General features: G+C 39.2%; 2 protein-coding genes, 1 non-coding gene and 2 pseudogenes across 7 annotated transcripts; 2 read left to right on the forward strand and 3 right to left on the reverse strand.

Moving 5' to 3' along the window:
- The first annotated feature begins 40,863 nt into the window (after positions 1-40,863).
- Positions 40,864-45,038, forward strand: Sostdc1 (sclerostin domain containing 1). The gene is made up of 2 exons (NM_153737.2): positions 40,864-41,135; positions 43,693-45,038. The coding sequence occupies exons 1-2, from the start codon at positions 40,931-40,933 to the stop codon at positions 44,106-44,108; spliced, it is 621 nt and encodes a 206-aa protein (NP_714959.2). The 5' UTR covers positions 40,864-40,930; the 3' UTR covers positions 44,109-45,038.
- A 14,622-nt stretch (positions 45,039-59,660) lies between these two features.
- LOC120093435 (small nucleolar RNA SNORA48) lies at positions 59,661-59,800 on the reverse strand. The gene has a single exon (XR_005486495.1). It is a non-coding gene; the product is annotated as a small nucleolar RNA SNORA48 (small nucleolar RNA).
- A 46,441-nt stretch (positions 59,801-106,241) lies between these two features.
- Positions 106,242-106,358, reverse strand: LOC120093463 (small nucleolar RNA SNORA17; annotated as a pseudogene).
- A 3,432-nt stretch (positions 106,359-109,790) lies between these two features.
- Positions 109,791-386,550, forward strand: Crppa (CDP-L-ribitol pyrophosphorylase A). Of its 5 annotated transcripts, none has more exons than XM_039112670.1 (10): positions 109,791-110,992; positions 119,217-119,493; positions 149,029-149,178; positions 194,482-194,586; positions 202,494-202,539; positions 220,287-220,381; positions 239,815-239,904; positions 240,356-240,448; positions 265,179-265,310; positions 385,252-386,550. In XM_039112670.1, exons 2-10 carry the CDS (start codon positions 119,263-119,265, stop codon positions 385,354-385,356), a joined length of 1,047 nt encoding a protein of 348 aa, XP_038968598.1. In that variant the 5' UTR covers positions 109,791-110,992; positions 119,217-119,262; the 3' UTR covers positions 385,357-386,550.
- Chchd2l2-ps4 (coiled-coil-helix-coiled-coil-helix domain containing protein 2-like 2, pseudogene 4) lies at positions 287,883-300,641 on the reverse strand (annotated as a pseudogene).
- Positions 386,551-576,716: the final 190,166 nt, after the last annotated feature.

Genomic DNA, 576,716 nt, shown 5'->3' on the forward strand with positions numbered 1-576,716 from the left:
CCCTCGTAATTTATTTTTCTTTCATATTCATCCTGACTGCAGTTTCCCCTCCCTTGCCTGCTCAGCTCCCCTCCACCTCCCCGCTCTCCAGATCCCCCTCTACCTCCCTTCAGAAAAGAGCAGGCCTAGGGACATCAACCAAATATGGCAAGCGTCTCACATCAAGGCTGAATAAGGCAACCCAGCAGAAGGAAAAGGGTTCCAAAGGCTCATGGGTAACACAGACATTGTCAGAATAAACCACAGTAGATGTGGTCACTGTCGTATGTAAAACATCAAGGGAATGGGTCTTTGCCAATAAAAATGCATGTAATTATATTCTTTTCCCAACAGTAGTTATCTCGAGTCATCAAAACACACAGAAAACGTGAGTTGGCACGGTAATTCTCAGGACTCTGTGATGATACCAATTAGCGATATGAAAACCAAGCACCAGTCGCTTTTTTGACAGACAAATTGAAAATAGACTAAGTGCCTTTTAGAACCTGATGCTGTGATATTTCTCACTAATCCTTGACACAACTGCACCGTTCTTGCCAGCAAAAGGCTCTCAGTGTGGCAATACTCCTTTTATCCTGCTTTATCACCTGTAAGAGGCCCACAGTGGGTGTCATATTAGTCCATTTTTGCATTGTTATAAAAGAACACCTGAAGTTGGATATGTTTATAAGAAAACAAGATTTATTCTGACCTGTGGTTTTGGAGCTCTGGTGTCAGGATTTACATCTAGCGATAGCTTCTTTTTATTAAAAAAAAATGCTGTCAGAGTACTGAGGTGGCACAGCCTCTCAGATGGCAAGATACGAGTAGTCAACTGAGAGGAGAGTGAGGGTGAGAAGAGGAAGCTTTGTGGGACCTCACTGCAAGGACAAAACTTTGACAATTTCTATGAGCAGATATTATACCGCAAGTATATATTTTGCAAGTCCTCCAGACTCCATGGTATGTATCAGCTTCTCCATTTCTCCAGCTCTATGAACATTAAATCTACCCGTAAGGCAATACATGCATAAATGCCAAAGTCAGGTAGATAGAATCATACTACAAACCAGCAAGGGAGCTTTCTAGAATGGAGTTCGGAAGTAGAGCAAAGGCGACAGGAAGAAGAACTCTCACGCACGCACGCAGTGGAAAAGGCTGGAGGGTTGATGTGTCCTCAGAAGAGATGTCAGTGATGGAGGTGGTGAGGCAAGAGCTACGCACTGTCATCTATGGGGGACCGGGGAAGGTTCCTAACTTAAGGGCCTTCACTCAGGTAAGACCAGATCCCTGGCCAGGCCACAGAAAAGAATTTCATGATGACCCAGTATGAAATAGACATGGAGTTTATTAAAAGATGTATTTTATATTATTGCTTGTGAGCCTAGCCTTGAACATTTGAGCCCTCTCTCCAGCCTTAAAAGGCATTTCAAAAAACAAAGATGCCACAGGTAGCAAACACTGGGAAGAACATAAGATACTCCTGAGAGCGTGGGTTTTTCAGAGAAGAACTATTCCATAGTTTACAGTAGGGAAGAACTGGTGGTTTCCAAAGTTCTGATCACTGAAGGAATCGTAAATGATTCCTTCACAGGGAGGTTTTTACAGAGACCACAGACAGAATTATAACTGAGGAGGTTTAAGTCTGGATAACAGGGATACAGGAAGTTAGGGTATCTTCCTTGGGAACAATGGTTTTTGTGATGCTGCGTTTTTACGTTAGCTTGACACAGGCTGGAGTCATTTGGGAAGGGAGAACCTCATTTGAGAAGATGCCCCTAAAAGACTGGCCTATCCTCTGGGTTAATGATTGAGCTGGGAGGGCCTAGCCCATTGAGGATGGTGCAATTCCTGGGCAGGTGGTTATGGGCTCTGTAAGAAATCAGACTGAACAAGCCATGAAGAGGAAGCTAGTAAGCAACATTGCTCCATGACTCTGTTTCAGTTCCTGCTCCAACTTCCCTGGAAGATGAACTACAAATTAGCTTCTGGCCGTGGTGTTTGTTATAGCAATAGAAACTCTAAGGCAATTTTGTTTTTGAAAGTCCAGAAAATATCCAAAAGAGTGAGACCCAACCCACGTTCTTATACACCTCTTAAGCCTGGCTAATGGCTACTTAACTTTCTCAACACATAGTTTTGCCGTGAATGTTGTTAATTGTGATGCAATTTTTGCTTCTCAGATGGTTACTGGATTCAACCGCAGTCTGGACTGCGGGGCTTCTCTCTCTCCCAACATCTGCATGATTTTTCTTATCTTTTTACTCTGGCCTCACCAGCTTCTTTCTCTGGGCAGTGATCCACAAAGGGTTTGATGAGTTTGAAACAGGAGAAAGATAGGGAGTGGCAAATGACATATTTTGGAAAAGAAATAAATACCCAAACAAGTAATAAGATACTTTTTTTGATGGACAAATTTGCTTCTGTATTTTTTGGATAATGAAAACTGATATATGACAAATTAGTTTGGATATTCCATTTATTTCCGAGAAGGAAATCAAAACCACCATTTAGCTAATAAAGAAGGCACGTTTTGGGGGGAAGACATCTTTAGTTTACCCTGTCACTCTCCCTTGCTCCCATGTGTGTGCGATGTGAGATGTAGATGTATTCTAAATGACAAATGGAAGCCAGCACTCAGCAGACTGGGGCTACCTTTCTTTCTCCCTTTCCCCTTAACATTCTTCAAAACCATGCCTTCCTTTGGTTTGCTCACCAACTGGCCCCCTTGTCTGAGCCTTTCCCTCCTGGGTCTCTTGACTGCCATGACTACTTCTCCTCTCATGTCCACAGTGACTCTGCTCCCTCGTGGGCCCCATCTTGTCAGTAGTGCATTCTTTCCCCAGAAGCCTCTTCTCCACTCAGGAGTCTTTGTCTCAGCTCTGCGTCTCCATTCGGAGGCTTTTCCAAGAGTGTGACATCATTTCTCTCTTACCTCTAATGAGACTCCCCGAAAAGCCTGTAGCCGAGGCTGCATTTCTCCGGGATTCCTTATGGTGACTTACCCAGGGACGTTTTGTTTAGTGAATCCAAGAAATGAGTCACCAGAGCCCTCCACGATTAGAGAAAGCTCCTACTTGTCTTAGGAGGCGAGAAGGGTGGGGGAAGCCACCTAAACCTGTAGTCTGCACATTCCAGTGGAAAGTTTTATTATTTCCCCTCCTTCGTATTCTTGCTTTGGCTGTCCTCGACCAGTTCCTTGTTCTACCTGCTTGGGTAGACAACAGACTGAACCAAGAATCTGTCTGGGCATGAGATCCTTGACGCCTCATTGTCTATCGCTTGCCAGTGAGAAAACGGCACGGCTGTATGTAGAGTTTGATGGTGACACACACATTTGTTTTGCTTATAGTCTACGTCTTTTGATGCCTCAAGACCCTTGGCTTCTCTGCTTTGGTTGCCAATCGCCCCACCTCCCAATTAAATGGTGGTGGTCATTTTAATATTAGGGACTGGGTGGGAAAGAGAAAATACAAAACCGTTGGATCTCTGCCTGTGGGGAATACTCTGAAAATGGTTGGTTATGATATATTTTAAGATAAGGCAAAGTCTGCCTCCTTCTTTACAATCTTTGAATATTACTGTTCTTGTGAGAAAATACCTGATAAGAAGCAAACATTTACTGTGGCTTGGTTCAAGGGCTGCACTCTGCCAAGGCGAGAAAAGCGTGGTGAAGAAACCATTGCAGAGGAGACAGAAGCAGTGGCAGCAGAACATGCGTTTGCCTAGGAGGATCAGGAAGCAGGAAAGGAGCAAGCTGGTGCTAACGTCTTTGTCATCCTTCCTTTTAACTTCTGTCTGGAACTCCAAATCTTTAGGAGAATGATGACAGCATTCCCTTCTCAGTTGTTTCGAGAAATAACCTTCACACATTATCCCCAGAGGTGTGCTTCATTTGAGCCTTCGTGTTTCTTAATTCAATCTGATGGAGAGTCAAATTCAAGTTCAACATCAAATTCAATGTTATGTTTCAGTTGCTCATAACAGCTCATTGTGAGTATCTTTAAAGTGACCCATTTTTTCTCAAATAAGATTATCTTATTGTTTAATGTAAACTTCCTTTCTGGACTGACATTTATTATGAAATAAAAGGTTGAATCCTTATGAGCCCGTTAAGCACAGTACAACTCCAACACAGTTTCCTGACATATTCCGTGTGTACTGTCTTATTTAAGGACTGTCTCTATTCTATGGCTACTGAAGACTTTCCAAGTACTCAGCAAGATGCCTCATGGCAACTCCTCATTCTTTAATGAAAATTTCACACATGCATAAATATACAAGGAATAATATTTTATTAATCTTGTATCTGTCTCTCCAATTTTTTTTTCTGAAGGTCTTGAAAATAAATTCCAAATACCATACCATTTTCCCCATAAGTAAGGACAGTAAATGAAAATGGAATAAAATAGATATAAACGCACTGTGCAAATCCTAATTGCATCTGTATTTTCCGTATACTGTCAGGTAAACTTGAGAGATGTCTTAGCTCGGGTTTATTCAGCTTATGTGTTTTTATTGCTGCTCATCATTGAAGGAAGTCAGGACAGGAACTCAAACAGGACAGGAACCTGGAGGCAGGAACTGCATGCAGAGGCCATGGAGGGATGCTGCTTACTGGCTTGCTCCTCATGGTTTGCTCAGCCTGCTGTCTTATAGAACCCAGGACCACTTGCCCAGAGATGATACCACCTACAGTGGACTGTCCTCCTGCCCCACATTGATCACTAATTGAGAAAATGCTTACAGTTGGATCTCATGGACCCATTTCTTCAACTGAGGCTCTTTCCTCTCTGATGACTCTAGCTTGTGTCAAGTTGACATAAAACCAGCCAGCACAAGAGGCTTGATTTACAGTCTACCCAGAAAAATGCTTTACAGATGGCATCTGCCCTCATTGAGCTGTCATTCAGGAGACCCACCATCTCTTCTCTTGCTGTTTTGGTGGTGCTGAAATTGATCTGGATTGCCAGGGTCATCAACCTGATTTCCTATCACCATGTTTCTCCATGGGGTTTTCCCCCAGACCCTTAAGCAAACATTGATGCTTCTCTACTTTATTTCAGTAGTGATTGTAAAATGGGTGTGTGAGGGATTGGTGAATTTCTTTCTGTATTTCCTGTGCATTTACTGTTATTCTTTTTTGTAAGTTAGTTTTCCTTGTCAATGGTTTTGCTACCCTAATGAAAAGCATCAGGAGGAAATGGAACCAGCTTTATTTCCCCCCCCCGTCATTTCCTCTTCCTCCTTTCCTTTCCTTTCCTTTCCTTTCCTTTCCTTTCCTTCCCTTCCCTTCCCTTCCCTTCCCTTCCCTTCCCTTCCCTTTCCTTTCCTTTCCTTTCCTTTCCTTTCCTTTCCTCCTTCTCCTCCTCCTACTTTTCTTCCTCCTCCTCCTCTTCCTCCTCTTCTTCTTCCTCCTCCTTCTTCTGCTTAACATTTTATTGAGTCTTTTTTGGATTTCACATAATGTACGCCAATCCCACTTATCACCTTGCTTCTCCATATCTACCCTCACCATTCTAATCTCCCCTCCCAAAAGAAAAAAAAATGGAAATAAAAGAAATAAAATTAAAAAAAATCTTACTATGGAAGCTGTAGTGTGTCATTGTGTATCACACAGTATGGAAGCTATAGTGTATTATGGTGTGTCACACAGTACACCCTTTTCTCCAAACAGTTTTACTTCCAAATGTTCATTACAGTGAATCATTGATCTGATTTGAGGCCTCTAGCTTCTGCTACACTGTGAATACCAGAATCTTACCAGTACTCTTAGATATCCCGTTGTTGCTCTGTGTCATGAAGATCCTACAGCTTTGATTCTACAGATTCTATAGTCCCTTCATGAGATCCAGCAGTTCATAGATGGGTTAGATTCTAGGGTGGGCCAACTCAATGCTCTGGATCTCGGCCTGGATGGGGGCCAAGTTGGTCAGCCCACCAGCTGTCGGATGCTCATGCCATTGCCCGGTGAGGGGCCGGGCCAGCTTTCCAGATCTCTTGCCCTCAGGTCCAGCCTTCTATAACCCACCATAACCAGGAATAGCTCTTCTGTGCTGCCCAAGTGAAAGGTGGGGTCTTTGTGCTCTCTGGAGTGCTGCAGTGTGTGAATAGTAAGGTCAGCTCTCCCATCCTGCCCAGTTGGGGGTGGCAGCGGGAGTGGGCGGTGGAGCCAAGTCTCCTGAGTGCTTCAGCCAGTGAGGGACAGGGCCATTTCTGTATAGCCGTAGGCCTCAACATGGCCCCAGGCAGCAGCCCAGACCAGAGATGTCCAAATGGTCTTTGGTGGTAACATGGGTCACAGACATCAACACGTATCCCTGCTAATGCAGGGCCACAGACTCAGACATGGCCCTCATTAGCAGCAGTAGCCAAGTACCTCACCATGGCCTTAGGAGGCAGTGCAGGCTGCTCACACCAGGCTGTTCCTCACCGCCCACGATTCTACTTCTCGCTGTCTCCTATCTCTCCACCACTCACCTGCTCTTCAGCCTGCATGTGCTCTGACATGCCCACACCAGCTGCTGGTAGGTGGTGGTCCTGTCGGTTCTTCTTAAGAAGGTCGAGCTGGGGTCTGGCATGTTCAACAAGTGTTACTGCCAAGTCTGGCAATGATAGTTTGATCCCTAGGACCTGCGTGATGGGAAATAAAACCAATTCCCACAGTTGTTCTCTGACTTCCATGGGCAACTCCCCACCCCCAACCCCCTCCATCACATACACAGTATTGGTCTGAATTTTACTGCTACTGCCTTTGCTCTGGGATTAGGATGGGTCAAGCCACCAGCCCCTCCTGACTTCCCTTTTGTTCTACCTGCCTTTAGTTCTGGGAGGTGTCAGGGCTACCAGTCCTCTCCCAGTTTCCCTGAATCATCGGATATAACACACACACACACACACACACACACACACACACACACACACACACACACACAATTTGTTACTTTACAATTTGCCTTCTATGAATAATTGGTGGGTGTTACTATCTCCTGCCTGGAAAAGTGTGTCCTTACCAGTTTATTATCTCTATCTCTTCGCTTGCCCTAAACTTCAGTGGCTGGTCCCAACCAGTCCTGCCAAATATCCTTGGCCACCCACCTGTAGTAAAGGCCGCAGCCCCTACCTCCCCCCAAGACCTCATTTTCATGGTTGCTGCATTCTTCTTCTTCCATAGCGGAGCAGAAAAACTTCTTTTCTCCTTCCTTGCATCTCCCTTTTTTCCCCTCCTGGAGCCCGGAAGTTCCACCTATATTTCCTCCCAGCAATTGGCCCCCAGCCTTCTTTACTGACAAATCAAGAACCAACTGGGAAACAGGACATTAACATCGAAACCTCTGCTTACATGCACATGGACAGAATAAGAAAATAAATGTAAACGAAAAGAGAGATGAGTTGGACCCATACATCTCCAGTGGGCAATTATTTTTGATTAAGTCTATTACAAATTTTTAGATTCGTACTTGTTTGATATATGTTACAATCCATGCTTGCCATTTATTTTAGTCTACTATCATACCATAATGCAGAATATAAAACTTTTTCAAATTTTTATGTCTTTTGGGAATACAAAGGTACTAGGTAGAAATTCTCAAGATAACTCTTGTGGGAGGTTTTGGAGATGAGGGCTGGCAGTTTTATGGCTGTCAAAACAGGTCTGGTGTGCAATCACATGGGTACATTATAGTCAAGGTAGTGTGTAATAGGCATTCATCATCAACCCGCCATGAAAAGGCCAGAAGTGGGGAGGAGGGGGTTAGGGAGGTGGACACTTGGTTCTAAAAATCAAAACTCACTGAGCAAACACTTTGAAAACCACAGTACCTCAAAGGGAAAGGGAGGCAAAGCTTGCTTAGATTCTGTATCTAAAGGTGAAATTTATCAAATCTTTCCATTAGGACCATAGCATTTTCAAAAATGTCACACTCAGCTCCATTTTCTGTTGACCTCTGGCGTTTTTCTCAAATGAAATCAGGACGATTTAACTATGTAAGAATAAAACGGTCTTGATTTGTTTGAGAAACACATTTGGAAACATTATGATGAACTTTAATGGGAAACACACTTGTATAGAGGCCAGGGCATGAGATTGAAATTGATCATCTCATTGTTTGTTTAGAAAAGAAAACATAACATTCACAGACTATGTTAGAAAGCATTGGGTTTCTTCACACAGAGAACACACACATCGTCAATGACAAGGCTTGGAACAAGCATCGGTTACAGACTTTCTTCCTCTCTTTTTTTTTTTCCTTCAGAGTGTTGAAGTTTAAAAGCATACGTATATTACTGCATACACTAAAAGTTAATTAGGACTTTTTCATGGGGAATGCTTTTGTAAAAGAGAAAAAATCCAAAGCAATAGAAACTCTTTTTAAAAAAGTACTAATGACCAGGCTTTGCAAATAATTCTACAAACGGAACAATGAAGATGACAGACAATTCACAGCAGGGCACATATGTAGATTTTAGGTGGCAGCCTACCGTTGCTCTTAGTGGGTGGTCTCCCACTTCCCAGAAGAGGGGATCATCGAGGAGCTTTGAGATATGGTCACCAAATATTCTGTACCTAAGGGCCTTTGTCAGGGCGGTGAGAGGCAATGGGTAAGTTTTTAAATAGTCATGGAAGGGTGTCAAGAAAAGCATACAGGAAACTCTGTGAAGTTATATAAACCAATTCACTTGCCCCCAAGAAAAACCACACCTAAATTCTTCCAGACAGATTAGAATCTATCCTGTTTGGAAGGACCTCCTGAGAAGGATTTTCCATTTCCCCCAGTCAGTATTTAACAAACTTCACTCTTCTGCTGGTTAAATCCTTCCTGATTCTGCCAACAGCTTCATTTTTTCTCATCTTGTCAGGGAAGGTCAGCACAGGGAGTTTGCTTCCGACATCGTCTCTTTGCCCCGCCCCCCACGCCAAGCCCAGAGCTCACTTCTTTAAGGGCGGCACTGAGAGCACCTTTAGGGAAGAGTTAGATACTACACGATTTGTAGGATTTAAGACTAGGAAGCTACAGCAAATTAAGATATGTTAATAAGAGCAAAATGGCTGGGATGTGAAGGCACAGTGAGATGCTGCTCTTCTGAAGGCATCTACTGTATTACTAACTGTACTGGTTAGGGTATGCTAACATGACTTGGATAGCATCCTGCTTGAGAGCCACTCCCTGGCACCACGGCTTCGGCTTCACTTTTCTTCTCGAAGCCAGCGGCTCAGCAGGAAGATCGAATTTGCCTGTGAGTCCAAAGGAAAAACATAGGTTTAATCCAGCTTTTACAAAAGGTGGTTCATGCCTGTGTTCTCTAGTTCAGCCAGCAATACTGCAGCATGACTTCTGACCCTAGGGCTGTGTATGACACTGAAACTTTGTCTTTAAGCCACTTGTTCCACAGGAGTGGAAGGTCCTCAGGTAGCTCTTGGCAGCAGATCTGGAGCCTTCAACCAAGAGCTATTACACTCACTTGCCAGTCCAGTGAGACAGCCACCTCCTGGTGGCGTCTCCACATGCAGTCAAGACTTCACATGATTCTAAGTGCAGCTGACATGACTCCAGGAACTCCAGGGGCTCCAGGTGAGAACAGGCCCTTCCGCTGTTCCCAGCCAAGAGGAATTTGATTTAGAATGTGTTTATCATCATTTTAATCTATCATATTTTAGGAGCAAACAGTTCGGCAGCAGCACATGATGAACAGATTTGGCAGCCTTCCAGCTAGCTGTGCACCCACAGCTGCAGGCGTCTTCCAGTTAAGATGAGCAGACTTTTCAGTCCTGGTCAGCTGCTCCTTTTGAGTGCCTTGGCAGTGGGGAAGGAAAGTGTGGGAAGGAAGCAGGTGAATTTACATGACTTTACCTCAAGTCCACTTTTAACTGAAGCTCAGCCATAGCTCACATTCAGTGAAGCTGTACGGTGCGGTGATGCTGTGCTGTGGGCTCTACTTAAGTAAGTAGCATCTATTGCCATGGTTAGTTGCTTTTTTTTTCAATATTAAAACTATAAGGAGCTGTTGAAAGAAACTCATATCTAAGTGGTTGTTCTCACAAAGCCTAGCTCTCATCTAAACAGGAATAAAACGTTATACCGGTCCCAAAAGTGAGTCACTAGGACCTTAGTCCATGGATTCTGGTTGGCTGAAATCTGACGCTCCTCTGATGTGGTAACAGGTTCGTGAAGTTTCTGTAGTTACAGAGTGTAGTACCACATTTTCTATAGCCGTTCTTCAGTTAGGAGACATATAGGTTGTTTTTCGTTTCTGACTATGATGAGTAAAGCTGCTTGTGAACATAGTGGAGCATGTGTCCTTATGGGATAGTGGAGCATCTTTTGGATATATGGGAAGGATTGGGAGAAGGATCGAGGGGCCTGAAGAATATCTGGACTCCAGAGGAAGACCAACAGAGTCAAATAAACTGGACACTTGGGAGTTTCTAGAGACAGAATCAGCAGCCAAAGCACCAGCATGGGCTGGACCCCTGCACAAATGTAGCAGATGGGAAACTTGGTATTCATGCACGTCTCCAACACAGTGGAAGAGGAGGTGCCTAGTCCTGCAGTGACTTGATGTGCTGGCATGCAGTGACACCCAGAGGGGAGGACTTTTATGAAGTGGTACTGAGAAGAGAGGAAGGGCTGATATTGGGTTGAAAAATGAATAAATAAATACATTTAAAAAAAGAGTTGCTTTGGTCATGGTATCTCTTCACAGAAAGGGAACAATGACCAAGACACAGAGAAATGACAACAAATCAAACCACTTTTCAAATATATCAGTAGGAGCATCAGCTAGGCAGAACAGAAAAGCTGGGAAATTTCTTCTATAGGTTTTAGATATTATCTCATTACATTCTTGGCTTTTAGGTTGGTGGAAACTAATGACCTATTAATTCATCTTAAAGTGTCTCACACATTTATTTACAAGGGCATAGACATGAGCAATAAGTGCCTATTAAGGGAGGTAATGATAGCCCAAGTTAATTTGGCTCTGGAACAGCAATATTACAATTCTCCACAGTTAGGAAGTTGTAATATTGTCCAGTTAGACCTGTGGAATCTTTAACTCAGGTGCAGCCCCTCCCACCTCTGGAACTTCAGTTCACACAGTGATTTGGGAAAAGAAACAATGGTTCAGAATTTCTGTCTAAAACATCTCAGCAAACCCGAGTTCTCACATTTACAGGAACAGAGCAGAAAGGAAACAGGAAGACTAGCAAGGGAGGAAGCCTGTGAGCAGGATGGAGCTTACGGTAGGGGAGGATGTGAGACGGGCAGGATGCTAACACGGATTTCTAAATGTGTAACTGAGGAGGTCTGGAGGCCAGAATGAGCTTTGACATGCTGATAGGTGCCACAGGTAGCCATCCTTATGCACCTTCTGTCAGAGATAAGGGAAATAATTTCTTTTGGTTGATGGGAACCAGCTTCGCAAGTTCCTGAGGAATGATGGCTTTTATCTAACTGATGGAAATCCTCCTGTAGTCCGGGTTGACTTTCATTTATGCATATTAAAACTGCCTTTTGGATTCTGGGAAATTATAAAGCCAATAATTCAATTGGATGTAATCCATTCCTAATAATAGAAACTTTCTTTGGTGACAAGAAACACTCAGCTAAGGTTGTCTCCCACATTATTTAGTGATTCGTTTAGATCGCCTTCATAAGTGTATATGTTTTTGGAAGATTATACTGTATTAGATTTCCATACCACCCCTCAAATAGCCATATTTTAAGTGACTCTCCCTGTATTTCCTCCTGCATTCCCCTTCCATCCCCCTCCGGACCTGATCAGCCCCTCCTCCCCATCCACCCATAAATACTTCTATTTCTCTTTCCTAGGGAGGTTTGTCTGTGCTTCATATTCCTTTCCTCTATACCTAACCTCTGGTTCTTTGGATTGTAGCTTGGTTATCAACTGACTTAACAACTTATGTACACATAAGAGAATACACTATCTTTTTCTTTCTGAGTCTGGGTTACCTCAAGCAGGATGATTCTTTTTTCTCATTTTCTCCATTATCTGATTGAAAGTTATACTGAATATAGCAGTCTGACTGGCATCTGTAGTCTCTTGGAGTCTGTAGACCATCTGTCCAGGTCCTTCTTACTTTTAAAGTCGCCGTTGAGAAGACCGATGCTATTCTAATACGTCTGTCTTTTAAAAATGTCACTTGGTCTTTTTCCCTGTAGCTTTTAATATTCTTTCTCTGTTATGTACATTTAGTGCTTTGATTATTATGCACAGCAGGGACTTTCTTTTCTGGTCCAGTCTATCTCGTCTTCTGAGTGCTTCATGGGGCTTGATAAACATCTCCTTCTTTAGGTTAGGGAAAATTTCTTCTATGGTTTTGTTGAAAATGCTTTCTGTGCCTTTTACCTGTGTTTTTTTTCTTTGTTTCTTTCTTTGTTTCTTTCTTTGTTCCTTTCTTTGTTCCTTTCTTTGTTCCTCCTCCTCCCCCTCTTCTTCCTCCTCCTCTTCCTCCTCCTCCTCCTCCTTCTTCTTCTCTTTCTATTCTTCTTAGGTTTGGTCTTTTCATAGTGTCCCAGATTTTCTGGATGTTTTGTGCCTGGATTAATTTTATATTTAACATTTTTTGTTTGAGGTATCCATTTCTTCTACCATGTCTTTAATGCCTGAGATTCTCTCTTCCATCCCTTGAATTCTGTTGGCAAGGCTTTCCTCTGAGGTTCTTGTTGGATTCATAATTCTTTTCATTTACAGATTTCCCTCTGTTTGTGTTTTCTTTATTGATTTTAATTTTACTTTCAGCCCTTGAACTGTTTTTATTAATTTTCATCCCTTTTTGCTAGCTTTTTCATGGATTTAAGAGATTTATCCATTTTCTCTTTCCATATCTCTATCGTATTAATAAAGATCATTTTAAGGTCTTTGTTTTGTCTTTGTCTTGTGTTTCATCTGTGTTGGAATTCTCAGGGCCTACTATGGTGGTGTTGCTGGGCTCTAGTGGAGATATATTGTCCTGGTTGCTACTGTGTTTTTATGTATAGGCACCTAAGTTGAGGAGATTGTAATTCTAGGTGTCTTTGTTGGGTTTATGTTTTGTTCCTTAGTTTCTGTTGCCCTCTTTGCCTTCTTGGAGAGTATGGCGATTGTATGTTGCCCGTTAGGGAATTTTTCTGGGATTCTGGCAGTTATGGCTACTAAAACTTCCAGTTAAAATGTGCTCCTAGGCATTGAGAGCTGAGACTTAGGAATGGAGATGAGCTGGATGGCAGATGAAGGGACCTACAGGAGGGCATAAGGCAGGGTATTCCACCAGGATCTGCTTGCTTCCTTGGAAATGGGGGGCAAACTGTGGGAGACTACAACATGTAGTATGCTACAGAGCTGGACATAAGATGAAGGGATTAGATGTAAAGGTGAGGAAGGAGAGTGAAGATCTGAAGTTTGACCATGTGCCTACTTATCCAACTTGCTTCTCTGGCAGGCTTGGCTCATATGTTCCCAGGGAATGTCCTCTGGGGTTGGGGGCTGCTATAACAGGATGAATGGAGAGGAATGTTGGAAAGGAAATTTTGTGTGAGCTATTGGAGATGAGGGCAGGGAACGGGGAGGCTGCACCTGGTGGTATCCTATAGAGCTGAAGGTGAGACCGAGGATTAGATTTGGAGGGAGGTCAGAGAAGAACTTGGTTTCCTGGTCTGCATGGCTGGCAGGTTTCCAGGAGATGAAGAAACTCTAGAAGGGGAAGAAACTGACTGGGTTTGCCATCAGAGCTTCAGAAAACAGCAGCAGTGTGCACAGGAGTAGGAAGGAGAAGGATGCTAAATGAACTAACTGCTCAGTAGTCCCGACAGCCCAGAGCCCTGATTGAATTGTCTGGGGAAAACCCAGTACCCTACCAATTACCATGCTTAACTCTCTAGAGTCTGAATCAGCAATAGGTATAAGGAAAATGCAAGAAGCAGAGTCAGGGCCTTGGTTTCCAGGAGGAGATTTGGAAGACCTACTTGTCTTCTAGACCACAAAATGACGTCTTTTCCCATGGTGGAGGTATTTGGCAGTGATTTTGAAGACAGGCTGGTGGTGCAAGGTTCTCAAGAGGAAGAAGTGTCACTCCAGGAATGAACAAAGATTTCAGAGGCACAGGAACCTTCATGATGAAAAGAAGGTTCCAGAAAGAGCCCAGTGTTCTGATGTGTGGAGAAAGTGCTGCTGGCTGCTCCAAGAAAAACTCCCCAAAGCCCACCTGAAAAATTAGATGGACATTGCTAGCAAGGTCCACACTCCATGGTGATATTTCACAGTCTAACTTCAGCAAAAATCCAAACACACACACACACACACACACACACACACACACACACACACACACAACAAAAGGATTACCCAATGGCGCAAGACACTTGGTCTGGCCTCTCCTTTTAACTGATCTTGTTTTAACCACAGTACTGCTGACCAATCTGAATCTCATGCCAACAGGATCCCACTTCAAGTATGTCATGGAGATAGAGTTTCTAGATTTACAGGAAAAAGAAAAAAAGAAAAAGAGAAAAAGGCAGATGCCCAGTTATATTAGAATTTTGGATAAATAATGAATTAATTAGGGTGTGTCATATATATATATATATATACATATATATATATATAGTTTAAGGACTTATTTTATTTTTAATTATGTGTGTGTATGTGTGTATATGTGTGACAGGAGTGAGGTAGGGATATGCTAGGTGCACATATGAGTGTAGGTACTTGTATAGGTCAGAAGAGGGTATTACACCTCTTGGAGCTGAAGCTACAGATGGTTGTGAACCACTCAGTGTGGGTGCCAGCAGTCAAACATGGGTCCTTTGGAAGATCACCTAGCACTCTTAAGACCAGGAGGCACTGAGCCACTTCTTCCATCCCTGTTTTTATCATTTGCTTCTTTTAATATATATATATATATATATATATATATATTTAATTGCATTTTTTATTTACATTTTAAATGTTATCCCATTTCCCCGTTTCCCCTACAGAAACTCGATATCCGCCCCCCCTCTCCCCAAAGGGTCATCCCCACTCTGACCCCACTCTGACATTCCCCTACTGGGGCATCAAGCCTTGACAGGACCAGGGGCCTCTCCTCCCATTGATGTCTGACAAGCCCATCCTCTGCTACTGTGCAGATGGAGACATAGGACCATCCCTGTTCTTATCATTTTAAAGGTCTGGCTTTTTTCTTTCTGAAATCTTCATCCCACTGCGTAGCTTGTGTTTATGCGGCAGGGCAGGCCCGGAGGGTCTCACGTTGTACTGGAGCTTCTTCTGAAGTCATAAGCACTTCATAGGCCAGACATCCAGGGCATAGCAGGTCAACGAGTTGTCCTGAGGCAACCCTCTGTGAATGGCGGACAGGACAGCGGCTTGGGAGTAGACAAGCCCCACCTGTCCTCTGACAGAGAGTGTGGGCGCGCTTTTGCTCAGCGGCCCTGGCAGCACTGCGCTGTTGGCACAGCCACCATGTTAGTTATGCATGCCAGTGCTGGTTCTGCCTTCTCCCTTCAGTCTCCCCGCTCCTTCATGCCTGCCCCATGAAGTCCCCTCAAATAAGTTTTCTTTTTTCCCCCCCACATCTTGGGATCAACATTCGAGCAACCCTGAACAAAGAGAACATATTTGTGCATGGAGGCAAATATCAGCAATTTATCAAATATATAAAAAAAGATGTCAAAAATACCCCTCTCCTTCCAAATAGTTTTGAGTATTCAGAGATTTGAAATATAAGTTTGTAGGAATAAGTTTAACAATTAAGAAAGGAATGCCTACATGACTGCATGACAGTATAATTCTAGGGAATAAGCAGAGATTTTTTTTTTTAAATTTAAGTTTGGAAAAAGGACATTTTTCTTATTTAGCAATTAAAAGTGAAAAGAGTACCTTGTTCATATTTTTTTACAGCCAAAGGGAAAATATCTTTTCTCTAGCTGGATATCAGCTGTCTGTCTGTCTGTCTGTCTGTCTGTCTGTCTATCTATCTATCTATCTATCTATCTATCTATCTATCTATCTATCTATCTATCTGCTATCTACCTGTCTATATCCATTATCCCGTCAGCATGCACAAACAGCAGCCACAGCTCGCCACCCTTTACAGTTAGAATGTTTGTTTGGGGCGCTTGTGCTCACTACTCCTCAAGTGCTTCTGGTCACCAGTGTAAATACTGTGACAGAATTTGAGATGCAGAGTTCTCTTTGTGTTGGTGTTTCAAGAACTCAGGCTCTCAGTACCTGGAGACTGCTGGGCTCTGCATGCGTCAGGCATCTCCTCTGGGCGGTTTGGCAGAGACAGCTAATAACTTGTTCTGTCATGAACTGGAGTCATAGATATTCATGAGGCGGGAGAAGAGCTCCATTGTTCCAGATTGTTTTGTTATTTTAAAATAAATCATGAAGGCATCTTCCCACTCAATCGCTGGCAAAGAAATAGTCATCCTCACCTTTATGGCTTTGTAGTGTTTTGACTTGTATAGTTTAGACACACAGACACAGACACACACACACAGACACAGACACACACACACACAGACACAGACACACACACACATGCTTGCGTGTGTGTTTCCCAGGAAGTAAGTGGCATAGTTCTTAAGAAGTGCTATCTGTCCATGACCTGTTAGCAGCATAATTTAGAAAGAAGTAAAACGTGACCCTAAGTCACAATGATATTTTTCACACACTGAGTTTCAGGGTACAATGAACCTCATTGTACAAGGTACAGCACAGGTCGGAACTACACAGGTAAGTTCCAAAATTCTCTCAGTTTCCATTTGCTATTGCTTTTTTATTTGTGGAAATCTCTCAAAAATCTATTATAATTTTCCAAGGTTACCTGTGAGAACTTCAGTAAGAGACCCAACCCTCTCGCAATCTCTCATTTCACCCCCCACAGAACTCTTCAAAAGCATCAAGAAAATTAATTTAGACCTTCTAATTTCGCAGGGAAAAGGCGAATATTTCCATTTGAAACCATTTGAAACCATATTTCGTCCAGGCTTGGGTCTGCCTCTCTGATTCACAATAATCCTATACTGATAAAAATCCCAGAAAACCCAGAAAAGTTTGTGAAATAAAACTCAGAGACAACAAATCCCAGAGACAGGCCTGGGCCATCCCTGATCACAGACAGTGTGACTCTCGCTGAGACAGTTTATTGGGTCTTTCCTGACTAAGACTTAAGCTTTCAGCGACGAAAATGTAGCGTTGGCTGCCTCACGCTCTGACAATGCCTATTTGTTTGCATGGCACTCTGCCCGTTTAGAACTTAGTGAAATTCTTGCCACAGGGATTGGCAGTGCAGAGTGGCTCCACACAGCCACACGGAGTTGGAATCAGATTCCTGGAGTCGGAATCTTGGCTCTGATATTAGCTAGTGAACCCAGACAGTTTGTATTTTTAACCCGACATTTCTCCCAGCATTGTTTCCTTCACTGTTAGCAGATATGGTGTGAGCTCAGGGGGAAGAATGTGCAGTTCTAGCTATTGTTCCTCTTTTGTTACCAAGCCTTGTTACCCAGCTGCAAAGAATACAGCGCCCCCCTCTCCCAACCTGGATTAAACACAAAGGGGATCCTTTGTAAGGGTGAGGAATGGTGGGGCAAGAGGAACAGGGCACCAGAACCTGCAGCGATGAGGAAGGGATGACGTCCCATCACACCCTACAGTTAGCTTCAGAACACTGTGAAACTCACGTAAGAGCTGCCTGCGTGACGCCTACCTGGTGCAGTGTGAATATGTGGGGGTGGACACTTGTTCCAGCAGTAGGAATCCTTCTACGCAGAGTACCAGGACACAAAGATCTTGCCCCTCTTTTTAGATTCTCTCACAACTTATTGGGGTTTTTTTTCTTTCACATGTGCTATATTTTCTAAAGAAAGAAAGTGAAGAAAGGAAACCGATATAAAGCTAGAAATTCAAGTGTGGATTTTCTCTCATTTTTATATCAGTTTTGAATACAAATGTATGAGCATTCAATCACAGGGAAGAATTGAAACGTGTTACAGTGTATAAACCATAGCTTGACCGAGGGTGGATTCTATCAATCCCCACTTCTGACACACTCATGGGGAAGGAGGACAGGAAACAAAGGCACTACGGGCTTAACTCACTTTTCTATGCCTATGTCTCCATTTTGTGGGTAAGCAGCCAGCCTTTGCAGAGAGGTCATGAGAGGAAGAAAAGTGAGTCTTAGAATTTCTCCGAAGGACGTGGTGCTTTTCTGTGCTGGAAATCAAGCTCTGTTTCAAACAGAACAGACTCTTCGAGGATTGCCGATGACTCTTTGAACCTGTTTGCTCAGTTGTGGATAGCAACAAGATGGCTTTGCACTTTTGTTGAGCCTTGCTAGACCCACATCACCTCTTCTGTCTGTTGAACTGCTGAGATTGTGGGCGGTTCCTGCTAGTAAGCCCTAAGGAACACATGCATGTTGTTCAAGGCATTGTACCTCTGGTAGTCTGGGGTGCACCTCAGAAGATTCGAGTTCACCTAGAAAAGTATTTCACTGGCTGTATCTATGCTTTTCCAAGCAGGAAACTATGAACACTAGGACATGTGTCTATTTATTTCATTTAAAGAAACACACATGCAGACTGCCTAAGACTAGTAGGAGAGGTATGGGTGTAAATCCATCACTGTCCTGTTAGGCAGAAAGAGCCCAAGAACAAAAGTCACCTGATATGGCATGTTACAAAATCATGATCCTGAGCTGAAAATTGCCTCTTGGCAATGTTCATGCCTGTTATACTATTGCATTAATTAGAAAGAGCCACGCCTTGTCATTCAGGTCCTGAGATCATGTACTTATAAACTAACATCAATACTCTCCTTCAGTATACACAGGTGAGTCAGAGTAATGTCAATCAAATACTTTCCCTCAAATAATTACGGCTGGATGCATAAATTCTCTCTAATGGACTCAGGACTATGCTTCTTTGACATTTATTTTCCCATTTTGTTTTAGCCATACCTTAATCTTTCAAGCAAAATTTGCTTTTTAACTTCAAAGTCAGGTTAATTTTGGTGTGTAACATATTTCATTCTACCATATACATTATTCAAGTTATGTGAAAAAATTTATATAAACTATAAATTGTTTATATGTTAATTGACTTTGCTATTTCATTGCATGATTATGAAAGTCTTTTACCCTGAATCCCATAATGATGAATTAGAGCTAGAGAGACACATTCTTAAAAAGGTTAGAAATAATGTTAGTAAACTAACTTCTCCATCTTGAATATTTACGAAGTCAGATGAAGATGAAATTACATGCTGAGGATACACGAAGCTTGTCTTCCCTACTATACACTTTGCTTCTTGTGTATTTGTCAGAACTGTTGTTGGTGACATTGTTTAATGAATGCTTGTTTGAAATGCTTTTGAATAGGCTATCATGGCAAGTCCGTGAAAATGTAGGCCTAGTTCAAAAGAGCCAACAGTCTTAGAAAAAGAAATTCCATAAACTCCAATTTTCTATTTTGGATTACTGACATCTTTAATAATAAAATAAGTTTTATGAAAGATAAAAAAACAAGATTTGATCAATATTTAAAGAAAAACAACAGCAACAGTGGCAAAACAAAAAACATGCTTCCCTAAGTAGTTCCAGAAGTCTGTCTAACCTGAGTGTAGCCTAGACACAGGTGACAAGTTTCCCCATCGTCCTTAGCAGCTGACTACTCAGCTGGATTCACAGAGGACCAAAGACTACATTTTCTAGACTAGTGAGATGTGAACAGACACTGGTGATGGTTGGAGCAACACTCGGATTATGCTGCTCATAAGAAGAGAGCAAAGCCAGCAACTTAAGTCTTTATGAATTTAGATTTATGCTACATACAGACAAACCCTCATTCTAGATAGTGCAAGGCCCAAGACAGCATGTCTTTGCAAACAGAAATGTTGTAAGAACCCACTAATAAGTTTATCAAAGATGTGAATGCTTGGATTGTTATTCACACACATACAAGTAGGTATATACAGATATACATACACATCCATGCGTGTTCATATGTATTCATTATAATGTAGAGTTCTATGATATGAAATAGTATGCCTTTGACTAGCTCAGCCCTCGATTCAGGACCACAAGGCAGTGTTGTCTTATAATTAAAATGATCAGTAACAACAACAACAACAACAACAACAAAAACCCTTACATTTCATTATTGTGAAAGCTACTGTAATCCATAAGATACTGATAAAATAAGTTCTAGTATAGATGCATTTAAAATACAAGATAGAGCGAGAAAGGGCTTTAAAAACAATGAAGTTAATTTTCTTTAACTTTTCCATAAGAAGTGTTCATCATATTTATCTTAATGAAAAAAAAAGTATTTGGGACTTTGCTGAAAGTTAGAATTTACCATTTTATCCATGCATCTTTTTGATTGAAAATTAGACGATGAAACACATTTAGAATTTCTCTCTCTCTCTCTCTCTGCGTGTGTGTGTTTGTGTGTACGTGTTTGACCCCCACTGTGTGTATGTTCTTTCTGTGTGTATTCTCTCCTCTTCTCTGTGTCTGTGGATGTGTGTTCTCTTTTTCTCTGTGTGTTCTCTCTCCATATTCCCTCTCTCTGTGTATGCATGTGTGCATGTGTAGATATACGATATGTGTTTGAGTATGAAGTATTCAGGAAGGCCCAGTTTGGTTATCATGTCTGTAAGAAGGACTTTTAGCTATTTGTGTTTTTTAACTTTAGGGTCAACTATCCCTAGATTGCCTTTAACCGAATAAATCACCAGCTCTCAATACATGTAAGTTACACACATGAATTGGAAAATGATAGGATATGCTGTTACTTTGCAGGATGTCTCCAAAGGTTTTAGATAATATTACCAGATACCAGGGTGTTGCCATACTATTGCATGGTACAGAAGATACACTCAGCAGCTGGCTATTTATTCCTCTGAGGTTGTTGTCAGAGAGTAGAAAGCTGAAATAAAATCTTTCTGATACATAATGATAAAAGTTAGATAGAGGGGGAAAGGAAGCTTGATAGGAAAATACAAGCAGTATTTTAGTGTACCTTGTAAGTGAATTCATTGAATTTACTATTAAAACATGTTTTATTACATAATATTTTAGATTATAATCAAGACATACTGAAAGAGCTCTAGCCATAACAGAGAAGTCAGTAAGAAATAATGTAAGACTGCATACAAAACTTCATCCATAAGTCCAATACAAATACAGATTTACTATAAAACATGTAAGAATACCTCAATAAATTTAGAGTGACTTCATTTTCCTAAATGGAATAGCTAAGTATTGAGGTTTTCTCAGTTTATAGATAGTGTGCATTCCTATAGTCCCAGAGGCAGAGAGGCTGAGGCAGGAGGATTACCATGACTTGGAGAAGAGGTCAGAGTGCATTTGAAATGCCGAGCTCACCAGGGTTACATATCAAGAGATACCTCATGCTATGACTCCAGGTTTCACCACATTTCGGGGAGATTTAGACAAGACGATTTTAACACAAATCTGGGAAGATTAGGAGAAAAGAATGGCTGGAAAGGAGAGTGCTGAGCAGAGGTCACTCTGTCAGTCAAGGAAACACATTTAAGGAGCTACTTTTGGTGGCATTGTCACATACACACACTAGATGCTCAAAGACCCTAGTGTGAAGTCTAGAAACAACTTCCTGAACACACACACAGGTACTCAAAGTTGTGGGTCAGAGAGTTTGTTTCTACTTCTTTGTGCTTGAGATAACAGAAGTATGAAGCCAGTGATATTACTCATGAACACCATGGTAGTGTTTTCTGTAGCCTAGTCTCTTGTGGCTGTGACCTCGAAGATAACTATGTTTACTTAAAATAATTTAAATTAAAATTATGTTCATAAAGTATCCATAACTAGGGCAATTATACTTTTTAATGTTAATCTCTCCTAAAATGGGTACAGAAGTAGGTATGTGAGACTCAGACAGTGTGTCTGGATATTTACTGTGTTGTGTGTAGAGTGGGGAGGGGAAAGAGGAGAGAGAAAGAGAGAAAGAGAGAGAGAGAGAGAGAGAGAGAGAGAGAGAGAGAGAGAGATAGCTATGATTCCAGTTCAAGTATGGATTCTTGTTCTTTGAGAAATTACATTTCTGCACACTAGTTTTAATACATAATTACTACACAATAAAAAATCTCATACAACTTATGATTGAGTTCAGGAAAACTCTGAAATGTTAATGAACAAAAGATTGGAAGACATGGATGTCTGATGTCTGGTAGACCCTGTTTCAAAATTTATGTAAACATTAGGGAATAAATAACAAAGGAGATCATTATCCTCTACCCTATACCAAATAAACTTAACAATACTAAAGGCATATTTATATAAAATGATAAATGATGAAGACCTAAAATGCACGTATACACTTATTTGAACTTGGAGATAGGCAAAGTCCTTATACCATGTAAATATAGTAAGAAGCTGCAATGTATATGAATTATGGATACATGACCATACGTATCTATTATGACCATACAGCAATGCCATGGTTAATATTCACTGTTAATGTTATTAGATTTTGAATCACTTAGAAGACACACCTTTGGGCTTGTCTTTGAAGGCATTTCCAGTGATGTTTAAATGATGGGGGAAAGACCTACTCTGAACCAAAAGGACACCATATAGGATCCTGGGGTGAGTACAAAGAGGGGAGGAGGCAGCCAGCTGAGCTCCAGCACTCTTCTCTCTCCTTTGTGACAACTGACATAAAAAGACCATCTGCCACATCCTCCTGCCAACATGCCTCCCCTGTACTGATAAACTGTAATGTCAAACTGGAAACCCAAATAAATCCATTGCTTCTCATTAACTATTTTGTTGTAGGAATGGGAAAGGTTAAAATATATTTCAAATGTGAAATGCATACACAATTTAGCCTCAAAGCACAGTCTAAGATAAAGATTTTAGTGTGGGTAGTTTATTTATGAGTGTAATGCCAGCCAGTAAGAATGAGAAGAAAATATCCAAGCAGAGAAAGTTAATAAAAGTTGCACATGATCTAGCTGGCTATCCACTGTGGGTCAGGTTTTGCTATTCCAAGGAGTGTTCTGGAAAGACTTAGACTATCCACTGTAGATCAGAATAGTTACGAGTGGTAACAGCTAACAGATTCTTGCAGATTTTCGCAGTGTACCCTTCCCTGGAACGCACATGGATTCCTGGGAACTCTTATGGAGGGATCACTGGCATCCAAGAGCAAGAAAGTACAAAGTGTGGGACAGATGCAAATCCATGCAAAAGCACTCAGGCAGCCTTGCTGCAAAGCAGGGGAAAGTTTCCAAGGACTGGACACTGCAACAGTGGCTGAGAGGACAGGGGAGGCGGGGGGATGGGAAGCCTGTCGTGAGAGTTGGTTATGGCAAACAAAACAAAGCATAATTAAACGGCAAAATAAAAATATTTTCTGTTCATAATAAAGCAGTTATAGCACAAAAGGGGAAGACCACTTACAAATGCACAGAAAGAACAAAGTGAATACAATTTAAAGATGAATAGGCAAATAAAGGAAGAAAAAAACCCATGATAAACATGAAAAATGACCTCGTTAATTCACAGTTTTACAGATAATAATTCAATTAGCTATTAAGCTGACAATTCGATTAAAATTATTATTCTCAGTTGTGGTGTGGGCAGAAAATGGTTGCTTTCTCATATGTCTGAAGATTATTCAATATGGTATTTTTTTTTAAGGAGCAACTTGTCATTATTTGCAAATGCTGTAAAATGATAGCAAGCTACGTTCACAGAGGTGTTCCCTTCTATGGAATTAAAAAAGATTTAAACTGCACTTTATCAGCATAATCCCTAATAATCTAAACATTTGTCCTGATGTCCACAGGAAAGTGTAGTCTTTACCCTTAATCAAGGAAACGTCTCTGTGTAATAGTTGGAGAACAACACAGAAAACCACAACCAATCAAAATGCAGAGTTATGGAGCCTAGTCCCAGTGATACCTCTATAACATATTCCTGTATCTAAAGCCCAGGAACGTTGTAGAAGAAGGGGCAAAAAGATTAAAGGAGCCAGAAGATCAGAGAGTTTACTGTGCGATTGTGTATCCTAGTAACGTCAGAAGCTACACCCATAATGTCTCACAAACATGATTGCCCAAACTGAGTTGAACAAGGACGACACCAATGGGCATGCCAAAATGAATGGGGCAAAGCCCATGAGGCCTCAGCCCTACAGAGAACTATAGATGACTGAAGAATGCTGGGGCAGGAGAAATATACTCTTCCCTACGGAAGAACACACCAATTGGTTATCTGATACTAAATGATCAGCCATAAAAACATACACACAGTAACATTATAGGAACTGAGCAGGTTATATTTAAGAATATATGTGCCTAAGTGTATATATACCTATATGAAGTTAATGAAAGAAGAAGCCATGAAATTGAAACAGAGCAAAGGAGGTAGATGGAAGGGGGAAATGCTATGGTATTATCTCAAAAAAGTAGTAAAAAGGCTTATCTTGACGTATTGATAAAAATGAAAGATGTCATAGTTACAATAAATGGCTCGGCTAATAAAGTAATAGTTAATTTGCATAGAAAATACAAGTGACCTATCAAATGGAGAGGTAACCACACACTGATAGGCAGTAAAGTACATGTAGGTCCTGATACAGCAGTATTGGAGAACTCTAGTAATCGTCTCTCATCTTAAGGCATGTCCTCCAGACTCAATGTTAATAATGAAAGCTATGAAAGTTTCCCGAACGAAGAGCATCCCAGAATCACATGGATTTGCTCTTAAGTTCTCATGGGTCTTTAAGGAGGAGAGAACTCTAATAAGTCTCCAACTGTTTCATACATAAGCAGTGCAAGAAACAGTCAAACTCGCTCCGTGAAACCACTATTACTCTGACCCAAACACTGGAAAAGATCACAAAAGAGAATAAAATTATATAATAACTCGAGAAACATAGGTCTAAAAATCCCCAGTAAAATACTATCGAATTGAATTAAAGTCTAAATTAGTTTCAACCCAGGAATGCAAGGTTGGTCCGACATTATACAAGGGAACAAATGTGATACAATACATAAATAAACTTAAGGACATAAATCACATGGTCATCTCAATAGATTCAGAAAAGGCCTATGATGAATTTCAACCTCTTTTTATGATAAAAGTCCTAAGAAACTATGACTAAAGAAACAAAAGCCACATGTGACAAGGCTATAGCCAACACTATTCTAAATGAGCAAAAACTGAACACATTTCTTTAAAATTAGGAATAAGACAAGGATGCTCACACTTACCAGTCTTTAAATATAAAATTCTTTGAGTTTTGTCAAGAAACAGAAGAGAAATGAATAAAGGTAAACATAGAGGAAAAGATGTAATCAAGGGTGCCCTATTTGTAAATGACATGATTCCATACTTAAAAGACCCCAGACTTAGAGAATTTACCAGAAAGTATTTAGGACAGCCAAACATTTTTATCAATACAACAGGATTAAAAGCTGACACCTTTTCTAGATAACAATAGTGAGCTTGCCAAGGAAGAAGTCAGAAGAGAAAAGTAATTAAAGTTTACATAGATAAATTTATATAGGTAAATAACTGATATAGCCATTGACAATGCCTTTTGGAAAATAACTACTGCAAGAAATGACCTCAAGAGTTGACAAGTGAGATTGCATGATATTTTTGAAATTTTGAAGTTTTTGTATGGCAAAGGTAACAAATACTAGAGTGAAGAGACAGCCTATAGAGTAGGAAAAGCATTGTTTCCAATTGAGGTAGGAGATTAATATCTAGAACATGCAAAGGACTCTAAGCTGAGCACAGCAGTGCAAGCCTTATGTTCCAGCTCTCGGGAGTCAAAGGAAGGAGGATCCCTGTGGGTTCAAGGTCAGCCTGGTTTACATAGCAAGTTATGGGTCAGCCAGGGTATGTAGTGAGAGCCTATCTCAAAAACTATATATCCAAATATATCTTTTGGAGATATATATGTGTGTATATATATCCAAAAGAACTGTAAAACTAGAAAAATCAGTCAACTCATGGATAGTGAATTGCATAAATACATCTAAAAGAAAGACACGAATTGTTAATAAATGCTTGAAAAGGTATTCTACACTCTTGGCTGCCACAGAAATGCAAATTAAAATTGTGCTGATATCCTATTTCATTTGAGCTAGAATGGTTACCAAGCAAACCAATGCTAGTAAAAATCTGAGGGTATAAAAAGGGAGGAGCCCTAAATACTTCTGATGGGTCTGTACAAACTGCTGCAGACATGATGAAAATCAGTCTAGAGGTTCCCCTAAACAACTATCCCATGACCAAGCTACACCACCCTTAGGAATATACTCAAAGTATTATGAGCCAACAAGTCATGAAGATACTTTTTGATCAACATTTCCTGCTAAATTTCTCACAGTAAAGGAGAAAATGGTCTAGTTGTACATCAGTGGGTGAATGGAGGCTTATATTTTTAAAGTATATCTTAATAAGTATTTTTAAATGCTTTAACCTCCCTTCTAGTCCACCGCTCATCAGAGGTAGTGGAAAGAAAAGGTTAGTAGGACAAAGGAGGATGTGGGCATGTTTAGAAATAGTCCTTTGGGATGAAGCCAGGGTGCATTGTCAGGATATCAGCGGTTCAGTTCACGTGAATCAGCAGTCGTAGCTTGGTCTCTTGCAAACATCATTCGCAAATCAGAAATGGCAGTTTGATTCAGAAGAAACCTTGGGACTCTGCCAACTGGCCCAAGTCTGCAGAAGAGGCAAGAAGCCACCAGACCATCATGTCAAGTTTTTTACCGTGTTTCTCTTTATGAAATCACAACAAATGATGACCAGCAAAGAGTGGCAAAGCAAATCAATACCAAACAGCATCATCAGTGAAGACCAGCATCAGCAAAGTCCAATGAAGAACAACCAAAAAAGAGTGGCAAGATGAACAGATACCACTCAGTGTTGCCAATCGACTGTTAGGTTATATTTATACCCTTTCCAAATATCACGTGTTCTTTCGAGCACCCTCTGTAGCAAAATATCAAATACCCCTTTCGAGGCAGCTTCCAGAAAAAGTCACATTGTCTGTTCTCCACAAAAGATCCTTTCATAAGATAGATTTTTAGAAAAACATCACATGACACAACTAAGTAATTTTTTCACAAAAATAACCCTACTTTATTAAATAATAATTAATAAATTATTAAAACGACCCATATTTTATTAAAAAGTAACCCTAAAATTTCCACTTCAGAATGGTTAAAGAAAATGTGATGCCTATGCACAATGGTATTTTATTCAGCTATGAAGAAAAACATTCCCTGGGGAGGGAGCGATGGCTCAGTGCTTAAGAACACTGGATGCTCTGCCAGAGGCTCTGAGTTCCATTCTCAGGAAACACACGGTGGCCCACCATCATCTATGATGGGATCTGATGTTCTCTTCAGTCAAGCAGGCATCCATACAAATAGAGCATTTATCTACATAAAGTACGTATATAAATATTTAAAAAGAAAAACATCCTTGACATTTGCAGAGGAACACATGAAATTAGATATAATAGGGCTAAGTAAAATAGACTCAGACAAACATGTTTTCTCTATATGTGGAATTTACATTTAAAATCATATATATGTAGGGGTGTGTGTGTGTGTGTGTGTGTGTGTGTAGAAAGGTCACTAGAGTAGAAAGGGGTCCATAAGAGGAGGAAGGAATATTAAGTATGAGAAAAAAGAGGGTAATATGGCAGAACCTTCCCCTAATGAATAAAGATTTCAGGGGACAATCACTGGGCAAGGAGTAGGTGAGACTTCTGCATCAGAGAGGGGAGGAGAAGAAGCAGGAAAAGGTAACTTTCTTTTGGATAGGGAGAGCTTGGGGGACAACCTGTATAGAACAAGAAACCCCCAGTTTACATGGCAGATCTGCCAAGATTCACCACTGGAGGGTTTAACATAGAATGGTTGACAAATTAGGATGCTAGTTGTTGAGCCCAGCCATCGCTCGTGCTACCTGTTGATTCTAAGCTAAGTTTATGTGGTGTTTTCTTTCACTTGGCAACTCAACTGAGTTCCAGAGAAAAGTAACTCAACTGGGAACCAGAGAAAGGTATGATGGTGTGGCAAGGCACTCTAGCCAGCCACAAAAACTAAAAGCGTGGGGCTGGTGTGGCAGCAACCCACCATGGGACTTAGCGAATCAGGTAGAGATCTCAGAGCTCCGGGTCAGAGAGTCTGCGGAGATGAGAACAGGCCCATCATGGCCTTTTTGATGACTTAATGCTATAGGTAATATACGTGACATGAAAGCAATGGTGGGTACTGTTTGACTAGCGCAAAGGTACTAACCAGAGGGGGAAGGAGAGTGGGGACTGAGTAATAACAGTGAGAAGGGAGGGCAGTGGGGGCTGCGAAATGACAAATGGGAGAAGGGTAAAAATGAAAAATAGCAAGAAGGGAGGGCAGTGGGGCTGAGCAATTTCAAGAGGGAATGATATGTAGGTATGAAAATATATAATAATATATAAAAAATATATATATAAATAATATATATATAAATATATATATAAATAATATATAAAAAGACTACTGGGTAGAAGAGCTTGTCATACAATCTTGACAACCTGTGTTTGTTTGTAAAAGTTGACCTCTGACACCCACCTGTGTGCTTTGTTCTGACAGCACCTTTATTCACACACAGAGAATTGCACACACAATACATGCGCTAATAATAAAATGTAAGGAAATTATGATGAAACCATTATGTTGCATATTAAAACTACACCCACAGCAAATAAATAAAAATATACATGCAGGGAAGAGATGTAGCTCAGTGGGACAGTGCTCAACTAGCATAAATCAGGTCCTGGGTTTGATTCCCCAGAACTTCAAAAAGAACCATAAGATCATCAATATCAACACGTGTCACAAAGAAACCCATCAAGGAGTGTTTTGTACCAAATCAGTTCTATACACTATTCAGCTCATTAAGACTGGAAGTTTGGGAAAAACATCCTCAAAGTACCCTTATGCTGTTTCAAAGAAAGTAGCTGATCTAACAGTGTTAGGACCTAACTGTGTCTCCTCTTGGGAAAATGGGACATTGACAAGAAGATCCTAAGCCCCATTTCCCTCTCCAGGTGGAGACCTATGCTTTAAGCAGTGCGTGTTGTTTTTGATTAGTTCTGTAACATCCCAGCCACAGTTCATGCCTGTCTTTGCTGTTATTCTGATCTGTACCACTGAGGGCTCAATCACTTGGTTTCCTTCCAGGTCTGGGTTTGTAGTTCAGGTGTTCTTTTCAGTGTTCCACAGTTTGGCTTGAGAGGTGATGACTCTCAGCTATGAGTAACTATCAGTGTGTTGAACTCAGCTTTCTTCTACTGTCCTTTGCTCTTATCTATGGCTCCATACTGACTATATCCCTGCTTGGCTCAAAATCCTTCTGAGGCTTCCTCCCACTGACTTTGGAATAAAACTCAAACTTTTCAACTTTGCAGAGGACAAACAACGTGCTTGAAATCTCCTGCCTCTTCTGTAACTACTCTAGGGAAGGGAAGGCATTTCACAGTAGGCATTCAGCATGCTCTCTCCCTACCTTCTCCAATACACAATGTGCTCCCTCACTTTTATCATCTGCCTGCTCTTGTTTATCCCCAATGCTTTACTCAGCGTTCACTTCCATGGGGAATCTTCTTGGCCCCTGTTGGTGGCTTGGAGCCCTGCTTCTGTCTGTCATGACCTCACCCTAATTTAAAACCTTCTATCGTAATTATCTGTTTAACCGACTGTCTCCACCTTGCTCGCTCTGCGAATTGGTGAAGGTAGCTTTGTCTTGTGAATAACTGCAGGGCAAGTCCCAGTGTTCGTCCTTTCTAAGTACCCCGTTTATGTTTGTTCTCGGGGTGAATTAATGAAGGGAAACAAAGAGAAACATTATCGATCCCACAGGGGGAAAATGTATTCCCTTTTCACTGATAAGGAAAATCGGTTTTTAGGTTGAGCACGGGGAGGTTAGACGACACAGATAAGGATTTAAGATGCGAATTCTTGAAAGGCTCTAGGCCTTATTTTGAATCATAGGATGATTTGACTGGATCAAAGAGTGGTTTGGCAAGCAGTTGTTTGAGAACCCTGAAACTGTGCCAACATTTCTGAGCTGATCTGCTCAAGAGTGAATCCATCTGAAGGAACCATAATTATGTGCACTAGCCACCTTTATAATTGGGAGGCAAAACAGCACAGGAAGAGAACTGTACACGACAATGTTGATGTGCTTCGGGCTTGTCTTTAAATGCTCTGTCTTACAAAGATTTGATCTGCAGCGATCCAAGCCTTTCAAGTGCTTCAGCCTCGGACTTGTAAGGTATTTGGAGACAGTCACCCTAGGGTGTGGCCCTGCACAGTTGCATTTGGTTTAGCCCGACTTCTGAAGCTAGCCAGATTCCTGGGACAATCTAGTATGGCTGTGTTGCCAGCCGGACATTTCGCTGGCCACTAAACAGCTTGTGATCTCCTGGCAGGAGTGGACTCTGCAGCCCGTTTCAAGATCCTCTTTGGCTGTTTGTCAGGAAGCCTGACCTCCCCAAATACTGGCAGCCGACAGCCCCCGACTACATCATAAACACAAAGAACTACGTCCAAAAACAGTATCAGACTGTTGCTTGATATAAGAAAGCCCAAGTCATAAGACATTTTAAGGATATTCTTTGTCTTTTCGTGTTTAAAGCAATTTAATCGATGACTGTTAACCAGAAAATAATTGCTCTAGTGTGTCTGTGAGATTTTTTTTAATTTACTCTCTTTACCAACCTTATATGAGGGTAAGGCCTGAAAGAAAGAAAGAAAGAAGGAAAGAGAGAGAGAGAGAAAGAAAGATATTAATGGAGTCGTGGGTATTGCCTCTCTAGAACAATTTTTTCTTCCAAATAAGCTTATTGAAACTTATCTGTTCCTGTACACTTCAGAGCATGCATGAGGTCAGTTCAATATCAAAGGGATACAATAGGGTGTCATGACTTGAGACTTATTGAAACCACACTTTGTTTCTACAGAACTTTGCAAAATTTTAAAAGGAAAGGATGGACCTTGGTAAATAACAATCAGTATCAAGGAGCATTATTGAAAACACTCATTTTCTCTTTAGTCAGGTAAATTAACTGTGCTCTTATGAATTAAAAGGGTCCAAGTTAAAAGTCTGACTCAAAGTTAGGGGTTGGCAAGATGGCTCAGTCTGGAAACACACCCATCACCAAGCTTGATAACCTGAGTTCTATACTTGGGGCCCGTACAGTGGATGGAAAGATCTGACTTCAGAAAGCCATCTTCTGCCCTTCACACACATGCAAAGTAAATGAATAAATATTTTTAAAAAATTAGAAAAAATTTATTTGTAAGAATTCAAATACTCATGAATTCCACTCTAGAAGCATAAGTATGCAGAAGAAGATCAAATTGCTTTTTGTTATGTTTTAAAACCAATTTAATTTAGAACCCTCGCCTTTTAGTTTCTTTTTCCTTTTTCCCTGGTTCCTCATCAAAGATTTTGCCAAGTTTTCTCCGGTGGAATCTGTTCGGGTACCAGTTGTCCCCGGTCCATTTATGCGTTTTTCGTGCGCTCAACGGGGACTACAGGCACGGGAACTTCATAGCCTCCTGCCCTCTTGGAATATTTGATGATTGTGCCATGCATCCCTTGGGGGGGCCTGGCTTCCTGTATTATTTACATTTGGGACGCTGTGACATAAAAACCTAATACAAACAACTTTGGCTTGTGGTTCCAGAATTGCCACTGAGCCTTGACAGAATTCCTGGTTTGGGCAGTGGCATGGACCGCATCTGCATCTCTTCTGTCTTGGTGAGGAAGCCGAGCACAAACTGGACTCCGCGGCAGGTACAGGATTCAAAGGCTTGCCCATATGGACCTCCTTCTGATAAGACAGACCTCACTTCCGAAAAGCTCACCACACAGCTTTTAAACTGCTAGCACAACCTGGAGACCAAATGTTCAGAATAAGAGCCTGTGTGGAACATTTCAAATTCAACCCACCACACCTCCTGTCTGTGGCAATGTCAGGGACCAGGGGTTGGCCCCTGTTTTTCATCAAGTACGCATGCCTAACCCTTCTTTTATATTCCCAACCCTTCCCCTACCGAGTTATGGGAACATGAAAACTATAAAAACCAGGGGAATAAAAACAGAGGATAAGGTGAACATTCTTTTAGATTTATGAATGAGAAAACTTGGAAATGTTCTAAATATCCAACAAGTAAGAACTAGATCAACAAATTATGTCACATCCATGTAATATATGGTTATTAAACAACGCAAATGTAAGTGTTCTGATATAAGAAAAGGTTCAATGCTGTTCCTGAAATAAAAGGGGTAATTTGAGAAAAAATGATTATGATCTGTATAAAAAGAAAAAGAACTACATTTACATGCTTCTAAATGTAGAAATTGTTGGCAATCAGCATAACGCACTCATAACTGTGTTTATCTTTGAAGAGTGATTTGGAGGAGGGATGGGAGAAAGGTACATTTTATTCCTCCACTTAATGAGCCATTTACATTTTTGAATATGCATGTACTTTCCAAAATAAATTTTGTAACCTGATTTTTAATATAAAGGCTTATTATTCTATTTGATATGCGCGAGTGCTTGGCGCGCATGCGTGTACGTGTACCACGTGCATGCCTGATACCTGAGGAAGTCAGAAAAGGATGACTGGTTCCCTGGAACCCAAGGTATAGGTGGCGGTGAGCCACTACGTAGGTTCTGAGAGCTGAACCCTGGTCCTCTGTAAGAGCAGCAAATGCTCCTCACCACTGCGTCGCTTTTCTAGACTCAACTTCGGACTTTTAGAAGAAGGATCCATGTGGATCTTTCCCATAATAAAACCATTTTTGTATTTCCTCAATAAAGTTTAAGCAAAGCTTGGTGTTAAGCGATCACGCTGATTTTCTTGTGATTGTTATGGAAATAGTAAGAGTGACACCTGTTTAGAAAATTTGAATATTTTGGCAGCATTCATTTTTCAGGACTCATAAATTAAGTCATTAGTCTACACTATCTGAATTCTTTTCTTTTTACTTTAGTGCCTCATTTAATAGTGGTTTGATTATTTTATTTATCATAAATTTGATTTGTTGTATATATGGGTGGAAATGCAAATCACTCAACCTTATTGGTATTAAAGTAAGTGTCTTTATATTGTTATAGAACAAAATCCTCATGAATCCTCATGCCCGTGTTTGGAAAAGCTTGCCTTTGCTCCCGTTATCTTTGACTTTCTCATTGTTTGATGAAATCTGTATTACAATGAAGGAGCAGGAGACAGACTTTTGATTTATTATTTATTTATTATTTTTATATTATATGTTATATGTTACATAATATATAATAACATCATTATATTATTCTAAATTCACAGGCTGGAAAGGTGTTCTGGACATGAGACACAATGGCTGCCAAGGCACGAAAGAAGCATTGAGTAGGCCTCACAGAAAACACAAACTATTCATCTCATAAGTCTGCAGAAGTACTATAGTAGGGCAATTGCTTACCCTCCTGGAGTTGCCAACAGCAGGGAGTCCAAAACCTCTAGGGACATGATTAGGTGACTTGGAAATATCAATAGAAGTCTTATATTGTTACCATGTGACAATTGGTTTTTAAGCCTAGATCTATAATAATGTAAAGGTTGTCTCCCTAGCAAAGCTATTATTAGTGTCTAGAAAGACTTCCAGCCTTTTCCAGTTGTCCTCTTGACTTTTCTTGGATGCCCATCCGCTCTTTAGCCTCTTCCTGACTGAATCTACACTATTCTTTCTCTTTTCCGATGCTGTTGGGTTTCCTTCCTGTGTCGTTCTCTCAGGCACCAGGGTTAAAATATATTTTCACCTTTGTTGTCTTCTCTAATCTAAGGATCTTCCCCCTAGGTCCTAGCCCTCTCCCTCCTTCAACTGTGGGGTCTTGTTCTTTTTCTCCCAGGTTTTTCTATAACATCTCCTCTCTCTTTGTTCTAGTGTATAGACAGCTGAAACATCTTGCAAGTGTGGCTACATTTTGTGTCCCAAAGCATTGTGTTGACCATGTCTCCATTTCAATCTATGAAGACTGACAGAAATTTCAGCTTCTAAAGGCCTCTTGAAAAAACTCTAGTACTATGTTCTAAAACCAAACCTCCTATATCTCATCCATTTTACAGCTAGATACATAAACTACAAACTGCATTTCCATATGCTTCAAGAGGCAAAGGTCTTCATAGCAATATTCTTCAAAATAGCCAAGTTTTGTTCAGCTGCTTATGGTAGTCAGGACAGAAAACAGAACAAAACAAAACAAAACAACAACAACAACAACAACAACAACACAAAACTCAGGCAAGTTCGTATAAAGCCATACTGCACAACAAGGGAAAAGTCAAACTTCTTCTAGTTCTCTTTTTAAATCAAGCTCTCAAATCAACCAAAACCAAAATCAACAATCGATGTTAGAACTCTGGTGTGGCTCCTGTTTAGGAACAAGAAAGTTTAAGTAATTGGTGGGAAAGGCAATGGGAATTTGAGGGACTGGAACATTTCTAGTACTAGCCTTGGGTAGAAGTTAACTTGATTTTCCAATTATGAAAATAAAAATAAATATTTACAGGTGACCATCAGTGGCTTCTGCCACTGCCCAGGTAATATGCAAATGTTCAAACTTACACAACTGATTAGTCAAGATCTGAGCCTGTCTACCATTCCAGTCAGGCTAGTCAAATGTTGTCGTCCTTATTAGATTCTCCTTTGTAAATGTTATCTTCCTTATTAGGTCCTCCTTTGCACGGCTGCTCTCTAGGTGTGGGATATCCTACATCATGGGCTCTACCTATGTATGAGTAGGGTGAAAAGAATTTCATTGAAAAAATCAGATTAAAAATTAGAACGTTCTTATGCAAAAAAGTTGTTTTCTGAAAAGGAACTGTCATCGTTGCATTAAATCTGCCCCAGCATCCTGTTTCCCAGTTTTCTTGTATTTCAGAGAACTTAAAGGTGTGTTAGCTCTAAGCATAAGTCTTTACTGGTGATGTAAGGTCATGGCTAACTTAGATTTGCTGGGAAACTTGCTGGTACTCATAGGACAATGCTGGATCATGCCAGGGCTGGGAGCCCAGTTTGGTTGTGGGATACCCTTAGGGCTTGTGGACAATAACCAAAACCTAATGATCAAAGTATTTTGTCTACACCTGGGTGAACTTTGATTTCTCAGCAAATCTGATGTTGATGCCAAAATTACTAGTGAGGAGTTATAACACTGTGGGTAGCTGTGGTCAGAGTTCTAAACACCCATTTCTGTGGCATGGAATGTTATTCGATCATTAGGGATCCTATCTTTTCCTAGGATTTTTGGGAAGCTCATTAAAACACAGGTTCCTGGGATCTGATCTATGGTATTCTGGTCAGCTCTGGGCTCTGCATTTCTAACAAGCTTTCAGGTGAAATGCTGTTTTAGGTTTGCTATTAGGAATGAAACTATTTCCATCTCTCAGTAATCATTTAGGTTAGGATATTTAATACTCTGTCAGCCTTGGTAAAAGTCACTTTAAGTGGTATGGACTGGGTGCCCTATATGAAAACACTAATTTCTATTCCATAAAGGAGGAAATGGCAGCCAAATTTGTGTGCAGTTAAATGAAACCCTGCTTACCTAACCTCCATTCTATAGCCTAGATATGAGGCTTCTGGGTGGGTAGGTGACATCAGTAGGTAGTGGCAGAACTAGGGGGTGCTATTAGACCTTCTGTGATACACAGACAGCTTCCCCTGTATCCTAGGAAAGAGCTTGTCAGGCCCAATGTCAATGATGCAGAATTTGCAAAGCTCTGGCTTCAATATGGGTGTTGAATTTGGAAATCTCTCTTGGGTTTTTCTATTGGGTTACACAGGTCATTCATTACGTGCAGATATCCCCATTGGGGACATTAAAAGTAGAGAGAAATTCCATTCTCCAAAACAAACCCCCCAAACCTAAAGAAATTAAAACAAAACTAGGCAAACAATAGAGGCGGTGAGGTAACGGTCACTGTTGGACCTCCTATAGAAGAAGCTGGAGGTTGTTGGTAGAACTCATGAAAGAGTTTATCTCTGAGTGCTGCTGAATTTCTCAACAAGAAGACCCCTTTAACATAGGCAGGCAGAGAGGAAACTGCACATGGAGGTTAAGTTAAAGGCATTTCCTTTAGTGAAATGGTCGGTTAAGCCTGGCAGGCATGCCTGGCACTGCTCTTGATACAGAGCGACAGATTTGTGTGTAGTAGCTGAAGAAGGAGAATGCCAAGCTGCAGTCCACAGTCTGGGCAACTGCAAGACCAAACCAAAATGAGCAACAGCTATGATGCACGATCTTATGGGGGTAGAGGAGCAGGGATGGAACTCTTATCTGATTGTTCAAGAGAGGGCCATAGCATGTCTCTTCTCTTCTTAAATGAATGAAAATCCTTCATTTGTTCAGTTTTCCCCCTAAACTTATAATGGTTACCCACTGTTTTTTTTTTTGTTGTTGTTCTTTTTTTCGGAGCTGGGGACCGAACCCAGGGCCTTGCGCTTCCTAGGCAAGCGCTCTACCACTGAGCTAAATCCCCAACCCCTTACCCACTGTTTTGGCGAACACGTTCTTTCTATTCGTTGGCACCATATGAGAACAATTAAGACCATGAAATCACAGATGTAGATAATACTTGACCACAGTGAATATTTCTGCATATATTTATCTCAATTTTTCCCTTGCCAAAGTTGAGAAAAACAGGTGGTCAGGCTCCATTTACCTATTTCGTTGGGGCGGACAACCTCTAGCCTTCCGTTTGTACCACTTACACTGGGGAAACCTGGGCTCACTCAGGACTCCTCTAGTTTTAAAGTCATGTTTATAGTTGGAAGGCTATAATAAAAATATTACTTCTAGAATCATATTCAAGGGATAGTTTTCCCACATTTTCCCCCTGTTTAATTGATTTTGTGTTGCATTTTAGGTGGGGACTTAGTCCATGTCTTTCTGAAGTCAGTTGTCAGTCTGGCAATGTTTACAGATGGGGACATTGACAGAGGCTTTTAGAAAAGATAACCTAAGTTCATAAACACTGTAAGTGGCAGAACTAAGACTCGAGTGTGGGACCATAGTCTACTTTATGGCACAAAGCATTCCCTAACTCTAGAATTGAACATGAACTGTGATCTCCAAAAGACACATTCAAACTCACATTCTCTGACTGCAGTTCTAGGAGTCACATGGTGGGGGAACAACGGTATTGGAACATGAACATTACTGTGACCCATTTTGCCTGTTAGATCAATAGAGGCCCCAAAGCCTACCTACTGATTGTGCTCACCAAGTTTCATGGTTCAATATGTGACAGTGCCGTGGTCCTGGTATGAGAGCGACTTACTGAACCACATCTTGTTTCCGTACACACTATTATGCAGACCCCCCCACGCCCAATCAAAGCAAGGAATGTGTCTTATCTCTGGGGATGCTGTTGGTTCAGAATCGTTTCGAGGCTGCCTTCGGGGAATGTTGCAGGGCTGCAGCCTCGTCTGAAGGAATGACTGTAAGGAGTTGCTTCCAGATGTACCTATGTGGTGAGTGGTGACAGAGAATTCTGAAGTATTTGTCTGGGAGTCTGAGTCCCTGAGCTGCAGCCTGAGAACTCACATGATAGCTGGCTTCGACTAACGGAAGGACGCGAGAGAGCCAGAGCAGGACGGAAGTCACCATCTGTGGAAACCTAACCTTCGCAGTTATACCCTATTATGTCAGCATATCACATTCATTGAAAAGTAACCATTAGGTTCATCTCTCAGTCAGGAAAGAAGGCTGAAGCAAAGGCATGAATACATGGGGAAAAATGTATCCTGTTCCCTATTGGCTACGACCAACATTGACCAGGCTTTCCACATGTTTGAGGGTTTTCCTGTAGTTGAAATATTTAATTTCTTTTAATATAATGTTCATAATATTAAAAGAATAATAACTTCTCACTCATAAATCTTGCCAACCTGTTGTTCTGGAGCAACAGATGTGAGGACTGTATCCAGATGTGAAAGGCAGAGGCAGGGGAGTGAGTCCTAGCGCTATCCAATGTGGACTTAAAGGAAAATGGGTATCAATCAAGGGATAAGAGGGAGTAAGGCTACGCCACAGAAAGAGGAGAACAGATTGTGGAAAGACCTGAGCAGGAGGAAGAGTCAAGGGTGATATTTAATGCCTACATCTATAATCCTGCCAGTGTTACAGTAGACTATAATGATTCTCAATAAAGTGTATTGCTTTGGTTATTAAATATCCATTAAACATTAAGTTGTGAATGTTTCTGTTTTTTTAAGATTTATTTATTTATTATATATAAGTACACTGTAGCTGTCTTCAGACACAACCAGAAGAGGGCATTGGATCTCTTTACAGATGGTTGTGAGCCACCATGTGGTTGCTGGGAATTGAACTCATGACCTCTGGAAGAGCAGTCAGGTGCTCTTAACCGCTGAGCCATCTCTGCAGCTCAGAATGTTTCTGTTTTACTAGGGTAGTTTCCTAGATGAACCTTTCATGCCATTGTAGGTGTACATTGTAGGTATAGCACACTGCTTCCCCTCCTCATTTGGCTGCTTTCTAAACAGAGCACAGAACACAAAAGGCTATGCAGACTTAACAATCTATATCAATTTGTTCAATATGTAGTCCAACCTAATAATTAAATTCAAACTAAAATATTTCTTGCTTCTGATACACAAAAAGAACGTACTGGAGAAGGATTTGATTATTTTGATTCCTGCTCCCTATAGGCATTGGATCAACTGTCAATATGAACACTCTATAATTAACATGAAGACCCTTAATGCGGGAAAAGAATTCTTCATGCCATTTCAGAAGGATGCTTGTCCTAACCTACAAAATAATCTGATTTATTATGTTCCAGGAAAAATCTTAAAATAATAAATTATACACAATAATAAGAAATCCAACTACTGGTCATACATTTCATTGATAGGCTCTGATTTTCAATTTTTTACTTTGTAGAATTTTTAAGATATGTAAGAGTAAACAGAATGTCACACTTTACCAGCCCTCAACCCATAAGAGCTTACCAACATCACAATCCTAACTACTTCCCATTGCATTATTCTGATACTCATTCCAAACCCCATCTTGTTTTAATCTATTGATATTTTGTATCTCTAAAGGGTAAGAAGTCATACTTTCTAAAACGAAATCAAAGTACAGGTTTCCCCTGGGAAAAAAGAACACCATTTCCTTCTTATTTAATACTTAGACTATTCTTGTGCTTACTTTCTTTTTATGATGATAAGTAGATAGAACATTGTTAGTTCTTAATCAGGGACGGTTTTGACATGCCGGGAGAAATTTGGCAGTAGCGGAATTATTTTTCCTTTCAACAGACGGCTACTGGGTAGAAGCCAAGGATCTTAGTAGAGATGCACGACAGTGCCTATATAATAAATAATTGTTCGTTCCAAAATGTCAGTAGGTGCCACTGTTGATATGCACAGTTAAGGAAGGGGAGGTGGTGGTGAATAGTAGTTATAAAGGAGGAGAACTTAGAAATAAGAGAGGTACAACATACTAAGACATTTTCCTAACAACCACATTAGCCGTTAAAATTGGATTCATAATTAAACAGGCAATTTAAAAGTTGTTCCACTCAAATGTTTAATAGATTGGATAAAATTTGCTTTTCTTTTTAAATCATTTCTTTATCTCATGCTTCTATTCTCAAGCCATAGCACCCGTGTGAAGACTAGAGGACAAATTCCCAGAGGCCACTCTCCTCCCACTATGTGGGCTCCGATACTGAACCCAGGGCTGTCAAGCTTGACTGCAAGTGCCCTTACATGCTGAGTCATCCTGCTAGCCCCTTATGTTTTCAGAGTTAAAGATCAGAGACCTAATCATGGACTAGTTGTGTCAGGTGGAAATAAAGTGGCCCAGATGGTTATGGCACTTTCTCCTTGAGCAGCGGACTCCAAGGAAATTACGAAAGCTAATGTTTGACAAATACAAATAGAACCCAGGATCTGCAGTATACGAACAATCTAGAAGTACTTTAAATTGATACGTAGATAATACGTAGAAAATGGTTTTCTGTTGTGTAAGAGACATGCCGAATGCTAAAACGTGTTGGTGTATTTTCAGATGAAAGCCGATATGAGTTAATTTAATGCAGACAGAGTTCTGCTCATTATCCCTTCCCCAAGCCCCCAGAGGACCGCTGGCAGTAATTTACCTAACCGGACAGTTGTTCACGAAGATCAAAGCGGCATTATTTAAGTGTGTCCAGAGGGTAGGTTTTAGCTCTGTGCCTTCCTCTTTATGGGAAAAGGGAGGGAAAAAGTTTTCCTTCTTGAGACACAAAGCATATTTAACCAAATAGATTCTTTATTCAAGTCTGACACTACTGAAAACTCACATGGCTTCTTCCAACTACTGGGGAAGAAGCCCCTCCAGGCCCCACATTTTCTTAAATCTGAGGGGAATAGAGAACAAAAGTGTAAGATATAAAATAAACTCAGTCTCTTTATGTGAACAGCAACCTACTTTGCCTTCCATTAAACTTGACCGTGAACCTAGGCTCCGAGAGGACATGGCTGAGGAGTGTAGCAGTTGTGACAGAGCTATGCCTTGCCTGCTTCGGCTCGCAGACCAGTAAAGCCCGACTCTGAAAACCGCAGGCAATTTGTGTCTCGTAAGCCCCTCCTCTTCTGCAGCCGTCTTCTCCATTGGTAAAATTCTTTTGCAGGGTCAAGTGGGGATCCCACCCCTTCTCTGTGTTTTCACTCCGAAACCCTACACAACTTTACACCTGAATGAACGCCAAGCCTCTGGCTATATAAAGGGAACCTTGGGGAGGGATTCCACAGTCAATAGCGCAGAAGCAGGGGGAAAGAATTCACCGCCTCAGCCGAGTAAATCCTCCACTCATCATGCTTCCTCCTGCCATTCATCTCTCTCTCATTCCCCTGCTCTGCATCCTGATGAAAAACTGTTTGGCTTTTAAAAATGATGCCACAGAAATCCTTTATTCACATGTGGTTAAACCTGTTTCAGCACACCCCAGCAGCAACAGCACCTTGAATCAAGCCAGGAATGGAGGCAGGCACTTCAGTAGCACGGGACTGGATCGAAATAGTAAGTGTGTTTTATTTGTACAGATTGTTTTTTCTTTTGGGGAGTATCAGCTCCCCACTCTTGTAGAACACCTTTACTGTAAACTAAAGTGATCCATCTATAATTTTGCAAAGCAATCTGGGAGCAATCTGGCGCACGTGTAGGCTGGTGTTCTATCCTGGGTAGTGATTTTAGAGTTAATATAATTGAACCAGTGGCTTGATAATGCAGGCACAGACATGGTTCATCCAATGCCCACTGGGGAGAAAAATGTATCTGGGTATTGAGCTGATGCTTTTAAAAAACTCCGCAGAAGGAGAGTGCTTTGAAGAGTTGCTCTGTACAGTTTGAGCTCATGTCATGTTAACACTTGGTAATTTCAGACCATACACAAATTTGGTGAAGTGTCTAAAGGTAACTAACCAGAACTATGAATAGGGAATCACAAAGGATGAAAGGAAGCTTCAGGAAATATGGAATTGCTCACACAGATGTCTGAAATATGTCTACTCTGGAGAGGTAATAAAGACTTGATGTTCACTGTTAAACAGGTCTATACTACAAAACGTTGGGGCGCCCTGGTTTTCTAAATTGCTTTTTATTCAACAGGTCAAATCAAGGTAATTGTATGTTTTTGCGAAAGACTGAAAGGCGATTTTTAAATACTACATGGCAGTGTTCAGCATAGTGCATATCTCTTTACCCTTTTCAGTTTGCTTAATTGACATACATGCCAAGTGACTACTAGTTAGGCGGGTTCAAATTTCTTCCTCTAACTTTTGCATTATTTTCTTCCTTTAAAAGATTTCCTGTTAGTAACCAACGTGAAGAAAGACAGAGAAACTGTACAGGAAACCTTACACAAATCCACAAATCTCTGGCCCCTCTACCTTAAACTCCATCCAACCACGAAAAAAAAGAGTTTTGACCTTTGAAAAGTCATACCAAGTATGACTGGTAATATCTCACCAAGAAAACCAAAGTGTTTTACTTGCAGGTAGATGATTTCAGAGCATAGAAAGCGTCTGGCTAGTATTGGGTTACTGAACAGTGTGGTGGGTATTCATTGTCAGTGAGAGAAACGTCACCACAAAAAATGCCCAATCTTACACATGCAGGGACAAAAAAAGCCAGGAGAGTCAAAAATCATTGCTGGCTGTTTCCAGGTACATTCCTAAGGCAGCTGCAGGAAGGTGATCGGGAACCAAATACAGGCAAGCCTAGCACACTGTCCAGCCAAACCGTTAACCCTTTCATTTCACTCTCTAGCTTTAGCCTCGTGTATACAGACATATGCATGCATATGCTACACACTTCCCTTAGGCTCTGAGCCTTAAAGTAGACGTCCAGGGTACAGAATTGGAGAGAAACTTCTAACTTGCTGTCTGCTTTAGGGTTGTTCTCAGGAGTCAGAAGAACAATTTCAGCAGGTTTTATTAGTTTTGGCTTGGACACTTCATCTGCCTCTGTTAAGTTTTCCCCCCTCTTTCATGGTTAATAAGCCTTGATTTCTTTTCAAGCTTGTCATAAATAATTCTCATTTAGATAACAAAGGATTTAGATATCAAAATAACAAGAAAGAAAGCTTGAAGTATTTTAAGATTAATTTTGTTTTAATTACACGAGGCACGTGACCAGAAACAGCCAATTAGAGAACACACTTATCAAATCCAAATAACTAAAACAAAAAGTTTTCCATGCCTGATATTCAGGAAATGAACACCGTGGTTCCTTGTGCAGTTGTAAATCAGACATGTTAGGTATTTTTCTGCTATAAAATTCATGGAAATGTAGCCAAGTTGTTATGGCAACCATACGTTCCTAATTTAGGGGCTTTTGTATTCTTTAAATATTGAATTGTAGTGGCATTTTGCATTTCAAACATTTTGCTGCTTATATTTTTAAAACACAGCTTGTGAATTTATGTTTAGAATATAGTTATTAAGTTTGATATGCAAAATGTCATTGGTTGTACCCGTATGCATGTGTGACCATGCAGCTGAATTCTATAATTGAAACAAAATATTACAGCATGCCTATGCACTGTACACAATATTTAAATGCTTTCCACATTTTCTCAAGAGATTTTTGAAAAACTTAATTCAAAGCACTTGCAGACATTAACCAATATGACCCATGAGCATGAGTACATTAAAGTGTACTCTTTGAAGAGTGAATATTTACAGGAGTGGAACACTTGTTGGGAATGAGACTAAGAGAATGTGACTTTTCAATACTTTTAATAAACAATCAGTTATTGAAACACATGGACAAGAAACGAGTCTCTCTCTCCCTTGCTGTCTCCCCCCCCCTCTCTCTCCCCTCCCACTCCAAAGTTACAGCCTTTAAAGTTACAGCCTTTATGTAGGCTGGCCATTATAATAAAAGTGTCTTCCAACCCTCCCACAGACTTGCATTGTGAAAATACAGTACATCGCAGTTTGCTGTAATTTGGATATTATATTATATACATATTCTATAAAGAGAGAGTCCCTGCAAATTACTTAAAACAAGAACAAAACCCAAACACCTTCAGTTACATTCTGTCTCTGATGCAGTTCTGTCCTGTTTCTTGCAGGTCGAGTTCAAGTGGGCTGCAGGGAACTGCGGTCCACCAAATACATCTCGGATGGCCAGTGCACCAGCATCAGCCCTCTGAAGGAGCTGGTGTGCGCGGGTGAGTGCTTGCCCTTGCCAGTGCTTCCCAACTGGATCGGAGGAGGCTACGGAACAAAGTACTGGAGCCGGAGGAGCTCCCAGGAGTGGCGGTGTGTCAACGACAAGACGCGCACCCAGAGAATCCAGCTGCAGTGTCAGGACGGCAGCACACGCACCTACAAAATCACCGTGGTCACAGCGTGCAAGTGCAAGAGGTACACCCGGCAGCACAACGAGTCCAGCCACAACTTTGAAAGCGTGTCTCCCGCCAAGCCCGCCCAGCACCACAGAGAGCGGAAGAGAGCCAGCAAATCCAGCAAGCACAGTCTGAGCTAGAGCTGGACTGACTAGAAAGCATCTGCTCCCCAGATTTGATTGCGTGGAAGACTCGCTCGAGCCTGCCATTGCTCTTTTCTCACTTGAAAGTATATGCTTTCTGCTTTGATCAGGCCCAGCAGGCTGTCCTTCTCTGGGACCTTCTCTGGGACTAGCTTTTCCTTTGCAAGTTTCTCAAGATGTAATGAGTAGTTTGCAGTGAAAGCCAGGCATCCCATAGTTTCACCCCCTCCCCCAGTCATTTCTTTCAAAAGCACCTGATGCTGCATCCTGTTACAGTTTAAACCGCGCTCCATTCCCTAGCCCACCCTTTACCCTTCCCAAACTAAATCCCTCCGAACCGGAGAAGTTCAATCAAAAAAAAAATGTATCTTCACAGAACATTTCACAAAGGGGCTTTTCCAGTAGTTTTTATGGGAATAGTTTGACAGCCAGGGGTTAGCTTCCTTTGAAAGAGAGGCAAACCTTGTGACATTTCACTTCAAAAATAAGCCCGGTGGCATTTTCCAGTCTCAGTGTGAAATTATCCCCCTCGTGTTGACCTCTCTTGGAGTGGAATGCCAGCAATGCAAGGCAGCAGCTAGTAGGTAAAGCCGGTTATTTATTTGTCGATGTTGTTATTTAATGAGCTCGCGCATGTGATTTTTTTTCCAAATGTTAATTTTTTTTATATTTTGAAGCTTTTTCATGTACCTAAATATTTCCCAATACGATTTGTGGTTGGTCTAGAAATATGAAAATACATGTTGTAGATATGTAAAAATAAATATTTTAGACTCCTTATATATTACACGGTTCCTCATACACTTTGTCATTAGCGTGGTTCCCTGTAAAGCTGAAGTTATGTAATACTTTATTATTTAGTCCATGAAATCAGAAGGCAGCTTGACCTTCGGTACCATCGGTTTCTTTTAATAAACATAAATATCCACTAAATGCTGTTGTCTTTGCCTCTGACATGCATGCTTGCAGATACTGTAAAATAAAGTTATAAGTGTGATCTCTGCTTTCTGTTGTTGCTGGGAATCCAACTTAGGTTCCAGGAAGTGCTAAGCCTGGATTCCACTCTTGAACTAAGCCCCAGCCCCAGCCCCAGCCCCAGCCCCAGCCCCAGCCTCAGCCCCAGCCCCAGAAAATGGCCTTTACAATCAAGCTTTGCTAAACTAATACATTTGGAGGTGAGGAGGAGGAGGGAAAAGGCATGGGGTGCCACATCTTCAGAAATTGAGGTAAACTGGAAGGATGGGCGGGCCAATGGTGAGTTGTAAGGAGCGCATCCATTTCTAACCTCTGGGTGGGAGGGGCCGTTGAAAGGCTTCCATCACAGTTACCTCAGAAGTTCCAGGGTTTCATCGTGCAGCTAAATCTGAGAGGAAAGGAACAGCAGTGGGGAGAGGACCTGACCTTAGGGAACTTTGAACAAAGAAGAAGGTTCCCAGGTTATTCTATGGTTTTCTCAGTTTGGCATACTGTTAGACTAGGTAACATAGTGGCAGCCGGACCAGATCCCCTGGGTAGATGACTGATGCTCACTGAAGCAGATGATTGAGGTCTCTACAAGAGAACAGTCAGAGAGGCTGGCTTTCCCCTTAGCTGATGCACAAGAAGGGCTAAGGAGGGCTAAGGAGGGCTAAGGAGGGCTAAAGAGGGCTAAGGAGGGCTGAGGAGTCCTGTTTGGCAGTCACAAGTCTGAGCATCACATGTACATACAGAATGCTGTCAGAGGGGGAACACAGAAGCAAGGAAAGAACTCCCAAACAATATCAACTGTCATGCTAATGATAAACAAATGCCATTTGACTATTGGTTTGTCCTCCAGATCTTAAATTGTTTTACAATATATCATACCAATATATGGGACACTCACGATTTTATCACTATACCAAAATGTGTGATTCCATACGCTGGTTTTATTTGCTTGGTCACAGAAACTTGTCCTGACCATGGTTTCAAACACATGAAGACTCTGTCCTTCACTAACCAAACACTGAGTGAACATCTCAGAGGAGATAATCAAGGTCAAGTTCTGATTAAGCAGGGCGCAGGGTGTGGAGTAAAGTAAGCACACAAACAAGATTTCCAACAGTTTCCACTGAAGCAACGATTATACCTAATTTTCATGCTCACATTCAACTTGCTAGTCCATATCTGGCTGTACGGCACTGACGATGTGCTCACTGTGAAGTATTTAATGCAAAATGAGAAGGAAAGGTCAGCAGTCAGTTGGAAGGGCCTGGAGTAAAATCTCTTTCAGAGAAGTAAAGATTAAAAATCAACAGGAAGAACAGATTTTAGCTGTTATCTTTTTTTTTAAAGTGCTGCATCTGAATTACTTTTTATACTTTGGGTATTTTTTTAAACCGTTAACTCAGGTTCCAGTTTGATAAGCTGTACAATACTTTATTATCGCCTTGGTAACGATCATTTCCAAAGGAGAGACTATAGTAATTTTAGCACAGAATGCCCTCTGGTTTACTCTCAAAAGATCTACCTACCAAAATATTGACTCACTAGATTTATTTTGGTTCTTATAGGTAAAGGGACATTTTAAGTAATTTGGTAGATATGTACGTGGATATATTGACACTTATAGCTATATTGACAGTTATTCAGACATGTATATCAATAAGAATAGGGAAGAATAATTACTACTACATATGCAAATAATATGTATAGTGTGCTGCACTTAAACTAAGCAAGGAGATGCAGCCTTTAAAGTGTCTATTTGCAGGGCAAAGGACAATGGTGCCTGTCACCAAGACTGACAAGCATAGTTCAATCCCCAGGGCCTACATGGTAGGTAAGAGGTGAGAACTCACTCCCACAACTAGTTCTGTGACAAGACTTAGGCTTGTCAGCATACACCCCCTCCCACCACATTAAATAATAAATAAATAAAAATAAATCTATTTGAAAAAAATTAATATTTTGGTTGCTAGTCACCATTATTTGCTAACTATACTATTTGTAACTAGCCAGTCTGCACTGGAAGTGGGTGGAAGAGGACCAGAAGTTCAAGACTGTCCTCAGCTACACAGGAAGATCAATGCCTAACTTGAAACAGCAATAAATAACAAAAGACAATAATCAGAACACTTTCTTAATATTTTTTATTTTAGTGCATTTTTTTTCTTTTTAAAAACCCAGCAAGTTTAGTGTATAAGCCTGCTTAATGTAAAAGGCAGTGTCTCTGATGGAGAGGCACCTCAGTCAGTAAAGTGCTCGTCTAACACAGACGAAGCCCTGGCTTCAGTTGCCAGCACCACAGAAACACTGGGCATGGAGATGCATGTCTGTCATCTCAGTGTTTAGATAATAAAGGCAAGACAATGCTAAATTCACTAATTCTTAGTGAGTTCGAAGCCAGCCTGGGCAACATGAGACCTTATCTCTTAATGAAAACAAAAGACAAACACAAAAAACCTTAACCAACCAACCAACCAACCAACCAAAATAAACTTTAGTCTGTTCCTGCCCTTTCTTAAATAGGTAAAAAGTAACAATATTTTTATTATGCAATATTAAATATGACATTTTTATTTATATCCAATGTTTGCAATAAGAGCTTATAAGTGAAGAAAATAATATCTGGCAGCAGGAAAATAAAAATTATCTAATGTCAAGAAATTAATGTTTGGTAGCTTCTTTTTTATATGTTTGATTTGTTTTTCACCATCATTTAGACTCTCTAGGTCTTAAAAATCGATCTTATTTTATTTGCAATTAGAGCACCATCTGGATTATATTTAAATTTTAACAATACTTGTTAGTCTTAAAATAAAAATTCTTGCCAGGTGATGGTGGCACATGACTTTAATTCCAGCATTCAGGAGACTGAGGCAGGCAGATATCTGAGTTCAAGGCCAGCATGGTCTACAGAGTGAGTCCTAGTGCAGGCAGGGCTGCACAGAGAAACCCTGTCTCTAAAAACAAAACAAACAATAACAATAATAATTTATTCCATACCCCAAGTTTAGCACTTATGAGCTAGCTTTCCTTATAAGACAGTCTTAGTAAGAAATGAAAGTCATGTAGGTGGCCACCAACAGACACTTGAACAAATCAGAAAATCTGAATATTTATTCAGCCACAAAGAAGTAATAACTGGGGCAGTGAGATGGCTGAGTACAGGAAAAGGTGCTTTTCACCAAGTCTGACAGCTTGAGTTAAGTCTCTAAAACCGAAGGAGCTAACCCTGCAAATTGTCTTCTGCATGTGTGCTATGATATACACATATGCACATGTATACACACACAGACAAACACACATACACAAACACACACACACACACATGCATACTTTTAAGGCATTAGTTTGAGCTGGAGATTAAAACATGAAGTGAAATAAGTCAGACCCAGACAGATATTCTATGTGTTCTTTCATGTATGAGCTATAGATTTAAAATAAAAGACATACAAATAGAAGGGGGAATTTGAAGGGAGAAGGAGGTACATGGGGGAAGAGACTGAAGAGGGTGGTGCCGGTGCAGTGGCTGGCCTTGACTGTCAATTCAAAGGTTCTAGAATGACCATGGAAACAAATCTATGGCACTTTTGTGAGAGACTATCTAGACTGTCTTAACTGGGATAGGAAGACTCACCTTAGACCTGGCTGTGCTATCCCATGGGCTGAGGTCCTGACTGGCTAGAGAGCAGAGTGTGAGTGGAGGACAAACTTTCATCTCTCTCTGCTTCCTGACTATGCATGGAATGTAGCCAGCTATCTCCTGCTGTCACTCAAACCCTCTCCACCTTGAAGGACTGTATTCCCTGGAACTGTAAGCCCACATTAAACCATGCGATTTTGTGTTCAGTCAACTTGACACAAGCTGGAGTCATTTGGGAATGTCAGTTGAGGACTTGGCTCCATTAGATTAGCCTATGGGCATGTATGCAGGGTTATTTTCAATTTATGATTGATATGGGAGAGCCCAGCTCACTGTGGATGGAGTTCTCTTAGTTTCCCCCAGCATGGACTATAATCAGGTCATGTAAGCCAAGTAACCCTTTCCTTCCTAGTATGTTTTTACTTATGTGTTTAATCACATAAATAGAAAACAAACCAGGATAAAACCCTTCCTTTAAAAAGGGAGAGATTTTATGTTTATCTGGGTTTACATGTATGTGTCTGCATGTTGGGAGCAATGCCCTTAAAACCCTCCAATATTGATGCTAATATTATAGTTAAAGTTAAATATGACTGGGTTCATGGAAAATCCACAGCCAGCTACAGAAGACTAATAAAAATCTGGTGGTCAGGATGCCCAGTGATATGACAAACCTGTGACCTTTCTGAGAAACCAACATCTGGTGGTCAGGATGCCTAATGATATGACAAAGTTGTGACCTCTCTGACATCCTGTTGATATCAGCCGATTACCTGACCACAAGAGCTGTGTCCTTGGCCTGCATAAATGTTTCCCACTCCCCTCTCCCTCTGTTACCCCTGCTATGGTATAAATTTGGCCTTGGGAAAAAATAAATTTGTCGCCTTGATCAGACTCTTGTCTTGGTGCCCTTCTTTGCATCTCTCATCCCCCATTTTCTTCCAGGTACCCTCTGCACGCTCGCTGACTGTCCTGCAGGATGAACATGCATGTGAGTATGTCCACATATATGTGGGTGCACAGAAGAAGCTGATAGATCCCTAGGCGCTAGTGATAAATTATTGTAAGCCACCCTGACTTGGATGCTGACAATTGAACTAGTGTCTGTTGTAAGAGATAAAGCACTTTTAACCCCTAAGCCAGCAATTGGACCTGCTTTCCTTTTCCTTTTTCAGTCTTTGTGAATATGGATGTGTATTCATGTGGCCAGCATACATGGAGGTCAGAGGGTAACCTCAGGTGTCACTTCTCTGAGACAGGGCTGGTGTGCCAGCTCCGAAGGATTCTTCTTTCTCTACCTCCCATAGGAGCACTGAGGTTACAGACACATCCTACTGCCTCCAGTCCTCTGCTCATTCTGGGGACGGGAACTCAGTTCCTAACAGTTACTCAGCAAAGGTTTTATCTATGGGGCCATGATCTCAGCACATGCTCTTCTTTGAGTTGCTTTCCCATGCATTTTATAACAGCAATGAAGCAAGAACTTAATACAAGGGAACTATGATGAATATTATATGACTGATTCAAGTATCATAGCAAGTCTCATCATTTCTACAAACACACACACACACATATATTTCTACACACACACACACACACACACACATATTTTTTTTTCTAAAAAGCATGTGTCTTGGTGGAATTCTGATAGAGGCCCCCAAGTTTAGTGAGATGACTCAGTACCAGAGGAGAGCATCCTCCTTTTCTGAATACAGTCCCTTCCCTCAAGAACAGATGAGGATCACTGCCAGCATGTCTCCACTGGAACTTATCTTGAATTCAAGTGGTCAATTTATAAGCTAGGCAAGTAGAAATCTTTGTTAAATCGGTGAAGAAAGGCTCCTAAAGTAGGCAACCCAGCACGCATTCCCTTTACTGTGTGTCCTTTTGGTGTGAGAATCATTCCCACAATGCATTTGGTATATTGACCTGGATATTTTACAAATTGTCTTGAAAAGCTGTATCATAGGTGTTATGGCAAAAACGCTCATGGAGAGATGGTTCAGTTTTCAGGATCAAATATTTAGTCATATGAATTAATAACAGGCTGACTGCAAACTCATCTCGAGAGAGAATCCAACCGAGTAGTATTGTACCACCAGGAGTAGCTGACTTGCTGAATTATTTTCTGTTAACAATTGAGTCAAACAGTTGGAGAATTTCTATAAAGAAATGAGACATTTTCTTTAATATTAGTAACTGGAAATCAAGACTTGTCTTATATTATTGATTTTATTTTCAACCAAGGGAAAAAGGACAGAATGTTTACACTGAATGACTTTGTCAGGGGCTCACATATTTTGTCCAAGTTTAAGGTCATCCAAAATGACTAATTGTTTGATGTGGCTTAAAGATAAGCAACCATTAAAGTTCAGTCACACCATTGCTTTAATTTTTTTTAAAATTTTTTGCATGTATGGTGCTTGTATGTGTACGTGAGTGCACGTGTGTTCATACATGCATGCGAGTGTGTGTGTGTGTGTGTGTGTGTGTGTGTGTGTGTGTGTGTGTGTAACTGGATGTTGAATATCTTTCTGCCATCACTCTCTTCCTTGAGACAGGGCTTCTCACAGACTGTAAACTCATTGATTGGCTAGGCTTGCCAAGAAGGTCTCAGGAGCCTCCTGTCTCTGTCCCCCAGTGCTGGGATCTGTGGGTTCTGTGCATTCACAGTCAGGTCCTCATGCTTGCTGAATGAACCCCTTACTCACTGACCCACCTCTTCAGCTCCCCTTTGTGTTTTTGTCAATTTTAATTATATATATATATATTCATTCTGTCCAAAGCAATAGCTTTCATTATGGTATATATTTTTAAAATTCTTTGCCTGTTTGTGTGTGTTTACATTGCACATGCACTGCTACAATGTGCGTAGCTCAGAAAAGCTGGCATTTTGTGGTTGTCCATTTTCTTATGGAGACATAACAGCAGTAGCCCAGAAACTCAGTGTGTTTATTTTATCCGTCTGAATGGAATTGGTAGGTTTATTGTATACAACTGAACAAGAAAACAGATTTATGTAATTTTGGTGGGTGATGTCTGTAGGGAACAGTTTAAGATTGCAGTCACCCGAGAAGGAAGCTGCCGTTGATATTGTCAACAGGCATACTTGGACCAGAGGAATGCTTTGCTATTTTCATAGGTCTGAGACACTGGAGTCCTTGACATGGCCGTACTCAGATCAACAACTCTCATGTACTCTGGACTTTATTCACACTTTATGCTTTCTCTTGGGCCTTTCTCTTCTTCCCATACCCATATTACCCTCATCTCCCCTGCCCCTCTGCTTCTATTTTTAGACTCTTCAAGTGAGAGAAGGCATCCACATTTCTCTTTCTGAGTCTTGCTTACTTTTCTTAACAGAATGATCACCGGTTCCTTCTGTTTTCCTGCAGAGTTGTAATTTTGATCCTCTTTAGAACCAAATAAAACTTTAAGTGTGTGTGTGTGTGCATCATACTTTTTTTATCCATTTATCAGGCAGTGGGCATCTAGGCAAAGACCACAGCAAAGAACATGGGTCTGATTCCTTTGGCTATTTGTCAAGGACTGTTTTACCTGGACCATGTGGAAAACCTGTTGTTAGGTCATTTTGGAGCCTCCACAGAAGACTGCACAAGTACACACTCTTCCTGTTGGTGTGTAAGTGCTTCCTCACCAGGATATAATAATATCCTTTTTTATTATAGACATTCTAATTGGAGTGAGATAAATTATCTCAGTTTACGTGTCCCTTGAAGTCATTACATTTTCAATAGAAATAAATGTTTCATTTGAAATTTATTTTTCATAATTTATATAAACTTTAACTTAAAAAAAAATCTTACAGCCTGTGTAAATATACTACAAAAGGATCAGTGAGCGCTTTCAGTTGTAAAGCGGTTAATTTAAATTTGGCATTTAGAGGCAGCCTAAAACATTGAGCACAGCCATAAGGTAATGGGAACTTTTTAATAGCTCTCAACAGTATGCAACTGACACTTCATTTTATTTAAAATCTTACTGAGTGTCCTAATTGCTTACCTCATTTCCTCTCTTACTTTTCATCCATGGTTCATAAATGATTTTTTTTGCTTTAAACATATTTTATCTGTATTATTTCATTTAGGTTATTCTGATTATGTCCATGTGTACGTGGGTGCTTGTGGACTCCAGAAGATCATTTAGACCTCTCAAAGCTAGAGTTACAGGCAGTTGTGAGCCTCCTGATGTTAGAGCTGGGAACTGAACTTTGGTCCTCCGAAAGAGCAGCTTGTGCTCTTAACACCTGAACCATCTCTTTAACCCCAAATTTTTGCCTTTTGAAAAGAGATGTCGCAATCTCAAAGAGTTGAAAGGAACTTTCTTGTCAGGGTTTTCTTCATTACAAATCAAACCCCAAACCTACCACACGTGCTAACAATCTAACGAAGGTTTTTTTTTTTTCTTTCTACTTCTAACAATATTTTTTCCCAAGTTCATTAAATTGGTCTTCTTTTTATTGCAATAAGTATCTCATATTTAATCTGATTGTTTGGTGTTTCAAAAAGTAATAACATTTTCACCTCAATGATTTGTGTTAGATAAAATGCAGGCATGACCTGGAGCCCAGTCTACCTGGCACACTGTGTTTCTAAATAAAAAGCATGCTGCACCATGCTTCTGAGTGTGCCTAGAAGTCAGAACACTGAATTGTGAAGTAGCACAAGTAGTTGGTCTGCTGAGGAGTCTGTCTGCACTCTCCAAGTCTTCTTTTATGTGCTTCTTCCAATCAGAGGCAATGTGCTCATCAAACACAGTCGATAAGCTTCCACTGTTTAAGTAGTTGCTCCCATACTAAAAAGTAGACAAGGTTCCCAGAAGCCATTTCTGGAGTAGTTTATCTTCATGCCTTTTACCTACTCATCGGCATTTTGTTCTTACTGTCTCACAATTGCAATCTGTCTCAGACTACGTGGACTTGAACCTAAAAGTCTGTTGTGTTGCTAATTGGTTGAGTGAACTCATAAGTGTAGCTTCAGCTTCCTCTGTCTGTCATTTGGCCCGTAAGGTAAGATGACTGAACTTCATAGTACCTGAAATGTCTTGAGGCTCTCAAACCGTCTCCTATCGCAAACAACGTGATTGCGTCTCCAACTGTAATGACAGACACAAACATGGTTTGATTTATACTACACCCTAATTCTGATTATGTTTCTAGTTCACTCAGTCATGTAATTTCAGAGTAAGATTTTGGTCAAAGCCTTTATGAAAGTTGGCATATTCCCTCATGTTTACTGTTTCTGGAAGTTAGGTTACATATGTTGAAAGTAGAGAGTCAACCTCAGAGAATCAAGACTTGAGTATCTTACAGATATGTTCTACTCTGCGAACACAGCAGGATCATATTAAGGACCAATGAAAAGTGGGAGAACTTTGGAACAAAACACATTAGAATTTTCTTTCTTATTAAAAAGCTCTCCTGCTGATCTATTACCTATGTGATTCTAGAGAACATGATAAGAAAATGGGAGCACAGCTCATAAGGTTTAATTGTAAAATAATGTTATGATTTTATTGAAGGGTTTTTTTTTGAAAAAATGCTAAGCATATATATTGTGACCGCAACAGAATAGAGATCTTTCTAGCAGAGAAAATTGTGCTTCTCTAAAGTCATTTGCCAACCAGCTCCTTCATCTACCAGTTGCTGGGAACATACTCTGTGCCTATGAGGTTCTAAGAATACAGCAGTGTACAAATTGTATTCCAATTGGGAGAAGAACACGTGCTCTAGTGTCAAGTGCGAAGGGAAATACACAGTCCTGTTCGTGAGCAGGGCTTGCAGGGAAGCATCGCTGTCATGCATTTCCCAAGTTGAACTATTTGGACGTAACAGCTGAAAGAATATATTTCAGAAGACAACATTGATAGTGCTACAAAGATTTGAGTTAAAGCCTTGCAAGTAAGGAGACTATAGTGGGGAAACACTTATCTGTTTTTGATTATGAAGTCTGCCAAGTACAGCGGAAACCTCTATATTTAGTACATATAATCTTAGGAAAGCTTTTTCAGAAGCATCTATCTTCATACATAAAAGAACTAGATTAAAAACATTTAATTTTTTGCATGCGAGCATATGTGTATGCATGTGTGTGTCTGTGTGTATATGTGTGTCTGTGTGTGTGTATGTCTGTGTGTGTGTATGTGTGTGTCTGTGTGTGTGTATGTGTGTGTATGTGTGTGTCTGTGTGTGTGTATGTGTGTGTCTGTGTATGTCTCTGTGTGTGTATGTGTGTGTGTGTGTGTGTGTGTGTATGTATAGTATATGAATGTGTGTGCATATGGAGATGGGTGCACTTGTGTGCATGTTTGCAGCAACCGGATGCTAACATCATATGCCATTTTCTAACCTCTACTGTTTTTTGAGACAGTGTTTTTTTTTTTTTTTTTTTTTTTTTTTTTTTTTTAAGAATCTGGACAGTGATGTTTTGACTAGTTTGGCTGCTAGCAAGTCCCCAGGATCTGCTTGTCTCCAGCCCCAGCTGTCTGTGAAGCCCCGTTTTTTTACATAGGTATAAAGCCAAAGGTCATTGTCAAGTGTCCTCCCCAAGTGTCCTTCCCCTCCCCCGTCTTCTGAGTTAGGGTTTCTAATTAAACCTGGAGCTTGCTAGTTTGGCTAGGCTTGATGGCCAGCAAGGTCCAGGGATGCTCCTGTCTCCACCTCTGGCGTGCCAGAACACAGACAGATGCTTCTCCGCCTAGCATTGCATGTATGTACTAGGGATCCAGCTCAGGCTCTCCTGTTTGAGCAGTAAGTCCATTCCTGAGTAAGCCTATCCCCGATTACAACTCTTTATACGCATCCAGTTGCGTTTTCAGGTCTTTACTCTTCTAACCTTTATAGTAAATCTGAAGGTTCCTATTTATTACTTAAAATCATTTTTCTTGTTGAAGATAACATGAGGGTGATTCTTTGTGAGTTTCCCATCATGCACTCAACTTGTCTCCCTCTCTCCTCATATCTGTCCTTTGTCCTTGCAACCTTTTCACTGTTTTCACTGCCCAAATTAAACACACACACACACACACACACACACACACACACACCAGCATAGGGAACATCTCGTGTTGGAAGCTGTAGCATGTCACAGTGTGCCTCACATCTTCACTTGCAAATCTTCATTGCTATGAGTCATTGGTCTGGTTCTAGAACTGCTAGGTATATATCCTTGGAATTGTACTTTATTGGTTGCTTTTTAAATTCTTATTTTTTTCATTTTTTAATTGGGTATTTTCTTTACCTACATTTCAAATATTATCCTCCTTCCCCACTTTTTCTCCAGAAACCCCCTGTCCCATTTCCCCATCCCCTGCCTCCATGAAGGTCCTCCTCCACTCACCCACCTATTCCCCCCACCTCCCCACCCTGGCATTCCCCTCCAATGGGGGCATCGAGCCTTCACAGGACCAAGGGCTTCTCCTCCTACTGATGTCTGACAAGGCCATCTTCTGCTACATATGCTGCTGGAGTCATGGGTCACTCCATTTGTATCCTTTAATTGATGGTTTAGTCCCTGGGAGCTCTGGGGACCCGGTTGGTTGATATTGTTGTTCTTCCTATGGGGTTGCAAACTTCCTCAGCTACCTCAGTCCTTTCTCTAACTCCTCCATTGGGGACCCTTTTCTCAGTGCAATGGTTGGCTGCAAGCATCCACCTTTGTATTTGTCAGGCTCTGGCAGAGCCTCTCAGGAGACAGCTATATCAAGCTCCTGTCAGCATGCACCTCTTGGTATTCCCAATAGTGACTGGGTTTGGTGACTGCATGTGGGATGGATCCTCATGTGTGGCAGTCTCTAGATGGCCTTTCCTTCAGTCTTTGCTCTACATTTTGTCTGTGTACTTCCTCCTGTGGGTATTTTATTCCCCCTTCCAAGAAGTACTGAAACATCCACACTTTGGTCTTTCTTCTTGAACATCATATGGTCTGTGAATTGTATCTTGGGTATTCCAAGCTTTTGGGCTAATATCCACTTATCAATGAGTGCATAAGAAGTGTGTTTTTCTATTGGACATTGAACTGCCTGAGGATCCAGCTATACCTCTCTTGGGCATATACCCAAAAGATGCCCCAACATATAAAAAAGACATGTGCTCCACTATGTTCATCGCAGCCTTATTTATAATAGCCAGAAGCTGGAAAGAACCCAGATGCCCTTCAACAAAGGAATGGATACAGAAAATGTGCTACATCTACACAATGGAATATTACTCAGCTATCAAAAACAATGACTTTATGAAATTCGTGGGCAAATGGTTGGAACTGGAAAATATCATCCTGAGTGAGCTAACCCAATCACAGAAAGACATACATGGTATGCACTCATTGATAAGTGGCTATTAGCCCAAATGCTTGAATTACCATAGATGCCTAGAACAAATGAAACTCAAGACAGATGATCAAAATGTGAATGCTTCACTCCTTCTTTAAAAGGGGAACAAGAATACCCTTGGCAGGGAAGAGAGAGGCAAAGATTAAAACAGAGACTGAAGGAACACCCATTCAGAGCCGGCCCCACATGTGGCCCATACATATACAGCCACCCAATTAGACAAGATGGATGAAGCAAAGAAGTGCAGACCGACAGGAGCCGGATGTAGATCGCTCCTGAGAGACACAGCCAGAATACAGCAAATACAGAGGCGAATGCCAGCAGCAAACCACTGAACTGAGAATAGGACCCCCGTTGAAGGAATCAGAGAAAGAACTGGAAGAGCTTGAAGGGGCTCGAGACCCCATATGTACAACAATGCCAAGCAACCAGAGCTTCTAGGGACTAAGCCACTACCTAAAGACTATACATGGACTGACCCTGGACTCTGACCCCATAGGTAGCAATGAATATCCTAGTAAGAGCACCAGTGGAAGGGGAAGCCCTGGGTCCTGCTAAGACTGAACCCCCAGTGAACTAGACTGTGGGGGGGAGGGCGGCAATGGGGGGAGGGTTGGGAGGGGAACACCCATAAGGAAGGGGAGGGGGGAGGGGGATGTTTGCCCGGAAACCGGGAAAGGGAATAACACTCGAAATGTATATAAGAAATACTCAAGTTAATAAAAAAAAAAGAAAAAGAAAAATACTCAAAGGAAAAAAAAAGAAGTGTGTTTTTCTGTGACTGGGTTACCTCACTCAGGATGATATTTTCTAGTTCCATCTATTTGCCTAAGAATTTCATGATGTTATTGTTTTTAATAGTTGAGTAGTACTCCATTGTGTAGATGTACCACATTTTTTGGGTCCATTCCTCTGTTGAAGAGCATCTGGGTTCTTTCCAGCTTCTGGCTATTATAAATAAGGCTGCTATGAACATAGTGGAGCATGTGTCCTTGTTGTATGTTGGAGCATCATTTGGGTATATGCCCAGGAGAGGTATAGCTGGGTCCTCAGGTAGTGCAATGTCCAATTTTCTCAGGAACCTCCAGATTGATTTCCAGAATGGTTGTATCAGTTTGCAATCCCACCAACAATGGAGGAGTGTTCCTCTTTCTCCACATCCTCTCCCGCATCTGTTGTCACCTGAGTTTTTATTCTTAGCCATTCTGACTGGTGTGAGGTGGAATCTCAGGGTTGTTTTGATTTGCATTTCTCTGATGACTAAGGATGTTGAACATTTCTTTAGGTACTTCTCAGTCATTCCTTAGCTCTGTACCCCATTTTTAATAGGGTTATTTGGCTCTCTGCAGTCTAACTTCTTGAGTTCTTTGGATATTTTGGATATTAGCCCTTTATCAGATGTCGGATTGGTAAAGATATTTTCCTAATCTATTGGTTGCCATTTTGTCCTATTGACAATATCCTTTGCATTACAGAAGCTTTGCAATTGTATGAGGTCCCATCTGTCAATTCTTGATCTTATAGCATAAGCCATTGGGTGTTCTCTTCAGGAAATTTTCCCCTTTGCCCATGTGTTTGATGCTCTTCCTCACTTTCTCTTCTATTAGTTTCAGTGTATTTGCTTTTATGTAGAGATCTTTGATCCACATGGACTTGAGCTTTGTACAGGGTGATAAGAATGGGTCAATTTGCATTCTTCTACTTGAAGTCCTCCAGTTGAACCAGCATCATTTGTTGAAAATGCTGTCTTTTTTCCATGGATGGTTTTATCTCCTTTGTCAAAGATCAAGTGACCATAGATGTGTGTGTGAGCTCTGTCTTCTATGATGACACCGATATTGGAACCTCACTGGGACTCCTCCTGACTATCCTGTTGTTGCCCTGTGTCGTGAGACCCTGAAGCTTTGGATCAGCAGACCTGGCCGTATTGCATACCAACTGTTTGTAGACTTTACAGATTTTGGGGTGGGCCAACTCAGAGCCCTGAATCTGGGCCTGGATTGTAACTGAGCCTGTCAGTCTACAGCTCTCATCAGAATCACCAAGGTGAGCTATCCAGGACTCTTCCAGCTAGGTCACCCAGTGCTGCTACCAGCAAGAAGCAGGGTCATTTTTCTTGCTCTCAGGCCCTTGGGGCTGGCTAACTAACACCTATGCCTCCAGAGCCAGCCCCACTGTGCTGCTCAGGCTTCTCTGGTGGAGCACTCTCGCAGCATAGAAGGGGCTAGGCCAGCTCTCTGGCTCTCACTCACTCTGGGCCGGCTTACTTGTGCCTTCTCCATCAAGGACAGCTCTACTGTGCTGCCCAGACCATGTATAGGGCCCACTATTCTAAGTACAGACACAGAAAAGGGCCAGCTTTCCCATTCTTATGACCCCAGGGCCAACTCTCTGGGTGGTGCCACAAAGTGGTGAAGGAAGGGGCAAGAGCATCACCCCTGTATCCAGTCTGGAGGTGGGTCCAGCTCTCTGGCACTCTTGTCTTGGGGCTGGCTCACTTACACCCCTCTTTGCACCATGTGGCCTGGCATGGTGGAAAGAAGGTTTTTCTCTGTCTTCCTCCTCCCACCCTGAGCTGCTTGGATTTGATTTGATTTTTATATGTCCTTGGCATAAAACAGCTTTGGCCACCAAGACAAGCATCAATCTAGGATGAACAAAGGACTGCCATCTGCTCTGCGTCTGATAAAAGAACATCACCACCATTAAGATGTCTCGCTGCCCATTGCCAGGGGGTGATAACATGAGTTTTAAGGCAATAGTTGGAGGCAACTTTAGCAAACAAAATATGTAGAGCCATTAAATATTACTGGCGTCTACTAGTTAGAAAGACATTTAAAAACAGCAGTACCCTTTTGAAACAGAGCCTCTATAATCAGTTTGCTCTGGAGAGGGGAGGATGATGATAGGATGATGCTTGGCTGTGCACCGAAATCTTTAAGGCTATGGAAAATTTTATAGACTACACTGGGTACTTGCAGGGCTATCCAGCAAGCCATGTTGTTATTGTCTAAGTGACATTGATTCTTAGTCATTAGCATATGTCTTGTGTAAAAAATAGTTAGAGTTGGATCTCATTTGTGTAAATATACATTATATCTGTGTTCCTTAGTCCACAGAGTAAGGGAAGAATCCAAGAGACTGCCTCCAGCAGATGTTGGAGCAGGAACAAAGTTCCTTTTTAATCATTCAGTTCTTTCAGAGTTGAGACATTTATAAATCGGTAATATTCTTAAACTGAAGCAGGTGTGGTTACTGGACATTGCGGGTTATGGGTTTCTCTGTTGCGTTCTGTTACCTCTTTATGAGCTGTGGTAATGATCATCATGCTCAATGGGAAGGTAAGCACAGCATCAGAGCTGAGGTAGAAGAGCTGGGAGATGAGATGCGGATGATGGAGAGACGTTGAAAGGATACATTGCCAGCACGGTAGGATGGTCCTGGGCCAAGTCCTGAAAAGCAACCAGCTCTCCCAATGACTGCCCTGAACAGGAACCTTCAAACACTGCTGTCGGAAGCCTGGCTGCTCTCTCAGTCTGCTAAAAAAAGAAAAAAAAAAAAAAAACAAGCACAGCAAAACCTCTTCTTTCCAGGAACTACTGATATTCCACCATTATAGGATTACCTCCATCAGTCAGTTTGTATTCCTCTCAAGGGATAGTGATATTGTCTGCAGAAAAGAATACAGCTTCCAGTCTGCTATCACACAGAAGCCAAACACACGGAACCTTTATATTCATATAAATTTTATTAACTTTATATCCTAGCAGTTAATTTTTAAAAATGTTGCATTTCACAAAGTGGACACATCCACACATTTGCAGGATCAGTTTTATCTGTTCTAGCGGCCAATGGCTGCTTAGGTGATCTCTCAGAAGTTAGGGGACCTGAATTGCACTCTTAAATATGCCATTTATCTGAATTCATCTGGAAATTCCCTGAGATCCAAGTTGAGGTTTCTGTATTAGCATACCAAAAGAAACTCAGGACACACAGAATAATTGCAGGGGCCTATTTACAAGAATTCTGTTTATTAAAGGTCTGAGCAGGAAGGTATAAGGCTTAGTACAGCAGTGCAGGTGTGGCCAGCAGCAACCAAGCTGTCACCACTCCTGGTTCTGCTAAAAGAGAAAAGAATGCAGGTATAGGAGGCTGGAAATCTAGGGCAGGCAGAAGGACTGTAATAGACCTTGGCCAGTCTGAACCCATCAGAGGAACCTGCAGAGAGAGGAAGCCAGGGGAGTGATTACCTTGTCGCTCTCCACCCTCCTCCAACTGATCTCCTGCCAGGGCTGCCATCGGCTGACTCCATCTGGAACCCATGGACCGGGGAGCTGCTGCTGAATGATTCATATCAGTTACGGGCTTACCTTCCTTTACAGCATCTGGAAGAGTGGATTGCATTTAGTTGGACCGGAATCACGATAGAACCTCTTGGTGTTTAGCGTGTCACTCCTAAATGCAGACATTAAGATGCTCTTCAAGGGCCCTCCCATCGTCCATCTCCCCACCCCATTATTTCATACTGAGATGAGGAGAATGTGATAGTCTGGGGAGAAATTCTGAAAACTATGATACCTTTCCACGGAGTCAGACACCATGCTTCTCAAGAAACAAATCAATTACAAAAACAAGGTAACATTTGTTCTGAGCAATATACTATAGAATTTGAAGTTGAGAAATGTTTCCTGTCAGCTCCTATAGAGTCTGAATTTTCACACATTTATGTTCTACAGCAGGGGCAGGGAAAAGGACACTTCTGTTCTTAATGCTCTCCCATGATTTTATTAAAATGCTGGCACTAGAATGTGTCATCTATGAGTGAGTGATCGGTGGGTGCCGTCTAACAATGCCAAATAAAGGGTTTGTTGCAGAAAGGATACAATAGCTCTAAAATGGGATATTAATTGGAAGAAAGGGCCATATAGCCTTAATGATCCATTAAAATGAATTGAGGGAAATGATACCCCAGATATGATAACGTTCACTAAATTGCATTACCAATACCACTAGCAACAAAATGTTTCATGCTAGGTTTATTCTTCAACTTTAGGGAAGCGGACATTTGAATTTAGCAGCTCTTGAGATTGGCTGCCATCATCAACAAAGGCAAGAACAAAACTCCAGAAGATTGAAGGTCTACAGTTTTGAGAGACACGTTCACTGCGTGATGTTTCCTGTGATTTCAAAGTGCGTAAATGTCACGTCCCCTCAACAATGTACCCTCTGGCGGCCATCAGCATAATCCACGAGCTCCTTGAAGTTGTAGAAGGACGTCCTCATTGTTCATGTGCAGCTGGTCGCCTCACGTGGGATGGTGATGAGCATATCACAGTTTCACAGAGTGAGCCGGATCCAGGGAATGACAGCGGGGGGCTGAGCCACTTTAGATACACATCAAAGCCAGTCTTGGAACTTGGCATAGGTGTGGAATGATGGGAAAGGAGGCACTCAGCTTGCAGCATTTCAAAGGCTCCCTTCACTTTAAGGGGAAAGCACTCCATAGATAAAAGACAACAGGACGGCAGGAACAGCTGTGCCAGGCTTTGCTTGATGCTTACGCCGCAGAGGACAGCCGTTAGTTGTACGACACGTGGAAAGGACTGCCAACTTTGTGATTTCATTTTCACCTACCTCTGAGTGCCTGAAAGTAACAGCATCTGTAGCAAGAACGGTCCTCCCTTCCTTCTCCGCTCCTTCACACTTGAAAGGCATCCTGATGGGTCTCTGCCATTAATGGTACGCATTACTTGATCCAAGTCCAGACTCCAGGATGTTAGGATTTTCGGACTAAGAACACCGGGAGAAGATTAGAGAAGCAATGCATTCTTACTTTCTTCTCATACTATAGCACTCACTACACAGTCGTCAAAAGCAACAGCATCGGAGCTGAGTAGCTGGGATTGAATCTGGATCTGCACATCTCCGAGTTGGCTACTCCGAGCGGAACGCGTCTCTGTTTCCTCAGCTGTAAGGGTGATTCGTTGTGTGGATCTTAGATAAGGTCCTGCTTGTTTGGGGCTTCTATTATTAGGCGCACTGTTGGTTTTCTCTGGTGGGAACTAGTTCAGTGAGCGAGACTGTTGACTTGAGTAGGACTTCCTCATGCCTGTGTTTGGAGTAGGAGTAGGGCAGAGAGAGGCAGAGGAAAGCAGGAAGCAACAGCAAAGCAGTAAAACCGCAGGGATAGAAGGGATTTGGGGTTTAGTCTGGACTTGTCAACCCCAGCTTTGCCATGCAGACCCTTGTCCGTTTCCTTTCACTTCATCTTCAGTTTGTTCTTGCCACTGATGTACAGTGTCACCCCAAGCTGGTGCAGGATGTGTTTTATGCAGACATACTTTCTCCTTCTGTGTTCTCTATAACTTTCTCTACTCTTGCATCGGCTTATGTGTGCCCCGTGTTGCCTCAGGACTTGTCCTTGTATGAAGAGATAGGAGCAGACCTCCCTTCATTTCTGTTTTTCATAATCATACAGTTTGTCAATGCTATCCAAAGTGTTCAGATTACTACTTTGTTCAGGCTTCTTGCTTTTATTATCCATGTTTGCTAATGACTCCATTATTCCTGAAAGTCAGTCTTTAATTATTTCCAATACGTTCTCCACAAGGAAAAGAAGAACTTTGAGCACTTCTCCACATACACTTATTTATAAATTATATTTGGTAACAGCAATATCTCAAAACTATTAAAATTGTAAAACATGTGAGAGCACTCATTTGTTAAATTCAAATTTAGGCATTTTGGGTCTGAGTATTTGTGCCTGCTCTGACTCACAGGTTCAGACCTAATCGCCCTGGTGACCGTGGTTAAGTGACATAGTCTCTGGGAAGTGATCGGGTCGTTAAGGTCCTAGTCTCATGCATAGATCAGAGATCTTGTGCCCTGTGAGGACACATTCAGGCCATGCATCCCTGAGGCATGTAACTGAAACAGACGCTGCCTCAGTTTTAACTTCCGAACCTACCGAACTGTGATAAATAAAGGCTTGTGTTTTAAGCCACAGCTGATGGTATTTCGACATATTGGTCTTAAGGGACTATGGCAAATACCAAGGACAAAAACAACAACAACAACAACAACAACAACAACAACAACAACAACAAAACAAACAAAGTGGACTAGACCTGAATGTACTACCTGTAAAGAGTAGACCCTGTAAAGTAGGGACACTTGTGTATCACGTGACAGACTGAAATTCTGAGTGTTTCTTGTGCATTATTCATTTCATTCTTGGTGCCCTGAGGTGCTCGGGGTCACCTTGGGGTCATCAGTCTCTGCACATTACAAGTTAGTTTTCTTGGATACCATAACTGGATAAATTCTTCCCGTTTGCTATCTAATTTTCTTCTACAAACCAAGGCAATTCTATATGAGTAAAACCAGGAGATGATGGCTAATATTAAATATTAAATAGAATATGTAATGCCATTGTAAAAAATTATATTTCACGTTTTTTTTTTAACTTGAGTATTTCTTATATACATTTCAAGTGTTATTCCCTTTCCCGGTATCCGGGCAAACATCACCCTCCCCCCTCCCGTTCCTTATGGGTGTTCCCCTCCCAACCCTTCCCCCATTGCCACCCTCCCCCCAACAGTCTAGTTCACTGGGGGTTCAGTCTTAGCAGGACCCAGGGCTTCCCCTTCCACTGGTGCTCTTACTAGGATATTCATTGCTACCTATGAGGTCAGAGTCCAGGGTCAGTCCATGTATAGTCTTTAGGTAGTGGCTTAGTCCCTGGAAGCTCTGGTTGCTTGGCATTGTTATACATATGGGGTCTCGAGCCCCTTCAAGCTCTTCCAGTTCTTTCTCTGATTCCTTTAACGGGGGACCTATTCTCAGTTCAGTGGTTTGCTGCTGGCATTCGCCTCTGTATTTGCTGTATTCTGGCTGTGTCTCTCAGGAGCGATCTACATCTGGCTCCTGTCGGTCTGCACTTCTTTGCTTCATCCATCTTGTCTAATTGGGTGGCTGTATATGTATGGGCCACATGTGGGGCCGGCTCTGAATGGGTGTTCCTTCAGTCTCTGTTTTAATCTTTGCCTCTCTCTTCCCTGCCAAGGGTATTCTTGTTCCCCTTTTAAAGAAGGAGTGAAGCATTCACATTTTGATCATCTGTCTTGAGTTTCATTTGTTCTAGGCATCTATGGTAATTCAAGCATTTGGGCTAATAGCCACTTATCAATGAGTGCATACCATGTATGTCTTTCTGTGATTGGGTTAGCTCACTCAGGATGATATTTTCCAGTTCCAACCATTTGCCCACGAATTTCATAAAGTCATTGTTTTTGATAGCTGAGTAATATTCCATTGTGTAGATGTACCACATTTTCCGTATCCATTCCTCTGTTGAAGGGCATCTGGGTTCTTTCCAGCTTCTGGCTATTATAAATAAGGCTGCGATGAACATAGTGGAGCACGTGTCTTTTTTATATGTTGGGGCATCTTTTGGGTATATGCCCAAGAGAGGTATAGCTGGATCCTCAGGCAGTTCAATGTCCAATTTTCTGAGGAACCTCCAGACTGATTTCCAGAATGGTTGTACCAGTCTGCAACCCCACCAACAATGGAGGAGTGTTCCTCTTTCTCCACATCCTCGCCAGCATCTGCTGTCACCTGAGTTTTTGATCTTAGCCATTCTCACTGGTGTGAGGTGAAATCTCAGGGTTGTTTTGATTTGCATTTCCCTTATGACTAAAGATGTTGAACATTTCTTTAGGTGTTTCTCAGCCATTCGGCATTCCTCAGCTGTGAATTCTTTGTTTAGCTCTGAACCCCATTTTTTAATAGGGTTATTTGTTTCCCTGCAGTCTAACTTCTTGAGTTCTTTGTATATTTTGGATATAAGGCCTCTATCTGTTGTAGGATTGGTAAAGATCTTTTCCCAATCTGTTGGTTGCCGATTTGTCCTAACCAAAGTGTCCTTTGCCTTACAGAAGCTTTGCAGTTTTATGAGATCTTATGATCTTAGAGCATAAGCCACTGGTGTTTTGTTCAGGAAATTTTTTCCAGTGCCCATGTGTTCCAGATGCTTCCCTAGTTTTTCTTCTATTAGTTTGAGTGTGTCTGGTTTGATGTGGAGGTCCTTGATCCACTTGGACTTAAGCTTTGTACAGGGTGATAAGCATGGATCGATCTGCATTCTTCTACATGTTGACCTCCAGTTGAACCAGCACCATTTGCTGAAAATGCTATCTTTTTTCCATTGGATGGTTTTGGCTCCTTTGTCAAAAATCAAGTGACCATAGGTGTGTGGGTTCATTTCTGGGTCTTCAATTCTATTCCATTGGTCTATCTGTCTGTCTCTGTACCAATACCATGCAGTTTTTATCACTATTGCTCTGTAATACTGCTTGAGTTCAGGGATAGTGATTCCCCCTGAAGTCCTTTTATTGTTGAGGATAGTTTTAGTTATCCTAGGTTTTTTGTTATTCCAGATGAATTTGCAAATTGTTCTGTCTAACTCTTTGAAGAATTGGATTGGTATTTTGATGGGGATTGCATTGAATCTGTAGATCGCTTTTGGTAAAATGGCCATTTTTACTATATTAATCCTGCCAACCCATAAGCATGGGAGATCTTTCCATCTTCTGAGGTCTTCTTCAATTTCTTTCTTCAGTGTCTTGAAGTACTTATTGTACAAATCTTTTACTTGCTTGGTTAAAGTCACACCGAGGTACTTTATATTATTTGGGTCTATTATGAAGGGTGTCGTTTCCCTAATTTCTTTCTCGGCTTGTTTCTCTTTTGTGTAGAGAAAGGCTACTGATTTATTTGAGTTAATTTTATACCCAGCCACTTTGCTGAAGTTGTTCATCAGCTTTAGTAGTTCTCTGGTGGAACTTTTGGGATCACTTAAATATATTATCATATCATCTGCAAATAGTGATATTTTGACTTCTTCTTTTCTGAACTGTATCCCCTTGACCTCCTTTTGTTGTCTGATTGCTCTGGCTAGAACTTCAAGAACTATATTGAATAAGTAGGGAGAGAGTGGGCAGCCTTGTCTAGTCCCTGATTTTAGTGGGATTGCTTCAAGTTTTCCCCATTTAGTTTAATGTTAGCAACTGGTTTGCTGTATATGGCTTTTACTACGTTTAGGTATGGGCCTTGAATTCCTATTCTTTCCAGGACTTTTATCATGAAGGGGTGTTGAATTTTGTCAAATGCTTTCTCAGCATCTAATGAAATGATCATGTGGTTCTGTTCTTTCAGTTTGTTTATATGATGGATCACGTTGATGGTTTTCCGTATATTAAACCATCCCTGCATGCCTGGGATGAAGCCTACTTGATCATGGTGGATGATTGTTTTGATGTGCTCTTGAATTCGGTTTGCCAGAATTTTATTGAGTATTTTTGCGTCGATATTCATAAGGGAAATTGGTCTGAAGTTCTCTTTCTTTGTTGGGTCTTTGTGTGGTTTAGGTATAAGAGTAATTGTGGCTTCATAGAAGGAATTCGAGAGTGATCCATCTGTTTCAATTTTGTGGAATAGTTTGGATAATATTGGTATGAGGTCTTCTATGAAGGTTTGATAGAATTCTGCACTAAACCCGTCTGGACCTGGGCTCTTTTTGGTTGGGAGACCTTTAATGACTGCTTCTATTTCCTTAGGAGTTATGGGGTTGTTTAACTGATTTATCTGTTCCTAATTTAACTTCGGTACCTGGTATCTGTCTAGGAAATTGTCCATTTCCTGTAGATTTTCACGTTTTGTTGAATATAGTCTTTTATAGTAAGATCTGATGATTTTTTGAATTTCCTCTGAATCTGTAGTTATGTCTCCCTTTTCATTTCTGCTTTTGTTAATTTGGACGCACTCTCTGGGTCCTCTCGGTAGTCTGGCTAAGGGTTTATCTATCTTGTTGATTTTCTCAAAGAACCAACTTTTGGTTCTGTTGATTCTTTCTATGGTCCTTTTTGTTTCTACTTGGTTGATTTCAACTCTGAGTTTGATTATTTCCTGCCTTCTACTCCTCCTGGGTGTATTTGCTTCTTTTTGCTCTAGAGCTTTTAGGTGTGCTGTCAAGCTGCTGACATATGCTCTTTCCTGTTTCTTTCTGCAGGCACTCAGCGCTATGAATTTTCCTATTAGCACAGCTTTCATTGTGTCCCATAAGTTTGGGTATGTTGTACCTTCATTTTCATTAAATTCTAAAAAGTTTTTAATTTCTTTCTTTATTTCTTCCTTGACTAGGTTATCATTGAGTAGAGCATTGTTCAATTTCCACGTATATGTGGGCATTCTTCCCTTATTGTTATTGAAGACCAGTTTTAGGCCGTGGTGGTCTGATAGCACGCATGGGATTATTTCTATCTTTCTGTACCTGTTGAGGCCCATTTTTTGACCAACTATCTGGTCAATTTTGGAGAAATACCATGAGGAGCTGAGAAGAAGGTATATCCTTTTGCTTTAGGATAGAATATTCTATAAATATCCATTAAGTCCATTTGGCTCATGACTTCTCTTAGTCTGTCTACGTCTCTGTTTAATTTCTGTTTCCATGATCTGTCCACTGATGAGAGTGGGGTGTTGAAATCTCCTACTATTATTGTGTGAGGTGCAATGTGTGTTTTGAGCTTTAGTAAGGTTTCTTTTACATATGTAGGTGCCCTTGTATTTGGGGTATAGATATTTAGGATTGAGAGTTCATCTTGGTGGATTTTTCCTTTGATGAATATGAAGTGTTCTTCCTTATCTTTTTTGATGACTTTTAGTTGAAAATTGATTTTATTTAATATTAGAATGGCTACTCCAGCTTGCTTCTTCCGACCATTTGCTTGGAAAGTTGTTTTCCAGCCTTTCACTCTGAGGTAGTGTCTGTCTTTGTCTCTGAGGTGTGTTTCCTGTAGGCAGCAGAATGCAGGGTCCTCGTTGCGTATCCAGTTTGTTAATCTATGTCTTTTTATTGGGGAGTTGAGGCCATTGATGTTGAGAGATATTAAGTAATAGTGATTATTGCTTCCTGTTATATTCATATTTGGATGTGAGGTTATGTTTGTGTGCTTTTCTTCTCTTTGTTTTGTTGCCAAGACGATTAGTTTCTTGCTTCTTCTAGGGTATAGCTTGCCTCCTTATGTTGGGCTTTACCATTTATTATCCTTTGTAGTGCTGGATTTGTAGAAAGATATTGTGTAAATTTGGTTTTGTCATGGAGTATCTTGGTTTCTCCATCTATGTTAATTGAGAGTTTTGCAGGATACAGTAACCTGGGCTGGCATTTGTGTTCTCTTAGGGTCTGTATGACATCAGTCCAGGATCTTCTGGCCTTCATAGTTTCTGGTGAAAAGTCTGGTGTGATTCTGATAGGTCTGCCTTTAAATGTTACTTGACCTTTTTCCCTTAATGCTTTTAATATTCTTTCTTTATTTTGTGCATTTGGTGTTTTGACTATTATGTGACAGGAGGTGTTTCTTTTCTGGTCCAATCTATTTGGAGTTCTGTAGGCTTCTTGTATGCCTATGGGTATCTCTTTTTTTAGGTTAGGGAAGTTTTCTTCTATGATTTTGTTGAAGATATTTACTGGTCCTTTGAGCTGGGAGTCTTTACTCTCTTCTATACCTATTATCCTTAGGTTTGATCTTCTCATTGAGTCCTGGATTTCCTGTATGTTTTGGACCAGTAGCTTTTTCTGCTTTACATTATCTTTGACAGTTGAGTCAATGATTTCTATGGAATCTTCTGCTCCTGAGATTCTCTCTTCCATCTCTTGTATTCTGTTGGTGAAGCTTGTATCTACAGCTCCTTGTCTCTTCTTTTGGTTTTCTATATCCAGGGTTGTTTCCATGTGTTCTTTCTTGATTGCTTCTACTTCCATTTTTAATTCCTTCAACTGTTTGATTGTGTTTTCCTGGAATCCTTTCAGGGATTTTTGTGACTCCTCTCTATGGGCTTCTACTTGTTTATTTATGATTTCCTGGATTTCTTTCAGGGATTTTTGCATTTCCTCTCTGTAGGCTTCTACTTGTTCTCTAAGGGAGTTCTTCACGTCTTTCTTGAAGTCCTCCAGCATCATGATCAAATATGATTTTGAAACTAGATCTTGCTTTTCTGGTGTGTTTGGATACTCCATGTTTGTTTTGATGGGAGAATTGGGCTCTGATCGTGCCATGTAGTCTTGTTTTCTGTTGCTTGGGTTCCTGTGCTTGCCTCTTGCCATCAGATTATCTCTAGTGTTACTTTGTTCTGCTATTTCTGACAGTGGCTAGATTGTCCTATAAGCCTGTGTGTCAGGAGTGCTTAGACCTGTTTTCCTGTTTTCTTTAAGCCAGTTATGGGGACAGAGTGTTCTGCTTTCGGGCGTGTAGTTTTTCCTCTCTTCAGGTCTTCAGCTGTTCCTGTGGGCCTGTGTCTTGAGTTCACCAGGCAGGTCACTTGCAGCAGAAAAGTTGGTCTTACCTGTGGTCCTGAGGCTCAAGTTTGCTCGCGGGGTGCTGCCCACTGCTCTCTGCTGCGGCAGCAACCAGGAACATCTGCGCCTCCATTTCCGGGAGCTTCAGTGCACCAGGGTTCCAGATGGCGTTTGGTGTTTTCCTCTGGCATCTGAGATGTGTGCAGAGTGCAGTCTCTTCTGGTTTTCCAGGCTTGTCTGCCTCTCTGAAGGTTTAGCTCTCCCTCCCACGGGATTTGTGTGCAGAGAACTGTTTATCAGGTCTGTTCCTTCAGGTTCTGGCAGTGTCTCAGACGCAGGGGTCCTGCCGCTCCTGGGCCCTCCCGCATGGGAACCCAGAGGCCTTATACAGTTTCCTCTTGGGCCAGGGATGTGGGCAGGGTGGGCAGTGTTGGTGGTCTCTTCCACTCTGCAGCCTCAGGAGTGCCCACCTGACCAGGCGGTGAGGTCTCTCTCCCCTTATGTTTGGTTTTATATAAGGATACTTTGAAGGAGGCTAAATACTGGTTTTGGTTTTAGCATAGTTTGTTAATTTAAATAATGTGATGAATCCTTCTCCCAGTATACCCTATAACATGCTTGCCAAATTCATCCGTGTTTCAAATGAATAGCTGTATTTTATACAGACAATGACTTCTAATTTGTGACTTTTCACACAAGATCGGGAAGACACATAAGAAATAATAAAAATTTCACTTCTACAAATGAAAACCTTCACTTCTTTTACCTTTTCTGTGCTAGAAACAGATATGGCTTGGTAGTTTCAAAACAGTACCTGCCCCAGTTATCTTTCTATTGCTGTGATAAAGACTGTGACCAGAGCAACCTGGGAGGAAATGATAGACCATCGTTGAAGAATTTCAGGGCAGGAGCTCAAGCAGGACAGCAGACTGGAGGCAGGAACCGAATGACGTAGAGACAGACTGTGGAGAAATGCTGGCTTGCGGCTCAAAACTTCCTCATTGTGCTTTCTTATACCACCCAACACCTCCTGCCCAAGAATGATACTACCCACGATGGGATGGTTCCTCCCACATCAGTCCTCTCTCAAGCATTGCCTGCAGGCAATCCCTCAGTAAAGGCACCTTGTTCCCGGATGACTCTAGCTTATGTCAAATGAGAAACAGCAACACAGAACAGAACACAACAGAACACAACACCACATGTGCACACGAACTAAACAGCACAGCACCCAGCTATTTTCTTTTCTGTTTTTCATAGGCAAAACCATCACCATCACATAAAGGTTAAGTGAAATCTGAGGATTCAATGTTTTCTATTACAACAAAAATATGAATTGGGCATTAAATATTGAACCCTTGGAATGAAAGCAGAAATAATATTGCTTGATGCCAATGCTGTCTGCTGCCCCATGACCTATTACCAGCATTGAGCACTTAACCAAATCCTGGCTGTTGTTTAATTAGCTGGAATGCGTTAGCGGGTTTGCCACTGTTTATAGCATCTGTGCAGCAGTGAGCCTGGTGTTCTGTTCCTGATTCTAGGCCAGCCAAGGTAAGTACCAACAACTCAACTGAAACTAATAAAATGGTGACAAGTACGAGCGAGGCTTGTTGTCCGAAGCAGTTCACCATCCGGGCTGGGTCTGACACATGTCAAGCCTTTAAGAAAGTCTGTTTCAGGAATCCCTTGTTTTACTTTAATGTTTCTTGTCTTCTTTTTCTTCTGATTTTTTTATTAAAAATAAAGAACCACTTTCTTTAATTGGGAGTCATGCTTGCAATTTTTGTCTGCCTTTCTTGATTTTGCAATTCCATACTTTCTGAGGTGGAAGGCCGCATCCCAAACAGGATTGAGAATCTCAGATGACTAGTGGCAGTGAGCTCACACTGCCCTAGATACAAAGCACCATTGTTTCATGGAGCAGAAAAATCTCAACAATGTGGAGGAAACAAAGTAGGTTTCTGTGTGGGTCTAATTGATGAGTGTTCCTTTGATATGGTCTGTAGCTATCAAACGGGGGTTCAGGGCTCGTTGCGTCAGGCGGTTATGCATGTTTTGCTTCTGTTTAAGGTCCTAATCGTTTAACAGTGCTTACGAAATAGTTCACAGCCATACAGAAGGCATCAATACTGACATTTCTTTTCAACATGACCCTTGAGAGAACTGAGCCAAACCTTTTACTTCTGCCATTAGGCGAAATAATTTTTTTTTCGTAGTCTTTCCCACAACAATGAAGATGAGACATTACATTTAGTGGTTGGCAATGGCCTAAAGGTGAGAACATACGTTTCTCTTCCGTAAGATGTAGCCTATTTCTACCAAAAAGAGCACAGTAAATACAATTGAAATAAGATCAACTGAACAGAACACTTTTCCAATTCCTAAGCCCAATTCCATTAATAGGCCATGTCATTACATCGTTCTTCCTTCGTTTCTTCACTTTGACTCAAATTTGTTATTTGTAGGCATTAACTATATGTATTAAAGTATTAAACAAGGTTCTATCAAATATCTATTGTGCCTAAAGGACTGTCATACTGGCTCTGGCTAAGTTGATTCTAGATGCCATGTTTGAATTCTATCATTGTTGACCTTGGATTTATTGATTAAGCTAAGGATCTTGAATATAATATGAAAAAAGGACGAGGAAAAATCTGAAGCCATGCATGAAAACCACAAGAAAACTCTGACAGGATTGACTGCATGATGCTTCTATGAAACCTGATTTCTCCAGTGTGTAAATGTCTCCCATGGAAGGCACTAGTCAAAGACGGAGAACGTGAGGTTGTAAAGAAAATGTCTTCCATTCTTTAAGATAGAGAAAGCCTCAGCCCAAAGTGAGGACTTTTTAACAACCTACATCCTGTGGTCACTCTTGATCTCCTGAATCAGTAACTCATTTTGGAAGCAAAGTGTCTTTATGAGACCCTCAACTGTCTACGATACTCAAGTGTGACTGTTTTTTGACTCTGTGGAAAGAGATGCAACTGAACAGGCATAAGCACGTCACTAATTGGGCTCCTGAGGCATTACCAAGACTGCAGATCTCCCAGTTAGCCTGGGGCTTTTGCTTGTTCATATTTTTAAGGAATTTTATATTTAGACAAGCTTTGGCTCATAACAAAGTTGATAGGAACGTGGTAGCTGTTGGAGATCAACCTTGGGTATCCTTTGTTCATCTTGTGTTTTGATATAGGCACTTTCACTGGAACCAGGGTCTTATGATGGCCTAGCTGGTCAGTGAGTCCAGGGATATACTTGTCTCTGCCTCTCAGCTCTGTGGTTTCCAGTATGTGCCATCATATCTTGCTTTCATATGTTGGTGGCTGGTGGTTGAACTGAAGACCTCATGCTTTCAAGATGAGCATTGTATAACTCAGCCCTTTTCCCTGGCCCTCATTTCCACAGAGAAGTCTAAATCTTTTTCTTTCTTCTTTCTTTTTCTTCTAGAATTTCCTTTTAATATGTAGATTATCTGACTGTTCACATTCTCCACCTAGCATTGTGTTATCTAGTTTTACTCTTAGTATTTTAGAATACTAATCATAGTTTTAAATGTTCCCCAGTTTGACAATTTTAGCATTCTGATCACACTTAACCATGGTTGTGAACATTTTGGGGGTATATTCTCCCTCTTTGTTTAGCAATGCTGGGAAATGTTGCAGTTGCACTTCTGACAGTAACATTCAGTGTTAGACAGTGCTATGGTAAGGCTCAGGCCTTGGTATTCCTGAGAGTGACCTTCTATTCCTCAGGTGCCCCCATCCTACCTTCTCTTAGTGGAGAGATCAGCTGACAGGAGCTGTTTACCTTCTTATAGTTACGTTAAGCATGAAAAAGTTTAGATTTGAGTAGAATAGTTTTAAGGTCAGACCTAATCCAAAAGAACAAAACAGTATTGCTTTTTTTCTTCTTCTTCTCTAATGAATTCCTTTTCTGCTCCTCTGCCAGAAGCATGAAATGTTTCTGTAGCTATTCAATATGAGGATGCAATAGAAAATTTTCAGAGTAAAAAGATGACCGAGTTCCCCAACCCTCTACTACATTGTAATCTTTCATATTTCTGTTTGCTTCTGCAATGCTAGAAGGAAGAAATTTTCTCTGTGAGCTCTCTTGTCTCTCAGATGAGAGACCTGTTACAATTTTTCTCAGTTTAGAGTGGTGATATCAAAGCTCCATCGAAGTCCTGTTTTTATGGGGCTGTACAGATACTAATCTTGATTATAAATAAATTGTCATTGCAGTGGTACCTGTCTCTTTCAGTCACCTATAAAAATAGCTACTAGTTTCCTACATTTATTTAAATTTTTATCATTTAATTGCAAATAGCACATATTACAAACACAACGACTTACTGATTCACAACTATCTTGGCACGTCCATCGAAAAACAAAGCAACAACAACAAAAAGGCTATTTCCAATATAGTGGAATGTAAAGACAGACTTCAATGTTGTCTTCTGACTTCCATGCCTCTGAGAAGCTTATGCACATATTTACTTCCATATACACAAATACACAAATGTACATACATGCACATATATCACACACACAGAGAAAATATCACAATACAGATTTTTCTTATTATTATTTCATAAACATAGTATAACAACTGTTTTTACTTATATTGCACTTATATTGTGATAGATTAGGCAAATACTAGTTTTATATAAGGGACTTGAGCATTGTCAGATTCTTGTATTGGCCACATGCCCTGAACCAGCCTCAGTGGATGATGGACAGCACTTTGTCTCTTCACTGGAAGGAGCTATAGAGTAATATGGATGAGGGTTGAGGTGCATAAGTAGAAGCAACCACTAGAATTGGCTGCTTGGATCTTTACCGAAGCCCAGTCTTTGTCCCCGGTTTGGAACTTTGCAGTGACTCAATGCTTGGGAATGTATTTTCAGTTATTGATTAGGTAAACATTAAAAGTTGAACTTTATTTCGCTGTACCTCCATTTAATTCACTATAAAGTACTTATACTTGGAGTTAATTAAAGGCTTAATTCTGCGATACGGTTTTGTTTCTCATGTAAAAACTTAAAAAAATTCCATTTTTAGAGAAAATTATTAATCTTCAAAATCTAGAAGGAAAAATAGAAGAAAGAAATCTAGGGGTGGAGAGATGGGCTCAGTGTTTAAGAACTTGCCTGCCTCTTGCAAAGGATGTGAGTTAGATTCTCAACAACCACATCAGGCAGCTCATAAACACCTGTATGTGCAGCCCCAGGGGATCTAACAGCTTTAACCTCACTGGGCTTCTGTACTTGCCCCCACATACTTATACAGAGACACACTCACATACACAAATTAATCTTCAAAAAGAAATAAATCCCATTCTTCCACAAAAAAAATCATAGACAGTGACAGAAAGAAACATATTTTACATAAATAAGAAAGTATTTAGGTGAGCAATCCAAGTAAAAATGTGAACATAGCATCGACAGTGTAGGAATCTTAGCTCATTGCTCAATATGTTATTGGATTTAGGGGTAGTTCTGATGCTAAGGTCCTGTTCCCCAATTGGTTCTTGATCTCTCAGTAAAGAGGCCATGGGTCAATTGCTAGGTGGAAGGAATAGGCAGAATTTTTGGGTCCTGAAGGCAAGCAAGTATGCAAACTCAGGAGAGGAGAGGAGAGGAGAGGAGAGGACAGGAGAGGACAGGAGAGGACAGGAGAGGAGAGGGGGGAGAGAGAGGGAGAGGGAGAGGGAGAGGGAGAGGGAGAGGGAGAGGGAGAGGGAGAGGGAGAGGGAGAGAGAGAGAGAGAGAGAGAGAGAGAGAGAGAGAGAGAGAGATTGCCATGCTGCTGAGGGAGAAAAGGTGACCAGTTGTGTGAGATCTCAGATGAAGCAGCCACAGGCTGCTTCTATAGGCTGCTTCTATTGGGAAAGTTGAAAATTGAGCTGGGACTAAATGTAACTGAGCAACTGAAGTTGAGGGCAGTGGAGATGTGTGGAGCTATGAGTATTGAGAAGGACACACTTCTCCAGGCAGGAGATAAGTAGTGCCCAGTAGTTGTGCCAATAAGGCAAGTTGAAATTGAACAACTGAGTATCTGCGTTTTTCTGCAGAGCCAATACTCTCTGGGCAGGGGCTGGTAGCATGGTCCATTCTAGAGCTTAGGTGACATAGCAAAAGCTACCCATAATTGTACACAAATTAAATACCTGATATGTGATCTCGAATTTTAAGAATACTAAATGTGTGCACGTAGAAACCCCATGGAGTTCATTTCATCACACTGGAAAGATGTCTGACATACTATATTCTGAAACTGGACATATGCACACTCCATAACATAATGATCCCATTCCTTAGTATATATATATGCTCAACATCTACTTTTTGTGAGCATAAATTTATAGTACTATATAAGTAGAAACTACCCAAGCATACATAACCACTATAATGGATAGATTTAATAAAAGAGAAGACTTTATTCAACAAAGCAGTATGAATGACCAGTCTGTATGTCAGCTTTCTGACACTGCAGGATATTCTCAAGTGATTTGCTTAAAGGTTTATACTGACTCACACTTTTCAAGTTTCTAGTCCAAAATCAGACACATCTATGTCTTGGGGGAGGATGTGTCAAATAGAACCTGGAGAGAATAGTGTGTGTGTGTGTGTGTGTGTGTGTGTGTGTGTGTGTGTGTGTGAGAGAGAGAGAGAGAGAGAGAGAGAGAGAGAGAGAGAGGGAGGGAGAGAGAGAGAGGGAGAGAGGGAGAGAGAGAGGCGCCGAAACATCTCATTGATGGTAAGCAACAGAGAGTTAGAGGAAAGGATCCGAGTCTTATCCTCACTCACAGGCCTATCTTTGGTGTCCTACAGTCTTTCCAATGTGTTTCACCATCCGAAAGTAGCACCTGAGGACCCTTCTTTCAATAAATGCCCTTTTGGGTACACATCTACACCATAGCATCTAGAACTCTACTAACAGTATGACTTTCATAAGGATTGTGTTGTACAAATGAAGCTAGGTACAGAATAGTTTGTTTAATAATATATATTAATTTCAAGAACTGGTAAACCATTTTAGCTCTTAGAAGGGAGGAGGTGTTTACTTTTAGAGCAAGAGACACATAAGCAGATAAACAAGTATAAACACATGCAAGAAAGAGTAGGAGAACGTAGGAAATGTTGAACACCTTTGAGCAGACAAAACAACTAAATCAACAACAAAAGACATCCTAAACTGTCAAAAACATACTGCCTGGTATGTCAGAGTATATGTAAAATGTAAAAAGGTTGCCTCCACGAGTTGTCTTGCCTGCCTGTAACTGAAGGTACTTGTCCAGAAGGAGATATTTCTCTAGAGCAGGATGGCATGTACTACTCCATTGACTTGTGATTCTTCACTAATGCACATGATCTTTCTATACTCCAGCTTTAAGAGCTGTAGGACTTCTGCCATAAATGATTCTCTTAGCATTTGTTTTCCTTTTCATTTCCTCTGCCCTGGCAGAGGTAGCATCTATCCATACACATCTCAGGACTTAGACTGGGGATGAGTTATATTAAAAAAAAATCTGAATAGCTGTCACCTTGGCTTCATTATGGACAGAAATATTAGAGGCATGTGCATAAACAAATTGTTTTAGATAACTGAGATGCAAGTGTTGCATGATTTCATTTTCAAATTTGATTTTATTTTAGCAGCTAAACTCTTTTATGTTTGATGACAGTAAAATCTGTCAATTAAAAATTAAGATGCAGTGGCATTGCTGTGGCAAATGAGTATGGATAGACCGAGCTGTAAACTAAGTTCTGTTGGAGGCAGTTTTAGTAACGCATCTGAAAGGAAGTTGAATTACACCAGTCTGCCTGCGCAATTCCCTTGAGGTCTTAGGATGTGCAATGAATCAGTAACCAAGCCTTCGTCGTCGTCACTTTTTTCCTTAATTAACTCGGGGCCAGAAAAATCCATTTTCTTATAATTATAAACAATTTTTAGAAGCACAAAATGTGTTTACAACATGCTGCTAATGGACAACAGACTAAGCAATCTCCAAGAGATGTAATCCCAGTTGATGAGAAAAAGATTCGTCTTCTTTAATTCCATCTCCCAACGTTCTTAGCTTGGTCACCAGGCCGTACAAGAAGCTAAGCTGTCAGTACCTCATCTGCATGAGCATCAACTGCCCTTGACAGATTGAATTCTCCAGCCTGGTAAGGACATAGCCATTTGAAGTCTCCTTTGAAATCGAGAGCTATTTTAAATCAATGTTTGGCTAGTTAGGATCTCATTATCTATGGCTCACTGTCTCCTGTGTCATGGTTTGCCTCCCGTTGTCCCCTCTTACTCATTGCTTTTTAATGCTGATTTACTCTTTCATTCACTTTTAATTTAAATATTTTGGGAGATTTTATTTTTATTAATAGTATTTACTTGTATGAGTTCACTCATTTGTTGAGCCAAATAGGAGGTAGAAAGGCCAAGAAAAGAGAGGCCTAATTGGCCACCTTAGCAGCTGGACACAGTTGAGTTTCTGTCTTTCCTATACTCCAGAGATAACAGCCATCAGCTGCTCTAGTGTGGGGCAAGTGTCAGCTCCAGGTGAGTTTCAAGGAAAGCAGTGTTCTTCTTTCCTTTTTTAGCACCTACTGACTGTAGAAAGCAGGGGCTGCACTGTGCTTTTACATATGCATATGATGTGATTGGCCTGCATTCTAGGTTCCTCTCTCCTCTCCCTACCCTAATCTTCAGAAGTAGTGATTTTTGCACAAGATTGCAACCATTTGCTTGGAAATCTCTTGGAAAAATTGGAGGCATCCACCCTCTGCCTCCCTAATCTCATATCCAGAGGTGAGGTAAGTGCAGGCAAGGCAGGACTCTATCTGGAACCACTGGTTTGTTTTTGTTTGTTTGTTGGTTTTGTGGAAGCAGATTTTAGATATTTAATGTTGGAAGGTTGAGATTTAGAGAGATGTACAGTTTGAATTCTAGAGGAATTCTGCTAACGTAGGAACGCTTGAGAGTAATGCAATATTGTGAGTGACAACTAAAGAGAGAGCTTGAGGTGAGCCTGGGGATTGGGCCTTTCCTTTGTCAAAAAATAAAGTTAAACATCAAGAATGGTACCGACTGTCCAAGGTCTAAACCATGGTGTAAAGCGCGTCTGGGCTGGGCCTGCTCGGGCCCATCTCTCTGCGGAGCTGGAGACCAGCTATGGCTAAGATCTTTATACTTCTGACTGAGGTCTTGCTGGTTGATATTTTGTTATTGTTTCCATTTACAATTATTTGAAATTACAAATAGGAATTTTGGAATTATGTTCACTTTAGAGAAAGAAAAAAAAAACAGGAAATGTATTTTCTCACCCTCAGATTTAAGAAGGTAATTTTATCTTTGTTAAAATATGAAATTTATTCTGTAACCTCTCAGGTTTGTGTATAAAATAATTCCTTGGGTTATAAATTGGGAAGAAAAATATAGTTAGTTCAAGAAAGTATATAAATGCATTTATATTCAAGCGTACAGTAATTATTTCTTTTATTAAAATTATGGCCCTTTGAAAATAAGAGATTGTAAAACAATATATTTTAATCAAGAGAATGTGATGTGTGTGTGTGTGTGTGTGTGTGTGTGTGTGTGTGTGTGAAGGAGAGGGATGAGGGAGGGAGAATGAGAGGGAGGCAGAGAGGGAGAGCGAGCACACACAAATACATATAAACACAGGAGGGAGATTTCATTCCAATCTGAGGAAGGAAGGAGCTTAAAGCTGAAAATAAATTCAACACAGATTCTCATTCTTTTCCACAATGAAAGGAACTATGAAAATGTGCTCAATTCATCTAGTTAAGTGCTGAGTGAATAACTCAGCATTTCGGAAGAGCGCACATAGTCTTCATTTTTAAGTTAATGCCTTCATTCACTGTTTACTGAGCCCCTGGAAAGCTGGTCCTTTCTCACAGAGATGCTGTAGAATCACAGATGTGCTTCTGTCCACAGAGCTTTCTTTACAGGACGACATGATGAAGGAATGCCACTGTGACAAACTCAGTGCTGTAGCAACAGAACACAAAATATCAACAGCGCCTTCCTGATTAACTGCCAAACTTCCAGTGCTTCTGTGGGCGGCAGGTGGGCTGCCTGGACAGGTATAAAACTAGCATTTTCTTGGTGCAGGCTTTGAGTTTTTATTGATACGAAGTGCTTGGGGGAACACAAGTTGGTACTAGTTTGAACCCCTCAAATACCATCCTTTTTTTCTTTCTCTTCTTTTTTCCTTACAAGGAAGGACAGCCTTAAAAACCGAAGGCCACCATTCATTAGTACATTTAAAAAAAAAAGAGAAAGAGTATAACGAATAGAGTATTGTGTTAGGAGTGCAATGAAAGGAAGGCAGGGGAGACCTTCAGTGCATTTCAGTAAATATGATAGAACCACCAGAAATAATGTTACACACACACACATACACACACACACACACACACACACACACACATGCACACATGCATGCACACACACACACAATGCACACACACACATATATATATGCACACACACATACAAAACATACACAGGCACACACGCACGCATAAATACCACACCCACACAGACACTCATCACACAGAGGCACACACATGTAAGTATGCACATGTAATATACACACACACAAAACACATACCATACACACACAGAGACACATACCACAAATACACATAACTCATACACACACACACACACACACACACACACACACACACTCCATATATCTTATTCTTAAAACAGTCCTGTGACATTGTGAGATGGGAATAGGAAAAAAATGAGGTTATTATATCCAATTAATAGAAGTTTTCCAGCAAAAATAACTCATTTGCAACCGTCCCAATGGCGGGATGGTGCAAGCCTGACTCGGCACTTCCCAGGTGACACATACTCATTTTTTCAGTTCCATTTTGCTCATTCTCATAAGAATGTTAATGATCCTCTACACAGAGCCTCACGCATTCATTTATTAATGTATTTACAGAAGCTCTTCTAATTGTCAATCCCTGTGAAAAGTGCAAATAGAAAATGCCTACTATCAAGGTAACTCCAGGTCTTTGAACAGTGTTTCATCTCTTACAAAATGCTTTGGATGAAAATTAATCTTAACTGCATTCGACTCTATGTATAGATTATTTACAATTTACAGAGGAGGAATTAGAAGCTTTGAGGAATTTAATAACTCATCTGACATACAAGTGATAGGAAGATGCAGAAATCATTATTCAGCATTTAAGGTGAGCCCTTGTTCTAAACATTGTCAGGCATGTATCTCTACCCTCTAACTTTACTGCATTAACCAGGCATGGTGATGCATGCCTAAAAGTCTTGGGTAGTGCTCACAAGATTGGAAGCTCAGGGTCATCCACAATTATACAGCAAGTTTCAGTTTAAGAGAGACTGTGTCAACATTACCACCAAAAAGAGGAGACCTCAATCCCAGCTGAGAGATGACAGCCTACAGATCCAACCCTCTCTGCATCCCCTTTCTTCAGCCTCCACTGTTTCTTCTCTGGCCTTGGTTGGAGCAGATAGCAAACAAGAAAGGCAAAGGACTAGGTTGCCAATGAAGACCTACTATGTATTCTCAGTGTCTCATGCCCTTCTGCAACCAGCCAATACCCAAGTCTACAGTCTGGTGGGATGCAAGGGAAACAGTCTAAAGTCTTGATTATATGACTATGGTGGCAAGAGGTGGTTGCCACTCAGTCCTTTCCCCTTCTCCACATTAGCAGACAGAGGTCAAGTCCATATGTGCCTCTGAACTAGACAGAATGGCTTGTATTACTTAGCACCGACACTCCATCTGACTGGCCTGTGAGGGCACACGTGAATTATTAAGCCTCTGAGGATGTCTGTGAAGGACTCTTTTGGTTAACTGTGACCGGATGACCCATCCACCCTGAATGGCACAATTGCCTCAGTGACATCCTAGGCTACATAAACAGAAAGGGAACTGAGTTACAGCATGTAGTCATTGTGTGCTTCTTCCAAGTGTGGACATAAGTACAACCAGCTTCTTCAAGTTCCTGCTGTCTTGTCTTCCCTATCATGATGGACTGTGCTTTGAACTCTGAACTAAAATAAACCCTTTCTCCTTACGTTGTTTCTGTCAGAGTGTCTTATCACAGCAATAGGAAATGGAGCTAAGATACTAGGTTCAATATACTACAGAACTCACAATGTTAAGGTCTAAAAGGGATGAAAGGCAGTATCAATAGGAACAGCAGCCTTAGTACTTAGTTTCTGCAATTCCGTCCTAATAATTATTTTGCATTACATCCAGGGCACACATACCTTCCTTTGGGAATCACTGAGGTAATAAGGTAATAGATAACAAATTCTATTTATTTGTTAGTGTGCATATGTGTCTGCATTTGCATTTGTGTGTGTGTATGTATGTATGTATGTATGTATGTATGTATGTATGTATGTATGTCATAGATTGAAGTCAGAGGACAACTTGAGGGAGCTGGTTCTCCCCTCCATGTGGGCTCTGGAAACTAACTCAGATTGTCAGGCTTGGCAGCAAGTACTTGTAACCTCTAAGCCATTTTTCTGGTTAGAGAATGGATCTCAAAGATGTGTTAAAGGAGTAACAGTCAAAATGGATGGGGGATGCTTTGGCTATGTTTTCATTGCATTTTGGGGGATCTAATAAGTTATGGGTACATAATGAACAATCAAAAAATATAAGATCTTCCTGGTGCAAGTATGAATGTCACAGAAAACTGTAGTAAAATGTAAATTTTTCATACTCATTTCTATCCATTTGTTTCTGTGCTATACTGTTTAGCTATTTTGGCAAGAGGACAATAAAAAAATTTGAATGCCAATCACTGCATGTAAAAAAACTTTGAATTAATAAAATTCTTTCTGCAAGGACAATACAATGAAAGTTTTCAACGTCATTCCATTCAACTGTCAATCGCAGAAACCATTTCTAAAGTTTACAATGGGGAAGGATTTGTAACTTTGAAGCATTTCGCTTCAGTTCTCCATCACCTATTAATATAATTTGTACTTTCAAAATAACTGCACCATTCTCAGGAAACAATTTCCATTCATGAAGAGAAGATCCCTTGTCCCTCCACAACAAGCTCCAGTTGAGTCACACTTTAATTGCTTATTTGTACCGTGTACAAACTCTGCTTTCACCCGCAGAGAGAAGTTTCCACTCCAAACATGGTAGTATTGAAGTTCTCTTTCTTTCTTTCTTTCTTTCTCTCTCTCTCTCTCTCTCTCTCTCTCTCTCTCTCTCTCTCTCTCTCTCCCTCCCTCCCTCCCTCCCTTCCTTCCTTCCTTCCTTCCTTTCTTTCCAGTTTTCATATGTTAGCTTAGTGAATAGCTTTTACCAGAAGGAAAAGCCAAATTTAATTCCTTCTTACTTTGAAAGATCTGAAACGCATGATTTAGAAGTCTATAATCTTTGTCTTTTAAATGTAAAACTTAAAACACAGACACATATGTCTCTCACACAGAGATTGATATATGATAGATTATAGAAAGATGATAGATAGATAGATAGATAGATAGATAGATAGATAGATAGATAGATGATAGACAGAAGCTTTGACCTCTACTAACATTAGTTAAGAAGAGAATAATAAAGGAAAATTTTCCTCTGTGTTACCCATTCTCGGGAGGTAAAATGTACATTGTATCTTCCGGGCATAGTGATTCTTAGAATTTTGCAACACAGTGGCCTCGGCCATTATTAAGTCAGGGCAAATTACTGGTGAAATAAAAATATGTTTGCCTTTTTAAAAGGAATAATGATGTCTCTGTGTTGTGCTAAGGTTCTTTGAAAACCTAATTGAACATGTTTGAGACTTGAAAAAGCTTTTTCCAATTTCAACAACAAAGACCATTAAAAATTGAGTCACTATGCAATTCTTCAGAATATTTCACCATGAACACAGAGCTCAATTTCAAGTTATTATTTATTTATTTGTCTATATATTTATTTATTTAATCCTTATATTCAAGAAGAATTGTGGGCTTTCCTTTGTCCTATGTCTGAAATTTTTAGATGATTTATTTCTTTTGTGGTGATTGGAATTGAACCCAGTGCCCAGGACACATGAGTTTTAAAATAAGTGTTAAAAAAAAAGTAAGAAAAGATGTCAAATCAGAAAATAAAATGAATAAATAGAAGTATTTGGAGGAAAACTAATTTATAATCTGTGGTGATGATGTATGAGGCACAAAAAAAACCCCTTAATTCTTTGGCATACTATAGGTTCCAGCAGTGCCGTGGATTCCAGGTGAAATGTCCCTCAGAGGCTCTGTGTTTGAGCACCTCGTCATCCTCTGGGGGTGGTGTTTTGGGAGGATAAGGAACTTAAATGACTAAGGCCTAATGAGCAGAAATGGGTTGCTGCTGATGTACCCCAAGAAGGTCATATCCACTTCTGGTTTCCATTTGTTATGCTTCATGGTCAGTTGTGCTATTAATAAGCCATATGCTAAGTTCCCACTGCCTTGGACAGAGCAGCGTCCGCTACCATGGTTCCAACTCCCATGCGTCTTCTATCATGGTAGACTGTATTCCCTGATTAAAATAAATAAAAAATAAAATAGCCCTCCATTGGCTGGCTTCTGTCAGATGGTTGGTCAGAGCAATAGGAAAAGCAATGTAGGAATTTCCACCTCAATGTAGGGCTTTTTCTGAGATCCCCCTGATCTCAGCAGCTCTTGCTTTTCCGGAAGAATGTGGAGGTGTTTAAAGTTGTGGTCTAGGGAAGCCCTAGCATGCTGTATGCAGAAAGCAGAGTTTACTTTACTTACAAGTGGATAGCAAAGACAATGCTAAGCTGAAGAGATGGCTTATCAGTTAGGAGCATGGACTGCTTTTGTAGCAGACCTTGGGTTTAGCCCCCAACACCCACTTAGGGTTGCTTGTAAACGTCTATACGAGATCCAGAGGATCTGATGCCCTCTTCTGACTTCTTCAGGCAGCTGTGCTCTCACCATGACCCAACACCCAAAATTTAAAAGACTATTGTAGCAATGAATGGTAAAAGTCCTGGGATTTTTTGAATAGTACTGAGGCTATTAGTACTGTAGGTAACCTAAAGTAGGAATAAATATATTTTGTATTATGGGAGGACCATCTGTCTACAGGAGACAGAAGAATGTTATGGCTTGAATGTCTCCAACAGGCTCCACTGTTTGAAGACTTCATATGTGACTAGTGTCACTGTTTGGAGAGGTCATGGAAGCTTTATATTTGCAGTCTAACTAGCAGGGTAGGTGATTAGAGATGGGCTGGCTATAAAAGTACTGTCCATTTCCAATTGTCACCCGAACCATCTGTTTCCTGATCTATCAAGACATGAATAAGCTATATTTCGAGTTTCTGCCACTGGGGATGGAGGTGTCCTAGTTGTGATACATTTCCCATCTTGGCGGACTGTATTCCCTGAATCTGTGAGCCTAAATAATATTACCCTTAAAAGCTTCTATCAGAGATGTTGTCACCGTAATGGCAGAAGTCACTAATGAAGATGTTTTCTACACTCGATGTCTTTTATTCTGTCTAGAAGAAATTGTTCTAAGAGACCTTGCTTACTTTTAATTTTAAAAATGTGATTTTGTGGGGGGGGAGATATCTTGGCAACATGTTATAAAATAGCAATTAAAACGCCCAGCTTCACACTGAAAACAATGGAAAAACTCTGTTCTCCTTTCACACAAATATGTGTTCTTCTGACTTATGATCATAGTCTCACACTTCTGACATGTCACCAACTTCTGGTTTGATTCCTGTAAAGGTCAAACAGTAGTAGCTTTTGTCTCTCAGAACAGTTGCGAGATGTAAAAGAAACAATTCTATAGCCACATGGTACTGTAGCATGCCATATGTCCAATGCCATATGTTCAATAGTGTTAAGTGGATAATACCATCGCATATAATCAGACACCTCCAAAATCAGTGCTCAGCTTGTCACATAACACTACTCTCTGTATACCTCAATCCATTACAGGTTGTTAATCCAGGATTTCCACATGTGTAGATGCCTGGTGTGGTGCTTACTAACAGGTGTTTCTCAAATGAGCCCTGCCGAGCTCTGATAGCAGACTCCGATTAGCATGTGTCCCTGTACCAACCCCAAGGCTAATTCCGATATGTGATCCATTAAGAACTACTAATACAGGTCATGTGTCAACAAAGACGTGGGCTTGTTTTTATTTCCCATACCTCTAATTTACTATGGAGAATTACTTTGACCTTAATTGCTGTTATTATATTTTGAGTTTTCATGGCCATGCCATTTTGTAACACTGTGATTCTTCTTTATCTCTTCCCTAAGTGATCACCCCTTCCCTGGAAATCATACTCAGGATAGAACCCAATCTGCCATGTCCACGGACTGGGATCTAGACTAACCAGTTCATGTCCCTTCATGCCTCCATCCTGTAAATTCTACCAACAGCAAGAGCATGGCCCTCCATGGTACCCGCTCCTCAGAGCTCTGTCTCTTTCTCCTTCAGCTCTCTGTGATAAAAATACTTTTTATTTTCTGAACTGAAATGCTCTTATGTCCATGGACTTCATACTTCAAAAATGTTAGCCAAGAACCTAGAGGCCACTGGCTTAGTAGAACTTTTCTGTGACCATGTGTCTCCTACACCCTAACTCCCAAGTTGAAAGCTCACCTCCATGCTAAGGAAGCCTCCATGGCTCTCAAAGACACTCCCAAGTTTCCCATATTTCTGAGGATGCTCGTTCTTCTCCCTAACACACAATCATGATGTGTGGAAATCATATTAAAAGTCTTATTTGGGTTTGCACGTGAGACCGTGTTTTTTCCTGTCTCTGAGAACTGAAGCACTAACCAAATGCTAACATCTCCACACCCTGGAGAGCAGTGCTGAAACACAAAGGGAGTAAGTTCCTCACTGTTTAGGACCTTGAGTTTGGAAAGCTGCTGGGGAAGTTGGAGGTAAAGAATGGATGGCTGAATTTATAAGGGTTTTCAGAGGACCAGAACATGTCTGTGGATATTCCTCATGGAATCAGCCACCACTGCTTCCTTTTTCCTTTTAGGCATGTGGCTCCAACAGGCATTTGGGGTCAAATGGAAGGTTGAAATTTAGTTCTTTGAGGAACCTCCATAATGATTTTCATAAGTACTAGACTAATTTACATACCCATCAACAACATATTAGGGTTCCTTCTGGTTCATATTTTCACCGATACTTATTAGTTTTCTTGATGACTGTCATTTTGACTAGAATGAGGTGGAGTCTAGTTAATTTTATATTCTTGAAAGGTAGTGAGGTTGTTAACATTTTTCATGTTTATTGATCACCTGTAATTCACTTTTTGTGAGCTGTCGGCTGGAAAATCCTTACCTTGTCAATATTATCAGTTATTTCTCTAACAGTTGCCCCATTTCACATCTTACATTAAATGTTTTGTTTTGCTTCCATTTGGAATTTATTTTCGCCTAGGGTGAGAGACAAGAAACTAACTTGATTTCTCTACCTTCTCTATGTTCTTTTTTGCCAGCACCATTAGCTGAAGCAGCTACCTTCTTTCTTTCTTTGGTGCCCTTGTCAAAATCACATGACTGCTTTCCATGTGAGCTTGTGTCTGAGTCTTCTATTCTAGTCCATTGATCTAGACAGATAGGGAACATTAACATACGTTTTTTGTTACCAAGAATATGTAGTGCAACTTGAAACTAGCAGTATTCCTTTTGCTCAAGATTGCTTTGGATATCCAGAAAATTTTCTGCTTTCATATTAGTTTCAAGATAATATTTCTGTAAAAAATGGTTTGTTATGAATATTGAACCTGTAAAAAGTTTTTGGTAGTAAAGCTGTTTTCCCAATATTAAGTCTGCTGAACTATGCACAGTTGAGTTCTATTTCACAGGGTTTGTTGTAATCTCATTCTTCAGGGCCTTAGTTTTTATTGTGGAGATCTTTATTTCCTTGGTTAGATTTATACTAATTTGTATACTGTCCCTTTGCAAACTTTTTATCAGATCTATGAGTTTCTGGTAGAATGTTTAAGGTTTCTTATGCATAAAATCATATTATCCCTGAGTAAGGATTCTTTTTTTTATTTATTTTTTATTAACTTGAGTATTTCTTTTTTTTTTATTAACTTGAGTATTTCTTATATACATTTCGAGTGTTATTCCCTTTCCCGGTTTCCGGGCAAACATCCCCCTCCCCCCTCCCCTTCCTTATGGGTGTTCCCCTCCCAACCCTCCCCCCATTGCCGCCCTCCCCCCATAGACTAGTTCACTGGGGGTTCAGTCTTAGCAGGACCCAGGGCTTCCCCTTCCACTGGTGCTCTTACTGGGATATTCATTGCTACCTATGGGGTCAGAGTCCAGGGTCAGTCCATGTATAGTCTTTAGGTAGTGGCTTAGTCCCTGGAAGCTCTGGTTGCTTGGCATTGTTGTACTTTTGGGGTCTCGAGTCCCTTCAAGCTCTTCCAGTTCTTTCTCTGATTCCTTCAATAGGGGACCTATTCTCAGTTCAGTGGTTTGCTGCTGGCATTCGCCTCTATATTTGCTGTATTCTGGCTGTGTCTCTCAGGAGCGATCTACATCCGGCTCCTGCCGGTCTGCACTTCTTTGCTTCATCCATCTTGTCTAATTGGGTGGCTGTATATGTATGGGCCACATGTGGGGCAGGCTCTGAATGGGTGTTCGTTCAGTCCCTGTTTTAATCTTTGCCTCTCCCTTCCCTGCCAAGGGTATTCTTTTTCCTCATTTAAAGAAGGAGTGAAGCATTCACATTTTGATCATCCGTCTTGAGTTTCGTTTGTTCTAGGGATCTAGGGTAATTCAAGCATTTGGGCTAATAGCCACTTATCAGTGAGTGCATACCATGTATGTCTTTCTGTGATTGGGTTAGCTCACTCAGGATGATATTTTCCAGTTCCAACCATTTGCCTACGAATTTCATAAACTCGTTGTTTTTGATAGCTGAGTAATATTCCATTGTGTAGATGTACCACATTTTCTGTATCCATTCCTCTGTTGAAGGGCATCTGGGTTCTTTCCATTTTCTGGCTATTATAAATAAGGCTGCGATGAACATAGTGGAGCACGTGTCTCTTTTATATGTTGAGGCATCTTTTGGGTATATGCCCAAGAGAGGTACAGCTGGATCCTCAGGCAGTTCAATGTCCAATTTTCTGAGGAACCTCCAGACTGATTTCCAGAATGGTTTTACCAGTCTGCAATCCCACCAACAATGGAGGAGTGTTCCTCTTTCTCCACATCCTCGCCAGCATCTGCTGTCACCTGAGTTTTTGATCTTAGCCAATCGTACTGGTGTGAGGTGAAATCTCAGGGTTGTTTTGATTTGCATTTCCCTTATGACTAAAGATGTTGAACATTTCTTTAGGTGTTTCTCAGCCATTCGGCATTCCTCAGCTGTGAATTCTTTGTTTAGCTCTGAACCCCATTTTTTAATAGGGTTATTTGTTTCCCTGCGGTCTAACTTCTTGAGTTCTTTGTATATTTTGGATATAAGGCCTCTATCTGTTGTAGGATTGGTAAAGATCTTTTCCCAATCTGTTGGTTGCCGTTTTGTCCTAACCACAGTGTCCTTTGCCTTACAGAAGCTTTGCAGTTTTATGAGATCCCATTTGTCGATTCTTGATCTTAGAGCATAAGCCATTGGTGTTTTGTTCAGGAAATTTTTTCCAGTGCCCATGTGTTCCAGATGCTTCCCTAGTTTTTCTTCTATTAGTTTGAGTGTGTCTGGTTTGATGTGGAGGTCCTTGATCCACTTGGACTTAAGCTTTGTACAGGGTGATAACCATGGATCGATCTGCATTCTTCTACATGTTGCCCTCCAGTTGAACCAGCACCATTTGCTGAAAATGCTATCTTTTTTCCATTGGATGGTTTTGGCTCCTTTGTCAAAAATCAAGTGACCATAGGTGTGTGGGTTCATTTCTGGGTCTTCAATTCTATTCCATTGGTCTATCTGTCTGTCTCTGTACCAATACCATGCAGTTTTTATCACTATTGCTCTGTAATACTGCTTGAGTTCAGGGATAGTGATTCCCCCTGAAGTCCTTTTATTGTTGAGGATAGCTTTAGCTATCCTGGGTTTTTTGTTATTCCAGATGAATTTGCAAATTGTTCTGTCTAACTCTTTGAAGAATTGGATTGGTATTTTGATGGGGATTGCATTGAATCTGTAGATTGCTTTTGGTAAAATGGCCATTTTTACTATATTAATCCTGCCAATCCATGAGCATGGGAGATCTTTCCATCTTCTGAGGTCTTCTTCAATTTCTTTCCTCAGTGTCTTGAAGTTCTTATTGTACAGATCTTTTACTTGCTTGGTTAAAGTCACACCGAGGTACTTTATATTATTTGGGTCTATTATGAAGGGTGTCGTTTCCCTAATTTCTTTCTCGGCTTGTTTCTCTTTTGTATAGAGGAAGGCAACTGATTTATTTGAGTTAATTTTATACCCAGCCACTTTGCTGAAGTTGTTTATCAGCTTTAGTAGTTCTCTGGTGGAACTTTTGGGATCACTTAAATATACTATCATGTCATCTGCAAATAGTGATATTTTGACCTCTTCTTTTCCGATCTGTATCCCTTTGATCTCCTTTTGTTGTCTGATTGCTCTGGCTAGAACTTCAAGAACTATATTGAATAAGTAGGGAGAGAGTGGGCAGCCTTGTCTAGTCCCTGATTTTAGTGGGATTGCTTCAAGTTTCTCTCCATTTAGTTTAATGTTAGCAACTGGTTTGCTGTATATGGCTTTTACTATGTTTAGGTATGGGCCTTGAATTCCTATTCTTTCCAGGACTTTTATCATGAAGGGGTGTTGAACTTTGTCAAATGCTTTCTCAGCATCTAATGAAATGATCATGTGGTTCTGTTCTTTCAGTTTGTTTATATAATGGATCACATTGATGGTTTTCCGTATATTAAACCATCCCTGCATGCCTGGGATTAAGCCTACTTGATCATGATGGATGATTGTTTTGATGTGCTCTTGAATTCGGTTTGCCAGAATTTTATTGAGTATTTTTGCGTCGATATTCATAAGGGAAATTGGTCTGAAGTTCTCTTTCTTTGTTGTGTCTTTGTGTGGTTTAGGTATAAGAGTAATTGTGGCTTCGTAGAAGGAATTCGGTAGGGCTCCATCTGTTTCAATTTTGTGGAATAGTTTGGATAATATTGGTATGAGGTCTTCTATGAAGGTTTGATAGAATTCTGCAGTAAACCCGTCTGGACCTGGGCTCTTTTTGGTTGGGAGACCTTTAATGACTGCTTCTATTTCCTTAGGAGTTATGGGGTTGTTTAACTGGTTTATCTGTTCCTGATTTAACTTCGATACCTGGTATCTGTCTAGGAAATTGTCCATTTCCTGAAGATTTTCAAATTTTGTTGAATATAGGTTTTTATAGTAAGATCTGATGATTTTTTGAATTTCCTCCGAATCTGTAGTTATGTCTCCCTTTTCATTTCTGATTTTGTTAATTTGGACACACTCTCTGTGTCCTCTCGTTAGTCTGGCTAAGGGTTTATCTATCTTGTTGATTTTCTCAAAGAACCAACTTTTGGTTCTGTTGATTCTTTCTATGGTCCTTTTTGTTTCTACTTGGTTGATTTCAGCTCTGAGTTTGATTATTTCCTGCCTTCTACTCCTCCTGGGTGTATTTGCTTCTTTTTGTTCTAGAGCTTTTAGGTGTGCTGTCAAGCTGCTGACATATGCTCTTTCCTGTTTCTTTCTGCAGGCACTCAGCGCTATGAGTTTTCCTCTTAGCACAGCTTTCATTGTGTCCCATAAGTTTGAGTATGTTGTATCTTCATTTTCATTAAATTCTAAAAAGTTTTTAATTTCTTTCTTTATTTCTTCCTTGACCAGGTTATCATTGAGTAGAGCATTGTTCAATTTCCACGTATATGTGGGCATTCTTCCCTTATTGTTATTGAAGACCAGTTTTAGGCCGTGGTGGTCCGATAGCACGCATGGGATTATTTCTATCTTTCTGTACCTGTTGAGGCCCGTTTTTTGACCAATTATATGGTCAATTTTGGAGAAAGTACCATGAGGAGCTGAGAAGAAGGTATATCCTTTTGCTTTTGGGTAGAATGTTCTATAAATATCTGTTAAGTCCATTTGGCTCATGACTTCTCTTAGTCTGTCTACATCACTGTTTAATTTCTGTTTCCATGATCTGTCCATTGATGAGAGTGGGGTGTTGAAATCTCCCACTATTATTGTGTGAGGTGCAATGTGTGTTTTGAGCTTTAGTAAGGTTTCTTTTACGTATGTAGGTGCCCTTGTATTTGGGGCATAGATATTTAGGATTGAGAGTTCATCTTGGTTGATTTTTCCTTTGATGAATATGAAGTGTCCTTCCTTATCTTTTTTGATGACTTTTAGTTGGAAATTGATTTTATTTGATATTAGAATGGCTACTCCAGCTTGCTTCTTCTGACCATTTGCTTGGAAAGTTGTTTTCCAGCCTTTCACTCTGAGGTAGTGTCTGTCTTTGTCTCTGAGGTGTGTTTCCTGTAGGCAGCAGAATGCAGGGTCCTCGTTGCGTATCCAGTTTGTTAATCTATGTCTTTTTATTGGGGAGTTGAGGCCATTGATATTGAGAGATATTAAGGAATAGTGATTATTGCTTCCCGTTATATTCATATTTGGATGTGAGGTTATGTTTGTGTGCTTTCATTCTCTTTGTTTTGTTGCCAAGACGATTAGTTTCTTGCTTCTTCTAGGGTATAGCTTGCCTCCTTATGTTGGGCTTTACCATTTATTATCCTTTGTAGTGCTGGATTTGTAGAAAGATATTGTGTAAATTTGGTTTTGTCATGGAATATCTTGGTTTCTCCATCAATGTTAATTGAGAGTTTTGCTGGATACAGTAACCTGGGCTGGCATTTGTGTTCTCTTAGTGTCTGTATGACATCAGTCCAGGATCTTCTGGCCTTCATAGTTTCTGGCGAGAAGTCTTGTGTGATTCTGATAGGTCTCCCTTTATATGTTACTTGACCTTTTCCCCTTACTGCTTTTAATATTCTTTCTTTATTTTGTGCGTTTGGTGTTTTGACAATTATGTGACGGGAGGTGTTTCTTTTCTGGTCCAATCTATTTGGAGTTCTGTAGGCTTCTTGTATGTCTATGGGTATCTCTTTTTTTAGGTTAGGGAAGTTTTCTTCTATGATTTTGTTGAAGATATTTACTGGTCCTTTGAGCTGGGAGTCTTCACTCTCTTCTATACCTATTATCCTTAGGTTTGATCTTCTCATTGAGTCCTGGATTTCCTGTATGTTTTGGACCAGTAGCTTTTTCCGCTTTACATTATCTTTGACAGTTGAGTCAATGATTTCTATGGAATCTTCTGCTCCTGAGATTCTCTCTTCCATCTCTTGTATTCTGTTGGTGAAGCTTGTATCTACAGCTCCTTGTCTCTTCTTTTGGTTTTCTATATCCAGGGTTGTTTCCATGTGTTCTTTCTTGATTGCTTCTATTTCCATTTTTAATTCCTTCAACTGTTTGATTGTGTTTTCCTGGAATTCTTTCAGGGATTTTTGCGATTCCTCTCTGTAGGCTTTTACTTGTTTATTAATGTTTTCCTGTGCTTCCCTAAGTGTGTTCATGTCTTTCTTGAAGTCCTCCAGCATCATGATCAAATATGATTTTGAAACTAGATCTTGCTTTTCTGGTGTGTTTGGATATTCCATGTTTGTTTTGGTGGGAGAATTGGGCTCCGATGATGGCATGTAGTCTTGGTTTCTGTTGCTTGTGTTCCTGCGCTTGCCTCTCGCCATCAGATTATCTCTAGTGTTACTTTGTTCTGCTGTTTCTGACAGTGGCTAGACTGTCCTATAAGCCTGTGTGTCAGGAGTGCTGTAGACCTGTTTTCCTCTCTTTCAGTCAGTTATGGGGACAGAGTGTTCTGCTTTCGGGCGTGTGGTTTTTCCTCTGTACAGGTCTTCAGCTGTTCCTGTGGGCCTGTGTCTTGAGTTCACCAGGCAGCTTTCTTGCAGCAGAAAAGTTGGTCTTACCTGTGGTCCCGAGGCTCAAGTTCGCTCGTGGGGTGCTGCCCACGGGCTCTCTGCAGCGGCAGCAACCAGGAAGACCTGTGCCGCCCCTTCCGGGAGCTTCAGTGCACCAGGGTTCCAGATGGTCTTTGGCTTTTTCCTCTGGCGTCCGAGATGTGTGTGCAGGGAGCAGTCTCTTCTGGTTTCCCAGGCTTGTCCGCCTCTCTGAAGGTTTAGCTCTCCCTCCCACGGGATTTGGGTGCAGAGAACTGTTTATCCGGTCTGTTTCCTTCAGGGTCCGGCGGGGTCCTGCCGCTCCTGGGCCCTCCCCCACGGGAGCCCAGAGGCCTTATACAGTTTCCTCTTGGGCCAGGGATGTGGGCAGGGGTGAGCAGTGTTGGTGGTCTCTTCTGCTCTGCAGCCTCAGGAGTGCCCACCTGACCAGGCGGTTGGGTTTCTCTCTCACCGGGTCTGGGAGCAGAGAGCTGCTGCGGGCCGGGATCCGCGGGTGGGGGACTTCCGGTAAACACAGAACGTGCTGGGTCCTAGAGAAATTCTGCTTCCGTGTGTCCCAAGCTCACCAGGCAGCTTTCTTGCAGCAGAAAATTTGGTCTTACCTGTAGTCCCGAGGCTCAGGTTCGCTCGTGGGGTGCTGCCCATGGGCTCTCTGCAGCGGCAGCAACCAGGAAGACCTGTGCCGCCCCTTCCGGGAGCTTCAGTGCACCAGGGTTCCAGATGGTCTTTGGCTTTTTCCTCTGGCGTCCGAGATGTGTGTGCAGGGAGCAGTCTCTTCTGGTTTCCCAGGCTTGTCCGCCTCTCTGAAGGTTTAGCTCTCCCTCCCACGGGATTTGGGTGCAGAGAACTGTTTATCCGGTCTGTTTCCTTCAGGGTCCGGCAGGGTCCTGCTGCTCCTGGGCCCTCCCCCACGGGAGCCCAGAGGCCTTATACAGTTTCCTCTTGGGCCAGGGATGTGGGCAGGGGTGAGCAGTGTTGGTGGTCTCTTCCGCTCTGCAGCCTCAGGAGTGCCCACCTGACCAGGCGGTTGGGTTTCTCTCCGAGTATTTCTTATATACATTTCAAGTGTTATTCCCTTTCCCGGTTTCCGGGCAAACATCCCCCTCCCCCCTCCCTTTCCTTATGGGTGTTCCCCTCCCAACCCTCCCCCCATTGCCGCCCTCCCCCCATAGTCTACTGAGTAAGGATTCTTGAACCATTCTTTTTTCTATTTGCATCTCTCTCTCTCTCTCTCTCTCTCTCTCTCTCTCTCTCTCTCTCTCTCTCCCTCTCCCTCTCCCTCTCCCTCTCCCTCTCCCTCTTCCTATCCCTCTCCCTATCCCCCTCTCTCTCATCTGAATACATTCATAGTATTAAAGTATCAATGGACATGTAGTGAGACCTGTAAATAAATTAATTTCGAATTGATACCAAGTTTCTATGAATTTCAATGCAAACTTAAGGCACTTTGATTTTGCCCACAAATAATAACAAACTTTAAGAGAAATGATTTACTACAAAATCATTGGCTAACACACTTGAATTTTGAGTAAAAAAAACCTGCCTTTCATTATCAGTGGCTAGTTGCTTGTGGTCCATCTTCTACCAATGTCAAAAAAAAAGCCACACAGAATGGAGACAAGATGAAAGATTAAGTTTGCAGACCATGTGAATATCAATGTACAAATGTTTTGCCACTGATTTCTAAACATTTTGATAAAATGTACAGAAAACAAGCACTGAACCGCTTTGTTTATGATTATTAGTTTACCATTTATTCACGATGAAAGTTTTGTTTTCAAACCTGATTAAAAACAAAACAGAACAAATGAAAGCTAGCTTTTCTGCATGAAAAGAGCAGTCAAATGCTCACACATTGGGACTGTGGAAAGTTGTTTCACATTTGTCCACACTTTTGTTATACCAAAATGTTTTATACACACTGAGACTTCTTTATAACTTTAAAACGTATCTCCATGGTTTGGAGTCATTCTTGAGAAGACCAGTTTTAGGCCGTGGTGGTCCGATAGCACGCATGGGATTATTTCTATCTTTCTGTACCTGTTGAGGCCCGTTTTTTGACCAAGTATCTGGTCCATTTTGGAGAAAGTACCATGAGGAGCTGAGAAGAATTTATATCCTTTTGCTTTAGGATAGAATATTCTATAAATATCCATTAAGTCCATTTGGCTCATGACTTCTCTTATTCTGTCTACGTCTCTGTTTAATTTCTGTTTCCATGATCTGTCCATTGATGAGAGTGGGGTTTGAAATCTCCCACTATTATTGTGTGAGGTGCAATCTCTGTTTTGAGCTTTAGTAAGGTTTCTTTTACGTATGTAGGTGCCCTTGTATTTGGGGCATAGATATTTAGGATTGAGAGTTCATCTTGGTGGATTTTTCCTTTGATGAATATGAAGTGTCCTTCCTTATCTTTTTTGATGGCTTTTAATTGAAAATTGATTTTATTTGATATTAGAATGGCTACTCCAGCTTGCTTCTTCTGACCATTTGCTTGGAAAGTTGTTTTCCAGCCTTTCACTCTGAGGTAGTGTCTGTCTTTGTCTCTGAGGTGTGTTTCCTGTAGGCAGCAGAATGCAGGGTCCTCGTTGCGTATCCAGTTTGTTAATCTATGTCTTTTTATTGGGGAGTTGAGGCCATTGATGTTGAGAGATATTAAGGAATAGTGATTATTGCTTCCTGTTATATTCATATTTGGATGTGAGGTTATGTTTGTGTGTTTTTCTTCTCTTTGTTTTGTTGCCAAGATGATTAGTTTCTTGCTTCTTCTAGGGTATAGCTTGCCTCCTTATGTTGGGCTTTACCATTTATTATCCTTTGTAGTGCTGGATTTGTAGAAAGATAGTGTGTAAATTTGGTTTTGTCATGGAATATCTTGGTTTCTCCATCTATGTTAATTGAGAGTTTTGCAGGATACAGTAACCTGGGATGGCATTTGTGTTCTCTTGGGGTCTGTATGACATCTGTCCAGGATCTTCTGGCCTTCATAGTTTCTGGCGAAAAGTCTGGTGTGATTCTGATAGGTTTGCCTTTATATGTTACTTGACCTTTTTCCCTTACTGCTTTTAATATTCTTTCTTTATTTTGTGCGTTTGGTGTTTTGACTATTATGTGACGGGAGGTGTTTCTTTTCTGGTCCAATCTATTTATAGTTCTGTAGGCTTCTTGTATGCCTATGGGTATCTCTTTTTTTAGGTTAGGGAAGTTTTCTTCTATGATTTTGTTGAAGATATTTACTGGTCCTTTGAGCTGGGAGTCTTTACTCTCTTCTATACCTATTATCCTTAGGTTTGATCTTCTCATTGAGTCCTGGATTTCCTGTATGTTTTGGACCAGTAGCTTTTTCCGCTTTACATTATCTTTGACAGTTGAGTCAATGATTTCTATGGAATCTTCTGCTCCCGAGATTCTCTCTTCCATCTCTTGTATTCTGTTGGTGAAGCTTGTATCTACAGCTCCTTGTCTTTTCTTTTGGTTTTCTATATCCAGGGTTGTTTCCATGTGTTCTTTCTTGATTGCTTCTATTTCTATTTTTAATTCCTTCAACTGTTTGATTGTGTTTTCCTGGAATTCTTTCAGGGATTTTTGCGATTCCTCTCTGTAGGCTTCTACTTGTTTATTAATGTTTTCCTGTGTTTCTCTAAGGGAGTTCTTCATGTCTTTCTTGACGTCCTCCAGCATCATGATCAAATATGATTTTGAAACTAGATCTTGCTTTTCTGGTGTCTTTGGATATTCCATGTTTATTTTGGTGGGAGAATTGGGCTCCGATGATGCCATGTAGTCTTGGTTTCTGTTGCTTGGGTACCTACACTTGCCTCTCGCCATCAGATTATCTCTAGTGTTACTTTGTTCTGCTATTTCTGACAGTGGCTAGACTGTCCTATAAGCCTGTGTGTCAGGTGTGCTCTAGACCCGTTTTCCTGTTTTCTTTCAGCCAGTTATGGGGACAGAGTGTTCTGCTTTCGGGCGTGTAGTTTTTCCTCTCTACAGGTCTTCAGCTGTTCCTGTGGGCCTGTGTCTTGAGTTCACCAGGCAGGTCACTTGCAGCAGAAAATTTGGTCTTACCTGTGGTCCCGAGGCTCAAGTTTGCTCACGGAGTGCTGCCCACGAGCTCTCTGAGGCGGCAGCAACCAGGAAGATCTGCGCCGCCCTTTCCGGGAGCTTCCGTGCACTAGGGTTCCAGATGTCGTTTGGTGTTTTCCTCTGGCATCCGAGATGTGTGCAGGGTGCAGTCTCTTCTGGTTTTCCAGGCATGTCTGCCTCTCTGTAGGTTTAGCTCTCCCTCCCACGGGATTTGGGTGCAGAGAACTGTTTATCCGGTCTGTTTCCTTCAGGTTCTGGCGGTGTCTCAGGCGCAGGGGTCCTGCCGCTCCTGGGCCCTCCCCAGGAGGAACCCAGGGGCCTTATACAGTTGCCTCTTGGGCCAGGGATGTGGGTAGGGGTGGGCAGTGTTGGTGGTCTCCTCTGCTCTGCAGCCTCGGGAGTGCCCACCTGACCAGGCGGTGAGGTCTCTCTCTCTCTCTCTCTCTTTTTTTTTTTTTTTTTTTTTTTTTAACCATTGGTACACTGTAGCTTATGGGTTTGTCACACACAACCTTCATTATGTTAAGACATAGTCCTGCTACTGTTTTGTTTTGGTTTCGTTCTTAGAATCTTTATTGAAAAGGAAAATTGGATTTTTGTCGAAATCCTTTTCTATATCTATTGAGATAATTATATGACTTCTGTCCTCGAATTAACTTATAATCTTTCACAATTATTGATTTGCATATTTAAGCCCCTGCACCATTAGAATAAAGCAGTCTTATCGTGATAAGTTATCCTTTTTATGGGTAAATTCATTGAACCCATGTTTACTTAGAGCTTTAGTTTTCTTACTTTTTTACTGTATCTTTACCCAGTTTTGGTACTGGGGTAATAATGTCTTTGGTTGTTGTTGTTTTTAAAGGCTCAGTAGCAGTGTTTTACTTAGTGTTCTACAGAATGTAATGATTTTGCTGTTAGCTCTTTAAAGTTCTGTAGAATATAGCGGCAAGCCCATGTGTGCTTCATTATCTAGTTGGGGGATGGGAGGTTTCTTTTATAATTTCACAATTTGGTATTGATTTGTTTTAATTATTTATCTCACTCTGGCTTACTTTTGTTAGGCCACATGTGTCTAGGAATTCTTTCATTTACTCCAGATTTTCTCATTTACTAAAAAAATTAAAATTTTAGGTATGTCTAAATGAGTTTGTAAATTTCATTGATATCTATGGTAATGCTTTCTTTTTCACTTCTAGTTTTATAATTTGGACTTCTTTCTATCTCTTTTGGTTACTTTGACAAGTTTGTTTAGCTTTTCAAGGAAACACCTCTGTGTTTCACTAATTCTTCATATACGTCTCTTTCTTTTCTTTAAATCAATTACTCCCAAATCTTTATGATTTTTTCTATATACTGACATTGAACTTGTTACATACGAGATCTGATTGATTTCAAATGCACATACCTGTATCTTTCCTCATGTGGCTGGGTGCTGGTTAGTTTTATGTCAAGCTAGACTCACAGGAGAGGAGGGAGCCTCAATTATAAAAACACTTCCATAAGATCTGTCTATAAGCAGGCTGGAAGGGCATTTCCTGTGATTTATATGGAAGGGCTGAGACCATTTTGGGTGGCACCACCTCTAGTTAGGTGAGTCCTTGTTATATCAAAAGCAAACTGAATTAACCCCCATAGCCTCCTGGTAGCCTTCATCATCTCAGGTCTCTGGCATGTCTTAGAGTTCCCACCCACCTCTCTACCCCTGACAGCTGTACATTTCCATTTATTTTCCTGGCCCCTTGGCCCTCTCTCCTGTCTCTCCCCCACCTAATACTGCCCTCCTCATCCCTTCTCCCACCCCCTTCCCTCCTTCCATCTGAGTCCTATGGCTCTTTGAGTCTTCTAACTGAGACTCAAGCATCCTCACTTGGGCCTTACTTCTTGGTTAGCTTCTTTGGGTCTGTGGAGTGTAGAGTAGAAATCATGTACCTTATGCCTAACATCTACTTATGAATACATAACATGCATATCCTTTTGAGTCTAAGTTATTCCATTCAGGATGGTATTATCTAGTTCTATTCATTTGCCTGCAAAATTCATGATGTCCTTGTTTTTAATAGCTGAATATTATTCCACTGTGTAAATAAACTCTATTTTCTGTATCTATTCTTTAGTTGAAGGGCACTTGTGTTGTTTCCAGTGTTTGGCCACCATAAATAAAGCTGCTATGAACATAGTGGAGCACATGTGGTATGGTAGAGCATCTTTTGGGTATATGCCCATGAGCAGTATAGCTGGGTCGTCAGGTAGAACGCTTTCCAATTTTCTGAGAAACTGCCAGATTGATTTCCCGAGTGGTTGTACCAGCTTGCAATCCCACCAACAATGGAGGAGTGTTCCTCTTTCTCCATATCCTTGCCAGCATCTGCTGTCACTTGAGTTTTTGATCTTAGCCACTCTGATGGTTGTAAGATGGGATCTCAGTGTTGTTTGGATTTGCATTTCTCTGATGACTGGGGATGTTGAACATTTCTTTAGGTGCTTCTCGGCCATTCAAGATTCTTCTGTTGAGAATTCTGTTTAACTCTGCACACCATTTTTTAATTGGGTTATTTGGTTTGTTGGTTTCTCACTTCATGAGATCTTTATATACTTTGAATATTAGCCCTCTATTAGATGTGGGGTTAGTGAAGATCTTTTCCCAATCTGTAGTCTACTGTTTTGTCCTAATGACATTGTCCTTTGCCTTAAAGGAGCTTTTCAGTTTCATGAAGTCTTACTAATCAATTGTTGATCTTAGAGTCTGAGCCACTGGTGTTCTGTCCAGGAAATTGTCTCCTGTATCAATGTGTTCAAGGCCATTTCCCACTTGTTCTTCTATTAGATTTACTGCATCCAATACTACGTCTTTGATCCATTTAGACCTGCATTTTATGCATGTCCAGAGGGCAGTGTTTCACAGCCTCCCTCTCATTCTCCAGCAGTTCTCACACTCTTTTAGTTTCTTCCATGTTGTTCCCTGAGCATTGGGTACTTGATAAAGAATCATTTAGTTATGAGTGGCCGGTATCTTCTCTGCACTTTGACTGCACCTCTGCATTGACTTTTGTCCAATTCAGAATGTACCCCCCCGACCAAGGTTGAGAGCAGTTTGTGCCTATAAAAATATGAACAAACACTGAGAAAGTAACTTGACAGCATATTCATTTAGGAAAATAGCAATAACTGGCTCTCTCACTAGGACCTGTGATCTCCCCAGACATGCATTTTTGACAAGGATTACATCACCAGGCTTGGAATTTCCTTCTGAGGAGCAGGGTTCAAATTGTATCAAAAAAGTCACTAGTTACCCCGTAACAGTCATGCTTCCATTGTGGCCATTGCATTATTGATCTGGAAAGTTGGTATTTCTGCAGTCAGGGTCTTTCACTGAGTAAGCCTATTGGTGTGTTTTCTTCCCAGCAACTTCCTCAGCATTTTTCAGCACAATGAAATCTCCAGCAGGAATGAACTTACCCAGTCATTTAAGAGTTGACCTGATACTAAAGGGCATAGCATCTTCAGCAACAGGGTTTTCCTGTGAACACATCTGTAATGTTCATGGCATTTCTCATCTATTTACCTTTAATGCAGAGAAGTTTTGGTTTTTAGTTTGCAATTATAGTTTTTATTTTGATGATGACCATAAATGATATTTCTATCTCAACTTCTGCGTGCATTTGTTGCTGGTATTTAGAACCACATTCTTCGGTGTCATAAGCCTATATCCTACATCTTTGTATATACTACAATATCTTTTAAGTTATTAATTATTTTGAATACTTTTCTATATCAACATACTTTGTGGATAAAAATGAATTTTCTTTCTAGACAAAAAGAAAAGGAGAGCAGGCTGAGCAAGCCTTGTGGAGCAGGACAGTGAGCAGTGCCCTCCATGGCCTCTGCATGAGCCCCTACCTCTAGGCTTGTGCCCCATTTGGGCTTTTGTCCTGACTTCCTTCGATGATGAGCAGCAGTATGAAAGTGTAAGCCAAATAAACCCTTTTCTCCCCAACTTGCTTTTGCTTGTGGAGTTTTATCTCCACAACAGTAACCCTAACAAGAGCAGCCTGCTTTCTTGGTACCTCACAGCACTGACATTGTATTTTCACTTGCTTTACACTGAGAATTTTTATAATTTCCGTTTTATTTTATTCTTCAGTAAATTTCCTTCAACTTCTATCTTGATGAAGATTTCTAGTTTTATCCTATTGTGACCTGATAAAGGCAAGAAGCTGTTTCAATTTTCCTACATTTGCTGAAATTTCTTTTCTACTCATTGGTCCTCAGTGCATGCTTAGAATTGTAAAGTCCTCTTAATGAATGGTTCCCTTAATCAGTATAAAGTGACCATTAAAAAAACTATTTTGATTAGTTTTGAGTCTATTTTATCATAAATAGTAGCCACCTCTCCTTGACTTGTACTTCTGTTTCTTTTGAATAACTTATCCTTCTATTTTTCTCAATAAGACTGTGTTTGGTTTTGATGGCAAAGTATGTATTTGAGTCAATAAATAGATTTTTTTTCTCTAGTCTGCTAGTCTGTCTTCTGAGTGGTCCATGAACACTGAGTTACTGCTGAGAGGTGTGTATTAATTTCTATTATTTCATTGGTTTTGCTTCTTTCTTCTTCTATTCTGTTATATAACACCGTGAGTGTGCTTATCTTTATCGTCAGCCCAGAGGATTCCTTTGCTCATCTCCTTTTGTGTGTGTGTAAATGCCTATAGGTATGGCGTTTGTGTGTGTGTGTGTGTGTGTGTATTTGTGTTTGTGTGTATTTGTGTGTGTGTGAGTGTGTGTGAGTGTGTGTGTGTGTGTGTGTGTGTGTGTGCAGGCAAACATGCAGATGAAGGTTAGAGGCTGTAGTACCAAGTGTCCTTCTCAGTGACTCTCCATTTTATTTTTGAGCTAAGGTCTTTCATGCAATCTGGAGCCCATAGATTTGGCAAGATCAGCTGGCCAGGCAATTCTAGAGATCTGCTGGTTTCCTACCTTGTCCACTCACCATAGTACTTGGTGTACAGAACTGTGCCATTTGTTTCGCCTTCTTTCAAGTATCCTTGTAGGGCTGACTTTGTGCATTTCTTAAGTTTATTGTTATTATGGAAAATTTTTCCTTTCTTCCTCAATTATGCCAAACCATTTTGCTGGGTTGCTGGTTACAGTAATCTAGGTTGACAACTAATTGTCTTTTGGAGCTTGGTTAATTTTATTTTCAGCTTGACACAACCTAGAGCCAGTTTGGAGGAATCCACCATTCTCAGACTGATGTGTGAGAAACTGTCTTGACTGATGACAGATGTGGGAAGGATTAATACATCTCACACTCCTAGCTTTTGGAGTTTCTGCTGAGACACTGTCTATAGGTCTGATAGGTTTTCTTTCTATGGGACTCGGTGCTTCTCTTGCAGCTGCATTCACACTGTATGTTTAGCTGGGTAATTATCTAACATAGACATTTGTCTCTTGTCTGATTGGTGCTCTGTAACAAATGCCTCCAGGATGGGCATGCTAATCACTTTCCCTAAACTTGGAGTATTTGCTGGGACAGTGTATTGAATATATTATTTACGTCTTTTAGCCCCCTTTATTTAAAAACTTCATATGTTGATGGTGTCCAGACTTTCTTATTTTCATTTCTGTCAGTGTCTGAATTTATTTGTCTTCCATTCCTGTCATGCTTGTTTCATGGTGTATGTGTGAGTGCGTGGTGAATATTTGTCAGAGTAAAGGTTAAGCGTACATGTATGAATGTAAGGAGGACAGAGGAAGACACAGCGTCTTCCTCTATTTTTTCCTGTATTATTCTTTGCCTTATGGCCTTGAAGCAGGCAGCTCTGGGTTCACTATTTTGGCTAGGATGTCTGGCAAGTGGGTTTCTGGGATCTGCCTGTCTGCACTGCTCTGTACTTAGGTCATCTGTCTTCAAAACAAAACAAAACAAAACAAAGCAAAACACCTCTATTCTAGCTTTTTTTTTTTTTGTGATATTTACATCATGCACTGCAATCCCACTCAACTTTCCCCCAACAGATGGGAAGAAACCTCTCATTGTGGAAGCAGTAGTGTGTCAGTTTGTCCCTCAGGATTGCCTTTAGTGCATACTTCATTGCTTGCCAATGTTCTTTGCAATATACTAGGCCTCTGGTTTCTGCTGCTCTATCAGCACTGTAACCTTACTTGGACTCCTCTCAGATATCCTGTTGTTGCCCTGTGTCATGGAGTTCCTATAGTTTTGGATCTATAGGACCAGCTCCTTTCTAGACTCCAGCAATTCACTGAGGGGTAGATGTTGGGGTGGGCCTGAGAGGTCTGAGCTAGCCAGCCTGCTGGCTTTCCTGCTCTCATGCCCTCAGGCCATTTTCACTGTCAACCCCTGCAACCAGGGCCAGCTCTATCCTGCTGTTCAGGTGAGACGCAAGGCCCTTTCTCCAGAGTGTTGCAGCCAGTGAGGGACAGGGTCAGTTCTCCCACTCTCATAATCCTGTGTCCAGCTCTCCCACCTGCCATAGATGGCAAGGAATGAAGGAACGGAGGAGGGTGTCTCTCCCTAGTTTACACCACCACACAGCAGACAAGAGGCAGGACCCACTCTCCTGTGGTCACATCCTAGGGTCAGCTCACCTGCAACCCTCACATCCAGGCCAGTGCTACTGAGCTGCCCAGGTGTGGTACGGGGCCTGTTCTTCAGAGTGCTGCAGTAGGTAAGGGACAGGGCTAGCTCTCTTACTCTAATGACCTCCAGGCTAGGTCTCCTACCCCTCCTGTAGGTGGCAAAGGGGTGAGAGGTGAAGGGAATCTCTACCTTGCCTGTGTCACTACATGGCAGACAAGGGGCAGGATCATCTCTTCCATGATTATGTCCTTGGGCTGGCTCACCCATGCACACGCCACCAGGATAAGTGCTGCCTAGGGGAGGTACAGGGCCCGCTCTTGGGAGTGCTGCAGCTGGTGAGGGACAGAGACAGCTCTCCTGCTCCCGTGACGTTAGGGTCAGGTCTTCTACCTGCCATAGGTGGTAAGGGGCAAGGGAGAGGGAAGTATCTCTTTTCTGTCCATGCCACCTCATGGGAGACAAGTGGCTGGACTTGCTCTCCCCTCATCATACCCTCAGGGCTGGCTCACCAGCAACTCCTGTAATGTATAGAGACTCCTCTCCCAAGGACTGCAGCTGGCTAGAGGGCAGGGTCAGCTCTTCTGTTCTCACACACCCAGGGGCAGCTCTTACATAAGCCCAGGGGAGGAATGGGGTCAGTTCTGCATAACTCTCAGATAGGAACATGGTCCTAGGCAGCACTGCAGACCAGCGACATCACCTGGCCTTTGGTGGTAACAGATCCAAGCTCTGTAGAGCCATGGACTCAAACATGGCCCCCAGTGGCAGCGCAGGCCAGGACCCCCCACCATGATGCCAGGTGGTATCACCAACTGCTTATATCAGGCTGTTCTTCTCTACCTTCAAGTCTCCAGTTCTGCCTCTCTTCATTGTACCCATATCCTTCTGTTTCTCTTTCTTTTTTTTTTTTCGGAGCTGGGGACCGAACCCAGGACCTTGCGTTTCCTAGGTAAGCGCTCTACCACTGAGCCAAATCCCCAACCCCTTGTTTCTCTTTCTCTTCCATTTCTCCACCAGTTACTTGCTTCTCTTAGTGGTACCTATGTGGTGCATTATGTCAAGCAGGGGGCATCTTGGGCATAGTTTGCCCCGTGAGACCTGTGTGGAACTGGACAAGTAGTCATTTCAGGCTATATTTTCCCAGGGAAAGTTGGGCTTAACATAGCTTCTCTCCTCTCTGCCACTTACTGACACACATGTGACACAGCAGCCACACCGGCAATGCCTCTGGGGGCAGTGATTATTTGTCTTTTTACATGGGTGCTGAGGATTAGAACTTGCGCAGCATAACCTATCTCCTTAATATCTCAGATGATGGTCAGGTGCTGTGGTGGCTTGAATAGGAATGCCCCCATAGACTTATGTGTTTGAATGTGTGGTCCATAGGGAGTGGCACTATTAGGAAGTGTGGCCTCGTTGGAGTAGATGTAGCATTATTGGAAGAAGTGTGTCATTGTTGGGGTGGGCTTTGAGGTCTCATACGATCAAGCTCTGCCTAGTGTGGCATTCCTTTTCCTGCTGCCTGCTGATCTAGATGCAGAACTCTTGGCTAACTCGCCAGCACTGTGTCTGCCTGGATGCTACCATGCTTTCAGCCATGATGATAATGGACTAAACCTCTGAACCTGTAAGCCAGCTCCAATGAAGTGTTTTCCTTTGTAAGAGTTGCTATGGTCATGGTGTCTCTTCACAGTGGTAGAAACCCTAAGACAGATGCTGTAAGTTGATGCAACAGGAAATTACATCTATTACAATGAGTATATTGAAAGGAGTCTACTGTTTATGCCCACACAATATGCATAAGATATTGCCTTTACCAACAGTTGTTTGACCTTTTGCTTGCCACCAGTTAATCTGCTGCACTTTGTTCATATACAGCATACACAATCTATGGATTCTTAGTGACAAGGTCAAAATTACTATATTTATTTATTATTTATTTATTTATTTATTACTGTCCTGGCAGGACCAAGGGCTTCCCCTTCCACTGGAAAGCAAATCATTTTTAATTATGGAAATGAACATGTTTCTCTGTGAGGTTTTCGTTCCTGAATGAATGATTGTGTTTAATCACATCCACCCTCTCTACTGCCTTATCTTCCTTTGCTCCCCATTGAACTCTTTCCTTTTAGTCAACTTCAATGGTCCCCCTTGTATGAGAGAAAATTTGATATTTGACATTGACATGATTCCCAGGTCCTTCTACTCTGTGCAAATTTTTATGACGTGATTTTTTTCTTCATGGTCAAATATTCTATTATGAACCTACCATACTTTCTTTATTCATTCTTCTCTTGGACAGCTAGGCCAATTCTGTGTCTGTAAAAACTATGAATAGTGTCTTGATTAACCCATTACTATAATCGGAATTTATTTCCGAAGGGATGCACAGGACAAAAATCTAGCTCGGTCATATGGTAGTCTACCTTCTAATTTTCCTGGACCTTCTATACTATGTCCTGGTGGTTGTTTGAATAGGTATGGTCCCCATACCTCATGTGTATGAATGCTTGGCTTGTAGGGAGTGGCACTGTTGTAGAGAGAATAGTTTGTGTATTTTATAGATGCTTTACCTGTCAATTGAAAAAAACAAAACAAAACAATACCTACAGCCTATAGGAAAGGGTAGAATAGAAGGTGGGACATCCAGTAGGCAGAAAGAATTCTGGGATAGAGCGAGGTGGGAGCAATCACAGGGGAATATGTGAGAACAGACGTATGGTATCACAGTAGAGGTAACCAGTGACGTGGCAGAATATATATTAGTGTTGCGGTAAAAAAAAATTAAAAAAAAGGGGGATGTGAGCAAATTCCTGGTGAGATAGCTGGAGCTGTAGGCTCCCTCAGATCTTCTTGGGAACCGATTCCACTGCTTTTTAAATTTTTATCACAATAGATTAGTATAAATGGGTTATTTTAGGTTATTAGTTAGGAAACAAGCCTATCTATATGACCTACATATTTGTAAATGTATTTCGAGTCTGAATTGTTACTCTGGGAGCTTGAGGCTGAGGAAAACAGCGTGTTACACATTATTAGGAGGTATGATCTTATTGGAGTAGGCAATAGCCTTGTTGGAGGAAGTGTGTCACTGTGGGGAGGGCTTTGAGGTCTCATATGCTTGGCTATGCCCAGTGTGGCCCAGTCTCCACTTCTGCTGCCTGCAGATCAAGATGTAGAACTCTCCTCTCCTTTTCTAGCACTGTGTCTGTCATGCCACCAGGCTTCTCACCATGACTATACTGGAACCTCTGAAACTGTAAACCAGCCACAATTAAATGTTTTCTTTTATAAGAGATGCTGTGGTCATGGCGTCTCTTCACAATAATAAAATTCTAACTAAAACAGTACTATGGAGCTGTGCTAATTTAAATTTCCACCATGAGCATACCGACTTCTTTGCCTGCATTCTTTTTTTTTTTTTTTTTTTTTTTTTTTTTTTTTTTTTTATTAACTTGAGTATTTCTTATATACATTTCGAGTGTTATTCCCTTTCCCGGTTTCCGGGCAAACATCCCCCTCCCCCCTCCCCTTCCTTATGGGTGTTCCCCTCCCAACCCTCCCCCCATTGCCGCCCTCCCCCCATAGACTAGTTCACTGTGGGTTCAGTCTTAGCAGGACCCAGGGCTTCCCCTTCCACTGGTGCTCTTACTAGGATATTCATTGCTACCTATGGGGTCAGAGTCCAGGGTCAGTCCAAGTATAGTCTTTAGGTAGTGGCTTAGTCCCTGGAAGCTCTGGTTGCTTGGCATTGTTGTACTTTTGGGGTCTCGAGCACCTTCAAGCTCTTCCAGTTCTTTCTCTGATTCCTTCAATAGGGGACCTATTCTCAGTTCAGTGGTTTGCTGCTGGCATTCGCCTCTATATTTGCTGTATTCTGGCTGTGTCTCTCAGGAGCGATCTACATCCGGCTCCTGTCGGTCTGCACTTCTTTGCTTCATCCATCTTGTCTAATTGGGTGGCTGTATATGTATGGGCCACCTGTGGCTTTGCCTGCATTCTTACCAGCCCTTCTTTTCTTGTAAAAGTTCCGTCCTTTTGGGTGGCTTGTTCCATAACCCACTTGTTCCTCATTTCACAAACCCTACACTTAACATATCCTAGCATAATAAAAGAAATGGTTAACACCACAAGACACATAAATAATGTACCCCTATGAAGAGATTTAAAAATTCTAACCAGCGACCACTTTGGGAAGACAAAAGGCCATGGATTTTATGGAGGCCAGTTTCCCTGATCCTCTGCCTCTGGTGCTTTCTTCCTGATGAGGGCTCTGCTGTCTCTGGGCTGGTCACTGGGCTTCATAAGTAACACAGTCCTTCTATTATTCCATGAGATGTGATGGTGCCTTCTCTAGAGTCTCCTTTGAGCAAGCTCTAACAAATCAAACACCCAGCTCCCTGGCAAAGAGCTTTTTCCTAGAATCAATCAGTCTTTCTGGCCCCCACCCCAGCTTCACTCTGTCTCTCAGTCCCTCCCTCTCTCCCTCACATACCCCTGTCTTCAGGAAACATTCAGCAGTGCAGCACAAATAAGCAAGCTATAATGCTTCCTTTTCATCTAAGGGTCAAGAGTTCGACAAACTTCAGTTAGCACAGAAGCTGTCCATTAGTCACAATGAAAGCAACAAAAGAAAGTGCTTTAGAATATTAGACAAAGGAGGGTGAGAGAAGAGAATTTTTTATTTTTGTATGCTTTCAATTGGCAAAGTGGATAAAAATAAGGAGATTTAATACTGTAACTGGGTAATTTCAATCCTCAAGATTTTTTTTTAATGACGCTAATTTAGCTATTGATGGGTGAAGATTGATAATATACATGGTCAAATAATTCCTTATCCTTTGCCATTATTCAATCAGCAGTTCGTTCACTAAGTATTAGGCCCCTGTCACATTCCTGAAGCTGGGCATACAACCCAAACCAAAAGCAAAGCTGGGGCATGCTCTCAAGAATTTTACATTCCAGATCCTCAGTACAGTAGTGCTTGGCATTCGGAGTACCCGTTCTATTTCATCAACATTTCCCAGAAGGACAGGACTAAATAAGGGCTGCATGAGCAACAGGCCTGAAACTTCTCAACGCTTGTTGCACCTCTAACCCAAAGATTTATGGTTGCCTTGCCGTCATTGGCTGTGTTGTCGTACACAAGTTACTTAGCACCCACGTTCCCCTGCCAGTGAAAATGACCACTAGAGGTTTTTGGTTTTTTCTTTGTTTGTTTGTTTTTGTTTTGTTTTGTTTTGTTTTGTTTTGTTATTTCCTGCTAACGGGAGGATGTTGTTGATTATGTAGCATTTAGTGTGGCTGCTGTCCTCCTCTGGTTACAACCAAAACACCCTGACCCAATAGAATCAACTATGGAACTTTAAAACATCCCACAGTCCTGACTGCACACACTCAAATCTTAAAATTTGAGTCTGGAATGCAGAGTTCAGGGACTTTCTGCTTGGTGGTTCAAACGTGCAGACAGGGATGGGCATCAACCTTACAGTCTGGATTCTAGACTTTCCCTAACCATTTGTCTTTCCATTTGGTAGAATCAAGGTGCCATCTGTGGATAACGAAATTCTTATGACCGAGGTGCACATTGAACTGTACCTTGAACTTGTACTTATTTAGAATGGGGCCTGTGACTTTGTTGTGCATAGCTGCCCGTGTGTGACTGTCAATGTGTAAGGACTGTTACCACAGACTCAGTTCGGCCTGCCCGGAGGGATAGAGGGAAGAGCAGGAAGAGCGCTGCCTTGGGGCGCTGGGATCGGGCTGGGAAGACAGGCTTGTTGGCTCCCTCTGTGATCAGCACCCGAGGCCACCTTCCCTGAGTCCGCTCGGCGCCGTTCCTCGCTCAGTCCGATCGGTGATCTCCGCCCAGGTCCGGTGTTGGCGTTTCGCTCTTAGTTCCCATCTGCACCTTGGGGTTCTGCGCTCTGCTCGCCATGGAGTCCGGGCCGTGCAGCAGGCCCGCTGAGCCTCGGCATTGCGTGAGCGGCCGGGCGGGCGCGGGTTTAGCGTTCCCGGCGTTCCCATTGTCCGCTGCCGGGGCGGAGCCCGGGAGCCGCATTGGAACTGTAGCCGCTGTGCTGCCGGCTGGGGGCTGCGGAGAAAGGATGGGCGTCCGCACCCCGAAGCAGTTCTGCCGGGTCCTGGAGAGGCCGCTCATCAGCTACACACTGCAGGCTATGGAGAGGTAACTGGCGCCGGCCATCTGCTCCCCAGAGCCTAGGACCAACCTAACAGACAGCGTGGCGGGGAGCGCCGGGCCTGGGGCCCTGGCTAACCAGTGCTTGGGGACCAAGGAACTTTTGGTTCCAGCGCAGGCCCCTTGGGGCCCGAGGAACCGCTGCTCTAGGAGTGCTTTGGGCACGCTGCCACAGCGCATGCGTGCGCAGGAGAGTCGTGGCCGCACCTCCAGTTTCCTGGGCCAACACTTTTCTTCTGAGAGTCAGGCCTGGCTAAATAACCAGATAGTAGAGAGAAGGGCAGGTCAATTCCAGCCCTTCAGTAACAGGAAGGGATTGAATGGTGAGGTTGAGGCCGAGACACCCTTAGAACAGAGACAGAAGTTAATTCCAGAAAAAATGAGAGAAGAAAGGATGTGTTACTTGTGTAGTGATGTGATGGGTCTGAGGTGAGGCTGGAAGGGAGGATTATAAAGGGGCTCACGTTCTGCAAGATCTTTACTCTTTTGACGTCAAATGGACAGCTGTGGTGATCCCTTAAACCTTGAATCGGACTAGTTATATTTCAAGATAGATGCCAATATTTAGCATAAATAACTATTACAGGAGACTTCCATAGAAACCACCATCCTTGGCATTTTGTTCAGAGGAGCAACTCCCAACACACTTCAAAAAGTCAAAGGGACCAAGTAATTTCTCACCAGATTATTTTACTTTCTGAGTATTGGCGTTTGGTCAATGGAAGTGTGTAAAGGGCTGCAATCATCCTTGATTAGGGTAATCAAGACCACTGGTTACGTCCAAAACTCAGTCAGACCTGGAAACGATTCCAGCTACCACCCCGTCTGTGTCTTTTATTTCTCTGGATAGTACAGAGATTGCTTCATACAGCCATCCTATCAATAAATAGCACACACCTACAAAATTCTAGCACCACAGTGATCCTAGAAATGCTGTTTATCTTTCCGCCAATGGAATGGCTCCCAGTGGATACTGGCAGCGGATCTTTGTCTGCTTGAGCTGTACGCAGGGAATTGTACACTGTTTTCATTTAACATCTTTCCCTTGGGGAACGCTTTCTATTAAGTTGTTGTTGTTGTTTTTCATGTACCAAAGTAGCCCGAGATAGGTGAACACTAAAAATTAAATCTTTTAATGTAAAAGAATGGTTGGAAAGGATTTATTTGTGGAAAATACAGCAAAAGGACATGTGCTTTCCATTTTTGCTTAATTGATTACAGCAGTGTGAAATCCTAATAGCCCACTAGGGAAATTGGAATAAATTACAACAGGTTATAACAGAGGGAATGTTTATTACGTTTTGTTTGTTTGTTTGGCTAAAAAGGAACTGAGATCAGGAGTCTCAGTCCTTCATGCTTCATGACATGACTGTCAATGCAATTTTGTTTTAGGAAACCATGTGACAAAAGTACTGTGTAGTCTAGGGCATAAAACTCTGTAAAGTGGCCCAGTTCAGTTGATTATCCTATGAACCCAATTTTTACTCTTTAAAGAAAGGTTCTGCCTGGATTTGATGTTGGAAATTGTTTTATCCCTCACCGTCATTGACTGGGGGCAAAAGCTTTAGTAGCGTAGTTCCCACAATGGAGCGACCCTTTTGCAATGGGACTGACTGAAACTCCACAGAAAGGCACTACAGTGATGAGTCAAAACCTAGCTTTGGGGAACATAGAGAATGCTGCTGCTCATCTTCCTGACGGAGAGTTGATGCTGTCTCTACGGATGTCTCTGCATGAGGGGTTTATAGAAAGGAATTGACAGTTAATAAACTTTAGGCCAGGCCTGGGGCCAGTGTCTTTTAATCTGCTGGGTAACAGTTTATCAATACCTGGGGATGTTTAAGATGTTGACTGGGGCTAAAGTCTGCTGGGAAAAACCTGCAGCTAGCTGGGTCACAGAGGGCGTAAGGCATTACTTTTTATTGCTGTCGTTGTTTGTTTTGTTATTGGTTTTAAGATACAACAAATGGGGCTGGTGACTAGGGGGGATCATAGAAATGAAAATTCTTACCAGTAACCGGATTTCTTGTTTCAGATATTTAAGAAAAGAAAATGTTAATTAGGAGTGTAGGTTAGTGTAAGATATCTTTTCAAAAGACAAGATTACGACCACACAAGAACAAACAAATGAGGCGAACTTCAACTATGCTTATTTAGAAGCAGTCTCTTCTTCCTCAGTTACTAAGTGCACTTTGACCAAACTTTCCCTAAAACTCTTGAGGTTTCTTGACCTCTCTTAGGTGGAAGACCCTGCTTAAGATAACTTGTTCCTTGATATGGTTCACGCTTATCAAAACATTATAACCCCAATTTATAGCAAGACACTAGCAATCCAAACCCCTGTTCAGTATTTATAGTTTTATTAGAGTAGATTAGTCTTGATCCAATAGATGGGATTCTGCAGACCAGTATGTGTGTGCATAATAGAGATGCAAACTTGTGATTGCATTCATCGGCTGCCTCTCTCAGTGCTGGGAAACAGAAGCTGGCCCAGGCTTAGATTTTTATTTTATTTTTTAAAGACTGCAAGGTATAGATTTCAAAGTAGTAACTTATGGTTTATTTACCTTCTCGTTTTCTATAATAATGGTTTAAACCATTGCAAGTTCTGTTAGCCAGACAGATGAGAATTATGAGTGTTTCCCTAAATGTGCCACACTGATCGCGTGAGTTAAACTGAGTTGGTAAAAATGGGAGAGGGAAGATGGAAGAAGTGTTTAAGAGATAGTATTGATCCTGGTGATTTGTGATTCAGAAGGAGAAAGGTGCTTAGGATACCTTTAGTTGAATGGTAGGACAGAAGAATTTCATTCATTAAGAAGATCATGTCTAAGCGAAGGGGAGAAGAAAAGCTACTGTGTCTTGTGAAGGCTACAGGATGAGAGCTTTGTGTTGCCTTCTCCTTGAGACCTTCAAAAACAGACAAAGGCCATTGGCCTTTGGTTCCCAAAACAGTACCAAGGTAAGAAGACTTGTTTGGGCTAAGGGGAGAGACACCTGCCTTTTTCATTAACTCAACATTTTGTTCTATGGGCACAAAGAGGTGAGATTCTGTAGACAAGGCTCCAGTGCAAGTCAGAGTCAAGTTTCCACGAAGGCAGTCATGGTAGAGAGCTGCGGCTGCCACTGTCCCTTTAAGGCTGCATCTCTGCAGCCTGGGTCAGAGCGTTCTGTAGGTGTTAACTCTCTTGATTTTCCCCAGGTATGTAAGTAAGCATTTGTGTAAATGTTCTGCTTTCAACTGGCTTTATTAAACTGTCTGAGCAGAGCATGCTTGTAACCTTATTCCAGGAGAAAATAACTTCTGAGATATTATATTTCCTCCTCAAAATGTCTGTAGGTGCTATGGAGCTTGGGGCTACGTTTATATTTGCTATGGAATGTGCCAGGAAGGAAACAATCATGCGGATTTGATAGAATTGGGCTGCCGGGGGTTTGGTGTGGACTTGTTTTCAGCTCAGAGGTAGGCTAGATGCTTCTGTTCAGCAAGTATTTACTCAGTGTGCACTGTGTGAGGTACTTAAGGCCTTCCGCAGTCTCATGATTTTACATTATTAAACGTCTTTTGCAGAATTAAGATTTAATTCTATGACTCGAAAAGAATGCGAATAAATCCTTTGAAATACAAACAGTACTTAACAAAAGCTTGCAGTTCTTGGGTGTATCCTGGGTTTGAACAAAATAGCATTGTAAGCCCTCTACCCCTTGAGTGGTATGAAGTAGTGTTTTCTAAACCTTCACTTTTTTGAGGGAGCTTTTTCCTATTTTATACTGTGCATTTTATTCTCACTTTTATTTAGCCTAGTCAACAATACTGAATTTAACTTAATAGGAAGGCGTGATGATGCACAATGGTTGCTGGAACACACACTTTGAGAAATGGTGGTTTAAGTCATTTTAAAGCTGGCCATGGTGGTTCACACCTACAAATCAGGAGGCTGATGTAGGAAAATTGTTCTCTGTTTGAGACCAGCTCAGGGTAGGTAATGCATTCCAGGGCAACTTGTATTAGACATTGTCTCACCAACAGTAATGTTCCCCCACCCCCTGGAAACCCCAGACCCATCATAAATTCAGCTTAATACACTGGGGCTAGAAAGATGGCTCGGTGGTTAAGAGCACTTGGGGCCCTTGTAGACGATTCCGGTTCAGTTTCTAGCACCCACATGGCAGTTCACAAACCTGTGTCTGTCTTGTCTCACTGGACAGTATGTGTATGGTGCACATACACTCACACATTTAATAAAGCTAATACAATTGCCTGGGAGTGGTCCTAAGATACAGCTCTGGCTGTTTATGATTATTTACATCTAATTGAATTCATTTGAAACAGCAGGAATCATTGAACAGATATTTGAATGCTTATGTTCCACGTTAGCCTTTCATTTTTCTCCTCGACTCTTTTGTATTTTAGTTGACTGTAATTTTTTCCTTAAACTTTCAAAAGTTATCTCAACTGAATTCTCTGGAGAAACATGCAATGGAAACTAACAAAGGCTTAGGAGTCAACTTAGTCTCTTGCTTTATGCAAAAATTCTGCCACTGATGTAGCTGAATATTTATTATGATTCTTCTATAATAAAAAGAAAATATGGGACTATGTTAAATAATCAACAAATTTTATAGCTTTTAATAATTCCTTTCTCTCTCTCTCTTCCTTCCTCCCTCCCTTCCTTCCTTCCTTCCTTCCTTCCTTCCTTCCTTCCTTCCTTCTTCTTCCTCTGCTTCTTCATCTTCTTCATTTTTCAAGACAGGTTTCCCTGTGTAGCTCTGGCTGTCTCAGAACTTGCTTTGTAGACTAACTTGCCCTTAAGCTCCTATGGATTACCCTGCCTCTGCCTCCCAAACACTGGGACTAAAGGCATGTGCCACCATGCCCAGCTTACTAGCATTTTCACCTAATTATGCAGGCATTGTTTCTGTCTAGTTAGCAAATGTTTACTACCATCTGGTGTGCGATATAAGGAATGCCATCCTTCTCTGCTCACCGTTGTTTCTCTTGCCTTGCACAAGAGAGGGCATATGCTAGATGCTTGGCTGACATTGGTTGAGTATCCCAGTAAATAAATGAAAGAAAGTTTTTCTTTGCTGGAGTTACTAGAGTTTACAGGAAATTGACTATTTTCCTGCAAAAGCAACCAATGCCACATGTTTCAACCCTGGTCACAGAAATGAAGTGTTAGATGCAGAATGGTCCACAGTGACATTCTCTCTCTTCTAGATGTTAGACTTTCCTTCTGAGGCAGTGTGAGTACATTTATACAAGGGGAGCTCAAAGGTAGATTAGTCACACCAGGAGAAAACGAAAGGACTGGGCAGGTCATTATCTCTGTGTCCTCAAGCATAACATTGAGAGCACAGTGATGTGTCCCAAAGAGCTGCGTATAGAGATATTGTATGTAGAATCCTCCATACGTCCCATAGATGCTAGCAAAGATTCCATATTTTCACTGTTTCTATAACTAATATTACTGAAAGCAACATATGTGCCAGGTTTTGGGATGTGGTCTTTCTGAGAACCAGGAGCCTAATGAGAGAGAAAATTACAGACTGCAGCATGGCACGTAATGACCTTTGGGAGACAAGTCTTTTGGGAGTGGAAGGAAAGGAGGTCACACCCAACTTTATGGTCAAAGAAGGTTCCTTGATTGGGCTGCGTCTCGACCTGAAAATCAAGTAAGGCTCAGAAATGGGTTGGTAGGCTAGGGAGAGAAGGAAGGGCAGTACTGAGAAAAAAGAGAGCACCACAGAGTCATGCTAGTAAGAGGATATGTTGCCCTCTATATTGGTTTTCTCACAGTGTGAGAGAATAAATTTAAGTGAAGACAAGCTTGACTTTACAGAGGATGCAGCCTGTTATATGTGGGGAGGGTAGTTGAAGTGGGGCAGCTTAGCTAACAGGAAATAGAATGTAGGTTGGAAGCTGGCCTGACTTTAACTTTCAAAAGCCCTGTGACTCATAATGCTAACCATACCTCTTGCCCCTAAAGGTTCCATGATATCTTAAACTAGCATTCCCAGCTGGGGATCAAATCTTTAGGTACAAGTGCCTGCGTGGACATCTCAGACCCACATTACTTTCCTATCAGGGAGCAGCCAGGCTTGAAAGAAGAGGGTCATGGCAGAGGGAAGGCCTGTGTGTTTATGGGGCTAGGAGGAGGCGGCAAGTTCTACACAGGTCTGGGCCAGAACCTGTTGTATGGCCTTAGGGCTTGAACTTGAGAGGGATCATCTAGAAGTAGCAAGAATAAACTGTGCTGGGATAAGATGTGACAGTTAAGACCCCATTCATGAAGTATCAGACATGAGAGACTATAAGAACAAGGCATTGAGCCAGAACCTTTCAGAACTACACACTGAGTGGGGGCAGTGCAGAATGGTGGTTTTCCGGTTGCTATAATATTTGAGAATAGTATAATTTCCACACTGCTATGGTGTGGTAAGTTCTAGAATTGTCAAGGATAACAGTGGTATGGGGGATAGGCTAAGCAAACCAAAGAAAAATTTACAAGTAATCTCATTCTATAGATTTTATCACTTGGAAAGACTACGGATTGCTCATGGGCATTTTATACTGTTGCATGATTTTCATCATTGAAGTCTTCTTGAAATGTCTGAGAAAATATAAAAGTAATTGAGTGCCTCTGAGGAGCCTTAGGGTATAAGGTTAAAAGCAAGAAAACCAGCACACAAGTGTAAGATGTTACAATGAGCAGTTTAGTCATTCAATAAACACTTATTGATAAGAGTTGTATGTGCTGCCCTGGAACCTGTACTCCAGAGGGTGAATGTAAACAAACAAACAAATGCATGGACAAACAAAATGAACCAAAACCAAAGAAATGCTGTTTTGTCAGTGGAAAAGTAGCATTTTTCTATCTTATGTTCATTTTAAATAAAATAGAAATATAGAAAGGTATATGGTCTATATTATGAAAGGTAGTAAAGGAATTATATGAATCTACTGTATAAATTAAAGAAGTCTATTCTATACATTATCATGTCAATGTCTTCTGGAAAGCACTACCCCTGTAAGAGACAGCTTAGAGGTGGGTCTGTCATTGCAGGTTACAACAAGATGTCCTTAATGTTTGTTTAGTGCATTTCCTGTTATCTCTGATTTTGAAACTTTACTTTCAGGACTTAAGTATTCTACCATTGTATAGGGGTTCATAGTCTCACAGCTTTGCTTTTTCTTATTTTAAATTGAATTTTGTAGGTGGCATATAAAATATTAGAAACTTTAAGTGACTTTTACTCTGAATTGACTGATACTGTGGGTCAGAGGCATTTGTCCTGGTTTTGGCCTGTATGAACATGCAGGTCCCCAGTGTCACTTGCTGTCACTGTATAAGCGTGTTAAATTTGTTTGATCCCAGGGCCAGAATGGACTGTGATCAGTCTGGCGGAGGTCTGTATGAGATCAGCTTCCTAATTTTAATATTCGTGCAGTTGGTTGTAGCTCAGGCACCATCTCGAGACAGTCAGCGTGTGGAACTCAGTAATGTTTTATATTGTTCTTACCCTACTGCAGGATAAAATAATAGGAAAAAATATAAATTTAAAAGCACAATCTTTTGCATGTTTTCTCAGATAAAATTATAGCATACGATTTGTTCAAATATAATTGAAATGAAAAATCTCATGTATCTAATATATGGAATTGTATACTTTATATACCATTCTGCGTAAGGCACATAGAGTGTAAAAAATCACCGTTATTGATAGTGTGAAATGCTCACTGATTCTTAGACTTAATAAAAAAGCATAACAACTGGGTTTTCAGGATTAATCTCCCAATGCAGATCAATTGATACTTATTTATACTGGAAATTCAGTTCTCTTTTATGAGCTTTAGAGTTCATTTATATTAAATGTACACATGCTTTCTTTGTAGAGTATGCTGGATAAAGGACATTGTTGTGACAGTGACAGGGGAGAACATGGAAGCGATGAGAAGCATCATTCAGAGGTATGGGCATAAGCGCATCTCACTAGCTGAGGCCGGAGCCACGCGCCACAGATCAATTTTCAATGGACTGAAAGCCCTGGCAGAAGATCAGCCAGGCTGTGAACTCACTAGACCAGAAGTTGTGATTATCCACGATGCCGTGAGACCTTTTGTTGAGGAAGATATCCTCCTGAGAGTTGTCCTAGCAGCTAAGGAGCATGGGGTGAGTGTTTGATACTGATAACGGGTAAAGGGCAAACATGGTGGTGTGGTCACTTCGCTGAGCTTTGATAGAAATATATTCAACTGTCTCTAAGTGGGAACAACCACATGAAGACATTACTTTAGGGCTGTCATAACATTGCAGACTGTGAGACATGGGCTTCTTTTATCGTTATGGTGATATGAGCTATGTAGAGAAGAATAGACTAAGGATATAACTAGAATATATGCCTGTCATGCTCATTCAGTCCCTCCTATTCTCTTACAGTTAGTTCTTCTTTTGCTCTTCATGCTACCTGTACCAACATGTACATTTGTTTACACATATCCATACATTACTGGCTAGATTCCACATATGAGCGAATACCTAGTTTATTTCTTCCTGAGATTGTAGATAATGAACATAAGTTGTAAAAAAGGGTATAAAGCTAAGCATTTTTCCTAGTTCTAATTCTGTTCTCAGTTTTATTTTTTGGTTTTGGTGGTGGTTAAGTATATTAAATATAATTTAGTACCGAAGCTGTAAAATTTAATGTACAGTTTCACAATTTTTGTTTCAATGCCAATTCTAACTGTATATACTTTCATTAAGTTATGTAGACTTTGGGTCTGGTTAATTTGGGTGTGTGATGTTTTTATTTATTTAAAAATTTTCATAATGAAATTTATAAATATATATATATACGTACAAATAGAACTTTAATAAGTCAAATTCTTAGGCTGTTGTATTTCTGAATAGAAATCTGGCAGAAGTGAAGGATATGCACCATTAACAAAAATCTGACCCATGGAATTTGATTTTGTACCTTGAGTCTGTCGGCAGTGGCTCATTTTCTAGAATGGATAGCCATTCATGACTTTTGCATCACTTTCACTAGTCATTTGAAGAGGACAAGATTGTCTTCTGTTCTGTGTCACTTGGGTAAACACAGGCTGGACAAATGCCTATTGCTGTCTGTACAACATGTGTACTCTTTTCTGTTCATCAGGCAGACTTCTGTTAATATGGGCACAGGCATTAAACTGAAGTTTGCAGTCTAAATTTGAGATGGGGAAAAATAGTGTGTGGCACTATCCCAAGGAAGACATATGTATGTCTGTTTATCCCAAATCGAGAACCAATGACAGACTAAAGCAAGGTACTATGGTAGTTTGAATAAGTTTGGCCACCATAGATACATGTGGTTGAGTGCTTGACCCATGGGGAATGGTACTACTAGGAAGTGTAGCCCTGTTGGAGGAAGTGTGTTACTGTGGGGGCAGGCTTTGAGATCTTCTAAGCTCAGTCCATGCTTCTCGCCGTAATGAGAATGAGCTAAACTTCGGAAACTGTAAGCTAGTTCCAGGTTATAAGAGTTACCTTGGTCATGGTGTCTGTTCACAGCAATAAAATTCTAAGATGCCACCAAAGCCCAACTTGTTGAGCCAAGGATTTTTATTGGTGTTATTTACAAGAATGTGGGTGAGCAGACTCCCAGGAGCTGCAACACTCAACGCCTACACCAGCGTGGGTATAGCTCAGGAGAGCTAGAAATGTCACATTACTCAACGGGTTGCTAAGTTACCAATAAGTTAACTAAGTTAACACTGCAGCTCAGCGGGTTGGAGAGGGCCTTTCCCCAGGTAGCTTATTTGATCTCTTTTTCTTCTAGGCAGTTTAACTGGTTTCTTTCCAGGTAGTTTCTTCTAAGATCTTGGCTGACTTGCCTTTTCTAGGCAGCTTCACTTCTCTGAAAGTCTTCTAGGCAACTTGGCTGTTCTGTTTTTTTCAGTTGATGCGTACTTCTTATTATTTCTATAACCAGTAGACTAGGGAGAAGCCTAGAGTCGCTGGTCAGTTTCAGAGACTTCCTGAAACCTCTAAGTTGTTTACTTCCTCAGGTTAATGCATTTCCCTCCAGGCTGTATGTTTGTCTCTGTGGAAATGACTACACAATATATAGAGATAGTATAGTTAAATAAAACTATGCTTTTTTTTTTGAAAAATGATGCTTTTGTATTTGAACTCCCCTTGGTAGTGTCTTAAGTAACAGATTATTTTTCTTGTTCTAATTAATATGCTCAGGGTGTCATTGTTTTATGCAATTAATAAAGCATATCAAAACGCATGGCAGGTACATTTTTTAAAGTATGTCAAGGAGAATTCTTGAAAAGAAGCTCTCTGTAAAAGTGGATTGACTGATGAGAGCTGTGGTGGAATGGAAAGGTTGGAATCTTGGAGGTTGAGAGACTTATGCAGACATTATCTCTAGCTAGCTTTAGCTCCGGGAGTAGCCATTCCTTATTCACCTCTGTGCTCGAAGTAATATCCTGTGACTCATGATAAAAAGCCTTTGGCAGCTATTAACTTAGCAGAACACTAACTTCCACCAACCCTAAAGCGAAGATTGTCATCCGATAGCAACCGTGGCTGATAGGAGAGCTTTCCCCATCTCCCTGTCATTTCCTCTGTGATATTTCCACAATTACATTTGAAAAGTGTCTTGATTTATGACTTTCTCTGCTTTGTTACTATAAAAACTTTATGCAATGGCTTCCATGTTGGAACATGAAATTTAAAGTAACCTAAATTTGTGTTCCCAGGCTATGATTAGTCAAATTTGGCTCCAGAATAAATTATCTTCTATTCCTATTGAGGTGAGAGCTGTTTTTTTTGTTTTGTTTTGTTTTTTTTTTTGTTTTTGTTTTTTTTGACAAACATTTGTGGAAATTCTTGTTCAACTGTCATTTTTTAAACTGTGACTCAAACTATTTTTAAAATTTAATCACATATTAAAACTTAAAATGTATTTTAAAATCAACAACTTGTACTTTTAATGAAATCTGGGCCTTTCTAATTACATTTAAAAGCATGATTCAGAACCAAAACTTTATGACATTAATTTTTTGGAAAAGACATAAGAAATATGGTTTCTTTTGGAGACATTGCCTTGGTTTTGTGGATGGGAAAGGACTCTTTTCATGAATGGAATAATCATGAGTTTCCTATGTGTATTAAAGATTTTCTTAAATTTATTAATGATTAACTAGATGTTACAACTGGTTCAAATTTAAATCCAGAGGAAGACAAGCTTCTACACAATAAAAATCAATTCTTAGATGAATTAAAAGACAGACAAAGCTGGGATTTCCATGAGGGAAATCAGACCACATTAGACAGAACATATTTGCATGTTTAAGAATTGCTTTAATTATCTGCAAGTTTTAAAATGAGGAAGAGCTCAAAGGCTGCATTCAGATAATGTGAGAGGGTCTCTCACGAACAGGTTTTTCCACTGCTGCAATAGGTAACCTCTTAAGTGTTCATAAAATGTTGGGAGTGCTTATAATATTGTCCTGGTAGCCCCAGTTATTCAAAAAGGGTATGTCCTGCCAACTTAGACTTGTAATCATGGAGAAGCAAATACAGTCTAGATAAGAGTAGATGGATTTCTACAAAGGGTGGTAAATAATGCCATTGTTTTAACCTGTCCACAGAATGTGAAGAGTGACCTGAGTCATGTTGCCCTAGGACATGAGGCATCCAGCTGGAGCTACTGTATACATTCTGTTTTAGTTTAAAAACTGTATATAGAGATGGGATACTCCAAGCAACTAAGGAGAAGGTTGGCTGTATACAAAAGCTTGGAAATGTCACCAGGACCCAGTTTGTCTCTGTGTAGTTATATTCTCAAATTCCACGTGTAGGCAAGATGGCTTCCAGAAGCCCAGTGGCTAGACTGTTACAGAACCATCTCTTACTGTTAATGGTAATTTGGGTATAAAATGTTACATAAATGTTTTTACCATTACTTTAAAAATAGATTATATGACGCTTGCGAGCACTGAAGTTTATATCCCAGCATTCGTGTCTTGTGGCTCTCACCTGTAACCCAGGCTTCAGGGGACTTAATGTCCTCTTCTGGCCTCTGCAGGTGTATGTACTCATGTCCACAAACACACACACACACCTTCACACACACATGTGCATACATCATAAATAAAAAATGTGATAAGTACCTTGTTATTCTCTTGTAAGATGCTCATATATTTTCCCTCATAATTGTTCAGTGTGTAGGACATGCCTGGATAGGAGTTTCTTTTCTTCCTTATTTTGCTTTTGTTATTTATGAAACTGGAGTCCATATCTGTATTCTGGAAATACTGGACCATTGTCTGGTTATTCTCTGCCACATTTCCTATCTGCATGCATTTTTCTCCTCTCTCTCTCTGTACATATGTATATACACATGTATTCATGCTAGATCCTTTTATCCCTTCTCATGTCTAGCTTCTCTTTTATGTTTCCATGTTTTCTAGGTAATCTGTTTTCTATTTCATTCACTTTTTAGCTGTGTCTAATCTCCTGGTTAGAAATCCATTTAATATTTTTCAGTTCTCTGGAGTTCGTTCTTTCTAGTCCTTTTTCAAATGTGATTTGTCTTCTTTCTGGTTTTGATTTTACATTTTGCCCTTTAATATTTAAATGATTTATACATTGCAGCTAATTGTACATCTTGGTAGCTCTCCAGCTTTTCCTTTCTGTTAACTGTTGCTCGTGATCTGTTCCCTCCTTTGCCTTATAGTTTGAACTGTAACAGATGTCAAAGAACGAGTCCCGCTCTTGTTTGGCAGGACTTTATCAGGGAGAATCCTGTGGACATGGGATAGGGTGTGTGTTAGAAGCATGGATTTATGTTGTTTCTGCCAGCAATTCCAGGCACATTAGCAACTTCGAACAGCATTGCATTGATTCTTGGCTTGTGGTTTTGTAGATGCTGGGTAACATTAAATCAAACTATTCCTCCACATATGCCAAGCTGTGGGGCTTTTCAGGAGCAGCTGGCCAAGGCAACCTTACTTGTTGTCTTCTTTGACTTGCGTGTTCTACCTCTTTATTTTTTTTTTCCAGAGCTGAGGACCGAACCCAGGGCGCAAGCGCTCTACCATTGAGCTAAATCCCCAACCCCTGTGTTCTACCTTTTAAAGAGGGAATGTGTCCTTCATAGCCTTTGTCAGATACCTGTCCTAACCAAGTGGCACAGGCTCAGTATGTGAGTTATCACTCTTTGTTGCTTGTTAAAGTTAAATACCCTTGTTAACCCAAAGCATTTTTATAATCTTACTTCCTTTTGTTTCTTTGTTACTTCCCAGAAATTTTGTCATGAGCTCAGTCCTATTTTTAAAGATTTTTTTAAAAAAAGTTCAGACTTGCGTTTATTAGTTTTGTTTGTAAATTGCAATAGTTTAAAACAGTTCTTACTGCCATTTTGACAAAAACAGAAATATCCATATCTTCTAAGGATGAAATAGTTATATACTTCTAGACTTGTGTTAAGTGTAGAATAACAGCAAAGGTTTCTTACAAGGAGAGTAAAAGTATATAGGACTAATAAGAGATATCTAAAAGGTGGTTGGGACTCGTTTATACAGCTAGGCTACTGCATAGTAGGAGAACTGGCAATGCCTAGCTAGTGCATACTGGAAGAACTGAAGTCCTGACATGGATTGTAAAAGATGCAGTATTTGCCAGTTTCCAAAAGACTTGTGCCATAAGAAGACATGTGGAAAGCTGCTTGTGTTTCCTCCTTCCCTGAGGTGAAAAGTTTGACGCATCTTTGCTTACTTATATTTTTATAATTTATAATATAAAGTTTATACTATATAATTAGTTATATTACTATTTTCCTAACCAACTTACAGAAATTGGTCATATTTGCTGTCTCGACTTCCATATCCTAGCTTATTCTCCAAGGCAAAGCAATATGGTTTCTTCTAGAACCGTTCTTCCTAATTTCTTGGTGCTTCCTAATTTAGAAACTAACTGTATTTTCTGTATGTTGTATAACAAAGGATTTACTGGCCTTTGTTACAAGTTCTTGAAAGACCCTACATACTTGGAATTTCTAACTAATAAGTTTTCTGTTGTTTTGTGGTTGACATTTCTGATCCTGAGATCACACCTGAGCTGATGCTCCTGAGTTGTTGTAACTTAGGATGGGAACCAGTCACTGTAAGGACTCTGTTGCAGTTAGAGGCTTAATGCTTTGGGCTGGTCTACCATCATAGAGTCTCCTCTGAGAAGGAGGGCACGGATTAAATTGAATCACAGGGAATCAACTTAATGAGTCATTGATATGTCATGAAACTGTTGTCAATCTGTGGATCCTGAAGCTTCAGCAAAGCTGCCTGGTTATTGTGAACACACTGAAGAACTGACAGTGGTGTGTTCTGAATTCAGGAAAACTTTGTATTCTAGATTCTTCCAGACAATATTCAATATAGCTCTTCATTTGGGAGCTGGCCTGACTTGTATTCCCAGTGATCAGCCTGGTATTGCAATTGAGATTGGGGTGTTGATTCTTCAGATCCAGATAAGTACTGTGCTAAGTCCTGCAATGTAGAATAGACGGCATGACATAGTTCCTGCCTCTGGAGCTGAACTAGCAGAACATAAGTTTTGTTTGTATATTAATATACATATTTTCATTTCCTCTTCTAGGAAATTCTCTGTTAAGGCTAATGAATCTTTGATAATTAGAAACAACATGAATCTAGGAGGCAAGGATGTGTCCAGTGTTCCTCAGCAAAAATGGTAAATGCTGAGACCTTCAGGACAGTACTTTAAGGCTGTAGGAAAGAACTCTGAAAACATGAGTTCATAAACATATAAATAGGATTTCTCAACTATACAAAATAAAGGGATACACTATTAATTATATGAGGGGCTTCATGGACTTAAAAGAACAGAGGCAGCTGTACTATGAGCCAGCTTGTCAGAAAGATATTAGGAAATAAAAGGATTTAGGGAGTGATGATCACATAGCAAAGCAAGATCCTACCCAGCTAAATTTATTGTTTATGCTTACAAAGACAGGCAGATTCCTGAGTTCAAGGTTAGCCTAGGACAGAGCTAGTTTAGGCACAGGCATGGCAGGAATGATGATCACTGAGCCATATCCCTCCCACCTAGCTTATTTGTGATTACAAAGGCAGGTAGATCTCTGAATTCATTTGCTATGTTAATATATATAATATATAATCATATATATAAATATATAAATTATAAATATATGCATATGTATATATTTATTGTCTTTTCTAAGAACCAAGGGGCTAATAAAATGTTGACTCATGGGATAATCAAAAGGGAATCTGGGGAAGGTGATTGAATTCATATAAAAATAAAAGAATGGGCTTTGGTCTGCAAGAACTGAGCTGTCCAGAGATCTCTAGAGAGCTGTCTCAAGCAGAACACAGAGCTTGTATCCACGATTGACTTTGAGTCATTTCTTTTGCCAATCCCAAACACCCCTTTCTTAGAACCCCCTCTCCAAGCTGAGGCTGGTCCTTGGTGGTACTGTGAACATTCTGGACTTGTGGTTCATAGGTGATCTGAGTACCCCATCTAGAATTGTTGTCTGAAGAAGGGGCATCTTGTCGGGGATCTGTCCCTTTTAATCGGTGCTGTCCATGCTAACATGGTATTAACTGTGAGAATTATACTGTAGTATGTCAGTTGGAGCTGAAACAATGAACAGTCTTCATACCTGGCAGCATTAACCTGATCTTCCTTCTTGAGCATCTCTTTTGATATTTATGACTCTATGTTCTTTAATTGCATTCCTCTTAACTTTTGTCTGCTTATCCCAAACCATATTTCTACCTTTTATGAGGTTCCTTTATTTTTGTTATCAATAATGTACTGATCTCTGAAAGACCTAAATCATGCTTATATTATGTTTCCTTCAAAAATTTTAAAGAAAACTTCCCATTTTTTGTATTATAATCATGATTTTTTGTTTGTTTGTTATTGGATGCTCCATTCAATGTATAAAGATAGAGGTATATGTTCAAAACTTAACTCTGCATCTAAAAATATCTAATTTTCTCAGTGTTCTATTGCTGTAAAGAGACACCATGACCCCAGGAGCTTTTATAATAGAAGGAATTTGATTTTGATCTGTTTTCAGTTTCAGATATTTAGTCTATTGTCTCTGTGGAGGGTCAAGCATACCAACATTTGGGCGGACATGGTGCTGGAGATCTAGCTGGGAGTTCTACAACCTGATCCCCTGGGAGCAGACAGAGAAAGTGACACTGGGCCTGGCTTGAGTATTTGAAATCTCAAGGCCCACTCCCATGACATACTTCCTTTAACAAGGCCACACCTAATCCTACAAGGCCATACTTCCCAATAATGCCATTCCCTATTAGCCTTTGGGGCCATTTTTGTGGAAACCATCCCAACAATCTAAATCTTCTTTCCTTGGAAGGTAAAGAGAAAGGTCTTGTACTTTGAGAGGAAAGGGCTTATGAGATCCCTGTTGCTGGCTTGGAACTGTCAGGCTCAAGCCAATGAGGGTGATTGCTTCTTGGGGCCTCTCTATAGGGAAGGCCTCTGAGGTGTTTTTGGGTGGTTAGTAGTTGGCCATCAGAACATGTGGCAGCAAGATTCATTCTGTTACCGCTTGACATCGAAATTAGGGACTAGAAGTGTGAAAGGGCACTGAGATTGCCTCAGAGTACTCTGTTCTCATGGTTTGTTGTTCTTATACTCTTCTAAATAGATGCTACCCAGCCCTTTGTGAACAGCTACAAGGTGCCCTGTTGTCAGACTCCTAGGCCTTATGGTTGGTGTCTGACACAGTCTGAACTAGGGCAGAAATCTCTTCCTATCTTCTCAGCAAACGGTGCACAGACACTTGCAAACACTACTACAAAGTACAACATAATGTGAACAGCTAAGAGAATTGCTTACTCTGTCCTCTTTTATTCAGGCTCACCCCTAATCCCTGGAGACTGAACACAGGGATTCTCTGCTTGTACTCATGTCACACTCAACCTCTTGAAGAGAGACTATTAATTCTGTGTGTATAATGCATTTGTATGTATATTTTGACTCCCATTAACACAGTGAGGTCTTCCAAATCCCCCATGTTTATGCCTTTCTTCTGAATTCAAGGTTTTCTGTATTCAGTATCCAACTGAACTGAGTTCCTTGAATTTGTCTTTTTTTCTCATGACTGTGGCTTTAGATGCATATTAGAATATTTTAATCCTCTCTTGAGTTTGCATTGAGTTTAATAATGGGGCCTTGATTCCTGCCTAGACCCTTCCAACACAGACTAATAAATCAGATTTAGATATTAGGAAGATGAGGTCTCCGCTTCACTCCTTCTTTAAAAGGGGAACAAGAATACCCTTTGGGAGGGAATAGGGAGGCAAAGTTTAAAACAGAGGCAGAAGGAACACCCATTCAGAGCCTACCCCACATGTGGCCCATACATATACAGCCACCAAACTAGATAAGATGGATGAAGCAAAGAAGTGCAGGCCGACAGGAACTGGATGTAGATCTCTCCTGAGAGACACACCCAGAATACAGCAAATACATAGGTGAATGCCAGCAGCAAACCACTGAACTGAGAATAGGACCCCCGTTGAAGGAATCAGAGAAAGAACTGGAAGAGCTTAAAGGGGCTCGAGATCCCATATGAACAACAATGCCAAGCAACCAGAGCTTCCAGGGACTAAGCCACTACCCAAAGACTATACATGGACTGACCCTGGACTCTGACCTCATAGGTAGCAATGAATAGCCTAGTAAGGGCACCAGTGGAAGGGGAAACCCTTGGTCCTGCCAAGACTGAACCCCCAGTGAATGGGATTGTTGGGGGGAGGGTGGTAATGGGGGGAGGATGGGGAGGGGAACACCCATATAGAAGGGGAGGGGGAGGGGCTAGGGGGATGTTGGCCCAGAAACCGGGAAAGGGAATAACAATTGAAATGTAAATAAGAAATACTCAAGTTAATAAAGATGGAAAAACAAAACAAAACAAACAAACAAACAAACAAACAAACAAAAAAACCAAGGAGCTACAGATTAAAAAAAAAAAAAGGAAGGTGAGTTCTCACTCACATGGTATGTATCTTAAGAGGATGAATATTTCACAAAAATGAAACTACCTTGAAAGCTATTCCATGAGTGATACAGATCTGTTTAAGCCACTGAAATGATGGTGGCGTTAGAGGATATCTAGCATTATCTTGTCCTGATGGACTGGGGAAATGTGAGCCACTGGGAAATTAATTATATGTGTGTTGCTCCTACCCTTTCCATATCATTGGGCTTCATTGTTTCTCTGCAGTGTTTCTGTCCTTCTCCATCTCCCCAAATACATACAAGTTTCTGTGAGATACTGACTTCTCACTATAGTTTTGCTTATATAGCCATGGAAACTATTTATGTAAGAGGTTTTACTGTCTGGGTATTCTTTAGCACTGGGTGCACCTTACATCTTAATCCCATAAAGCAAAATTTCATGCACTTATATTGGATTGAGTTTCAAGTATTTAAAAAACAGTACTTTTTCACTAGTAAGCAGGCTCCAGACCTTAGTTTTATCAGTCTTTAAATTCTGTGGCATAGAAATTCTCAACTCTGACATTCTACCTCATGTAATTCTTTGTATAGAAGTGGCCTTGTGCATGGTAGGGTGGTTAACTGCCTCTCTGTTTCTTCTTGGTCCCTAAATTAAGGATCACTGATATGGAAGCCACAAAGTGGGGGAGAACATAATAATTCAAAATATTATAATGTGTTTATATTTGTTCTTCAACAGAATGATTGATTTTGTTATTCTTTAAGAACTGACTTTACTGTTTAATGAAATGACAACCTTTAACAAAACACCAGTTGTCTTAAATTAATGAGTTCTTGATTATAATGAGAGTGTATAAATGACTCTAGATATTTTGTTCATTGATTAGGTTAAGAAAACAACCTTAAGTAGCTTCAGAGTATTATGAAACACTTAGCACAAAGTTTCATGTAGAAGTTATTTCTTGGGTAGAAAGAAATATTTTCTCATTCTAGATTTTTAACTAGTTTCTAGCTTAAAATGAGTCACTTATATTGTTCTTTGGAGACAGTGACATCCTTGTAACTGAAAACATTGGTGAGAGTGCATCCGTGTAATCTTGGACTTAAGCAATACAGCTATATTTAGCAGTGATTAATGGCACTGTGGCAATCCTCTTAGTCTTCATTTTGGTTCGTCAGGGAAAATAGAAGTTAGCATTCAGTTTTACAACTCCAAGCCATGTATTCTGGGCATGTATTTTCTAAGGGAGATGGAAAACCACTTGGCAGATGATTTATTCTACATTCAAAATTTTGACTTTTAGAGAGAATTGACCATGACTAATAACTTGTGTTTGTCATCAGTGTGCTAGAACTCTGGATTATTTGTATGTAGGTGACGTAGGTATCCTTCCAGGATGACTGGGCTCCATATTGCTATTGAAGAATGACTTTGTATGGATTTAAATCCAGAGCTAATGAAGGTATTCTTTTGCAAAAACAGTGAGTTTTAAAAACTGAGCTACTTCATGGAAACAGTCAAACCTGGAGAAGACACTGCTTCATAGGTTTGTCTGGCTCATTTTAAACTCCCTTTGTATGGCTGTCTTCTGATTTGCTTTTAAATAGGGTTGGAAAAAGTATGTCAAGGATGGATGAATCACTATTCAAGTAAAATAAGGTTTATTAACACACAACTACAACCTTTAGTAATTTTAGAATTAAGGTGAATTATTTTCTTTCCAGGAGTTAACCTTTAACAATGTCATGGGTTCCCCTTAGGACTCATGATGCAGATTTAGTTTAGTGGTGTTTTATAGGGTAGCAGAGTAAGATCCCCCCCTTACACCACCCCTGCCCCTCCCCCACCAACAAACATACATTCATGGTGGGTATTCCCTCATCTCTTAAAACTTTCTGTAAACACATATCATAGATATACATAGAGGTATATTTTCATGGTTATCCTAAATTCTATCAAGTTGATAATGAAGGTGAATTGTGAGTTTTGGGATTTTCCCACCCTGCTGTTTGAAAGATTCTTCATCTTTTATCTTGTTATTTAGTGTTGGTTGTAAGGCTTTTCCATTTCAACTTGATTTTTGCGCATTTTGGGCAGAATATCCCACACAGTTTTCTTCACTGGAGCCCTTTCTTCATTTTCTTCCTCAAAAAGTCATCCTCTTCCCCCCTTCTTCCTCGTCATATCAGTAACAACAAAACTTACTCTTTTGGTGGAATATTCCAACCACTTGGAGGCAGAGGTAGCTCCCTGGATGTCCTGTGATACCCTCTTCTGACTGCCGCCCTCCACAGCTTCTAAGTACTATGTTAACACACAGGTCAGAGCCACTCAGCCTGAAAACCACAGGTGCTATATTTCCAGAGGGCGGCAGCTGGTAATGCAAATATTTTCACACTTGCTAGTGTTACTTTACTGAGTCTCTGTAGGCTTATATCTATTAATAAGTATTTCTGCTGCACACTTTCTAATTAGCTATAATGCATCTTCTGGTTAGCTTTTTTGGTTTTGTTTTGTTGTTAACTTGTCACAAGTTAGGGTCATCTCAGAAGAGGGAATCTCAATTGAGAAAGTGCCTCCCTCAAGTTGGCCTCCACCAGAGATTAGATATTTATCTAGTTCTTTGATTTGTAGGCATGTCCATTGGGCTTTTCTTGATGAATGATAGATGTAGGAGAGCCCAGAATGCTATGGCCAGTGTCATCCCCAGACACTGAAATATATGCATGGATATAAGTAAGTACTTTAATAGATGAGAGGCAAGTCATGAGAGCAGAGCCAAGCTCTTAAGTTTCCATTTGAAGCTTGCTAGGCTAATACCTAAAAACTTTTGATAACATGGGATGGTATCTTCCCAGAGAGGTAGTGTTTTAGTGGGAACTGGCTTTGTCCATAGTTGTGTCATGTGATACTTTTGTGATACTTTTGTGATACTTTTCCTTCAGGAAACATCACACAAAGATTCATCGCACAAGTGGCTCTGAACAGAGGCCTGTTCACACAGCTCTAGAGTAGGTGCCTTTAGCATTAGTGTCTTTCTTCCGCATTGGCTATTGTCAGATGGGTAGTGAGAGACGGCAGAAAGGCCACAGACGGCTTCCTTTGGGATCCCCTTCACAGTGTATTGTCTAGCGAGACCCCTGAAGCTGCTGTCACCATGCACTAATATTCTTACTGAATTGTGAGGCATGCAGAGACAAGACATAACTATTCTTTGAAGTTACCCATTCTTCTCTAATGGAATTTAAAATGTGGACGAACTATGCTTCTAAGGAGCTAGTTTTCAGGAATCAAGAAAGAAGGGCTGCTAATAGTTTTGAAAATGTTCTGTGTGCTTTGATACTATGTGGGGTGCAATGGGCACTGATGCTTAGCACCTAGTATCGCAAGCTTATTTTGAAATTCTTCCCCAATTTTACGCAGTTTCATTTTCTATTCAATGGATAAACATAATCTGAAGTTTGTCATTCTCTGGCTTTTAAGTTTAGTTATATCACACATGCCTAAGGTCATTCTATTTTGCATCTCTTTAGACTTTTTTGAATATTGTGTTTAGGGAAATGTTTTAGTTAAATCTGTATAGTTATACTGTATTCATAATCATTACTATAATGATTCATTTTTTCTTACAAATGAGATTTATTTTTTTAAGCCCTTGCTACTACAGATGCCAAAGGGAAAACTAATAGGTAAACTTATGGAAAGGCCTCAGAGAAGAACAAGTGTATAAAATAGTGATATGGAAGGAACTATGGTGGAAGGGATGAGAAGTAGGCAGATTTGAGGCATTTTGCTGTTGCCAGAGTTAACTGAGTGGTTAGGCAGTCATTATAAGAGTTGGGGAGGAATCAAGACTGACTTTTAAGATGCTGGATAAGATTGACTTGAACAATACAGTTGTCATTCTTGTACATGGCAATATCTGTAAGAGCACTTTGTGGTGTACAGCATAGAAGACCAAAACTTTGACTTTAATGCAGTGGCTTTGATATGTATTTTGAACTCAATGAAAGTAAATGGTGCTAATAGGCAATTGGATGTACTAGTCCAGAGTTGCAGAGAATCTTCTAGAAGAAGATCCATACATGCAGAAATTCTTATTTAGGTGGTATTTCAAGTTATGGAATTTGATGTGGAAACCTAGGGAATGAGTGTAGGCAGAGAAGTCTTCAGTCTCATGCTGTGATATTTTGATTTGAGAAAATAAAAGAATATGTTTTATATAGGAACATGAACAGGGAGTGTTTTGTAAATAGTTTATGAAAACTAAATGGAAACTCTTAGAGTAAGAATTGTCTATTGTATTTAGCAATGTGTGAATCATTGGTGATATTGGTAAATGACCTTCAGTTGAGGAGGTAAAACCCTAATTGACATGGATTTTGAACAGCTTGGGAGGAAACAGAAGTTGGGAACTGCCTTACATGGGTACTTTAAACTTGTATCTTAGGTAGTTTCTCCCATCTCACTGACAATTGCCTAAAAGTAAATAGTTTAAAGGAGGAGAATTAAAAAAAATAAAGGAGGAGAATTTTGTTGTGGCACATGGTTTAGAGGTATTCGTCCACAATCATCTGGGTCTGTTCCTCGTAGTTGTGTGGCAGAAGTATTGTAGTAGAGAGGCGACATGAAGGAACGTAAGGTAGGAGTTTAGAGAATGCAGGAGAGTCAGGGAGAGAATGTAGACTATAGAAGATAGAGAAGTGTACTCGTTGGTGCTACAGAAACAACACTGTAAGAGAGATAAAGAGATGAGAGGCACTAAGTGGGCTTTGAAAACTATTTTTTATTGAAGTAGCTAAATATTAATTTACTATCCAAACACGACATCCTGTGATTCTCCCATAGTGAGTTAATCGAACCCCTCTAAAATCCCAAGAGAATTCTTGTTCCAGTTAAAAAGGCCCAGGAAAAAAACTGAATGAGTTTAAGGCTAGCCTGTTCTACACCGTTCCAACTCAACCACGGCTAAGTTGTGAGAGTTTTCTCAAGTATACAAATATATTTAAATATAGATATGATATTTTATTAATTCTTGGAGAATTTACTAAATTTTATTTTGATCATATTCACTGTTAGTCCTCCCCCTATCTCCTCCCCACCTACCTCTTAACTTCTCCTGGCTTCCTGGAAGGGCAGCTCTTTCTAATAGGAAATAACTTTAATTAGAGAATAAAAAAAAACAGATATGCATTCAAGGTCAACAAACAATTTAGAATTCCAGTATTCATGAGTAACTTCCTAAATTACATATTGGCTTAATCTATAAGGTAGCAGATAAAATTTTATTAAAATTAGTAATAAGAAGAAACTCTTCATGTGTGAGAACACTTCAAATCAAATACCCACTGATAATTAAAATGCCTAGAGATAAATTTAATAACACACTTCTATTTAATTTATTGTCAACCCTATACAAGAACACACAGGGAAAGATTAAAAGAAATGAAAGGAAGTTGGCAATCAAGAACCCACCTATTCACCAGAAGAGTCTCCTTTGGGATTGATAGTATTAGAGGCGCTATATTCCCAGGGTCAGACGCTAAATGCTCTCTGGGTGTTAGGGTTTAAATCTCGGCCGCTGACTGGACAGAACTCACCAAGCCAACGTGGTTCCACGTGGAGAGGTTTAATGAGAGAAGAAGAGTACAGGAGAGGAAAGGCCAGCCATGAGCACATGGAAGGTAGGAGCGGTGTGAAGAGAAGGGACAGGGACAGAGGTGAAGAGAGCAGAGAAGCGAAGAACAAAGAGTAAGCAAGAGAGAGAGGAGAGGGCAAGCAGCCCCCTTTATAGTCAGGCACAGCTGGCTGTTGCCAGGCACCTCTGGGGCGGAACATACCTGGCTGTTCTCAGGTAGCTGTGTGGGTGGCGCTTAGACAGAATACCAACATTCCCCGGTTTTGGTTTAATTAAAAAGAAAAATTAGAAAGGTGATGGTGGAGCAGCAATAGAGTCGTCGTGATCTCCGACTACTTCCCTTACTGAGAACCAAACATGAGCGTTGGGGCTTATTTTATGTCTAGACCCCAACTTGATTCTAGCTTGAAGGTGAATTCGTGATCCAGAGTGGCAGTTGGCACAGCATGCTAACGTACTAATAAAGAGATTTAATGAAGACTGGAAACTGAGGCAATGAGGGAAGATGACCACTGGTGTGCACTGGCGGGAAACAGATAACAACATCTAAAGTGAAGTTCCATTTGGAGCTGTGACTATCTGTGTGTGTCTCAGGATTGTTTTTAAACTTTGACTACATTTATTCTGTAAAAAAATACCTAAGTGGCATTTTCATAACTCCACTTTTGCACATTTCATTTCTCATGTGCCTTTTGTGTGTTGAGCTTGATCCCTGCATCTTTTCAGGATTTGTCCTAAGAATTCTTTAATGAATTCATAAAGGGCTTCTCTAAATAAGATGGTATCGTCGGCCTCAGACGGAGATAGTCTTGTTCCTTTTTGATCACGCCAATTACATTTTCTTAAGAGATGCTCCCAGTTAGAATTCCCACCCTGTCTAATAGTGGAAGTGTGGCAGGGATTTCTGACTCTTCTTCCATGATCATAAAAAAAGAACGTTTCGTTTTTACCGTTATGTCTGACCTTAGCTGTAGTATTTTCAAGATGCTTTTTAGTGGATCAAGCTCTGTTCTGTTTCTAGTTTGTATGCCTTTTTTTCATGAAGGGAGTGTTGTACTTTGGGGTGTTCTCCTTCTACTGAGATGTCCATGTGCCTCAGCCCTTGTTCTGTTATTATGGTGTATTGCGTTTTGGTATGCTGAATCAATCTGCTGGTCCTGGAAGACATTCCCCTTGGTCATGGTGGATAATACATTTTATATGTTGAATACTTATAAGCAAAATCAGCCCTCCATGTCCTCAGGTTCTGCATTATAGATTTAAGCAAGTGTGGAGGAAAATACTTGGGAACAAACTGCATCTGTAGTGAACATGTAGAGACTCCCTTCTTGTCAGCCCCCAGTAATGTACTGTAACAACTGCTTGCATTAGATTTACATTGTATGTGGTGTAAGTAATCTAGAAATGATTTAAAGTATCTGAGAGGCTGTGGGTAGTTATATGTAAATCCCATGGCACTTACATAAGGGATTTTAGTGTGCACATGTAGTTCTGGAACCAATCCCCTGAGGATACAGAGGGATGACTGCAGTTAGGGATTTGTATATATGTTCACGAGGCTGTTGTTCTGCAGTGACTGTCCCTGTGGTGGCTTTCCTTCCTGTGGGTATTGAGATAAAGCTGGATATTGCCAAGTGAGTGAGGAAGAATTCCCTTCCTCTTCCATTACTTGCTCCTTTCTTTTTGGAAGCCTTATTGGAAGAATTGATACTTTTATTCAATTTTTATTTAATTAATGAGCCATACCAGGCTTGACTTTGTTTATCAAGGGAGTTTAGGTTAACTCAGTTTTCTTGTCACAGACAATTTTCAGTTTTTTCCCATTTTTTAAGATCATTTTGATAGATTGTGTATATATAGGTATTCAAAACTAGATGCTTTTTCTCATGATCATAGTTTATCCAGATACAATTTCCATAACTCACATTAAAAATTGTTCAGGAGGAACAAAGACTCACTTAGATATGTCAGTGATCCTTAAGCCAAGTCCCTCGAGTCCTTGTACACTGCCTGTGTTTTCATCTTAAAGTATTTTCATGTTCCCGACTGGTTCTCTTGACTCATTGGTTTATTTATTTATTTATTTTTTTTGGTAGTATGTTTTCAATTTCTATGTATTGCCGAAATTTCTAACTTTCAACTCTAATTTCTAAAGACAGTATATTCTTACTATGATTTGAGTCCTTCAAAATTTAGTGAGTCTTTTTTCCCCAATATAATACATATTTTTATTAATTATTTGGGGATTTCACACAATACACCCTGATCACACTTAATTTCCATTCCTCCTAGGTCCTCCTGCCCCCAGTGCCAAAACAAAATAAAACAACAACAACAACAGCATCAATAAATCCCACCAATTCCAATTTGTGTTTCCCATATGCTCACTGGAGCATGGTTAAACTCCCAGTGGTCAGCCCCTTAAAGAAGAATGAATCTTTCTCCACTCCAACCCCTGCCAGGAGCTGTTGATTATGAAGAGCTATACTTCAGCGTCTTCATAATAGTTTTAAGGACTTGATTTAATAGCTTCCTGCCTGGTGTGTTTCTTTTGTGGAGGGGAAGAGGAGAAAGGGGAGATTGTCACATAAGCTTTCAATGTCTCTTATTCTCAGTCATGAGCCTGAAGCCATCCATACAACCACCAAGAAGCTTCTCTGCCCATAGCAACCAGCAGCAGCAGGATCAGGGACTTCAAGATGGTTTCTAGTGGCAGCTGGGATTGTGGATATCAATATGGCTCCAGTGGCAGCACGGACCACAGACATCAGCATAGCCTCCAGAACAGCATGGATTGTGAACATCAGTATGGCCTCTTGTGGCAACATGGACCACAGACATCAACTGGTTTTTTTTTTGGCATCTGCCATCCTTTTGTCCAATATCATGAATATGCTTTCTAAAAACACCTTCCCCTTTTTCAGTTGTTCTGGAGATATTGTGCGCTTGCTCCATCTGTAAGTTCACCCTCAGCTAGCTAGACGTAGGTAGCATCTCTCCATGAAGCCTCTGTGGATCTCTCACACTCCCTGGAGCAGACCTGGGGCCTGATGGGTCCTGGTGTCCACCTTTAATATTTTCTTTATTGAGTCTGGGTGGTGGGGAGGAGGTATGGGATGTGAACAGTGTGTGGGGTGTGGACTGGAGAGGAATAAAATCTGGAGTGTAAAAAGAAGAAAAAAAAACCTAGCTGAGTAGTACTCCATTGTGTAGATGTACCACATTTTCTTCATCCATTCTTCAGTTGAGGGACATCTAGGTTGTTACCAGTTTCTAGCTGTCATGAATAAAACTGCTATGAACATGGCAGTCCTGTGTTCTGTAAGAAAGCAGGCTGAGTAAACCATGGTGAGCAAGTCAGTAGGCAGCACCTATCTGTGGCTGTCCATCAGCTTCTGCCTCCAGCTTCCATACCTGTTTGAGTTCCTTTCCTGACTTCCTTCAAAAATTATAAGTGATATGGAAATGTAAGGCAAGTAAACCCTTTCTTCCTCTAGTGGCTTTGCTGTGGTGTTTCGTGATTGCAGTAGTAACCCTAACAAGGACTGTGTGATTTTCATAGCCTGGTCTACATGGCCTACAACATACATGTTAGCAGAAGTCAAACATTTACTATCTTATTCCATCAAGGTGAAGAGGCATTGCTGACAGTGCGCTGTCTGTACTGTACCTTCTTACATTATTATGTAAAGTGTTGATTTCCTTAGAGTGTGTCTTCTTGTGCGTGGTACCGTTTTACCAGCAACTTTTGACTCCATCTTGAAAATGGTAGATGGCTCTGTGTCTGGGTTGACACATGAAAGGCCAGCACCATTCATGCTGCACAAACTGATAATTAACTTGTTACTGGGAGAAGAAAGGGTCCTATTCACAAGTGTATCGGGTAACTTGGGACACATGAGCATATTGCTATAGTCAGGAAAAACACTCCTGAGAACTTAGAAGATATACCAGACAGAAAATGTTGCGGCTCCCTTATCTGGACTCCATAAAGAGATGGAAACCTAGCCCTGGAGTTGTAAAACCCAATTGATCTGTTATTTGACCACCACATATGTACGTTAAGGGACCAACAGGCAAAGAGGCTGACTTCATCAGGTGCTTTGGTTTGGCTTGGTCTCTGGTTTTGTTGTGGCCCCACTCAAATTGCTGTCTGCCTGTCTGTTTTTCACCTGTCTACATTTGCTGTCCATCTATCTGCTCAGTTTGTCTGCACCTAGTTCTCCCCCTTTGCTTCGGCTGCTAGACTCTGTAGCTGACCTGTGACCCCGCTGTCTGACTCTACTGAAGCAGTCCAAATGCCTTTCAGATCATCCTGCTCCCACACTCCCCCATCTGAGTATTGATTTCCTAGTATCTTTGAAATTGCTTGCTTTCTCAACTCCTTACAGTCATCTACATAAATAGCTACATATATTTGCCATGTGAGGTGTAGTTTGTGATGACAGTATTAATTACTAACAAATATTAATTAAAATTGGATTAAAAGAACCCGAGTTTGCCTATCAAAAAAGCCGGTGCATCTTGCAAATTAGACATTGTGGGAAGGCACAGCGATGTCCATATATGTTTCTGACCTAGTGTTCTTACAACAGAAATGCTCTCCCAGGACTCTATCCTTCTTTCCTTCTATCATTATTGTTATGCATATGTCCACTTTATGTTACAAATTGAAATTCACTGTTAGAATTATTGGTCCACTAGCTCTATGGCTTCTTCTGGAAGCTGGAAGGAGAAAAGTAAACACACCTGTATAGTTTCTATTTTTTTGTTGGGGATTTTTGCATTATGAGTCATCATATTCAGGTTCCCATCCACTGTCATTTCCTTATTTCCATACACGCTTACCTCTGTTTATTTTTTGTTTTAATTGCATTTCTTTTTTTTTCTGTTCATATAGATACCTTTTTTCTTTTTCTTTTTTTAATTAGATATATTTCTTCATTTATATTTCAAATGTTTTTCCCTTTCCGTTTCCTGTCCATAAGCCCTCATCTTTCCCAACATTCTCCTGTACTGGGGATCCAACCTTGGCAGGACCAAGGGCTTCTCCTTCCACTGGTGCCCCAACAAGGCTATTCTCTGCTACATATGCAGTTGGAGCCCAGGGTCAGTCCATGTATAGTCTTTGGGTAGTGGTTTAGTCCCTGGAAGCTCTGGTTGGTTGGCATTGTTATTCCTTGCAAGCCCCTTCAGCTCTTTCAATCCTTCCTCTAATTCCCCCAAAGGGGGTCCTGTTCTCAGTTCAGTGGTTTGCTGCTAGCATTCACCTCTGTACTTGACATGTTCTGGATGTGTCTCTCAGGAAAGACCTATATCCGGTCCCTTTCAGCATGCAATTTTTAGTTTCATCAATCTTATCTAGTTTTTGTGGTTGTATATATATGGGCCACATGTGGGCCAGGCTCTGAATAGTCATTCCTTCAGTTTCTGCTCTAAACTTTGCCTCCAAATTCCCTTCCATGGATATTTTTATTTTATTTCCCCCTTTTAAGAAGGAGTGGGAGCATCCACATTTTGATCATCCTTCTTCTTGAGCTTCTTGTGGTTTGTGGATTGCACCTTCGGTAATTTGAGCTTTTGGGCTAATAGCCACTTATCAATGAGTGCATACCATGTGTGTTTTTCTGTGATTGGGTTACCTCACTCAGGATGATATTTTCTAGTTCCAGCCATTTGCCTATGAATTTCGTGAAGTCATTGTTTTTGAAAGCTGAGTAGTACTCCATTGTGTAGATGTACCATGTTTTTTGAATCCATTCCTCTGTTGAAGGGCATCTGGGTTCTTTCTAGCTCTGGCTATTATAAATAAGGCTGCTATGAAACTAGTGGAGCATGTGTCTTTGATGTATGTTGGAGCATCTTTTGGGTATATCCCCAGGAGAGGTATAGCTGGGTGTTTAGGGAGTGCAATATCCAATTTTCTGAAGAACCTCCAGACTGATTTCCAGAGTGGTCATACCAGTTTACAGTCCCCACTAACAATAGAGGAGTGTTCGTTTTTCTCCACATCCTTGCCAGCATCTGCTGTCACCTGAGGTTTTTTATCTTAGCCAGTCTGACTGGTGTGAGGTGGAATCTCAGGGTTGTTTTGATTTGCATTTCTCCGATGACTAAGAATGTTGAACATTTCTTTAGGTGCTTTTTGGCCATTTGATATTCCTCAGCTGAGAATGCCTTGGTTAGCTAACTCTTTGAAGTCTAACTTCTTGAGTTCTTTGTATATTTTGGATATAAGCCTTCTATCAGTTGTAGGATTGGTAAAGATCTTTTCCCAATCTGTTGGTTGCCGTTTTGTCCTAACCACAGTGTCCTTTGCCTTACAGAAGCTTTGCAGTTTTATGAGATCCCATTTGTCGATTCTTGATCTTAGAGCATAAGCCATTGGTGTTTTGTTCAGGAAATTTTCCCCAGTGCCCATGTGTTCCAGACTCTTCCCTACCTTTTCTTCTATTAGTTTGAGTGTGTCTGGTTTGATGTGGAGGTCCTTGATCCACTTAGACTTAAGCTTTGTACAGGGTGATAAGCATGGATCGATCTGCATTCTTCTACATGTTGACCTCCAGTTGAACCAGCACCATTTGTTGATAAAACTATCTTTCTTCCATTGGTTGGTTTTACCTCCTTTGTCAAAAATCAAGTGATCATAGGTGTGTGGGTTCGTTTCTGGGTCTTCAATTCTGTTCCACTTATCTATCTGCCTGTCTCTCTAAAAATACCATGCAGTTTTTATCACTATTGCTCTGTAATACTGCTTGAGGTCTGGGATGGTGATTCCCCCAGTAGTTTATAGTTTTTGCTATCCTGGTTTTTTTGTTATTCCAAATGAATTTGCAAACTGTTCTGTCTAACTGTATGAAGAATTGGATTGGAATTTTGATGGGAATTGCATTGAGTCTGTAGATTGCTTTTGGCAAAATGGCCATTTTTTACTATATTAATCCTGCCAATCCATGAGCATGGGAGATCTTTCTATCTTCTGAGATCTTCAATTTCTTTCTTCAGAGACTTGAAGGTCTTGTCATACAGATCTTTCACTTGCTTGGTTAAAGTCACACCAAAATATTTTATATTATTTCTGACTATTGTGAAGGGTGTCATTTCCCTAATTTCTTTCTCAGCCTGTTTATCCCTGGAGTAGAGGAAGGCCACTGATTTCCTTGAGTTAATTTTATACCCTGACACTTTGCTCAAGTTGTTTATCAGGTTAAGTAGTTCTCCAGTGGAACTTTTGGGGTCACTTAAGTATACTATCATATCATCTGCAAATAGTGATATTTTGACTTCTTCCCTTCCAATTTGTAGCCCTTTGACCTCCTTTCATTGGCTTATTGCTCTGGCTAGGACTTTGAGTACTAGGGAGAGAGTGGGCAACCTTGCCTAGTCCCTCATTTTAGTGGGATTGCTTCAAGTTTCTCTCCATGTAGTTTGATGTTAGCTACTGGTTTGCTGTATATGGCTTTTACTATGTTTAGATATGGGCCTTGAATTTCTGATCTTTCCAGGACTTTTGTCATGAAGGGGTGTTGAATTTTGTCAAATGCTTTCTCAGCATCTAATGAAATGATCATGTGGTTTTTATCTTTGAGTTTGTTTGTTTAGTGGATCACGTTGATGGTTTTCCAAATATTAAACCATCCCTGCATGCCTGGGATGAAGCCTACTTGATCATGATGGATGATCATTTTGATGTATTCTTGGATTCTGTTTGCCAGAATTTTATTGAGTATTTTTACATCAATATTCATAAGGGAAATTGGTCTGAAGTTCTCTTTCTTTGTGTTTTTTTGGTGTGGTTTAGGTATAAGAGTAATTGTGGCTTCATAGAAGGAATTCGGTTGTGCTCCTTCTGTTTCAATTTTGTGGAATAGTTTAGACAGTATTTGTATGAGGTCTTTTATGAAGGTCTGATAGAATTCTGCCCTAAACCTGTCTGGTTCTGGGCTCTTTTTGTTTGGGAGATTTTTAATAAATGCTTCTATTTCTTTAGGGTTTATGAGGTAGTTTAGATGGTTTATTTGTTTCTGATTTAACTTTGGTACCTGGTATCTGTCTAGAAAATTGTCCGTTTCCTCCAGATTTTCCAGTTTTGCTGAATATAGGCTTTTGTAGTAGGATCTAATGATTTTTAAAATTTCCTCAGGTTCTGTTGTTATGGCTCCCTTTTCAATTGTGATTTTGTTAATTTGGATACACTTTCTGTGACTTCTGGTTAGTCTGGCTAAGGGTTTATCTATTTTGTTGATTTTCTCAAAGAACCAGCTCTTGCTTTTTTTTTTTTTGTATAGTCCTTTTCATTTCTACTTAGTTGATTTCAGCACTGAGTTTGATTATTTCTTGCCTTCTACTCCTCTTGGGTTTATTTTTTTTCTTTTTGTACTAGAGCTTTTAGGTGTGCTGTCAAGCTGCTGACATATGCTCTCTCCTGTTTCTGCAGGCACTCAGAGCTATGAGTTTTCCTCTTAGCACAGCTTTCATTGTGTCCCATACATTTGGTAATGTTGTACCTTCATTTTCATTAAATTCTAAGAAGTCTTTAATTTCTTTCTTTATTTCTTCCTTGATCAAATTGTCATTCAGTAGAGTGTTGTTCAACTTCCATGTATATGTGTGCTTTCTGTCATTATTGTTGTTTTTGAAGTCCAGTCTTAGTCCATGGTGGTCTGATAGGATGCATGGGGTTATTTTTATCTTCTTGTATATGCTGAGGTCTGTTTTGTGACCCATTATATGGTCAATTTTGGAGAAGGTAACATGAGGTGCTGAGAAGAAGATATATCTTTTGTTTTGGCATGGAATGTTCTATAAAATACCTTTTAAATTCGTTTGGTTCATAACTTGTTAGTTTTTCTATGTCTCTGTTTAATACCTGTTTCTATGATCTTTCCATTGATGAGAGTGGGGTGTTGAAATCTCCTACTATTATTATGTGACGTGCAATGTGTGTTTTGAGCTTTAGTAAGGTTTCTTTTATGAATGTAGGTGCCCTTGTATTTGGAGCATAGATATTTAGGATTGAGAATTCATCTTGGTGGATTTTTCCTTTGATGAATATGAAGTGTCCTTCCTTATCTTTTTTGATGACTTTTGGTTGAAAGTCAATTTTATTTGATATTGTAATAGCAACTCCAGCTTATTTCTTCGGGCCATTTGCTTGGAAAGTTGTTTTCCAGCCTTTTACTCTGAGGTACTATCTGTTTTTGTCTCTGAGGTATGTGTTTCCCTATGCAGCAAAAAGCTGCGTCCTCTTTATATATCCAGCCTGTTAGTCCATGTCTTTTTATTGGGGAATGGAGTCCATTGATATTGAGAGTTATTAAGGAATAGTGATTGTCACTTCCTGTTATTTTCCTTGTTAGAGGTAGAATTATGTTTGTGTGTCTCTCTTTTGGTTTCACTGCAAGGAGATTACATTGTTACTTTTTGTATGTAGTTTCTCTCCTTGTCCTGGAGTTTTCCATCTATTTTCCTTTATAGGGCTGGATTTGTAGAAAGTTGTTGTGTTAATTTGTTTTTTTCATGGAATATCTTGGTTTTTCCATCTACATTATTTGAGAGTTTTGCTGAATATAGTAGCCTGGGCTGGCATTTGTGTTCTCTTAGGGTTTGTGTGACATCTGTCTAAGATCTTCTGGCTTTCATAGTCTGTGGTGAGAAGTCTGGTGTAATTCTTATAGGTCTGCCTTTATATGTCACTTGACCTTTTTTCTTTACTGCTCTTAATATTCTTTCTTCGTTTTGTGCATTTCGTGCTTTGACTATTATGTGACAGGAGGAATTTCTCTTCTGGTCCAATCTATTTAGAGTTCTGTAGGCTTCCTATATGTTTATTAGCATCTCTTTCTTTAGGTTAGGGAAGTTTTTTTCTATAATTTTGTTGAATATATTCACTGGCCCTTTAAGTTGGGAGTCTTCACTCTCTTCTATACCTATTATCTTTAGGTTTGATCTCATTGTGTCGTAGATTTCCTGGATGTTTTGGGCTAGGAGCTTTTTCCATTTTACATCATCTTTGATTTTTTTTTGATGTTTTCTATCATATCTTCTGCCCCTGAGATTCTCTCTTCTATCTCTTGTATTCTGTTCGTGATGCTTGTATCTATGACTCCTGGTCTCTTCCTTAGGTTTTCTATCTCCAGGGTTGTCTCCCTTTGTTCTTTCTTTATTGTTTCTATTTCCATTTTTAAATCCTGGATGGTTTTGTTCAATTCCTTCACCTGTTTGGTTGTGTTTTCCTGTAATTCTTTCAGGGAGTTTTGTGTTTCCTCTTTTAGGGCTTCTACTTGTTTATTTGTGTTGTCCTGCATTCCTTTAAGTGAGTCATTTATGTCCTTCTTAAAGTCTTCCATCATTATCATAAAATGTGATTTTAAAATCTAAATCTGGTGTGTTTGGATATCCAGTATTTTCTTTGGTGGAGAACTGGGCTCTGATGATGCCGAGTAGTCTTGGTTTCTGTTGCTCAGGTTCCTGTGCTTGCCTCTAGCCATTGGGTTGTCTCTGATGCTTGCTTGTCTTGCTGTTTCTGAGAGTGACTTGACCCTGCTGTAGGCCTCTGTGTCAGCACTCCTGTAGAACTGTTTTCCTGTTTTCTTTCAGCCTAATCTGAGAACAGGTGCTCTGATCTCAGGGTGTGTATTTGCTCCTGGTGACTGTCTTTCAACTCTAGGCATGGGCAGGAATCAGAAAGGTCCTGCCCCTGATTGCTCCTAGGTCCTTGCACCCAGGGGGCTCAGTTGGTACTAGGCGATTCCCTCTTGGGTCAGGAAAGTAGGCAGAGGGTAGTCTCCTCTGACTTCTCAGGAGTGTCCACACTTCTGAGAGTCCAGCTCTCTCCCCCCTTTAATTGCATTTCAATGGGTGGATTATGTATTTGCTATTTAATTCAGTTGGTTTTTCAACCAGTTAATAAATTAAGAAGGGAGGAAATTTCCATTTTCCCTGGTGTTTTAAATTTGCTGGTACCCGAATGATGAGCTCTTTCCTGCATAAGAATCGCTGTTGGAGTTCATTTTGTTTAAACTGAAGAATATTGTATATAGTCTGTAAAGTGAGCTGGCTAGCTAAGCAGTTCTTGCTTTTTTGTTTCTTAATTTCTCCTTTTGAAATGTTGATTCTGTGGTTGTAGATTAGATTATTACTTTTCTTTGAGTGTGAATGCTGCCCCACTGTCTTCTGGCTCTCTTCCTTTCTCTGGGGGAATGATTGTTGAGCTCCTATAGTTATGGTAATTCCTGCAACTCTCAATTTCTATTGCGAAAGAAAAGTATCTAAAACCTTGCTTCACTTCACACATGATCCCCTTAGTTTTCTGAACACAGTATCAAGAGGTGCTTTGAAATCTACATGTCTACCTGGGGGCAGGTTTTGTGGCTTTCCTAGTCCCTTTCTGTACCAGTTAAACTGTTATCTTTGGATACAATGCTTTATTAAAAATGGAATGTTTTTACAATCATGTGTTTCTAATTCCAGACACTGACTGGTTCCTACCTTCTACCTTTCCAAGAAATGTTGTTTGCTTGTTTTATGCCTTGGCACATTACATGAGTCTTTTGCACAGAAAGCTTCGAGTGTCACTTTCTCAGAGGCCAGAAAGTTGGGCGTGTGGACTCATGTTGAGATAACAGGGGTTTGGCCTGGTTGGTTCTGACTGCTTTGGTTTCTCCTCATGCTGCCGACTGGTATCACTCCTGGCTGCTCAACACCATCCTTTGGGAGCTGTTCAGCTCTATTTTTAATAATGCCCGTGGCATACTTACTCTGCAATCTGACCCAGTTAAACACTGGCCTTTCTGCAGGGGTAGGTTTAAGACCAATGTTTGAAGTTTGTTTTGATCCTAGTGGGTGGGAGTTTTGCTGCTGTGCTTCTTGTGTCTTCTGGTAAATAGCCTTAAACTTAGCTTTCTAAATTTTTTTTTTGGTAGCTCCAGTATCCTCTTAATTGTTCATTCTTATAATCTCCCTTTTCTAAAAATGTACTTATTCTGAATCTCTCTCTCTCTCTCCCTCTCCTTCCCTTTCCCTTTCCCTCTGTCTCTCCCTCTCTCTTTCTCTGAAGGGGAGTTTAATAGAACTTTAATCTTAGACCCCTTCTCTCCCTCTATAAAATTTTTGTGCTACTCTGGAGCTGTGGGTGAGCATAGCTTTCAGTCCTTTTTGGAGTGACACCTACTTCATTACCCTGGTACTTAAAGAGAGCCTTGAAGAATTGAGCTGCCTTCCTGTCATTTCCTAGCTTAGAAACTTTGCTCTGCCTGTGAGCAGAACATCTGGGCCACATTTGCATGGTTTCAGTGTCTATAAAAGGTGCTGAGGGGACCATTGCCTCCCTGCTTTTCCCACTATGACCTGGAACTAGGGCCCTGCACTTTTGTTTGTATTGTTTTTTGTCATCTGCACCCCTACCCCCCTTTAAGCTCTGCCTGTCTTGGAGCTGCTGTTACACTGAGTTAAGGATGGAGGAGAAACAGGCCACTGCTGAAGTGCCACATACTCTTTTTATTCCCAACCATGATTCAGATTTTCTCAAATAAGATTTTAGTCTCCTGAAGGCCCCTTGGGCAGTTCTCAGAGGCTTTTTCAGTGGTTGCATTAGAAATATTTTTTTATACCTTTTACTGCCTGCTTCACCGGGGAAAGTCTGTGACACTCCTTGTCTGGCATGAATTCTAGTAGTGCCTTTTGGTAGCTGTATGGAAATTTAATATCTTAAAAATTAGGTTGTACATATCTTTTTCCCATTTTACCCATTGTAGGTCATAGGTGTGAGTCCCTTCACCTCTGGCTGTATTGCTTTTGCATTTGTGTCTAGGCTCCATGTTGGACTTGATGGGCTGGAAAGGGTGAAGCAGTTATAAACTGTCTCCTTGGCTCATGCATTCACACTGTTTTTAATCAACTCCCTGGTTTCGGTAAACTCTCCTGTGGGTCGTCTGGATCAGCTGATGGCCTCTTCAGAGCACACTTGCGCTCTTGGCTTATGGCTCATGAGCCAAGATACTCACGTAACATTCTGAGAAAGAAATGTCATGTTGGAGTAAAGATACAGAGGTTTAGTTGACTGCCCGATTTGGATACTTCCTTTGCGGCTGCGTCATTGAGGTAGCTGTCTGGTAAGGGCAGTCATGTATGATGCCAGGGAAATCCTGATGAAAGTAAATGGCAGACGGTCAGTCCTGAAGGAGTCATCCTTAACATGCAGTTTAGCTGCAGCTGTTCATAAGACAGGGCTTCCATTGTAGAAATGGAAACAAGTGGACGCCTGGCCTGAGGAAGTGCTGCGCGGACTTTATATCTGAAAAGAAGTGTTTGTAAAATGAATTAGAGCAAGACATAAATTCGTTGTCATTCAGGTTGTTTAGTCTCATAGTGGGGATCCTAGGGAGTTTGTCTCTTTAATGATCCAATGTGTAAATTAAATTTTCTGAAAGCACACTCATTTCTGAGCATTAATTTGAAACTCATTTCAATGGTTTCACAATAGTCTCTTTCTTTCCCTCCCATCTTCAGGGAAAACCCGATTGTCCCGTAGCATTTTTTTACAGAGTTTGACCTCAGTGACTTAGGATGGAAAGGATTTTTATTTCATTTATTTATGTGTGTGTGATGTGTGAGGGTGCATATGTCACAGTGTGCAAGTAAAGGTCAGAGGACCACCTGTGGGGGTTTGCTTCCTCCTTCTACCATGCAGGTCCTGGGGATCAAACTCAGGTCATCTGGCTTGATAGTCAGCACACTGGTTACTCGCTGAGGCAATTTAGCCTGCCCGATAGAAAGACAGTTGAATATATAATAAACAGTATTTCCATCTTGAAGGGCATGGGATTGCTACTCTATGAAATTGATTTTTAAAATTTTCGATGTGAATTGTGGATTGAGCAAACACTTTTGTTTACCTGCTTTCTTGGGTGAGATTGTTCAAAGTCTGAAGTCTTTTTTTTTTTTTTTTTTTTTTGGAAGTGAGATGTTGAATTTAGAGTTTAACCTTCAAATGCTCTGTAGGTAAAGTATGCATTTCCCCCTTGTCTTATAGGCAGCAGGAGCAATTCGACCTCTGGTGTCCACTGTCGTCAGTCCGTCTGCTGATGGTCACTTAGACCACTCACTGGACCGTGCCAAGCACAGGGCAAGCGAAATGCCCCAGGCTTTTCACTTTGATGTGATCTATGAAGCGTATCAGAAGGTAAGGATCTGGGCTTTCAAAAAGCTGCTGGTTCTGTCCTGGTATTTAAAACTCTCCACATTTGAATTTCTAGAAAAATCCATGAGACTCAGCAGGTAGTCGTACTCTAGGTTAGTCTGAATTACATCTGAGTAATAGGAGTATTCTATTGGTTCAGTACAAACTCTCGGGCAGGGCTTCTGCAGAATTCTTTCTGAAGCTGCTTGAGCTCTGCCCTTCCTTCATGGGTCACAGAAAACACTTCCTGGAGCAATGAAAGCATAGGAATGCGGGTATAAGGCTTGGAAGTCCATTAGAGACTCAGAGCCCAGGGGCTTTGTTGGGATTGGTCACATACATGTCCTCTGGCTAGCACTTACGGAAATTCCAGTCTCCAGAGGAATGCGGACACTCAGGGTAAACAGTGCCATACATTCAGACAGTCCAAGCACAGTGAACCGGCCATAGCAGTGCCTTCTGAAACACTGGCCCACATCTACCTTAAAAACTTGTCTTCTTGACAATTTACCCAGTATGGTAAATGTTCTGGCACAAATACCTGGACAGTTTAATTACATATTTAACTTAAACTCCATATTTAACTGTAAAAATCCCCTCCCACAAATTGATACTATAATATGCATGTTTTTCTTTCATTTGGATGCTTTATGAACTTATAAACATTTATAGCCATTTGTTTACAGATTAAGTCATTATTGAGTGTCATAAATTGATCTATCAGAAACTTCTCCATGAAACACAGTTGATTGGTGTTGAGTAATCAGTAAGTGTGCTGAAAAAGATGAGCAGTTAGGGTTATAGGATAATGTAACAAATACATTTATACTAAAAATGCCAGCTATAGTTAGGTTAGTGGTAATGGTTATTCACATTCATACATTCAGTTATCAATACTTGACTCCAGTTAGTTTTGGAAAAGATTATATAGGATTTTCTTTTAATGAGACATTCAGTCAGTTTTCTTTTCCTTAAAATAGTTTGGAACATGGGACATTACTTTGAGAATTATATTTTAATTATTCTCATTCTGCTATTATCATTTTTCCAAGTTGAGTTCACATATCCCATTTTATAGACTGGATATGCTGAGCTACCTTCTGCCATTGGCATGTTCCTGAGGTTTGTGAAAGTGTTTATTAACTTTAATATCTACCTTTCTCTGATGTTGTAGTGAATATGAACTGTCTAGCACAGGTTCATAAAGGATTACTTGGTCCCAGTCTGGTGGTGCTATGGTAGGACCTTTATAATGGAGACTGGACGAAGTGGGCTACTGGTGGCATACCTTTGGCAGATAAATCTGGTCCTGTTCTTTTTTATTTTACTTCTGGTTTTTGAGACAAGCTCACATAGCCCAGTCTGACCTCAAACTATCTATGTAGACCAAGCTGGCCTTGGATTTCTGTGCAGGGGATATTAACATGAGTCACCATGAATCTCTTTCTCTGCTTTCTGACCATTATGCTACAAGTGGCTCTTTCTTTGATGTTAGGTTGCAACCTCTGAAATCATAGACAACATTTGTGCTTCGTCCCTTAAGTCATTTCTCTGAGGTATTTTTATCATTATAGCATTGAAAAGCTCAAGACATGCAACACATTTTTGGCAACTGGAATAATTTAGATAGTGTAGTATGAAATGCTAATGTTTTAAATGGATTTGAAGGTAAAATTGGGACAATTCTCGCAGTATATTATAGCTTACATATCAAAGATGAGAGTCATTAGATCAAAGATTTGTTCTGAGAGATTAGGACGTAGGTATCTTTTTTTGAGGTAGAAGTTAAGGTTTTGGGAGATAAGAATTAGAATCTTGCAAGTATAAGATTACTTCTAGACTTATGTGCTAGCCTGGAGGATTCGGGAGAAAGGAAGATAGCCTGGACTAAAAGGTCTCCATCCTTCTCTTCTGACCAGGAGCTCATGTTTGCAAAAGCTCGCCAAATAATGGACACCACAAGCTCATAGTTCCTGGATTCCAATGTGACTACGGGACCTAAGACTCACATCCAGGTCTCTAAACTTACCAAATCAAGATATAACCCTAGTACCTCACCATCAAGTCACAACTCCCCATCCCCTCCTCCCCTTTAAGAAGCCTCTACCCTAGCCTAGCCTTGGGACTTCACTGAACCCACCCGAGAGCTGCCCCATTAAACCTGACTTTTTACTATAAATCCAACTCAATTTGACTTATGTCAGTGGGGACGTCATTCAATATGATTGAGTGCTAAGAAAGTGAAATGAAGATGAAATTGCTTTTGCTAAAAAAGCAGAATCTTACTTCCTCATGGAATGCCTGATGGGTTAATTAATAATAGGATGAAATTGAAGCCTCTTTCTTCAACTTCTATCTCCCTCCTTTATTGCTTCAAAATATGGGATCAGATCCTGACCCAACTGTGCATGTAAATGTTAGTCATTTAAGATCATGCATAGAAATGCATCTTGTCATTCATGGCTAGAGACTCCAAAATAGAAGAACTAAGGTATTTCCAATGGATTCTCAGCTTCCAGCTTTTACAATCTTCTCCTCCAGCATCCTGGAGTTAAGTCTACAAGTCTTCAGTCATCTCCCCAAGCTTTTCAAGGACAGAAGAGTCTCTCAGGCAGATTATCTTATGTTGAGGAACAATGAAGGCATCAAATGAGCTCCTTAACTTTAAGCAGAAGCAGTACCACTTGTTTTAGAACCACAGCTTTGTTAGACAAGCATCCTGCAAACAGAAGCAGATTGGCTTCCTAAACACTGACAGCTCTTTAAGCACCAGAGGAAAGATGGTATTGTCTAGAACTGGGATAATGGCCAACTAGACTACAGTTTCATAGAGACTACTCAAAGCCTATACAGTATAGAACTTACATTAACATCTGTAAGTGCCAGCACTTACTTATCAAGCCAGGGTAGGAATGTCATCTATCAGGCATGTAGTCAAGAGGTTACATCCCAGAATCCCAGAGAAGGAAATTCTCAGAGTGATGGATGGATGGATTTATAGAAAATCGTGAACATGGAATTTAGCAGATTGCTGAGATCACAATCACTAGATTGAGGGTAGTGCTGTATGTGAAAACCTGAACTGAGCTAATTTCAGGGAGAATAGAGGACCAATTTGGGGAGGAACGTTGGCATATTTAAGCAGGAGAAAAAGTGGGTAGGTATAAGCAGTTTTAGATCAAGAGAGATGACCTAATAGCTCACTGACAGAAATGATTCACTAGCAAACAATGTTGCAATGATGGATGGACCCCTGTAGTATGGGTATTAGCTCTAGGGAGTAGGTCTTTATACAGGGAGGGGTTGTGAGCACCATATTTAGGCTTTTGTTTCATTCTTTTCTTCTCTCTCTCTCTCTCTCTCTTTCTCTTCCTTCCTCCCTTCCCCTTCCTTCCTTCCTTCCTTCCTTTCTTTCTTTCTTTCTTTCTTCTTTCTTTCTTTCTTTCTTTCTTTCTTGCTTTCTTTCTCTTCCTTCCTCCCTTCCCTTCCCTCCCCTCCCCTCCCTTCCCTTCCCTTTCCCTTCCCTTCCCTTCCCTCCCTCCCTCCCTCCCTCCCTCCCTCCCTCCCTCCCTTCCTTCCTTCCTTCCTTCCTTCCTTCCTTCCTTCCTTCCTTTCTCTTTAGTTTTGTGCTAGAGAGTGAACCAAGGAATTATCCTACCTTTTCTGATTATAAAAGTAACAGATATGTTTTGGGAGTATTTATAGCAAGCCAAGGGAAAAATTGAGAAATCTGCAAAGCTATGAAAGGTTAGTCATTTATGTGGCCTTGAGATATAGACTTATATCGACGTTTTCTTCTTCAGGCTAGAACTTCTCTTTGTGCAACTCATGTGAAACATGCACACTGGAACTCACCATTTTCCAATAGCTGAGTAGAGATGTGCTCCTTGTTGTCAAGGCTGTGGGAGGCTGAGGAATGAGGCATATGCACTTGGTGTTATTGGTGACTTTGTTAGATATTGAGAGTGACTCTGGAGGGCCCAGTGGCCACACTTCTGCTCTGCCTAGTCTGCTGTTCTTAGTTCCCTTGCTGCTTCCTGCCTATCTCCTCTGTGCTCTGACCATTTTTAGCTCCTTTTACTTCCTTCACATATGCTTCCTTCTCCTGGGATTTGAGTTCCAATTTTATGTTGCTTTTCAGATACGAAAAATCTTCTTCCAGTTCCAGGTGGACAAGTTAGGCCAAGCCATTCTGTGCTTTTAATTCCTTCCCTCAGTGCCTTAGGAATTCAGCTGTGACCGTCTGATTGCAGACAGACGGTGAGCCCCATGAAGGTAGATGTCTTAGCTAGGGGTTCAACTGCTGTAATAAAACACCATGACAAAAGAAAACAAAAGAAAAACAAAACAAACAAACCAGACCAAAACAAACCAAAAACACTGGAGCAGACAAAGTTTATTTCATTTTACTGGCTGTAGTGCATCACCCGGGGAAGTCAGGACAGGAATTCAGGTCAGGTACCTGGAGGCAGGAATAGATGTAGAGGCCACGGAGGAGTGCTAATTACTAGCTGGTTCAGCTTGCTTTCTTATACCATCCAGGACCATCCACCCAGGAGTAGTACCACCTCCTGTGGGATGGGCTCACCTACATTGATCATCAACCAAGAAAATGTACCACAGGTTTGCCCACAGGCCAGTCTGGTGAGGCCTTTTCTCAACTGCGGTTTCCTCTGCCAAAATGACTATAGCCTGTGTCAGATTGATATAAAAGTAGTCATCACGGCACATTATCATACCTGTCTTACTCTTAGTGGCCTTCTAATATTTTATTAATATCACATTCATATCTGTTCAAAGAATAGCTGTGAAAGGGTGTGTGAGCTTGAGAATACAGGGTGTGTGTGTGTGTGTGTGTGTGTGTGTGTGTGTGTGCGTGAGAATGCAAGGTGTGTGTTTGTATGATAGAGAGAGAGAGAGAGAGAAACCATGAAAATACAAGGTGTGTGTGTGTGTGTGTGTGTTTCTATACATGATCCTCAGATACTTCTCTCTGTGGGGTTTAGGTCTTTATGCAAATGTCATCCCCTCTGAAGTCCATATGGGGCAATCCTTGTCATGCACCTCTTTGTTTTCTTTATTAGATGTCACCTTCTCCTAACGTCTGCTCGTCTAATTCTTCTATTATGATAGAATTTCAGTTCCACGAGTGCAAGAACTTTGTCTTATCTGCTTTACCTCTAGTAGCTGGAAGATGTTAAGGTTCATATTTGGTTCTTAATACACATTGTTGAATTGAATTTTGTGTAGAGATACATGTGTATGCAGATATAGTGCTACCAGTGGAATGAATTGTGTTATACGGGTAAGCTCTGTCTCTCTGTCTCTGTCTCTGTCTCTATCTCTGTTTCTGTTTCTGTCACTCAATCTCTCTGTGTCTCTGTCTATCTCTATATCTATCTATCTATCTATCTATCTATCATCATCATCTGTTTATTTCTGTGTTTGAATGCGTGTGTGTATATAAGCCCAGTGGTAGAACATATATCTGATGTGTGAGACTTTTACTTCAATTTGTCAAACACAGCAAAGAAAGCAAAAGAAAGCACAGAAACTAAACCAAACAACAACACCAAAATATCCTCAAGCCCTCATCTGTCCTTCATAAAACTTTCAATACATTTATCATAAAATCATAAGAATTATAAGCAGACATTTGTTTTTGAGGTTGGTAATTTGTAGTATTTTATTAAAGTGAAAAATTATAATCAAGCTATCAATCTTGATATCAGTTAAATTGTATCATGTTCATTATCAGACATTTAAAATCATTAAAATTGTTTTGCATCATTGTTGCATAAATACTCATGAGAGCTGTTATAGTAACAGGCATATTTAGCTCTATACTAATGTATAAAATGAACTATCTGGTTTTCTAAAGTATACAGGAGTTGGACACACAAAGTAGGAAGATTGGTTGAATCCATGAATGCTGAAATGTTAATACCATGTCTGGATATTCTGATAATTTAAGAGTCAGTAAAATCCACAAGCTTGGTACTTGGGTTACTTAAGATTATAATATAAATATTTAATTATTTTGTTCTGGGATCTTCTGTGAGATTAGATATTCATTGGTTTTCTTTTGTTTCTTTTTCTTAAGATCATCTGGAAAACAAGACTACCCTTTGGGAATTTTTAATGATATAGTAAGAAGTTGCCAAAGGAAAAGGTATCTAAAGAAAATAGCAAGAATCAACGAAAAGGAATAAATTTTGTAGTTAGTAGCATGAACTAAGACCCAGAGTGGACCCTGAAATTTCTACTAATTTTTCAAATATGTCATTGTATCCTTATAGTTTTAAAGCAAACAATAGCGTATTATACAGAAACGTTTTCCAATTGCACAAGACTATCTTTTGAGAAAGCTGATGTGGTGGTCACAGATCACATCCCAGGCTTCACTGTGAGGAAACTCTACCTCACTTCTTGCACAACATTTCCAAGAATACCATGTTTAGAATGGTTGGTTTGTTAATTAAAATTTCAAGAATGCACAGGCATAAAAGATATAGCAAGATTTACCAATGTCAGAAGCATTCTATGGGATGAATTATTTGATTAAAATTTTGATGTGCTATCCTAGACTTTCATGTGGATCTATGTAGTATTTGCATGTTATTCTAAAGTAAAGGTTTAGAGGGAAATCTTTTTACAAGACTTCGCCTACTAAATTTTTAGTGCAATGTCCTCAGCTTGCACTGACTTTTGCTATGTCCCCGTGTCTGAAGGATGAGAAAATAAGGAATATAATAGGGATTTTATTCCTAACACATATCCTACCCATGACTCACATGGACTAAAATGAATGACGTTTGGGTCTTAGCTAGTCAGTCTATCTGGATTCAGCCGCTGAGTTAATAGGAAACCTCTTGAAAAGATGGGATTATCTGAAAGATGTTTTGCTTTTTCTTCAGAGCATTGTGATTATTGGTTGTTTATCTCTTGTTTACAGTCTTACCTCTTTTACTGTTTTCTTTCATCTTGGATCATTCAGCTAGCATGAACAAGGCAGTACGGAGTGCGTATGGGCCTTGGAGTAGTGGCTGAGGGTTTTGATCTTTTCAATTAGAAAACGGAGACTAAGAATGAACCTAGTGAGGGACCTACAGAGTTATGGAGAAAGAGGACATGTTTCTTAGCGCATCTATATCTATATTTCTTTCTATCTATCTATCTATCTATCTATCTATCTATCTATCTATCTATCTATCTGGAAAGGGATGAAAAGATGTGTGTGTGTGTGTGTGTGTGTGTGTGTGTTTGTGTGTGTGTGTGTGTGTGTTTACATGATGTGCAAATGAATGGCAGGAAATAAGGAGAAATGAAAGTGGAATGGATAGGGATTAAGAGGTGAAACACTGCATCAGAAAGAGGAGGCTTTCCATGTTCATGCTTCTACAAACCATTATTTCATTCTGCAGAAGCATCAGTTGCCAGCTGTGCACAGTAGCTCCTGGTGCACCTTGGCTGGGAAACAGTAGCTCTCGGTGCATCTTGGCTGGGAACGCAAACAGGACTTGCACCTGTGATGCTCCCTGGCGTGGCCCGCACTCAGTCTCTGCAGCGTGTTGGAAGGTGAACACTCTCCAAGCTATGGTGTCCTCTACTTTAAATACTCTGTCATTTTCTATTTCTATGTTGTTTTTCTCTAACAGTTATTGCAACAGGTATGCTAACTTATTGCTGTTATTTTTCTAACCCTCTTATGAGAAAATTCCAGAATGTAGATCAAGATTCTGTGGCCTTTGCTGGGGCTTTAAGCACAAAAGTCCTTATCTGAGAAATTCTTGGTCATTAGTCTAAAATCCATAAATTGTTTCTTCCTCTGGTTTAATTCTGTGTCATATGTGGTGGTATATTTTATTCTCATGGTCCTCTGATTTAGTTCTGTGTCATGTGTGCTGGTATATTTTATCCTCATGATTATTACTTTCTTACCTTTGCCTTCCATGCATTTGGAGATCATTTAAAATATTCTGTAATTCAGGGATTCTACTTTTTTTCTTCTCTTAACTTTTTGACATCATTCATTAATCATCCACTCAGTAATTTGTGTCTCCTTTGTGTGGTTTAATATCTGTTGTATACCTATACTAAGTACTTTGGGGTTCATCATTTGTTGATTTCAGTGAAGCCACTTCATTTTAATTTTCTTAATTACTTTCAAAAATGTCTTCTTGGCAGATGCTCCCCAGGAATGTAAGCCTTAGGCAAACCTTAAATGCTGATACAAGAAGATATATTACTAATCTGCCCAGTGCCTCAGGAGTACACAGAGCTTACCTTTTCATCTCCCAGATAGGCTGAGCAGAAGGCTTGCATGCCTCTTTGAGTCAACTGTCCAAAGTGACAGGACTCATCTGCCTCTGTCTTAGCTTCAGTCTCACAGAAGGTCAAACTCTGACCTATCAAACCTTTCTCCTGTCACTAAGCCACGTCGGAAATGAGGAAAGCCATAAACCTTGGCAGATGCCATGACACTTTGCCATAGTATCGACAGAGAGTAACACAGATAGTGCATCTGCAGATATAGGATCTGGAGCTCACATGCTATCCTGTTGGTGTACAGGGCTGGGAGGGACCTAGAGACTCCGAGGACAGGCATGCTGTGTTACTGGCATCCCATGCACCGGCTTTCATTATATTTCAACCAGTTATATATCGGATAAATTCCTAATGTTTGCATTTTTATTGGTATTCAGTGGAATTATAAAGAATTAAATTGCAGTTCTTACAGTTTAATTCTTAGTTTTGAACATCCAAGTCATTTACTCAGAACTTCTACTAAAAGGGGCGTTGCTTCCTATATTATATATTCCCTTAGGGATTTCTCATGTTACTATTTTCTGTTACACATCATGGACAATCTTTATTGCTACATGCTTGTTTGCCATTGGTGTATTGAATTCATACATGGCAAATATTGAATACTTAGTGTTAGCCTATGCTTGAGTTGACGTGCCATGTTTTCCTCTACTTTGGCTAGGACCTTAGTGTAATTGTGTTGAACATCGAGCCTAGTCATAGTTGAATGTATACCACTGTATGATTTAAAAAATTAAAAATTTGTCTTTTATCATAAAATATGACGTGACCTAAAGATGTGCTTTTCTCCTTTCGTACTGAGGAATAGAGAATAGTACTTACTGTAAAATGCTTAGAAAACACCACCACCAAACCTTTAGACTTTCGTCCTTGTTCACACTTCTTTAGAGACTTCAAGTTAACAAGACGTGAAAATATTTCTTGTGTTAGGTTAAACAGATGAAAGACTATGGCTTGGATGTGGTTGGATTTTGAATGTCTGTAAAAATAACAGAAGAAAATCAAAGGAGTGAACACACAGAGGCCATAGACTCAGAGCCTAGGGAGGGGCTAACAAAACATGCCTCTTTCTTCCCGTGGTTGGCTCTGAGTTTGTGCTATTGTACCAGAAAAAAAAAGAACCTCATGGAAGTTTTTGGTTTGGAAGACTATTTGAGATACCACCTTCTTCTCATGTGAGAAAGTTAAAGGCGGGTATGGCAGTGTGAGAGACGTAGAAACTATTGCTGTATGTTCTCCTGTAAGGAGGGGCGCTGGCCTCTTGGCATTTGCTTTTCTTTTCACAATCCTGATTTCTTTGTGTACGAATTTGGCAAGCAGTGCTGCCTTTTTTTAAATGATAAAAATGAACTTTAAGCCACAGTGTCACCTCTTCCCAATCTTTCACTATGAGATTCTGCCCCTCGGAGTAGGGTGGACAGTCAGGAGGGGCCAGAAATGATAAGGAAAACTGACACTGGCGGACACTGGAGAACTAACTGTAACTGAGACTCATACTTTTGGTTTTGCATGGTGAGAAGTGACAGTTTCTAGTTTCCAGGCTATCATCTGACAGAGGGTGGCAGACTGATCAGGGGCAAAGCAGTCTAGGATGGTTGCGCCATACTTACATCACAAAGTGCATGCAGACAAGAGCGTCCACTGTTTAGTGGTCAGAAGGAAAACTCACTGACTGGTGTTAATAGCTGAAAGTCTAGTGGTATCCATGGTGAGGTCACTTAGGCTTGGCTCTCTTTGCTCCTGTGGCCCTCACTCAGTCCTTTTAAACCTCAGCTGTACAGTGTGTACGTCACTGTATTGGAGCTTCACGGCCTGTGTAAACCCTTTCTCATGCAGGCTGGCCTGACAACTTCCATTCTTTGAATTTTTGGCTTTTTCTGTTTTAGAAAGTTGTAGTATGATACAACAAGTAGGGCGACATGGACGGTCTATTTTATCAAAAGAATGTAGGTTTCAAAACCAAATCATGGGCTTTTCAAACCTTCCTCCCTGTCCTTAGGCTGATGAAGGAGCTCTTGTATGTGTCCCTGCATTGTCCGCTCTTCCTCTGTGGTAGATGGTTCTGCGTCAGTTTGACCATCTGGGGATTATGTTTGGTTTGGGTTGATCAGTAGTGCCATGGAACCATGCTAAGAAGGCAGACATGCGGCAGACACGGCTCTCTCCAAGGACTTCTCCTGTCAGCCAGGCTGAACAAGCGACTTTAAAGGTCCTTGGGCCTTTCAGGCTGTTCTTGCCATTGAGGTTCATGGAAGAGCATGTTTACTTCCTGCTCATTGAGTGTTAGTAGCAGTCATTGGGCTGGGGACCCACAGAAGCAGTGGGCAGATGCAGCCCTACTGTTTTTAGACTTTCCTGTGAATCCCCTTAGCTCCCCTTCAGTGACTGGTGAGCATGACCTGGCAGACTCAGGGTTTCCTCCTGCAATATTCCTACCAACCCTTTTGTTCTCTTCCTTCCCTAGCTTCCCAGCCTTTTAAGATCTAATCTTCCTGATTTAGCACATATGCTTATGGTGCTTCTCTTCCCCATGTGGCTTGCGATTCCACTTCAAGCACAGAGGGCAGACTGTTCTCTAAGCCACTAACATGCGCCCAAGCAACCCTTACTTTCCTATATTTCCAAGGCTAAATTATTTTCTTGCCATGTTTTAAAATGCATATACTTAAAAATACCCGTGTCTCATATAAGGTAGTCATTTTCTGAGATGTTTGATGCCAGTGTTGTTTGTGTTTGTAATACAAGCTTCTTGGGTGAATCACAAAGAACTAGCTGGTGCCAAAAGACCTAGAAGGAAAAGCTTTGCTTTTAAGTGGTTTTGGCAGGGGCTTGGTTTGTTGGTATGCATCCTCGTACACTGAAAAGTCTGTGTTATTTCTAATATAAGGTTCTCTACAGAAGTTAAAGCTAGCCCGTTTATGAATTCAGCCATGTTATAAAAATTACCCAGCTCTGAAGCACTTTGTGGGGCCCATACCCTGCAAAGTTACATTCTCCTGAGCTACATTAATATTTATCTCTTGGTCCTCGTGTTTACTCATCTTGTGTTTTATTTTTACACTGTTGGAGATTGAACATAGGCCTGTTGCCTGCTCTTCAAGTGTTCTGTCACTGAGCCATGACCTTAGCACCAGTGTCACAGACTTCTGCTAATACAATATTCATATTTTCCTTGTGCATGATTTTAAGTTTAATGTCATTGTTTCATGGACATCCGAACCTGTAGGCATTAGCATTTTTAGAAAGTCTTTGTCATTTTCATCTCTGAGCTAGTTCTGGGTTTTTGTCAGTATCTGGATAACTACTCATTTACACAAGACTTTGAGAAAACTCAATTTTAAAGATTTTTTTTTAGGTAGTAAAAGTAAGTAATTTTTGCATTTTGAATTATTTGGGTAAGATTTTGTTTGTTGAAATTCATGTGCATTGTTGAATTTCAAAATAGTTATATATTTCATAAGCCTTATTGTAATTATGATGAAACATAAGACTATGGACTATGTCCTATGGATTGGATCCAATCACCACTTAGGATTTGACTCTTGGTTATGACGTAATAGCCAATCCTCTGGAGGACAAAGCTGACAGTGTGCCTGAGGGTAGTGGTGATCAATGATGGGTCAGCTGGACAAACTTATATAGAGACAATGTGGTCAAAAGTATGCCAAAATGGGGACATATGGGACCTGTGAGAGGGATTCCAAATGATTGGAATTTATGAGATGCCACTAATACATTACCTCACAATGCTAAGTCTACCCTTCCCTGTCTTGGTGGCCTCCTTAAAGCTCCTTTGGTAGGACATTTTAAATTGGTAGACAGATAGCAGGTGAAAAGGCTTCTCTTTACAATTCTGGTATGTATACATTTTTTTCCCTGCTGCACAGCTCCCACTGGTGTGAGTGCAGAGCTCAGTGGGGTTAGTTATGCAGCAGGATTTCACACCTCTGCTGACGTCTTGTTGTATGTCTGCTGGTTTCTTCTGTCTACAGTTCTGTGCTGGCCATCTGCAGTTTCCCGGGGTTGCAACAGTAGACTTTGAGGTTGGCAGTATCCACAGGTTCCAGTCTTCTAACCCCTGGCTATCCAGAAGGATCCCCAGCTTGTTAGTTCCTTGTCTGTTGATTGTGACATGTTAGTCTTGGCTTGATGATGGTAAGCCAACTCTAGCCTCACCAAGCTGTTAAACTCTTCCAATTTCTGGTAGGCTATGGCTCTACTTTTCACTGGAACAGAGGTTGGCCTGGAGTTCAGCTCCTGCTGTGATAATAGGTATTTGATAAACACTGGTGGGGTTTATCACTTAGAATCCATATGTGCCATGCCTTGAACAACCTTCTGAGAACAATACAAACACCTATTGGGTTCAGGACAGAGTTAACATTTATTGTATATTAAATATAACTTGCACTACGGCAGTACTGGATTTTAAATGAGACTCCTGACAAAAAAGAAAGAAATTGCTGTAAAGTATAGGCTAAGAAATTTCAAGACAAACGCAGAAAGAAATAGTAAGAAAACAATAGGCCCCCAAGTTCTGTGAATATATTGTGTGTGAGTAACAGTGAATCGAAGGATGGGATTGTGAACTTGAAATCAGGCTTAGTTCCAGGAGACCACAGTAGAAACTGCTGGTTGCCATTCAACCTGGACCCAGGCCTGGAACAGCGGTGCTTCCCTTGTGGCCTCCCATTGGAGCAGACAGGGGCCAGCATGCATTTAGAGAGGAAAAATCCCCAGGAATTTGTGGTCATCTTTAATTCCAAATAGCCATTATGTTTTCAGAACAAGAAATATGTAGCATGGCTCCCAGAGTTTCAGTTGCTCATTTGCTGGAGTAATTCAGTACGCTTTCAGTCAGCCTACTTCTGTCCAGGAAAGAAGCTGTCTCATTTGCCAGAGCATTGAGAAGGAACCATGCAGTGCAGAAAGTATATATAAAAATAAAACCAAACTTTTCTTTTAGCTAATCCTTTCCTTTTTGGTTTAGGTTTTTTTCTGTCTCTAGAAAAGTGTTTGTTACGTTGGTATACCTACACCACTCTAAGAGCAAGCTTCCTCCCAGTTCACAGAACTCTAGTAGATTTATGAATGAATTAAGATGTTTATTTTCTGGTGAAACTTTGGTCTTTAGTGGTTTCAATTACACTTTGCTATTTAGCACAGCTAGGATACAAACGGTCAAACTACTAAGAAGGTATTGTTATACCTTTAAGTAGTCCAATCAGCTTTTCCTTTACAATTATGCATAAAGTGGTAAGGAGTTTAAAATAAAATCATCGTGATATAGAGAGACGATGGTTCAGCAGCTAACACCTCCTCCTCTTCCAGAAGACCCGGGTTTGTTTCCTAGCATTTACATGGCAGCTCACGTCTGTAACTCCAGTTCCAGGTGATTGATTTTCTTTTCGGGTCTCCACAGTCACCAGGAGCATGGCATGGTGCCTACATGCAAGCAAAATTCCCAAACCATAATAATACATTGTTACAGTGTAGAAAGTAAAGGTCTTCATGCTATAATGCTGGGTGAACTGGAGCCCCAATTATAACAATAAGCACTGTTCACCAGTGCTTCCTTTCTTGGGTCGTTCTGGCACTTTGATACCCTAATTCCTTTACCATCAGGGATGTTAGACACCTGAAGCAAGGAGGATGGTGGGTCCACCATGCCCACTTCTATTTCCAGCTCACTGACTCAAAAGAATTAAAGCCACAGACTTGTTTCCATAACTATAAAAGAATGGTTTGGATGAGTTGATTCCCAAAACTCTTTTGTGTTCCGACTTCATGATTCAGAAAAGATCAAGGCTGTGATTACTCAGACAGCGTGGATGGAGACTGTAAGGACATCCAGTTATCATTTTGCCAGTTTCCTGAGTATTATTGGTGTGAAGCATTAATCCAGTTGTTGACGACTGCACTGATGTAGTGATTCAGTTCAGGTGTGTGAGGTAGTGTGGTGGCAAAGACAATTACTGTATGAATCACTGTGAGGATGGTCTATGTTCTGGTGGGGAAGAAATGATTGCTTCCAAAGAGATTTCCTGTTTGGAGATTAAAACATAGCAGGAGGGCCATTTTGGTGGCACAATACCATTATTGTATGCAAAGCTCTCATACTAATTTACCTTTTAGCTTAAGAAACTAAAACATACTTAATAATTACTTCAGTTTACACAACATAGCATATTGTTTCTTCTTTTTTTTTTCTCGACAGCGATTATGAAGGAGGGAAATAAGGTGAAGATCTAGGATTTACACAAATGCTATGAATTAACCTGTGACAAAATCCCGTTGACAGAGAAAGAGGCACAAATCCTCTCCACTCCCTGACAAGGCTCATACATAACAGAATCTCACAGACTGCTGGCATTTGGTGCAGACTCAAAACTAAGATCTCAGAGTCCCGTGCCCTGTACAGTGCCTGACACTGAGTTTCTACCCTTTCTCTTAACTTTGACCCACTTCCTTTCTTGGAAACCTTCTGCTATACACTGTCCAATCTTTCGTTCTGAGACTCAAAAACTTGTGTATCTGCCCCACTCAAGTCCATGTCAAATGTATTTGTTATTGAATAAAAGGAAGAAGTCTGTGTCTGATGTTTACAGCAGCTTGCTCGGGGCACTTGGTTACAGCTATGGTTTGGATGTCTGCTTCACATGTGTTCTTACTTTGAGCAGATTCCTAGCTCCTATCAGGGACTAGAGATTGATTGGTAACAATACATGTGCTGTAAAATTATTAGGCCAGTGGAAACTGAGCTAAAATGGCATCCATACCTTTCCCTCAAAATCTCCTATCCTTGTGAAATTTCCACAGTCTTTGCTTGTGCGAGGGGGAAAGGGAAGTGGTTTTCTGAATGCATACTCTGGGGAAGGAGCAATCACTAAGAAGCAGTTGTCTCATCCTTAAAACGAGAAGTCAGTAGTTGTTCAGAGAGATTGTCTGTTAGATTGCAAAGCAAGATAAAAGTTGAAGCTCTGTTATCATTCCTGATCCATTTCCCCAGCACATCTCACAATGGTAGAATGGGTGATTCTAGGCACAGTTGTGGTAACACATACACATGAGACATTACTACTGTGGCAAGCACCTATTGGATAAGATGTGGTAACCTAGGTCCTAGATCTCCTCAGCAGCATGTGTTTACTCACAGTTTTATCTATTTTTTGTCTTTCCTGTTTAATGTTATGATTTAGTCCTAAAGCTAAGTGTATTTGTGATTTGCATACCTCAGGGAAAGTAAGTGTTTTGGAATAGAAGAAATAAGATATGACTATTTTCTGATGGCTGCAGTTCAATGAGGAAACCCAGGAAATCTATTAAATGAATGTGCTCAATGTTTAATGACATTAGAGTCCTTTCATGGGAACACACCCTTTTCTCAACCACAATGTCCTTTAGGGTAAACAAAACTACAAAGAAAAAACTCATATGTCCCCACTTCTCAGACTAGCTAAAAATTGAACTTTATTTTTTATTTTCTCCCAAGGTAATTTCAAATTTTTTTGTTAAGTTAAAAAAGAAAAGTGAATGTCTAGAGTCTCCTTGGGTGGAGGAAGATAGGTTTCATCATTGCATGCAGATGTTTCTACCATGGAGCCTTAAATGGAATTAGGAGTGCCAGGAAGTCACGTGCACCTTCCTCCTAGTTTAATGTAGGCTGGTCTACTCACCACATTCCTGGTTCTGATGTCCTGTGCGATGCACAAATGTCCTTTGTTTTCAACCATGGTACAAGTCATGTTACATCATGCCTAGTGTACAAAGGCAGCATGGCATCCTGTAGGGGGAAAAGCTGAATTATATATTGAGTTCTGTATTGTTAATTTCAGTTTTCACTCATGCCTTTATTAATAAAGGACTTTATTGAAGGGGTTTTCCCAATAAAATGTTCTTGCCATCAAACTTTTTCATGAAGTTATCACTATATTACTATATATAGAATATTGGTATGTTATTCTGTATTTAAAGTGTAATGTGTAGATACTTGTGGTAAGCCATTTCTGTGAAAAATGAGTTGAATTTGATAAATTTTATATAATCAAGTTGTTTTATATACTAAAACCACTTTTTAGGTTTTATCCTAAAAATTGATAGACAAAAATTGCATACATTAATGGTGTATCAATATGTGTACACAGTGGTATACTCAAACTAGACTAATTAACCTATCCATTGCATTAAATTATGTTTATCTTTAGATACTTTTTTAGTCTTTGAAAGTTCCATAGCTTTATACAATTAGAGTTTGATCCTATCTATCCTCCACCACCTCCCTCCAAGTTCCTCTAGAAGCCCTCATCCTGTCTCTCTCCCACCATACATAATGTCCTCCTTTTCTTTTCCTTACTGATATCCTGCTGAATTCAGTTAGCGTTGCCTATGTGTGTATGATATGTGGGGCCATCCAGTGAGGTGTGGGCTGCATAGCAGTGACCATATCCCCCAAAGAGAGTGACTCTCCTTCCCTCAAAGCCACCAACTGCCACTAAGTCCTCCAATAAACTCGGTGTTGAAATCTTAACTGGCCGGTCTTGTGCAGAGAACACCAAGAGGTACTCTCTCTGGTTTACCTTCTCATCGGAGCATGTATGAGGCTCCTTCCTCCCCATATTCCCTCATCCCTTCCATTACATGTTTGATGATAGGGCAGCTAACTGGCGCCAAGCTATATCTGTGTTTTTCTTTGCAAATGTTGTACCCCTTGAGCATTTGTGTGTAAGCCCTCCTTTTTGGAAAATCATTTTGTCAGGTCCCTTTCCATTTTTCTATCTTTGGTTGTGAGCCTAGCCTTTAATGACCGGGCCATCTTTTTGACCTATTTTTCAAGTATGGTATTTCTTTTCAATTCCCTTTCCCCCTTCTACTTTTGCCTTTAGCACCTTATCTGATGATTTGCAAATGCTTTATTCTGTCTCTGGGATGTGGAGAGTGTCTCCTTGGCAGTGACTTCCTCTTCAGTGGGGAAGCATTTTTGTGTGCACCCTGCTCATCTGTTTGTGGTGTAGTTGCTTGTGGTTCTGGGAGCTCTAACCAAGAAACGGTTCAGATCTGTAGTGTGCCAGTGATATGAAGCTTTCCTCTTAATGTTTTCTACTGATCCAATAGTTTGAGTCATTATACTAAAAATTTCAGTCTGTTTTAAATGGAGCTTTGTAAGAACGTTGCAAAATGAAGCACTGTTTTAAGTCTCTATAATGTGGGCAGCCAGTTTTCCTGGGGTTATTTATTGAAAAGACTGTTGACATTTTGCGCTTATGGCATTGTTGTTGAAAGCCATTGGAAGTACATAATTTATTTTTATGTTTTGTACTATGCTCCATTATTCTTTGTGTCTATTTCCATGTCAGTCCATGATTTTTCTGTGAGTTACTTTAACTTTGTGGTAATAATATGAAAGACTGTAGTTTGATACCTTTTTTTTTTTTTTTTTTTGGTTCTTTTTTTCGGAGCTGGGGACCGAACCCAGGGCCTTGCGCTTCCTAGGTAAGCGCTCTACCACTGAGCTAAATCCCCAGCCCCAAGTTTGATACCTTTAATTTTGTATTCTTGTACTTATGATGAACTTTGGTATTTGGTGTGCTTCATGGTTCATATGACTTTATGATTTTCTTCCCTATATTTCTGTAGGATGTCTTAACAATATTTTTCCAAACCATGAATACCTTTCCATTTACTTGCATGATTGCAAATTTCTTGCATCCATGTTCAAAATTATTTGTTTGTTTGTGTGTGTGTGTGTGTGTGTGTGTGTGTGTGTGTGTGTGTGTGTTGTATGCCTGTGTATACCTGAGTGTATGTACATATATCAAGTGTAGGTAGCATATATCTGTGGAGGTCAGAAGAGTGTATAGACTATCCTGGAATTGGAGGTAGGCATTGTCACCAATACAATGAGTATGCAGTTTAGGCCCTCTGCAAGAAAAATAAATGTTCTTAAATGCTGAACAAAGTCCCCGTTCATGTTTTATATTGTTCAGCATCTTTATCTGTTGCTCTTAGAATTATTTTTTTTGTTGAAAATCAACTATTGCCTCATACAATATATCCTGATTATAGTTTCTCTTCTCTCTAGTCCCTCCAGTTCCTCCCTACTGTCCACCTGCCTGGATCCACTCATTTTCTATCTGTCATTAGGAAAGGATAAGTTTTTTTTGGAATAGCTATATTATAAAATATAATAAGATGAAGCAAAAAAAAGACCCTATCATATCAAAGGTGGACATGGCAATCCAATGGAAGGAAAATAGTTTCAGAGGTAGGCATAGGAGTTAGAGACCCACTCATTCTCACAGTGAGGAGTCCCATAAAAGTATTAACCTAGGAGCAATAATCTATACAAAGAGGATCTGGTGAAGACCAGTGTAGGCCATGTTCTTGCTGCTTTAGTCTCTGTGAGCTCACATGCACCTTGCTTACTTGATTCAGAGGGCCCTGTTCTCCTGGTGTTCTCCATCCCCTCTGGCTTTTACAATTTTCTGCCTTCTCCTCTGGTGGTTTTCTTTGTAACTCACTGCCAACTGCAGAATCATGCTCTACTAGTGACCCATATCCCAGAGACCCAGAACTACTCTCTACCAGGTACCTGATAGCAACCACCCTTGGTTAGGTTCCAGATTGGGACAACAGCGATCAAATAATAAAACATTCAGTCATCAAAGAGAGTATGTATCAAGACTACACCAAGAAACAACTCAAATGTCATAACTACAGATTCTTAGGCCCAAGCACAAAAATATAAACTTAAACAACCAAGAAAGTATGCATCCTCCAGAAGCCAGTAATAGGTTGTGAGAAAAGCAATTTAACTAAAGCCCAAGATAAAGAACTCAAAATAATAATTATGAATATGTTCAAGAATATTAAAAGGGCATGAAAAATACATTAATGAATACTGTGAAAATTTGAACAGTTGAATGAAATAATGAAAATAATTCAAGATATTAAAGTATAATTTAACAGAGAATTAGAATTATAAATAAAAACCAATGTGTAATTAGCTCAAAATGAAAAACTTGAGAAGTCAAACAAAAAGCTCAGAACTAATTCTCACTGACAGATTAAAAGATATGGAAAAGTGAGTTTCAGGTCTTGAAGATAAGGTAGAAGATGTAGATAATTATCAACGAAAATATAAAATTTAATAATAAAAAAATCAGCCACAAATCATCCAGGAATCCAGGGACATTATGGAAAGACAAAGCTAATGAGTAATAGTTATAGAGGAAGAAGAAACACATGTCACAATTACAGAAATATTTTTAAGCAAAATTATAAAAGAAAACTTTTTCTGTTTAAAGAAAGATAGAAAAGCCACTAAAAAAGAAAATAGATAAGACCAGAAAACAAATAACATATAACACATAACAACCAAAGACTAAAAATATAGAACAAAGAAAAAGTATTAAAAACTTTTAAGGGTAAAAGACCAAGTTACATATATATTAGAATAACACCCAAATTTTCAGTCAGAACTCAGAAAGGCAGAAGGATCTGTATAGATCTTCTGGAAGCTATGAGAGACCACAGGTTCCAGCCCAGACTATTATACCACAATCAACAGATAAATAAAAAACATTCTATCATAAAAACTAATTTAAGCACTAGTTCAGGTCTACAAAAGACACTATAAGGAAAAATTCATGTTGCAAAATGTATTACACCTAAAAAGATACAGGAGTAAAACATTCTCAGGATATTTTATGAAAAATGGGTAGGGGGCCAGTGGCCCAGACCGCAACGAAATAAATGGAATTAATGAACAATATTCTATAATAACATTTGATACTAATGTTCTTAATCCCCTAATAAGAAAATATAGACTATCAGATTGGATTAGAAAACAAAGTCATTTTTATGCTGTATCTAATAAACACACCGCACCATCAAGCACAAACATTATCTTAGGATGAGAGGATGGACAAAATGTGTTACAAGTGAATGGAACAAAAAAGTAAACAAATGTAGCTATTTTAATATCTCAAAAATAGGTTTCAAATAAACACCTAAAAGATATGGAGCAATACATATGCATTGAAGAAACAAAAATCAAAAAAGAGGGCTTTATAATTTTAAGCATTTATACACCAAACACAAGGGCACCTAAGTTAATAAAAGAAATACTATGACAGTTAAAACAAACAAAAAAGTACATATTGCTTCTAACACAGTTTACCTGATCTTGATTTAACTTTAGTACCTGATATCTGTCTAGAAAATTGTCCATTTCATTCAGATTTTCCAGTTTTGTTGAGTATAGACTTTTGTAGTAGGATCTGATGATTTTTTGAATTTCCTTAGATTCTGTTATTTTTATCTCCCTTTTCATTTCTGATTTTGTTATTTAGATACTCTCTCTTGCCCTCTGGTTATTCTGGCTGAAGGTTTATCTATCTTGTGAATTTTCTTAAATACCCAGCTCCTGGTTTTGTTGATTCTTTGTATAGTTCTTTCTGTTTCTACTTCGTTGACTTCAAGTCTGAGTTTGATTATTTCCTGCCATCTACTCCTCTTGAGTGTATTTGCTTTTTTTTTTTTTTTTGTTCTAGAGCTTTCAGGTATGCTGTCAAGCTGCTAGTGTATGTTCTCTCCAGTTTCTTTTTGGAGGCACTCAGAGCTGTGAGTTTTTCTCCAGGCACTGATTTCATTGTGTCGCATAAGTTTGGGTATGTTGTGCCTTCATTTTCATTAAATTCTAAAAAGTCTTTATTTTTTCTTGAGTAGTGCATTGTTCAGCTTCCATATATATGTGACTTTCTGTTGTTTTTGTTGTTTTGTTGTTTTGTTGTGGCCTTAGTCCATGATGATCTGATAGCATACATGGGATTATTTCTTTCTCTCTCTCTCTCTCTCTCTCTCTCTCTCTCTCTTTTTGTATCTGTTCAAGCCTTCTCTTTGGAGTAGGTACCACGATGTGCTGAGAAGGTATATTCTTTTGTTTTAGGATGAAATGTTCTATAGATGTCTGTTAAATCCATTTGGTTCATAACTTCTGTTAGTTAAACTGTGTCTCTGTTTAGTTTCTGTTTCCATGATCTTTCCATTGATGAGAGTGGGGTGTTGAAGTTTCCCACAATTATTGTATGAGGTGCTATGTGTGTTTTGAAGTTTAGTAAAGTTTCTTTTATGAATGTGGGTGCCTTTGCATTTGGAACATAGATATTCAGAATTGAAAGTTCATTTTGGTAGATTTTTTTTGACAAGTATAAAGTGTCCTTCCTTGTCTTTTTTGATAACTTTTACTTGAAAGTGAATTTTGTTCGATATTAGAATGACTACTCCAGCTTGTTTCTTGGGACCATTTGCTTGAAAATTTCTTTCCACCCTTTCACTCTGAAGTAGTGTCTGTCTCTGTCACTGAGGTGTGTTTCCTGTATGCAGCAGAATGCTGGGTCCTCTTTAGGTATCCAGTCTGTTAGTCTATGTCTTTTTATTGGGGAATTGAGTCCATTGATGTTAAGAGATATTGATGAATAGTGATTGTTGCTACCTGTTATTTTTGGTGTTAGAGGTGGAATTATGTTCTTGTGGCCATCTTCTTTTGGGTTTGTTGAAAGAAGATTACTTTCTTGCTTTTTCTAGGGTGTAGTTTCCCTCCATGTGTTGGAGTTTTTCATCTATTATCCTTTGTAGGGCTGCAGTTTTGGAAAGATATTGTGTAAATTTGTTTTTGTTATGGAATATCTTGTCTTCCCCATCTATGGTAATCGAGAGTTTTGCTGGATACAGAAGACTTGGCTGGCATTTGTGTTCTCTTTGGGTCTGTATGACACTGGCCCAGGATTTTCTAGCTTTCATAGTCTCTGTTGAGAACTCTGGTGTAATTCTGCCTTTCTATGTTACTTGACTTTTTTCCCTTACTGCTTTTAATATTCTTTCTTTGTTTTGTACATTTGGTGTTTTGACTAATATGTGACGGGGAGGAATTTCTTTTTTGATCCAATCTATTTGAAGTTCTGTATAGGTTTCTTGTACATTGATGGGCTTCTCTTTCTTTAGGTTAGGGAAGTTTTCTTCTATAATTTTATTGAAGATTTTTACTGGCCCTTTAAGTTGGGAATCTTCAATCTCTTCTATACCTATTGCCCTTATTGTGTCCTGAATTTTCTGGGGTTTGGGTTAGGATCTTTTTGCATTTTCTTTGACTGTTGCGTCAGTGTTTTCCATGGTATCTTCTGCCCCTGAGATTTTCTCTTCTATCTCCTGTATTCTGTTGGTGATGCTTGCATCTATGACTCCTGGTCTCTTTCCTAGGTTTTCTATCTCCAGCGTTGTCTCTCTTTGTGATATCTTTATTGTTTCTATTTCCATTTTTAGATCCTGGATGGTTTTGTTCAATTCCTTCATCATTTTGTCTGTGTTTTCCTGTATCTCTTTAAAGGATTTTTGTGTTTCCAAGGGCTTCTACTTGTTTATCTGTGTTCTCCTGTATTTCTTTAAGGGAGTTATTTATGTCCTTCTTAAAGTCTTCTATCATCATCATGAGATGTGATTTTAAATCCAAATCTTTTATTTTTCTGGTGTGTTGGTGTATCTAGTACTTTCTGTGGTGGGAGAACTGGGTTCTGATTATGCCAAATAGCCTCGGTTTCTGTTGCTTATGTTCTTGAGCTTGCTTCTCATCATCTGGTTATCTCTGGTGTTAGTTGGTTTTGCTGTCTCTGACTGGAGCTTGTCCCTCCTGTGGGCCTATGAATCTATGATCTTAGGAGTGAGAGCACTCCTAGGAGACCAGCTCTCTCTGTGCAGGATTTTGGTCTGGAGGGCTGTGGGACAGCCTTAGCTCTGGGCACAGATGGAAGGATCCTGTCCCAGGTGGCTCTCAAGTCCCTGTGCCCTGCATGCTCCTGGTGGTTCCTCTTTGGACAGTTATTGGAGTGAAAATGGTGGTCTCACCCGTGGTCTTAGGAGTGAGAGCACCCCTGGGAGACCAGCTTTCTCTAGGCACAATTTGGGTATGGAGAACTGTGGTACATCCATAGCTCTAGGCACAGATGGAGACAGCATATTCTATTTTTTTTAATGTATGTGAGTATACTCTTACTGTTTTCAGACACATTGGAATAGGACACTGGATCCAATTACACATGCTTACGAGCCACTATATGGTTGCTGGTGATTCTGCACCTCTGGAAGAGCAGTCAGTCCTCTTAACTGCTGAGTTATCTCTCCAGCTCTATACACTTTGATATTAAGAATAATGGCAAGTCTTTATTTTATTTTTTCCCTCTAACCCTCCTGTGGGTTGTGTTCTGTTGTGTATGACTTCCATTTCTTGCATGCTTCTTGGAATATTTCTAGTGAGAAATTCTGATGGGTGCATTTTCCCTCAATTTTTGTTTCTTTGAATCAGTATTCACTATTTCTGTCTAAAGAAGGGAGCATATTATAGAATGTAGAATTCTCATGGGTGGTGTTTTTTTTCCCTCCCCAACACTAGCTATTACACTTAGCTCTCTCTTTGTGTTTGTATGACTTCCGAGAAATCAGTTTCATAGGTCTCCTGGCTGTTTTATGTGTCAGTATTTACTCTCCAGTTTCTTTGAGGATTTTATCTCCCACCTTTAATTTTGTAGCTTGAGTATTCTATGCCTAGCTAAAGATTTTTGCTATTTACCCCCTGGATCTGTTTTTTACTATCTGATGTTAAGTTTAGGAGATGATAATTGTTTCGATTACTTTTTTGTGGTCTTATTCTTTCTTCATTGTGTTTGCATTTTTGTTATCTATATTATATGATAATATATTTGTTTGAGGCAAGGTCTTTGTGGGCCAGTGTGACCTTGAACTCCTAGTAATTCTCCTGTGTCAACCTGTTTTATTTTACAGATTAAAAATTAATTTTAATTTAATTAATTAATTAATTTATTTATTGTAGAGTAGGCCACACTTGAGTGGAGGTTAGAGCAACTTGTGGGATTTGGTTCTCTCTCTATCCACTGTGTGGACTCTAGGGTTTGACCTCGTGCCTGGCATGTCAGCAGGTGCTTTTACCCTTTGAGACATCTCTTCATCACTAGCAGCTCTTGTATTTGCTCTTTTAATACACTTTTTTTTCAGACTTTGCTTTCCCCACTTCTCACTTTAACTTTCAGATGTGTATGTACAGCTCTCTGCAAGCTGGAGAGTGTTCAGTTATTTCCCGTCTATTCAAAGCACCTTGTTTCTGTTACTGCTTTCAATTTCTAACAGTCATATAAGATTTCTCTCCACTTAATCTGTCCATCTGTTGTTCTATGATGTCTGGTTTACACATGCGAACTTTTTGTGTATAATCTCACAAACTTAAGTTCTGGTAATTCTATTGTCCTGCTTGTATAGTTAGGTTCTTGTTCCTTCTATTCAACTCTTCCTGCCTCCTTTCCCATCTATATCTATATCTATATCTATATCTATATCTATATCTATATCTATATCTATATCTATATCTATATCTATATCTATCTATATTTATATCTGTATCTATATAATTGAAAAGTGGGTATGCTAAACTGGGTATTTGTGGTAAATTGGACTTTAGTAAGTTAGTGATAAAGCGTCACTATGGAGAAATGTTCCATATTCCTGTGATGAGAGGTGCATTTGTCTGTCTGGCTCTGAGTTTGTAACCTAATTCTTGTTTCTGGTTAGGAGAGGCAGGAGAGCTAGCATGGGTTGAAGCTGGACATCTCCTTTTCCTGTGTGGAAGGCTTGAGATGTGTGAGCTAAGGGTTGGTTGCCATTTTTGGCATAAAGACAATACTAAGATCCCACACTACTACTCCCACTACAGCAAGATAACCAGAGACACTGATGGGCCACACCACTGCAATGCTACTTTCCCCATTATGGTATTTAGGCTCCTGTCAAATTGGTTCAATGTGCAGTTTCACAGGGAGAAAAGGGTAGTATCTTTCGTTTGCTATTTGGATGGCGATTGAGCAATTGCTCTCATTCTCAAGTTTAACATTCTCCATCTGTCGCTTTCATCACACCTTTTGGAGAAATGAATTGCATCTCTACTCAGGTTCTGTGAGTGTTGGGGACAGGTACGTATGGAGAGTAATGGTTTTCTGCTTGGAGCAGGATATACACAAAAAGAATGTATAAAATGCATCTAACAGATATTACTTTTCTCCTTTCCTCAGGAATATTGCTTTAGCTTTTATGACCATTCTAGAGCCTACAAATATAGGCTAAAGAATTTTTTTTTATTAACTTGAGTATTTCTTATATACATTTCGAGTGTTATTCCCTTTCCCGGTTTCTGGGCAAACATCCCCCTCCCCCCTCCCCTTCCTTATGGGTGTTCCCCTCCCCACCCTCCCCCCAACAATCTAGTTCACTGGGGGTTCAGTCTTAGCAGGACCCAGGGCTTCCCCTTCCACTGGTGCTCTTACTAGGCTATTCATTGCTACCTATGAGGTCAGAGTCCAGGGTCAGTCCATGTATAGTCTTTAGGTAGTGGCTTAGTCCCTGGAAGCTCTGGTTGCTTGGCATTGTTGTGCATATGGGGTCGCGAGCCCCTTCAAGCTCTTCCAGTTCTTTCTCTGATTCCTTCAACGGGGGTCCTATTCTCAGTTCAGTGGTTTGCTGCTGGCATTCGCCTCTGTATTTGCTGTATTCTGGCTGTGTCTCTCAGGAGCGATCTACATCCGGCTCCTGTCGGTCTGCACTTCTTTGCTTCATCCATCTTGTCTAATTGGGTGGCTGTATATGTATGGGCCACATGTGGGGCCGGCTCTGAATGGGTGTTCCGTCAGTCTCTGTTTTAATCTTTGCCTCTCTATTCCCTGTCAAGGGTATTCTTGTTCCCCTTTTAAAGAAGGAGTGAAGCATTCACATTTTGATCATCCGTCTTGAGTTTCATTTGTTCTAGGCATCTAGGGTAATTCAAGCATTTGGGCAAATAGCCACTTATCAATGAGTGCATACCATGTATGTCTTTCTGTGATTGGGTTAGCTCACTCAGGATGATATTTTCCAGTTCCAACCATTTGCCTACGAATTTCATAAAGTCATTGTTTTTGATAGCTGAGTAATATTCCATTGTGTAGATGTACCACATTTTCTGTATTCATTCCTCTGTTGAAGGGAATCTGGGTTCTTTCCAGCTTCTGGCTTTATAAATAAGGCTGCAATGAACATAGTGGAGCACGTGTCTTTTTTATATGTTGGGGCATCTTTTGGGTATATGCCCAAGAGAGGTATAGCTGGATCCTCAGGCAGTTCAATGTCCAATTTTCTGAGGAACCTCCAGACTGATTTCCTGAATGGTTGTACCAGTGTGCAATCCCACCAACAATGGAGGAGTGTTCCTCTTTCTCTGCATCCTCGCCAGCATCTGCTGTCAGCTGAGTTTTTGATCTTAGCCATTCTCACTGGTGTTAGGTGAAATCTCAGGGTTCTTTTGATTTGCATTTCCCTTATGACTAAAGATATTGAACATTTCTTTAGGTGTTTCTCAGCCATTCGGCATTCCTCAGCTGTGAATTCTTTGTTTAGCTCTGAACCCCATTTTTTAATAGGGTTATTTGTCTCCCTGCGGTAACTTCTTGAGTTCTTTGTATATTTTGGATATAAGGCCTCTATCTGTTGTAGGATTGGTAAAGATCTTTTCCCAATCTGTTGGTTGCCGTTTTGTCCTAACCACAGTGTCTTTGCCTTACAGAAGCTTTGCAGTTTTATGAGATCCCATTTGTTGATTCTTGATCTTAGAGCATAAGCCATTGGTGTTTTGTTCAGGAAATTTTTTCTAGTGCCCATGTGTTCCAGATGCTTCCCTAGTTTTTCTTCTACTAGTTTGAGTGTGTCTGGTTTGATGTGGAGGTCCTTGATCCACTTGGACTTAAGCTTTGTATAGGGTGATAAGCATGGATCGATCTGAATTCTTCTACATGTTGACCTCAGCTGAACCAGCACCATTTGCTGAAAATGCTATCTTTTTTCCATTGGATGGTTTTGGCTCCTTTGTCAAAAATCAAGTGACCATAGGTGTGTGGGTTCATTTCTGGGTCTTCAATTCTATTCCATTGGTCTATCTGTCTGTCTCTGTACCAATACCATGCAGTTTTTATCACTATTGCTCTGTAATACTGCTTGAGTTAAGGGATAGTGATTCCCCCTGAAGACCTTTTATTGTTGAGGATAGTTTTAGCTATCCTGGGTGTTTTGTTATTCCAGATGAATTTGCAAATTGTTCTGTCTAACTCTTTGAAGAATTGGATTGGTATTTTGATGGGGATTGCATTGAATCTGTAGATCGCTTTTGGTAAAATGGCCATTTTTACTATATTAATCCTGCCAATCCATGAGCATGGGAGATCTTTCCATCTTCTGAGGTCTTCTTCAATTTCTTTCTTCAGAGTCTTGAAGTTCTTATTGTACAAATCTTTTACTTGCTTGGTTAAAGTCACACCGAGGTACTTTATATTATTTGGGTCTATTATGAAGGGTGTCGTTTCCCTAATTTCTTTCTCCGCTTGTTTCTCTTTTGTGTAGAGAAAGGCTACTGATTTCTTTGAGTTAATTTTATACCTAGACACTTTGCTGAAGTTGTTTATCCACTTTAGCAGTTCTCTGGTGGAACTTTTGGGATCACTTAAATATACTATCATATCATCTGCAAATAGTGATATTTTGACTTCTTCTTTTCCGATCCGTATCCCCTTGACCTCCTTTTGTTGTCTGATTGCTCTGGCTAGAACTTCAAGAACTATATTGAATAAGTAGGGAGAGAGTGGGCAGCCTTGTCTATTCCCTGATTTTAGTGGGATTGCTTCAAGTTTCTCTCTATTTAGTTTAATGTTAGCAACTGGTTTGCTGTATATGGCTTTTACTATGTTTAGGTATGGGCCTTGAATTCCTATTCTTTCCAGGACTTCTATCATGAAGGGGTGTTGAATTTTGTCAAATGCTTTCTCAGCATCTAATGAAATGATCATGTGGTTTTGTTCTTTCAGTTTGTTTATATAATGGATCACGTTGATGGTTTTCTGTATATTAAACCATCCCTGCATGCCTGGGATGAAGCCTACTTGATCATGGTGGATGATTGTTTTGATGTGCTCTTGGATTCGGTTTGCCAGAATTTTATTGAGTATTTTTGCGTCGATATTCATAAGGGAAATTGGTCTGAAGTTCTCTTTCTTTGTTGGGTCTTTGTGTGGTTTAGGTATAAGAGTAATTGTGGCTTCATAGAAGGAATCGAGAGTGATCCATCTGTTTCAATTTTGTGGAATAGTTTGGATGATATTGGTATGAGGTCTTCTATGAAGGTTTGATAGAATTCTGCACTAAACCCGTCTGGACCTGGACTCTTTTTGGTTGGGAGACCTTTAATGACTGCTTCTATTTCCTTAGGAGTTATGGGGTTGTTTAACTGGTTTATCTGTTCCTGATTAACTTCGGTACCTGGTATCTGTCTAGGAAATTGTCCATTTCCTGCAGATTTTCAAGTTTTGTTGAATAAAGGCTTTTATAGTAAGATCTGATGATTTTTTGAATTTCCTCTGAATCTGTAGTTATGTCTCTCTTTTCATTTCTGATTTTGTTAATTTGGACACACCCTCTGTGTCCTCTCGTTAGTCTGGCTAAGGGTTTATCTATCTTGTTGATTTTCTCAAAGAACCAACTTTTGGTTCTGTTGATTCTTTCTATGGTCCTTTTTGTTTCTACTTGGTTGATTTCAGCTCTGAGTTTATTTCCTGCCTTCTACTCCTCCTGGGTGTATTTGCTTCTTTTTGTTCTAGAGCTTTTAGGTGTGCTGTCGAGCTCCTGACATATGCTCTTTCCTGTTTCTTTCTGCAGGCACTTAGCGCTATGAATTTTCCTCTTAGCACAGCTTTCATTGTGTCCCATAAGTTTGGGTATGTTGTACCTTCATTTTCATTAAATTCTAAAAAGTTTTTAATTTCTTTCTTTATTTCTTCCTTGACCAGGTTATTATTGAGTAGAGCATTGTTCAATTTCCACGTATATGTGGGCATTCTTCCCTTATTGTTATTGAAGACCAGTTTTATGCTGTGGTGGTCTTATAGCACGCATGGGATTATTTCTATCTTTCTCTCCCTTTGAGGCCCGTTTTTTGACCAATTATATGGTCAATTTTGGAGAAAGTGCCATGAGGAGCTGAGAAGAAGTTATATCCTTTTGCTTTAGGATAGAATGTTCTATAAATATCCGTTAAGTCCATTTGGCTCATGACTTCTCTTAGTCTGTCGACATCACTGTTTAATTTCTGTTTCCATGATCTGTTCATTGATGAGAGTGGGGTGTTGAAATCTCCCACTATTATTGTGTGAGGTGCAATGTGTGTTTTGAGCTTTAGTAAGGTTTCTTTTACGTATGTAGGTGCCCTTTTATTTGGGGCATAGATATTTAGGATTGAGAGTTCATCTTGGTGGATTTTCACTTTGATGAATATGAAGTGTCCTTCCTTATCTTTTTTGATGACTTTTAGTTGAAAATTGATTTTATTTGATATTAGAATGGCTACTCCAGCTTGCTTCTTCTGACCATTTGCTTGGAAATTTGTTTTCCAGCCTTTCACTCTGAGGTAGTGTCTGTCTTTGTCTCTGAGGTGTGTTTCCTGTAGGCAGCAGCATGCAGGGTCCTCGTTGCATATCCAGTTTGTTAATCTATGTCTTTTTATTGGGGAGTTGAGGCCATTGATGTTGAGAGATATTAAGTAATAGTGATTATTGCTTTCTGTTATATTCATATTTGGATGTGAGGTTATGTTTGTGTGCTTTTCTTCTCTTTGTTTTGTTGCCAAGCCGATTAGTTTCTTGCTTCTTCTGGGGTATAGCTTGCCTCCTTATGTTGGGCTTTACCATTTATTATCCTTTGTAGTGCTGGATTTGTAGAAAGATATTGTGTAAATTTGGTTTTGTCATGGAATATCTTGGTTTCTCCATCTATGTTAATTGAGAGTTTTGCAGGATACAGTAACCTGGGCTGGCATTTGTGTTCTCTTAGGGTCTGTATGACATCAGGGGTCCTGCCGCACCTGGGCCCTCCCCCACGGGAACCCAGAGGCCGTATACAGTTTCCTCTTGGGCCAGGGATGTGGGCAGGGGTGGGCAGTGTTGGTGGTCTCTTCCGCTCTGCAGCCTCAGGAGTGCCCACCTGACCAGGTGGTGGGGTCTCTCTCCCACAGGGTCTGGAGCAGAGAGCTGCTGCGGGCTGGGATCCGTGGGTGTGGGACTCCCGGTAAACACAGGAGGTGCCCAGTCCTAGAGGAATTCTGCCACTGTGTGTCCCGAGTTCACCAGGCAGGTCTCTTGCAGCAGAAAAGTTGGTCTTACCTGTGGTCCCGAGGCTCAAGTCCGCTCACGGGGTGCTGCCCATGAGCTCTCTGCGGCAGCAGCAACCAGGAAGATCTAGGCTGAAGAATTTTATCTTACATACTTGATGGCTACAAATTCTTTGTTCACATGAGGATTTCATAAAGATAGAAGACCTCTGTGATTGGCTCTGTGGGACAAATGTTTTACTTTATCCCCTGACACATCTATTTTAAAAGATTCTTTTCTTTAACATCTGCATCTATTTCCTAGTCTTGATATCTTCGCAGTGAGAATGAATCAGCAAGTTATCTCTCCTCCTCACTTCTTGTTTTGTAGTTAAGCCAGGTCTCTGTCTCACGTCTCTGTGATATCTCTAGAATCTTTTGGGAGGAGAACATACTGCTGCTTACATCAAATAGCAAGGAATGTACGTTATCATCAAGGAAGTAGTAATTATTAACCTGAAAGGGAATGCAGTTCGTTCAGACAATTAGAGCTGGGCATGGAAAACCTTTAGGCTTAAAATCTCCCCAACTTTCCCATCCACTGTGGTTCTTATGTTAAAGCACATTTGCTATGATTTGTTTATGGTTTGAATGGCTAAAGTTTCCTACATTTCCTACTCATATTTGTTACTATAACATAGTTTTTGAGAGTAGTTACAAGGCAGAGTGTCCCTTGCTGTATTATATTGGCAAATCTAACACACACACACACACACACACACACACACACACACACACACACACACTTTGACTATACTGTTCTAAAACACATCATTCCTATTGACATTGAATACATTGTAGATTCCTTGGTACAAATGTAGTTGAAGTTGAATATGGAACCCTTCGTCCTATGTAGTATATTTCAAACCATTGTACATAGTAGAGATTTCCACCAACATAGGCAATGAACTGATAACTGTGAAGATTTCAAATATCCTGTTAATGCTTCTGTACATTAATTAGTACAGTGCTTCTGTAGAGTTTCCTTCCATTTTGGTGTGGGAAAGGCTTTTGTATAATTTGATAGATTTCCATGTGACCTTGCAGTCTTCATGCTCAGAGAATTTTGAGGTCTTTGCTGATAATTCTTACTTTTCCTGGAACCTTGTAATGTCCATGGAATTTTCCCGACTAACTGTTGTGTTTCCAAGGAGCAGATTTTCCAAGAAAGTTGTTAATCACTGGGAAAAACACAATTGTTTGGTAAATGGCAAGTGAAGAGCAGAATTATGTCAAGGGCTTTCCCTTTCCCATCTGCTGAGTCCATGACCGTTCATGTCTTGTGATTTTAGTCTGTGTAGTCTGCCCTCCTATTCCCTAAAGAGTGGGTGGCATTTATTTCACTCTCTTTCTCAACTTGGAAATTCTTTTATTGTTCTTTGCAGATGGAACATGAATAATGACTCACTTTGCCAGCCAATTCATCTAGATTAAAACCCAGTACTCATCAGCAGGCTGCTGGGAGGCTAGGCCCTCAGCTGTGTGTCACTCAGAGCAAGCTCCAGAGAGAACTTGACGAAAATGACAATAAATAAACAAGGTTGGCACTTAAAACAAAACAAAACAAAACAAAACAAAACTATGAACTCTTCTAGAACTAGAAAAGGAAGGATGCTCAATATATCCAACATTTAAAGTATGGTATCTTATTTAATAACCTGTTTCAGAAAAAGAAAACAGGTAAATTCAGGCTAAGGTTAAAATCCTCTTGTTTCATGCAGCTTCATTGAACTGTGAAATAGTAAACTACATTGGAATATTATATTTTATATCGCATTGTTCAATCATGAGCAGACTGCATAAGATCAATGGGATTGGTGACTATGTATCAATAATGCTTAGTCTCTCTGTCTTGCTCATATTGATGTATGATTTCCTTGATGTTTATAAAAGTTAATTTTTTTCAATGTGCAATTGCATTCAAATGGACAAGGCCTAAAATAGTGTCTTGTACTGAGGGGTTTCTTGAAGTCATTATAGTAACGGTAGTGCTCCGAATCAAGTATAATGGATAGTCGTTGGTGTGTTCTTCCCTTACACCCTGGGATACATAAGATATGCAGACAAGATTGGTGAAAACCACCTGCCTATGATGCTACATGCTTTTTTCACCTCATCACAACTGAGCAAATCAAATGACCTCAACTCATTGATGCGAAAGAGACTGAGGAACTCTGTCAGTAAACACTGAGGGAAGATACATATTAGATTGTAGGTGAGTAATTAATAATATTCTTTAAGTACCACTTATTAAGATATTACTATTTATTAAATACTATTAAGTGATATGAAATATGTATTGGTAAACAATAGAGAAGAATTACATGAAGAAGCAACTTGCTTCTGGCTAACCTTCCAGTGTCAGGACAAGTCTGACCTGAAAATGTTACCTCTTCCTACACCACTTTAAAGGACTGTGCTGTGTGAGGGAAGGACATGAAGGCCCGGCCAGGTCCAGCTAGGAAGTCTTGTTTACATGAATGTGCATGATATATTTCCTAGCCAGCATTTTATACACTTGATAAATTGCCCTAAGACAAATCACACAATTTTAAGTTCATGTTCAGGCAGCATCCTGTGTCCTCTTGCCTACTAGTATTCTTCTGGTTTGTAATCTCGTCTTTCCTTATGTGACTTTTATTGTCTTAATTTCCTTGTCATCTTTTGTTTGAAACATCCCTCATTTTTGATGGTTTTATGAGTAGAATCAATCTAGGACTTTTTTCGGTGGCTTATATTTTTCATATTTTTTTGACATTTCTATCGAATACATTTGTAGGTTATTACTTTTATATGGTTGTAATATGTGATTATTTATTTATTCTGTGTAGTTTAGCCTAATTTCAAACACTTTCCTAAGAACCAGATTCTTTTCTTAAGCAAATGGTTATTAGCTATCTTGGTCTTTGCTGCTTTGAAGGCCATTGCCCATTTGCAATTATAAAATTTAATAAAAGTTGTCTTCTATAAAATGCAAGGAAATTGCTGGGTGGTGGTGGTGCATGCATTTAATCGTTGTACTTGGGAGCCAGAGGCAGGCAAATCTCTAAATTTGAGGTCAGCCAGCCAGGGCTTCATAGAGAAACCCTGTCTCAAAAAACATAAAAATAAACCAACCAACCAACCAACAAACAAAAAATAAAGTGCAAGAAAATCATGCATCGATCTGAACAAGACGAGACTAAGCCTATTCTAAATACACAGTCACCCATTCTCCTCATGCTCCCTTCGCACAGTAAATCAGTGCCTTGTAAAGTATGATATGGAAGGACAGCGGGTTAGTGACAACCAGCATCAGCGCCTGCCTTATCTGCCTACCTGGGGCTCTGCTCTTTTGCAGAGGACTTGGCTGGCATCTCCACATTGTGTTGAAAGTCTGGAGAACTCTGGTCCCTCACATTTCCTTTCTTTAACCTGTGGGCTTCTTAGGCTTGCTCTTGTTCAGGTGTGGACAGGAGAAACGTGCAAGCTGTCCTAAACCTAATGTTGGAACACCGTCATTGCTGCTTTTATCCACTGTCTATGTCACCATCAGTATCTGAAGTCATAGGTTTTATACCTCCCATGGTGGGGAGAGATGTAAAGTTATGTGACTAAGGGTTTAGGTAGAGGGGACACCTGGAAGCCATCATGTCCAAATGTTACGGTGGCACATGCTTGTTTTCCTTTTCTTTTTTCTTAAGCGTCATAATGCCAGGTTCTCAGACTGAATTTTAGTGTTTTCATTGCTGTGTTGTTTTCCTTCTCAATGCATACATTAGTTTCTTAGGTTTCCAAAAAGTGCTCACTGTAGGTTAAGTTTCATTCCTGGAGCCTGACTGTCTAACCTCTTGGTGCTGGTACAGGCCTGCTCTCCCGGATGAAAGCAGGCTGGAAGCTTTGCTTGTCTAAACTAGCTTTCAGCCTGTGCCAGCAGTCTCACCTTTGCTGGCACATGGAAACGGCACCTCTGTCATCTAGTGCGTACACTTCTCCGTTGCATGTTTGTCTTTGTCTAAAAATTGCCATTTCAAAAGGAAACAGGAACGGGACCACTCTAATGACTTCATTTTAACTTGATTACCTCTGTGTAATCACTGCTTCCAAGAGAACTCCTAGGGTTTTTAGGGTGCCAGAGGTGAGGATCTCAAACAGAGCAGATACAGCTCAGCACAGAGTGGCCGTTGTTATGTTCAAAGGGTTTCTAGGTCCTGATGTTCTCATCAGTTTGCTGATGCCATGTAAACCCACTCAAATTCAATGGTCTAAAAGTTGTAGTTGTGCTTCTCTCTGCAAATGAGAAGGTTATCTGAGTCCATTCTAGACAGAATGTGATGTAATGGAGACTAGTAGAGACACAGAAGGCAGGTGCAAACCTGAGATAGGACCCTTAAGTGTTTGGCTTTGAACAGGTAAGTGTAGGTGTTCATTTTTCATTCTTTTGGACAGTGGAGTCTTTGGTCAAACCCACAGCTCAGTGAAAGAACTCCTATTAGGTCTGTATTGATATCCATATCCCATGCGAATGCCTCTGGTTTGAGCTGCTTCCTAGGACCCTATTTATATTCAAAGGGGGCCTAGATGTGGCCCTTCCCATCATGGATGCAGCACTTTGGAGAGCAGAGCAGGGCCTGCACTCTACCTGGACAGCACAGTAGATCTGGCTCTCGAGGTGTGGCCATGCCACTGAGGACACAGAAGCAGGAGAGACAGCCCTACTCCATGCTGGCTGCAGTGCGGGCTGAGCTACCTCAGGCAGTGCTGGAAAGTTTGTCCTGGTGGCACAGGCATTGAAGAGCTGGTGGGCTAACCAAGTCAGTTACTACCCAAGCCCAAATCCAGTGCTATCAGTTGACTTATCCGACATGTTTCCCATCTGTGAACTGCTGGAGCACATGAAGGGGCCAGTTTTATTGATTCAAAGGTGTAGGATCTCCCTGACACAGGGCAACAACAGGATGTTTGAGAGAAGTCCCAGTGAGGATCCTGTACTGCTGGCATAGCAGAAGCCAGAGACCTTGAGCCACACCAATGACTCATTGCAAGATGTGTAGGGGATACTGTGGGACACACTGTGACACTTCAGCTTTCATTACGAGATGCTTTTTCTGTTTCGGTCCTTTGTTTTTTTTTCCTTTGGTTGTTTTTGTTTGTTTGTTGTATGTTTTATTTTGTTTTACTTATTTATTTTTATTTTCTTTGGGAGGGTGCAGGTCAAAGGCAGAGGGTTGCACAAAAGGTTGGGATACATGACATGGAATCCACAGAGAATCAATAAAATGCTTTTTAAATAAACTCCCCTACTTAGTAGAATTATAGTCACATAGCAAAGTCATTGGTGTGATAGGTGGGGATGAAAAACTTGAATAATAGTTCTGTTATCTACCACAGTCCAATGGACACTGCCTGGTTTTTATGGAATATATTGGAGACATCTATGAAAGGATTTTGTCTATAATGTATACACATCTAAATTTACTAGAGAGACAGAAGTGTTTCCCAAGTAGTGATGTCAATATCAATGTGGTCCTTAAATTTTCTATTCCTGATAGGTTTAAAGACAGTTTCTTTTTTGTTTCATTTTTGATCATTACTTTAGATGTACATATATGTGGGCAATTTGTGGTTTTCTTTTGGTTTGTTTGTTTATTACTTAGACAGTATATCACTGTGTAGCTTTGTCGGACCTGTACCTTACTTATAGACCAGTATGGACTCAAACTAATGGACACCCATTTGTTTCTGCCTACCAAGTGCTGGGATTATAAAGGCATGTGCCTCTGTACTCATTCAAAACAACTGCATGTAGTATGTATGTATGTATGTATGTATGTATGTATGTATATATGTATGTATTTATGTATCTGCATGTGTGTGAGCACATGTATACTATGGGCATGTGTGTGGTGATCAGGAGACAGTGTGTGTTAGTCAGTTCTCTTCTTTAGTGGGTCCTAGGGAGCAAACTCAGGTAATCAGGTTTTATGGCAAGTGATTTTATTTGCTGAGCTGTCCCTGCCCTCTCTGATAATTTTATATTGATTTATTCTTTACTGACTCATTGGAATCTTTTTCTATTCTGAACAAATCATTTTTTATTAGTGCTACAAACACTTTCCCTCCTTTTGGCTTTTTAATTTTGTGGATTTTTGAGAGTCTTTGTATCTTGAGACATTCTGTTTTGAAAGCACAAAACATATTCTTCTATATACTTTTCCAAACTTTCATCTTTTATTGGAATACTGAAAAAAGTTGTAGAGTGATAATCAATTTAATGAGCACATTTTCAAAATAATTCCTTATTAATTTTCCACTTATTTGTAAACCCAGCTGTCAGGTGTTTATAGGTATATATATCCTTTTCTGCTATCAAGTTCCCTGGGATATTTTTATCCTAAGCTATCTTAGTTGTTAAAACATGATACTCTTACAGCAATAGGGGAAAGGCAAGAATATGACGTTTATTGTAGTTTGTAACTATTGACAATAAAATATTTAAGAAGTTATATTGACTGATTTTTCTTGTTTAATAGTGTAATGGGATTTTAGGACCTTATTTTAGTATAAATATTATGGTTAGGTTTTATAATTTTTATTAATACACTAGCTTATTTTCATTTGTAATTTATCTAATGGTTATTTGAGGATGAACTGTTATATTTCTTATATAGCTCCTATACCAAATAATCAAATCTTCAATTAAAAATAAATTAAACCAAATTTTATAGCTTTCTCTTTAGAAGTCTTAAAGTTCGTTTGTTAAATTTATTTCTAAGGAGCTTCTTGTCTTTATTATTATTATTGTAAATGATGGTATTTTATATTTATGATTTACTGGGATGTACTTTTCATGAAAGTCAAAATTGCTTGTAAATATTCACAACAAACTACCCAACTCATGTGTATCACCTGGGATATAGCCTCATGCCCCCAGTTCCCCCTCATGTAGCTCATGCTCTTCCTGCTCACATGCTGCCTGTGCCCCTCCCCCCAGTCTCTCCCATCCTCCCATGCCCCTTGCCCCCTTTGTGGTTGATTCCCTTTCACTACCCTTTGACCCTGTACACCACTGATCTATTTTCTGTTTCTGCAGTTTCTCTACTCTAAAATGCCATACCAAGGCTGGGCATGGTGGCATATGCTTTAATCCCAGCACTTTTGAGACATAAGCAGGTGAATCTTTATGAGTTTAAGGCTGGTTTGGTCTGCATAGTGAATTCCAGGACAGTCAGGGCTCTGTAGAGAGACATTTGTTTCAAAAAATTAAATAAATAGAATGCCATATTAATAAGATCATGGATTTATAAGCTGTCTTGTTTCTGTAGAGAAGCAATGACATTGCAATTCTTTCATGTTCTTCTGTTTTATTGTTGAAAAGATTTGTTTTGTTAGTGTTCAGTCTGATTGCCTAGTATTTAGGCAAATTAAGTTCTTCTGTTATGGTATCAGTCTTGTCTGAAGATCATAGATCTTTTAGAATAAACGAAAGGTGTTTGTTAAGAAGAGGAGACAGACCAAATTGCATACACATATGTAGCTGATGTGTAGATTGGTCATCATGTAGGTCCCATACAACTGGACGCGGGGGCTATTCCAAAAACTGTTACTTGTCCATGGAATAAGTTCTTCTAGTGCCTGCCTAGCACTGCAGAGACTTGACTTGCCAGGATTGGGGGACACAAGGAGGACTTCGCCATCTCAGAGGAGAAGGGGAAGGCCATCAGAGGAAGGATTGTAAGAGGGTTGACCAGGAGGAGGCCAGCAAGCAGGATGTAAAGTGAATAAATTAAAAAGAGTGGCAGATGCTGAGTTTCATAGGTCATATTTTAGTGAAGAGTTGATGTGGAGGGACTTGGACTACAGTGCCAAAGACTCACAGGGTAATTCCAAATGTACCCCGTGAGAGGGAAGCCAGAGATCTGGGAGAAGGAGCAAGGGGCTGTAGGTCAAGCTGTGTAGAAAGGAGAAAATAATATTGAAACTAGAGTTTTGTTTGGTGAAGGACTTAGGATAAAGTCTAATGGGAGCTAAAGCAGATTGTCGTAGTTCTAATTGCCCTACGTTTACATTTGGTATGATTTTTGATGTATTAGTTGAATGTTAAAGAAGATCCTGGGCGTCTCTGTTTGCCCTCTCCATGTGTGGCATGTTGCCTCGAAGACAGTGAGCTCCTCATTGTATATGTGCCTGTGTGCTTCCCACCCGACTCCTTCCTTTCGCAGCTTCATTGATCCTTCTCAGCATATCGCCTAGAAAATTCTCCATGAATATTTGCCTCACTACTGAGCAGGTAGATGTTCTCCAACATCTCCAATCACTTTGTTCATGTGTCTCACATAAACTTTGGGACATAGTTTCCAACCGTCTGTGAGTAGGTCATGCTGACTGTTCATATTTCTCACAGAAGCTTTGGGAGATACTTTCCAACTGTCTGTGAGTAGGTCACTCCGACTGTCGCTCACGAGCCTCTCCTGTAGACCGGCTTTGTCACATCCACTTTCAAATGGTGGCTGATCTGCTGCTGCAGAAAGTAATTCTAGGTCTTCGCTTCACTTCAGCTCTTTACTCCCCCTTTGATGAGCTCCCGGCAAAGCTCTCTGACAGTTCTTAGGACTGACCCTCTCCTGTTTCCGTGGTTGGATGATGGTGCTGGTTTTGTTTTCCTTCAGTTGTTTACACACAGCAGGTAATTCCATGCCACGTCAGAGTAGTGACTTGCAGTTTAGGCCACTGTTTTAATCTCTGTTTGTATTGTCTAGTGTTTGAGTAGTTTACCAGAGAAGATAAGTGAGAGTCAAGCATTCCAGTGACATTTTTACTTTTTCTAGGTTTTCACAGTATTTGATTATGAAAGTCTACCATAAGGGCTAAAAGTACAACTCTAGTATTACCAGTAATGTTGTTTCCCATATTACTAGTTTTTTTGTCCTAATTATCTGTATCTTCGCATTAAAATTAAAAATATCTCTGCGTTGCTGAATTAACAGCTATGGATGGGATTGCCATTCACAATGTATATTGGCTGTGCAGGCTTGCCAAGGTTCGGAATAATCTGCGAAGTTTGTTTTTTTTTTTTTATGACAGGTCTTTGAAGGCCTTTGCAAACGCGCTCTGTGTTAACCTATTTAAAATCTCCTCCCCAGAAGAAACCTCGTGCTTATTTATCTGCATCATTTGTGCTCTTATTTCTTACAGAGTGGGGGCTGTTTCTGTCTCAGCCTCATATGGACACAGTCAGAGGTTGTTTACCCAGAAGATGATCTGATATAATGTAAGAACAAAGCTTCTTGGATAACTGTCTCATGCAACTCGAAGGAACATTGCATAATTCAAGCAATGTTAATGTATGCGAAATGCTTCGGGTTTGATTTTGAGATGATAAATTGAATGCAGGTGTTCATTGTTTACCTAATTGTAAACTGGTCTATTTTGTTAATACTTGAATATTGTTCACATGCTTCTCCAGCGATAGAGTGAGAAACCTGTGCATGCTTGCCTTTGATTAAACTTTCCTTTAATGTATATATTGTTCTCTGTTGGGCAGACTTCCCTGGCTGTCCTATTGCAATGCTAATTCGAATGTTGTCATGGATGGAAGGATAGAAACATTTATAATCAGATTATTTGTAGTCATGAACCATTACATCATTTCCATAAAACAATAGTTTCCAACCTTTTGAGGGGGTATAAAACCTCAGAAAATTAAGGAATCCTTCCTTTCCCAGAAAAATAATCACATTATACACAATACATTTTCCCAAAGATTTGAGTCCATGTTAGTCATATTCCTTTACTTTATGTTAAAAACTCTGCTACAATTGCATGGCACTTTTAGGAATGTGAGTGGAAGCCATCTTTATGGACAATTTGGAATGTAGATGCAGCCAACGTGCATTCGTTTTCTGTTTATAGGGACTGATAACAGGCTGGACATTTATCTAATTTTGCTCACCACTTAAACATCATTCAGGAGAACATAGATGAATTCAACCTGCCATAAGTGCTTAAGATCAAGAATAAGAAGACTGCCAATGACAAAAGGAAGTTAGCTGGAGAGCAGGTGAACTAGTAACAGGTAACATAAAAGGACAAGATTCCCAGCAAACGGCAGTAGGCAAAGAGCTCTTTAAGTTTAAGAGCTGAGGAAAGAGAGAGAAAAGTACATGTTTATTAAAAGGGATGTAAAAGGAAGTCAGCCGTGGGAGGCGTGTGACGAGGAGAACGTGGCTGTAGTGGAGGGCTGAGGGGCTCTCCAGTGCCAGGCAGACGCTCTGCACACTGACGCTGCCCTCCCAGCAGCTAGCATCTTAGTGGCTTCTCATTTCTGTCTTCGGTTTTGTTTGTTTGTCTGTCCAGTTAACATGGAAGTCCTGAACATACTGGCCTCAGACGTCTTTACAAACATCTCTACACAGTCTCTCCATAGGACGTTCTTGGAGGATGTTTTGGGAACATGGGTCAATTAAGAAAGAAGATTGCCCAGCATACATGGGCTGGGGTGGATGACTGAGAGGTCATGAATGTCCCTGAGATGGCACAGTGTTCTGACAAGAATCCCTATGGAATTGGCAGGAAGCACAGTGGTCCCTGTTGTAATGACTGGAAGTTTCCGACGGTGACTTTTTCCTGAGTCTTATAGCTTGGGAATAGGTGTGAGTCAGCAGCCAAGTGCGCAGTGTCAAAAGAGTTCTATGCATATAGAACGCTAACCACATAAAACAAAAGACAAGCTTTAATTACAGGGAAAACAAGCTTATTCAGGACAGCAACTTTAGCATTCATTGTGTGTTTCATCTGTGAGAAAAGTTTGCATAGTCGATGATGTAAATCATCATGTATTGGTAATAACAAAACTACAATATGGAAATGGTGGGAAATGAAAAGCACGGGTATATATTGTGGTGGGAAAAAAGAAATACTGTCTTTTTTTTTCTCCAAAAGGTAGTAAATAGAATAGAAAAACCAAAAGGCCACATGACCGGTATACTAGTTAGAAATACTTCCTTACTTTTGTATCATTGCCATGATCCCTTCTGGGCAGAGTCTCGTTCTCAATTTTGTGTTTGTCTGTCTGATTTGCACTGGGCAAAGGAATCTTGCTGGATGTAACAGGCTGACAAGGTGCCAGCACTCTCGGGTTTGTCGTCCTGTGCTGCTGTTGCCACAGTAAGAAGACACTTGCTCTGCCTCCAGTCTAAGTCACGGAGTAAACAGATGAGTCAGACCCTGTAGCTGTACAGCTAGAAGGATGGTACCTCTGCCACCCTAAGCTGTGCGATGAGTCAGTTTATTACAGCTGATCACCGATTTCCTGCATATTTGGTAGTGGGCAAAGGTTGACAGTTACACAGAGAAATAAATACTACATTAATGTTTACAGTCAGTGACGATTGCCTGCTTGGAAGCAGGGGAGACAAAGTAAGGTATAGGGAAATGGGGAGATTGTTATCCTCTCAAACATCGCAGAGATTTCTTTTAAAACAAGGTTTTACAATGTCCCCCGGGCTGGCTAATGTACCCTGTATAGATGAGGTTGGCCTCAAACTTAGAGGTCTGCCTGCCTCTGCCTCCTGAGTGCTGGTACCAAAGGTATGTACATCATGCTTGGCAGATTTTTGGCTCTTCATAGTATGTGCACATGCACATGATGAATGTATAGACTCCCTTTAAAATCACTGATGGCAGTATGGTTAATTTGTGGACTGAGTTTATAAAGAGCATCTAACATTTGGATAATAGCTCAAGGAATCTGGTAATAAATCTCTTCAGGCATTTAATCGTGGTCTACTGGTTGAGGAGGGCAGTCTAAGAAAATGTGATTTTTCTAATAAAAAGGAAATGCAGTTTTCATGGGTCTTCAAGCCTCAGTGAGGTAAAGAGGAGGGTTTAGTGTGGCGTGTGGGAGTAAGAGGGATAACTAATTAGAGGTTCAAGGTGGACATTGCTCTTAGAAGGGGACACTGCAAAGGAGCTAGAGGCAGAAGTGAAGTCTGCAGCGTGATAACAGAAGTTAGTTGTTCATGTGGAGACAATAAGTTCCCAAGTGCCAGGATAGCCGCTGTCTAACGGCCAGGAGGGGAGTAGTCGGTGGGATGGGCGAAGGGGAACTCTTGGGCTTCAGTGGTAAGAACGTGACCCAAAGCTGTCATTACTGCAAACGACCTGAAGGTTCCTCACAATCTGCCCCAGCTCTGGTGACTGAAGAATGCAGCTTTGCTTTTAGACTCTGTCTTTCCTTTGCTCAAATACGCGTCTCATACCTGTGACTTTTCATGTGTTAGTAAAAAGAATCTGCTCATTAATGTTTGCAAAAACAGAAATTCAGATTTTTCATCAATTGCAGGATTCTGAACTCACTTTAAAAGAAAGATTTTATTATAAAATGTCTCCAAACCCTGTTTCTATTATATTAATCTGTATGGTAAGTCCCGATTTGTATAGCCTGTCTTTGCTACTTTGTGCATTCTTCTTTTTCTTGCCCTTTATCTTCCAAGTTTCACCCCTTAACACTAGATAGGAGAGAAAGGATAGAAGAGAGAGAGAGAGAGAGAGAGAGAGAGAGAGAGAGAGAGAGAGAGAGAGAGAGAGACCCTGAATCTAATTTCTTTAATTTTGTTTCTTCTTTGACCATGGCTACTAACGAAGTATAGCCAAATTCCCTAATGAACCAACAACCACCCACTCCCACCAACAGCCACCCACCCCACCAACAGCCACCCACCCCACCAACAGCCACCCACCCCACCAACAGCCAGCCATCCCACCTATCAGAACTCCAGCATTTATATACACTGGTAAAAACTCCCAGAATTTCAAATGTTACACCATCGCAGGGACCATTTGTAGGTGGCAAAACTGTTCCTCTGCTGGAACACAAGGCAAATCATAGTCAGGTGCTGTGGACGGTTTGAAGCAGCCCCATATTCCTATACCTGGGATTAAAACAAAAGCACGTTCTTAAAATATTTCTATGTCTTTAGAGAAACTAAAACTCCAAAATTGTCACTTCAAACTTGTCTCCAAGCAAGCGTGGCCTGTGTTTCCTGAATAAGTTTCAAATATACAGATTTGCATTATACTTTTCTGTTTTCCACAGACTTAGCTGTGGCATAGCCAAGAGCAGAGCGCTGGCTGTGTTTCACATCACGACTGAGGCAGGAAGGACCTCATCCTGTGTCTTTCCTCGTCATGCATGTGTGAGCACCTACAAGGCTAGCTGAAGAGTGTTCCTGTTCTCGCGTGACAGTCAGGGAGAGATCAAGGTTGTCATTACTGCGGCTTAATTAGAGGACAGCTCTTCCCTGTACGGACATCTCCTCTGCCACCAGACAATACCATAAAGACACTGAAAGGACAAAGCAGAAGCCTACCAAAATCCATGTAACTTATCAAATGTCGCTCTTGATGCCACAGCATTACACATTCCTAGAAAATCTACCATAGAGCCCATAAAATTAGAAGATTAGATGTGGTTCTTTAGGTGAAATAGAGACTCTGCATATTCAATTATATTCTCTTCCTTAATTTCAGACGCTACTACAGTTAGGACTTTGTAGTGTTCCAGAGGATTAAAATGCTGTTGGAAGTTGTGCTGAATACTGTAGTCATTATTGTGCCTCTTTGTTGTTCCCCTTACACGGTGACTCGGGGGGTAAGGTAGTCATCACAGACACTCATCACACACACGTAAGGACCCGAGTTCAGATATGTAGCATCCACTCACAGCTGCAGTCCTAAGCAGCCTCATGCATAGGTGCGCGCGCATACACACACACACACACACACACACACACACACATACACACACACACACACACACACTTGTAAAAGAAGAGGTCCTTGTTCCTCTTACCCTTACAAGACTTTATTTCTATCACATAGTGTTCCTTATCCTCCCCAGTTACTCCTTAAGCTGGAGACCAGAGACCATTGCCTCTGATAGGTCTTCCCTGAAAACCTCACATAAACTCAGGTAATTTTTCCTAATGTGCTTCCTGCAGATATGCTTCCAGCACAGCATTTTGTTGCCAGTTTCTGAAGTCAGGCTCTCCTCTAGGCTAGGGTTGCTCTGAGGTCATGGTGCATGTGTTAGTTACCTTCATGTAGCCTGTACATAATTCAGACCGTCAGCCGAACTATTGCTTAGCAATTTTGATGGTTCCACTTAAAATACAGGCATTTATGTTTTACTGAATCTGACAAGTTTGTGTTTTCCTATACAATGAAAAATGGAACCATCTCTGTGTTCATAAAGATATAAATATTTAAGAATGATATATCGATATTCTAAATATTAAAATGAATAATAGCTACGATGTTTTCATGCCTTGTTATAAATAGAAGAAGGGGATCTGGAACTTACAGATGTGTTTGTTGAATGAAGAATTTGGATGTGGCAATTCCTCAGCTCTACTTTCAAGTATGAACAACAGAAATGAATATTATTATGAGCAGGCTCCTGAGACACCCAAGGGAGCCCAGATCTCTAGGGATGTTATAACTTTCCTTGTTGTTTTATTTCATTTTTAGGGTACGGGAAGGATTGATTATTCTACAATACAATCAGAGATAATTGACCAGTTTCCTCATTCTCAGAGTGTTTCCTTTGTGTTTTCTCATTTGTAAAATAAAAGGCTCTTTGTTTTGTTTGACTTTCTTTTTCACCAATTGTATTACAGTTTGTTAATTCTTCCATGTCTGTTTCTTTTTCTCTTTGTCACCAGTGTAGTGATTTTGACTTGGAATTTGGAACAGAGTGCTTGCAGTTGGCCCTAAAATACTGTCACAGGAAAGCAAAACTTGTAGAAGGGACCCCTGACCTCTGGAAGGTAAGAGAAATTCATCCTGTGGGGACTCTTCTGCTGCCTGTGAGTGTGTGTGCTGTACTTGTAAGTTGTAAGAGAAAGGACTCTGAAAGCCAGAGAGTCTCTCTGGTACTTGTGAGCAGCAGCAGGTGAGGATGTTTCTGTTTCTTGGCTTCAAGCAAATCCACATTGGACTCCTTTAGACACATTGTTGAGTGAAGAATTTGTAAATTCTGTGTTTGTAAATGTTATCTTTTTACTTGCTTTCTGTGTGCAGGCTTATGTTTTCTCAGACGGGTTGAAGCTACAGTTCTGTTACCTACTCCAGCAGCGTTTTCTTCAGCCCTGATATTGTAGCCAGTTAAACAAAGTTAAAAACATTAATACTATAGCTCCCACCATGGCGTACCTGGACCTGTTCCTGGTTCCTGTGGCAAGGCCCAAGCCTTTTAATGGCACATGGCTTTCTCTGGTGAAGCCTGTGGTTGCTAGAGAAAAGGCTGTGACATATCCCTCTGTGGCCACCGGTCCAGGCAGGTGCTGTACAACATGCTTCCCTTCTCTTCATCATGGAGAAGTGTGTTGAACTAGAAGAGTCCTGTAGTAGTCCTGTAGTAGTGCTGTAGGCCAAGCCTCCAAAGATTAAAATAGGCATAGCTGCTTAAATGACGATATGTGATGTGTTGAAATCTTGTAATATCTGTGAAATTCTGGAGAGTTCTGAATCATTCCAGCTAACTATAAAGCTTTGGCTGTCCTAGAGTTCATTATGTACTCACAGAGACTTGCCTGCTTCTGCCTCTTGAGTTCTGAGAGTAAAGGCATTTGTCACCTTGCATGACAAGGTGTCTATTCGTGTCTCCTACGAGCTTTCCTGATATGTACTTTGCAAACACTTATGAGTCTGTCTAGTGATGTGTTTGGGATCTTACTTTTGCAGTAAGTCAGGTAAAGAGTTTTTGCTAGTTGCCATCAGAGATTAACTGTGTCTGTTGTCTTTCTATCTCACAAGCCACTAAGATATGGTTGTTACCATTAGTGTGCTACTGATTTTATGGCCACACAAGAATAACTATAATAATGTTAAATCCAGCTCCTGTTCAGGCCACACTGCATACCTGATTCACCTTCCCCTCTCACAGATCACACCAGATACTCCACTGAGACATTGTGAGTCATGGGCTGACACTGATGCCAGAATAGATCACATGGGAAGTGAGTTTGTGTCAAAGGGGCAGTGATGAACATACACTTTGCACTACTCCCCCATCCCTGCCTCCTGCTGTATGAATTGGAGTGTCTGACTGTAGGTTTGTACTGTGAACCTACCCCCTCCCACCAGAAAGATGTAAGAAGAGACTTCCACCATGTAAGCCCACACCAGGCTAGCTACCTCTGATGCTGGCTCCTTGACTTCTCTAAGGCCTAGCCTTGCTATGGTTAACTGTTTATCTACCCATGACATCGATAACTTTCCTAATAAATTCTCCATTCCATAGTAATTTATCTGAGTCCCCCTTGAACCCTTATCTCAACCCTTCAGTAACCATGAGGGTTTTGTCAATTACTAGTTAAGTATTTTCTTAAGGATCTGATCTGTACCTTTGTATAATTCATTTCACTATCCAAACCGAGTCTGAGGGCTTTAGGGGGAAAAGAGTGGAACTCCAAGGTGTTGAAAGCCACCCCCACCCCCGCCCCACTCCCCATGTCTTCACTTTTGACCCGTTCGAAGATGTGGTTAATTTTCTCCTGTCTGAGCTTTCATCAAGATTGTGAAATACTTAGGTTTGTGGATAAAAGATAAGAACACTTTGCTCTTTATTATTTTACCCCATTTTTAACTTTACTAATTCTTTCTCTCTTTTCCTGTGATATAGTCATTTTATTGTTTGTAGCAACAATAGGATTAGTCTTCCCTTAATGTGTTCTGTGCCATGCTGGGCCTTCTCTCCTGCTCTTACTATCTCCACTGATGAGTCATTTTGCATATTTTATGTGTTAGATTCTCTGTCAGGCAAACATATATTCATGTTCTAAGTGCTGATATCTGTGTCTGAGATAGTTGGGAAGTGAGTCTGAAGATCCAATCACATTCTGGTAAGGTCAAACTGAGTACAGTAGGACAGAAATCTAACATGACTGGTGTCCTTATATAACAGGAGAAGAGACATGATTATCAGAATACCATACGATGATGAATGCAGGGAATGTACCGATGACTTGACAAGCCAAGGGAATCTGAAGTATTGCTTTTGTTCACTAGAAGCTCAGAAGAGGCTTAGAGACGATTTCTCCAAAAACTCAGAGGGAACGGAGCACCCTGCATGCTCTTGGGGTGTAGACTTGTAGCCCCCAGAAATGAGAGGATGGGTTCTTATTCTTCTAAGCTGTTCTACTTGTAGTGCTCTGTTGCAGCACCCAAACACATGCTGTGTCCAGGTCTGTCAGACCTGATAGCTATTAGGATGAAAGAATCATTTCTCCAACAGCACAGAAGCTAGGGCCTCCCACATACAAGTTTGGTTTGGTTTAAGATATGCACTAGAAGGTACTGATAATAAAAAAGCTTGTAACAAGTGGACTGGAAAACTGCATCTATACCACTGTCCAGTTCTTTAGGTATGCATTTCTTCTGCATTTAGACATAGTAATCAAATGTAATATTGCTATTGTCTGAGTCTGGGTATCCTCCAGCATTCTATCCTGTCTTCTTAGACTTGGTATCTTCCCAACATCCTGTCCTGTCTTCTTTGGCTGGGTGCCCTCCCAACATGTCACCCTGTCTTCTTAGACTGGATATTTTTCCCATATTCTGTCTTGTCTTCTCAGATTGGGTATCCTTCCCACATCCTGCTCTGTCTTCTAAGGCTTAGTATCCTCCAACACCCTGTCCTGTCTTCTTAGACTGAGTATCTTTCCAATATCCCGTCCTGTCTTCTCAGGGTGGGTGTCCTTCCCTACCCTGTTCTGTCTTCTTAAACTAGGTAATTTTCTAGTCTTCTTTTTTGCTATTTTCTCACCTGCATAGCTTGTGTCAAGCCCCTCTTTGGGTGAGATTGATTGATTTGTCTATAGTCTTTTAATTTTGGGATAGTGTCTTGTATCCGTAGAGAGAATCTTAATTGCTATTTAAAGGACAAATGGAGATACACTTTTTGATTAGTGGAATCTGTACTTTGTAATTAGTGTTTTGATGTTAGATTAATTTCATATATGCTGGCATTAGTAGGTAAACCAAAACAACAACTATAACAGCAATACAACAAAACATATTTATGAAGCCTGGCACTGGCTCATGGCTGGGTTACATTCCAGGCTAGCCTGATCTATAGAGTGTGATTCTATAAATTTGCCTAGGAAACAAATACAAAAGCAGTGGGTATGAATAATCTTAGTTTCCTGAAGATGCTAAAGTTGTAATTGGGCCCAGTACCCAGAATATGATTCAGAAGCCTGATACAATGAAACACATGTAGACATAACCAAGAGGTGTTTCATCACCACGTAACAGCCAGACAAGAAGAGGACTCTGAACTTGGCAATAGTCTGCCTTGTCTTGCTGTGGGAAGTCAGGGAGCTCCTGCTTTAGTGATGTGCAGGGTAACATGTTTCCTGATGACCACCGGTAGGACTGTTTTAAAGGCCATCTGAAATTCTGTGAGGAAGAGGTTATTATTTTAAAGTTGACACAAGTAAGTGCAAAACTCAGAGTTTCAGAGTTAATGCCAGCCTGCCTGTGCTAGCTTCTTTGATGTCAGAGGAATGCATTATTAATTTTCTTTAAAAAAAAACAAACTGACCATATAGATAAAAGACACTCCCCTCATGACCAGGCTTCCTCTTTGCTCTAAATGTCCAAGGATAGAAAAGTCCTCTATAGAAGAGGGGTCCACCTTCCTGGTGTGCATGAGTGGCTGGGAGTTGGTAGCTTTGGTAAACATTTGGTGAAATTTGATCCCATTTAAAAAGAACCTAAATGAGTATCTGTCTCATGTTTCCCTCGGCATACTTTTAGACCCTACCAGTTCTCTTAGAACTGCACACAGTGTTAAACAGACTTCTTGCTTCTAAATGTCAAAAATGTCTCCAAGGCATGAGACCTATAACCAGTTATTGGAGAAATTGAACAACTGCTTCATTTTCTTCAAATGCATCCTGAGAAGGAGGCTGTGAGTATTTGTCATCACAGCATTACTGAGAGGGATGATGGGAAGGTTCCTTTTGATTGGTACTAGGTTTTGCGGAGCCCTTGTTCTGACCTCTTGACTGAAAGACAAAACCAGAGCATTTCTGCTTCACCCTCAACAGTTCAGTGTGTCGATACAATTTCCACTGTGGGAGGTTTCCATGCAGTTTTCCCAGTTTAGGAAAAAGAATATTTTTTCAGTGTTCCCAACTGACAAAATGGAAATAAAGCTCAAAAATACCCACTGTAAGCAAGGGTGTAGAGAATTCATCAAAATGGTCAATCCATGGTTTGGAAGGTTTTTATGGTAGATAGGAGAGAGTCAATAGCCAGAAGTCTTTGGGGTAGTTCACACAGCCATGGCTACCTTTCTGGGCTAGCGCCAAGAGGGACAGACTGGTCATGGTCTGGGATATCTCTCTAGAAGTAGAGAAGAGTAGAGGAAAGGGAAAAGCTTCCTGCATTATAAAGAAAAACTTTTAGCCGCAGGGTAGGGAAGCGGCTCTTCAGGCCTGTGGCGTGTGCACTATGGGTACACGCCAATAGGAAAATGGCTCTTCCTGGAAGCTGGAAACCTGAGGAGAGCTCAGAGTGAGCAGCAGCAGTTCCTCTGTCGTCTAGATAGAGCTAGGCCAAAACTGTCATTTCCGGATTCACATTGGACTTGACATCTGTATCTAATAAATATTCTGTATCTTTTAGTTAATAGGTCTTTTAGGCTATGTCTCTGTTATCCTATGAGGTTGGTGTGTGGGAGCTTCGAGTGTAGTATACTCTTAACTGAAGGAAAGTAGGGGCCGCTGTGGCTTGGTTCGGTTCAGAAAGGTCTCTTGTGCCTTAAGCTATAAAACGAGCAATGTAAGTGTAGTATTCCCAGGTGAGGGCAATTTGGCCTCTGCCTGAGAGAATAATTTTCTATAAATGTCAGGTTTCTCCTCTGGTGATGGTTCCTCAGCTAACCACGTGACTCAGGGGAGTCACTGCACAGACAGACCATGAAAAGGAGACATGACTGAACTCTGCCAGGTGAATGGCAGCAGCCTCGCCCCAAATCTCCCTGTACAGACAGACCGTCCTCACTGACGTCCACAGGGCTCCAGGGTCTCCACTGAGCATAGGCTGAAAACCAGTCCATGAGGAAAACGCCAACATATTAGTCCACCACTCCAGGGTTTGTAAGAGTAATTCTTTTCAATGGTTGGGTATTGTGCAAGGTCAAAGGGAAAGTACAGAGCGTGCTGACAGAAGAAACTCAGCGTCAACACTGATCTTCCCCACAAAGCCGAGAAGAGCTGAGCGGCAACTTCAGAACCGATTGTTACAATGCTCCTGTAAATTAAAAAGAAGGAAAGGACAACTCAGTTTTTAAAAGTTAGTGAAGCGAATAACGTGTCATTTCAAGATCATGACAGTTTACAGTAATATTTCCTTTGAAGTGCATTCGCTGTTTTATTTAGGAAAAACCAGATTATCCCCCCAACTCCCAGCTAGTATCTGGCTACGTAACTCATAGCTCAGACAAGCCTCAAATCACCATGTAGATTAATATGGCTTTGATTCATCCTCCTTCTGCCTCAGTCTCCAATTGCTGAGGTTCTAGGTGAGTGCCACTATGTCTGGCTTTAAAGCTGTCCCTAAACACATAGTACATGTTAATGTAAGTAAGAAAATCATCCATTTTTGTGTTGGCATCTATAACGTATATGATGGAAACAGTAGAAATAAACTCAACAAACTTTAAAATCTAGTTTGTGGATATCACTATTAAGTGAAAAACATGTATTTTATTCATAAGGAATTGCAGTGCTTGAAGCTTTAAGAATTCTGAAAGCTAATTTAGTATTTGGTAATAAATTCGCATGAGTTTCAAATGTCCAGTATTAATATTAATTTGAACTTAGAATGTAGTTTACCATTCAAAGCAGGAGAAAATAGAAAATGAATAGTTAGCTAGGCATCCTCTTGATTTCTGACTAGAGTTTAAGCTATACAACAGACAATGTATATACAATTTTTTTCTTATTTTAATTGCAAATATAAATTAATTCGAGATTCAGATATGTGGTTAATCTAAGAAAGAGTTCAAAACTAGGTTTATTCTGTTTGACAGGAAGTTCTTTACTAAGAGGTCATCCCTAGAGGTCAAAGTTTCCACTAGCTCCTGCCCTTTCTCTGCTTCTAGTGGTCTGAGGGGCAAGTGAGGGGAACACTTTATAACACTTTTTGTAGACACTTATTGGAATCAGGTATATCACAGTTAGCAAATCGTAGAATGAGCTTGTTCTTGTTTTGTAAACCACAGAAATGCACTGTGGACAGAACTGCAGTATTGAGAGTCACGGAGAACAATGTTTTGTACTTTCTTTAGAGACAGCATAGTAATGCCATTTTTGTTTTAATAGACTAGTTAACTGGTCCTGTAGACTTCCGTCTATCTTTTGGGTTTGCTGTTAATGCAGCTCAAAAGAGTATGACATCATCAAACTTACCTGCTAGGATAAAGGCCTAGCAGAGGAAGGTAATTTATAGAAGAGGGCCTGGTCTACGTGAGCTAAATAAGACATCTGTACAAATCCATAGAGGAGATCATTTAGAGGGGGGAAAAAAAGAAAGAAAAAAGAAAAGAAAAAAAAAAAAAACAACCTGACAGTCTGGAAAGGGACTAGTTAGGTGAACATTTGATAAAACCAGGTTGAGGCCATTGACATTGTTAATCAACTGGTCATTTGAATGACGGTCCCATTGAACTTTATTGTGCTGACTTGACGCTGTTTTATTGTTCACTGTGAGTTCTAGTTCCATGGCACAAAATGGTAATTTGTAGCTGTATCTTAACTTACTGGATGGCCTTGGGGAAGGATCCACCATAGACCAGATATGCATACCATGGCAGGTGACTTTACAACAGGCAGGGTGCAATTATGAGCAAGTTGTTTGCTATTAGGGAAAGTATGTCATTGTCCTTAGGCACACTGTGGTACTCTATAGATTCTTTTTTTTTTTAAAGATTTATTTATTTCATGTGTAAGTACACTGTAGCTGTCTTCAGACACACCAGAAGAGGGCATCAGATCCCATTACAGATGGTTGTGAGCCACCATGTGGTTGCTGGGAATTGAACTCAGGACCTCTGGAAGAGCAGTCAGTGCTCTTAACCACTGAGCCATCTCTCCAGCCCTAGAATCTTTTTATAGGGGTGTGTTTTAAGAAAAATTTCACAAGGTGCAACTAACCTGTTTCACAAAGACCGTCCCAATCAGGAAGTCCCTTTAAATGTACATTGGTCTTTGAGAATTTCAGCGTAGAATAGAGCTAGTTAGCTTTTGTTATATGGATGTACAGGGTTTTCCTACCCCAGCTCTTCCAGCCCCTCTCTTTCCTCCCCCTTCCCCTTTTCTTCCTCACCTCTTTCTTTGCCAATGTGAAACCTTATAAAACCGTGGTGTGCATACTTCTGTTTGAATGCTTTGACTATAAAACCTGGGTCATAGTAATCATATTTCAGTAACCACTGCTAAATGCTATCATAACTTATTAAAAGATATAAGACTCGGATCTTCATAATTTGTTGAAATTGAATTTGATTTACTGTGAATGTCTAATGCCTCTTTCCTTTGGAAATTGCTTGTGTTGTGTGCGCAGTTTCTCCAGAGGGAGGGAAGAATTTCCTTGGGGCTTTGTTTTATTGCTCTCACATTCCTGCCTGCTCTGTTGAGTCTAATGAGGTTTATCTGTCCTTTAGGTGACCTACAAACAAGACCTGTGTGCAGCTGAAGCCATGATTAAGGGTATGTTCGACCTTGTGACTGCCGGCTCCTGAGTGTCAGATGTGAGGTCACTGAGGATTTCTCAGGACAGTTAAATCCCTGCCGTTTTAGGAGGACAGATGGCTGGAGGCCACGGAGCTCTCTGATTCGTGTTTTGAAAATTGCATTTTATTTTGCTTCCTGCTTGTGAAATACCACTTATTAGGCCACATTGATTTTAATTTCTATGAAAGAAAGACTTCAACCTATTAAGTATGGACCATCAGTGCAATTGTAAAGGCAACAGTAGAAACTGATATTTCAATAAATCCCTGAAGGTCCCTCTTGTTTAATGCTTAGAAGGCTGTCCCTGCCCCTCTGCACTGACCTGTCAGAGTCTTCCACATGACAGTTTGTACAACTTAGAGAATTTGGAATAGATGAGTTTTCAAACAAACAAACAAAATAAAAACAAACTTATTTTTTTCTGACAATGCCTGCATTATATACTTTTTCAAGGAAAGTGATCATGTATATGGGAACAATGTCTGCTTTGCATCACTAGGTAGCCCTTAGGTCCCACATAGTGTATTTAACAAGTGGCCAGTATTTATTACTATGCTGGGAATGTAATCAGTGCACAGAAAGGAATCCTCTCTGTGTTCTACAGTCTCTTTGGTTGAAGTCAGGGTTCTCAAGCTGTGTAGGATAGAAGGTCCTTGGATTTCAGGAAGGTTCCGTGCTTCGTTTAGTAGTCCTCAAGCTACACCACCCAGGTGCCAGCGAGCTTTCTCCTCTCCTTTTCAGCATGCCTGTGACTGTGAAAATTATCTCTTGAAGTTGTCAGATGTCACAAGCGATAAAGTTTTCTCTGACTGAGAACATCCATTTTAAACACCCAACTTCAGTAGGAAGACCAGGGGTATTCACTCTGTCCTCCAGACAACAGGAAGCTGATGATTGTTTTTTCCAAATTAGACTATGGGCAAAATGAATGCTCAAGTTTGGCTGAGAGGTAAACTGTTAAATTCAGTCTTTTGCTGAGTGCGTAGCCTTTGGCCTAGCTTCATTTTAGAGTTGCAGGAAAACAGTTGGCCTCCCATGGGCTCTTCTCTAATTTTGAGACTGTGTTTTAGTTACCCTCAGATTTGTTTCCCTTCAAGAATATTTTGTTTCAAACCATTAATGTCATATAATTTGTGTTTCTGTGCTTGTAAATAGTTAATCTATAACCATAAATCAAAAAGTTGACATATATTTACATATCAGCCAGGCAATGTATAAATATTTCTTTGTGAGCGGTTGGCCAAGTCATGCTGTGGTTGTTTATGCTTTTTAACACAAAGACATAGAAAACTCAGTTTGATTGTATTTCTAAGTAAGCTGTGCATTGCTTAGGTAGAGGGGCTGTAAGAGCAGCAAGGAGATTCCTGTCTCAACTGCTGATTTTCCATGTTGTAATACTTTCCCCACATATTATCAGAGCCAGCAGACATGTTAAAACAAATATTTTAAATTAATTGTTTTCTTGTTTAGGTAACAGTTTCTAACATGGTATTTTCCAGGTGTTCTATTTTCTTCTGAAAGAGTGATCTGACATGGCTCGGTGTAAGCAGTTGATTTAGCTGGAAGCTAAATGAGAAATTTCCTTCTTTGAGGTGTGTACTTCTAGGACCTTAGAGGAGATTCTGATATTACTGGGCCTACACAGAGCCACATCTCTGGGTCCTCCATACTCTCTAGGCAGCCAGATCAGCATTCACATGCTTTTTAGACACCCTGAGATTTTAGTCATCTGTCCCAATCCCATGTGAATCAGAATCTGTCTTGGTAAGAACCCTAGGTAATTGCATCGTAAGTCATATTTGAGAAACATTGGTTAAGGCTGCTCCTTATAGTCTCCTATAGGCCACATATAGCTAAGGTATTTCTACTGCAATTTAAGTTTAGAGTCTTACTACAGTCTTCCAATGACAGATGTGTATTTCTTTACCTTCTTCATGACTTGTACTAGATACCAACACTGATAATTGAAGGAAACAGGAGGGAGAAAACTTGGAGTTTTATTTTTGGACTTTTGAGGTTGTGAGACACAGTAGTGTATGGTCGTATATATCTGTAATCCCAGGGCTGGTGAGACAGAAAGGAAGATATATCCTTGAAGCTCAGTGATCAGTCAGCCTAGGTGAATCAGTGGGCTCAAGTTTTCAAAGGGACCCTATATCAAAATGTTCGGTGAGAAGTAGTTGATTATGATACCCAGTGTCTGGCCTATACTTATCTGTACATTTATATGTACTCTTGTCACACACATGCACACAAATTATTAAATATAATGTGGTTTGCAGAAAACTATTAAAATTATTTATTTGCAAGCCTGCCTTTTCCAGCCATATGTTAGGGCTATCCAGAAAAACAATACAACACATAGAGGTATAGATATACAGGAAGAGATTCGTCTTAGCAATGGTTGGGGGATAGCCAGAGACACAGATTAATGAAACTCCCTGCTGTTGCCCCAAGAGGTCCTTTCAAAGTTTTCCACTAAGGTGAATTTGAGATCTTGACTCTGCTACAAAAGAAATTTAGAAATTGTGTACTCAGGGAAAGAGCACACAAGCCAAGTGTGGGTGTGGGCGTCACTTGTATTTGATATCAATGGTTTCTAATGCTCCTTCTTCCCAGGATTCCCAGGAATCTAAATGAGGTCATTGGGTGGTTCCTGAGATGTGCAGACAAAAGGATAGAGAACAAATTTCATTTGGTACCATAAAGCCCAAGATCACAAGAACTGCATGGGACATTAAGATGTTTCCTCTGTCAACAGAAGTTAATGGTCTTGCTTGTGAGACTCTCAGATAATATCTGAGAGAGGAATAAAGCAATAGTCAGGGGTGTATGTGTTTGTGCCTGAAGCATGCATCATTGCTGTTTTAATATTAAGTATCTGTATATAAATGAATATTATCTCCACATTAACAGCCTTCGTTGCACATGCCATTAACTATGCTGGACTGCTTGATTCCCACCTGCTTGAGTCTTCACGCCGAGTCCTGAGTGAAGTATTCTCCCTTTTCATGTCTTTCAATCTTCCCTGTTTTTCTGTCCTCTTGGTCCATGACTATCTGCAAGCTTGCGGCCCAAGAAAGTCTGTGGTATTGTTTCTATCAAATCCCAAAGATCAGAGAACCAGAATATCCATTATTGTTTGGACTAAAACTAAGACCAAATGTAGAATATGGGGGTTTCAGCTTCAAAGAGGGAGGAGAATTCTCCCTTCTGTCTCTTCTGTTTTCCTGTTCTAGTGAGACCCTGGATAAATTGAATACTACTCTCCCTATGTTGATGAGGACAATTCCTTTGTTTTGTATGCATGTTAAAATGCTGACCTCTCCCAGAAACTCCAGTTCCCTCACAGATACAATCAGAGCTTAACAACTATGTGGACAGCCCTTTTCTCCTTCAATAGTTGCGTAAAATTAACAATCACTTTTAATAAATGGTCAAAGTTCTTTTGTGGTTTATTTAATTTATTTTGTACTTGGGATTCAATCCAAGCAACTGTGGCCTTGAAAATGTTAGGCAAGTGGTCTACCACAGACTTATATTCCCAGCCCCTCCCCTCGTTTTATCTCTTTAATTCTGACATTGGGTGTAAGTTGTCAAGGCTGTCCTTAGCTTGTGATCTTCCTTCCTGTTTAGCCCCTTAAGTAGATGGGACCACAGGCTGACTTCACAATATACTTGTAAGCACTAATTCCTAGCATATATTAGACTCTAGCTTTCTGTTGAGCACTATTTGGAGCATTTTAACTATAGCTATTTTTCTCCCCAAATCAGCGACTTAGGTAGTGTTATGATTCTCAGAGTTCTAAGTCATAGGGTGGTATCCTGTGCTTGGACACTGAAATTTTCATTAAATACCCATGTCTTCTCAGAGAAGTATTGTCTACCTTTTGTCCAGGCTCCCTAAAAACCTTTCATTTATTAGGATACATCAACATTGGAATTTGATCCATCACAGGGTGACTCATGTCATGCATACATGTTTATGCTCAAGGTTTCTAGTTAAAGTTCAGCACTCATTTTATCATGAAATCATATAACAAAATATATCTTTTTATTTTAAGATCTTAGTGGATTCAGTGTTGCTCACAAGGTCAACATGATTTGAACATTCTTCAGAGTCATGGTTCAATAAACATGGAAGGAATATCTCCTGTTTTGTTTCTTGGCTATCTGCTGATATTGCTTTGGGTTTAATCATTTTAACAACATATATAGGCATATTTTCTTCTTCCTTGAAGATTTATACTTTAGGAATAGATGGCTTTCCCTTCCCACAGTACTGCCTTTCTGCTTGTAAAGATATATATCTTGATTCAGTCTATCTGTCTATCCATCCCTATGTCATTAAATACCTCTGTAATGTAGAACTATGTTGTTCGAGGGCATAGAGCACTCACACCAGCATCTTAAGTCATTTATTCTATATAATAATATTAATGTACAGTAGATATTATTGCTCCCATTTTCAGGGTAGGGAAATGGGATAGAGGCACATTCATCTGGGTCTCAAAATTGAAAAGAATATGATCCATAATTGGAATACAGATATGCCTTATCAATAGGCCAAGTTGTTTTTAGGGTCATGTCTTCTTTTTTACTCCCAACCATGCAGATGCATTTTCTGAGCATGAGAGTTGATCTTGTGTCAGAACATGGTCCATGAATCAAGCTGTCTGAAGAGAGTTCTGAGCTTGTGTTCAAACTCCAAGTAAAAAAGGCAAAAGTCTTGTAACCTGCTTCTCTATAACATAGGTTTGTTTGTGGAATGTGCTTTCGAGTCCCCCTTAGGTGTAATAATAGGAGTGGGTTTACTTTAGATTACCCATGATCTTACCCACTATTATTCAGAGTGATGCTTCCAAGCACAAGTTGTCCTCATGACTGTATATAGCCTAAGCTCCTGTGACCTTGCCCTTATGACTGTATACCACTTGAACTCAAGAGAACTTTGCTCACATGACCTTGTTTAACCTTCAGAGTGCCCTCAGAATATAAGTTGTTTCGGGATCTGAAAAAAAATGGCCATTGCATTAGACTTTAGTCTGTCAAAGTTTTAGACTCTACCCTCTCAGGCTCATGCTGCCAACTAGAGAGGTAACAATCTTGGATCCAAAAGCTCTCTCAGTGGACATCCAGGCTGTTTCTACAGACCACCTGTCCAGCCTTCATTCCTTTGGTCCAGTACCATGTTGTTAGCAGAACTTCCGGAGGATAAAGGTCTTGCTTTCTAGTAGTTTTTTGAGAAAGTACTTGCTGATAGCATCACACATTTTCCAAAAAATGGATCACAACTAACTTATAAATTTCTAGACATGTCCAGGGATAGGATAAGCATAAAAATGGAATGACTGAAAAATAACTTAAATGATTATTTATGTACTGTTAAGGCTTTCTATTTTTTATTTTTATGAATCTGGTCTTTGTAAATAGCACCTACCTATTTTAGGGTAACACTTGTAACTTTTTATATGCTGTAATATGCATGCTGCGTATTCTGTAATTTGGTATATTCATCTGTTCTCTCCTTGAATGGGGATCAAGTGGTTTGATGTGACTATTTTCTTGTTCACTTAGTATTTTTCACACTATAAAACTTTGCTAGGATAAATAACACAATCTTATGTCAGATGCAAGGACACTTTGTACTGGCAAGTTCACTTCTTATTGGAATACTAGATGTGGTTATATAAATATTTGGTCCATAGGAACATACAATCAAGTCAACATCTTCAGTTTAGTATGGAAATCTCACTGCCAGGAAAACAAAATCTTATTTCATTAATATTTAACTTAAGTCATTAATTTCAGGCAAGATGATGTATGACTTGAATATCCAAATAGAAATAAAATTCACCATCTAATTCTCATCTTCTGCTGATTTTTAACTTGATTTAACTCAGTACATTTGCCTACATGGGTTCCTCCTTACAGTGTGCCATGGTGAGTAGAAAAGCTGTGGAGTGCTATCCTGATGGCTGTCTTTCATGGAGTCTGTGCTAAAATGCAGTTAATTACAAATTACTGTTATCCTTACATAAAACAAAACAACCCCCACATTTCTTTTTCCTAAGGTAGCACATTAAATTTGGTCCATGTTATTTAATGTTTAACTCTTTCCAGCTTTTATTCTGAATGAAAAGGAAAACAATCTTTTCAGAGTCTTGTGATTAATTAGTACAACAAAACCCTAGACTGACTGATACGTTTGTAAACATCCACTGAACAAAGGAGGACTGTATTTTTCCACCCCTTCCACAAACTGGTTGAGCCCACCCAAGCCTGTTCTGCAAGTTCAGACAAACCCCAAAGATGTTAAAGTGGTAACAGACTCCAGGCCTAGCATACTTTATCTAGATGTACACAAGCCATACAAACAGTCTCAAACCACACTTAATTTAATATGCTGACCATATCTTGGCAAAAGGGTCAATATTCTAAAAGTTTTTAAAGAAAAGAGTCCCTATGGAATTTCTTCTTTAAAAGAATGTATTTATTTTTTCAATATGGCCCTTTAGCAAACCTTATAATACATTCAGTTTTGTGATTAAAGGGTGTTATAAAAATTCATTTTATTCTTTCTGGTTATAATTGTACAAACTTGAGTCAACTTATGCTATAAAAATGGCTCCCGGTGCCTCTTTTTATTTGATGCTTTATGTAAAAAGTGGAAAAAAAGAAGTTAAAACTGAGAATGATTTTAGGCTGCTTTTATTAGAATTAGTTAATATTAATTCATATAAAGATCTGTGTCTTTTTCTTGGTCATTGTGTATTGCTTTCCCTTTGTCTTACTAAAAGGACAATTGATTTGTCTGATATTTTACTGGCTAATAAATCTTCATTTTATTTGGAAAATGGCATCTCCACCTCCCAGTTTTAAACATCAATGTACAGGTGCCTTTCTTTCACTGTATTAGGAAGACTAAATCTGTAATCTTATACTTTATTTCTTCTCTACATGGTTTAAAAACTCTGCTGACAGGACAGTGTTTGAATTCCTTTGTGCACATGCATGAAAGGGTGTAGTGATGCTTTTAAATCGGCTCTGACTGGAAAGAATAAGATAAATCGCACACAGACAAGGTTAGTTCAGCATTATGGAAACAGAACTTACTGTGTTGGCTTTGGCGTCTTACGCACATGGAAAAACGGATGGTTTCGTTTCGTAAGGGTCTTTTAGCATTTACTTAGCATTGTGATTTTTTTTAAAGTGCAAAATTCTTTTGAAACTTTTGAATGTAGTTAAAAAGATGAGCCAGGGGAAGTCAGGTTTCCACCGGGTGCAACCGGACCACTGTCTGTCTGTGGCATGTCCTTGTCAGGGCTTTCTTGTTAAATTCTTGGAGATGGTGCCTTTTATATTAAATATGTTTCTTCGGACAATGCCAAGTGACAGCTAAGATTTACTCAGAAACCTTGCTTTTTGATGTCTCTGACTTTTGACTGATACTTAATTTTCCACATTTCTCCTATTAATACCAAAACTTCTTTGTACATAATAGTTTTTGTTCCTTACCCGCATGGAAACAGTGCTGTGATGGTATCTTGTGTGTGTGTGTGAACATTTGCGTCAAGAGCATTTGCGTCAAGCTTTCTCAGGAAGAATGGGAAGGCCGTAACGCAATTTAGAAGGAGCTTTGTTTCCCAGGCATTTTATTGTTAAGAAAGATGTAAATTAGAGAGTGAAATATGTGGGTCAAGATTAGAGAAAGTATAGTTTGTTTGGTTATTTAATCTTCTAATTGTCTTAATTTGTCATCAGCGAATGTCAGTGCAAGTACAGGCAAGGAATCTGTCATTTTCAATATGTCAAAGGTCACAGTAAGCCACTGAGTATCAAGTAAAGTCGTAACAGACAGAAGCCAGCCACCTATGTGTCTCTCTAGATTAGCTATTACAGAATGCCCCAAACCCAACTATGTCACTTTTTCTCAAAGTAACGACACATTTTATAAGTGCCCAGACATTTCTTGAATTTTAAAAGAGAATATTTTTCAAATGTATTTTTCTGATTTGGCAATGCCCATATCCTTAAAGGGAAACAAATACATATGCTATGAGAGCATAGTAAAACATGTATGTGGCTTCCACATTAATCTGTGTCAAGACAAGGCACCACATGCCCGCTGCTTGTGCTCAGTTCTAAGGTAGGAAATTTCATTCTGGGACCTTGTGACTCATGTTAAATGTGGTAAGATCTGATTAGATATGACATCTTTTATAAAATATGTGCCTTCATGCGATGTCTTCCAGTCGCAGTGCTCACAGGTCAGCATAGCTTTCTTCACAGAGGCTCTGCTGTATATTTAGTGTTCTTGCAAGAGTTTATTGACTGGTTTCTTGCAGTCATGGCTTGTTGGTTATTTTTCTGTTGTTTGCTGCCTGCCTTCTTCCTTCATCTACCATAGCCTTCCCAGGCCTGGTGATAAAGAACTTTCAGATGTAACTAAGAAGGGTACCCAGGCTCAGAAGGACCACTCTTCCTTTTCTTCTTTTCTCTTTGCATAAAAGGTCTTCTTCACATGGAACCCAGGCTGGCTTTGACATCATGTGCTGGCCCCATAGGCATGCACTCCTCACTGTTCCTCACTATTGAGTCTGTTTAATATCACTCTTCATCTTTGAGGGATGGAAATTAGATCCTCAAATTGGACTCTGGGTCACAGACCTCAACAGTAGATGAAAGATACTGCTCTTACATTGGATGGATTAAAGCTTCAGGTGCCAAACATCTTGTAGAAATAGCTACCTGTGGATTAAACACAGTTCTTATCTACTCATGAGCTCTAAAACTTTGATATGAGAGGCCAATCCAGGGGAAAAGGAGACCTGGTAGAATGAACTTGAGGTATCACAGAAAAGTGACTGTGTAGCCTGGATTCTCCTGTTTGTGGAACTGGGTGGTGTTAGTGTTTGACTTTATTTATCTGAAGAAAAATAAGGTATCACAAACTAAATTTTAGTCCTTCAGAAACTTTCAGAATTATTGCCCATACATCTCTTGTTCATGAAAGATTTTTGTTGCAATAGCACCTGAGTTAAACCTTCCTAAGAGAACATCACATGTGACAGTCATATTTCATGAGCATTGATTAGTATAGCACTTCCTTAATTGGTGCTTTAAAATATTTGTTAGCAACATATATGTGTGAATCCAGCAAAATTACCTAGACTGACTATCTTTACCCATGGAGTTGAAACCTTGTTTATGTTAAATATTCTGAATATAAGATACTATCCTGTTATAGTCTGCTGTAAAACTTTGGGTCCTGTTCAAATTATTAGTGTTTCAGTAGGAAATTCACAGTTTCTCACATCCCCCATTTTAACCCCCTTGTGTTGTTTCCAGTATCCATTGCATTTCTCAATGGATCTTTGGCTTTGTATGGATCAGTGGCCTGTGGTGTTGTCCAGTGGCCTATCAAGTATGTTGTTTGTCACTCAGCCCCACTCTAAGAGTCTACGGCATGATATATTGGGTCTAATAATTTATGGACAGCTCTAAAGGTACACCTGGGAACCACTGTCCCCTCCTGTCTCTTCTCCGCTTTCAACATTCTCCCGGAAAAATGAGAGCTTGTTGCACTCCATCATATTTCTGGTGACTCTGCTTATGCCCAGAACTTAGCAATAGAAGAGGAAGAAGAACAGTACAGTACTCTCCTGAGCAGTGGGAAATGAGAAAATTTTGGGTCTACTGTTTCCACTCAGTTGCAGTTCTTGTCATGGCCACCAGTGACACAAGACTGGTTAGAGGAAAAAGTGTTCAAGAATGAGCAAAGAAAAAGACCGGTGGAATTTACTCTATTCCCTTAATTATCTTGTAAATATTTTAAAGCACCAATTAAGGAAGTGCTAAACTAATCCATCCTCTTGAAATATGGAAACAATCTTAAAGATAGTAGAAATATAAGGAATCTTTTTTTTTAATAATTAAGTCAATTTATTTAAACAGTTGACTTAGCCAAATGCGAATGTTTCACTCCTTCTTTAAAAGGGGAACAAGAATACCCTTGGCAGGGAATAGGGAGGCAAAGTTTAAAACAGAGGCAGAAGGAACACCCATTCAGAGCCTGCCCCACATGTGGCCCATACATATACAGCCACCAAACTAGATAAGATGGATGAAGCAAAGAAGTGCAGACCGACAGGAGCCGGATGTAGATCTCTCCTGAGAGACACAGCCAGAATACACCAAATACATAGGCAAATGCCAGCAGCAAACCACTGAACTGAGAACGGGACCCCCGTTGAAGGAATCATAGAAAGGACTGAAAGAACTTGAAGGGGCTTGAGAACCCATATGAACAACAATGTCAAGCAACCAGAGCTTCCAGGGACTAAGCCACTACCTAAAGACTATACATGGACTGACCCTGGACTCTGACTTCATAGGTAGCAATGAATAGCCTAGTAAGATCACCAGTGGAAGGGGAAGCCCTTGGTCCTGCCAAGACTGAACCCCCAGTGAATGTGATTGTTGGGGGGAGGGTGGTAATGGGGGGAGGATGGGGAGGGGAAGCCCATATAGAAGGGGAGGGGGAGGGGTTAGGGGGATGTTGGCCCGGAAACCAGGAAGGGGAATAACAATCGAAATGTAAATAAGAAATACTCAAGTTAATAAAGATAAAAAAAAAAACAAAAAAACCCCAAAACAAACAAACAAACAAAAAGAAATATAAAGAATCCAATAATAATTTTAGAACTGAAAAAAATGTATTCAAATTGACAAATAGCTTGTTGTATAATTCAGAAGTTAGTACTTAGCATTTCCTCAGTTGCATTCTACTGTATATTTTTAGGTAGGTCTCTCCCTGAACATTCAGCTCACTAGTTGATAAGACTGGCTGGGGAGCCAATATCAGGGATCCACCTGTTTCTGTCTCTTTTCCTTCCAGGACTGTGTGTGTGGCAGGGGGTGCGGGTGGGGAAGGAGGGCCTAAAAATCTAGGCTCATGTGATAAACACTTTTCTGACTCTGCCATTTCCCTAGCACAAGCTACTTCCTGAATAAGTAGAGGTAGAGTGGGAAAGAGGACTGACGTGTATTCAGGTTGTTGTTTCCCCCAAATAGTTACACAGTCCAGACCCATATTGTATTTAGGAGTAGAAGTCATTCAAACTTATAACGGTTTCCTCAGTGCCCCTTCCTCTATACCTGTATATAGATACCTGTGAATGTTCTCATTTTATAACCTTGAGTGTGTAATCCTTCAGTGTCAGATTCCCACGTGCTGTGAACACAGGCACATGACACTATTCCTGGATTTTTGTTTTTGAATCACATTTTTTTTGAGGTGGCTTCTTGCCATGTTGCCCTGGCCAATCTATGTAGCCCAGACATCTCTGAATTCATGGCACTTTTCACCTCTGCTTTCCAAGAGCCAGAATTATAACCCTGCACTACCGTGTTTGTCTTCTGCCCATTTTCTTATCGCACTTTGAGTATTTCTTTTTAAATAAAAAACACTTTAAATTCACCTAATGTATCTTATAAATGTTTTTTGACTTTTCACTTACAGGCCATCTTTATTTGATATTCAATATACAATCCCTTTGATTTATAAAAAAAATCACATTATGGAGGACATGACTAGAAATCAGTTTAGGAGCAGCCTGTGGGTTTTTACTTACCCACTTATTAGTTTAGGGAAAAATTATCAGTGAATTTGAGGCCAGCGAGATTAAAGAAAGGCATTTTAACTCTTAAACCAACAATTATAATTAGGGGTACTGTATTTAGTTAACCCAGCCAAGATGAACTTGTAAGTTTCTGTCAATAAAGAGCTCTGCTTTTCCTGGTTTCGAAGTGTGCAATATGCAGGCTTCTGTTGCCTATAAGTTACTGTACCCTTTTTAAGCTTTTAGAAAATAATTTTCCTTTTGTTTTGCCTACAGGTGATCTGAATATAGATGTTTGTTCAGTCTTATGTGGTTTTGTTTTTTTCTTCGATGATATAACTAGATCCTAAGACTGGATCAGATTTAGATTTATATTTTCCTAAGATTAGAGGTACTTCACAATCATAACCTCTAACATTTACTGACTGGCTTTGTCCTTGTTCTGAAAAAGATATGCATCATGATATGTTAGTTGTATTAATTAATTTTGATATATTAGAGTCATGAATACAGAACTTTTTAAGAAGTTGTCTCTCTGCATTTGTGTATGGAGGTGTGTATGTGTGTGCATGTGTTCATGCATGTGCATGCATGTGCATATATGTGTTCATGTGTGTATGCCTATGCCCATTGCATGCACACAGGCCAGAAATCCTACAATGTCCTGATTATCATGCTTTGGGTATTTTTGTTTATTTGTTTGTTGCTTTATTTCTGTGACATAGCTTTGGCATGGGTCTGTCACTAACCATGGAGTCAGTGATTCTCCTGTTTCGGCCACTCCATGCCTGGAATTTTTGTGGGTGCTGGGAACTTAGCCTCAGGCCCTCATACTTTTACAGTGTATGGTCTTACTCACTGAGCCATCTCCCCATTTCATTGTGATCCCTGCTTGTGATGTAGTGGGATGATAGAATCAGAATGACCCACAGTTATTCAATGGTTCTAGTCAATGATGTGCACTATAGCATCTCAGGAAGTAAATGCTAATAATATCAGTATTTCAGTAATGAGACAGAGGGGTTTTAAATATATATTCCCATTTGCTCAGTAGAAGAATCTATGCTTGAGCTTCCATAAAAATTGATCTTTAGTGTTATCTTTCAATTCATTGTTGTGACACTTTGCCAGGGTATGACCTAAGACTTCCAGAGGCTTAATCTCAGTTACAGAATTGAATTTGTATAAAACTTGGTTATTAAATGTTTGTCCAGTGTCCATTCCCTATAATTGTTAAACATGTTAATTACTTTTCTATCTCATCTTTAGACTATTCAAAATTAGAGTATTGCTGAACTATAAACCTTGGTGAGACATGTAGATAAAACTACTGGTTGGCTGGGGTTAGGGTTTTTTTTTAATAGTTTTATACCAGAAGTAGAACGACTCAGTGCATGGGTGGCTCACCACGTCTTGTCTTTCTAAACTCACAATCCTCCAATTGCCACACTATGGAAAAAGATTAAAGAAAACTGAAATGTTACCTCAAAAGAGTTACACTGCTTGAGGGAAGCTAATCAGCTATGGTAGGTAATTAGCATACTTTTTTAAGGAGGGAAGCTTTTATGATCCCCAAATTATACAAAGTTAGTGTCATCTAAGCAGAGATTCCAATCTGGCTATGCATCAGATCGCTTTTACAACTTCACAAAATGCAGGCTAGAAACTTGTTGAGTGGTTTAAATCTGTGCATTTGAAGAATAGGGAGTAGAAAAGGGTAGTCACCCAGGCAGAGGCATTAAGTTAGAAGAGCTGGATTGGGATATTTGATTGTCTGGTCTTGGAGTAGAATAGATTGAGAAATAGTGTTAATAGATGATATATACATGTAGTCAGCAGAAAGCATAAGAACACAGCTGTTCTATCTCAGACAACTGTATGCTATGATATACAAATGGTGGGAAATTTTATTATTTGAGTTGACCACCCAGAAAGCACAACCATTTATCACTATTGCTTGGCCTTGAATCTAGATCATTCTCACTCAGGTTTTGCTCTCATAATCTTTAGTGTGCAAGGATGGGAGTTTTTAATTTCTTTTAGTCTATTTTTTCTTTGTTTTAAAAAGGGAGAATGCTTTTTAGTTCTAAAATACTTTCAAGATTACAGGGTGCAAGAACCTCACAGGTAACTTCCATGCTTTTACCTGGTTTCACATATCCACCACAGGCTAATTTTTTGCTATATTTACTTTATTATTCCCACATGAGTCCTTCTCTTCCCGTCCAGATAACTGTGTGCTAAGTGGGTGATGGATTAGGCTTATACGCATATATTGTTGCATAGCACTTTAGTAACAAATACTTTTCTTGTAACATGCTAATATAATGATGAGTATATTGGCAAACTTAATCAGAACAAGTACTAAAGGCTTAAGTAATTATCACCAAATGAGAAAAGAACATTAGGTTCCTGAGGACATTCTAGCCATTGTAAACACTCTTTGCTGACAGTCATATGAATTTAAGACAAATACAGTGCATTAAACTGATATAGAATAGAGCTTATGAACTCTAATAATTGGAAACAGTGACTCTACTTACAAACTCTGAAAATTTCAGAATGACATCAGCCTTATGCAGTTCTCTAGAGAATAGACAAAAAAAAAAAAAACCAAAAAAAACCAAAAAAAAAAAAACAGTCCTTACCTCAAATAGTTTAGCTATTATGAATATGAAGGACTTAATTAGAATTTAAGATTTTATTTAAAATTATTAGACACAATTATGATTTTGAAAGAAGAAAAGACTTTAGTCATGATATATATGTATATATATATGTGTATATATAGAGAGAGAGAGCAAAACTTACAAACTTAACAAAATTGCTATATCCTGTATAAAATAATTATGCATTATTTTTCATAATTTTGGAATAAATGTAAAACTAGGAAATCAAGTGGTGTTAACAATATGCAACTGAAAACAAACTAAAATGACTTTGTGGTAGAGGCTGTAAAGCACTGTTACTTAAGAAAAATGAAGTAAGATACCTAGAGATGGGGAATCAATCCTGACCCCCGTAAGAGTTATATTTTAAACTTACTCCTTTTAAAACTCAGAATTATGGAAACTGGAAAATTTTTCCTGGCAATGAGTGATTCATAAGTAAAAGTTCTGTATTTAGCTCACTGAGAAAAACTTGGTGTGGATGGAGGGTGGGTACAGGGATGGAGGGGAGGAGGAGGAGATAGGAGCAGGAGAGATGAGGACAGGGAAGAGCTGAGGGAGAGAGTACTGGGAGAGACAGCTGGATTGGAGGTTATCTCTAGCTTAAGCTAGGGCAATGGAAACTCCTAGGAATCTATGAGGGTGATCCTAGCTAAGACTCCTAGCAATGGGGATATGGAGCCTGAACCAGCCATTTCTTGTAACCAGGCAAGATGTCCAATGGAGGGATAGGAAGACCAACACAGTGACAAAAACCTTAGACCTAGAATTTGTGCTGCCTACAAAATGTACAGGGGTAAATTTGAGGAAGAGGCTGTATCTGATGACATTGCTTGCCTTTGTTCCCTTTCTCCTACCTGGGTTTCCTGTCTAGCCTCTACCGAGGAAAATGTCCTTCCTGCAACTTGGTATGCCCAGGCTAGTTGATATCCAAGGGAAGCCTCCCCTTTTCTGAGGAGAATTCAGGGAGGAGTGGATGGGAGCAGGGGCGGGGTGAGGGAGAGAGTGGGAAGAGAGAACGTATGGTAAGCTATGGTGAGGGCATAAAGTAAATAAATAACAGAATTAGAAAAACTACCAAAGTCCTATATTTAGAATAGCTGAAATGCTGTCTAAGAGAAATGCAAAATGTAGTTGAATTTCATTTTTAGTATACTTTTAAGTGTGATAGAAGGCTTCTAGCTTTAGTTTTGTTGCTATTAATTTACATTGAACAGGAAGATTATAATGGCATAAGGAATATATGGTTAAACAAGGAAGGGAAATCTTTGCTCCTTTTTTTACTTGAAAAATTCTTAATTATTTGTAATTTATCAACTTTTCAAAAACTATTGTGGCACTGATACATTAATTGCTGAGTTGGCAGATACTGTTGTAGTCATAGATTCAACTTTTTGTGCATTAGAAATATTTCAAAATGTTTCTAGGCATACATAAGGGTCCTGGAGAGCCACATTTCCTTCCAAGTATTTAAATATATGATCTATTGATTGTGTTTCCTTCATTTCCAAAGACTCTGGTTGAAGGATGGTTACCTTATAATCAGTCTTTTGAGAGGGCCCTCCATGGCCTTGGCTTCACCGAGCATCCTTGGTATTTCCTGTTAAATCATCTCGTTGCCTCCAAATAATTTTGCTTCCTATTGATCACACTATGCTTATGGGTTCTTGTCCTACCTCAACATATTTTATTTTGTTTCCATTTTTATCTCTCTGAATTCTTTCCAAATTCCTTGCCTCCACTCCTAAGCAAAGCCCATTCACCTTTCTAGGGTAAGCTCTAATCTCATTTAAAGATTACAGTTATCTGATTGTAATTGTCAGCAGCCAGTGTTACTTAAACTGATAGTATGTTATAACACGGTCTGGCATATTCATCTCCATTCATTATCAAACTAGATTTTATCAGGGTTATGTATCTGCAGAGTTTCAGGAATTAGTAGAACCTTATTCAGTAAGGAAATAGAATCCCAAAGAGATGAGACGATGGAAAAGTGGCTTAGTTTAGTGTGGTAGATCCATATTCAGAATACAGGGATTCTGTCCATCTCAATCTATTGCAATTACTTGGTTTATATATACTTACTTTTTTTGACTGAAGGGTCTGAGCAAAGAGCATGTGAAAATCATTTATAGAAACTATTGCAAGTTGGGTATCACTGTAGGAAGGCGTGATCGTTGGGCAGACCTATATTTAGATATCCAGGTGTGAAACTGGGAATTGTAACACATAATACACACATTCTTATTTTGAGCCATTAAGTTGGATAGTGGCATTAAAAGAACATGGTGATGGTTGAAAGTTCACTAAGTGTTCCATGCCTTTCCTTTACCCACATTTTGGTTCCCTAAGGTAGCTATAGGCATATAAATGTAAATTTTTTTTAGATTTGTGTACCTTTTCTACTACCAAAAGCCCTGGAATCTTATGAAAGTCAGTCACTTATCTGTAACGAAGGCTTCTGACTTCAGGATACATAATCATAATAATTCTTTCCTCTATGGTCAACATGGTTTCCATGTTACTATGGTTTTGTGAATAAATAGGAAACTTTTTAAAATGGGAATAGTAACAGGAGTATTAGTAACCGGTGGTGTTATTTTAGCTGTCTTTTGGAGCTTTTCTAGAAAAAATTATTAATTGATAAATTCATCTAGGAAACATATTACCTAAGCCACCCACGTATGAAATACCAGGGTCAAATAATGATCCAGGCAATGTTTGATTGAGAAATACTATTTTGAATTAGGTTTTGTTGTTTTAGTTCAAGATTCAGTACTTGACAGCTGTTGCAATGTTCCTTAGTACCTCAGAGTTCTCCAGAGGAGGATGTCATCTTTTGAGAGAGTGATCAGAAAGTTCAGGGGTGAATGCCACTGTGTCACATGGCATTGTGCCACATGTGTCACATATTTTAACTTTTAAGCTATCTCAAATAAGCCTTGCAAGATTGAGGAAAATTTTCATTTGCTGTGGTAAGAGTCCAAACAGAAAATGGGTTGTATGGAACTGACAATGTAGATGCATGCTAGGGAAAATCTGCCCATTGACCAGAAGGACATTACCTATAGGTGAGAATCACTGAGAATCTGGGAGACTACTTTCGAATAAAGAAGTCATCACACAAATGATTATCACTTCTAGTTATTCCCTTTAAAATATAGACCGAGATCTCTCACTTCTCATCTCTTTACATAATGTGTGGTTATAACATAGCATTTGGTGTATGAATGCCTGTCTGGTAAATAGACTCAGAATGTCTTAGTAGATAGCTCATGTCTCTGTACGTAGTTTTGGGCGAGAATCTCCCTCATCTTACTCACGGGGGATGAAAATCAAGCAAGCATAAGTTTCAGGATAATCGAGCTTTGTTCTGTGATTTTCTTTTTTCAATGATAAAACTTTAAAACTTTTCTATTTCTGATTGCAGAAAAAATTTCACAAGAGATTTGTGTGGTCGTGAACACAAAAGATGAAGAATCTGTAGGACATCTTCTTGAGGAAGTGCTAAGAAATGAACTAAATGTAAGCATTCAAAGAATGACTTGGATCAACTGTCACACATTTTTGTGGTATAAAGGCAGCATCGTTGAAAAAGCACACAAATCACTCAAACCAAATGTTGCTATTTCCTCCTCTGCTAGGATCTTTTATTCCCCAAATACTGGGATTGAAGCATACTCCATCCCCTGTCCATTCCTCTTGGACAGTGTTCTTTACCTTCTGAATGTTGCAAGACTTTGGTATAGTTCTTCATGTTGTGGTGATCCGTAGCCATAATGTTATTTTGTTGCCACTTCATGAGTATAATTTAGCTATTGTTATGAATTGTAAGTATCTGATATGAAGGTTGTATGGTATGTGACCTTGTAAAATATTATCTGGGGGGGGGGTTATCTGTGCCCTCTTGTTACCCGGGCATTTCTATACCCCTTCTATCCCGTTTTAGCTCCCGAATAAGACACAGAGACCTGGTATTTTTATTAACAAGCTACAAGTCTAAGCTGGGCAGGTTCTGAGCTGCTCTAACCCACCTAGGCTACTAACACCCCATTACTTGCCCTCTGGTCTTGCCCCGGCTCACTCTGGTCTATGGTGTCCTCATGGCTGCTCTCTCATTGTGATGTTATGGCAAATCCTCCTGGTCTCTCCACACCTTCTTCTTGTGATCCTCTCTTTCTCCCTTCGGTCTCTTTTTTGGGATCCCCTGACTTAGGTTGGCAGTCTTTCCTCATTTTCTTCTGCCCAGCTAACTAGCTGATCAGCTCCTTGTTAGGCTATCAGAGGTGACGGAGAAGACTGTTTATAAAAACACTGATACTGGTAATGCTTCACAAAAATAACAATACCAAACTCCAGCCTGGATCCTCCTCTCTGCAAGTAAAGAAATAGGCATTTGAATAATACATAGACAACCTTTACCCAGCACAAAAAACCATCCCCCAACATGAACCCTTTGTGGTTTGTGACCCACAGATTGAGAACTACTGCTTTTTTTGTTTCTCACGGTCCTCATCTTCATATGTGACATGTTCTAAAAGCCCTGCTTGCTGCTGTGTACCCCGATATAACTCAGATACAGTTGGAGGCTTAATGCCCAGCACGTACTAGAGGCTAGCAAATTGTTTCTCATAAATATCCGAGATGAAGATGAAGGGAGAGAAGAAAGACAGTTGTGACCATAGATGAGATAATAATGATGCTAAGAAAATTGATGTCTTTGTATCAATTATGAATTGTTTGGCTTCCTAGTTAAACTTCTTTTATTAAGTCTGGGAAATCAGAAGAAACCATGTCGTAGATACGGGAACATTTTTTATCTTTGACCACTGAAAACTTCTACAGCCGCGTTAATGACAGCTTTATGTTTTGAAATGTTTTGGTTTGTCTAATTGATTTCATTACAGTTTAATTCATTTTGCGTTTTCTTTTTTGCCCTTTTTTCCATTAATTAATTTATTTATTCACTTTACAGCTTGATCATAGTCCTCCCTCCTCCAATTCTGACCCTTTCTAATCCCTTCCCCATTATGCCTTGCCCTTCTCCTCAGAGAAGGGAAGCCCCCCTTGGGTACTACCCAGCCCTGGGACATCTAGTCCCAGTTGAAGTGAGTACATCCTCTCCAGGCAGTCCAGTTAGGGCAAGGAGATCTATTAGTAGGCAACAGAATCAGAGAGAGCTCCCAATGCATTTATTAGAGGACCCACATGAAGATCAAGTGCACATTTGCTACAAATATGTAGGGAGCCTAGGTCCAGTCCTTACATGCTCTTTGGTTGGTCATTCAGTCTGTGTGAGCCCCAGGCTAGTTGACTCTGTAGTCTTTCTGTGGTGTCTTTGACCCCTTCAGCTTGCTCACTTCTATCCCTGACCTTCCACAAGACTTCCTGAGCTCCACCAGATGTTTGGCTGCGGGTCTTTGCATTTGTTTCCATCTGCTGCTGGATGAATCTTCTCAGGAGACAGTTATGTTAAGTTCCTTCCTGCAAATGTAGCAGAGTATCATTAATAGTGTCAGGGGTTGTTTCTCTCCCATGGGGGAGCTCAAGTTGGTCCAGTCATTGGTTATCCAATTGCTCTGCTCGATCGCTCTTCCCTGCACATCTTGTTCACAGGACAGATTATGGGTTGAAGCTTTTGTGGGTGGGTGGATGTCGCATCCCTCCACTGGACATACAAGGTTGACCACTGGAGACTTGCTGCACCAGAAACGTCCTGTTTAGGCCTGATACTTGCTACACTAGCAACATCCAGGGATAACCACATGACTAAAAGCCAGTGTAAGAACTGAATCAACAAAAGCCAGGGCAATATGACACCTTCAGACTACAGCTGTCCTACTATAGCAAGCCCTGGCTATCCTAACATAAACAAAGCAGAAGAAAATGACCTTAAACCCAATAAAGAAGATAGAGGCCTTTAAGGAGGAAATGAATAAATCCCTTAAAAATACAGGAAAATACAATTAAATAGGTGAAGGGAATGAATACGATGCTTCAAGACCTGAAAATAGAAATAAAAGCAATAAAACACAAAGTCAAGGAACTGTGGAGATGGAAAAGCTAGGGATGAGGCAAGGAACAACATAGCAAGCATCGCCAACAAGATACAGGAGATGCAAGAGGGAATCTCTGGTGCAGAAGCCATGACAGAAGAATTGATACATCAGTCAAAGAAATGCTCAACCTAAAAAATTTCTGACAGAAAACATTCAGGAAATCTGGGATACTAGGAAGAGACCTATCCTAAGAATCATAGGAGTAGAAGAAGGTAAGGAGTCCCAGCTCCAATAACCAGAAAATATTTTCAAGAAAAGTCATAGAAGAACATTTCCCCAACCTAAAGAAAGAAATACCTATAAACATTTGTGACACTAGAACACCAGTTCGATTGGATCAGAAAGTCTGCCCACCACATAATAATCAAAACACCAAATTTATAGAACAAAGAACGAATATTAAAAGCTGCAGAAGAAAAAGACTAAGTAACAAACAAAGGCAGAACTATCATTGCACTTGACTTCTCGACAGAGACCCTAAGTGGTACAAGGGCCTGGACCAATGCCTTCCAACCTCGGAGGAACCACAGATGCAACCTAGACTACTAAACCCAGCAAAACTCACGAACACCACAGATGGAGCCAGCAATACCATCCAAGACAAGACCGAATTTAAACAGCATCATTTTGTATTCTCACTGAAGTATTTTGCTTCCGACACAAATTTAGACTAACATGTGATGAATTTTTAACATATCGTCCCAAAGGTCTTTGAAGTTAGGGTTAGAATTTGGCCAACAGAGATGCAGCCATGATACCTGGCAGTCAGCATCTAGAGGTAAGTTTTGCTGTGTAAGTTCACCAGCTTCTGCACTGTATCAAGAACATCTACATTGCAAAGTTGAAAGGTTCGATAAAAGATATTGATGATGCACATCTTTGTTCTAGAAATAAGTACACAGATAATGGTGCCTACAGTGTTTGTAACAAATCTTTTCTGCAATGCCTCCTTTGTACCAACTACAAACTCTTCCTTTCTGCAATGAGAGGAATGTTTTTCTGTTGTTTCTAAGTACTCCAAGGCTTGTTATTTGCATTTTCATTGAGAGTATTAAATGCTAGACTAGTTTGAATCATTTTGTAGATATATCTGCCTGGGGTACATCACTACTTATGGGAACATCATTTTTTTAGATTCCTTAATTTCTCACACTTCCTCTAGATCCTATTAGTATTCTTTTTAAAGAAAGACAGTTTTACCTCCTTTTAAGGGGAAGCTCAGGCTTGTCCCATAATTTCCAGCTCAATGGCAGAGCACTCCGGAAGCTGTTTTATGAGAAGGGGCCCCTGCAGCAGCCCTGTTCTCTCTGAGACCTCCACCTTTGCTGCCCCTCTCCTTAACTCATGCTCTAATTCTTTTTTAATCAAGATAAACCTCTCTACTGATGGTTTGCCCTGCAAGAGTATTTTAATCTAAATTTTTGAGTGCTCCGAGGCTCCCAAACCCCAACATGCCTATCAAAATGAGAACTTCCACATTCCCTCATGTCGCCCCAGATTGTCTGAAACTGAAGTTTGGGTGTGCTTCAAGGGGCTTGGTGGATGTTGGAAGGCACTGTCATTCCCGGCTTAGCACTCTTGGGCTTCTGGCTTTGCTAACTGTTAAACTACAGATCCTCACAATGTTCTTCCTCTTTCATGCTGTGACCTAACAATTGTCTGTAGCTTTCTGTACATAAGCGCGGCGATGTTCACTTATCTTCAAAACCACCTCACCATTTCCTCCTTTATTTTGCAATGAAAGAAATCTTCCAGCCTTTAATTTGTACAGGGTTATTTAATCAGAGCATCAATTAGCATTAGTTAAAATTAAATGCTTTTTGTTAATTGATATCTCTCAAGGGCCGATGAATGGAAAAATCAGTATGACATTTTTAAAGTGTGACAGGATTGCAGTTAAGTCTGAGGAGAAGTCCTTGGATGGGGATTTGTGTGCTTTTATGTAGATTTCTCTCCCAGGTTTATCTCTGGCATTGTATTTTTCAGCCCATAATTTACAGAAAAGCACAAAATGGTGGATATTATAACTTTTTACACCCGAGAGCTTTTGTCTGCCTTTGAAAAGAGCATATAAAAATGATGAAGTCACCACCGCTGAAATCTGCAGGGAGATCAGAGTGGGTGTGGAGCTTTGCCTCACACAATGGGGGGATTGTTTTATTGATATGAATAGGAGAAATGTTTCCCACTGAAACTGAAGGAAGAGATTGGGTATGCTTATGGTAATTGCCTGGGAAAAATTTTGCAACATACATTTCGGGTGACCCAAATGTTTAACTGTAACACAATGGAAAATTCTAAAATCACGTATGGGGTAACCGTAAGTTAAATGGGGAAACCTATGTTCTGATAGACACATTTTCTACCCCATACTCACCACATTCATGCATCTGTCAGTGACTTTAAATTTTAGAACCTCAGTATCAGTCTGGCTGTCATTTTTGACTTATTTATATTTCTGGATCTTGAATTTCTCAGAAATTCTCTCCAAAGATGATTCAAGGAGATCAATAGCGATGAATACTTTTATTTGAATGTAAAAGGTCTCTGGTAGATAAGTATGGTTGAATACTTGCTACTTAAATGGTGGTTCTGTTTGAAAAGATTTTGGGACCTAATAGATGAGTTCAGGTAGCAAGAAGGTCACTGATCACAGGCTTTGAGAGGTAGAGCCTAGCCCCACTCTGTTTGTTTTCTGTTTCTGCTACTACCACAAGAGCTGTCATAAACTCTCCAGACCTTCACCACTGATGAGCTGTGACAGCTCAGACTAGAGATGAAATCTGTCTATCCTTTCTTAGGTTGTTTAAGTCCAGTATTCTGCCACACAACAGGAAATGTAAAAGGTGGGGTTGTTGCTGTGCTGGGATCTGCACTACAGTGCTGGTAGGCTTTTAGTGGGTTGCAGAAGGAGCATGAAGAAATTTTGAGCTGTGGACTTGTGAAGCCCCAGAGTCCTGTAAGTAGAGCTTAAAGGCAGTTCTAAAAGTTCAGGAGAAGGAAGGGAGTGTGGGCAATGAACACTGTTCGTAAGATTCAGAGGGGGAACAAAAGTCCTACAGAGAGCTTTGCTGGAAGCCGTTCATGTTCTACTGTGGGAAAGAATCAGCAGTGTCATTCCTGGGTCCTGCAAGTTTCCATGAGGTGGAATTCAGAAGTAATGGGATAATTGATAAAGGAAATATTAAGACACTGTAACATTCAGTCTGTATCGTGGTCTATGGTCAGATTTATAGTTAGAGAGAAGAGAAAGTGGAACAAAACGATGTGAAAAACATGCGTGCTGGCAAGGAAAGGGACCTGCCGACAAAGTAGTTTTGGGCAAAGTGTAGTTCCCATTACGAACGTTGGCATAAAGAGAACCCTTACACGGTGCTCTGCAGTAACAGCAAGAACGGTGTCCAGTGAAGCCAAGCGTTCTCTTGGTTCCTCATTGGCCTTGAAGGTTACAGTCATGAGAGAAAACAGTGCCTCTTGTGGCCTATCTATATCTAGAGCTTGTAGCAGTGTTCGTCATTGTCTGCAGAATGCTGGTTTTACTGTGTGCAGTATGGATGGAAGCTTGTACAGAGGTTCTAGAAATCTCCTTGCAGGTAACCTGGAGACAGATTGCCTGCAAGGAGCTTCTTGGTGGGTCAAACTTGGAGCCTTAAGTTGAAGGCAAAGAAAGGTACAGTGAAGACACCATGTTGCTGGAGATGGCAAGATTACTGAGGAACTGTTGCAATGAGTGTAGAATGCTCAATAGAGTGTGTGCATGATGCTGCTGGCCCAGGGTGGGAGGTGCAGGGCTACCTGTTCATTTGTAGCCCAGATGATTTTAACATGAGTTTTTGATGTCAGACATGTTGCTATGGATTTGTTGTTTGCCCTGCTGAATTTTGGGCTCATTTTGATCTAATGTATCCCTGATATGCCTATATTATTTTCTTTAGGAATGGAGTTGCCTTTTTTGTATCATTGCATTATGAAAGTTAAGGGCAGAATAAATCTTATTCCCTTAAGGTTTTTCCCTCAGATAGCACCTCACTGTCAGAAGAAAGTTTACTAATACCAGTCCTCAGTCACTTCATTTTAACTCTGAAAATGGGGAAAATATCTAAACTGCTGTAAAAGTAGTGAGGGGTGTATAGGTAGAAGGTGTGATTAGCTTTTCATTAGTTATTTAATTCGTTGACTTGCAAAATAGTCAATGCCCATTATTACTCAACCACTGACTATTGAGAGTTGAACTAAGTAGGTGGGACTGTGAAGGAGCTTACTGTCACATTGGACACTACTATAGTACCAAGGATGCAGCTGTGTCCTGAATGGGATGGTTCTGGAATCAGTTTGGGTGATGAGGAGATAAAGCAAGAACAGACATGTGTACAGAAACTCTGGGCTTGGGTGGACCGTGCTCTCTCTGATAGGGCAGCACCAATGAGGCACAACAACCTGGAGCCTCAGGATGTTTATTGTGTACAACATCAGAAGTGGAAGTTAGGAGGCTCTGTAGGGAGCAGCCTCAAGTTGCAGTCATCCAGAGGAGTAAGCTGCAGTTGCTAGTTTTTGTACACTCTGGTCAATGTTTTGTAAACTCTCATACGTGGAACAGATGAAGGTTTTCCCGCTCCTCAGAACCTTTCCATGGATGTGAGCCATCAGAGTCCTTAGCATAGAAAAAAGCAAACTATGCTTAGATAAGGGAATCATGGAAAACTGTCTGGGAAGTGAAAATCACTGACGGAACTCTTTCAACAGACTTGCCATTTAGTTAAGCCTAAAAGGGGAATTAGCAGTTACTTAAGGACCAAACTCAGAGGAGCCTTGCTGTGGAACACACAGAGGAACCTCATGCAAGGAGAGGGAAACAGGTTGAATGGTTAAAGTGGAGATGGATCAGGGGCAGCTAAAGGTAGAGTAGAACAGAGCCACAGACAGCCTTACAGGCTGGGCATAATTATATTTGCCTGTATTATGTTTTGTCTCACCAGAAGATAATGTAAAGAGGACTTGAGGTGAAGACTATCCTGTTGTCTTTGAAGAGTGTTCATGCTGGCTGCAGCTGACGGCCACACTCAGGAAAATCTGCAGGGGTTAGAGGTTTTTTTTTTTTTTTTTTTTTTTTAGTTTCACATTGGTCCTTAAAACACTTAAGTACGTTCAGTTCAGTTTGCATTCCTGTAGCACAAGGGATGCATGCCATAAGGAACGCTGACTTACACGGTATAAGCTTTTTTTGTATTTGGCTCATCCACCACTTCCTGTTTCCTGGAGAAGAGAATTTAATTATTGTTTTCTATAACCACAAGTGACAAGCTGTGTTTAACTGAAAATCATTTATTTTCTGGATATGAGGCAGGATCTGGTTTTGTTGGAGTCATTGTCTAATGCTTGATTTATTTTTCCTGATGGCCTGGAGGTTGAGTCTAGTGTGTAAGTTCTGTGCCCTTTGTTACAGTGTCCAGCACTGTGTGCTTTGTGAGTGTGTAGGACTGTGTCCTTTGTAGCGGTGTCCAGCACTGTGTGCTTTGTGAGTGTGTAGGACTGTGTCCTTTGTAGCGGTGTCCAGCACTGTGTGCTTTGTGAGTGTGTAGGACTGTGTCCTTTGTAGCAGTGTGTAGATCTGTGCCTTTTCTTACAGTCCTTACCAAACTCAATGATGATGCTTGAAAAACAAACCTTCAAGATTAGAAAAGAAGCCAAAAGAATGACAGGAAAGAATGAGTCGGAGCAACTTTAGCCTTAGTAACATCTTCAGACTTAAAGACAATAATTAAATATAAATATTTTTGAAATGCATAATAACATCTTGTGCATAAGATCTGAAGATAGCAGACATTTGTTTGGGGTACTGACCACAGTTAATAGTAAATGACACACTAAAGCTAGTTGGGTTTTTTTGGGGGGGGAATCTACTTTGAACAGAGGCAAGGACTAATTCAGGATGTCAGTTGAGTAAGTGAGTGTGTTTGTCATGTGTGTGTGTGTGTGTGTGTGTGTGTGTGTGTGTGTGTGTGTGTGTGTGTGTATACAAGGCTAGAAACTGCCTGAAGGTCATTCTGCTAAATTACGTTAGGATTATTTGGACATTAGCTAGGGTTTCTGATGCACAGTAGAGGGGAGAAGAAAGCCCAAATGGAGTAAACCATCAGTAACTCAAGCTGTTATTAATTGCACTTTCACTATAGCCGATGAAATTAGGTTTTCATTGGGAGAGCTAGGCTAATCTCTAAATGTGACTTGGTGTGTTTTTTGTTTTAAAAACATTTTTGCCTTTTTGCATATTATTTTATGTGATAAATTTTATATTCTTTTTGAACAATTTTTTGAGATTATATTATAATTGCAAATTACCCTCTTCCCAGTTCTTCCCTCCAAGCCCCGTAGACTCCCCTTAATCTCTTAGGAAGATCATATATAAAAATGTTTTCTGTATTCCTGTGTATATCAGAAGGATGTCAATGTTTTTACATACTAACAAATATAATGTTGAGTAGCCAGAATATACAACAGTAGAACATCCAGAGTTATTAGCCAATGTTACTATTATTTTCATGAAATTAGATCTTCTTGTGCACATCAAAATATTGGTTTTATACATACAGGAAGTGGCCCTGGTAGGAACTCTATACATAACATTATAAAAATTGCCCCCTTAGAATAATGGCAGAAGACAGTGTTTCAGTTCTCACTTAATAGCATAAGGACTGGAATTCAGTACCCTACACTGCAGAATCAAAACATTCTTCCCATCTCTATAAAGCTTTGGTATATTTAATTGTTAACCTTTAATAGTTGACTTCCTTCACTCCCTTTGTCTCTCTCTCCCTCTCTCTCTCCCTCCTCTTCCTTCCTTTTTTGTATATATGCTCCTCTGTGTGTACAGTGTGTATATGTGCATGCAGTCTCATGTATGTGAAGATCAGAAATTGGGGATCTTTCTCAACCTCTCACCCTAATTTGGGAGATAAGAGTCCCTCACTGAGCCAGGAATTCACTGATTCAACTAGACTGGCTAGCCAGAACACTTTAAAGATTCTCCTGTTTATGCTGCCCTGGTGATGGGATTACATATAGTCACCACCACAACCATCATTTTATGTGTATGCTGGGATCTGACCTCAGGTGGCAAGAACATTACCCACTGAGCCATCTCACCCAACCCCTTCCTTTTATTTTCCTAATTTTCAGCTTGGCCTGGTCCTTAGTCGAACTCATTACATAGCCCACACTTTCTTTAAACTTGCAATCATACCTCCTTAGCCTCTCAGTTGCAGGATTTCACCATGTTTTAACCGTGCCTGGCTTTAGCTGAGTTCACTACTAAACAGGTACATTCTGAGAACTTGTGTTTTTAAAAATCAAGATATAGTTTTACTTCTTAATATAATTTTAACATTCTTGATGGACTGTTTTGATCTAGTTAGAGTACACATGATTCTTAAAAATATCACTAATATTTATTGAGGCTTCACCTAATAATTATTAGGAGACTCATTTCAACTCCTTATCTGTGGTGTAATTCTACTTTAAAGTGCAAAATGGTAGGTTATTCCATTATTCCAATGACTTTAGTTAAGTTGTGATTCCATGGTAAGGTGGTTCTATGAAAACTGAAGCAAAATACTCCTATTAGTTTATGAATAAATTATTTATGGAGTTTTGATACCTGAAAACTTGTTTCAGAGGTCCACAACTAGAACTTGGCCATCTACTTTTTCTTTGTTACACTGACACTTCTACAACTGTGGTCACTGCTCAGTATTTGTGAGTCAAAGTCCCCAAGGTATGGCTGGGCATTTAAGGACCCCACAATCTATAGTGAATGTCTCTTTCACAAATATATTTGCTTTCATGTTTCAGCATGATGTGTTATTTGTGCCTTGAAATTACGTAGTCTTCACTTTTCCTTTGTCCCAGTGAACTTCGGTTTTCTAGTCCTCAGAGCTCAGCGTGGACCCTGTGACGGCGGTGTCATTCTGCATTGCCTGCAGTGTACTCTAATTGAGCATACCGCCTTCACCACCTCTTTTCAGGAGGGCACAGCTTTTGTATATATGTGCATATGTGTATAAATCACTGTGGTGAATGATGATAGAACTATGGTGAAGCAAACTTCAGTAAAATCTCTTTGCCTGGAGATCAGCCAGATACATTTCTGTAGGTAGCTGCTGGTTGTCCATCAATCATGTGAAGAATTGCAGGGTCTAAAACACTAAGCACACTCAAGAAGTTCTAACTTATTTCATAACCAGAGAAAGAACTGTGTTCACAAGAGGAGGATACAGGGAAAGCAGGATTGTAGATGCTGCGGAAAGTAGATGACGTGAGTCAGCAGTAGAGATGGAATTGCTGGTTGTCAGCCATCTGTAGTGACAAGAGAGACTTTAATGGACCAATGAGCTCTAGACGGTCAACAAGCATTAGGGTGAAGAAGTGGATTCGAATTCAGCATGCAAAATATTCAGAACCTTCAGTAATATTCTTTATTGACCCTTAAATCTACCTTTGTTTACAGAAGAAATTCCTGCTTTAAAGATTCCCTGAGGGAAGATAAATCAGTCAATAAAAGAGCTTGCTTTGCAAGCGCTAAATTTGAGCTCATTCCCTAGAACCCATGTAAATAAACTGAGTGTCTACACTCAGTGCTGAAGACCTGCTGCCATCTCAGAGCTGGGGATGTAGAGACAGGAACATCTCTGGGACTTGCTGATTATTAGCCTCGGCTGCTTGGTAAGTCCCAGGGCAGTGAGGGACATTGTCTTTAAAAATGGATAATACCTAAGATATTTTACCTATGACCATTCTCTGGCCCTCACACCCATGCACATATATATGCATGCACACACAAACACAGATTAACCTGCACAAAATACATATAGTAGTCTGAGGCATTCATACTTAAATATTTGTGACATGTGATTCTGTTTTTATATGTTTCTGCGGATATAATCTATTTTTAATATCCGTAAATAATTTGGGCTAATATACTAAATAATACCCATTTAGCCAGCTACTATTATCTTATAACGGAAAGTTGATAACATGGGATATTTTTATACAAACAAAACACATCTATTTCTTAATCAAGAGGAATATCCATTCAAGAAAAGCAACTTGTCCACAAGAAATATAATGACATTATCCAGGTTGCCTTTGAATAGTAATTTCTAGTCAACAATAATTTGCCTATAACTTTATTTGTTTTACATATATTAGCTCATGCTTATGTAGAAATTTGGCAATGGCAGTTACATATGCATCTAGGTTATTTCCTTATTCTAGAAAAAATTAAACTTTGTACATGCAAGTTGAATTAGATTATATAAATTTGGAGGAAAATTAGCTGAAATAATAAATTTGTTTACTTTTGTTGTTCCCATTCACCATGCTCATAGATGTAATAAAGAAATAGGTCATTAATTTCAGATGGTAAGAAGATCAGTAGGTTGGGTTTTTGTTAAGGATAATGTGGTCTTTGAATTGTTATATGTGCTCTTGAGGTAAGAGAGCCTGTTTAAATTTGTATGCCTTTAAAGGATCTACCATTTTGTTCGCCTGGTGTCAACAGACTCCTCATACTGCCAACAATTGGAAGTGTTTCAGAAATGCTGGTTCCTGCATCCAGGAAAATGAAAAATCTCTCAATTTTGGATGAGGTTATGAGAGATTCTTGTGCACGTTTAAGTTCTGGAATTGTGATCTTCTGCATTTGATATGAGCTTCTCAAAGGCAGAAACTTTTCCTTCGCTGGTGTTGACTCACTGCTCAGTTTGGCGATCACTGAGTGTGCTGCCGGGTTTGTATTACTTGGGAGCCTTGCATTTTTCCCATAGTGGACAGCTTTGGATATTTCACATCTATATAATGGATAGACCTTGAATTTCTTGTGATAATAACTCATATTTGTTAAGATTAGCTTTGTTTTCACTCCAATTCTACAGTCCTCGGTAATTCCTTATCAGAGCAATAGTTGGCCCTCAAAGTGCTTATAGCAGAGGGAGAAAGAAATTCAGAAAGAAACACAATTTTATTTATTTATTTATTTATTTACTCATTCGTTCATTCATTTATTTATTTTTTATACTCCAGGTTTTATTTCCCTCCCAGTCCACCCTCTGAGTGTTCCACATCCCATACCTCCTCCCCACCTACTCTGGCTCCAAAAGGATGTCCCCACCCCACCCACCCCACCAGACCTCTAAACTCCCTGGGGCCTCCAGTCTCTTGAGGGTTAAGTTCATCTTCTCTGACTGAACCCAGACCAGGCAGTCCTCTGCTGTATATGTGTTGGGGGCCTCATCTCAGCTTTGTTGGGTCTTTGAGAGGGAAGCCATGATAGGTCCCTTTTTCTGAGTGCTCCATAGCCTCAGTAATGGTGTCAGGCCTTGGAGCTTCCCCTTGAGCTGGATCCCACTTTGGGCCTGTCACTGGACCTTCTATTCCTCAGGCTCTTCTCCTTTTCCATCCCTGCAGTTCTTTCAGACAGGAAGAATTATGGCTCAGAGCTTTGGCTGTGGGATAGCAACCCCTCTCTCAATTGACGCCCTGTCTTTCCTCTGGAGATGGGCTCTACAAGTTCTCTCTCCCCACTGTAGAGCATTTCATGTAGTGTCCCCACTTTGAGTCCTAAGGATCTCTCACTTCCCAGATCTGTGGTACATTTTAGAGCGTCCTTCCATCCACCTTCCTCCTGAGATCTCCGAAATCTCCCGTTTCCATTCTTTCTGCTGGCCCTCAGGGCTTCAGTTCTTTTTCCTCACCCAATACCAGATCATGTTCCCCTCTGCCTGCACCCCCATCTGCTTTCCCTCCCCTGTTTTTTCCTCCCCTGCCTTTTAGTTGTTTTCTTCTCCCTCCCAGCTGGAACTGAGGCGTCCTCACTTTGGCTCTTCAGCTCGTTGACCTTTTTGAGTTCTGTGGACTGTATCTTGGGTATTCTGTACCTCTTTTTGGCTAATATTCACTTATTAGTGAGTATATACTGTCCTTTTGGGTCTGAGTTAACTCACCTAGGATATTTTCTAGTTCCATCCATTTGCCTGCAAAAGGCAAAATATCTTTGTTCTTAATAGCTGAGTAGTATTCCATTGTGTAAATGAATCACATTTTCTGTATCCATTCTTCTGTTGTGGGACATTTGGGTTGTTTCTAGCTTTTGGCTATCAAACATAAGGTAGCTATGAACATAGTGGAGCACATGCCCCTGTGGCATGGTGGGGCATCTTTTGGGTATATTCTCAAGAGTGTTATTGCTATTTCTAATTTTCTGAGGAACCTCCAGGTTGATTTCAGGAGTGGTTGTACCAGCTTGCAATCCCAACAACAATGGAGGAGTGAGGAATGCAATATGTTTTTAATGTTTCCTAACTTTATTTCATGATTTTTTTAATTGGTTCCCAACAAGGCCATCATCTGCTATACATGCAGCTGGAGCCATGGGTCTGTCCATGTGTAGACTTCAGGTAGTGGTTTAGTCCCTGGGAGCTCTGGTTGGTTGTAATTGTTGTTCTTAAGGGGTTGCAAGCCCCTTCAGATCCTTCAGTCCTTTCCCTAACTCCTCCAACAGGGATCCCATTCTCAGTTCGATGGCTTGCTGCAAGCATTCACCTCTGTATTTGCCATGCTGTGGCAGAGCCTCTCAGGAGACAGCTATATTAGGCTCCTGTCAGCATCACTTCTTCTTAAGAGAGAGTTAGATTTGCTATTCCTTTTGCTAGTTGCTCAGTATGTGCTGGCTGCAGCAGTTCAAGGTTACCTGATTCTTCTCCAAGGTCAAATCCAAAGACTAATTTGGAGAGACTTGTTACATACTTTCTTCCAAGTCTTGGACCCAGAAAGGGGATAAGAGTTTAGAGATTATTATCTGAGCTCCTACATTTAAGATAGTCGTCAACTAACTTTATCTGTATCAAGTGCATCTGCATTTAAGTACATTTCAGTACCTAGAGTATCCCACACCTCTCAAAACTGGTCCAAAGACTTCAACAAATTAAAAACACCAAAGCTGTACAGATGAACAATGGACTTTAGTTGTACAGAATCTGAATATTAACTCTTTCCTGGCTGTATCACCATAAATTGGCTACTTATTCTCCAGCCTTTTCATCCAGAATAAACTATCTAAATGGTAACTCTTGCTTATGACTTCAGCATTCATATATTTTAAATACTCAGCATAAATTCCAGAATTTGATAAGAATCTTAGTAATGTAAGGTACTAAATGTGAAAGACTTGTAGAAATAGAATGATGTGCTAAAGTTGTCATTTGAAAGAGGAAGACTAGAAATAAGTGTGTGAAATCAATAACAGCACATATTAAATTTATTCCTATGTGCAAGGAGATATGAGTTTATGTGTTGTCTAGAAAAAAAAATTCTGAATGGGATTCAGGGCACCTTTACTGGACCCAGAACAGTGATTACTGGGAAAACCTATGGATTTGTTATCCACATGTTTATAGAAGCATTGCCCTTTCTGTGTTCAAATGGGATTGGGTCTCAGTGGCCCATGACATTACAGACCCTTGGTCTCAGTGTTCTTTTGCTTTCTCTTTATAAATTCCTTCTTGAAAGAACTTTTTTTCCTTGCCAGTTCATCTTCCTCCCTGGTATCCATCCTTTCAATAGTCTTTAAACTAGACAGATTTTTGCATTTACTGAAGGGTACATCTTTGGGTGTGATCAGCTCCCAAAGGTCTTGTCTTGCTAAGGGACCCTGGCATCATGCAACAAGTCAGCACTCATGCTTGGGGGCTTCTGTTTACATAGAATAGCAGATATCAGGGTGGCAATCTAATACATCCATCATCTTAAAATACTCAAAATAATTGTCAACCATGTCCATTTTTTTCTCAGCTTTTGAGAAGGACATTAGAAACAGCAATCCTCATCTCTCATTTTTTAGCAAATCCTATTAATTCTAGCAACCATTAGTTTATGAATGAATGAATTGAGGACACAGTAAGTTTTTACAAGAGTCACAGAGAAAGAATGTTCCAGAGATAAATTGAAAGCCAGGGGACTGTGCTCTGGAATCTAAGCTCTTATTAGACTAGCTCAAAGGCTGACTCAAACAAAGGAAGACCACAGTGAAGACTCAAAGCTAAATGGACCAAACAAGGAAAACCAGGCTTTTATATTAATTATTATTATTTCCTCAGACTGGAAAGAAAGTGCATCTCTCCACCACTCCCTTTTTTACACCCACACTAGGGCTGTGGGGCAAATGGGAGGTATGTGGGTTTTGGCAGATTCTGATGCTGGGACAACTCAGCCAACGTTTTCTATAAATCAGTGAGTTGGCTTCTCAGAAACACATTTTTGAATCTTTGACTTCAGGTACTTAAAGCCTTGTCAGCTTAGTTAAGCCTTGACTCTTCTTGAAAGAAACTTCTCTAGCTGCTCACCTTCCTTCCTCATATCAATACTTTAATAGCATTTCCACTGTGCAGATGTCTGCATTTGGTTCATGGTAAGTCTTTATTGAATGGCCATTACGCTATAAGGAAACCATTTAATTCTTTAATTTTACTGAATATCTTGGAAAGTTGCTTTAAATATTTAAATATATTTTTGAACCAAAATATTTAGAGAAGGACAGTTCTTCTAGCAACTGATTGTTCCCTGTGCTGCGCCTCAGAGAGGAAATATTAAATGGTGGCTGAGTGACGTCACAGTGGTTCACACACAGCCTTGTTGCATTGGTTAACATCTTCCTTGTTTACGTAGGATGTCAAAGACACGAATGCCATATTTAGGTTAAGTCAAGTTGTTTTTACTCAAGCATTAAGAATATTGATTATTTCTAGCCAAGAAAAAAACACAAAGAACCAGAAATAATTACAGTTAACTGGAAACAATTATCAAGAGTCTCAGTTTAAGAAGAAAGGACTTAGAGTTCAGTTGGTATGTGTGTGTGTGTGTGTGTGTGTGTGTGTGTGTGTGTGTGTGTGTGCTTGGATATGTAGCAGTTATATTTAATAGCCTTTATAAAATTCTCTTTGTACATATGTATCTTGTCTGATGAGTAGAACTTAAATTTTAATTGGAGTTTTACATTTGTCAAATAGTTGAGCAGATGTATTTTAATAATAGTTATATACTTACCACTATACATCTGAATGGTAGATTTTTATATATATCCTGTGTCTGAAAGATGTTGAATTAGCAATTAACAATTAAGCTTAACTAATATGAAAAAACCTGTAAGGCATCAATAAGTACATAAAAGTACTCAAGAAATTCTCCTATATATTTTTTTAAATTTTCATGTACTTATTTACTTACTTAACAATCTAATCACAGCTTCCCTCTCCTCCCAGGCTCCCCATCATACAGCTCCTTCCCACATTTCCTCTCCCATAGTCTGAGAAGGGGGAGTCCCCTCTTGGTATCACCTCACTCTGTCACATCAAGCCCCTGTAAGACTAGGCATATCCTCTCCCACTGAGATCAGACAAGGCAGCCCAGTTAAGGGAATGGGATCCACAGGCAGGCAACAGATTCAGAGACAACCCCTGCTCCAGTTATTGGGGCACCCACATGGAGACCAAGTTGCATATCTGCTATATCTGTGCAGGGGGCCTAGGTCCAGCCCATGCTTGTTCTTTGGTTGGTGGTTCAGTCTCTGGGAGTCCCCAAGGGTGCAGGTTAGTTGACTCTGTTGGTCTTGTGGAGTCCCTATCCCTTCCTGTTTCTCAATCCTTCTTCCAACTTTTTGACAAGACTTTCCAAGCTCTGTCTAATGTCTGTTTCCATCATCTGCTGGGTGGAGACTATCAGAGGACAGTTATGCTAGGCTCTGGTCTGCAAGTATAACAGAGTATCATTAATAGTGCCAGGGATTGGTGCTTGTCCATGGGATGGGTCTCGATTTAGGCCAGGCATTGGTTGGTCATTCCCTCTGTCGCTACTATGTCACTGTTTCTGAACATCTTGTAGACAGGATACATTTTGGATTAAAGGTTTTGTGGGTGAGGTGCTGTCCTTGTCCCTCCACTGGGAGTCTTCCTGGCTTCAGGAAGTGGGCAATTCACTCTCCATACCCAGATGGTTTGCAATCTCAGGTGGGCATTGAGGAGCTTAGGAGCTTCTCTCATGATACAGCTCATGTTTTTAGCACAGATCTCATTGATGTGTAAGCAAAAGGGAATTTTTAAACTCAGGTCATTCTTCTAAATTCAGGTTTTTGCATGGTAATATCTGTGTCTGTGGCTGCTGTGATTTCCACCTGAGAAATGAAAAATGAATCAGCTTGTCTTGGCACAGTACCTTAGATTCTATTGAAAACCTGAGACCCTGGTCCCTGAGAGAGATAATTTGTTCCTCACAGCCATTGCAGCAAGAACAGCAGGACAGAGCTTGCTCTCTGAAATGCATCTCCTACAAGAGAGGTGCAGTGAGGTTAGTCATTCCTGGCAGTGGGGCCCGTCATAAGCATCCTGATATTAGGAAAGTCTAATATTAAGCAAGGGATAGTGACGAATCATCTCATCATCAGGTCACATAGGAGATATATCATCATGTGTGGGAATGTTTTGGAAATGTGCTCCCGGATTGACATGTCTATTTTAACTTTCGAAAAGGTAAGCAGGTCTTCAGGAGGAAAGCATAGCTGTCATCGTAAGGGGCCCACTGTGCAAACATCATGGAAAAGTGTGGAGCAAATTCGATGCTAAAACCTTTCAAATTTTGGGGGCACTTTAGAGGCCCACACATACTTTAGTGTCTCCTTGTAATATCTATAAAATCTGATTTCTTGGGGGAAACGTGATTCTCAGTGGGAGTTGGTACCTGCTATAGGGCTAATATGTCTAGGCTTATGTTTGCTTTTGAAAATTCAAGGTTGTCTTTGAACTCAGGGCTCAGGATAAATTTTAAATGGAAATAAAATCTTAAGTTACCAGTGAACTAATTTCTGTGTCAGAGTTAGGGCTCCAGTAGGTTATAGCAGTATATGGACTTAAGCTATTGAGTAGGGCATCTTGGGGCTACAGTTCCATGTGTTAGGAACACATGCATTTTAGATATATACATTGTAAAGTGTGGTATAGGCCATGCAGGTATTAACCATGGGATGTAAGTTTCCAGGACATTATTATATAGTTAGATTTTATAAAAAATCCTATACAATAATTCTTAAGTTCATGTTCGTGATTAAAGAAAAATGTGGAGCAAGTGAATGGGGAAGTTCTTTTTGTGGTGGATATACTGTCCCTTCTAAATCTAGTTTAAAGTTGCCACGGTTTTGTTTGTTTTTTGAGACAGAGTCGCACTCTGACGGCAAGATTGGTGTGGAGCTCACTCAGATCCACCGACTTCTGTGCTTGAGTGCTGGGATCAAAGATGAGTGCCACCACACCCACATGAACTACCTCTTAGAAGGTGGTTTTTGGCAATGTCTTTGTTTTTGGTTATTACTGTCCAAGTTCTTATTTATCTCAACAGACATCATTATAATAATTCCTTACTTCTTCCCTTGCCTTTAGTCACTCCAGGTCGAGTAAATTTTATTCTTTAAACTATGGTATTTAACAAGTTTCTACATCCCACCACCACCGCCCACTCAGCCTTTCTGGTCCCTGAAAGTCCCCTGTAATAAATTCTTTACAAAACATAAACCAATACTCCTTCCTGTTCCTTAGTGTTTTCTCGATCCCCCAAAATTTTGCCTATTTTAAACAATTTTCTGTATTTCTTATTTCAAAATAATATACATTATTTATGGATTAATTCCAGTTATCTTTCTTGTGGTAGCCTGATAACTTTCAGCCTAGATTTGTTACTGTACATGCTGTAAGGTTCCATGAGTTTATAGCAGATCTGCTGCTTTGTCCTATAATAGCTTATTTATGTTCATGTTGGGCTGTCTGTCTAGATTGTAAGTACCTTCCGGTGTGCCTTTTTTCCTAGTGTATTAAAGTCACATCCACAGTTTTGGATCGCACCAGTGGAGACATTGAGAACTTCATAGACCAATGCTACAGTTTCATCTGTGTGAATGTAAGTAGTAAACAGAATTGGTTGGACACAATTGAGACCCGAGCAAACAATGTCAGAGGATGGACCCTTCTTGACCCTCACTTGTGCAACAGAAGATTTTGACAGATTAGTTGTGCTACTCACTATATGCTTTAAAATTGTATTTTTTTTTGCCATTTTAAATAGGCAAACATTATTTTCTGAACCCAAATCCTATGATGAGATGCAAATATTGCTTCCATGGACAGTAATTTTGATTCTCCATCTGTAAAGTAGATACATAAGTTCAACCCAAGATATAGCTCTAATCTTAATATGTGTAACTTACGGGTATCTTTTAAAGTGGCTTAATGTTCTTTTTAATAAATACATTGAATATCTTGTAAAGTTCATCTCCCTGTGAGTCAACTTCTATTCTGTAAGAACTTCCTTTCACTTTCTCTTATTTTCATATTATTTTCTTGTCTTTGAGGTTGTGTCCTCTGAGAGTCGAGAAACCAGGAAGTTACTGAGTATCCTCGAAGAGAGCAGCCTTCCTCTTCTGTATCCCGTCGTTGTCGTTTTGGTAAGTGAGTAAATATGTCTCTTTTCTCATCGAGTCTCTGCTTCCATCTTGATAACTCAGTATTTCCCTCTCTGGAAAGACTGGATTCAGTTGAGAGTGTCCACCAGTATTCAGAAGACTTTAGGGAAATTGCATTGACTTTTCTGCTGACGTGTGCCTTTGTGGCTGTGGTCATGTGGCTTAATGACATTGGAAAACCAGTTGATTCCACTTGCAATCAACTTATTTAGTCCAACCAAGATAGAAAAATACACAGCCAAGCTGACTTGTTGTTAGGCTAATGTCTAAGAGCTGTATTTAGGGTGTTCTATCAGGACAACAGAGGCAAAAGGAGAAGAAATTCAAAGTCAAAATGAATGTTAGAAAGAAATAACAGGCAAGAAAATTATTATTAGCCTAAACATAAATAGAATGAGTGAGTGGTTGAAGAAAGTATGTAGAAGAATGAATGACCTGGGCATGTTTTGAGAACACAAACACACACACACACACACACACACACACACACACACACACACAGAGAGAGAGAGAGAGAGAGAGAGAGAGAGAGAGAGAGAGAGAGAGAGAGAGAGATCTGCCAGTAACTGAAAGAGTATGTTGACTTCAGAATTCACTGAGGAAAATGATCAGAATTCATGATGGTCAAACAAGCTAAGAAACAAGGCCTGAAGTCTGTAATACTCTTTATCCCATGGAGAGGGCTACCAAACATTCTCAGAAATTCCTAGTGATTACCCTCTTCCTGAAGCTCAAGGCTATTATGTATTATGAGAGCTTAATTCTTCTTATAGGTAAGATCTTAACACAAAACAAGCTTTGTATTAAACATAACTCTAATGTGACCAATAACAGAAGAAGCAAGTTAGATAGAGTGAGATCAGTTCATTCACTGGCCAAATGTATTTGATTATGTGTCCTAAAGATAGGTTCTAGGGGTACAGCTAGTGTGGGAATCCATCATTTGTGAGTGATTTCCTGAGCAACAGGGTGTCATTGAGTGTTTTAGAAAGATCATGGAATCAACTCAACTGTGTAAAACTGCAAGGCTTTGAGGGTGAAAAGACATATTGGAATTCCTGGGTTGAGCCCTCGGTTCCATATTTCTCTGTATAGAGATCTTCATTTGATCTTCATAGGTGAGAAGCCAAGGGGGCTATTCAGTCTAATAAGAAGATACCGATGCCTTGGCTCCTTTCCTAAGATGCTAAACCTTGAGCTCCATTTTTCTGAGTGTAGGATTGAAGCTAGTAATACCCAGTTTGTGTAGATTAGCATGAATAAATGCAGAAAGTGTCTCCTGCCCTGCATTGGGCCCTTAGCAGCCTGCAGTGCTGGCCTGGACTGTGCTACTTCTCTGGTCCCCCTTCTTTCCACTCTGGATCGGGTGATTCAAAGTTCACTTCCATTACCTTTACCTGTCTCCAAGCTGTGGTCATTTCCCACCATGTAGTGTGGTCATTTATAATATAAACAAGTATATGTAACTTGAAAAAATGTATATATTAAAGGCCTTAGAAGCCATCATTTCACTTTGCTTCCTTTTAAGTTAACTTGGTGGGGAACAGATACAAAAATATGCTTTTGTTTGGATTTTTAATAAGGCTTTAAGTTAAATGACTATAAACTCTGGGACTAGACCAAAAGGCATCTGGCTGTTTCTGTACACAAGTACTTTTACTCATCACAAGTATGTTCTAAAATTATAAGTTATAGAGGAATATGTATTTTTCCTTGGAACTAATGCGGTTCAATAGATATAAAATGTAACAAGATTTCATGTAGCCCAGGCTTGCCTTACAGTCACTGTGCTGCCAGGAGTGACCATGAACTCCTCACCTCGGAGTGCTTTGATCACATGGCTGGAGGCTCTGCCTTTTCTGGTAAAACCGTAAGTGTTTAAAGGACTATTTCATGCTAGATGAGATGTATAAGGGTCACCAACTTTGATTCTACTTGAGAAGGTTGTCATCTGCATATTGTTGAGGTGAAATGCTTATAGAAAAGTGAGGTGGGATGTCAACTAAACTAGGGCCTTTGACCCAAGCATTAGTGGATGGATTTTAAAATTTTATTTTCACTAATTAAATAATTAAGGTTGTGTGTGTGTGTGTGTGTGTGTGTGTGTGTGTGTGTGTGTGTGTGTGTGTGTGTATCTGTGATTGGGGATGCAAATGTACATGCACGTGTGCATGTAGGTCAAAGGATGACTTGTAGAAGTGGATTATCTCCTTCCCTATATTCTGGGGCTTGAACTCCTGTCCTCATGCTTGGTGCCTTCCACTACTGAGCCATCTCATTTTAAGAGGTAACTGTTGGTGGTGGGATTAGTAAGGAGGAAGCTCACATTTTCTCATATTGCCACTAGATAAAGAAAAATCCTTTGAAATTTCTTTGTTTCTGTCATCAAAGGGATAATCAGCTTTTAAGCTGATAATATCTAGGAAATTTATGGGCTGAAAGGAACAAAGAATATGTTCCCAAGTTCTTGGTCTAGTTTATTGGATTTTATTTTTGATTTTGCACAAGTCTTTATTACGGTAATTACTTCATTAAAAAGATCTCTGAAAAGTTAGCGTATCTTTAATGCTGGAGATTTTTATTATTTAGGATAAACTGGTGTGGGTAAGCAGTTCTACTTTAAGGTTCAGCTGAAGGAGGGGACAAAATTTCCACATAAAGACAAGGGAAAAATATTTTGGAAAAAGTTAAGAAACTCAAGAAAATAAATTTGTTGTTTTTTAAAAACAGTTTGTTTTTTCCATAATCTTTTTATGTAATCTTGTGGAACTTTTGTAATAAGGCATTATGACATGCTTCATTTCAAGTGGTCACTTTTTTAAATGTGTAAATTTAGTTCTCTAAAAAACCTTTTATTAAACCTTTGATGTTCAAAATATTGTTCTGGATCATCTATTCGATCATCATTTTTTCCTTTTATTTGGTTTTATATTGGCTTACTCTGACAAATTCTTGTGTTGATAATGATGTTGTTTAAGGAATAGGCTTGCATTAGATTATTATATTTTTATTCTTTGAGAACTTTATTTGCTAGATTTGACCACCCTCTTATCGTCTCATCCCTTCCTACCCACATTTTAGATTAATCTTTTGTCTTCTTTCCCGACTGAGTCCAATTCCTATTGCCCAACTAATCTCAGGATTGGGGCCAGCTCTGCTGTGTGGTCACAATACATGTGTCACACCATTAAAGCAACTGGTTCTCCCTTGTGTAGCCATTCTCAAATACTAATAACTTTTCAGTCAGCAGTGGGATCAAGTGTCCTACCACTCCTGCCCTACTGTGCTGGAAGCAAGCATTATTTTGTTCAACCTAAACATCTTCATTTTAGTATATTTAAATACATCTTTATACAACAAGTCAGGTACTGTTGGTAATATTGACTAGTTGATTAAAACCCATATTTGTACTAAAAGTAGAAAAAGATTCTTGAGGAGAATAATTCCCAATGCTGTGCCTTAATGAATTTGTGTGTATTTTGGATGATATTTGTTATTCCATACAGTTCTTTTTTTAATGACTTTTAGAAAGACATTGTCTTGTACTACTACTACTACTACTACTACTACTACTACTACTACTACTACTACTACTAAGCATGTGTCTTACAAGGAGAATATTATCTATTTGGGAATAAATACTCTATTATACATTAGTACGTATAAAGGGATTCACCACGTAGGTTGTCTGTTTGCTTAGAATGTTCTATTGATATCTGTTGGATTCACTTGATCCAGATGACATTTAGCAAGGATGCTTTTATACTTGCTTCTTTTGGGATGACCCCTCCATTTATGAGAGTGGACTATTAAAATCACTCACCATTATTGTGCTCTGCTTAATGTGTGTCTTTGTTTCTATAAGTGTTTGTTTCATGAAATGTGTGTATCACTGTTTGGTGAATATATATATATATATATACATATATATATATATCACACATATACATACATACACACACATACACATATATATATTTAGAGTTGTACCTTTCTTGATAGATTGTATTTTTTATATATGCAAGTATTCTATCTGCTTATATACCTGAATGCCGTAAGAGGACATCAGATGACATTATTGATGGTTGTGAGTGACCGATTTTTTTGCCAGGAATTGAACTCAGCACCTCCGAGTGCTCTTAACTGTTGAACCATCTCTTTAGCACCATTCGCTTAATTTTATGAAGTAACATTTGCTGTTTTCTAAGATTGCCATTTTGTCTAATGTTAAAACAGTGACAGCTGCTCACTCTATACAACTATTTGTGTTGGAAAGCCATTTGGATCTTTTACCATAAAGAGTGTTTTTGATAGTCAGATGTATTTCTTGTAGATAACAAGTAGATACTATCTTTTTATGCCAATCTTCTGGTTTGTATCTATTCAATAGAAAATTGAGACCATTAGCATTCAAGAGTTATCACTGAAAGTCTTATTTTCCCGTCACTTGATCTTATAATGTTAATTATTTACTCTTTCTGATTTGCATAATGTTGGGAAAATACACCATGACTGAAGCAACTCTTTTTCTTTGTTTTTTTGTTTTGTTTACTTATTTATTTATTTTTATTTTATTTATTTATTTATTTTGAGACAGAGTTTCTCTCTGATGCCCTGGGTGTTCTGGAACTCATTCTGTAGCAAATTGCTGCCCTTGAACTCACAGAGATTTGCCTCTCTTGGCCTCCCAGTGTTGGGATTAAAGGTGTTTACCACCACTGCCCAGCAGACCACAGCAATTCTTATGAAGGAAAACATTTAATGGAGCCTACTCACCGTTCAAGGGTTTAGTGCATTATCGCCATGGTGGAAGCATGTTGGCATACAGGCAGACATGGTGCTAAAGAAGTAGCTGAGAGTTCTACATCTGGATTCCTGGGCATCTGCAAGTGACAGTGAGCCACTAGGCCTGGCTTGAGCTTCTGAGACCTCAAAGCCTGCCACCAGTGATAAACTATCTCTAACAAAGCGACACCTATTCCAACAGGGCCACACTTCCTAATAGTGCTACTCCCTATGATCCTATGGGGGCCATTTTCTTTGATATCATCACAAGATGGTAATTACATGGCCCTCGCACAGCCACTTACTTGGATCAGCAGTATAGTTCTCAATCTCTAAGTTGTCACTTACTCAGGCAGTTTTGTATAATTCCTTCTTAGGGTGTTTTCTCCATGGTGTCTGAAGAGAATCTTAGGTTCAGTTTCATAGGCTTCAGAAGCCTGGGATGTTCCTGCTTCTATGTCCATGGCCCATGATGTATCCAGTTCCTGTTGCACACCCTCCTTCAGTACTGATGTTGGGGAATGGTCAGAACAATGCCCCTGGTGGTGGTGGCAGTTTGTGGCTCCTCCTTCCTTCTTGGTGAGGAGCTAACTCGGTATATTCCCTTTACTTTTGGCTATTATTCATGAATAAAGGTCATTGCTTTTTACATTGGCTGTTAGTGCTTAGTCTAGCCTATAGGGTATTTAAGGTTTTTTTTTCTGCATTAATCACAGTTAATCTTTGTGCCTTCTTAGACTATATGGTATAAATGCATCACAGCTCATGGTGGGTTTATTATCTATTCTGAGAGGGCTATATTATGATGAAATACATTTACCATTACATAACCTGCACAGCACTGTAGCTTAGTAACTTATACTGTGGAGTATGTAGGTCGTTTTCCTTCATGAGAGTGTGGCTGAGTGGACCCTGACACTCACTACATTGTGTAGTACCATAGAGACAATCCTAGCATTCATCAAGGGGAAGACCAAAATTCAATGTTTGATTTCTAAAAATGCAGACTGCTGCCATACCATGGTGGAGAAGAAACAGTCAGAGTGAGTGTCTAAGTCAGGATCATGTGTATTTGGCTTTCTTTGTTTCTTGCTAGAGGATTTTCTGAGAGTTCTTTCAGGGTCCAAATCCAAAAGCTATGAATGCTGGACACACCCCATTCTCTTCTTTTCTTAATTTGTCTGTGTTCATGACTTCAACAATGGTATACATTCACAAACATATCATTGGAAAATATAAAAATGAATTCATAAAGTATAAATTAGATATTAAAATTACTCAGGAAATAATTGGCTGCCATTTAAATGAAACAAGACTCAAAGGGCCTAAGACTGTAAACTGAGGCCATGTGCACAGAGTCTTATGATCAAGAGCTATTGATTTTTCCTGGGCAGTGGGGAAAAAAGATTTTAAGAGGAAGATGCAGTACTGCCAATATCAGTATTCTAGACTAGATTATGTAAAAATGATCTTGTAAAACCCTCACAATTCATAGACTATGTCTAAAAAGCTTAGAGGGAATTCTACCGTAGTTGGCTCTATTTCCACAGAACATCCATTAAATAGTGGGCAGTATATGATTTAAAGCTTAATTCTTCAATATGTAGGAATGAATCACCCGAGAACCAAATAAATTGTTAAAATGGTGGAAAAGTAGGAAACATATTTGTAAATGGAAGTTTAAATTTGAGAGGTAGAGCAAACTCCTAAATATTACTTAATGAAATCTTGTTTTCATTTCTTTGATATTTAATTTTTACTATAGTTATATGTCACAATAACTCCACTTTTCTCTGAGACTACCCACAGTTTTATGGCTGTTATGAGAAAGGGAAAACTGTGAATTTATTCTTGCAAAAAATGTAAAGTATTAAGTAGAATTTTAGTGTTCTAAGAGCATAATTATAGCTTCAAAGGCATTAAACCTAGTTTAGTTTTTGTCAGTAGGAAGTTGTTTATAGATATACCAGATCAGAATATGTGGTCTTTAAAATACTTTGGAATGTTTAGTATTTGAAGATGTCAGCAAATAAAATAATTTTTAAAAGTCCGGAAAACCATCAGCCATTGACACTTGATACTTTACATGTGAGGAAACTGTCGCAGAGATGAAAATTGGTTCCAGAAGGTTCCACAGCCCACAGTGGCAGCACCAGGAGCAGAATCAATCCAGTGTGCTGTTCAATATACACTTGTAACTTTGATGCTTTCATGAACGCGTTAAATAATGGAAAAAGATTAAAAATATACATATACACATAGATGTATCCAATGTTCCTGACTAATAAAGAACAAATGTCAACTGGAAAATGGGGCAGGGCCTTCTTTTAAGTATAATGGCTTCTTATTTTAGCTTCAGAGTCTCGAGGCCTTTACTGGATTTGAATTCTAAAATTCCATGATCTTGTTAAATTTCCCGGCAGATCCTAGACATAGATCTTCTACTTATTCCTGTTTTTATTTTTCACCTTTTACTCACCTGCTTGTTTGAGGTATTTTCTGCTGTTAACCCTGTCACTCCTAGTCTGAAGAAATATGTTTTCAGGTACAAGTTTTTACCCAGCAAGCAAAGAAGGGTGCTTTCCCTCTCAGTGTCTCTATCCTGCTGTTTGTTTCACAGTTCATTTGCTTCAGGTCTCTAGATTACTTCTTGGTTGCAGTGTTTGCTGCAGCTTGGGAGTCAACCCTAGGCTGGCCTCAGGGTGGCTACTAGTCCTGGTTCCATGACAGTCTCAGTTATAGAGCCTTTGTAGCCCTCCTGCATTTTCTTCTGAAATAGTTCCTTTGTACTACATTCAGTATTTATGCTTTCCACTCCAGTGTGTTGCCTTTCTCTTTCCTGCCTACATACCCTCTCAGCTGAAATGGAATCGCTTGTGCAAGTTTTACAAATTCTTGTCTTGTGCTAATACAGTAAGTCTCAGGTATTTCCTGCCTAAGTCAACAATAAAACTAAGATAAACACTGGTTAAAGAATACCTTTGGAGCCTTTTACAACTGTGGTAATAAAGGAATTAATTTCTAACTCAAAGATGAGGAAGGCTGACGTCAGCCCTGTGAGGGGTGTTGAATAGAGAGAACTGTCTGTGTTGCTATAATTTTAGATCTTTGCTTATGGCTAAATGGTGAACGGAAAGCTCATGTTGTGGAAGAGAAACTGGTGAAGATTAACTGTGATAAACATGTAACTGAGGAAGTACAGAGAAATTATTCTCCTAGAAATACCTTCCTTCTGTTAATCCCGTTAAAGGATACAACACTGGTCTAATGGAATCTGCAAACAGAATGGAATCTAGAGGCCATTTTCTAATCTTTATACATATATTTTTCCTAATTAAGCACGGATTTTGAACATGCTAGTTATTTCCCCACTTTCAATATGCTACTCAGCTTCGTTCAGTGAGCAAAACAATTTGCAGTGTTTTTTTTGTTTTGTTTTGTTTTTTGCCATTATGTGATCCTAGTTAATCAGTTTGAACACTGACATGTGAAACACATGAGGCCAGGGAAATAAGATTTGGCTGCTTTTAAGGAGCTTATATTGATGTTAGCCCTAGGAAGAATTGGATGACTGACTTTGTCATTCATTAAAAAAGTATATATGCTTGGTTCGGTGGAAGAACCACACTTATCATGTTAACTATTACCCTACTACTCATGAAAACTATCAAACAGGTTTGTTTGACTCATAATACAGCTGCTCTCTAGCTTTCGTAATTTAGTAGATAATTTAGGTTAAAACTACCAAGGGACTGAGGACGTGGTTTGTTTCCCTAGTAACTGCTCCCTATATGAGTAGAGATATTGTTATGGTAATGAGAGCCCAGACTGTGGAACTCAGTACTCTGTACCATTCACTTCAGGTAAATAACTTTTCCCTCTTAATAAATGTATATACGACATAAAAAATATGCTTAGACTTTCTCTACCTTGATAATTTTTGTGGTACTGTCTTCTATTCAAATAATCTCAAATGAGGTTTAATAAAGCCTACCTTAGTGTTTTTTTTGCAAAAGTACTATACCTTTTAAATACTATCAAAGTTTTGTATTATACTTACATAATAATAAATAAATATAATTTAAACAATATAAATATATGGAACCTGAATTTGGATACGTTGTTTCATTTTATTATTATTATTATTATTATTATTTGAATTATTTTTTGTTTACTTGAGAAAGTTAATTATATTCTCAGGTGACTAGACTGATTAGGATTCTGGATCAGGAGTTAATGTTCCAGGTAATAGTACCAGCTTAAGCGCACCTTAACCAGTCCAAGTTGATCAGTATCTGTGAACTTCGGTTCAGACCTTTATCCATAATAAAATATTATGCCCTTTTTGCATCTGAGGGGATTTTCTTTTTATAACATTTTGTATTTCTAATTAGCAGCATGTTGTAAAACCAATTCATGTTTTAACGCTCTCCAGTATGTATATTTCAAATGTAAAGTAGTTTGTCAGTGTACCAGCTCTGTTAAAATATCAATCAGGCGCAGTGGCATGACTGCTTCTTTTGTTTTCTCTTTCCTTTTCCTTTTTCGTTTCCTTTCCCTCTCCTTTTTTCTTTCCTTTCTTTTTTCCCCTTCTTATTTTTCAAGACAGGGTTTCTCTGTGTAGCCCTGGCTGTTCAGGAACTCACCCTATAGACCAGGTTGGCCTCAAACTCACAGATATCTGAGTACTTCTGCCATCCAAGTGCTGGGATTAAAAGCATGCACCTCTATGCCTAATTGACTTGCCAATTTCAAGTCACTCTTGAGATCAAGAAGCCTTCTTCTGAGTTATTCTTCTGTGTTTGACATTCTTATTCTCTCATTTTCACAGTGTGGTTTTCATAAGCTAATCCTAGATCTCTCCTCTGGACTTTTGATTACGTTCCCGTGCCTTGCTATTGGAAACAACTGTAAATTAATCATTTTTACTAATAGGCTATTCTTGTATGACTGACTTGTGCCTCACTTTTTAGAGAATGCTTCAATGATACAGTCCATGCTACTGATTCCTTTTGCAATTCTATGTAAATTACAGAAAACATCTTGTAGTTACGTCCAGTGAACTGTTCTCTCTATTAAAAAGCTAACTTTTTAATGGTATAGATTCATATACTATTTAACAAACTTCTGTGTGATAAACATTTTAAAGTGTTTGCATTTTTGGTTTGTAAAGGTATTCCTTTTAAAAGTCATCTTATTTGAAGGAGTTGTGATATTTTATGCTAGGTAGGTTTTGTATCATTTTACTTCAGTGAAGTACAGATACAGTTGTATTTATCTTTTAGATTTTTTAAATAAGGATTTTAAAATAAATACTGAATATAGTGACCATGGTAATTAGGAAAATGATCTAGTTACTGACAGCTCAAGAATTGCTGGTTTCTTTCCCTTCAAAATAAGTGGTAGATAAGGAATCAAGAAATGTTCGAGGAAACAAATAACAGGTGCTAGGCTAAGTGACAGCAAATATAACTTCAAATGTTTAGAGTATCTAGTGAGCCACGTATGATAAATTGACCCTTTAGCTATTGAAGCCTATTAAGGTTGCAGAGACAGGAGATAGAGCAGGGTCTAGCTCTGAGTGTCAGAGGAACATCATTGCTTCACGATGGAATAAAAACAGTGACTGGAGCTGGAAAGAACTGGTCGGTGGATCTGTCTAAAAGGACAACACGCAAAGGAAGCTTGCAGATGTGCCTGTGAGTCAAGGTTGTTGGACTTCTAACTCGAGGCTCCACACTGCAGTTGTCTTCAGGGAAATCTGATATGACCAGGTGTACATTTGATACTCTGAGTGCAGCACAAAGAGTGGATTAAAAAAAGCAGAAAGGTCCCTCGATGCAGTGGCTTTCCCCCTTCTTAATGTTAGCCTTTGACACATGTTGTGGTGACCCCCAACCATAAAAGTATAAAATTATTTTTCTGCTTCATAACTGTAGTTTTGATAATTTATGAACTGTAATGTAATCTGATATGCATGATATCATTTATGTGACACCTGTGGGGGTCATGACCCACAGGTTGAGAACCATTGCCTTGATGAATTTAATTTATTTAGAAGAAACTACTTAATTGTGGTCCGAGAAATTATGATGGTGGTTGGTGGTTTATCTGCCATAGCCGCACAGGTTTCGTGGAGTTGGGCAGATAACGAGTCACACAGTATTTCAGCATGGGAGGTACACAGCTTCTTAGTTCTAGCATTTGGGAAGCAGAGAGAGGTGGATCTCTGTGAGTTTGAGGCCAATTTGGGCTACATACAGAGTTCCAGGGCAGCCAGGGCTACACAGTGAGACCCCCATCTTAAGAAACAAAAGAATAACAAACAGCAAAAGAAATACTCACAGAAACAAGGAAATAAGGATTGTTGTTATAGTAACGGGAGAGAGAGGTGTAGCTGTTGATTTTATGTTCCATGAAATTGGGAACTGCTAGCAAAATAGAAATCATCCAAGAAGAAGTTTTTTGTTCTGAAGGCTGTGTGCCCAGGCAATAATCCCCGTATTTTTGTCACAGTATACTTGGGAAGATTTCCCATAATTGCAAATTTGGTGTATAAATTGCTCCATTAATATTTGAATTTAAATATGCTTTAAATCTTGCATTTCATATAATGATACTACATATAATGTATGCATGCACTACTTACACATAAATATATTATTATTTAATAAGCCAATGTCATCATCAAGACTTATACAGTGTCTGAATTGTGGGCTATGTTTTTGAACTATTTCTTTTTCAATATTTTATATTTTGAAGACTAAAACAAGAGAAGACCAGTCAACGTAACAAAAACCCAAAGCAACCATGGACTTTCGACCAATTCTCTAGCAGAGACAAGAAAACGGTCAGAACATTACTAAACCCAAGTGCTGCTCACTGAGGATAAGAAAATGAAGTGATCTAAAAATAGAACACTTTTGCAGACTCTGAATTGCTTTTATTGAATGTGTGGGAAGATGTTGGAGTAGTGCAAAGAACCATTCTATGCGAACATGCTTAAACTGGAATGCTGTTGGCAACAATTTCATGTGTGATCCTTGGAAAAGCAGAATGTAATTCAATTTTCCAGGCACCAGAGGTTTTATTTTATAGGATTCTGAAACTAAGACTTATTTTTGAGTCACTGCTGAGGTGAAACACAGCAAGTTTTATCATGAGGCAACTCCCCCTCCAATCCCCACATCCTTACTGGAGACCTTTCTGAATGGCAGGACCTAATACATACACATCATTGAGTCCTCCAAACAGAATACTCCTCTAGAATCTGCTGAGAGAGCCCTGAAGAGCACCACCGGCTATCCTCATCAGTGTGTGTGTGTGTGTGTGTGTGTGTGTGTGTGTGTGTGTGTGTGTGTGTGTGCGATCATGACTGAGTTCCCAGCATGGTAAAACAATACAGTCCATCAGGGATCTTGTGTTTCTTGCTCTTTAAATTTGGAGGACATGGAATTACCACTCCATTTGTTACTGTCAGAACCCTCCTAATAAATGTTACCTGCTAATGCATATTATTAATGTAATTATGTCAACATTAGTCATAACAGACATTTATTGATGGTTGAAGAAATGAGTCACCATTCTCTTTTAAAAATAAATGATCCCCTTTAATCCTCACAGCAGTTGTGAGAGTTGATCATCATAAATACCATTATCCCCAGTTCAGCAGTAAGCCACATAGTCAATCTGCCTTCCCACATAAGATGCTTGGGTAATGTCAATACTTGTACATTTTGAGTAATTGAAACATATATCATTAGGAGAAAATGGGATCTTAAAAATAATTTAATAGAATATTCTTGTTCTAGTACATTCTCAAACAAGAAGTAACTAAAATCCTTTGTCTGAAATTAACTCCTTTATATGGGGAGTTGTCATCCCTGTCCAGGGTGAGAATATCTTGGGCTCTGCAAGCCCTAGGAGCTCTTGCTTTAGAGGAGGGCAACTGTACAAAGTATGCACTACCGTTTCTCTTGGAATGGCTTCCATAGGCTCATGTCTTAAAGGCTGGTCAACTTATCATGGACTTGTTGGGCTCAGTTGCAAGAAGTTAGGTTATTGGTGTGTAACCTGGCATCCTGCCTGTGCACAGACCCAGACGGCTGAAGTCAGCTACTTTTCCACTAAATTTCCTAAACCCACATGTGAGAAGCATCTTCTCCTTATTAGCAGGGTCCTTTTGTTGGGTTTTTACTCACGGTATGATAGAAAAATAATGCCAACAATTGGTAGTACAGGGTGGGGTGTGTGTGTGTGTGTGTGTGTGTGTGTGTGTGTGTGTTTCTGCATAGCTATTGCATCCAGTGACATCATTCAGAAAATTTTGGAAATGTTCCATGGGTATTTGGAAAAATTTGAAGTCATGGGTTAATGAGAGCTCAGAATTTGTGAGTAGAGCTTAGTAGACCATTCCTGTGATAGCCAAAATGTGGCAGCAATGACCCTACAGTCAGTGTTTAAAACTTATGAGATGGAAAGATGGACTCAACTACCAGTCTTGTTACACAGTAGCAAGGGATGTGAATGCATTTCTGCCTATGCCCTTGTGCTTTGAGACTTTTTGTGTGGCTGAGTTATAAATGGATGTGATAAGCACCCCAACACAAGGACTTTGCTCACTTCATTTGACATAAAGCTTGTGACAGAAGTGATACCTACAGTCATTTAAGCGAATGCACAATATAAAAAGATGTGAATTGTGGCACCAAAAAGTCAAACTGGGGAAACTTACATTTTGAAGTCTTTCTTGTGATTTAATTTGCCAATACCTGTTACGTTGTCTGTATTCTTCCTGGAAATGATAAATCAAACCATAAAATTTTAGATTTATTATTTATTTCATTTGCATGAGTGTTTTGCATGCATATATGTATTTACACATTTATGCCTCGTGTCCATGGGAGTCAGAAGAGGGCACTGGATTTCCTAGAAATGCAGTTACAGATGGTTGGAAGTCACAGTGTGGGTTCTGGGAACTCAACCTAGATCTTCTGCAAGAACATGAAGTGCTTTAACAATTGAATTACCTCTCCATCCCCAAGATATCTCTTTAAAGTGCATAGGTTTCTTAGCTCGGGCTTCCGTTGCTGAGAAGAGACACCATAACTACAGAAACTCTTTTTTGTGGGAGGGGAGTAGTGTGGTTTTAATTGAATTTGAAATTCTCTTTTACTTTCATTATTACTATTCCTTAATTTTTTTACAGTACAATCATTACACCCACCCTACCCCCATCTGCCCTCCAACAGTTCCTCATCCCATTCCTCTTTCCCTGTTTCTAAGAGGATGTTCCCACCCCACCATCCCCACTCGTCTTACTTCCCCATCCCCCGGGGCCTTAAGACTCTCGATGGTTAGATGCATCTTCTCTCACTGAGGCCAGACCAGGCAATCCTCTGCTGTATATGTGTCAGGGGGGGTCTCATATCAGCTGGTGTATGCTGCCTGGTTGGTGCTTCAGCCAGTGTCTGAGAGATCCTAGGGAGAGATCCAGGTTAGTTGAGACTACTGGTCTTCGTATGGGGTCATCCACCTTTTCAGATTCTTAAAGCTTTCCCATAATTCAACCACAGGGGTCCCCGGTTTCTGTCCATTGGTTGGGTATAATTATCTGCATCTGACTCTTTCAGCTGTTTGTTGGGCCTCTGAGAGGGCAGCGCTGCTAGGCTCCTGTCTGTGAGCACACCATAGCATTAGCAATAATGTCTGGCCTTGGAGCCTCCCCTTGAGCTGGATCCCAATTTGGGCCTGAACTGAAACTCCCTGTCCTCAGTCTCATCTCCAATTTTGTCTCTGCAGTTCTATTGGACAGGAAAAATTATGGGTCAGAGTTTTTGACTGTGAGATGGTAACTCCATCCCTCCACTTGATGCTCTATCTTTCTACTGGATATGGACTCTACAAGTTCCTTCTCTCTACTCTTGGGCATTTCATCTGAGGTCCCTCCTTTCGAGTCCTGAGATTCTCTTACCCTCCCTCCCCCACATCCTGAGGTTGACTGTTTCCATTATTTCTGCTGTCCCTCAGGGCTTCAGTCCTGTCCTCCGTCCCAATACCTGATCATCTTCATCTCTTCCCCTCCCTGTCACCTCTTCCTTTCTCTGTCACCTCTCCCACCCAGTTCCCTCCCACCTTCCCCCAATCCTGTGATTGCTTTTCCTCCCAATTGGGATTTAGACAACCTCACTTGGGCTGTTTGGTTTGTTAACCTTTTTGAGCTTTGTGGATTATATCCTGGGTATTCTGTACATTTTTTGGGCTAAAATCTGCTTATTAGTAAGTACATACCATGCATGTCCTTTTGGGTCTGACTTACCTCATTCAGGACATTTTCTAGTTCCATCCATTTGCCTGTAAAACTCAGGATGTCCTGGTTCTTAATAACTGAGTATTCCATTGTGTAAATGAATCACATTTTCTATATCCACTCTTTTGTTGTAGGTTATCTGGGTGTTTTCCAACTTCTGGCTATCACAAATAAGGCCACGTTGAACACAGTGGAACACATACCCCTGTGTCATGGTGGGGCATGTTTTAGGTATATTCCCAAGAGTGGTATAGCTGGGTCTTTGGGTAGATCTATTTTCAATTTTCTGAGGAACCACTAGATTGATTCCCAGAGTGGTTGTACCAGTTTGCAATTCTACCAGCAATGGAGGAGTGTTTGTTTTTCTCCACATCCTTGCCAACATGTACTGTCACCTGAGTTGAAGAAGAGCTTAGAAAATGGAGAGATCTCCCATGCTCATGGGTTGGTAGAATTAATATAATAAAAATAGCCATCCTACCAAAAGCAATCTACAGATTCAATGCTATCCGCATCAGAATTTCAACCCAATTCTTCAAAGACATGGAAAGATCAATTCTCAATTTCATATGGAAAAACAAAAACCTGGGATAGCAAAAACAATTACTAACAATAAAAGAAGTTCTTGGGAACTCACCATTCCTGACTTCAAGCTCACTACAGAGCAATAGTGATAAAATCTGCATTGTACTAGTACAGAGAAAAGAATTAAAGACCCAGAAATAAACCACATGCTTATGGATGCTTGATCTTTCACAAAGAAGCCAAAAATATACATTGGTAAAAAAAGCATCTTCAATAAATGGTACTGGTCTAACTGGCTGTCTATATGTAGAAAAATGAAAATAGACCAATATTTGTCACCTTGCCTAAAGCTCAAGTTCAAGTGGATCAAGGACCTCAAAATAGAACCAGATACACTCACTCTCATAGAAAGAAAGTGGGAAAGAGCCTTGAACTCATTGGCATGAAGGAGAAATTTCGTAAACAGAATTCCAATGACTGAGGCTCTAAAATCAGGAATTGATAAGTGGGACCTCATGAAACTAAAAAGTCCCTGAAAGGCAAAGGACATAGTCAATATGACAAATCGACAACCCACAGCAGCAAGTAGGCTGGCAGCAGATCCACACTTCTTTGTTTTCTCCTCCAAATCCAATTCCCCCAAAGCTAGTACTCAGTTCTCTTGTGGAAAACACGACTCCATTGCCATTACAAAGCTCTTCTCCTACAACCTTCTTTCCTTAACTCACCTAATTATCCCAGTCTGCAACACCAGCAAGCATTCTCTGTGGACAAGTTAGCTGAGCAGGCCAGGGAAACAGGCTACCTAACTGAAGAGCTTTACCAGTCCCCCTTCTTCTCCAACCTCACACATCCAGTCTCATCCTTGTCTCTGCAACAGAATACCTGCTACAGCCTTTCTTCTGCCACTGTCCACATCTCCTGTGGATCCCACAGATCTTCCAACACTCCTAACATCCCCTTCTCCACTTGTTGCTTTATTCCAGCCCCCCAAATCCAGCAGGAACTCTGCTAACCACAGACCATTGCTGCCTGGGAAGCAGATAGACTGTTAGTAGGTCTTCCTTGCTCCTTCTATCCCCCTATATCCAATTTCCCAGTCTCATTCACAGTGCTACAGCAGACCCCATGGGTGACCCTACATCACCGTTCCCCTACATTCCAAGGAGATGAAATGAGCAGGCCATGGTAGAACAGTTTGTTCTCCTCCCTCTTATGAACCCCATTCCATGACATGTAGTCTATCGCTATTCCAAAATGTCAGTTCCCACTTTTTCCTGGAACCCTTGAGAGGCTACAACTGTCAGTCCAAAGAAAGTTTCCTACACAGCCATCACAATCTCTGAAAATTGAGAGAGGGAACTGAAATCTAGTAACAAAACATCCACCCCAATAAAGATGAATCCAGAAATTAGCACCTAGAGCTATAATCATCCCAATCCCAGATGTCTAGATGCCAATGTGAGAAAAATAAAATAAAATTAAAAATCCAGTGCAATATGTCTCCACTGGAGCCCAACTATCCCATCAGAGCAGGCCCCAAATATTTCAATGAATCTGAAGCACAAGAAAAAGATCCTTAAACCATCTGCATGAAGAAAGATTACAGAGGAAATGAATAAATCTCTTAAAGAAATCCAGGAAAACTCAAACCAACAGTGGAGGGAAATGAACAAAACAGTTCAAGACCTGAAAATGAAATAGAATCAATAAAGCAAACATATCCTGAGAGAATTGTGGAAATGAAGAATATTGGAATTTGAACAGGAACTACAGAGGCAAGCTTCATCAGCAAAATATAAGAGATGTAAAAGAGAATCTTCCACTGACTCCACTGAAGACATATGATAGGTGAAAATGATATATTGGTCAGAGAAAATGTGAGATTTACTGACACAAACATATAGGAAATGTGGGCACAACTGTTTGATTAAGTATGGCTCTGATAGATTAATGTGTTTCAATGCTTAGCCACAGGTAGTGATAGTATTAGGAAATGTGGCCTTGTTGGAGGAAGTATAGGGTAGGCTTTGAGGTTTTCTATACTAAAGCTCTGCCCAGTAAGGAATTCAGTCTCCTCCAGGTTGCCTCCAGATCAAGATGTAGAACTCTCGGTTCCTCCAGAGCAGTGCTTGCTTGCCATGCTTCCCACCATAATGGACTAAACCTTTGAAACTGTAAGCCAGCCCCAATTAAATGTTTGCCTTTATAAGAGGTACCTGGGTAAGAGTGTCTTTTCCCCCGCAGTGGAGACTTTAACTGTCTTTTATTGATTCCTTGTATTGTACTCTTTGTTCTTATTTGGTTCTTTGAGAAAAATCAACATGATAAGCCACCCCTTGTCCAAACTTACTAAAAGGCAGAGAGGAAGATCAAAATTAACAAAATCAAAAAGAAAAATAAAACAACAGACACTGAAGAAATCCAGAAATTCATGAGGAAATACTTTTAGATATTCCAGAAAACTGAAATATCTAAAAGAAATGGTAATTTTCTCAATAGGTAGCACTTGTCAAAGTTAAGTCAAGATCAGATAAACAATTAAATAGAACTACAACAATCCACAATTACACCGATAGTCAAATCACATAAAGGCTAAACAAAGAATTACAGGCCAATTCCTTTTTTGAACATACATTTAAAAATAATCAATAAAATACTCACAAACTGAATCCAAGAACACATTAAAAATGTCCTCCACCATGATCACAGAGATCATCAGAGATGTCCCTGTGGTTCAACATACTAGATAACATAAAAACAAACCAAAAGACAAAAACTACATGATCATTACATGAGATGCAGAAAAAGCCTGTGAAAAAATTCTCACACTGCTTCCTGGTAACAGTCCCGCATAGATTAGGGATGCAGTAGACATACATAAACACAATAAAGGCAACCTGTGGAAAGCCCACAGCCAACAGAAATTTAAATAGCAAAGCGAAGCAATTTTATTAAAATCAGGAACAAGTCCACTTTGTCCTCTCTCATCCTACCACAAGGACACTTGCTCAGCTATTGTCACTGCTGTTCTATTCATTTTAGCCAGAAACTGGAAACCAACTAACTAGATGTCCCTCAACAAAAGAATGGATAAAGAAGATGTAGTACATTTACACAGCAGAGTATTACTTAGCTCTTAAAAATTTTCATCTGAAATTTGCAGGCAAATGGATGGAACTAGAAAAAACGAAACAAAACAAAGCAAAAAACATCCCGAGTTAGGTAACCCAGACCCAGAAAGACAAATATGATATGTATTCACTTATGTGTGGAACTAGCTATTAAGTGAATAACAACCAACTTACATTTCATAGACCCATAGAGGTTGGGAATAGAGGAGGGGATGGGGGGGATAGTGATATGGATCTCTCTGAGAGGGGGAAATAAAATAGATTTTATGTGTGAATTGGGGCCATGTGGGGACAAGAATGAGGGAATCTGGCAGGGATGTGTAGGTTCATATGGTTGAGGAATGCTATGTGGGGAGAGACAGCTTGAATTGAGAAGCATTTGAGCAAAAAAATAAATATGAAACAAGATGACAGTAGTGACTCAACTTATCCATTGTCACCGTGAATTAAATATTTGTCAATGAGCATGGTATCAATCATAATGAAGGAGGTATTTTAGCAAAATTGTGTACTTGTGAATACATTTATAGTCTGCATTAGATCATTATAAAGTAAGTATGAATGGACCTGACAGAAAAGAGGGAGTGCAGTGCAGTGTTAGGGAATTCGATACATTTTGCATGTCAAGCAGTGGATAGATCATGTAGAAACACCAATCTTAAATGGTTCCCTAGATCGAATGAACAGACATACTGAGTCAGCCCTCAAACTGTCAAAGAGCACATGTTCTCAACTGCTCACAGAGTGTTTCCATTATAAACCACAAAAGTCTAAAGAATGTCTTTAAAATTATTGAAGTTTTAAACTATGATTGTTAACTTAAAAGATTAAATAATTATACTGATTGAGGTTATTTGATGAATCCACATGTACCTCAGATGAAGGCTCAGAATGCTTGCAGCAGCTTTCATAGTACGGCTTATATATACCATGTACCTACAGTTGGGGTTTCTGGGCCTTTGAACACATTATCTTTTCTCATTATAATCCAGGTACCTTACTTTCTGAAAAGCACACTTAATGTTTTCCATTTTGAATTATATTAACTCAGCAAATTATGTTAAAAAACATTTACAAGTGTAGCTATGCATGGATCTTTTCCTACACATTCAAGGTAGTGTATAGTGGACTTTGAGGTTGATACATACATCCTCTTTGATTGATGAGTGGACTTCAAAAAATTAATCTGCTTATAAAAATCACATAATGCTTATCCAGACAACTTTTAAGTTTCATGATATAGAACAAAAACTTCGGCAAGTCACAAAAATATGCAGATTGCTCCAACTTCAGACGTTTCGACATGAGAGTTTTAAACTTTCTGTGACTGGTATTGTTATTGATTCAGTAGAAACCCTTTGTTGAGTTTTGAATTTGTTTTGTGTTTTTATTTTTCTGTCCCAGTGTGTCATTGATACTGCAGCACCATGCTCTAAGTGTTGGGTGCATGCTTCCCACCAGACATGTATCTGCACAAGACAAATGACTGATGCTCTACGGAGGTGTTAAGCTGTAATATCTGGCTGTGGCTATATTAAATACATTTTCACTTAATGATATTTCCATTTCCTAAGGCCAGTTTTCCAAGGCCTAACCATAACGAGGAGGAACGTTTGAATATACATTATATAGGAAACCTGAAGGCTCACAATCCTGACCCTCCGAAAGAGAAGGAACATTTGAATATACATAGTATAGGAAACCTGAAGACTCAACTTTGTTACTTCTGACTTTGGCAGGTTATCGTCTCTGATGACTTTTTCTAGAGAAAAAAAATAAAGTTAATGCTATGTATATATAAAATGTCTCATCTCAATCACTAGTGTTGCTTTTAATTTCCATTTCTAATGTTTATTCCAGATGTTCCAACTGTGTTGATAATTACTGCAGTTGTATAATGCCTAAGATCATTTTACTATAGATTCAATGGCAAAGTTATGTTCATTAAAAAAAAAGATTATGTGCAGGAGAGATGACTCCATGACTAAAACCACTGGCTGCTTTTTCAGAGTACCCTGTTTTATTCCTAGCACTCACATGTTGGCATTAACTGTAATTCCAGTTGTAGAGGATCTGATGGCCACACTGGCTTCCGTGGGCACTGCATGCACAGACATACATGTCGGGAAAACACACATACACAATACTAATTTTAAAAATTCAAAATCTAATTCAAAATATCTCCCCTTTGTGTGTGTGTGTGTGTGTGTGTGTGTGTGTGTGTGTGTGTGTGTGTGTGTGTGTGTGTGTGTGTGCGTGCGCGTGCGTATGGGCTCGCGTTAGTGCAATTGTGTGTTGAGATGAGGAGAGTGAATTGGATCATCTAGTACAAAAGTTATAGGCTCTCATAAGCTGTTCACTGTGGGTGCTGGGCACTGAACTACAGCTCCAAAATTATATTTTTATAAGGCAGACCATTTTGTGAAATAATTTAAAAAAATCCATCTTGTAAATTTTAGTAAAAGCTTTTAATTTTTTTCTCCTGACTGTTTAAAGTACCAAGTTTTGGTTCTGTTACTTTGACCAATCAGATAAAGATATATTAACAGGGTGTATTCCAGTATAGCATCATCCTTAAAAATATTTAAATCAAAAGAAAATTTGAAATTCTGGGTAGTTAACATTTTCATTAAATTTTTTCTTATTTACTGTTTCTTGTTGGAAGCCATTATTTTCCCAGTCTCCTAGGCTTGGTGGTGGCTTGGGAAGATTTACAAAGGCAGTTGGTAAGCATTTGATCTCGGTTTCCTTCATAGCTCATACCTTAATTTGTACTGATTTATCAAAGTTTTGTCTTGTCTTCATGAAGACATTGAGACTCGCTCTCAGTGAGTCAGTTCACTGTGAGGTGTTTGTCCTTTGTTTTTCTTTATTGTTTTTTGGAGTAAGTTCATCAAATTAAAATAATTTTTATTAATAGATTTCCTATAGCTCTTAAATAGTTGAAGCAAGTTAAATGTTTTTGAAGATTTTATCTGATCCTGGAGATAAACCCTGCTTTGATCTGCTTAGAAGTTGGCCTCCTCCACCAGCTGTTGGATGTACCCCATGCACTCTTGAAAAGTCGTGTTTTGGCTATGCTGAACCTAATTTACCCATTTACTTTTTGTACACATGTGGATCATTTAATAGTATCTATTATGTCAAAATGACTGGTCTGAATCTGTTTTCTTCTAAGTCATTTATTTGATAATTACCAGTCCTTTTTTTCCCCCTGACCACCCTTCCTCAACATTTGCTGGCTTTGAGCAATGTGCTGTTTGGATACATTTAAGCTCCAGAAATTAAGTTTTGTCTTAGTCAAATAAACAGTGTCTTTCCTCTCGTACCACAAATCTTGACTTCTTTCTCTAGCTTTCCTGGAAAGGCAAACAATGGGATTAAGAGTGGCCAATTGGAGTTTTATTATACTTAATATTTAGTTCTGCTCCTCTAACAAATGTACCTGTCCTTAGAGATGAATGAAAATCCCATTTTTAAATGATTAAAAATTAATTGGAATTCATCTGGGGCCAGTGATATATTAGTAGGTCACTCAAGAAATTTAAAGCATGTGTGGGATTGAGTGTAGGGGACAGGAGGCACAGATGGGCTTGTGCAAACACTGGGATCCAGAGCCCTTGCCACCCATGGAGCTGTCCAAGGTTAAGTACATAAGCCATTTGCTAGTTAGTTCACTCATTAATTATGGGTGACATTTCAGCCAGCACAATTTTACAGTGTCCACATGATACTGGGACTTATGCCGATTTGAAAGCTAATTGTACTCTGAAGCCTTCTGCATCATACAGGAGTGGTCTTTTCAGCAAGCGGGTCTGTTTTAAGGCCTACAGTCTGTGACAGCACTATTGAAGCGCATTTTATATCCTTTAATCAACCCTCGAACTTTAAGTTCTATCCATGAATAAAATTTTTGCGATTGTCTGGAGTTTGGTTAATTAGCTTGCCTTTTCTTTGAAAGCCTATCACCAGCAATTCCAGTTCACTTAAATATTGCAAGCCCAAAGGAAGGAGATTTTGTAGAGGTGGTTTGATCAGTGATATAAAAGAATCTCTTCAATTCATCCATTTTAAGATGGTTGGTGAGCCATGTTTTATAGGGCTTCTAAATGGGAACCAATATCTCTTGGTATAGGTAGTGGGCGGGCATTGAGGGCCTGCATACCAAACTCAAATTTACAGGCTACACTCCACTGGTGGAAAGTCTAGCCTTTACAGTACTTAGACACTTTGGGCCGTGTTACAGCTCACTACACTGGACTCATTTTTTACCATAAGCAGCATTACGTCATAGGACAATGGAAATCCTACCTTTATGAGTTGTCAGAGAAGTAGAGAAGAGCCGAAAGTTCCAAAGTCACATCCTCTCACCCTCTACTACTCAGCTGGATAGCTCATTGGAAAGCCTTTCTACTTTTAACTTTCTTGAAAAACATTTGCCTTTTTAAATTTTAGATTCTTTGGAGAATGTCATATTATTTATTTCTTTGGCATATAATTGTACTTATATCATTAAATTTTAAAAGGAAATAGCTATATGTACATGTTTTCTATTAACTATGCTTAATGACAAATCATTAAACATTGTTGTTGAACATCTATTGAACAAATACGTACTAACAATCATTGTATGAGTCTCTTTAAAATAACCATTATAGGACTTGGGACATAGCTCAAAAGTTGTATGCATGCTAGCCCTAGGCTTAATCTCTAGTAAAATACAAAGCTTTATATAGATATTTTTACCTGAAAAAATACATCATTAGGATGAAAAAATTCATTCCTTTATGCGATAGAAGGAACAGAATACAATATATGTTTCTTACGAAATGTATTTCCATTGGGAAGAGCAGGACAGAAGGGTTGTGTCCATTTAGGGGCATGAAGGGAATGTACACTTGAAATGTTTCTGGTTAGTAAGCATATGTAATAGGGAAATTCCTAATACTCAGGAAAAATTTTCAATTAGGTATTTCAGAAGGACACACATGTTTCTTAGTGATCTTTGCACCATTTATACCAGTGCTTCTTAACGATCCTAAATGGAGCAACTCTGTAATACCATTCATGTTGTCATGACCCCAGCAATAAACTTATTTTATTGCTACTTCATAACTGTAATCTCGCCACTGTAAGGCTTCATCATGTAAATGCCTGCGTTTTCCAATGGTCATAGGCAACCCTGAGAAAGAGACCTTCAACCCTTGCAGGGGTTACCACCCCCAAGTTGAGAACCATTGATTTATGTTTCCACTTAACAAATTATCTTGAAGGATCACTCTGAGATCCCTTAAAATTAATTAAATTTTAATTAAATTGTTTAAATTAGAATTTATTGATTATTTGGGAATTGGACACAATGTACCCCGATCACTCTTGCTTCCCATTCTTCCCAGGTCTACGCTTCAACCCTTGTACCCTCCCCACAAAAAAGAAAAAAAAAACTGCTAAGTCTGGTTCATGTTACCAATATACTCATTAGAGCATGGTCAAATTCCCAGTGGACAACCCCCTTATGCCATATTTTCTTAAATACTGATATTGCTAAAAACGATGTCCCATAGGGTTTATAATAAATATAGGTTATTATTTATTACACATGTCAGGTACTCCAAGATACTATACACATTGGTTCCCTTGAATTTTATTAACCTTTAATTGTCTAAGAAATAATGAACCTTGTTATAGATTATGAGTTAAACTTAGTGGAATCATATTTTTATATAATTGGTATGATTTTCAACAGAACGGTAGCATAGTTTTCAATGCTGTATTTCCATTGAGTATTTACCACATATTTAAAAGGTAGGAGTGATTCACATGCTAGGTGTGTATTGCCCCAACAGCATTGGAAATTGTTAACATGTATCAACAAAATTAATAAATGTTGTGTTGACCTTTACTTCTCTCTTGTCACGAGGCAGGCTGAAGAGAACAGCGCTGTGCTTGCCTTTTTCAGGTGCATTGCTTTGATTTCACGGTAGTGCCGCTCGCTCAGAAGATGGAGAACCTGGTGTGGATCAGGGAATTAGCAAAGGAAGCAAAAGGAAGGAATGTTCTATTAAGTGGAGTCCTCCTAAATCACTCACAGGTATGTAATCCATTGATATTTGTAGAGTACATGTTTTCATACTTCTAATAGCAAGAAAGTGATTTCGATAAAGCAAATGGATGTTAATGGTGCAGAAAATGATGACTGGAAAATTATTCATCTGGGGCTCCTGAGAGGCTTCAGGAGAGAAAGCTTTTGTACTCCAGATTAAAAACCTGAGTTTGAATCCCCAAAACCTGGGTCGGAACTGATGCTGTAGAACTGCTCAGTAGCCATAGTGCTCTCAGAGAGGAGGAAGGCATGGAGAGACAGGACAGTCTACAGCAATGTTTAGGCCAGCTAGCCTGGCACACACAGTGATCGGACACAATGTCTCACACAAGGTAAATGGAAGGACTAACACTTGAAGTTGTCCTCAGATCACCACATGTGTGCCGCACTCAGGAGAACACGCATACACTCCCAGATATGCACACACATACACATGGATTTACTTATTTCTTCATGGGATATAATGTGTCTCACATATTACATAAATCTAATCAAATAAAAATTAAAAATGAAAACAAATGTTTTAGAGAAAAGATGGAAACACTGCATTCTGACCAGTTGTGGATCTCTGTAACAATATCCGTCAATTACAAATGGAGACTTTTTTACTGAGTGTGAGGGCTACACTTGTCTGCGGGAACAAGAGGGAAGCACTATTTACAGTACAGTTAGAGACTGTATTCATTTAGGAGAATGGCCACAGTAGGTTGTCTTCTAGGGTCTATGAGTACTCCAGACACAGAGATGTGACTCGATTTAGTGTCAGACATAAATTTCCTCCTGTTGAGCAGGCATTGGATCCAAACAGACAGCAGCCACAATTGATGTATCTATAGTTTAATTCCTATACCTAAGGCTCAAGGAAATCCTGGAAGATGGGAAAGAAAGATTCTAGGAGCCAGAGGACCGGGGTATCTGCTGCCAGATAGTGTCTTCTAGACATGGCAGGAAAGTTGCACCCATGACATTTTAACAATATGGCTGCCTAAATGGGACGTGCATATTGGTAATAACAGTTGACATAGCAGCCTGATTGGTGGGGATTTCACAAGGTCCCACCCTTAGATGAAGAGTAATCATTGCCTGCTAAGAGAGGGAAAATCAGTTTTCTCCAGGTCCAAACTCCCTAATAGGTTATCTAATTATAAATAGCCCTAAACATACTTATACATGAACGACACTGAATGACCTCAGCAGGTTATGTCCTTGGTAGATTTTGTGTACTTGTTGGGCAGGTAAAAATATGGTGTTCATATATGAAATCCCACCTCCAGAAAATTAAGGAAACAAAACCCCAAAAGAAAGTAGTAAGCTGGCAAATATCAACTATTAGGTAGTTCACATAAGACTGCCAGATGCAGTAAACAAAAGCCCTTCAGATAAATGTGTAACTATGTTCCAAATTGGATTTAAACTTCAGATTTAACAGAGTTCTTCTATATTATGGGAAAGCCTATAGAATTATGTCCCATGCCCTGTGGCAAATCTGAGATTGCTTAATTTTACGTCATTTTCATAATATTGGTAATCAAGTGCTTTCTACCAGTACATGCAAATTAAACACTTAAAGTGAATGCCTGGCATCTAGAGTCTGATAGAGCATAACACTTAACTAGAGAAAAGCATTTGTTAGTGTGCGAGGAGCAGCCAGTTAGATAAGTGGAAGGCAAGATGCTTTGCTCCTAATCATTCTTTGTACAAAGGAATGGGATTTCAAACAACATTTAAATAATCTCGTAGAGAAGTTGAATTGCCTTTTTTGCAATACATAGCTGTCATTAGACCTCTAACTACTTTATAATTTTATCTTTGAGGTCTCATGGAGATGATTTAGTAAGTCTGACAGTTGCTTTTGCATGGTTTGGAATAAATTTGATTCATTACTGGCTTTCCAGGTACTCACAGATATTTGAACTTGCATATGGGTAGAACATAGAGCGGTGACTCATTCTTTAAAAGAGCTTGTAGAGATTCTGAGTTTGGGTTTCAACATCCATGTAATGCCAGCTCCAAGTGAACTGAAACTCTTTTCTGGTATGTGAACATACCTGCATACATGTGTGCATGTACACACACTCCTATTTGTGTGCAAATGTAAAATATAAATATAAATCTTTTAAAGTATATGTGTGTGTGAGAGAGAGCAATCAGCAAAATAGTGCATTTTTACAAACAGTGACAATTTGTCAAATTACCTAAGGTATGTCATTAGCCTGCAGGTATGTGTTTTAAATAGGTAAATTTTAACTTAATATAATGATCATTAATAATACAGGCATGGTGGGGCATTTGCAACACTACATGGACGCGTGCAGTAAGAAGATAACTCGAGCTAAGAGTGACATTAGCTTTTCTGTACAAGTGAGTGAGTCTTGACAATAGAAAGACAATAGCCAACACTTTAATGTTCTTTAACTTCTATGTAGCTTTGCTTCTAAAATATGTAATCATGACCTCAGTTTAGTCCTTAAAAAGGTGATACATTCTAGTTTACATGGGATCCTGGAAATCCAAAACGTTGAAGCTGTAGAGGCTCTGAAAGTCAAACCATCCGAGGCATAAAGAGATAAATATTCTTGCTCAACGACAGAGAGCTGGTAGAATAGGAACTTAGGTCGATGTCCTTGGTTAGTAATATTTCCTCCTCAATTTACTGTAATGTTTGGTTATAGTATATAAATATGGTAGAAATTATAAATAAACCATTTCCATGTTTGTAACATGCAGTGTCATAGATGAATGCTAACACCACAGAGTTCAAATGTGAAATAAAACAAAGAGCATGTCCAATCTCTGGAAACTTAAAACTCCATGACTCACATGGACTGCGGCCAGCTTTACAGAGGAGAGTGGTGCTGTTAGGTAAAACGTTGGGTACCTTGTGTAATTATAATTCCTAAACCATGAATAGTGTTTGGTATTAAGTGTATCTCAAATTTGACATGGGTCACACATGCATTGTAAATTGCTTTTATGCAGTTTGAATTTAACTTTGTACCTTGTGACTTTTACCTGCTGAATCCAGCAGCCTTTATAGAGCATTCCACTACCCATCATGCTCTGCGTACTTATGTGGCGAGGTGTAAATAGGTGTCTCTGCATCTCTGTACCTGACAGAATTCCCTGGTGGGAAAGTGTGCTTAAGAGTCCACTGCTAGCCCTCAGACAGATCTCTGTGTCTCTGAGCTGAGACTCGCAAAGCCAGGTTTCCATAAGCTACCCAATGTGAAACAAAGAAAAGGGCTGTAAAGTCTCTCAGGGTACGTTGGTTGATTACTCCCTTTCATGATGTTGGCACACACTGGTAAGCCCATACATCACTTGGATGTCTGGAATATGACGATCAACACTTTGAAACACTGCGTTCAAAAAGAAAATCTTATTCTTAATTAGTGTTAGTCCAACTTTGCTATAGAAGTCACTGAACTGTAAAATAAAATTCTACTAGAGGAATGCATTCAAATTATCTAAAAGTCTGTGTCTGATATAGTTATGAATTTATGAAGATATAATATTTAAGGCATGAATGTGTTTAGCCAATAACAGTTTTCAGACTTATTTTATTGATGTCTAAAATATGTTATAAGTGTTTCGTCATGTAAATATTTACAAGTATACATTCTCTATAATTTTTAAGTATGAACTATAATAAAACTTTTAAGGTTTATAAACTTTATAAAGTCCTGTAGTTTTCTACTGTGTTTATGACTTATTAAACATCAGATATTCAAGACTGAACACATATATGTTTTCATGGTTAAAGAGTTTTCAGAACATATGACTATTTTAATGGATCAATGTCTGTTTGGATCGGCACTAAAGAAGCAGCTATATAGAATTTGACAATGTATGTAAAGATTTAAAGGCTCAGATGCTATGTTTGTAAAACTTAGAATTTAGAACCATTGTGTGAAGCAAGCCATGGTAGAACTTGCCTATACTTTCAGTATTCGTGAGACAAGGCAGGAAGCTTATGAGTTTGAGACTAACCTGATGTAAATAATGAGGCCCTATCTCAACCAATCAAATAAGCCTCCAGACAGAGCCAAATGTATGCATGCAAAGATGGAGAACTGGAGAGTGTGCTGGCTTTGCCAGTGACACTGCAGGTCTCATTCTGATACATGTTAAATCTGAAACCCGAATCTAGTTGGCTTTTCTCTTTTCCATGTATTACGTATATTTTTATGGTACTATTTTTATTTAGTTCACTGATAAATTATGTCCTAGAGTATTATAGTTTACAGAGGCAATGTTAATCTCCTTTTAGGTATCAGAATAAATATAAAATAAAAAGCAACCAGAAGAGAGCTCAATTTAGCCAGAAAGAGATTATGACAACAGCAGCACTGATAAACGGGAACATGTCAACAGGGCGAGGTGCTGTAGAATTTAGTCTACAGATTTCTTTCTCTTTCTTCTTTTGTCTGTGGTTTTGTTTTTCTGAGACAGAGTTCCTTTGTGTATCCGGGACTTTCCTGGGACTCATTCTGTAGACCAGACTGGCCTTGAACTCACAGAGGTCTGGTTGCCTCTGCCTCTGGAGTACCGGGATTAAAGGTGTGCGCCTCCAGCACCAGGCCAGGTGCTCTCATTTTTATTTCTCCCTTACAGTCTTCTGGTGGTTTGGATCAGAGGCAATAGGAGTTTGGAAAGCAATGCTTGAGTTTCTTAGCACTTTTATAAGTGGGAACACTAGAAAGGACTCTGGCGGTTGGCAGAGACACAGAGGGCAACTCTGAAGACTGGAGTTTAGGCTCTGTCACATTGACTCTGTTTCTGAATTTCAACTTTTATGTTACTACAGATGGAAAGTCAGGCAGTAAAAATGAAGTTAACAAAGCATTTCTGCGTGTTTTTGTTAAGTAATTATTTATGACTTATGAAAGTCATATAAATCCTCCAAAGCAAGATATGAAACTAAAAAGCAAAGCCTTGTATCAACATTAAATTAAATGATGTAAATAAGTCTTACATCTCTAATATACTGTATTTGGTGAGTTAAATGCTATCACGTTTTGTTGTCAACTTTGAAGGCCTTTATGTGCACTCTGAAGGGTATCTAGGAACATTCTGGATTCCGAATTTTTGTAATTATTGCAAGTCCCTTTGCTAGGAAATACATAAACAAGTCCAACATCTGCTTAAGATATCTTTGTGTCCGAAAACTGAATCTCTTTTCTATCCTGAATTTTATTTGGTATCACCCTTCATGAGCACAGGATTTTCACAGGATAGGTAGGTCGATGTAGTGAGAACGTTAGTTTCTTTAAATACACAAATGTTATAGGAATATGGTCTTGCTTTAATCCCAGGTGTGGGATATGGAGCTGCTTCAGATTGTCCACAGTGGCTATGATTGCCACACGCTCCAGCAGGAGGGGTGATTTGCCAGATTTATGAGTGTATGATGTTTGGAATTCTGGGGACTCTTGAGACAGTATAAAAATGCCAGAGCCCCAAGAGTGGTGGCAGCTGCCGCCCCTGCTCCTGTAGCTACTGGTTGCGGGTTGCTGGTGACGGTTGAAGAGATACTGACAGTGAAGATCAAACTTGCCCTAAGGAACTCGACACTCTTGGGCAACAGGAAGTAGTCTGACAAGATGGATGCTCCCTTTCTCTTCTCCTCTAGCCTTCTTTTATTCCTACTGAGTGTTGGGGGCTTGAAAGGTATAAGGGTAGGGAAGGATGGTAGAAGGGAACCCTGAAGTAGCCAAAAGTTTGTCTATAGGTATTGTATGCTGCTAAACATTAAAGAAAGAAGCAAAGGGATGAACAAACGAAAACATAAAGCGAGATTGGAGGAGGTTAGCCTTGGTTTCCATCAGCACGCAGTTTTTTTTTATTTTTTTTATTTTTTATTTTATTAACTTGAGTATTTCTTATTTACATTTGAATGTTATTCCCTTTCCCGGTTTCCGGGCCAACATCCCCCTAATCCCTCCTCCTCCCCTCCCCTTTTTATGGGTGTTCCCCTCCCCATCCTCCCCCCATTGCTGCCCTCCTCCCAACAGTCTAGTTCACAAGGGGTTCAGTCTTAGCAGGACCCAGGGCTTCCCCTTCCACTGGTGCTCTTACTAGAATATTCATTGCTACTTATGAGGTCAGAGTCCAGGGTCAGTCCATGTATAGTCTTTAGGTAGTGGCTTAGTCCCTGGAAGCTCTGGTTGCTTAGCATTGTTGTACATATGGGGTCTCGAGCCCCTTCAAGCTCTTCCAGTCCTTTCTCTGATTCCTTCAACGGGGGTCCTATTCTCAGTTCAGTGGTTTGCTGCTGGCATTCGCCTGTGTATTTGCTGTATTCTGGCTGTGTCTCTCAGGAGCGATCTACATCCGGCTCCTGTCGGTCTGCACTTCTTTGCTTCATCCATCTTGTCTAATTGGGTGGCTCAGCATGCAGTTTTTAACTAGGGTAACTGAGTGAACATATGACTCTTTCTACAGCACTGATCATGCTCCCCCCCCCCCAATATGCAACACCAGCTCTGTTAGGAGAAACCTGCAAAGCTCTGTTCAGAATAATCAGGCCTCTCTCTCTCTCTCTCTCTCTCTCTCTCTCTCTCTCTCTCTCTCTGTCTTTTTTCTTTTCTGATGTGGGGTGTTTATGAGATAAAATGGTTTTCCCTAGCAATATTACTTGTTCTTTTACTGCTTAGAGCTAGTCACTTATGAAAATTATGAAGGTCATAAAAATAATATCTTCAAAATTGTCTAAGTTCGAAAACAAAATTATTTTTAAAGAGTTTATTTGGCTCGTTTGGTAAACTCTAAAAGTAGAAATAAGATCATCTTATTGGGGTATATACAAATGAAATGCAGTGTTAGACAGGCTGATTTGTTATATATCTCTTTGTGGCAAAAGAAAACAAATTATGTCTGAAAATGGAAACTGTGTCCTTTCAGGAAGAACATTCTGGAAGATTCTTGAGCTAATTCTCCTGGAAACGCATTTCATTGTCATGCAGTGTCTAGAGGACTGAGAGCAGTTTTATCCAGTAGATCCTGGTGACCAGGTGTCCCTGGGTCTCTTTCAGGAGAGTCACTGCAGTGACCCTAGGCCCTCTCAGAAATGATCCCCTCTCAAACTCGGTGTTCACTGCATTCACTGTGGGCTGTTCCACTCGGTTTTTCCTTCTCACAGAAACTTCTCCACAGAAGCTCTTCCAACAGCAGAAGAAGCAAACACCCAATAAGACTAGAGCACTCTCCCTTAATAGCCAAGCAACAACTCCTCACTGCTTTAGTCTGTGGATCAGAGGCAAGTTCCCAGGCCCACCTCACTCTAGGAGGGCGTTAGAGCAGGCACAGATACTGGTTGTAGGCAGTTGTTGGAAGTCATGTCAGATTCTGCCAACCACAATAGTAGTCAAGTGCTAACATAATAGATTGTATACTGAATTTATTGCTGACTGTCTCCATGTAAATTCGGGTATTTAAAAATGAAATAGGCCGTCACCCTCTCCTCCATTTTTGTCCCTGCATTGCTTTAGACAGGGACAATTCTGTGTTAAAATTTTTTAGATAGGTGGCCATCCATAGACTGCCCCACTGTGTGATCCATTCCATCCCCAGATGCCAAACCTTGACACTATTGTTGATGCCAAGATGTGCTTGCATCGAGGAGCCTGAGATTGCTATCATCTGAGAGGCCCTGCCGGCACCTGACTAAAACAGATGAAGATACTCACAGCCATTCATTGGACTGATCCCAGGGACCCCAGTGGAAGAGTTAGGGGAAGGGAGGAAGGAGCTGAAGGGGATTCCAACCTCATAGGAAGAACAATAGTATCAACTAATCAGACCCCAGGGACTAAACCACCAACCAAAGAGTACACATGGACTGGTCCATGGCTCTGTTACATATATAGCAGTGGACTTTGCCTTATCTGGCATCAGTGGGAGGGGATTACTTGGTCCTGTGGAGACTTGATGCCCCAGAGAAGGGGGATGCTAGAGGGGTGAGGCAGGAGTGGGTGGTGGGTAGGGGAGTACCCTCTTAGAGGCAAAGGGGAGGGGTAGAAGGTGGGGGGCATTCGTAGAGGGGAGACCCGGAAAGAGATTAACAGTTGAAATGTAAGCAAATAAATGATTAGTAAATAAAAATGAAGCAGATCTTTAAGTATTTAAATATGGAAAGCATATTTAATATATACATGCATACACTTAAAATATATGCATAATTAAATCATATATGTGTTTTATCACTGGACATGTGAATATATTGGTAACAGCTAGGGAGGTACAATGGAATATAGAAAGCCAACAAAAGGGGAAACAGTTTTACAGTGTGTTTACAATTATTTTCAATTTATCTATGTCAGACATTAGAGTAGCATCATTATTTCATAATTTTATTTTGTACTGAGGGAACAAGTAAGTTGTATGTGAGTTTTTTTTTAAAGAGAGTAGTGAAAAGAGCACATTAAGCCAAAGTTTTGTTTTTGGTTTTCAACCATATGATGATTCTCCTCACTTTTTGTCTCAATTAGAAATAGCCGTGTCCTCTTAGATACGAAGTTTAAGTTAAACATGCTAATAAGAATAAACATTTTCAATGTAAGTCATGCATTCCACAGATCCTTCAAAGGCATTGTCAGCATTCCAGCTTCATGAGGTTCAACCCCAGGCTTTGCATTATTACTTTTCATTCAAATCTTTTCCTCCACCCCAAGTCTATTCACTCAGCCTACTTACTGATTTCCCCTGTTCTACTCAAACTCTCTACTGTGCTGACACAAGGGTCAAGGTTCAGATTCAGTTGGTTCAGTTCTCCTGGAGCTCACAGCCTGGGAGATGAACAAACCTTGGAATTACAAGGATGTATGATTTAGCATAACCAACCAACTTGTACTTTATAAACACTCTCCCTCTCCCTATGCTGCTCCTCCTCCCTCCCTGTCACTCTCCTCTTCTCTGTGTTCCTTTTTCCCTTCCTCCTCACTCTCTCTTATCACATTTGAAAAGACTTAGCTGTACCCCATTTGGCAGACAAACTATGTTAGAAGAGTCGAAAAGGCCATGATAGTGTTCACTTGACTGCCAAGTCAACAAACCCTGTGCGTAGGCAGTGGGAGAATCCACACTGTATTTTTTCACATAGTCATACTAGACTTACGGGTTGGGTTAGAAATTATGAGAAAAATCACAGGAGCTTTCAGGGAGTAGGTAATAGTACAGGCCTGTAGTTCCACATCTTAGGAAACCGATGGGGAGAGTAACTTGAAATACCATAAAAATGTGAGGCAGTTCTATAATTCCATATATTATCTCAGATTTGTGGACCATAAATAGTTTGTTTTGCTCAACTCAATATGTTAAAAAACATTTCAGTATAGAAAAACAAATGTCACAAAATTCATGAAAATAGTGTTAAACGTGTACCTACTGGAGCTTCTTCGAATAGACAGGGTAAAATACCAATTTATCAAAATATGAAAATGTTCATTATTTTCCCATACCAAGCCATTTAAGAATTGATTTTAGAACATTATATCAATTTAGAATACATATATTTATAGGCAACTTTAATACTTCATTTAGGTTCCTGAGGTCTGAATTATTACAAATTAAATCCTGTAATATGCTCGTGTGAGAAGGTTGAGATCGAGTACCTTAAAAAAATGTAAGCCAGAAAGTGTTAGGTCCCGGAGGCCTGAGAAAGTGTGTTCTGAAAATAGAGTTGTTCTAGAACTATCCACATAAGGAGATTTGCAAGTGACAGCTGAATATAGTCAGGGGAGACTTGTTTATGGAGTCACTAGAAGCAGACATTATCCAGAGTGATCTGACTTCCTAGAAACTAACCAATATATCCACTACCCTACTACTAATGTAAGTGAAAAGTTAAAAGGATGGTTTAATTTACACTTTTATCAAACTCATGTCATCATGCTGCGATGGAAATATTATAAATAATAGGATAAAGACAAACTACATAAGCAGTCCATGGGAAAAATAGAGAGTTTACAAGTGTATGTGCTATTATTTCTGTTCAAGCAAATAAAGCGTGTTTTATTTATGGGAAAAAAAAACCTGTTGACAGTAGTTTTGTGTAGAATTTCTTCAGGTACCAGTTGAGTGGAGACGCTGTCTTTCTCTATTTTAATTTTTGGAACACTAATCACCCAAACTGGAAGAACATCTGTATACAGAACTCTAAAGCCCTGGCATTTGAATGAATCAAGTGGAGCACATCACAGTAATGTGATTTTGATAGCCTTGGAAGGGTGGAAGAGACGAGTGACATTCTAAATCGAGGGCAGCAAGTCTTAGTACAAAGCCATATGGTGGGCTACTGACCATTAGATATTTGCTGTATATAACTCAGGCACAAAATAATTAATTTAAATAAAAGTCAATAATTTGTCTAAGCACAGTTTTCCAGGAATGATTTTGGAGGGATAGTATCATTTAGTCCTCTTGAATTTCATGTTTTTAGTCCCAGGCATTACTTTACAAAAGTTGATTGTCTGCATAACCAGATGTTGTGTTTGTCCGTCTCTCAGAATCTATTGCTAAGATTTCATTACATGCAGAAAGGTAAGCAATATCTCAGCCCCTCCTGGGGTCCTAGTGACAAATCAAGGAGGTACTATTCAGACAAAGTTCACTGGAGAACAGATGATGGGTAGTTACTGGTGAACGGGAGTTCTCCCAAAAGGGGTACTTTGGAAAGTTTTTACCTACAGGGATGATGACTTCCCCAAAGCTGCATAGATGAGGCCCTTTCCTCTAGTCTTCTCAGGCCTATATACTCCAGCTCCTCCTGAGGCCACTTGTAATATGGGTAGAGTTGCAGACAGCAGGTGACATGAAATGTTGACTGTTTTAATGACCCTCTTCACCCTCTCTAAGGGGATAGGGGGGTATCAATAGTCAACAAGCACAATTGAGATAATCTTTTCCACATGGGCACAACTGACTGCTTCAAGATGGTGGCTGCTTAGCCTGGGAGGATAGTCCTATCCTATAACTTCCTCTTGGCATTTCTGATAGGACCACAATGAAAACAGTGAGGCACATTCTTCCTGGAGATTCAGGGAGAAAGGAGCAATGTTTGTGGCAAGCTTGTGTATAGATAATGGTGACGTTTATTAGTTTTCCATCTATCTAATTACTCACCTCTGACAAGTGATGAGGAAATATATTTAATTGAGCTTCAATTTCCTCTTGCTGCATGGAGAATAATGACTATACACTGATGCTATTAGTATATGATTTGCTTGAATAAGAGACCATCAACAGTAACTCCTTTTATTCTCTTGTTCTTAATGGGCAGGAAAAACAGATTTTTTACAGAGACACCATTCATGATTGTTAATTTCTGCCATGTTTTATAATTTGTAGTCGCTATATCATTCTGACCCTGTCAGGAAGAACATAGAGAAGTAAGTTCAATAAGAGTTCTAAAAAATGGCCACCTTTTCAGTGAAACCTGCGTCATAATCTTTTTCATTTTACTATTTCTTTTACAAAATTATTTGTAATTTAGACTAACAAGAAGACAAATATTTCAAAGTATATATTCAGATACATAAGAAATGCAGCCTAAATGAATATCCTAGTAAGAGCACCAGTGGAAGGGGAAGCCCTGGGTCCTGCTAAGACTGAACCCCCAGTGAACTAGACTATGGGGGGGAGGGCGGCAATGGGGGGAGGGTTGGGAGGGGAACACCCATAAGGAAGGGGAGGGGGGAGGGGGATGTTTGCCCGGAAACCGGGAAAGGGAATAACACTCGAAATGTATATAAGAAATACTCAGGTTAATAAAAAAAAAAGAGTTGTTGCCAAAAGATGAAGAATAATATCAATATTTTAGTGAGTTCACAAAAAAAAAAAAAGAAATGCAGCCTATTGGGAATGTTTATTATCTTGTTTATTTACCAAAAAGACTTCTTTATTAAAAGTATTCAAATTAAGAAGGGGAATGGAAGAGGTGACTCAGAATCAGACACTACACACTGCTTTCTCAGAGGACCCTGGTTTATTTCCCAGAACACAGTTTGAGTGGCTTACAACCGCTGGTTAACTCTAGCTCCAGGAGGATCTGAGGACTTTGGCGTCAGGGGTCACTGGCACTCACAAGCACATACCCCTTGTCTCATATACATAATAAAAACAAAATCTTAAAAATGAAAAAAAGAAACTGGGGAACAATAAAATTGAGACTTTGTTTAATTTTTTTTCCTTTTTGTCTAATAAACTTTATTACTTTAAAGTTGCAAATAAAAATTTTAAACACCAGAATTAATCAGACCCATAATTTAAATATTTTATTGAACTTCTAAACCATCAAAATAACATTTCTGAAGCTGTAGATCTTCACATTGGTCTTTTAGTTTCACTATTGAATATATATACACATATATGAGTATTAATATATTTTTAGTTAAAGTACAACCATTTCACTTCTTCCCTTCCTTCTCTCCCTCCAATTTGTCCTCTGTCCATCCCTACTCTCTTTCTCGAATTGATGGCATCTTTTTCTTTGGTCACTATCATAACATATGTATGTATGTATGTATGTATGTATGTATGTATGTATGTATATGCATACATGTATAAGTGCAATGTCATGAATTAGTTTTTTGTACATGTTTTCAGGGTTGATCACCTTGTACAGTATGAGTACAGAGAGAGCTCAGTCATGGAAGAAGCTAATTCTCCTCTTAGTCATTATGTGCCTATAGTTCTTTGTCTAGAGGTGTGACTCAATGAGACTTCTGCCTACTGTACTATGAGGTAGGTTGATATTGTCATTGTTTGGGTCTTATTTAGGCAGCCATATTGTTTTGGTATGGATGTGGCTTCCCTGTCATTTTACTCACTGCAGCTATTTCACTCCTGGGCATGTTCAGAGAACTCTAGACCCTACTCTTGAGATATTTATACCCTTACATTTATTGGTTCTTCATCCACCATAGCAAGGAATTATTCACCTAGTTGTCCATTAATAGATGGATGGATTATTAAAAGGCATTTTGATTCTAGAGAAGGGAATATACTCACTCTCTCTCTCTCTCTCTCTCTCTCTCTCTCTCTCTCTTTCTTTCTTTCTACACTCCAGATTTTTTTTGTCTCCCACCCGGTCCACCCTCCAACTGTTCCACATCCCATACCTCCTCCCAGTACCCTCCCCCATCTCCATGAGGCTGTCTCCACCCCACCCATCCCACCAGAACTCTAAACTTCCTGGGGCCTCCAGTCTCTTGAGGGTTAGGTTTATGCTTTTTGACTGAGCCCAGAACCAGGAATCCTCTGCTGTATGTGTGTTGGGGGCCTCATCTCAGCTGGTGTATGCTGCCTGGTTGGTGACCCAGTGTCTGAGAGATCTTGGGGTCCAGGTTGATTGAGATTGCTGGTCTTCTTACAAGGTCACCCTCCTCAGCTTCCTCCTGCTTTTCCCTAATTCAACTAGAGGGGTCAGCAGCTTTTGTTCATTGGTTGGGTGCACATATCTGTATCTGACTTTCACCTGCATGTTGGGTCTTTTGGAGGGAAGTCATGATAGGTCCCTTTTTGTGAGAGCTCCATAGCCTCAGTAATGTTGTCAGGACTTGGGACCTCCACTTGAGCTGGATCCTACTTTGGGCCTGTCACTGGACCTTTTATTTTCCTCAGGCTCTTCTCCATTTTCATCCCTGCAGTTCTTTGTTCTTTGAGACAGGAACAATTATGGGTTAGAGTTTTGACTGTGGGATAGCAACCCCATTTCTCACTTGGTGCCCTGTCTTTTTGCTGGAGTTAGGCTCAACAAGTTTCCTCTCCCCACAGTAGGGAATTTCATCTAGATACCCCTCCCCTTTGAATCCTGAGAGTCTCTCACCTCCCAGTTCTCTGGTACATACTGGAGTATCCGCCCAATCTCCTTCCTCCCAAGGTTACCTGTTTCCGTATTTTTTTCTTCTGGTCCTCAGGGCTTCAATCATTTTCTCTCATCCAATATCAAATCATGTTCCTCTCTTCCCCATCCCAGCCCCCTTTCCCTCCCAGATCTCTCCCTCCCTCCCCTCTTGTGGTTGCCTTCTTCTCTCCCCAAGTGGGACTGAGTCATCCTCACTTGGACCCTTCAGCTTGTTGACCTTTTTGAGTTCTGTGGACTGTATCTTGGGTGTTCTGTACTTGGGGCTTTTGTTGTTGTTTGTTTGGCTAATATCCACTTATTAGTAAGAACATACTTTTGGGTCTGAGTTACCACAGTAAGGATGATATTTTCTAGTTCCATCCATTTACCTGCAAAACTCAGGATGTCCTCATTCTTAATACCTGAGTAGTATTCCATTGTGTGAATGAACCATGTTTTCTGTATTTGTTCTTCTGTCGTGGAACATCTGGGTTGTTTGTAGCTTCTGGCTATCACAAATAAGGCCACTATGAACCTGTGCCCCTGGGGCATGGTGGGGGCATCTTTTGGGTGTATTCCCAAGAGTGGTATTGGGTCTTTAGGTAGATCTATTTCCAATTTTCTGAGGAACCTCCAAATTGAGTTCCAGAGTGGTTGTATAAGTTTGCAATTCCCCCAGCAAAGGAGGAGTGTTCCTCTTTCTCCACATCCTCGTCAACATGTATTGTCACCTGAGGTTTTGATCGTCTTGAGTAAAGACTGGGGTCACTAAGTGGAAAGCCACAAGCAATTATTTGGGTGAATACATTCATAGAAAAGTTTTTAATGCATCTGCATTTTGCATTGTGTTTTCAACTTCTTTTTAGTAAGAATTCATTTCTTGCTTGCTTACTGGTGATATGCTCTGACTAGAACTATTCACCTTTGAATTTTAAGTAGGAATAAGTTTTGCTCAATAAACTTGGGCTTACTTCTAATTGTACTGTATTTTTCACTCTAATCCTCTTATCCCTTTATTAAATTTCTGACTCCATATTTAAGATGTTTTGATGTAATTAAAGGATTTTGTCTCTCCAGGGAGGGTGGTCTATTTTTTGTTTTTAATTTAAGAAAATCCTGCATCAGGCCAGACTTAATTGTAATTTTCTCACCCTTGTGAGTAGATACAGACTAAAGCCCCTGAGAAAAGAGTTACCACAAGTTTAATTAATGAGTTCAGTTCTAAATCATGGAAGAATGATTGAGCATGGTCTCTAAATCTACCTTTTTACCTGAAAAAATTAAATGGTTATATAATTTTTCTCCAAGGGTACAGTAACCTGAGAGCAAAGATTAAGGCATGCAATGGCATGGACAAGTTCAACAGGGAAAGCATTTCATTTAGCATAAATAGGATAAGAGGAGGTGGTGATACAAACATGGTTGCTAGGGGTCTTCATATCTTCCGTCAGGTGTCTTGGCCAATACATTAGCTTGAACTTCTTCTTCATGGTTTACCTGGGGGTAAACTTGACCCTTGAAGTAGCAGTATTGAGGAAGGCAGCGTTAGTGTCGGGATGGATAGGTTAATACTGTTTCTTGACAGTTGTCTTTATCTGGGGTGCCTTTGTGCTCCTTTCTTCCTCTCTCCTATCCATGATGCCTCTGCTGTGTTATAACAAAACATAAAAACCCTCATTAATTGTTACCCTTTGATCTTATATTTAAAAATATAAATATCAGTCATTTGTTTTTAATAAACTAAAAGCACTAGGCTTGACAATTAAATCCTGAGGATTTTCTTAGCAAATCATATTTTTTAATTGTGGGACACCTAACTGCTTTATTTAATTAATTTATACTTTTTGAGCTACTGGAGACTTGAACCCAGGGCCTCTGGCATGTGAGGCAAGCACTCTGCCCCTGAGTTAATCATATTTTATGTCTAGTATCTTACATATGTGGAGGCTTTTTTTTTTGTTTATTTTTCTTCCTTCAAGTTATTTGCTACTTTTCCCAAGGCACTCGGAAAAGGCCATGATTGTAAGCTAGTTCAATGACTGAAAATATACTCAGGATGTACAGGATGATATCAGAAGTAGCTGGTGGACCTTCTGCAATATGTCTCGGTCTATGGAGCCCCAAGCTTCTGAAATGCTAGCGACTGCTTTGAGGTTTCTGGTGTCAGCCATAATATTTGTTGAACTCAGAAGAAACAAACAAACAACATGTGTCCTAAGACAAGACCGAACAGAGTTTTCTCACTAGATCTTTGTGGATTGTGTTAATTTATAACTAAAATGAGCAGCAAATAAAAATAAAATTATTAGTAGATGGGGATAGAGAGATTCTTAAATGGTTATGAGCACTAGCTGCTCTTCCAGAGGACCAGCATGTATTTCCCAGCAACCATACAGTAACTCACAGCTGTCTGTAACAGGTACAGACCATACACTTTAAAATAATAACAAACTAAAATTTAAAACAATCTATAGGAATATTAAAAGCTTCCCTGGTTGTAATTTTTTCATCGAATTCACCAATTTTAGTTTTACTGTTACATGCTCTTTGAGTTCCACAGGCAGAAAAAGAGACATTTGCTTTATGAGCTTTAAATGTTATCTCAAATACAAATTGGACAAGATTTGTGAAATTCTGTTTCCTCAACAATGCAAATCTAGAAGCCAAGTACACCAAGCTCATGGATGGGCATAAGGGTACGACATACGATCCACTCCTCAAAGACATTTATGGTACTATTCCAAAAAATGAATGTTGGACAAACCTAAGCAGGAGGTCATTACAGACTTGTGATTCAGGAAGTGAATGAGAAAAATACAGTAAACATTTATGTCCACACATTATAAAATTGTAGTGCTTACTTAATAATTTCCTATGAAATTATTATAAAGGGTCATATTTTAAGGTTGCCTTATACAGATGACTCTGGAAATATTGCCAACCACAGTGATTTTTTTTAATACTTGTGAAATGCACTGTAAATTTTATCTTCCTGAAATAGTTCCAAATCTTAGGAAATTTTAACAAAGCCAGTTAACTATTACGATAGGAATATCCATTTCTCTTCACTTCTTTCTAGGATTTCCCCTAGGCAAAAAAGAAAACCATTGTTCATACCATGAATATAGTTTTTGTTATACTGGAAGCAAGTGGGATTTTGAAAAACTACTATTTCTACAATGTCTGTTAGACTTGAAAGAACTGTCTTTTGCCCAATAGAAAAAGCCAGAGCCCTCGTGCATTTATAGTTCTTTACCACAGTGCATGGGTTTCTTGGCTTTACTTCTTTCCTGGGAGTTGTGTAGCCTGCAGTGAGTGTCTAAGGAACTCTTTTCGCATCCAAGCAATTCTCATCTTTTCCTAATGTTCCTGCTTACGTATTCTTACGTAATATGGACTAGTGTGCTGATTCCTCTGTACTATCTCGAGTATAACCTTAAATAGGAGCCTCTGGGCTTCCGTTTGTTGGGGTTCTTCTCTGGGTCCCTACTTTATTTGTGGTACTCAGAATGTTCCTGGCGTGCTAGGCTCTTGGTAGCTATTTTTTGATGGATTGATGTGTAAGACACAAAGATACGTATTTAGAGAGTACCCTAAATTGATGTCTTTGTTTCATTTATCATACTGTATTTCTTGACTTTATTCATAGTAGACTCCTGAAAGTGTCTAAATTATCAGGAGAACGCTGAACATACACCATATGCAGATCCCATAACGGATTGAATTTATACAAATTTGTTTATTTCAGAGATTTTGACAGTTTATTAAGTAAACTTCCAATTAGTAATTTAACATCCATGTTAACTATAACTGTTGGTATTTCAATAATTAGAGAAGAGGCGTGTGACACAATTTCCTATGGAATCATGATGCATTCCTAGCAAACCTAGGTCATGGTTTGGTTTTAGATGAGACATTAGAGGCCAGAAATATAAGTAAAGTATCACACTTAGCATGTTAAGATAATGTTAGGATATTGTCTTTACAGTGAGAAAACAATGCCCACAGTTTCCATTTCTAGTCAACCCTGCTTTGCGTACCTGATCTAGCTCCGAAGGTTGAGGATGAGATGGGGAGGACTGGAAGGATGCAGGGAGTCCCTGGATCTTAGCTTCTAATTTGAAAAGAATACTGATTAAATAAAAAAATTACAGACCAAATTGTTAGGGATCTTAAAGGTTTTACATACAGAATAAAGATGTTTATACACTTTTATTTCAACTTAAGTTTTAAAACTTATTCGAAAGCTCAATTCTAATGTTTTATTAAGTGGCCTTGTTATGGCCGCATGCATGTGTTGCTGTGTTTTAATGCGTGATCTCGTAATGGACATGTTCCCTTGATCTGTAAATTCATAGGAAAATGGGTATCATGTTCACTTATTTTACAATGAGTTTAATTTATTGATATGCTAATAAGGCACTGGGGCCTATATATCTTTATTTCTATATATGGCTCAATAGTACTGAGAAAATGCTTAGAATAAAGTATTGCAAATGAATAAAGGTAAGAGTCATGTTGGGCTGATCATGTTCAGCACCACCCTCGTCCTGGTGAACAGTGAGGGAATGCCAGCTCTTGCTATCTGAGCACGAGAGGCCGTGCTTCAGGTTTCTGCACGCTTTGTCTGCACAGACCGTGTGAATATCCTCTGGCAGGATCATATTGATGCTCAAAGGAGCTGGTAATACGCCAGTTTATTAATGGCACAATAAGTCATTTAGATGCATATATTTCTCACTCTTTGTAAGAGGCCTTGTGAATTTTAAATGTTAATTGACTTTTCAGAAACCTTAAGGCATAGGGCTGTTGCAGCTTAATTATGTATTATAGACATCAAATTAGGCCAACAAAACAAAAAAAACAAGCAACCAACCAAACAAAACTCAAAAACGAACTTCGTACTTTTGGTTGAAGATCAAATTTTTTACGTATCAAATAACTATAGAACTTCATAAGTCATTTTACTTTATATCAATGGGAATGCTATGAAAAACTATTTAATTTAGAGTCTGTCTGCAGCATTTCAAGTTCTTCTATGTAGTCATTGAAATGACTAAATAGCCCTCTTGCTATAGAAGAATGGACTTTTGAAATATTCTGTAGTTGAGAAGTTGGGAGGTTAACTTTGGTAAGACAGTGTATGACAAGAACTATTTCTCATTACAGTGAAGCGTGATTTGTAATCACTGAAATGGTGAACTATTTCTAGTGAATACTATGTGGAGACTTCTTTTTGGTAATGGTAAGAAATATGGTCTTAGTTTATTTTATAGAATTAATAATTTCATCCTTACCAGAGGACTTTGCTCTTATAAGGTTAAACCTTTAGACAACTAAATAGCATATATGTCTGTGTTTTATAGAATTTTTAGAAGAGGACACTAAATATAATGTCTGTAGCTCGTTTATGGGTTCTTCTACATTTCATTAGAAAAATTTATTTTATAATGTCAATGTAGACTTTAGAAAAAGAGGAACCATTGGACATTTCTTCCCACTGAAGCAAAGGCACTCACTACATTAAAGACCAAACCAGACATCAGATAAAGCAAGGAACCATTCATTACTGAGCAACTACCTCATGGGAGGGTAAAGGGCTGATATCTATTCCTGTGCAGGCCACTGACAGACATTGTCAAGAGGGAATGAAGGAGATGTGCTGGAAGAGAGCAGACCTCTATTGAAAAAGTTACAAAGTGATTGAACCAGTGCTGTCAAGTATCTGACAATTAAGTTAGAGTCCCACATTCCTGTGAAGATTAGGGAAGGACCTTGTCCTTCCAGATGAGTTAGTTTCCAAAGACTCACATGAGTTGGAGGAGCATCATCTCAAAGATTTGGAGATGAAGAAGATTGTCAGCCGGTGGTGCCTAGAGCAGTTGAGCTCTCTGAGGGTGGCTGTGGTCATTCTGCTGATGTGGCTTTACTTTGCTGAGAGTCTTCTCAAGCTTTGCTGTGTGTTATGCATAGCTGTTAGGGTTTTGCTGCTGTCACTGTGTTATAGAAAACTAGACTTTCAGATTGGCAATTTTCCAATCGAAAAGAGTATGTCACTAATTTGGCATGGAACATGTGATATATTCTTTCCTGAGTTGTAACTCTTTTATTGTTTTGTGCTTGCTTTGCCTGGTAGACAGTGTTATGTGTTGTATGTGTGATAAAAATTAAATATTGTCTACAATGGAAACACTCCTGTGTTCATGTTCACACTTCCACCCTGCAGCAGCTCATGTGCCCAGGTGGTGGTTTGTCTGCGTAACTAGGTTCTCCTTCTTGCCCTGAAGCATCGTTCAAACTCACAGTGGTGCATTCATGGTGTAGGTGTGCCAGGTTTAGCATGTTTCCCTTATTCTGGCTGACCTGAGATGTAGGTAGGTTTTTGTCCTGGCATTTGTTTCCTTTGTTTTTAAGATTTTATTTTTTATTCTCAACAGTCTTGTCAAGTAAACACAGTCCCTGCTGTGTTTCACCGAACAAGATAGCATTTCAGGAATTGAGTACCCAACCAAGGAGGTTTGCTTGTTTTGTATATGATAGTGATACATCATTAGACCATGAGGAGGCAGTATGGAATAGCAGTAGCTTTATTCAGAGTGATCTTGTTGATTTCCCAGCATGTGCTACTTAAAGAGGATGAAAAGCAGGAAGCAATACTGCATTTGTGTTATCAGAAAGTGTCAAGCACTAGGACCCATCCTTATTTGACCTATGAAGATAGTGGGGTTTTCTGTTTGTTTGTTTTTGTTTGTTTTTAATTGGATTGTGACTTAATTCTCTGATTTTAGAATTTAAGTTTGAGGTCTATGGCTTTGAATTCATTTGGGCACATTACTGCAAGCACGGTTGGGTTTATCATGGATATGTATTTTACTGTCCACAGTATTCCTTTTTAATTTTTAACTTAAGATCCCCTACTAACTCAGGCCATTTATCCAACATTTTTTTTCCTGTACATGCCCAGTTAAAGGTAACTGTGGGCATGTGAGAAGGTAAATGTTTATTGACTACTCTCTGCCAGGTACTTTCAGATGCACACTCATTAAAACTTCAGAATAACTAGTTTCATGAAGTGAGTGTTGATGGTCTTATCTAGTCATTTATCAATTCCGAGTGCACAGCTAAGAGCTGGGAATTTGGTTAAAAAAAGCTGTTGAGTTCTGTCCTAGTCAGAGTCGATGGGAGAGGACTGGGGCTTAACCCCTCCAGAAATAGCTTGAAAAGTCACAAAAAGGGAAGTGGCTTCTTCTATGGGAGCTCTGATAGCCAGGCCCTGGACACAGGGAGGAAGGTGTTAAAGATAATTGGTCAGCTTGAACATTTCTACACCTTTTCTAACTGTGTTAAAGGGAATCTCTGAATTTCATAAGATTTGACATCATGTTAGGCAGTAGGCTGAGACCCTCCCCAGTCCTGGGAAATTCTCATTTCAGTGGTGAATTAGCACAGGCCATGGCATCCATAAAGCCAGGTAGACTGTTCTTGAGGGTGTGGTGTTCAGCACACTGGCTAGAAGGTAGAGAAAATCAAGGCACGTGAAAGACTGGGTCAGTTTAAACATAAACTCCAATAAGAAAGTAATGGAAATGTTGGAAATGCTTGGCTGAAGAGGAAGAGTGCTTAGAGCCTCGCTCTGTTTCTGTTACCCATCCAATCTGACTTGGTGGGTAAAGTTCAGCAAGGAGCATTTCCTTCCCTAGTGGGGCCTTCATTTTTTCAGCTTATCTTAATTACCTCTGCCTGAAGGCATCGGTGTATGCATTGATTAATGTAGGACACATAATCTAATTATATGCTGCCAGCAATCTTGTAAACAGTAGTTTTCATGTTTTGTTTTTAAGAGTTCTCTCTGAGGTTTGGACAGAGTGTGATGATAATGGTATTGCCAAAACCTGTCAGTGTGATAAGAGACATTATTATATAAGTTGCAAAATTCCCTACTTCATCCTTTTACCCCTCTTCTCTAAGATGTCCCATCCCCAGTGGCATCCCTACAAAATGGTTTGTTCTATAGAAACCATTATCTGTTAGAAAACAGATAATGAATAATAAAAATCTGAAAAACCAAAAAAGTCTTTTAATCAACAATTTCAAATGGTTTCTCAAGTTTCAGAATATTAAGGTCAATCAGCCTACTGACCATTCGATACACCGTCTTGCTCATGAGTAAAATTTTGACATTTCCTGGAAGTGTTCCTTATGCTCTTGAATCCCATTTGATTTGCCTTAAAATGAAATCTTGCTCATGATGTCCATACAGTAAAATAAAGCATGATACATGAATAAGTACAAACATGCACTCAGATTCTTCTGGCTAGAAATATATGTTCACGGGTTTTTGTTTCTGCTAATATATGTTTTGAACTTGTAATGGTTTTGGTTTGCAAATATTTCTCAAAGGCCCGTACAACAAATGCTTGGTGGACAGACAGCTTATGACAGTCCTGCATGGAAGCAATGCCTAGTGGAGGAACATAGGCTGTCGGGATCATGGCTTTGAAGGGACCCCTGGTCTCATGGGAATGGGAGTAAGATGTTAGAAAAGATAGGAGTTTTGCAGAGAAGAACCCTGTGGAAGGAAGAAAGCAGAGCTTACTCCTTAAAGGGACAGACACCCACAGGACCGGGCTTTATGGTGTTTTATTTTTTTTTTCTTATTTCATCAGCTCACATCTCCTTCCTTTATTATGGCACTTATACCTGAGTGTTTATGCTGTGCATTCCGAAGCCTATGGTCAACAGGGGACTGGATGAGACATGTGTGTATCACAAGCTCTGTTAAACACAGAGTATTTGTGGAGCAAACTGATTTTAGAAGTGCCTTTCTACTACTGAGTCATGTAGAATGTATTACAAGTTTTTGATATGCACTTTGTAGAAAGTTCCATATTAACTCTTTAAGGGGTTATTGTTTCCCTAAATGTAAAGGCTTTTATCTTTAATTGGGATGTGGCTCATCTAAATTACCAAAATAATTTGTTTACTTAAAGCTAAGTGATTGTTATTGTTCATGGTCAATCAAGAATGTCTCCCCCGGTTGCATCTAGGTTAATTCCTTATCAAAAATCATAGCGATTTTGTGTTCTTCACATTTTTCTTGGTTTTAATGTATCACATTGAATCCTAGTTCAGTTGAGGGAATATACCACAAAGGGAGTTGGAAGAGAAATAAATAGTCTTCTCTATTTCCATGAAAATTGTCTAGAAAGGATGAAGGTCTGCTGAAAACTCTAAGTATGAAATGATATTCTTAAAGAACGGTGGCTATATTTCAACCACTGTCAGAGTGTTTTGAAGATACTAAATTGATTTCTTCTATAAATAGCTATTATAATTGATGAAGATAGTTTTAACAATGCTTTAAATTATTTGCTATTGCAATAGTTAATACCGAGAGTTTGGCTCTTTAGTAGAGCCTAGGATTTTGAAGTTGAAAAGGTTCGTCTCACTTGAGCACGTTGGGAAAATCTCATCTTCACTAGATGAGATTGTAGATTGTGGCTAATTCTACTAACCGCAGTCAAGCCTTTGGTATTTCTAAAAGACAAGGGAAACCTTTGAACATTAAACTGGAAGAATAACATGACGAGACCTGTGGGTTTGAGGAAGGTCGCTTTTCCTTGCCAGTTGTTTCAGAGAAGCCAGAGAATAAATCTATTGAGAAATGCTTATTGTGTAATTATGGTTACGTTTTATTTTGTAACACAGTGATCTAAGCAGTGATGAAAATAACTCCTTTGTTCCTCTTCCTTCACACACTTTCAACCTCAAGTTTTTCTGCACAGGTATGGAGAGCAGTGCTTCCAATTCAGAGGTGTTTCCTGATAGGATCAGTGATTGAAGAGAGGCTTCCAGTGTAGTTCTGCCCTGACAGCTTCACATGAAGTAGGAGGAACAGCAGTAACAGACACATGTGAAAATGCACACACATGATAGCATGGAGAAGTCTTGCTTGTGTGTTTGTAAGCTTGCTTGACATTTTTGGAAGGATTTTTTTTTTACTGTAGTCTTGTATTGGAAAATATCGTGTAATGTAGCTTTTTTTTTTTTTTTGTACTTTTAAGTGTCTGAGTGTCTGCCTTTATGTGTATGTGTGTACTGCATACATTTCTTGTTCCCATGGTGGCCAGAAAAGAGCATCCCATCCCTCAGAACTGTCATAACAGATAGTTGTGAGCCACCATCCTTGTGGGTGCTGGGAACTGAATCCAGGCCTTCTGCAAGAGCAGCTTAGTATCCTAACTGCTGAGCCTCGCTCTATTTCCTGCCTTTGTACATTTCATCATAGTTGAATAATCAATACACTATGCTGTACCAAAGAACTCTCTTATTGGAAGTGTTAAAATATATATTGTCACCTGTAAACTTTCTTCACTGCTATTTAATATTGCATATGTTTAGATTGAGCTGAAATCTGCTTAAGTAATTTTGGAGCACAGAAGCACAAACAGCCAACTTGATAGGATGAGCTCTTATGTGCATATAAAAGTCTTTCCAAGCCTGTACACCTCACTGTGTGCTCTGTGTGCTTTTACTCTGGAATGTATTCCAGGCTGCATTTCAACATTAAGCTAAGCCGTACGTCTATGGTTACTGCTAGTCTTTGTTTTATCTCCTCACACTAAGTACATGTTCTTGATGACTTGTTTTGTATTATGTTGGATTTTGATCTTGTGATATTGCTGTCAGGGAGGGCATCAAAATGAAATTGTAACGTTTGTGTTCAATTCAACCTGTGTGGTACTGGCAATATAAATATTCATTTGGGGCAGGTCTGTGCCTTTGGCTGTGTTGTTGATTCAGATTTTTCATGGATGTGTGTAGAGTCATTCATCCTTGGACAACTAGATGTTCATTTGCTGAGTTGTTTCCAAAGTAGTCAAGTGAGAAACATGCAGCTCTAATTCTGTAGACAATATTGCTAGCCTAGTAGAAATCAGTGTAAACTGTGAATGTTTCATGGGCATTTTCGCCTGTTGCATGCATATGTGTCTGTTTCTATGAATGCACATACACATACAGTGTGCAAGTACATCTGAGTGCACATGTATGTGGAAGCCAGAGAACAATCTCAGAAGCTGTTCTTCAGTAATTAACCACTATTTTTTTATTTGACAATTTCTCACATTGGTCTGGCTCTAGCCAAATAGTCTATACTAACATATCAGAGGACCCTAGGTATCATCTTGTCTCTGCTTATCCAGTTCTAAGATAACAAGAATATGTCACCATAACTGGGTTGATTTGTTTTAATTTTAATTATATTGGTGTTCTGCCTCCACCTATGTCTGTGTGAGGGTGTCAGATCGCCTGGAATAGGAGCTTCAGACAGTTATGAACTGCATGTGGGTGCTAGGATTTGAACCTGGGTCCTTTGAAAGAGATTCAGTGTTCTCAACCACTGAGCCATCTGTCTAGCCCAGGATTTTTTTTAAACTAGAATTTTTGTGCTTAAACTTAGATCAATGCATCTCTCTGGCCATTTTCCCTGTAAAACACTTACTCATTTCTTATCCCCGTGAATGTTGAATAAGACCAGCAGATACTGGTAAGGATGTGGAGAAAGAGGAACACTCCTCCATTGTTGGTGGGATTGCAAGCTGGTACAACCATTGTAGAAATCAATCTGGTGGTTCCTCAGAAAATTGGATGTAATACTACCTGAGGACCCAGATATACTACTCCTGGGCAAATACCTAAACGATGCTCCAACATATAACAAGGACACAGGCTCCACTATGTTTACAGCAGCCTTATTTATATTAGCCAGAAGCTGGAAAGAACCCAGATGTCTTTCAACAGAGGAATGGTTACAGAAAATGTGGTACATCTACACAATGGAGTACTACTCAGCTATTAAAAATAATGACTTCATGAAATTCTTAGGAAAATGGATAGAACTAGAAAATATCATCATGAGTGAGGTAACCCACAAAAGAACAAACATAGTATGTACTCACTGAGAAGTGGATATTAGCCCATAAGCCCAGAATGCCCAAGATATAATTCACAGACCATATGAAGCTCAAGAAGAAGGAAGTCCAGAATGTGGATGCTTCAGTCCTTCTTAGAAGGCGGAACAAAAATACTTATGGAAGGTAGAGGGTGTGAGGGACTTGGGAGGAAGAGAGGAAGGGCAGGATCAGGCATAGGCAGAGATAGAGTGGATATACAGAGGGTCCTGAGTTTGAACAGAAGTGTGTTGGAATGGGGGATGGTGAATGGAGGTAGCCACCGGCAAGTTCTAGATGGCAGGAAAGCAAGAGGCTCCCACGATCCTAGATGGATGAGACTAACTATAATGTCCAACATAGAGGAGAGAGAACCTATAAAGACCATATCCAGAGTTTAGGCATGGCCCCTGGTTGGGGGATGGGGCCACCTACTCATCTCCAAATTTTTAACCCAGAATTGCTCCTGTCTAAAGGAAATATGGAGACAAAGTTTGGAGCAGAGACTGAAGGAAAGGCCATCCAGAGACTGCCCCACCTGGGGATCTATCCCATATACTGACACCAAACCCAGACACTATTGCTGATGCCAAGAATTGCATGTTGACAGGAGCCTGATATAGCTGTCTCCTGAGGGGCTCTGACTGCCAGAGCCTGACAAATACAGAGGTAGTTGCTTGCAGCATGGGGACCACAATGGGGGAGTTAGAGAAAGGACTGAGGTAGCTGAGGGAGTTTGCAACCCCATAGGAAGAACAACACAAACTTGAAGGCTTCTGAGATTTGTGATTTTTCCTCTTAAGCCTATGGGAAACCATTCTCTTCATGAGATAAATAGAGAAAAACTTCCATTCTTCTATATCATAAATAAATTCTAATATCGCAATGAAGATGAAATTGTTGAAAAATCTATAAAATTTTTTGGAGATGCATATTCTAAACAGTCATATAAAAATGCTTACCATCACTAATATCATGGGAAAGCAAATTGAGACGACTGTGAAATAATATCTCCCTCAAATATGAATGACTGTTATCAAGAGGATAAAAGATAAAAAGCACTGGTGAGGACTCAGAGAGAAGGAGGCCTGTGTATATTCTTGATAGGAATATTAGACTCTGTTAAACAGTTTGGAGTTCCCTTTAAGAGTTAAAAACAGAAATACCTCTGACTTAGCAAACCTATTCATGGCTATCTGTGTGGGAGAAATGCTTGTATTTACCAGATTGTATTGTTGTTAACTTTAGTCTATGTGTGATCAACCTAGTGTTGATGTATGAATGGGGATGAAGAACATGTGGTGTATATGACTCCATAATGCTAATTAGTCATAAATAGAATAGAATCTCATTGAGAAGAGCTAAGATAAATGTAGGAGATACTAAATAAAATGAAGTACAGAGAGACATGTAAATATAAGTTCTAAAAAGTTAAGAATAAATTAATGGTTACCAGAGCCTGATTTGTGTGTGTGTGTGTGTGTGTGTGTGTGTGTGAGAGAGAGAGAGAGAGAGAGAGAGAGAGAGAGAGAGAATGTTAGAAACACACACATAGACAGACCAACACACACACAGAGGCAGAGACAGGGAAGTAGAGACAGACACACGTACAGAGAGAGAGAGAGAGAGAGAGAGAGAGAGAGAGAGAGAGAGAGAGAGAGAGAGAGAGAGAGAGAAGAATAGGGCAAAAAAGAAGAAGCAGAAGAGGAGAAAAGAAGAAAGCAAAAGAAGACAAGGAAGAGGAGGAGGAGGAGGAGGAGAAGGAGGAGGAAGAAAAACAAAAACAATGAAGAACAAGAATAGGAAGATCAAGAAGAGCAGTGAATGTGGAAAATTGGTCAATGGATACAAAGTTACAGCTACCAAGCTGGAGTAACTTCTGTTTCCCTTCTTGTATGCAACAGTGAACGGTGACAACAGTTAGTCGCTTGTCTTCAAAATGAAATAGAGGCATAGAAGAACTTGTTACAAAAATGTTTGAAGTGATGGTGGACATAATAATTACCCCAGCTTGGTCATTACACAGTGTTTTTTGTAATGAAACATTGAATTGAGCTTCATAAACTTACTGTGATGTTAATTAGAAATAAAACATAGAAAATAGTAAAAATGGTGGAGAGCCCCTGAATGCTCAGTGGCAAGCTGCGATGAACCTACAGCATGGGATAGCAGATGACTTTCTTTCTTGTATGACTAAGCCCACATGTTCTATAATTTTATGCTAGTGGAAATACAGAAACCTTACCAGAAGACTTTCTTATGACGTTCTCAGAAAGTGGTGTAAATGCCAAGGCAGCTTTGTACAATTAACCCAGCTCCAGGTCGCTGGCATGGTATAGAAATATATGTTCAGCACTAAAATTACTCCTCAGGGGTTCTTTAACTTGAAGTAGGGACAGTGTGACGAAAGAGGAGAGTGTCTCTCACACACCATCACACACACACACACACAGAGAGAGAGAGAGAGAGAGAGAGAGAGAGAGAGAGAGAGAGAGAGAGAGAGAGAGAGAGATGCAGAAGGGAATAAAGACAAACTTGGCACAAGTCACTTGCTTTCAGCAAGTCCTGAATGTTTCATTAAAACTGGCTGTGGCTAAGTAAAACCTTGAATTAGGAATTAGGGAACGGTGCCTGATATTTTTTATTAACCAATTTACCTTTGAAAAAATAAATTCTTTGGCTCTGACTTCCTTTTGTTAAAATCAGTGGTTTGCTGCAGATACCTCTAAGATGCCTTATTGCAAATGTCCTTGAAGCTCTTAGGTGATTTGATCAATTAACAAAGAGATTTGGAGTTTTGCTTTGGATAATTTAAGAAGTGTTTCAGGTTTTTAAACATTGTGACTAAATAGCTTTGCTCCCAATAGGTTAACTTATTGATATGCTACAGGAATGATGTGAAAATATATATTGTGATTTTTTTCACATCATTTTCTCTTAAACGGAACAGAAGCTAGTGGTTGACTAGCTTCCTTGACCTCTCCTCTGAAATGAATGTTTTGTAGCTCATAAACCTTTCTAGTAAAATGTATTTTAAGCATATTTATTCTGTTTAGCTTATCTAGGACAAATGTTCTCCCAGTTGCCTATTAATAATTGTGTGTAACACCAATTAGTTGGCTAAGCATAGAAAAACCTTAAGCAACTTACTTCAGCAGATAGTAACCGAATTTTAAAATTAACTGTTAGGTATGTTTTCATTTTATTTGTGCTTTATTTATTCAGTGATGAAATTTACCCCCTCTACTGCAACTGAACATCAGGTTTACAGATTGAAAAATAAATGTTGATTATAATCAAAGTTATACCAGTTCTGTTTGCCATTAGGTTTAACTAAACAGTTTATGTGTGTGTATGAATTTCATATGGTGAGGTTTCAAAGTCTGAAAGTTGTTTGCTGTTAACTAAAATTTTAAACGCAGTTGATATTTGTTATGTTATTTTTCTAATATTTGTAATTTAATATTTTTGTTTTTTTTCTTTGTATAAGAATATCTTATATATAAATATATACATATATGGAAGTATCTGTGAAATTAACTTAATAATTCATGCTCTATACATATGTATATTTGTGTATGTTTCTGTGGAGGTCAGAGGTCAGTCTATGGTTTCATACACTTTCTACTTTGTGTCTCTGAGGCAGGGTCTTTCATAAGCCTCAAACCCACCGCGTGAGCTACACTGGCTGTCCAGGGAGCTCCGGAGACATCTTTTTCTCTTCCTGTATCTCTTACATGTGACATTACATCTAGCTTTTTATACGGGTCGAGGAAGTTGAACCTGGCCCTCCTGCCTGTGGAATAAGAACTTTCCTGACTGAGCTATTGCCCGAGTGCCAGCTGGTTTGCTTAGTTAAGGAAAGTGACCACCTATTTCTAAAGAGAATGTGCTTTTAAGTATACATGTTCTACCTAGATATTTTGGGCTACAAGCAGTGAATGACATTGACTCTATGACCCTTTTTCTGTGCTTTCTAATATCCTGTCACAGTTTTTGAATGAGGGTCATTATAGACTTTACTATATTTTAAGCTCATCTGGAGAGTAAGCGTGTTTTAAAGGTCTAATTACGATAGTGTTCTATGACATGGATGGTAAATGCTTCCCCAAGGCTCATTCTTTTATATGTTCACAGTCTAATTGGGAGCCCTTGGTAGGTGCAATGATATGACAAATCAGTGACATTTCATCCTTAACTACATGCACCACATCCTGTAAAGGGAAGGAATTTTAAAGTAAGAGAAGTAGCAAGGGAAAAGATTTTAGTAGTTGGTCAGGTGAGTCAGAAGTTAAGGTCACTTTTTGGTCTTGCAGAAAACCAGTTTCATTTCCAAGTACCCACACCTCAACCTTCATGGACAACTGCATCTGTGTATACCTATGAACACACACACACACACACACACACACACACACACACACACAGGTACACAGATAAAATACAATTTTAAAAGAAAAATAAATTTATTTAGAGGGTTAGAATTTTTTTATAATCTTATATACATACTATGTTTGTTTCTTGAAATGGAAACAAAATGGTTTATCCCATGTTTTCCCTGTAATTCATGAAAGAATTTCTGTGTAAAAATGCATATGTAATGTGCATAAATATTTTTCTTTGGTCTTCATATTCTACCAATTACTTTATTTTAAATTCTAAAGTGTTACAGACATAATTATGAATCTTCAGAAGTTCTCCTAACAACTGTACTTCATATGGTTTTGGAGTCACTAGGAACCCGTTTTACCCACCCCAGATGCCACTAGACAGATCACAGAGAAGTGCTGTTCTATGTTCTCTGCATGCCCCATCCATCTGTTGCTGTCTGACTATGCATCCTGCATGGCTAGGAACAAGCTCTGTTGTGAATGTGTCTTCCCTCAGATTCAACAAACAGCCCATGAGAAGACTCAAAGCTTCTCGTTAAGACATTCATTGTTGGAACCAAGTTCTAGACGAATGTTCTTTTGTTCTCCATTTTGCTTCTACAAATCAGCTAGGAAACCTCCACTGTCTTCTCTGCTATTTGTAGCTTATTATCTGTCATTGGTTTTGGTTATATTTAGAGCACTGGTAGAAATGTGCGGACACAGAGGCACAAAGAGAATTTACCTAATAGTTCCAAGGCTTGGATGAAGCGTTCCCCATGGTGCTGTGCATACCATGCCAAGATTGAAAGTAGTGTGTTGGCTATTACTGAAATGTAGCTCCTTTACTTCTTCTCATAAAGAATGATTATTGAATTGCGAGGAGAAATTTAATGGGAATGTTTGGGTATAGTGTATCTTGTTTTCATAATTAACTGCTATAGGCTTTTAAGTAATTAGCCTTTGAATTGTTTGTTTGAGTAGTTTTTGGTTAAAATATATTCATATGCTCCTTTCCTGGGGGATTTACATGTGTTTCTTTGATATAGATATGACTGTCCAAGTGAATATATATATATATATATATATATATATATATATATATATATATTCTTTATTGAATGACCTCTGGAACTGAAATTACAACTTTTTTTTAGAATTATGATTTTGTTTATTGTAAAGATTTGATCAGGAATATGCTTTCTTAAAAGGTGAACGATCCCTTTGCATTGGCCCCTTAATTTTACAACTTGCACTACTAATCTGTCTGTCTGTGGCACCCATTCCACTTATTTTTATAAATGTATCACTTAGACACAGGTACAAAGAAACCTTCTGTCCTCCTGTGCACTTCGTTATATTTTCTAATTCTAACATCAGACCAACTACGGATGTCTTTTCTGATGCTCTAATTTGGCTGTCCCACAATGGCTGTCAGTGGCACCAGGTAATGTGTAACATGTTGCATTTTAGTTCTTTTCTTTAACTTAGTGCCCCAGAGCTCAGTGCATGCTGTTGTATGTATCTTTTGCAGTTCGTTTAAAGAATGCTAAGTAGCATGAACTTGTTGTTTAAGATTTTGGTGATCGTCCTTGCTAGTTTTATCAAGATGACTGGAACCAGACTCACTAAGAAAGAGGAAGCTTTGGTTGCCTCCCTTAGGTTGGCCTGTGGAGCACTTTCTTGATTGAACATTGACCAGGTAGGGTCCAGGTCAGGGTGAGTAGTGCCATACCTGAGCCAGTAGTCAGGACTGCATAAGAAAGCAAGCTGAAGAGTCCACTGAGCAGTGTGGCCACATGGTCTCTGTTTCAGTTGCTGCCATATGTAAGCTGAAACACACCCTTTCATTCCCAAGTAGGTTTTGGACAGTGTTTTATCACAGGAATCAAAAGCAAAAGGGAAGGAAAGAAAAAGGGAAAAGAAAAGGTTGGTGTCACCTGAGGATCAGCACAATGATGTCCTCTGGTCTCTACAAGTAGCAGCATGTGTGTGCACAGTTTTGCACATGCATACACATAGACATTTACAAGCATATATTCACTCATATGTGCATACATATGTGAGATTTTGACGATTATAATGTTGTTGGTATAAATACAGATTTATGCATATTTTTCCAAATTTTTAAAATTATTTTATTTACATTCCAGTCAATCCCCAACCCTCCCTGTCCCCCTCCCACAGTTTCTCATTCCACTCCTCCTCCCCCTTGCCTCCCAGAGGGTGCTCTCCCCACTACACCAGGCCTCCTCTTCTCTGGGGCCTCAAGCCTTTCAAGGATTAGGTATATCTTCTCCCACCAAGACCATATTTTATTTGACAAGTTTTAATTTTTTTTGGTTTTTTTTTGACGAGTTTTAATTTAACTAGAATAAATACAAGTGTGATTGCTGAGATGTATATAAAATGAAGATTTAATTTTATAAAAATACTCTTCTTTTTCTCTAAGTAACTCTACAATTTTCTATAATGTAGAGAATGTCACACTTTCCATTCTCTACTCTTCATTTGGCTTTGTCTGTCCTGTGTTGTTTTTAGCATTCTAGTAGGTCTGTAATGGTGATTTAATTTACTTTTCTCTAGTGACTAAGGGTGCTATCCTCTCTGGTATGGTTCTTACTTGATTTCTTTATTGAATTGTCTGTTTAAACCTTATGTCCATTCTTAGCATATTTTTATTAGTGTTTTAAGAGTTTTTTAAAAAGCAACTCTCATCAGTCATTTGCTTAATTTTTAAAAAATTCCATCCCTGTTTTTAATGTATGTTTCTATTCTTGTAGTTTGTTGGTAAAGTCATCAGTTTTTATAAAATTCATATAAACTATCCAGGAGGAACTGGTTCTGGACCCTCATGGATGGGAAATTCCCTGTGTGCTCATGTTTCTTATGTAAGATGGTGTGGCATTTGTGCAAAACCAAAGTCCTTCCTCCGGAGTCTCTGGAGTATACAGTAGATTTTCTATATGGACAGTTTCTATATAGTTTCTATATAGACTGTATTGTTTCTGGGACAAGCAATAAGACCGTAAGAAGGCTGTCGTGCTGTTTAGTACAGATACGGATTTTCTTACATTGTCCATTTGCTGTGGGAGCCGGGAATACAGAACATGTACATACAGACAGTTGACTGTGCATTTGATGTTTGATAAAAATCTCTTTTTGGCATCTTCTCTGAGATAGTCTTTTTTTTCCAGAATAAAACACTTTATTTTAACTCAGTCACAATACTGGTAGTTCAAGGAACCAATACTATAAGCCTCAGTAAACAGCTATAGTTAGATCTCGTTCACCGCCATTCTGAAGCCAAGGAGCTGGTAGAAATAAGGGTCCACACTTGCAACTATCAATTATACAGAACCAATGTCACATTTCTCCAGCTTGAATTTCTTGATTAGATCAAACCATTTGCAATCCAGCATTGCCGCAGCACCTCACTGAAGCCCTCACGGACCATGACATCACTCTTGTTCTGAGCACACTCCAGATACTGCTTGATCTGGAGAGAGTAAGGTCCACGAGACCGCTGGTCCTGCAGCTGGACTCCCTGAGGCTCATGGTTAGTGATGTCAGGCTTCACAGCCTCAGCATTAGCACCCCTGCTGCAGCCCCCAGTGATGGCGTGATCCAGGGGGTGCCCCACCGCAGGGCCCACAGCCACACCAGCTGCAGTGGAAGCCATCTGGGCCATCAGGCCTGGCTGCCGAGGTGCAGCCGCAGGTGAGCCAAAGGCAGATGGTGCAGCTGCTGCTGGAGGCTGAGCTGCAGGTGCTCTTCTGGAAGCAGCCCTCATCCGAGGGGCACGGCTGGCCGGCTGGCTGGAGGAGTCACCCGGGAAGTGAGGCTTCAGCTTCCACAAGGCCTCCTAACTGCTCCTAGGCTCAGCGTTCAGAGAAGGGAAACTGCCGAGAGAGCCTTTCTTAACCAATCATAAAATTTTCATAAGCAATTTTGTCTCCACTTGGGCTTATAGTCCTCTGAATAATTTTTAATGTAAAATATAGGTACAGGTTTTTATCTTTATGAACAAATACCAAATTACCATTGTATATTGAAAAAAACTGTCCTTTCTTAGTGGCACCCCTTTAAAATAGTGACTGACTATATTCCTGTATGTGATTCTGAGCTCCTCCTGGACCTGTGAGCTGTGTTCGTCTGTTTTCCAATCTTCTGCTATCTTGAATATGTAAATTTATAATAGCTTAATATTTGTTAGTAAGGATTTAATTTGGAAGCCTGCGTCATGGCACTGGTTTTGGACTTGTGTATAATTCCATTAGAGTTGAAGAATAAACGTGTATGCTTTCTGTCGTTACACACATGGGGATAGCATTTGACTGTTGTCATGGTGACCATTGCTGTTGGTTGGTCGAGTGTGATTTTTCTTTCAGAGCATCATATCCATGGTGATTGTGTTGGAGTGTTTCATGAATTTGCTAATAAGAATTTTTATTTCTAAGTGTTTGTAAAGTTTTTTTCTAACTTCGTTCAGTTCTGTCGGCTTTCCCTTCAAGCATATCGGATTGCCTTGTGACTACTTCAGTGAAGCCTAGGTCAGGTGATGTCTTACTCTGTGGCACCTTCTTTCCCCCAAATCACTTCAGCCACTCCAGAGCTTCCCTCTGGACTCAGGTGGCTATGTTTCCTACTTTCTGTCTTTTGCAGTGGCTGTTACCGTCCCGGCACACACTGGGACAACACACCAGCCCAGAACATTAAATGTGTCTCGGGGATTCTGCTTTCAAATACTTGAGCTCTATATCCAAAAGAATTCCCACTGCTCTTAACATATCAGGTTGCTCTCGTATCATCTTTCTGAGTGCTGCCATGCATTTTCCGTTATTACTCAGCAAGGCAAAAATGGTTGCAATGTCTAGGTTAACAGGAAGTTTTCTTCTGTTTCTGCTTTGGGGATTTTAAATAATAACAATAGTCATATGCAAGAAGTGGTACATTATATTGTTTGTTGGCTTGTACTTAATTAATGAACACTTGATATGAAAATCTTTTCATATTGTTATTGACTATTCATATATCTACTTTTATAAATTATGCATCTTTTTCTCCCAGTCAAATGCTTACCAAGCTCAACCCTGCTTAGCTTCCAATGTAAGATGAGATCAGGCATGCTCTGGGTACTGTGTTCTTTGCTCATTATCGAATTGCTTATATTTCTTTCTGTGAATATCTATCATTTCTAGCCATAATTATCATGATAATACCTGATTATTTCTACTAGAATGTCTTTGATAATGCTACCATCTTGACCAAAACGGCATGCTGTCCATACCCTTTTCTTTTTACAGTTGTGAGGTGTGTGTGTGTGTGTATGTGCGTGCGTGCATGTGTGTGTGTGTGTGTGTGTGTGTGTTGAGTATTTTTCTACTTACCCTGTACATTTTGAACACTATAAAGACATCAATATTGCATGAATACTACTCATTTGTTCATTTCAACTTGTAACTCACAGTTATGTCTTTCACACTACAAATTGTAATCTGCTGAGAGATGTGACTTCATTATCGGTTTAGTTTTCTTTTGTTCATTCATTTTCACATTTCATTCATTCATGCATGCATGCATTCATTCATTCAGTGTGTATGTGCCTGGTGTGTGGTGTATATGTATGCATGGTATGCATGTAGAGGTCAAGGAACAGTCTGAGAGTCTATTTAGAATCTTCTGCTCTGTAGTCACTGGGTACTGAACTCTGGTTATCAGCCTTGTAGGCAAGTGCCTTTACTTGGTGAGCCAGCTTCCTTTTAATTTATTTAAGCCACTTCCATATGCTGTTGCTACATATGTCCTAGTATATGTCACAAAAGGACAAATCTGGGACCTGGGCAGTGAAACATGATAATCATATGCAAGTAATTCATAGTATTAATTGAAAGCTGAAATTTTCACCAATGTACTTTAAAGTTGATCATAGATTCAAACACAGATTTATTTATTTTAAACTCTTGCTCCAAGGGACTTTTTACATGAATTTATGCCACTTCTAAGCAAACAACTGGTGACTGGTGGTATTGCTGAATAATGCATAAAGAAAGATTATAAAAAGTAGCCATATAAAGGTTTTGTATGTTGTAAAACAAATGATTTATCTGCTGGGTAAAATCTGCATGGAATTGTTATATTTTTATTATTAGGAAAACAGACTGCCTTAATTACTAAGCTCATCTTACAGTAACAAGGATAATGGACAGTGGTAATTGCCTGTATTAAAAATTTTCTGGTTTGTACTAAATTTCGGATTTAAGACCCACTGTTGCTTTACCAGATGTCAGAGTCAAAGAGACATTGACACCGATAAGAAAGCATTTAACAAACCATAAGCCTAACATGATTTATAGATTGGTAGCCATTGTTTTTTCATGGCCTAACTGGGACCCTCTATCTTCTATTTCATTTTATTTCAATGAGCATATTTTATTTTCTAAGACAATTTCTATTGTCTTAATACAAGGAGTCTCTCGGTGTCTAGACGTCTGTGAAGGTGGAATACAGATCCTAATATTTACGGGATCCCTTTAGCCTACAATGTTTCCATCTTTCTGATAAATTGTAAAATAAAAGGATGTAAGATTGAGGGATCAGTCAGTCCTATAATAAATTAGAACTGTATGAAATTCAAATGCTGTATTATATTTTTTACTGAAAAGTGAGATTTAGGAAGATACATGTTCTAAGAATAGATTGATGTTCATTACTGTTGAAGACCATTTTATTTAAAATAAGTAAGACACATTTAAATATAAGTAAAAGATGAATAACTTTAATTAAAGATCCAGCTGTTTTATGTTTCTGAGATAGGTCTTTCAAATAACCCTGACTTGCTTGGCAGCGTGTACCCCAGGCTGACTCCAAGCTTGGAAGTCTTCCTGTTTCCCCTTTCATGCCTGGGTTTGCAAACATTTATCACCGTGATTGATTGAGATGATTACTTTTAATCCACTATCAGAATTTTGCTTATTTTAAATTGAAATTCTTCAGAGAAACTGTGATTTGTGTGAACATTTCTCACTTTAAGACTCACAAACAGCAGACTTTCAGCTCTGCATTCGTTCTCTATCCCTGCTCCATGTAAATTCTCAAGCTTCTTAACTGTGTTAAGCCCTTGCCTCTGAGAACCATTTTCACTGGTTTTCAAGGACTCCCTAAAAATGCAGGGCATTTCCACGGAGCCACATGAACATAGAGCTGTGAAAATGTTCCAGATGTTACTCGGAAACCAGCAACCAAGTTGTCTCCTATTCTCTCAGTTGGAGACCAGTGGTATATCATCTAATTGGTTAAAGAATGTGTGGACGTGTTTACACTTGAGTTGTTTTATCCCCCAAAGAGTTGAGTGGAAATTATAGATTATTTTGATACTAATTTGAGCTTTTTACTGAATAGTGCAAGGGATACTTTGAAGCTCTGCTTGGAATTTATTAAATATTTCATCTAAATGACTTAAAAATCTATTGACTTTTCAAAGAATTTCCATAAAAAATCCATTTCCTAGATTTCATAAATGATGAAGTTCTGCCTTTTAAGTGGGTTATGCTTGATTGGATACTTCCCATAAAAAAAAAACACAGTATACACATATACATCACACACACACACACACACACACACACACACACACACACACACACACACACCACAACACACCAGCATTAATCGTTTTATAACTTTATAACTCTTGAAGTCTCAGTTTTTCTAACTATGTAGCATATTTTTTCTTCTGAATATGAATAGAGAGTGATGCATTTTTTTGAATTTTAATTGTTTTGTGGTGTGTTTAAAACTGAGGTGGATAAAAACTATCCAGACTGCTGTTGGCTTGTCGTAACTACGGTGCTCGTTGCCACCCTCGTTTGGTCACACTGCCTATGTTCATGCTTCAGTACGAGACTCCAGGAGGGATGCAGAGATCATACGGACCACACACCTAAAACAGTACATGACAGTTACAGGAAAAAATGTATTTACACCACCTTGTTCCTTAACAGGAAACATACCTGATCTTGACCCATGAATACCTGGATTCCTTTCTCCTTGTGGTGGGCAGTTGTCTCAATGGCAGGTTGTAATCAGTGTTCAGGAATAGAAGCAGCTGGGATATTTACTGAGCTTGCAGATAGTGTGTAGCATCTTATAGAAGATGGCTATTGACAATTAAACCGTCCCATTCAGGAACATGGAAGATCATTGTGAGTGTGACATTAGTACTAGGTCAACTTGACCCAACCTGGAATCATCTGGGCAGAGGAACCTTAGTAGAGAATGTCTCCATCAGATGGCCTGGAGGCAAATCTATTTTCTTGATAAATGGCTGATAAGGGTAGTCTGGATGAGAGGTCTTGATCCAGTACCTGCCTGACTTGTCAGGGAGAGAGCATGACCTGGGAGTTGTAAGCTGAAATAAACCCTTTCTTCACCAAGTTGTTTTTGTTTGTGGTGTTTAATCATGGCAGTGGAAACTCTCATTACTGCAGCAGCTTACCTAAGCAGTCTGAATGAATTTAGAAAAGGCTTGAGCCCTTTGTTTCCTGCAGGAAACCATGAATGCTTTTCTAATTATTTAATCATTTTTCTTACTATTGCAAATGTTTAATACTTAATCAAATTCTCTATGTACTAGATTAGAGAATTCATGGTTGCTTTAATAAACTGAGCATTTACTTGTTATCTTCTCAAACTTTATGATGAGCTTTGAGTTTCTAGATTTTACTAATTTTCTAACTGGATCCTTTAGCACAGTGTTTGGTTCTCAACCTTCCTAGCACTGCGACCCTATAATGCAATTCCTCATATTGTGTTGACTCCCAGACATAAAATTATTTTTGTTGCTACTTCATTGCTATAATTTTGCCACTGTTATACATTGTAATGTAAATACTTGATATGCAGGATAGCTGATACGTAAACCTCTGAAAGGACTATTTGACTCCACAGAGGTCATGGCCCACAGGTTGAGAAACTCTGGTTTAGCAGTTTTTGTAAGTAGAAAAGGACAGATTTTCTTAAGCTATAATGTACCTTCTCATTTCCTCTTCCTATATACTGTCAGCTAGGACTTCTCAATGGCATTGGATGTAGTGATGAGTTAAGGATATCATGGATTTTAATATGTATGAAGACCTTTAGCTTCTGTGATAGAAAACCATAGTTTATTTGGGTACATTGCTGGCATTTTTATATACCTAATATCTCCTAAAAAGTTTTGTTTTCCACTTGTGTACTACTTTAGTTTCTCTTAAAAAATTGAGATTAAGATTAACATGCTAAGTAAATCCTGTCCATCATTTATATGTGTAATCAATCAAAGGGCTATTAGAGGAAATGGGAGAAGAGATAATTCTATGACTCAAAATATAATCATTCATTAATAATTCACAAAGAGAAAGTTACTAATTCTCATTTACTTAGTGAGATTATTAAATTATGTTTATTTAACACTCAATTTTCATAGTTCTCCATAAAACATGGCAGAGATAACACATGTAAATGCCATCTTACCACATTGTTGGCTGCCAGAACTGTTAAAATGGTTTCCTCTGGATTCTCTCTATTTTATGATAATTTTATCTCCTATGTGTCAGTCCCTAACCCACCAATTTCCTGGCATGCATCATTGCTTCTGGATGTCCCCACTGTAAAGATGCTGCTGTCGCTTGGAAACCATTTTCTCTCCAGCCGTGGAGCCATGCCCTTAACAGTGAACAGACTCTAGTTTCTTTCTGGACACTTGTGCTTGATTACAGGGAAGAGATACTTTCCATTTTTACTCCCTTATCTATCTATAGTTGACAAGGGATTTTTTTCTCTTCTAATGTTAAGAATATATAGAAAGTAGACAGTAGACAGTCACTTTGCTAGTGAAAAGAAAAAAAAAAGTATGATTCCTAGTGTGTGTCACCTTTATTATTCATTTAAATACACTATCTAAAAATCTCTCTTCTATAATTCTCAAGAGATTTGGTGGAAGAGCAATGTCAGCGTGTCTTTTAACTGAGTTACTATGGAGGCAATTGCAGAACCACTTTTTAAAAGTATTTATTTTCAACAAATTAAGCACTCATTGTTGTGCTAGATATTGACAAAGCATGAAATAATAAATAAAAGCAAGAGATTGCCAAGGACCAACCTCAGCTTGGAGAGAGATCTGAGGAAGGGGTGTCTGGGAACAGCAAAAACAAAAGACTTGAAGTCAAACTGGCAGCCTATATTCTGCTCAGGACAGCTTTCCAGCCTGATTTCTCTCTGTTCTGCTTTTGTTGTAGCTGATCTGCTTTTTTCTTCTGGAGATCTCCAGACAGCTCTCTCTCAAGTTCTGCTCCAGAGGGTTCACCAAGCAGCTCTCTCTGCCATTCTAAGGCATTCTCTGGATAGCTCATCTCCTGTAGACCATAAACCCAGACTTTTATCTCACACATCAGTCCAGTCATTTACTTCTGGATTCCTTTTGATTATCCTATGAATCAGCATCTCTTGACCCCAAAGCCTTAATTTTTAGGAGACAGCAAGCACACATTTTCTTTTAACATTGCAAAAGAATTCAGAGATCTGCTTGCCTATGTTATGCACAGACAATAAGCTTGCTGGGTGGAATCCTGTCCGTGTGTAATTACCATTTCTACCATGCCTGTACCTAAATTACCTCTGTCCCGGGCTGACCTTGAATTCAGGATTCTGTCTGCATTTGTATCTGCCTGTTTTTGTATCTTTTTGATGAGTTGGTTCATAGTGTAGTTGTCTCTTTTCCTTTAGATATGTGAAACCCCTTATACAATTCATATTGCATCTATGTATTTTTACATAGTTGAGAAATTATATGTTTTTGAACCCATATGTCTTAGTTAGGATCTTATTGCTGTGAACAGACACCATGACCAATGTACGTTTTATAAAGGACAACATTTAATTGGGGCTGGCTTACAGGTTCAGAGGTTCAGTCCATTATCATCATGGCAGGAACATGGCAGCATTGCAGCATCCAGGCAGGCATGGTGCAGTAGGAACTGAGTTCTACATCTTTACCCAAAGGAAGCCGGGACCAGTCTGAGCATCCTCAGGCAGCTAGGAGGAGGGTCTCCAAGCCCACCCCCACAATGACACACTTCCTTTAACAAGGCCACACCTTCTAATAGTGCTACTCCCTGGGCCAAGAATGTGCAAACCATCACATTCCACTCCCTGGCTTCCATAGACTTCTTTAAATACATGAGGTTTTTCACACCCTTAAGAGCTGTCCTGAAGGTCCATCATTTACCATTTTGCTAGGTAAATTTACATTAGCCACACCTTTGCCTCCAGGACTCACACTGTCTCTGAATATCATGGTAACAGGGAGTGCATTCCTTAAAGGAAGAATGTGAAAATATGTACAATATTATCCGAACAAACCTTATGGCTACAACTATTGACACTCATGGAGGCCCTTGTCTGCTGGTCCTGTCCCAGAGGCAGGAACCATGTCATTCTGTCCCTACCAAGGCCATGCTGGACCTCATGAGATATGTTTATTTTGGCTCATGATTTCTGAGGTTTCAGCTCATGGTCACTTAGTCCATCATTTCTAGACCTGAACATCAAGGTGTGGAGTACATGGAGTACAAAGCTGCTCCCCTCTAAGGCCAGGAAACAGGAAGCACAAAGAAGGCCCCAGCACATACCTTGAGAGGTAGTCCACTGATGTCCTGGGTTCTTCCCCCCACCCTACAGCTAATGAGTCTACCAAGCTAGCTTCCAGTTAGAGCACTTGCTGTCAACCAAACCTTTGTAAATTGGGCCATTGTAGAATATTTGCGATCCAAACCACAACAGTTTTAAAACGAATTTTCTTGGCTAATACTTACAGATTCTGTTAGCAAATTTAGAGAGAAAATTTGAAATTCAGAATCAGAAAAATGAACAAAATTATGCAAAGTGGGTACAAGTAGTACATAAATGAAGTATTTACATTTTACTGCACATGGTTTAAAACAAACTTGAGGTTTAATTATTGAGGGCTTAACTGTCCATCCTGAGTTATGTGACCTGTCCCAGGAGCACTGTGTGGCTTAGATGTCTTGTGATATGCATTGGGAACAGATTTGATAATATGTTTCAGCTTAATGTCTGGTCTATATAAATGTCCTAAAGGCATCAGGACTCAATACTTACCCTCTAGTTATTGATTATATACTTTTCTGTGCTCACTTTCTTCCCTTAAAAGATGCAAGGTATTTGGACAAATAATAATCTCAAGGAGCCAAGACAGAGTCAACTCCGAAAGTCCACAAGTAATTATGGTTCTTTAACACTTCAACCTCCCCTCTAACCCATCACCCACCAAACATAGGGGAAAAGAAAGGTTAATAGGAAATGGGGGTTGTGGACCTGTTTAGAAAGAGTTTTTTGGAGCAATCCCAATCTTTGTGGACAGCAGTGCAGTCTGCTAGCAAAACACCAAACATGAATCAGTAGCAGTGACTCCACACAGAAGAAAGCTCAAGCCTCCACCAAGTGGCAAGAAGCAGCTGGAAGGAACACCACCAGTTGGTACATTTATATCTCATCCCAACATGTAGAGATCCGTAAAGCAAGGTGAACCAATGCAAGAGCATTGTCCACTGTCTTTCTGGGCTATACTTATACTCTTTCTAAATATCATGTGTCCTCTGAAGTGTCCACTCCAGGGAAACATAGCATGCCCTTTTACCAAGCAGCTTCCAGAAAAACAGCAATGTCTTTTCTCAGCAAATCATCCTCTCATGAGTCTCCTTCAGGAAAACATCCCTTCACGTATCTGCTTTAGCAAAACATCCTCTCAAAGGACAGTTTCCAGAAAAGCATCACATGACACAATTGAGTCTCCATGGAAACCAGGAATTCCTACTTCTTTATGTAAATGAATGTTCTATGTACATGTATGCCTGCATGACAGAAGAAGGCTTCAGATCCCGTTACACTTGTTATGAACTACCCTGTGGTTGCTGGGAATTGAACTCAAGACTTCTTGAAGGGCAACCAAAGCTCTTACTGCTGAGCCAACTCTCCAACCCTCAGAAATTGACAGACATACTAATATAAAATGATGACAAAATACAGGACTCAGATCTGTCCCCTGAGTCATATACTTAACTTTTCTTTATTGACTGTTAGAGCCATGGTGTTTCATCCTTAAGTTCCCTACATTCTTTTGTGTAAAAAGGCTACACTGTGAATACTTATTATATAATTATATACACATAATCAGTTTATGAGATAGTCCTTTTGTTCTCCTAACATCCAGGTTTTTTGATTTTTAATGTTGAATTAAGAACTTATATTACAAAACATCTAGGGCCAGACAAGTAGATAAGTAATTGCTTATTGTACCTTTATATTATTTTTATTTCTTCAGATATGACTGTATTGGATCTTTCTACTTCATATGATTTCCAGTCTTAAATTTCCTGTTTATTAGTTTTTAATCATCCCTGGAGCTTCCTCCATTTGCATGATGTCTTGCATTTTGTAAGTTATGGGTGATATGGAAATAAGTTGTAATTTCCCTGGTCTTTATTTATGTGAGACAGAGAAGATTTATGTGATGCTGGGAGCTAAGGGCAATGAACAGCCATGCTTCTGGGTGTAGGATTTCATTTCCTTAAGTCCTATGTGCCTGAACCTTCTCTAACAGAATTTACCATATGGATTGACAGTGATTCCAAGTTTTTAACTGTGGGATTTTATTTGAGAATCCCCCTTAGGGATCTTCGCAATGCCAGGAACTGTCAGCCAAATCTCTCCGTAACTGCCTGAGTCGCTATCATCACCGCACTTGTTGAGAAACTTTACTTTCATTAACACTTGTGTAAATAAAGCCATGTAGAATATACCTTCTTTTTTCCTTCTTCCAGTGTGCACTGGTTAACCCTGACCTTCAGACTAAAATTAACAGGGAGAGTTTATTTGTATTGCCTTTTTGATTTTTTCAAATGTTCTTATAGACACCTTGATACCATAGACTAACTGGAACTAGTGGTTTTATTTTTTATTTTTTGATAACAAAGGTATTCTTGCTTCTACGACACACCAGAGTCAACTATCAGTTGTCATGCTCTGTAAGCATGTGCAGTGTTTACACACTTTATTTCACTCTATCAGATATGTAGATTCTTACTTGTAAAGATTTTATTAGCCTGAAGAACTACTGCTGAGTATAAAAAATGAAAACTAGTCACATTTTAGGTTGTTTGTCATAAAATTTACTTCAGTCTGATGTATGTTAAAATGATTTGCATACACAGAAAAATTCCAGTTTTAGGCTTTTGGTTCCATTAGATAATGTGTTCTCATTGATGTCATCTTGCAGTTAATTTTTACACAGGATCATGAATAGTTATTATTTTTCCACTTCTTCCAGTAAAGCAAAGACAAAATCAGGGGTAGGGAGACAGCTCAGCCAGGAAGGTGCTTGCAATACAAACTTGAGGATCTTAGTTCATGATCTCTAGCATCCTGTGGAAAAAGCAGGTATAGTGATCCACACCTGCAGCCTCTGACATAGCCATACACAGTGGAGCTCTGGCTTTTCTAGCCAGCTAGCCTACCTGAATTGGTGACAACCAGGTTCAATGAAGGACCTCGTCTCAAAAACTAAGGTGAAGAGTGACTGAGGAGATACTTGACGTTGACCTTTGACTTCACATGTGTCCATACACATGTGTATCCCCATAGACTTATACTGAAACACACATGCAATGGGCACAGTGAAAAATATGGGGTCAAAGCGATCAAGAACCATGGTGTCTAAACCAAATTATCAGAAGTATTTTATTTCATGACTTTTCCTGAGATACAAAGAAATGGCAGTTCAACATAGAGGCCACCAACAGACAAAAGAAAGGATTCTCTCCAACTTCAGCTTGGTGAACAAATGAACACAGCTTGAGAGTTCCACCCCCAAGTTGTCCTTCTACCTCTTAGGTACTTCAGCATCTTCTAAGACCACAGGTGTCTGGGGTGAGAAATGTTAACAGCTCATTACTACACACCTAATTATCAGCTCCACTGTTCTGTTTATCTCCTCAAGTGACTATGAGCCTAAATTTTCTCTAGGTCGCCACAGTAGCTCCATTGTAAGATGGGAATGGTTATGTGATACCTAGACAAAACAGCTGTCTTATTGTTTACTGGCATCAGAGGGAGCAGCTGTGAAGGTGACTACAATTGCTACTTTTAATGGTCAACTTGACACAATCTAAATTCACATGGGAGGAGAGTGTCAATGAAGAACTGTCTAGATTAACTTGGCACAGGGACATAATTATGAGGGATTTCCTTAATTATATTAACTGATTTAAGAAGAACCACCTGCTGTGGGCAGTACCAATCCCTATTCAGGGACTGTAAGAACAGAAAAGTGATCTGAGTGCAACCACACATACATCTGTTTACTTTCTGCTCTTGACTGTGGTTGTGATTAGTTGCTTCAGGTTGTTGTTGCCTTATTGACTTCCCTGCAATGATGGACAGTAACCTGGATTTTCAGCTAAAATAAATATTTTTCTTAGGATCCTAAGTTGCTGTCATCAGAGTATTTTGTCAGAATAACAAAAAAAATTGAAACTACGATAGTAACAAACATGTTATCTGTTGAGCCAGTTCATAATTGCATGCTATTGTTTGTTAACCTGTGTTATTATCTACATGTGATTTGTTTTGTATTGTTCTGTTTGACATTAAATAATTACTTGATGGTTGATGCCCATGACAAACAGCTAAGAAATGTATCAACAAATATAAAGAGTCACTTAGGGGATTTAAAGTAAAAATGAAATCTTATATGACAAGAAGAAAAAGAAAAAATTTCAATAATTAATATTTGGATATTTACTCAGTACATTAAATATACCCTGTGGGAAAACACAGTGTGATCTCTTTCTTCATTCTAGAAGCCTACAATTCCTAATAGGAAAGAAGGTCCATCAATCAAAGAAGCTATACTTGTATGGGAAGTTTTCTTAAGAAATTGATATATTAGGAGAGTTATAAGAATAGCTAGGTAAATAATGGGGTTACGGAAAAACCCCAAAACTGAGGAAATCAAACAAATAAGTAGTAAATGTTCTTATTGTTGGTCTTATATAAAAGTGTCAGTGGGTCAGAGATCTGTGTGCTTCCTTAAATAACACAAAAGTAGTAAGCTGGAAGTCTGATCTCTTATTCTGTTCTAAAAAAGGCAAAAACATTGGCCATTGAGTTACCTGGAAATAGAGATAGACCCTGTGCCTTCTTAAAGCCTGGGTAGTTCTCCCAGGAAACCTAGGTAGGTCAACAGTTTAATCTCTAAAGGCATTTGATGGATTGATCATCTCCTTTTATGTGGGTCACTTCTCAGCACATATCCAAGAAAGTACTAGACCAGTTAATTTAGCACAGTCATCTAGGAAAGTATGTATCAATTTGTGTTAACAATTTTTTTATGAATTTTGGGATGTCAGTGATGAAAATTGTTCAGAAATGACGGGGAAAATTCTCTCAAGGAAGATGCATGCAACCTCAGAGTCCCATTTGAGATAGAAAGAAGTAAAGCAAAGAATTGTTGAGAATGAAGAAAGAGTAAGGAAAGAGCTGCTGGTTACAGAATGGGGCCAATTTCATACTTAGGAACAAAGATGTCCAACAAATCCATAGTCCAGGATGTTGACTATGACTTGGTAGTTGATATGGAGTCAGTGGCAGTTCTCAGATGGCTAACAACTGAGAACCCATGGAGTATGTAGAATCTATTGTTCTGTGATCTGGTAAAAATAGTTTAGGCTGTACAAGTGTTCTCAGTGAACCATTAAGTGATTACTAGTTATATATCTATTCTTCTAAGACTCAGCAAATGAGTGGATAGAACTAGAGTTGTTAACAAAGGCTAGGAAACAGAAATTACCTTTTGTTCAACCAAGTGTATTCTAACACCTCAGAAGTAATGAATAAGGAGGTAGGTCTAAATTTGCATGGTTAGACAGAATGAGGTCTGCACATTCTTTCCGGGAAAGGAAGTTTAATGTAGGATATTGAAATTATGTATTAAATAAAAAGAGAAATACAAATGTTAGAACCTTAATTCCTCATCAAACTGAAGACTTTACACTGGCAGGAAAATGATGATAACGATGCTGTCTATGCAAGCATACATGGCAGTACCTCAGAATGAGTGTAAATGACGTTTCCTGTAAGCTATGCTTTCTTTCAGGGGCTGGTTGCTCAAGACTTTGTATAGTAGTCTAACAGGGAATGGGTAGGCCAGAAAAGAAAGTGGTGGGAAGAAAACCAACTGTGGCATTTCAAAAGCTTATTTTAAGTATTTCCTAAGGAAAAGGCTATTTTTGAATTTGCGTTTACATGTGGGTACCATGTGACAGTGAGCATACGGCAGTCAGTTAATTGGTGACTGGCTCTTATGTGTCTCATGCACACAGGAATTGCTGATAGAACATACATAGTCTCCGATGCGTCCCTCCACTGCAGGAACATGTTTATGGCATTGATCTGGTTCCTGGAACTGATGATGACTGAACATCTTTTATAAATCTGCCTGCTTTTTTCCAGATGTAAGAATTCCTGTCTCTGGGTTTAGTCTGTAGGACAAATTTAAACACACTGAGCTTGCAGCACTAGCGTTAGTTCATTTTTATGATCTAAGAGATGACCCAGCTCCATGGTTCTCCTGGATGAAAGGTATCCATAAACACAAGCTCAGGAATGATTGACTCAGAATACCCAGAAGAGTTGGAAAGTTGGAAGGTTTTTTTTTTTTTTGAGAGTGGTAGAAAAGAATAAATTTAGGATAGCAGAAACATGTAGGCCAATAAGATTATTAAATTTCCCTAAAGAAAAATACCTTCTATAGTCTGTTTTGTTGTTTTTTTTAATGTTCTGCTGTTTTGTTCGGCTTTTTAAGATTTTATTTTTACCTGTGTGTGTGTGTGTGTGTGTGTGTGTGTGTGTGTGTGTGTGTGTGTGTGTGTGTGTTTGTGTGTGCACATGCACTTGTGCTCGTGCTCCAGGTTGATGCAGGTACCCACAGGGGTCAGGAAAGGACATTGCATCTAAGGTAGGTAGAGTTGTAGGTGACTGAGAACCACCCAAACTTGAGTCTTTGATATTGTTTTAACCACTGAGCCATCTCTCCAGCCCTGATTTTATTTGTTTTTTTTTTTAATCTTTGTGTTTGTGTGTTTAGTGATGGGAATGTTCATGTGTGTAAATCCTGGTGTACCTGTAGAAGTCAGAATGTAACTCCAGGTGTTGCTTCCTTACGTTTCACCTCTTTGAGACCGCCCGACCCCATACACACACACACACACACACACACACACACACACATCCTAGGCTGGTTCTTAAGTTTCTGTGGATTCTATAGTCTCCACCTCCCATCTCTCCACAGGACAATTGAGATTACAGACTTATATTGTGTGTAGCTTTATGTGGGTTTTGGCCATTTGAACACTGTTGTCATTCTTGCTCAGCATTTTACTCACACACCTTCTATTTTCTAAAAGCAAAACTCCATTATTGCCTTCAAAATCATCTTTAATCATAAGCTTAAGATGCAATATACATTTCTTTTTTATTTAATTCATTTTTATTAGATGTTTTATGTATTTACATTTCAAATGTTATCTCCTTCCGGCTCCCATTCCCTTTCCCCTCCCCTGTTTCTATGAGGATGCTCCCACTCCAACCCACCCACTCCCACCTCAATTCCCTGCCATTACCCTATATGGGAGAAATGAACCTTCACAGGACCAAGGGCTTCTCCTCCTATTGATGCCAGACAATGCCATCCTCTGCTACATAGAGGGCTGCAGTCATGTATTGCTCCATGTGTACTCATTGGTTAGTGGTTTAGTCCTTGGGAGCTTGTGATGGGGTGTCTGGTTGGTTGATATTGTTTTTCTTCCAGTGGGGTTGCAAACCCCTTTAGCTCCTTTAGTCCTTTTTCTAACTCTTCCATTGACGTCCCTATGCTCAGTCCAATGGTTAGCTGCAAGCATCCTCATCTGTATCAATAAGGCTCTGGCAGAGCCTCTCAGGAGATATGCATATCAAGCTCCTATCAGCAAGCACTTCTTGGCATCAGAAATAGTGACTCGGTTTGGTAGCTGCATACAGGATGGATCCCTAGGTGGGGCAGTCTCTGGATGACCTTTTCTTCAGTCCCTTTGCCACTCTTTGTCCCTGTATTTCCTCCCATGAGTATTTTGTTCTCCCTTCTAAGAAGGACTGAAGCATTGATATTTTGGTCTTTCTTCTTCTTGAGCTTCATGTGGTCTGTGAATTGTTTCTTGGGTATTCCAAGCTTTTGGGCTAATATTCATTTATCAGTGAGTACATACCATGTTTGTTCTTTTGTGACTGGGTTACCTCACTCACGGTGATATATTCTAGTTCCATCCATTTGCCTAAGAATTTCATGTAGTCATTTTTTTAATAGCTGAGTAGTACTCCACTATATAAATGTATCACATTTTCTGTATCCATTCCTCTGTTGAAGGGCATCTGGGTTCTTTCCACTTCTGGCTATTATAAATAAGGCTGCTATGAACATAGTGGAGCATGTGTCCTTGTTATATGTTGGAGCATATTTTGGGTATATGCTCAGGAGTGATGTAGCTGGGTCCTTGGGTAGTACTATGTCCAATTTTCTGAGGAACCTCCAGACTGACTTCCACAGTTGTATCAGCTTCCAACCCCACCAACAATGGAGAATTATTCCTATTTCTCCATGTCCTCATCAGTATCTGCTGTCACCTGAGTTTTTTATCTTAGCCATTCTGACTAGCATGAGTAGGATCTTAGGGTTGTTTTGATTTGCATTTCCTTGATGACTAAGGATGTTGAACATTTCTTTAGGTGCTTCTCTCCATTCAGTATTCCTCAGTTGAGAATTCTTGTTTAGCTCTATACGTCATTTTTTAACAGGATTATATGATTCTCTGGTGTCTACCTTCTTGAGTTCTTTGTATACTTTAGATATTAGCCTTCTATGGGATGTAGGATTAGTAAAGATCTTTTCTCAATCTGTTGGTTGTCATTTTGTCCTATTGACAGTGTCCTTTGCCTTACAGAAGCTTTTCAATTTTATGAAGTCCCATCTGTCAATTCTTGATCTTAGAGCATAAGTCATTGGTGTTCTGTTCATGAAATTTTACCCTGTGCCTATGTATTCAAGGCTCTTCCTCACTTTCTCTTCTATTAGTTTCAGTGTATCTGTTTTTATGTCATGGTCTTTGATACACTTGGACTTGTAATATGCTTCTCAGTCACTGAAGTATTAACTAATTATATAACAGACTCAGCAAAACCAAGAGGGTAGATAATCTTTAAATTATTCTTTTTCTTTTTTTAGATTTGGACTATACAGAGCAGGGCTATAGCTTAGGAAAACTAAACCTCCCAGGGAAATATAGAGGCCAGATTATCTAGGACATCTCTTAGTTCTGTGACCAACTCACAATTTGACAATGCCTGATGACATATAATCCTTTTAACTTTCCTTCCCTTTTCCATTTCCATTTATTTGAAAAAGAAATGGGGAAAAAACCTTTTCTATGGCATTGTTATGAAAATTGTGTTAAATATGAAAACATCTTATAAAGTATTGGTTATAAACATAGGGGCTATTTGAATAAAAATTTATCATTTAATACATAGCCTAGTGAAGCCATGTTGATGCCTGTGGTTTGTGCTGATGCCTGAGGCCATGTTATTGTCTGTGGTCCACCCTGCTGCAGGAAGCCATTTTGATTTCCATAATCAGTGCTGCCCCAGGAGGCCATGGTAATGTCTGTAGTCTCTAATGTCACCAAGAGGCCATGTTGATGTCATGATCCATGCTGAGATCTGTTGTTTTAAAAATATAAAAATAAAAAAATGTATAGGTGTCTTTTACCTCACTAGGTCCAGCACTGCAGTGCCCCAAGATATCTGCTAGATAACGTGGCAGAAACACATCCCAACTCCTCAGCGGCCCAGTGTCTCCTGCTGCCGCACACTTTCCTACACTCAAACTGTCACATAAATAACACACAACACAATAATCTTAGATCCAATTGATAAGCTATAACCGCCCACTTAAACATACAAATCCCAGTACCAACCATCCCTTAGGAACATTGATAACAACCTGTAAATACACAGAGCGAGATCTTTACGTCAGCCTCCATTGTCCTGCCAAGGCTTCTGCTCTTCTCTCTCCCTCCTGTCTCTTCCTTTCTGTTCTAGTCTCCTCCTCTTCCTTCAAACTTCTCTCCCACCCATCCTTCCTTCTCCTCTAATGACAGGCCTCCTTCTATCCTGTACCTGCCCCTCACCTGTACTTTACAAATTCAATGGGGAGGTTTTGATGAAGTCACCTGATTCCTGAGTAGTGACTAGGCAGCTGTCCTTGGGGAAGTGGAATTAGCATCAAAATACAGATAACTCCAGGGCAAACCACAACAGAGACCTGGTACCATGTTGATCCAAGATGCTCTGGAGACCATGTGGAAGTACATGATCTGTTCTGCTGCTGGCTTTTTTGGGCAAGGAAGCATCTGTCACAGTGATATCAGTAACTCCAGAATAACAATTGAGAATGAGAGACATTGAAGGCTTTTGCTACAACATTTTCCACTTTATTCCCGCCCCCTATAAAAAGTGAAAAGAAACAGTCTAAGCAGGAAGCCATTGAAGAGAGTCCTTAAACATTGTGCTAAAGATGCTGCTTTGTAGCTCTTCACAGTTGTTGGTTTCTTGTGGGGAGATGGGAAAGGACTTAATTATCATTAAGGGGTGGGCCACTGGGAGTTTCTCCATACTCATGGGCAACACAAACTATACTTAGTTTACTTTTGTTGAGGAGGAGCACGAGGGTGAAAAGGTAAACCCGGAAGGAATGGGAACATGATCAGAATGTACTGTATAAATTTTCCAAATAGTCATCATAAATATTGTGTTGAAAAAAATGAATAGCTTAGATAAAATACCAAAGGTCCACCAAGTAGAATCCCAAGAATCTAAAGAAGATAATATTCAAAGGAAGGGGCAGAGGAATGAGGGCTATGCTGGCTAGTTTTATGTCAACAAAACACAAGCTAGAACATCTAAAAGGAGGGAACCTCAACTGAGGAATTACTTCTGTAAGATTTGGATGCAGAGTATTTTCTCAATTATTAATCAATGGGAGATGGCCCAGTGCATTGTGGGTGGTGCCATCCTTGGCTGACGTTCCTGGGTTCTAATAAGAATGCAGGCTGAGCAAGCCATCATGAACAAGCCAGTAAGCAGCACCCCACTGCAGGCTCTGCATCCAGGTTCCTGCCCAGTTCGAGTTCCTGTCCTGATTCCTTGAGTGAAGGACTACAGTGTAGAAGTACAGACCAAGCAAACCCTTCCCTTTCTGTTTGCTTTGGTCACTGTGTTTCCTCATAGCAATGGTAACTAAGACAGGGACTAGGTGACAAGTAATGATACATACATTCCACTACATTTCATAAGTGACAGCTCTCGGCTGTTTAATCTGCATAAACAGACTTATCCAGACCTCCTTATTGCAAAGTGATATTGCTGTCCATATGGACTAAGAAATAGAGGATTCTCATTCTCACAAAATGCAAAGTAAGATGAGTAAAGGCAAAAGCTGGCTTCCGTAGATGGGAAGGTGTCAGTGACTGTGCCATGAGTTGTAGTATGTATAGTAAGTCATTGGTTTTAAGTTAGAGTACAAGAACTGGGAAAGGGGTAACAGAGTTGTGTTCAGACAGAAAATGCTTATGTTAAGACGTGAAGATGTTGACACAGGAATCTTACCAGAACACCCAAAATAGAGGGTACAGAACACAGTGAAGGAGGCAGGACAGGAGCAGATCTAGGCAGTTTGTAAGAACATTCTGGAAGAAAAGAATTATCCACCATATTTTTTCAAAGTTTCAATGTTATTTTATTTTTGAGAGTTTCGTACAATATATTTTGGTTATAGTTAGTCTTTCCCTTAATTCTTCCCTCATCTACCATGACCCACTCAACCTTGTATCTTCTTTTTGGCCTCCTCAGAGTCAAGTTAAATTTATGCTATGTAAATGTCCTTAGCATCCCACTAGATTATGATCAGTTTCCCAAGGGCCACAGTCTGATAGAAAACTGACTTTCCCTCTCCTGTACTTATCAGTTGCCAATAGCTGCTTGACAAGACTTTGTGACAACTTTCCTTTTTCATGGTGGGATTTGGTCTGGCTTGACTTTCCTAACCACTGCCTTCATGTTTAGCTGTCCCCCTTTGTCTGGAAGACACTGTTGCCTTCTATTCATCTGCTCCCTTTGGATCCTATACTCTTTCTGTCTTGTCTTCCACAATGAACCTGGGGCCTTGGGAGGAGAGGGGTGAGATTTAGATGTCACACTTAGGACTGACTATTCCACAGATTCTTATTCTCAGCATCTTAACCACTTTTGAGAATCTCTTTTAACTAGCTTCTAGTATAAATAGAAACTTCCCTAATGAAGGCTGAGAGATGGATTAGTTTATGGATACAATGATAAGTCATTAGGAGTTGTTTCAATACTATATCTGCTACAGTAGTTGGTCCTCCCCTGGGGTCTATTTCCTGTCTAGCCACAGCTTCTTGACCTAGTACTGGTCCTGGTATGGGTTTCATCTTGTGGAGTAAGACTAAAATCCAACCAGAACATTATTTGTTATGCCACTTTTATCAGTGCTCCTATTAGAAACTCATATAAATTTTAATATTAATACCATACAAAACTATTCTTCAAGCAGTGTTTACTGTTTTAGTAGACATTTTAAAGTTTGGTAGGAATAGAGATCCTCTTAGTGCATTCATTAGCAACTGATTATTTACAAATATCCTGCCTCAGTGTTGAACAGAGAGAATTACGCAGGGTTCTGCTGCAATAGTGTTTCAGCAAAGAGAACTGAAGGAGGCCAGATTAGAACTTCAAAATAAAGCCAGAGGCTGTTGGAGTAATGGCAGTGGTAGTTTAGGTTTTTTGTTTGTTTGTTTGTTTGTTTGTTTGTTTGTTTGGTTGGTTTGCTTTGGTTTGTGGCAGGGTCTCAAATTTATTATGTAGCTGGAACTTGCTTTGAACTTGTGGTCCTCCTGAGTCCACCTCCTTACTGCTGGAATACTATACTATGCCTGAACTATATGTTTTTTAATTGATTTAAATGTATTTTTAGATGCTAGAGGAAAAATATTGACAAGTTCCTGTCTTTTCAAAGAACTTCTTTGAATATTCCCTTAAGGGAAAACTGTTTCTTTTCGATAGCTTTTACTTTTGTGTGACACTTTGAATTTCTTATTGTGTCACTTATGTAGCAAGATGTAGATGATTCAAACTTCTTTCTATTCTGAATGAGGTTAATTAAAAATTAGCAGAAACTAGGTATAATAATGATTTTGCATTCTGTGTGTGTACTCAGGGGGGCCAGGATCTCTTTCAGCAATTACTCTACATGTAATGAAAGAAACTTGGATTCCTCTTAGTTGTGTTTAATAATTCAGACATTATACTTCAAAGCATTGTAATGTAATCCAAGCATTTCTGGAAAATATCAACCTGGTGGGTTTGTACCAGATGCTTCTTTATTAGACTTCACATCTCCTTTCCATAGGGCCTTCCCAGAGGTGATTTTATCCTGTCCATTTCATAATGCAAATGCCATATATGTATCAATAAATCTCTTAAAAGTATAGAAACGAAATCATCCTTTCAGGTCTGGCTTTATGGAATTACTTGAATAATGTGTTCAAAGACTTTTATAAGTCAAAATATGAGCTCATTGTAAATATTAATGTTACTAGTTATAAACATCTGATTGACAGATTTGTGGAAATTGGGTAAAAATCGTAAAGGAACTGTACCCAGCTTGCCATTTGCTAATGCCTGTAACAACTAGGGAAGGCACTCATTCATTCCAACAAAAAGATCCCAAAAAAACAATAACTCAATCAAGATAAACCTTTCTCCTCTGGGTAACATCTAAATAGACTATCCAGGTCTGCTCCTAGATGTTTTTCAGACAGCTCTGACATTTTTTTTTGCAAAGTTTGTTATTTATAACTAATTTAAATAATACTAAAAAATCAACTCCAACAATAACAGAACAGAAGCTTTGGTCAAAGATCTCCTCTCTAGCAAGTCAATAGGGGTTGCTAACATGATTCAAGTAATGACATGCTCTTCAAAAATCAAATATCTGCCATGAAAACTGGGAACAGCCCTTCCTCCCTGTACACACTAGTGGATATATATGTTAATTGTGTCCCTTTACCCATTAGAGACTGTTTGATTCTTTGAGAGTTTCAAGTTTTATACAATGTGTTTCTATCCTATTCATTCCCGTCTTCACACCTCTAGAAATGGATTCCCAGATCCACATCTCCTTCCCTACCCACACAACTTTGTGACCTTATTTTTGGTAAATGCTTCAAGACCAATTTGTGCTGCCTAAATATTTTCAGATATGTAGCTCTCCACTGTATAGTAGCCAACTTAGCAGCAAATGCAATCTTTGAGAAAACTCTCCCTCTCCTAGCAGCTAACATTGCTGTTCGTCCTATAGGCAGAGGTAGACTTGTTTGTCTTTACCTCCCTCCTTATGCTGGAATTTGGTTGGGCTTTGACTTGGAGAGGTTTGGTACACATTATCATAACTGTTGTCAGTTCATGTGTGAGCTTTCTGCTGTGTCCAAATGCTTTCTTTACAAATTTATCCATTGCTTCAGCCTTTTACATCCGTTCTACATCTTCCTCTGCACTGATTCCCAAGTTTTGAGAGTAAGGGATATGATATTATAAATATGGCTGAGCATCTCATCATTTCTTATATATTTCTTCTTAATATATATTTCTTCTTAATATATATATTCCTCAGAGGAGGGGTGAGTAACACACTGATTTGTGAGTGTAATGGTAAGTCATTGGTAGTTTATTTAATGCTGCATTCATTTAGATTCATAAAATGAATATCCGCTAACCTCTATATGCTGTCTCTAGAGCTTCTTCACCAGATAATGGTGCAAATTATTGGTTTTATGTTGTAGAGCATCTCTTAAATCCAATCAGAAAGAAGTCGATTGTTAACTTGATGTTCTTGTCACCACTGCACAAGTGGGTGTGTATTACTTGGCTAATCATATTTCATCTTATAACTTTGAGGATTCACAGCCATATATGACTGATCATTTCTTTTCCCCTGTGGTAGCCTGTACAGTTCCTTTTAGTGATCTGAAAGCTAACCAATAGGGTAGAAACTTCTAGGACTGTGCCAGCTGTAGTGTAATGTCAAGCACTAGCATCTTACATTCAGGATCTGGATGATGGCCAAGAACAATGACTGTAGCTGGTAGTGTTTGGGAGGTTCTGGGAGAACTCACTGGCCAATAATTCCAAAAGGATAATCCATTTCTGGTGCTAGGCTTTTCATTTTTTAGTTTATGGTGACTAGTAGGGAAATTATTGTTCTGTTGCTCCATTTGAAATTGTGTGTGTGTGTGTGTGTGTGTGTGTTCTTGTAATAGTTTTCATACATCCTTTTTGAAAGGATTTAGTTTGTTGATCCTTCCCCATACTCCTACCTTTACTCTGCTCTCCATTTTTTCCTCTACTCCCATTTAACCCTTTCCTATCTCATCATTCCTTTTTAATCATTTGCATCAGGGAATTCTATCGCTCTTCCTTTGGAAGTCCCTCCCCATGGCCTCTTAGTAATTTTTTTCACCTCTGTAGGTATTCCAAATGAAACACACACACCAAAAGATTCAAGGGTAGCATTCACATATGAGAGAAAATGTGTTGTTTGATTTTCTGTGTCTGTATCACCTCACTCAAAATGATTATTTCCAGATTTATCCACTTACTTGTGCATTTTATAGTTTGATTTTCTAACAACTGAACAGTATTTTATTGTATAGATATGCCACATTTTCACTACCCATTAATTAGTTGATATATATCTAGGTCATTTCCAATTCCTGGTTGGAAAAACATAATCATAGATGAAAAAATATATCTAATATAGTGTATAGAACCCGTTAGTTTTGTAACCAAGAAGGTATAACCAGTCATGATATATCTAGTTTAGCTTTCTGAGGAACACCCACAGTAATTTCTATGATGGTTTGCACTCCCATCATGAATAAGTGCTCTCCTTTCTCTGTGCTAGTGTTTGTTATCATTGGTGTTTCTGCTCATAATCATTCTGACAGGGGCTAATATGAGATTTAATAGTATCTTCATTTGTGTTTCCATGATGACTAATGGTATAAACATTATACTAAGTGGATTTTTTGTTTTATTTTGTTGTTTTTGCCAGATGAAGTTCACCATGTGAGATCTCTGTTTAATTGCATCCCTTATTTTTCAGTTGGGTTTTTTATTGTCTTGATGTTTAATTTTTTGAGCTCTTTATTTCTTTGTAGACACTAAACCTCTGTCAAATGCATAGTTGGTACGTATTTCCCCATCATATAGGCTGCATTCTTACTTGAATGTTGGTTTTCTTTACTGTAAAGAATTTTAGTTTCATGAAATCTCATGTAGTAATCGTTCATCTTCCATTAAGAGATTTTTTGAGACAAAACTTGTTCATCAAATTTTATGTCATATTACTTCTTGGAATTATATTGGCCACTGCACATGATGCTCATACAACATATTTTAGGTACCATTAAAAAGGACAAAAAAGAGGAGAATAATTCTTAAAGAGAGAAAAATGCACCATTGTGTTTTACACCTTTTATATAAGCACTCAGGAAACAAGGACAGATGGATCCCTTAGATGCAAGACTGTTCTATAGAGCAAGATTTAGACCAGCCAGGGCTATACTGCAAGAACTTGTCTCAAAGAAAGAGGAAGAGACATAATGGCATACAACGCATAAAGCATGGTAGAGATTTTTCTCTTGATCTGTTCTTTAATAGGTTCTTTTTCTAAAGTACTATTGCTGATTTAGAAATTTATTTATAAAATGTTTATGACCATGTTCAAGATTTGATTTCCTATTAAATAGAAATTTAGGGTTCAAAATGGGAACTCTGTATGAACGCAATAATTCAGGACCTGGAGGGATTGCAGAAAGGAATACTCTTATCATAGACAACCTCAATGCTTCTACACCAGCTTCTAAAGCCTGGACAGCTGTACCCATGTTTACAAAAGAAGAAAATAAGGTGGCAGACAGGAGGAGTCAAGGGCATGAGAAGTTCTGCCAGTGTAGATGTGGAATGAGATAAGGAAAATGATGTAGGTGGACTTCTGCAGTGAAGATGGCAGTCAGTGGGTCATATCCTGTGACTGTAAAAACCCGGAAGTAAACAAAGTTACTTCTTGAATTTACTTTGCTATAAAATCCCAATCATGTTTAGAATATCTTCTGGTTTCTTAAGCTTAAAAGTTGGGACATTCATATTCAAAACCACACTACTGTTTTCATATTGTCTCAATAGCATGTAACAAGGAATGATATGTTTTTAATTAGTTTATACCATAAATTTTAGTATTCGTCTCCTTGTATAAACAATTCTATATGTTTTCATTTATACAACTTACATAAAAGCTATACAAATAACACCTTTTCCTTTGTCAATAGTACAAAAATCTTGTTCTGTAATTAAATAAGTTTATTGATGAATTCAACAGGGGCTAAATGTTTGTCTCCGAATTTCTAATAATTCCAAGCGATCTGAAATGAGCATCCCTCCTTATCTAAACCATGTAAAAGAATTAAATGATTCGCATGGCATTTTTAAATTATTTCAGGGTTCCAATTCAATTTGTTTTATTAACTTGAGTATTTCTTATATACATTTCGAGTGTTATTCCCTTTCCCGGTATCCGGGCAAACATCCCCCTCCCCCCTCCCCTTCCTTATGGATGTTCCCCTTCCAACCCTCCCCACATTGCCGCCCTCCCCCCATAGACTAGTTCACTGGGGGTTCAGTCTTAGCAGGACCCAGGGCTTCTCCTTCCACTGGTGCTCTTACTAGGATATTCATTGCTCCCTATGGGGTCAGAGTCCAGGGTCAGTCCATGTATAGTCTTTAGGTAGTGGCTTAGTCCCTGGAAGCTCTGGTTGCTTGGCATTGTTGTACATATGGGGTCTCGAGCCCCTTCAAGATCTTCCAGTTCTTTCTCTGATTCCTTCAACGGGGGTCCTATTCTCAGTTCAGTAGTTTGCTGCTGGCATTCGCCTCTGTATTTGCTGTATTCTGGCTGTGTCTCTCAGGAGCGATCTACATCCGGCTCCTGTCAGTCTGCACTTCTTTGCTTCATCCATCTTGTCTAATTGGGTTGCTGTATATGTATGGGCCACATGTGGGGCAGGCTCTGAATGGGTGTTCCTTCAGTCTCTGTTTTAATCTTTGCTTCTCTCTTCCCTGCCAAGGGTATTCTTGTTCCCCTTTTAAAGAAGGAGTGAAGCATTCACATTTTGATCATCCGTCTTGAGTTTCGTTTGTTCTAGGCATCTAGGGTAATTCAAGCATTTGGGCTAATAGCCACTTATCAATGAGTGCATACCATGTATGTCTTTCTGTGATTGGGTTAGCTCACTCAGGATGATGTTTTCCAGTTCCAACCATTTGCCTACGAATTTCATAAAGTCGTTGTTTTTGATAGCTGAGTAATATTCCATTATGTAGATGTACCACATTTTCTGTATCCATTCCTCTGTTGAAGGGCATCTGGGTTCTTTCCAGCTTCTGGCTATTATAAATAAGGCTGCGATGAACATAGTGGAGCACGTGTCTTTTTTATATGTTGGGGCATCTTTGGGGTATATGCCCAAGAGAGGTATAGCTGGATCCTCAGGCAGTTCAATGTCCAATTTTCTGAGGATCCTCCAGACTGATTTACAGAATGGTTGTACCACTTTGCAATCCCACCAACAATGGAGGAGTGTTCCTCTTTCTCCACATCCTCGCCAGCATCTGTTGTCCCCTGAGTTTTTGATCATAGCCATTCTCACTGGTGTGAGGTGAAATCTCAGGGTTGTTTTGATTTGCATTTCCCTTATGACTAAAGATGTTGAACATTTCTTTAGGTGTTTCTCAGCCATTTGGCATTCCTCAGCTGTGAATTCTTTGTTTAGCTCTGAACCCCATTTTTTAATAGGGTTATTTGTTTCCCTGCGGTCTAACTTCTTGAGTTCTTTGTATATTTTGGATATAAGGCCTCTATCTGTTGTAGGATTGGTAAAGATCTTTTCCCAATCTGTTGGTTGCCGTATTGTCCTAACCACAGTGTCCTTTGCCTTACAGAAGCTTTGCAGTTTTATGAGATCCCATTTGTCGATTCTTGATCTTAGATCGTAAGCCATTGGTGTTTTGTTTAGGAAATTTTTTCCAGTGCCCATGTGTTCCAGATGCTTCCCTAGTTTTTCTTCTACTAGTTTGAGTGTGTCTGGTTTGATGTGGAGGTCCTTGATCCACTTGGACTTAAGCTTTGTACAGGGTGATAAGCATGGATCGATCTGCATTCTTCTACATGTTGACCTCCAGTTGAACCAGCACCATTTGCTGAAAATGCTATCTTTTTTCCATTGGATGGTTTTGGCTCCTTTGTCAAAAATCAAGTGACCATAGGTGTGTGGGTTCATTTCTGGGTCTTCAATTCTATTCCATTGGTCTATCTGTCTGTCTCTGTACCAATACCATGCAGTTTTTATCACTATTGCTCTGTAATACTGCTTGAGATCAGGGATAGTGATTCCCCCTGAAGTCCTTTTATTGTTGAGGATAGCTTTAGCGATCCTGGGTTTTTTGTTATTCCAGATGAATTTGCAAATTGTTCTGTCTAACTCTTTGAAGAATTGGATTGGTATTTTGATGGGGATTGCATTGAATCTGTAGATTGCTTTTGGTAAAATGGCCATTTTTACTATATTAATCCTGCCAATCCACGAGCATGGGAGATCTTTCCATCTTCTGAGGTCTTCTTCACTTTCCTTCTTCAGTGTCTTGAAGTTCTTATTGTACAGATCTTTTACTTGCTTGGTTAAAGTCACACCGAGGTACTTTATATTATTTGGGTCTATTATGAAGGGTGTCGTTTCCCTAATTTCTTTCTCGGCTTGTTTCTCTTTTGTATAGAGGAAGGCAACTGATTTATTTGAGTTAATTTTATACCCAGCCACTTTGCTGAAGTTGTCTATCAGCTTTAGTAGTTCCCTGGTGGAACTTTTGGGATCACTTAAATATACTATCATATCATCTGCAAATAGTGATATTTTGACTTCTTCTTTACTGATCTGTATCCCCTTGACCTCCTTTTGTTGTCTGATTGCTCTGGCTAGAACTTCAAGAACTATAATGAATAAGTAGGGAGAGAGTGGGCAGCCTTCTCTAGTCCCTGATTTTAGTGGGATTGCTTCAAGTTTCTCTCCATTTAATTTAATGTTAGCAACTGGTTTGCTGTATATGGCTTTTACTATGTTCAGGTATGGGCCTTGAATTCCTATTCTTTCCAGGACTTTTATCATGAAGGGGTGTTGAATTTTGTCAAATGCTTTCTCAGCGTCTAATGAAATGATCATGTGGTTTTGTTCTTTCAGTTTGTTTATATAATGGATCACATTGATGGTTTTCCGTATATTAAACCATCCCTGCATGCCTGGATGAAGTCTACTTGGTCATGGTGGATGATTGTTTTGATGTGCTCTTGGATTCGGTTTGCCAGAATTTTGTTGAGTATTTTTGCGTCGATATTCATAAGGGAAATTGGTCTGAAGTTCTCTTTCTCTGTTGTGTCTTTGTGTGGTTTAGGTATAATAGTAATTGTGGCTTCGTAGAAGGTATTCGGTAGTGATCCATCTGTTTCAATTTTGTGGAATAGTTTGAATAATATTGGTATGAGGTCTTCTATGAAGGTTTGATAGAATTCTGCACTAAACCCGTCTGGACCTGGGCTCTTTTTGGTTGGGAGACCTTTAATGACTGCTTCTATTTCCTTAGGAGTTATGGGGTTGTTTAACTGGTTTATCTGTTCCTAATTTAAATTCGATACCTGGTATCTGTCTAGGAAATTGTCCATTTCCTGAAGATTTTCAAGTTTTGTTGAATATAGGTTTTTATAGTAAGATCTGATGATTTTTTGAATTTCCTCTGAATCTGTAGTTATGTCTCCCTTTTCATTTCTGATTTTGTTAATTTGGACGCACTCTCTGTGTCCTCTCGTTAGTCTGGCTAAGGGTTTATCTATCTTGTTGATTTTCTGAAAGAACCAACTTTTGGTTCTGTTGATTCTTTCTATGGTCCTTTTTGTTTCTACTTGGTTGATTTCCGCTCTGAGTTTGATTATTTCCTGCCTTCTACTCCTCCTGGGTGTATTTGCTTCTTTTTGTTCTAGAGCTTTTAGGTGTGCTGTCAAGCTGCTGACATATGCTCTTTCCTGTTTCTTTCTGCAGGCACTCAGCACTATGAGTTTTCCTCTTAGCACAGCTTTCATTGTGTCCCATAAGTTTGGGTATGTTGTACCTTTATTTTCATTAAATTCTAAAAAGTTTTTAATTTCTTTCTTTATTTCTTCCTTGACCAGGTTATCATTGAGTAGAGCATTGTTCAATTTCCAAGTATATGTGGGCATTCTTCCCTTATTGTTATTGAAGACCAGTTTTAGGCCGTGGTGGTCCGATAGCACGCATGGGATTATTTCTATCTTTCTGTACCTGTTGAGGCCCGTTTTTTGACCAATTATATGGTCAATTTTGGAGAAAGTACCATGAGGAGCTGAGAAGAAGGTATATCCTTTTGCTTTAGGATAGAATGTTCTATAAATATCCGTTAAGTCCATTTGGCTCATGACTTCTCTTAGTCTGTCTACATCTCTGTTTAATTTCTGTTTCCATGATCTGTCCATTGATGAGAGTGGGGTGTTGAAATCTCCCACTATTATTGTGTGAGGTGCAATGTGTGTTTTGAGCTTTAGTAAGGTTTCTTTTACATATGTAGGTGCCCTTATATTTGGGGCATAGATATTTAGGATTGAGAGTTCATCTTGATGGATTTTTCCTTTGATGAATATGAAGTGTCCTTCCTTATCTTTTTTGATGACTTTTAGTTGAAAATTGATTTTATTTGATATTAGAATGGCTACTCCAGCTTGCTTCTTCTGACCATTTGCTTGGAAAATTGTTTTCCAGCCTTTCACTCTGAGGTAATGTCTGTCTTTGACTCTGAGGCGTGTTTCCTGTAGGCAGCAGAATGCAGGGTCCTCGTTGCGTATCCAGTTTGTTAATCTATGTCTTTTTATTGGGGAGTTGAGGCCATTGATGTTGAGAGATATTAAGGAATAGTGATTATTGCTTCCCGTTATATTCATATTTGGATGTGAGGTTATGTTTGTGTGCTTTCATTCTCTTTCTTTTGTTGCCAAGACGATTAGTTTCTTGCTTCTTCTAGGGTATAGCTTGCCTCCTTTTGTTGGGCTTTACCATTTATTATCCTTTGTAGTGCTGGATTTGTAGAAAGATATTGTGTAAATTTGGTTTTGTCATGGAATATCTTGGTTTCTCCATCTATGTTAATTGAGAGTTTTGCAGGATACAGTAACCTGGGCTGGCATTTGTGTTCTCTTAGGGTCTGTATGACATCAGTCCAGGATCTTCTGGCCTTCATAGTTTCTGGCGAGAAGTCTGGTGTGATTCTGATAGGTCTGCCTTTATATGTTACTTGACCTTTTTCCCTTACTGCTTTTAATATTCTTTCTTTATTTTGTGCGTTTGGTGTTTTGACTATTATGTGACGGGATGTGTTTCTTTTCTGGTCCTATCTATTTGGAGTTCTGTAGGCTTCGTGATGCCTATGGGTATCTCTTTTTTTAGGTTAGGGAAGTTTTCTTCTATGATTTTGTTGAAGATATTTACTGGTCCTTTGAGCTGGGAGTCTTCACTCTCTTCTATACCTATTATCCTTAGGTTTGATCTTCTCATTGAGTCCTGGATTTCCTGTATGTTTTGGACCAGTAGCTTTTTCCGCTTTACATTATCTTTGACAGTTGAGTCAATGATTTCTATGGAATCTTCTGCTCCTGAGATTCTCTCTTCCATCTCTTGTATTCTGTTGGTGAAGCTTGTATCTACAGCTCCTTGTCTCTTCTTTTGGTTTTCTATATCCAGGGTTGTTTCCATGTGTTCTTTCTTGATTGCTTCTATTTCCATTTTTAATTCCTTCAACTGTTTGATTGTGTTTTCCTGGAATTCTTTCAGGGATTTTTGCGATTCCTCTCTGTAGGCTTCTACTTGTTCTCTAAGTGAGTTCTTCACGTCTTTCTTGAAGTCCTCCAGCATCATGAGCAAATATGATTTTGAAACTAGATCTTGCTTTTCTGGTGTGTTTGGATATTCCATGTTTGTTTTGGTGGGAGAATTGGGCTCCGATGGTGCCACATAGTCTTGGTTTCTGTTGCTTGGGTTCCTGCACTTGCCTCTCGCCATCAGCTTATCTCTAGTGTTACTTTGTTCTGCTATTTCTGACAGTGGCTAGACTGTCCTATAAGCCTGTGTGTCAGGAGTGCTGTAGACCTGTTTTCCTCTCTTTCAGTCAGTTATGGGGACAGAGTGTTCTGCTTTCGGGCGTGCAGTTTTTCCTCTCTACAGGTCTTCAGCTGTTCCTGTGAGCCTGTGTCTTGAGTTCACCAGGCAGCTTTCTTGAAGCAGAAAAGTTGGTCTTACCTGTGGTCCCGAGGCTCAGGTTCGCTCGTGGGGTGCTGCCCAGGGGCTCTCTGCAGCGGCAGCAACCAGGAAGACCTGTGCCGCCCCTTCCGGGAGCTTCAGTGCACCAGGGTTCCAGATGGCCTTTGGTGTTTTCCCCTGGCGTGCGAGATGTATGTACAGAGAGCAGTCTCTTCTGGTTTCCCAGGCTTGTCTGCCTCTCTGAAGGTTCAGCTCTCCCTCCCACGGGATTTGGGTGCAGAGAACTGTTTATCTGTTCTGTTTCCCTCAGGTTCCCGGCGGTGTCTCAGGCAGGGGTCCTGCAGCTCCTGGGCCCTCCCCCACGGGAGCCCAGAGGCCTTATACAGTTTCCTCTTGGGCCAGGGATGTGGGCAGGGGTGGGCAGTGTTGGTGGTCTCTTCCGCTCTGCAGCCTCAGGAGTGCCCACCTGACCAGGCGGTGAGGCCTCTTTCCCAAGGGGTCTGGGAGCAGAGCTCCAATTCAATTTTTAAGTTAAGTTGTAGGTGACAGAAGGTGGGCAAAACAGCACAGTGTGATTTGATTTATTGTCTGGAAAAGTCTCTTCCAGAACAGCGTTCTCCATCTGTTAGATTGAGGAGTAGAGTTAGGTACAAGTGAAAATGATGTAAACATTTTGGCTAGAACTTAGGCTTCCAGTCAGGACTGAGAATCCAAGGCAGTTCAAAAGACTTGGGCTCAGGACTGATGAGTGTTGGAGAGCCACTGCCCAAAACAGAGGGTGGAGTCTACAATAGTTCTCATGCTTCTCGCTTGCTTACTGTCTACACAGTGGTGGTGTCAAGCAGAGGCGTGTCTCACAGACAGGAAACAGCTACGTGAGGGAGCTGAAGCATGTGTTTTCATTTAGAATTTAACTAGTGCCATTACTAATATAGTTACACTAGTGTTCCGGATGACTTGCTTTTATCTGAATCCCTTGTTTCAGAATCAAATTATGCATAAGAGAATAGTCTTACAACCGTCAGATGGCCTTCCCCGTATTCTGTATAACTCTACTTTTATTTCTCTTCTATTCTGTTTTAACTTTGTTGCTGCAGTCAATAACCAGAGTAAGTTTAAGAAATGCACTTCTGGTGAGGAGTGGTGGTGCAGGCCTCTGGTCTTTGTAGTCTTTGTACTGGGAGGGGGCAGAGACTGGAGTGCCATCACAAGTTCCTCACCACCCTGTTCTACATGGTGACCTACAGGGCAGACAAAAGATTATCACTTGCTTCTCTTGAAGGGAACCCTTCAAGGGTCCAGGAAGGGCTGATGCTCCTCCCTAAAAGGGAAGAGACTTCATCCCTCAAAACCATCAGTGTCTCTTCCCTTTCTGGGGAAATCCCACTATAACCGCAATAATTAATTTAAGAACAGTCATAAGAAGAGTGATACAAAGCAATGAACATTTGCTGATAGTTTGCTATGCAGCACTGAGATATTGTTTTGTTCATCTTGCCATTTGCAAAATCAAGAAAATATATCATTTGGTCTTAAATCAAAAGTTCTGGCATATTTGAGGTGACTTGTCAGCTTCTTCAAATTGAATGAAAATTCTATGACTGTTTTAAAGTTTTACTTATTTCAAATAGTGTTTTTGTATCTGCATGCATGTACGTGTGTGTGTGTGTGTGTGTGTGTGTGTGTGTGTTTATGCATGTAAACACATGACTACAGTTACCTGGGAAGACAAGAGGCATCAGCCTCCCAGAATCTGAATCTGCCTTAGAAGGCTATTGTTGAGCAGTCTGTTGTTGGTGCTGGGAATTGGACTTTGTTGCTTTGCAAAAGCAGTGCACCCTCTTAACTGGAGAGCCAGCCATCTAGTGGGTACTTTCTACATTCCAGTCTTGCATCATATTTACATAGTTCTAGACTCCCCCACCCCCTACTGTCTTTTCTTATATTTCGATCATTGATATGAAGAGTGATTTCTTGCAATAAAACCTTCATAGTCTGGTGGGAAAAAAAAGCCATTCTGAATGACCTAGAAAGAGATGTTCATAGAGGCAGAAATTTCATCTTACTGATTCATTCATAGCACATGCTGTGTTTGTTAGTATCTTTATGACCTTCTAAGGTGACCTCAATAAAAGTCCAGCACCTGGATCCTGAAAGAGTCATGCAAAACTACAGTGGTCTCTAGGGGGTAGATGCTGTGTGTGACCAAAACTTCTGTCACATTGTTCTCAAGTCTAGGAACATACTTAGACTTTTCTCCCCCTTGCTCATACAAGTCACAAAAAAGGAAGTGACCTCCTTGGCACAGCCCTTTGGAAAAGGTGTCATTGTCTATACAAGATGTGCAAATTGGCTGCAAAGTGCACGGGTGGGTAGAGTTAGCCAAGTCTTTTCTGACAGACATGTAGCAGTGATGGTTACTTACACAGAGCAATTGAAATGGAACAACACTGACTGTTGATCCTAGAGCGGTTTTCAGTCTGAACCTGGGCCAAATGCTCTTGCGTATTAAACAAAGCATATTTCTTCTGAGGCTCTAGAAAATAAAAATCTATAGCATTTTAGAAAGGAACACAGTAAAATCATACAGAATTATCTTTGCTGGTATTTATTTACTTAAAAATAAGAGTTAGCCCTAAGAGTGTTTCTGTGCTACCTGAATTGTTGCTTCATCCATACAATCAGATTGCAGGGGTAGAGCTTCCCCATGAAAGAATATTTAATTGATCTATAGAACTTCGTCATTTCTCTGTGCTTCTACTGTACATGCATAGGAAACAGTGTGCACCAGTGACTAATCCTGTGAGTTCAGCATAGGAGCTCCGCTGCCTGTCCCATGTCATTACCTTCACCTCATGTAGATGTGGCAAGGATATGGTGTCCAGAACTTTTTTTCTATCAGTGAGATTAGAAGGTGGTTGATCTATGTAGAATATTTATGATAGTAGCCACAAGCTCACAACTTTGGGAAAAAAACCCAAAAAGTATATACAAAGCTATGCTGTTTTATGTTCTAGTGTAATACAGACTCATTATGAATAATGACATTATTTTACAAATGTTCAAAATAGAATCAGTCGTAGAATATTGCACTAGAACATTAATCAAAAGAAATGTAGACAGTGTATGCATGTTTTGGTATAAAATCAAGAACAAATCAAAAGTTCAAATCAAATCTTTGGTTTTAATCTAGCTGGAAAGAGCTGAAAAGACTAAGACTACATTCATTTATCAATGAATATTTATTAAAATACAAATAAGTTTAAAGGCATCATGTGTCAGTAGACAAGATATCTGTTTGATTCCTATTCAATGAATAACCTGAGTGTGTAACAGCATACAATTTAATCAGGACTCAACAAATGTGTGTATAGTTAAAATTCTTGAAATGAAAGCATTCCGTTTTATTTTACATTCTTCTGGTTCGTTCTGGCGTGTGAATGGCCAGACACTGCCCAAGTAACATCAGCTACTAGATGTTATCTTTTGCTTGCATCATGCCCTTACTCAAGCTTTGTGCATAGCATTGTCTCAATGGAATGTCATAATTATAATTTTGGGTTTACGGGCTAAATTCTGTCTTCTGTTGCAATAGACATAAGTCAAATGAGCATTGTTTTAATACAAAGGTGAAAATATACCACACGCACTCATACATTCAGCACACACACATGTAGTCTCATGTAGCGTAGGCTGACTTACAATGAAGCCAAAGCTGGCCCTCAGTTTTTGACCCTCCTGCTTTAAATATTTCTGCCTCTTATGAGCTAGGATTGTAGGCAAATGGCAGCACACTCAGCTCCTATTTGACGTGACGTTAAATTCCAGTGCTTGCCACTCCATTTTGCTTTCTCAGCAGTTTATCATGGATGGAGAATGGGGCAAAACGCTGTTACCTAGAGTAATTCTCAGTTACTCTCCAGTGTGATAATGTTTCTCTCTAAGGAAAGCTAGTTAATCTTCCAGAGCTTCTGACTCACTCTGTGAACTGCGTGGCATAAAGTCAATCATATGGAACAATTTGAGATGGAATCATTGAAGCATCTTATATAATCTTTCCTGCTACTCAGAAATTACTGAAGAGATTTAGGGTGTGTGTGTGTGTGTGTGTGTGTGTGTGTGTGTGTGTGTGTGTGTGTGTGCTTGTGTGAGAAAGAATTGCACATGAACCTGAGCTTGGTGAATGTTGGTGGCTGAGTTACGGTTCACTTTGATTGACACATATATTGTATTATTTATATATTATATACATCATACAATAAGAGTTAGCTAAATTAAAAATTTTAATTAAAAGAAAAAATAATGTATTATACCAGGGATCTATACACTCTCACAAGCTACTGAGTGAGTCCACTTAGTCTTGCTTGCACGTCCATATCTTTAGGCAGAATACTCAGGCCTTTTCTAGGCAGACATATTGAGACTTCAAGCAACTTCTTCTTCAGGCCTAGTAGACATAGCAGACTTCCTGGTCCTCTGTGTCTCTGACTCTTCCACTCCTCTGCTATCATGAGCTCTGCTCATTAACTGTGAGTAGACGTTCTCTGTTGGAGCTGGGCACCAATAGTCACTCACTGCATTCTGACTGTTTGTGGGGCTCTCCAGTAGCTTCATTTGTTGTGAAATGAAATGAAGGGGGTGGGAGCTAGATTTATTTGTGACTAAAAAGGTGAGTATTTGGCTTGGGAAATGGCAGTAGGAGGTTCTTCCTTAGCATCTGTGATGCTCCAGCAGTGAGTAGTGGGCTAGTTTACAGTACCAGATGTGAATTACTTCCCTTTGTGCAGGACATTATCCCTGTCTTAAAATGGGATATATTTCTAGACAGAGATTTCTCAAAGGAAGAAGTAAATGGCTAAGAAACAACTTTTAAAGAATTGAAAACCCTTGACAAATAGAAAGATGTATATTGAAATGATTTGGATAATTCATCTTACCCGTCAGGATGACTAAGATCCTGAAAACCAACACCGTGGAATATAAAGAGTAAAGGGCACTCCTCTTCACTGTTGGTGGGATTGCAAACTGATGTGGCCATTATGGAAGCCAGACTGCAGGACTCTCAATGCACAGGACTCAATGTCCTACCTCAGAGATCCTTGCTCATCAGTAAGTGTTAGGAAGCAAATGGAACTTATGTGTTCTTCATGTGTTAAATGGATAATGGCAATGTGCTGTACATATACACTAGAATTCTATTCTGCTTAAGGGAAAAATGAAATCGCCTTTTCAGGTAAGTGGATGGAACTGAAAAATATTTTACTGAGTGAGGTAACACAGATCCAAAGGGACAAATGTGTTATTTCTTATTTGTGGATTGTAGCCCCAAATCTTAAGATTTGAGTAGATGGCCAGGGGAGGGAAGAGGGAGCAGGGACAAAGAGCACTAGAAAGGTGGATGGGCCACAGGTCCTATGAAGAGGGAAATAAAAAAAAAAGCTGGGGATGGGCTTTAAACGTGAAATGGTAACATTGATAATACAGAGTTAGAGGGAGAAAGGAAAGACAGATGATACTCCAAATGTCTCGAAAAGCCATAGGGAAACATGCTATTTCATAAGCTGACTTAAAAATACATATAACCTGTATGTGTGAAAGACAGAGAGACAGAGATAGAGACACAAAGAGACAGAGATTGAGTTATGCTACACAGGTTCATAATGCTCCCCTCCAGAGCCCTAGACTATCTATCTAAAAGCCAATGCTGACCATGAGAAACCTTTCAAGTTGTTGGCTATGGGAGTCCAGGAGACTCCCAAAACAATAGACACAATTGTCATTGACTTGGTTGCCTCCAAAACTGGCAGGAAACTCTCTATTGTGCACAGCTGGATCTGACCTCGAAGCCTCTTCCCTAAGGAGTCCCTCCCACAGTATGAGAAGGTGCTAGGCAGGCTGCTCAGCAAAGAGGCAGTTAGTCCTATGCAGCCCAAGCCTGTGGACTGCAGCACTGACCACCCCAGCAGCCTACAGCTGTCTAACGGGTCCCAGTCTACAGTGCTTTCAGGTGTATAAAACATTGTATATACCACAGAGTTTTAAAGAGTTACCTGTTATGCTACCTCCTGCAGATAAATCACATCCAGAGGTGAAGACACGTCTTGTTTTCCGTGTGTTTCATTAAAGTGTGATTGAACTGTGTTGAAAGTTTATTTGAGCTTTGTTCTGTTTTGTGTTCTTTATAGTGTATTCATATTTCTTGCACAGTTTTAGTGTAGAATACCCAATGCATTGGAAATGATTTTAAAAGTGTGTTTATAACTTCAAACTCGGAGTAATCTTTTTTATTTTAACTAAAGGAAAAATTAGTATGTTTCCTTTGAATTTTTAAAGGGAAATCAGTGTTTTCTCTTGTGTGCTAACCTTATTTTGACTATATTAATTCTAATATTGCTAACATATAAGTGCTTATTGAAATAGTAAAAATAATGAGTATACAACTGTCAAAGATAATGTAAAGCAGAAAAAGCTACTGGTCCAAAACATACAGGAAATCCAGGACTCAATGAGAAGATCAAACCTAAGGATAATACGTATAGAAGAGAGTGAAGACTCCCAGCTCAAAGGACCAGTAAATATCTTCAACAAAATCATAGAAGAAAACTTCCCTAACCTAAAAAAAGAGATACCCATAGACATACAGGAAGCCTACAGAACTCCAAATAGATTGGACCAGAAAAGAAACACCTCCCGTCACATAATTGTCAAAACACCAAACGCACAAAATAAAGAAAGAATATTAAAAGCAGTAAGGGAAAAAGGTCAAGTAACATATAAAGGCAGACCTATCAGAATCACACCAGACTTTTCTCCAGAAACTATGAAGGCCAGAAGATCCTGGACAGATGTCATACAGACCCTAAGAGAACACAAATGCCAGCCCAGGTTACTGTATCCTGCAAAACTCTCAATTGACATAGATGGAGAAACCAAGATATTCCATGACAAAACCAAATTTACACAATATCTTTCTACAAATCCAGCACTACAAAGGATAATAAAGGGTAAAGCCCAACATAAGGAGTCAAGCTATACCCTAGAAGAAGCAAGAAACTAATCATCTTGGCAACAAAACAAAGAGAAGAAAAGCACACAAACATAACCTCACATCCAAATATGAATATAACAGGAAGCAATAATCGCTATTCCTTAATATCTCTCAACATCAATGGCCTCAACTCCCCAATAAAAAGACATAGATTAACAAACTGGATACGCAATGAGGACCCTGCATTCTGCTGCCTACAGGAAACACACCTCAGAGACAAAGACAGACACTACCTCAGAGTGAAAGGCTGGAAAACAACTTTCCAAGCAAATGGTCAGAAGAAGCAAGCTGGAGTAGCCATTCTAATATCAAATAAAATCAATTTTCAATTAAAAGTCATCAAAAAAGATAAGGAAGGACACTTCATATTCATCAAAGGAAAAATCCACCAAGATGAACTCTCAATCCTCATCTTCGGTTTATATACAAGTGTGCAATTTCTAGGCTTGAAAGTAAAATGATGCTATCTGGTGCTGGATAGAGGAGCCTTATTTTTTATTATGGCAGCTTGCTATTTTTGTAACATGGTGATTTGGTTGAACACAATAAAGTACAGTAGTAACTGATCTCCCCTTCTTCCTGGATGAGTGAGGAGATGATTAAATGTTGATGTCAGCATCCTTGAGCATATTCAGATGAGCTTCTGCTTCTGTTGAAAAGGATGCTGTGTTTGATTGTGGTCCGAAGCTTTGAAGCACTACTTGGCATCTCCTTCCTTGGAGGTCTCACTGTTTAAACATAACAGATTTGATAGCTTGTTGGTAAGGTGAGGTCCAGCTTGTCTCCACTAGGTCATCTTCATGTGAATCCAGTGGTTATACGGTTTTGTTCTAGGGATATTTCATTTTTTTAATAACGGTTTTAGCTGACATTCATGGAGAGAATGAATCCTTAGAACTGTGCCACTAGTGAAAGGAAATCCTGTCTAGAGTATGTTTCTTTACAAAGCTGTGTCACACCATCCTTTGGGCCCTCTGCTGGAAAAGTAGAATCAAGTCTCAAATAATGCCTTTTAAATTGTATCCTCTAGTATTATAGATGTAGGACAGTACTGTATCATACCTCTGTGGATGTAAAATAGCTTGTACCTGCTTTATGATACGTAGTAGTGACCGTGCTTTATCAGAGCTGTTTTTAATGATGTTGCTCAGAATGTTTTCTTTCCAGATGATGATTGAGAAGCTAATTTAAAAAAAAATGGTGCCATGTACCACAAGAGTAACAGAACTGTGCTGTTTTCTCGGGTTTTGTTTTTTTACTTTTTTTTTTTTAATGGAATGTGCTGGATGTCTCTACAGTTTTGTTCAGATGACTGCAGAACCTGGAAAAGCTGTTGCTGCTGTTGATGCATAACACACTGCTATTATTGGTCTTTTTATATAAATATAAATATATATATACAGATATATAATTTGAATTTTTTGAAACTTTAGCTGTGCTGTCAACTTTGGAAAAAAGTATCCCCGTTTACTGTGTTGAGTTGGCACTGTACAGAAATTAACAGCCATATTGGTCTAGAAATGTTGAACTTAAGTTTTTTCCATTTGTACAGGGGTAACACACTGTATACTGTATTAAATATGTAAGGTCTTAAAAAAATAATGAGTATAACCTCTTTTGAACAATGTTTTTGACGTTTCTAATTCACAATGAGGAAGGTAGTGGAGTTGTCTCAAAGTCCCCATTTAACATTTGTAGACTCTCATTAAAGAGTAATTACGGATAACTTGGGGCTTTTAAAATTTATATAAAAAATGTGGGTTTTCCATTTAAAATTCATCTATCATATATAATTTTAAATCTCACGTAAAATACATTCTATTTAACATCATCGATATGAACATCTAACCTGTATCATATACTGTTAGTTAATCCTGATAGTTCACATTTTAATTGGTAATTTCACTACTAGCTTTTACATAAAATGTTATGCTAAGTGGTCTCACATTTCTGTCGGTTTTAAGAGCAGAACATAGTTTTCATTAGTTAATTTATTAGCCCAACAGAGTCACTCTCTACTTGTGGCGATGTTAAAGGTGCTGGTGGATAGAAAGTGTACAGCACCATCTGCGCTGTGTTTGACTTTCTTCCCAATCTTAAATGCTATTAAGAATTTATGTTTTTGTGCTTTGTTAACGTTGTATTCCAAGAAATTTTGGAATGTAGTTTTTGGGGTCAGTTCATTGCCTTTTCCTTTTAGCATTATGTAATACCTGTAATTTAATCTAAGCTCTGACCACTTTAAAGGCATAATATGTTTGTTGGAATTATCTAAAATTTTTACTAGAATTTTTCCAGGGAAAAAATTGCTCTGGAAAATATTTCAGTCTTTGTGTTCTATCCTGTTGGAGATGAATACTTTCTGTTCACCACAAACCAATTCAATATATTTTAAACTGAAAGCTCATAGAGCATGCTCAATATTGAATGTAGCTCATCAATATTCATAGAGAGATCAAATACACTTCACGGTGTTTAGGCAGATAAAGAATTATTATTGGAGTTTTTATAATTAAAATACTTTTAGGCTGAAAATACATGTGTGTGCCCTGAAATTGACATAACTGAGATACCTACTAATTTTGAGAGAACACAGCCAGGTCAGCATTTCCAGCCCATGAACAGAGTGCCTTTTGTTTAAAAGCTATCACTTCAAAAAGTAAGACACCACAAATCATGTATCTTTATGATGTTCCCTTTTCAGTTTTGTGTCTAATTTTAAATTAATTTTCAGACACTTCTTTCTGGAAGTAACTGAATAGATTTTGATGAGTAAAGTCATTTATGTGATAATTTCTAGTTTGCTTAAATTCCTGTTTTAATGCACATAGCACCAGACAAATGTATGTGTAGAAGGGACAACAGTTAATAAAAGGTGATTGTTTTATATTTCTTTTATTTAAACATGTCATACAATTTTGTCTTGGCTTACACAGTCTTCCACCATTTGATTTTGAGGGCTTTAAATATTTGGAACGTTGAAATAACCCAAAGCACAGGGTACTGAATTATTGACTGTATTCTCCCACATTAATGATTCTAAGGTTAAACATATTTGTTAAATGATACATATTGCATTCTACTCTGGAGACAGAGTGTATCTTGCCTTTAATACTAAAGATTTCAGGCAAGAAGGCATAAAGAGGTCTACTTAACCCAGAAGACACTGAAAACCCTTTATCTAAAGCACCAACAAAATAAACACACAAGAGTAAACTGAGGCTTAGAACTCATGCTGAAGAGATGGAATGGGAGATCACTAATAATCTGATTCATACCGACATTTCTAACCATCTCCTTTATGTCTGCCTCAGCATTTCACAGCAGCAACAAAGCTTTGTGTTGTAAATGTAATTATTTGTACTTTTAATTTCATAGCCTTATAGTTTTGTTGTCTGTACTTATCTTGTTTAACTGTTAGCTGGTATGTTTTGAAGTATATGTGAACATTAAGCAAATTCTGTGTTGAGTTTACTATATCAGACAAGTTAGATACTTGGATCTCTTTCTACATGTTTGTGCTTTGTAGTATACTCTTGTTTTCCAATAATGTTCACTGCATTTTGACAAGAGAGGCCATACCTCATAGACCTAATTATAGATGCCCCAGGGTTTATTTACACCCCTTTTCTCTTCCTATTCTCTTTCCTCACCCTGCCTTCTCATTTCTCCCAGTTCTGTGTTATTATCACCAGAGACTAGCAGCATCCACGGACAAGCCCAGGCATGCTCTTTTGTTGGTGACTTAGTCCCCAGGAAGTCTGAGGGGTCTGGTTAGTTGATACTGTTGTTCTTCCTATGGGGTTGCAATTCCCTTTAGCTCCTTCAGCAGTTACCCTAACTTTTCCATAGTCGATCCTGAGCTCAGTCCAGTAGTTGGCTATATCTGCATCTGTCTCCATCTTTCAGCGGACAGCCATGCTATGTTGCTATTGGCAAGCACAACATGGCATCAGCAGTAGTGTCAGGGTTTGGTGCCTGCTCATAAGATGGATCCTAAATTGGGCTGGTCTCTGGATGGCTTTTTCTTCAGTCTCTACTCCATTTTTGTCCCTGTGTTTCCGTTAGACAGGAAAAATTCTGGGTCAAAAATTTTGAGATGGCAAGGCGGATGATCAAAATGTGAATGCTTCACTCCTTCTTTAAAAGGGGAACAAGAATACCCGGGGCAGGGAATAGGGAGGCAAAGATTAAAACAGACACAGAAGGAACACCCATTCAGAGCCTGCCCCACATGTGGCCCATACATATACAGCCACCCAATTAGACAAGATGGATGAAGCAAAGAAGTGCAGGCCGACAGGAGCCGGATGTAGATCGCTCCTGAGAGACACAGCCAGAATACAGCAAATACAGAGGCGAATGCCAGCAGCAAACCACTGAACTGAGAATAGGACCCCCGTTGAAGGAATCAGAGAAAGAACTGGAGGAGCTCAAAGGGGCTCGAGACCCCTTATGAACAACAATGCCAAGCAACTAGAGCTTCCAGGGACTAAGCCACTACCTAAAGACTATACATGGACTGACCCTGGACTCTGACCCCATAGGTAGCAATGAGTATCCTAGTAAGAGCACCAGTGGAAGGGGAAGCCCTTGGTCCTGCTAAGACTGAACCCCCAGTGAATGTGATTTTTGGGGGGAGGGCGGTAATGGGGGGAGGATGGGGAGGGGAACACCCATATAGAAGGGGAGGGGGAGGGGCTAGGGGGATATTGGCCCGGAAACCAGGAAAGGGAATAACACTCGAAATGTAAATAAGAAATACTCAAGTTAATAAAAAAAATTTTTGAGATGTGTGGGTGGCCCTATCCCTCAACTGTGGGCCATGTCTGTCTACTGGAGGTTTTCCCTTCAGCTTCCGTCTCTCCACTGTTGGGCATTTAACCTAAGGTCATCCCCTTTGTGTACTGGGATCCTCTCACATCCCTGGTGTCTGGGACTTTCAGAGGTTCTCCACCCCCACACCCCACCTCATACTGCTACACATTTCTATTTATTCTCCTGGCTCTCTGGGCTTCTCTCTTGTCTTCTCCCATACATAATCCTGTCCTCCCTTCCCCCATGCCCTCACCCTCTGCCTCCCATGATTAATTTTTCCCCCTTCTAAATGGGATTGAAGCATGCACACTTGGGCCTTCCCTCTTATTAAACTTCATATGAACTGTGAGTTATATAATTCATATTCTGAATATTTTGGCTAATATCCACTGATCATTTTTACATATGAGTATGTATGGTTTCTGTGATACTGTAGAATGATGTAACTATTTTTCTTCAATGTGTGTTCTTGGCATTCTTGTGGGAGACTAAATGATGGTTTATGCACATTACTTCTGTGTGATTTATTTGGTCTCACTGATCTATAATCCTGCTGTTCTGTCAATTGCTATATTGCTTTCATTACTGCAGATTGGTAATGATGGAAATGTGTGGTGTCTCTGGAAGCTGGAGTTATTCTTTTTGGTCAAGGCCACTCTGGCCACTAAGAGAATTTGTGGCTTTATATGAATTTTAAGATTTCTTTTTCATTGAAAACTGTCATTTGAATTTGGTTGGTGTCATGTTAAATATTTATACAATTGTGGATAGGTTAGACACTTGAAAACTATTCTTCCATCCCATGAACATGGGATTACTTTCGTCTATACTGTCTTAAATTATTTCATCAGGGTTTTATACTGCTTAATGTACAAATATTTCATCTTCTTGGTTATATTTATCACTATCTTTTGTTGTTGTTTCTTCGTTTGCTTTTGAGATAGTATCTTATGAATACCTGGCTATCTAGAGCTCACTATGTAGTTCAGGCTGGCCTTGCACAGATAGCCACCTGTCTCTGCCTCTTCACTGCTCTAATTAAATATGTCCCCCGCACACACCTGGCTACTATCTTTTTATTTCTGTTAACTAATGTCACTAGAGTTGCAGCCTCTTTTGTGGTCTTTTATAGTTTACAGAAATTAAAGTGATTTTGTATATTTGGTTACCCACAACTGAATCAACTTATTCTTCAACTTACTTTTCCAACAGATTTTTTAGTATTTATTATATGAGTACACTGTGGCTGTCTTCAGACACACCAGAAGAGGGCATCGGATCTCATTACAGATGCTTATGAGCCACCATGTGGTTACTGGGAATTGAACTCAGGACCTCTGGAAGAGCAGTCAGTGCTCTTAACAGCTGGGCCATCTCTCCATCCCTTCCCAACAGTTTTAATGGGGTCTTTAAGACTATTTTTTGTTTGTAAAGATTTGTCATTTCAAAATACATCATTTGCATCTTCATTTCCTATTTGAATACTTTTGTTTTCTTTCTCCTTTCTTATTTGTGGCCAGAGCGCCCACTTCTATATTGAGTATAAATGCTTGCAGGCCGTCACTCTGCTGGGCGACAGTTGTAGACTTCAGTGTGTGTGTGGCTTTAATTAGGTTGCGGCACCTTCTTTTGTACCTAGTTTCGTAGTAAATTTCATGATGAAGTAGTTTCATTTCTGTCAGGTGACTTTTCCTCTATTCAGACGATCCCATTGGGAGTGGTCTTTCATACTTTAAACATATTATATTTCTTGATTTGCATGTACTAAAACATTTTTGCACATCAGGGATAAGTCCCACCTATTGATAGTGTGTAATTTTTAAACATGTTTTTAATCCCAATTTGCTCTTTTTAATGGTTTTTATTTATTTATGAAACATAAGATTTCATTCTTACAACGTTTTCTTGATCTATTTCATTGTTCATCCATGTTCTCTTATACTGTATTATTCCTCAAAAGATTATTGTGAACTTTTTGTATTTTTTTAGAATCTCATTATAGAAATACTATATTTATATCATTTCCACCCATGGTTTTTCTTCTTCAACTCCTATCATACACTCTGTGTATGTTCTCAGACTCAAAACCTCCTTTCCCTTAGTTTCTGTATATTAGTGAGTGTTGATATCTCTGCATCTATAGCTGTAGCTGTACCATCTAGTGACTGTTTCTCATATGTACATATGTATATGGCTGACCTCGTGGGGTCAACCTATCGGGATGATTGTTCCTGATTCTGATTCACTCTTCCTCCATAACCATTGATCGCCTATAGTCCTGTACATATTTCCTCCATAACCATTGATCGCCTATAGTCCTGTACATATTTCCTCCATAACCATTGATTGCCTATAGTCCTGTACATATTTCCTCCATAACCATTGATTGCCTATAGTCCTGTACATATTTCCTCCATAACCATTGATTGCCTATAGTCCTGTACATATTTCCTCCATAACCATTGATTGCCTATAGTCCTGTATATATTTCCTCCATAACCATTGATTGCCTATAGTCCTGTACATATTTCCTCCATAACCATTGATTGCCTATAGTCCTGTACATATTTCCTCCATAACCATTGATTGCCTATAGTCCTGTACATATTTCCTCCATAACCATTGATTGCCTATAGTCCTGTACATATTTCCTCCATAACCATTGATCGCCTATAGTCCTGTACATATTGGTATGTCGTCTGGTGCTGTCATTTGCCAGTCTTATTTAGTCAAGGATATCAGTGGGCCTTCATGCATGTGGCTCTCCTATCTTCTCTGGAAGACATTATCTAGCAGCAGTCCTGCCCCTCTGGCTCCTGCCATCTTTGTACCTTCTCTTCCGTGATGTTCCCTGAGGCGTAAGGATAGAGGCTGCATTGTAGATATACTGACCGCAGCTGTCTACCCTATTATACTTATTGTGTGTATTTTAACCGGTATAGAGTTCTGTCTTCATTGGTCTTTGCTCTGGTGGCTTGATAATGCATGAATGTACCACAAATCTAAAAGTATGTGAGACCTCATTAACATTTAATACAGGATAGACTTTCAATTGTACATTATTTTCAGAGATTTAATGGACCTCTATACTTAATTTGTAGATGTTGTATTTGAATAATCTGTGAGGATCTCAAAAGAAGTTGAAAATATTAGTAAACAAATATAAAATATAGGAAGAGACACATCACAGAGTTCCCTTTTTAATTCAGAAGTGGGAAATATTATAGGGCAGTTATCTGACCAAAAGTAGATAAAAATATAAAAGGGTTTATTAATATTTGTATTTAGAATACCATATATTTCAGAATAGTCTTTTCATAAATAATCTCTTTAAGAGAACATAGAATTTTTATTTTTAAAAGAAGTAACTTTTCATATAAAATATGGTTCTTTTAAATTGAAATCGCTAAGAATATAAAACATTGTGGTTCTTTGACTTTTTGTACACATAGATAAGATTCTTTATGAAAATTACTTGAATAATTTACCTTGGAAGACATATACATGACTGTTTTGTTGGTGAACTAACCTGACTTACATACAAAGCAATGATGCAAATGTTTTTCTTAGGGTGTTTGATTCAAACCTCAAGTCTCCTGCATGCTAAGTGTTTTGCTTCTGAACTATATTTCACTCCTTTTACTTTTTACATTTTGAGACAAGATCCCAGTGTTTTGTCTCACATGGTATTGAGTCCACTCTATTATCAAGGTGCTTTGTCACCTCTTGTCATCCGTGGCTTTCAGGTACAGTATAAAGCTGCTCCGTCCATGTAGTTACTTATACACTCAGCCTTTAAGTAGCAGTATAAGGGCTGCTACCTCCAGGCCAAAGTTGGAATTTCTCTAACGTAGTTTCTAGTGTTTGGAAATATCCTAGCACACTGATAATTAGCCTGAGAAGGATAAAATCATCGTTCATGGTAGACAAACTGTACCATTGTTATTTGCCTTTTAAAATAAACCACTTAAGTATTCACATTTATGTAATTCACTTAACCCTCCCATGTTTAATATTTTTGATTTGTTCATCTGTATTCTTTACTACATTAAGATTGCTGTACCATTGTTAGCTAAATTTGTATCCATATGAATTAGTGAAGAAAGTGTGGAAAAGTTAGTTCTTAGTGACTTATAAACAACTTGACTTAAACGCTGACCAAATACTTCCGAAGTGGTTTGTTTAGCACCAAAGGTTAGTGACGGCTGAGCGGTGGTTTTGTTTTCCTCTTTAACGGTGGAGGAAGGTACATGGCTTTGGGTCTTGCCTCTGTTGTAGCAATGCAGAAGCAGCTGAGCACATCACAAATGTGTGGCCCTGTTTCAAGTGACAATTTCCTTACAGAACTAGGTGGCAAAGATTAGCCCCAAGGGTAGTAGTTTATTCATCTCCGGACCAAAATAGGAATTCCATTAATTGACATAGGAAACAGGACATAGTCAGCTGCCAGGAAGGAACAACAAGGGAGGGGCATGTGCCTTGCTTTGCTTTCGTGTTTGTTTTGTTTACTTGATGTGCACCTGGCAGTATAGCCCAGGTTGGACTGGAACATGACATCCTGATGCCTCCGACACCCAAATGTGAAGCCTGTGCCAATATCCTTGGTCTTAACATCAGTCCAGCTGTTCATGTTTAGCCGTTCCTGTGCGTTGTTCACATTTATGTACTTCTATGCATTGTGTGTATCGGTTTTTTTGTTCCATGAAATGCTCCACATTTATCTTTAATGCCTGGTGCATTCTGTGTGCTCAAAACCTCCCCAAAATATTGATACCTTAAATCAGTTAATGATAAGATTGGTTTAAGTAATTCCTTCTCAGTAGTCCATCAATGATCAAAACCGTTCTATTTGTTAGACATGACGGGGTTTCTATTTTTCATCTTTGAAGATAGAATTTCATACAATTCACCCTGACCTTGAACTCACTATGTAGTAGATGAGGAAGGACCCTGAATTCCCGAATCTCCTGCTGACACTCACCAAGTCCTACGATTGCGTGCATACACTATCATATCTAACAGACAATAGCAAAATTATAACTAAACACCTTCTCTTGATTATTGAAAGAGGTGTATAAGGGATAGAGCATGTTTAATTATCTCAGCTCAAGATTCAAACTATATCCAAGTCCACTGGACAGTGAGAAAGGGCTGTGTCAGAGCGAGATGAATGGCACTCTGTGGCTGTGGCTCTTTCACGGTGCTCCACAGAAGGGCAGAACTGATCGTGTGTAGGTAGTGGGCCAGAGAGACAGACTCACTGCTGTCTCTTTATCATGGCTCTTCAGCCAAGACAGCTCTATTTTATGATTTATTTCCTTATGTCTCTATGTAATGATTTGTGTGGTTAATGCATGTAAGACCTTTCTTCTTAAAACCATTGGCAGAGTAGATTTATGAAAAACATTGATGGTAATTACCCTGTTATGCTGGCCCTTAGCCTTTATAGTATTGTCTTGAGTGCACTTAATCAAAGTAAGAGTTTGACTTGTTTTAACAAAACCCCAAATGTTAGCTGTATAATGTGCTCTTAAGTTTGTCCGTCACACAGCACGTTTCTGCAGCTCGTCACAGTCTGCTCTCGAAAAGCATTGCAACTTCTGTGTTTTACCAAAATCCAAGATAGCAATATGCCAAATGTCTGAGTCAGGCATAGCAGTGCATGCCTTTGATCTCAGTACTCAGGGGACAGAGGCAGAAGATTTCTATGGGTTCTGGCCTGGCCTGCCTGATCTACATAGGGATTTCCAGGCCAGCTAAGACTACATGGTAAGAATCTGTCTCAAAACAACAACAACAATAACCAAAACAAACAAACAAACAAACAAACAAAAAAAGCCCATTTTATTAACTTTAGACTGTATTTGACTATATTGGAGACTGTATCTTGGTTACTACAAAAGATGCATTTCTCTTTCTGCTTTCAATGTCTAGGTTTTTTTCTTAATATGCACACCTTCTACATGCTGAGCACACACATATATTCTATTTTTTTCTAGAGAAAAAAATCTGTCCAATGCTGTCTGATTACAAATGCTCAGAGTTTTCACTGTTCTTCCCCAGTGCTCCATAGCATCAAAGGCATCAGTGGTAGGCTTTGTATGAGCAACAAATTCCCTAGGCTGTATTTGATGAGGACTTCTTCAGCTCTACCATCTAAGCCTGAACACAAGCAGCTCCAAGGGTTGCTGGGTCACTTCCTGTCATCTTACTTTACAGGTAGAGGTGGGAGAAGAAAATAAAAGTTGTGAGACTGATTACTCCCTCACCTGCAGAGACCGCTCTGCCTTGCAGCTTTGACTAGCCTCGTCTTGGCAGCCTTCTCCAAACTTTACGTTGCCTTTCTCAACTGCACACTTAATGTTATGTGCTGAGTAGTAGTAAATGATCTCTCGATGTGGCCGATAAGTATTTTAACTAAGGATTCTTAGTCCTTATAGTAGTCACAACAGAAGGTAATGCTAAAGCACATTCTTTTAAATGATTTAGCAACGCAAAAAGCATTTCAAGGTAACCAAGTGTGTTTTTCACTGTGTTTATGCTTTGGAGCTTATGTATAGAAGATTACAATTCTCATAAGCTCTCATCTCATTAATAGTCAGTAAGACCAGAGACAGGAATTAGTACAGGTAGATAAGGATATGAGGTATAACTGCGGCATCCTCTGATGATCACTTCAGAGCTCTTGAAAATGTTCTGGGTTAGTATTTTTCAAGGTACTTCATAATTAAACTTAGTTGTAACTTTCCCTCCATCTCAAACTAAGACCCTTCTGCCAACTTTACCATTGCATAGGTAGTAATGGGCGCTGTAGAAGTGTCTCCTGTCCAGACAATTTTCATTGTAGATGGTAAGTAAACAGCAGACATTCTCAAAAATGCTGCATTTGTTTCACAGAAATACCTTTAGCTGTGAAAAACTCAATCTGGGAGATATGTGACATATGTGTGAATGACTGGCATGACTGTGAATGAGGTGGTCTGCTAACTGTTGACCTTCATGACTGGCTGCTTTTATTGTTGTCACAATATTCATGTCATCTACCTTTTGTCATTTCAAAACATAATAAAACTTATGTTGTTCCACATGATATTTTCCTAGGGTTTTAATAAGGCATTGCTGGCTTAATGAGCACCCTGTGCTCATATTTTGTTCAAGATTTTAATTGAGAGCATTTGCTATCCAGTCATCCTGATCTGTTTTCATATTATATGCAGCATGATAATAAAAGGCAAAGTATCCAATGACTTTTAGATCAGAATTATTAGCTGTATTTTGTATATGCTTATAAAATAGACATGTACATACACATAAATACAAACACATATAAATACATATATACTTTATCATATAAATGCATATATACTATCCCATATATACATATATACATAGATGTGCACATGCACATGCATACATATTTCTAACCATATATATGCATATACTATTCCATATATGCACATATACATACACACAAACAAACACATCTCTACCAAAGCAGAAGTTAATTCAAATGACAGGAAAATTGAGTCTAATGTTGATGAATGCCAACTGGAAATTAATATAAGAATTATATTGTATTGAGAAGGGAGATAGGCTTCATGTATAGTCCATCTCAGCCTTGAAGGACTGTGGTCGTACGTGTGCATCACCCATGTCTAATGATATAGAATACTCAATCATTGTGAATAGAGGGACAGTTACTGCTTAGCTCCTTCCAACATTTAACCCTCTGAGTGTTTGAGTTTGGATGTTGTATGTATTTGATATTATCAAGTTTTGAAAGGGAAAACACAAGCCTTCCTTTTCCTTTGTAGTATATTTTTAAAATCAGAAGTGTATAACATAAAGAATAAAGGTCTGTTCTTCTCAAGGTTTTAGCCTTTAAGGTTTACTGTAAAATGTAGCAAGAGTAGGTGACTTATAATAATAGACATAAATTTCTTATAATTTTGAGTCTGAAGAGCTCAAGATAAAAATGCTACACAGACATTCTCTGCCACTGGCCTCTTTCTTGGCTGATGGATAATCTTTTTCCTGCATCTTTATGGAGTATAAGCAGTCAAAGGAGCTTTCTTTGAGATGGGGGGTGGGAGACTCTGTTTCAAGATCCTAATCTCATGCAGACTCTACCTTTAAAACCTGCCAATCTAAAGCTCTGAATGGGCTCAGTACAGTGGTCGGGATTTCAACACAGACACTTGGGTCTATGCAAATGTCAAAACATACTGTGTACCTAACCAAGACCAATGATTGGAAACACAAATAGCGGCTGAACACTTCACTTAATTCATGTCAGATGGACTGGTGCAATAGTGACACCGAACTTCTACCACTAATACCAGCTAATATGAGATTGAATTTAAGTCCCATTCCATGAGAGCAAACTCATTCCTGACACTGCTCAAGTGGCCAGAATCTGAGATCAGATAGGTCAGGCATCTAGGGGAAAATGAAAACCTACTATACTGTTAAGTGAATCTATCAGTAAAGTGACTCCTAGTGGCAATCTGCTTACTCGTTTTGATGATTCTTGGTTGCCAACTTGACTATGTATAGACTTAACTAAAACCCCAATATACAGGACAAACCTGTGAGTGGTTTGTGTACTTCAAAGTGGGAAGATCTACCTCTAATCTTGAAGTTTGAAGTGGAGAGATGCACCTTTAATCCAGATCTTTAATCAAGACCCAATCTATATAAGGAAGTGAGAGAAGGAAGATTTTGCTCCTTGCTCGATTGCTCTTGCCTTCCTAGCAAGTGTATTTCTCACTGGCATTAGTGTCTACCTCTTTAAGATTCCAGCATATACTGAAAAGTATCTGAGACACCCACTCCCACCGACTAAGCAACCTCTGGGTTCTTGGACTTCACATCCATAGGCAGTCATTGTTGGACTACATGGATGTAAGCATCTAAGTCATTCTAATAGGTTCAATTCTAATAAATCATTGTGTAAGTTCTGTTACTCTAGAAGACCCTAATTCATTCATAGATTAGTGTCTTAGTCATCCATCATCAGAGAAGCTTTCTCATGCAGTAGATGGGAACAAATCCAAAGACACATAGCCAGACATTGTGGAGCTAATGAGAAGCCTTGGAACACCCAGTCCTAGATGTGATGTCTCCATCAAATCCCTCCCCTCAGGGGCCAGAGAATTCTGCAGAGGAGAAGGCAGAAAGAGTGTAGGAGCCAGAGGGGAAAGAGGACACCAACAAAGCAAGGCCTTCTAAACACAGCAGGACTGAAATACATATGAACTCACAGAGACTAGGGCAGCAGGCACATGGTTTGTATGGGTCTGTGCCATAAGAGACCCCAGCTCTGTGTCACAGGTCCCATCCCTAACCCAGAACTTATCTCAAATTCATAACCACTTGCAAATGAAAACTAAGTTTTCTCCAAAGGTGTCTCAGTGGATAAACAAACAGCTCTTAAGGGTAAGCTCCATGACCAGCAGTAGATAGCTAACACAAAACAAACTCACTGGCGTCTTTAGACAAACTTTTGTGTCATCGTATTTTGTCAGTTTTTTTGCTTTTGCTTTTTTTCTTTTAGCCTTATTTTCTTTGCATATGTATTGTGGGTTCTCGTTCTTGCTTCTGTGTGATCCCTCTGTGTGAGAACTTGTATGCGTCACCACATCTATAGCATAAGACTTTTGTTTGGCTCTTTTTGTTTTTCGGTTTGTTTGCTTGTTTCATTCCATTCTGGTTTGTCTGCCATTGTTGTTTTATCTGGTTGTTATTCTCTAGATGCCTGTTTGTTTTCTAAGGAGAGATGGGAGCATGTGGATTTCAATGGGAGGAGAGGTAGGAGGGCACTGGGAAGAGTTGGGGAAGGGGAAACTACAAAAGAAACATAAAAAAATCATATTCAAATAAAAGAAAAATAGGAAAAATAAAACATCTTATTGACTATAATATATATTTTTAAACTAATTCTTTTAACAGTTAAAATTTGACCCAAATTATTTTGTAGGTCATAGCATAAATTACAAATAAAATATAAATCCTATTAAAAGCTCTCCAGTGGCTAGCCTGAGTTTCCTAGCCAGACTGTCTCAAAAGAAAAAAAAATTTGTAAATGTAAGTGTGTGTGTGTGTGTGTGTGTGTGTGTGTGTGTGTGTGTGTGTGTGTATCTTTCCACTTCGTTCACCAACTCCTAATTAGCAATGGATACCTCCCTTCTTTCATAGGTCTTTACTGCTAATAGACTGATTTTCCAATATTTGCCATGATGGAGTCATAATAATTAGATCCATAATGGGAAGTTATTATGGGCACAGGGCAGGGGGAGATGTCATAGGTGGTAAAGTGCTTATTACACAAGCATGAGAACCTGTGTTTGGACCCCTAGAATCTGCTTTAATAGTGGTCACAGCTGTGAATGCCTGTAATCTCAGCACTGGGGTAAAGGATCCTGGGGCTTGCTGGACAGCTACTCTTGTGGAATTAATGAGATCCAGGTTAACTATGAGACTCTGTGGGGGGGAAAGGAGGTAGAAAAACAATGAGAAGGGTATTTGACAATGATTTTGAGCTTACACACACAGATACAGAAAGAGAGCACCGCCTGTCTCTATCTGTCTCTGTGTCTCTGTCTCTGTCTGTCTGTCTCTCTCTCTCTCTAACACACACACACACATACACACACACACACACACACACACACACACACGTACTCATGTGCACCCACCCACAGCACCATGTACATCAAACATGAATATGTGCACACATGTACACAAATATACAAGACATTATGGAAATAAAAATGCCCGACACACTGAACTGTAAGTTTCTTAAGAGTACAAAGGCCTGCATTATTATTATTTGTATGCATTAATTTACAATTCTCAGAAGCTACATATTTGGAGTCAATATAACTAGCAATTGGTTCCTTTTCAAACTTCACAAAGGACAGAATATAGAGAGTCACAAACCAAATTATCTTTGGGTTCAAAGCTCTATACTACAGCTGTAGGGATGGCTCTGCCGCTAGAAGTACTTGTTCTGCAGAAGGCCCGGGTTCAATTTCCAGTACTTACATTGTGGCTTATAGCAGTCTATAACTCAGTTGCAAGGAGATCCTATGCCATTTTCTGACCTCTGCAGGCTTCTGCATGCAGGTGGTGTGCATAAACTCACAGACACACATGTACATAAGGTATATTCCTTTTAATTTATAAATTCATATTTAAGATAAATTTAATGCTCAAGACTTCAGTTAGTTGCCTTGCAAACTAGGATAACACACTTAGCATTGTGAAGTTTATTTGCCTTGTTTGCAAATCATACCACATAGTTCTTAAGTCCAGAGTTGACTTATCACACTCAGTAAAAACCATACAAAAATTTTAGTTTCCTTCTACACTGAAGTAACTTGAATAGGTTTCTATAGTTTTAGACCGAAGGCTTCTACATTTAGTTAGTACAAGAGTCCAGTTCTTGAGAAGTAGGTCCACTTCTGTAGAAATTTAAGTGACAGAGAAAGAACCAGTTGAAAAGAAAGCAACATGCTTCTCAATTTTGTTCGTAGGAAAAATTTTTAATCTTTCCTTTTCCAAGGACATGGGGGGAGCATGGTACAGACGTGCATTAGGAAGGGCACTGTGGCAGCTTTCATGCTTGACAGATAGCAGATAATCATTGCCAAGTACAGGTTAAAGATAGTATGGAAGTAATCTTTCATGGGAGATTAACAGCTGAAGCCAGAAATGTTTGTGGCTGTTCATATGGAAATTGCTTTGTTACGTGAACGTGAGGATGAAGCAAGGGAGTCAGTAAATCCACATGAGTGGTACAACATTCCACACAGAAGGGCTCTGACTTCAGATAAAGCTACACATACGGTAGAATTCTTTGTCTTTTGAATCATTTATGAGCACGACTGTTTTAATGGAAAAAGAATAACGTTCCCCCTGGTTTTGTTTATTATCAGAGTATAGTGTTCCTGCATGCATCCTCTGAAGTGTTCACAGCGAGCTTACATAGCCCAAAAGGGGCTGCAGAATTATTTCTGGTGGTCTTTGAGTCTATAATTGCTGCCAGCTGAAGAAGCAAAATTCCAATAAGTTGAAGAAACTTTCACAAATAACACTTACCATAATTACAAGGTAGAAAGCTCAAAGTGTAGTTTATGTAATGAAGTCCCAACAAACCACAAAGCATGCACATCTAGTCAAAGTGGTAGTCTTCACAGACGTATACATTAACCTTTTGCTTGACACTGAATTTGTTTAGATTTATTAAAACCTTCTGACTGTGCATTGGAAATTTTGTCTTTTTTTCAAAGCCCTTTTGCAGATTTGCCTCTTTTGTTGGCAGTTATTTAAAAAGCATGTCACAATTAATAAAAACTAAATCTTCCAAAGGTAGGAAATCCTTCACCTTTGCCGAGTTCTTCTTTAGGTGTGTTAACGTCATCTCCAAGGATACTCACTGCTATCTCTTACTTACTCGTGTGCTCTAGTTTGAAGGGATACAATATGAGAAATGAGACTCCGGAATAGAAATATTACTCAGTAATCGTATCATACAATTTCCCACTCAAGGTTGAACAAGGAGGTAGGGTTATTACATGTCCAAAGATTCAGGTTTTGGTTATCTTGATAGGAGCAAGTGTTCTCTTTTCATCATTGTGGCAGCGTCCAACATAAAGACTTTAAAAAGAGAATGAGTTTATCTTCACGCCCAGTGTCAGGCTCTACTTATCACCGCTTGGTTTCATCACTTCTGGGCTTTGTTGAAGCAGAACTTTATAGGTAGATGGGACATTGTCAAGAGCAGAGCTGCTCGTCACATGGTGGCTGGGAAACAGAAAGGGCAGGAGAGTCTGGGGGTGGGGGCATTGCAAGCCCTACAGAAGAGTGCCTCACTGACCTAGTGACAGGATTCCCTCTACAGGATGTCACCTCCTATAGTGATAAATGATAGAAAATGATGTGGGACACTAGGCAGCATGCCAAGCTACTTCCTGCTATTTACTCTCTGGGCCCTGTGATCTCACTGCCATGGCTAGCCCCACGTTGGTGCCCGGCTACTCTCTGGCCCAGCAGCAGCAGCTTTCTTGTAACTCTCTGCTGTAAACTCTGCTCACATTCCTCGCATCTGCCCACTGTGGTTATTGACACAATTCTCAGTATCCTGGTCAAATCAAAACTCTAAAAGCTTATAATTTATCAATCAGATTTATATCAGTAAATTCTCACTCCACAAAACGTCCACATAGTAGCCTCAGAGCCAATTGTTAATGATATAAACTACCCACCTAGAGAAGACAGATTATCCTATAATAGTCCATCCCGTATGTGATACTCATAGCTACCTGTGGCTAATTAAAGTCACACGGGTGCGTCATCCTTCTCCTCTTTCATCTCTTCCTCTTCTTCCTCTTTCTTATCTCTCCTCCCTTACCAAATACTCTGCCCCGCCTTTCTTTTACACTGCCCAATCACAGGCCTTGCTTGACCTTGTGCCTGCCCTCACCTGCATATAGACATTAATCCGCAATCTCCTAACAACCGACATGGCTACAGACTCATCAATGGATAAATATACGTTGCCCAGCATAACTACAGACTACTTCTCACTGGGGGGTTGAGGGAATTCTGCTCATCAGGCCCACTGAGGTGAGAGACCCATGCTATAAGTGGGCAGCACCAGTCCCCTGAGTTTGAGTCCTGGACTGAACAAAGAGGAAAAGGCTATATGAACACAAACACTGCTTTCAGTTTCTTGACTGTAGTTACAACTTGACCAGGTCCCTTAAGTCCTGCAGCCAGGATCTCTCTGCTACAACCCACTGTACCCTTAACCTGTTAACTCTCCTTGTTTAAGCTGCTGTGGTCAGGATATTTTATTACAGCCACAGGAAAGTTAATTAACATTCCATTCATGAAGAAGCTTCTTGTGACAGGACGTCCCCCTCTGAAATATCTGTCTCTAGGACCCTTGTACTTTGGGACTAGAATGTGAGAGGCGGCCTTAAAATCCTCTAAGTTATCCTTTCATTGCATTGCCAGCATCCCTGGTTTCTGTTGAGATAGCTGATCCATACTATTGCCCTCTTGCCAGAAAGAGTACAGTTTGACTTACATTGGGATGGCTGCTACTTGCTTATATTTTGCAGTACAGATAGAATGAACATATTTGGAATCCAAGTTCTACTTTGAGGTCATGGTGGTGGTGAACAATTAAATCTTTAAATCCTTTTGGTCACTTTTTACCATCCATAGTTAGGTAGAGTCAGGTCCCCTCACCACTTTACTTGGAAATTGTCTCAGCTAAATACTCTTCACTGTTCTCTTGTACCACTTTCTACAAATAACTGATCCACAGCCAAGAATTCAGCCAAGTTCTTCCCAACTTTCTAACAAAGATCACCTTTTCCTCCACTTTCCAATACTGTGTTCTATTTCCATCTGTAAACTCATCAGAATGGCCTTTGCTGCCAGTATTTCTATCAAGTGTGTTGGGGTGTTTCAGTATCCTTTAAGGAGAATGAAACTTTGTAACAGGCTTCCTCTATGTTTTTCTGAGTCCTACTACAATTTCTAAATGGTCTACCCACAGCAACACCTGGTTTTCCTTCCATGCGTCTCCAAGCATCTACTCCTCGCCCAGTTCTAAGTCTCTTCCAGATTTCTAGGAAACTGTTCTAGTACCTCCTTCTTGGAACCCACTTTCTGTCTGTTTATGCTGCTGTAACAGTTTCATAGATCAGGTGACTTCTGGGGCATACAAACTTATTACTCTCACTTTTTAAATTTGTGTGTATGTGTGGTATATGCATATACAGTAAACATGTGTGGGGAGATATGGAGATTGCTGTATGGCAAATCAGGATTGATAGTCCTTTTTTCCTTTGTTGATCTCCTCCTTAGTGTTTGAGATCGTCTCCCACCAAAGCTGTAGCTCACTAATTGGCTAGTCTGTCTGTCCAGGAAGCCCCTGGGATTTTCTTCTCTCTGCCTCTCCAGCCCTGGAATTAAGGTGTATGCTTCTGCGTCCTGAGTTTTACATGGGTGATAGTATCTCAAAACAACTTGTCATGTTTACACTTTGGACATCAAGCCATCTCCCTCATAGTTTTGGAGGCTGGGAAGTGCAGCATGAGAAAGTTGAGAGATTCTCTGTTGGCTAAGGGCCTACACCAGGAGTTAAACAAACTGGGTTTGTTGTTGTTGCTGTTGTTGTTGTTGTTGTTTGTTTTTTCTTTTCACCACTATGTCCTTACCTAGTAGAAGGCTAAGGAACTTTCATAGCTAACATATAAGAGGGATGATTAAATGTCTGAATCCTCTGTATCTAGTCACCTGCCACTGCTATTACTAGTCAAATGCCATCACAATGGGAATTAGGACTCATAATACCTGAAGTATGGATCACATGTATATCAAATTCCTATCAATACTTTGGAGGTATTATTTTTCTGAATCTTATTTAAGCAGTAGGATACAGAAAGTCATGACATCTTGTATAAATAACTGTGCTAATTAGCAGTGTATAGGAGGAGCAGAACACATATGAGAGCACCTGCCAATGAGAGCAACTTCGCCCTGTGGAAGCAGGGATCTGTACAGGGAAGGTGATATATGGCCTTTCAAACATATTATTCTACTTAAGAATGAATTGTCTATTTTGTGGAATAGTTTGGACAGTATTGGTAGTAGGTCTTCTATGAAGGTCTGATAGAATTCAGAACTAAACCCATCTGGTTCTGGACTTTTTTTGGCTGGGAGACTTTTAATGACTGCTTCTATTTCTTCAGGGGTTATGGGACTTTTTAGATGGTTTATCTGACCCTGATTTAAGTTTGGCACCTGATATCTGTCTAAAAAATTGTCCATTTCCTTCAGATTTTCAAGTTTGGTTGAGTATAGGTGTTGTAGTAGTTTCTGATATTTTCTTGAATTTTCTCAGTTTCTGTTGTGTCTCTCTTGAACTGGCAGTCAGCATGTAGAAGAATGCAAATCGATCCATTCTTATCACCTTGTACAAAGCTCAAGGCCAAGTGAATCAAGGACCTCTGCATAAAACCAGATACACTGAAACTAATAGAAGAGAAAGTGGGGAAGAGCCTAGAATACATGCACACAGGGGAAATTTTCCTGAACAGAACACCAATGGCTTATGGTCTAAGATCAAGAATTGACAAATGGTACTTCAAAATTGTAAAGCTTCTGTAAGGCAAAGGACACTGTCATTAGGATGGCAACCAACAGATTAGAAAAATATCTTTACCAATGCTATATCCGATAGATGGCTAATATCCAATATATTCAAAGAACACAAGAAGTTAGACTCCAGAGAATCAAATAACCCTATTTAAAAGTGGGGTACAGAGCTAAACAAAGAATTCTCAGCTGAGGAATATAGAATGGCCAAGAAGCACCTAAAGAAATGTTCAACATACTTAGTTATCAGGGAAATGCAAATCAAAACAACTCTGAGATTCCACCTCACAACAATCAGAATGGTTAAGATCAAAAATTCAAGTGACAGCAGATACTGGCAAGGATGTGGAGAAAGAGGAACACTCCTCCATTGTTGGTGGTACTGCAAGCTGGTACAACCACTGTAGAAATCAGTCTGGTAGTTCCTCAGAAAATTGGATATAGTAATACCTCAGGACCCAGCTATACCACTCCTGGTCATGTACCATTGAACTGAGAACAGGGTCTCCAGTGGAGGAGTTAGAGAAAGGAATGAGGAGCTAAAGGGGTTTGCAACTCTAGAAGAAGAATAACAATATTAGCCAACCACAAACTCCAGAACTCCAAGGGACTAAACCACCATCCCAAGAGTACACAGGGATGGACTATGGCTCCAGCTGCGTATGTAGCAGAGGATGGCCTTGTTGTGCATCAGTGGGAGGAGAGGCCCTTGGTCTTGTCAAGGTTTGATGTCCTAGTGTTGGGAAATGTCGGTATATGGTGGTGGGAGGGAGCGGGTGGGTGGGTGGATGAGGAGTGAGTGAGGGAGCACCCTAATAGAAGCTGGGATAGGGGGTATAGGATAGCGGGTTTCTGCAGGAGAAACCAGGAAATGGGATAACATTTAAAATGTAAATAAAAATTTATTCAAAAAAAGAAAGATTATTGGAGGTAGAGCTATAAAGTAGCAAATAGAAAGCTTGCTAAGCAGTAGAATGAAATCTGCAAAAAAAAGATGTTACTCTATGTATGTATGTATGTATGTGTGTGTGTGTGTGTGTGTGTGTGTGTGTGTGTGTGTATGTATGTATGTATGTATGGCTTTCTCCCATAAACATAGTTGAAAAGGGGGAAGTTCTTAGGTAAAGTAATTTGACTCTGCCCTCAGATCAGCATTTGTACAGATAGTACAGAATCCTCCCTCTGCCACCAACACACTCACTGTCCTGATAAAACTGGAAAGTCACAGGTCCAAGAGAAGACTTCAGAATGGACAGTATGAGGAGAGCAATCTGTCTTCACTGAAGGGAGATGGAGGAAGGTGATAGGTGTCCAACTTCCTATCTCAATAAGCAAGGAGAAATGACTGTTAGCAAAGCACAGCTCATCTAGACACAGAAGAAGAAAAAAGCATTTCCTCTCTACATGAACTACTTGTGACCTTGAGATGAATATAATCTTCATGATCTATGTGTCAACCCATATTAGTTATGGTTGCCTAACATTCTTATCCTATTGGCTGATTTTTCTTTTCTATATTTCTATCATTATTAATAATCTTAACAATCACACATAAGCTGATGACATCCATCAAATCAAATAAAATGGTGTCCCCCCCCCAAAAAAAAGAAAGAATGAATTGTCAAGAGACATGGAAGGTGCCGAAGCTGTGGGATTTTGCTTGTTATTGGTATCTTTAGTTGTAGTCTAAGAATCAGGTAAAATGTTGAAAACAGTCTTCTAGGTGCCATTCTCCAAGGGTTTTCCTTTTTTCCACAGAAATCTAATTTCATTTTGTAATGTGGGTGGCTTCTGTGACATGAGTCTTTGGAGTACTTATTTAGAGAGATCCTATTGTGTGTCCTCTTGCTAGCATGCTAGAAAGTTATCTAATGTTGCAAAATTAAATAAATCATTTTTTCTTCAATGCAGTTATCATCCTTTTGCAATAACACAAAATGTGTTCTTTTCTAAAACATTATTATGGTCTGTTCCTGCCAAGTGTTTTGTCTCGACTGTTGATTCCCTAGCGTGACATGATAGGTGTACGGTGGACAGTAAATAATCTCATGGGGAGCAACTGTGGGGACATTTCAATAGTTATTTACTTGATTGTATGTGTTCTCCTTTTGGCTTGCATCTTATATAAATGGGGGATAGCAACCAGGAAAGAACAGGTTTTGAGATTTGAAATGGTGACATATCAACAGGCTTGAACCCTACAATAATGTTTTTCCTGGTTGTTAGGATTAGACATGGCGAAGACTCAAAATTGGAAAATGGGGAGTCACAGGAGGACGAGAGGAAGAGTTCTACAACCCCACACTGCATTCCTCATGCATTCTTAATTTTCAGTATTACTGAACACCTCCTGTGGACTGGCTTAAGGGTGTTGAGGAAATCTGTGAGATAACAGATTGGGCATGGCTGCATGGAGTTTCAGGAGAAAGATAAGATAGTTCTGTCGTTGCAGCAGGAAACAGATGGAATATTTAGATAGGGGCAAGTGCTAAGAAGGGGCACTGAGAGGCTCAGATGAACATATTTGACTTAGGGAAGAAGACTTTCTTTGAGCTGAAGGAATGAAATGAAACACAGGCAGAGATCCGGGGTTGGAGACTGTGCCATAGAAAGGGCCTGTTGTTGTGCTGGCGACAAACAGAACTAACTGAGAGGGCTTAGATGGGCTAATTTAGTTAGGGTGAAGAGAGAAAGGAGAGACATAATGTGTGGGTGACAAAAAGGAGGACTGGCACTCTTCCTTAATATAAAGGTTGGTAATGCTAATTAAATGTTGGCTTCAATTTTGAATTATGTTTGTATGTTTTTGCTCTATTTTTCAACACATTGAAATTGAATCCCTACAACATTTTTTTATAATAGATAAGGCAATATAGCAGTGTTTCTTGTTTATAGCAATAAGACTGGAGTAAAGTAATTACTACGCTGTATAGTCAGTGTAAGGTAAATGTACTCTACCCTTCATGGACCACTGGCTTTCCCACCTGTTTCCTTTTTACTTCTTCTGCCAGCATTGCCCTATGTTCCAGTGAGACTTCTTTCTTTCATCATTAATCTTCTATAGCTCAGCACATTTTGCCTTTCCTTATTTTTTTTTTCATTTCAGGGTCTAATTTCCTATCTGGCTACATCAAAGAAGGGTCTGAACTCTTTCTTCATTTTCACTCTCCCGCTGGCTCTCTATCAGTACAATCTCTCGTGGTTTATAATCTGGTTCTTAGACCCAGCCTTCTGGCCACATTACTTCATGGTCTTGAGACTTCTTCTTTCATTAGAAGTCCTTTGTTTTCTGACTTTTCCTGCTCCCAGGAAAGTTAGACTAATTTCAACTTTTCTTGTATATACTCTTGAAACTCTAAACATAGCCACTCTTTCCAGAAGATCTACTGGTCCCCTTGAGGAAAGAAGAGAAAATGGTACTTGTGGCCACTGATACTACTTGGGAGAACATGATAGTTTTTATGATTTTTGAATTAAATCTGTATTGTTTTCCTATGAGATACCCAGAGAACTAAAAGTACAGCTGCAGCTTGAGTTGACAAGAATGACAGCCCCTTAATTTCCTGAATTATTATTTTTGATGAAATCTTGACCAAAATTAACATATTTGACTGTTTAATTAACTAACAAAAATAAGACTACTAATGGCACTACTTATGAAAATGCCACATAAGATTTAGCATTATACAGATTTTGTGATTTATTGTTTCGAATACCTATAAATATAAAACCAAATTACTGGAATTTGAATTGCTGATTTTTATTATTGATTAATCTACTTCAACTGCAAATGCAAATTCTTTAACTCATCTCAAGCCTTCACTATATCCATTTTGTGGAAAATTTTTCATTTTGTTTTACTTCTGTGATTATGACTTTTGCTATATTTCATAATTGCTTATTAACAGTGTTTTGAGAGTGAGTGGAATGGTCAAAAATATTGAGTTTTAATTTCCTATTCATTTCATGTAGGAGAATACATTTTGTGAGTTTATCTGTACTCACCTTCTTATTAAACTCTGTTAATAACTCATCTGTACTTTTGCCTGTCTTCTGTATAAAAAAGGAGGAAAAATTTGTTTTCCTTCCAATGGTTAATCTTCGTATTTCTTTTCCTTGTTTTTTTACAAAGTCTGAGAGCTCAGATACTCTAAAACATTTTAGGTGAGATATGTGTTGTGCTTTCTGGAAGGAAACTTTCAAGGCAGCTAAGCATTGCTTCATTTTTCCATTAGATGTTGGTGGATGGTGAGTGGTACTGAAAGCTTTTGAGCATTTGTGTGGCTCAGCTTTCTTTCTCTCACTGTGACAAAATGTCTATTGTAAACACACTAGAAAGAGCTTCCTCTGAACATCTCATACATTCAGAAAGTTCACTCCATCACTGTTTGGCTCCATTTCTGTTAAGCCAGTAAAAAGCTGATCACAGTGAGAGTCTTGTTAGACCAGATCTCTTAACACCATGATATTCAGGATGCAAATCAGAGAACAGAAAGAACTCCTATTCCAGAATCACCTGCAGCTTCACACCTGCAGTAGGCTTCCCCCATTAAGTAAGCGCCACAGGCTTGCAATTGTCATGAGCCAAACTACAGCAACATCTAATTTTAAATTTTTTCTCATTTCTTATTTATTAAACCACACTGATATATTCTTCTTGTAGTTGTGTGTGTGTGTGTGTGTGTGTGTGTGAGAGAGAGAGAGAGAGAGAGAGAGAGAGAGAGAGAGAGAGAGAGAGAGAGAGAGCATATTTGTAGTACATCTATGGAAGCCAGAAGTCGACCTTCAGGAGTTTGTTCTTTCTACCTCATGGGTGCCAGGGGTCAAACTCAGATTGTAAATCTTGACCACAAGCACCTTGACCCACTAAGTAATCTCACTGGCTTCACATTTATAGATTTTTTTAAAAAAAAAGATGTATTCTTTTTTCATACATTACACCTAAGCCACATTTTCTCCTCCTAGCATTCTGCCCAGTCTCCAATCCCGACTCAGATTTACTCCTCCTTTTTCCTTTACAAAACAAACGGGCCTCCCAGGGATATCAACTAAACATGGCATAACAAGTTACAGCAAGACTAGATCCAAACCTTCATATCAAAGCTGGACGAGGCAATCCAGTGGGAGGAAAAGGGTCCCAAGAGTAGGGAAAGAGCCCTGCACCCACTGTTAGGAGTCCCACAAAACACCAAGCAACACAAACATAACTTATTTAAAAATGACCTAAAGCAGACCTATCCAGGCACTGTGGTTGTTTCTAAGTCTCTGTGAGCCCCTATCTGCCCTGTTTAGTTGGTTCTGTGGCCCCGGTTTTCCTGGCATCCTTGACTCCTCTGCCTCCTATAATCCTTCTCCACTTCCGAGTGGTTCCCCATGCCCCACCTAATGTTTGGCTGTGAGTCTCTGCATCTGCTTCCGTCAGTTGCTAGGAGAAGCCTCTCTGATAACAATTAGCCACAGATCTATGAGTATTGCAGAATATCATCAGAATTCACTTCACTGACTTTTTGGTTGCCAGTTGTATTTAGTTTTATTCTATGTCTCTGGCTATCAAGCCTTAAACAGCGTGGCGTGATCTCAGCTCTTTACCTTTGTAATTCCCCTTGTTTACAATGGAGTTTTAGTTTGCTACCATTCCCAGCATTTCTAGAGGTTATCCTATGATACATGGCTCACCTGGGAAGAGAGAAAACTTCAAACATAGAAGTGCCATTACTATTGAATGTGTATTGTTCTTATATCACCATAAGATGGATAAACTCACAAATGAAACTCTGATATGTTGGGAATGGTCTGTAGCTCCATGGATGGTTGCTCTCATGAGTGGGGTAGAATCTTTCTCTGCTCTTTTATCTGTCCCTGTTGTGTTAAACAAACACAGAACCAATTTTTATTACTCTTGGCATGTTTGTCGTGGGTTTTTGTTTGTTTTGGTCATGGGTCCATTTTTTCTTGTTTCTCGGGAATTTTCTACAATTCCTATCACAATACAGCATTTCCTTTCTTTTCTGATATTATACCTTATGCACCCAGAGTATACATTTGTGTATGTCTATGTTTGTGCACATTCTCGTGTGCATCTCTGTTCACTATCCTTCCCATCTCTACATTTTAAAATGAGAAAGCCGTGCTTTGCCTTCTGCCACTGTCTTAGTCCTCATTTGTTCACCTATAGAAGAAATATTCATAATAAGAAAAATTGACTTTCTGATATATTCTTCTCATCTCTTAACCCATTCTATGAAATTCTGAAAAAAATAGTTTTTCTTTAAATAAATTGGAACTTAGAGCATTCATAAAAATTATTTATTAAGGTTTGCAATATTCTGGCAACTTACCATACTCATCTCGTCTCAGCTATTATCTTTCTCATGTTATCTTCAAATTGGTTTTGATTATTCTCTATTTCGTACTTTGGTTTCTATTTAATGAAGTTCTAAATTATTCTACTGGGTTTCAGGTAATACATGAGCTACTTTTTTATTATTATTATTAACTTGAGTATTTCTTATATACATTTCGAGTGTTATTCCCTTTCCCAGTTTCCGGGCAAACATCCCCCTCCCCCCTCCCCTTTCTTATCGGTGTTCCCCTCCCCACCCTCCCCCCATTGCCCCCCTCCCCCCAACAGTCTAGTTCACTGGGGGTTCAGTCTTAGCAGGACCCAGGGCTTCCCCTTCCACTGGTGCTCTTACTAGGATATTCATTGCTACCTATGAGGTCAGAGTCCAGGGTCAGTCCATGTATAGTCTTTAGGTAGTGGCTACTTTTGATGCATCATACATTATGCTGAGGGGCCCAGAGTAAAGGACAAAGGTGATGTTTAGTCTCATTGCTGAAGAAGCAGAGCACTCACCCTTAGGTAGGAAGTCCCTAGCTTTATGCTTATTCTAATAAGAAGTTGTAAGGTGCTACTGTAGTTTATTGATAGGAATTCTTTCATGGCTTCCTTTCCCCTTCCTTCAATAAAAATAAGGGATTATATTCTAAAAACCAGTTCAGATATCTGAGTGTTTCTATAAAAGGTATGAATAGCAGTTTAAGAATAGGGTGCTTGTTGCTTAATCAAATTTAATTTACATTTTGAGTTTTATAATCGCTTCTCAAACTAAAATCACATGTTGTAAAATTTTGATATCAAGAAAACCTTTTTATATTTGTCTCTCAAATTGTCAAGCCATTTCTCTGAAAAGTCGAGAGTTAGAAGTAAGGAAATTAAACCACTGCAAGTTCTGAAACCGTTGCAAATGCAAACTCCTGGCTCATCATGGAGTGTAACGTGGTGCAGCATTTTCTACAGGGCCCCCAAGCCCTGTATAACTTGGCACGCGGTCCGTGCCTGCTGCTCAGAATCATCACTGCGTGTTTTACTGGGTGGCTTATGTTTTGTGTGGTCCTTAGATTGGAGCCGCAAGGATTATTTGTAGAGAATATCCTCAGCCTCTTGCAGTTGATGTGGAAATAGACATCGTAGGACAGACAGAACTCTAAGTTCTTGCAGTTCAGCCTCAAAAGGACAAGTCCTGTCAGGTCAGACAGCTTGCCTTTAGACATTCTGACCTTTGACCTTCTGTGTCTCTTCCAGACTTTAAAGGACTTTTCTTCAGTTTCATGGACCTTGGTAATTAGCAACATACCAGACTAAAGAAAATGGCAAGTCATTAATGTTGTTTATAGAATGTTTAAATACCAATCATATTAAAGTACATCTTTAACAGTTGTAGTCTCCCAAATCTTTTTATTAATATGCAAACTATAAACTACCACCGTGATGTTTGAATCTCTTTGCAATATCTTCTGCAAAGTATGCTGCATTTGTGCTTAGTTCAAAGCAAGAAATTTATTATTCTTTTTTTAAAAAAATCTGTTTCATGTCTTTCTTAAAATATGCACTTTGGTGGGCGTGATGTAGCAAGACAAAGGGTGGAACTAGCTAAGAGAAGAGAACCAGCCTGAAGGAGGAAGAGGGATGAGCACAGAAGCAGTGGGGGGTGGGACTAAGGAAAGTGAGGTATCACATGTGCGTGCAGATGTCAGGATGAAACCCATTACTTTGCTTGCTAACCTAAAAATGCTTATCATATAGTTTGATAAAGACCAAAAGGTAATATATGCTAGGGTTATGGCAAGAAATTTGCCATTGTTATTACATATGAAGTTAATTCCCCAATGTTCCATGGAGGGCACAAAAAGCAAACAAACTCTGACCTTTCTTCCATAACTATTAGCCAAGCCATTTCATCATTTTCATAAGCTCTAAAGATCTATTTTTAAAACATGTACTGTAGCCACTACAAATGCCAGAGTGAGTTAGTAAACAAGCTGTGATGTCTATTCAGAGCCTTTCTATTCAGTCACAAACAAGAACGAAATATATGTCCTTTGCAGGAAAACAGAGTTGACTGGAGATCATGATGTTAAGTGACATCAGGAGACTCTAAATGACAAGTATCACATTTTCTCTCATGTGTGGAACTTAGAGACAGGAGAGACAGAAAAACAGGGAGACTGACGTAGAGCTCAAAGGAGGCTAGGGGTAAAGATTGTAAGGGGCAGTGATGGGAGGAGGGCTTGTCCATGATCAGAGGACAGCAGGGGAAGCTGTGAACAGTTCACAACGAAACTGGGTATTTTCATTTTGTTCAATTAGCATAAACTAATTTTAAACAAATAAGGCAAATGACAGATTTCGTAGTCATTCTGAATAATTTACGTTTCCTGCCTGTGGTGGTCTTTTTCACTTACTGGCTATTCAAACAATACCACCTGAGCAGGGCACATCCCATCCCTGTGCAAGCTTTCTTTGCATTGTTTTAAGTCCTGGAAATAAGCTGTGCATCTTGTTACAAGAATACACTTCTATAAGACTGTTGCGGGTAGTTATAGAAATTATTCCTCTGACCTGGGAACGGCAGCTGCTTTCAGTATAGCACTATAACAATCCCTATCTGGTTTTGCTTTCATAACTGACTGTTCCGTATGGGGTAGTCTCTCCCATTCTTTTCGCCGGAAATGTGTATAATCAAGATGGACACTTTCTTTCTTGTAATTATTATTGCTCTGCTAGATCATAATTATTTATAGCTGCCAGGCATTTATTGTTTTTTTTAAAGGCCTTCCAATTGCAATCAAAATGAATAAACAATTAAAAGGAGGAAAGATTCTGCAGCCTGTCTTTTCCTTTTGATTGTGTGTGTTCTATATAACACTTAAATTATTCTTTATGAAATTAGTATATCCAGGAAACGGGAGAATTATGCTTTCGGCTGAGAGAATGGAAAACATGTTAGCATTTCCTTTGTTGGGTTTCCAGGATGCCACAAGAGAGTACTAATGTGCTGCTCTCTGTGTTCTGCCCAGATCTTTTTCAGCTTATTCTAATGCTGGAGCAACAGTTAATGTTGCTTAGTCTTTCCTGTGTCCTACACCTCACTGCAAACATGTCGGCAGGGTAAGCAGACGTTCGTTATTTCTCAATGTAAAACAGATCCTGCCAGGGAGCCTGCCAAATCCCATCAACCGTGACAGTCGAATCAATGTGTGTTTGGTTTCAATTTTTATTTTTGCCTTTGCTCTGTTTGCTGGGCTCTGGTATCTGTTGTCCCGTATGGCTTATCACCTTGTGGCCTGACAGTTTCTGACATTGACAAGGCTTCCTGCCTACCTTTGTAATGTATATGCATGACCGTAAGACTGTAACAGAAAATGACATTTTGACTCAGTAAATATTTGCTTTCAGTCCACTACATCTGTTTTACAGGCTCCTTTTACTTTTTATTCCCTTATCATTTGGTAAACCATATGTTCTTTTAGCTTTTTGTCTAGAAGTTACAAATCCTTGACTTGCGAGTATTTCAGCTCTCCTGTTAGGGATTTATTATGGACCCTGAGGATTTGGTTCTCTCATTAGCTTCTACTAATACAATAAAAGAGAATGGAGCTTGATAAATTGTGGAGAATGGTTATGGAGCTGTGAATGTGTGTTATACCACATAGCAAATTTACTGATGCTGATGCTTAAAAAGAACAGTAATATTTGATACTATTTAAAGACACTGCTCTGCACATGCTCATGCACACACACACACATACACACACACACACACACACACACACACACACACACACACACACACACAAATCATGGACCTACCAAGGTTCACACCTATAGTCCTAGAACGCAGCAGGAAGTTTGGCTTCAAGTACAACATGGGTAAGAGCAACACTCAATGGCGTGGGGATAGGGAGATTTTTCCGTGATGTAGAAGCATGCTTTCAGTGATAAGACTGGCTCTGATACTGCTACTGAATGCTGAAGCTCTGTAGATTTGGCTTCTTGTTTAGAATCTCTCATTTTTGGTGATTAATAATATAGCTTTAGAAATTCTATTTTCCTTCCCTTGGAATAAGTGTCCGACTACTGGAATTTACCTCATGTGGTTTGTTATATCCTGACACCCTCTTCCCAGGATTTTGAGTTATATAATCATGTTTTACTGATGTTCATGTTTTATAGTTGTATTCGATTTTATATTAATTTAAAATCATTAGCGATATAAAATAGATCAGCTTGTCTGTGGAAAATGACTCAGTGTAACTTTAAATTTCCTCCTCACATGCCAAACGTTTAATGTACGTCCAAAAGCCATTTCTTTGTAGAATTATTCCTTGAATTGTTTTGTTTTATATACTATTGAACTCTCCATCTTTATCACTATAAACAGATCTGTTTTTCTTTAGTGCTAACAAAAATTATCCCCACTGAGAAAGTTAAGCACACTTTCCCCCATGAACTACTGCTGTAGTAGGCCTCCAAAACCTGAGCTTGGCACACCCCGGAAGTGTGCAGGAAGGGAAGGCAGTGCTTGGGAATTCAGATGAGGAGACATTGACACCATTGCTTTTCTTTCTGTCGTCTGAGATTATGCTCTACAAAGTGAATGTAAGTTTGATTCTAGTCATCTGTGGTTTCTCTACATTTGTCAAATTCAAGCACAGCTATCTGTCGTATATAAATGATGGGATTTGTGTAAAATTAAATCGAAGCTGGGCTCATGGCTATCATTCTAGCACTCAAGAGACTGAGGCAGATGGGTTATGAGGAGATTGAAGCCACACTAGGCTACCCAGTGAGTTTCATACCAGGCGAGGCTATAGAGTAGGGCTATGCTAAACAGCAACAACAAAACGAAAACAAAAAATACCAAGAGAGACAGACACCAAGAGAGACAGACACCAAGAGAGACAGATACCAAGAGAGACAGACGTGGGCTTTTGGTTCAGTGACTTTGATAAAATTCTTGCTGGGAGCAAGCCGTGCTGATCAGCTGTGCTCTAGAGGAGGTGGGGCTAAAACCAAAGATAGAATGAGGACTGTGAGGTAGAGAAGGTAAGGGGTCCTGGTTAAAGCTGGAGGAATCATGAGGGAAAAGGCTGAGAAGGGCAGAGTGGCTTGATGGGGTGAAAGTCTTTGTTACTGTGTAAGCACAGGGTACCCAGTCATCTTATTCTTCTTCTTCAGTTGGAATGACTTTTCTTTAGCATTACAGAGAAGTCAATCCATTTATAGAGATAAATGTCACCATTTAAAGGATATGAAGCAAAGCAATGCAAGTAATAATTCTATAAAGATAAGGTTTTTAAGCACACATCAATACCCTTGGCATGTGAAGAGGACATTAAAGTTCCACTGAGTCTTTTTATTTCTTTTTGAAAAATCCCAGGTTTCACAAAATGGTGATTCTTTGCATTTCTTTCTATGGAATATGTAGCTCTTATGTTAAACTTCAAGCCAGCCTCACTTGTTCTAGATCCTGTCCTTTGCCATTTTAAGGCATTATCTCCCATTCTTCTGCTTCTCAGTGTTTCATTTGCAGATGACTCTTCAGCAATGAGACCCTGCATTGTCTTTTCATGGATGTCTCCCTGGCCCATCAGGTTAATCCATAACAGACTGGGTAGTTCTAAAGGTCCAAGCCAGTGATTCGTGGATCACACTTGCACTCACACATGCACACACACCAACACGTCTGTGACATCTATTTGCTCTAAAGTCCTCTGGTGACGATAGAGAGCCAAACCTTCTTTAGGTAGGAGCCTGGCTTATGAATGTCTTTTAGTCCTGTAAAGTCCAGCCCTTTGCTTTTGTGTACCAATGGTAGCTTTTAGTTTTTAATCCAACCTAGCAAGTTTTATGTTTCTGTCTCTGAGCTTTGTGTGTTTATATTTGTTGATGTGAGAAAAACATTTAGATTTACTTTGTTCACCTGGTTGTTTGCCTTTGCGGTGTTTTTTATTTTTTAACCATTTAATTAAAATTGTTTTCTCACTTTTTAGTATTTCTGTTATCTTTTACTTTTCATCTTCAAAATATCTCAGTTTTACCAAAAGAACTTAAAACCAGTACAAGGAACTCATGTAGACCCTTGAGCCAGAATTTTGTATGTAAATCAGGAAATTAATATTGATGTGACTCCATCATTTAACCTTCAAGTAACAGTCCCCTTTTATTTTTTTGAAACACATGTTGCATCTTATTTTGTCAACTCCTTTAATCTGTGGCATATTTTTGGCCTTTCATAGGCATGCACTTAGGAAATATTTTTCTATATATTCACTGTTGAGTTTTCTCTGTGTGTGTGTGTGTGTGTGTGTGTGTGTGTGTGGTTTACATGTATATGTTATATGTGCAAATGTGCGTGTGTGTGTTGGGAGTCTGGAAGCCGGAGAGAATGTCCAGCCTACTGCTCTATCCGTCTCTGCTGTGTAGGTTGGAATAGGGTATCTCACTGGACTTGCAGCTAGGCTGGTAAACAGCAGCCCCCAGCTATCCTCTTCCTCACTGCCTCCTACCGGCCCCTTCACGCACGCAGCCAATTCTGGACTTTGTGCAATGCATACATCCACACCTGACTTAGGTACCTCTGGCTATTTAGTCTCAGATCCCCACACTTACAGAGCCAGGCCCTCTTGACCTTGGGCCTTCTCCCTGGCTTGGTCTCCACTGGGATGAACATCACATAATTGTTTTGTATAAAATCGCCAGTTAGGCTTCTGTGCTAGTTAGTTTTTGTTGTTGTTGTTGTTTTTCCCATGTGACATAAACTCAAGCCTCTGTGAAAACATGTTTAATTACCACCATTTAACACTTTTGTCCCTCTCCTGGAGAATCAGGTTATTTTATCTGCGGCTTCCTTCAGTTCCCTCACTCACTTATCACACACTCTGTCTCAGTTGCTGTCCTTACTAATCCCTTCCAGAGCTGTCCCACCCTGGTTGTTCCTTCTAATTGGAGTGTGTGACAGTCACGTGAGTGTGTGACACTAACGTGGTACACATCGGCAGTCCGGCTTATGTGAAAGTGCTCTGCAGACCGAGGTGTCATCTACAGTCTTCCACTTTATCGGCAATTTCCTGGATGGAAATTCGTTAAGAGAGCTGGTCAAATATTTTCTCCTTTGTGAGACTACCTTGGGTGATTACATTCTCTCCTCCTCCTGTGGGCTTGCCTTGTTTACCTAAACCAATGCTGCCCTCTTCTGTTACAGTAGCAGAACCCAATGGCTTTAAACATGTGGTCTTAGGTGAATTTAGAGCAAGGAGTTATGCACTTTCCACTTCCTTAATTCTCCTTGTTCTTCGGACCCTAACTTTTCTGCTCTGGCTTTTTGTCTCCATGATCACCCAATTACAAAAATGTCCTGACCCTCTCTGTGCTCTTCTGTTCCAAGGGAAGGCTGTCAGTCAAATCAAGCTCTCTTTTTGCTCCTCCCTGTAAGGCAAGTGGTGTCCTCATTCATCTCTGTTGGGCTTTTCTTCTGTTACTTTTGACTTTAGATCAGCCTTCACCTTGCGGTTTTCTCTTTGTCCTCTCCGTTTTTCTTGCCCATAGTTGCTGCAAAGTTTATGAGATGACAGAGTTATGAGAGAAAGGTATTTTTAAAGTGTAGTGCCCCCTTATTTTCTTTCTCCTTTTATTAAGTCATTTTGACAGTCGGGAATTTTCACATCACCATATTGTGTTCAGGCGGCCCAGGTTCATTTGACCTTTTTTATCTCCTGATTTCAGGAAAAAATGCTGAGACCACTGCTACTGGCTTTAGCTACTTGGGAGGGAGGACTTGGCGATTCTTTGCCCCCTTCCTCTCTTCTGACTTAGAAGTTTATCACCTTACCTTCAGACATTTTGGGATTTATTCTCTTTATTTATATGGATGTTTAAAATTAGTATTTTAATTAGCCTTCCTTCATATCATTCTTTTTTGATTAATAATTTTATTCATTTACATTTCAAGTGATATCTTCCTTCCCAGTTATTCCTCCATAACCCCCATCTCTTCCCCCTCTCTCCCCTCTCCTATGCCTCTATGAGGGTGGCCCCCATCCCCCCCACCCCGCTCCACCCATCCATTCATTCCTGCCTCACTGCTCTAGCATTCCCCTACTCTGGGGCATTGAGCCTCCACAGGACCAAGGAGCTCCCTTCCCACTGATATCAGATATGCATCCCACATAAGGAGCCCTGGAGCCCTCCTCATGTCATTTCCTTTAATTCATTTTATTTTACTATCATCTCACACTTTTTAAGTGACATTGTCCAATACTGTGATTTTTAAATTTTAATTATCTTATATACTTAAACTCAACTCCTTCTTTAATTTTTAATAATCTCCTCTTTAGCTGTATCTAATTTACTGTGTGATCTATTTTTAAAGATACTTTTGCTTAGATCCCACTGCGTTTTAAATATGTCAGTGTTGCTTCAAATCTGGACATGCTTGAGACGTTTCAGTTATAAACATGCTTGAAAGGGTTGACTATTTTTGAATTTCAATTATTTAAATATAGTGCACAGTTTAATTTTTTATTTTATGTCTGTAAATCCCAATGTGAATTAATTTTGGTCCTGAATTGGCCTATTGTTTTATTTATAACTTGTAATTATGAGCACATTTATACATTTACCTATTTATCTCATTACATAATTCATTTGCACCAAAACAAAACCAAGCAATAGAAAACCCTAACACAAATCTATCTTACCATATCATCAAAAGTAGATTAGTTAGGCTTTTGTGACGTAATCATCAAACGAGCAGAGTCCTTTCTGCTGTCCCCTGAATTTATCTCACCATCGATGAAGGGACTTCTAAGTGTTTTCTTGTCTGTCACTAAGCCTTCAGTTGGCAGGTGTGCCTTCTGAGTTCACTAAGACAGCACAGACGTCAGTCTTCAGTAACAATCTTGGCCTCAGATCCTCCTGTTTTCCAAAATGTATTCATGCCAGAGGTTTCACACCGGCATCCTTTTGTGCTTAGCACAGTGCTCTCTCCTGGAAATAGCTGTGTTGCTATGTTAAGAGAGAAGGTATCATCATCATCATCATCATCATCATCACCACCACCATCATCATCACCATCGACATGTAGCTTCTCCTTGGTGTTCTTTTTATGATTTTCTATCTCATCAAATGAGCTCTTTCCTCAGATTGTGAACTCAACCCAACTCACACTGTCTTTTTTTACCTTTATAATGAATGTGTTATTCATTGTCTTCTCTTGTCCTCCCTTCCACATCTTTTTCAGTAACTAAAACCCACCACTTCCCTGTCACTATTTTCTGATGTTTTAAAACCTGTGTTATGTAAGACATAGATTATTTTCTATATCAAGGTTAGTGAAGACATTGCCATCTAATCATCTTTTAATTAAACATAATTTTTGTTCTGCTTCTGTGATATCTTTGCTGACCTTGGATCTCTATAGCTCTGAGAGTGAAAATAAGTACCTACCAAGTTTCCTTGCTTCAATACAGAGCATCGTTTCAGGGAAAGATATGTAACCTGGTGGTGCTATGAAGTTTTCTACTTCCTGTGTGCTCAGGTCATTTTGTATCCTCTGTTGATGGGAAACAGGTCAGGAAGAAACACATGTGCCAGCCCTGACCTTGGGACACAGTTGCTTCTGTTCCCGCAGAGGAAAGCAACTTTGCCAGATTACTTTTGCAGGCTAAGGCTGACAGACGAGACCAGACGAGACCAGACCAGACCAGACCAGACCAGATTTCTTTTGCAGGCTGGTTGCAGCTCACAGTTTTTTTTTTTTAAATCACTATTAGTTTTTTTTCTTGGAAAGATATTGATTTTTTTTTAAGACAAGAGTAATCTTATTTTATAGAAAAAAACTTGCACTTTACTTGCTCCTATTAAACACTTGAAATTCGGATGGTTCTTAACCAGGGACTTTGTTTTTTCTTTTCTACTTTTTTTTTCTTTTTTGGAAATATGCAAAAACTTAACAACATTTACACACAATTGTTCTTATTAGGAGGGCATATCTGAATTGCACTGATTTCTATCTTCGTTCTCTTTATTTTTTAGGTTTAGAATTAAATACTTGAAGCTAAGTCTTATGAGAATGAGTCTACCAGCTAGAATGAGTCTATCAGAATTTCTGCCTCAGTAGAAATTATTGATGGGCTGGAGAGAGATGACTCAGCAACCCAGCATATCGTGGCCCAGGTGTACCTCCCAGCATTCCCATGATGGCATACAGCCTTCTGTCACCACACCCTCTTCCAACCTCCTTGAGCTTCCACACAGCCAGTAGCACACATAAGTACACATGCATATATTCGTGCAGGCTCACACAATACACATAAGGAAAAAGGAAATGCTTGCTATTACTCTGCTACCATCCACATAAAGAGAAATACTCTAAAATCAAACTCTTTATCAGTTATCATTTTATCTTTAGATGTGAAGGATCATCCGAAGAACATGGCTAATCTCTGGTGTCCTTGGATGAATTTTTTAGAATTTCTGTTTTATGTGTATATGGGTGCTTTGCCTACGTATATGTATGTATACAACATACGTGCCTGGTGCCTGAGAAGAACAGAAAGTGGAATCAGATCACGAAACTCATGACAAAGAGTCATGACCCACCACATGGGTACTGGGAACTGAACCCAGGTCCTCTCCAAACATCAAGTGCTCTCAAACACTAAGCAGTCTCTCTAGTCCCCTTCTGAGTTTGTATTCATTTTCTTTGCCAAATAATATTTAATGCGTGGATTGCCTGCTGGTGCATCTACCCCGTGTAAAGCAGTGCTTCTCATTTGATGTACTCTTAGCATTTAATAGAATGTAAGAGGGTGGGTTTTATTGTTGTCCAGTATGTGTTGTCTCAGGGCAGCGGTTGTTTCATAAGAGGGGAAACGTAGCACAAACTCCTTGTTTTTGACATTTTTCAGATGATCAATGGAATACAGTTGTGGGTGCATCCAACCTGTGGCCTGCTGGTGACATATGCACCAGGAGAGCTATGAATGCTGCCTGATTCAAAAGTGCAGATAGGATTAAATCAATATAAGACTTTTTTTGTCATCCCCCCCCCCACACCTTATAATGCCATCACACAGATCTCAAGGATGATTTGGCACATGACAATGGCATACCACTTTGTCAAAAGTTGCTCATGACTTATAGGCTATTTGAAACATATATATATATATATATATATATATATATATATATATATATACGTGTGTGTGTGTGTGTGACTTAATTAAAAATTCTGATATATCAGAATTATCTTAGCATCCATCTGAAGCAAGGTTTTTGGAAGATTGGGTAATATAATAACTAGCTTTTCATAGAGTAATACAATAAATGGAATACTTTGAGTCTTTATAGAGTACATGAATGAAGGTAGTAGTACTTGGAGTGTAGAATACAACTTGGAGTTCTGTTAGAATTTTATAATCTAACTAAGAAAACAGTACCTGTGAATACAACTACAATAAAAATAGTTTTAAGAGATTTTGAGTATAACTATGAAAACCAATTGCTCGTGCATAGAGTACTTTGTGAAGGAAACTGTCATAGTTGAGTCTTTGAAATGGATGTGAGATAGAAAGATAGCTACTGCGAAGCCATTTTCTGTGGAAAGACCACCAACCAACGAGCATACAGTATGTCTCGCAGTATATCCTTCTGACAACTCATCTTTACTTGTAAATGTACATTGCAATGAGTCATGTCATTGTTTTGTTTTGAGATCTCTAGATTCTGTGACACCATCAATATTGGATCCTCATGAGGCCTCCTCCCAGTTATCCTATGTCATGGAGATCAGCAGGATTGGTCCTTTCATACACCCCAACTATTCTCAGATGATGTAGATTTTGGGATGGCTCAAATCAGAGCCCTGGGTCTGGGCCTGGGTAGCAACTGAGTTGGTCAGTGAACCTTATTTTCCCCACCAGGGCACTCTACAGCATTGCTCTGGCTAGGCCACCCTATGCTACCATCCACAGGAGGGGTGGGGCTCAGTCTTCCAATTTCAGCAGCCTGTGAGCGGTGGGCCAGCTCTCCCTCTCACGTACCCTCAATGCTGGCTTCACCATCTGGGTGCTCCATGTGTTGCTCAGATGAGTTATAGGCCAGTGATGGGACAGGACCAGTTCTCCCCCTCTCATACCTGGTGAGGAGGGCAGCTCTACTAACTACTGCAGGTGACAGGGCCAGGGTGGGGACATTACCTCCACATCTATGCCACTTTACAGTACAGATGGAATGGCAGGGCCAGTTCTCCCTCATGGATCTCACCCTCGGGGCTGGCTCATCTGCACCATCTCTCCCAGGAGCAGCACTGTTCTACTACAGCTCTACTGTGAACCATTCTCCCAAATGCTGCAGCCAATAAGAGACAGAGCCAGTTTACTCACTCTCATAATCCCAGGGCCAGCTCTCCTAACTGCCACAAATGGTGAGAGGCAAGGTGGGGGAGGGTATAACCCTCATACCCACACCACCCCGTAGCACATGAGTGGTGGGGCCAGCTTTCCCTTGCTCTCAACCTTAGTGCTGGTTCACCTGTGCCCCACTACCACGACCATGGTCAATTCTGCTGTGTTGCTCAGGTGAGGGGCAGGGCCTGCTTTCCCAAGTGCTCCTGTCTAAGTGAGGGGCAGGGCTAGGTCTCCCACACTAAGGGACCCGTGGGAAGCTTTTGAGACTGCTGCATCCGTTGAGGGAAGGGGTCATCTCTTCTGTGCCCATGACACTTCTTGGCATCCGATAAGAGGCAGGCTCAGCTTTCCCACACTCATGCTTTCAGAGCCACTCGCCCACCTGCTCTCAGGGCTATCCATTGTGCTGCCTGGGCAAAATGCAGGGCAGATTCTCCTTGAGTGCTGCCACAAGTAAGAATTAGGGCTAGTTCTCCAGAGCATGGCAGCCAGTGAGGTGGGGCCAGTTTTGCAGTCTCTAAACATTCATGTTGTTTCCAGTGCCTGCCCCAACCAGGGACATCCCCCTGTTTTCTAGTAGCAATATGATTCATGGACATCTACACCAACTCTTACCACTGTGGAGCCATGGATCCAGACATGGCCCTCAGTGGCAACTTGGGTTAGAACCTCACCATGGTTCCAGATGGTGGGGCTGTCCACTCCCAACAGGCTACTCCTCAACTCTCCAGCATCTCTCTTCGTAATGCTCAAGCTGCTCCACTTCTCTTTCGATCTAACCACCACAACGACATACTCCATATTGTGGTGGCTCTCACTGCAGGCTGGCCATGTGTATGTTGCTCCCCCAACCCGTGACATCCTCCACTTGTGCTATGTGATATAGCAGTAAGTGGGTACCTATGGCCTGCATGTTATGTGTGGCAGAGGGCAGGTCTCTGGGTGTCACGACACTGTAGTTCTGTCTGTCTTCCTCCACCTCCCACTCTGTACTATGTGGTAGTGGGCAGGGATTTGGGCATCTATGGCTGCCCTTGCCTTGGGGCAGAGCATGGCAGAGGGTAGGGATGTGGGCTTCCTTCAAGTGGCAAGGCAGACCTCAGGTATCTGTCTGTCTTCCTCCTCCCTAGCTGCACTACCTAGATTTGATTTGAACTTTATGTGTCTTAGACATAAAACAGATTGGGCCACCAAACCAGGCATCAAGGTAGAACGAACAAACGACTGCCGTCTGCTCTGCCCCTGACTGATAGAACACCAACTAGGCGTCTCTTTGCCCATTACCAAGGGTATCAAAATGTTTTTCTAATCAAAGAGGATATTGTATAAAAGACCATTTTCAGCCTTATTATATTATAAAACTGGTACTGTGAGTTATGTTATAAAAAATAAAGTATGACTGTGTGACAAGTTCCAGGCCTATAAGCAACTGACATAGTAATTAACTGCTTGCTCCAGACATCTGGGGTTTTCTCTTTCCACATTTTACCGAATTTTAATCAACTCCTTTGTTATCGCTTTCTCTATTTTCTATTCAGTAAAATATTGGTGCTGCCTCCTGAGACATCCTTTTGTATTTATTTTTAATAACCTTAGGTTATTCCTTTGTTCATATTATATTCATTTCACAAATACTTATTGAGCATCAATTATACTGTAAAGCCCTGTATTAGGCAGAAAATGAAGGAGACAAAAGCTATGTGTGATGACTGATTACCTGTGACTCCAAATGCATTCTCCATAATATTTTATTACCTAGACTTTGGGGAGAGATTGTTTCTTTTTCACCAAAGAAGAAAGCAGAAATGCGCTCTCTCTCTCTCTCTCTCTCTCTCTCTCTCTCTCTCTCTCTCTCTCTCCCTTGTGTATGTGTGTCTCTCTCAGTCTCTGTCTTTGTCTCCTTCCTTCCTTTATTTTCTTGACCTTGATAAATAGTTTTTGTCTATTTCTCAATTTTCTTTGTTCTGAATAATCACCAATAACATGGTCAGTAAGATGTCAAATAAACCAAACCCATTAATAATAAAAATATATGACCATGTTCAAATGTTTTTCTTTTTGACAGAGCCATTGCTTATTTTTCCTCAAACCTTTCAAGGGGTGATCACTTTGACCTGTCCTGAACAGTTAATCACATTTCCACTAGGTGACAGTGTGTCACCATGAGACTTCTTTTTCCCTTATCTATAGAATATGTAAAGAGGAAGTTAGCATCAAATAATTTTGATTGGATATTAGTGATGATATTCATGATATAAATTAATGAAACAAGATGCTTGATGGTTTATAAAATCCACTACATGACAATTTTATGCTTTGCAGTGAGAATGAATAGATATAGCCATATATGTATAGATACGGTTTTAATACTTTGTTTGTTTTAGGTATTTGCAGATTTTAGGCATGTAAGGAATAACACTTGTTATGTATTTATCAAAGCAAGTTTTGTAAAGGTGAAGGATATTAATATCCAAGTATAAGCAACCTTAATTTCAGAGTGATTTTATAGCTCCAGGAAGCTGAGTTTAATGTTGAGTTTGGAATTTGGAATTTGCTAAGACAATACAGTATTTATTTTTCAAGAGGAACTTTTAAATCTCCTGAGACATCTGAAGTCTAAACATAGATTCATATTTTTAAGTTTATGGTTCTCAGTAAAATTCATTGCATTCCTATGTTTATGGAGAAAGAATATCTCAAAAATTTCCTTACATGTCGTCTGTAAAGATTGGAAGAACAATGACATCATAGACTTCCTGCTGTTCTTTAAAACTGAGTTCTAAAAGTCTGCATGTTTGATCCTCAGGGGCTAACATAAACTTAATTACACTTCCTCAAGGGATGACATCTGCACGCTACAATGATGGACGTTATTATTTTTAAAACTACTTTTTAAAGAGATCTTCTACATCAAGTACTCTGAAAATCACTTCTCCCAAAGTCGCCTTTTGTCATAATTAAAAGAAGCAATGAACAAGGACAGAGTTATATAAACATAGCATCTTGTGTCATCAGCCACTCTTGTGCTTGCTGGTGCCACTTCTTTGCAATTTAATTTTGGAAGGAGAGCTTTTCTGGGTGTAAACATCAAGGTGGAACTGGAGAAGTGAAGAAAGTTGCTAAGAGTTTAGGGGGTGTTGCTGTCAGTTCCTCAGTTCTAGTCAACTTAAAGACTCACTTATTTTTTAGAAAGCTTGCCAAAGGCTTAGAAGTCTCATAAGAATTTCTTCCTCAAGACTTTAATATGAGAGACATGTGAGTAGGTTTCTACTCACAAAAGTTAATTGCTAGGGAATAAAATTAGAATATTGTCTTAGCTGTTAAAAAATAACAGTCGCTTTATTTTTTGTTTGCTTGTTTATTTTTTTTTAAAGACAGTGTATCTCTATGTAAGCCCTGGCTGTTTTGGAACTCATTCTGTAGGCCACTGTTGGTATCTAACTCCAAGATCCAGCTCTCTCTGCCTCCAGGGTACCGGGTTTACTTGTGATATTTTCCCCTTTTTCTTTCTTATGAAGGGGGTCACAGGGTAGTGAGAGCAGACATGAAAGTACTATAAAGTAAGTGTGATATGGGCATATTAATTCAATTTCCCAAATAATCAATAAAAATTATGTTGTTAGAAAAGAAAAAAAGAAATTAGTAATGCTTTTGAGGGGGAGTGCTACAAAGGGATGAAGAAGATAGAAGTAATAATAAGAAGAATATGGGAAATGTAGGGAAGGGAAGTCAATACAGAAGAAGAGGGATGGAAAAGGGAGAACTAACTAAGGAGGTTTGAGAAAGCTACATTTTATATTTCCTTAAAATTACATTTAAATGTGTGGTGTGGTGGTTTCAATGAGAATGCTCCTCATAGACTCATACATTTTAATACTTGTTCCTAGGTGGTACATCTGTTTGGGAAGGATTAAGAGGTATGGCCTTGGGGCTGGAGAGATGGCCCATTGGTTAAGAGCACTAACTGTTCTTCCAGAGGTCCTGAGTTCAATTCGCAGCAACCATGTAGTGCCTCACAACCATCTGTAATGGGATCTGATGCCATCTTCTGATGTGCCTGAAGACAGTGACAGTGTATTCATAAACATAAATAAATCTTAAAAATAAAAGAGGTGTGTTCTTGTTGGAAGAGGCATTTCACTGGAGGTGGGCTTTGAGGTTTTAAAAGACTCCCACTGTTTCCAGTGTTTCTTGCTCTGTTTCCTACTTGTGGGTCTGGCTGTGAGCTCTCAGCAATTGCTGCCGTGCATTTGCTCCGCCATTGTGGACTACAACCCGCTGAAACTAAAAGGCAATTAAGTACTTCCTTTTATAAGCTGTTTTGGTCATAGTGCTTTATCACAGCAATTGAAAAATAACTATGACAAAGTATGTGTAGACATACACATAGAGTTTTTCCATGAAGTTGTGCTACTTGGGGAGATAGCGATTGCTTCAAGAACAGTCAACTATATGACAGAAATCCCAGTACCAAGCATGACAACATGCATTGTTGGTGAGGGTAGTCCAAGACAACAGGGCATTGCTTTTGTCATTGGCTCCCTCCCAGAAGTTGAGGGTACGTTTCAGTTACTAAAGACGATGTACAACTTGCGCAAAGGGTTTCAAAGATTCAACCTGGATCTGATTTGAAAATCTTCTCCTTGAGGACTGGTCTTCAAAGTATTGGAAAGTGCTATGTAAGCTACCAAGGGGAAGAAGAAAGCATCTATGATGCTTACAAACCATAACAATGGCCAGCGCAGAAAGTATTCATGAAAGTGGTACTTATGTCTTGGCAGGAACTAATTATCTAATTCAACTTAACCCATCCCACCCCTGAAATCATACCTGGTAACAAAATTAGGAATTATCCATGATTATTGATATTATGGCTCTAAGAGAAGAACTTACTACTGCCACTATACTAAAGCAGTGTAATTTGTAACTGTATTCTAAATACTCATTTCTATGCCCACAAATAGATATGGATAACACCAATCACCAAAGACAGTCCTCTTTGCAGCAAAAATAGACCATTACAGAAAGCCACAGCTGGTCAAAATGGAAAAACAACTGATTGTGGGGTGTTGGATCTCAAGAGATACATCTACCAAACAATCCCTCCACCTAAGACTCGGGGACATCAGTGAAGAGCGGGCAGAAATAGTTAAGAGCCAAAGGAACATGCAGTCTGCTGTGATAGTGTATCTTCTGGAAATGATAGGCAGGCTACCCATGATACTTCACCCATGTCACTTCAACACTATGCCTGCCTACTTAAGACCTGGACCATGGCACCACCCAATGTAGAAAGGAGAAATCACATGGGGACCCCCAAATCCTAGACAAACAACAGAAGGCAAGTAAGGACAGCAAAGAAGGGAGAATTAGTCTTTCTTGGTTCTCCCTAATTGACTATTCCCAAACAAGTGGCTAGTCCTGAGATCATATACATACAGTAACACTAAAGAGACTCAACAGGTCGTATTTATATATTTATGTGCATAAATGTGTGTGTGTGTGTGTGTGTGTGTGTGTGTTTATTTGAGAGGGAGTTGTGGAGGCTTTATGAGGGATTACAGTGAGGGAAGAAATGATATAATTTTATTTAAAATATTTAAATTTCAAAAATACATAATTTGGATGAGAAAAAGATAATGGTGATTAAAACTTTATGCATATGTGTCTGTGTGAGTATTTGCATGTGTGTGTATGTGCACAGCTTTTATACAAGTATGGTATAACTTCACATAGAAATTATAGGTGTTATAAAGATACATGAACAAAGTTTTGTAGGTAAAACTCATGGTAAATTCTGATCCTCAGTATTGCATTTGAAGGATACAGAGCTTTAAGAATAGTCACTTCATGTGATTCCTTTGGAGTTACTCCTAACACCCAAACTCCTTCAGTTAAGCTTTGTGTATGTTGTTGAGCAGTTGTTATGCACCAAATAAAATAAAGTCCTAACTTGCTTACTTTTAGCTTGAGTCCTACAATATATTGCTTAATATTATATTTCCATATGTCAATAGTAAACTAAAATTGATGAATTACTAATCTTCTTTTGGCAGACTTTTTTAAAAAAGTAAAGTTTCCAAACATAAAGTTTTCTTTTTAAGAATACTAAAGATATGTATAGACATAAATATTCTCTGAAACTTCCAAGAAAATTCTAGATTGTTGATTTTTATATGATGCACATTTAACTTAAATGTAAACCATCTTGAAAATAAATCTAATGTAATTTGTTTTGCTTATGAGAAACCTAAATAAGTTTGGGATTAAATCTTTTAGATGACAGTCATGCACAAAGAAGAAATACCATAAATCTGTTGTATAGCAAGGTTCTCCAGAGAGACAGAACTTACAAAATTATATATATATATATTATATAAATATATATGTATTAAGATTTAACCATAAACATATATACATAAAGGGAATTTATTAGAATGGCTTACAGGCTCTGTTTCCCCTAATCTAAAAATGGCTGTCTGCCAAAGGATGATCCAAGAATCCATGAGATTGGACGTATTAGCTTGCCTTCAGTTTCTGTTGCAATCCTGAAGAAGTTGACTTTAATACTAGTGAAGGAATGAACTTGCTAGCAAGAATGAGAGCAAGGAGGCAAAGAGAGAGCAAGTCTTTTTCCATGTCCATTATATACACTGTTAGCAGAAGATGTGGCTCAGACTAAAGGTAGATCTTCCCACCTCAAAAGATCGAGGCACTCAGGGTGTGTTTGTGCAAAGGTCTGAATTAGAAGTGGGTCCTCCCATTTCAAATGATCTCATTAAGGGAAGAACAGTCTCTCACAGGTATAGCCAGGCATATGTGTTTTGGTTAATTTCAGATGTAGTCAAACTGACAACCAGGAATAACCATCGCATCTATCATCCTCAAATGGTCTTCTTACCAGTTACTGTCCATCCCCCAGTGTTGTCAGTGAAGCCCATTTGTTTCCCTTTTCAGCTTTGTTTCTACCTTTGCCATGCTATATGTATAACCAAGAAAAATGAGTGAGCATTATATTGTCAAATACAGGTTAGATTTTTTATTGTTTTGACAGAGAATAGAATTTGAAGTAAACAAAAAAACAACCTTATGTTGCTATTCAGGGAACAGGGTAACAAAACAAATAACAGCTCTGGCACGGACTGTGGAGGGGAATATGTGCTTTTGCGTATCTTAGAGCCTCTGACAGTATTGAGTAGCAAGTTGTTACTTCTTGAGTTCACTGAGTCTGTTCTTTAAGAAGTTGATGCATATATACGCAAACATCGGTATGCATTTAAAATGTATTTACTTCATCGTTTAAGTGCATGTATAGGTGTATATCTCTGTGGGATGTGTGTGTACAGTGCCCATAGAGATCAGAAGAGGACAGCAGCTCCCCTGAGATGGAGCTGCAGGAGTTTATGGCTTCCTGGTGTGGGTCGCAGTGTGTTCTCTTAACTCCTGGGCCATCTCAGTAGGCCTAGAATCAGTGTTGCTGCAGCTATAGAGAAGAAATAAACTGATGATGAATTCGATTTGTGTCATTGTCCTTTGCTTTTTAGTATGGGAATTTGGCTTTGCACTGATGCTTATGACCTGGCTTAGAGCACAGGTACCTGTCTGTAAGAGCAGTCATCCCATTTGATTATCAAAAATCATCCTTGTCTACTCTGCACACTTGTCTCATTTCTCTCATTCTGTTCCCTCACCTTCACTATCAAACATCTTAGAATTTTGTGCTGACACTGCAGTCTGGGTCTGTGCTGTTTGTGTGGCCTACGATTACAATATGACTGGAATCCAGTGTTACATGTATTTGGACTCATTGAATAAAGCTGACTGTCCAGGGATAGAGCTGACTTATTTTACTTTTTCCTCCTTCCTGAAGTAAATATTCCGAGATAACTTTACTTCGGAGGATGCCCTTGTATGGTTTCCTAAGTGGTCCATAGCATTTCTTCGTGGTGAGAGGAAGGGAGTTCCAATTGACAAGGAAAACAGAATGGTAACGACACCATATGATATTAAACTATAACATTGACCTTCTCTCCATGTGCTTCATCTGATGCACTGTTCTTATTTGTCTTCAGGGTCACCACTGCTGGCTTCAGCTCTGCCTGTTTCAGGCCAACCAGCTGAAATAAATCCTAATTACAGTGTTGTATTTTACCACTGTAGAATATTTTTTAGTATAAAGGATATGTTGCAAATTTCCGTTCTCTGTTTTTATCAATGTTTTGTCCTCTTCCGTTGTTTTTATGTGTGTTAATCAGTTATTTTTGAAATTCTTCTGTTCTGCTTTTAATGTGTATATTATTGTTTTGTCTCATTTTCAGGATGAGCAGAAGCTACAAGAGAGTTTAGTACAAAGTGCAGCCATCATAGCTGCCTTGGTTAAGGAAAGAAATTCTGCACTCGTCGGGCAGCTCCTGGTGGCATGAAGAACACAGACAAAAATCATCTATAAGCTTCCAAAGATCCTTCCCTAAGGCCCCCCACCCCACTTGACTGCCTCGCCACCTCAATGTCTCTTCCTTGTGCATACAATATTTTCATTGTTTTCTTATCTTGCCACTTATTGGATGTGACGCTTAGGTTGTGACAATTGGTTAATGTGTGTGTTCATGAACTTATGTATCAAATACAATTGGCTCCAACTAGAAAAGGATAAATAAATGGAAAATATTGCTTTCATGTAAAGAATATGTTCACTACTGCAGCAAGTCCAATTGACATGATAGGGTTAGCCATTCCTTCAAGGGCAAGAGTTTAGACAGCTTGGTGGTTATGGTAAGTTTATGCTAATTAACATATTATTCACATTATAGTGGAGCTAATGAATAGGCTTCAGAATTATACCCAATTCCAAAATCATCGTCTTCCTATGTGAGAATGCATCTTTTGACTTGTTTTGGAATTCACTGCACCTTATAAAGAGTAGGGAAGCTGGGAAGTTGGCTTAGTGGGCAAGCTCTTGTCTAGTGTGGATAGAGCAACATCACAGAAGAAAAAGAAAAACATGCTGGTAAATATTGGGCAGAAGTCAGAAAGGGGATGTCTCCAGTTTCCTTCCCCTTTGTCTTTTATGTTCTTGATCTTTAGAGATTTCTAAAGAGACTGAGATTCACTCTTTTACTAGTTTAAATTGTATCTTTTCTTTGGTTTATGAGATGTCGTGCTGACATTATTTTAAAGAGTCTCTACTTCTTCTAGGTTAGTTTCAGAAATGTCTGGAGAGCTTCATGAAGGTTGAGTTGCTTCGGTCTGTCCGTGCCTATGATCTTCTGAAAAGCAGGGGGGCCAGTGAAGTGGAGTTAGCTAATGTTGATGTAGGAATGGTGGCCTTGCTAAATCAAGATTCATTCTTTACAATCTCTATTGCCTATACATTATATTGTCTTTTATGTTGCACTTAATAATTATATATACATATGGTTGTGAAAATGCCTTTTGTTGCAACATAAATTTTTTATTAAAGTATGTTAAATCATTACATTCTAGAACTTACACTGGATAAAGAAATTATAAAAGCTGCATGAAATGTGTTTACTCAGGATTGTCAATAAATATGTCTACTTTCTGAAATGTCTCCTGCAACATGTTAAATAAATTTCCTCTATATTTTTGAATTTCAATATACAATCAAACTTAATGTGTTACATTTGAATGGTAGAGGAGATTTCAAATACTAATATTGTATTAGAGTTTATATTTTAACTTTAAATAAAAGGGGGTAGAATGTAATAGGCAAGAGTTAATTACTGCAGTTCTTCCTAAATGTAATGGGTTTATTGATTATAAATCAGTTATAAATTAGTCAGCTCATCCCCTTTCTGCCTGCATTAAAATTGTAAATCAGTTAACTCAAATTCACAAAGGTGAAAATATGTGAGAAATATGTGAAATTTGGCTAGAATGTCCCTGTCACTGTTAATGTGGCTAGCTGTGTGTGGAAGGGCCCTCAGAGGAGTCTATACTCTGCCTGTGAATGCCTGCTAAAGTCTGAGGCCTTTGAAAGTGCTCACAGAGCACAACGAAATTCTTAGCACGGCTTAATGAGAGTATGAGTGGCTCATAACATGCCACGAATTAGCACATCTGCACATGCTTGAATTACCCTAGATGCACAGAACACATGAATCTCAAGAAGGATGACCAAAATGTGAATGCTTCACTCCTTCTTTAAAAGGGTAACAAGAATACCCTTGGGAGGGAATAGGGAGGCAAAGTTTAGAACAGAGGCAGAAGGAACCACCCATTTAGAGCCTGCCCCACATGTGGCCCATACATATACAGCCACCAAACTAGATAAGATGGATGAAGCAAAGAAGTGCAGGCTGACAGGAACTGGATGTAGATCTCTACTGAGAGACACACCCAGAATACAGCAAATACATAGGTGAATGCCAGCAGCAAACCACTGAACTGAGAACGGGACCCCCATTGAAGGAATCAGAGAAAGGACTGAAAGAGCTTGAAGGGGCTTGACACCCCATATGAACAACAATGTCAACCAACCAGAGCTTCCAGGGACTGACCCTGGGCTCCAACCTCATAGGTAGCAATTAATAGCCTAGTAGGAGCACCAGTGGAGGGGAAGCCCTTGGTCCTGCCAAGACTGAACCCGAGTGAACGTGATTGTTGGGGGGAGGGAGGGGAGGGAAACACCCATAGAGAAGGGGAGGCGAAGGGTTAGGGGGATGTTGAAACCGGGAAGGGGAATAACAATCGAAATGTAAATAAGAAATACTCAATTTAATAAAGATGAAAAAAAATTACTCTCTAGAGTGCTGGGTAAATCAGCATAGATTTTTATTAGAGAGGACAGACATTCGCCCAAGGTATACATTAGTAATTCATACATTGAAGATGTAGAAGGAATACTTCATCCAGCACTGTTTACATGAAGAAATTAAGACTTGGAGATCTTAATGAATTTGCCCAAGGTGGCTGGGCTGCACTGTAAGAAGAGACAGGGCTTCCTTAGGAAGACTGGAATCAGTTTCACCTCATAGCCTTATTGTACCAGCAGCTCCTGGCAAGGATATCTACAGGAGAGGCTGGAGCGAGAGAGGATCTGGGATTGAGCTCTGAAGAATGGAGAGACACAAGGAAGGCAGGGGCTGAGCACATTTCTGGCTCTGGCTCAAAGAAATTCCCACCAATATCCAGCCTTAGCAGGGTGAAGGGAATGGAGAGACTCAGTGACCAAAAGAAAAGGGAAAAGTATTCTATTTTAAATTGTTTGTTAAAGGACCATGGAGAAAGAAACTTTATATTTTTATTACCATTTTTGTAAATATGATTACTTGAATAACCTGTTAATTCTGACTTTATATTCCAAAATCCTTTAAAATTAGTGATTATGGTGACATCACTTCTAGATGTAGAAAAGTTTTGCAAATATTTCTACTTCAAAATTCAAAACTACTAAGTTAGAAAAGATTTAAGTGATTTATTTTAAAAATACAATAAAAGCTGAACAGTGGGGGCAATGGCTTAAATTGGTAAAGCGTTGTAGGGTACATTTTACAATAAGATGCTTCATTTAAGAGGTGACTTATTGCTACGTCCCTCACAGCCTCAGGGATGGAACTGATTGTAGCAATGAGGAATCAAGGCAAGACCTACACACAAAGACACTGGGACACACCAAAAGACTGGGATTGATGGTCTGGCATCTCGGATTGAGACGCCTCGGAGCCCTAGAAACGTAGAATGCTTACTAGATAGAGGTGAACAGAGAAGCAGAGTTATTTTATTCAGCTGAGCAAGGAGGCAGGGTTATATTCAGATAAACCAGGAGGCAGGGTTATATTCAGCTGAAACAGGTTTAGCTAATCATACAGGTTGACAGGTTTAGTCCATTTCCATCATGGTGGGAAGTAAGGTGTCACGTAGGAAGACAAGATTCTAGAGGAGGAGTCAACAGTTCTATATCGAGATCAGCTGGCAGAAGGAAAAGAGAGAGAGGGGGGGGAAAGAGAGAGAGAGAGAGAGTTAGTTCCTGGCTTGAGTATTTGAAGCCCTAAAGCCCACCCCCAGTGACACACTTCCTCCAACAAGGCCCCATGTATCCTGACAGAACACCTCCTAATAATGTCACTCCCTAGAGAAATATTCAAATATATGAGCCCTATAGGGTCTAATCCTATTCAAACCACCACAGTAGGGGAGCAGTCTTCAGGATGTTAACCATAAGGTGTGAGAAAACCATGGTGGATATTATCTGCACACACTGTCAACATCCACACATGGACAAGAGGGAGGTTTTGCTATTCTTCTGTGGCTATGCTGGGTGCCATTTTCCCAGAGATCTGATTCTAGGATGCTCATTCCAAGAGCACAGAGACAATCAAGACTTAACTTATCAAGGCTTCCTCCTCTTCACCATCTGCAGAAAAGACTCAGATCTTTAATTTTTTAAAGGCCCGTGTAGTCATCTCAGCCACTGCACTAGTTTAATAGGAAAGTTCATTTTCAATGCTAATTTGTCATCACTGTAGATTTCATTCCAGCATATTTTAATAATGGTAATTACTGTATGAAAGTTAAATAACAAAATATCCTATTAAAATACCTAAATTTCACAGTTAATCAAAACATCAAGAAAACTATTTAGAAAAAGGACTGAACTTATTTTCAATGTTCAACTTAAAAATAAACCGTAAATGTAAATTTTGATTAATTCACAATTAAGATAGCTTAAACGCAGTAGACCAGTAGTGGTTACATGGATAGTGTTTAGTTTTATGTAGTTTGTATTTTTTATACAGGTTAATTTCAAACTGAAAAATGTGTTCTCATTTTTTAAAATGAAAAGTAAAAGAAATAGACTCTATTCTATATTCTTTTTAAAAATTCATATAGGCATCAACATTGCTAGCTAAGTATATTGTTGATAGTTTGAAATCTATTAGTACAAGTACACTAACAAGTGAATAAAATATTTGCAAAATATGACAGTGCAATAGTCTGTATTTAGGAAGACCAGATCTGAATTCTAGGTCTCTTTTTACTCCCAGGACACTGTAAAATTGTGCAATCATAAGTCTTGCTTCCATTATTCCTTCTCATTCTTGGGAGGTTTCAGTTTGCAGTTTCAGTGGCTTCCAAGGATATAAAGCTATTCCTGAGCACAGTGGAAAAAGAATATTTTAGTCACTTTATATTTATGTTGTTATATTCTTGTTCAGAAATAATTTTCACTTCCATTAGAAGAGCATGTGTTTCTCTCTTACATTGAGAGTCATATTACTTGCTTTGACCAATAACATGAGTTTACAGTGACCATGTTCCACTGGAATCCCTTGAGAAGGGGGGAGGGGCAAGGATTGGCCAAGAGTACACCTCTGTTGATAACATGCTCCCTGTGTAAACCTTAGCACCTGAGTTCAATCTCCAGGATCCACATAGCCCCAAGTGCAGCAGCAGTGTCATCTGTAATCGAAGCACTGTGGAGAAGACAGGCAGACTTTTCTCTTCATATCAAATTGTTCAGCTCCAAGTTCAATGAGAAGATATTTTGTCCCAACAGAGTGTGGTGAAGCAAGATTTGGCAAAGTATCTGATATTGACCTATACTCAACATATGCATAAATGTGCATGAATGCATTCACATACAGAGTCGAGAGAGAGAGAGAGAGAGAGAGAGAGAGAGAGAGAGAGAGAGAGAGTTAGTTAGTTTTCTTCGTGGGAGATGTCCAGAACCAATCTAGCCTTTTGACCCAGAAAGATGACAGAAGCTTGAGTCAGCTGACTTCTAACTCATTCTCTGTTGATAAAAAGTCCAGCAAATGTCAACAGAACTTCATTTGTTCATTTGACTTCTATAGACATTGAACTAAATAAATACTCAATGATTTTGCTAATATTGTGTTTGGGGTCTTTTATTATATGACAATTAGTGACCAAAGCAGGGGGTGGGGGTAATCTGAAGCAATAGGTGATGTATTTTGCCTGTGTAAGTCTAGAAATTTTCTGGAAGACACCTGTTTGCTCACATAGAATGCCCATAGGATCATCTTTGGTTAGAGCAATTATTGCAAAGTGCTGAGAAATTCTAAGTATAGCTTCATAGTCAATAGTTTTGTAAGAGCATAAGTGGACCTGACTAGAGTTTTACAAAACAGATAAAGCCTTCTTGGATATGAAACAATATTGAGTTAAAATTATGGATAGTGAAAACAAAAAAATAGCTAACGCTTATTGAAAGATTATTCTGTTTGAAGAAATGATCTTAATGCTTTATATATACTTCATATTTCATGGTAGAATTCTTAATAATAATTGTATGTGCTAGGTACATGAAATATTGACATTTACAGAATAAGAAAACCAAGGCACATTTTAAGTGACTCATTCAAAATCACCAAAAAGAAAGTGGGAGAAATGATGAAGAAATTTATTTAATTGATCTTAGAGCATGTTTTTCTAACAACAATGGGATATAATATTATAAAATACACTCTTTAATATTACTTAAAACTCTCAAAGATATGATTCCTTTTCATTAATAACAAAAACATTTTCTAGATGAAGAAGCAAGTATAGAAAATAGCTCGGGATTGAGAGAGTGGACTGCCTTCCCTTTGCTGTGAGCAACTCTGAATTATATGTACTCCTCAATGTTAGCTCTCCTGGGAAATTACTGCGGTAGATGGGAAGCTGTATGGAGAGCAGGCGCAGATTGGAACCAGATTGTTTTTCTCTTCCCATGGGAAACGTTGGATTCTTTGAATTTTATAAATGTCTGCTTAGCTCAAATGAATTGTGTAAATTAATTTTCTTCCTAATGAGGATGCTACCAAATAATTTGAACAGTTGTTAAAACATCTGGCTCTACTTAGCAGCATTGACAAGGCCTGGCTTATCTAATGCAGTTTTCTCCTCCATTTTAACCTTAGTAATCTGTTAAGTCCTTCTGGATCAACCTTGAGACATGACAAGAGTGAAAAGGTGGATGCAGAGGTGCAGTCCTATGATCATCCTGGATGCTAGAAACCATACATAGATAGGTTTTAGCAAATTGCACCACAGATAGGAAGATCTGTTCTTTAATTGGGGTTTTAAAATTGGATTTATCTACATAATCATACATTTTATCTAGATGCAGTCTTTTATTTTCCATTTTGTGAAACTAGTTGAGCTTAGAGGCAGAATCATCCAAAAGGCAATCTTAGTGATGGTTTGACCCAAGTGTGAAACCTGACTCAGGACTCTTCATAGGACCAGTCTTGTATCTCTACTGTTCTGTACAGAACCATCACAGTCTGATTGTTGGGCTGTCAATGTGTCTGGTAGGTTGACTGAGAGAGGTTTCTAGAGCTCAGTTCTTCAGACCTATTTGTTACACTTTTTTTCCTTTCTCAGCATATAATAAAAATGGGCTCTTAAAACTGGTTGTCTTATTGGTACAATCATGTTTTTCTCCTTACCCAGTGTTTACATCAGCTCCTTAATTGGTTGCACTTAAGTATTTTAGTCTAAGTGGATAATAAATTCCTTTTTAGGTTTTTGTTATTCATCTGTGTTACTAACATTCAATAGTTTGAATAACCCCCATCCTGTGTGTGTTTTTAAGACCCCTGTGAAGCTTGTGGTTCCCCTTTCTTTTCCTGTTTGAATAGAAATTCATTTTCTTTAATCCCACCTGAGTTAAAAAAGAGTAAAAAAAAACTATTCTTGAACTGCCTACTTCAGGAATTCAGTTGTTGGCTTTACTGAATGGAAGTATGCATGACTCTATGGTAAAAGAATTCTATTCAAAGACATTTCCGCCTGTTTGTGTTTTGGATTGGTTACTGTTCACATAAGTCTGGAAAGGAGCCAAATTATGTAAACAAAATAAACTTTGAGGATCTCAGTGGAAATATCCATAGGTACTGCCATAAACAAGCAACTTAAGGCAGACTGAACATGCATGTTATTATTGCCAGAGAAAGCTAAAGACTAGTGGATTATGGCTATGGTTGGGAATCTTAATGAATATTAAAAGATTTGGGCTAATTATGCAGTTATATAGGTCACCATTCATTCCAAAACTTCTGTGTTTTGCTAAGTAAATTTTCCTTTCAATTTCATATCAGGCAAAAATTATTTCTGAAGCTATAGCTAATCATCTCAATCTACTAAAATGTATGTGTAATTTTCATTATAAAAACTAATTAATAATTATCTTTTTGTGACTTATATAGCAGTGAATTCAGTAAAGGACTATTTGAAAGAATGGATGTGTCACTCTATTTAGACTCCCACTTGTCTTGAAATTATAGTTCTCAGCATATAAGTTGAAAGGCATGTTGGGAGAGACAAAGCAATGTGATATTTTTTCTATGTAGGCTTTTTTAAATTACTTTTGACCAAGTGATAAAACTTAAAACTAAGCCTTTATGTAAAGAAACACAATCCAGAAGTTTCCCCTTATACTACAGTAGCTTCCTTACTTCCTCTGTGCATCTGTAGAGAGTGTAGGTTTACAGAATCAGAGAGCAAAGTCTGTAATTATCACAAGGAAATGTGTTTGAAAGGAACCAAAGTAACTGAAATGTGAGTGTATGATTGACACACAGGACAAGAATAAGAAGAAATTGGGCTGTTTCTCACAGTGGAATATATTAAGTATATTTAATTCATGCACACAATAAATGCTATGTTTCATTTTAATTATGCATTCATAATTAGCAATGTCATTGACACTGCCAATTGGACACTTTTAAAAAGATAATTACTTAATTTTTTAATATATGCATCCTAACTCTCCTATGATCTAAAATGAAATTGCACTTCCATTTTTATTATTTTCAAATTAAATTACTATAATGTAAATTAACATTGCTGTTTCAGGAAATTAACACCATTCATGGTATCCTTTCCAGCACTTTGACACATGGTCGCTAAGTCCTTCAGCACATGCACTTCCATAATAAGTTATAATAAACTACCAAATTATTGCCTTTGTTTTTCATGAGAAAACCCCTGTGTAGTCCCTCGCCACATTCTATCTTAATCAGATCTATCCATCCTACAAGGAGATCCAGTTTTGTTTTCAGAAAAATGGAGAGGCCATCATACAGGCTAGACTTAAAACACATCACAGGATTTTGGGGTAGTTGACCTCTATCTTACTCCATCTTTAAGGACATTCCATTAATAAGGAAGTCTGGAAACTTGCTGACCCAGCGTCCCTGCTTCAGGTTGGATGACTGTGTAGCTTCTAGTTTTTGAAGAGCTCCCAGAAGCCTGCTTTGTTTGTTTTCTTCTTTTCTTTTCTTTTCTTTTCTCTTCTCTTCTCTTCTTTTCTTTTCTTTTCTCTTCTCTTCTCTTCTCTTCTCTCCTCTCCTCTCCTCTCCTCTCCTCTTCTTTTCTTTTCTTTTCTTTCTAGTAACTGCATGCCTGGGCTTGCCTGGACTCAGGCAGTTCTTAGGCCTAGTCTTCTACACTACTAATCTGAATTCTATCAAGGAGCCAGCCTGTCTTATTACTAGGCCTGACTACATAGCTCATCACCAGAACACTTGTGATCCTAAAATATTTGTTCCCAACTACTCTTGAGCCATAAAGCATGCAATGCCCATCCTCAGTCACATGCCTGTACAAGGACTTGACTTCTTAGGATAGTAAGCTCCAGAGACTCCAGAATGCCTGATGCAACCATGTCCATCCTAAAAAAGAAAAACAAAAAAGGCTGTGTCCCACAATTTCAAGAGGAAAAAAAAGTATAGTTAATAATAATTTTTCCAAGGACTAGATTTTTTAAGGGTTAGTCACAATCAACTTGTAAAATTCTCAGCATATATTTTTAAAATATCTAACTGGGATTAAAAAGTTTATAATGCTTAAGTAAATTTAAGATTACACTTTATTTTTTTTTCTTTTCTTTTTTTCGGAGCTGGGGACCGAACCCAGGGCCTTGCGCTTGCTAGGCAAGCGCTCTACCACTGAACTAAATCCCCAACCCCAAGATTACACTTTATATAGACACAAACATGCAGGTAAAATACATAAAGATTGTCTTCTTTTTTTTCATAAAAGTTTCAGTGCCCTCTATATGGTAAGAATACCTTGGAGACAATCTGTTTTTTTTTTGTAATAATTTCCTGAGCACTTACTCAGCACATACATGACTGAGGCATGCAGAGGCCAAACCAGGACACTGAGCTCACACAACTAGAGAGTAACATGGCAGGAACACACAGCCTGTGTTTGTATGTCCTTTCTATACTGTGTTCCATTAATCAGTGTCTAAACCTGATGTTCAGGAACAATAACAATATATCTGAGGATATATATTTAGGATCAACTTAGTAATACTTTAGTGTGAATTTTGTTTTCATTTTTATTCTTCAATGGACTAGGTAAGGTGACAGTCATTAGTCACAGCTATGCCACCTAATGATGAAGATGACTTACTGTTTATGGAGTATATTTATAGTAAAGCTCTCTAGTCCGAGGGTGATGAGATGGCTCACTAGTTAAGAGCATTTTCTGTTCCTCCAGAGGACCAAGGTTTGAATCCCAGCATCCACCGCAGGAGACTCTCAATGACATTTATCTCCAGCTTCAGGGATCCAGCATCATCTTCTGGCCTCCATAAGAACCTGCATACATGTCACACACAAACACATACATTCCACAAGTAAAAATAATGCATAATTTTTAAAAAGGACCCAGTAGCTTCCATTTATCAAGTTACATTGCTAATTGGTCACTGCTGGCTTTCAAATGGGGCTTCCATCAGCTACTAAGCCCATGGGCTATCTATGACATAACACCAGTGGAATCACACAATACCCCTTTCAATGCCCTCTATTCATTGACTATTGATGTAGTTTAAGAGTATTCTGGGAATACACCCCCTGTCTTATCTTTATTCAATGACTAGCCTTCCTTCCTAGGCCACCACACTAACCCTCTTTGACTGCCACAATAGCTTCCCTGACCTTTTGTCATTTTTATTGCTCAAATAAACAGTTTACATACAAAGTGAGGCTACCTGATTTGTATCTTTTCCCATACTTTTAAGTACAAATACTAATGGTATTTGGTGGCTTGTACCTGTCTGCTCTATAGGGCCTTTCTCTGTTTTGCCATATAGTAAGCATTGCATTATCACATAACATGCTGAATTGGTAGCAATTGCTGACTATGTGATTGGCTTCTCCAAGCACAGTTAGAGTAACTTGTTCATTCAGTTGGCACTCCTGTAGACAATGCTATCTGTACTATGTTTCATTTAATCTAATAAAGATTACATATTTTTGTATATTATATAGAGGGTCAACCTGGCATTAATAGGTTACATTTATTTTATTTTATTTCATCATCATCATCATCATCATCATCATCATCATCATCATCATCATCATCATTATTTACATTCCAGATTTTATTCCCCTCCTGGTCCACCCTCTAAGTGTCCAAAATCCCATACATCTTCCCAGCTCCCTGTCTCCACAAGAATGTTCCCACCACACCCACTCCACCAGACCTCTAAACACCCTGAGGCCTCCAGTCTCTTGGGGGTTGGGAGCATCTTCTCTGACTGAACCCAGACCCCACAGTCCTCTGCTATATATGTGTTGGGGTCCTCATTTCAGCTGGTGTATGCAAATCCAGTGTCTGAGAGATGTTGGGGGTCCAGGTTAATTGAGACTGTTGATCCTCCTACAGGGTCACCCTCCTCCTCAGTTTCTCCCAGCTTTCCCCTAATTCAACCACAGAGGTCAGCAGCTTCTGTTCATTGGTTGGGTGCACATATCTGCATATGACTCTTTCAGCTGCTTGTTGGGTCTTTCGGAGGGCAGTCATGATAGGTCCTTTTTGTGAATGCCCCATAGCTTCAGTAATAGTGTCAGGCCTTGGGGCCTCCCCTTGGTCTGGATCCCACTTTGGGCCTGTCACTGGACCTTCTTTTCCTCAGGCTCTTCTCCATTTCCTTCCCTGCATTTCTTTCAGACAGGAAGAATTATGGGTCAGAGTTTTGGCTATGGGATAGCAACTCTATCCCCCACTTGATGCCCTGTCTTTCTGCTGGAGGTGGGCTCTACAAGTTCCTTCTCTCCACTGTGGGACATTCATCTAGTACTCTTTGAGTCCTGAGAGTCTCTCACCTCCCAGGTGTCTGGTACATTCTGGAGGGTCCTTCCAACCTCTTCCTCCCGAGGTAGCCCATTTCCATTCTTTCTGCTGGACCACAAGGTTTCAGTCCTTTTCTGCCACTCAGTACCAGATCATGTTCCTCTCTCCCCCTACTCTCCCCTTCCCCTTCCAGGTCTCTCCCTCCCTCCCCCTGGTGGTTACTTTCTTCTCCCTCCCATGTGGGACTGAGACTGAGGTGTCCTCTCTTGGGCCCTTCAGCTTGTTGACCTTTTTGAGTTGTGTGGACTGGACCTTGGGTAGTCTGTACTTTTTTTTTGGTTAATGTCCACTTATTAATGAGTACTTACCATGCATGTCCTTTTGGGTCTGAGTTACCTCATTCAGGAGGTTCTATCCATTTACCTGCAAAAGTCAGGATGTCCTCCTTCTGAATGGCTGAGTAGTTTCCATTGTGTAAATGGACCACCTTTTCTGTATCCATTCTTTTGTTATGGGACATCTGGGTTGTTATAAGGCTGCTATGAACATAGTGAAACACATGCCCCTGTGGCATGGTAGGGATCTTTTAGGTAATTGCCCAAGAATGGTATTGCCGGGTCTTCAGGTAGATCGATTTTCAATTTTCTGAGAATCCTCCAAATTGATTTCCAGAATGGTTGTACCAGTTTTCAATCCCACCAGCAATGGAGGAGTGTTCCTCTTTCTCCACATCTTTGTCAAACAGGTATTGTCACCATAGGTTTTAAAGGGTCATTTTGATTTGCATTTTTCTGATTACTAAGGGCTTTGAACATTTCTTTATGTGCTTCTCAGCCATTTGAGATTCCTCTGTTGTAAAGTCTCTGTTTAGTTCTATACCCCATTTTTTGATTGGGTTGTTTGGGTTTTTGGTGGTTAGCTTCTTGAGTTCTTTATATATTTTGGATATCATCCCTCTATTGGATATAAGGTCAGTGAAGATTTTTTCCCCAGTCTGTAAGTTGCTGATTTGTCATATTGACTATGTCCTTTGTCTTGCAGACGCTTTCCAGTTTCATTAGGTCCCATTTATCAAATATTGATCTTAGAGTTTGAGCCATTAGAGTTCTGTTTAGGATGCCCCATGTACCCCGGCTGGGACAGTGAGTTCAAGGCTCTTTCCCACATTCTCTCTATTAGATTGAGTGTATCTGGTTTTATGTTGAGGTCCTTGATCCACTTGGATTTGAGCTTTGTGCAAGATGACAAATATGGTTTTACTTTTATTTTTCTACATACACACAGCCAGTGAGACCAGCATCATTTGGAGATCCTTTCTTCATTCCATTGTATATTTTTGGCTTTGATCACTTTGTCAAAGATCAAGTGTGCATAAGGGTGTGGTTTTATTTCTGGGTCTTCAATTCTATTCCATGATCAACTCTATACCAATACCAGCAGTTTTTAATCATGATTGCTCTGTAGTAGAGCTTGAGGTCAGGGATGGCGATTCCCCCTAGCTGTTCTTTTATTCTTGAGAATTGTTTTCACTATTCTGGTTTTTGTTTGTTTGTTTGTTTGTTTTTTGTTTGTTTGTTTTTCCAGGTGAATTTGAGAATTGCTTTTCCCATGTCTTTAAAGAATTGTGTCGGGATTTTGATGGGGATTGTATTGAATCTGTAGATTGTCTTTGGTAGGATGACCATTTTAACTATGTTTATTCTGCCAATCCATGAGCATGGGAGACCTCTGCATTTTCTGAGATCTTCTTTGATTTCTTTCTTGAGAGACTTGAAGTTATTGTCACACAGATCTTTCACTGGTTTGGTTAGAGTTACCTAAGATATTTCATATTATATATGGCTGTTCTGAAGGGAGTTGTTTCCCTAATTTCTTTCTCAGCCTGCTTATTGTTTGTATAAAAAAAACAGCTACTGATTTGTTTGAGTTAATTTTATATCCGGCCACTTTACTGAAGTTGTTTATCAGCTGGAGAAGTTTTCTGGTAGAATTTTTGGGGTCGCTTATGTATACTATCATATCATCGGCAAATAGTGATACCTTTATTTCTTCTTTGCCAATTTGTATCCCCTTGATCTCTTTTTGTTGTCTTATTGTTCTAGCTAGCACTTCGAGTACTATATTGAATAGATATGGGGAGAGTGGGCATCCTTATCTTCCCTACTTTAGTGGAATTGCTTTAAGTATCTCTCCATTTAATTTGATATTGGCTGTTGGTTTGCAGTAAATTGTTTGTATTATGTTTAGGTCTGGGCCTTAATTTCTGATATCTCTAATACTTTTAACGTGAAGAAGTATTATTTTTTGTCAAATGCCTTTTCTGTATCTACGGAGATGATTATGTGATTTTTTTCTTTGAGGTTGTTTATGTAGTGGATTATGTTAATTATATTCCTATATCGAACCAACCTTGCATCCCTGGGAGGAAGCCTACTTAATCATCGTGAATGATGGTTTTGATGTCTTCTTGGATTCAGTTTGCAAGAATTTTATTGAGTATTTTTGCATTGATACTCATAAGTGAGATTGATCTGTAGTTCTCTTTTTTGGTTAGGTTCTTGAATGGTTTAGGTATCAGAGTAATTGTGGCTTCATAGAATGAATTAGTGTTTCTTCTGATTCTATTTTATGGAATAGTTTGAGGGATATTGGTGTCTGGCTCTGGGCTTTTTTCGGTTGGGAGGTTCTTAATGGTTTCTTCTATTTCCTTATGGGACGTCAGCCTATTTAGATAATTTACCTGCTCTTAATTTAACTTTAGTATCTGTCTAGAAAAGCATCCATTTCATTTAGATAGTCCAGTTTTGTTGAGTATAGGCTTTTATAGTAGGATCTGATGATTTTTTTAAATTTCTCTGTTTCTGTTGTTATGTCTCCCTTTTCATTTCTGATTTTACTGCCGTTGGGCTCTTTAGTTAGTTTGGCTAGAGGTTTATCTATCTTGTTGATTCTTTCAAAGAACCAGCTTTTGGTTTTGTTGATTCTTTGTATTGTTCTCTATATTTCTATTTGATTAATTTCAGCCCTACATTTGACTATTTCCTGCTGTTTACTCCTTTTGTGTGAGTTTGCTTCTTTTTGTTCTATAGCTCCCAGATATTCTGTTAAATTGTTAGTGTAGGATTTCTCCTTTCTTTACCAGGGCACTTAGTGGTATGAATTTTCCTCTTAGCATTGTGTCCCATAAGTTTGGTATGATTTGTCAAGATTTTCATTAAATTCCAGGAAGTCTTTAATTTCTTTCTTCCCTGACCAGGTTATCATTGAGTAGAGAGTTGTTCAGTTCTCCCGTGTATGTGGGCTTCCTGTTGTTTTTACTTTATTGAAAACCAGCCCTAGGCCATGGTGGTCTGATATGATGCATGAGATTTTTTCAATCTTCTTGTATTGGTTGAGGGTTGTTATGTAGCCACTTATATAGTCAATTTTGGAGAAGGTACCATGAGGTGCTGAGAAGAAGGCGTATTGTTTTAGAGTGAAATGTTTTGTAGCTATCTGTTAAATCCAGTTGGTTCATAACTTCTATTAATTAGTTTCACTGTGTCTCTGTTTAGTTTCTATTTCAATGACCTGACCATTGGTGAGAGTGCAGTGTTGAAGTCTCCCACTATTATTTTGTATGGTTCAATGTGTGTTTTGAGCTTCCCTAAAGTTACTTTTATGAATGTGGGTGCCCTTGTATTTGAGGCATAGATGTTCAGAATTGAGGCTTTCTTTTGATGGATTTTCCATTTGATGAATATGAAGTGTCTTTCCTCATCATGCTTGATAACTTTTGGTTGAAAGTCTATTTTATTGGATATTATGGTGGCAAATCCAGCTTGTTTCTTGGGACCATTTGCTTAGAAGAACGTTTTCATCCTTTTACTCTGAGATAGAGTCTGTCTTTGTTATTAAGGTGGGTTTCTTGTATGCAGCAAAATGCTGGATCTTGTTTGCATATCCAATCTATTAGCTTATGTCTTTTTATAGATGAGTCATTAATTCTGAGAGATATTAAAGACAGATAACTGTTACTTCCCATTATATTTGTTTTTGTAGGTGGCTTTATGTTCTTGCGGTTCTCCCCTTTTCGTTTTGTTGTGAGACGCTTAATATCTTTTCTTTGGTGTAGGTACCTTGCTTGTGTTGTAGTTTTCTTTCTAGGATCCTCTGTAAAGCTGGATTGGTAGATAGATCCCATTTTAATTTTGTTTTGTCCTAAAATATTTTTGATTTCTCCATCTATGTTGATTGATAGTTTTGATGGTTATAATAACCTGGCCTGGCGTTTGTGTTATCTTAGAGTCTGTGTGACCTCTGACCATGCTCTTCTAGCTTTCATAGTCTTTGTTGAGAAGTCTGGTATAATTCTGATAAGTCTGCCTTTGTATGTTACTTGGCCCTTTTCCCTTGCAACTTTTAATATTCTTTCTTTGTTCTGTGCATTTAGTGTTTTGATTATTATGTGATGAGAGGATCTTCTTTTTTGGTCCCATTTGTTTGGTATTCTATAGACTTCTTGTACCTTTATGGCCATCTTTTTCTTTAGGTTGGGGAAATTTTCTTCTAAGATTTTGTTAACATTTTTGGGTCCTTTGAGTTGGGAATCTTTGTTCTCTTCTATTTCAATTATTCTTAGATTTGGTCCTTTCATTGTGTCCAGAATTTTCTGTATGTTTTAGGTTAGGAGTTTTTATGTTTTGAATTGTCTTTGACAGTCCTGTCAATCTCTTCTATGGTATCTTCTACACCTGAGATTCTCTCTTCTATCTCTTGTATTCTGTTGGCAATACTTACATCTGTAGTTCCTGACATCGTTTCTAGGTTTTCCATTTCCTGTTTTGCCTCCTTTTGTGTTTTCTTTATTGTTTCTCCTTCCACTTTTAGGTCTTGGATTGCTTTATGCAATTCCTTCACGTGTTTGATTGTGTTTTCCTGTATTTCTTTAAGGGATTTGTTTCCTCTTTAAGAGCTTCTACCTGTTTACCTATGTTTTCCAGTATGTCTTTCAGTTAGTTATTTATATCCTCCTTAAAGGACCCTATTATCCTCATGAGATAAGAGTTTGGGTCAGCTTCTTGATTGTCAGGTGAGTTGATGTATTCAGGGATTGCTGTGGTGGGAGAACTGGGTTCTTATGATGCCCATATATATATTAGCTTCTGTTTCTTATGGTCTTGTGCTTGCCTCTCACCATCTGATTATCCCTGGTGTTTGCTAGTCTGGGTGACTCTGTCTGGAGTCTGCCTCTTTTGTCTCTGGGTTGATTCATTTTTCCTGATAGGCCTGCGATCCTGGCTGTAGTAGACCTCTTGTGGGGCCTTCCAATGGAGAGTCTTCCGGGGGGGCGTGGCGAGAAGCTTCTAATCTGTTGCTCTGCCTGCAGTAGATCTCCTGGAAGGCCTTTAGATTGTTGCGTCTTTAGAGGAGCAGTCAAGCTGTTGTCCTGTGTGAAGCTGTTCCCCAGGGGAGGGGGGGGTGTGTGTGGGGTATGGACTATGGTTTCTATTTCCCTGTGTGCAGCAGAACTCCAGGGCTTTCAGTCTTTTGGGTCAGTTGTCCTGTATGCCACAAAGCCCCTGAGCGGTCTTCAGACTGTGGTGTTTGTTTCCCAGTTTCCTGTGTACAACCTTAGTGTGTGGTAGTAAATACTCCAAGTGCAGTGGATCTTCTGGTATGCATCAGGATATGGGGTCTTCCATGGAGCAGGCAAGCTATCAGTCTGTCCTAGCAGAAAGAACCAGGTGGAAGGGGTGTTATTTTTACTTCTTATGCTGTTCTAAGAACACCATTTCACATGCTAAGGGAAGTGTGTGGTAAAAAGTATTGCTTCTTCTAGGGCAGATTTCTGGACTACCCCAGTGACGAAAACATAGACTTTAATCTTATGTCTCTAGTTACTTAGTGTATAGAAAGGTCTCCACATGTTTATGAAAATGCTGACACTTAAATGTACATGATTTGATGGCCATATCCATGCATGGCTTTCAAGCATGGACTTGACTGGGGCTGTGAGAGTATGAAGAAAAGACAGACAGATATACAGATAGACAGGAAGAAAGTTGGGTTTGGAGGTCTGGCTCTCAGGTGGATAAATTACAGCACCCCGGAAGCTTAGCATGTGTATTATATACAGTTGAACAGAGAGGCAGGGTTATCACATGTAGATAAACAAGGACATAGGGTTGATGATATATACCTGGGTCAAGGGGGAAACAGATAAATTTAGTAGGATCTATCTCTTTAGGGAAGTAGTCTTCAGGCAATAAATATCTAAGGGGAAGGTGACTGTGGTATACATTTTCTGAGTACATTGGGATATTAATAATCAGTTCCTTGAAGAAGGCTTTGCCATCCCTCTGACCCTGAGGTGATGGGGTCCTTGACATGGCCATGTTAACATAGAAATTCCTTCACTCAGGGTTTTCTTTATTCCCTACACTTGACAATATTATTATATAAAGAAAAGGGAAAGAATCAAATGGAGTCAGTTGTCTTAACGATTTGTGAGGGCTCTCATCAAGAAATCTTACATTACCATTTTACTTATATTATAATACTTTGGTTTTTTTTTAAGTAGTCTGTTAATGTGAACCTTGTTTCTTTAGATTTCTTTCTAAGATGTATTAAATATTCAAACTCTTCAAATTCATTTTCTATGTCTCATGTTTTAATGGAAAGAAAGCTCCATCTGGTGGAAGAAATTGCTTCTGGGTTTGGCCTGGAGCAGTAGCAATGAGGTCTGTTCAGCAGGGAAAGTAAATGTGTATATGCCTACCATGTCCACACATTTGTACATGGCTCACACAGACGCTCCTTTGTCATGCACATGTAAAGTGAGCTTGTGACCTGCTTCGTTGGCTTTTAAATTACATTCAGCATTTGATTATTATAAGTGGTTTAACAATTTATCACCAGAATAATTTTACTGTGAATATCACAAAGAGGTTCTTTTCTCTTACTTCAATTTTATATAAAAATTTTGTGTACAGATTTGTGTATGTTCATGTGTGTGTGTGTGTGTGTGTGTGTGTGTGTGTGTGTTTGTGTGTGTGTTTGTGTGTGTATGCCCATTTTTGAGGATGTGTGTAAAGGCCAGAAATTTACAAATTCATCTAGGAATGAAGGTTGTTTTCCTTTTGATATGTACAACTTCAACCTGAGAAATAATGGCTTCATTTTAGAATATGAATAACTGGTCCTCAAAGGCTTATATGTTTGAATATATATAATATATAATATATTATATATTGTCCCCACTTGATAGAACTATTTGTGAAGAATTATAAAGTGTGGACTTGTTTGAGTGTGTCATTGGGATGGGCTTTCAGGTCTCAAAAGCCCACACCATTCCAAGCCAACTCTCTCTACCTCTTATTGGTAGACGTAAGCTCTCAGCTACTCCTCCAGTGTTGCCATGGCTGCCTGCTGCTATGGTCCTTGCCATGACGATCATTGACTCACTCTTTGAAGCTTAAGCACCAATAAACTCTGCTGTAAGTTTCCTTAGTCGTGTTGTCTCTTCACAGCAATTGAAACATAGCTAACAGTCAGGCCCACCAATTTATCATAGACTTTAGTAGTCCCCGATGCTTCATCCTGCCTTTAGTCTTCAGTGCATGAAACCTGAAGTTAATTCCATTCATTATGTTATAGCTCCATTGAGATGCTTAAGAACGTCACAGTTTAGTAGCAGAAGGAAATTCAGTAAGATGGATCTGTATCTATCAACAGCACGGAAGAAGCACCTCAAACTCCAGGAGAAGATGATGTGTGCAAAACAAGTGAGGTGGAACAGGTGTTTCTCAATTGGAACAAGCTTTTCTAGCACTGATTTGGGGAGACGCTGAAGGTGTAGGAGACACAGCTTAGAAAAAAACATGGGAGGAACCAGAACTGTTTTGAAGACCTATTTTCTTCAGTGGAAGAATAGATTGCCTTTTTGACTAGAATGCTGGAGTCGATGCTGTCTGACAATCTGGTGATCTTTTCGCTATTCTATAGAGCCAATCTCAACCGAAATTCCCCCAAATCACCAATATTGGTTAGGCCCTAATCGTGAGTTCTGTCTCTCCGTGTATAGAGCCATACTTTGGAAAGAGGCCTCGTGCACTCTACATCTTCCATCAAAGAATATATTCAAATGCTTATTACAACTCCTTCTCTAGGCTCTTATCCTGAACATTGTCAGTCAATAGAACTCATTCTTATTGTAAAGGCCATAGGTGTTTTGCTACATTGCTGGAAAGTTCTGATGTAGCCATCATTGAAGCTTTGTTGTGATAATTGTCACCTGTAGACTTTTTCCTCAAAGTTTTTTTAAAGATTTATTTATTTATTACATATAAGTACACTGTAGCTGACTTTAGACACACCAGAAGAGGGCATCAGATCCCATTTCAGATGGTTGTGAGCCACCATGTGAGTGCTGGAATTGAACTCAGGACCTCTGGAAGAGCAGTCAGTGCTCTTAACCACTGAGCCATCTCTCCAGCCCTCAAAGTTTTACTGTGCCTAAATGTCTAAAAAAATAGGGCACAAGGTCTGACTCTAGAAGTTCTTGCCCCAGCCCTGTTACAGCAGTGTTGACCTGAGTTACTCTTCAGTGATGTTTCTTTGCTGCCATGATGCTTGCAGATACATCAATATCAAGACTCTGTCCCCTTGAAACAATCCCCTCAAGACAGGAAAACATTGAATCTGAATTATTTCTCTTTATGCTGAGATCAGTTTAGCTGTTTTAGACATCATCATATTCAGCTTATTTTACAACAAGAGCTGAGATCTAGATCTAGGAGGCACTCTGGCAAATACATGACGTTGGTTGGTTGAAGAGTTGAAGCTAAAATCCTAATAGTCACTTCTTTATTTTTTTCTCAAGTTGTTTTAATCTACTCTTTCCTCTCCTTTACATATTGTTTTTGCTATTAGTTGTTTACAAATGTTGAATTACTACTGTTTTTTAATTTACTTTATATCATGATTACATCTTCCCTTCCCTCCTCTCCTCCCAGTTCCTTCCTCTCAATTCTCCTTCCCACTATCTCCCCATCCTCCCTATCTCCACAGAAACAAGATGCCTCCCACGAATATCAACCCCACTTGGCATATCCCGTTGTAGACCTGGGGCCATTGCAGCCCACAGAGACTAAACACCAAACAGAGAGCATGAAGAGAGAGAAGAACAAACTGAAAGAGACAGACGTAGGCCCTTGGCACATGTGTAACAGTTGTGAAGCTTGGTCTTCTGGTGGGACTCTAGACGGTGTAGCTCAGTATGAGAGCACTGGCCTAGCAGACCCAAAGCTTTGGGTTTAATTTATAGAACCTTCAAAATAAATAGAGAACAATGTATTTTATAGCTATAGTTTGGAAGGACTGCAGTAGGACATATGGTATAAAGAGCTAATAATAGTTTCAAGGTATCAATCATGGGCTGTCTTTGTTCCTGTGATTTCCATAGTCTTAGTGTGTATTGTGTAAATTAAAAATTAGACTTGTGATCATACTTCTAAAACAGCATAGGTGATTTTTGTCCAGGGTTTCCCTAGTGTGCTTAGAAAAGTTGGTCAGTAGTGGTAAAGGTTGAAGACTACCTTGGTCTGAAAGATAGGTTTTGAGATAACTAAGTGAAAAAGGTTGTGAAGGAAATGTCGTTGCTCTGCCATGGGGGAACTAAGAGTTAACTGTGAGAGCTCACACATCAAAATATGGAGTAATCATAAACAAGTTGAGTTAAGGGCATATGAACATAGTTTCAGATAAATAAGTACACTGAACTGCTCTGTTGATCTGCACACACAATAATGGCTTTTAAGTAGTTCCATTAGCTCTTCTATTTCCTCTGTGGAATCACTAAAGAAGATACAGAAGATCAGGTAAGTGTGGGCAGGTGACAGAGCTACATTACTTCAGGAAGTGTAGAAGTCAGGGGAGCCCTCTGGGCCATTCATGTGTCTTGTCTTCCCAAGAAACCAGTCCTCAGAACATGCCATATAAAGTCCAGGAATACTAACTGTAAGTTCACTCAGGTTTAACGGCCTCAGCTATGTACATCAGTAAGTTGTGACATTCTAAAGAGGGTATTTAAACCAATTATAGTTATAACAACCATTATATGTAGAAAACAAGTGTTTGTTTTCTTTCCATGATCATCCTGTGAACAAACAATACCAATCTCTTTAGTGCTAATTAGTTGTGTGCACCATTTTCTCTCTCTTAGCTACAATCCTTGCCATTTTAAAGTGCAAATATGACAACAAAGTCGGTTGAAGGATTTCTCAATTTATGGAATAATTGTAAAAATAATAATATTTTCTGAAATATAACCAACACATCTCCATTCAATCTGGCATTTATCTCACTAAGTACAATGCATTGAACTGTAGAAACAGTGTGGAAATAAACTACCAAAAGAATCATTTCCCTTTCTGGTTTCTTGACTCACTCTTGGCCTTTAACAAAAGAAGGCTCAGATCTATGGCTTTTCATCAGAGAATCTCATTCTACTCTCAACTTTTTAGGCTTATTTCCCTAAAATTAAAGCAGTTCTAGAATATAAGGATAAATAATTTTCAGTACTGCCCCTAACTGTTTGCCAAATATATAATAATGGCTTCATTAAAAAAAAAAAAAAAAAACATGGGTTGGGGATTTAGCTCAAGCGCAAGGCCCTGGGTTCGGTCCCCAGCTCCGAAAAAAAGAAAAAGAAAAAGAAAAAACAAAAACAAAACCAAAAACAAATCAAATTTCCAGATTGGATTCAGAGGGAAATGTAGATAAGACATGCAGAATTTTTCTGTACACAGAATCTCTAGGGAATTTTGAGAGGCCTGATTTCACACAGGTTGCTTGAAGTTTCACTAGAACCCTACTCTTTTTACTCTTGGGAGGACAGTTTTAGAGTTTCTGGTGCTGTAAATATCTGTGCAGAAAATTAGCTGGGATTTTGGCAAATTTGTTAGTTATGAGATATATTACTAGACAGTCTAATGGAGTAGGCCTGATGTCACACGTTTGTGTAACTCACAGGTTATAGTCACAGACACGATTTGGAGAAATTTGCCTTATATTACTTCATGTGACTGTATTGCTTTTAGCTATATAAGCAGCAAATGCATGCCTAAATTATATAATTAACAGGAAACTTACCATCTCTGTCCCAACACTTCAGTGCTCTCATCTCTGTTCCTCACAGTGGCCAGCTGTGTTACAACTTCCCAAAGCAAGTCTTGCTTATAGGGAGGCCCAAGGCAGATATAACTACTTCATAAAAGGTCTTATAGTTCCCTGAGATTATACCTCTTTGTGTTTCTGCAAGGTTAGCCACCAACCCCATGAAAACTCATGTGAGTTGGTCTTTGACAAGTATTTATCTTACGTGTTTTCTTGATCTCTTTCATCTTAAGTGGATGGTGCTCTCTCTCTCTCTCAAGGTATACAAGCTGCCATACTCACAAGGCCTGTTTCACTCTGATTTGATCTGATCACATTTCTTGATGCCTCCCCCTCCCAGAACACTCCCTTCTGGGGTAATAATCTAAAAAGGAAATCAATTTGCCATAGAGTCTAAGTGACAATTAGTAAATGGAGTTGAACCCAACCGTTCACCTCCAGTCTCATCTTCAGTGACAGACATAGTGGGCACTTTCAGGAAAATATCTCTTGACCTTAGAGAGAATGACTTTTTTTCTAGACTTTCTGGCTAAATTAATGATATGCCTTGAGATCATTTAAGACTCTATACTTAGCCTGTTGTCTTACTGTATACTAAGCATATTTAAATTTAACCTCCCTTTAGAAGAATAATGTAACTAATCTCACTATAACTTGGATTCCCCCTCCTCGAAATCTGCTTTTACAACCTAAGCTTTAATCTTAAATTACATACTCTTCTATACTCCTAACCCAGAGTAGTGTGTGTGCTGCAGTGCACATGTGCATGCAGTTGCTATGGCAATCATTTTCTGAAAGCAGCCTATAGATTGAAAGCATCCTTATGCAACAAGTATCCACCATCATACATGTTGGAAGACATTAGAGGCTATAGCGTAGAGAGAATCTCTTATGTTCTGTGTGGAAGCAGCACTTGCCAATAAAAAGCTGGTGGCCTATGAGATGAGGCAGAAATAGAAGGTGGGACGCTTGAGAGAGAGAGAGAGAGAGAGAGAGAGAGAGAGAGAGAGAGAGAGAGAAATAAAGAGAGAGAATGAATTCTGGGAAAAAGTCAAGAGCTGTGGATTTGCCCTGAACCCTAAGGAAGTTAGACACATAAAACAGGAGAGGTAGCCAGTCATGTGACAAAGACTAGAATAGGTGCATTGTATAAGTTACAAGGTAGTCAGGAGTGAGACAAAGCTTATGGCCTAGGCATTTCTTCATATGTAAAGTCTCAGAGTCCTCATTCTGGGAGCAAAGAGGCAAGGTAGAAAAAGCTCATGGCTACACTGGAGCTTTGTAGCATATGTTTACAACAGTGAGTGCTGCAGTTCAGTGTTAGTAAAATTACTTCTTCACTTGCAAGACTGAAGGAGCTAGAGAGATGGCTCAGCAGTTAAGAACACTCGCTCTTCTTACAGAGGACCAGGATTCAGTTCGTAGGACCAACATGGCAGCTCACAGCTGTCTGTACGCCTTCCTTAGGCCTTGGTGAGCATCAGGAATGCTTGTGATACACAGCTATACATGCAGGCAAAATAGCCACAAACATAAAAATAAACCTCTTAAGTATTTCTGTAGAGAATCCTTAATTTCCTTTCCATACCATGTTCTCTCTAGTGTTGAATAAATACAGAGCAGATCTTTTTGTTGGGGACAGACAGACAGACAGACAGACACACACACACACACACGCACGCACGCACGCACACACAGAGGCACAGGCATATACCTATGTTGGAGGCACAGATTCAGGTTAACATGCATCAGGCATCAGTCACAGACACACACACAGATTGCGAATTGGCCAGTTACCACCACATTACAGCAGATGGAAGGGACTAGGAGAGAAGTGAAAAATAGAAAATTTTGGCTCGCTATTGGTCACATTAATCCAAGAGGAAGCTGTTTTGCTTCCTTTCTTTCCTGTGACATCAGTGCATTTGGTGATCCCTGAGGATAACTTTAAACACTTAGTGATGAAAGTAGAAAGCAGGATTTTGTGTTGTAGTTCTGTGTTGAGCTCAGGGATTTAAATTTCTCTTCCAGGTGAGAAAATAATTGCCTGCGTGCCTGCCTTCCTTCCTTCCTTTCTTTCTTCCTTCCTTCCTTCCCTACCTCCCTCCCTCCTTCCCTCCCTCCCTCCCTTCTTTTTCCACTTCTATGCTTTCTTTTAAACACAGGGTCTCACTGTAGAGTAGGACTGGTAAGAACTCACCATGTAAACAAGGGTGGCCTCATTTATAGAGCTCCCGCTTCTTCTGCCTCCTGAGATTAAAGGTACGCACCATCATGCCTGGTGTAATTGGGTTTCATGACTGAATCCTAGGTTCTATAGGTAACTATCATTTAGAAGCTAGGACGAAGGACACTGACCTCGAATTAATCTAAAGCTGCTCTGAGCTGCGTTCCACAACAGCAACAAGAACAAAACCAAAGAGTGTGAAAAGCTGAGGAAGCTGAGCGAAAAACTTTCTAGGGGAGTAGCTAACACACTGATAGAATTTAGTTTTTTCTTTCAGCTTTACCGAGGTAAACAAAAATGGAAAAAAGCACATCAATTAAAGGTACACAGTGCACCATTTATGATGGTGTATACCCTGGATATATAGTACGCCTTCCAGTTTAGTGTTTTCTGGTATTCCTGAGCATGCGAGCATGTGGGTGGGTTTCTGCATCAGTATCTGCTTCTTGTGCCTTATCCTTATTCCTTAGAGCCCTGCTTTTCTTTTGGTGAGAGACAGGAGTGTATCCAGATGGGAGTGGAGGTGAGCAGGATCTACAAGGAGTCAAAGGAGGGGAAACTGTAATAATACATTATGTGAGGAAAAATATTTTCAATTAAAAGGGAAAAGTGTTTCCTCATACAATCAACGTGTGTGTGCATGCACATATGTATAAGAGTATATGTGTATGCATGCGCAAATGCATATGAAACAGAGAGAGAAGGGGGAGGAGGGAGAGAGAGACAGAGAGAGAGAGGGGGAAGGAGAAAGAGAGAGAGAGAGAGAGAGAGAGAGAGAGAGAGAGAGAGAGAGAGAGAGAGGAGATTGGAAATTTTTGCACAAGCATTCAATTTTATCAGCAGCAGTCGCCAGGATATATATTGGAACTTATTCATGACATAACTTCAAGCTTGTACCCTATCAAAGGCAAGTACTAGTAAATGGTAAAGTCTTCTGCTATCTGATTTTGTGAATTCAACAGTTTCTAATCTCCATATTTAAGTGAGAGCACAGAGTTTTGGTTTTCCTATGTTTGGGTTATTATACTTAGTACTATGTCTTCCGGGCTTTGTTCCTGTTGTTTAACGGTGTAGTCTCCTTTCTCAGACTGAATACGGTGTCTCTGTGTATGCATGCATTTATACATCTTATGTATACATCGTAACTATTTCATTGTTTCTGTATCATCTGGTTTGCGTTGTTATGGTACAAATGGCAAACAAGGGGGTGAGAGAGGAGAGAAGAGAAGAAGAAGGGGGAGGGGAAAGAGAAGGAGTGAGTGGAGGAAGGAAAGAGGGAGGATGGAAGGGAAGAAGGAAGGAAGGAAGGAAGGAAGGAAGGAAGGAACAAAGAGACTTATTTCTTGCTATGGAGTCTGGAAAGTCTAGAATCAATGGACAAAAACTACCAGGGAACCTCTCTCTCTTCCCTTGGGTAAGAACAGGATAAAAAGGAGGGCCGGGGTTTGAACTCCTTATTTCAAGTCTTTGTACAATCGGGAGAACCCACCTGTAAGGGAAAAGCCTTTCTGACCCCAACACCTTAGGCCTGACTCCCAAAGCTTACACTAGGATTAAGTTTTCAACACGTAATTTTTTGGGTATGCTTAAGTGTGGTTTGCCATATGGACCACTTTTAGTTGGAAAGATAAATTTTAGCATCAGGAGGTTTACTGTGACTAAACCTGCTACATCGTGCACTTGTCCTTGCCTCAACTTTCAGAAGATATTCTGTCACTTCTTCAAGGTTACTTAGGCTTCACACAAGGCTCCCCTGACACTCTTCGTGGGCTAACAAAGGTGTGTTGCACTTAATCTCCTGTGCCATAGAAATTATGTAAGTTTGTACAAATTGAAAAAAATTGAAAACTCAAATAAATCTACATCTGAGCATATTTACCTGCATAACTGGGCACAGTGTTCACATTTATATCTACGGTTAATGACACTATATAATTGTAGAAAAAATAATCACTTTATATTTGTAATCTCATGGGTTATTAATAATACGCTCTAAGAGTTTTACCCCACTGGAACAATATACATTTTTAAATCGTGTTTTACTCGTGTATGATTGATTCATTTATTACTTGTTCCTCTACCAACCAACTTGCCCACACCTAGTGGAAAAGTGGACATGCTGTTAAAAGAATTATGGTCTCACTAGTCTCTTCAAGGGCTCCAAGAAGTGTGGGTGCAGTGAGAATTTTCATTTGGTTCAGACAAAACTTCCTAACCCTAGTTAGTTCTAGTTTGGAACTAGCTTCCTTCATATTGCGAAACAGGTAAGAAGTGAGAGGAAGGACTGGGAAGTTCCTGTATGCGGAGCAGTCCTGGCCATTCTGACTTCTCACCCACGATCTGACCAGCCAAGCAGGCAGCTGTAGAATCATCCGTTAAATGAAATTCGTAGACAAATGGATGGAACTGGAAAATATCATCCTGAGTGAGGTAACCCAATCACAGAAAAACACCCATGGTATGCACTCATTGATAAGTGGCTATTAGCCCAAATGCTTGAATTACCCTAGATGCCTAGAACAAATGAAACTCAAGACGGATGATCAAAAAGTGAATGCTTCACTCCTTCTTTAAAAGGGGAACAAGAATATCCTTGGCAGGGAATAGAGAGGCAAAGATTAAAACAGACACAGAAGGAACATCCATTCAGAGCCTGCCCCACATGTGGCCCATTCATATACAGCCACCCAATTAGACAAGATGGATGAAGCAAAGAAGTGCAGACTGACAGGAGCCGGATGTAGATCTCTCCTGAAAGACACACCCAGACAGAATACAGCAAATACATAGGCGAATGCCAGCAGCAAACCACTGAACTGAGAACGGGATCCCCATTGAAGGAATCAGAGAAAGGTCTGGAAAAGCTTGAAGGGGCTCGAGACCTCATATGACCAAAAATGCCAAGCAACCAGAGCTTCCAGGGACTAAGCCACTACCTAAAGACTATACATGGACTGACCCTGGACTCTGACTTCATAGGTAGCAATGAATATCCTAGTAAGAGCACCAGTGGAAGGGGAAGCCCTGGGTCCTGCTAAGACTGAACCCCCAGTGAACGTGATTGTTGGGGGGAGGGTGGTAATGGGGGGAGGATGGTGAGGGTAAGCCCATATAGAAGGGGAGGGGGATAATAATCGAAATGTAAATAAGAAATATTCAAGTTAATAAAGATAAAAAAGAAACCTGCCCACTACTCTCCATATGTATGAGAGGACACAATCATGACCTCGTCTATAGAATAGAAGGTCTCTTCCACACCATCGCCATGGTGACTATCAAAATAAACAGCACCCTCTGATGATACGTTAGCACTTCCAGGATGGCCAAGATGGTATCATTGATGTAACAGAAGCCATTTACTTCAGGCTTCTTTGCATGGTGCAGGCCCCAGCCCAGTTCACAGCGATGTCTGTCTGCTGCTTATTGCGTTTCACAGCACTTGTAACAGAGCCACCCATGGACAGAACTCAAATAAGCCATCAAATACCAGACAGTTCTCACCCACGTTGAATCTCTGCATCTTCTTGCTGTACTCAGACATAATATCTGGGTGAGTAGAACACAAGAATTTAAGGGACCCTTTTTCAGTTTGGATAATATCAGCCATTTTTAGATTGGTTCTGTTTATACCTTCCCGCCCATCCTGGGCACAAGGAAAAAACTTACACTGCCCCATCTTTCTCCAATTCTGTAGGGGGAGGTTGCTAGCCTAAGTTCTTCTTTAAGATATTCTCATTTTGGGAGACTCTTTGTAATAAAACAGCACATTTCTATTAAAAAAAAAAAAAAGAAATTAAAATAAAATAAAAACTGCCCACTAGAGGGAGCCGAGCACCGTCAGTCTAGATGCTTTGCCCTGCTGCTTCTAGGAGGGAAAGCAAGACACAAGTGCAAATCCCTAGACCTTATTTAACATTTTCTCTGATGTATTCTCATCCAAATCTCATCGATTACTCCTATGAGGAAAGAAAAATCATCATATCATATAACATCACCGCATTCGTATTTTAATATGTGAAGTATTCAGAAAGTAAAGCTGCTATGGAGAAATGGAATTCAGATGAATTATTTGAACTTAGCTGTGCAAAACACCCTGGAAAGTGTGGGCTTCCCTGTACTTCCTGAGGTCGCTTCCTCTGTTTTATTTGTCCTGGATGTAACTGTTGTATTTACCTGCTAGTCTGTCTTTTTGTTACAGCTTTCCCAGGTATTTAAAGTAAAGGACTCCACTAGGCAGACGTTTGAAACTTACTGAAATAAAGGCAAATGTTTAACCTTCAAAACTAAAATTATCTCCTTACTTACTCAGAAAATTGAAAACGGGCATTTGTTTTCAATGGTAAAAATCTCAGTTGTAGGATGACTAGCTTAAGTTTGAACTGGTTTTCATTTTCCCATTACGATTTTATATAGTCTTCTTCCTCACTTCCAGAAATTAATTTTAAAGTGTTCAAATCCTGCAACAAACGCAGAAGTTTTGTTTTGTGTTGAATTTTTATGCTCGACTATTTGAAGAAAAATGAAAAAATGATGTATGTATTCTAGCTTGAAATGTTAAAACAGGATAGTCCTGTTTGAAGATATAAAATAGAAACATTAAAAATTAAGATATTAGCTCTTTAGATGGTAAAATACATTTAAGTTTTGACTTTCACTAATTCTTAAATTTTAACTAATTCTTATTTAGGGAAAGGGTAATTATTGTGATATGTGATCATCTCAAATTCAATTTCAATAAAGAAAGTATATATTTTTAACCTTTTAACTACTTTAAAGCATTTGAAACTAATTTTCTTCCCAGTTATCCCGAGTTACTATCTACAGTAACAAACAAGTTTTGCCTCGCACTCTCCAATTTCACTCAAATTCTCTTTTATTTTTTAAACAAAAATAGTTTCTTTCACATTTCCTCTGCTACACAGCCAGAAAGACAGACAGATACACCACAAATCATGCGTCTTAGAGGCAGCTCTCTTGAGTTTACATTCTTGTTTACTAAGTGACTTGGGGGTATAGCTAATTCTGTGATCTCCTTTTTCTTCCTCTTTCACCTCTACCTTACTTTTCTCTGACTGATATTTGGCTTCACCCATGAGCAGAACTGTATCTCCCACTTACCTCAAAGTCCAGATTAGCCATTTAGTGCAGAGCTGGTACAAACTGGCTGTAAACAGCCGACACACGTGATGATACTGGACAAAACTGAAAATATCGGTCATTTTCCTTCTACCCTTGGGCTGTGTTATCCCTTTGCACAGTTTGGATCTTTAGGGACATTGTTCGGCATGGAGCATTCTATACATGTGAAGGTTACTGGGTTTGTGTGTTTCTTCAATGTTTCTTAAGAGAGGTGGAATCTTGTGAAAAATAGAGATATTTACCTTTCCCCCAGCAACGCATTTTTAAGATGCCTTTCCACTCGTGTCCAGAGCTATTCACTGCTTATAACGGTGCGAACCCCATGTGTATTCGCTTTCATTTCTTATTCTTGAAATTTCAATCACTTCCAGCATTTGTTTATTAAACAGTCCCGTCAGTGCAGAAACATATGCAAATATCTTTGGAATTTGATGCATTTCCTACATTTTCATGAATAAAACCCTGCAGATATTGAAATCACACCTGGCTTGCTATTTACTTATTACTTATGGCTTGCCTGTTTCTACAAAGGTTTTCAGGGGTCTGTATTTTATGCCGCTCTGGGTCTCTGAAAGATGGTTTTTTGTTCTTGTTGTTTTGTTTTGTTCTTTCCATCAAATAGGTTGGTTGCTAAAATTAAATTGCAAAACACAAAGTGCTATTTGTCTGAATGCACATTTACTAGAAAGTGAAAGAACAACATTGAACTGCACAGCTCTGGTAGAAAGCTCTTACCCGTAGGACTGGAAGAACAACAAAACTTCCCTCGCAGGTTGACCGCGTCTCTGCTGGATTCAGATCACACTGACCAAATATGGGATCATCTCTCAGATAGCGTCAGCTTGGTTGCTGATTAAAGACCAGCACTGAGTCACTGAGTAGCAGTTTAATGGGCACACAGAGTGATACGATTAATTTAAACACCGATATACTGAATAAAACCCCATCAAATGCTACATATGATACAAAAATTCATACTAACTCAAGGGTACTAGTACATTAGTATGATTCTAGAGGGGAAATGAATGTGATTGGGGAGTAAACAAAAAGACAACAGGAAACAAAACAGAAGGGCCCGTAGCTGGCATTGAGCGTCCTTGAGATATTGAAGCATTTGGAGGAAACAACAGTTTTGTTTGTTCGTCTGTTTTGTTCCCCCCACCCCACACTCCAAGAGAAGTTTTTGCATTGCCTTATTTGTGGAGATGCTCTCTCTCTCTCTCTCTCTCTCTCTCTCTTCTCTCTCTCTCTCTCTCTCTCTCTCTCTCTCTCTCTCTCTCTCTCTCTCTCCTTTCCTTTATTTAATTTCCTTTAAGGCCATTAAAACGGGCAGAAAACATACAATGAAGAACCTTCAAATGAGCTAATTGGTCTATGGAACTGTAGATAGCCTACTTATATTCCCTGTCCACGGGAGCACTGCTCCCTAAACTTCCTGGAGAAATGAAAAGTTCATTAAGGTTTCCATCAGATAACATCAGATGAAAGGCATGAGAACCAACCAGCTCCTTGAGTCATCGCAGGAGGTGCCAAAGGTGTGCCAGCTTCAAGGTGTGAAAACCCAGCCTGAAAGATGGTGTAATTGTTGCCTTGGCCAAGACGGGTCAAGAGATCACAGGGGGAAATACAGCTTTCAGAGAGAATGGGATAAAACTTCCTGTGCTCCAGGCCTGGTCTGAGAACTTCTCACAAGATCACATAGTCTGAAAAAAACAAAGCTATGAGGTTGGAGATGTGGAAAGGGGGTCAGAGAGGAGTTTAACAACCGGCTGAAGATCTTCCATTTAATGAATGTCTGAAATGGTGTTGAAATCTAACAAGAGTGCAAGAGTTCCTAAGCGAGTTTAACCCAAGGCATCCATTCACTCTGAGGAAGATGTGGGGGTGGGTGTGGATGTGGGTGGAGGTGGAGGTATAACAGAATGACCAGAAAGGTGGAGACAGAAGTCGCAGGGTCCTTCATTCCATTCCATTCCACTGGGTTTTATGTCGTCTCCCTTGCTGTGGCTGGAGAAGGGATCAGCAGAGGAGAGGCAGGACTCTGGAAATGGTATTCTCTTTGCTTTGGAAAGGCCGGGGCCTCTCTCCAGCCTCTCTTTTGGAATTAACACAAACCCCACGCAGCACAGCCGGATGTTTGAACGCTTTTAAACCTTGCAATTTTGCTAAGTTCCTCAACTCCTCCCACACTTTTACCCCTGCCGAATGTCATGGAGTTCTTAGGCTCCGTTGAGTTCAGAATGAAGAAAGTGTAATTTGAGTTTGTTTTCTCAGCAAGGCGATGGCAAAGGATATTTATGGTGTTGAAGAATTCCAGCTCTTTCTCCAGCATGTAGAGGGTGTAGTATATTTAAAATACCACTCGCCAGGATATCTCTCTTTTGCTGAGATAATAAAATTGATCATATGTTTTGAGGTTAAATAAACTGTTGTAACAATCTTGCAGCTGCCTGCTGGTTGCGGTTTTCAAACGCAATTACTCACTCTGGAGTCAACTTTGAACTGTACATTTTAATTGAAAAGCTAATTGTAGGCCACTGCTCCTGATTTAACATTTAATTTGGCAGATTAGGAGGCAAAAGGACTTGGGACGAGAGGGAAAGGAAGAGAAAGTTTGCAGAGGAATCGCTGGGTCCCATTCCTGTTTGCCTGAGAGGCTTTGAGCACAGCCCACTTTGTACTCTCACCAAGGAAAATGTGCCTGGACCACTGGGCACACTCTTGAGACATTTGTCTGAAGTAGTCTGCAAGGTCCTGAGTTTATCCACATTTGCTCCCACGACTCCAAGCCCAGTGTATTTGTGAGACCGAAGAAGAGATGGAGGGAGGGGGAGGAACGAGAGCGAGTGAGGGAGGAGGGGAAGTGAGGAGGGGGAGAGGAAGGGCAGGCAGAGATTCTTGATTGAAGAATTCAGCTCTGTTACCTTCCTGATCAGGAGTTTGTTTCATTTCTTCAAATCCTGGTGATGTCCGAGGATGGGAACTGACTTTTACTGAAATATACCTAACTAAAATGAGAGTGCTGCTGCGGCGAGACGCTGGCTTGTTTACAGGTGGCCCAGCAGAACCATTCAGGCTTCTCATGCATTTATTAAAGTTCTCCGTGATTAAGAAAACAGTGAAACCTGGAGTTTCCATCCAGGAACTTAGTAGCATCCTTCAAGTGGCCGGAAAACAATTTTTTTTTTAGAGTCAACTTGTAGAATGACATTAGGTTGTTTCTTTTTAACCTGTCCTCATCTAAAAGTCAGTTCAGTACTGTCGAGGTAATTTAGACAAGACTGTGCCATGCATTTTGTAGACGCACACTTTCTTAGTTTAAAACACATGTGACTACATGACGTCTTTGGTCTTCTCCATCAAAGGTCAGTTGGGAACCTGTACTGGGATTTTTCTGTGACCCAGATAGCACATTGCCAGCCTAAATTAGAGCTCAGATGAAAAGCAATATAAGAATGCATTGATTTTTTTTTTTGCAAGAAACTTGAAAATGTTCATTATATATCTTTTGGGGCTTGTTGTGGAATGTAGATTTGGCTGGTCTCAACTGTGGATGTTTTAAGTGACCTTGTAAATAGAGTCTCTGTGAATCGGGACTCTGCTCTGCGAAGGGGCTAATGAGTCTATCACAGACTCTCGGAACTCGGGTGAAGGGTTACGTATGACTTGCGCTGTTGCTTCAGAACGCAGTGTCTGCTTTGCCAACAACAGAGAACAGCTGCCATCTATTTGGCATTTGAGTATCAAATTTGAAGCTTGTGTAGTTAATGGAAAAATGAAACATCTGTGTTGATATTATGAAAAATCATCCTGAAGCAAGAACATCCGTGGAGATGGCAGCTGCCTGGCACCCGACTTCCAACAGCATTTATTTATTTATTTATTTATTTATTTATTTATTTATTTATTTATTTATTATTTATTTATTCGACTCATTTTACCTATTTAGTTAGTTATTGGTGATCTTGGTGTTCGTGATCTGCAAGTATAAATAATTCATATCCAAGGTCAGAAAGGGGCTTTACAGAAATGAAGCCTTGAAACAAAAGTTTAACACTTTCAAAACACTTTAACAACAACATCCAACAACCCGCTCCTCCCCCATTCATTATATAAAACAAAACAGAAAACAAGCAAAAAAATCCTCCACTTTGCGTGAGTGCATTTGCTTAGAAAAAGAGAAAGATGAAGTAAGTTTTGTAGTAAGATTACAGAACTCCTGCCCCAGGGAGAAAATGATCAAAGAAATGTGTATGTGATATTCCTAGTGGTAGAGTGTAGATATAACAGGTTAACATTTCAGACATATTCTTCATACATGAAAAAATAATAGTCATACAATTTTTTAAATAAAAGATTATGAAATCATTTAGGTTAATAGGAATTTCCCTTTTTGATGAATTTAGAACCTAAGTAAGGTAAGTTTGAAAGATTAGTTCTAGAGTCTGAATTTCAGAAACGAAATCAAAGCCATCATATGCACTGGCGTAGCATATGGACCCTAGGCATTGGAGAAAGGTTTTTATCTTAAGGTATACATTCTGCCTCATCCCCATTCCCCATCTGTAACCTCAGGGATGAGAACATGATCACATTCACTGAGTTATAGTTAAGGCTAAACCAGTTCATTATCTGACCTAAATTAAATTCCTAACGTATGTTTGCCACTTTCTCCGTTATACAATGCCTTTGTTTTATAGGTAATAATTAGAACCGTTCCTCAAAATTATTACAAGAAAGTTATACCAATTCACATTTGTAACATTGATTTTCACTAAAGAATAATTAACTACGTATATATTTTGTATTTAGCCTTAAAAATGAACTTTAGTTGTCTAGACTTCAAATGAGAAAGTTGAGAAAAAAATACTCTTAGGAGGAGCTGTAGTTCATTAGCAGACATAGGAGCATTACAACTCAATTGTTCAATAGGAAAAATATGACCAAGAATAACAAGAATAACCGTCTGTATGCAATTCCTCATTTAATTTCTCTGGGATGTATTTTGATTCTACACTAAATTAGTGGAAACTTTTACAAGAAAGATTAAACCAAGGATGAGACTCTATGACAGAAATGATGTTATAATTACTTAGAGATATTGGGGCTTGTTGTAGGCCAAACCCATACTGTAAATCTCTAAACTAGACTGGCCTTACTTTATATTCTTTGGCATATAGATGTGTCAGACTCTCACCCCTAATTTGTTAGTGTTACATATTTTCTCAATGCTATAAAATCCTGGTGTGTGTGTACGTGCGTGTGTGTGTGCGTGCGTGCGTGCGTGTGCGTGCATGCGTACGTGCGTGTGCGTGCGTGCGTGTGTGTGTGCGTTCATTACTTAGAGACCTCAAAGCCCGGAGTGCAGGTCACCAGCTACTACCTCCTTCAGATGAGGTTCACTGAGAGTGCTAGCCAGAAAAGAGGTGAACTCTCTCTGCGTCTCCAGTTACTCAGCCCGTCTGCACGCCGCTCTGGTGGACGCTTGATTATGAAGACTGCAGTTTGCTTTGCAGACATACATACACTTGAGTCTTATTGCGATAATTTGCTCCAAAGAAACTCTGGCTACTGCTCAGGTGAAACAGCTTTCTTTCCATAAGGTTTCAGTTTACTGGAGGTGAGATCCAAGAACTGTGCTTTAATGGGAGAAGGAGGATTTCTCCAAGGCGACTTGCTAGCCTTTCTTTGTTCAGTCCACTTTCTTTCATTTCAACTTGATTGAGGGACATCAGATAGGATTCTCGTTTCCCCCTGCATGCTTCTTGTCAACTATCTTGCCTTTCACAGCCCAGCTACACTGGGACGTTTACAGCCTTTCATTGGAGCCTGCCAGACCTAGGTGTTATGTAGCGTACCTCCAGGGATCATTACCATATGGTATTTTAGGAGAGGACACAGTTCATTTCAATGCAATTCAAATGAGCAGATTTCTTTTCTTTATTACACCATTGCTTTTGGCGGCAATCCACCAGGGGCAGAGTCTAACTCTCAAAGGAATTCTCTGCCCACTCTGTCCATTTAACAGGACATTTGGCTCAAAAACCTCGTCGGTTGATCACACATGGGCAACAGATGTGTGAGCATGCGTAGCGAAAATAAAAAATAAAAAATCCCAGCAGTGTGCTGTGGGAAATGTAGCATGGAAACAGGACACAAAAGAAGTCTGGTGCTTGAACTTTGATTTTTGTTGTTGGAAGGCAGTGTTTCTTATTAATCTTTTCCTCCGTTCCAAGGAGAGACAGGTAGGGGTTTCCATTATTCTTTTGCAGTGATTATTCATGTAACACTGGTAAGGAAACTTAGTTCATTTTCACAGACCTTGTTTTATAAAGATATAATTTTAAATATTCAGACCAGACTTCCTTGGGCCCTCCCTCTCAGGAACTGAGTGTTAGCATACTTCCACAAACAAGAAGAAAAGAAAAGGAAAAAAGGAAAAAAAAACTCACCCATTTACAAGGGAGGATATCAGAAATATACATCCTTTCATCCGTGCCCCACACATACGCGCGCGCGCGCACACACACACACACACACACACACACACACACCGCCAGCTGTTTTTCTCATGGAGAATAAGGGTTACTTGGGGAAATCTCTCTTCCTGTTTTTATATGGACAACTAAATTGTTGTATAGCCAGTTAATTTTGGTTAGGTCAACAGCACAAGGTTAATTATTGAAGCCTTCCCTTTTGCCTTCGTAAGATTAATAGGAAACAAAAGAAGTAAATGAAATATCATGACTTGTCCTAGAAATGTTTTCTTTTTTTTTTTAATTTGGGAAGTTTTGATGCTTTAAAATTATATTTGAAAACATTTTATTCTTTTTATTTTTTGGTATCTTTTCTTTGAAGAAAGTGGAAGAAGGTTCTGAAAAACCGAACGATGTGAATTTAAATCGAATCAGAAAGGATGTAACGGGATGCTAGCATTTAGAAAAGCCCACCAATTTCTATTTTATAACGGAAACACTGTTAAAGTTAAAAAGATTGTCTAACCTAGGAGATGACTTTGAAATGGTCCTTTTCTCCCTCGATACTCTTCAACTTGTTCAGAATAACTGTGCATGTTTTTTAAAAAAGCTATATTATGATCCTACGTCATTTTTATAACTTGGGATTTGAATCACATATCAAAAGGCAAGTAGACTGATTTCCTTCAGTGCTCTGCCTCTAGCTTCTTGCTATTATATAAGCTTATGATAAAACAGCCACATCCCTGTTGATATCCCCACTTCTTTTCCTTGAACTTGCCCAGCTTCATCCAGGGGAAGAAGAAATCCACTCTATACGCTTCGGAGGACAGTTTCTCATTCATGGCCGTGTTACTCTTAATAAGTGTCCCAAAGAAAAATATTCTGCAACAGCCACTCATAAAGAGCCAAAAAAATGACAAAACCACAGAGAAGGAGACGTATGTGACAACAGTGGCGGTGTCTTCCTGGAGACAGAAAACAAACAGAGCGGTGGAAGAGCTTGCCAATATATGCCTGCCAAATAAAATATTGTTTTATGAAGTCAGGAAAAAACTAATTTAAAAGGTTATTGTAGGTTATTTGTGGTCACTTCTGGTGTGCATAAAGAATGATGTCATCCCAAACTCTTCTCTATTTATATTTCGGTCTTAGAGATCCTTTGTCTATGACTTGATTTCTGCTACTAGACACATCTAAAATTCAGTACTCATAAAAATCTACACTGAGAAAAAAAATGAAAGGAGATGGAAAAAAAGACCCAGCCAACTCCAGGCAAGAAATCATTCAGGCAGATCCATCTTCTAAAATACCTACACTTGTAGATGTCTTCTCAGTCTCAGGACATATTTGCTGGAAAATTTCTCAAATGACCAGAGGAGAGCACCCCTGGAAAATAATTGCTCTTTGAGTAGAGGTAGGTGGGATCCGTGCCAGAGACATCACATTTAAGGACAGACGGAGTGAAGGATTCCTGGTGCCATTGCAGTGTCTCTCTCTCTGCTCCTGAGAGGACCCTACTGTGACATCCAGGGAATGGCCACTGCCATGAGCTTGTTAGCACCAGATTCTCTTCATCTGTGTGGCTCTGCAATAGCTTTTTCTTTGTGTGTGTGTGTGTGTGTGTGTGTGTGTGTGTGTGTAAGAGCAGTGTAGTTGAAAGCCCCTCCTTCTCATGTTAATCTTTAGTGAATTAAGAAATGTTAAAATATCGTTGTTTGAAAATAGCTGGGAAGCTGGTGAGAAGGTAGCAACTGGGAAACAGGGAGATCAAGAGAAATTCAAAAGTAAAACAGCAAAATATTCTAATATTGGATATTAGAAATAACATGCCTAGAAATTACATATAAAAATGCATGTTTATAGTGAAAAGGTGACACATTAAAGCTTATATACATCCTGATACCAAGTTGACATTGTTTGTAAAGTCTATTTATTCACTCAGTTATTGAAATTGATTTAAACATTTTTGAGCAATTTGGTCTATCAGACATTTCTGTAATAAACATTTTATCTTTGCACCATTGCCAATAGCTTCTTCTCTGTGGAAATAATAAACAGAAGACAGAGTGAGTAATGAAAACAGCAGAAAACATTGTGCACTAAAGAGAGAATGAAACAGAGAAGAAAGATATGTAGTTCTTGGGTGTTGGGTTATCATTTTAATCTGGTGATCTGGTGACACCTCACACAGAACTTGAGCGACATAGAAAGTAATGGAAAGAGTGAACTATACTGACATCTTCCGGAGACTATGGCAGTCAGTCAGTAATGAGTCCTGGGCCAAGAGGACATGTGGTATGTAGAAGAAGCACCATGAAGGCAGTGGGAGTAGCAGGCTTGTGGACAAATTAGCATCGTACACCCATGCACACAGATACCACCTCTGCACTGCACAAGTGCAGAAGCAAACAATGCCTGAGGAATCTGAGCAAATACTTCAGTATTCAGTGAACACAAAAAGCTTCTGTTCAGGATTCCGTAGACTTTTCAAAATCTCTTTGCATGAGAATGGAGAGTCTCAGGAGATCCAGAACATTCAGGAGAATTCTGAGATCACCAACTCAAGCCAGCTACTGTTGGGTTACAGTTCATGCTAATACACTTGTGGTTACACAGTGGAGAATCTCCCGTGCTATCTTCTGGTTTAAATACACTGAGCCTATAAATGAACTCTACTCTGAGCTTTCCAGTGGTTCCTTACTAATGTTTCCTTTTTGAGAAGCCTGGCCCCTGAGATTGTTCCCTCATTGATCTGTGTAGCTTTGAACGTGATACAAAGCATGGGATTCCGCAGTGGTGATAAACACAGCTGTAGAGATCATAGAATGGAGATGAGTTATAAGAATATGTGGCGGGATAGAAAGCAGGACTGATGGAAACTAGGGAACTGAGGACATGACTATGTGGCTAAACTGCTTTGGAGGGTCAGAGTTTGGATCCACAGAAATTAAGGAAAATGCCTGGCAGATGTGGCCAACTTCCTGAAATGCCAGTCTCAGAAGACAGAGACAGAGGATCTCTAGGGTAAACTAGCGAGTAAGATTTGTGATATCTGGGATTGGTTAAGAGACCCTGGCTTAATGAATAAGATGGAAAAGAGCAGAATCCCACATTAGCCTAGCACACATGTTCATGTGCACTCATCCACACGATTACAAAAAAAATGCACCCACACAAATGCAACACAAAGGAATTCCAGTAGCTCTATAAGTTAGGACAGTGAGCTTATACAAATGCAACACACACACACACACACGGAAAAAAAACAGATACAGGAAGATCAAAACTGAAATATTGGTTTCAGTGTAAATCGTTCCCCACAGGCTCATGTATTTGAACATTTGCTGCCCAGCTGATGGCTGTTTCGGGAGGTTGTAGAACCTTTGGGAGTAGTGGAGCCTAGTTGGGAGAAGTGATTCACATGGGAGAGGACTTATTAGTTATATTTTTAGTCCACTTTCCTCAATATTCTCTGCTTCCTGACAATATCATGTAAGCACTGTGCAGCTGCACCCCGTTCCCCAGGCCTGCTCACATACGCCCGGCTACCCTTCTTTGAATGTGTCCTCTACCACAATGACTGGTCCCTGTTAAGCTGAGCTCCACAATATTTCGTTTGTGCTAAAGCTGCTGTTTTCAAGGATTTTATCAGAGAGATGAGAACAAAAACTAACACAAACATCAACCATCCTTTTAGTACAGCATCCTTTAGTCCTACACTAAAGGATGTTTACTAAACGTGTTTAGAAAATGTGATTTGGAGTTTCCAGGTTCTTGGGTTTCCACCTATTTGACTGATCTTTTAACAAGCAAAAGAAGAGTCAATTACAATTAGTTTTAGGAAGAGGAAATTAGAACTCTCTGTTGTCCCCCCTTTAACTCCAGTTTGAAAGGAATACATCTTTGCCTCTCGATACAACGATGCATTGTATTTGATATCTAGAACCTAGATGTGTAGAAAGAGGCCCCTAGACAGGACACACAAAGGGTTTGATCTTCCAAGAATTTTTTTTAATTTTTCTGTTTTGAAGTTTAAAGAAATCTAAAGAGAGAGCCTAAGTATGCCTCATGCAAGGTTAAATAGGGACAGGATGGGGTTCCTTCTCCAGAGGTATCAGATCTCTGCTAGCTGTCTGTTACTTCAAGGTTCACTGACCAAGTCTCAGACTGTGGCCTTGATGCTTCTCTTCGGATGTGTTCAGACCTAGGGGCAAACCTGCTCACAGAGCTGAGCAGACATCTGTGTAGCCCAAAGGGATCTCTAAATTTTGGTTGAGCTCTGGCTATAAATCAGTTTGAATGATTCCAGGACCCAAGTTGCTCTTCTGTTTCTCTCCCCTGACTGACACAGACAACTCAGCTCACTTAGACTGAGGCCTGTAAAATAGTTTACAAGGCATTGGGAAGCCTTCTTCCCACACAGAGGTTTATTTAGGTTCTTCCCATTGCCAAGGAAGACAGGTTCCTTCTGCTTCCTGATGGGAGATGGCATACCTTGGCAGAGGACAGAAAAGAAAATATCAAACCATGGCTGGGGCACCCAGTGTTTCAGAAAAGAGAACTCTGCCCAAGGAGTTCATTTCTGCTGTCATGCTCCCTGCCCATGTCTTCATTTACTTGGATGAAACAGCCCTTTCAAATGGAAAATATATTAGCTACTACAGAGGGGGTTTAAAGTCCTTCTATACAGAGTCACATTGCAAAGAGGCTTTCACTTGTCCTTTTAAGTTTTGTCTTGCTACTTAAAAACAAAAACAAACAAACAAACAAAAAAAACAAACCTCCAAACGGTATCATGATAACAGTGTGTTGTTTTTTTCCCATAAACAATGTTAACTGTGAGGTTTCACATCTGTGTGGCTGTGCTATAGCTTATGCTTCCTGCCATGGGTAATTTCTACCAATTATCCTTTTTAAAATCAGACAGTTTTATTTTTCCATCATTCATTTACATTATAATTTTCAAAACCAACTAGACAGTTCTTTCCCCAGTTTTTATTTTAAAATCATCAAGGATGATATGCTAACATTCCCAGAAATAATTAATGATACTATTCACAATGCTAAATTCTCCCTCTATCACCTCTCCTCCTCTTTTTCCTGTCTTCTATTGTCATTTGTATCTTTATTGTGTGTTCTCAAGGCCAGTAAGATTTGAGTTCTTTGTTAGAGCCATAATTTGTCCCCAAATTGATCATTAGTATAATTTAAAACAATTAAATAATTATACAGTATGGTTCTTGTCAATAACGGTTATACAAAGCCAAGAACCCTCCTGCGCATACATATGCACCGGAAACACAGCCAGAATGAAACCGAATCACTTAATTCTAGAAGACTTAGCTAAAACTTCGTGGCACTGAAAAAGATTCTGTGATCACATCCAAAGACTTTCTTTCCCTCAGTCTGGCAATAGTTTGATTTTTCACTTTTGTGTGTCCATTATTTTTCTGTATTGCTATCCATTTCCCCATGGCTCTGTGGATATTTTTCTCCACCAGAAAGGAGAAAGATACATATGTACCATGTTACCAATCGCTTTCATCTGTATAGTTATTTTTTCTTTATAGTTACATGTTTACATCTAGGAGCACAAAATCGAATTACTATGTTCATTTTTACTATAACCCTCAAGACAATCACAAAGCATTAGGAGATGAATATAAGTCTTGTCTTTGAATATTGAACAGAATGCTTACTACAAAGCATTCAGCTTCCCTTCCAACAGTCGTACACGTGAACTCGCAAGTGTGCCATGTTTCTCAAGCATTTTCCCTTAGCACTGGCCTCACAGTTCTTGCATGTAGAAGTGGTTCTCAGCGTGTCATCACCCCCTTGTCTTACATTTCATTGTGTAGATAAAACATACGGTGCTATATATTATGTAGTTAGTGAACATCCTGGCTGTGGCCTGGTTTTGTCTGCTATAAATAAAACCTGCTAAGAAATATTCATTTACAAATCCTTTGAAGGCTATGTGCTTCCATTTCTCTTGAGTAAATTTCAAGGAATGGAATTGCTGGATAATTTGTTTATGTTTAACTTTCAGAGTTTTCATTTCCAAAAACCAAAACTCCCAAAGTGGTTGTATCATGTCACATTGTCACTTCCTTACTCATCTTTATAAGCTTAATGTTTGCTCTGCCTCTGTCCCTGTCTCTCTCCCCACTTCTCTGTGTGTGCACCCCGTTGAAATATTACCATGTTGTTAATTTCTTTCTTTGTTTGATTTCTCTTTCTCTCCCTCCTACCCCCCACCCTGAAACAGGGTTTCTCTGTGTAGTTTGGCTGTCCTGGAATTCACTCTATAGATCAGGCTGGCCTCAAAGATCTGCCTCAGATATCTGCCCTCTCTACCTCCAATTGCTGGGATTAGAGGTGTGCCACCACTGCCCAGCTTTTTATTATTTATGACAATTTAAATTTTTTTTTAAAATTTGATAACCACTTTATTTGCTTCTAAGTACTTGAAATATGTAACACAGATCATCTTGGAGAAATGGTAACAGATTTGACAGGATAGGATAAGATCTCCTTATGTAGTTCAGAGTTGTTCATAAATCTCTTTATGAGCTATAGGGAAGGTCTGTATTTTAAGGAAACCTTCCTATTTCAGCCTCTCAAGTGTATGTGTTAACACATGTACAACTGGCAATTTTTTTCCTTTTTTTCTTTATTAACTTGAGTATTTCTTATTTACATTTCGAATGTTATTCCCTTTCCCAGTTTTCCGGGCTAACATCTCCTAACTCCTCCCCCTCCCCTTCTTTATGGGTGTTTCCTCTCCCCCCATTACCGCCCTCCCCCCAACAATCACGTTCACTGGGGGTTCAGTCTTAGCAGGACCCAGGGCTTCCCCTTCCACTGGTGCTCTTACTAGGATATTCATTGCTACCTATGAGGTCAGAGTCCAGGGTCAGTCCATGTATAGTCTTTGGGTAGTGGCTTAGTCCCTGGAAGCTCTGGTTGGTTGGCAGACAATTTAAAATTTAAATGTACTTTGATCATATCGTCCGTTCCCTCAAATCCCTTCTGTTTTTTCCCCTCCATTCCCACTCAACTATAAGCCAATATTAAGTTTTTTTTACGACAACAACAACAACAACAACAACAACACCCAAATAAAACTAACCACCCCACCAAAACTAAAGAAAAAAACCACAAACCAATATAACAAAATAAAACAACACCCCAAAGAAAGACATTAATTGTAACCAAATAAAAGCATACGGGCGGGGTCGGGGGTGGGGATACCTGTGGAATCCACTTTGTCTGGATGAGCTACGCCTGAGCATTAGGCCGCCCTGAAATGGATGACTTTCACCTTGAGCTTCGAGCATGCAGGGGAATTGCTCTACCATTGAGCTCTATCCCCAGCTAAGGACAACATTTTAAAATATTTTCTTCGAGTCTATAGTTTGTCTTTTAATTTCGTTGGGTGGTTAAATAGAATTCCTTAATAATTTCTACATACATAAGCATATAGCCTATAAACGAGACATCTCAGCTTCCGTTTAAGATGCCTATGTGGTTATTTTGCTGTTTTTCTTCATCTTTTCCTCCTCCTCCCCATTCTTGTCCCTCTTCATCTTTTCTTCTTAAGAAAATCATCTTTTCACCAGGGCAATGATGTCTCCCTCTATTCTTAACAACCTTGAATTTATTCCTTTCTCATTTTTTATTGGATATTTTCTTTATTTACATTTCAAACATTATTCCCCTTTAAAGGTTTCCCCTCCAGAAGCCCTCCCCCATCATATCCCCTCCTTGCCTCCATGAGCATGCTCCCACACCCACCTGCCCACTCCTGCCTGTTTCCCTGCCCTGGCATTCCCCTAAAATGGGGCATTGAGCCGTCACAGGACCAAGGTCCTCTCCTCTCACTGATGCCTAACAAGGCCCATTCTCTGCTACATATCCGGCTGGAGACACATGTACTACTTGGTGGTTTTGTACCTGGGAACTTGGGAGTGTCTGCTTGTTTGGCATTGTTGTTCTTATGGGATTGCAAGCCCCTTCAGCTCCTTCAATCCTTTCTCTAACTCCTCCAATGGGGACCCTGTTCTCAGTTCAATGGTTTGCTGCTAGCATTTGCCTCTTTATTGGTCATGCTCTGGCTGAACCTCACAGGAGACAGCTATATCAGACTCCTGTCAGCATGAACTTCTTAGCTTTATTAATATTGTCTAGTTTGGTGGCGATAGATAGATAGATAGATAGATAGATAGATAGATAGATAGATAGATAGATAGATAGATGAGCTGGATGTTCAGGTAGGGCAGGCTCTGAACCGCCATTCCTTCAGTCTCTGCTCCAAACTTGTCTCCATATCTACTCCTATGAATATTTTTACTCTCCCTTTTAAGAAGGACTGAAGCATACACATTTTCATTATCCTTGAGCTTCATGTGGTCTGTGGATTGTATATTGGGTAATTCGAGCTTTTGGACTAATATCCACTTACTACCGAGTGCATACCATGTGTGTTCTTTTGTGATTGGGTTACCTCACTCAGGACAATATATTCTAGTTACATCTATTTGCCTATGAATTTCATGAAGTCACTGTTTTAGATAGCTGAATAGTACTTCATTGTGTAGATGTACCACGTTTTTTGTAGCCATTCCTCTGTTGAAGGGTATCTAGGTTCTCTCCAACTTCTGGCTATTATAAATAAGACTGCTATGAACATAGTGGAGCATATGTCTTTGTTGTATGTTGGAGTATATGCCCAGGAGAGGTATAACTGGGTCCTCATGTAGTGCAATGTCTAACTTTCTGATGATCCTCCAGATTGATTTCCAGAGTGATTTGCAATCCCACCAACAGTGGAGGAGTGTTCCTCTTTCTCCACATCTACGCCAGCATCTATGGTTTCCTGAGTTTTTGTTCTTAGCCATTCTGACTGGTGTGAGGTGGAATCTGAGTGTTGTTTTGATTTGCATTTCCCTGAAGACTAAAGATGTCGAACATTTCTTTAGGCACTTCTCAGCCATTTGATATTCGTCAGCTGAGAATTCTTTGGTTAGCTCTGTACCCCATTTTTTGCATATATTAGATGCTAGCTCTCTATCAGATGTAGGATTAGGAAAGGTCATTTTTCAATCTTTTGGTTGTTGTTTTGTCCTAATGACAGTGTCCATTGCCTTACAGAAGCTTTGCAGTTTTATGAGTTCCCATTTGTCAATTTTTGATCTTACAGCACAATCCATTGGCGTTTTGTTCAGGAAATTTCCCCATTTTTTCTTCTATTAGTTTGAGTGTATCTGGTTTGATGTGGAGGTTCTTGATCCACTTGGACTTAAGCTTTGTATAATAATGCTTATACCTGAATGACACAAAGACCCAACAAAGAAAGAACTTCAGATCAATTTCCCTTATGAATATCAATGCAAAAATACTCAATAAAATTATTTCAAAGTGAATACAAGAACACATCAAAATCATCATTCATCATAATTGAGTAGGCTTCATCCAAGGGATTCAGGGATGGTTCAATATACATAAATCCATCAACACAATCCATTATATAAAGAAACTCAAAGAAAATAACCACATGACCATCTCATGAAATTCTGAGAAAGCATTTGACAAAATTCAACCCCACTTCATCAGAAAAGTTTTGGAAAGTTCAGGAATTCAAGGCCCATACCTAAACATAGTAAAACAGTACAGTAAACCAGTAGCCAAATCAAACTAAATGGAGAGAAACTTGAAGCAATTCCACTAAAATCAGGGACTAGACAAGACTGCCCACTCTCTCCCTACTTATTCAATATAGTACTCGAAGTCCTAGCCAGAGCAATTAGACAACAACAGGACGTCAAAAGGATACAAATTAGAAAGGAAGAAGTCAAAATATCACTATTTGCAGATGATATGATAATATACTTAAGTGACCCCCAAAATTCCACCAGAGAACTATTAAGCCTGATAAACAACTTCAGCAAAGTGGCTGGGTATAAAATTAACTGAAACAAATCAGTAGTCTTCATCTGCTCAAAGGATAAACAGGCGGAGAAAGGAATTAGGGAAATGACACTCTTCACAATAGTCACAAATACTATAAAATACAAATGGATGGTGGGGGAGCAGAGGTAGTGGGGGAAGACTGGGAGGAGAGGAGGAAGACGAAACTGCAGTTGAGAAGCAAAGTTAATAATTAATAGCAAAAGAAAAATACAATTATTTTAACATACAAATATTGTACAACGTTTATATTCTAGTTATTTTAATTTACTTTTAGGAAAAATAAATATTCTTTTGTTTTCAAAATAAAAAATAATAAGGAATTACATATAAACATGTAACATGTAATATGTTTGATTCAGTATTCTGAAAAATGGAGATTTGTGGCAAAACTGTATATTGAACTGGACTGCATGCAAACTGTCCTTGAAATTATGTTAGTATAATTAGATTTTTGTTCAATAACATTTTAAAATTAAAATTTATACATTCTATTCTGATTATAGTTTCTCCTCTCTCATCTCCTCATCCTCCCCACCTCTCCACTCTTCCAATCCTATGCCTTTTTTCTCTCTACCTCGATAGAATCCAAATAGGAAAGCAAAATAAACAAACCAGAATTGAAAAAAAAACAGTGAAAAAGCATAAGAAACACACATATACACACATGTGAAAACACAAAATTGGAAAACATAACAGACAAGCAAAATACCAGTGAGATTAAAACAAACAAAAATGATAAAAAAATGCCCAGACAAAGCAATTTAATATCTTTAATATCACCAGTGTGTTCACTCTGTGTTGGTCAGCTACTTCTGGGCATGTGGCCAGCCCTTAGGTGTGATTTATATATCCAGTGAACCTCCATTGGAGAAAAGTGGTTGCTCCTATGCAAGGGTTGGCAATTGGAGATAGACTCTTGGTTAGGGATGAAAGATCATGCCCATTGCCTCATGTCAGTGCTGGGACCCTGTCTGGCTCAAACCTGTACAGGTCCTGTGCTTGGAGCCATGGTTTCTGTGAGTTCATATGTATGTCAGTCCTGTTGTGTCTGCAAAACACCATTTCTTTGGCGTCATCAATCCCCTCTGTCTCTTACAATCTTTCTTCATAATGGTTCTGTGAATCCTAAAGAAAGGGGTTTGATGAAGACATTCTATTTAATTCTGGGTGTTCCAAGGTCTCTTACTCTCCATACATCACCCAATTCTGGGTCTTTGTTCCCATCTACTCCAAGAGTGAGACACTGATCTATTGTTATAAAAGAACGTGACTAGGAGTAATTCTATTATTAGTTTCCTTTAGCGAAACAGAATCATTTGTTTTTCCTATGAGCTTGTTGTTGTCTATGAGCTATCTGGGCACAGGTTCTTGGCCACTATAGTAGTGCTAGGCATGGAATCCATTTTGTGGAATGGTTTTTGAATGTAATCAGATAGAGTTTGGTTACTGATATAGTGTTTGTGCCACTATTACAGAAGCATAACATGTAGAAAGGTCATCATTTTAGACTGACTGCTTTGTAGCTGTGTTGGTAGTTGCCTTTCTCCTATGGTGTAGAGTACTTTCCGTACCATGAACACTAGTCAGTAGGACTCTAGTTAGGCATCACCTTGAGTTCTCCATGTTCAAAGAAATATGTAAACGTTATTTTAGCAATAGTATCTTACTACCAGTTTAGGGAGATCATATAATAACCTTGGCAACAGTTTGAGTTGTTTGGGGGTTTCCATGGGGTCCCATTTGGCCAAGAACTCAATTAAATGTAACCCATTTCTGACACTTGGAAGCTTAATTTGGTGACAAAATGTCTAGTTGGGGGCATTGTCTCCCCCATTATTTGAGGAACCCATTTAGATGTGTTCCATGTGTGTACTATGTATGCATATATGTGTGTGTGTATATATATATATGTATATATATATATATAAACTTCTACAGTAGTGCATTTTTATATGGCTCTTCAAAAGGCCTTCAGTGTTATCTGTCTTTCTCTGTATTCTCTCCTTCACTCTGCCTTACTTTCCTCTCCATCCCCATATAATTCTCCAGCTCTAGCCTGTCCCTGTCTCTCTATAACTACAAGTCCTACTTTCTCTTCCTTTGCTCCCCCTGGTCCTTTACTCTATACCTAACCTCTGTTTTCCTGGATTGTAGCATGCCTATCGAAGGCTTAAAATTAACATCTGCATATGAAAGAATGCGTGCCATATTTGTCTTTTGAGGACTGTGTTATCTCACTCAGAATGTTGTGATTGCATTGCTAATATCTGTTCATAAATTCAAAAATACTTGAGCATATATTGTATGTCATGTAACATGCAGAAATACTTGGATGCAATAGACTACACAAATCAAGAATTACAATATTTTCATTTGGAATGAACGTAAGGAAGAAGAATGTCTTTATCGTTTTTAATATTATATTCTAAATATTATTTGATATTATCTATTTAATCATAACTTTTAAAAATGCATTATGTCAAAAATATCAGAAAAAAATTTGGACTTACAATTTTACTGTTTTTTTTTTTTTAAATTGCTGCTCTGACAGAGATTTCCGGTCTCCAACCAGAATTCATATATTAATATTTCAGGAAGAATGGAAAACTTGGATCACTGTTACGATATACCAAATAGTAAAATAAATATACACCAGATAAGAATGTTTCTTTGTGGTTTGGCCCACAGAGACACATTCTCTGGCCAGTCGACAATTACTCTCTTGGTAACTGTGAACTTTTTTTTCTCCATCTGTTCTAGAATGTTTGGCAGGATTGCTAGTCCTATTAGGGAGAAGACAAGAAAGTAGATAGTATTTTGTGTGGACTGATATCAGTCTGAGCATGGCAAGTGTTTCTCTCCTGACTCTGTGGGTTATAGGACTGTGATCAACAGTTCCACAGGAAACTGATGGATGTCAGTTCCCTGCATCCCACTTAGTTAAATGTATACCAGTGAAGAAGTTCCACAGAGAAGAAATATGTCCTCAGCACAGTCCTCTTTGTTTGGCTAGTACCACAATAGCTCTGGAAAGACTCCAGCTTAAATTTCCATAGACTTTTCTCTTACTGAGGAAATTGGAGGATGTTTCAAATCATGAAAAACCATGAAAATTCGTCTGGCTAATCTTTGGGTATATGTTATCACCTGGCCCAGTTACTGTTTATTTTCATAATTAGAATAAAATTCCACTGGAAAGTTTTCCTAAGCCAGCAGATAACAGCTTAGACCTGAGAACAGAAATTAATGCTCTGTTATTTCTACAGGATTGTTGCTGTTCTTCAGATTGCCAAGTCAAAGCCCAGATGCTTTGTGGCTGAGTTTAATGACTTTACTACAACAGAAGACCACTGCTTGGTGTTGTTTGATCAACATGGAGTCTTGGCAAGGGTCCATTCCTTACGCCTCATTTAAATATATGTGTGTCTAGGCATAGAGCTGACACCTCTGGTACCAAGACAGATGCTCACACGTTTTCATACTGGTCTGTCTACAGTGTAAGACTCTGTTTTACAAACCAACCAACCAGACAGACAAACATTACATCCTGCTTTGGTAAGTGATGGAAATTAATTAATAATTTGCTTTGCTTCCTGATTCTCTTTTAACTATTCCCAATAAGCCATCACACCTGTGGTTTCTTAATTAATGTTAGTGAGTTATTTAAAAAATGTGGTACCTTTTGTATTATCACAGAAAACCACAGAGAAACTTATAGTTTAATATAATTACCTCTCTACTTTTAGACTTATATTAGCTGCTTAATTCCCACTATGACAGTGGATTATGGTAGGTTTGTGTCCTTACTAGTATCACAAACACTTTGATGTGTAGACCCAGAAAGGTAGAATCCCATTGACACTGTTTTATGCTAGATACAGTTTATGTCAACTTCAATTTTACTCCAGACTCATTCAAAAGAATACTTAGAAAGTCTTTTCTTCATACTTAGAAATATAATATCTTAAATAAAGTGTTGTAAGCTGGCCACCAATACTGCAACCAACACAAATTTATGGAAAGTTTCACACTTACATTTCATTTCCAGAGGACAGAGTCCATTCTTTGGTAACAATTCATGATGATATCACACTAGCTTTTAGTATTAAGTATTTTCTTGAGAAGATAACTTCAATTGAATTATACCCAATACTTTGGTCATGGCAGTGGGAGTATTTAGCTTTAAATATTCTCTTTCTCCATATTCTCAACATCGTAGCATTTGTCTTGTTTAACTAAATTGTAATTTTTCCTTTGCCCATTTTTCAGCATACCATGGCCTTATGAAGTAATGAACTAAGCTTACTTGGCTTATCTTGTATCTGTAATATTTACCACAATATGCTTTTGTATCTTGGAATGAGGTCTCTCAATAAGTAATTTGTAAAATGATAATTAAATGAGTGAAGTGATTCTGATGTGAAAGCTTAACATGTTTGCTCTGCTGTGTGAACCTGTAATACAGAAAGCCACAGGAGAAAGATGAGCATGCTTGATTAATCTGGTTCTCATGGCTCCTCAAGGAACTCAAATTAAATAACAGAACAGAACACATGTGAGAACAGAACAGAACCAAATGAAGGAACAGAAGTGGATTTTTGCCACCAATTTCCCCACTTTGCTAACTATATAGATCATTTTCCAAGACTATGGAAGATAGATTTCCGTAGAAACAGCTGATAAGATAGGGAATGTTGCCTGGAAGCCAAGTGTCATATAAATTTGAAAGTAAAGCCTTCGGATTGAAGCAAACATTGTTAGGAGGTTCTGCACATGGCTTCAGAAAATCCCCCAATGTGATCACATAATTCAGGTGAAGGACACCCCAGAAACATTTGTCAGTAGGACTGCTTTTATGGACAGACGGTTGTTCGCTTTGCAAAGAATGGATTGGATATTATAGTCTTGGAAAATGATATAATCGTTAAGAGTAGCATAATGTAATTTTCTTATTTCAAGTGGATACTTTTTGTATACTCTACTGCCTTCTCAAATTTTCTCAGAAATAATAATTAAATTTGGAAGCATGCCTGATTCTCTTCCTTGCATCATTTCAATCATATTCCTAGCTGATGGGGTAAAAGTACCCACTTCATAATAGAAGTTACACCAAAAAGAAAGGATGGTGAGAAACTGGTCCAGACTACTGAAGACCAAACTCTAGCCTTAGGTCTTACACGTTTATTTACTTGTGGCTGAATCATGCATAGCTGACCAGAACCTCAATGTCCTCTCCTATGTCTGAGGTATTCCTGATTCATCCTATCTAATGGAAAGCAAGATAAAAAACAGGTTATCTCCTTACATCCCAGGACATCACCCACATCTGAGATAATCATGTGTACCGTGCCAAAGACGCAAGAAGGCTGTTATAAAGAACTGAAACTGGAAAGGCATTTAATAAGTGTGGCAGATGGAAACATGGAAGGGTGGCTGAAGGAAAAAGGAAACATTTTCTCGTTTTTTTCTCAGTTTAAGTATTTATTTTTTATTGGTTCTTTTATTTATTTACATTTCAAATGTTATCCCCCTTCCAAGTTTCCCCTCCACAAGCCCAGTCTTCCCTCCTCCCTGCCCCTGCCTCTATGAGGGTGTTCTCCCCAACCGCCTACCTACTCCTGCCTCAGTCCCAGTCTTCCCCTGTCATGGGTCATCGGGCCACCAGAGGACCAAGGGGCTCCCCTCCCTGTGATGCTAGATAAAGCATCCTCTACTACATATGCAGCCAGAGCAGCAGAATCAGAAGTCCTAGCCTGAAGTCTGCAGTTCAAGGAGGAGAAAGCTGAGTGCACTAGAATCACTTACGCCATTTATTTCCTTTGGCCTAGAATTGCAGTGTATTTCTTAAGTAAACCTATTGTTGCTCCAGGCTGCCAGCGAACGACGTGCAGGCCTAAGGCCTATTCCGAAATGTTTTGTTGGCTGAATTTCTTGGCATGATAATCAATTAAAATATTTTTCTTGTGCTTTTTTGATTGGCAACTTTTCTGAGCCAGAGTAGGATTACAAGGAAAACAAAATTCTCTGCTACTTGCCCATTATCAGTAAAGGAACTTTTTCCCATATGGAAGATGATCACCAAGAAAAAATTCCAGGTATTAAAAATGTTTGGAATAAGCCCCTCCCCCCAGGTAGACTGATGTTTCTGAAAAGAAGATATAGCTGATGAAGACATATATACATATATTCACACAATTTCTGCCCTCTATATAAACATGTCTACAAACAAACACACACACACACACACACACACACATACACAAACACACATAAATACATACACACACAGGGACACCCAAATATACCAAACACACTCACATGCACTCATATACACACACACACACGCACACACACACACAAATATGCACACTCACACACCATACACACATTCACACACACATACACACAAATATGCACACTCACACACATGCACACACATGCGCACATACATGCACAGACACACACTCATACACACACACACTCTCTCTCTCACACACACACACAAACTCACATGAGCACACATACTCACACAATACATGTGTGCGCGTGTTTATATGTTTTTCCTATGTGGACACATTATCTTGAAATATAGCTGAACTTGGTCTCCTTTTAGTATACACTCTGAATGAGGTAGTTCTACAATATGAATTTAATATATGGTGTTAAATATTATATAACTTAATTTCAAGTAATATTTTCTCAATTTAGAATGATTCAGACAAGAGCCTCTTTTTCTTATTTAATGGAAATAGAAAACATCAAAAGTGTAGAGTAGCTTTTATTTATTATTTATTGTCTTATGTGTAAGACTCTGAATTCTGGATGTGTGACCATCTTTGCCTGTGCATGTGTGAGCATATGTATGAATGTGCAAATGTGTGTTATGTTGGTTTGTACACCTTGCATGAATGTTTGCAGGTGCGTGTTGATGTCAGATGATAGACTCAGGTGTAGTTCCTCACATGGTATCCTCTATTTTAAGTTTTTAGCTTTAGTCTTTAGACACGGTCCCTCACTGGCTGCACAGTCCCTAAGTACTCCAGCCTCGGTGGGCAGCAAACCTATCTGGCTCTTCCTCCGCAGGGCTGGGATTGCAAGTGAGAGCAGTTCTCCACCCAAATCTTTACAACGTTTTTTGGTTCTAGGATTTAACGCTTGTCTTTCTGCTTCCTGTGCATGGAAATACAGTTATCTGGACCACAGTTATTAAATCTCAAAGTCTAGATCTGGACTGGGTTACATTTGTTATCCACCTTTTCACCATTAGAGTCTACTTTTCTCTGAATACCAGAATTTTGTGGGAAACCTTTTTTCTTATCTTCAATCACACTGATTACAACCATATTCTAGATAATAGAAAGACAGGCTTCCACAAGACATCAATTTAACATAATAATTTGTAATCAGAGTATTGTGTAGAACGAGTTGAAATTAAACCCTATGCTTGAGCAACAAACACAGTTTTGTTCATTTGAATGCCATGGGTGAGAATGTGGAAGTGGATCTTCTGATTTGATCTTTTTGTGTGTGTGTGTGTGTGTGTGTGTGTGTGTGTGTGTGTGTTGTGCCTGTTTTAATTTTTCTCAGGTTCAGTTCAGTCCTTATTTTGTTGTAGCCCTAAGGAAATTTATTATCCAACGGTACGCTGGCAGCCTGGAGCTATGATAGTTTTATTTAAGAAATACACTGTAATTCTAGGCCAAGGGAAATAAGAAATAGATGAGAAACATGCATGGAGGGGTACAGAATAACATGCACATACATATGTTCACATATGCACAGGTGGAAATGGCCATACATTCAGAATTCATAGTTTAGATGTATTCACCAGAAACATAAATCCAAGTACTAACCACTGCTCCCTCTAAGTTTGACCAGCACTGCAATCTGAGTCTGCAGATGTAGTCAAGTTATGAGGTGGTGATAACGATGTGAAATGGCTGCTTATATTTTTAGAAAAAAAGAGGAATACTTGGATCAACAGAAAAACAGAAGAGGACACTGTGGGGATACTGACATAGGAATTGGAGTGACACATCTCCAGAAATGATAAGGGTTGCCATCAAGCAAGTAGATACTCTTTGTCACAGTCTCTAAAATGTTTTCCGACATCTTGTTTTACTGCTAAAGAAGAAAAGGTCTGTCTTTAAGATTCATTAGGTCGTCGCTCCAAGATTGGGCTGTGATACAACAGGAACAATGGAAACAAATGCAACACAGACAGAGTATCAAAACTTCACTGCATACCTCTTAGTCCACAGATGGCCACAGTGACAAAAAACCTTGGGGTGGTCCTCCTGAGTTTTGATTTCATTGTGATGAACCAACCAACCAACAAACAAACAAAACAGAAAAACTACGTGGTGATGCGTATGCTTCCAGAAGCAGTAAGACAGTTAGCATCTATTTCAACTTCTGCTATCTTAGTGGGGTTATTACAGTGTGGTTTGTATTGGCTCACTCTTCCTGTGCTTGAGTCCTCGGGCATCATGTGACTTATGTGAACTTCTCTGCACGAGAGTACTGTCTTTGCAATTGCCGAATGCACCTATGATTATGTCTTCTTTGAGGAGGACTGAGGTGGGTCCTAAAAAGGTGGATCCCTCCAGAATCAAACTGCACTTGATTTTCCTAGTCCACTTAGATCTGGCCTGACCTCTTATATACACAAGAACTACAAACTAGAAGTGCAAGCTGGTGTGAGGCTCTATGATGGCTGAGGTGTCTCGAGGAATGTTGCCTTTTGCTGTCATCTTTAAACATTTAATTAGATGAGCATGTTAGTTACTGTTCTGTTCCTACGATGAAATTCTGTAACTAGAAGCAATTTATGGAAAAAAAAAAGATTCATTAGGTCAACATTAGAAAATCAATGTACATGAAATATGTAAATTCTACATGAAATACTTCAAAAGATGAGGAACCAAGTCCCCATTCTCTTACTTGATGAGGACAAACATCTCTACTACATCATATTTATATGAAATGCTTTTATTTTCACTCCAACTATTACTTACAGCTTGCTTTGCTTGCTCACTATGTATTTCTTCATCTGTGAAAACAGGAACTTTTGGATTTGGAAAAATATGGACAATAGGTTCCCTTTGAAATTAACCAAGTTCACATTATCATTTTGATTTATGATTTTTAAAAATTCAAGTCAATGGTTTCATGAAGAGTATTCATATCACTAAATGAGACAGACTTTGTTCTAGTTCCGATGGTTAGCACAAGAAAGGGCAGCCATGTTAACTGTAACACGAACATAAATAAGCATATTGATTTCTAGGAAAATAATATTGCATTGTAAACACTTTTAGTTGCTCATAATTACAGAAAATATAGAGTGGAAAAGTATGAATTTTTCAGGAAGAAGAAAACCAAAGCATGAAATGAGGAAGAGAACAATTTATTAAAAGGACAAAAAAAGAAGAGGAATATGAGAAAGTGATTATTGTTGGCTTGTTTGTTTTGTTTTGTTTTTTTTACCACCACTCTTGGTTTATGACATTTTAATGTCTGAATTTCATTTCTGATTGCCCGACTGGTAGGTGACCACTGCACGATTGGTTCTTTGAGACCTCTATATTTAATTGGATATTTATTACTGAAAGTGATGTGATTAGTTTCCCTGTGGTCTGACTGGCATCTGATCGAAGAGTGCTCAGACCACCGATACCTGTGAACTGAACCTGTCAGCCTTTGCCAGCCCCACTGCTTAAAGCACCTCTGCCTGATTCCATGTGTCTACCATGACTGTTTACTAGAACTACTTGAAATGTGCTTTGGTCTGTTCTCCCTCTTCCTGCATAACGGAAGCATCTTGATTGATAAACCTTCCTAAGTAAGGAATCCTACGTGACTAAGGCAATGTCCGCTATACTCTAGGTGCCTTACATTGCTTTTTAGACTATGTATTGTAGTCTGTTCAAGACAAAAAAAATTCATCTTGTATTTTAAAGACATTTTTGGTCATTGTGCATTGAGTTAGGAGTTGGGGCTTGGATAGCCTTACTTTATTCCTTGACATGAAATTACATATGCTTAATGAGGATTTATTACTGCTTGACCTGGCTTTGCCTCCTGAAATTTCTCTATAACGTAGTTTAGCAAGATGCTAACAAATCCCAATGAAACCCATCTGGTGCACTGTCGTCTCCAACTCCTGGTCTCTTCAAGCTTTTAAAACTGTCATAGATTACTAGAAACGCAACTGTGTTTGAAATTAGTTCAGTAAAACAGTAGTTGCAGATGCTCCATTAGGGGTTTGAAAACAAAGTTGTTAGCCAAAAATAATGGCTTGTAAATGTCTAGCCATCACTCCAGTGACGCGCAAAGGAAGCCTTCTGGCCGTGAGGGAAGAGGAGCTCTTGCTTGCTGACACACTGACAGAGTTGGAGAACTTTATTTGTCGCCTGCTAGCCACCAGTGTGGAAGTGCTGCAGTGCGGCACTAGGTGTGGGAGGTGATGAAAGACGATATCCTGATGCACAGGACTAGAACTGGAGGGCCTCCTGGGAACGGATCAACCAGGTACAGCCTTGCTGGTTCCTCTCTCTAGCTCTTGCAAGAATCTCTTTACTGCAATATATACAGCACAAAGACAATGCTTTCCATCTTAACGGATGGCTCAGTCTGGCATAAGTAGTTCCACATGGTGGTTGACAAACGACTTTTGGGCTAAACTTTCTTCCAATTCAAGAAATAGATCTGGCGGGTTGGGGATTTAGCTCAGTGGTAGAGCGCTTGCCTAGCAACCGCAAGGCCCTGGGTTCGGTCCCCAGCTCCGAACAAAAGAAAAAAAAAATAGATCTGTCAGGATTTCCTTGTTTCTCACAAAAAAAAATATCACCTGTGCCTTAGTGTGTGTATCTTTGATGGAATTTTAAATGGCTTTCAACTCATCCATTCTACTGTTCTTGGGTGGGGCATCATGAATAGAATTCCCTTAAGTGCTCTGTCAGTGAGTGATGGATGCTGAATGAACAGGGAGCATCTTGCGTTGTTCAGAGTCATATGGTGTTGTAGGTCATCGTATATCGTGACTTGTCATGTCTCTGTTCTGCTATCTCTTTACATCTATACATAGGAAAAATTTATTTTAAATAACAAAATCAATTTGGAGTTGCATGGGGATTGTATAGAAAGGGTGAGTTATGGCAGGAATAACATGTATTTAAATGGTCAACATACTTCAATGAGGGAAAAGTTCAATACATTCATTCATCACATTCTGTTCAGGGTCATATAAATAAAAAAAAAAATGCAACTAAATACAGATGCAGTTGCCATCCCAGCACCTCAGGGCTTTAAGAGCAATGAAGTTCTGGCTCCTGGGTTTTATTGATGCAATCTTTTATGTTTCAAAAGTTTCTGATTGTATTCCCCAAAATTTTATAAGATGACATAACCTGAAAGGCAACGCTTATAACTGCTATCTTTAATGTTTATAGTGTATTTCATCTAAAATGTACTATATATAAGCCATTTCATATTTTTGAAATATAAGACATTGAGTGAAAATCTCAGAACTTACTGATCATTAAATAAAGTCAGTAGAAAAGAAAGATGAATGTGACCTCCTCTATTGCAGAGGCTGGAATGATGCCCTGGAGAGTTCACAGGCCGTGAGCCTCAGATGTGGGCAGCTGATCTTCACACAATCACTTCAGCCAACTGGTAGGATAAGAGGTTGCATCTCAGCCCATTCTTTGTGTGAACAGGCTTATGTCTGGCTTCTCAATACTGGGGAAGACATCTCACATTCTTGGGAAGTTGAATCCAAACCAAAACTCCACTTGATCTCCTATCCAGCCTCTGGGTGGTCCTGGGTGAGCCAGTTTCCCCCAAGAAGCCCTGGGAAATTTGATATGGGCTAACATTCAGTTTAAAGGTTACTCTTGGGTGGTCTATAGCAGTTAATAGAGTTTGCTTCAAAAGTCATTGTAAGAGATTCAGAGAAATGAAGGAATCTAGGTCTGGATAAACTCCAGTCTGTTGAGAGTGTAGATTACTTCTAAGTATCTTAATATGCCAAACTGGAAAGACTATGGTAGTTCTTGGAGACCCAGGTAGTTTATACCAAAGTTATCAACTATGCCACCAGCTTTGGGTAGAAACTTTCTCCCAAGACTTGACTCAAATTACCGTGCTGTCAAATTGAGACCTTACTGAACCAATGTGACCCAGCAGAAAGAATTTTCAAAGAACTGTCTTATGATTAAGAAGATAGGGAAGTTTGATGTCATAAATTTGTGACTAATAAATTCTTCAAAATAATTAATTGTATACAAATTAATAAAGGGAAGTAAGATATAAGCAGTAAAAGACCATCTAACTTTACTACTGAAAATAACTTAGGACAGAAGAAAGAAAAAGCCAATTAGAGATGTCCATTGTGGATTCTAAAGCTTATTACTTGTTGACAATGACGGACAGACAGACAAACATCATTAAGCCAAGTTATATTTCCTGTCAAAAATGCACAAAAGTTATCTTAGGGTTTAACTGCTGTGAATGACCTAGGCAACTCTTATAAATACAGCATTTAATTAGAGCTGTCTTACAGTCCAGACATTCAGCTCATTATCACTAAGGAGGGAACAAGGCAACATCCAGGCAGGCATGGCACAGGAGGAGGTGAGAGTTCTACATCTTCATCAGGCTGACAGCAAAATAATGACTTCCAGGCAGCTAGGGTGAGGCTTTCAAAGGCTACACCGAGTAATAGTGCCACTCTCTGGGCCAAACATACAAACCAGCACCATATTTAAAAAGTGCTCAAATACATTTGTGCGGTTCCATCAATTGAGGCAGGTGATTATACTTCTGTGGTGTCTACCATACTTACCATTGTGATCATTTGTGCTACCCCCATGTGAGGGAAAGCCTTGCTTGGTATTTAATCAGTAACCTGCTCTACATACAGAAGGATACTGATTGGTTTCCATGAGCTTCAAGGTGTCAAAAGAAAGCAGGAAAAAGGGAATGAACATTCAGAATAGAGACCCAAGTCATACCTGTGGTCCTATGGGTTACTTAGTAAGCATTTGATCATTTTGCAGATCCCACTCACGATCAAGGAGCCAAAAAAAAATCAGCCTTTCATCATTCAAGAGCCTGACACCATACAAAGTTATCCTAAGATTAGTTGTGAGATCCTGGTGCTGCAAAGTGGATGGTGCCACTGCCCAGGAGCCAGCAGTCAAAGATGACACAAGTTAGACTTCAGAACAATCTTCTCTCAAGGCAGAGCTTCCGGGATAACAAGGTCTTTCAGTTGAATATTCTGAAGAGAAGATGACGAATATGTCAGGAGTTTCATGTGCAAATGAGACCTTGCTTTGCATCATGAGGGAAATATGTGCTTAGCCAGCCTAAAGACCGGGAACCACAATGGAAGAACAATATCAACTAACCGGACTCCTCAGAACTCCCGGGGATTAAACCACCCACCAAGGAGTATACATAAGTGAGTTCATGGCTTCCACTCTATATGTAGTAGAGGATTGCCTTAGCTGGCATCAATGGGAGAGAAGGTGCTTGGTCCTATGGGGGACTTGTCCCAATGAAAGGGCATGCTAGAGGGGTGAGGTGGGAGTGAGTGGGTAGGTGGGAGTGTATCCTCTTAGAGGTAAAGAGGAGAGAGCTGGAGTGTGGGGGATTGTGGAGGTGAGTAATGGAAGAGGAAAAACATTTGAAATGTAAATAAATAAAATAATAATAAAAAGGATTGAAGACTAACATAACTTTTAATGGCCGTCTCAACTTGAGTGTATAATCATCATTTCAAGTATAAGAGGTCCAGAATTGAACTTCTGCTCTTTACACTCTCAAATTTTATTTCATTGCTTTTTATAGCTCAGCAAATGAAAACTTAATCATTTGAGTTGCTCAAATCACAAACATTAGCTGATATTTTACTTATTCTTTTTTCTCGTATTATTTTTATCAAAATTATAATACATTCTATCATGTATTTCATCTCACCCAAATTCTCACATGCCCTTCTTTTCCTACGGACCCAGCTCTGTGCTCTGTATCAGTCACAACATATTCCATATAACAACAAAAATCACAAAGAAACCCAAAATGTCCACAAAAACACATAATTAAAAATAAAAACAAGTAAGCAGAAGACTAAAAAGAAAAAATGCAAAACCAATTCAAAATGAAATAAAAAGTCTACAAAAATAATATTGATACCATTTTTTTTTGGGTCAACTATTCTTGGACATGAGGCCTGCCTTGGGTGTGGTTTATATACTCGATGAGAATCCATTTTATCTTAATTTTTCATTCAAATTCCATATCTGATTTATCAACAAATTTAATGCGTAGTCTCTGTGCTGAAGTTGTTGAAACAGACATAGCAGTGCTGACATCTGGCGTAAATCAGCATCCTCTCCCTGTGCATCATTTATGTACCTTACTTGCATATAAAACTGCTTTCATTCTTTCCCCACCTCTGAACACAGGTCATATCTGTAAGACTGATTAGAAGCTAAAGATGCCAACCAGACAAGCTGCCAACCAGACAAGATGAGCACTCCCTTGAATCCAGATGATGGAAGGAGAGAACCAATTACAGCAAGAGTTTGCCTGACCTCCACAGGTGCACTGTGACACACACTTACAACCAAACCTTTAAATTAAAAAAAAGTTATATCATTCTGTGCACCAAATAAACCTCTCAGAAGGTAAATACAACCCATAGGGTATGTCATGAACTGCTCTTGCTCCCTACCTTTACAGTGCCCATTGTATTTGAACAAATTATTGTGGTTTTACTGCTTTAATTTCTGGTCCCCTTATTTCTTACACAGATAAGATATTCTCCTCCATCCTTTTACAGTGTTCCTCTCCCAAACATGAGCATACCTTCTCCTCGTCCTGTTTTAAAACTGAATGCAAAACATTTTTATATGTTACTGTGGCAATCGGTTGCACTGCACATAATGCATATTTCATACAGTTGCCCAATTATTTCTTAGCTGATATTGGGCCTAGAAGTAAATAAACATGACTGTCAGAATTGCAGGTGGGCTGTTTGGTTCATTGTTCTATCATCAAGAGCTATGCAAGAACCTTTCTAAGACACTGATTGAGGATTCTTGACTGTGGAAGAAGTGGGCAGGAGCCTATTGGGTTTTCTACAGCTTTGTGGAAATCAGTCCTGCTGCCCTTGTGAATCCTCTTCCAATATTTCCAAAAACCTGGCAAGCAGTAGTTAAGTTAATCTTAACTTTTATGCTTATCCCCCCTAGAGTTCATTCAATTTTCTGAGACTTAGAGCTGCTATAATACAAACAAAGGTTTCATTTGGAAATGGCTGTGCCATGCATACATGCTAGGGAAGAGAAGGGGTTTTGTTTCATGATTATTTCTGAGAGAACACTGAGCATTTATCAAATGCATAGCAGGTTGATAGTGAGAGACCAGCATCTTGATATGAGCTTACTAAATCTAAAGGTCGCTAGTGGCTGCCCAACCAGCAATAGATCTGTCAACCAAGGACAGAGAACTGAGACTAGATCTTGTCACTAAAGGTTTTCTTTATTTCTTTGTCCCTCCCCCTCTTTTCACCTTTTATTGAAATAGATTCTTTCCTCATGTGATATATCCAATTGAAGTTTCCCCTTCTTCCACTTTTCCCAGTTTCTCCCTCCCTTCCTCTCACCATTCATTCCCTGACTCTCATTAGAAAAGAACACAAATAATGATGACAAGATAAATATAAGATGAAGCAAAAGCTATCATACCAAAGCTGGGCATGGCAATCCAACAGGAAGAAAAGAGTCACAAGAGCAGGCACAGGAGTCAGAGTCCCAGGTGTTCTCACAATTAGGAGTCTCTCACACGCACTATGGTGATAGCTATACTAGGTATGCAAAGGGCATGGTACAAATCTAGGTAGGGCCTGTTCTTGCTGATGCCAAGAAGCGCTTGCTGACAGGAGCCTGGTATGGCTCTTCCCTGTGAGGTTCTACTGGCACCTGACCAATACAGATGTAGTTACTACAGTCAACTATCGGACCAAGCCCTGGGACCCCAATGGATGAGCCAGGGGAAAGACTGAAAGGGATTGCAACCCCATAGGAAGAACAATATCAGCTAACCTACCACCTGGAGTTCACAGGGACTAAACCATCAACCGAGGAGTATACATGGAAGAAGCCAAGACTCCAGATAGCAGAGGAAGGCCTTATCTGACATCAATGGAAGGGGAGGGGAGGCTTGATGTCCCAGTGTAGGAGGATGTTAGAGGGGTGAGGCAGGAGTGGGGAATGGGTGGAGGAGCACGCTTCAAGAAGCAAATGGGAGAGAAGGGGGGTGTGTTGGGGGATTGGTGGAAAAGTAACCCGGAAGGGGGATATCATTTGAAATGTAAACAAATAAAATGATTAATAAAAAATCTATCAGCATATTATCTACATTAGTCTGAAAATATAAGAACCACATGATAATATTAACAAATGTAATAAAAATGATAATCAAAGTTTTATAATGAAAACTTCATGACTAAACAAAACAAAACAGTGAGAACAAGCTACAGTTTACCCCAAAACAAGATTTATCATTGTTAATTATCATTGTAATTGTAAACTCTCCTTTTAAGTAGTATATAACATGAAATGGGATTTGTTCTTCTTAATTAATTGCATTGGTATGTGAAGTTAAGGCAAATTAATGTTAGTTTAAGCATTGGAAGATAACCTTCTTCCCTTAAAGTACTATGCCTATAAATCTCAAAATTCTTTTTTTAAAAAAGGTCATGAAAAATTCTTTAATGAGAGGTTTATAGGAAAGAAAATGAATAAACTTATGGAGATCAGTATTATGGTCTGTATTATCTGCAAGCAATTGAAAATTATAAGGAAAAAGTATATTCTATTTACTATAAACAATATGGTATAATTAGAGCCAGTAAATACAGGATCTTTAGAATACTAATGAAATATTACTAAAATCCAAAGCAGATCCAATTCACAAATAATATTTTGATTTACATGAAAGGAATTAATATAGGAAAATTGTTCTTAATATTTTTTAAGTAAATTTTAGGTACCTCTAAGTAGGACTCCATCAATATTGATTTTAGAGTTAGATTCAATGATATTAAAATTCATGGGTAGAATATTTTTTGAGAACAGAAAAAAATGTTTGGTATAGGAGAGGAAGAAGCTGGGAAACATTTTACATATTCTCCATCTGAGTATAAGGTCATATAATCAAATACATATGGTTTAGTATGCATGGCTACATGGAAAGCACAGCGATTCTTTACATTAAACTTTCATATACAGAAACATTATTATTTCTTCTAATAAGGAAAGGAATGAGTTACTTATGAAACAAGCCTGACAAATTAGCTTTGATCCAGAAGAAACAAACTTGTCCTACCTTCTCTACATCTGTTCTGTTCAATATTGTGGCTATTATCCAGAACTCTATTTATATTTAACTTAAAATTAGTAAAAATTAAATATGATTTTAAAATTATCTGTTTTGTTGATATTGGTCATGCTTTAAAATTCTCAGCAGCTCTACATGGACAGTGTCTATCCATGTAATTCATTGCAAAAATTACAAAACGTTTTTATCAATGCAAAATGTTTTCTCTTCCTATATGTCATACTTGATATTTATGTATTTATAGAGGAATAGAAAAATAAAACATGTATATCAATACATATAAATATATAATGTATTTTTATTTTTTATTATATTATAAATATATTATAAATAAGTATATTACTCAGAGAATATCAATATTACATTAACCATAAATAGTTGAGAAATAAAGCTTAGCTTTTATAGGACTCCAGAAAACAAAATTAAAAAGAGATTTTTTTTACATTTAAAAGCTATATTAAAAGTGACCTACTAAGAAATTTGTATATCAATACAGTATTTCATATACCATAAATTAAAATTAAAAATATAATTTTTTTAATTTTTAATTTTATCTCTTTCTCTTTGTGTGTGTGTGTGTGTGTGTGTGTGTGTGTGTGTGTGTGTGTATTTATGAGTTTGCTACTCATAGAGGCCAGAGGTTGGAATTAGATCTCCTGGAGCTGGATTTATATATTGTGATTAGACCTGGGTACTGGGATTCAAACTCATGACTTCTGAAAGATCTGTACACACTCTTAACCATTGAACAACCTCCCAAGCCCCAAATTAAAATGTTTTGTTTGTTACAGCTGACTAAAGCTGGAAAATATATATCTTTACATACACACACATATTAGCATCCCAGGATACATTGTGAAAGCAAGGAACTGTATGATGGGCTAGAGAGTAACTATGGACAGCCAGTTTAGGGGAGGACTGGCTTGGGGTTATAGTTCTGAGAATAAGTGAGTAGAGACCTAGCAGAGGGCTTTGATATGACTAGATGGGCAAATAGCATGTTGAGCTGAGACTGCAAACCTGTTGGCTCATTAAACAATAGAGAATAGCCAAAAAATGTTTGCTGTTATGGCAACAAAAAGAAGGGTTGTTTGAAATAAGATCAGAGAGACTGCAGTGGCAGTTTAACTTATACTTATTTTAACCCAAATCAAAGCTTGGGTTGTGAAGTACTGTAGTCAGCCAGTGAGAGAGCACACAGATGTAAAAGCCTTTATAGCAACTCTGCATTGCTAACACCCCAACATTTGATCACTGGGCTCATTTCAAGTTCTAGAACTCCCTGGTAATTTAAAGGTGAATGCTTTATCTAACATTTTAAAGTGGTTCTAGTCCAGTGGGCTTTTTGTCATTCCATGTAGGTGTCAGAATCAAACATACCAGATCTACACAGGTGTTTTAGGCAGTAAAGTGCTTCCTATAGAAATGAGTTTTGGTCCCCAGCACCTTTGTAAAAAGCTGTGTACTGGATTTGGAGGAATGTCTGTGATCCCAGTATTTGGGAGATCTGCAGTTGAATTAAAGACCTTCATATTTGAGGAACAAAGTGATTGAAGAAGACTCTATACTCTGACATGTTTCTTTTACTTGCTTACATGTATATACACATACATGTGCACACATACAAACAACGTACACACCATGCTCACATATAAGAAAAATAAGCCCCGTGGAATGGCTTGGTGAGAATAAGAGTGCCTGACAAAAAAGCCTGATTATTTCAGCTTGATCCCTGGAACTCATCACGGGAGCACAGAGCTGACTCCTGAAAGTTCTGCTCTGACCTCTACATCTTGCTGTGGTGTCTGTGAGCCCATTTATATACACATATTATACCCACATGCACTAATATAAATAATTTGTAGAAGAAAAACCTAACAAAACTCAGATTCGTTTCCCTAAGGATATTTAGATAATAAGCCCTGTGTCACGCCCTGGAGAGAAGCCTTGCAATATTTTTAGGGTAAATGAAAGCCACTAGGCTGTTGAAAGGAGAACTGAGTCTGTATTCACATAGTGAAAGATACCTGTTTAAAAGTAGAAACCAAAGAAGTTTGGACCACAGTTAACCTAGTTGTCACTTTGCAGATGGGCTAGGAAGGGCTCCTGAGTTAAATGATGGAGAGTGAAGAGGAGTGAGTTGGTGGAAGGGAATATCATGGTGTCCTAAGTGGTTCCCTCCTTCTCTTCCTCTTCTCTCCCTCCTCCCGTCCATCTGCCTCTTCATTTTCCTCTTCCTTCTCCTATCCCTATTCCTCTTCTTCCTCCTTTTTAAAACAATGACTACTGCATTGTGATGGTGTTTAAGGAGCTGGAACAGGATGAGAGAAAAAAAATGTATGAATCAAAATTAAATTTTGTCTTAGAAAAGTTCATCAGAGAAAAGAAGGCCTAGACTGTGGGCATAATTTGCTAATTATTAGCATATGCTGAGAGTTTATCAACTATATTGTTATGTCCAACTCTATCGCTGTCTTAGTACTGAAAGTTCAACTCCTGTAACTCCTCACAGATAAGATCAATCAAAGAGATCACACCACAGGGTTGAGGCAAGAAAATACTGAAAGGGAATGGAGGCTTGGAGACAACAGACAACACTGTAAAAATGTTTCAAATTCCTGGAACCCAAAGGAGGTTAGTGTTTCCAGAAATAGAAAATTAATCCTAAAAATTCAGTAACTTTCAAGAAGGAAGACTAAAACGTTGGCTTGACAATGTGGTGGTCACAAAGGATCCAAACAAGGAAAGTTTCCCTAAAGAATGCAGATGGAATCCCATTAAAAACAAGAGGAAGGGTTAATGACAAGAAAGAGCATCAGGCTATTCCAGGCAACCAAGCCAACACTGAAGGACAGCTGCGAAACAGAGTATGGGTCAATTAAACAGGACTTAAAATACTTTTGGTGCTTCTATTTAGGTAAGGAATACAGCAGGTACACCAAACAATGGTATTTCAGTTGGAGTAATTCTGAGTGAAAATTTTCTTATAAATTTCATGTAATTTTTTTCTATCTAGTTGGTGATACCTAATATTCAGCTCTTCAAGTGCTGGAACGAGTGAGTTTTAATGTCACCCCAGTGTTTCAGTTTCCCAAGGGAACATGCAAGAAAGAAATAGAGGCAAATAAGTTAAAATAGTTTAAAAATATTATTCGAATTAGGAAACAAATTAAATGGCAGGTTAAGTGAGAGGAGTGAAGCTCATGGCTTAGATGCCTCGGTGATTTTTTGATTAACTAATATGTTATCTGCTACAACGTCGGTTTCAACTTCACAGCTTCACAGACATGGTCCCTCAAATCCCCTTTCTCTGGGACATGGGTCTCTGTTCATGTATGTGGAGTATTATTAATTAGGTTAATTGAGGTGATAAGAGTTAGCCTGTAAGTGATCAGCACCATTTACTGGGCTTAAGTCCTGAGCTGTGTAAAATGAAGAAAGCATACTGGTATGCATGCATTCACCATTCTCTCTTTAATTATAGGTATGATAAGACCAGTTGCTTACCATTTTCTCCTTGTATTCTTCTCAATGGTCCACTATATCTTGAGTTATGGGTTTAAATTCCTTTCTTGTTAAATTGCTTTTGTTGAATATTTTTATCATAGCTATAGAAAAACTAAGACCTTGGGCTTTGGAGAAAAAGACAAATAAAGGTCCCTATCTGTCTGTCTGTCTGTCTGTCTGTCTATCTATCTGTCTATCTATATCATCGATGTATTTATGAATTTATCCTCTCTCAGCTTTCTATCTACCTAACTATATTTCTATATTCCCATCATATTTGTTGGAATATTTGTTTTACTTTATTTTTTAAATTTCTCTACATACAATCACATTTCCCCCCTCTCTTCTCCTCCCAATCCTCCCCCATCATCTCCTTTTCACCTCCCATCCTCTAGTCCTACATTGTCCTCAGAAAAGGGGAGGCCTCTCATGGATATCATAGGACTAGGTGCATCTACTGTGGCTAGGCAAGGCCGCCCAGTCAGGAGAAAGGTATGGAAAGGCAGGCCACAGAGTCAGATACAGCCCCTGTTCTTGCTGTTAGGAGTCCCATGTGACGATGGAGTTGCACAACTGTTCCACGTATGCTGAGGGCCGAGATCTGCCCGCTGCTTGCCTTCTGTTCAGCAGTTCAGTCTCCGCGTGTCCCTATTGGCTCCGGTTAGTTAACTCTGTATGGTTCCTTGTGGCATTTGTCCATTATTAATAAACTCGGTCCACAGTACTCAACCTAATTTTATGGATGAGATGTAGTCTCCCCATTCCTCATACATTTTCCTTTTCCATAGTTAACCCCATAAACCAACAATTTAAGGCGTGTTTAATCTGAGGTAATTGGCAAGTTTAAGACATACATTGAATAAATATGAAATGATTACATGGAGAAATGAAGAAAGTTTATGTCATAATAAAGATGAGTATTTATGCATATGAACTCAACAAGTGTAGTGTGTATCACCAAGTGGTGTGTTTAGTGAGTAATATTTTTTCATGAAACAAAATCTCACTTTAATTCCTGTATATAGAAAAAATTTCACAGGTAAGCGTACATGAGGATATGTAGAAAAAATATAATTGCAGTCAAATAATTATTTACCAATGTTATTCAAATGTACAGTTGCTCACAAGATTTATTAGCTTGTATAATCTATGTACTTACTGAAGTTGAACTAATTAATGTCCTGTCTAATTTTTCTATCTGTATATATTAATTAAAATGTAAGTTCTTTGTCAGATGTAGCCCAAAGCAGAAAACAAATGACAGCGAAAGGGGCCTCTCATTTCTTTCAAATCTATTTCCTTCCTTATGCTGGGCGATGAATATACATTTGGCATAATTGTGTGATTGTAACTTAGGTTGACACAGCTAAATTCAGAGTAAAGCGAAACAGTTTAGCTTCTTCCCATTACTCAGCATTGTTAAACACTTACCGGGCCCGAAACAGAGCTCAGTGGAGCATGCTGACCCACCATGTTACTACCTCCGGTTCATTTTCAGTGCCCCAAACCAAGCTCAAACAGCAGCAATGTCTTCCGTGGCCCATAAATTTTCTTTTTATTAAGCATTGACTATTACTTCATCTGATGCACATTTTTTTGAAAAAAGTATTGACTTCAGAGTGTTCATAACCTGAATTTTCACTTTTAAGTGAAATACGCTCAGATATTACAGGAAAAAGTTCAATTTCAGTTAATGATACAGACAGGACTTTTCTAAAACTATAAAAACTTTGTAGTTAATATGTCGGGGAATATTGTTTTTTTTTCTTGCTATTGCATTTGTGGATTTGGATAACAGAACAGAGAGAATGAATAGTAAAGGAGGGTTTATTAGATTGCCTTCCATGGAATGATCTGGGTAACCCACGCACGGTGGTCCGCACAGTGGAGGAGCTGAGGACCCGCCAACTGTTCGGTCTGTGAGGCTGGATTTCTTGGCAGGTCTAATCTGGTGCTGAGTGCCCTAGGGATTCCCGGAGAGCTGCTGATCTTCAGTCCACACTGGAGATCCTGAGGTCTGATGTCAACACAGAATAGTGGCAGAAGCGGTGGCTGCAGGGTAGATGAGGGCTGATGGACTAGAACTCAAGAATAATGTGCAAGCAGGCAAAGGGGTTTTCTCTGTGACCCTCTTCATATTTCAGCCACTGACGGAATGTGTCACCCACATTCTGAGTGGGGTTTTCACTTCAGTTAAGATGATAAAGAAAATTCCTCACAGGTGTTCCCATGGGTTAATCTCATCTGTGCAAATCTATTACAATACCCCGTGTGTGAGGTTTGTCTCTCAGGTAAGTCTAGGTCATGCTGACAGTCAGCACCAACCACCACCCTTCTTACTATGTTTAGATTGGACATTTTCTCGTTTTTAAACATAATTACTTTAAGGCTCAGTATTGATACACATGGTTTCTTTCAGGTTGAAAATGCCCAGCAGTTTCTAAAACTCACTGATTTTCAAAGAACACAGAGCATTAGTCTAACTCATTTGAAATTTCAGTGTTTTTTCCCCCTTATTTCTTATGACGGTTCAGAGGATCAAATCCCTTACCTACAATTCAGACTGTCATCCCTGTTTTCTTGGCCATCTCCTGTAGATTTGTTTTTCCTACTCACTACGTCCATCTTTTAGCATATAAATATGAGTCCTTTCTAATATGTATGAGGTTTATTTGACTGAAGGGCCTTGGACTGTTTCTTTCACACTTTTTCATTTTCACATTTGTTTATTTGTGTCTTTGCTTTTGGACAGCGTTTCGTGTAGCCCAGGCAGGCCTGAAACTTGTCTCATGTATACTGTGCTGCCGATGGAGCCTGGGTTTCCATTAATGCTGGGCACTCCTACCAACTGAACTACATTTCAATCTATCCATCTACCACCAGTGTATGAAGGTCTGAACCTGGCACATTTAGGTTCCAGTGTTTTCTTCAATGGATTGAAATAAAGGCTTATGGATTTGTGAAAGTCTGAGGATAGCCTGATTTACAATCAAGTGATAGGACAGATCGTAAACACACGGCCAAGAGCAACATGACCCATGGAAAATACTCTTGCTGCCAACTCTGACAACCTGAGTTTGAACCCTGAACTGATGTCATGGAGAGAGGGAACTCTTGAACGTTCTCTCCTGAACTTTCCAAGTATGCTACCCACCCATCAAATAAATGAATACATATTTTAAAAGAGTGAAATACAACTATTGAAACTGACAATGAAGACAAAGGCAGTACAGGTCTATTTGTGGCTTCCTTTTATGGGCTTAAGAGAAAAACTACGTTGCTAAGGGTCATATTTTTGGTGGTTCTTTATTTTGGCTGACAGATTAAATTATAAAACCATTTCCCTGCTCAATATGTGTCTTCTCATGACACATCTCATTTAATCATATATGCATGCCCAGTTAGGCATAGGCAATTTATTGCTTATTCTGCTTGAGATTCATAGAAATGTCTGATACTGTAATTTCTACCTTCCTATAGATTTTGGAAATCAGAGGTCACTATTCCTTCAGAAATTTAACACATGCCACTCCTAACTCATCCACTTCCAATCACACATTCTGTTCAACCTTCTGATAATTAATATCCTGACTTGATATTTTAAACTAATTTCTATTCTTTTTACCAATTCGTTTCTTCGTTGTTAAAATATCCAAGTGGTCATTTGAGACTTCAGCCAGCTGTAATTGTTTTGCTGCTTTCGAGTCAGAGCTGATGTGTATTAAATTAGCTACATTGTTCTGAATGAAGTTTAGAGCAGTAATGAATATTTCTAAAAACAGGACATTGGTATCCTCTTTCGCCTCACATCTTATGGGAGCTTTCCCTGTGGCCCCGTTATGGTGCTCCTATAAGAGTATCCACTTCTTTCCCAGATGCTGTGTTGTCAGAGGACAGTTTTCTAGCACGATCTCTCTAACTATGATCTGTCAGGTACTTTTGAGGTCAACTCTTCTAGCAGGAGCAATGGATCCAAGGATTTTGTTTTGTTTTACAAACTGCTCAGACAGCAGTATTTTTTAGTTTTCGGATTTCTATTGGTTCTGTCTTAAATTCTTAAAATATTTTTCATTTTCATTCATTATGAAAATATTTCATTTACAGTTTAACATTGCTATATGGAATCTTTAAACATCATTTTCTGTGAAATTTTTGAGAATTAAATTGTCTTGAGGTCCCCCTGTGTTGATTTATTTTCCTATACAGTAGGGGGTTATACAGTTCACAATTTGTTTTCTTTCTTTCTTTCTTTCTTTCTTTCTTTCTTTCTTTCTTTCTTTCTTTCTTTCTTTCCTTTTGTCTGTTTGACTATATGTCTTTTTTTTTCCCTTTGGTTTATTCTTCTTTAGTTAGAACATACACACACTTATTTGTGGGAGTACTATGAGTACATGAAGTTGCATACATTTGGGAGTTAGCCTTTGTAAATTCTTTAGCATGTAGCCAATTATAGACTCTATCTGGATTCTGTGTATGGGGTTTGAGAAGAGTCAAGACTCACGTTTTTCTGAATATACTGATTTTTTTATTAATTAGTGGATAACTGACTCAGAAATCTGCTGGCACTTTATCCACAAAATATAAGCTGTATCCTCACAGCTTTTACCTCTTCTTTCCCAATCTCTGCATTTTTTTTCTAATTACTATGGACACCTGAGTTCTGTCATTTTTGAGCAATTTCTGTCATAGTTTTATACAGGATGATGAAGATCTGAAGTAGCAACCTTAAATAGGAAGTTCTAACCCAAGGAATTGTTCTATATAAAACGAAATGTAAAGCTTAATTCTTATTTTTAATCAGGTATCAAACACACACACACGAGAGAGAGAGAGAGAGAGAGAGAGAGAGAGAGAGACTGTATTCTATTCTACCTTTAAAATATTTAAGTTATTATTTATAAAAATTTATGATTTTTTGTAAGAGGAATGCATAATTTATATTTTGTAGTAACATACATTGCATTGGTTATGCTCTGTGTATCTTTCTGAAACTTTAAAATTATATTTCTCAGTGAAATTTACTTAGCTAATAATACATAATTAATATTGACACTTTGGGCAGCCTTTTGTTTCATTGATATAAAGAATTTTATTTTATAGAGGTTGAATGCAAGGGGGAAATATATTTAGTCTCTTCAATTTGGGGTTTATATGCCTATGAACTCTGGATTCTTTGCATGCACAGTCCATGTTTGTTAGTTCCTGACACAATGGAGCACAAAGCATATTTGAATTAATTACTGAAGCAAAATCCATAGTCACTGGCTGTTAAACAGCAAACCCAACAATTTAATGGGAAAGAGCATACAGGTTTTTCAGCGCAGCAATTCCAATCAGCACAGGCAGGGACAGAGAACACTAGAACTAAGACTAACAGCTCTTACCTGAGTGGTTGACATTCTGTCAAATCTAAGAGATTCAGACGGCGTCTACCACCAAATTGTATGTCTTGAGAAAAAATGGAATTTAGTTGTACAACAGAGGCAGAGACCACTCAATTTCCTGCCTTTGGTGTAGGTCATTTGATTTTTTCTCCTGTTTTCACATAGCAAGAATCACCAACTCCCAATGCCACAACTGAATACAAGTGTGGCCATTATAACTTGCACTGTAATTCCAGTATTGGCGCTCTTTGAGGGAAGTCTGTCAGATGATCCTCAGACTGGCAGCTTTTGTTGTGGTGGATAACTAGGATGATTGCTATGCATTTCTAACTACTGTGGTAAGCTTCCTGGTAGAGAGAAACTAAGGGTAAGATAAGGGATTGCTGTCTAGGCTGACACGTGTAGTTGAAAAGATAGCCAATGATGACTTTACAGTTTTGGCAAAGTAAAGCACTTGCTTCTGTGGGCGTGGCACGGCTGAGTTTCACCCCTCCTTAGCCACCACATAACCCAGGAACACTGACATTTACAGAGGGTATTCCTGGCATTAAAGGAAATGCAATTTGCAATTTTCAGAAGCTAGAGGAAACATTCCTCTCATGTGCGTTTCAAGTTTTGCTTAAATTGGCTCACAATTATTACAGTACATGGCACATGGATATTTTTGCCACCACTCATGTTACAACAGCTGTGATCCTGATGGGGATTGAGTTAACCAAAAACCCCTCTGCATGAAAGCAGTCACCAGGCAGCCAATGGGTTAGAGCTGAACTGACAGTAAAGGGATCATAACCACACAGCTGTGAGCCAAATGTCAGATACTAACGACCAGTCGGCCATTATGGGGTTAACTGCCGGTGTTCTGGTAAGTGTAAAAGAAACGTTGAGGTTCTGCCCAAATACACAGCCACAATCTGAACATTACCATTGGATCAATGTAAAAACTGTCTGTTTCTTTTTAAACCGGTAATTATTTTTAGGATGCCAATCTTGTTTGAGTGTCTATGACCTATAATATTAGTAGAATAATTCTGGTGATAATTATGTTATACCATTCCAGCATGCGTTCAATCTAAATAAGAAATCCCTGTAGACTATCAACTTCCTGGTCTCTGGGGTTTCAGTCATCAGTGCCTGCAACTTTATAATTTCCAGACTTGTTACTCTGAGCTGGGGAAGAATTTTTACCTACATTTGTTGAGTTAAAGACTTCTGTTGTTTTAAACAAACGGAATAGCATTACTGCAATGTCAGTCCAAACATGTGTAATTAACATGGAAAATATGTCTGAGCCATGTTGGTCAAGATAGATGACTTCCCTGCATGACTTATAAACAGTTAGAAGCATAAAGCCGGGATGTCTAAACCAAGTTGTATACCACAAAGGTTTATCTGGAAAGGCTTTGCAATTACAGAGGAAAAAGAAAGACACAGTAGACTGCCATATTTTCTTAACGAGGGAGTCAGGTTTTGGCTATCTGTAGAAAAATAAGCCTCCTGTCCTGAGTTTTGACATGTGTTCCTCACACTGCAGAAGCCAAAACAGACCTCGCTCTTCTGGAAATGTTCATCAAAAAAATACAATAGTATGTGTCAAGACTGTCCAAAATATTCTGGATAGAAATAGGTCTCTCAACTCCTTTTAAATTTTAGTGGTGACTGTGAGTAGAATTCTCTTCGGAATTCTCTGATTCTCTTTAGTCTGTAACAGAGGAAGGTCTAACTGTTCCCTGTAGGTCCTTTTAAATGTGTGATGAAGGTATTACGTTTTTCTTTGTGTTCTCTGGGCCACACACTCAATACTGGTACCAGTTAGATGATAAATATGCAGCCACTGGGATGAGTGGGGTGATAGCCAGAAGCTTTGCTACTTCGTGTACAAAACAAGATCATCCTGAGTACACTTCAAAATGTTTTGTGTCTTTCAAAAAACAATGTGTTGTTATACTTATGCCCCATTACTATTTCTTATCACACTCTACTCCCTCTGGGTCCCTTCTACAAATCATAACCTTTCTACACAGATGACCTCTTTTTTAAAATTGAAAATAGATTCTTCTATCATCTAATCCATCCATCCTGACCAGTTTGCCCCTCTCTACTCTGCCCAGCTCCTCTGCCTCCCCTCTGCCTCATATCTGCTTCCCCCTCCATTTTCTTTCTGAAAAGAGCAGGCCTCAAAGAGATAACAACCAAGCATGACAGAACAAAATACAATAAAACAAGAACAAAGCTCTCATGTGGATGCTAGGCAAGTAAATGGGAAGAAGAGTCCCAAGAGCAGACAAAAGATTCAGAGACACACCCATTCCCACTGGTAGGAGTCCCACAGAAACATCAAGCTAACAGCCATAACATAAAATAGACCTGGTAAGACCCACGAAGGTTCCCATGATTGCTGTTTCAGTCTCTGTGAGCCTATGTGAGCTCCTCTTAAGTTGACTCAGAAGGCTATGTTCACCTGGTGTCCATCCCCTCTGAATCCTACAATCTTTCCTCCCCTTATTTTGCATGGGCTTTGCAATCTCTGAGGGGAGGGACTCTAATTCAGACTCTCTCTACATAATGTCTAACTGTTGGTCTCTGAACCCTTGCCCATCTTCTGCTGGAGGAAGCCTTTAATCTATAATTTGAGCAGAATATCAATAGGAATCATTTTACTGATATTTTTTTCTTTTTTGCCAGTCATGTTTGGTTTTACTTCAGGTTTCTGGGCTATCAAGCCTTCAGTTCCTGGCTATTTGGCAGTATAGGGAATGAGCTCCCTCTTACTGGTTGGGCCTCGGGCTAACCCAAACATTATTTGGCTACTCCTACAGGTTCTGCACCACCATTTCCCCAGCACATGGACAGGACAGATTGTAGGTAGAGGGTTTTGTAGCTGGGTTGGTGTCCAGGTTTCTCTTTCCACACCCTGTGGAGTACCTTCTTACCCCAAAGAGGCTCAAATGTAAGGGTGAAGGCTCTGTGCAGGCAACAGCTTGACCTCTTTACCTCCAATGAGTTGTGTGTGTGTTGTCTTTGCCAGTGGGGTCCACCCATTAGTTCTGGAGATCAATCCTTTTGATCTGACATCAAGCTAGGTTCTTCAGGGATCTCTATGGAAACCCCTCCAGCAACAATATAAATGCAGGCAACTCAATCCTACCACTGGAAACCTTTCATGGCTACAAAAGATGGCTAGTTCACACTCTACAACCTCCATGACCAGGAGTGCTGACTAGGGTCACCCTCATAGATTGCAAGAAGTTTCCATTGCATGAGGTTTTCTTGATTCCCACAATTGTGTCCCAATTCCAGCTTTCTCTCCTAGTACTCTCTTCTTCCATATTTCTCTCTCTTACCTGATCCCTCCAGCTTTTTCCCCACACACCCTTACTTCACCTGCAAAATCTCTGCTATTTCCCCTTCCCAGGGGGATCCATGTGTCCCTCTATAGCTGTCCTTTTAAACTAACCTTTCTATGTTTGTGGATTGTGGCTTGATTATAATTTACTTAAGAGATAATATCTGCTTATAAGTGAATATATATTATACTTGGCTTTCTCAGTCTGGGTTACCTCACTCAGAATGATTTTCTTTTTCTAGTTGCATCCATTTGCCTTTGAATTTCATGATGTCTATTTTTAACAATTGAGTAATATTTCATTGTGTAAATGTGCCACACTTGATTCATTTTTTGGTAAAGGGATAGCTAGGTTGTCTCCAGTTTCTGGTAATTATGAATAAAGCCTTAATAAAAACAGTTGTAGAAATGTCCTTGAATGAGGAATCATTCTTTGGGTATATGTCTAAGAGTGGTATAGATGAGTCTTGAGGTAGATCAACTGCCGATTTTCTAAGAGACCACCATATTGATTTCCACAGTTGCTGTAAAAGTTTACACCTCCTACAGGTGGTTGGACATTCCCCTTGTTCCACATCCTTACCAGAATGACCTGCCATTTCTGTTATTGATTTTAGTCATTCAGATAAGATGGATTCTCAAAGTAGTTGATTTGTATCTTTCTGATGGCTAAGAGTGTTTCATGTTTCTACATTTCTCAGTAATCTAAAATTACTTTATTGAAAATTTTGTTTATATCTGTACCCCATATCTAAATTGGGCTATTGAGGATTTTGATATCGAGTTTCTTGAGATCTTTATATATTTTGGATATTAGTCCTCTATCAGATGTGGAGTTTGTAAATGTCTTTTCCCAATTTGAGGCCACCATTTTGTCTGATTCATGGTGCCCTTTGCCTTCCAGAAGCTTTTCAGTCTTATGAGGTCACATTTATTAATTTTGATCTTAGAGCCTGCATTATTGGTGTTCTGCTCAGGAAGTTGTTTTCTGTGCCAATGTGTTCAAGATTGTTTCCCACTTTCTCTTCTATCAGCTTTTATGTTAAAGTCTTGACCTACTTGGACTTGAGTTTTGTGCAGGGTGATAGTATAACTCTATTTATATTCTTCTAAATGCAGAAATCTAGTTTCACCACCAACATTTATTGAAGATATTTTCTTCCTTCCAATGTGTATTTCCAGTTCATTATCAAAAATGAAGGTACACATGGAATGTTAATTGATTTCTCAGTGTTCATTTTGATTCCATTGATCAACCTGTCTGTTTCCATGCCAATACCAAGCAATTTTTATTACCATTGCTTTATAGTACAGCTTGAAGTCAGGGATGCTAACACCTCTAGCAGTTCTTTTATAGTTCAATATTGTTTTAGCTATCCTCGGTTTTTTGTTTGTCAATATGGAATGGAGTATTATTATCCATTCAAGTTTTCTAAAGAATTTTTTTTTTAAATTTTGATAAGTATTGTGTTGAATCTGTAGTTTTTCAAAGGATGACCACTTTTACTATGTTAATGCTACTGATCTTTAAGCAGGAGAGATGTTTCCATTCTGACATCATCCTCATTTTCTTCAAAGACTTGCAGTTTTTATCTTACAAATCTTTTAGTTGTGTGATGTGAGTTACCATGAGATATTTTATATTATCTGTGACTATTGTGAAGGGTGTTATTGCCCCAGTTTCTTCCTGAGTTCATTTGTCATTTGTATATAGGAGGGCTACTGATATTTTTGAGTCAACTTTTAATCCAACTACAGTGCTGAAGGTATTAATCAGTGTAGGAGTTTTCTGGTGGTAATTTTAGACTCATTTATGCATACTATCATATCATCTGCAAATAAAGATATTTTGAATTCTTTCTTTTGAATTTGTATACCTTTGGTCTCATTCAGTTGTCTTATCATTCTAGCTAAAATATAAGTATTATACTGAGCAGATATGAAGAAATAGGACAGCCTTGTTCTTGATCCTGATTTTACCAGAATTGCTTTGAGTTTTAATTTGACGTTGATTTAATTTGATGTATGCCAGACTTTGTTTTAGGTCACCAGTGGCACTGGCTAGAAATTACATCTTCCACAAAACTTTGAGAAAATCCTGCTTCTTATTGATTTATTCATTTCTAAGTATCTTCAATAATTGAGGTACCATGAGTTACTCAAGATAAGAAAAATGCAATTAACTGTGGGTCAACACTTAGAACTCATATTCTAGGAACTGTGAAAATCTGTTTGTGGAGAGTTCAGAAACCTTAGTATGAATTATATTTATGTTATGCAAATTCTTCCTCTGTGAAAAAGTGCTATTTTTATTTTAGATACTATCAATGAAGTTCTTGTCCATTTGGTTTGTGAAATGCTTGGCGGTTTTGTTTTATTGAATATAGATTTTTTTCAATTTCTATATTCTGATCATGGTTTGCTTGTCCCCTACTCCTCCCAGTTCCTCTCTACCTTGTATCCTTTCAGGGTTTACCTTCTTTCTGCCTTACCTTATAAAACGGGCATCTCAGAGATAGCAATAAAATAAAATATAAGATAAAACAAAAATAAAGGAAATAAAAGTAGATCAAAATAAGCAGAAGAAAAGGAACCCATGAAAAAACATAAGAAACAGATATATAGACAGAGGCTTTATTATTCACACAATCAAGAATCCCATAAAAGCACAACAACAGAAGCTATTACACACACACACACACACACACACACACACACACACACACACATCCTATAGGGTAAAAATTTAAATGAATAAAGTGAAAGTTAAAAAAAAAACCTCTGATATGACATTAAGAAACAAGGAACTTCCAAACATGCCATTCACTTAATTTTGTGTTGGCCACCTACACCTAGGCAAATAGTCTACCCTTTAAAATAGTTTGGTTTCTCAGTGTGACTTTTATGCCAAAACTAAATTTTCATTTATAAGTGGTTATCAGTTGGAGAAAGCTTCTGGGTTAGGGATGGGGGTACAGGGTTCCATGTACAGACCCATGAAGGCCTTGTGAATGCTGCCATAGACTTTGTGAGTTCATGTGTGCATCAGTCCTGCTGTGTTTAGAAGGCCTTGCTTCCTCTATGACCTTCATCTCACCTGGCTCTTACACTCTTTCTACTTCCTGTTTTGAAGGGGTCCCTGATCCCAGAGAAGAGGGATTTAACGGAGATACCATTTAGGACTTAGTGTTCCAAAGTGTCTTACTGTTTGCCTATCGTTGGCTAAGGGTCTTTGTATTTTACTTTCATCTAGTGTAGGAGAAAGCTTCTCTGATGGTGGCTGAGTAGGCACTGACCTATGCATATAGCAGAATGCCATTAGGAGCCACTTCCTTGTTACTTTCCCTCTTAAGAATAGTAGCCTTAACGTTCTCTTTAGTTTCTGGCTGATCTACCCCTAGGTTCTTGGTCCTCCAAGCTGTGCTGTGTATGAGTTCCATCTCATGGAGTGAACCTTAAGTCAAGTTAGATATTGGTTTGTGATGCCCGCAAGCTTTGTGCTATCATTGCATTGGTACGTCTTGCATGTGTCGACAAACACCTTAGTTCAATGGTTTTGTAGCTGGATTATCTGTTTCTCCTTTGGTAGCCTGCAGAATGTCTTCTGGTACCAAGAACACTAGGCAATAATCATGAAGGCTAGGTCTGGTAGACTCTAGCAGTTTCTATTCTTAGTGTTCAGTGAGTTGGGTGACCCCACTGGCAGGCTTCAGAAAATCTTAATGAACTAAAGATTTGTGTTTTCTAATAGTAAAGATGTTAAGATCTATAGCTGGTTCCTTCCTTATAAAGCAGTTTGGATTCTGGGTTATGCACACAAATAAAAGAGAGAAGTAGAAAGGAAACAAGAAGACCGGTCAGAGTAAGAAACAAAGAGAAATCTAAAAAAAATTGCTAAACTCTTCCAAGAGAAAACTGCCTTTTGTTCTGAAGCGGCCTGAAGTAGAGAGCTCGTGAAAGAAAGTTGAAGTCCGATTGCCACAGAGTTCAGATTCACCATGAACTGCAGGAGAGTTTTCCATGGGCCTTGGGAATCTTTTGATTAATTTTCTTCCAGTTCTATGTACTCATTCTGTGTAGAAGGAAAGTGCAGTGGTATCTAAGCCTCTCAGGATGGGGACAAACTGCGAAGGCTCCATTTGGTGTTGGGAGTGTGGGAAGGCTGGCAAAGTAGAGACACAATTATGTTGCTCTAGCAGTAGCCACAGGGCAGGATTTCAGAAAACTTTCTCTATTCATCCTCCATTACATTCTACTCTTCTGTCAAAATCCAAAATTGGTAGGATAGAGTTGAAAAGATGACTGAAAAGTGACTTATTCTTGTCCCATCTTTATCCTGCACAGCACCATACTCAGGACCCCAAAGTTGATAGTAGACCAGATTCTTTATCCAAGAGAAGGAGTCTCTTCAGGCTATTGGCTGTCTACCTTTTCATGAAGAAGGGCAAGTGTTCCTCCCATTAACGAGCAGGCTCTGGTAGCTGAGGAGTTCTGCTCCTGTTCCTTCTTCCAGATTAATTCATGTATGAGAACCAATTTTAGGAGAAATAATTTTGATCTGGAAGTAAACTCTAACAGAAAAATGGAAAATATTCAAATCTTTAGTAAAATTCAGAACTCATTAATACATGCTTTATGTTGTAGCCAGAAACGTAATCCAAGCTTCCTTTGGTGTATAATTCTGAGTTATGTGTCTAACTGACAACAAATCAGCAAGTATAATCCCCAGGATTTTATAACTAATTTTTCAAAGTTGAAGAGGTCAGGTATTAAATTACCGCTACATATATTTCTCAGGCAAGGTATATGTGTTATGTAAGCATGATGTATATGCATAGGCATATCATCACATGTGAATATATCAAGGGATGAATATTTCACCGTAATGTATTCAACCATTTGTGAATTATTGAACACTAGAAGTTTCTGTCTGCAATGGCTGCATATGCTATTAGCATTTCAACTTTTAAAGTACCTGACACTTGGCAGGTGCATTCAAGAATGACAGCTCTTGGCAAGTGCATTTCTTTGTGCATGAATAAGGAAGAAAAAGGGGCATTCCAGTCTGAAAAGCAGCAGGTGCTGAGGGCATTGTGGTGCTGTGTGACTGGAGCTCCTATGTCAAACAGTGCAAACATGCAAATCTAGGCTGCTCATAATTAAAACGATGACTGAGTTAGCTGTGGTTTAGACTGATTCAAAGACTCTAGAGTCCACACTCCTTTGTAAAGCTGTTATCTTAAAAATAGCAGAATGTAGACAGTATTTCAGACTGTACCCTCCAATGGTAATAATCCTTAAGGGAATTCTAGAGTTAAGGGCCATTTTAAAAGAAAAGACATGATATCTTAAAGGTTATTCCGTATACTTAGCACTGTCTAGTCTCCAGTGGGTTCTTATCTGGAGTTTATATAACATGTCTCTACCCTAAATTCTGAATCCAGGAATAGTCTAGTCCTGTTTTTTTTTTTTTTAATTCTTTCTGTTTTGTTACAGTTGACTATATAAATATTAGTGGTATAAATATTAATGTTAAGAGCAACAAATACCCTGTGTGATTAGTCCAAAGAAGCCAATGGTGACCCCGATATATCTCTAGGTCGTACATAGCGGCATCCCTTACCATGCCCTCAGAAGTGAGTCCTTTGCTCGAAATTCAGCTAAAAATGCTTAAGCTCTGGTGATTGCAGGGAGTTTGACTGAGATATGAACACTCCCTTCAGATATGTTGGATTCAGACATTGGCTTCTCAATTCTGCATGTACTGCCGCGCCTCCGTTAACCTTACAAACCCTGAACTCCCTCTCTGTTTAAAAATGGGCATAATCAAGTATGTACTTAAGCAGGTTGTTCTAAGGGTTACATTGAATAATTTCGTTACCATAGTAAAATGGTACACTGATTACTTCGTTCATGACTTCCAGGTGGGTTCCATTGAAAAGGAAAGCTCGGCAGAGGCAGTTGGGGAGAAATATAATTTGAAACTCAATGTCCCTTGATGACAGCTCTAGGGTAATGACCTTCCTCGTCTGCAGTTCTGGTCTTTATGTATGATCACTGGGTCAGGAGCGTTAGCATAACCTGGGAAGTTGCTAGAAATGTTACGTAGGTCTCATGGGTGGTTAACACATTCTCTTCCTTCTTCCTTCCCAACGCCTTGCTATTCTCATCATCCAAGTCCTTATTTTGATTTATCTTGTTCTAGACAAACCACTAAGTCAAGTTTTCCGTTTCTCAGACTTGATTCTGAAGCTGAAATAACAACTGTATGGATTTTGTTGGACGAAACCAAGAACAAAGATCATTCCATAAATCTGTAATTAGGTTTTGACTGTTAAAGTCTTGGCAAATGTATTTATTATAAGTAAAAAAAGTTAAAACCTGACATAATATGAAAATACTCACCAGAAGACAAATCGACTCAAATGAATTGGAATGTATCTTTTAGGAGACAGTGGGTAGTTATGTGGAGTTGTGCTGGTAAGTTTTCCAGAATTTACATACATTTTAGGCTTCAAGTAAGAATTCAGGGTTTTCTATTATATTGCTCTTTATTTTGGGGGTAATTAAGACTATCTCGATTGGAATGAATAGAGCTATCTTTCCATACTGCGTTTCTCTTACCTATGCATTTGAAGGCTATCTCATAATAAAGACAGCTTGAGAATGTCTGTTAAGAAATACAAACATTAAATTGAATTTTACGGAGCTCTGGACTGCTCATTCTCACCTCATGAATCTAAAGGTGTCTATGAGCTTGAAAGATTGCTGCTGGTGGATGACCTCATCGTCCATACTCACCTAGTCTCTGGTTACAATTTACCCTCTGGAAAATGGTTCCCGATTCTTCAGGTTGCAGTGCCAAACTTTCTAGACAGGTGTAAATTAGTGCTACATCTCCTTTCCTCGTTCATATTTCATGCCGTGTGACCAACTGAAACATTGAGGAACAGATGTGCTGATGGGACTTCACTATTTACTGCATTTTCTTCACATTTGGGGCATTTGAAATGTCTAAATTGTCGAATTGCATGCTATATGAATTATCTGTGGTCAAGCGGCTGGATTTTAAAACTTTGCTTTGTGAGACTGAAGCTTTGGTTTTATAAATTCAGCTGTAAATTAGATGTTAATTACTAGTGAAAGGAATGGCTAAAAAACTGAAGCTGGAAAAACTATGAAAGAGAGAAGACATGAGGGCAAACTGGTAATGTCCACATTCTTCTTACTTCCTCTGGCTCTGTATACAGAGGCACTAAATGCATGACAGTCCTGCCACAAAGCCACATACTTTACAGTGTGTGGTTTTATTTTGGGTTTTATTTGTTTGTTTGTTTGTTTTGCATTTTGAGGAAAAGAGGATTAATTATGTCACTATCAGGTAAATGACAACCCAGCAATACTCTCCCCTGCTTACTGCCCTTGAGTTAACAGGCCTGATGACCTCAGTTCTCTCACCCTCTCCTTTGCTGCCTTTTGTTTTATTCTCCGAATGCCCTTAAACACTTTCTCAGGTCAAATGCCAGTCTCACCTTCTCTGTTGAGGCATCATGTGATAATCCCTGTCAGTTCTTTATTCCTCCGTGTTATACTTAGTTGAAACCATGAAAACACACGTGCTCACCAGATATGTGAAAACATGCAACATTTTTAAAGTGCAGGATTCTAACATACCGAACAAACTTTCCCAAATCTATTTTATTCTCTTGTTTTAATTTTCAAAAACAAGAGCTGTCACAGACCAAATCAATGCTTGCCTGTAGCTGGGAAGCGACCTTCTGACTCAGTTGATCTTACTGCACACTCAAAATACAGACAGGGTAAATGTGCCCATTAAGTCAGTTTAAAGCTGAAAGTAACATAAAAAATATTATCCTGTCGTTTGCATCATAGAATATATTAAATATTTCCTATTATTAAATAAAACCGCTACCACAAAATGAGCCAATGTTTTGCGATATCTAGTGTCTCTTTCTCCTCAATGCCAAGGGTGGATCAGATTCTACAGAAAGTCACTGTTATGCCTGAGGAATTTTGTATGTGGCATGACCGATTTCCTTATCTCAACAGGACTGGAACATTAGCCAGAATATATTGTGCCAAACCTCAAACCAGAAGGAACATGGAATTTCTGTCTTGCAACTAAGAGTGCAGTCTACTGTCTTAACTAATAAATGTGAATGACTGTCAAAAGAATGTATTTTTATCTTATTCATGTTCCCTGTCTATTTCCCTCCCAGTTCCAAAATTGGCACACTGTAGAGATTTGCATTACAATGGAGTTTTAAAAGGTTTATTTATTTTATATGTATGGATTTTTTTTTCTGCATGTGTGACTGAACAATGCCCATAGAAAGCCTTCTGCCATGTAGGTGCTGGGACCTGAACCCTAGACTTTAGGAAGAGCAGCCTTGAGTTGTCTCTTCAGATTCTGCATGGATTACTATTTTTGAATATTAATATTAGTTCTATTTTTTATTCTTACTTGACTGTAAATAGAACATGGACTCAGTTGATGCTACCTGGATAAGGATGGGTATTCTACTCTTACCACTAGACTTATAGGTGGAAACATAAGGTTTTATAAATAACATCTACCTAGGGTGAAAGGATTTAAAAGTAAGTTTTGCTACTGTTTTGAAACTTTTTAAACACATTGCTTCTGAAGACTTGGGTTTCTGAAAATCATACAAGAACAGCAGCAAAGTTTTAACATCTTTTAGAGTTTAGAATTCTCCATAGAGGTGTGTAGAATGTAGGCTACAGTCGCTATGTATTTAAATCAGCTGGGACTAACTACCACTCCTCAAATATAATCTTGTCCTTTTTTGTCACCACTTTGTAAGTTCTTACCTTCTAGTGAACACTTTGTCCCCCCTCCTCCAAAGGCCTTCCACCCATCTGTCAACCCTGCTTATTTCACATAATGCTCCATAGTTGAAAGGTAAGAAGTTCTCTTCTGTGTGACCAAGGAATTTCTGATGCAACTATTACTTCAGGGAGTAGATTTGTAATATTTTATACTGTACTACATTTTCTCATTACTATAAAAGCACTAAATATAACCCTCATTTTATTTAAATTGACCTCCGGGACATGCATTTCTAATCTCCCTCCAGCTTTCCCTCACTGTCTTGCTTTTGATCCATCAGCTCAGAATCTTAAGTACCTAGTAAAAACTCAGCTTGATCAGAAGCCAGTCATCCCTTCTGAAGGATCCACTGAATTACATAACCTTAGGCAGAAGGAACTTCTGAAAGCCAGATTCATGCCTCACAGCTAGGTGGATAAATGTATCTACCTGCCAAGTCATCTCCACTTGAAACTTTATTTGGCATTACAAATAAACTGCCCACAAGAGAAAGCTAAGTACCATCCCACAAAATATACTTTATCTCCTTATTAAATGGAGTTGTTTTGATGTTTACTTTGTCAACGGTGATCAATGCCTTAGAATAATCATTGGCTTATTTTTTTCCCTCATTCTTCATACCAGTATTTCAACTAATTCTTTCTCTACTTTCACAATTCATCAAATAAAATGAAACCAAAATAAAAATAATTCCAGTTTTTTTCTATTCCATACCAGAACACTTTTCTTTATTGAGAAATTTAATGATTTGCTAACAAGGTTTTCTCTTTCTACGTTCATATTCTATAGTGCATATTCAACAGGCCAGCCATACTTGTATGTCATCATTCTAATACAAAAATGGTATATCACCTCCCTTGTTTTTTTCCAGAACATATCTCTATGCCATTCATGTGCAGAAATGCAAAGTTGTTACTATGACCTAGAAGGTTTTATATAATTTGAATTCTGGTTACGTCTATGAAATCACCTCTTTTTATCCCAAGTTATTCACTTTCTAAAAATAAAGAAATAAAATAAAAGGCCTGTCTAAGTTTCCCACTTCAGAGACTTTACTACTCCCTCTAAGGAGGAGAGGTTTCCTCCCAAGGTCTACATTGCCTGCACTTACTTTCTTAATTTCTCTTCTAATTTTCCTTTTATTTTCTTTTCCAAATAAGATATTCCCTAATTAAGTCATTTAAAAGTAAAAACACTCCCATCACTGGGGTTTTCCTTCTTTCTTTGTTACTGCTTTTGGTTTGTTGGTTTGCTTCCATAGTCCAACTTCCAGAGGCAGGGGAAGGGTTGTATCCACAGTGAATACTTCATAAACATTTAAAAATTATTAAACTGTACAATGTTTTGCTTGCAGAAAGAGGTTGTTTACTTTTCCCTCTTAATCGTCAATGCAAAGCTCCAAATTATATTTAACACCAAAATAGGGAACACAGATTTTTTTTCCATTTCATGAATTTTTCAAAGTTAACAAGAATTGAAAGCGGTTGTATATCAGAAACAGGTGTGTTTCATCTGTGTAGTAAAACCCTGGGTTTCAAAGAATGGAAAATTTTGGTTGGCCATAGCAAAAGGAACTATTGAATGAATAACAGAGACATGGTCACATTATTCTATATTCTGTGCTACATGATAGGAAAATGCTCATTGAAATGCTGTTAGGGTAACTTTGATCACGTCTAATTAACTGAAATGTAAAATACACACTTACTTAATGTCTTCTGTCCCAACCACAATTGGGCACTTCTTTTTTTCAAGTACAAGAGCCAGAAAAAGATAAGGTGTACTGGCCTCATACTCCTAGACCCCATGAAGAATTTTATATTCCTTAAACAAAACAACGTAAACTATAATTGACTTTTTCAACTACAAAGACATTTAAGAACCTTTCGTTCTGTGGAAATTGTTCTGTGATGTTTCGGCTGTATTCACCATTTTCCTCTTCTTTTCACTATCACCCACTCTCTAAAGCATTTTAGAGATTTAACTAGAAAAAGAAAGCCTAGGACAACTGAAGGGCAACCATACCAAACACACTTCCTTGGATTTTTGCAATTCTTATCACACATGTGTTTTCTGGCACCATGCACATACATCCCAATAATTTCCTTAGGACCAGCATAGTTTTCTCTTACCCTGGTCTGTTACTCCTCCCGTATGCCATCATTTTCCTCAGGAACATGGGTAGAATAAATAGACAGTTTTCATATAGAAAGAATTGGTGAATTGTAGTCAGTGGAACCCATTGTCAGTTCTCAGAGGCTGTTGACTTTAGAATTTAGAGAGAGAGGGAAACTGTCATCTTCATCTGGCACAAGGTCCTTCTTCCAAGAGCCGTAGATACAGTTTTGAACTACCTAAGCCATTTTCAGCACCTCTCGTACAAGGAGAACGATGATTTATTTAAAAAAGTACACTGCTTTTTTTTTAAAGCAAGAGATTGGCAAAGATACCCTGGATGTTTGAGTAAGTCTCTTTTGTCTCCATAGCGTAACCTAGCCAGCCTCCCTGAGATGTGTATGAAAAAAGAGAAGCTCTGATCTGCTAGCCTCAGTGATGAATGATTTGGGAATGAGCCAAGTAGTAAGAAAGGGATTTAGTCTGGTTTTCTTGACTGTAGCCCCATTTATTTATGAGAAGCTTGTGAGAAGATTTGCAGGGAAAGAGGAAAAAACTGCTCATAATGTGGCTTTTCATTCAGAATTGTGTTTAGGAATAACCATGGCCGCCGCTACTTCAGTGTTGGTGGTGAAGTCATGAGGATTGCTGTTTCCCATACAGCAAAAACAAAAGAAAAGAAATACAGTGAATATCAAATGTCTGTAGTCTCATGGGTTCTGTTTAAAAACTTATTTTATTATTACCCTTTGCTTAAGGACATTTTCATTAAGTTTTATGTATATTCTATTCTGTTTTCTGTTTGTGCTTGTGTGTAATTGTTAATACATGTAGACGCTGTTATTCCTTAGCAGGCCTTCAGGAGTATATGCTGGATATTTGCCCAGTTGATAAGTGATGGAATGAAGACTTCCTCTCCATAGTTTTTCCTGGGAACAAACAAAATCACTTCTATTTCCATCATTTGAAGTAAGAGTCATCTAGGTAGAAAAACCATTCTTGTTTGTATTAAGTAGCTATGAACATGATTTCAACATCGCATCAAATAGAATTTCAAATTACTAAAATGTTCCATTAATTATTTAATACTCTATTAAAAGTGACAGTGACATTCAAAGCCTCGTTAGTTTTAATATTTTAAAGTTTTAGTTCTCGGGAGCAATACTGTGAAAGTTCATCAGAATTTTGTGCTGACATTGTATTATGACATTTAGCGTATTTTCTGGAAACTTTAAAGATCCCTACAGGGAATACCCACATACACACCACTTTACTTCTCTTATTTTCTTTTAAAATCTATTAATGTATAGCACTCTGCCAAGCAAGTGGTTTTATTTTTATAAAGTTAATCACAGATGATAGTGTTCTTTATATCAAAAAAAATCATCAAGTGCAGTTAAAAATGTATTGACATTTTGGCTGGGTAGATTTTATAAAAGTGAAATGTACAAATCTTGTGTGTCATCATGATTTTTTACATAAACACATGCATTAAAAAAACTAAAAGTTTCCTCACAGTATTGAAAATCAATGTCAAATTTAACATAATTCTCAGTTCCTATTGCTTTGTCTGCCAAAGAGACAAACCCTGTCTCAATTTTTACATCATAGGTTAGTTTTGTGCATTTTAGGCTCAAAGATTATCCACCATGATAGTCCTTTCCTGGCTGATGGTAGCCTTCTTTCTCCCAGCATAATGTTTTAGAAGCACATCTCTGTAGGCCCATCACTTTCTTCTTTGTAGTTTTGAGTAAGGTCCTATTGTGGGAACTTATCACAGTCTGTTCATTTTACTGTAGATGAAAATTTGGTTGTAGCCTTCTTTCTCCCAGCATAATGTTTTAGAAGCACATCTCTGTAGGCCCATCACTTTCTTCTTTGTAGTTTTGAGTAAGGTCCTATTGTGGGAACTTATCACAGTCTGTTCATTTTACTGTAGATGAAAATTTGGGCTGAATTAGTTTACTCCTTGAACAATGAAATCGACAGAAATGTCTTTTGGGATGGTAGAGAGATGGCCCGGCCTTTGAGTGGTTGCTGTCATTGCAAAGGATCAGAATTCGGTTCTCAACACCCGTGTCAGGAGGCTCACAATTGCCTGTCATTTTTAACCCAGTGATTCAACTCATTTTTCTGGCATTTGTTGATAGCCATGTATAAGCGCCCCACCTAGAACAAATAAAAAGTTTTAGCAAAGGTTTCTTGGTTGTTCCTGCACATATATTCTTAATGTTCTTATTTCTGCTAGGAAAACATTAAAGAGTAGAATTTCTGCATCTTTGGCTAGGTATATTTTAGTTTCATAAGGACATTCAGAACAGTTCTCAGGGTAGTTTGTACCATTTCACATTCTCATCAATAATGAATGAAAATGTTGCTGTCTCTATAGGCTTGCAAACACTTAGTGTTTTCTGTTTATTAAAACTTAGATAATTTCAGGGTATATACTTGTATCTCATTGTTTTGAATATTTATTTATTGATGCTTAATAACATTAATTATTTTCATCCCATTGAAGATTTTTAAAACAGGTAGCTATGACCTGGTCAATAATGTTGCCAAGTTTTCAAAATTGCCTAGCTTTTCCTTTTTTTCCCTGACTGATTTTTGAAAATTGAGAAATGCTGAGAATAAGAAAAAAATAACTGTTATTTGTGTGTCTAAAATTTTAATTATAAAATTTTAATTCCAGCTATATAAAAATTTAATTGAAACCATCCAAATTACACTAATGATTATAAATAAAGCACAAAATGATCTTAGGTATGGACTACAGTATAATAATAAAATCTTGTTTTTTTCAGAGCAATTTCTCCATAGCCATGTCAGGTTTGTCCTCTTTGGAGTGGAGCATGATACGATACGTTAACTTAGTAGAGATTGGGGCTGGGGATTTAGCTCAATGGTAGAGCGCTTACCTAGGAAGCGCAAGGCCCTGGGTTCGGTCCCCAGCTATGAAAAAAAGAACAAAAAAAAATTAGTAGAGATTAATCAGGCTATCTTTGATGCCCAGTAGACGTCTCGGAAATCTTAAGGTATTTATCTAATTTGGTTAGCGATGTTCTGAGTATGCCATTAACACTTGCCACTCCTTTACCACTATCCAATATTTCCCTGTAAAATTCAACTGGACACCTCACACATTACTCTCTACATTATTTAATAATTTTATTATACCTATGGCCATTTAACAATGGAGGATAAGTTTAAGAAGGAGCAGAGGGGCAATAAATGCATTCCTCTTATTACCATAAACTAGGAAAATTGTGACCATATGCATAGGAGGTGCCAGAGGGGCAGAGAATTTACTCCGTCTCCTTGTTTTTCACCCACTGTGCTCCTCTAAGATCCTGTAGTGGTCAAAGGGTGACAGAAGCAATACATCAGGCCCGTGCTGTAAAATGTTATCTAAAGGCAAAAAGTAGCCCTGCAGGACAGATAGAATTCTAGGTGGAGACATGGGATTTATGATAAAATTCTATAACCAAATAAAAAATATCTGTGACCACATTTATGTGAAGCAATGGTGCCATTCATTGGCTGGCTTAGGTGCTCACAGGTGCACATTCTTTGTCATAGTAGAGACAGATCCCAGGAGACATTCAGGCCTGTTTTGAATTTAAAGTGGAAGTTCCAAGACAGATTTGGTGATTCTTGTCCTCTCCTTGCCTCTCTCAATACACATTGAAGAAAAACAATAGAGTGATACAGATTATAGTGTCCTACATGCTCGCGCGCGCTCGCGCTCGCGCACGCACACACACGCACACTCACACACACACACACAGCAGGGGAGGGACAGGGACAGGGAGAGTAAGAGGGAGGAGAGGGAGAGGAAAGAGAGGGAAATGCAGAGAGGGAGAGGGAGAGAGGAAAAGGGAGAGAGGGAAAGGGAGAGAGGGAGAGGGAGAGACATTCTGACAGGAAACATTTAGGGGAGTAAGTTGAAGGAAAATGAAGCAGGATGTTTAGCAGTGTAAATACATGGCAAAGGACTGAGGATCAGAAAGGTTCAAGTTGAAACTCAGTATTAGTGAAGTTACACCTTGATAGACTGATTGAAATAATACTTCTAAATATGTAAAGTAATGATCCGAAGAAGATCAAGATCAGATATTTGTATCTCAAGGAAAAACATATTTATATATTTTGGTGAAAATTGAGACATATTTTTTCTTCCCTCCTCACTTTAGTTAATACGCCCAATATCCATCACCGTACAGCCTTGCTACCATGAGAGTCAGACAATAAACTTGTGTTGTGTGAATTGATAATTATACTTTGTTACATGTGTAGGGTACAAAGAAAATAAGGGATTTGGTGTATTTTTCCATTTTTTAGGAGGAGGGAAAATAAGATATTCAAAATTATGAAAAATATATTAAGAGAAATTTAGAGCCCACATTTGGAGGGAATGTGTTACTAAGCCTTGATCTATTTCCATACCATTGTCTCTTCCCCTGGATAGGTTCAGATGTGCATGTGAAAGAAATGCCCACTTTATACTATTGCTGCCCTATGAACTGGCTACTGTAGCCAAGCAGCTGATGTATGTATGTGCAGTAAAGACGATGTTGACTGATAATATTCTGGTCATTAGTACTGCCATGCATGCAAGTCTTGGAATTACTACAGCAACTTGGGCAAGATGACCAACAGCAGCAGGAAGCCAAGAGCTGAGGTGGACTGCTGTTTTCCTTATCATCCCTTCCTCATTCATGATCACTATACTTTCTATAGCAGTTTTAAGTTTATCCCACAGAGGAGCAACGAATTCCCGGATGATTCCTTCTCCATCACACAGCTTCCTTTCCATCAACATCCAGTGTGGATCATTTGCTGTAACTGAAGAATCAGTATCAGCACATGTTCTTGAGATCTGTGCTTTCTTCTAAAATAGGAGCCATTGTATCGCCAAAGGGTAGCTATTGTTTTATAGGGTTACTGAGATATACTGGTGGCTAGGCTGATTTGAGATATGTTGTAGATTAAGACTTTAATAGTTAAAATACTTTTTATTGGATATTTTATTTATTTATATTTCAAATGTTATCCCCTTTCCTGGTTTCTCCTCCATAAATCACCTAACCTATCCCTTCTCCCCATTTCTATAAGGGTACTCCATCTACCCACTCATACCTCCCCACCCTGGCATTCCCGTACACTGAGGCATCAAGCCTTCACGGGACCAAGGGCTTCTTCTTCCATTGATGTCAGATAAGGCCATCCTCTGCTACATATGCAGCTGGAGTCATGGGTTCCTCCATGTGTATTCTTTGGTTGTTGGTTTAATCCCTGGGAGCTCTGGGGTGTCTGATTGGTTGATAAAGGGGTTGCAAACCCCTTTAGCTCTTGCAGTCCTTTCTCTAACTCTTCAACTGAAGTCCTCATGCTCAGTCCAATGGATGGCTGTGAGCATCTGTATCTGTATTTGTCAGGCTCTGGCAGAGCCTCTCAGGAGACAGCTATATCAGACTCCTGTCAGCATGCACTTCTTGGCATCCTGCAATATTGTCTGGGTTTGGTGACTGTATATGGGATCCCCAGGTGCGGCAGTTGCTGGATGGCCTTTCCTTCAGTCTCTGCTCCATATTTTGTCTATGTGTTTCCTTTGGACAGGAGCTATTCTGGGCTAAAAATTCGGAGATGAGTGGGTGGCCCCATCTCCCATGTGGGTGTCTTGCCTAACCTCTGGATATGGTCTCTACCGGTTCTTCCTCCCCTTTGTTGGGCCTTTCAGCTGATCTCATCCCTGTTGGGTCCTGGGAGCCTCTTGCTTTCCTAGCACCTGGGACTTGCTGGTTGATGCCCTGAGTTCCCCATCTTCCGTTGTTACACACTTCTGCTCATGTTCCTGACTGTCTGTATATCATCCGTGTCTTCTCCCATACCTGATCCTGCCCCCTTTTCTTCCTCCCCCTCTTTTCTTCCTCCCAAGTCTCTTGCACCCTCCAGTAGGTAATTCGTTCCCCTCCTAAGAAGTACTGAAACATCCACACTTCCTTCTTCTTGAGATTCATATCGTCTGTGATTTTTATCTTGTGTATTCTGAGCTTTTGGGCTAATATCCACTTATCAGTGAGTGCACACCATGTGCATTCTTCTGTGACTGGGTTACCTCACTCAGGGTGATATTTTCTAGTTCCATCCATTTGCCTAACAATTTCATGAAGTCATTGTTTTTAATAGCAGAGTAGTACTTTATTTTGTAGATGTACCTGATTTTCTGTATCCATTCCTCCGTTGAAGGACATCTGAGTTCTTTCCAGCTTCTGGGTATTACAAATAAGAACATGATAATGAGCCTAAATATGAACATAGTAGAGCACGTGTCCTTGTTATATGTTGGAGCATCTTTTGGGTATATGCCCAGCAGTGGTATAGCTGGGTCCTCAGGTAGTACTATGTCGAATTTTCTAAGGAACCACCAGACAGTTTTCCAGAGTAGTTAGACCAGTTTGCACTCCCACCAGCAATGGAGGAGTGTTCTTCTTTCTCCACATCCTCACCAGCATCTGCTGTCGCTGGAGTTTTTGATCTTAGCCATTCTGACTGGTGTGACGTGGAATCCCAGGGTTGTTTTGATTTGCATTTCCCTGTTGACTAAGGATGTTGAGTATTTCTTTAGGTGCTTCTCAGTCATTCAATATTCCTCAGCTGAGAATTCTTTGTTTAGCTCTGTACCCCATTTTTAATAGGATTATTCAGATCTCTAGACTATAATTTCCGTTCATACTATTGTTAAAATATTTAAATGTTTGTGATAAATATGGCATATAGTTAAAATTAAATTTCATGTTTTCCCATTCACTTTTTAAAATAAAGCTATCAGAAAGGTCTAAATTGTGAATTATATATGTACAGTACATTATGTTGCCATTTGGTAGAACTATTTTAGTAAGGCATTTTCTCTTTACTCCTGGTTACTAAAATTGAGGCCTCCACTTTTGACTATTACTTTCATCCTTTCAGTAAACACAATGGTTAATATGGCACTCAGTGTTCCAGGCTTGGTGGATATATATCAAGGATATACTAAAAGACAGATAGACTACCCCATTCCCAAAACTTCATTTAAGAAATTAGAACATACAAAAATAAAGTTTCCTGCTCTAACTGTCACAGTTAGGTTAGATTGAAAGCCTTGAAAACACATGTTTTAAGGACACAAATAATACATTCTGAAAGAAGATACAGGTCCTGATGTTGTAACTGTTCTGAAAAGAAAAACTTTTCAAATGATCTAATAATGAGTTGTCCGGAAGTGTACAAATGGGTCTGGTAATAAATGGCAACTTGGTTCTGTGCGTTGTAGGAAGGAGAATCTTTTATATTGTCCACAGATGCATGGCCCCGAACACGAGTAGGCTGGAAGACAGATTATTGTGTGCAGCCTTCCAGCCATTTGGATTATCATCTCCACACTTAATGACATGTCCTGGCTATAGGCATCTGTTCGAGCCTAGCTTCAGCATGCTTTAACTGTGGATGCTCAGTGGACTGTAGAGGAGCTCAGTGTGCCATGTGTATGACCCTGACAATGACTGCCTCCACCTCTGTTTTCACATATATGTCCTATTTTTGTCACAAGATATCCCCTCAGTAACATTTAAATGAATCATATGATGCTCTTAATACATACGTCATCTGGGAGGAGTTTGAATTATATTGAAAGTCCAATTGATTTAAAGATAATTTTCCAGGCCCTGTGAGCCCCAGTGGTCCCAGGTTAGTTGACTCTGTAGGTCTTCTTGTGGGGTCCTTGACTCCTCCAACTTGCTGACTTTTATCCCCCATTCTTCCACAAGACTCCTAAGCTCCACCTGGTGTTTGGCTTTGGGTCTCTGCGTCTGCCTCCATCCTCTGAGGATGAAGACTCTCAGGAGACAGGTATGCTTGGTTCTTTTTTTGCCACCAAGCAGTGAGTTTGCAGAAGGTACACCTAGACAACTTATATATTTGTGGCAAAAATGCAACTTTGTCATCCTGTGGGGCCCCTAACAATTGGAGTAGGGGCTGTCTTGGTCTATGTTCCCTGCCATTGGATTCCTTTCCCCCTACCTGGACTGCCTGGTGGGGCCTTAGTGGGAAAGGATGTGCTGCGGACTCCCCTTCTCCTCAGAGACAAAAAAGGAGCAATCAGGGGAGGGATTTGTAAGAGTGAGACTGGGAAGAGAGGAGGAAGTAGTTGCTGTGATCTACATTTAAAATAAAACAAAATGATCGGAAGAAAAAAGAAAAAATATAAAGATAAAAATAATTTCCCTTTGCCATACAGATACTGCATTTGTCAGTGAAAGACAAGGATAAGTCTTTTAAGCATAAAACATAGTTAAGAAGTTTTTATATGAAAGTGATCTAAATTTTATATTAGTAATTTGAAAAAGTTTTATTTGGACGTATAATACAAATTCAACATGAAAAGGTTTCACTAATGCTTCGTGTCTTACAATTGTATAATGTTAAGAAAATAAATATTCCTCCCAAAGCTTTCATATGCATTCTTAAGTCCTTTTGCTTTTCTTCAGAGAAACAGAACAAAATTTCTCTAAATTCTGTGGCAAAAAAGCCCACCAGGAATTCCTTCAGTAAGGAAGGCATGCATGGCACATGTATTTCCTTCCTGGTATTATTAGCCATTGAGAGTACATAAACCAAAGCTATTTATGTCAATTCATTTACTAATGAATTAGAGAGCCTTTCTTATAAGAGAAATTATAACACAATGGATAAAATGCAGCGGTAGTTGATCCTCACCATAAAATGAAATATACATGTTCACAAAGAAATTTCCTATCAGTATCAATAAAAATGGGATTATTCTTCTTAGAGTCTGGACCCCACAGTGTCTGGAGATTCAACTTTGCATGTCTGTCTTAGTGTTTCCCTACTTCAGCAGTCTCTAATCTGTTTGCTACTCTGCTGTAAGCTTATGTCTTCCCCTTTTAACCTATAGACCATAGACAGTTTCCAAGAACCTAAAAGCAAAAACAGAACAAAACCCTTTAAAACAAGCTCTTAATTTATTCAAAATATAATGTTCACAAACACATTCTATTTGCAAAAATAATGATAAATCAGGGTGAGCTAAAGAAGAGAAGACCCTCCTACAATTCTCCCTAGTCTCACATCCTTTGCCCCAGGTCACCTCTCCTTCTCATTGTGACAACCGCTGCTCAGATTTCACCACCAGCCATTTATTGACCAACAGGGTTATAACTCTACCTGTGCCACAAAGGCTTGACATACCTTTTGTAATAAATATGACCGGAAGAATTCTCTTTTGTTCCCGAGTTCTGCACTGAGCCCATTTGAATAGATTTTTGTTGTTTGAAACTTGCTCTTCAATGATTTAAAGGAAGTACTTCAAAGAGGGATGTTCTAATTGAAGAGCTCCTTTAATTTTTATTTTCTGAAACAATTTAAGCAGAAGTTTGAGTTCCTGATTCACAGGGATCGAGGCACTGAGGGGCCTTCAGAATTCCTCTGGGGATGTGGTGGATGGTACCAGGATTATGCCCATTTTCTGTTCCTCCACTGCCAAGTTCCAACTTAAGTTACTATCATGGAGATACTGACAATGTCAATATAACCAGGTTTGTTGTTTCTATTCATTTTAAGGGTCATCTGCTCTCTACAAAGTGGCCAGTTAAAATAACCTACCGTTTCTCACCATGATTCGGTGTGGGATCATATTGTTCATGATGGTCTAGTCCACATTGCCTACCACTCTCGGATCATTATAGCTTTTTGGGTTTCTTTGCTTGGCATTTTCATGATCTATTAGATTTTCCATCTCATATCTATGAAAATTATCTTTTTTAAAAATTGACCACATCCCAATCCAAGGGTAACTTTATCGGAGATGCTTCCTTTTCTGACCATCTAGTTCCCAAGAGTGGCTTTGCTCAAAAGTTTTCTCACCTTGTAGTCTTTACAAAAAGTCCTATAATCTTCCCATGTTCAATTACTAAATTCTGTCCCTGTGAGATTAGGAATGACATATCTGATATAGGGCTATGCATTTCAACTTTAAACTCATGAGTCACACTAATGGACCATTGGTTTTTTGCAAAAGCAAAAGCTGTTCTTGGAAATGAATGCTAGAGGGTCACATCAAAACACCAAGTCAGTATCTAAAGAGAAAAATCCTCTTAGTTTCAAACATTAGTTGTTAACACATGTGAATGGTTTTATTATAACTGAACATTTTCTTTGGCAGCTATCTCAACTGTTTCTTCCTCCTCTCATGTGGCAGGGGCAAAATATAGCTTGATAAATATTTTAAGCGTAATAGCTTCTATAAATAGCTCCAAGTCCAAGGAGGGTTTTGATTTACCTAAAATCAAAACAAAAACATACCAAAAGCATTAATCGATATCCGTGGTCTTCTGAAAGAAGTAAGACAAAACTCTGCTAAAGATTCATTCCAAATGAACATGTCAAATACTGGGAGGAGTGGATTAATACAGATGCCAGACCTATAAGGAAAAAATTATTGGTGGGATCCCTTTGAGTACCCATCTCCCACATTTCCCTGTCACAGTCAGAGGTAAAGGATCTAGGAACATCTATATACGGAAGGGAGCCAAGGTCTTGCTAAGTCATACTAATCCACATTAATCTCACGTGAGCATACATGATTTTACTTTTCCTTGTAAATTCCTCATGCATGTTTTAACATCCTTCAATTTGTATTGGTGTATTGCAGTATTCAATGTGCAAAATACTTATATTAAATAATCAGGTGCCCCACAGTAATGCTGGATGTGTTTTGCTCATATACATTAAGGCCCATATACATTAAGCCTGTGCAACCTTGGTGTATTTGTATCAAAATTCCACTGGCAGAGTTTTGCGTTTGATCTGTGAGCTATTAGAAGCCCCGTTGCTACAGATGAAAGGAGTTAGAGGGGTCTATATCATAATGCAGTGTGATCAGTAATTCACAGGGCAGGTAATTTGCAGTGACTTGCCAAGCCTTTGATTGCACCGGGTTTATGGCTATTAGCAGTTTCCCCTTTCAAATTTGTATGGTTCCATACTTCCTTTTTGACCTCTTTTTCATCATTTATGGTCCAATTTGGTAGTGAAAAAACATAACTGCTTGCTTAGTGCATGACTGTCATTCAAACCCCAGTGACTTACTGAGCACTTTGACATTTGTGATGATGAAAAAAAACATTAAGCAGGTGTACAGAACACTAACCAGGTTCCTGAAACAATGCTTTATGGGATGCACAGTGGACCTCTGGGCTATAAACTGACTCATGCTCGATTTTCTCTATCATTTTAATCTCAGTGTTCAAATTTGCATTCTAGGAAGGAGGCATGGCTTTTGCTAAATTGAAGTTAAATAAAAACTTCCAATAATATTGTTAATACAGGAACCCGTAGGAACAATTGGAAGGGCAGAGAATGCTCAGCACTAAAATAACATGAAAACAGCGCTCACAGGCCTACTTTGAAGTCCTGCAATTAGGAGTAGTACTTGATACTGAACTATATAAAATTTAAGCCCTATAAAATCCTTTAGCAATGAAAACTTGCAGCTAAATGGCATGATTCAGCCCCTTAGCTGTCTGAATTGTATGAACGCCATGTGAAAAAAAAAACACACGTCGTATTATATTGTGGAGGGTTTTTTTGTGTGTTAAAATTGGTCATCTGTTGTACAGGTGTGCAGCACATCTTGATGTGAGTCAGTCTGCCCTCATGTGCAGCTTGTCTGGGAGATGGGGAAACCTGTGCAACTCAACATAGTCCAGGTCCCCAATTAGTGTGTTTGGGGAAGCATTCAAAGTCGGTACTACTAAGCACAGGGTACAGGCAGTCAGTGATTTCTCAGCACCAGAGTCTAAATCTGGTTACTGTTAGACACAACAGACTACATCATTCAGATTTAGAATCCGAGTGGCAAAAAAAGTCACAAGTCTTTATGATAAATCAAGAATATTGTCAAAGTCATTTATTTCCTGTCTTCATTTTAGTATCTAAATAACCTACAGTTCTAAAAATAGTATTGAAAAAAATTTGGTCGAGATATTTAATATAACCAGAAAAATACTTTAGATTTTCTAAATATTAGCTAGGCACTTTTGAACTGTTTATATTTGAAATTCATAGTTTCTAAAAGCTAGCATGGATATTTTAACAATGTATATATACCATAGTAATAATTTATTTTCACGGGCCCCTGGCGGAATTACTATAAACAATGTGGAAAGATGGGGAACAGGCTTTATTTATTTGTGAGTGAGACTATTCATACAATAAAAAACGCATTTAAAGATCAAAGACTCTCCAAACGTCCCATCCACAAATATTGACTTATATCGTGGAGCTTCTTGCGTAGAACATGGTCTACGTCTTTTTGAGCTCTACATAGATTAATGGAAAGCAGGAGCATCTGGTTGCTTCTTGGGATGCAGAGTGTGCGTAGCCCGCGTGGTTGTTTACTTCTTTACTGCAACACAGTGGCAACAGCACTTGCACTCGCCTTTACAGACTTACTTGTCACCTTTCCAGCCTTTCCAGAATATTCACTTCACCGTCAGTGGACTGCTCCAGGAGTTTACCATACCCTCTCCTTTCTGCCAAATGTGCGAGGAAGAGATCGGTGACACGACAAATGCCCGAGACAGGAAGTTCCACTCAAAAACAAGGCAATGATGCTTTATGAGTTTTACAGAGATGGCAAGAAATTTTATATGTGCTTTGTCGCCGAGGCTGGTTGTAATTTCAGTGTCGAGTGGAACTGTGTCTGAGAAGTTATTGATCCTGACTTTTACCAAGCCTGCAGTAAAGCAAAGGTAACAAATGATGTCGTGCTTGAAGTTGGTGAAAAAATATTTGCAGTCATGGTTGGGGGACCAAACTAGGAAGCACAGAAATCAAACCCACTGACATCCTGAGTTCTTTCAGTCTCACCTAATATTTTTATTTTTTACATCTACTGATGCAACTTTAAAGTTAGAAAACTAGTACTTTCTGTTCACTTTTATCAGGTTTAACAGCACCAACAACAATACCAACACCACCAACAAATCCCACATGCCTGTGTTTGTATGTGTGTACACATGTTGACAACTTCTTACATGCTTCACCCCATATATATTACTATTGCTTTTGCCTTCAAATTTCAAGGGTGTAACATGACCCTTTAGTGTGGCTTATTTAGAAGAATACATAAATTAGTAAGATGCTAGTATTTAAGAAAATACGAACATCTCTGAAACAGAGACCACACAGGAACCAAAGGCTAGTACATACAAACTCTGTGTTCCTATGAACAAACCTAGTCTGCCCCTTCTTTGAAAGTCCATTTGACACTGGCTACAGTGACATACTTGCATTATGATGGAGGATCCGAATGAACTCCTTTATAAAGTAGAAATACCAGGGATATTCGTTTCAGTTTATGAAATTACACTTAGCAGGTTTATTTTTTCTCTCTCTCCTCTTGAAACCCACAAGTTTTTATTAAGGCTGCGGCTCATATTTCAAATAGTAAGAACTCCTCAGGTCTCTCCCCTTTCTTCCCCTTCAAAATAAATCTACAAAGCACCTGGATTTAGAAGGACAGCAGGGATATATTGGCTATTAACTCAGAAAACCAGCAAACACTTCCATAATAGAAATAAATAGTGTGCACTGTAATCGATGAGGAGGCAACAAGCCATATTGTTTATTGATTCATAAGGTAAAGATTAAAGTTGGATTCTTGAGCATGTTTATCAACACAGCTTTTTTTTTTTTAAAGCAGTGAGTGAACCTGGAATCCCACAAGCCAATCAATAAAGTTTAAAAGCTTCAGTGAATCTAACCCATAACAGGTCCTTGTTTGGGGAACACGCTCAAGAAACACATGTGCCTTTAAGAGGTCTTGAAAGACTTTACACCCATGCACCATTACCATTTCCAAACACCCTGCAGCATTACCAGCCCGGCATATGCTGACTGTATATCACCGCGACTCTCTCACTAAAGCTCTTTTGACTGGAGTGCTTTTAATACCCACTTTCTCAGCTGAGCTCAGGAGTGATTTGTTTTACATGCCACATTAATCCTTTCCACATTTTCTGGATGAGGCAACCACAATTCCACTTGTGAGGTGTTTCTAAAACACAGCTAGAGGAATAAAGCAGCGGGGTCCCAGCTTTGACAACTTCCCTCTAGGCAGCTGACAAAGTGGGCTATCATGCTTTGCTTTAAACTCTTCAAACAAGCAATTGTGCCCAGCCACTAGGGTGGCCAGCCTTCTAAGTCTGTAGGAGGCCCTATTTATTGAAGGCAATTTACTCTCAATTAAAACTCTGTAGGAATCTTTAGAGATGTGATGCTGTGTTGATATGGATGCATATTAGTAAAAGGAAGATCATGCAGAAAGGGAAAGGGATGGGAGAAATAAAAACACTTCAAACACACCCCTGCATAAACAAAGGAAGTTCATATATGCACTTTCCCCACCATTCAAAAAGAGCGTTTCCCCCTTAATAAATGGGCAATTAGTGTTCAAAGCACAGGCTTTTATTATGTGGTAATTTTATAGTTCTGACTTTAAAAGCAACTGCTCTATTCCTTCCTCTAATGTATTCCAAGGCCAATGAACTTGTGTTACATGTATTTATGAACTTTTCTATATTTTTAATGTTCATTGAATATAAGTAATGTAGGTTTTTGAAATTTTAAGTTGTCAACAAGGTTAACTGATTGAACTAACCAACTGTTAAAAATGTTTTTTCATGTCAGCACTGGGCTGACTTTATTAACTTGTTGGTATTATGCTCTGAATTTTATGTGTTAAAACGGAACTGTACAAGCAACTTGAGGCTGAAAATTGTGCCTTTATCCAATACTAATTTATTGTTCTTCCTCATAAATTTTATTTGCAGCTTCAATGGTCTGAAGAAAGCAATAAGTCATAGTAAAGAGAGTTTTACATAGTTTAGAGAGAGTCCTTATTTTCATTTGAAATTAGTTCAGTCCATTTATTTCTGGTGTCATAATCATGAGACTAATCATCTGTCTCCAAGCAGGAGATCTCTTGAGTCAAATAGGCTTTCTTCTTCCATGGTCTAGGGTATCCATCCCATATACTCAGGGCACAGAATCTCTCCATGAGTTGAGTAGGGGTTGATGTATGCATGGGAAGCGTTCAGAAGTCTGGAAATGCGGAAGGACTCTAGCTGGCCCCTTAACCTCTGACTGTCTCCCTAAAATCATCGATCAAGAGTAAGACTCCAGTTGCGTCCTGAAGTAGCACCTTGCAATAAACTTGTGCTGACGTTTCATTGTCCAGGCTGAAGTCCTGGACACCAACCCTTCCCTGAAATCTGTGATGCTTAATTAACATTTACAAAATAGATGATGATTCAAATGCATTTCCCACATTCTTAACAAAAGTCTATCTCTAAAGCTACAAAAGAAATCAACATTTACCTTGCAGTAAAATGTCTATAACATTTTACTATTGTAGCATTTAATTTTCTGATCTTATAAAACATATATATATATACATATATATTATACATACAAATATACAAGTAGTTGTATATTTGTATATATATATATACTTTAATATATTATATATATATAATCAAGTAATGAAAATGGTCCATAATTATAATCTTTCTCTTTCTCCCTCCTTTTTATTAATATTTATCAGGAATTCTGCATTTAAATATTAGTATATAATTAAAGGTAGTAAATAGAATTAATATTTAGAGCTGATATTTGCAGATGTGAATATATATTTATCTATGATCTAAGTTTTATGGATTTAAAAATTATTTAAACAACCAAGCTCCTAAAATTTGAATTTAAATTCATTTGCCAATTGATAGGGAAGCACAACTCCATTCATTTTTGTATGTCTTCAATCTGACTTATGCAAAAACAGATTTTAGTTGGAGAGGTCTTGTCTCAGTATTCAGAATCATATGTTTTCTGTATCATTTTAAGTATCTTCATTTTTGGTGTCTTTAATGTAGTCTTTCTAGACTGCATTTTACTCTAAATTTATGCATCTTTAAGAGGATCTAGAATTTCTTGACAAACTTAGCATTGTAAAAACATTGTGTTTCCCTCTCCTTAGTTTCCTCAGCTGAGTTTGGGTTCATATTTAGTTTTATCCACTAAAATTGCCCATTCCTTTCTTGCCATTGGGCATTTTTTCAATCTTAACAAAAACCAAGTCCATATTATAGGCCTGTTGGCCAACATTCCAGGTAAATGAACGGTTTTAAAGAAAAATGGTGCTATTTTTCAAAGACTGACATTTAAAAAAATACAAGTCCAGAATTGAAGGCTTCAATAATTTTTCCATTCCTATATGCTACAAGAAGCAAATGGTTACACAAATGAATACATCTGGGATTGTTTTCCAGCTGTAATTCCCCACCAGGGAGAATATTTAGAAATAAGGCTCCGTCTTTGTGTTGGAACTACAAAGGGGCCAGCCATCTTGATGCCTTTCCAGGTCATTTAATGGTTTTCCTCATATTGTGTGGTGGCTTTGCTGCACGGGTGCCTATGCTTCTCTATCACCATTAGCAACCACTTATGCTGGGTCTGTTCCAACTTCCAAATCTGTTTTGTGGTATTTATAGCTTAAAGCTAATAAGGCCATTCACTATTTTTAATATAAATATTAAAAATATATTTTTCTATGGAAACCTAGAGGAAATGATTCAAAATTAAAGAGCAGATTTATTAAAGAATAGAGTACCCTTACCTTTAAATTGCTAAGGGAAAGTGGTGGTGGTTGAGAGGTGGCAATTTGATTTGAGAGTCCTGAAAATGTAGTGATAGGAGCATATGCACATGCTATGTACATGTATCAGTATATCAGTATCACAGCATTATGTATATACACATACTTGTATGATGCTGTATGTGTATGAGTTATACACAGGTGAGAATATATATATATATATATATATATATAATTATGTACATGAGAAAGCAACATTAATTTTGCTTATTTATTTTGAAATCTCTGACTTCATAGTGCAAAACTCCAAATGCATGTCTTTGGATGCAACTGAATTGTGCTCATTATCAACTTGAGTTTGAAAGGGTTTTTGATATATAGAATCTGCACCCTCTTGTGACTTTATATGAAAAATAGAAGCAGAAGGAAGACTACCCAATTCATTCTATGAAGCCACAATTACTCTGACTCCTAAACCACATGAGGACCCAACCAAAAGAGAGAACTTCAGACCAATCTCGCTTATGAATATGGATGCAAAATACTCAATAAAATTCTTGCAAACTGAATCCAAGGACACATCAAAACCATCATTCACCACGATCAAGTAGGTTTCATCCCAGGGATGAAAGGTTCAATACATAAAAACTCATTAACCTAATCCACTATATAAACAAAGTCAAAGGAAAAAAATCACATTATCATTTCCTTAGATGCAGGAAAAAAGCATTTGACAAAATACAATACCCCTTTATGTTAAAAGTATTGGAGTGATCAGGAATTCAAGGCCTATAGCTAAACATAATAAAGGCATTTTACTGCAAACCGACAGCCAATATCAAATTAAATGGAGAGATACTTGAAGCAATCCCACTAGAATCAGGGACAAGACAGAATGCCCGCTCCCCATATCTTTTCAATATAGTACTTGAGTGCTAGCTACAGCAATAAGACAACAAAAAGAGACCAAAGGGATACAAATTGGCAAACAAAAAATAACTATTTGCAGACGATATGGTAGTGTACAGAAGCGACTCCAAAAATTCTACCAGAGAACTTTTTTCAACTGATAAACAACTTCAGCAAAGTAGCCGGACATAAAATTAACTCACATAAATCAATAGCCTTCCTTTGTACAAATGATAAACAGGCTGAGGAAGAAATTAGGGAAACAACTCCCTTCACAATAGTCACAAATAATATAAAATAGCTTGGCATAAATCTAACCAAACAAATGAAAGATTTGTATGAAAGTAACTTCAAGTCTCTCAAGAAAGAAATCAAAGAAGAACTCAGAAAATGGAGAGATCTCCCATCCTCATGGATTGGCAGAATTAACACAGTAAAAATGGCTATCCTACCAAAGGCAACCTACAGATTCAATACAATCCCCATCAAAACCCCAACAAAATTCTTCAAAGACATGGAAAAAGCAATTCTCAAATTCATCTGGAAAGGCAAAAAACCCAGAATAGTGAAAACAATTCCCTTTTTTCCTTTTTTTTTATATTTTCTTTACAATTCAAATCTTATCCTTTTTCCTGGTTTCTTCTCTGGAAACCTCCTATCCTATTGTCTCTCCCTCTTCTTCTATGAGGGTGCTCTCCTACCCACCTACCCACTGCCTCCTGTCTCCCTGCCTTGACATTCCCCTACACAGGGGCATTAAGCACTCATAGAAACAAGGCGTTCTCCTCCCATTGATACCCAAAAAGGTCATTCTCTGCTAATTATGCGGCTGGAGCTATGGGTAACTCCATGGGTACTCTTTGGTTGGTGGTTTAGTCCCTGGGAACTATAGGGAGAAGTCTGGTTGGTTAATATTGTTGTTCTTCCTAAGGGCTTGCAAACTCCTTCGGCTCCTTCAGTAATTTAACTCCAAAAATTTTTAACAATAAAAGAATGGCTGGGAGAATACCATCCCTGACCTCAAGCTCTACTACAGAGCAATAGTGATAAAAACTGAATGGTATTGGTACAGAGACAGACAGGTTGATCAATGGAATAGAATTGAAGACCCAGAAATAAAATCTCACTCTTACACACACTTGATCTTTGACAAGCCAAATATGCACAATGGAAAAAAGAAAGCATCTTCAATAAATGGTGCCGGTTTAACTGGCTGTTTGTATGTAGAAAAATGAAAGTAGACCCATATTTGTCACCTTCCACAAAGCTCAAGTCCAAATGGATCAAGAACCTCAACATAAACCAGATACATTCAATCTAATAGAAGAGAAAGTGGGAAAGAGCCTTGAACTCATTGGCACAGGGGGAAATTTCCTAAACAGAACTCTGATGGCTCAAGCTCTAAGATCAAGAATTGATAAATGGGACCTCATGAAACTGAAAAGCTTCTGTAAGGCATAGGATATAGTCAATAAGACAAATCAGCATCCTACAGATTGGGAAAAAAATCTACACTAACCCAACATCTGATAGAGGGCTAATATCCAAACTATATAAAAGACTCAAGAAGCTAACCATCAAAAAACCAAACAACCCAATCAAAAAAAATGGTATATAGACCTAAACCGAGAATTCACAACGGAGGAATCTCAAATGGCTGAGAAGCACCTAAAGAAATGTTCAAAGTCCTAAGTGATCAGAGAAATGCAAATAAAAAGACCCTGAGATTCCACCTCCCAACAGTTAGAATGGCTAAGACCAAAACCTCAGGTGACAAAACATGTTAGCAAGCATGTGGGGAAAGAGGAACACTCTTCCATTGATGGTGGGATTGCAAGGTGGTACAACCACTCTGGAAATCAATCTGGAGTTTCCTCAGAAAATTATGAATAGATCTACCTGAAGACTAGCAATACCACTCTTGGAAATATACCCAAAAGAAAACCCCTATACTACAGGGCACTATGTTCATAGCAGCCTTATTTGTGATAGTCAGAAGCTGGAAACAACCCAGATGTCCCACGACAGAAGAATGTGACTCATTTACAGCTATTAAGGATGAGGACATCCTGAGTTTTGCAGCCAAATGGATAGAACTAGAAAATATTGTGAGTGAGATAACTCAGACTCAAAAGGACATGCACGGTATGTACTTACTAGTAAGTGGACATTAGCCAAAAAAAGAGAAGAGTACAGAATACCCAAGATTCAGTCCACAGGACTCAAAAAGGTCAACAAGCTGAAGGGCCCAAGTGAGGATGTCTCAGTCCCACTTCAGACTAAGAAGGAAGTCACAACCGGGGATGGAGGAAGGAACCTGGGAGGGAAAGTAGACAGAGGGGTAGAGAGAAACATGATCTGGTATTGGGTGGAGAAAAAGGACTGAAGCTCTGAGAGCCTGCAGAAACTATGGAACTAGGCAACCTTGGGAGGTGGAAGGTTGGGAGGACCCTCCAGAATGCACCAGAGACCTGAGAGGTGAGAGACTCTCAGGACTCAAAAGGAGGGACCCTAGATGAAATTCCCTACAGTGAGGAGAGGGAACTTGTAGAGCCCACCTCCATTAGAAAGACAGACCATCAAGTGAGAGGCGCCAAACCTGACACCATTACTGAGGCTATGGAGTGCTCACAAAAACGGACCTACCATGACTGCCCTCCAAAAGACCCAACAAGCAGCTGAAAGAGTCAGATGCAGATCTGTGCACCTGACCAATGAACAGAAGCTGACCCCTCTGGTTGAATTAGAGAAAAGCTTCAGGAAGCTGAGGAGGAGGGCAACCCTGTAGGAGAACCAGTGGGGTCAATTAACCTGGACCCCTGAGATCTTGGACATTGGATCACTAACCAGGCAGCATACACCAGCTGAGATGAGGCCTCCAACACATACACAGCAGAGGACTCCCCGGTTTGGGATCAGTCAGAGAAGATGCACCTAATCCTCAAGAGACTGGAGGCCCCAGGGAATTTAGAGGTCTGGTAGGGTGGTGTGGAGGGGACATAGGGCGGAGAGGTTTGGGGAGGAGGTATGGGATGTTGAACTGTCGGAGGGTGGTCTGGGAGAGGAATTAAATCTGGCGTGTAAAACTAAATAAAGAAATAATAATAATAATAATAATAATAATAATAATAATAATAAAATTAGAGATACCTAAATACTTGTAATTTAACAAATGAAAAGTAAATACTATTATTAAGGCTTTTTAGTAAACATATTTAGGGGCATCACATTAAACACAACTTCACAGCCCATTCACAAGTCAGTCTAAATTACACTTATAATAGTTTAGTTAACCTCAAATGTAGTAGTTTGTGATGTCTTAGTCTTATTATTATTGTAAAATTTACTGTTTACATTATTTTTACAATGTACTGAATATACATTTATAGCTGTAACTTTCCTTATCAAACTAGGTATTTTCAACTCTTACTATTTTCCTTTAACTCACAAATTAAGCACAATTAAATACTTTGGTTAAGGAAAAAATCCAAAGTAAGATAAACTATTCCAAATGCATAGGTAAGTACCTTTTAAAATTTCATCCTCAATAATCTCTAATTTAATATTCTAACATTTCAGAGAAACTAAATTTTGTTCAAGGAAATTATGCTGTGTTTATCAATAGTGTTCAGGTTGTACTTGGGAAGAGGCATTGGGTGTTATGTTTCTGGCAAATGCCAGCTGGGGGAATTCGTCACATCTTCTTTAACATTCCCCTTTGATTAAATTATGATTAATAAGACTTTTCTTCCTAGTGTTGCAAACGTTGATCTCATTTTTGTCTTTTTTTGCCTGTTTCAAAGGCAGAAGCTATTTATAGGAGGGTGTTTTGTTTTTCACATTTCGATGCTTTGAAGTTTGGTTGGGATTTATTCTGGGGAAGGGAAAGTAGCTACACAGTGTTATTTTCCAAGTTTGTTTATTCCACATTTTTAGCAACGCTAGCTGATTGGTTCAACAGAACTCGATGACTCCACAGAAATGGCAGCTGCCGTGCGCATTCATTTCCCATGTGTGATTCTGTAGTTAGGTCCTCTGCTTGTGTCTCTGACGTATTTGTTCCTGTATCAGTGTTGGTTATTTCTAATCACCTCAACTGTATAGTGAGACAGTTTGGAGGCGGTAGCAGCCATCTTTAAATTGTATGGATGTATATTCACACATTCTTATTGCTTATCTTTCTTGATTCTTTCCTTAGAAATGCATTGAGTATTCTATTAATTTAGAAAAATCTAATGTTTTAAAATATTTCATTAATAATACTCTCTGAATATTTACTGTGTATCTTCTTAAGATTTTTTTTCTATTTGTGGGTAAAATATTAGAGCCATTTTCTTATAAGCAGTAACTATTTTTGTAGTATTTGTACTTATGCTATATTTTTAATTGACTGAAAAATATTTTTTATATGGCTATTTTTACTATAGAAGATACCTTATTTTTAAAGTGACTACCTTACTCAAGTTTGTTATAATTTATAATAATTATTTACTTTCCTAAAGAAATTATGAATGTATAAAGAGTTGACCTTTTGTTTTATCCCTTGGTATTTTTATGTAGTGCTGTATTATTTCTGAAAATAAATCATGTTCTATTAATTTTTCTGCTGTGCTGTTTAAACTTTACAGTCTACCTAAACCACCCACTTTCGGCTTCTGATAGAAAAAGATGCTGTATCCATGCTACCTAACTATAGTTTTAGTAATGGAGTTTAGATTTTATAATAAGTCCATCTGTTGATATGCATTTCTCATTCTCACCATTTAATTGAGTGAGTCTTACTAATACATTTGCAGGTAGAGAGTGGAGTATAAAGGAGTGCAGGATAATCAAGACAGGAGGCAGGATACAGAGGAAGGGCAAGCAGAAGGTGGATTGAGAAGATATTGGCAGGATACTATGGGATGGGGTATGTGAATGAACGATGTGAAAATTAAAGGAGAGAGGAGAGGCAAAAAGGCTCCTGCTTGAGGGACAAGATACCTCTTGATAAAATTAACAGTAAGAAAGAATGCAAGAGGACACATTGGAATGATCTTAGAAAGGATGAAGAGTATATATCTCATAAATATTTATCGAGTATAGTCCATGACTCTAAATTCAATAAATGCTTATGTTGGGTTCTCATGTGCTTCCTACATTCGTGGAACTTGTTATACAGTACTAGGAGACTAAGATGTGCATTTCTTTAATTCAGTCTGGAAGTGTTTTCAACAATTATTACTGTATCCAAAAGTATCCTCAAGTGATATCGTTATCTGTGCATCGTAATGCCCAGATAAAGTTCCAAGATGCACCAGTATTATAGAAACAGCATATGAGGACTTGTCCTAGTAGCAGAGGAACAGACCATACCATCCACATAAACTTCTAGTCTGACATCGCTAAAGATCTCAATGTTCTAGGTATGTCAGAATATGGCGGCTAGATGAAACACCAGAGTGATGGTGTTGAGTTTTGATAACCTCAGAAGAAAACTCACCTATTTTCTGGAATTTTTCAGAATTTCATATACTTTCCAAACTAGCATATTGCTTATACTTCATTAAAAATCCCTTTCACGTGAGTACTGCTGTGCATTTCTCTGCCATAAATAATGTAGTAAAATACACGAAGGTTCTCAGAAAATCAGTGCACAGTTTTGTTGTTATTTCCAGTGAAATAACAGTGTTCTTTTGCCTCTTCAAATGGTGTTCTACTAGTAGAGTCTGCAGCAGTGGAGGACACGTGAACTCCTGGATGGCAGATAAAGATTTGTGTGCATCATTGTTTATTCTACCCCTTTGTGGCTTTTTACTCTAATGGGAGTAGGGGAAATAGTTCAGAGAGAAAAAAAATTGTACTAGAGAAGAAAATGTTGTGAACAAAATTAAAGAAAATATTGTCACCCTCCATCCCCCCAGGGATCATCTGCTGATGTTGGTCCATGAGGGCAAACGAATAGAGATTTGGGGTGTTTTAAGGATTATATTGTTTTAGAGGTGTGTGTGTGTGTGTGTGTGTGTGTCTGTGTCTGTGTGTGTGTCTGTGTGTATGTCTGTGTGTGTGTCTGTGTGTGTGTCTCTATGTGTGTGCGTGTGTGTGTGTGTGTGTGTGTGTGTGTGTGAGTGTGTGTGTAGGATTATTCAGGATGAGCACAGGTCATTGGCTGAAGGCTTAAGGTACCATGATGGATTATTAACATAGAGAGACTAGGGATCTCAGGTGCTGGCTGAAAAAGTTCTTACCTAAAGAAGGGAATCTGAATGTGTGGCTATGTGAACCTTAGTAGACTTTAAACTTATTTAAAAGGCAAGAAATATTATTTAAAGAAAAACTAAATGGATAAAGGTGAAATATTAGAGAGATGTTTAACAATGAACTGTCGACCAGCACACGTAAAATATGCTGAGCTAACTATCAGATATGTGAACAGGATGCGGAGGAGATGTCATCAAGTGACTGGCATGTTGGGTTGATATTGACTGATAAACTCTCAATCATTACTTTTCCAACCAAGGAAAACCCTCCCATAAGTAGATCTCAGAACAGTATATTTGGCATTCACTGTCTATGAAAACCAATTCTCAAAAAAACAAAAAAAAGAACAAAAAACAAAAAACCAAAAAAACACGAAACACTAATGAATATCCAACATCGCAGCATCAAAATAAATAAATAAATAAATAAATAAATAAATAAATAAATAAATAAAAGAATAAGCTCTGGGATCTAGGACATCAGAAGATACAATACGCACTTGCTCTATGAAAACAAGAATGTTTTTATAAGATTACAGAAGTAATACGTGACTTTACTTAATTCATATGTCCAGGTTTATCTGAGAGCCAGTATGATGTATGCTGAATAGGTGCTAATCAATCAATTATAATGATAGAGTGACCCAGTCAACAGACATCACCCAACCTCTAACCTGGGCAGACATATGCACTGTGCTTGTCCCTTTGTGGGTGCTTTGCATGGTCTTTGTGGTATGGTGCTCACTCATCAATGACAGTAAACAATTGTCACTCATAAAAAATAAGTTGGCATTATTATATGGTCACCCAATCATGTTATAAAAATCAAAAACAATCTTAGATTGTAGCAAAATAGGTCTTTTGGAGAAACTAAACAGCTACTCAGCCATTGCAGAAAACTACCACTGGTCAAAATGTAGAGTTGTGGAGCCCAGTCCGAACTGATACATCTACAACATCACTCTTGCACCGGAAACTTGGGAGTCATTTGGTATTGGACAATCGATTGGTATGCTCTTCCCTGAGGAAGACAATTTCTCGTACTCTCAGCATTCCTTAATTGACTGTAGTGCTCATGTAGTATTGAAACCTCATGGTTCTTTCTCCATTTTAGTATCAGTTTTGTTCTTGCCCTTGTTTACCACATGTTTGCACAGTCATGTCGGTGATGACTTTTAATCAGATGACTTCGTCTTCTAACTGTATCACCTTGAGTATATCCCACCACTAGTGAAATGCTGTAGGCCAGTATCAGTTCCCTCTAAGTATATAATCCTGTGAATGTGTTACAGGCTTTGAGAGTTTTGCTTTCTATTTCCAAATATACCGATGGTCCAGGTGCCCAAAGAAGTATCAACAGAAATGTTTGTCTTCTTTGATGTTATTTTGTGCGGAAATCAGTCACTGACCAAATGATTTGAGAAGATTAAATTCTGCTTCTTTTATGACGTTCTAAAACAGCAGGGTTAAAGGCTGCACCAGCTGCCAGCTGCACAGAACCAACCCTTTCATGTGTGCGTGCCAGACACAGCCACGGAACGATTCTGGAGCAGAACTGTGTCGTGGTGCTATTCTGGAGGGAAGAACCCGGTTCTTGGCTTTTTAGTGCTTCAGTGATATTCTATGCACATATACAATATTATTTTAAAATTAGGTTTATTTTCAATTATTAGTGATGGAATTTCAGTGGCTGGGGAGATTATTCTACCCTTTTAAGGTAATCCGGGAGGGATTGGTTCAGTACCACTTTTACTGTCTGAGGGGAATAGAGGACCCCTCTTGATCAAAGCTTTGTCATTTTACTTTGATATGGGCTAATTTATATAATGTTATAAATGTATAATGTTCATACATACTTGTGGACACATGTATTAGTGGAACATATTTTAAAATATTAATATGTGAATCATTTAAAAGAAGAAAATAGCTTTGATCTAATAGAAGGATGAGATTTTTATCCTATGTGAACCAACATTGGAAACATTTCCTTATCTGTGCTGTCTGGTGTCTTTCTGAGGAGCTGCTTTGCACCCAGTACCTGAAGTGAAACTGAAGTGGTTCACAGGCTCATAGAGCTCTGTGTCAGGTACAGAGACACACCGCACCACATTGGACACAAAGCGTACAGACCCAGTGGGGATACACAGAGTCGGAACTTCATTAGTTACAACTGTAATCATTAAGAAGCTTGAAACAATAATATGATCAAGAAGACTACAAATACACAAAAGCAAAGTTGGAACTTTGGGGATAAAAACCACCACTGTCACTAAACAATAGCTGTAAACCATGTTTTAGTGAAGTTGTTCTTGGCCTGGATTTAGACAATATTAAGATTTTCTTCATACACAACAAAGGAGAGAGCTACTATATTTCTTGAAAATAATTTCCATGGAAACACAGATGTTATGACAGAACACCACATACAGTTGCCTAGATAGATTGTGTGTGTGTGTGTGTGCATGTGTGTATGTGTGTATGCATGTTTTTCATTTTTTTGTTTTAAAGCAGTATGAATCAGGAACGCAATCAGAGATCAGATATTAGCATACCAGAAAAATGATAATCTGACTAGCAGGAACCTAGCTAGTCTTGCTTACAGCAGGGAAAGAATACAAACCATTTGGATGGATCATCTCAAGCTGGTAGACTATTCGATGGGAACCTTGAACATTGCAGATGGAAGCAAAATCCATTTCTTACAGACAATTATTTCTGATATTTCTAGTAACTGCAAATACAAGCTATAGCTCATGAGTGTGATAAAGAATGGAGAACATGCAAGAGAAAGAAGTGGCAGGTGATAGGGTAGGAGGTTGGTATAGAGACAGGAGAGGTCAAGTTTCCTTTGAATTCAAAGGAAACAAAGGGCTTAGAGGAGAAAGACTTTAGGTATTTTATGACTTCTTAACATACTTTCTTTTGTTTTTTTATTTTTTTTTATTTTTTTTTTTCGGAGCTGGGGACCGAACCCAGGGCCTTGCGCTTGCTAGGCAAGTGCTCTACCACTGAGCTAAATCCCCAACCCCAACATACTTTCTTTTGAAGGGGCAAATATCTTATACATTTTAGTTGATAACTTTATTAAAGTCTGTTGAAAAACTTTTTAAATTTTTGAAAAAAGAAGCAGAACAGGCCCAAGTGTGTACCATTTTTACGTTTTAAACATGTGCGTCATGACTTTGACATAAATATGGTCAGAAATGTGGCCTCCTCTTTATTGCCTTCTCAAAGTGCTTTGCTATGTAAATTTACATTATGATATCTATCAGCCTCTTGTCTCTGCTCAAGGAAAACACAATTTTGGGAGTAACCCTGCTCTCTCTCCTTACATGCTCCTTCTATTCTTTTACCCTCTGGTTATGCTTATTGGCTTTGAACTCACCATTGTTACATCTTATGCATACAATGTGGCCTCTTCCTAAAATCAGTAACAAAAACATAATATTCATATCTGAGAGAGAGAGAGAGAGAGAGAGAGAGAGAGAGAGAGAGAGAGAGAGAGAGGGAAAACACTACAGGGTTTTCTGTGACTACCATGGGAGGCAGAAATATATATATATATATATATATATATATATATATATATATATATATGATATCAGGCTTCAGATATAAATTTTGAAATAATTCCCCAGTTTTCCATGGCTTTTGAATTTCCTAAGAAAGAAGAGTGCCAGGGTTCCTGCAGCCAATGAAACATCAGACATCCTTTCAGCAATTAGTATCTTAAATCAATTCCAAGAGGTGTCCAGGCACACAGAAGGTGAGCATCCACAAGCTTTTGGTACAAGAAGTAAATGTAAAAATAAATTAATTCACATTTAAAAAAGACCTGCAGTACTTCTCTTCAACAAGAGACATATCTGTTTTTATTTTATGTGTGTGGGTCTTTTGCCTGCATGTACCCATGTGTACCAAATGCTTGCAGTGCCCTTGGAAGCCAGACGGAATCAGACTCCCTAGAACTGGAGTTAGAAAAGGTTGTGAGTTTTAATGTAGCACTAGGTTTCTGAGTCTTCTAAAAGAGCAGCCAGGACTCTTAATCATCTTTTCCAGTCCTGTGAAATAATTATTATATTGATGATTTATTAATGCAAACATGTGCACAAGAGAACTTGAGGTTTTGATTCATTTCTTCCTCTTTTTTTTTAAGTTAAGCAATTCAAAGGTAGAGCATGGCAGCCTTGCAGCACTGAGGATGGAGGGGCAGAACTGTTTGCACTGATTTCCTCGTCAGTGTTCAGCACTGATTTGGTATCAGGCTCCATTATTTTTTCACCTTTTCAATGAAGTATTTGAATCACATGATACTTTCTTAGAGAGTTTTTCCTAAAGTTCTGAATGGCAGAGTATGTGAAAAGCTGAATGGTCTGATGATAATAGACAATAGATTTTGTTTGATTTTTAGCAGAAAATACTCGGGAAATACAATTTTTATCCTCACCAAAGGACTTGCAACTCCTTTGCCTAATAATTCCTGATGAAAACAAACAAACAAAAAACAAACAGAAAACAAAACAAAACAAATAAACAAACAAACAAAGCAAAATAGTCACTGGGTTATGCCCTGATTAAGTCTCCTAAAATCCTTCTTAAAGATAAATGAGGTAGAAGTGCCATATTGAACAGTCATAAAAACGGCTCTAAATGTGGTAGATTTCCTTCCTTTAAGATATGAAGTCTCCTTAAATTTAAAAAGCCCTCATGAAATCAATGTTCCAGTTCATAAATCACTAAATGCCCCTTTGATTATTCATCACGTTTAATAAATGACAAATGAAGGTTTTATTGTGTCATAACTGAAATCCTAACAGCAGTGTGAAATTTGCATATGCCATGCTGTGTGAGGGATGGAGAAATCTCTCTACAAGTTAACAGTGAAGTCTGAAGTGTTCTTATTTCTTCTTCTTCATGCTTTAGTAGCCTGTCTGATTTGCATTATCCTCCATGGTATTTTTCTGTCATGATTATTTTGAAAATGCCTTTGTGCTTTTAGGTCAAGATTCTTCTCCTTCTTCTAGGCCTATACATCTTAGATATGATCTTCTGAGTGTCACCTTCATCTTGGAATTCCCCCATGCCATTTCGTCATTAGATCTCTTTTCTTTGCTATATAATCTACCTTTTTTCAAGCTTAGATATTATGGCTCCTATTTGATTCATTTTGTTGATGAGTTTTTTCAGAGTGTCTCTTTGACTTTGGTTTTGTTTCCATTGTTTTACATTTCTTTTTCTTCATGATTTCTCTCAGTGTGTTGAAGTCTGGTTTCATATCGTAAAGTAAATCACCTTTATAACACCTTTCAGCTGTTTGTGTCTGTCATTGAACTAACTTATGACTGTCATTTTGAGTGCTCTATACAGCATTGCATCTGACTCACACTCTGTAGATGCCATTGCTGTAGGGTTAGTAATTTTGGAGAAATTATGACATCATGGTCTTTCCTGTTTCTCATGTTATTGCATTGGTATTTATGCATCTGGTGTTGTTTCTTTGTTTGGTTTATTTTTCATCAGTTACATTCTTTCAGGTGAAAGTTCAAATGGTAACACTAAGTGTCTACTTCAAAACTCATAATACCTTGGTGTGACTCTAACCAAGCAAACGAAAGATCTGTATGACAAGAACTTCAAGTCACTGAAAAAAGAAATTGAAGATGTATGACGATGGAAAGATCAACCATATTCATGGATTGGAAGGATTAATATAGTAAAAATAGCCATCTTGCCTAAAGCAATCTACAGATTCAATGCAATCCCCATCAAAATTCTAACCAATTCTTCACAGAGTTAGAAAGAGCAATTTGCAAATTCATTTGGAAAAACAAAAACAAGATAGAAAAACTATTCTCAACAATAAAAGAAATTCTGGGGGAATCACCATCCCTAATCTCAAGCTGTATTATAGAGCAATAGAGGTAAAAACTGTACGGTATCAGTGCAGAGACAGGCAGGTATATCAATGGAATAGAACTGAAGACCCAGAAATGAACACACCTATGGTCACTTGATCTTTGACAAAGGAGCTAAAACAATCCAATGAAATAAAAGACAGCATTTCAATAAATGGTCCTGGTTCAATTGGAGATCAGCATGTAGAAGGATGCAAATCAATCCATTCTTATCACCCTGGACAAACTTCAAGACTAAGTGAATCAAAGACCTCCACATACAAACAGATAAACTGAAACTAATAGAAGAGAAAGTGGGGAAGAGTCTTGAACACATGAACACTGAAAAAAAATTCCTGAACGGAACACCAATGCTTTATGCTCTAAGATCAAGAATTGACAAATGGGTCCTCATAAAATTGCAAAACTTCTGTAAGGCAAAGGACAATGTCATTAGGACAAAATGGCCACCAACACATTGGAAAAAAGGACTTTATCAATCCTATATCTAATAGATGGTTAGTATTTAATATATACAAATAACTCAAGAAGTTAGACTCCAAAGAATCAAATAACCATATTGAAAATGGGTTACACCCAATCACAGAAAGACATACATGGTATGCACTCATTGATAAGTGGCTATTAGCTCAAATGCTTGAATTACCCTAGATACCTAGAACAAATGAAACTCAAGACGGATGATCAAAATGTGAATGCTTCACTCCTTCTTTAAATGAGGAAAAAGAATACCCTTGGCAGGGAAGGGAGAGGCAAAGATTAAAACAGAGACTGAAGGAACACCCATTCAGAGCCTGCCCCACATGTGGCCCATACATATACAGCCACCCAATTAGACAAGATGGATGAAGCAAAGAAGTGCAGACCGACAGGAGCCGGATGTAGATCGCTCCTGAGAGACACAGCCAGAATACAGCAAATACAGAGGCGAATGCCAGCAGCAAACCACTGAACTGAGAATAGGACCCCCGTTGAAGGAATCAGAGAAAGAACTGGAAGATCTTGAAGGGGCTCGAGACCCCATATGTACAACAATGCTAAGCAACCAGAGCTTCCAGGGACTAAGCCACTACCTAAAGACTATACATGGACTGACCCTGGACTCTGACCTCATAGGTAGCAATGAATATCCTAGTAAGATCACCAGTGGAAGGGGAAGCCCTGGGTCCTGCTAAGACTGAACCCCCAGTGAACTAGTCTGTTGGGGGGAGGGTGGCAATGGGGGGAGGGTTGGAAGGGGAATACCCATAAGGAAGGGGAGGGGGGAGGGGGATTTTTGCCCGGAAACCGGGAAAGGGAATAACACTCGAAATGTATATAAGAAATACTCAAGTTAATAAAAAAAAAGTAAAAAAAAAAAGAAAATGGGTTACAGAGCTAAACAAAGTGTTCTCAAATGAGGAATACCAGATGACTGAGAAGTACCTAAAGAAATGTTCAACATCTTTAGTCTTCAGAGAAATGCAAATCAAAACAACCCTGATATTCCACCTTACCAGTCAGAATGGATAAGATAAAAACTCAGGTGACAACAGATGCTGGTGAGGATGTGGAGAAAGAGAAACAACCTTCCATTGTTTGTGGGATTGCAAGCTGGTACAATTTCTATGGAAATCAGTCTGGTGGTTCCATTGCACTACCTGAGGACCCAGCTAGACCATTCCTGGGCATATAACCTAAAGATGCTCCAACATATAACAGGAACATATGGTCCACTATATTCATAGCAGCCTTATTTATAATTGCCAGAAGCTGGAAAAAACCCAGATGTCCTTCAACAGAGAAATGGATACAGGAAATGCGGTACATTTACAGAATGGAGTACTACTCAGCTATTAAAACAATGCCTTCATGAAATTCTTAGGCAAATGGATGGATCTAGAAACTATAATCCTGAGTGAGGTAACCCAATCACAAAAGAACACCCATGGTATGTACTCACTGATAAGTGGATATTAGCCCAGGGGATTGGAATACCTAAGAAAAAAATTCACTGCTCATATGAAGCCCAAGAAGAAAGAAGACCAAAGTGTGGATTCTTCATGCCTTCTTAGAAGGGAGAACAATGTCCTCATTGGAGATAATTCAGGGACACAGAGTGGAGCAGGGACTGAAGAAAAGGTAATCCAGTGACTGCCCACCATGGTGTTTCCATATGTAGCCACCAAACCCAGTCACTATTGCTGATGCGAAGAAGTGCTTGCTGACAGGAGCCAGCTATGTATATCTCCTGAGAGGGTCTGCCAGAGCCCTACTGATACAGATGAGGATGTTTGCAGGTAACTATTGGACTGAAAAAGGGAACCCCAATGTAGGAGTTAGAGAAAAAAGTGAAGGATCTGGAGGGTTTTGCAACACCGTAGGAAGAACAGCAAAATCAACTACCAGACTCCAGCAGAGCTCCTAAGACTAAACCACCAACCAATGAGTACACGTGGAGGGACTGACTCCAGCCACCTATGTAGCAGAGAATGATGTTGTCCAGTATCAATAGGAGCTAGACAATCAAGGCCTTGGTCCTTGAAGGCTCATTTCCCAAATGTAGGGTAATGCCAGGGCATTCAGGAGTGGGTGGGTAGGAGTGAGAACATTCTCATAGAAGCAGGGAAGGGGAAGGTTATGTGGTAGAGGGGGAAAGAGGGATAACACTTGAAATATCAATTCATAAATTATCCAAGAAAAATTAAATAAAAAAAAAACAGGGCCATAAAGCAAGCTGTTAGTTAGTACTTTACTTAGGAAAATCCCTTTCCTGAAGACAGTAGCAATGCTTTCCATGTGCCTCCTATCATACTCCATGGTTGACCTAAATAAACTAATGCTTTTAATCTTTCAAAGATATTCTTAAATAAAACCATAATTATTCTTTATTGTTCATATGATGATCTTCAATTTATTAGGTGTCAACTTGGCACAGCCCAGAGGTATCTGAGAGAGTCTAAGTTGGGAAATTATTTCCATTAGATGGGTTTGTGGGTATGTCTGTGGGGCATTTTCTGAATTGCCAATTGATATAGAAAATCCCATTTCACTTTGGTAATGCCACCCCTGGGCAGGTAGTCCTGGGTTGTATAAGAAAGTTAGCTGAACAAGGAAGCAAGCCAGTAAGTAGTATTTCTCTGTGATTACTGCCTCTAGATTTCAGCTTTGAGTTCCTGCCCTGACTTCTTACACTGACATACTGTTCCATGGAAATACGTCAAATAAAGCTTTTCCTCCTCAAAAAAATAATTCAGACATCATAAGAAGATCAAGAAGAAGAAAGACCAAACTGGATACATCAGTCCTTCTTAGAATGGGGAACAAAAATACTCACAGGAGGAAATATTGAGACAAAGTGTAGAGCAGAGACTGAAGGAAAGGCCGTCCAAAGACTGCCTCACCTGGGAATCCATTCCATATACATACAGTCACCAATCCCAGACATTATTGCAGATGCCAAGAAGTGCATGCTGACAGAAGCCTGGTATAGCTGTCTCCTGAGAGGCTCTGCCAGAGCCTGACAAATACAGAGGCAAATGCTCCCAGTCAACCATTGGATGGAGAATGGCTTCTCCAATGGAGAAGTTAGAGAAAGGACTGAAGGAGCTAAAGAGTTTTGGAACCCAACAGTAAGAACAACAATATCAACCAACCAGTCTACCCAGAGCTCACAGGGACTAAACCACCATCCCAAGAGTACACAGGGATGGATTCATGCCTCCAGCTGCATATGTAGCATAGGATGGCCTTGCTGAACATCAATGGGAAGAGAGGCCTTTGATCCTGTAAAGGCTCAATGCTGCAGTGTAGGGGAATATCAGCGTGGGGAGGTGGGAGGGAGTAGGTGGGGGGAGCACCCTCATAGAAGCAGGGGAAGATACCAGGTTTCTGAAGGAGAAACCAGGAAAGGGGTAATATTTGAAATGTAAGTAAAAAGATATCCAATAAAAAATTTAAAAATGTATTTCTGCATACCAGCAGCTCCAAGTTCTCTATAATAAAGTAGGATATTGTTGTAAGCTCAAATTAAGTAGGATATTTACTGGTAAAGGAAGCATAGCTATTTGATATTACACTCTGTGGTTTTCATAGTAGCCAGTTGATAACACTGGTCCCTTCACTTCCATGACTTTGGAGGTTAAACTACCAACGATAGCTCAGAGGATGCTTAGATTTTGTAATTAAGTTTAGGAGAAGAAGGTACAGTGCAGGTACTTCGTTCACAACACTTTTTCATACCATTTCATTTTAAATGAGCCCAATAGAGATGGTTTTATTTCTTTTTAATTTCATTAAAAGATAACCTCTTCATTAAAATTCTAACTCAACCATGTTCATTTGTACTTGGTATATTTCTACTACTTTGCTTGAAACAATATTGTGGGTTGAGCTATAACTCAGTGGTGGAACTCTTGTATAGAAACAGCATGTTCAAGACCCTGAATTAAATCCTCAGCATGGCAAAAACTGAAAGAAGCAAGGAGCCACATTTTAAATCTTAATTATAGGCACTTTGTTTATAGGTGCATATATTTATGTGATATTTAATATATTTAGGAATGACCTATATTTACTTACTGAATTGTCATTTTACTTCTCTTAGTGTTTTGATGATTAAAACATGGTCTCATCTTTATCTATGATATTGGTAGTTTATGTGTGTGTATGTGTGCTGTGTATGTTCATGTGTGTGCAAGCATATGTGTTTACATTTGTTTGTGTATATGTATCTTCTTAAAGAAAGATTTCCCTACAGTAAGGGCATAAAAAGAATAAAGCAAATTATTATTAAAAACTTTAGTTATATATCTTTAATATTAACATTGAGGGTGAAAAGTGATTTGCTTTTTTCCCCTGTGTTTATGTGCTAAGCGTCATCTTCAGACCCTCCCCTTCCAGCATACCATTGAGCCATGCATCCAGCTTCAAATTGATTTCTTTCTCTACTTTTTAAATTGGATTTTTAAAAAATTTTACGTTTCAAATATTATCCCCTCTCCCAGTTCCCGTCCATTAACCCCTCTCCCATCTCTCCTCCCCCTGCTTCTATGAGGGTGTTCCCCTACCTACTCATCCACTCCTTCCCTCCCCTGCCCTGTCATTTCCCTACACTGGGGGGACCAGCCATGGTGGGATCAAGGCCTTCTCCTCCCATTGATCACCAACAAGGCCATCCTCTGCTACATATGCAACTGGAGCCATGGGTCAGTCCATGTGTACTCTTTGGATAGTGGGTTAGTCTCTGGGAGCTCTGGTTGGTTGGTATTTTTGTTCTTAAGGGATTGCAAACCCCTTCAGCTCCTGCAATCCTAACTCTTCCATTGGGGACCCTATTCTCAGTCCAATGGTTGGCTGTGAGAATTTGTCTCTGTATGTGTCATGCTCTGGCAAAGCCTCTCAGGAGACAGCTATATCAGGCTTCTGTCAGCATGCACTTCTTGGAATCTGCAATATTGTCTAGGTTTGGTGACTGTATATGGGCTGGATACCCAGGTGGTGCAGTCTCTGGATGGCTTTTTCTTCAGTCTCTGCTCCAAACATTGTCTACTTTTTAAAATAGCTTTGTTTATTCTTTTGTGAATTTTAGATATGAATAAATACACTATACCTGCATAATTTCTACTCTGCCATCTTCTCTCTGCAGCACCTCCTTCCTCCATCTTCCCCTTCAACTCCTCTATCTGTTCCACTCAGATTCATGGATATGTATGTGTCCATTTATGTGTATGTATATGATATATATTACATGCATATGCATATATGGATATGTATGTACAAGCCAGTGAGTCCATTTCACGTTCCTGATTTGTATATATATTTATGATTGTCCACTTGGGTTAGATAACTTATCAGGGGTCTTGTCCCTGGAGAATACTGATTGTTCCCTCTCTAGGTGCTCATTGGAGTTGAGACTTGCCATTGTTATGGGTGGGGCCTTGTGGCATTTCCCTCGTCCCTACTGACCTGTTGACAGATGTGTTCCTGATGCAGAGCTTGTTTAGGCAACTGAACTGCTGAGCTTTCAGGGTCCTAGCATTCCTTTTTTTGTGAATTAGTTAAAAGGCTTTGGCTCCTAGCAGGACATGTGCCCTGCATCCACCGAAGAACTGGCCAGGGACTTTTAAAACCCCCCTGCTGCTTGCTAGCAAACACTCCTTTCAGGTACTCCAAAGTTAGCATCCTTTCTTTTGTGTGTGTGTGTGTGTGTGTGTGTGTGTGTGTGTGTGTGTGTGTGTTTTAGCTGGATTGATCATTATAATTTATTGAAAATAATTAGTATGATTCCTACAATTTTCCAACAGACTCATGGTTGTGGTATCAAAGATAAATGTTAAAAATGGGCTCTGCCACGTGGACCTTCACTGACCAAATCTACATAGCTATAGTCCCTGCAGAGTACCCATTCATTCTGCATCAGCGACTAGCACTAGGATGAAAACCAGCATTATTTCCTGGGGTGAGTGGGCACCCTGTCTCATGATTGGTTGATTTTATTGTATCACTACCATTTTGGAAAGGACAGTGATTTTGTTTTTACTGGAACAATGCTCTAGATATAGAATTTTCTTACCTACATATAATTAACTTTGTAAATTTATTTTTTATTTTTGATATTATCATTAAATCATTTCCCCCTCCCAACAAACCTCCTCAAGTACTCCTTCATTCTTTCTCAAGTTCATATCTTCCTTTTCTTTAATTTTGCCAAATATATAAATACAATCTTCCTAGTTTATATGTTACTTGTGTGTAAGTTTTCAGGATTGACCATAACGTATTGGATAACCGCTTGGTATATTTTTTTCTAGGGAAGACTATTTCATCTGCCCTTAGTATGTCTTAGTTGCTTATAGTTCTTTGCACCTGCCAAAATCCACACAGCATAGAGCACCACAACTGATCAAAATGTAGAGCTGTGGAGCCCAGTTTCAGCTGTTACATCTCCAATCCAAAAACTCCTGCATCTAAGGCTCAGAGATCACTGTGGAACACAGGGTACAAGTTTTTAAGAGTGAAAAGGCCAGGAAGTTATAGAAGGAATAGATTGCAACTATAGCAATTGCGCCCTTTCTGATTTCTTTAAGAACTCTCAGGAATGTCAACACAGTGTTGCTTCTGACCAAATGAAGTGCAGCAATGGGCCTAAGAGTACTCAAGCTTAACATATTGTTACACTGTGCTGAAGACACTAGCAGAATAGGATGATAGAATGGTCTTTGAAGATGTATGTAGTTCAAGTTAGGGTCATAGGGCCAGAGTGTGATTTTTCCCGGAGAATGTCTGTACTCTGTACCTGTGTCTCCCTTGTGGACCTTGGTCTCCAGTTGCCAAGATTATTGGGTAAAAAGGGCAGCAGCACTGCTTATTGTTGTACCACGTGACTCCTTAGCAGCAACTTTCTCCCTGATTCCAGCTCCATATGTTCTGCTGGTTTAGTAGAGGAACTGAAGGTTGTCACCAAGTCACTCTCTGTGGTTATGTGTTTAAATCAGCAAAACGAGTTACTGTCCATGCTGATGTGATAGATCCTTGCTACTGAAGGGATATTTGGTTAGTGCTGTACAAAGAATATGAGAAAGAAAGAACGTATCTGTATTATAGAAAATCTTTACTTTCTGGATTCATTTGGCTTGAAGTTTTCTAACGTTTCAGTCCATTTTGCTTGAGCTAGCACATTGTATGTGTAGCTCTTTGATCCTCTTCCAAACCTGACTATTCTCACTGATAAACATAAAACTAAGTTATTAGGTCTCCACCAAAGAAAACTAAATGATACATATTTGTGATAAAAGAACTCTGGGCCATGGGTGTATAAGTTAACTGAGCCACCATAAGAGTGGTATTTTCTGACACCCATTTTTTTAAACTGGGAATTAATGCTTTTCCTCAGAGTATTTTTGAATAAACAATGTGTCTTATCAGTTGAAAGTCTATTTTGGGTATGAATTAAGACATGGACATGTCTTATTAGTTATTTTATGCAACACTATATTCTTGGCTCAGTTAGTTCCTCAAAGCTGGACTGATTGGCATTATTGCTGATCTTGCATATGGAGAATGTTATCCACACCTTCCTTCGTCTTAGAATCACGGCTTTAAAATGAGCCAGATTGATAGAAATAGAGGGATATAAATATGTGCTTTCTAATTCATGGCTGCTGCTTCTTTCTTTGTTTCTTCCTTCCTTCCTTCCTTCCTTCCTTCCTTCCTTCCTACCTTTCTTCCCTTTTTCTCTTTCTCCTTCCTTCCTTCCTTCTTTCCTTCCTTAATTCAATTCCTTTCTTTGTTACTTGTTTCTCATCCTCCTTCTTCATCCATAGGATCTCATAAAGATATGTTAAATATTAGCTTTAGGATGAGGGTTAAGGAAAAGAAAAGCACCTAAAATGAAAGGCAAGTCACACCAAGAAGACAGGTGTGGACTTCTCAGAGTCACAGAAAGTATAAAACACCTAAAAGTGGGAACATCTTCTTCCAAGGAGAGTTGATGATTCTCTTGTTAAGGTGTCAGAAAAATCAAAGAAATTCAGCAGCAATGACAATTGTACATGATAGCTCACTGTCATAATCACTTCCATCTATAATAGCAAAATGCTTTATCAAACACATCAGAATCACTTAGGAATATTGTAATAATTGTTATCAAGACTGACTCCTTGAATTGCTCTTGCAGCAATGCCTCGTATTTAAGATCCAGAAGGCATGGGATGTAACTCAGAGGGCTCTCCTTCGTGTGAGAAGGGTATTAACAAACCTAAAATGTAAACCACGATCCTTTCTTTAGCATTCCAAGCCTCTATAACACAGGTAGAAAACACAAAGGCAAATAAACTTCAGTAGGGAATTCATAGTGTATGTAATACAGGGCTTACATAGTTCTTGTAAGTCAGTTTATAACAAAATACAAAGGAATAGAGATATTTCTTAGCAGCTAAGAGGTGAAAGTTTAATTACAGCACCCACAAGATGGCTTACAACCATCTACAATTCCATTTCCAGGGAATCTGATTCACCGTTGTCACTCTCAGGTGTACCAGCTAAGGACGTGTGCATGGACATACATAGAAATCACACACACGGGCTGGAGAGATGGCTCAGCGGTTAAGAGCACCCGACTGCTCTTCCAGAGGTCATGAGTTCAATTCCCAGCAACCACATGGTGGCTCACAACCATCTGTAAAGAGATCCGATGCCCTCTTCTGGTGTATCTGAAGACAGCTACAGTGTACTTACATATAATAAATGAATAAATCTTTAAAAAAAGAAAAAGAAATCACACACACACACACACACACACACACCACACACACATACACACACACACACACACACACACACACACAAATTAAAATGAGAAAGTGAAAACAGGGGCATAACCCAATCAAGAACAACAAATGATTGGTGCAAAGACTTTACAAAAAGCTATAAATGGGGATGGAACATATGAAAGATGTTCAATAATAGAGCAATTAAAGTCTATATGGAGATATTCACACACACCCATGAGGATTGCTGTAACCAAAGAAATGTCTGGACTGACGTCTATGAAGACAGAGGAGCTACAATTTGAAAAAAATCCCAGAGCAGTGTAAAACAGCACGTGACTTTGGAAAATAATTTGACTGCTGCCTACAACATAGAAAATACATTTTTGTGATCTAACCAACTTACTTCTAGGTGTATACCCAAAAGACATTAAAACACATTTCTATACAAAGACTTGGGCCTTAAATGATCAAAGAATCCTTATTTATAGCCTCAAACTGGAAAGAGCTCAAATGTCTATCAACAGATGAATTGCAGCAATAAACAGGAATGCTAACCAGTTTTTTAAAAAAGGAATTAGCTGTTGAGTCATAGAAACAGTGAGTAATCTAGCTTCCTGGATAATTTTGAGGTTTACATCTGTAAAAGAGGTCGTTTAACTAGGAAGATACTGACTGCCTTAGTTAGGATCTCTAGTACCATGACAAAAAAGCAAGTTGGGGAGGAAAGAGCTTATTTTGCTTATACTTACTCATTGCTATTCATTCACAAAGTACAAAGTCAGGACAGGAAACCAAAGGTGGCAGGAATCTAGAAGCAGGAGCCGATGTAGAGACTATGGGGGATGTTGCTTAGTGGTTTACTCCCCATGGCTAGCTCAGTCTGGTTTCTTATAGAACCCAGGGCCACCATCCCAAAGATGGCAACGTCCACAATGGGCTAGGCCCTCAGATATCAATCACTAATTGAGAAAATACTTTACAGTTGGATCTTATGGAGTAATGACTTGTCAGTTGAGGTTCCTTCCTTTCTGATGACTCTAACTCATGTCAAGTTGACACAAGAATAGCCATCACATTGAAGTTTAAGAATGATATAGGAGGAGAAGCCCTTGATCCTGTGAAGACACATTTCCCCAGTGTGGGGAAATGCCAGGGAGTTGAGGTGTGAGTGGGTGGGTGGAAGGGGGAGCACCCTTATAGAAGAAGGGGGGAGGGTATGGAAGACGGGTGAACTGGGGAAGGGGCTACCATTTGAAATGTAAATACATAAACTATCCAATAAAAAATTTAAAAAAGAATGAAACAAATAAGCTAATATGTAGTTATGGCTTACAGTACTCAAAAGGTAACTGGTTTTCTGGCTGTCAGTTGTCCAGATTAGTGACTACAGAGAGTTATTTGTTTATAATTCTATTTTTTTAATTTAAATTCTTTATCTTGAGATTTACATACATGAATACTAACTAGGTTTGCATCATATCTACTTGTCACCACCTACATCAACCTCTGTATGTCTTCTACAAATTAACAATCCCCTCTTTAATTATTATTATTACAAATTTATGTGTATAAATCCTGCTGAGACTTCCTAATGTCACTTTTATGTACATATGTGTAGCACTTGAGTTTGGGTAACCTTTGAGGGGGATGTCTATGCAGATAACTGATTCTCATTTTCTGAGAAGCTATTGATTACCCATAGTTCTTCATCTATGGGTAGGACTTTGAAAAATTTTACTCATTGATGTTCTTATTGTGTTGGCCACAAGTCTCATCAAAGAAGCCTCCTTTTGTAATGGATGGGACCTACACCAAAAACCCAAACCCAGTAAACATTCAGAGAATGAGCGATTGTGGAGTGCTCATATCCAAACGCTCACATGATACATCCACAACACAACTCCTATTCCTTCAGCTCAGAGAAAATCATGGAAGAATAAGTGACCAGATTGCAGGGGCCAGAGCACCTGGACAACCTCTGCAATGTGGTGTATTCTAGACATGATGGGGGAAGCTATACTCATAAAATCCCAACTCTATGACTGACAAAACAACCTGTACAGAAAGAAGCCTTATTCTAAACATTTATTTTTAAATGTTTATAAGCTTACTTTGTGTACATTTCAAATTCAGCTTACCCCTCCCTCTTCTTTCTCTCCTTTTTTTTGTAGAAAGAAACCAGGCTAATATAACATTTACTATCCTCCTGCTTTAACCTACACAGTATTGGGATTAGACATGTGAATCAGCATGACTGGCTTCAGCTGCTTTCTTCAATCAAGTGATAAATGACTTGGCTGTTATTAGTGGAATTCCACAAATGCAGATGCAGGCAATATCTGTGGTGATCATCTCATAGATAATATTGCTTACCACCTTGACTTAAAAGTATGTTAACATGTAAAGAGCCTCCCATTAATGACAACAACATAATTTTAGTCAAGTTTTCTGTAAACAAGGTACACAAGGATTGACCTTTCTTTATACTGATGCCTTTCTAAGTAGAACCTTTATTCTTATTTATTTATTTATTTATTTATTTATTTATTTATTTATTTATTTATTTTGGTACTAAACAAAGAGGACTCCCAGTGTTTGTCTCCTGTTTCAGGAAATGGTTTAACTTAAGGGGTGTTGTTTTTTTGATGCCATTTTGCCCATTATTTACTCTCTATAATTTCTGGAACATAAAGGAAAATAAATCCTCAAATTCATAATCATCCTTTGACAACCCTATTCATAGCCATTAATGACTTTCTTAGCAAATGCCTCCACACTTCCCATCTTGAGGCAAATACTGGGTGTATGTAGGTGTATGATACTAGTCTTTCTGCAGTTGTGGGCATCATGGCACCACAAAACTAGAGGTGACCAATGAACTGTGGGTAGAAATGATAGCTGTCACTCTAGATGTTCAAGCCCCCATTTTCTCCTTCAAGCTTCATGAACCTCTTTTGCCTCAGAAAAATTTCAAGGAAGATCTGTCAGACATGGTGGCGACCAGAAGCCCCTAAGTGCAGTGATGATACAAACTCAACCAAACCAAACCAAACCAAACCAAATGAAAAGACAAAAAAGGAAAGAAAAATGAAAACCTGTGCCATGAACCTTACTGTATTATATAGCACAAGGCTACCTGAGCTGATTGCTACTGTTGTAGAATTGCCTTGTCACAGTGTCATCCCAAGGACACTGAGATAATGCATTGGATTGATTCTGATGGTATATTGTCTATTCTGGTAAAAGAGAAAAGTGTTCTTATCCTGAGATACATGGAACCTTTATCTCTTCCTCAAAGGACACTTTATATGCACTACTTATCAACATAATTACAAGGGTAGTCATGATGATAGTTTAACCAATGGATATGTTTTATGGTTAAAAATGAAAATATAAGCCAGTAACTGAAAATTATATCTTCCTGAATCTCTTTGTTTGCAACAATTTTGTTCTTTGAGACTACCTAATATATAACAACCACTAATTAAGGCAAAACTGTGCGGCTGGGTGTCTATCTTCTTGCCTTAATCAAAATGATTATTAGAAAATGAAGAGGCCAGAAGAATATGTTACTATAATTGTTGAGGTTACAAGACAATCTTAGAATTTATATTGATAAGATTGCCTGAGCGCAAGCCTCCCACGAATATGCAGTCTCTGAAACTAAGTAGGTAAACTCGATTGTCAGAGCGAGGACAGTGCCTAAACAATTATTCTGTAAAACGCGACTAAGTGACTAACAGTTCTGGAACAAAATTTAAGATTTTTAGATATTGACACAGGGAACACATACAACACAACGACCAGGTTTCCAGTTTTTTTTGCTATGGACATATCAGATATTACTTTCTAATATGAACATCAGGTACTTGCTAGAAACTAACAACAACCTCTCACAGTGAACAATTTCTTCAATGACACTGTCCAATTCCCCCATAAATAAAGTAAATGTCAAATCAGCAGAGAATTAAAATCTATTTATTTTTATAATCACAAGTAAAAGGGCATCTGATGTTTTACAGACATTCCAACACCTTCAGGAAATTTGAACTCACACCAAAGGGTCTGATCGTCATTTGAGTCTCCATCTGGACTGAAACACATGTGCACAAGTTGCACGTTGAATCACTCCAGCGGAAGAAAAACCCTGGCCTTAAATTATCGAAGTTTCTACTATTCTCCTTAACCACAAAAGCTTTGGTTTCAAGCTTTGGCAACTTGAAACATTGGAGAATTGGAGCGGTCTGGTCACGAAGCCCCCGTTGCTGTAAGTAACCACAATGTTGACTGCACGTAAGTGAGTCCCAGGAGCAGAGTGACTTAAAACTAAATGGTCAAGAAGAAATCCTAAACCTTAGGACACTTTAGGGGCCAAAGTAGGATTTTTTTTTTTACTGGTTCTGATTTATCTTGCATGGGACCTCAATTTCTCCAATCTTTAATAATTCACATTGTATTGTCGTCAGTACTCTGGATGTGTTACAACACATTTTAATATATTCTTGAAGTGCAAACTGTCCCTGCCATTTTCCAATCGGTGGTGGTCCATGTAATACATTCCTTAAACACAGATTCTGAAAATAAAGTAAATGGCTAGATTTCATCAGGCTCTGTTGATTAATAGGCTTAAGGAAATACATATTAAATGCATGTCATTAATTACTTATTATTCTCTTATTGTGTAAGGTATGTATTACCTAACATTCATTGTTCCCTTTGATGTTTAAAGCAATCTTGTTGTTTCCCCATAGCCCAGAAAGGAAAGCCAAGTCTTAAGGAGAATGCTATCTGCCTAACTCTGCAAAGCTTGGAAACAGAAGATAGCCTTCACGCTCAGTATCAACTCTTAACCAACTTCCTGTTGTCTTCTCAGATACCCTTTTCTTTTTCTTTACACACATCTTTCGTCTCCTTACTTTTCAGTAACTCTTTGAGAATTATGTATAGTGTACTTTGACCACTGCAACTCCCTTCTCTGCACATTCAACTTTGAGTCCTCTTAAAAGAAAAACAAAACCTGTCAAGTAAACTAGATGCTGCTCATATGCACTTGGATGTGTGACCCTCTGCTGGAGTATGGTTAACCCGCTAGGATCCTCATCCTTAAAGAACACTGACTTTCTTAATTTCAGCAGCTACCCATTGTCAATGACTCCTTTGCTGCGGGCGAAAAGCTGGGCTTACCTCCCTTTAACATACTGGAGTTTTGTCTGGCTTGAGCTTGTCTATTTTTTATTGTTCATATAAGTTTTTTTTTCAGTTCTGTCAGGAAGCTGACTTTCATATAAACAAGTTCCAGATTGTTATTTGTTTAACACCTGCATGTAGTTCGCTCTGAAAGACGCATCTCTCTGTCACAGAATCGGTTTCTGTTCGAAAAGAATGGCAGGTAACGCAGTGCCTGTGTAAGATTCCCCGGAGACACACTGCCAGGACTGAATCCCAGAGTTTCCATTTTCCAGATATGGACCCTGGAAGGGTCGCATTTGTTCCCTGCTTTAGTTTCAACAGACACAGAGGTGTGTTTGAGGCATTAAACGGCTAAATATTTGTAAAACAAAGAGAATGTCTAGCAGATAGCATGTAAATTCTAGTGGTATTAGAACTAGACGTGTTCACAGATATCTAATCCACATACTGAAATCAATAATAGCTTACAAACATGCTATTGTAGCACAGCCACCCAAATGGCACAGGCCTTTCAGGAGGTTAAGTGCAATAATGAAGAGCTCATAGCATCTGTGACTTGGAAAAGTCCGAGCTTAGAGCAGGGAGGAATGAGAGAGTGATGGTGCATGCTACCGACTAATAAACTTCTAACTAAACCCTGACCTCCTTGTTCCCTTCGCAGATGAAATTCATGCTCATGACAGAGTCCTCTCATTCTGAACTTTATCTTACATTTCAGCAGCTCTTTGGGGCATCTCACTTGATACTGTTCAAATTTCCTGCAGGCCAGGTAGCACTAATATCTGCATTTCCCTTTTATTCCCTCCACAACATTTCGGGGCTTTCTTCACTGAGGAGGCACTTCCAGATTCGGGGTGGAAATTGAAACTGTGGAGCAGCCCTGGGGGCAGCAAGGCCAGGAGCACGGGAGAACTCATTAATCAGACCCAGAACTGCCACCAGAGAGGACTCTGGGAAGTGGACGCATTCTTTCCACAGTCTTGACGTGGAAGGGCTTGGCCTCCCTCTTTTCTCTTTCCTGTGGTGCTTCAAAAAAAATGTGCAAGCTCTGGCTCCTTGCCAGCGGTGCGATTTCTTTGTTTGAGAGAAAGTGTAAAGTATTTTCACCTTAAATGAAGGACTCTAGGCATCTCCAGGAATCTGTCCTTCGAGGGCTTGTTAAAATTCAACAAAGACCAATTTATACTTGAAAGAGAACTTCTTCTTTCTTTGCTGGCTTGCCTTGAGGGTTTTCAGTTCTTTCTGCAACCCTACTTGATTTTCTCTCTTTCTCTCTCCTTGTAGAATGCCAAATGCATTTCTTCCTTTCAAGCACCATTGTTCTATATTTAGTCTCATGTGTGTTTCGGTGTTCATATTATAAGACATATATGAATGGATTTCAATTGTTGGATCTAAATATCAGCGGTTACAGCTCTCGATTTTCAAAATCATGGGACATTTTAAGTTCTAGAAGATTGTTCTTTCTGATTGTCTACTTGGAATTCTTTCAGCTGCCATCTTGGGATTGTCCTAATTATATTTAAATTATATAACTGAAGTTTCGACTTATATACACAATGGGAGTGACATTTATTGTTCTTGGAGAGGACACACTTAATAGCAAAATAATACATAAGTAACTTTATATTCTTCCTATTTATGCTTGGTCAACCTACCTGGGATAAAGCCAATAGTTTGTACATGAATCTTTAGTTTTTGCAGACTATAACAGAGAATGTCAATAATGCTACCAAAATGACTTTAATATCTGAAAAGCAGGTTGAACAGACCTTTTGTGAAAGTTTGGAGAAGAATTATTCCACAATAAAATTGACTCATGGCTCCAACTGCATATGTAGCAGAAGATGGCCTTGCTGCGCACCAGTGGAAGGAGAAGCCCTTGGTCCTGCCAAGGTTGGACCCCCATTGTAGGGAATTTTTTGGGGGGGTAAGGGGGGGTGGGGAAGGGAACACCTTTATAGAAGAAGGGGAGGTGGAGGGGATAAGGGACTATGGATAGGACACCAGGAAAGGGAATAACATTTGAAATGTAAATAAAGAAATATCCAATAAAAATATAAAACTGAAACATATTCATCGAAACACATCACCATCTCCCCACCCACCCATCCTTCTATCCATCTATCCATCGATCCATCAATCCATCCATCCATCCATCCATCCATCCATCCATCCATCCATCCATCCATCCATCCATCCAGCTAGTTAATGTCCATGAAATCTACTTATAAGCTCAGTATACAAGGTTAAGAACCATTCTTAAGAGTTTCAATTCTCCTATGAAGACATTTTTGTTGCCCTGCAACATTCTTGGGCGCTTCTTTTCTCTATCATTCTGCTAACCCAACCTGGAAACAGAAGAGATGTGGTTCTTCCTTGGGCTGCTGTGTGATCTTTCATGCCTCAATCCTTGCCGCGTCAATGCTCACACTATGAGACTTGCTTGTTCTCATTTACTGAGCTTCAGTTTGCTCTACTTTCCTTCAATAGTTTCTTTCATAAAACTGCATTCCTCAAATAACTCCTGACTCACCTCTTGGTGACTTCCAAAATCTCTGTGGTTGCTTCTTTCTTACTGGGGCTTCTTACTTCTCTGACTGCCTCTATTCTGAAAAGATCACCTTTCATCTATGTTGGACAACCAGCATTGTAGACATACTGCATGATTTCTCTTACATACACAGTTGTCAGCTTCTCCCAATGTCTCACTCCTAGGCATTTTCTCCACATAAGTATCCTTTGCCTTTCTTGTCCATGTCTCATTGTATCAGAGAGGCCACAAATGAATTGATATAATACTTTTCATTGTTCCTGGTCACACTTTTATATCCCTTCATTTACCCACCATGCATTCCATGATCCATTATTCTAAGAACTCTCCTTGAGGTATGTCTCTCTTCCAGAATTTCCTTCATGGTTAAACTGTGATTAAATTCATCTCTCTACCTTCTTCTTATTTGCTTCTATACCGCCAAGTGTAAGTGGCTGCTGAAAACAGTCAGAATTATTGTCTTTCTTTAAATTTATGTCCTCTAGTCTCAATTGGGGTATAAATGCTACATGAAATCATACTATATTTTTCCATCTATTCATTTTGCCACACTCTCTGAGAAATATTTTCTATTTCCCCCCTTATTCAAACTTCTATTCTTTCTCCTAGATCCTAACTTGTGCTGATGACCTCTTTCAAACAAAACAGAAGCAATCAGAAAGAGAATCCTTAAGTATCTAGCATAACAACTATGACCTGCTTGAATGCACTACTGGGCCAATGCTGGTTTAAGGGTCCTCTTATTCCTAGTCTCTATTTAGCATATGTTTCCTTCCTCTAAACATATCCCCATATCACTTGTATAATTTTTTCCTGTTTTACTGGATCATTTATAATAACACACAAACTTGCTTTTATTTCTCCCCTGTGAAAAAGGAACTTATTGGATCTATCCTTGCCAGTTAGCACTGCTCTGATTTTTCACAAAAGAACCTTTCCAAATACTGTCCAAATTAAATATGCCCAATTCTTTTGGTATCTTCCTTTTTGAATATTAAATCTTCGCTATCGAGACTTCTGCTCATGCCACTCTAATGAAATCATTTAACAATAATGCACTCCACTCTGCTTTACCCAGTGGTTAATTCCTCTTTAGTATCTCACCTGACCCATTACTATAATTCGATATTTTTCATCCTATATAGCCCCCTCCATAGCTTCTGGAATATCAGACTCTGAAGTTTAAAATGATATTTATTTATTTATTTATTTATTTATTTATTTATTATTATTTTCTTCTTCTCCTTAATGAACCCAGTGACTAATACTTCCTAGATTCTTTGGATACAGTTATCAATCTCTCGGACCACAAATGCCTCAGCTCTGGGACTCTCTTCTTTCCAGTCACTATTTTGGCAGTCCTGTACTTTTCATGATTTCACAAGTTACCCTTCCCTACTAAAAACTTCCAGGTTCTAATATGTGAATCTTTCTACTTAAGATTTCTCCGTTTTAATATACCATGGTACTTGATACTTAGCAAATCTAATATTACATTCGAAATCCTATATTTCTCTCCAAATCTAATTCTTGGAGTCTCCATTTTCTTGTTTAATGGTCCTCCATGCTTCACTTTTCTCCTCACAGCAAAATTGCTGGACCCTTTCTCATGCCCTGTTTCTAATCTGTCACCAAGCTCTACTCATCCAAAGTTTTGAATGCATACGCAGTATGGTCTTGTGTCTATTTGTTCACTCCTAGTTCTTTCCATCTTCTAGCTGATGGGCTCACTTGGCTTTGTAACCCCAATGGTTTATTATCAATAACAGGCTTATGAAGTATAAGCCTAAGCAAACCATTCATTGATATGAACTCTCTGATGGTTACTCAGCGTATTTAATGTAATGACCAATATTCTCACATTGATCCAAATGGTCTTTTTTGATTGTATTTCAGTGGCTATCTCCTATGGTCTTATTACTAACTTAACTCTTCCTCCCATGTTCCATGTATCATCTACCTTCAAAGTGTTTGCAACATAGAACAATGTTCTACCATAAATCTGTGGCTGTGTTGTTTTTACTTCATAGATATGTTTATTTTTCTCGGTGAAATGTTTTCTGTTTATTATAATTGAAATCCAATTTATTTATTTAGATATTCTTTCCTTTAGTCTTTCTATGAGACCTTTCAATTTATAGCTTACTAAATGTTTTTTGTCTCATATACTATAAACACCCTTTTCTTGTGGATATATCTACTCTGTTCTATTTCATAAGGTTGACACGTAGCTGGAATTTAGCACATATCTCTTCAGTGAGTTACCTGCATGACTGAAAGAGTAAAACTGTCTCCCTGATTTTCAAGTGGCCGATGTTGTTGGTAAGACATCAGACATCAGAGGGAAGAGAAAGAGAGAATCATCTTTAAGTGTTTCAATAGGATGGCACTGAAACAAAAGACTCTACCTGAGAATAATTTTAGTATATTCATAGCCCATATATAAATACCATGTCAGACTATTTGCTGTATTTACAGCAGTAGAGATTCCATGAGAATAATTTATTGCTAAGGATATTTGTTCTTCAAAACAGCTCATGGGATGTTGAAACCCGATTTGAGTTCTGGATCTCAACATTTACACACTACCTTATAGAGAAGAGAAAATTCACAAGGCTCTACTAGAAATGATTAAAAACAGAGAAACATAATGCAGCAAATTTAAGTTAACATTTCAACTAATTTTATGGTAAAATTAGAATTGAGCAACTCAACATTTATGGCCAAAATGAAGTGCCCCACGCGTGGGAGACCCGTATGTGCTGATGCAGATTCTGTACTATGCTGGACCACTCCAGCACTTCCTCTGAGGTCGTCATACTCTAATCAGTTATTAGCACTTTACTTATCCATGCCTTTTCTGTGCCACGCTAGGCCTAGGCCTCCTCCCCCATTAGTTTAACTATTGAGTTGCTTCCGAGAATCTTCCATTGTTGTTTCAGTGAGACCTTGAAGAATTCCAAATGCTGTCAAAAAAACTCAGACTGAATTAGCAGGAGGGGTGGGGGAGGGGGGGAGGGAAGCGAAAAGGACCAGACATCTGAGTTCACCAGCCTGGCTTTTTATCCTACCTACTCTGAGGTCACATCGGTGGCTTTGCTTTCATGGCAGGAGCACTGCCAGCCATAATTAGAATATGGAATACTGCAGAATAAAGGGGAACGGACCCCATCTGTGCAGCCATGCTAACTACAAGTCCAGAACCTGTTTTACAGCTGAAGCACAAAGACTGCATTAAGACGTGTGCTTAGTTCCTTCCCTATACATACTGTAGGCTCATTGTGTCTGCTTCTCCTCGATGGAGCTAATGCAGTCATACGTTATTTCGTTCGTTCTCTCTTTGCTGCTGTAGTTCCTTTCTCACCAGATGCAGCAAACCCTTTCCTAAGCCGCTCTGTCTGTACTGCTCTGCACATTGACACCCATCAGCTTGCAAGTGAGCAGGGCTGTCAGCGCTGGGTATTTTCTCCTCCATTGTCACTGGTCTAATGACATCCTCTGGTTTATGTGCTTTTCTCCCCAACACCATTGTCAGCTAGAATAACTCACTCAGTCTGGGTGTTAGGTACCTCTCCTATAATTCATGCCAACTGAAGGAAATCCCCAGACTTAAGGACAAACGGTGCAGCATATGTACTGAATATGGGGCAGTCTCCATGTGTAAATGTTCCATTTATTGTAATGAAACTATACATCTCACTGTGCATGCTGCTTTTTTTTTTCAGATTAAAAAAAATATTAGAGATGGGATGGCCCAGTACAATAGGACCATTATTTCAAAAATCACCTTAGAATTAAAGGAGAACTGTCTAGATTTATATTGATCTCAGATTCTAATTTATTATGGAAGTTTAGTAATTGATTGTTAATTATGACTTAAACGCAAGTGTTGACTGAATTATAATATTAATGGTTCTCTTTGGGACTATTATTTTAGGTAGCACTACTTTATCCAGACTGGGTATGAGACTTTGACTAAAAGGTTGTGCCAACATAAGCATGAAAATAAAACACTCTGATTTTCACAAATCAATAGGGTTAAAGCACATAGTAGATGTCCAAAAATACAATTAGTTTGATTTTTCTAACCTCGTTAGATTTTTTGTTTTGGCAGTTAGGGCTGACTGAGAGCTCTATTTTGGCTTCCTAAAAAGACCTGTATTTAAAACTCGGTCTTCAGCTTTTCTGTCTTCTTTGGGCCAAGCCGCCAGAATTAAAAAAGAACAGACTTCAAGTTATCAGCATGTACCAGATGAAATAGCTCCAATGTATTTGTTTATATTTTTCCTTTTAAACTTTGTATTATTTTTGTTCTGCCTTCAGTGATGATATTTTTCATATTTTATTTTATTTGTAGGACAAAGTTTAACTTAATAGCCAAGGCAATACTCAAATCCAAACCCTCTTGTTTCACTCTTCTGGGTGTCAGCATGGACCACCATGCCCCAGACCTAGTACTGATGATTTTGTAAGTGAGATGTTGCTGAATCAGGAACAGGATAATTTATGGTTGTTACTCCTCTCTTGATACCAACTCATGAACAATAGAATGTAGTTGAAACATCCACCCACAAGCCACCTTTGCCATAGAGTCATTATGTGGGAAGTCTCAAGCCACTCAAAGCAGAAATGGCAAAAACAAACAAAAAAACAAAAAAACAACCCCCCCAAAACAAAACAAAACAAAACAAAAAACCCCAATGTTGCAGTTTTTTTTTACCACAACTGTAACACTACTTAGTATATCTTGACTAATACAAGTCTTACTATTTATTTACATACTATTACAACATTTACCTTCCAGGAAATTTGAAGAAGAGTGTGAGTAACTCATAGAGTGTTGAGCTTTTATGAGTTTTTTATTCAACTTGACACAAATTAGGGTCACCTGAGAAAAGGGAACCTCAAGGGAGAAGAGACATTCACCTGATATCGATCATTAAATAAAACAATTTCCCACGTATGGGAGTGTGTGAGACGTTCTTTTATTTAACGGTTGGTATTGGAAGGCCTAGCCATTGTGTGTGGTTCCATTTTTGGTAGGCAGCCCTAGGAAGTCTGAGAGAAGTAGCTGAACCTGAGCCTGAGAGCAATCCAGGCAAGAGAGGAGCAGTGCTGATTCATTCTCTGTGCTTTGGCTCCTGCCTTCAGTGTCGACCACGGCTTCCTTCTATGATAGACTGATGAGACACATGCTTTTCTCCCCAAGGGACTTTTGGTGATGGTGTTTTTATAACAGTAATAAAAGGCAATCTAGATCAAGCTGTCTGTATATATCCCTTAATGATTGAGGAATACTAATATCACATGTAAGACAGTTGGATAATGAATTAATGAAAAGGGGAATTGAAGCTACTAAACGCGCAGAATTATGTGTGCATATACATATACAGATACTTAAGGAGAAGCAGTTATTCAATCTCACTTCGTTGATATTTTTAATACTTCAAAAGTAGTTTATATCATTTATCAACATGTGCTATCATGTGAATTAACCTCAAAACTCTCCTGGTTTAATGTAGAACTCTGCCCTGTCCTCTTTTGTGATTAGGCCTGAGAAATAAACTATGCATAAAGAGTTGAGATAGATATGGCATGAGATTCGGACAGTTTTTCTTTTCAGATATGCTACTTTCTTTTCTTTATTTGATATTTTAAATTTACATTTCAAATGTTATTCCCTTTTCCCCACCCAACCACCCAACCCTTCCAGCTTTCCCGTCATGGCATTCCCCTACACTGGTGGCGTGGGGTCCAGCCTTGGCAGGGACAAGGGCTTCTTCTTCCATTGGTGCCCAACAAGGCCATCCTCAGCTACATATGCAGCTGGAGCCATGGGTCTATCCATGTGTACTCTTTGGATGGTGGTTTAATCTCTGGGAGCTCTGGTTGGTTGGTATTGTTGTTCTTATAGGGTTGCAAACCTCTTCAGTTCCTTCAATCCTTTCTCTGACTCCTCCAATGGGGACCCTGTTCTCAGTTCAATGGTTGGTTACAGGAATCTGCCTCTGTATTTGTCATGCTCTGGCAGCGGCTCTCTTTCTTAATAACAGAGTGGAGGAGGTCTTGGTTGGTGTTGGCTCCTTAGGTTTGTTTCCTGAATTGAGAAATGCTGGACTTTGCTCTCCTTCGTTCAGGTGGGGAGTGATGTTTCTGGGCTGCATTCCTCGGGCAGAACATTTTTGTAGCTCCTTACCTCACTCGGGCCTGCAGTAATAAGCTCAGTTCCACTTGTGGTCAGTGAACCTAAACCCTAGAGGAGGTTCCTTCCTACCGAGCTGCCCACCCAGGTTGGGATCTTGAACGTAGCATTCACTTTTCCTGGTCACTTTCACAATTTTCCAGTTGCTTTTGCCCTGCTCTGGTTTTCATTCATCTGAACCCAGCATGGTTTTCCCTCAGCTAACTTCTGTGTTGTTCTAGGCATTAATATCATTGTCAGCACAGTTGTGTGAACAAGCTTTATTGGTTATTTTGGGCTGCTACTACCAGTACTAAGACTAAATCTATACCAGCAATCAAATACCTTAGTGGACTGTTCGTTTCTCACTGGTCACTTGGCAGTTCGATTGAAGAGGATTTCAACTCACTGTTTGGAATTCTGTTTCTGACAGAAAGTGTTACTAGACAATCAACGAAAGTAGAGAAAGCACGAACACTTCACCTGCAATCTCATTCTTTAGCAGCCACTAAATTTGGGTGTTACTTTCAGTTATTTTTTTGCTAATAGTTAATGTGTAGTTGTCTGCATAAACACGCGCGCATGCGTGGACACACACACACACACACACACACACACACACACATCCTACAGGAACCTTATTTTAAATTGTGACTGTGCCATGTGTATAATTTCATGTTTAGCTTTTTAGTTTACTATCAGGTTACAAAATGTTTCAGTTGCTAATTCACTGCTCTCATATAGTCTGATTTCTAATGGCTAAAAGCAGCTCCTTAAATGGTTGGATTGAGTTGTACATACGAGCATCATTCAGTGTTCTCTGTACACATAGAATAATTTCTATGTTTTTTCTTAGGAAAATATGCAGATTGGGTTTACATAGACACCACTTTGTACAGATCTAATTAATTAATTAAGAAAATTGTCTGGATCAAAATGAAAAAAAATGCAAAATCTTTTACGTCTCTTGCTTCACTACACCTGCATTTTTTTTCTTCAAAGGCATAGCAATCCTGTTTCTTACCTTTCATAACATTAACCATTAACATAAAGATTAGTTGGTTTTGTGGCTTTATTTTACTTTCTTTGAGTAGAGGTTGTTAAATACATTTTATGGCTTTCCAGACCACGTAAAAATCTTCTCCAGAGTAAGTTGGGCGAAGTTTTTTTCCCATTATCCATTATGTGATCTCCCCTGCCTCTAAGAGGCTCTTGGTGTAGCCGTGTATCTTGAGGCCAGTGCATATCTCCCTCGTGTGTTGACAAGCATCATTCCCTCTTCTGACTTTGCTCTCCTTTGTCTCATATTGCTTATCGTTTGCTTAAGATAAACATGTATGGACACACAACCCTCAGGATTAGGACATAAATATGCCACAGTACTTTCTTTTATGAAAATAGAAGAAAACCTATCATCATTATCTTCTGCCTTCAGATTATTGTTTTGGGAAATAATTATCAGATTCCTTAACTAAAATCGAAACCTAATGATTTCAGTTCTGTCAAATTTTGCTTTCCAAAAAGATTGCAATTCATTCAGATTTAAATGTAGCCTAAATTCATTTATTGAAAGTTCACTTTTTTCATATTTCCTGTATGTATATTTAATGTGATAGATTAAAATTTGTCAGAACACAATTATTTCCATCCTTCCAAACACCATTTATGTTACATTTAAGATTGGTGAAATTTAACTTGTATCATGACAGAAATATCATGGGGAAAGCTTTCATGTTTGGATCACAGGTTGTACGATGTGTCCTGACATTATGCTTCTTAGTTTTATGATCTATACAGTTCATATGAATTATCCAAGATTTGACCTTTTTATTTTTTTCTATTTTGAGATTTTTATTGTTTCCATTAGTTTGACGCATTCTGGTCAAATTTTACCTCTCTTATCTTAATTGGCTTTCAATGATTAAACTTATCATTTCTGACTTGCACATAAACAATATAAAAACTAAAACACTGGAAACCCAAGGGGCTCCAAATGCATCGTTAGGCAAAAGCTTTCTAGGGAAGATAAATTGCATAATGTCTGTTACAAAGAAGGAGCCAAAGCTCGAGGTCAATAATAGGTCCTCAAATGCAAGAATTCCTACTGGCAGGACTGGTGGGCACATCAGACATTCCGTGTGCAGTGGGCAAATGACAAGAAACATTGGGGCTGCTCTAAATTTTTTGCCTCTAGAAATAAACAGTTTATTTCCAGCTGTTAGATTACACCAAAAAGGTATTTTCCAAAGACAGAATGAGACCTTTAACAGTACATGGTTAAGTCAATGAAAGAATAAAACATACTGGCCCGACCTATACTACTCCTATAATTGAGTTGGCGTGTGAAGTTTCCTATAAGAATCTTTCTTCAGTGTTAGATTTTCTGTCTTCTCAAATCTTGTTTGCTTTCTTACTGATTTTTGTGCTGCCTTATTCCGTGTTATTTTTAAGAATGGTGGGGGAGGTTAAAATATAACATCATCTCTCCCCATTTCCTTTCCTCTGTTCAATCCTTGCATGTACTTCCTGTTGCCCTCTTAGATTTATGGCCTTTATTTTTTTAATTGTCGTTTTTATAAATACAACCCATTCAGTCTGTAAAATGTTACATGTGTGTGTGTGTGTGTGTGTGTGTGTGTGTGAGTGAGTGTGTGTGTGTGTGTGTGTGTGTGTGTGTGTGTGTGTGAGAGAGAGATTTCAGCACTGACCACATAGCTCAGGGAGTGACTAGTCCCTAGGGAACGCTGTTTTTCTTAGCATTCCCTAGTTCTTTGCAAATCTTTATCTGTGGTTGAGACTCCAAGACATTAGAAAGAATTAGTAATTTATTCAAATTGTGAGGCCTTCATAAAGCAATAAATCAAAACAATGGTCATCAATGAAAAAAATAGAATGGAGGTGAATACTTCAGACATTCATTGTCTGACTGTTTCTCTAACATCTTTACACTTAAGTTTTGGTATGTGTGACTAACGAGAATTCTGTTAAGTTGGTAATTTCTTTCAAGAATTCTGAGGGAATGGCTGTAGCAGAAAAAAGATGTTTTCATTTCTGGTTTTACACCTTCCAGAGTCCTTTTTTATAATCTTTGAGAATCTCTCTCCATTTTTTAAATTCCTAATCAGACTTTCATTATGATAACCTCAGTGTAGAATTCTGTTTGGCCTTCAGTTGCAGGCAGTAACTAAGCATTTTAACTTAGAATCCTAAGACCTCAATTAGTTACAATGTTCTTAAATAATATCATGGGTGATTTTTATTTTCCTGTTTCTTTCTGTCTATAAATCTTTTTATTTATTCTAATATAAAATATTTTCCATTAATCTCCAATTTTCTGGGATGTTCTTGTTTTCCATCATTTTAATTTTTTCTAACCAACATTTATCTTTTATGACATTGCTCATCTTCAATATGTTGTAAGAACAATTCTCTTCATTGTTCTTTATCTTAAAAATTGTGAGTTCTTCAGTCCTGGATATAGTATCATCCTTTGATTATTAATTATATATTCTTTTCCTCTTCCTTTTCATACAGTTATTCCCCCCACTTTCTTTTTACTATCTTCCCTTTGTGAAGGTTTCATATAGCACTTACTAATTTAGGGCTCTTACTGTGTTTCAGAGTGAAGGGCCAGGAAAACTGACCACAATCTCTCCACCTGTCAATGGAGCCTACTGAGAGATTCCCAGGAAGGTTGTTTGGTTGTTCATTGTTGGACCTCTCTCCCTATCAGGGTCTTCCCCACCCAGGCTGGCCAGAATTCCTCTGGGAACATTATTTACCTTTGCATACATGCTGTAACCTAGCATTCTACTAAACAGGCAGAGGAAAATGTATAGGAACTTTCACTATTCAGTTTTGTTGATGGTATTTAGAGCTTCCTGTTTTCTCATTATACGCTTACCTGCTTTGCAACGGTACATCTGCTCTTGTCCTAGTTTTGCTCAGTTCAGACACAACCTGTCCTTCTTATTTTTAGTCAGCCAATGCCGTACATGGACAGGATGAGGGAGTGATGGCTAGATGGATCAGGTCAAGTGCAGACATACAGCTACCACTTAGATGCATCTCTCTTCAATTTCCTTTCTCAGCCACCACCTTCTGAGCACATCACTTCCTAAGCCTTCTGAGGAGTTCTCAGCACAGTATCAAATTGATTTGTCTTCTACACCTCAGGGTTTTTAATGTGTTTCTGCTTTCATTTCCTATGAACCAGTGGGTTTTTTTTTTTTTTATTAACGAGTATTTCTTATATACATTTCGAGTGTTATTCCCTTTCCCGGTATCCGGGCAAACATCCCCCTCCCCCCTCCCCTTCTTTATGGGTGTTCCCCTCCCAACCCTCCCCCCATTGCCGCCCTCCCCCCACCAGTCTAGTTCACTGGGGGTTCAGTCTTAGCAGGACTCAGGGCTTCCCCTTCCACTGGTGCTCTTACTAGGATATTCATTGCTACCTATGAGGTCAGAGTCCAGGGTCAGTCCATGTATAGTCTTTAGGTAGTGAACCAGTGGGTTTAAAGTAGATCGCTCCTGAGAGACACAGCCAGAATACAGCAAATACAGAGGCGAATGCCAGCAGCAAACCACTGAACTGAGAATAGGTCCCCTATTGAAGGAATCAGAGAAAGAACTGAAAGAGCTTGAAGGGGCTCGAGACCCCAAAAGTACAACAATGCCAAGCAACCAGAGCTTCCAGGGACTAAGCCACTACCTAAAGACTATACATGGACTGACCCTGGACTCTGACCCCATAGGTAGCAATGAATATCCTAGTAAGAGCACCAGTGGAAGGGGAAGCCCTGGGTCCTGCTAAGACTGAACCCCCAGTGAACTAGTCTATGGGGGGAGGGCGGCAATGGGGGGAGGGTTGGGAGGGGAACACCCATAAGGAAGGGGAGGGGGGAGGGGGATGTTTGCCCGGAAACCGGGAAAGGGAATAACACTCGAAATGTATATAAGAAATACTCAAGTTAATAAAAAAAAAAAGCTTGAAAAAAAAACAATTAAAATCATCTCTTTACTGATCACAGTTACACTTGAATTCTAAGAGATTAATATGGAGGATACAAAGCTATCTTTGATTTCTATCATTATACCATGTGCACACACTATTAAAAGCATGTATGGAGAATTTCATAACTTAGAGTTAATGGTCCTTTTCCTATGCAATGTAATGAAATGTATTTTTAGTCATTGTTTTACGTATTCCACTTATACTTTCTTCCTTTGTCTTATTTTATCTCTTGAGCTAATTTGCTTTCACTGGAAAAACTCTTATAATATCAGCTAAAATATATTTGACTGTACGTTAAATTTTCAAATGTTTTAGGGAAGCCATTTTACTTCACTTTTGGCCAATTGAAAAATTGAGAGTGATATTCCGTGATTTTTTTTTTACATTTAATTGTGTTAGTTTGTCAATGCTAATGGAGAACCATGGGTGGTCTGCTATATCTCAATTTATGACTGTTTACTGAATGGCTTTTATAGACTAGAGGCATGTTTTCCTTGTCTAGAGACATTTTCTGTCTGAACCCCAAAGTTCAAACCCATGAAACCAAAGACTCTTTTGGCTTTATCATAAACTCGCCAAAATTCTGCTAAGCACTTAGACATCTCAAAAAATGTTCCCAAAGCCTATGAGTGAATTTTTCCTGGTCTTCCATGAATGTCTATTCAGATAACTCAGTAGTTAACTCAGAATTATTTTGATGCAAAAGGAGAAAAAATTTGCTTTCAACACGAATCTGGCCATATGAATCCAGGTAAAAACAGAATTCCCTCAAATTTTTATATTTTACAGTGAGCCATTTAATTATATTTACATTTTTAGGACTTTTAAATTAAATATTTTTATCAGGTCAGTAGTCATTTGCTATATAGGTTCAGTTTTTTTGTTTTGTTTTGTCATTTTGTTTTGTTTTTCAGGACTGGCTTTCATGATCTATCAGTCATATACTGGGTTGAGGTTTCCTGATGCTCAAAGCATAATGGACCAATTTAAATGAGTCCTGTTTTACTTTTGTTCTGTGTTTGTTTGTTTTTTAATGATTCTCTGGGTTTATATTTAGATGCTTAAGATTCGTACGGATAGTCATGAAGGACCAAGATACTTACTTTGAATCGTGCAATCCACAGGGCTGTAATAAACGCTGCAATAAATGTTATAGATCCTGGTTCTTATTGATGTCAAAGTTTCTCATCCCAGATGGCTGTCCTTTAACTGGGTTCCCTGTGAGTGGCTACACTTGGCAGTACTGTCTTGCAAACAGTGCTCACATGTGGTGTCAGCTGTGTGAGTTAGGGAAAAAGTGCAGCCACAGTGGGGAGCAATCAGCCAAGACAAATTGGGAGAGAGATGAGACACTGTGAGACTGAAGGGCTCTTGTTCAACTTGGAGTTGAATGAGAACTGCCTGGGACCAATCCAGAGGTTGAGGCAAATTAAGAAAATAAAATATTTGCAAATTTACTCTTGGAATAATAGGAGACTTCGAGGTCTGGCTTTTAACCAGAGCCTGGAATTGGTGGTTCTTTAGTTTAAATGAAAAAGTTATGGTAAATTTAACAAATATGGCTAAGTCAAGTTCAAAGAGAGAATCTGACTCATTCTTAAACTTCTAGTTCTTAGAGAATAGAGAATACAATTTTCCACAAACGTGATTGCAATGATACCTATTCACAGTATTTATTTTTCAACATTCAAAACATATTTGAAAATTAAGCTTCAACTACTTATAAAGAAAATTGATCATGTTGTATCAGAAAGTAAAAATATGCAGCACAATTATTGTACATGGTCTCTCTGCTTCACTGTATTCATGTGTCATTGGAGTTACTATATTAACTTCACAAAACAATGTGTTTCATGGTAAATCCTCATGAGGAGTAATCTACCAAATTAAATGTCATTGCCACTGATATCTATTAATTAGTCATATTTCTTTAAGAATTTTTGATAGGTTTTAATATTATAATTAAATGATAAATTTGAAATCTCCTAAAATGTTAGTTGCAACTGAATAAGTTGAAGTTAGCCAATCACTAAAAATTTTCTCCTCCATTGAGTAGAATTGCAGCTGATGCAGTCTTTGAACTTTTTTATACTTAGGTGCAATTGAATATGTCAGACGATTTACAAATATGTCATTTTCGTGTTTTCCTACTCCTGTCTACCTGCTTCAACTTGTACATGGTGTATAATAATAAAGGAATGCTGATTAAGATTTATGTTAATGCTATGTTCATTTCTTAGAATTGTAGGAGGCTTTTTCCTAGGGCTTGTGACCTATCTGCTGTTAAATTCTTGGGCTTATTAATAGTGCTAGGCATGAGTTCCGTCTTTTATACTGAGCCTTATACTCAATCAAAAAATGTACCTTACATGGACACATACACACACGTGTAACTAATACGCAGAGCAGTTAGCATTGCAGATTGGGTCATTATCCCTTCATCCTTTAGCGAGTGCTAATCTCACTGCCACAGTGCCCTAGAATGGCTGAGAAGGTGTTGGAGGGGGATAGAATAATGCGTCAGTAGTTCTAAAACTTCTCTGGCCTTCCTAGCCTTTCCCCAGCCTTTGGACACTATTAACAGCGTTTGTGATTTCTTCCTGTCTTACTTAGGGCTGTTATTGTGATGAAACACCATGGTGAAAACACAAGTTGGAGCAGAAAAGGGTTTATTCTGCTTACATTTTCAAGTACTGTTCATAACAGAAGGAAGTCAGGAAGGAACTCATGAAGTGAAGAAGCAGGAGACAGGAGCTCAGGCAGAGGCCATGGAGAAGGGCTTGCTCCTTATGGCTTGCTCAGCCTACATTGTTATAGAACCCCAAGACCTCCAGCCCAAGGATGGCACCATCCACCATGGTCTGGGGTCTGGGCTCTCCCACAGCAACCACTAGTTAAGAAATTACCTTACAAATGGGTCTTATGGAGATATTTTCTCAGTTCAGGTTCCTTGGTTCCTTCCCTTCAGATCACTCTATGGTGTATCAAGTTGTCATAAAACTATACAGGACAGTGACCTTCATGATTGATATATTTGTAAAAATCATCGTATATAAATGTGTGTGTGTGTGTGTGTGTGTGTGTGTGTGTATGTGTGTTTGTTTCCCACATATATTGCTGAGGGAAAACTTGACACCACTCTTTGGACAAATTTTAACATTTCTTTACATATATGAAAGGCTAAGTATATGTTAGATAATACTGGATACTAAGATTGGGCTTCAGTTACAAAAGAAATTTCTTCTTCCTGATTGAAGAGGTAAAAATATTTTTAGCGAATTATTGAGATGCTTCCTCTTTTAAAGAATTTCTTAGAGATTTGAAAGAGTTACAGGCTTGCTTTAATTATTTGGAAGTAATTCATAGAAGAACAATTCAATTGCAAAACTTAATATTTTCCTTCAAGTCACACCTCCCTTCCCTGTTGTGGAAAAACACCACCCAGACTTCCTGTTAAATCCAATCGTTTCCTTAAAGAATGTGAGTGGAATCAGTTTACTAACAATGGAAATGTCAGCTGGAATGCTACTTTATAGAGGAGAAGGTAGCTGAAAGAATGTTATTGCTACATTAATGGTATGTGTGAAAAATGAGAGTTCCATTAGATATAAACAAATAAAATACGCTTAATACATTATAATATTATTCAATACATAGGGCTTGAATTAGGACTTGAGTTAGAACACAGAGACATATAGAAAATCATTCTCTAAGACATGTGTATGTGTGAACAGATCCATGCATGTAACACATACATTATATATAAATGGTATTTATTAAGTCTCTCTTAATATTTATGCATTATTCTTTACACCATGTAGATGACGTAGGAGGTGAGGAGAAAAATCATTTCAAATTCTAATATAATTCACCATTTGATATTTGACTCTCAACTTTCCTTTTATGAACTTTTATTAAAATGTAGTTTCCAACTTGTTATGAATATTTTATGATCATCAATAAGTTTCCATGAAATGCAGTGATGATATTTTGCTTTAGATTTTATTATAAACCATATGAATTTTAAAAATCCACACACAAAATAATCCAATAACAGCTGAAATAGATGATTCCTTACTTAAGGTTTCTATTCCTTTGCTAAACACCATGTGGCGATTTGAATGAGAATGTCTCCCATAAGCTCATGCATATGAATGCTTAGTTCCTCATTGGTGGAACTGTTTAGGGAAAGATTAGGAGGTTTGACTTTATTGGAGGTGTGTCTATCACTGGGGATGAGCTTGAGGCTTCAAAAGCTCATGCCATGGCTAATCTTACTCTTTTTCTGCCTTGCCCCAGTGCCACGTGTGCCTGCCTGATGTCATTCTACACATCATGAGGATCATGCATTTACCCTCTGAAACTTTAAGCAAGTCTCCAATGAGGACCCAGCTATACCTCTCCTGGGCATATACCCAAAAGATGCCCCAACCTATAACAAAGACACATGCTCCACTATGTTCATAGCAGCCTTATTTATAATAGCTAGAAGCTGGAAAGAACCCAGATGCCCTTCAACAGAGGAATGGATACAGAAAATGTGGTACATCTACACAATGGAATATTACTCAGCTATCAAAAACAATAACTTTATGAAATTCATAGGCAAATGGATGGAACTGGAAAATATCATCCTGAGTGATGTAACCCAATCACAGAAAAACACACATGGTATGCACTCATTGATAAATGGCTACTAGCCCAAATGCTTGAATTACCCTAGATGCACAGAACACATGAAACTCAAGACAGATGATCAAAATGTGAATGCTTCACTCCTTCTTTAAAAGGGGAACAAGAACACCCTTGGCAGGGAATAGGGAGGCAAAGTTTAGAACAGAGGCAGAAGGAACACCCATTTAGAGACTGCCCCACATGTGGCCCATACATATACAGCCACCAAACTAGATAAGATGGATGAAGCAAAGAAGTGCAGGCCGACAGGAACCGGATGTAGATCTCTCCTGAGAGACACAGCCAGAATACAGCAAATACATAGGCGAATGCCGGCAGCAAACCTCTGAACTGAGAATGGGACCCCCGTTGAAGGAATCAGAGAAAGAACTGGAAGAGCTTGAAGGGGCTCGAGACCCCATATGTACAACAATGCCAAGCAACCAGAGCTTCCAGGGACTAAGCCACTACCTAAAGACTATACATGGACTGACCCTGGACTCTGACCTCATAGGTAGCAATGAATATCCTAGTAAGAGCACCAGTGGAAGGGGAAGCCCTTGGTCCTGCCAAGACTGAACACCTAGTGAACATTGATTGTTGGGGGGAGGGTGGTAATGGGGGGAGGTTGGGGAGGGGAAGCCCATTTAGAAGGGGAGGGGGAGGGGTTAGGGGGATGTTGGCCCGGAAACTGGGAAGGGGAATAACAATCAAAATGTAAATAAGAAATACTCAAGTTAATAAAGATAAAAAAATAAAATAAAATAAATTGCTTTTATGTATAAAAATAGAAAAAAAAGATTTTCATTTAATTTGCCTTGGTTGTGGTATCTCTTCTCACAGATAAAGAAGGAACCAAGACACATCATGATCAAAAGCAACTTGGGGAAGAAAGAGTTTATTTTGCCTATTTCTTTATTTCTATGTAGTAGTCCATCATTAAGGGAAGTCAGGGTAGGAAGTCAAGGCAGGAACATGGATGCAGAAACTGATGCTGAGGTAATGGAGGAATGCTTATTGGCTGGTTCTTCATTGCTTCCCCATACTTTTTCTTCCTCCTCCTCTTCCTCCTCTTCCTCCTCCTCCTCCTCCTCTTCCTCCTCCTCCTCCTCCTCCTCCTCCTCCTCCTCTTCCTTCTTCTTTTATAGCACGCCAGAGATAGATATGTGATAGAACTTCCAAGAATGATCTGGGTTCTACCCTATCAATCGTTAATCAAGAAAATGCACCACATTGATGCACTGTTTATCAGAAAAATTGGCTAACAGACTAATCTGGTGAAATCATCTCTCAATTTTGGTTCCCTCTTCCACAATGAGTCTAGCTTCCGTTACGGTGACATAAAGCTAGCATATATAGATGACTGAATAATTTTTATCTACATTACTAATAAGCATGTATTCATATATTTTTCAAAGACATCACTAGCTATTTTCATATCAGTATGCATTCTTCATATTTCATGTATCTAATAAGCATTACATGTCCCATACCATGACTAAAATATTTTGAATGTCAAAGGACTGAATCTCACAACTTGCCAACTCAGGACATAAATACATGCTGTAATAGATATGAGGGGAAAGACTTATGCAGGGAATATTAAGAAATGAGAATTACTAGGAAAGGGCATGCAAATTGTATTTTAAAGAAAATATCGAAAATAATGTGGATGGGGTAGCTCTATAAGCTAATTGAATTTTGTACACTAACATTTAAAGTTTGTCATTTAGAAATATCTCATGGACCTTAGAGACATCAATTTACAGGTTTTTTGCATATTCTAAAATAATGTCCTGTGTTATAGGATCAAGTGTCAATTTGTCAAGTATCTAGGAATATTATTGAGGTTGACTGAATGAGAATATATAGTTTCTGTAGTCCATTAAATTATTTCCTAGTACAATATGCAGATAATTTATATTCATTGATAATTCATAATTTTGGTCTCATTTTGTTTAAGAGAAAGAGAAATGGTCTTTAAATTTGATTAGTATCTATTGCACATTTCATTTTAATAATAATTATTGACTATCAACTATCAAATGTATTAAATTTGTGAACATTTATAAATGTAGTATGTTGCTTTTAGAGATGATCAGAGGATAATCTCGTCCATATGAACCATGTCATTTATGTTTCCTTTCCTGCTTCTCTATGCCAGAGGTGGCTCTGCAGAACAGCCAATGTTGCTTTAATTTGTTCTAAGCATTAAGTGCTTTTTATAGGTTAAAACGGGCATGTTCTCTTCTTTCTTTTTGTATAAATTTTAAATTATTCTTTCCTGTTTGAAATTTCCGCCATTGCTAATCTCCACTGGATATTAATGGCATTAACAAAACAGCTATCAGATGTTAAACTCAAATTCTGAAACCAGACAGAGGTACTGGGCATGGAGAGGAAGCCTCCTGATCACAGGAGGCATGGGGGCTCTTGAATCAGATGCAGTAATAGAAACTGAATCAGGCTACATACTGACAAATTTCCATATTTCCATTATCCCAATTCTTAAAATAAGTCTTTTTCAGTTTTTTTAATGTCGCAAATACAACTGACACTTTAATACATTGTACTGCTATGGGAGCAGAAAGGGCTACCATTATTCTGAGTCTAGTAGTTGCTAGTTCAAGATCTGCCTTAGAGTACAGCTGACAATAGAATATGGTAGTGGTCAGCAATAAAATTCCGGGACCAGTAACAAATGTTATTACTGGATTCCAATATCTAGAGCAGTGTTTCTCAACTCATGCGTTGTAACCTTTTGACAAACCTCTGTCTCTGAAAAGGTTCACAGTAATGATGTAGCAACAAAATAATTTTATGGTTGGGGGACACCATAGTATGAGGAACTGTATTAAAGTGTACAGCATTAGAAGGATGGGAATTGGTGTCTAGTGGAATTCAAAGCAAATGGAACCAAACATTCTTAAAGAAACTAAAGAATACAGCCAGTGAAAGACTAGCTAGGGAAGAACAGACTGCTCCTCTCTAGTATTGCTGTGGGACTTAAAGTCCTAGTTTTCACCCTCATGGAATATTTATAATTACAAGTTATAAACTTATATTCATAAAAAATAAGTCACAAATATGATGTATAGTCACAAAATATAAAGTAGGCATAGAGATTTGAAATTTAAACCTCTCTGTACATAAAGGCGGGGCTGACGCAGGACCTTGTGATATAATGCACATCTTTAGATACAACACTGTGCAAAGCAGCACCTAATGCACTATCTGAAACTTGCTTAATATAGTCACTTATTTCTTCTAATTTTCAATTCTTCAATCCAGGAATTGCCCTTGGTTGACAGAGCTACATATCTCCTTAATGGTCAGGAATTCTTCAATCTGAAGATTGCTAATCTGCAGTCATTGCAGGGCGGGTCTGTAAAGGAGTGGTTTTTATCATTCTCTTTAATATCAGGTAATGAAAGCTAGACAAGCTTATAGAATCATTCTACACAGTGCAATCCTTTATCTTCGGCTCTAGAAACGTTTTAATGGGCAGCTGAGCATAGCTAGGGAAATCAAGTTCATTCTTAGTTACTAATATAATTGTAGGATATTAGGAGAGACTTAATTGTTTAAAAGCTTAGAAACTAGTCGGAACAATAACCATTGCAAGTGACACTTGTACTACTTGATTTGAACAATTCTACTGTATTCATTTTATAGAACTGCAAGCCGTGAAGTATAAAGTTAGGGCAGCTTCATGCACAGCTTTGCAATCCATGCTATCACCGACATTTGCTGCAGAGACACAGCAGCAAGGCCTGTTTCTACACTGCATTTCACACATCTGGCTTGAAGCAACACCCAGCCAGCTTCTTTTCACTCCATGTGCACTATCAATTGCTACCACTGATTTTTTTTTTAACCTCAGAACGAATACTTTTTATACATAGTGTCTCATAGTTTAATCAGAATACATTTGTCTGAATATCACTCTTGCTTCGTGTGTGTGTTTGGATAATGCTTTCTATTGACAGTTTCGAGAGGAATCTCCTTTCAAAATATGAACAAGATGTTCGAGAATACAACACTGTTTTTTTTTTTTTTGTAAACTGAGTTGAATTAAAAGAGTGGGTGCTGTGAGGAAAAGAGTAACTCCATGTTTCCTAGTGGTAACATAGGATTGCTTTATTAGGTTTGATAAGACTGAACAGTCCAAAGGTTTGACAGTCTTGACACCTGGCTTATGAGAGATGGAATTCCTGACTGGAAATTGTTCTTATTGGATGTCTCTGAAGAGTTTTGGCTGGAAAGACATATCTATTCTAAAGCCAGGGCATTCTCAGAGCTCCTTCAAAACTGGCTGAAAAATGAGGTACTGAATTCTTTACTAAATGGGAAATCTACTGTTGTTTTCCTTTTTGGAACTTTTTGTTAAAAAAAGTTTCTGTCATCACTTTTCCATTGTGGAAATAAATATGACACATATGGAAAAAGAGGTTATTGCTCCACATGTATAGAATAATATTCCAAATACAGTAAGGTGAACTTACTGTAACCTCCATTTAGAGATTAAAAATACTGAAAACAAATACATCTATCAATTGATCTGTGTTGTGGGGGCTCTGCAGCACACCAATGTGTCTGTGTTTATATAAAATCAAAGACTTTTATAATAAGCATAATAAGGTACTTTTATTCAGCTACATTATTTATCTTCCTGGCTTCCTGTGTGATGCACAACAGAGCCAGTATTGTACTCGAGTTCTGATATTTATATATTATTCAGTTCAGAGAATGGATTCCTATCCTACCTACTACTTCAAAAATATAAAACCAGAACCAAATAAAAAGAGATCATAAATCACAATAGTACAGATGGTGAAAAAACAGTGAAGTTTGATCCATCAGTGTATCACAAAAAGTTTTAAAGTTATGAAATCTGTACAGAACAGTTTCATGATTGAAGAATTTAAAAAAAAACATATGGAGTAATCGAGCAAAGAATTTCAGGGCTTCTTAGAGTAAGTTTAGAGCCAGTTGGGGAAGCTAGCCATTTTGATAGATCTGGGCCACAAATGTATTTTTTAATCTGTATTTCTTACTTGTAATGCTCAATTCAGGCCAGCTATTGGGGGGTCACCATGTAGCTCCTTGGCCATTGTGAGTCAATAGGTGTTCCTGGGTATTCACTACTTCTACCCATTTGAATATATATGCCCCAGGTGTCAGATATGGTGCTGAGTGATGGCACGGCATTCATGAACCCAGAAAAGTGAATCAGATGAGACTCCATCTTCTATATGATCAACCTTTTTCTTTTAATTCACTCAACTCAAATGGTGAAGATCCTTGCATCTTTGCATGGTATCCCATTTGACCTTGATCTAAGTGTCATCTATCTTTTATCATCTTATGATCTAACTCCATCTATCTTTTGGTCATCTTTCTGTGACATTTAGAAACACATTTTCTCTTGCTCCATGTGGTTGTTTCAAACATGTGACGATTGTTCTCACATTGCTTAGTGTAGACATAACCAAGGATGATTTCTCCAGAGAAATCATGCTTGGATCTTTCTCCCTTTTCAAGACCGTGAATTGGTGCCATGTTTGTGCCAAACCTTCAGTGAGTTATCCTATAGGCTCAGAAAACTTTTGCTTTCTACCTATAAGAACCCTCAGAGAAGAAGAGATATTCTAAAGAGAGAAACATGTGGCCCTCATGACAGCCATCTGGTAATGGAAACAATAGATCTCAAACAATTAAAGTATCTCCAATAATGAGCAGAAGGATAGGCAAAGATCTTGATCACCAAGAGGAAGAACTTGCCTTCTAGTAAAGGGTTTCACATATTCTAAAAAAATTAGCATAAGTCTATTTCCTGGCTTTTTTTTCATAAGATTGGCACACTGCTACCCAGATGATGAGAAGAAACTTGAAGTCTCCCCTTCCTTTCCCACTCCATGCCTAAATATAAATAGATCCATTCTCTTTATTAATTTGCTTGATAATTTCCTTTATGATGGAGTAGATTTACAAATCTAAATGCCTTATTCATATTATCTGTGGTCAGGAAATATTTGTCCTACACCAGTGACAGTAAATTATTTTGAACTATTGCTACTCTTGATTTAAAAAATAGAATTATCACAGAATTTCAAGGGCATTCATATGTCTTTCTAGGTTTGCACACACACACACACACACACACACACACACACACACACACTGAAATTGTATGATAATTGGAAACAATCAAGAGAAAGAAAATAGAATTCTCCAAGATAGATGCTCGATGCTCTTGCTTTGCTCACTCAGTAACTCACATGAGGACAAAAGGTTGCCATGTGTAATAGAGCTGCTTTTCCACTTAAGCTTGTAGGTTCTCCTTTTCACTTGATTCATCAAATAATTGACAACATGATCATATTTTTTATATATTTCTGTGTTTTGAAAGTATTGGTTCCGTTGCAAATTCTTCTTAGATACAGGAATTCAGTTATTGGTCCTCAGGAAAGTGTTTCAGAGGGCTGTTGTCTTTTTTGACTAGTAGATTAAAAGATACAGGGCTCATCCCTAGTAAGTCTCGTCTTTTGTGACTCCCTCTTGCATTATTTATACATTCAATCACAGATAAACTTAATATCTCAGAGAGGTCAAAGGCAAAAGGAGAAAAACTAAGAAATCAATAATTTTGACTCTCATTTGTCAGGGATTTCTGGGAACAGCCCCAGGCTGTTGATGAAGATTATTGATTTGGTCGTCTGCACCCTCGGTGGAAGTTTTTCAATTTCCTCTTGAGTACACTTGTGTCCAAGGAATGTTTCATTACAGCTAAAGATTCCCATCCATCAAAATGCTGTCAGAGGTTTCAGATGCATTGAGTAGCTGAACAGTAACATTAAAAAGCACACATATACCATTACTACATATATGTCATTTACTATTGAAATTTTAAATAAAATATATTGCAGTGCCAAACATTGTAGCCAATGAGCTGTCCTTTATGTTCTTTCATTTATTTATCTGATAGAGTCTGTTCATGGAAAAAGTTATCTTAGCTTCTTATTAATTCACCCCCATAAAAATGACAAGAAAATGATTATTTTTGGAAGGGGGGTTAGGAAGAAAGAAAGAACAAGTTTGTAGAGGGATGTCTGGGGCCTGCCTAAAAACTGCAAATACTTGACTATTATACATATTTCATAAAAAGAGAGTGGGAAGGGGTGAGAGCACATCATCATGTATGGCACATATTTACGGAAACTACTTAGAGTTCATGTTTCACAAGTCCAGTAACTTTGCAGATAAAAATGGAAAAGGACTTGAAGAATGGATGATATTGTTGAGAAGATGGCTTTGTAGGATTTATGCTCAGTTACTTATACCAAGGTTCTTTATCAGGTCTGCAGAACCTTTTGAAGTCTAGTCAATAGACTTTCATGTGATAACCAGTAAGCTAAGGGGCACATGTTCTTACAGCTGGTGTGTGTGTGTGTGTGTGTGTGTGTGTGTGTGTGTGTGTGTGTGTGTGTATGAGGTCACATCTAAACTTTAGAAGGGAAGAAAAGTCAGTTTTGTTGCTTAGTGACAGAGCCGGAAGAATGCTGAAGCACTCCATAACACTTTTTAATCCTAATGCTCATCTGAGCACAGGATAGACAAGTCCTTGTGGTCATATAGGAGAGATCTACATCTGGTTCCTGTCAGCCTGCACTTCTTTGCTTCATCCATCTTCTCTAGTTTGGTGGCTGCATGTGTATGGGCCACATGTGGGGCAGGCTCTGAATGGGCGTTCCTTCAGCCTCTGATAAAGTTAAACTAAAACTCTCTTTCAAAAGGGAGGACCTACGGGCCTGAAGAAACCCTATCACACAGAGGCAAGCCGAGGTTTGTCTAAATCTAAAGGAAAATTGGAACTGTCTGCCTAGAGTAGTAGAAGGAAGATATTAATATCTGTTATATCAAGAGAAGGAGGACTAAGTGGAGAGAGGCCAGTGATTACAAATGATGTTGACTTTAGACATGTGACTGTATATATTATGGCTTCTATGGTTTTTTTTTGTTTGTTTTTTTGTTTTGTTTTTGCTGGGATTCCTATGAGTAAGAATGTGTGTTTTTCTGGATCTTCATGTGTTTCTGGTGATTTTTCACTAGCTTGTTTTCTCCTGTTTATTTATTTTGTCCTCTTCTCATTTGTTTTTACCTTGTTTTGCTTTATCATTATCAATTAGATGCCTGTTCCTTTTTCACCCAGAGACAGAAGGAGTGTAGATTTGAATGGGAGGGGAAGAAGGTAAGAACTTGGGAGAGTTGGGATAGGGGCAACCGTAATCAGATTATGTTTTATGAAGTAAGTCTATTTTCTTTTTTTAAAAAACAATTATTTTGTAGTTTTTAATTAGTCACTAGAGTTTGTCTTTTCAATAAATAAACAGGTGTTGCTTTTTCCAGATGGTTTTTAGGATGGTTTCTAGGAGTGATCTACAAGATAATAGCAGGGATCGTATCAGGTCATCTGGAGAGAGAGTGCATTTCCACTGTTTGTCCTTTATATGTCTCAGCTTGATGATGACAAAGTAAGGGCAACACTTTTCTACCATTCTGAGACTCAGACAATGTCAGGGTTTTTGAGTTAAAAGACATTCTTATTGATTTTTATTTTTGACTCTGTTATAGACCTTTGGATCCCTTTCCCATAGCTGGGATGCCTTGTCTGGACTTAGTGGGAGAGGATGCACTTTGTTGTATTGACTTGATTTCCCAGGGAGGGTGGACATCCAAGGGCCCTCCCCTTCTCTAAGGAGAGGAGAAGGGGTATGAGGGTGGGAGTGAGAGTAGAGGAGGGAGGGGGACTGAGATCAGGCTGTAAAGTGAATAAATAAACAAGTTAATGGGAAAAATAAATCTCTATTTTCAATAAAACGCAAACAAAAGTAAACAACAACAAATGTGACTGTTAATTCTCCTGCTATGTCTCACAGTCTCCAGAGTAAAGCTGACCTTGACTAAAGGAATAAGGCTATGATTTATCTAGTTAATTCTTCCACTGAAACCACTGTTTAGGAATTTCACTATTGAAATACAAGAGCAGTTGCAATTTAAGGGGTTAAGTTACGTTACAATAAGCAAAAACCATGAGATTTATGTTTTCATTAAATAATGAAGAGATGTTGTCTAACAGAGTAAAATCTATAACAGCTAGAGGAGATAGACATTTACATTTTAATTGGTTACAGTCAATTATTCATAATTCTTCTAATTTTGAAAATCTATGCATTGATGAGGACTGAGAAAATCATAACTTCAGGACGTTACTGCGAATCATATATTTTGGGTACAGAGTCTCTGAATGTTTGCAGGATGCAACCTCCCACACCTGGCAAGAGACCAGTAGTAGCCCTCTCACTCAAGATATATAATATACTGTATATTAAAAAAAATGAAAGCCCCAAATTGATGAAGTCCATGCAAACATTCTATATCATACACAGTCTTTGGGAACAAGGCATATGAAAGAAGGAATTTCTCAGCAGCAACTCATTTTGGTTTAGGAATATATATATTTGGTTTTTGTAATTCAGTGTTGTTGTATGAAAAATAGTACTTGCTTCATTTTGAAAATCTTTGGAGGGAAGCCAATTCATTGATATATACTGGTGAAAGACCCACCTCAGGACTGTCAAGAGTGGGTACTGGTAGGGTGTTTTTGTGCCTCGCTGTGGGTGATTATGGCAGATGCGCCTCTTGGTCTGTTATGCAGTTATGTGCAGTATGCCCTCCTAGGGGCAGTTTTGAAGCATTCTAATCTTTTTTTATTTTCTTTCCTGGCAAATTCTCTGTCACTGGTTATTTTTGATCCTTAATAGGTACAGGTTTTATGCCTCCAGTTTTACAGCTTTCCTTGATGACTGGATTTTTCAGCGGCCATATGGTGTAGCTGGCTCTGAGTCTATCAAACTCTAATAACCTTCAGCGTCTGGGGAGCAGCTTGTTCATGCCCATCTTTCCTGAGCTTTGCTGCATTGATTGTAGTCCTCTGTAACCGAGGCTGTTGAGCTTGCAGTCTCAGCTGGGGCTTTAAATGAGAAACTTTCAAACTCATACTCTGGGTGAGCTTTCTTTTACAACATTTTACTGTCTCCCAATGTTGTAGACAGAACAGATTGTTAGCAATGCTCTGCCTTGCCTTTCAATATCTTAGACAATATTTATCTGTCATCTTTGTACCCATAAAATGATTGCCTCTTCTAATCGTATTATCTCTCCTTAATTTATTTGTATCTTAACATTTGCTTTCCACTAAAGTCGTACACTTCATATTTACCTGAGAATTTGAACTGTGTTTAGTTTTACAGTATGTGTGAGTTTTAAGTTGTGAGCTAAATGTTAGCACGATGAGTTGTTTGAAATGATGTAGAACAATAATAATTCAACTTCCATCCACTATTTGCAGAAAATAAATAGTCAGTTGTCTGGAGAAACTTAATCTCTTGTATGAGCAACTACTTCTAGTAGCCAAAAGAAAGACTATGGATAAAATTGATTGAAAGGATCATGGTGGTCATCCAATAGAGTAGAATATTAAAAGTTTGATAACATTTTATTTTCACAGTGATATAAATGACTACCATTATTTTCCTTTAGAATTGAAAAGCTGAATAATGAACACCGTTATGTCCAACTCCATTATTGTAATGTCTATCTATCACATCAAAGCAGACACAAAGTAAAATTTAGGCAACTTTACTTACTAGCCCGAACACCCTTCTAGAAAAGACAGAGAAGGACAATCTAAATATTCTGATTGTTTAGAAATCTAGTTTATAAATGTCGTAATGAGTTTTCAATCAAAATAGGCCTTTATGTTTGAGGACAATAAACATGACGTAGAAGCTTTAAGAGAAGCTATGCCTGGTAAAGAAAAAATCCTGCAGATATGACTCTGTAGTTTTTGTTTTATCTTGCTGTGAGAATGCAGTAATCCTATAAAGATAGCAGAGGATAAGTATGATAATGGCCTTGGTATTCAAAACATGAGATTGTGATGACAGGAGTGAAGGATTTCACACTGGTATTTTTCACTGAAGTTTTGAATGTTGTCAAGGAACTAAATGGTGTGTCCCTTTTAGCTTTCGGAAACATTCAGAGAGGAAAGCCAAAACAACTAGAAAACCTCTAACAATTTGGGGAGTTGGAAGACACAAGGAAGGCTTCAACAAAGTTGCTTAGTAACAGTTTAAGAGGAGATGGAAAAAAGACAGTACAAGCATGTATCAACAAAAGCCAATAAAGAGCATTTCACATCCCAGAGTATATATTCTACACTCTTTTTTTTATTAACTTGAGTATTTCTTATATACATTTCGAGTGTTATTCCCTTTCCCGGTTTCCGGGCAAACATCCCCCTTCCCCCCCTCCCCTTCTTTATGGGTATTCCCCTCCCCACCCTCCCCCCATTGCCACCCTCCCCCCAACAGACTAGTTCACTGGGGGTTCAGTCTTAGCAGGACCCAGGGCTTCCCCTTCCACTGGTGCTCTTACTAGGATATTCATTGCTACCTATGAGGTCAGAGTCCAGGGTCAGTCCATGTATAGTCTTTAGGTAGTGGCTTAGTCCCTGGAAGCTCTGGTTGCTTGGCATTGTTGTACATATGGGGTCTCGAGCCCCTTCAAGCTCTTCCAGTTCTTTCTCTGATTCCTTCAACGGGAGTCCTCTTCTCAGTTCAGTGGTTTGCTGCTGGCATTCGCCTCTGTATTTGCTGTATTCTGGCTGTGTCTCTCAGGAGCAAGCTACATCCGGCTCCTGTCGGTCTGCACTTCTTTGCTTCATCCATCTTGTCTAATTGGGTGGCTGTATATGTATGGGCCACATGTGGGGCCGGCTCTGAATGGGTGTTTCTTCAGTCTCTGTTTTAATCTTTGCCTCTCTATTCCCTGCCAAGGGTATTCTTGTTCCCCTTTTAAAGAAGGAGTGAAGCATTCACATTTTGATCATCCGTCTTGAGTTTCATTTGTTCTAGGCATCTAGGGTAATTCAAGCATTTGGGCTAATAGCCACTTATCAATGAGTGCATACCATGTATGTCTTTCTGTGATTGGGTTAGCTCACTCAGGATGATATTTTCCAGTTCCAACCATTTGCCTACGAATTTCATAAAGTCATTGTTTTTGATAGCGGAGTTATATTCCATTGTGTAGATGTACCACATTTTCTGTATCCATTCCTCTGTTGAAGGGCATCTGGGTTCTTTCCAGCTTCTGGCTATTATAAATAAGGCTGCGATGAACATAGTGGAGCACATGTCTTTTTTATACGTTGGGGGATCTTTTGGGTATATGCCCAAGAGAGGTATAGCTGGATCCTCAGGCAGTTCAATGTCCAATTTTCTGAGGAACCTCCAGACTGATTTCCAGAATGGTTGTACCGGTCTGCAACCCCATCAACAATGGAGGAGTCTTCCTCTTTCTCTGCATCGTTGCCAGCATTTGCTGTCACCTGAGTTTTTGATCTTAGCCATTCTCACTGGCGTGAGGTGAAACCTCAGGGTTGTTTTGATTTGCATTTCCCTTATGACTAAAGATGTTGAACATTTCTTTAGGTGTTTCTCAGTCATTCGGCATTCCGCAGCTGTGAATTGTTTGTTTAGCTCTGAACCCCATTTTTAATAGGGTTATTTGTCTCGCTGCGGTCTAACTTCTTGAGTTCTTTGTATATTTTGGATATAAGGCCTCTATCTGTTGTAGGATTGGTAAAGATCTTTTCCCAATCTGTTGGTTGCCATTTTGTCCTAAGCACAGTGTCCTTTGCCTTACAGAAGCTTTGCAGTTTTATGAGATCCCATTTGTCGATTCTTGATCTTAGAGCATAAGCCATTGGTGTTTTGTTCAGGAAATTTTTTCCAGTGCCCATGTGTTCCAGATGCTTCCCTAGTTTTTCTTCTATTAGTTTGAGTGTGTCTGGTTTGATGGGGAGGTCCTTGATCCACTTGGACTTAAGCTTTGTACAGGGTGATAAGCATGGATTGATCTGCATTCTTCTACATGTTGACCTCCAGTTGAACAAGCACCATTTGCTGAAAATGCTATCTTTTTTCCATTGGATGGTTTTGGCTCCTTTGTCAAAAATCAAGTGACCATAGGTGTGTAGGTTCATTTCTGGGTCTTCAATTCTATTCCATTGTTCTATCTGTCTGTTTCTGTACCAATACCATGCAGTTTTTATCACTATTTCTCTGTAATACTGCTTGAGTTCAGGGATAGTGATTCCCCCTGAAGTCCTTTTATTGTTGAGGATAATTTTAGCTATCCTGGTTTTTTTGTTATTCCAGATGAATTTGCAAATTGTTCTGTCTAACACTTTGAAGAATTGGATTGGTATTTTGATGGGGATTGCATTGAATCTGTAGATCGCTTTTGGTAAAATGGCCATTTTTCCTATATTATTCCTGCCAATCCATGAGCATGGGAGATCTTTCCATCTTCTGAGGTCTTCTTCAATTTCTTTCTTCAGTGTCTTGAAATTCTTATTGTACAAATCTTTTACTTGCTTGGTTAAAGTCACACTGAGGTACTTTATATTATTTGGGTCTATTATGAAGGGTGTCGTTTCCCTAATTTCTTTCTCGGCTTGTTTCTCTTTTGTGTAGAGGAAGGCTACTGATTTATTTGAGTTAATTTTATACCCAGCCACTTTGGTGAAGTTGTTTATCAGCTTTAGTAGTTCTCTGGTGGAACTTTTGGGATCACTTAAATATACTATCATATCATCTGCAAATAGTGATATTTTGACTTTTTCTTTTCCAATCTGTATCCCCTTGACCTCCTTTTGTTGTCTGATTGTTCTGGCTAGAACTTCAAGAACTATATTGAATAGGTAGGGAGAGAGTGGGCAGCCTTGTCTAGTCCCTGATTTTAGTGGGATTGCTTCAAGTTTCTCTCCATTTAGTTTAATGTTAGCAACTGGTTTTCTGTATATGGCTTTTACTATGTTTAGGTATGGGCCTTGAATTCCTATTCTTTCCAGGACTTTTATCATGAAGGGGTGTTGAATTTTGTCAAATGCTTTCTCAGCATGTAATGAAATGATCATGTGGCTTTGTTCTTTCAGTTTGTTTATATAATGGACCACGTTGATGGTTTTCCGTATATTAAACCATCCCTGCATGCCTGGGATGAAGCCTACTTGATCATGGTGGATGATTGTTTTGATGTGCTCTTGGATTCGGTTTGCCAGAATTTTATTGAGTATTTTTGCGTCGATATTCATAAGGGAAATTGGTCTGAAGTTCTCTTTCTTTGTTGGGTCTTTGTGTGGTTTAGGTATAAGAGTAATTGTGGCTTCATAGAAGGAATTCGGTAGTCCTCCATCTGTTTCAATTTTGTGGAATAGTTTGGATAATATTGGTATGAGGTCTTCTATGAAGGTCTGACAGAATTCTGCACTAAACCCGTCTGGACCTGGGCTCTTTTTGGTTGGGAGACCTTTAATGACTGCTTCCATTTCCTTAGGACTTATGGGGTTGTTTAACTGGTTTATCTGTTCCTGATTTAACTTCGGTACCCGGTATCTGTCTAGGAATTTGTCCATTTCCTCCAGATTTTCAAGTTTTGTTGAATATAGGCTTTTATAGTAAGATCTGATGAGTTTTTGAATTTCCTCTGAATCTGTAGTTATGTCTCCCTTTTCATTTCTGATTTTTTTAATTTGGACACACTCTCTGTGTCCTCTCGTTAGTCTGCCTAAGGGTTTATCTATCTTGTTGATTTTCTCAAAGAACCAACTTTTGGTTCTGTTGATTCTTTCTATGGTCCTTTTTGTTTCTACTTGGTTGATTTCAGCTCTGAGTTTGATTATTTCCTGCCTTCTACTCCTGCTGGGTGTATTTGCTTCTTTTTGTTCTAGAGCTCTTAGGTGTGCTGTCAAGATGGTGACATATGCTCTTTCCTGTTTCTTTCTGCAGGCACTCAGCGCTATGAGTTTTCCTCTTAGCACAGCTTTCATTGTGTCCCATAAGTTTGGGTATGTTGTACCTTCATTTTCATTAAATTCTAAAAAGTTTTTAATTTCTTTCATTATTTCTTCCTTGACCAGGTTATCACTGAGTAGAGCATTGTTCAATTTCCACGTATATGTGGGCATTCTTCCCTTATTGTTATCGAAGACCAGTTTTAGGCCGTGGTGGTCCGATAGCATGCATGGGATTATTTCTATCTTTCTGTACCTGTTGAGGCCCGTTTTTTGACCAATTATGTGGTCAATTTTGGAGAAAGTACCATGAGGAGCTGAGAAGAAGGTATATCCGTTTGCTTTAGGATAGAATGTTCTATAAATATCCGTTAAGTCCATTTGGCTCATGACTTCTCTTAGTCTGTCTACGTCTCTGTTTAATTTCTGTTTCCATGATCTGTCCATTGATGAGAGTGGGGTGTTGAAATGTCTTACTATTATTGTGTGAGGTGCAATGTGTGTTTTGAGCTTTAGAAGGTTTCTTTTACGTATGTAGGTGCCCTTGTATTTGGGGCATAGATATTTAGGATTGAGAGTTCATCTTGGTGGATTTTTCCTTTGATGAATATGAAGTGTCCTTCCTTATCTTTTTTGATGACTTGTAGTTGAAAATTGATTTTATTTGATATTAGAATGGCTACTCCAGCTTGCTTCTTCTGACCATTTGCATGGAAAGTTGTTTTCCAGCCTTTCACTCTGAGGTAGTGTCTGTCTTTGTCTCTGAGGTGTGTTTCCTGTAGGCAGCAGAATGCAGGGTCCTCGTTGCGTATCCAGTTTGTTAATCTATGTCTTTTAATTGGGGAGTTGAGGCCACTGATGTTGAGAGATATTAAGGAATAGTGATTATTGCTTCCTGTTATATTCATATTTGGATGTGAGGTTATGTTTGTGTGCTTTTCTTCTCATTGTTTTGTTCCCAAGACGATTAGTTTCTTGCTTCTTCTAGGGTATAGCTTGTCTTCTTATGTTGGGCTTTATCATTTATTATCCTTTGTAGTGCTGGATTTGTAGAAAGATATTGTGTAAATTTGGTTTTGTCATGGAATATCTTGGTTTCTCCATCTATGTTAATTGAGAGTTTTGCAGGATACAGTAACCTGGGCTGGCATTTGTGTTCTCTTAGGGTCTGTATGACATCAGTCCAGGATCTTCTGGCCTTCATAGTTTCTGGCGAAAAGCCTGGTGTGATTCTGATAGGTCTGCCTTTATATGTTACTTGACCTTTTTCCCTTACTGCTTTTAATATTCTTTCTTTATTTTGTGCGTTTGGTGTTTGACTATATTGTGATGGGAGGTGTTTCTTTTCTGGTCCAATCTATTTGGAGTTCTGTAGGCTTCTTGTATGCCTATGGGTATCTCTTTTTTTTAGGTTAGGGAAGTTTTCTTCTATGATTTTGTTGAAGATATTTACTGGTCCTTTGAGCTGGGAGTCTTCACTCTCTTCTATACCTATTATCCTTAGGTTTGATCTTCTCATTGAGTCCTGGATTTCCTGTATGTTTTGGACCAGTAGCTTTTTCCGCTTTACATTATCTTTGACAGTTGAGTCAATGATTTCTATGGAATCTTCTGCTCCTGAGATTCTCTCTTCCATCTCTTGTATTCTGTTGGTGAAGCTCGTATTTACAGCTCCTTGTCTCATCTTTTGGTTTTCTATATCCAGGGTTGTTTCCATGTGTTCTTTCTTGATTGCTTCTATTTCCATTTTTAATTCCTTCAGCTGTTTGATTGTGTTTTCCTGGAATTCTTTCAGGGATTTTTGTGTCTCCTCTCTATGGGCTTCCACTTGTTTATTTATGATTTCCTGGAATTCTTTCAGGGATTTTCGTGTCTCCTCTCTATGGGCTTCTACTTGTTTATTCATGATTTCCTGGAATTCTTTCAGGGATTTTTGCGATTCCTCTCTGTAGGCTTCTACTTGTTCTCTAAGGGAGTTCTTCACGTCTTTCTTGAAGTCCTCCAGCATCATGATCAAATATGATTTTGAAACTAGATCTTGCTTTTCTGGTGTGTTTGGATATTCCATGTTTGTTTTGATGGGAGAATTGGGCTCCGATGGTGCCATGTAGTCTTGGTTTCTCTTGCTTGGGTTCCTGCTGTTGCCTCTCGCCATCAGATTATCTCTAGTGTTGCTTTGTTCTGCTATTTCTGACAGTGGCTAGACTGTCCTATAAGCCTGTGTGTCAGGAGTGCTGTAGACCTGTTTTCTTGTTTTCTTTCAGCCTATTATGGGGACAGAGTGTTCTGCTTTCGGGCATGTAGTTTTTCCTCTCTACAGGTCTTCAGATGTTCCTGTGGGCCTGTGTCTTGAGTTCACCAGGCAGGTCTCTTGCAGCAGAAAAGTTGGTCTTACCTGTGGTCCCAAGGCTCAAGTTTGCTTGCAGGGTGCTGCCCAGGAGCTCTCTGTGGCGGCAGCAACCAGGAAGATCTGCGCCGCCGTTTCTGGGAGCTTCAGTGCACCAGGGTTCCAGATGGCGTTTGGTGTTTTCCTCTGGAATCAGTAATGTGTGCAGCGTGCAGTCTCTTCTGGTTTCCCAGGCGTGTCTGCCTCTCTGAAGGTTTAGCTCTCCCTCCCACAGGATTTGGGTTCAGAGAACTGTTTATCTGGTCTGTTCCTTCAGGTTCTGGGGGTGTCTCAGGCGCAGGGGTCTTGCTGCTCCTGGGCCCTCCCCCACAGGAACCAAGAGGCCTTATACAATTTCCTCTTGGGCCAGGGATGTGGGCAGGGGTGGGCAGTGTTGGTGGTCTCTTCTGCTCTGCAGCCTCAGGAGTGCCCACCTGACCAGGCGGTGAGGTCTCTCTCCCATGGGGTCTGGGAGCAGAGAGCTGCTGCGGGCTGGGTTCCGCGGGTGTGGGACTCCCGGTCAACACAGGGAGTGCCGGGTCCTAGAGGAATTCTGCCTCTGTGTGTCCGGAGTTCACCAGGCAGGTCTCTTGCAGCTGAAAAGTTGGTCTTACCTGTGGTCCCGAGGCTCAAGTTTGCTCGCGGGGTGCTGCCCACGAGCTCTCTGTGGTGGCAGCCATATTCTACACTCTTAAGAAAGGTTTTGTGATCAGATGATAGAAAAAACTCTGTTGGATGAATTAACATTAAGATGGTGGCCTCATGGGGGGAAGGCAGCAGAGTGATGGAGTCCCATAGTCCAACTGAAGGTGTTTAAACAGAGGACTGTGAAGTTTTGGAACAAAAATAACACATGTGAAAACTCTGTGAGGTCAGCACTGGAAGACAGGAGTTAAAACAAGTGCCATTCAGAAGATACCATGGATACAGGGCTATACATTTGCATACTTTGCAAATGTGTATAGTTACTAGAAACTGAAGAAACTTACATAAAGCTGAATTCAGTTATTGTTGGTTTATTTGTTGATATACACATAAAAGGCATTTGTTCAGTATCTTGGAAGGCAGCATTAAAGAAAAAGTTAAGGCTGTTGATACCATAATCTGAAAATCATAAATAATTTCTCTATGTGGTTTTATATGTCTTAGTGTTTGGTAGGGAGTTCTATCCATCCCTGCTAGGGGAATTTTGTGTATGTGCACTGTTGACTAAAGAACTCATAAGAGAAGAAAATGAATCTATGACTGAAGGAATGAGGAAAGAGATGTTTGTCTAGATTGGTTTGCTGCAGAAAGAATAGGAATAACACGACACCAGAGAATCAAATAACCACAATAAAAATGGAGTACAGAGCTAAACAAAGAATTCTCAACTGAGGAATATCAAACGGCTGCAAAGCACATAAAGAAATGTTCAACATCTGTGTTCATCAGGGAAATACAAATCTAAACAACATTGAGGTTCCACCTTACACCACTCAGAATGGCTAAGATCAAAGATTCAAGTGACAGCAGATGCTGGCCAGGATGTGAAGAAACAGGAACACTCCTCCATTGTTGGTGGGATTACAAACTGGTACAACCACTCTGAAAATCAGTCTGGCAGTTTCCTAGAAAATTGGACATAGTACTACCTGAGGAACCAACTATACCACTCCTGGGCATGTACCCCAAGATGCTCCAGCATATAATAAGGACACATGCTCCATTATGTTCATAGCAGCCTTATTTATACTAACCAGAAGTTGGAAAGAACCCAGATGTCCATCAATAGAGGAATGGATACAGAAAACGTGGTACACTTACGTGATGGAGTACTACTCAGCTATTAAAAACAATGACTTCATGAAATTCTTAGGCAAATGGATGGAACTAGAAAATATCATCCAGAGTGAGGTAACTCAATCACAAAAGAACACACATGATATGAACTCACTGATAAGTGGATATTAGCCCAAAATCTTGGCATACCAAAAATATAATTCACAAACCACATGAAGCTCAAGAAGAAGGAAGACCAAAGTGTGGATACTTCAGTCCTTCTTAGAAGGGGGAACAAAATACACACAGGAGGAAATAGGGAAACAAAGTATGAAGCAGAGACCAAAGGAGAATCCATCCAGAGACTGTCACACATGGGGATCCATCCCACATGCAGTCACCAAACCCAGCCACTATTGTGGAAGCCAAGAAGTGCATGCAGACAGGAATTTGATAAAGCTGTCTCCTGAGATGCTCTGCCAGAGTATGACAAATACAGAGGTAGATGCTTGCAGCCAACCATTGGACTGAGAACTGGTTCCCCAATGAAGGAGCTGAGGGAGTTTGCAACCCCATAGGAAGAACAAAATTATCAATCAACCAGATCCACCAGAACTTCCAGGGACTAAACCACCAACAAAAGAATATACCCCAAGTGACCTATGGTTCCAGCTGCATATGTAGCTGAAGATGACCTTGTTGGGCATCAGTGGGTAAAGAGTCCATTGGTCATGTGAAGACTAGACGCCCCAGTATAGAGTAATGCCAGGGCGGGGAGGCGGGAGGGAGTGGGTGGGTGGGTAGGGGAGCATCCTCATAGAAGCAGAGGGATGAGGGATGGGATAGGTGGTTTCCAGAAGGGAAACCAGGATAGGGGATGTATTTGAAATGTAAATAAAGAAAATATCCAATAAAAGGAAACAAAGAATAGGAATAACACACACAAATCATTCATAATATATAAAGGATTCACATTTTAAACTAATTGATTTTCTTTAAACAAAGCTTTTCATATACTACGGTTTGATCAATTTTTATTCTCTCAACCCTTTTCCAGATCCTCCCTACCTCACTACCCATACAAGCTTATATTCATTCTCTATTTGTTTCAAAATACAAATATATTATAAATAATAACAAACAAATCCTCCAAAACCCACAAAAGAAACGAACATGCAATAAGATAGAAAAGGATTGAGAGGCAAGCAGAAGTGGCTCACAGGCATCTCCCTAGTATATTGCGTTTGATATATAGAAGTGATACTTAGATACGTGCAGTTAAAATGACTAACTGCTCTGAAGGAAGCTAACAATTACAGTCAAAAGCCAAGAATTAAGTGGCTCAGTTAGCTGTCATCAGATTTGTCTTCAGACAAAGTCTTACTCTGGAGTACACCAGAAGACTACTTACTTTCTCTCAGATGTAGGATCTACATTAGAAAAAAATGACATGAGTGTATATATGTCTGTACATCATGTATGCACTGTGTATGCTCAGCACCAATGGAGGTTAAAAGACGTTGTTGGATTCTCAGGAACAACAGTTACAGCCAGCTGTGAGTCACCATGTGGGTGCTGGGAATTAAACCTGGAACCTCTGCAGGAGCAGCCAGTGCTCTTAACTACTGAGCCATTTCTATTTGGTGCCAAATTGAATTGTAAGTCAGATGAGTGATTTTTTCTGTTTTGAAATATTATATATTGATAACTTTAAAAATAGAAACAATGACATGAAAGCAGAAAGGGAATTACTTGGGAAGAAGTAACCATGGGTAGGGGACAAAGCATATAGAAGAGGGTAGTGCCGGTATATATGATCAAAGTACTTAGATAAATATATTAAAAGTTAGAATTATATTTATTAATCTATAGTGAATACATGTTAATAAATATTCAGGAATAGAGAAAAATACTTTCTCACAATTGATATAATGACATTTAATACCTACTACCTCTGAACTGAACTCTACTACATGAAAGCACTTTTGGAAAAAGGATAACTTTAAGATGATTGAGGTGGTCCAATACTAGTCCATTTTCTTTTGCCGTGATAAAAAAAAACAACTTCAAGCTGGATATAAGGAAATAGGGTTTATTTATCATTGAGTTCCAGATATTCATGGGTATGATACCTGCATCAATTTGGCTCTGGTGAAGATCTCAGAGTAGACGGCATCACAATGGTGGGAGATGATGAGAACCAGAGTTAGTAGAGGAGGATAGACTGTCTCTATTTATAACAACTGTCAGACAGAAATGAACTCAAAATTCCATAACAAAGATGCATACTCCCTTCTCAAGTCAGCACTCACATGATCTAAGCAATCTTGTTCAAGAGATCTATCTGCCTTTTCAGTATCCTTCCATCAATATTACCACAAGGAGAGCCAAACCTCCAACATGGCACTCCGAGAAGACACCTTCAATCTTTATTAAATCCACCAGGTGGCCTTAATCTGGTAGATTTGTCAGAGAGAGAGAGAGAGAGAGAGAGAGAGAGAGAGAGAGAGAGAGAGAGAGAGAGAGGCTCACATTCTCTCTGAGGAGATGAGAAGCAGCTGCAGGATTCTTTCATTCAGTTAACAATATGGAGTATTGATGCACAATGGAGTGCCTTTGAAAAATCAAGAGGAATGAAGTTTATTGTTGCACACCTACAAGGTTTAAATCCTCTCTGGAAGCAATACTGAGGATATCTTAGAACAATGTAAGAATATAGCCAAAGATTCTGACAAGTACTCTTTGAGCAGAAGAGTTAAAGTATCACACTGAACATTAACAATAACAATGGCACAAAGAAATACTATTCAGCTATTAAAAGTGAGGATATTATGAATTTTATGGGCAAATAGATGGAACTAGAAACTATCATCCTGAGTGTGGTAACCCAGACCCAAAAGGACATGCATGATAAATACTCACTAATCCGTGGATAGTAGCCAGAAAAGTTTAGAATACCTAGGATATAACCCATAGACTGCACCATGTTTAACAAGAAGAAAGACTCAAGTGACGAAAGTGTGAATGCTTCAGTTCTTCTTAGAAGCGGGAACAAAATACTCACAAGAGGAAATACAGGGACAAAGTGTGGAACAGAGACTGAAGGAAAGGCCATGCAGAGACTGCCACACATGGGGATCCATCCCATATACAGTCACCAAACCCAGACACTATTGCGGATGCCAAGAAGTGCATGCTGACAGGAGTCTGATATAGCTGTCTCCTGAGAGGCTCTACCAGAGCTTGATAAATTATAGGTGGATGCTCGCAACCAATGTTCGACTGAAAACAGGGTCCCCAATGGAGGAGTTAGAGGAAGGACTGAATTAACTGAAGGGGTTTGGAACCCCATAGGAAGAAAACCACTATCAACCAACAAGACACTAAAAGCTCCCAGGGACTAAACCACCATCCAAAGAGTACACACAGAGGACCCATGGCTCCAACTGCATATGTAGCAGAGGATGGCCTTGTCAGGCATCAATGGGTAGAGAGGCCCTTGGTCCTGTGAAGGCTCGATGCCCCAGTGTAGGAAATGTCCGGACAGGGAGGCAGGAGGGAGTGGGTGGGTGGGCAGGGGAGCATTTTCATTAGAAGCAGGGGAAAGAGGTATGGGATAGGGAGTTTGCGGAGGGGAAACTGAGAAAGGGGATACCATTTAAAATGTAAATAAAGAAAATATCTAAATAAATAATAAAATAAGGACTTATCAGAATGAAGAAAACATAGCTATCCTAGCACACACACACACATGCACACATACACAATAAATGAATGAATAAGCAGACAAATAAATAAATGTAACACAACTTTTAAAGAGTCAGTGAAGTCTTCACATAATAAATTTAAAATATATTTGATAAGAAAAAAAGAAGGGGGAACAGAATAATCACAGGAGGCAGAGGGAGGGACCAAGATGGGAGAGAGCAGGGGGAGGGGAATAGGGGAACAGGATCAGGAAGTGTGGGGGGGCGGCAGAAGAGAAGTCCAGAGGGCCAGCCTCTGGGGGTGGGAGGTGGGGGACCCTCTAGAAAGTACCAGAGGCCTGAGAGAGGGCTGACCTTAGCCAAATTGCCCAACACTGGGGAGAGGAAACTGGAAAGAATCCACCTCCAGTAGATAGTCAGGGCCTCAAGTAGTGGGATGGGGTTACAAACACAGAGTTAAAAATTCTGACTAAAAGAACTTCAGGGACAAAATTGGAGAAGATACTGAAATAAAGGTAGAGCAGGATTGGCCCAACTTGGGATCCATCTCATTGAAGATCACCAAGACCAGACACTATTACAGGAGCCTAGCACTGGTGTCATCTGAGAGGCCCTACCAGCAGTTGACTGAGATAAACTTAGATAATTACACCCAACTATTGTACTGAAGTCAGGGACTCATATGCAGGAATTAGGGGGAGGATTGAAGAAGTTGAAGGGAAAGGCTATCCTATAGGAAGACTAGCAGTCTCACCTAACCGGAATCCCCCTATGAGCTCCCAGAGACTGAGCCAACAGCCAGGCAACATATGTGGGCTGGACAGATGCCCCTGACAGATGTATTGCAGAGGACTGCTTGGAGAAGATGCCTCAATTGGAGAAGATGCTCATAATCTTTCAGACTTGAGTCTCCAAGGAAGGGGGATGCTTGATGCTATTGGGAAGGAGAGGGAGAGTACCCTCTTGGAGGCAACAGGGAGGAGGAATGGGATGAGGAACTGTGGGAGGGGGAACTGGAAGGGGAGAAATGGTTGGAATGTAAGCAAACAAACAAATAATTGTATTTTAGAGAGTTAACAAAATAAGCATTAACAACAACAAGACAAAGATAGAAGAACTTATTAGAAAGTTAATATGCACAGTTTTTGTAGCAGATTTTCATAAATTTTGAAGGAGAGGCAGTACAGAAGAAAATACTCAGAAGAACATCCTGAGCGTCTGGGGAGCTGTGCCATGTTGGAGCACTCTGGTATTTCTATCAACTGAAGATCCAAATGCAGCCATAGCATGCCATACCTGCATACGGTGTTGTCCATCGCCAGGTTATCAGGATTCTCAAGAAAGAATGCAGAAATCAGAGTATAAAACCAGAAGAGTAAAGAGTATATTTAAAACCAAGGAAAAGTGAGCTTAAGTATAAATCAAATGTTGAGTAAGAATATACAAATTTCTAAGTTTAGAGACATGAAAATATAAGATTTGCAAAGGACATTATTCCTAAGTAACGCTCCACACCATCCACTTTCTCTTTATTCTTTTTTAAAAGTTTCTATTTTTGTTCTTTAATTTTCTTTTCCAGTCCAGTCTTCCTCCCCATCCTGGTCTCCCCTTTGATTGTTCCTCATCCCATACCTCACCTCCTCCCCCACTGTCTCTAAGAGGATGTCCCCACCCCTCCAGACCTTCCCACTCTCTGGAGCCTCACATCTCTTGAGGGATGGGTACATCTTCTCTCACTGAACCCAGACCCATAGTTCTCTGCTGTATATGTGTTGGGGGCCTCATATCAGCTGGTATATGCTGCCTGGTTGGTGGCCTAGTGTCTGAGTGATCTCAGGGTCCAGGTTAGTTGAGATGCTGGTCCTCCTACAGAGTCACCCTCCTCCTCAGCTTCTTCCAGCTCTTCTCTCATCCAACCACAGGGACTCACCAGTTTCTGTCTATTGGTTGGGTATATGTGCATCTGACTCAACTGATTGTTGAACCTTTTGGAAGGCAGCCATGTTAGACCCATGTCTGTAAGCACACCATAGCATTAGTAATAGTGTCAGGTATTGGGACCTCACCTTGAGCTGGATCCCATTTGGGGACAGTCACTGGACCGCCTTTTTCTTTAGGCTTTTTATTCTTTTATATTTCCCCTCTTTTTCTATTTTTTTCATATGATTTCCCCTCTCCTAGATAAGCACCAAATTCTGTCATTCTTTTATGGTTGGGTAGAGACAACTACAGGAATTTCATCAGAAATCTTTGCTATTCAATTTGAGTGGATTCTAAATTTTAATACATATTATCAATTGATAGACTTTTTGATGTGTATTAGATATAGATCTCTCTTGAGAGACACAGCCAGAATACAGCAAATACATAGGCGAATGCCATCATTAAACCATTGAACTGAGAACGGGACCCCCATTGAAGGAATCATAGAAAGGACTGAAAGAACTTGAAGGGGCTTGAGAACCCATATGAACAACAATGCCAACCAACCAGAGCTTCCAGGGACTAAGCCACTACCCAAAGACTATACATAGACTGACCCTGGGCTCCAACCTCATAGGTAGCAATGAATAGCCTAGTAAGAGCACCAGTGGAAGGGGAAGCCCTTGGTCCTGCCAAGACTGAACTCCCTGTGAATGTGATTGTTGGGGGAAGGGCGGTAATGGGGGGAGGATGGGGAGGGGAACACCCATAGAGAAGCGGAGGGGGAGGGGTTAGGGGGATGTTGGCCTGGAAACTGGGAAGGGGAATAACAATCAAAATGTAAATAAGAAATACTCAAGTTAATAAAGAAGAAAAAAAAAAGAAGTACAAAAGAAGCACATATTTAACTTTCTTAAGTGAATTTCCACACATGTTTACAGCTTCAAAACTATTACCACAATCAAGGTAGCTAAGAGACTCATCACTATTAATCTTCCTCATGTCCCTTTGAGTTTTTGTCTGCTTGTTTATTTATTATGAAAGAACTTTTAATATGAAATCTATTAATCAACTATCTACTGATGTATTTTTCTGTCTATCATTCTATCACAAAGTCAACAATGCTTCAATGAACTTTGATGCTGAAACTATCTTTGTTAAATTGATTTGACTTCTTTTTACCTATTTACAAACATTTATACTTCTAACGAAATTCCAGACTAACACTATTTGAAGACTAAAATGTTGTAAACTATGTGTATCTTGGAATTCCATCTTCAGATCACCATAAATTTCCTTTCCATAATTTTGGATGTAAATGTGGAGTAAATTTAAAATTGGAGGACAAATTTTTTGAAAGAATATTTTTGTAATTTTCATTGATTTTGATTTTATCACAGTTCATGTTTTAATTTAAGGGCTCAATTTCATCCAACTACATTTGAAAATCCAAATTTTCCAAAATTGTTTTATTTCATTCTTACTGATTTTTGTTTTTAAACTGAGGAGTCTTGATTCTCTTATCAAATACAAATTGAATACACTGTATAGCTTTATTTCTGAACTCCATGTGATCTATCTAGTTAGTATGAAATCATTTTAATCAGTGTACTTTTGTAATATGTTTTTAAGCAATAAGTATGGTACTTTAACCTCTGTTTCATTTTCAAGATCATTTTGTCTATACAGGATCTTTGGCCTTTCCATATCTGTTTTATGATTTTTTAAATAAAATATAAAATATGTCAGTAGTACTTTGAAAGAGATCATGCTAAATCTATATATCACACTTGATGCATGAGCATTTTCATATCATTAGTTTTCTAATATATGAACATGAGATGACATTTTATTTTTATTCTAAAACTTTTACCAATTAAAATTTACAGTTTTTAGTGTACAAGATTTTCTTTGTTGCTTACATTTGTTACTAATTTCTTTAGTAGATGTTATTTTAAAGGGGAATACTTTTTCTCTAATAGCTCCAATAGCTCTTAGTGTTCATAAAAACAACTGACTTTATATGTCAATGTTTAACATTTCAATTTTAATGTATCCCTTATTTAGGCCAAATAGGAGACTCATTCTCTCTCTCTCTCTCTCTCTCTCTCTCTCTCTCTCTCTCTCTCTCTCTCTCTCTCTCTGTTCAGTTTTTTTTAGTTTTATTCAGAAAAAAACCATACCATCTGCAAACAGTTGATTTTATTTCTTTTTTTATTTTTTAATTTAGATGTTTTTCTTACCTCATCAATCTGCCTAGAACTTTTAGAACTCTGTTTAGTAGCTGTGGACTCTTCATGTAGCTTTTATTATATTGTGGCAAGTTTCTTATGTATCTCATTTGTTGAGAGGTTGGTTTTGTTTGTTTGTTTGCTTGTTTGTTTGTTTGTTTTTGTTTTTGTTTCCAGAGTTGTTAACTTTGGTTGAAAGGTCTTGTGTTTAAATTCAGATGGTTTATTCTAATCTAAAATATCTCAGAGATTTTCTTATTTTATGAAAATCTCTCTTTTATGTTTTTATTTTTTCAGATTAGACTTATGATTGGGAGAGATACTGTGATTACTATTGTTCTTGGGATTCATACACCTCTTTTTCTTGAACCAGGCTGTATCTTAGAGTATATAAGATAGTTAAATGTAGGGTTCATGTAATGTTCATGATGTAGTTCTAATGTCTAGCCTGTTGCACAGAAAAAGGTTAAGTTCAACAGATGTTTATTGAATATATAAATTATAATGTGCCTCATATTATAGCACTATAGTAAGGAAAGAATAACAATTTGTATGTCAACTTATTAAAAGATTCTGGTACCCAAACAGTCTGGTGGAGCCTCTGTAACTCTTAGGAAAGGCAGTATGGTGATAGATACTTTTATGTATGCATATATATTAAATTGGTAAATATTCAAAATATGCATGCTTTATAATACTTCGAATGTGCACATGTTATGATTCTAGTGTCTTTTTGTTAACAGCTGCATGATAAATTTAGAATCACTAGTAAGAATGCCTGAGGTTAAAAAAAACAGAGGAGAGATGAATCACTTGACATAATATGACTAAGAAAAGAAGCAAACATTTTTCTGTTTGTCAAATGTCAAAGCATTTTGCAAAAACCAAAGAAAGCAAACAAGCATAACTACAACATTACAGTACAAACTTGCCGCAGGCAGAAAGAAAATATCAACAAAATAATAAAGGTTATCACAGTGATTTCAACACTTTCATGTTTTCAGCATGCTGAGAGCAAGGAAAGTTTCAATTTTTTCCTTTGCGAAAGAAGATAAATTCATAGAAATGCTATCAACAAAGAGAAGAGAGAAAAATGAAAAGTCTGAAGACTAAAACTGGAGGCATTGAGGGGAGAAGGAGGAAACTTACAGAGTCAAGACACTGTGTGTGCTTTTTGAAAAAAGGAAAAGGCTGAGATTTTTCCTTTTTGTTTTATTTTGTTTTGTTTTATTTAGGGGGGAGTAAAAATACATTTATTAATACGAATCAAGAAAAAATATTAATAGCATGAGTAAATTAAGCTTATGCTACAGGATTTTATGTACTGCACAGTTTTTGAAATTGTGAACAAAATCTTTGTTTCTGTTTCTTGCCCAGGATCGTGTGTGTGTGTGTGTGTGTGTGTGTGTGTGTGTGTGTGTGTGTGTGTATGTGTGTGGGTGTGTGTGTAGGGGGTATTTTGAGGAGAATTTTTTCATTATTCCAGAAGGAAATGATTTATTTGCTTGTGCACAATGCCAGATGGAATATGAATCTGTAGTTTATTCAAGGATAGTATTAAACAGGGAAGAAGCCAATGTTTCCTACTTCTGAGGTATGATAATATGATTGAACATGACAGAAATGGTCTACTATGAAGTTGTGTGATGAATTTCTTATGTCTCCTCTAAATTCATTATAAATAAACCACACCCAAAGTTTATCCTAAGAACTTTATGAAGCTATCTAAATGCCATCTCAAGCAACTCTAATTTTAATTATAAAGGAATTCCTGTAGTTGGCCTTTTGAAACTTAATAGCACCTAAAATTCTTTGATTGGATCATGTATTCCTTATTACTTTTAGAAATAAATGATTCATTCTATGAAAATAGTTTACTGTATTTTTTACCATTTAAAATATGATTCACACATTTACTCTGAAAGTGTCATAAGTTTAGTTATTAGTGTTTTAAAAAATACATTAAATTATATATAGTTTTATATATCTGTAAATATGTATTACATGAATTTAGAAATTAAAGCTGCCTAATGCAATGAGCTTATGACCTTCTAATCTTTTAAAGGTACCAAAAATTTTAGTCTGAAACAAATTAAAACTCAATAGTTCTTTCAATTATAGCAAGAAATTTATACAGTAAACTTTGATTATTTCATTAGATCTCATGCTTTCACTCTATTTAGCAAGGTCATTAAGCTCATTGCTTGTTTATTTTCAGTCATGTATTCTAGTTTCATTATCAACAAACCTAATGAAACTGTGTTTGCTGTGTTTTAAGTGAAATGCTAGTGTCATATGAAGTAAAGATCTATAATATCCTATATCCACTAATATAAAATTATTCAGCAGTTAAGGGGACATCCTTTCAACTCACCAAAAGACATGAAGTCCTGCAAATGGGAAATAAATCCATTGATCACAGAATGTAGTCTTCACAGTAGACACTTTGGATGATTACTATTATATGCATTTTAGAAAAGGAAGGGGGAAATGGTAGAATGATGAGTGGGTGCCCCAATTTAGGAGAAAGAGGAGGTGATTAGGTGAAGAAGCAGAAGTATTATGACAATGAAACTGATCTGCTTGCTAATGATGCAAGAGTGGATCCAGGCCATTACAAATTTCAAAGCCGAAAGTGAACCTTAATTAACATTGCAGGCATTATCAACCTAATGAAATGCCAATACTGGCTCAGTAATTTTAACCAATGTGCATCACTGAAACAAGATGTTTATAGTAAGGTAATAGAGAAGAAGGGATATATGTGACTGCTCTGTGATTGCTCATTAAACTTTCTTTAACTCAAAACTTACTGAAAACTATAAAAATACCAAGGAAAAGCACATTTTTTCATGTTTTTTTCTATCCTAGGATTTTGATGTTTTGTGGTGGCACTCATAAGTTGTATTATTTTTGTAGAGTTTTACCAACAGGTCACTACGAAGTTGGCTTATTTAAGCAACAAGAATGTAATCTCTCAGGCCCTGTAAGGGTCTGTCTTCTTTCCTGACTCTTGGAGCTTCTGGTAGCTCTAGAAGTTTCCACAGATAATGGTTGGTTTGTGTCTACCTCCCTCTTCCCATGGAATAATTTTTTTCTGTGTCCCTACTTTCCACATCTTTTTTTGTGTTGGGGATAAAGCTCATAATTCAGGATAAGCCCATTATGAGACTAATTATATCTGTAAAGACTCTATTCAAAATAAAGTCACAGCATTCTAGGAGTGATACATGGGTGTATATGTTGAGATGTGAGAGAGATAGTATAAGCCACTACTTTTGTAATTTTGTACTTTTGTAATTTTGTAATGTAATCTACCTGGTATTAGGAGTTACTGAATGCAGGGATCTAAGACAGAAACCATGTATGGTTGCTTAGAACATAAACCTAGCACTCAGGAAATAGAGGGAGACATGTCCCTGTGCTTTTGAGATCAGCTTGGTCTAATTAGTGAGTTCCAGACCACAGAGAGCTACACTGTGATCCTGTCTCAGGAAAAAAACTCCAAAGATAGGGATATTGATGTCTAAATTAGAGTCTTCTAGACAGGACAATGCTGTTGTATGAGAATAAAAGTTGTAGTATGACTGCCAACAACAGGACAATATTCCACCCAAAAGCAGAGAGCTCGAATACAGATACCCAAGCAGATGGTGAGTGCATTAATGTTCCTGGAAGAAAACACCTGAAATGTTAGGTGCTAGTCAGATTATAGGGAGACTCTTGAAATAATTATTGGAGTTTCTTAAAGATGATACCAGACTCGTGATGAATTAGGAAACTTAGATTAATGACAGGAGGTCTTAATGTTTTCAAAGAGTCTATTCTGATCTTCATGGATGGGGAATATAGATGGAGGACTAGACATTTTTCCAGGTAGAGTAGATCACAGGTCATGGATAATTAGACTTGCTGAGCAGGGCAGTTGTGAGGGTCACTCTAGGATTCACTTGAACACTTAGTTTTATATCATCATCTAAAAAAAGAATTTTGAAAGAAAGAGGGTGCTTTTATGTGTGGTATAGATAAGTTCTCTTTTGGAAAAACTTAATTCTGTCATATGTAGCATTCATTTGTTTTCTATTGCTAGTGAGCAGTAAAAGACTGGGAATAAAGACATGAGCTTTTAGGAAAGACTTTAAAATTAACTTTGAAAATTCCTACACAAGTCCCCACCAGTCAGTCTTTGGCACAATGATAAACTACAACAGCCCTCATGATTCTGGAAAGAGAAAAGGAGTAAGGGAGAATGCAATTTACTGTAGAGCGTTGCATGTTCAGGGCCAGAAAATGGTTCGTCTTTCTGAGAGAAAGCTGAAATTCCTACTACAAAGAGCATCCCAATATTGTCACAAGTAGATTACAGAGAGCATCAAAGCATACACTTTCACCAAATCCATAGAGTACTGCTTCGTTCTCCCTCATTTTTATCTCAGCAGAGCTGCTACAGTGAAAGAAGAAATCTATGTTCCAACATAAAAAATAAACACAATCTCAGTGTGACCCGGACTGATTCAGTATGGAAACACTGACTAGAGAGGCATTCTGGCTTACTTCAAAAGACTTTCAATAACTGCCAAAAGAGTTTATTTGGATAGTTTCAGTTTCATGCGTTTAATCAACTGAAAACTCAATCCAGAGTTGAGAGTGTGACAGGGCATGTGCTCAGAGGAGGGTGTGCACATGTTCCTATTAGTCGAATGTGTGCTTGCACATATGGGTTATGGAGCACGAGCAAAGGTGTGTATTTGTTGTATTACTTTTACATTTATTCCACTTATTTCTTTAACAGGGTTCTTAGAAGGACGATTCACAGCAAACATTACCTCAAGCCTAAATCTCCATGGTATCTGCAGTCTGAACAATGCTCTGGACCTTACAGTCGCTATTGCACATAAAACTAGGAGGTAGCAAGGGCCACTCTTTTTCTTCTAGTCAACAATGCCATTTAGCTTGATGTCACATGTATTCTAAAGAATATACTTCTATGTACTCTTTGTTAGATTTGATGCACAGTGTTTGCTGCCAAATATATATTTATCCACATGATTAAAGTAAAATGGTTTACCCTTTAAGGAACTGAACTCACACTTTCCGGTTCTTGCAATCGTCAAAGTTCCAATAGACACTCAGGTGCATATGCTAACTATATCCTGACTGCCCAACATTCGGACATAGAGAGCGGGAAAGTCAAATCATACCCAACAGACGCCTACCATGTTTATCACATTGCATCCATCATTTAATGCCTATTGGATGGCATTGTGCAGAAAAGGAGAACTTATTCACTAGGTGACACTCGGTGATCTTACGGAAGTTGAGTAAGGTCAGAAAACCGAGAGCTATTACCTCAGTATTTAGTTTTGAAGATACTCAAATTGAAGACCAAGAAGATCATGAATCCAATGAAAATTGGCTCATGTAAGCATAGAACTGCCACGTCTTTGTAAGGTCATCAATTCTAGTCCACCCCATTCTTAGGTATACAGTATACTAAGAAATTCTCATTTCAGTTTTTCATCAAACATGAATCTACAATGAGCTTTGTGTGCCTGTGTGAATGGTTTCCAGACAGAATGCATATGTAGTGTGCCGTTTGTATGGACTGCATGAAAACAATGCCAAGGTGGTGGTATTTATTTCCTCAATTTCATACATGAAAACAAAAATCTGGTGTTATACCCATGCTGTGTCCAACCATGATTCCAGCCAGCTGTCATGCATGTGTTTGCTGCCGATCAAAGGAGGATCAGGTGACTGTGTGAATGACTCAGCCGCGGCATGCACACTTGCAGGGACATCATTCTAAGTGCGTGTGCTGCTGACAGTGCCTCAGTAGCAGCATCTGAGCAGATGGAAAAGAATTTATTTTTATAACCAGTGTCAGTTTCTCATGCCATGTCAGTTTTGGTGGCACTGGTTGAAAGAAAGACAAAGATCTTGCCAATTATAAGGGATACAATGAGGAGAAATGTCATAAAATATCATAAAAAGCATTTAATGTGCAGCAAGATAACCCTTTGTATGTTGTCAAGTGTTAGTAAATCTCGGTAGATACTAAATAGTGCTTTGGATATTTTTTTGTTTCCTGTTATAACTTTGTCTCAAGTAATTTTTAGTGACAGAGTACCTACTTATAGAGCAATTCTTCAAGTAGAGAGTTGTACTTTAAGTGACAAGAAATATATAATTTTCCTATTACAAAAGAAATCCTCACAACAAAAATATAGAGAAGTAATTCACAAAATAAACAATTATCTAATCATTATCTAACAGTAAATCTAACTCTATGTGTGAACATTCAATTTATCTTTCTTCTATATATACAGGTTATGTATATATGAAAGATAAGTTGAATGTTTACATGTAGACTTGGATTTAATAGTAAGTGATGATTATATATGTACATATACACACAAATTGTTGATATGAAAAGTGAAACTGTATTATTTAATTCATACTCTTTAGTCATTATTTTATATTTAAAATCAGCAATAACATGTGAAGTATAATTTTTATTTTATATGATTACTTGAGGAAGAATATGAACTTATTATGTCCTATCACAATAAGTGGAAGAAGGTGACCCACAGTAGCTCAAGATCTCCACCAACAACCAGACTATACAGTCCTGGCTTACAGCCATTGTCACATTTCCTGTTTTGTTCAGTTTACCAAAATGTCATTGTAGCTAATTCTCATTAGTACAGTGCCTTACTTCAAATTATTTTTATCATCTACTGCTCTTGCCTTCGCATCTCATTGTGTTTTTAACAATCTAGAACCTTTAAGCTAACAAGGTCTTTTGCTTAGCCATCTCCTGAAAATTTTGATTTTCACATTGTACCACGTGGGTTCTGCCTCTGTCCACTGCAGGCATGTGGGATTCTCTGATTCTGAGTTTAACTAGAGTTTCTGTGATCCTCATTATTGTTTGGACCAGTTCCCTGAATCTTTGCCTCTCTGTGAGACAGTTGCTAAATGATAAGTACTTAGGTTTATATATTCAATTTGACACTTATTTTTATTACCAGTGGGCTAAGGTTATCCACTGTACCTAGAGAATTTTAAATATGGGCCAAGAAAATAATAATGACATAAAACTAAGAGGTATGGGCCTGGGTAGACATGGCTCTAAGCCTATTTTGATGCAGTTTTAGGAAAGAGACCCAGTCCCTCCCAATCTTCATTCTCCAGGCAAATGGGCAACACCATTATATCAATTGCTTAAGAAAATACTGTGAGCAATCTTTTGACATTGATAGTTATACTAACACTACTGTTCTGAACGACACAACCTTTCCTGAAGAAGACAACTCCCTAAATACAGTGATGGCTCCAAAATCATGAGCAAAAGATTGCAACTAGTTCGTTTTCCTTTAGTGGTTGGTAGGACTTTCCTATTGTGGGATCTTGGAGAATTTGCATGGACCAGGAATATTTTTCACATGCCATTCTTTGAATCATTAACACTTATTTAAAAACTGAGGAGACACCTCAAGCATTCACTATAAGTCATGTTCTACTCCCCAAACAGTTGAATATTAGCATCCCAGACAGGTCCTGGTCTTCTCCTTATTCAACGCTCATCTTCAGGCTACTCACAATGCCCATTCTGTTCTGGGATTACTAGAGTTGGACATAGACACAACCATCTTGTAAGACATGGGATGTCAGAATTAAGCAGAGATCCTCACACAGTTTCATCCTCTCGTTCTGCTAGAAAGTTAGCTGATGGTGTGGGCATCCAGGAGTCAATGCTTTTGTCCCCTCTCCCCTTCCTTGACCTTCATCTGTAAGACTGAGGGTGATTTACCAAGTCTTTAATTGTGCCAGGGCTAAGGGCAAATCTTACCATTTTTTACAATATATTTTATACTTTGCTCTATTAAAATAAAGCCCACTAAACAAAACTAAACTAAAACTAAAACTAAAATGTGCTCTGGTGCTGATATTTTCATTCTGCCAACTGCTTTGTAATATAAGAATAGTTAAGATTCAGAGATTATCAACTTAAATACAGACACGCAAAAAAATTCTTTAAGATTCTTTGCTTTTTAGAGGTTCACGTAAAGCAAAGTTACACAGTATACACTTCGAATGACTTTGAAGGAGCTGTTAGGTTTTTTTTTTTTGGCTTTTTCTTTTTTTTTAGAAAAAAGAAGAAATTGGATTACATTAGAAATGAGACACAGGTACTTTAAACATTCTAAATATTTTAATTTTTATTTTATATGTATTGGCTGTATACACTGTATCATGTGCGTGCATGGTGATTGTGGAGGCCAGAAAAGGGTGTTGAATTCTCTGGAGTTGGAATTTATGATAGGTATGAGCCATCATACAGGTACTAGGAATTGTACTTGAGTCCCTCAGAAGAGTGGCAATTGCTCTAAACTGCTGTGCCATCTCTCCAACTCCCAAGTATTTTCACTTATACAATGAAACTCCCACACTGTTGGATGGCATTGGTCCATTTTAAAGATGAGGTGTCTATTTCTTCGCCTTAACTGCTTGAGTTACTTTTATTACTAAACATACAAAAATGTCCTTCTGAGAGTGCTGTCAGCTTAGTGATAATTTAGAGGTAAATATGTATTGTGGTTAAAGACAGTATGTTGAAAATAAAATTAGTAAGACTATGGATTTGCTCATTCTAAAGCTATATTGAAGGATAATAAAGACATATTTCAAGGGATTCTACTAATTCCTTGACTTCTCACATGGAAAAAAGCAATTAAATCTAGATTTGCCTTTAACTCATATAAACCTTTTCACTTATAGATTAAATTCAAATGCATGAAAAACTCCTCTGTGTTTCCCTGGAGACGTTCTTCCACAATCTGTAAGGGTGCGGTGGAGCACATGGCTGTTCACAGAATCGACCACGTAGAGCTGGAACAGACATGTTTGCACAGTCCAAGGCTGGGCAATATCAAAACTGTGACCTTTTACTTTTATCCCTCCTTCTACTCCAGATACACATTCTTCATATGGACAGCATGCCAAAGAGCTAACCACCACAGCCATGTATCTGGCAGCACTATTCTGGCTTTTTTTTCTTATTTTAAATACTCTGTAATAAAACATAAAAACGTTGCACGTGAGTTTTCAATTGCCTTTTCTCTTTGATTTTCTCTGAGCAGACACACATTTCATTCAAAGGATGCATGCATGTCACCTTTATTGTTTTCAAAACATAGATAAAATTTCGTGTCACTTTAAATTGGTATTTAAACGGAAAACATAAACAATAGTTTAAATACTACAGAAAAATATAATGATTCTCTAATATCCTGATAACTGGCTTTGGAAATCCTGAAAATAATACAGAAAGAAAAGCCACCTAAAGATACCTTGATTCACAAATGCTTTAAAATCAAGAATTCTTGAAAGAAATTGCCAAGGTGAGGGAAATGGGTTCTGTATGGAATGGGTATTACTGAAAGAGTTATCAAAGCCATTCTTGCTGAGAGTGGCAACACAGCCCTGTAATCCTAGCAGTTTGCTGGCTCAGGTCAGAGGATGAAATGGTAGAGCAGCCATAGCAAGATCCTTTCTGAAAACAGCACAAACGAATGAGCAGTTTTTAAGAGATCATGCTCAGAGGTTAACTCTCGGGGACACACCTTACTGACTTGGAACAACTAACCAGAAATTTGTGTGATTGTTGATAAAAATCCATAGACATGATGATGACTGGGAGGTGCTATGATGTTGTATGAGTTCTTTAATGCTTTTTATATATAAGAATTAAAGCCAGCACAACAGAACTTCCTTAGTTTATAAGTAATATAAATTGATTTTTCTTCACAACAAAGCATTTTGTTCCATTTGCTTTGCCTTCTAAAAGTGTGCCATAATATTTTCAGCCCCTCTTTTTCCATGGAGGAAAAGTATCATATATGTTCTCTCTTGCTTCCAAAGGAAGAAAACGAGCTCATTCTTTCCACTGGCATTACAATCTACTACTTTCCCCCAACGTATCACCTCTTTTACTGTGTCCATATTGAGGGAATTGAAAATGCAAACCAGTCCTCCTCTTGTCTTAAAAACATACAGAAGAACACTTTCTTTAAAAAAATAATAAAACAAGTAAACTCTTTTCATATTGGGATCTGGGGCACTGTAAGAATGCTATTCCAATTGATGGCAGAAAGCCATCATAGGAAACAAACTGTATGTAAGCATGGAGACACAGACTTTGTAGCTCTAAAATAGCTTACACAAAGAGCCCATATATGAATTTGGCTCACCTCGGCAATGCTTTTTCTTTTAATTACATAGAAATCTGAAATACATTGGGTGTGTGTTAGGGCAACCTGGCCCCAAGTAAAAACTGTACCTTTAAAGGGGCAAATGTGGAAGTAATTATTACCTTGATGTATTTACCAGAATGCACAGACTGTATCCAGCATGACTTGTTTGGGCATGGAGGGCTTTTCAGCGCACCTAACACTTTAATAATCCCAGCATTTTACATCATGTGATATAAGAATTAAAACTAGACTCACTTTAGCTAACTCAACTGCCTTGGGAAGCTTCAGTGAACCCAGTTAGGAATACAGAATGTAATTTTTATTGCAAACGAATGAGTCACAATATTGCTGGCTTCAGCTAGTCCCCCATTCAAAAATGAATGACTTAGTGTTGCAGGCAGGCACTTTAGAGAAATAAATAGGCTCCTTTTGCTTCCTTCCATTTACAGCTTAAAAAGGCAAGGATTAAGAAGAAATGCTAAGTAACTGCAAAAAAAAATCTGATTGAGTTTCATGGTTCCTGTTGAGCCTTTAAATTGTGTACTTGGCTATGCCAACATCTGTATATCCCACTAAATAAACTTAGAAGGAGTCTCTAGCTGGTATAATGAAGTGGTGATGTGGGTGGATTCCAGTGGTACAGCTAAAATCAGAATATTCTATGAGGCTATCATCGATGCTGAAAAGATTAGAATGATTGTTCTCATCAATTAACATAAGTAAAGCTTGAACCAAGTTTAGAGCTAAAGGTATGTGTATATACATTATATGCATAAGAAAATGAGCACAATAGCCCTTAGTAATATTAATTAATGTCATAAATTTTCTTTGTTGCAATAAAGAATTGTGAAGCATGAATCGGGAGAGCAATGAAATCATCCAGATCACACATCCTCAGTAATCACTGAAACCAGGAAACTAACAAAAAAAAATGGAAAATTAGAAATCACCAGTCCATGGCTGAAGCTACTGTGCCTTCAAGGAAATAGGGACATTGAGTGTGGAGAAGACACATGGAGCACACAGCCTTAGATTTTCTTAAATACAAGGAGAAATTAGAGTTTATAGAATATAACCAGAAGTATATCATAGTGAACATATTAATGAAGATGAACATCACAGGATCAAGAGGTGAAAATCTTTGTATTTGTCTTGAATTCAAGAAACATAGCAGTAGCAGCAACAGCAACAGTTAATACATGTGGTCTGTTTGGGTCTGTGGATTTTAGCGTGGATATCCTGTACTTTATGGCTAACGTCCACTTATAAGGGCGTAGAGACATAAGAAAAAGAAAGATCTATGTAAAGGGATTGGTGTGTCCGGGAAACAGAAGAAGTTCGCCACAGGCAGAACACAATCATATGCCCAGTAGTGACAAGGGACCTGTACAGAATGCTGTGTATGAGGCCAGATTACACAGGAGTTCATCAATTCATGCTTTGGCGCTTCTGCTTTCTATGATGACAAATTGAAGTTACTCACAAGGTGCACATGGATAACTCCACCCTTGAGAAGATACATTTTGCAAATAATATAAAGTATGCTGTTGATGAGTACAAAGGTAGTGGGTGGGGGGAAAACAGTTCAGTTATTGCCACGGTTTAGTCTCAAACTATTGAGATTATAGAAGAGTAACACTGGAAGGAAAAAGTTGCACATCAACTCAAGAAAGGTTGTAAGAAAGTGGGGCAGTATTCAGGGATGTGGTCTGTTACCTCTCCATCAATGCCCCATCCCAGATCCACCCTGCCCCATCCTGTTTACCTGTATGAGAGTGCTACCCCACCCACCCACACTCTTTGGCCCTACTGCACCAGCATCCCTCCATGCTAGAGCATCAACCTTCACAGGACCAAAGGTCTTCCCTCCCACTGCTGTCAGGCAAGGCCATCCTCTACTATATATGTTTCTGAAGCCATGGACCCCTCCAGGTACATCCCTTAGCTGGTGCTCTAGAACAGGGTGGCCAGTCCAGCCTATGTTGTTCTTCCAATAGGGTTGCAATCCCCATCTGCTCTTCCAGTCCTTCCCCCAGACTCTGACCAGGTTTCCTGAGCTCAGTCTGATGGTTGTCTCCAAGCATCCATATCTGCAAAGGTCAGTTGCTGGCCAGACCTCCCAAGGAACTGCCACCCATGTTTCTGTCAACAAGCAACTCGACCACAGCAACAGTGTTGGGTTTGGTGTCTATGATGGATCCTCAGGTTGGGCAGTTCCTGTTTGGCCCTTCCTCCAGTCTCTGTTCCGTTTTTTGGTCCTGTTCTTCCTTTGGACAGGGACAATTCTGGCTTAAAATCTTTGAGATGGGTGGTTGGCCACCTCCCTCGACAGAGACCATGCTTATCTATTGGAAGTGGACTCTACAGGTTCTCTCTCCCCCTTCTCTGTGCTAAAGTCATCCCACTTGGGTCCTGGGGTCTCACATTTCCCCATTGTCTGGAATCCTCCAGTTGCTATCCCCAGTTCCTCATTCCCCCGCTATATATTTTTGCTCGATTTCCTGACCCTCTGTACCTCTCTCACATCTCCTCCAGTTCCTGATACTGCCCCCCATTTCTTCTCCCTCATCAGATCTCTCTTTCTCTTCACCTCCCACGGTCATTCTGCTCCCCCCTCAATGAAGTACTGAAGCATTTAGACTGCAAGTGACACGTACCCAGTTTTAACTAGTTGAGCCAAAGACAAAGCAGTCATTAATCGTTGTAACTGGCCGAAGTTGAATTTAGAGACCCTAACTTTCCTGTTAGAACTTTATTTGGTTTTTGCTCCAGAAAAGTTCTCTCTCTCTCTCTCTCTCTCTCTCTCTCTCTCTCTCTCTCTCTCTCCCTCCCTCCCTCCCTCCCTCCCTCCCTCCCTCTCTCTCTCTCTCTCTCTCTCTCTCTCTCTCTCTCCTAAAATGGAAGAATTCTAAATGACAGACTCAGTTTGATTCCTGAGAAAAGACTAGCTTTGGATTGCATGTCTGCAAGTTTTATAGATATTAGAATCAAAGCAAAAATACTCAGACTGCCTAGTCTTTTTATATATTCCAAGCCCAGTGGCCAGTAATAATGGTTGACTATTCCAGTAGAACCACACTTGATGAAAAGTAGTAAATGTATGAAAGATTTTGACCAGGCACAATTTAGATTCTTGGTTCAAAGTCAAAATCCAGCCCCTGCTTATTTCTTTTATTTTAGCTGGTCCCTTACCTGCCTTGTCCACTGACTCATCTCTGGCCCTACAACAGTGCAATCAGGAGGCTTACTCACCTAGAGATGCCAGTGTTGTTTATTTATTTATTTTTACTTTTTAAAGTTCATCTCATTTTGCTGCAGGTTACCCTTGATGATCTTCAAAAGATTTTTACCTTGATCCTTATCAAAGCTGAAAATAATTATGAAAGGTTAAAAATTCAATCAAGTATAACATATAATGATATTTTAACTTTATAAGTATTTTACCAAATGTAGAATACAATTTGTCTTTTGACTAATCGATACTAGAGCAGTTATAGTTAATTAGATATGGAAGGAGAGGTTGCTTAGTGACAATATATCTTGACTGATGTTAGCTTTCAATACAATAGATTTTGTTTGAGCTATTAGAGGTCTGTATATGATACAGTTTTATAACCTCAGAAACAGATGTCTGTGAAGTCATGTGTGCTTCTCCATAAGTGATGCATAAGAAGAGAGTTTGCAGAGCACCAATTACATCAACTCTGATCTGCCAGTCCCTGTCTATAGTTGTATTCTTTATGACCTGTGCAACATAAACTTTTTATGGAGTCTGTGAGGAGACAGTAGCTGAAGTACAATGTGGAGTCTGAGCATGACAGAACTTTTATTATAACTTCTCCATTATTGAGCAGAGCACAAAGGCAGCTCAAAACTTTTATCCAGATGGGACTCTTTGAGGCACTTCTAAACATCAGAAATACTTTTATTTTCGATAATCATGGGACACCAGTATTTTCTGGCCAGTATTCCATACACCCTAATGTTAACAGAATCATATGGGCCTGGAGGTTAGGTTCAACTGTATCTTTAGTAGTTATGCATTCTCAAGAGAATTAGCGTCTCATCTGTAGATGAAAGAAGAAATGCCCCTGGAGGAAGAAATACAGTGAATTCCACAGAGAATCTGACTTATGGTAGTTACTCCAAATTCATTTCTGTTGCTTGATAAAATATCTTAAGTAAAATCAATTTAGGGGGAAAAGTTTAACTCATGATTCTCGGTTGCATGAAGTTATTTTTAAAGAGCCAAAATGGTAGACACTCAAAGTAGTTACA

The sequence above is a fragment of the Rattus norvegicus genome, chromosome 6 (assembly GCF_036323735.1).
Source record: "Rattus norvegicus strain BN/NHsdMcwi chromosome 6, GRCr8, whole genome shotgun sequence".
Lineage (NCBI taxonomy): Eukaryota > Metazoa > Chordata > Mammalia > Rodentia > Muridae > Rattus > Rattus norvegicus.

Bases quoted from the DNA above. Each gene is read 5' to 3' on its own strand.
- Crppa (XM_039112669.2), top strand. From the start codon at position 111,057: ATGGAGTCCGGGCCGTGCAGCAGGCCCGCTGAGCCTCGGCATTGCGTG. The intron at 149,179-194,481 runs GTAAGGATCTGG...CTTTGTCACCAG, and splicing joins TCTATGAAGCGTATCAGAAG to TGTAGTGATTTTGACTTGGA. The intron at 194,587-202,493 runs GTAAGAGAAATT...TCTGTCCTTTAG, and splicing joins GGACCCCTGACCTCTGGAAG to GTGACCTACAAACAAGACCT.
- Sostdc1 (NM_153737.2), top strand. From the start codon at position 40,931: ATGCTTCCTCCTGCCATTCATCTCTCTCTCATTCCCCTGCTCTGCATC. The intron at 41,136-43,692 runs GTAAGTGTGTTT...TGTTTCTTGCAG, and splicing joins CACGGGACTGGATCGAAATA to GTCGAGTTCAAGTGGGCTGC.